Source organism: Rhamphochromis longiceps, linkage group LG14, assembly GCF_057381845.1.
Source record: "Rhamphochromis longiceps isolate RC_006_pf linkage group LG14, R_longiceps_female_GT1.1, whole genome shotgun sequence".
Lineage (NCBI taxonomy): Eukaryota > Metazoa > Chordata > Actinopteri > Cichliformes > Cichlidae > Rhamphochromis > Rhamphochromis longiceps.
In genome coordinates, this window is record NC_140570.1 from 13,251,983 (window position 1) to 13,749,778 (window position 497,796).

The following is a 497,796-nucleotide window of genomic DNA, read 5'->3' on the forward strand; positions in this document are numbered from 1 at the left end:
AGCTTTATGGAAGCTGTTGTGGAGTCCACTGGTGGAGTCAAGCTCATTCAAGAAACAACAGCCTGAAGAGAAGAACAAAGAAATATCACACCAATAAAACGTTGTGTGTCTGTGCCTGTCACTGATGGTACATCAATACCCAGCAAACATTTCCTACGTGACAGATGTCCTGACATCTGTACGGCTCACTGCAATAGTCCAGGAGACCTGAAGCTCTAAATGCAGCACATCACTACAGCAGTCTATCCTGCATTCATAATCATTTCACAACCCGATAAGGTGTCAGTCATATAAAAGCTGTATATAAAAGCAAGGATACACATTGATGACAGTAATATGATGAGTCTGGATCATCGGTGGATCATGTGTGTTTGCTGGGTATTTGTAAGCCAGGTACTGAGGCTCATTTCTTCATATGGATATTGAGCCATATCGAATTTCACGAAAACGTGAAACATTTTTCGACAGGCCTCAAATTTCTATCGTCTTTACTAAAACAGGCACAAACGGCCACCAGCTCAAACCTAATTAAAGTTAACACATGTATAACAAATGATGGATTAACCTTTAATTCGTGTGTTTTATCGTATTTTAACAATACAGTCAGGTCAAATCTCACATCTGTCTTCCTCTTCCACCTGCCTGTTCCTACAGCCACATCATCCGTCTTTGACTTTATCTTTCACTCTGCCCATTTCACACCAGTAGCAGACACAGAGAAATTGGAGAACATTTCGTGTCTGACACTCAGCTTATCTCACAGATACAATCACCATGGAAGGACTCAGGAGGTGCTGGAGGTGGTGATGGGAAAGGAGGCAGGCTGGAGGGAAGAAGAGACTAAATTAAAGTTGAAAGAAAAGGAGAATAGCACAGAGATATAGAGCCATAAAAAAAAGATAGTAGATGATGCAATGTAGAGAGGCGGATGAGAACGATTTAAAAGAAACTGCAACAAGAGAAAAGAAAGGGGGAAATGACAGAGTGAAATGGTACAATGGAAGTCCTAAAAGTCCAAGAAAAAAAATGGCACTGAATAAAAGAAGACAGATGGAGGACGGGATAAAAGTGCCAGATGCTGTGTAGAAAAGAAAGTGATTTTCTTATTTTCTTATCACTAGTGCTATTGGAAAAAAAAAACTGAACACGCTGACATCCAAGAAACCCCTTGAGGTGAGATGGATCAAGGAGGCAAAGGAGCAGAGTAACAGTGAGGGAGCGGTGAGATGGATGGAAGGACTACAGGAGGAAGGGGGGAGGAGGCGGTGGAAGGGAGGGGCTGGGAGACAAGTACTAATAGTAGATTAGTCACTCTAAAGATGCTCTTGGCGAGTACACTACTTGTCATTGCATGTGTGTGTGTGTTTGAATTTATGAGGGTGAAACAGGATGTGCACGGGCCGACAGACTGAGGAATTTGCCTGTTAATCACTGTACAGTTTAATTAAGCCTGATTGACTTGATGAAAACACACACGCATGCACACACGGGCGCGCAGAGCACTACAGGGCAGATGATGTCACTGTAATTTAGAGTAAAGGCAGCTGTGGCAGTAGTGGCGTCATCTGTATGCCAGTAAACACGTTTCTCTGGTGATACAGTGGCAGAAATAAAGCGTATCCCTTTAAACACGCGTCTTCTTTTCCTCCTTTTGTTATTTTCCCTCTATTTTCCCTTCCTTTTCTGCTTCCCCGAGCACAAAAACGACACAGCACAGCATTGTGTTTGTTTACTGATGGCTTCATCCCCTCTTTGGCCTTCGCCACCACAAGACAGCAACTGTCTTGTGACAGCAACAAACGCATATTGTGAGCAAAAACGTTGCATTTTAATATTAAACGTTCTGTTTTTGTTTTGTTTTTTCATTATAATTACCACTTAAAGCTGAATTTTCTTTCACACAGATATGAAAAAAATACGTTACTTATTCTGATAGCAATAAAATCATAACAAGAGTAAGTAGTCTCAATATAAAATAATTGTGCTGCCTTTGGACCCTTATCAAAACATATAAATCATTTTAAATTCGCCCGCAGACTAATGTTTGCATTTGGAAGCACGACTTCACACAGCATTCTGTGATATTAGATCCATCCATTTTCTTCTGCTTATACAACTGGGGACCTATCTCAGTTGTGAGACTGGAGGTACATCCTGGACAGGTCACCAGTCTGTCACAGGACTAAAATAGAAAGTCAGACACATTCACACCTATGGCTAATTTAGAATCACTAATTAACTGCATGTCTTTAATGGAGGAGGCCGAGCACCCAGAGTCACCCACGGATACAGGGAGAACACGAAAAGACCACAAACAAGGTGACAAATATGCATATAAATGTTCCCATTATGAGATGAATAAAGTCTTATCTTATCAGCTATAGTATCATAAATCAATGTTGTGATTCAACAACTCTTCTTGAGTTTAAGGGGTTTTATGCGTGTGCATAAGGATATGCACCTGGATAAAATAATTGTATTTTGCAATTTACGCTGTGTAACCTCCACGCAGAGCAAAGCACAGTGATTGCTCTTCGTGGTTCAGGATGTCACCGTCAACTTCAAAGCGGTTTGGCAAATGAGAATGTGACCCAGATGTAGGAAAAACTGATTACAACAAAATTGCGATTTAGAAACTCCTGCCCATTCATACATTTTCTGCCTTAGAAAATGACGCACGCAGAGTGTAAAAGCTCTGTCCGTTTCCATCTTTTTCAATCTGTATGGCCGTTCATGGACACCCGCTTATACTTACTTACTTACAACACTCTAACACTGGCTATGCAGAAAAGTAAAACACAGACAGCGCACATACGAGGGCAGCCTTCATGCATCATATGTCTGCAGTTAGAATCACCCCGCTGAGCACAACGCAGCATGGCCGCTGTTCAGGGAACCAAAGAAAAAATAGAGAGAGTGTGCTGATGATGTAGCCACGGGGCCTTCTCCTGCGTGTACGCGTGTGTGTCCGTGTGTGTGCGTAGTCCTGGGTTATGCTGTCTGAATTATGTAAGCTCTTTGGGAAAAGGGGTCAACTCTGGACGCAGTAAAAGGGAGTGGGGGTGGGGGTGTCATCAAAAATACAATTTATAGAGACTGAAAATGACACATATTGATTGAATACACACATAGACACACACACGCACACACACTCATTAACACAGCTACACTCCATTTCATTATGAGTTTCCAAACTTCACAGCCAGTGTTTTTTTTTAATGTGCACAGAACTTTTAATGTTATAGCATAATCCTCTTTTCTTTCCTCATTTCGCTCCCTTTTGCCAATCACTACCCTCACCCCGCTCTCTTCCAACTCTGTTATTCGTTTCACTCTGCCTGTTTTGGCTGCGTGTGCGTGCACATATGCCCCACTGCTGTATGTTGCTGTGTGACACAACGAGCTGCCTCTAAGCTGTAGAAAAACATATCAGACTTTTACAAAGAATTCTAGTGGCTGACTGTTTGTGTCGTGTGCTTATTTATGCCTGTCGCTTTACATAGAAGGAAAAAAATCCCTGCTTTTATTATTTGACACTGATGATACTTGAGATTAAGAGAACTGTAAAGTACAGATGACACTGGATACCTCGTCTTTTTTCTCTAGTGTTTATGTGGTATTTATGATTCAGCAACAGAGCGACTGAGCTGTCAGGTTACAGTTTTTCTCGGTCGCTTTGGTGCTTTTCTCAGATCAAAATGAAAATTCTCAAAACCATTAGTGCAACCTCCACAACATTTAGTCATTTGTGCACATCGTAGTAGCAATTTCTCCTTCCTCTGAACAAATTGCAAATACTCTTGGACATGTATCAGTTGCTTTCGTGCAATTCTCTGCCATCGACAACATTATCATTCGCTTATGTCATGTCAGTCAAAATGAACTACACTTTTGGATGCTAAATAGTCGTTCCCAATAAAGCATATAAACAAATAAGTCTTTATTTCATTGCTTGAGTCATTACAAAATTGGTGAATTAGTTTTCAAATGCTGTCAAGCAAATGTTATACCTTTTTTTCATTATTTTTTCCTGTCCTCGAAATTGGACAATTTCTCTCATGCCATAGTCCCTGAGAATGAGAGGGGTGGAGGTCAACTCAACAAGTATGTTGTTGTGTGGGATAATGTCCCTTTTCACTACTCACATCTGGTCAGACAGTGGTTTGCAGCACATGACAGAATACCTGTTGAATATCTCCCTCCCTACTCCCCATTCCTTAATCCGATACAGGAGTTTTTGCCTGCCTGGAGGTGGAAGGTTTATGACCGGCATTCACATGCACAAATGGCCCTGCTAGCAGCCATGGATGCAGCATGTGACGACATCACAGCAGAGCCATGCAGAGGGTGGATTCGCCACTCCAGGAGATACTTTCCTCGCTGCATTGCAAGGGATGATATCCGTTGTGATGTAGATGAGAATATGTGGCCAGACAGACAGGAACGTCTGAATGTGCCAGAATGATTTACATTAGTTCAGTTACATTGTTACATTGTACTGTTATATTGTTCACATTTATGCACAGCTCTACCAAAAGGGTGTTTCTCATGTTTATTCTAAATACGTGACTGTAGAGTATTTTCCTTTTGCACAATGTTGTAGAATTACAAACATCCTACACAGTAAAAATGTGAAACATACGTATTCAGTGTCTTGTACTCACTTACTTCCACAACTACAGGAATGTCTAACTTTACTGTAGATTTTACTGTACATGGCTGTGCAAAAAGTGGATAGTGTTGTCTTGAGCATTTTCAGGTAGTGTCACCGAGTTCTGACCTTTTTTTGCATTGAAGACACTGAGAGAATAGTGTACACTGTCAGAATGAAAACGTGACAAAGCCATTTGATTATCTTGTTCATCAAGATGGTGTCAAGACTTTTCATTTTGATGACACTGACAGTTTCATTGACATCAATACTTCCTTTTGAGGAATGTATTATCGATTTTGAGCAAGTGACCTGCTTTTGCAGGTTATCCACTAGGTTTTGCCGTTCGCACCAAATGTTTTGAGAAATATGCTAACTGCTGTGCTAATGTTAATAGTGATGTGAGAAAAGCACCAAAGCCACTAAGAAAAACTGTAATATGCACCGCTCCTTAGGGAGGTTTCCCATGTGAGATCATTCAGTCACTGACACATCCGGTTGTTAAGTGATGGCGTATGAACCCTGCTTCCGGGTCCAAACTATTCTGCATTTATTATTGTGTTTTTAACACATTTTAATGCTTTGTATATTGTTCTATTTAATCTGAACAAGCCTGTAAAAAAATGTTCACTTTTACTTCCGCTATTCTTCGGCAGCACGTTTTAAAGCTCCGTTCTTAAAACCCCGCGATGTAACGACAGCCCAGCCCATGCAGCAGCATATTAATGACTAACCTCTTATTGTGGCTGGATTATCTCAGTTGTTCTCCTGATTGAAGCTTGGTCTGCATCTTTTTCCTGCCACACGATTGCATCTGTCTCTAACCATCGACAACCCTCATCTTAACTTTTAGCAAGTGGAAAAACGTTAGCATTTATCCTTCAGCTTCACTGTGCTAATGTGTTTATATTATGCTAACCATAGCTGTGTAGCTAGCCACCACGTAGCACAATATTATATAACAGCTAGCCCAGTTTTCTGTCTTCATTTATGTCAGAAGTGATAGCAGAGCTGTACGTTTTAATTTCTCAGAAATCCCTCAGTCAGAACCTGGTATATCATCTTTAGATGGAAACTACTAAAAAAAAATCTTTAGACGGAAACTTGCGAGCTAACTCCCTGCTAACTTCGAACTTGTTAAACTTTATAAAGTCTGTTTTTGTGGATGCCTGGATGTTAAACTTAATTGTTACACCTGGTAGAGCAGCCAAACTGATCATTTTATTAAAGATAAAAGACTTTAAACAGTTTGTAACTCTCATGATGCTGCAGTGTTTGTTTGACTTTGGCATCTGAAGCAGAGTTTGGACCCAGAAATGGCTAATGACGTCAGACTTAAAGACTGGATAGTACAATCTCTGGTTGCCAGGGAAAAATATGCATTTCCCAATTGGTTGGTGAGTGCTTCCTGGCTGTTGCTAGGTGAAATAGGTTGCAGAGGGCACCATAAACCTCTATGTGATTACTTTGTTTGCTAGCACATTACGTTTAGTCTGTATGGATAATAATGACTTTTCTGCAAACACTTGGAGAAGAGTCATTATTTTCTCAGCACTTAGTTGAGCTCTAGCAAGTTAAAGTAAAAGTTGTGCCAAGCTAACAAGGTCCAAAGAGTGCAGCTTTTATACTTTTAACAGTTTGTGTCACAGTTTCACTACAGTTCGGAGAGCAGCTGGCGAGTGTTTGCAGACAAATCAACCTCCAGCACGTGCTTGCCCATCGATTTGGGAATACTTCTTTTTCCTCACAACCAGTGTACGTCAGATAGTCGTGAATTGCTCTCTAGGCCTGTGTGACTGGGGCCTTATTCATGTTCTCAACTGTCACACGTACATAATGTGAAAAACCGATCATTTGTGCAAGTTTTAGTAAATATTGGGAATGATTTTTGAAAAACTATGGTTAGATCAGATATGTAGACATGAAGTGTGGGCTTTGGGACCTCCAACCATACTACCTGACATTTCTTTTAATTTGCACTTAACACATCAACAATTAAATGTCATAAAATGTTACAGAGTTAATAGAATATGACCTCACTTCCTGTTTGGAAGCTCTGCAGTTGCTTTTAATTGGCAAATAATTTTAACTATCAAAGTTTAAAAAATCCATATCATAACTTTTATGAAGCTTGGTCTCAAAATTAACACAGTCCATGATCTAATATGGTGCGAGATGATGTCCAGTTTGCAATGAAGTCATGTTTGAAAACTGGACATATAGTTTGAAAGTTACCCGCACCAATACAACTCCACTTTTGACCCACTGGTGGTAGCACAGTGGAGGGATAAAGCTCAGTGAAACTTACTGAAACTGACTGTTTACGTTCTACTCTAAAGGAAGAGGAAAGAAGAAGAAAATGGTGATTAAGAGCAGTCGGGAGCTCTGAGCCTTTTCCTGGTGGCCAGAGGGTTGTTTTGACCTGCACTGAGCAGCAACTTGTCCAGCGATAATATATCGAGCAAGATGAGTTCAGAATCCACACATCTACTGCAACTCTCCCCAGGGCGAGGGTGCACTCGCTTACTGTAAATGCATCTTTTGGCAAGGCATGCAAGTCTGTGAACCACTCCACCTTTAACCACATTTACAGAGCTAACAATATTTCCTGCTAGCTTATTTTGTTAGGTGGATATTTCCTACCTGTCTTTGAAACCATATTTATCAGTTGACATCGACTTAGCAGAGAAGAAAGGACAAGCTTGAAAAGCTCACAAACCCTGCATGAATGCAGTTTAAAGGGATTATGAATGAACTCACCAGTCAAAAATCATTGTACTTATTAGTAAATTGATTTTCTTTATTTCTTTGTTTTCTCTTTCTTTACTTATTAGTTTAATTTTGTTTGTTTTTTTATGAAAATCCTGGAAGTCTCAAGTAAAGTCCCCCAATCTCTGGTCTGATAAACATATTATGTTTGTGAATTATTCATAAAGTAACATAATAGGTATATAATATTAACAAATACATTGAAACAAGCAGACAGCGCGATGGTTCTCAAGTTGAAAACTCCTGCTGTTGCTACCGAGATGTTGTCGGGCACTTAGATGCTTAGTTAAGTCTCAGTCCTCAGTAGATGGTAGCAGGTGTTCTGGATAAAGTGCTGATTTAGAAAAGCATTAAATGTGCATGCAAATTGAAGACCATCATGACCGCATGGGGTGAATATAATGTGTACCGTTTCAATGATTTCTAATCAGATTAATTAGGATTCATTATATTTACAGCAGCAATAAACAGAAATGAATAAATTAGCATGAAATTAGCACACATACATCTGGGGGAAACATAAGACATTACCACTGGTTTTCCCTTCCTGCTAAGGGGTGTTACCACTTCTGGCTGCACTGACAAAGTTATTGACAGTGAATCTCATTATGCCAAGGACCAGCCGAGAATCAGCCAAGGATCCACCAAGGTCCTGTCATAGCCCAGCCAGCATTCTTAAGTGGCTATAGCTGTCTCATGCCACTTTTCTGCAGTGATTGTCAGAGCATTTTACAGTTTGGCTCTCTTTTTACATGTTGTTGTGCTCGACTCCTTCAGGACATAAGAAGGAAGGGAGAGCCACACAGCAGCCAGAAGAGAGCCAGTTTATTAATGATAATCTAAAAAAGATGAATTAAAGAAAAGTAGGTGCTAACTTTTAAACTCCATGTGATTTAAACTTGAAATAACTACAACAAAATCATGCCAAAGTAAATGAAAATCAAGTTGGGTGCCATGAATGCGTCCGCCTTCTGGGAGGGTAGAGATCCACCCTGGAAGAAAAACAGTTTGCAGTAAATAAGCTCCCAACAAGTGAAGTAATTTCCTTTACAGTGGTTGAAATGAACTTTCTCCAATTCTTATGATAGCTTAATTGTAATAACGAGAGACAGAATATCAAGAAAAAATCCAGGAAAAAAAACACATTACATAAAGGTTATAAATGTATTTACATGTCAGTGAGTGAAATAAGTATTTAAACTCCAAGCAAAACATGACTTAGTGCTTGGTGGAGAAACCTGCGTTGGCAAGCACAAAAGTAAGATGTTTCCTGTAGCATGTCACTAGTTTTGCACACTCAGGCGGGATTTTTTCTCACTCCTCTTTACAGAAACTCTCTAAATCCTTTTGTAGGTTTTTTTGCAAGGGATCAAATAAGTATTTCCTCCACTGTATCAGATGTGGGGAGCCGTCAATTAGGACCTGAAAATGAGGAAGCAAAAAGCAGAAAACAAGCAATATTGACAAGGCCTGGATCATCACACTGGTCATCACACAGTCATCCACAGTGAGTTTTGCAAAGAGAATGAAATGAAATGTGGAAAAGAAGAGCCAGGAATAAGTGGACAGCGAGCTCTTCTTGCTGCTCCACATCCACTCCTGGTTTTAGAGAACTATTATTCTCATCCATTATCCATTAAGGACCCCAAAAGCTCTGAAAGCGCTGATGTAAATGCAACATGTGTTTTATGTGTGCAGATGTGCATGCGTGCAAATGGAAAGGGGAATTATTCGTATCAGGCACTCTCCGTTAGTGCCTGATAATCAGTGACGTATATTAATGGAAAGATAAGCACAACTGTCGTATATGATTTCCTTTCATTCTTGCTGCTAAGTCAGCCGGCAGCCATCTGGCTCCCTCTAAAACGCACACACATGCAGATACACAAAGTCTCCATCGCTCTCACAGATAGGAACACACATACTCTTACACACACAACCCGAGGGCAGGTCATCAGAGAGAGGGTATCATGGAAGGCCAGGATGACCATAACTCCTCGCTAATGGAGTATTCAGACATTCATACACTGTCCTTCTTTTACACACAAGTCTACACCTTTTCTTTTCCTTCCAGGTATTTGTAAAATTGCTTGAAGCTCTTGAAAACACTGAGTAGTTCTGAGTACACCAAACATGGCCAAACCACTCAGGACAATAGAGGCAATCAGCTCCCGGTGTTTGCTAGAGGTAGCCGCTGAGTTTTCGCCCTCCCCCTGCGCGTTTCAATAGATTTTGCTGATATGTTAACGTCCACGCACAGTATGTGGTGCTGTGCCTCTGGCTGGGCCTAAAAAAATGATGTTGATGTTATTCATGTGATATGAGCAGAGAGAATAAAAGGATAAGCCCTTGTGCTGTGAGCATTAATATTAACACCCACAAGTCAGCGCGTGACTAACCGTGGTCAGCTGGCTTTGCGCTGACATAAAGCTTAAACACTACTGGTTTTGTTGAATTTTGGATTTTCTCCCGTTGCACAGCCTCAGAAAAGTTTCCATTTCAAACAAAGTACTGCAAGACATTGCAAGGCTTTGCACCGCCTATAGTTTCTGTCTGCAAGCAAAAGCAGTCAGTAAACAGTTTACATTTATTGGACTCTTTAATCCGTGGTGACTGATTGTCTTGACCATGTAGGACTTTCAGTGTCTCACTATTGAAACAAATCTGTTATCTTGCTGTGTCATTTTGAAAATCTCATCCACATATATGACAAGCTTAACTGTTCAGGTAACTAGTAATCTGTATAGTGTAAAACACAAGTTTTATTCTAAATGTGGTAATGAGAGCTGAAAACAGGCCACTCGTCTGTGTTTAAAAAAGGAGCCACTCAGCAGTTAAAGCCCGTGCTCCTATTGGCCTCCTCTGTGCTTTATAAATTAAATTAACACAGTTTGCAAGTTCTCCAGTGAAACAGATTTGCAGTGAAACTTTTCAAGCATCCTGATATTTTATGCATCTAAAGCAGCCTGCCAGGTGAGATCAGTAAAATATGCACACAGAAATCTGTTCACTTAAAGGAGCTGTGTCATTGCAATGAGCATCACTTTTCTCTGTGTACTTTTTCTTCTATGTCTTTCCTCTATATTGCTTGTAATAAAGTAAATGACTCTGTGTTTCCAGCGTATTAAATAAAGATTAATAAGTCATTTTTTCATGTGACATGTTCATTTGACCTAAAATATACATTTAAGTATATAAGCCATTGTTAGTGGGTTAAAATGGGGTCAACACCCCAGCTGGTCTAACCCAAACTTTAGCTGCGTTTGGGCAAGTTCTGAGGATACACTTGTAAAGAATTTCCAATAAAGGCTTTGAATGAAGACTGAAGTTCTCCCTGTTTGATTTGTGCTGAGCTGATGAGGCTGACATCACGGCTGTCTGTAAACCTCGTGATAAAAATGGGCTCACCTTGACAAGCAAGTTACAGTATTTCACACTGTGGTGTTGGTTCATTTATGAGAACATCTGAATCTTTGTGTAGAAGACAAATGATCTGCAAACGCAGGATGTCGAAGGCAAAGCCGACATAATGGAAGATAAATGGTTTCATTATTCACAGCAGGATGGGTGACTTGGACTCAAACTGTTCCTTAAAAATGCTGCAGAAAAGGTGAAGCTGTCTGTTTGGCTCCAGATGTTCTCAATGCAGAAATGAGAACTTAAATATCTAATCAGCCAATCACATGGCAGCAATTCAGTGTGGTTGCTGTAGGTATGCATGCAGACCGAATGTGGCATGGTTGTTGGGATCGGCGTAACTTTGTGATGAACATTGGAGGGGTCAAGATCTCTGCCTAAATAAATAAATAAATCTGGGTAAATTCCCAGATGATTAAACATGCAACTATTTTGCTGGTAATACCTGAAATGAGTAAAGAAAATCAACAGCCTATTTATGCAAGATAATTCATAATTTGATTGGGGGTTTTTATTGGCTGGGTGTGATTACGCCCCTGGTTGTTGGTGTAACACCAGCTGTTTGAGTATTTCAGAAAGTACTGATCTCCTTGCCCACACAACCATCTCTAGAATTTACAGTGAACGGTCAGCAAAAGAGAAAATGTCCAGTGAGGGCCAGTTCTCTGGGTCAAAATATGTCGTGGGGCAAGATAACCACTCGTTACAACTAAGGTATGCAAACCAGGATTTCTAAACGTACCCTGAAGCAGATGGGTTACAGTACCAAGAGAGAACAATGAGTGCCACTGCTACCAGCTAAGAACGGGAAACCAAAGTTACAATTCACACAGGCTCACCAAAATCGGTCAATAGAAGATTGGAATTTGTAATAAAGACTGCATGTTCTTTAAAAATGTTTTTTTTTATCAACTGTTCAGGCTGCCAGTTTATAATGGTGTGGAAGATATTCTCTTGGCACACTTTCAATTGAATTCAATTCAGTTCAATACTTTAATGTCCCACAAGGGGAGTTTAGCAGCAAGGGCAACAATAAGAATAAACAAAACAAAATTAATAAATTAAAAAAAATGAAAAAAATAAAAATAAAAAGAATAAAAAATAAAAAGCCACAAGGACATTAAGGAGATGGGATGAAGTAGGGCTAAAAGAAACCTGAAGTCCTCACAGGTACTCTAAAATGACAGCCAGGGGAAACAAGTCAAACTCACTGTGAAGTGGATGGTTAAAAAAATGAACAATAAAATGAGCCTTCCTCAGCACATGCCTGGCCAAAAGCCCGTCTTGCCATCGCCCTGAGATTTTGCTGGCAGTTTGCTGGCAAGTCCCAACCAATTCTTGTTCTTGAGAGTCATGTTACCAAACCAAGCAGCGAAATAACAGATTCAATAAAACTTCTTTAAAACAAGGACAACATTTCAGATGAGACATTAAAACATCTAATTCTTCTTAAACAGAATAGTCTTTGTTGAACTTTTTTGGTAGTGACATCAGCATGAGGCTCAAAACACAGTTTGTGGTCCAGAACAACCCCTAAAAACTCTCCACAATCTCAATATCAGCAGCTTTAGTGATAGTAGGTGATGAGCTATAAGAAGACTTCCTAAAATCAATAATCATGTCTTTTGTTTTTCACACATTTAATGAAAGGAAGGACTCATCATGCCAAGCCACAAAATCTTCCACAAGCTGCCAATGGCCTGTCTCGTCCCCCACAAGAAGACTAATGATCACTGTGTCATCAGCAAACTGTTTGTCAGTGAAATTACGGCGATACTCATTCGTATACAGAATGAACAGAAGGGTGAGAGACAGCAACCCTGGCGAGATCCAATAGATGAGGAGAGCACATCAGAAAGTACACTGTTCACCTTCATGCGTTGTGTCTTATTAGTCAAAAAGTCTAGCCAAACCAGCCAAACCCAACTGATCAGACTAGTTAAGTGATCATAAAGCCAACAGCAAGTAAGAACAGCTGAACTGTGTTGAATGCAGATGAAAGGTCAGCAAATGATAATCTTGCATGAGTGTTGGGGCCTTTAAAATGCTTATACAAGAAATGCAGGAGTGTGACAACAGCATCCTCCACACTTCTTCCTGCCATATGCAAACTGGACGGGGTCAAGGTGATGTTCAAGCTGCATTAAAATTAATTATCTTCTCAAAGGACTTCATCACTAAAGAAGTCAGAGCCACAGGCCCAAAATTATTCAGTACCTTAGTGGAACTGCCCTGCAGCTGGGTTCCTTAGTACCACCTGAGCATCATTCAAACACACAGCCTACCCGAGTATTATTGTTGAGTATGTCCATCCCTTTAAGACCACAGTGTGCCGATCTTCTGATGGCGGACTCCAGCAGGATAATGCTCCATGTCACGAAGCTCAGATTATCATGAAGTTGTTTCTTGAACATGACACTGAGTTCAAAATCACAGCCAGAATCTCAGTCAAACAGAGCACCTTTGGGATCCTGAGATTCACATCATGGATGTGCAGGCAACATGTCTGCAGCGTCTCTGTGATGTTATCATGTCAATGTGGGCCAAAATCTCAGTGGAATGGTCCTAGTACCATGATGAATTAAGGCAGCTCTAAAGACAAAAGTGGGTCCAACTAGATATTAGCAAGATGTAACTAATGAAGTGGTTGGCGAATTTCAGTGACAACCTAGAGGTCTGTAAAATTAAGCAAAGGAGTAACTGCTGAAAGGCTTTCAGAGGTTTGCGCCAAAACAGAGTCAATCTCTATAGACTCCCATGGTAAAATATCCAACTTCAAAGCTGAAATTAACAAGTTACCAGCCTGTTATAAAATCTGGCTTTGGTTTATGCAGCTAATCTACCTCATCAAGCATTGTTAATGTGATTCTAGTGTTTTATTTGTGCACTTTACTTGTTAGCAGATCTGTGCAATGCACCCATGAAGTCTATGGATTCTACTTGCTAACCAACCACACTATAGCGTTAGCTGTTAACTTTGCATTTCACCCACGTCACATATGTATAATCACTTTGGGTCCAAAAGAACAATTGTTATTTATGTTGGTCTTTGATTAAAGTCGCACTGTAACTCTGACCCAGGGCAGCTGTATGAACTATTTACAGAGCTACATTCAAGGGCACTAAATGTGCTTTAGCCTTGAGCTAGCTTGCCCTCGATTGGATCAAAATAACACACATATGGAAGGCAAACCCGTTAAGAAAGGGTTTAATTAGTTTTGGGAAAACTCAGCTCTGGGCTGAGGATAACACTGGGTTATAACTTGCTGCAATAAAAATGCAAAAGATCAAGCGAGGATGACAGCACCCACAGGGTTTCTAGTTAGTGTCATATTTGGATAGCAGCGAGGAAAGGTGCTCGTATGGTAGGAATGGAGGACACAGAGGGAGTGAGTTATGGAGCTAGAAGCGGGAAAGAAGAGGGGAATATGCGTTACAGGAACAGGAGCTCATTTTCTTTGCTAGCAGTTGATTTATTTCCTCACATATAAAGGGCATGTCAGGTTTGTCAGAAACATCAAAGGCTACCAGAAGACGTTGTATAAAATGATTTATTTATCTTATCAGTGATACTTGGGACAGAGAAATGGTCTGGATGAACTAAAACTGTTTAGTTAATCATTATCTTTATAATGACTACTTGTAAAAGGTGAAGGTTTGCCTGTATTAAAGTTTGCAGCTCCCTTCAGATCTGCAGCGTGTTTAGCATCACTCTCAAAAAGCCATTATATGCCAAGGATGAAAAGCCAGACAGAGATCTGTAAGATAGTTAAACATTCAGCATCCATCAGGTCAGATTTTTCCTTTAGGAGTCTGCAAGAACAAAAAAAGAAACTGAAAGATAAGAGAGTGAAGCTACTTATAGGTTTGTCTAATATGTTGTGCAAGTTAGAAAGAATGATTGTATGACCTCCTTGGTTAATATTAATTATTAAATAGAGTTGTTTAAATTGGTTGTTTTCCTTACAATTACCCTGCTTTTAAGCATAGTACTCAAATTGTCAATAGGGTTGAGGTTGGAGCTTTGTGAAGACCATTCCAGAAGTTTTATGTTAGTCTTCTTTATCCATGTTAAAACCAGTTTTAATGTGTGTTTGGGATCATTGTCCTTTTGGAACTTGGTGTCCCAAGTCTAGCTGTTGGTTAGAGTTGAAGTTGAAGATTTTGGAGGTAGTCCTCCTCCTTCATTATTACATTCACTGTGTACAGTGTAGCAGTACCACTGGAGGCAAAACAGCCTCAGAACATGATGGTACCACCACCATGCTTGACAGCTGGTACATTTTTCTTAGGTTTGAAAGCCTCACCTTTACTCCTCCAAACATACCCCTTGTCATTGGGGGGCAAATAGCTCAATATCGGTCTCCTATGATCGAAAGATTTTTTTCTCCAGAAGGCACTGATTTTGTCCATGTGGGCAGCTGCAAATGTAATTCGAGCTTGAAGGGGTTGATTCTGGAGAAGAGGCTTTTTTCTTAGTCTACACTTAGTTTACTCGCTTCATTGTTGACAGTGATGCTGGTGTTCTAGCAGTTTCCAGTTCATGGCAGGCTTGAGCCTTGGTGGTTCCTGAACAACCTAACTAATTTGGTCTTATTAGAGGGTCATCCAGACTTTTGCAAAGTGGTGACACATCTGAATAACTTGTACTTATGCACAGTTCATTGAAATGATGATCTATGAATCTTCAGTTGTTTACAAATGGATCACAAAGATCATCCCAACTTGTATTAATTTCCTTTTCAGATCTTCACTGAATTCCTTGGACTTGCATTATTAATAGTACTGACTGATCCCATGAGTGCTGTCAAAAAAAGCCTTGTTATGCTAGCAAAGAGAAACAACCAGTTGTAGTCAGTCATGATGGCTAATGATGGGTTAATAGGCTTTTTCCTTGTCAGTTAAATGATGTTGTAGAACCTTCACCGCTGCTTTAATAAATCCAAACCTGTGCAACCAGCTCTTTTTTTTAAAGTCATTAAAGATGTTTGCTGTACAATCATTCCATCCTAGAAACAGAACAGTTCAAAGAAATCATTAATAGCCCAAATGATATCCATGCCCTTGATGAGCGTTTGTAAACTTCTGACCACAACTGTACATGAGGCAGGATACAAACTCGAGTTTCAACCAGCCATCCTCAAACATACGCCACATCCTGTCAGGTGTCTACTTCTGATTTTTCTGCTGAGACAGGACGGCCATTAATTGCATGACTTCAAGTTGTTGTTTGGTGGTAATAGTATATTCAGTGACTTTACCTCCCTACTCCACATGTCCTTACACTGCATCTCCTCAATGCTGAACTCACATTGTGTTGCTGCTTCTTGTTATTTGTTGCTTGTTAGTCTGGCATCATGTGAGCAGAACAAATGAGTGAAGATGTGAAAAAACAGGGAAAAAACCTGGGACAAGGTGCTGCAGCCTGTCAGGTAAGATGCCAAAATCAAATACTCACACTGTCAGTGAGATGGGGAGGGAGATGTTGGCAGATTCATCAAATATTTGTAAAGAAAGGGAAGCAAAGTCAAGCAAAAAAAACACATCCACTGCTTTGCAGCAGTCTGGCCCAGGTTTGTGTTCTGGAGCAGCTTCAGCTGAGAGAGAGTAGATAAATCTCTCAGTGTACAGGACAGTTAATAACAGGAGATATACAGGCTTCATTTTGCCAACAGCTTTCTAAACTACATCTTTTTGCCCCGTTATCTTATTTCCAACCATATTGTCACTCCATATGTGTGCTGCAGGCTCTATAGCTCAGCAGCCATGTCTGAACACACTCTATTACAGCCCCTCGGTGTACCATATCATCACAGATATCATGGCTCAACAGAGAACTGTTTACCAGTCAGACCACGGGCACAGAAAGGATCATAAATAATTAAGTGTTCAGTCGGCACTTTCAAATTCCAGGAAGCATTAATGACTGCTAGATCAGACTGCCTATAAATGTCAGTAAACACTCCAAGTTGAGGACAGTGGGTCTATTCACGTTCTGATGTAATCAACTCAAGGAGCTGATATGGGAGCAACACTCTGGGGAACCAATCAACTGAAGCGTGACATGCTTTCTTCTCGCTGCACAGCTTTGTTGAATCACAACAAGAGGATTTTAGTTTCATGGTCACTAAACTTTTAAATTGATGGCAGGGGAATTTTCTTGTCTCGCTGTTTTCTTGACCTTATCCGATTCACGGGGTTTGATTAGACCTCGCTACAGGATGCTCAAAACAGCCATCGACTGTGGTAGTGATATTGATCCCACTGAGCCATAAAGTAAAGCACATCTGACACGCTGTGTGGCCTTTTATTGCTAGATTAAAACATAATTTATTTCACTGCTTTGCACTTTCAACACATCGGACTTGGACACATGGGATGAAATGTCTCTAATTCTCATCTTATGTAACAATCAAATGAGTTTTTAATGAGGGAAAGCGTGTTTGGGGTCACATTAATGGGTTGCTTCAATCACATATTAAAGGAGTTTTAAAATGAACAGAGCCATGCTTAGCTGCTCTGCTCATCAGTCTCGCCTTATTTACAGCAGCAGCTCCACTTTGTGTGTTTGAGTGCAAACGGGAACAAACAGGAATTTCCCCCCTCATAAAAACGAGCTTCAGTGCACTTTATTGCAGAGCACCAGTTAGAGCTTCGCACCGGACACTGCTGTCACACTACAGCTGCACTATTTTTATTGTTCCTCTTTGGTGGAAACCTTTGAATTTTTCTGAGTATAAGGTCCCTTTACTATGGGATGTTGAAAGAGATTTTAGGAACTCAGAATGCATTTCACTGAAATCGAGAGTCTTCTTTGTACGGTGGCTCTGAGAGGTCAAATACACTGAGAAAACACCAGGAAATGGAAAAGAAGCATTTTAGGGGAGATAATAACATGACAGACCAGGTGTGGAAGTGACAAGTGAAAAGTAAAACGCTAATACCAAACCTATATCTACAGTGTTATACTGATTTATGCAAATAAAACACACATTACCTGCATCTGAATCCACTGCTTCTTGTCTTCTCTGTCACTACTTCTTCTGTCACATTATTGTCTCCAAGAAAAACACTCCTGTTGTACTTTTGAGATTTAATTTTTTCAATTTTTATTATTGCATTTTATTAAACGTCTGTTGTGTTTTGTGTGTTTTCGCAGCGTGTTTGTTATTTGGGGCCAGTTTAGCTTTATCTTGAATTGGATGCTTACTTCAAAGATTACCACATCTGCCTCCATCTCATCCTGTCACTAGCATCCTCCTCTGTCACACCAAACTCTGCATATCCTCCTTCATTGAATCCACAAATGATTTTTGTTGTCTTCCTCTTTTCCTCCTCTCTGACAGTTCCATACTTAAGACCCTTTCCAGATATATCCACTATTGCTCTGCACATGTCCAAACTATCTCAGCCTTGCCTTTCTAACTTTGTCTCCAAACTGCTCCACCTGAGCTGGACATCTGATGTGTTCATCTCTAATCCTGTCAATTTTGGCCACATCACCTCTAGTTGCTATCCTTTTGTTACAAATCATCCCTGACACTTGTCTCCACCCTCTCCACCCCAACTGCACTTTTCTCTTCACCTCTTCTGCAACGTCGCTTTGGATGGTTGAACCCAGGTATTTAAACTACTTGCGTTTATCTTCACTACCCCAATTCCTTGCAGCTTCACCTCTCCAAGTGTTTTCTGCCCATTCACACATGTATTCCGTCTTGCTTCTTGATGGCTTTCATTTCTCTTCTCTCCAGTGCATACCTCCACCTCTCAGACCAATCACTGATGTAATCCCATCACCACCTTGAATGCTTACTACCCCTACTGACTCATACTGCACACCTCACCCACTGTTTTGATTCTGAGCATCTCTATACTTCTCCTCCATCAACACTCTCAAAGCAGCGTCTGTAGCAATCTTTCTCAGCATGAAGCTGATTACTGACCTTTTTTAGTTTTTCCGATAATCTGGAGTAGCTGCAAAACAAGATGTGTTTATTAAGGATCTATTAACTCCTTTAACTTACTTGTTCTCTAATTTAATAGTAGTATATAGTAAAAAAACAAAACAAAAAACCCTCTGTTTTGAAAAAACTACTGCGACAGCTCCCCGTCTCATGGCTTCAGCTGGACCGCAGAATTCAGCAACCTTCTGTCCGAGTGTGTCATTTCTTGGGAGGAGTCAACCAAAGCAAGCATGGTGCCAAAAAGCAAGGAAAGAGGAATTTGGAAAGGAAAAATCCCTTTAGAGAAACTTTGCCTACTAGCTCTGGATCTGAACCAGAGGCAGCAAGAGCTCGGTTGGATTGTGTGATGAGTGTCTGATGAGGACTGGAGGCAATCTGATAAAACAATCAAAAGAAGAACTGACGATATTCCAGATGACATGAAGGCTGCTGTCTGCAGATATGAATACCTCCAAACTTTGGCTTTTCTTGGACATGAAAAGTTTGAAAAACCACTGCTTGATATCACAAACAAGGCTTTGGACATCGGAAAGATTTCTATGTGGATTTAAATGTACTCTAGGACTTTTGCTGCCATGTTTGGTTTGTTACTTAAGTTTGAAACATAACAGGAGTTTGTTTTGAGCTCTTGGTAAGATTTCACATCTTCCTAAAGTAAGTAAAGTAAGCTTTTATCTTCCAAAACTTCATCTTCACATTTCTACACCTGTGTTTAAATGTTAAAGACAACAACTAATAAATTACTACATGCACTGAGAGGTAAAAAAAAAAAAACCAACAACAAAAAAACAGGCCTTTGTTTGTTTGAACATTCATTGCGTCTCATTTCTTTCTCATCAGTCATTAAAAAAGCTGCAGCCTTTTGTTGAGGCTCGATGAGTAAACAATTTAAACAAAAATGACTAGCATAAATGCTTTCTCCAGCTGGTCATGAGTATCTTTTGCAGACATTTCTTTGACACAAGTCCCAGGAGGTGATGTTTTAGTGCCCGAAATGACTGATGTGGAAGCCTCAGGCACAGAAGACCTTCTGGACAAACGCACACAAATACATGTTGAGACACAGCTGAGCACCGTAAGTCTCTATGCCAAAACACCAGATGTGACATGTACACACACACACACACACACACACACACACACACACACACACACACACACACACACACACACACACACACACACACACACACACACACACACACACACACACAAATCCAGTGGTGGTGATAACATCAACAGTCTCCCTCATTCTGCTGCACCTCTTTTCCTTCACCCTCACCTCTGCATTATTATTTCTATCCCACCTCTCACATCTACTGTCACGATCTCTTGTTTGCTGTCTTCCTCCCCCTACACGTTCCTGTCTCACTCACTATGTCTCATGATTGACAGGTCCTGCTAGGTCTCCAGAGATGCCTCTCTTGAAATTGCAGGGCTTATCAGACACATTGCATTTTCTAAATTACACTTTCATGAAATTGCCATCCATATGGTTACAGCTATATATAAAACACCCAGCACGCCCCTGCGGGCGGTTTATCCTTCCAGCTCGGGTCCTCTACCAGAGGCCTGGGAGCTTGAGGGTCCTGCGCAGTATCTTAGCTGTTCCCAGGACTGCGCTCTTCTGGACAGAGATCTCCGATGTTATTCCCGGGATCTGCTGGAGCCACTCGCCTAGTTTGGGAGTCACCGCACCTAGTGCTCCGATTACCACGGGGACCACCGTTACCTTCACCCTCCACATCCTCTCGAGCTCTTCTCTGAGCCCTTGGTATTTCTCCAGCTTCTTGTGTTCCTTCTTCCTGATATTGCTGTCATTTGGAACCGCTACATCGATCACTACGGCCGTCTTCTTCTGTTTGTCTACCACCACTATGTCCGGTTTGTTAGCCACCACCATTTTGTCCGTCTGTATCTGGAAGTCCCACAGGATCTTAGCTCGGTCATTCTCCATATATATATATATATATATATATATATATATACACATATGTATACATATATATACATATATATACATATATATATATAGTGGATAGTTTAAAAAAGGACTGTTAGATGGACAGGGATACTAGGATAAATTTGCACAGGCACAACAGATCTGATTTTTGGATCCCTTATGGTTTTCCTCTAATACAGTGAGGCAGTCTGGCTTGAATCAGATTGTATCTGTTTAGACAGTGATATGGAGATGATCCACATGTCATAAATTATAAATAAACACACTTTCTGTTGGGGTCTAAATAAAGCCAAAGCAGGTCTGTAACTACCATAGATGACAGTGAGGTCATGTCCTCATACTCTGGCTTTTGTGTTTCACATGTAAAAGATCCAATTCATCAAATGAAGAAGGATGGATATAATCAAATAAGATAATATAAACTCAAAGCGTACCACATGCATAGTCCAGAATATAGCCATAACTTAACAGCCAAATTATAAGAAATAAAACATATCCCAGTGACAGTTGTGCATGTGTCAGCATCATCAGGACCCCACTCTTCATCACAAGATGTATTATGGGATGGGGAAAAAAAGATAAATATATATATTTTTCACTTATACACAATATTTTTCTTATTCAATCTGCACTTTAATCGTTGATTTTTGTGAAGTATAGCAGATCTTAAAAAACTGAGTCACTGACATTCTCTCATTACCATTAAACTTTCCTTTCATCTCAGCATGCTTGAATCTTAGAGGTCTTGAATCTTAAGATAAACAGTGCATTAAGAAGGCTTTAAGAGCCTTTAAAATGTCCAATTTCTTTAATTTTTCAGTCTCACAGATCTCATCTTTTCCTCGTGAATCAAGATTAATTACTTACTTTTAGTTGTTTTTAAAAAAAAAATGTATTAAAAATAAATGACTGGCTGAAATATTTCATGTATGTATTCAGACCCTTCACTTACTACTTTGTTAAATTACCTTTGGCAGCAATGATAGCCTCAAGCCGTAACCCTTGTGGTGTCCTCGAAACACAAATGGTCCCTAGGTGAATGACAAACAAGCATATCGTTAGCTTCATAGCATAAGTGCCTAAGTCATTTTTTGGTCAAATTGAGATTTTTGCCTAACTTTACTCCCCTACCACTGCTGCATCATCCTGTCCGTCTGCCTATGTCATTGGCCAAAAATGACTTAGGCAATTATGCTATCAAGCTAACGATATGGGAATCCCGAGGACACCACAAAGGTAGGACTAAATCTAGGAACTTTTAGAAGATTGGGTTGGATGGGACACACTGATGCAGGGCCATGCTACTCATTAGGTACAGTAGGTGCACATCTGTTGGGTTCAGGTTCAGACTCCAGTTGGTCCGCTTCAGCACCTTCGCAGAGTTTAACTGAAGATCATTATCTGTTGAAATTAAACTTTTGCCCAGCTTTAGATGCTGAGCACTTTGGAAAAACAACTCTTTTATATCTTACTGCCTCTACACTTCCTCCTGTCCTGACTACACTGCCTGTTACAGAAACAAACATCCGCACAGCATGGTGCTGTTACTGCCCTATTTTACTGTACTGATGGAATTAATGAAAGATGCACAATAGCTCTTTAGGTCCTTGCACAGTGTTGGGAATTGTGATACAATACTTTAAACTTCATTTATCAGACCGAATAAAGTTGACAGTGACTCTCATAGTCATGTGCTATCTGGCAAAATCCCAGTGCAGCTGTCATGTGTCTTGAGGCTTTGCAGATGTGTGACTGCTTTTTGGGCATACGACAATCATGGTGATACACAGGCTTCAAAATAAAGGTTGCACTTTTTGAACACACTGGCTGTAGCAGTGAGGCACAACTTTTACTTTGAAGGTAAACAATCTCCAATTTCTTAGTTTTTACTAAATCTTGGCTTTTTGCAGACAGACATGAAAAACTACAGGCAACTGTGGCAGTCTGCTAGCAACTAAAGCAATCACTCTCACGTTTTTGGTGCAGCAGCTTCTTTGCATTTGCACCTGGCCGTTATTTACCCTCTTAATTCCTATGGAAGCAGTAAGGGTGTAACTAGTTCTTCACAAACTGCTTCTGCTTAGTTTCTTGTAAAATATATGAACTGTATATATGTCATGTGCCGTAGTTCATCTGAGGCTGTATTTACCTGTTTTTGTTATATCCTGTTATGTAAAACCTTAGAACTGACAGAAGGTGTCCTTATATTTTTACCATAACTGTATCATTAATGGTGACCGTACTGTATTCAAGCTCAGAGGTCCTCACATTGTGCATATTTGCATACCAGTGTAGTATAACTGACAAATTATTAATATCAATAGTTACAGATTTCATTTTTTCACTGTTTTATTGTAGTAACAATGTTTGATCTAATATATGACTATATGACTATCTTTACTTATACAAACAGACTGCAGTTTTGCCAATTATATATTGAGTTCTCGTGACCAGAGCAAAAATAATAAAACAGGAGCAAACACAATCCAGATGTAAACACAGAAATAGCGCCACGCACCAAAACTCAAAGAAAGCCCTACTACTATGTAGATCGATGCTAGGCCCTGTAGCTGATATGATATGAAATCCTGGTCATTCACACAGATGTTTAATTGGTCGTTCTGATCATGACGATGATGAAGATGCACATATGCAACTGAGCAAACACAGACCACAAATGTGTCAATCAGTCACGGTGTCTTCATGCTCACACAGCCTCCGGTAGAAGACCAATCAGACAAAATGATTGCAAACACATGCGGACATGTGGTTTTAGGCGAAGGGGGCTGTATTATTATACAAACTACTTACTTCCTTTAACATATGAGGCAACAATAACTGAGCACTGAGATGTTAAACTGCTGACACCTGACACCACATTTACAGGCTTTGGACGTAAACAAACAATCCCGGTGCTCCCGTCAAGCTCCGCATCGCTCCTTCCGTGAGTGTACTGGAAGGGCCATATATGGCAGAAAAAGATCTGGACCTTGAGACCTGTCCCCTGTCACACACAGACACACGAGTGTTTTCCAATAAAACCGTGAGGTCTTCTGTTTGAGAAGTGCAGAGAAAACATTTCCAAGTGTGTCCGGAGGAGCCCGTACTCTACGAAGGACGATTTGGAGGATGAGCGCGCGCAGTGGGGACACGCCGTGAAAAGTTAAATATTCACAACAATGCAACTTTCATTTTCACGGATAAATCGCCCGGCGCTCGCGGAGGGAGCGGGCATTGCCTAAAAGGAAGGACTGTTTTTCAGCGCACGCGGACGAGTGACGTGCCTCAGCCACACGCGTCTTTCTCGTGGACGCTTCCATGTGTTAGCTCTCTCTCTCTCTCTCTCTCTCTCTGCTCAGCTGTTATATCCCAGCTCGCCACAGCTCAAATATCAGTTACCGGGTCCCGACCAATCCCCGCGCGCTGTCAGAGCTCGAAAGAGGAGGCAGCAGCGGACAGCGGAATCGCAGAGAGGCGTACCGCACTGGGGGGTGAGGAGAGAGAAGCACACACCCAGCCGTCCACCCATCCGTCGGTCCGTCCTCCTTTACCCCTCCCGGCCTAAGAGACTCGCGCACGGGCTGATCCCTGCTTCCAGCTGCAGCTGTTCGGGCAAACCGGAGAGGCGCGAGGCAGGATGCGCGATGGGACAAGCGTGCGGACACGCGCTCCTCTGCCGTAGCCAGCCGCCATCCTCTGAGATGTAAGTGCGAGTGTTTCTGATAAGTGTTTGCATCTCGAAGCTGCCTGCCACTCTTCCGCTGTGGAAACACATGGCGTCTAGCAGCGAGCCAAATACTGAGTGGTGTGTGTGTAGTAGTAGCAGCAGTGTGAGTGCGACCTGCAGGGTGTCAATCTCCGCACTGACAGCGGCGGTAATAGACCCCACGTGAACCATGCATGCAGCTGTCAGTGCAAACCCGCACACAAAATCACCGTCACGTCACCAAAATGTTCTCTGACTGCTCCCGCAGGGAATTTGGTGACCTTATCGCCCCTTTGTATCTTCCAGGAAATCATGACATTACACTGATGGGCTACTCTTCCTCTAATATTCCTACAGGGAGAAATACACCGCCAGCCGTGATATGCCTCCTAACTGGATTCTCTCCATGAAAACTATGATATTAAAAACATATTTTAAGGGCAGACTAGATCTAGAATTAATGATAGTCTTGCCCTGTCTTTCTAATAAGGTACCCTTCGTAAATGGTTTATAAGCTGTTGCTAACAGCTTTATTAATGTTTTAGAAGTAATTTAGCCAGGTTTTAAGATGAACTAAAATAAGTGCAACTGTGGGTCGACAAGTTGGGGAAAAACTGAGTGACTGGAGCCAACCTTTGACCTGGAAAAAGGCTCTCTGGCAACTGCATAGATATCTGTTTCTGACTTTTTCTGCATGCCTTTATGTCTTGCTGACATGTTAAGCCTACTCAAAAGAAAGAATGAACACGCACACACACACACACACATCTGATGCGGTTTATAACTCATCTATAAAGCTATTATCTGCCACTTTGAAATCCATTATAGAGAATGCCTTATAAGGGAAATTATGTTTGAAATCCCCCGACCTTTTTGAGATAAATTCTTCTGTTGTACAGATTTTTGTCTGCTGAAACCCTGAAATACATCATCACAGAGCTTAAACCGGGGCTCTTTTTCAGAGTTAATGTTCATTCCCGTTCCCGAGGCTGTTTTTTTTACTTTCTAAAAAAGATAGATGTTTTTTTTTTTCTTTCACAGGAAGGCAACGATGAGCCCTGGATCAAAGGAGGCTGACATGATCATTATAATAATTGGCTGCTCTATTTGATCCAATGTAGCAGCCCAGTATCGCATCCTAGTTTTGTCTGGCATACAGTGTTTGTCGTGTCAGAGGGCTGTTTATAAAACGCTGTATTAATCATTGCTTCAGCTGGATGTGTTGCTGTGCTGGAGTTCATTGTGTTGTGTGCTGTAGCTGTTTGCCCTCTGTCTGTTTGACGTGAGTCTTCACGCTGACACCTGCCTGAACACTGATGAACTTTTAAATGTCAGGGCTCAATGATTATCTAAATGTTAAGTTAATAAAGCAGCGCGGTCCTCACGTAGAACCAGCTCTCTGCTGTCTGAAATTAAAGTTTACTGTGTAAGCTCACAAAGCCTGCTCTCAAATTAAAGTGACACTGCATGAGCAAACCGATCAGATAGCAAGGACTTCTCCCCAAGGAAGGCATCCGTAGCACACTGTGTGTTTTATAAAACTCCCCACCCCCCTCGCCTCCTTTGTAACTGAATAAGATCATTTGTGGATAATAACCCAGTGATGTCATTTTACAATGACTGCACATATATTAGTAAAATCTCCCTCATAGTAATTTCAGCTCTGTCTGAAAGTTGGAAAAAAAAATCCTCTAATGGCTTTTATTCCCTCCTTCATTATTGGTTTAAACTCAATAAAGGAAATCACTGGAGGATAATGACTTTCATTCACCTCACCGCAGAGAAGACTAAGCTTCTTACTTTGAGCGTTTGTTGGCCATTCCTGGAAAAAAAAAAGATTATAGCCAGAAGTTTGTGGGAATAATGAATGTGCCACATGGATGTCAGTGATCTCTGATATACAATTAGATTCAGTAGCTGGTCTCACCTGCTTCCCTCACGCTCGAGCAGGTTTGACAGCGCACACCGGTGATCTGAGGGGGTCATTAAGTGTGGCACTTTGACAAAATACAGAAAAGCAGATGTCATGCCTGCACCCGTTGGGATGTGAGCCTCCTGCGACTGAGTGCTGAGATCAAATGCAGCGCTTTTGGCTGAAAATTCTGAGAGCGACATCTGCAGGCTTTTGCATTTTTGTCATTGTGATGGGTTTTCAGAGGTATGGATTCCTGGATCGTTGCTTTGAGAGGCAGTTATTCATCATCTGACACAGTGACAGCGCTCTACAGTATCAGATGCACGCTGCCACCGAATCGTTCGCCGCTCTGTGTTTAATGTTTGTGCCATGCGCCGTTACGTTACTTGAAGTGTTTTGCGGGTTCTAAACATCCTTTTAGGAAGCCACCTTCGCATTCAGTGCACTTTGCTTATTCGCTGTTATCATTTTAACAGCTGACACACATCGCCCCTGTGTGTGTGTATCTGTGCGTCAGCTGGTGTGCACGTGAATGGTATCCAGCCTGAAAAATAGTGCAGTTTGTTGGAGCGACGCCAGGCAGTCAGATTCCCCCAGCCTCCCGCTGAACACACACACTCACAGCGAAATGCACAGAAGTACACAGCAGAGGCAGACTTGTAACCCGACTCCTGATGAGTGAGCATGTGTGTGTGTGTGTGTTGGAGAGAGGGAGACAGGGAGAGGGAGAAAGGATGCTGATGTTGCACTGTGTTATCATCAGTAATGGGCTCATCAATACTAAAATATTCAGAGAGAGAGAGACAGAGAAAAGAGACAGAGCGGGAACAGGCAGATAAAGTGAAGGCAAAGAGAAAGTGGCACAAACCTTTGTGTGCACTGTTTGCTTGCTTTTGCACATGTTTGTGTGGTTTTGTGTAGCTACTAAATATGTGCGCTTCAGCAAAAAACATACAAACAAACATTTGGCTTAAAAACTCTCTATTCTGACTTTTATCCATATTTTGATTCCCTCACCCGTCTCCAGGATTTCATGCAGCAGCATTTATCCAAAAAGTACAATGTAGTCTGTGCATGAGCTGCTGATATACATTTTTATTCGCTTAACAAATGAAACCATTACCTGTGCTGCACAAAAATAATGTTATGTCCTTTAGCTAGGGTGTAAATTTAATGAGTTAAGTTTGCTTGAAATATTAAAGTGAATGAATAATTGGTTGCTCTCATTATCTGCATGAAAAAGCCTACAGTATTACGAGGGAGCTGTTAAAGCTTCGGTGCAGCGTTGAATTATGAGAGGTCAAAGGTTAGAAAGAAAGAAGAATCATGAGCAGATTGCAGGGAGTGTGTAGCACATTGCAGTTCCTACATTCATCATCACATTATTGCATATCACAGAGTTGCAATCCAAACGATTATGTGATTACTTGAATTGCATAAGTTCTTTAATTATCTGCATTATGGGTGAACAGAGAAACATCATAACAGGGGTTTTGCATATGTGATGTCACAGTAATATCCTCGACAGTGTAACCACTTTTAAATGAAGAGATGTGCACATTATTTATAATTTATTGCACCAAAGGAAACTGCGCAACAGCCGTAAAAAACTGGCATATCTATAGTTGCTAACACCACCTCACCTCTCCTGTCACCTCTAAAGGCAATCAGATCCTCAGATCCAGAGATGTTTAAACCGAGTAAGCACAGACCCCAGACACGCAGCCGAATTTTGAATCCCAACAAAAAATAGAAGCAGAGACGACCCATTTCCAATCACTGTCAGCACAACCTTTTCTGTGACGTGCCGCTAAGGCTGCTTCTGTGCTGATACAGAATTTGTTAGGATTTGTGCTTATACAATGTGGCCGTATGCAAGGCTTAACAGCGTAGTATTTACTGCCAGCCATATGACGCTGTGTTACAGAGAAAGGCAGGAAAAAAATGTGTAATTAGTTGCTTTCCACAGGAAATACAAGAACCCCAATACTGGCTAAAAATCATTGTCTCATCATCATGAGTGGCAGGTTTTTCATAAATGTTAAGTTACATAATCTTGCATCTGCATATTTGTATAATTAACTTTGTGATTTGGGGTTTGGATCTTCAGTAAATTCAATAACTGCTAAAGTGTTTTGTTCCTAATTGCAGAGACATGTGTCAGCTTTGCACCTCTGGCCATAACAAACTCAGGCATCAAACTAGATCAACATAAACTTAATTAAAGAAGAGTTTAAACACATAAGCCCATACTGTAAGGAAACCTGTCTTAATATTGTCAAGGGGATACTCTCTGACTTGAGATTATCATTGAAATATATATCACGGGAAGCACTGCTCTCATATCTTCCCAACCCTGGTTCACTTACTGCACTTCTCTAATGATGTCGAGTTTACTGAACGTAAACTGAACCGGTTCCATTCACATTTATACACGATTTCCTCCTGTAAACACAGCTGGTTTTCATTATTAAAGCCTTTAATTTGCTAAATAGACAGAGTAAGAATTCTCTGCTCTGTGCAGCTTTCTGTTTAAAATGAGTTCCCTGCTTTGAATAAAACTGAAATGACTTTTGTAAACTGGCACAAAACAATCATAAAGACTGTAGTGCAGTTATTATCCATCTGTTCATCCACTCATTTTCTGTATGCATGGAGATGAACCCTGTCCTAACCCACATTAGATAAGAGGCTTCAAACACCTTGTTTTATCACAGATTTACACATATACAGTGGCTTGCAGAAGTATTTGGCCCCCTTGAACTTTCCCACATTTTGTCACATTACAGCCACAAACATGAATCAGTTTTATTGGAGTGAAAGACCAACACAAAGTGGAACACGTGAGAAGTGGAACGAAAATCATACATGATTCCAAACATTTTTTACAAATAAATAACTGAAAAGTGGGGTGTGCGTAATTAGCCCTAGAGATAAATAATAACTAATGATAATATCCTTTGTCAAAAAGGAAAGTTGTAAGCCTAACATTGAAAGTAGAGAGGGTGTCTGTCTCCAAATCCAAACTGGGAGCAGGTTTCAGAATGATTTTGAATTCAGTTCTGGATTTAACAAGGAGCCACTGAAGAAGAGTTTCACAGAAGCACGTCTATATGCCTCTGTGAAAGGGAATTTGAACTACTTCATTATTCTGAATGGATTCAACTCAATGCCCTCAATAATCACAATAACAAGGCATGTATTTTAATTTGTGTGTGTATTTAAGCTTGAAAGAATGAGATGGGATGCATTAATTTAGTTACAAGCCATTCAACATTAATGTTAAACAGCGTAATCTGTGTAATTAGATGTCATACAACTGTCACTGTAACAGAGAGGAAGTCTATTTCATGTCAGCCAATAGAAAACCCTGCACTCCCTCACTGCCTTCACTAAGTTTTATATAAACTGATAGACCGCAAAATCGCCATTTATCGTAAAAATGGATCTGTGAATATGATTAACCAAGCGGAGCTGCTAAATGAGCCGATGTTTGTTTAGTCCTGCTAACATTTTGCAGTCAACTGAGATCAATTTATCTCAGTTTATGTTTATGTTTATTTAAAAGGGACAATGGATATTAATTAATACGAGCACTTAAATTCATCGAGTAAATATGCTAGGTTTAGCCACACAGATTCATTTTCATCTGTAGTCCTTGGCAGGTTGATGGCATATTCAATAAGTCAACAAAAACAAACATTCAGAGGCATGTGAGCATGAGTAAAATACATAAATAAACACATAATCATATACCTTTTTAAAAATCGAAGACCAAAATCACTTATAAAAACACATTAGAATCAAGGACCGTTTGAATCAGCATCCTGCAAAAGTTTCGCAGACTTTTCATGTAAATAAAGAGTGTTGCAGACATTTGAACATCATGTAGTTTAGTTAGAGTAGAGAAATAACCGTCAACTTTGCACACGCTAGTTGCATACAGAGTCATTTTGATTAGGTTTTAGGGAGTGGGCACGTAGCTGAAAGCTGAAAGTGAAAGAAAGTCATGATTTTCACTACAGTTTTGTAGCACAAAGCAGTGTGAATTAGCAATATCTTAAAAGATATGACACCCCTCTATAATTTTATTATGACTTTGCATTCATTATTATATGGACAAAGGTGGTTGAGGGTCCATTCCATGGTACGTATGAGTTTGTAGAACATTATTTATCTAGAACTTTTCTTGGTTTGTGTGTCATCATTGTTTTTTTTTCTATTGTGGGGTCTGCACTGGAATAGAAAACCTTTCCATCTGGTCTCTTATGGTGACTGTTTCTTACACCTTATTAGGAGGAGTTATTTTAAAGGTGGAGGGTAGAATTTCAGCTGGGCTATGGTGTCATTTTTCATGCCGATTAAAGCAAAAGCAGGTTGACTTTAGAGGAGGGTTTTCTGTAGGTGCATTTTGTGCCAGTTATGGAAAGAATACAGACAGGAAATGAATATAAGTCAATACAATATCATCAAGTGTGTGGTGTGTATTTGTGTGTGTGTGAGCCTGGAGGTGTCACAGGAAAATGACGCTGACAGCCCCCATGGTTCCCAGCTTTGGCTCCAGCAGCTCCTGTCAGCCTCCTTATCTCTATGTACTGTTGCCACAGACAGGTGTGTGTGTGTAGGTGTCTACGACAGCGAGTGTGTTTACAACTCTGTGTGTATACAAGTTAGAAGTGTGTGTGTGTGTGTGTGTGTGTGTGTGTGTGTGTGTGTGTGTGTGTGTGTGTGTGTGTGTGTGTGTGTGTGTATGAATGGTTACAGCTGTCTCACTGTCAGTAATCAAATGGACAACCACAACTGTGTGCATGAGTGTTTTTGTCAGCGGGTATAATCGTGGTGTGTTTGTGTGTATTTGTCCTCCCCAAGGAGATCAAGGCGGGAGGTGAGGCAGCTGTGTTTGTGGCACAGAGGTTTGGTTTAATTAGAAAACGCTATCATGTCTCCTCCGTCGTCGTGGCAAGAAGCTAAAGGAGTATTGGCAGATGGCTTTAACACTTGCAGTTTTTGTTTCAGACTTTGTGTTCCCGTGCAACACTTCAGTGCCTGAATGCACTGAGATTACTTTAGGGTATTTGAGTTTAAAGCGTAACTTATAGCCCTGCAAATGTGTCTGTCAGGTTTCTGTTCAGACAGAGAGGAGAGGAGTTTTCAACCACTACAAACGTGCTCCTGTGCAAAATCCCAACCCCGCTTTGGTGAATGTGGATGACCTATGCATACGCATAACCAGAATAAGGACGGGAGTGACCGTAAAGTTCACAAGGAATGGGAGAGGCACAAGAAAGAACTAGTCTGAAGGCCACATGACGTTTGTAGGTCTGTAGCGATTGACTCTTTGGAAAGTTGTTGACCTCTGTGCTCTATGTGCCTCACGATTCGTCGACCCTGCGCTGGGATTTTATGTGGCCACAACTTCATGGTGGAGTGCTGCCATTCCCAATCTCTTCCACTTTGTTATAATACAGTTGACTGTAGAATATTTAGTAGCGAGGAAATTTCAACAATGGACTTGTTGCAGAGGTGGCGTCCTATCATGGAATCACACTGGAATTCAAAGAGCTGCTGAGAGCAAGCCATTCTTTCATAAATGTTTGTAGAACTAGTTTGCATGTCTTGGTGCTTGATTTGATGCACTTTTGGCCATGGAAGTGATTGGAACAGCTGAATTCAGGGATTTTGATGGATGGTGAATAGAGCAGGGCGATATGACCAAAAATATTTATCACGATATACATTTTAAAATTTGCGTTAACGATATAACTGACGATATAATTGACACTAGACAAATTACTTTACGACTCCACAACTTTATTAGTGCAAAAAACCCCATCAATGTATTTGCACTTAAACAAGCAGCTGTTTTTTAATGTGCATTAAAGTTATATAAATCAAAGGATTGATTTTAAGTGTGCCGTATTTTCCAAACAACACGGTAATAACGACGGCCTGCTAGCATGCGCTACCAAAAATAGTGCTTTGTTGTATATCTGACGGACGCAAGCTAAACCAGTTCCACACCACTGAAGTTGCAGCATTTTAACAAACCAATTCTGGTTCATCCGTTTCATTCAACGATCCACTTTCACCCTTCTCATTCTCCATCGCCGCCATGTGCGTATGTAAACATAGGCACTGCGCATGCGCGTTTTACCCATATTCTATCGCGATATTTTATTTTCCTATCATTGCCCAAAATTACACCGGTATTACCGTGAACGGTATGAAATAGCCCAGCCCTAATGGTGAATCCTTTTGGCAATGTAGTGTATTTCTGACACTGTCCCTATCAGACAGCAGATGTTCTCTGCAGGTCTCGGGACAGAGAACTGTAAACATCTACATGCTTGCTTTTGTTTTCGCTGTCACCACATCTTGACTTTTGGACAAACATGTTAGGTCGTACTCTCTGCTGTCATCAACACAACTAATTAATAGCTTATGATAAAAACATGGTCAATCGTCTAGAAGACTTCCATAGATATGGGGAATTAATTCCAAGGGGAGCTAAAGCTTTTCTGGGTTGGTTGTGCAATTCCACTGCCTGAGGCAAACAGGCCCACAAACCAGTCAGCAACCCTCTGGCAACCTCCAGTTGCTCAAAAAAAACCTCTGCATTCCCTGGTTGCATAACTGGTTGCTGGAGGTTCCTGTCGTTGCCAAGTGAAATCAGTGGCTGCACCAAAAAACTCATTGTGGTTGCCTTTACATGTGACTACTGCTTGGCAAGTAGTTAGCAAATGTTTGGAGACAAGCCAGCATCTTTCATGCAAGGATTGGTTTTGTGCAGCATCATATAACTCTTTGCAACAGCAACCACTTGATGTGATTAAGGAATACACATCGGCGTCAGTGAGCGGTCTCCTGGCCTGTGTGACTGGGCCTTTCATCTCTCGTATTAACAGCCAAGTTTTTTAGGGTCTGTCTGTGATCACTTTTAAAGAATGCAGATACACTTAAAAAAGAAAAATCATAATCAGATGATAGCAAATATTTTTGACATGCGATTTCTCATTTGGTTTCCAACAGACTGTTTACCTGCATGCAACCTAGTCGAATTCATGACTCGTCGACAGGAATACTGTAGTGGACTGTAAACTAAATCCAGAAGGTTTCTTGCCCTTGCATTACAGATGCTGCATGTTGCAGATATCGTTCATAGAGATCAGTGGTGGCTGACACTTTATCTTGGTTCATCTTTTAGCTTGTCACTCTTTTGTAGTTTGAGGAAGTACAGGTTTGCTCTTTGAAGGTGTTGTTACTAGGGTTGCCAACTCCCTGAAAAAGAAATAAGGGACACCTCGTGGCCAGGGCCGGGCGACCCAGTTGTCTGTGTGTGTGAAATTATTTTTTTTAACCCTTTGACTTGAATTTGATTTAAGTAGATGTGTATTCTTTGTGATATGAACACATGTGAAACAAATGATCATTTAGCCATTTATTTTTAGCTCAAAATGACAACATTAACACATAAAACAGGTCTCTTTCTTAAACAGAAGCCTGTCATGCTTAACTTTTGAGAATATAAGTAAATCTTTCTTTAAAAGAACTCTGTCCTGCTTAACTTAAAATAATAGAAAACAATAGAAAGAAAAATATTCTTGTAACAGTGCACATTTAGTGCATTTAGTACAATTGGCTTCAGCTGAGGTATTATTTCAGCTTTTCTAATGCTAATCAGCTGCTCCCGTTTGAAAACCCGCTTGTTCCCATGATTACGCATCTTAACTCATCATCATTATTCACCTATGTATTACTTTTATGTATTAGTCATCTATTTGTTGTAATCATCTATCCTTGCAGTTGTTTATTACACAAAATAAATTATATTATCACACTTCTGGCCACATAGCGCTGATATTCACTGCACATGCCCATATTAACTTTTTCCAGCCAGGTGTTTTCCTTTTCCCATTCTTCCCTTTCTCTGAGGGGAACAAACATTGCTGCTCTAACGCTGGGCTCACACTGTGCGGTTTTAGGCCCATTTTGAGCCGATTTTTGAGTGATCTTCATCGTGCGTCGTGTAGTATACGTGGGGTAACGAGAAGTGATTAACACCTCACGACCAGCTCCCGATCATCAATCGCTCGTGAGCCGCTCACACTGCTCGCGCGCAAACACGTAAACGCCGTGAAAAAGACGGAGCAGCACGGCTGTGCAGCGTGTGATCTGGACACAAGCGATGGAGGCACAACTTGTAGAACTTTGAAAAGCTCATCCGAGCCTTTTCGATGTGGCCTCACAAAATTATCACGACCACAACAACCGTGAAAATAGTTGGATTTACACTGCTGCTCAATCACAGCTGCCTGATGAGTGTTTTTCATTAGCAATTTAGCAAAGTTGATGGTGGTGGTGTGTCTGTGTGAGTGAGAGACAGAGAGAGCGAGCGACAGATTTTCTGTTATAACCTTCATGTTATGGACGCACAGTGTGCGCACTCAGGTCGCATCAGAGCATCGGGCGGTATAGTGTGAGACCTGCATCGTGACCTACCAACTTCTAACCCCTGCGAGTCAATCGTGCAGTTTGAGCAGGAGCTGAATAACGCGACTGAAAAAATCGCACAGTGTAAGCCCAGCTTTAGGTGTACTGTCGTCCGAGACTTGCACCGCAGTGACGGCATTTGTTTCCCTGTTGGCCATGCTTCTTGTTGTGGTCATCTGTTGTCTTCCGGTATTTTCTCCGTAAGCGACCTTTCTTCGACCAATGAGATGAGCGGTAATCTGAATTGTCATACTCGAATTGTCATAAGTGTGCTGTCAGCTCATTGGTCACAAAGCAGGAGAGGGGCTGGGAATTATGTTTTCAAACAAAGCGTTAATTCCATAAACATTTATAGACTACTTTTGATTCTCACTGTATTACGGGACAAAGTGCGTCCCTTATTAGCTCAATACGGGACGTGTACTTTTGTTTCTAAATACGGGACGATTCCGTATTTTAAGGGACGGTTGGCAACCCTAGTTGTTACAATAAAAGGACTTTGTCACACGTCACCGTCATGCACTAGAGTTTGTTCATGGGCCTCCCTTAAATGTTTTGGACTCCCAAACATGGTATTAGTAAGAATCGTCTCCTGTGGAATCAAAGTGACTATTCAAAGCTGCTGCTGAAAATAAGTAGGAGGTTTAAATTTACACAACATGACCAAAGTAAATAATATATGAATCTTAAACCAGCGGACACAAAAAACATTTCACACAGCTCAAAAATTCAGAAGTTCACAGAGTAGCCAGGAGACATCAGCCCTCCCACATTCTGGTGTTCCTCCTTGTGCAGGTAAAACAGCACCGTGGTTAATCTTGTCACAGCATTTTGGTGAACTGATTTGATTTGCTCGTTGTTTGCTGTATGCTTCATCACTTTACTTGCTGTTGGAAGCGTTATTATCGTTGCTAAAGCTTTATTGCTGATATTCATCCTGATGTAAATCCACACTTGTTTCTGTTGCGTCTGCTGACTTAGAAAACGTTTTAGAAGTTGGTTTAATGTTGCTCTTTAACATATTCCCCTGTTGGTAGTGTTTTCTTTATGATACACACTGTATCGGTGCAGTGTGTTGAAGTCGGATGGATGCTGATGTCATGTTGTTACCGTGCCTATCGGTGTTGTTGTGTCGTGCTGAGTCTAGAGTGGCATGTGTTACTGTGCCGCTTTCTCTGACTGCTTTTCTTATTGATCAGCTGCACATAGTCTTTGCTGCACAGATACACACCTGGAGAAACACACTAAAGATGAACGCACACGGTACTTTGTATCCTGCAATAATTTGTAATGAAACCTGGCAAGAGTTCACACACATTTCAGCCGGAGTCGTGCTGCTATTTTATGGCGATTGTCCAGTGGAAACATGGTGATTATTCTCATGAACTCTTAACTGTTAACTGTCTTACTCTTACTGCAGTGTATATAGTAGCACACGGTTATTTGTCACGATTGTTCGCTGATTTTAGTGCATCGTTACGTAAACATAACACTGCATTTTTTAAAAGCAAAGTATAAAATATTTCATTGCAAAGTACTCGGTAGCTTTGAAGTCCCTCTTTAGTTCTCCTGTGATGTTCAGTGCAGGTTTTGTCACTTTGGAACAATAATTGCATGTGGGGATGACATTTTGTCCAGTATGTTCACCATTTTTCTGAAACTGCTGTTAGTCTCTCAGGGTTTAGTGCACACAAGGGTTGTGATGATATTAGAATTCCAAACTCGAATCCAATACCCAGGAAAATACTCAGTGCCATTTTTGATATCATGGGGGGAAAATGATAAAATCAAGAGGAATAGTTGTTTTTAATCAGGATTAGAACAGTACTAGTCTGTGAAAATGTGTTTAGCCAGAGCCCCATTTATTTCCTGATATTTGGTGATTTTTTAAGTCTAGGTGATGACAATTTTTTTTTAAATCTTGAACTTTAAGAATTTTTAAATATTTGTGTTTGCCCTTTAAATTAACACGACCCATTAGAGCATTACAGATGGGCAGGACTAACCTAATTCCTACATTAAGGTTAGTGTTTTATTGTTTGTCATAGCTGCTAGCCAGTATCTTCAAGATAACATGCGGCTAAGGTTGCTATCAGATAAAGATACCTTTGGCTGCTCCTGTATTTCCACATGGGCTGCCAGAGCAGATGGGCCACCATATTTGATTTGATTTGACGCTTCCTGGCATGACCCTCCCAATTATCTGAGCTTGGGGACTGACACTAGCTTGTGATTCCCTGAGGCTAGGTTTGTGGTTATCAGCTTATTCCTAAGTGTTAACTGTGCCAATCAGTTTAACATTTACTGTTCAAACATCAGAATTGTTGACCTCCTTACTGACCTCCTAAGTTCCTCCTAAGGTGTTGTAAATGTCAAATACTTCTAATTAGAGGCTGTGTGAACTCGAGTGTCCACTGGAGGACTGACGGCATCAATACTGTTGCAAACGAGTGTCTAATCTAATAATAATTTTTAGTATTGATTAGTATCTCAGATTATTTTGTGGACTTGTATCAGCGTTGGATATTTACTGGTTATGTCAAATTCATTTTCATTATTTCTCTTTTTCAGCATCTGTCTCGCCATCTTTCAACCCTTATCATGCCACCTGCCATACAGAGACAAAGACAGGGAGACAGGTGTGTCAGAGAGAAGAAGGGGCTGCTCAGATGGCTTGATAGACGAACGGCAGGTGTTTCATCCAAAGGGTAGCCCAGGTTGCTTGGCAACTAATGGTGTCACAGGTTACCCCACATATAGGGGTATTATATTCAGCATTGTTGTCCTAGATGTGGTGTTTTCCTCCTTTGATCTGTCTTGCACGACGCGAATGCGTTTGTTCATTAGAACGTGGCTGTTACTGAGTCCGTGTGCGTCTCATCAAAGGCTCCGTGACAAGTGTGTGACAGATGTGGCAAAGCTGCACAGCAATTTTCTGGAGGTTTTTTATTTCTTCTCTCTTTTTAATTCATTCATTTCTTTTATTTTCAGGCCGCAGCTACACCGATAGCTAACGGTTTAGTTGTCAGACAGATTGAACCATACGGCTGTTATACTTGGGACAGATCAAATGTTTCCCTCACGCTGTTTTTAAAAATCTGGATACTCTTTGTAAGGGCACAATCTTTGATCCAAATGGAAACAAAAAGATCAGACCACATACATTATCAAAGACAGACATGACACTCGAGTAACTCCTGAATTGAAATGTATGGGGCAGTTCTAGCTCGACAGAGATTCTAAAACCTTGTTTTTGAGCAAAGCCAGCAGAATGTTTTTAGTCTATTTTATCAGGCATGAGCAATGATTCTGTTGAACTTTATGGTAATCTAGGTAACGTCCAAATAAAAGCCCAGAGGCACTGCATGAAGGTTCTGGGTTCAGACTGTGGCCTCTCTGTGTGGAGTTTGCACGTTCTCCTTGTGGCTGCGTGGGTTTGCTCCCACAGTCCAAAGACATGCTTGTTAGCTTAATTTGTGACGCTAATTTGGCTGTAGGTGTGGTTGTGAGAGTGAATGGTTGTCTTTGTCTTAGTGATGGACTGGAGACTTGCCCAGAGTGTACCCTGCATTTCACCCAAAATCAGCTGGGACAGTTTCCAGCTGGACGGCCTTAATGGTTTCTTTTTAATTCTTACAGTAGGTAGTCCAACTAAAAGCATTTGATTATGCATATACTGTACTTCTTCTGCTACTGCTTCTACTAGTAATCATTTTTTGACTTTTTGAGCACTTTTCCAGACATAATAAAGTGATTTACAGCTGTGTTGGATCCCTCAGTAGTGTCACTGTACGCCTTCCATAAAACAAAGTGCCAAAAATGAAAAGGAAAGTCAGCCAAGACAATGGCATTAAAAAAAAAAGTTCAAAGAGAATAAAAAAGCTTAAACTTGAGACAATAAACAAGCTGTTAAATATGAAAGACTCAAAAAAGATCATAAAAATCCTGTCGCATTAAAATATGCTTTGAGGAGGGATTTTAAAGAGAAGACAGACTAAGATCCTCCAGCTGGGATATCCACAGTGTGATTACTTAAGCTGTGTAAGGCTTTCAGTGTGAGCAATGAGCTTTCCAGCCACTGTAGTCAAACTAGTGTGGCATTAGTTTGCAGTCAGCTGTGTTTCAGTGCAAGCTGAGGGAGGGAGGTGGAGTTTGTCTTTTTGATTAGGATGAAAACATGATGATTTTCACTCATCAGAATCAAAAGTTTGGCAGAAGTTTGGCTGTTTTAGTGATTTGATTGATGAAGGAGAGATGAAAGTCGACCTATGAAGAACTTGGTTGATTTTAAAGTAGTTTTGAGTGTTGAGTCTGTTGAAAAATGGCTAAAAGGCAGCATGGAGATAACAGCATATAAGGTCAGTATTGATCCCTCAAGTAAAAAAGTGTATAAAGAAGACTGTGGTGCACATGCTGAATGAACCCCTTTTAGCAGAATAATGCATAACGCAACCACTAAAACATAAATCAAAAGAAATGAAACAGCGAGAAGGATTATATAAATAGATAAGACCAAAGATGATTCTGATTTAACTGAGAGATAAAAATCCCATTTTTCAGGTAAAAAGGAAAAACTTTCTAGTGTTGATAAGCTGCAGACAGAGCTGGGATTATGCAATGAGTGTCACACAACATCAGGAGACTAAGGACATCGGGGTGTCCTCTTAGAGAAAACCGCAGGTTTTAAAAACACGGGAAGGACATTATGTAAACTCTTAGCCGGCTATGTATATCACGCTGTCGCTAAGTGCTCTTAAAGTTCAGAGGCCACATAAAGACTGAAATAAATGCTAAGTGTTTACATTGCAAGCTTTTAAAGAGAAGTGTAAATCAAGTGGCGTTCTTTGAGCTGTGGCACAGATCCGATGCATTTATGTTGGATAAATGCATAAATGAACAATGTAGCACAAATAATTCATTTTACAAGGGAACGCTAAACATAAAAAACAAAACAAAGTGTTAGCAACCTTTTGGATAAAGTATGGTTCATTTTAATAAACATGAACTGAACAAAGCAGCCCAAACTCTTTACAGTTTGTGAAATAGTCATAAAAACAATCTTTTTTTTTTGGTATTCATTTCCACAACTTGTTGCACTTTTTGTTTTTCAGTGATCATGAGTTTGTAAGTAACATGTTTCAATATGAAATCTGTTTCTTGTCAGAAACACATATTTGTTTCGAAAAAGCCGGAGGCATCACCACGGCAACCAAGAAAACAAACCTTTAAAGGATGTAGCAACTGTATTTCAACCGAAACCTGATCTTACACTAGACTGTGAAACTCTGTGTTGTGTATGACTTGAATTTGGATTTCTGGTATGATAGCCAATAAACTCCCCTCCATCCACCAAATATGGACTTTTTCTAAGCATTCTCAAATGATAGTATATTGACGTTGTGTGCATGGGCATGAGTCAGTACATGTGGGATCGAAGTGGATGTTAAAAAATTGAGAAAACAAAATAATGTAGAAAAAATAAATACAAATTCATATCCAGCAACTTGTATCAATAGGTGGAGATGGATGCAACACATGACAAGTCTTGGCAGGGTGTCTTTCAAAGAGTATTTGACCAATACAGAGCGCTCCACGTTTGTATACATTTTATTAAGGATGAGTTTAATCCAGATGGGCCTGCTACGAGAATAAAATCCTGAATCTTTCTATGCTCGGAAAGTGACATTGTTTGTTGGACCGTTTAGTAAACATGTGAATCTAACACACTAATCATAAACTGCTTCCAGACAAAGGTCGTCCTTGACCTCTGCTTGTTGCTTGTTTTCTAGTAGGAAGACAATCTGCCCTGGGCAAAAACATGGTTAAAGAAGAGATTACACACATACGCGCAGGGTAATGCACTCTTTATTTTAATATTAATTAGAAGTGTGTGTGTGTTTAGACATCTTTGTGAGGACAGAAAATTGGCATGCTACTATACTTGTGGGGACAAAATGCCCGTCCCCACGAGTTTGAAAGCATTTTTGAGGCTCAAAATGTGTTTTTTGTGTCAGGATTACAATTAGGTTATGGTTTGGTTTAGGCTGAGGGTTAGGATTAGGATTAGGCAATCATTTTTGATGGTTACAGTTAGGGTAAGCAGCTAGGGAAAGCATTATGTCAATGAGATGTCCTCACTAAGATATGACAACGAGCGTGTGTGTGTGTGTGTGTGTGTGTGTGTGTGTGTGTGTGTGTGTGTGTGTGTGTGTGTGTGTGTGTGTGTGTGTGTGTGAGAGAGAGAGAGAGAGAGAGAGTTTGGCAGGCTTGTGATTATATTCCTTTGCATTCAGACAGTGTTTACTCAGTCTGATTGGCTGTTAAAGCAGCAGCATTACGATATGCTTGTTACATGCTAAGGAGACAGCGCATACACAATTTCCATATTTGAATCTCTCATAACCTCTTATACCTCAAGACACATACGTTCCTCGGTTTGTGTAGTCTTGTCAGTTTAAGTGTTTGCGTGTTTATTGTGTGATTTCCTGTAGTTCTAAATACTTCTGTCAGCATGTCTTTTCCCATTTTCTTCTTTCTGTCATCAATGACCCCAACTGGTTACCTTTCACACTTGTCCCACATCATGCCTCTAGCCAGCACACACAAACAGACAGACAAACACGCACTTTGTAAACACACTCGCAAACAAGCACACAAAGACATAGATAGTCATAATTGCCCAGAGGCTCCATTTTCTGTCTCTCTCATTCTATCTCCTGTTTCCGCCTTGTATCTTTTTTTTCTCTTTGCTTCTTAACAATTTCTTTTTCATGTCAACTCAAGCAAAAAATGAACAATTTTTGCTGCCAATAGGGGGTCTTAAAGGGAACCGCGTTCGCTCTTTGTGCTTATATTTATGTATGTAAACATACAGTGCTTTACAGACAGCCTGAACACATTAAAAACTTTTTATGCAAGAAGCGTGCAGTTCAGCAGGGCAGTGGTTAGAACTGTTGCACCAAGAATTACCTGGGTTTGAGTCCATCATCTGGCTGGAGTCTTTCTGGGATAGAAGTGTTCATTTTGTTGTTATCTTTTAGCGTTGGTGTGATTTTAGAGTGTTAAGACCAGCGCTGTTACATGTTTCCCAACGTGTCCCAGTGTGTATCGGTGTGAACTCTGCTCTCAGGAGAAGGAGGGAGACTTTAAGTCTTTGATTGGCTCATTGTCCCTTTTTTAAAAGTTTTCTCTGGGCAGTTTCCTCATGGTGGAGTGGCTTGCTGTGAATGGGAGGGCACGCTTGCTTTCATGGCTTTTGTCTTTCTTTCCTTGTCTCTTAGAAACTGCCTTTGCTGTAATTTGTTTATGTCTGTTTTCTCTGTGCTTGGTCCCTAACTAGGCTCTGTGAGAAGCTACTTTGATGCCATCAACAATCTGAGGTCAGCAATGAGGAGGTGGATGTTTCTGATTAGCGCCGTCTCATTTTTGTTGATCGTGTTTGTGCTTGTTGACTTCATGTTTCCCACCACAGAGAAATTGTGAAGACACGCTTGCTTGTTCCCACTGAAATTCTGACTGTCAGACAGGGTTGATTTTACAGGCTGGAGTTTGCAAGAGACTTTCATTTCAACAAACTCTCATTCGTCCAGCTGTTGACTTTGGAAATTGGATTTTCCAGTTTGTGCATATCAAACTTTTCTTTTTTGTTATTTCAAGGGCAATCCAATCAGACAGCATCGCTCATTACATCTGATTTGTGAAACACTTGAGCTTACACATTTTTATCAATTGAGAATTGCTCCAAGACCTACTGGGCAGTTTATTTAAAAGAAAATCACCATAATTGCCGTCGCAATTGCCCTTCAAAAATGAAGTTAAAACCATTTCTTATGCATAAATAGCTTCATTGTGTGCCCCTGTTTTATCTTGATCCTATATTTGAGATGGCGCAATGATTCCTTATCGGTTGCGGTTGTACCCTGTAAATGGGTACGAGGTTTAGAGTCACACAGGTCCTCATATCTGTCTAATTCAACATAACTATCTTTCAAATTAATCAGCTGGCTGAATAGAAAACACACTTGAGGAAGAAAGAATAAGGATGGTGGGAGCAGATTATAGTGCAACATCTCTTTTATCTTTGACTCGACTGTTGTTTTAACAAAACAGTACATAACATCATAGCTGTCTGGTTTACTGTCATCCTGTTTCTCATTTCACCTCTGCTATGCCTTTGTTCTGAATTTCAGTGCTTGTCAGGAGGATTTACGCATCATTTTTTAGCCTCTGTTATGACAGGAAAGCTGGGAGAGAGGGAACAGGAGGAAGGCAAGCAGCAAATGGCCTGGGGGGGAATTTGAACCCATGTCTTATATGATATATGGGCTGCTGTTCAACCTAAACCACCAGTTTAGCTCACTGGGTTGAGGTTTGTTTTTTCTTGGCATCTTCTTATTTTGGCAAATACTTACTAGATACTATTGAAGTGCAGACTTTCACTTTTAATTAAAGAGGTTCAACAACATGGACAGGTTAGGATGAATGAAGCCAATGACATTGGCTCAAGAGTTGGGAGTTCACCTTGTAATCGGAAGGTTGCCGGTTCGAGCTCCGGTTCGATGCATAGGCGTCTACGGCTGCTAAAGGAACCAGATCACCAGATTGATGATGTGGCTGCTGATAGAAGTAGCAGGATGAAATGTGAAGTGCACATACTCTCTGCTCAGATTCAATCAAATGCCGCAAAACCCACAGGACACCGCTTAACGGTTCAAATGAATAATGACCCAAAGCAAACTGCAAAAGCAACCTAAGAGTTTCTCAAGGCAAAGAAACTGGATATGAGAGTATAACAGAGCATGCTTTTCAGTTACTGTAGACAAAACTCAATGTCCTTACATTTTAAGTAATGCTAGTTTGTCCAATTATTTTTGAGATTACATGTTTGTCCAACAGAGTGTGGTCCTAGTAGCTGTATTTCTCTGTTTTTGTCTATAGTGGTATGGGAATGTGATTTGATTGAGAAATACTGGGATTACTTTGAAAGAAACCAATTAGATTAAACCTTCACTACAATTACATGTATAGTTTTCTGCTGGCAGAAGATACATAGGTGACAGCTGATGCAAAGCTTTGCTAAATGCATCATATGGGGGGCTGAACAGCTCCTTTAGTCAGAGACTGAAACACCCTCGCTGCAGGAAGGAGCGCTTTCGCAGATCATTCATCCCAACAGCAGTTAGACTCTATAACTCCTCAATCACGATGTCATAAGTCACTGGACACTGAACATCCACGGTCACCACTTCATGCATAATGGACCTTCCATGTGTATGGACATGTGCAAGTATGTATGTATGTATATGTATACATATGTATGTTTAGTATGAACATGTGTGTGTGTACATGTCTATAAATAGGAATAGTAGTGGTACAATAGCTATATCAAGCTACATAGTTTATGTCTTCCATATTTCCAACCATATCCATAATCACATACTGTGTATGCTACCATTGTATATAGTGCATTATCTTACTTTTTTTCATTGATTGTACTTATTTGTATTTTTGTATTTCCTTCTGATATCTGTACCTGAGCTGAGGTGACGCAAAAATTTCCCCGTTGTGGGATCAATAAAGTCTTGTCTTATCTTATCTTATCTTATCTTATCTTATCTTATCTTATCTTATCTTATCTTATCTTATCTTATCTTATCTTATCTTATCTTATCTTATCTTATCTTATCTAAATTTCCACTGCTCTTATTTCACACCCGTACATACATCCATTTGCATAAGATATTCCTTTTCTAAGCCTAACTTTAACTTGACTCTAAAACACATCTTAACGTTGGTGAAGCCCTTTGGTGTACGTCTCAAAGTGCCTCCTCATTCCCAAGATTTAAATCTCAAATTTGTCTTCACAAACACAGACGTACAAGTGCACACAGACACGCACACTCACAAGCTAGACCATGTGAGAATAGACTACCTCATATGCTTTTTCCTGCTGGTCTGCCCATTTCTGATACATAATGCATTACAACTGAGACCAAAAAGCCCCCCCACTCGTTTTCTCTCTTTCCCGTCCTCCCTCTCACACTTACTCCTCTTGCTTCATCTCATCTCATGTTTTCACATCCCTTCTTCATCTCCTACCACTCCCAGCACCAATATTGTGTCTCCCTCCTCCATCCTGACTGTCTCTATCTTTCCATTTCCATCTTGTTATGTGTTACTGTTGTTTTGTGCTGTTAGGATTCAATTTATTCACAGATGTACACTGGCTGGCCTTTCCCAAAATGGAAGGACAGATGGTGGGCAAAAGGACTCTAATAAGAAATGTGAGAAAGCAGATATAAAAAATAAGGAACATAAGGTGACAGTTATTTCAGATGAGGTGTGGATCTGTGTGCAGAAAGCAATCACACCTATTAATAATTGCTGTTATCCTAGTATACCAAAACTCAAAGGAACAGTGGAAGTTACATTTTTCTTCAATTCTCAGGACTTGGAAAGTGCAATATATGAAACATGGGAGTTCAGGGGAATGTATGTTCTGGTTTTACTCTGTTGAGATTTATAACAGGGGACAATCTTGTCAAAAATGTACAAGATGCCTTCTGTGATATTATTGTTTACGGCTGCTTAGTCTTATGGATATTTGATGTTCACTCTGCAGAAGACTGTGCATGTAGTTTAAGAGTTCATCTTCATGATGCTCAGGTATGTCCAGAATTATAAAGAACCTTATGCATCCATTTCTGCTCAAAAGTCATAGATGTAACTGTCAATCATTCAAAACCAGTTTCCCCTTACAATGCATGTACATGTTATGTGCTCTTTTGATTTATAAAATAAAATACAAAACCTTTTTCTCCTAAAATTAATCTTCTTCTGTCATTATAATAATTGATAAAGACTTTTACCACACTGGTTTAAACAATTTGCAACTAGCTTCTCATTTCAGTGTCAAAAAAATATTAATTGGTACAAAAACCTAATTTTGGCAAATCAGTTTAAGGTGTTCTGTGAGTTACATGCAGTGGAGTTTGCACCTTTTCTCTCTTGGTTCTCTCCAGGTAACCCTGTGTTAGACTATTAACCTTTGTGTATGTGTCTTCAGAGCTTCAGAAGCACTGCAAGAAATGTGCCTGAGCAATTGAGAAAAACCTGTGGTGTCTATAATTTAGCTGGGCTCCTTAACCAAACTTAGCAATTAGTCTTGTGTCCTCTGGAACAGGTTTTCATGGCTTCAGTAGGACCTCTGCCTATTTGGCCGCATTTCTATCCTTCCTACAGTTGTCATCACAGTGCTTCACTGTTAGGACTGTATTTGCAGGGAATGAGCAGTGCCTGGTTACATACTGCACTCTTCTAGTTCTGCTAGAAGACTTCAAGTTTTCGCATACTTTCGTAGTGGCTTATCCGCAGCTTGGCAAACTCTGAGCTGGCTGTCACATCTTTGACTCAGTGAGCCAATTTTTTTTCGGTTACAGTAATGTGGTCTCGGTGACCTCCTTTGTGTTCACCCCAGCAGTCCAGAAGCAAGTCACAAGTTTTTTTCACTTGGCTGTAAGTGATTTTCAGTGGCAGCTGGAAGCTACAAGCTGACACCGGACACTTCTTCAGTGCTGCAATGATGTAGTGAAGCCACAGTTATCATATGCTTTTATAAGGCTTGAACACAAGCCCAGCAAGTTGTCAATAATGTACACTCAGTGGTCACTTTATTAGGTATATCTGTAGCACAAATCTCTAATCAGCCAATCACATGGCAGCAAATGAACCATGCATGCATTCAGGCTTGCAGACTTGGTCAAGACGATAAATTTCAAAGCGAGGATCCGAATAAAGAAGAAACTTGGTCATTGGAGCTGGTTTGAGTATTTAAGAAGCTGTTGGTATGTTGGGATTTACCAACACAACCATCTGTAGGGTTTTACAGAAAATGGCCTGAAAAAGAGAACATATGCAGTGAGCAGCAGTTCTCTGGGTGAAAATGCCTTGTTGATATCAGAGGTCGGAAAAGAATGGGCAGACTGCTTCAAGCTGAAAGGAAAACATCAGTAGCTCAAATATCCACTCATTACAACCAAGGTATGGTTGCACGGATCATGCCTTGCATCAGTGGTTGAAGCTGATGGTGGTGATGTAATCATGTGGGAGATATTTTATTGACACACTAAGTATCAACTGATCATCATTTAAACACCACAGCCTGAGTGTTGTTGCTGACCATGTCCATCTCTTCATGACCACAGCTGCTCTTGAACCCTTGAAGGTTCTTATCTATACCGAATACTTTGATGTTATCATATTGCCTGCCAGCCACTTACCAATGGGCTAAAATGACTTATTTGTAGCATTTGTGCACCTTATTAAAGCATATGATTTAATTCAGTTTAACAACAAAAGCATATCATTTATACAAACCAAACTTAAATCATGCATAGTATAATGTTGCCTAGTAACCACCTAATCGTGGACTAAAATCACAGCCCAAAAAATAGTGTAGTGTGGGTATGTATTTAAGATTTATAATATCGTTCTTAATTAGAACAACAAACTGTAAATGAATCAGTGTGTATTTGCAGTGTATTTGCTTCGACTCGTGGGTGACTCAGTTTTACTAGTCATAGCAAGGTGCTCGCTAAATCTACAATGATGGTGCAACTGTCCACTGGCACTAGATCTGAGATGTCTCGACAGACATTCTTATGGTCATCAGGTAGCAGTATTTTGTGTGGTCACCGTATATTGTGTCCTAACAGTTGCACTTATGCAGTGGATGTCATGTGGTGCAGGGTGATGTGTGTGGCAGGCGATAGAGACGTTAGAAGGCCATTACAGTAGGCTCTATTGTCCAATAACCCCGAGTTTATCCAGTGAACCGCCAAACCGTTTCCTGTCAAAGTGTGCATACGAATGCGTGTCTGTGTGTGTCTTTATGTGTGTGTGTGAGCGATAGCCGTGTTGATCTTGTGAAGCCAGCTGCTAGGTGTGTCTCCCATTAGCTTTCCATCAGGAAGGATACACAGACCCATTAGAGAAGAGAAGGGAGAAACCTAATTGACCGACAACAGGACATCAGAGTTGACACGCTGTGGTTTCCATCCTGAACCAGTCACCCATCCGCCCTTCGTTTGTGCACCTCTGTAAACACAAATTTCTCGTTATGAAGCCTTCATCCGTTGGTTAACTTCACATCCATGAGCACTCTTATCCCGTAGGCAGGTGATCCATGTAATCAGATTTGGTTGCCAATTTAATCTGCTCCTGCATTACCTGCTGTTTTTCACTTCCTGATGGCTGAAGATGTTTTAAAAATCCTACAAGGACGTTGCCATGGATATTAGATGAAACACTGTAATCAGTAATAATTTAATTTGGCAAGCAGATTTTGGATTTTGTGGAGCTCCTGGTTTCATGACTGATTTATGATGCTCCCTCTCTCTCTTTATCCCCATCCTCCCTCCCTCCGTCCATATTTCCATGACAGCTATTAATAATGAATGACACCGCCTGTGTAAAATGCCAGTTGCTTGCATATCAGCAAACTGTCCCTTTTAGAAAGCTAATGTTGACAAATGACTTTGCACGTCAGGCATTTGAACACGCAATTAACCCCTGAAATGTCATTGTTTCTTTGTGTGTGCGAGAGAATTAGCATGTGTGTGTTTGCGTTTGAGCACAAGCCTGTGAGTGTGCGGGCCTGTCTATAAACTCTTATTAGGAGCTTTGTGGGCTGCTATTAACCTTCATTGACCTTAATTATATTTCAGTCTTGTCAGTCCCATTGCTTTCTCTTCAAATGTCATCACATATAAGCGATAATGTCGCACACTGTAAGTCCTGCGCATTAATTTAAAAGCCAGACGTGCAGTCTGTTTCTCTCTCTCTCTCACACACACACAAACACACACACATACAGATTTTCATATACTTTATACTTTCATGTCCACATGCTCTGCAGTAGAGTATAGTGAACTGGAAGATAAGAGTAATTTACTGCATTCTGTCTAAAGATGAAAGGTCTAATTGACGGCTTAACTACAGATTTTATTGCACACACACACACATACGCACGCATGCATTCGTCCAATGCCCTGGGGCAGGTTTTGTCTCGTGTCATTGTTAATGAATAGTACAGTGTGAAAGAGATAAAGCTAAACTGGACTCATTAAATCAGGCCTGTGTGTTTTTCTGTGTGAGTGAGTCAGAAAGTGTGTGAGAGAGGGTGTGTGAAATAGTGAGAAAAAGCAGAGGGAGTCTACAGGTTGCTATGCTGCTTAATTACCTTGCCATGGATAATCACGTTAGCACCGTAAGGGGTAGCGGATTAAATGTCAGCATATCCTCGTGTATAATCAGAAAGCGTGTGTGCGGATAAAGGTGCTTATTTGTGTGTCTGTGTATGTGTTTGTGCATGTGTATGGATGCACTCTGTCGAATCTGGTAGCCCTCATTTCACACTTCCTCTCCTCTGTGTCTCTTTGGGAGCTCTGCTCACCGCTCCATTTACCTTGTTACGCTGTCTGAGTTTTATATGTGTGTGCGTTTGTTCTTGATCACTGTGTGGCAGCTATCCGCCTTGTTTTATTGTCCTGCAGTTACTTATAAACTTATTTGTGGACTGTTTCCTGTTTCCCTCTCGCTCCTGATGACATTTTCTCTCCTTCTCTCATTTCTTCCTCCTCACCTCCTGTTCGTTCTGCCTCTTCGCCTCGCTCTCCTTCTCCATCCTGCCTTGTGTCCTGTCTCAAGCACAAAAGACAACACAGTTTGCCTCATTTCATTTTGAGGTACTTGAGATCCTTTAAAATGAGAAGTGATGACATGCAAGGCATCGACAAAATTCACACAGACAGACGTATGGAAATAAAGGTGAAGCACCAGTCTCGATGAGCATGGTGCTTTTAACTTATGGGTAACTAAAGCGCAGAGATTGCCTGCTGTTACAAAAGTTGTCACCATTCAAGCTGAAGGTGGTCATATTTATATTTTATGAGCATCTTCTGTTGCAGAAATATTTCTTTTCCCACTTATATTCAGCTCAGGATTGATTGGTTTATCGTGCACAGAAACTAAAGAACACGTTTTCTCATTTTTGCAGCTGCTCTTACTTAATTAGAAAAAGAGATTTTTACTGTTTTGTTAATCAAAGACACTGAATCAATGGAACCATTAATGGAAATAATTACCCGTGTTTCACTTCATTAGTTTGCACTCCATGGCATCATTAGTGTGTAATGGACGGTAAAGAACTTCATTGCTCTTTGTAACCACATTAAAATTATCCACTTAACTTTCTGCCTTTCTTTCCTGCTTTTGATGTTTTGGTGTCAGATATTATTTATGTGTCTGTGATTCAGTTCTTTGAGCTTTATTAGCCTGGTGGTGAGTTGTGTTTTTGGTTATGACTTCATTTTACTTTTATTCTGCTCTTCAAAGTGTTTTCCCGCCTGTATCGCCTTTTGCCTAGTTCCTGTGTTTATGGATTTTTCTTCCAGTCTCTTCTTATGTTTTAGTGCCTTCTTCTCAGTGTTTAATATTTGAGTTTTTTTTTTATTTTTTCCCAGGTTTTACGTTTTTTACAGTTCGTCCTTTTTCAGATTTAACTTCCTGCCTGTATGATTGTCTTCACCTGTTTTATTGTAGACCCTGTGTGAATGACAGATCATCTGAAATAAATTCTCATCCATCTCACATCTCAGCAGCCATTGGTACTTTCATAAAGAGAAACAGCGATTCAGAATGAATTCGATATTTGTGACAGCTGCAGAGGGAAAAAGTGAAAAATGTCATATAGCAGCTCAAACAACCTGGAATGTTTTCTTTTGTGTTTAAGTCTGAAGATATCTTAATGATGATTATGTTGCACTATGTTCCATCTAATGGTTGATTTAGCAAAAAAGAAAACAAAGAAACAATTTTTGTACCACCATTAGGATTTGGACGTCAAAACAAAGATCAGCATCACAGATCATACTCCGATTGTGAGCAGAGCTGCTGATGTTGATTCCAAGTTACAGGTCGGGCACGGGGGCTGAATAAAAAGACCTCAGATATGGAATTATTGAGCTTCGGTGAGTTTTGTGACATTCATTTTTTATCATCCAAGTGCAGCTTTTACTCAGTAGAATTTTCTAATGGTTGACTACAGCCCGAGCACAGTTCACACTTTTTCTGCATGCACTGCAGAAAGCAGAGCCATCTTGCAAGCTTTTGATCTAAAATCTTCTTTCATTAAATATTTAAATTATTCTTTGCATTATTACATTATACTCTCTTTTCGCTGTGTGCTAGATTTGTGTCTTGAGCTGCTTTTGCTCTGATATCATTCCCAGTCAGGGAGTCACTGATGTGTAAATGTTAGTTTGTGGCCATCATGGGGTACAATGTTATCCTTTGTTTATGTTTGCGTGTCTGTCACAGAGACAGAGACTTAGAGTGTACCAGAAACTGATTTAGGTTTAAACTGAGTTTTGTGTACCTCTGTCTGTGAGTGTGATATATCATATGTGTGTAAATTTATGCATGAGTGTATGCACGCTCTTATCTACAGTGTAACACAGGAACTGTACCAACAGAAGACCGGAAACCTTATCACTCCAAACACCACCACCGTGTTTACTCTCTCCCACATGCACACACCTTTACTTTCCTCTCTGACATACTCATTCAGTGCAATGAGAGGAAGCTTGCTGTTTGCTATATGCTGTGCATGCACGTATTTGTGTGTGGGTCCATATATTGATCTGCCTGTATTGTCAACAGCTAAAGAACAGGATGATTAATAGCAGTACATAGTACTAATTATACTATGTACTATTAATAACAGTAGTAAATTATATGTGATCTGTCAATGCATGTCATTTGTTGTTGGTCACATAGTACTGTCCAAAAATCTTAAATCATCCCGGCTTTTCTATTTTTTTAACACACATTTTAGCAAAGAACGAGTTTCTTTGGAACTGGCAGCCTGTTGGAAAAACACATCATTGGTTTTCATTTCTTTAGTTGAATCTATAAAAATGCCAAAGATAACAGTTTGACATTCATGAGCAGTAGTGTTTTTGCACCAGCGCGGTGTTTCCAAGGACCTGAGAAATGCATCTTTGGTTGATCCATCTGCTGTTCACTGAAGCCTCATCAGAAATGGTCTCAGTGGAAGTGTGACAGTGAAGAAGCCGTTCTAAAGGAAGGAAAAGTGATAGATTAAGATATGCCAAGAACTGGACTAAAAATTAGTGGAAAAAGTGGGATAAAATCAGTGGCAACAGCTTTATTTTTCACTATGACCAAAAACACTGCAGTGCAGTAAAAACATACCTGAACAGAAAAACACACAATATCAGTTATGGATTAGCCTCCCCAGACCCCGGATCTCAGCGTTATTAAAGCAGTGTGGAATCATCTTGACAGAGAGCAGAACAAAAGTCAGCCAAGATTCAACAAAGAGCCTTGAATGTCCTTCAAGAACCTTGAAGAACTATTCCTGCTTAAAGACTGTTGCCTAAGAGAGTTCAGACTAAAAGTGGTCATACCAAAAATAGACTTTCAAGCTTGTTGTGAATTGTGTGCATACTGTTTCTTCCTTATATATATTTCATTAAGGACAGATCACTTGGAAGAATTAAACGTTATTTAATGAGACAGAGAAATGAATGTATTTGGCGATTAGACTCCGATGACTCAAGATGGCAGAACGCAGTCCCAGCTGTGATAGGATATAGGACAGGAACTCCTGGAGTCTAGATGCTGGTGGTAGTGAAGATGAAGACTGAGGCTTGGATGGAGCTCTGGGTGAGGCGTCTGAGGTGGGGATGGAGGGAAGTGGGTTGGACAGAAGAGAGTCTGACAGGGAGAATGACAGAGAGCACAGATTTAAGCCATACAGAGGGGAGGCTGATTGGCTTAAAGAAGGTTAGCTAGAAGATTAATAGACTAAAGTAATGATGTCAGTACTGAGATTGACAGCGTAGGAAGGTGGTAGTCATGTAAAGAACAGAGAAGCAGCCCAACACCAAGAAAACAGGCAGATGAGTGATTACAGATCTTCCTTTTGAACTTGGAATGAGGGATGGCTCAAGACAAACATCCTGATGCAAGACTTTTGCACAGTAGTTTTTTGTAAGAATGATAATTATGGAGCTAAGGCAGTGAATATTGTCTGATGGAAACAGGGAAGATTATGTTTCCTTTTACTGATACACAGTGGCGGCCTTATATTAGGTTAAATTTATAACCTTGAGAAACTTCCCTAAACATTAAGGCGGATCCTCAAAAGTCAAATTAGGAGGCCACAAAAGTAACATAATAACATAATATAACCGTAGATTTATAGTGCAACATCCCAATAAGTGCATATTATTCCTTGTGAACTTATAGTGCGAGTTATTAAAGGCTCCAGAGGATGATTTAAAAATGTCTGTTGAATTACACCCTCCAAAAAAAAGAAACTCAAAATGAAATTTGCACTTTCCTCCAAACATTAACGAGAACCAACAGATTTAGTTAAATAAATTAAGGTAAATAATCAAGTTAGATTTCAGTTTGTGGACATTTCCTTTTATTTTGTATATGTAGCCTTTTTCCTGGACCTAACTAGGTTAGTGTACTTTGCAGTCACGTATTGACCGATGAGATGATCACTACAGTATCGCCCATGGGTGGAACATATTGTACAGCAGGAGACTGTTTCCACTGTGTCCTCATGACCATTAGGACTGGACTGATTTGATGTGTGACACTAATTCACTGCTACTCTTCAAAGGCCCAGAATAGTAATTATAACATTAAATTGTAACATGTCAAGCTGATATTTTATTGACAGGTTTCGACTTTTCTCTCATCTTTAGATTCAGTGTAAGCTTAGGCAGCTGGTAGCCATTGAGTGCCTGAATAAAATTATAGTTATTCACAGCATGAGCTGCAGTATAAAATTAATGGGTGAGCTTACATAAGTTTACAGGCTACTTAGTGTAAAGAAAAACCCCCAACAAGAAACAACAAAACAGGAGAGTCAAGCTGTCTTAGTGCCAAAGAGAATTGTATTTAGCCAATATCATATTGAGTGTATGTGTAGTGCACTACTGTGACATTAAATCTGCAACTTGAATGGTAAATTGAGGAGTACTTATGTACTTCTATATATTTATTTCCTGCTCTTACTGAACACTCAAAATTCTCTTTTATTACAAGTTAGAGGACATTCACTCACTTGCTTCATTGTAAGTTTTGAAGTACAGTTTGGGGATCAGTACCCTGGGCAAGGACACTTCAACATGTAAACTGGACACAGGGAGGACCGCTGACCCTCTGATTAGTAGATGACCTCCTCTCTCACCTGAGCCATAGCCACTCCATAAAACTACAGGTCACGTGTGTGCAAACAATTTAATGATTAATGTTCAGAAAGTCCTGCTGGCAGTCATAGAGACTTCTAAAATGCATCTGCATACATGAAGCCAGTCTGGACTGCACATATTAACATCTGAACCTGCTATGGCTGTCATCAGTCTGCAAGCATCCATCAATCCACTTCCGCTTATCCAGTTAAGGGTCGTGGGGGAACTGGAGCCTATTGCAGCTGCCATCGATTGAGAGGCAGGCTACACCCTGGACAGGTCGCCAGCCTGTTGCAGGGCTAACACAGAGAACTATTCACATTGATATTCACGTCCATGGGCAATTTAGAGTCACCAATTAATCTAACCCCACTAAGTGCATGTCTTCGGACTGTGGAAGGAAGCTGTGGGACTACCAGGATAGAACCCACGCAGACACAGGGAGATGCGAAGTCCACAGAGAAAGCCAGGTCAGATGGTGGATAAAAACCCAGGGCCTTCTAGCTGTGAGGCGACAGAGCTAACCACTTTGCTATTATGCTGCCTGAGTATCATTCATGTTGCAGATTTTATTATATGTGAAATCTAGATCACAATAAATGCATGTGTAATTAAATTTTATTGTGGATATGACATCAGTCCCTGGTATTCATCCTACTATGTAAACTGAATATCACAGCAGTAGTAAACCAGGAGGTTTGTTTACAGTCCCACAGCCGACCCTGTGTATAGCTGGGTAGGTTTAAGCATTTATAGCTGTTTTTTTTTTTAAATGTGACCAGTTATCAGCAGCAAATGTTGTGAATGCCACAGACATAATTTTTGTCCTTTTCATTGTAGGAATTTATAACATTACTCAATAGTAACGTTTACACTCAAACTACAGACACTCTGATAAGATGGTGGTGAGGAAATGTAGTCCTGGTCGTAGTGTCAGGATGCATTATGTTCACATGAAATTGTTTAAAGAGCAGCTGGGAGGGGGAAAATACTTCTCCTGTAGATCTGACTCAGGGATACAGGGGATGTCTGATACCCTCTCTCTCTCCAGTTTGGTGAAAGGAACTGCAGACATGTCAACAAAGTGTTCTGAAGATTATTTGTTGGCATGTTTAACAGCGCTAAAAATATGCAGCAGAACTGATAAAAGCTGTGTTATGTAAGAGCCAGATAGGTGTGGAATTTTCTCCATACTGCAATAGTCAATTCCTCACCCTCTGCATTAGCCTGTATGAAATTACTCTTTATTACTTCTTAATGTGATGAAATTATCGACACACTCAAGTGTTCAACAGATGATATGAACTGAGTGCTCAATTCTACATACCAGAGCTTTAACACTTCTTGTGGTGGCCCTTAACAGTATCAGAAGGCAAAATAAACACAAACATAAACACTGGACGCTACACACAAGTTATAATGAAGAAACTTTGCAGGGTTTCTTTAGAGACTTTGTTCGACCTAAAGGCTTGTTTGGGTCAAACCACTTATTTTTGCTTCTAAAATATGTTTAATTGGGAACCCTGTACAGTAACAATCTTCCAAAACTTGCATTAAAGTTGTATTCTAAGTTCATATGTTAATAACTTCATCCTACTATTATCATGTGCCACTGCCTCGATGTATTCAACCAGTATTATTTATATGTTTGGATAATTTGGATAATTTTAGGGATTTTAGTTTTAGATTATTTGATTATTATATGTACTTCATGTATACCATCTAATACCTGGGCCCCTATTTGTAAGCTCTGGAGAGTTTTTGAGGAGTCCCATTTTATCATCATAACTATTTTATTTGTTGCCATGTTTGAACATTCATTCTTTAAATTGTTATTCATATAGTTTTTGCACTTTTAATCGACTTTAAAGTTTAGTCTGTTGTGTTTTGTTGTGTTTAGTGCAGTCCTGGGACAGTTTTCCAATTTCATTGTACGATTGTGCTAAGTATGACTGTGCAACGATAAAGAGTTATGTTATTTTATCTTAGGTGTTTCTTTTTGGGCTTTTTGCCTTTTTAGCAGTGAAGAGTGCTGCATGTCTTCCAGGAAAGATAGGAACACAAACAGCAAAGTGCTTGAATCTGAGCTGCTGAATTTCAGGCATAAGGCATTGGGTGGACACCTGCTCGACCAGTGAACTAAACTGGCGCCCAGAACTTCTATTTGGATTTGATTTAGAAATAAACTGAATTGAATTGAAGATAAAAAGTCACAGGTATTTTAACCCCTAGTGAGTTTGTCACCTAGGAGGTGGTTCTGAGAGTTGTTGACATTATGTCAGTCATTAGAGCTGCATCTGAAGTCCAGGTGCTTTCAGCTGAAATGCTACTGTGATGACCTGAGTGAGGTTGTTGTTGAGGTTTTATGTCACTTACAGTAACTTAGTGAGCTGTCATTAGGTATGTTATGTTCACTTAACCAGCTTCTCTTCTACCCTTGTACATAGTGAAACAGAGTGCATGTGTGCATCACGTTGATGAAAAATAAACAATAGATGTCTTACCATAAGGATCGTATGGATATATGTCTGCATGCACCATATCTCCTCCGTAGGCCGGTCTGAATGAAACTTTGCACAAACATCGTCACACAGAAAATGCAACGTTGCGTTCTCCATTTGTCTTTGTTTTTCATAGTCCACATACATCACCTGTACGTAACATAGTGGAATGACAAATTTAAAAAAAGTGCTGCAGGCCTGGCAAAAAGCGCTAAATGATAAAATCGCCTTTTTTGGGATCACTTTGCCCATCATTGACATCCCAGACCAACCCCCAGTGGTTTAGACCTTTTACTTGTTAGAGAAATATGTAAACCACCGCCCTGTGGAGAATATTTAGTTTTAATGAATGTTTATGGTTGTTTACTGTTATTTGCTGTACATTGAAGAGTAGATAAAAACTTAAAAGTCATATTGTTGCGCAGCCATAGTTTTCTTTGGCTCGCTGTCTTTCTTTATCAGTAGTGAATTCAGAGTGTGTTCAGAAGCTTGTCAGAGCTGCTACTTGATGTTTGCAGATGAGCTTTTACAGCTTTCACTGGTTGCATTAATGTAAGTCACTTCTAGATACGAATGTGTGATAAATAATGCTTAACGTACTTATGGAGATGAAGTGGGAGAGGGGATTAAGGGAGGGATGTTTGACGACGTGTGGATGCATAAGGTTAAGAAGGCCAAGTGGAGTGAAGAAAGAGGGAAGACGCAGCCTGTTAAACAGGAAATTTAGGCGAACCTTCAGTCAGCCTGTTGCACAAGAACAGATTCACACACACACTTACAAGTCAATTTAAAAGCGCATAAAATTACCAGCCACTTCATCAGGTACACCTCGGTAGTACTGGGTTTAATTTAGTTTAGTGCCTTCAGGGCTGCCTTTAATTCTTCACAGTATACATTCAACAAGGAGCTGGAAACATTCCTTGGAGATTTTGGTCCATATTGACATGATAGCATCACACAGTTGCTGCAGATATGCTGGCTGCACATCCATGATCTGAATCTCCTTTTCCACCGCATCCCAAAGATGCTGGTTTAAATTGATATCTGGTGACTGTGGAGGTCATTTGAGTGCATTATCCTGGTGGAAGCAGCCTTCAGAAGATGAATACAGTACAAGGGATGGACAATACTCAGATAGGCTGTAGTGTGTAAATGATGATCAGTTGGTATTCCCACACGATTACACCACCACCATCTGTTGGCAGGATGGATCCATGCTTTCGTGCCAAATTGTGACTCTACCATCTGAATATCACAGCAGAAATCGGGACTCCAACCAGGCAACATTTTTTCAATTTTGACCCCGTGTGAACTGTAGCATCAGTTTCCTGTTCTTAGCTGACACCAGCGCTCTTCTGCTGCTGCAGCCCATCTGCTTCAAGGTTTGACCTGTAGTGTGTTCAGAGGTGCTCTTCTGCGTACCTCGGTTTTAACAAGCAGTTATCAGCTCATAGCAGTCTAGCCATTCTCATTTTCACCCAGAAACCTACTACTCACTGGGTATTTGCTTTGTTCCTCTGTAAACCTTAGAGATGGTTATGTGGGAAAATCCCAGTAGACTAGCCTGTTTGGCACCAACAGAAATGCCACGTTCAAAGTCACTTAAATCACCTTTCTTTCCAATTCTGATGGTCAGTTTAATCATGAACAGCTCATCTTGACCATGTCTACATACCTAAAGGCACCGATTTGCTGATATTTGAATTATTCTATATTTATGCTAACAAGCCGATGTTTCAATTACTTCCTGTTTGGCTCGGTCTTCTGTGTGTGAATAAGGCTGTCAAAAGTGGGTTTAGTCATCCGTAATTTTATATTTATCTCAATAAAATTAAAGTGTTCATAGCACACGGCCAAACTAGCCACCACATGCAGAGTCTATGCTGTGATTGTGTTATTAACCAAACCCATAATTTGAATCTTAAAAATGTGCCTGCTGGAAGTATGGGAGGAAATTATTCACCAATCAGTTGGATGCACTTCACATTTATCCGGATGACCAAGTGGGAGCAGAGTGTTAAAGTGACTCATACACTTCCTGGAGTTTTCTAGTGGCCCATGAAAAGCTGAAAAGTGATTCATCTTGAAGTCACTATTCCCTATTCACCGAAACCCTGGACCTCACACAGACATGATTTTTTACTCCGATTGGAGCTCTCAGCTCAGCACACTGAACGATGAGATGAGGGCAGCAGAGAATAGAGTGGATTGTCTGCTTATTGGATGGTCTCCTGTCTGCATGTGTCCTGGGGAAAGATAGTGGACCCCAAAAAATGCCCCTCGGTGTATTATCAGCGAGTGTGTGTATGTCGGAGAAGCATTAAGAGCTTTTAGTACTCAGTGAAAGGGGAAAAGGCCAATAGTTATACTAGTCCATTTACTATATGAATGAGTGTGTGAGCCACAGTTGGTGCCATCACAAACACTACTGTTAGGTTAGATACTGTCACAGTCTCATTTCTTCATATTTAGGAATGTAAAAATCACAGTTTTTGGGGTTTTTTTTTTTTTTTTACAATGCTCAATGTCAAATGAAGCAAAAATGTTGATAAAAGTTTTTGTGGCTTTAAAGCCTGTATTTAAAAAAAAGGCAAAGACTCATGTTTACAGTGAGTTAGCAGTGAATCTCTTAAGCGGAATAACGATAACAGTATGCCGTTCTGCACTGCACTCACTGAGATGCATATATAAACAGAGCCAGGGTTTTGTGAACAAGCTCAGCCACTGTCATTGTTTTGATCCTGCAAGATGCGAGTGAACAGCAGGGCTTCCTATCTGCAAACTTTACAATCTCAAATTGCCAGTCATTAGTTGTGTGCAAAGCAAGCACAGAGCGGAGCAGCAAAATCCTTTGGATTTGATGTGCCTTGAAGTGACATGTTTTGACTCATCCTACTGTCAGCATTATAGAGAAGCTGTGGGTGTTACACTGATCCTAACCCATGTGTCAGACTAATGTTAAATCACTGCACTGGGAAAAATTTTAAGCTAGTCGCATGCTGTATCTAAACAACTACAGTATACCGGTAACGCTGTTAGGCCACAAATTTTCCATTTGTTAATTATCTAGGATTTTCTTTTGCATCTGTTTTTGCACTTTCATGTTATCTCAAGAGTTTTTCCACTCTGTAGACACGCCTGCCTCTCAACTTGTCAGTCCTCGTAAAGGACGCACACAGATTATGTGTCTCGGAGCTCAGCTCAAAGAAAAGACAGACTTGCCTTGTCTTGAGTGGCAGACTCAAAGTAACTGGAGCAATTTAAAGAAAGTCACAGGAAGTTTTTTGGGGTAGCAGTGTATTTAATCTTAAATGTTGTGGTTGCTCAAGTTTCCTTTTTGAATTATTTGAACGATAACTATATGTTCTTTTTGTTCTCTGACTTCTGTGCCCCATCTGTTTGACTGCTCGGGTCTTGTGTCTTACTTATAGTCACTTCCTGTTTAATTTGGTAATAGCATCCCTGGGCGCACCTGTTCTTCATTTCATTCCTGTGGTTGTCTCTGTTCCTGCCACATAGTTGCTCACCTCTTCCTCGTTAGTTTCATCTCACATTGATTAGTCCTGTGTATTTGGAGTGCATTTCAAGTAAAAAAAAAACAAATTTTAATGGATTTGCAGATAGTTAAAAGTTTTGCAGTTAACAACACTTATATTTATTCTTTTTTGGAAATCTTTATGAATTTCTTTTTCAATTTTTCTTTTGGATTAATGACAGAGAAGTATTTTAACAACATATATTACTCAAAAATTGCATTTTCTACCACCTGAATGCCATTTATTCCATCACTTTTTATATTTTTACTTTTTTCAATTCTGTTTGATTGGTTTTAGTCAGTGATGTTATTGGTAATGTGTTTACTGAACACGATGAACTCACTTTTTGCACCTCAGAATTAATCCAGTTTTTTGGCGATTTCTCAAGCCAGCGGTCTCAGAAACAAAAAAGCAGTGCATGCACAACATTGTCGTCACTGCTACCGTGCTGAGCAGACTGAGGGAGGATTATTGGCATGCTGGATCCAGGCGCGCGTGTCCAAGCTGTTGCAGCAGCCGTGCGTGTCTATGAGAGCACAAACTCTGATCTGAGTGTTGTTGGTGGAAATCTGACTGGACAGAGGGACTGAGATGAGGTGCTCCAATCTGTACAGCACTCAGCCCTGCAGCTGTTTCAGCAGGACAATGCAAGCTCTCACACTGCCAGAGTTGTGCAGGCCTTTCTGAATCAGGAGCATATTCAGACACTTCCTTGGCGGCATTTAGTCCCAGTATGTCTCTTATTGAACATGCCTGAGACATGCCCATTGTTCATCAGAAGCAGCCACAAGCAGTAAACACTGGGCAGCTGCGGGCTGGGCTCATCCAGGAACTGAGAGCAATTCCTCAACGACAGATCCGGACACTTGTGCAGTCCATGCACAGATGGGTGATTGCTTGCATCCCACCCAGTGGAGGCTATACCTCCACTTCTTTATTTTTTTCTGTGATTAGAATATTTGTAAGCTGCACTCTGTTTTAGTTTATGAATGCTTTAAGCAGGCACACATGAAGTGAATTTTATTGATTTGGCTTGTAAATTTCATAAGATACTAGGTGGAGCTGAGTTGTGTTTTCAGTTAGTCCTTATACTCCCTGGGGGCTGGGCAAGGCACACGCTGCACACGCTCGTTAGCTGATTATTCCCTAGTCACTGGCAACAGTTGTGTTGCTGTGATGGTAGGAAATCTAGTTGTTTTCATTTTTTTTTTCTTTTGTGACTTTTATGACTTGGTAACTAGGATGAATAATACTGGTCCTTTTTATTTAGCAATAGTTATGGATTCTGATTTTGCGTCTTTCGTTTTGTTAGTCATTTTAGTTTAGTTAGATGGATGATTGTGTTCAGTCAGCTGTCTTTTGGTCTGTCTTTGTGTCTGATTTGTCTCCATCTGCACCTTTTTGTTTCAGTCTTGCAACAAGAAGAAGCCAGAAAGGCAGAAAAGTGCTAAGTGGGAAAGTTTAAGAAGCATGTCTGAGTGAAACGGGGCGAAGGAGAGGAGAGAATTATGAGGAAGAAATGAGGTGTGGAGCGAACGATAGAGGGAGAGAGAGGGTGATGGGATGGGAGAATTTGAGGGAGAAAATGAGGAGAAAATCTGTTTTTAGCAGGAAGAAAAAAAGAGGAGGTTGTTATGACCATGTTACCATGGTGACAGCAGGTTTCTGTGAAGCCTCGCTGCTTGTCTCTTATTGTTGACCGCTGACTTTGATAAAGATGAAGGTGTTCATGGGAGCTGTCTGCTTTTTGTGTTTGTGTGTGTAACACAGACAGACAGAGAGAGAAGCAAAGTATGACCTTTGCAGCATACTGATGTTGTTTGCAACAGTGTGTGTGTGCGTGCATGTTTCGCTCCGTGTGTGTCTCAGTGTAATCACCCTTTCCATTCCTAAATATGCGCCTGCTGGCTGATAATGACAGTGTTCCCAGTGTGTGTCATAACTGGTATGTAGATGCCTAAAGGCTTGGGTGGGTTGTGCATTTTTTTGTGTGAAAGCACCACTCTGTGTGTTCATGTGTGCGATTGTGTACTCGAGCGGTGTCACCCTCTGGAAACAGGTGTTGCAACTGGGATGAGCAAGCTATTGCAGAGGGTCACGAAAGGCAGAGACAAATCATTTTCTAGAAATCCCATCAAGTACCGAAGAGGCATCTAAGTGGAAACCGTGTTAACAACAGAAAATAGAATTGCAGGGAGAGAGAGAGGGACGGTGGGGTGGGGAGAGGAAAGAAAAGGGGAAGATGACGGGAGCGAAAAATTGAAAAGAAATTTATTTCGGTTTTTCCCAGCAGCGATGCGGAGATTGTACAAGCATTACTGACAGAGTGCTACAATGCCACACACACACACCGGGGTGCACCCTTATCCCCCCTCACTATCACACTTTGTTAGTACTTCAGTGGTGAGTGCTATGAGCCAGCCTTGGCTGCAGTAATCATGAGATAAAGTGTTTTAATCATGGAGCAGATTCACTCCTCTTATCCTTTAATCTCTGTGATGTGCAGGATTGCAAACGCCATCCTTAAACATAATCTGTGATAAACTGCTGAGGAGCAGATATGCTGTTTCTAAACTACTGTTATAACATAGTAGCTTCATATGAGTTATGCTTATGTCTTTTATAGCTACTTTGATCGAGTCAATATTTTAAACTAGATGTATGGTGAATTTGTTGAGCAGGGATTTGGCCACAAGAAGTTGCTTGAGATTGCTGGAAATCAGGGACAAAAAGCATTCTGGTTGCTGGCAGATTGCCTGCAGTTTGCATAGAAAACACCAATTTGTCTGCAAACAATTGCCAACTAGCACTTGGTAGTGAAATCTGGAAAAAGTGTGATGCAAATCAGAATAGAAATTTTTTTTTGCTTTTAAAGTAAAAGTTCTGCACGTCATCAAATTTCAAAAGGGGCACCTTTTACTTTGAAGGTGAATGGTTGCAGACAAGTCTGCATCTTCCATGTAAACTACAGGTGACCACTTACAGTGTTGTGCAGCGCTGTATTTGCAACAGTGTCAGCAAGCACTTTTTCCCTAGTGACTGGTGTTTCTGGGGGTCACTAACCTGTCTCTCTGCTTTACTGGGGCTTTGGTAATCATTTCACAGTAACCAACCACCAACTGGTCAGGGATCATCCTTCATCAGGCCATTTTACCATCATCTTTCCTTCTCTCCAGTGAAACAGTCATAAATCTCTCCTGGTATATGTTGAGGAGAGTGAACGAACAAAAGCAGCCTTGGCTTACTCCAGCCTGCTGACTTACACTAATCTGCTACAGTCCGCTTTGAAGAAGACTGCACCTGTGCCCTTTGCGATCAGTTTGACTTTACTGTCTTGTGTGTCCGTGTTTCTTCTTCGCTCACCTGTTGTCCCTCTGTATGCATTTATACTCCACTCTGCATTTAAACATTAGCTATTATTAATCTCTGGTTCTCTTTTACAGTGTGCGTTTTGTCCTGTTTCCCTCACCTTGCCCCCAACCACAGCAGTTGGTCGCCCCTTGCTGAGCCTGGTTCTGCCTGAGGTTTCTTCCTGTCTAAAGGGAGTTTTTCCTCCCCACTGTCACCAAGTTCTTGCTCATGGGGGCATGCAACTGATTGTTGTTGTTTTGTTTTTTCTATTATTGTAGTGTCTCTATCTTACAATATAAAGCCCCTTGGGGAAACAGTTTTGATTTGGCGGTATATACATAAAATAAAATTGAATATGTTCATCCACAAGCGTGTACGCCAAACCCTGTCAAACACACCCACACAGATGTGGTGCTGATCGCACAGTATCCTCTAAGTTAAAGATGTGTGCAGTGGTTCTGCAACCTGTTTTGAGCTCTGCTTGCTCTTCAGGAGGACCGTTTCTGCTTGTAGCTTGGTACTATATAGCACACCGACTGGTGAAGTGAAACCACCATTACTAAGAGAGTCCCTTTGATATATTTTTCAGTGCAGCAAGCATATCATGTGAGCGTAGCAGTAAACCTAACTAGTCTGAACTGGTTTGCAGTATTTGTGCCCATTTATAACTTAATTGTCATCACTTTATGTCAAGATTTATGTTGTGCCATTATGGAAACATACTGACTCCAAGATTATCTAATTCCTCCACCTCAAGGGATGATTCAGATCAAGTATTACTTATTATATGTCCTTTATGTTGGTACCAACTTCCTGTCACAGAAGGTTTTCTACTGGAGTGAGTTTCTGCTGAGACTGCTGTTGTTTTTTTACACACACACACACACACACACACACACACACACACACACACACACACACACACACACACACACACACACACACACACACACACCTGACGTTTCCCTTTGAAATGGAAACAATATGCTCATTGGTATTCCTTATAGAGATGTGTAAGTGTGCGTGTAGGAGAAGGAGAGAGGGAGAGAACACTTGTAAGACTTTGAAGTTTGTGTTTGGGAGGTGGAGTGATGTTGTAATTGATGCGGGGCATTCAGATGAAGTCAGCATAGAAGTCGCTCTTCATTTCCGCTCTGTAGCTGCAGCTTTATGATTACAGGACCCTTGAGAGAAATTGTCAAGAAAATTAAAAAAAATTGGTTTCCATTTTGGTCCTCAGCCTTTATAAAGTGGAGGGAGCTGCGCTGTCATCCCTGACAATAATCCAAGTGAGATGGAGAGCAGACATGACCAGTGTGTTCAGTTGCAGTGCAAATTTACTTTAATGACAGCTGCTCAAGGTTACTTCCTCGTTCATATTTTGTTGAGTACACGCACAAAGATATAAGAAACAAGCAAAAACGAATGTCAAGAATAAAACCTAATATGGACGTGGAGCAGCTTATTGATGTTTTAAGATTTAATTTGCAACACAACAATCCATCTACTTTGTATGTTGTTTATGTGTATGTCCACTTGAGGGCACTCTAACAGCAGCACAGATTTGCCTGTCACTGCAAACCTGCAGTAGGAAGACAGAAAAAAATAATAATAAAAGGTCGACAGGATAATAGATAATAGAGGAGAGAAAAGGAAACTTTACAAGAAAAATATGTGAAGGAAGAGGAGGAGGAAGGAATAGGCCAAGTGAGAAAATATGAGGGAAGAGGAAAGAAGAGGCCAGAGAGGAACAAGGTCAAACACGTGTGATTATGGTCTGTTTTTATAGGTGAGGATGTCGATGGAAGTCCAGGGCACGTCATGTTTACGACATGAACGTGCAGGCCGAGTGTGTGTGTGGTGGCTGAAATTGCAATTGTGCATTCAGACCTGGATACTGCGTCTTTGTGTTGACTCGCTGACTGCTCCATTTCTGTTGTGCTCAAACTAATTCGTCCTTCCTCCTTCAGCGGCTGCTTGCATTCATCTTTCATTACTCTCCCCTCTGTCCACTCAGCAGGGCCTTCATCTCTGCTGCTTTAACAAAAATGTATTTACCCTGACTATAACAACAGATTTGAATTGAGCAGGAACAAACAACAGTTTAGTTTTACATTAATAAAATGAAGAAGTATTTCATAAAAATGTGAAAAAATATAGTGGACACATATGACAACTGCCAAATCAAAAGCGCGTAAAGAAACTAATGACACAGCTAATAACTAATGAAGCTTTCTGCCTCTTAAATCGCTTCACAATAAATACAAATTAATTAAGGCAAAAATGGATATCTATAGAAAATTGCCTCTGTTCATGTTATATTATTTGATTTGATTTGATTTGTTTGAAATGTGTGTAGCTATGTGTATATTTAGTAAGGCATTGTTTACCCTTGTTTCCATGTGTTGCGTCCTCTTTACATGATAAACACAGAAGTAGGTTAATAGACCTTGTGTGTATATTTAATGTGTTTTTAAACAATCCCCAAATTATATCATATTATTGATATTTTCTTTATCTTCTTTTTGGCACTTTTGGTCTTCGATACGTTTCAGGCTTGTTATTATAAAACCATAAAATGCGATTGCGAAACGTTGGCATCAAAATCTACTAAGAGAGCTGGTGTGATTCAGGAGAAAAGCAGCTGAGCATCTGCTTACACTGCCACTGCTTCACCCGAGCTGCCATAAACCTATTCGCAGTTAGGTTACACACCCAGACAACATCCTGGTTTCATCCCTCTTCATCTGGAGTGCTGTAAAATCTCCTGCATCGCTATTTCAGATGTAAAAAGAACTCAACCAAAGTCCCACCTGATGTTTTTGCACATTAACTTGGCAACATAACTGTGCCATCTTTGTGTGTGTTAATTGCACAAAGCACATCAAATAAACAACACGACTTCAAAACTTCTAAATGACAATAACAAGTCATTTAAAAGAAACTGCAGATGATACAGTTGGAAAGTATTCTTTCCCTTATGCCCAACTGGTCGCGGCAGATGGCCTCCGCTCCCTGAGCCTGGTTGTGTCAGAGGTTTCTTCCTGTTAGCTATTAGCTATTATTAATCTGTGGTTCTCTTCCACACTGTGTGTTTTGTCCCGTTTCCCTCACCTAGTTGTCACGGTAGTTGGCCGCTCCTTGCTGAGACTGGTTCTGCCAGAGGTTTTTTCCTGTTAAAAGGAAGTTTTTTCTTCCCACTGTCACCAAATTGCTTGCTCATAGAGGGGGTCGTCTAATTGTTGGGTTTTCTCTGTTTTCTCTGTATTTTCGTCTATACCTTACAGTATAAAACATCTTCAGGCAACTGTTGTTGTTATTTGGGGCTATATGAATTGAATTGAATTGAAAGTGTCTGCATTAATAACTGTAGTAAAGTCTCTGTGACAAACCCCATGCTTGTTAAAGGCACATAGACCAGAGCAATGCCAATTAATGTATCACAGGAATTGGAGCAATGATGCACAGGACTTCTCCAACATGCTCCACTTCAGCATCCACTAATGGACTGTCTATACTGACTGTAGTCTTGGTAACTTGTGCTGCAGTGTACTCTGTGTTATTAGCTCAATTAGTGAGCAGTATTTTTCTGAATATACGATTATTCTCTTTCATAACTTTTTTATATAAATGTTCTTGAGCATGGTTGCGTTCACCTGTTCGGGGTAAGTGCGCGCGTTATAGTCCACTTCAGCATCCACTTCGGCATTGTGCACGCCGGGGTCGGTGCATTCACCGCTTCATTATAGAGAGGAAATTGTGGGTATAAATTGTTCTGTGATTTTTGCACCTCAGGAAGATGGGATGCCATAGCAACAAATCGGAGTCCGCGTGGCTGTTTCGTGTGCGCACACACATCATCTTTTGCCATTACCATTTGTAGCATCCATTCAATCTGTTCAGCACCATATCGTCTCTGCTGTGTTCTCATTTGATGGAGAAAAAAAGACAAAAATGGGACGTGCAGGTAAAGATTTAGCTGGATATTTTCCACCTGATCTGTCTGGTTGCTGCCAGCGCATGCACATGCGAATGTTTGCAAATACCCTCGCACAAATATGATGCATGTTACGCAGAAATCTTCAGGCTGCATTGCCAAACACACATCACGGCACGTACACATCGACTTCATGGGGAAGCGTGCAGCAGCTGGACTTTGCCGCCCCCACACCTCATTAATAACTCACATCCTGGGCCATCTGACCTCAGGAATTCGCATGATAAGGTGGGGCCAGGTTTCACAATGAACACACCCGAAGCTCTGGCTGATTGGGACCCACACCCAGTTTCACACCTTGGCTCAGGCGATTAGAGGATCATCAGGGGGTCCTTTTGTCCCTCTGTGGGGGGTTTCTCCCACTAGGTTTATATCTGGGACTCTCCACCATTTGACCTTAGAACTGAAGAAGCTTCTTGGATGAGAGGTGAAACGTCTTCAAGCAACTTAAAGAAGTCCAGACGCTTTTCTTTGCAAGCTCCTTTGACTTGCTCTGACCATTTTCACACAGTTGGAGAGCTTCCACAGCATTTACTTACTTTGCAGTTTACACCACACTCTGCATGTTTTTAAAGCTCGAGTCAGCAAGCATGTAAAGACAACTGTATTTCATCTGCGATATCTTCTAACTTCTAACTGATTCTGGTATTACCGCGGGCGATATGACTGACACGGATGATCCACCTCAACTGTGAATGTCCTATTAGCAGGTTTGGCGCCTTCCTTCCATCTCTTTGCTTCCTTCTTGATCTCGCTGTCTTCTGCCTCTTCCCTATCCTCTGAGCTTTATCACTAATCCCTAACCCTGCTTACTACTTCACCTCTGACATGAGCAGCAATAACCAACTACTGAAGGAAGGAAATGGGTGTGTGAGTCCGAGTGTCTGTGTGAGTGCCTGAACACTGCTGAGCAGCACATCAGGAAGGAAGCAGTTAGCTATGACACACATAAACATTGACACAAACACCTATTTTAATCCACGTTTTATGGTGACACTGTTTCTTGGGGACTTTCTTTCTGGAAAAAACCCCACTCTGAAAGTCAAGTAGGTTATTACTAGAAACTTTCATTTTAGTGTAGATAGTCTTTCATATACAGTACTGTGCAAAAGTCTTGAGGCACCCTTATTTCTTTATATTCTACTAAGAAAATGGAAAATAGGAAAATGGAAAATAGCATTTGAAACATGTGGAAACATACATGGAAACACAGTATATAAGGAAAAATCACCATTTGCACATTTCTAAGGTGCTTGTAAGGCCATCTTTGCTGTGACCTGAGACTAATTAAAGAGTAATTTCTTTAAGCAGTCTTCAGGAATAGTTCTCCAGACTTCTTAAAGCTCACTCAAAGCTCTCCTTTGGATGTCACACACTGCTTCAGTAAAGTTGAGGTCCGGGCTCTGGGGAGACCAATCCACTACTGATTGTGTTCCACTGTGTGTTTTTCTAACCGGGTATGTTTTTACTGCTTTGGCAGTGTGTTTGGGATCATTGAGCCTCCACCATGTTTTCTAGATGGGTGTAGACACTCCTGTTGTACCTCTCGCCTGACCTCCTCTATACACACTCATGATTACAAATTTAGATTAATCACTCCACAAGACTTGTTGTCACTGATTTTCAGTCCAGTTCTTGTGTAATTTAGCATATCCCGGACTTTTCTTCCTGTTCCCTTCCTTAAGAATAGCTTCTTGACAGCCACCCTTCCACTGAGACCATTTCTGATGAGGCTTCAGTGAGCAATAGACGGATCGGCTGAAGACTCGGGTACATCGCCTAACCCTGTATTAACATTTATAGCTGAAGACATGAATTCTTAGCAGAAATAAGGAAACACTTATTGTAATTGGAAAGGTTTCTGCAGTAGTCCAGATCCTATTCAGCCCGGCCCTTACAGCCCTTGAAGCACAGTAAACATAGAGAACATAGAGAAGCTGAAACAGCAAAGGGAGTTTCACACTCCTAAAACTCTTCTCATATCTTATAAATGGCTCCTGTAAATAATGTATGTATTCATTACTAACAAAGCCAGTTACAGCCCTTTACGGTGAGAGCAGAAAGCCACATCACAGACATCTACAAACACCAGCACTCTGCGCTCATCACCTGTGAGACTAAATCAATTGCATGCTGCCTTTTGTTGCAGCTTCTGATTTCTTCAAAACCACCCAAGTTACAATTAGCGCAAACCAACGGGCCACACAAAAAACATTTAGTGGAAATCACTGAGCATTCATTGATTCCAGTTTCTCAAATGTCATTAGCTTTTTGTTTTGTGTTGTACATAATTGTAGTTGGGAAATCTTTAGACCTACAAAACAAACAAAAGTCTTCTCCTGGGCACTCGGACATTTTAACTAATGTTCTTTTTTTCTTTTGCAATTTGGGGGTTTTGGACACTGGGACACACTGGCTTGTTTTCAACTCCAATTTATTTTCTTCGAGTTTTTACAGAGGAAAAAAAAAGAAACCTAGAAAGTTTAACAAATGTAACATCTGTTCTAGAATTTCGGGTTAAGGTTGCGGTGGCTCAACAGCCTCTCAAAGCTGCAGACTTCCCTGACCCCAGCAACCTCCTCTAGCTCATCTGGAGGGACTGAGACACTCCCAAGCCATTCGAGAGATATAATCTCTCCAGCGAGTCCTGGGTCTGCCCTGGGGCTTCCCCAGTAGGACATGCCCGGAATACCTCACCAAGGAGGCGTGCAGGAGGTATCCTAGGCATGATGCCCGAACTACCTCACCTGGCTCCTTATGATGTGGAGGATTTGGCTCTACTCCAAGAAAGTTCAAAACTTGCAAAGTGCCTCTTAAATTTAGTTACATAAAATCACTGTCACTTAGTAATTTATCATCACTTCCATAGAGTGTTTAAACCCACCAAAGTGCTGGCTTTGCCTGCACCAATAAGAAGCAATTGTTGTTGCTGTAAATCCAGTTGAAGCCTCTGTCCATTATCCGTGAGTGACAGCGACCTTAATATGGACCAAAGGATCAGTTAAGAAGTGCAAGAAACAATTACAGACACAGAGTCAGACATCGGCTTGGGGTCAGTCCAGCTCTTATGTAAAGGTCACTGAAGTCATGGCATTTTGATCAAAGAACGAAATCCAGAGAACAAAGCAGAGTCTGTGTCCAGTCTGTTGCTGGAAGCCCGAGAAAATTGTCTCCTTCTGCACCATCTCCCGTCCAAAAACGACTCCCTGACAGTTTTAGCATTATTCAACATGCCATGCACAACAAATTGGCGGTTTTGCAGCACGGCAGAGCCGCTCTCAATATTGCACCCTGAAGATTCGTTTCGAGTGTTTAATTACTTACAGAGCAAATTCATTTTAAAGATGGAAAGAAAGAAAAGAAGAAAGAAACAAAGGAAGAAGTTGAGTTTCACATAGGCTACGTGCTGAACAGCCTGCAATTTCACCAGCAGTGAAGTATCAATCAGTTCGGCTTAGAAGCAAACTCAGAAATGATTCAATTAAGCAGCTGCTCTCGTCTGTTTATATACCTTGTACTTGCTAGGTGAAATGTATTTCTCAGATAAGTATACAGCATAATTAGCTCTTACAGGGTCGGGTTATTGTGCTCCACATCATGAAGGATTTCCAAACAGCACAAGCCTATACAGAGATTTCTATAGAGCAGTAAGGTCTCCTTTCCTCTCCTCTTTCTTTCTTTTTTTCCATTTTCATCATCCTCTCATCTGCCTGTACTCAGTTAGGAGACAGCGCGTGTTGGTATGGAAACTGGCTTATAAACCTTTCAGGTTGCCAACGCACTAACTCACATAGCAACCACCAAGCAACCTCTCAAAATTTTGCTTTGTGATTTTTGATGAACAGAAGTCAGAAAGGTTTGTTATTTATGCTGTTTGGATTCTGCTGGCCGTGACACAACGCACAGCTCCACTGTTCACACAAAGAGCTTTGGATTTGTAAGGTGCTGTGACCGTTTCAGTGAAATAATGACTCCCACAACATCAGGCTCGAAACTGACTGGTGTATAAAATGAAGCGAACCGAGCATTGTTTGAAAAATCAGTCACAGTCATATTAAGACCTTTGCTTATGAGACACTTTGATCAAACTGTGTAAAAAAAAAAAAAAGAGGCCTGCATCTTGAGAAGTGAAAGAGGGTTTGAATCAGAGGAGTGTGGTGAATACATGCTGTACAAAGGTGAAATATGTGCATGTGTGTTTTCTGCGCTTTTTTCCCTCATCCCGGTTGCAATGTTATTGCAGTTTTGTGCGTTCAAATTCATTGTTTGCCAGAGCTATGCCTCGCAGAGGAGACTCGCGTTGACAAAGGCACTGCAGTGTTGAAACACGTTATCAATACAAACAGAGCAGCTCGCCCTCAAGTGCATGTGTGATCGCCTGCGTGACTTTCCAAAGGAGGGCGTGTCGTTGTTGCCTTCCTGCTGTTGTTTTACTGCTTGTTTTGTTTAAGGAAATTAGTTATGAGTAAAAATAAGTTTAAGTAATTTTCACACACATGCTCAGACATACACCTCCCTCTAAACTGTTAGTCGCACGCTACTTGGAGTATTTCTTTAAACCGAGCAACTTCACTGTAATGGGAGATGACAGTGTTTCAGTACAGGAATCGCACCAGTAAAAACGCCCACAGACAGAGTGATTAAAGGTTTGCACATTGCTCTGTAATGGCTTTGCAGTGAAGAAAAATCGGTGGGTGCTTCATGATCATATTGAGTATTTTAGCATGTGGCGATCAATAGCAAATAGTTGTGGTTTAGGGGTCGTGCACGCTCAGTGTTTCGATTACAAGTACAGGTCGCACGTTGAGAGGCAGTCTGGTCCGACTCCGAATGACTGCAGTTACTAGTCTGCAAATAGCTGCTGTCTAATTTATAAACGCAGACTGATTGCCAGAACATTGCAGCCGGTCTGGGTCAGTTTGCACTGATCAGCACAGTTTGTCTGCAGTACCTCTCATTGGAAGAGGGGACTCAACTCAAGTGGTTGCCAACTGGTTTTATTTTGGTTAAATTCATATATATATATATATATATATATATATATATATATATATATATATATATATATATATATATATATATATATATATATATATATATATATATGAACCTATATAATTTTGTAGTTGAATTACTGTCCTGCAAAAACTACACTGATCAGGTGCAGCATTATGATCTCTGACAGGAATAACACTGATTATCTTGTTGTCATGGCACATGTAAGTAGATGAGATGTATCAGTGAGCGAGTGAACATTTTGTCTTCAAAGCTGATGTGTTAGAAGCAGGAAAAATGGGCAAGCGTAAGGATTTAAAGAAGTCTGACAAGAGCCAAAATGTAATGGCTAGATGACTGGGTCAGATCATCTCCAAAACTGCGGCTCTGCAGTTCCCAGTCTGCAGTGATTAGTATCTATCTAAGAAATGAACAGTGGTGAACCACCGACAGGGTCATGGGCGGCCAAGGCTCAGTGATGGATGTCGGGAGCGATGGCTGATCTCTGTGCCCAAAAGACGAGCTACTGCAGCTCAAACTGCTGAAAAAGTTCATGCTGGTTCTGATAGAAAGGTGTGTGAATACACAGTGCATCCCAGTTTGTTGTGTACTGGGCTGCAGAGCTGCACACTAATCAGGATGCCTATGCTGACCTCTGTCCACCATCAACAATGAGCACTTCAACTAGTTTGATGAATCACATTGTCTTTTATTTCATGTGGCCAGTTGAGCATGTGTGAGCGTTGCTTATCTGGGGATCACCTGGCACCAGGATGCATTATGGGAAGAAGGTAAAATTCAGTGTGATGCTTTGTTCTACAGGGAAACCTCAAGTTCTACCATCCATGTGGTTGTTACTTTGACACATACCACGTACACTGTAAAACACTACTCCCTGATGGCTGTGGCCTCTTTCAGCAGGATAATGTGCCACAAAGCAGAAATGGTCCAGCAATAGTTTGAGGAGCACAACAATGAGTTTGAGCTGTTGACTTGGCCTCCAAAATCTCCAGTTCCTCAATCTAATCAAGCAACTGTGGGATGTGCTGAACAAGCAAGTCTGATCCGTGGAGGCCCCACCTCCACTGGTGCCAGATACCAGAACACCCATTCTGGGGTCTTGTGGAGCATATGCCTAAATGCGCTATTTTGACAGCAAAAGGGGGGCCGGCACAAAATTAGGCAGGTGGTCATAATATTATGCCTGATCGTGCCTATAGCTATTTTTGGAGGAATTTCTGTGCGTGTAGGAGTGAGATTTGCAATTTTCACAGATTTATCACAGATAGTTGTCAACGTTACTGCATTCAGTTACAAACCATTCGCAGACTCACTCCTGCTTAATGCCACTGTCAAGAGTCAAGAGTCAAGACATTTCATTGCCGAAGTTCCTTGTGTAAAGTCTCGGTAATTTTTGAGGTGCCTTGGCCTCTAAGCTGTTTTTCCTAGTGCAACTGTAACGTTATTATTAACTCCTGTAGACAGACTTGCCTTCTCCATCCTGCAGTTTGTGCTTTTATTACTCTATTTATTTATTACTTTTATGTGTTATTTATTTATATGTCCTGTTTGCGGTTTGTCAGCCCACTGGTTGCATCAGATGGCTGCCACCGTCTGACCCTAGTTTTGCAGGAGTGTTTCTTCCTTTTAAAAGCAGGTTCTTGTTACCCACTGTCAACCAGGGGTTGGTCGCTTTAATCAATAACTGGGTGTCTGACATTTTACTAATAGGTTCCATGATGGATTGTTTCAGCACTGCGTGCATAGCTAAGGTAAAGCATTGTGCATTACATGAGGTATGACTGCTATTGTGCACAATAAGTCGTCTTTGTGAGGTGGTTCAGATCCATTTGAGTTTTATCAGCCTTATCTAACAATCTTATATTCCCACTATGAGCATGATCAAGTAATTCCTCTCTTTGTCCTTACCTGCTCCACACACAGTAGAAACACTTCTCCAAATGCACTTTCCTCATCAAGCGGAGCACATCCCATCTAGAAAAAGGAATTGCTATTGTTTTACAGAAAAGGGTCAAGTTGCACAGCCCCCCTTTCAAGCTTTGATGGAGGTCCAAAATGAAAGTAAGACAAAAGAGGGCTGATTTTGGAGAAATCTGCATTGAAAATGAATCCTTTCATTTACATTCTAGTGATATTCTCAGAGAAAAACAAATAGTGAAATGTCAGTACGGTTGTAAATAGCTGTAATCTACCAGCTGTAAGGCTGTTATCAGTCTTTAATCACATGGTACTATAATATGTACATAAAACTGCATAAAGACTGCCCTGTAATTAGCATCGTAATGATACAGTTAAATAGAGAGATAAACATAACAAAACATAAATACATCATTGTCTTAACTCTGTTTGGCTCAGTCGCATCGGAGAGGGCGCTGCTAGTGTGGAGGATGAGGAAGACTTACATTCAACTGACACCTAAGTGTGTGTGTGTGTGTGCATCAGGATGCTGTTAATATATCTCCACCATTATGTAGATTAGCCCTATTCCCCTGAGTGCAGCTTTACTGTTTAGTGCTTTCAATCACTCAAAGAGAGTCTGGACAAAAGCGAGCTCTGGATTTCAGCATATACACACTTCCAATCACAGTTTTTTAATAAACATTATATAAATCTCATACATTCACATATATGTTTTATTCATAAAGACAATACACAACTGGCTGGATCATCATCCGATCCCGTGTTCACTGATTACTAATTATGGCCCTTCACATTGGATTCAGGCTGCCAGAGTTTGTGTGTGTGTTTGTTTTACAGGTCTGTGTGTGAGAAAGAGCAGTGGGTGGGTTCACGGGGTGGGTTTGTGTGTTGATTGCGTTTGAGCAGCCCTGGTTTTAATCAGAAACAAGAGATCAATATTCTCTTCAGCTGTACTATGGCAGCAGTAACGTGGAGAATTGTGTTTCCGTGTTTGCGCGTGCGTGCACGTGTGTGCATGTGTGTAAAAGGTAATCTAGATCACCGAGTCCACGGCAGATGAAGAGACAGTCTTTGAGGAGAATTTGCTTTGAACTAACCCATTTTGAGGTGTTTGTTTGTAGTTCTGCTTGTGTTTCTGAGTATATGTAAGGGCCTGCTCTCCTGCCTCTGTGAGTGTGTGCCATACAGAGCTGATGATATGAACTGTGTGCTGTGCTGATTATGTCTTTGTGTCTTGCAGCTATTAGCCAACACAACACAGTCGATACAGTCTGAGCTTGTGCTGTACTGGAATAACCCTTCACTGTTTACAAAACAGGCAGTCGCTGGGTTTGATATTAGAGCATTTTATATCCGAGCACTCTCACCTCAACATAACCCCATGAGCCAGGGCTTAACCTCTGACTGCCTGTGAACTCAATAAATTCATAAAAGGATTCAACTGGGTTTGGTTCTTAAATTTAGTGTAGTGATAAATTCATAAAATAGCATGTGCCATTGATTATTTGTCCAGCATGAGCTTGTGCATTAAAGCAAAAGTACTACTCAAAGACAAATAGCCATTGCTATACACTCTATGTGATTTTGTATGAATGCTTAACCTTCTTGAATTTATTTCAGACAATTTCAGCCTTCAGTGAACACATCACAACAGTGCTTAGTTTTGATTGTTTTTCCAAACAATTACCATTATCTTTCCCGAGTCAGGCCAATTTTCAGCATTTGAACCGAAGCTGCTTACTTCATTTGAATCGGTCCGCCGTAATCCCGCACTGTGGCTGTCTGTCTGTGATAGCTTCAAATCTGTACTCAGTTAAGTGGCCTAGCTGTTGTCAAACTATCATACAAATACCTACAATGTATTAAAAATAACAAGAATTACCAGCAGAGTGTTGACTTGATACGACTGCTTAAGAAGAGCATCCGCTAACATGTGATGTGACTTTGTAAGCGTGCCTAGCCATGGTTTGTTGTGAGTTTGACAGACTTGCATTGGACAGACTCCTTTTAGTCTGTTTGACAGCTTCATGCTAAATGTCCTGTCGCTGTCAGCATCGCTCTAGACTCCGACATGATAAATCTGCCGGCTGATTAAAAGCATCGAGCTCCGGTGGTGTGTGACTGTGTTTCTGCTAAGCTGGTTTTTTCGGATAAATTAGGGTTCCTCCTGCTTTTGATTTTCAGGATTTATTTTCAAAGATTTTATTCTGTTTTATTTAGACTTAAGAAAACTCTATCAATAATAAATGCGGGTGTGAAAAAATGAAAGGGCCAATGATGTAATTGAGTCTTTTTTTGAATACTTCTAGACACCGTGGGGAGTTTTAAATGATTCTTCATCGATTTTTATTGCCTTTGAAACTGTGTGCGATGGTAGGAGACCCAAGTAACACCAAAGCATTCTCACTTTTCTTCTCCTGTTGCTATATCATAAAAACTGTAGCCTGAAGGTTTGTGCACAAAGATTTCCTTTATCAGGTCACGTGATATGATTAAATGTTCCAGAACAGCAACCAAATTTAAATAAAACAAAATAAGACTTTATCAAAAACCAGAGGATGTTGTCAGATATATTTTAATTATCTATGCTTGTTACTTTTGCAACAACAGCTCTTCCACATCTGACTTCGCTGACACGAATTTTCATGAATTTCCAAATATCTGCAAATAAATAAAGTTATTTTAAGTGGTTCCACAAATAACCTGATGTTTTGGGGTTATTTTTTGGGGGGGGGTGGGAGTTTCTAAAGTCTACACAGATGTCAAGGAAAAGGGACGGTGAACTTTTAAACCAGAATGTGTAACACAGTCCTATGGAGTGAGAAGTGTACCGATATTCAAGGACGAAGGTGACGTGCAGAACTATAGTAACTGCAGAGAACTAATGCTGATCAGTCATCTTATGAACAACTGGGAGAGCGATATTGAAGCTTGGTTAAGAATAGAGATGATGATAACTGAGCTGCAGTATGGCGTCATGCTGAGAAGGATCACTACAGATGTGATGTTTGCTTTGAGAGTGTTAATGGAGAGGTATAGAGAAAGTAGGGAGCAGGTGGAAGAGAGCCTGGAGAGGTGGAGGTATACGCTGGAGAGAAGAGGAATGAAAATCAGTAGAAGGAAGGCAGAATACATGTGTGTGAATAAGAGGAAGAGAGGTGGAAAAGTGAAGGTGCAAGCGGTAGAGACAGTGAAGCTAGATAAATTTTAAATACTTGGGATCAGCCATCCAAAGCAACGGACAGTGCACAAGAGAGGTGAACAGGAGAGTCCAGGCAGGGTGAATTGGGTGGAGACAACTGTCAGGGGTGATGGGAGACAGAAGAAGCAGCAAGAGTGAAAGGGAAGGTTCACAAGATGGTGAGACATGCTGTGATGTGCGGTTTGGACAGTTACTGGGGCAGAGCTGGAGGTGGCTCATTGGGAGTGACCAGGATGGAAGAGAATGAGGACATCAGAGGAACAGCTTAAGTCGAGCAGTTTGGAGACAAAGTTAGAGAGGGAAGGCTGAGATGGTTTGGACATGTGCAGAGGAGCGACGGTGGCAATGTTGGACAGATGAAGTTGCCAGACAGAAGGAAAAGAGGAAGACTGCAGAGTAAGCTTCATGGATGTAGTGAAGGAGGACATGCAGAAGTTTGGTGCGACAGAGGAGGATGATGGGGACAGGGTGAGATGGAGCCAGATGACCAATAAGGTTGTGGATGGATGGATGGCACAAACACATTTCTGACCATAACAAAAATACTGGATTAAATTAAAATGGTAAATGGCCTGCATTTGTATAGCGCTTTACTCAGTCCCTAAGGACCCCAAAGCGCTTTACACTACATTCAGTCATTCACCCATTCACACACACATTCACACACTGGCAATGGCAAGCTACATTGTAGCCACAGCTGCCCTGGGGCGCACTGACAGAGGCGACAGAGGCGAAAGGTCAAAGGTCAGCTTCAGTGTGACATGACGCTGTGCAAATAGGAAATAAATCTATACAGAAGGTGAGCTTGTGATTATATTTCTGAGTTTGGTAAACACTGGCTGATGATTGTAGAGATTTTCTGTGATGCTCGGTTGATGACGTTGATGATGTTAGGAATGCATCCATGTTTTAGAATTTGTCGCTTCTTTGTAGCCACAGCCACATTTGAAGCATGCCTGCAGTTTTGTTCCATTAGAATTGGCTCGTGAGCAAATACAGGAAGTTTTATTCTGTCTCGGCGAACTGACAAACCAACAAAAAGCAAGAAAACACAGGTAACAAAGCCAAGTAAAATCAGTTTAACCTGACATTTCATCACTATATATATGTTCTTATATATATTTATATATAAGAACATGTTGGCAGAAGCAAACGACAAAACCGAGATGGTAATTCTATTTCTTTTTTTGAAGTCGGTCCATTATGTGTGTCTTTATAACAGTGTTCCCTTCAGCGTACATACTGACAGTAGAGAGATGAATCATGGGGAGGGTTTGAGGGAGGCGGTAAGACCCAGAGGAGGAACATAGAAAGAGAGAGAGAGAGAGAGAGAGAGCGAGCATGAGAGAGAGGTGGGAGGAGAGAGGAGGAGGGACTGTGTTCACTCTCAGCTCTATGCCTTGCAGCTCGTGGAGTTAGCGCGCCAGTGTGCGTCTCAGCCTGCCAGCGCGAGTGTGTGCCTCGGTACTTCGCCGTGTGCGCGAATGTGTGTGTGACTCCGGCGCTCTCTCTGCGTACGACAGGTGGAGATGACATGACTGCGCTTGAGAGGAAGAAAGGAAAGGACCTGTAAGGACTTCACAAACACGTTCACCTTTTTTCTCCCCTCCTACATTCCCTCACACACACCTTTAAATTCCTGCACTCCTCAGATGTAGGAAGAGATAAATTGTTGTGTCTAGGAGTGTGTGTGTGATGGAATGGAAATGCTCCTTTGCCAGCAGCTTATCACTTAAAGTCTGACAGCTGGCGTGCACAAAGGACAACTCAAACACGCAGACACACACAGAGGTACTCACTGCTGTTTTTGATCCCTACAGACGTGGTCAGCAAGTGTTCCTGCGTCCTGACGAGAGTTCAGCTCCAGCCCTGAGTGCCAGACAGTCCACCACGCTGTCCGAACAACTCCAGGTAGGATCTCATCTCTTCTCTTCTCTTCTCTTCTCTTCTCTTCTCTTCTCTTCTCTTCTCTTCTCTTCTCTTCTCTTCTCTTCTCACACTGCCTGAAAAACAGGATGCAATATCCTCTGCGCCCTATGCCCTCTATTCTGTTTCATCTTCCTTTCAATTATAAACAATACTGATTTTTTAAGCATTTTCCTCCTACTCTCCAGTTTTCCCAATATAAAATCTTATCATCCTTTTCTTCGACCTCCCTTTAACATCTGTCGTCCCCCCTCTCTCTCTCTCTTTTTTTGACCCTCTCTATTTTTTTTTTTTTGGGGGGGGGGGGGGGGTTGCTAATGATGACTTTTTGTCTGTGGAGGGTAAGTTTCAGCTCCTGTTGCTTTCTCTCTTTTTCTGTTGATTGAGTCACTGAGAGGCTTTATTACTTCTCTGGATGTGTGTGTGTGTGTGTGTGTGTGTGTGTGTGTGTGTGTGTGTGTGTGTGTGTGAGAGAGAGAGAGGGAGAGAGAGAGTGAGTGAGGGGGAGGTTGGGTGGGGGGATAAGGGATGGAAAGATGAAACATAAAGCAGCTATAAACATGAAAGGTAGGAAATTAAAGACAGTGCCTTTTTTTCAATGGCAGATGAGCCCTGTGCACCGTAGTCTCTGTTCACTTGTGGTGTGCTTGTTTGTACGTGTGTGTGGGTGTGTGTCTGTGTGTCTGTGTTTGTTTTAGGCTAACAGTTAAATTGCCGCTGTTTGTTCTTGCGTCCCCAGTTCAACAAGCCTCGTGTTGTTTCATCTTTCCTACTCCCCCCTGCATCCTGTCGTCCCTACTGCTCCTTATTTTGCATTTGTATGATTTATGACACGCAGATGCATAAAATCTAAAATTGCTACCCTCTGTTATATTCACATGTCCCGTCAAGCATAGTGTTGGGAGTGAAATTAAAAAAAGGAAAAAAAGAAAGAAAGTTTGATTGGCTGCCAGTGTTGACATGTTGTGCTCAGATTCAATTACCTAGATATATGCTCACAGGGGTGCAGGTGCATGTGCAGTGTCACACACGCGGGTTAGGTGATAAACATAAAGAAATGCTTTATCCGTGTCGGTGTTTCTGAGAACAAAGACGTGTTGGACACCTAAACATGGGTCTGAAAAATCCACTTTTTGTCCACATGTTGCTTCATGTAAAAAACATTACTACCTTTTGTGTGTTTGACTGCAGCGACGTACTTCTTTTATTCTTGCGGCTTTCATTCGTACACACCTGCCTGCAGGTACGGTATATGTGTATCTGCCTTTACGCTGCCAATGCATTTGTGCGTCAGATGTCCACGTACGTGTTTCCGCACTCAGGTCACATGGCTGAAAGTCCTGTCCAACTGCATTCCTCCCTTACAGCCTGTTTTGTTTGTTAATGGTTAGTTGTCGTCACCCGTACTGTAATTCCTTGTGTGATTTGGTCTGGAGGAAGCGTAACGCCCTGCAGGAGGACGACCTGAAGCGTCACAGTTGCTACAGGTTACAAATGTGCATTTTAAAGGGAGAGAAAGTCTTTGCATTCATTTTCTTGAGTGCAGTTTTGTTCACAATAAAGTATTTTTGTCACACCATGGATCTAACAGTACTCTGGATGGCAGATAAGTAGGAGCTGGAGGGGTGGAGGGCGATTAAGAAGAACCTCAGTGTTCGTATCTCTGCTGTCATGCATGAGATTTGTGAGTTTATACAGTAATGGAGTAAAATGCATTCAGTTATATGCTGGCTTGTACGTGCCTGCGAGACAGTGGGGCAGTAAAAGCAGCAGACTCATCTCTCCTCAGTCTCCAGTGAAACAGATGTGAGGATTAGTTCATCAGGGAATCGGAGGATATTTAACAAAATAATTATTTTCGTGGATTCTTCTCACTCTCCACTCCACTGGGTGTCTGTGTGTCAATACAAATGATTATTATTATCATTTTGGCTTCATAGATGTTTACACTCACACAAATATGCTTCACTCCAAAGTCTCTGAAGTGTTTACGTACACGTCTGCGAGCTCTGTGACTTTCACCAAGTGCGTGCAGAAGCAACACTTTGGGCAGGTGTGTTCATTCACCTTTCTCCTCCAGCTCCCAGTTATCCGCTATCCTTGTCATTTTCTCATTTCTCTGCACAGATGTTTCCACGTTTTCTTCTCATTTAGCCAAAGATGATGGGCACGAGTTAAAAGCAGGGGAAAATTCTGCACTGAATGTTAAGGTGGAAGAAAAAAAAGCCCATTTGAATTAAAGAAGAAAAAAAACCCCTTTAATTATTTCTGTGTGTGCGTGAGGGGATTTGAGTGCGTGTCCCAGAACTCCATACACGAGCTCCCCTGATAGCTTGACCTTAATGACATGAAAGTGGTTCTGCTGAATTGAGTAGGTTTAGCCCACTGGGGTTTTGCATTGTATGGTGTTATAATTGTCAGTTTGGGGAGCGAGGGTTAGACTCTATGCTCTGACCTCACCGCTGGAAGAGAAAGCTTTCTTATGGGGATTAAAACATGACTATTGCATTAGTTGCACTGGGCATGTATCTGCTTGCTCTATGTGAGCGTGCCTGCCCTTGAGATAAAAGTGTTAATCTGATCTGACGACAAAAGTTTAAGAAAACCATTTTACTTGTTGCTCGCGTAATGTGAACTATTTTATACATTTTTACGTATTCATACAGTCTGATCTAGTGGTTGTGGGCAGATCCAGGTGTTCACTGTTCATTTGCATACATGCAAAACAATAAGACATAGAGCTGAGCTCGCGGTAAAGCTACTGACGCACTGCTCTTTCACTATTAGTTAAAATAGCTTGTCTTATCTCTTTATTTTAAGCTTAGCTTATACTCCAAAAAGGTATTTATTTAATCTTGAATCCTCTTTTGGAACCAGTAGAAGGAATCACTGAAAAAAAAAAATCCATCCACAGTAGCCAGAGTCTGATGCAAAAAGTCGCTAATATCCTGCTAATATCAAGCATTTTCCTTTTGAAAGGAGACATGAGGAAGCAGCACTGTTACCCTTAAGCAACTGATGTGGCCTTTTCAGCCTCGTGTGAAACCTCCAGAGTGTATTTCTTCTTGTCTGACTTGATTTTATCCTCAATAATATACCACCGATGCGACATGGGGCTGTAAGCAGCGAACCTGGAGCTTTATATTCAGCGGATTCATCCAAATACACACACCGCTGATCCCATTGTTGTTGATCAGGCAATTGAAACAAATCGCCTCAACTGGTCACAGAAGACCAGTGACCTGTGTGTGTGTGTGTGTGTGTGTGTGTGTGTCGCTGAACTGCATGTGAGGTGGTGTGGGTGTGCCGCTGCATGGAAGGTGGATTGTCAGTCACCTCGCAGCGGCAGATAACCTCGAATAACATGACGACTCAAGTTACTCACGAGCATTGTAGTGAGAATATTTTAAAGTGCTCTTCATATAGATGATGGCAGAGCACAGAGTGCGTGTCTCATCGCCTGCGTGCCTGCATCTAAATTATACCTCATTTAAATACTTTAAATGCAAAGTCTGCAATAATGCATTAAATGTACCTCACAGTTACAAATCCAGACATATATAAAGCTGTGCCACAAATAAGGAGACTGCATCATTTTACATGATGGGAAGGACGTTTACATGCAGCAGAAACCACATGGAGATCAAATTACTTCTGGAGGATGATTTGCTTGCTATGTGTGTCTTGTACATAATATTGTGGAGCTCCACATACTCGCAGTCTTACAGTTAATATCCAGCACGTATGAGCTTCTGCTCTCGGTTTTATTGCGCTGATCGATTGTGGCACAACTGAAACTATGGGGAGCAGGATTCATGAGGTTTTCCAATTCCCGACGCAGTATTTCGATTCCAAACCTCGAGGGACTCTGTAATAACAGGTAGGTGTGTCATGCATGAGCAGTGGCTGCAGCGGCGGAGAATGTGCAGTGAGGTGACAGCCTCAATCGATTGCCCGTTCGGTGAAGGCAGCAGGCAAGCTTGGTGGCTCATTAACTGATGTAGACAGCGGTGCTCGGTGAGCTTGTTGCGTGATTGCCTGTGGACTTTGTTTCACTGTCTGTAAATGTTTTGGAAAAGTACAGTATTGGACCAGACAACAATAGTTTGCTTTAAATATTAGGATTCTGTGTATGCCGTGCTCTCTGCTGGGAAAGAAACTTTTCAGTGAACTTTACTCTTATGGACGTCCATTTTTCAATTTGATTGTGTTGTGCACAGAGCAGCACCAACCTGTGCATGATCAAAAACAGAAACCCTCCTTGTAGCAGAATTACTGAACCTGAGGCTCAGAGTAAACACGAAGCAATAATAAGCTGTTTAATTAAATCAAACTCAGCAGATATTCATTTGTACAGCCTGTGTTGTTCTGCTTTGATGTTTTAATCAAGGACAGTTTGAGTTTGTTTGCAGATCAAATTTCGTAGTGTGTGTTATACTGTATAGCCTAAAGGGAAAATACACCACATTTCTTTTTATTGCCTTTTTGCAGGTGTCAGTTTGAAGTTTACACACTATCATTCTGTATCAGTCATGTCATTCGTAGGTTTCATTGCAGCAATCTTAAAACATTCATCCTTGCCTAGCCCCAAGAGGAAGGTTACCTGCTTTGGTTGTAATAATTTGCACTGACAGTCTTTTACTCTAATGCAAATGAAAGAATCCAAAAGTCATTAAGAGAACTGATGAAATGTTTTAATTAAAGGTGCCTGATGATGTGAGATTCAGGTCTGGGACAAATCAGGGCCAGACAATGGCATCAGTGCCTCCATCATTCAGCGCATTGTCCTGCACCAGGAGGAACCCACCGCTAGCGTAAGGTGTGACAATAGGTGAGGATTTAATCCTGCTAACAGTAATCAAGCTACAGCTGGCTAACACATGGAGGTCTGTGCGACCCTCCAAGGACGTGCCCTCCCATTCCATCGATGACCCACTGCCAAAACAGCTGGATGATGTTGCAGGTACCACTGTGGTCACCACGTTGTCTCCAGACTCTTCATGTCTGTCACATGAGCTCAGTGTGAATCTGCTCTCATCTGTGAAGAGAACAGGGCGCCAGTAGTGGACCTGTCAGTTCTGGTGTTCTCAGGCGAATGCCAGTCGAGCTACACGATGCTGGTCTGTGAGCACAGGTCCCACTAAAGGACCTCAGGCCATCGTGCCACCTTCATCGAGTCGGTATCTGACAGTTTGGTCAGAAACATGCACATGAGTAATCTGCTGGAGGTTATTTCGGGCTAGGTGATTGCCCTTCAACTGCCCTGTCCAGCTCTCCACGTGTAACAGCCCAACTCGGATATTTCTTCTACACTGTTGAGACAAATACACCTTTTTACATATGGATGTGCCATCCTGGAGGAGCTGGACTACCAGTATGGGCTGCAGGCATGATCTCATGCTACCAACACTGACGAGGAAAAAGCAAAAGAAGAGGAAAAACACTCAGGAGGCTTAAATAATAAGAAAAATTATCTATGGGCAGCAGCTGCGAGACCAAACAACTTTTTTGGTGTTGTGTTATTGTCGCCTCTCTGTTGCACCTGTTATCAGTTTCATTTGCTTCAAAGCAGGTGAAATGAACTCACAGTGTTTCGTGCTTTCTAACTGGACAGATTAACACTCCTGAAGTTTAGCTGTGTTATATTGTGATGATCAAATGTTCCCTAATATTTTTGAGCTTTGTAGTGAATGCTATACTCTCATTTAATATAAGTGATTGTTTTCTTTTACATACTTACATTTTCAGTGGCTACAAATATCACAATACCCTTACTCTACAATTTTCACTAACAAAATCAACTTTTACTCATACTAAAACTTTAATAATAATGTAATTTTGGTTAGTAAGAATTAACCAGAGTATGTGGTTGAGGTATTTCTACCTACTTTACATAGTTTGGTTGTTTAGTCCTGTGGCTCCCAGATGAAGATTTTGGAGCATGGTTGAATTTATGTATTTTTACTTAATGATGGTTGTTTGGAAACTTTATATTATTAAAAAGTAAAGTTGCTTCAAACGTTTTTTTCTGCATTGTTAAGATAAAAGATTGTGCTTTTGCTTATTTGCCTTCTTGTCCTGCTGTGGTGGCATTTCTCCTGTAGCAGGGCTTTCTGTGGCTGACTGATGCAAATCCAGACAGAGGAGAGAGGGTGTTTTACTTTACAGGGGCACAGCAGTGTTGCATTACATGCTGGACGGTTCAAAGCAATGAGAAGAAATTGAAGTTCAGACCATCAGGCTTCGCCTGCCATGGCACTTTGAATTACACATTCTGATAAACGACCTCGGACACAAGGGCACCTTCACTCCACAACAACCCTCTGCGTGCTGTATATATGCGTTGTGTGCGTGCGCATGTCAGGGTTAGCGCTTTTTCCTTGATAAATGGACTGTATTATTCAGAGCTGCTGAATTTTATCTCAAGTGGATCCCTGTGGGGCATTGAACAAGCTCTTTCTCCTTCTGCTTGCATGCGCGTGTTCACATTCCCACAGTCCGCTACTCTCACATATCTGCAGGTAAATATGCTGTAAGGCTGTATATTTGTTGTCCAGGCACCCTGCTGAGTTGCAAAACTCCAAAGAGAACGAGTAGGCATTCGAGCCCCCCCTTTCATTCAGACAGAAAGGTGATAATCACGACACGTTCTTTGTCAGCTGGCAATGTTGATATGACGAAAAACAAGGCAAGCGGGCACGAGAGCTTCCAAAGACTGCAGCCAAACACTACGAGGCCACAAAAACTGTTGCCGTGGACGGTTTTCATTAATCACATTCTTGCATTTTAATTGATTGTTTCGCCTCTAATAAGGTTAGAGATGAGATATAGTTGTTCTCTTATTGCGGGCTTGTTCCTCAGCTGCTCTTGTCCTCGTGTTGAAGTGCTTTGGACACTGACTCTGAACCCCAAACTGAGGGCTGTACTACGAAGCACAATTTCATCATATCCAGATAACTTCAGGGTTTTCTGTGCTATGAAGGCAGTTCACTTCTTACCAGGTACATTGCCATGGTAACTTAACCTGCTGTGGAGCAGGTTATGTTGGAAGCTCCATCCAGGGAAATGTCGTGGCCTAGAGTTATTAATAATGTCCAATGTTAGCATCAGGAAAAAACAGGGATGCTATTAGCACGAATATGTGATCCTAAAATACCTTGGACCTTATTATTAAATTTGCACATAGAATAAATTCTGTTTTATATTTATTATTTACTCAGACTACAGCTGAAAGAATAAAAACTAAGCCCATCTTTTAAATATTACATTTATGAAAAACTCAGTTATAATCCATCTGATTTTCCTGTGTCCTTGCGAGAGAGCTATGATATTGATAAGTCTGTAAACTTGCACATTCATTATTTTTGCTGGCTTTTCTTCCAGGTTTCATGTTAATGTGCAGGGAAAACACTGAGCTAACTTAATGAGTTGATAACCAGCTTTATGTGACTGATGCTACAGTGGGGTAAAGAGACTCCTGAATGATACCCTGGGGATGCTGAACTTTTGTTGTTGTTCATTTCTGGGCATTTATTTAATATAATTTATTTAATGTAGAAATTAAGGTAGGCAGAGATCAGGGGAGACTGCCTTGCAAGAAATGGTCTTAAAATAAAAATAAACTATAATGTTATTGTAATATAACATGTATTTTTTTCCTGCAGTGAACATGACATTTCTTCTTATTGTCCCTCCAGTTTGTAACCTGTGGTCACTCACTGGGTTTTAACTAAACAGAGCCATTATTACATTGATTACCAGCCACAGGTCTTGTGTTTTAGAAACTGTGGGTTTTGTTGCCTGTGAACAACAGTTTTGTAATTGGACCACTCATACATATAAACATTAATTAGTTTAGCAAAATATTAAATTAATTAGGAATAAATTAATTTTCACAAAGCTTTTAACAGCAAACCTGTCCACACCAATAAAAAAAATTGTAAATATGACATGAAAGTAAAAATTGTGTCTTAATTATTTCTTCACCTCTGCCCCGACAAGAACAAAAAGGAAACGGAGAAGAACTTTGATTTATTCAGCACACAAAAATGCTCCCCAGGGCTCCATAGACTTTACTCATATCCGTGGATTCATTAGCCAGTGATCAAGAGAGAAGCATGTAATCCACGCTGCTTCTCGCTTCCTCAGATTTTGGTACATGACATCGTTTGCTGCTTCTTAAAGCTCTCTAGCTCTCATGTGTAAAGAAATGGTATATTCACCCAGTGAGATGTCAGTTTAAATTGTATGCCTGTTAAGAAGAAATGATCAATTCGCCTTTTGCAAAACCCACTTTGCAGTAACTGACCCCTCTCTGAAGCTAATTCGTCTGTGGCCTTGCCACAGTACAACAAGAAAAGTGAAATTGTGAGGTGGCTTTATCTGCCTCCAGGCGCATTCACCACTTTGAGCAAAACAGAAGAAAGAAACAAGCGGTGAGTCATCATTCACCTCATGTAGGCAGAAAGGATATAGAGAAGTTGTTCTGCAACTCTTTCTTAAAGTGATCCTCTACCCAGAAACTCTTTAAGCAAGTACAGCAACAGATACACCTTTGCAGGCTTTCACGGTGCAAGCTGATGTTAGTCAGAGTTTAATTCAATTCAGTCCAAGGTGCTTTGCATTGTGAGGTAAAGATCATACAATATTTAAGAGGGAGTCCCAGTAATCTGATGATCCACAGTGAGCAAGCAGAGGGTGATGGTGGGAAAAAAAGAACTCAGTTTTCATAGGAAGAGACTTTTAAAAGTAAGAGAAAAAAAGCCTAAAAACCAACAACAAACAGGAGAAAATACAAGCTATGGGAGAGGATAGAAAACAGTTAATGGTCTGCCATAGTGGCCCCACAGTATGCACATGGCGAGTGAAAAACTAGGGAGTGGAGGAAAAAGTTCGGTGCATCACGCCATGTCCTTAATAGCCTGAGTCTGCAGCTCCATAACTAAGGGAGGTTTGTGACCTCGGTCAAAATGGAAGGTTTTTAGCCTCATTTGCTACTTTAATGATAAAAAACCAACTATGTGTTGCTTAAGGTTGCAGGAAAGATCTGGCAGTAACGATATTTTAATGTCAGTTTCTTCAGATTTCTGACTGGCACATTATTAATAATATAACTACACACAGAAAGCTATAAGGGCATGTTCGGGTGTGTTCGGTCAGTCCAGAGTTTGGTAATGAGCTGCAGTCGGTGTTTTTGCTGCATGTCTGAAAAAATATAAGTCATGAAAAGTTAAAAGGTGGACGTACACATGCCTCATCGTCGGGGTAGTCTGCAGGGAGAATCCAATTAACATTTCAACATCAACAAAAACTTAAGGAACTGGTCTCAGTAAAACTTCAGGTGATTTTAAAGTAGTTACTCCAGGCTGCAAATGTTTGAATTGTATTATCCTTGTTTCAGGCAGCAGGCAAAGAGTTCTACTGACGTTTCAGGGTTTATTGGCCCTGAAGTTTATAAAATTTGGTCGTTTTTGTATTTTTATTCTTTATTGCCTGTATTTTAGTCTACTTAACTTGAGTTTATTCAACTCTGCTGGTTGTACTGCTTTCTTACTTCGCCAGGAATCTCTTGTAAAAGATATTTTTAATTTCAGGAGAGTCCTATTTTCCTGGTTAAATAAAGCTTAAATAAATAACATGAATTTCAGAGAATTATGAATCATTGTTTGGACGCTGTAAGTGTGAGATGAAGTGCAGCATAACAATACATTACCCTTCTTTCATCAAAGCACCAAAGCCATTTAGGCTTTATGGGATTTCGTAACCAAAAGCTGCATGTGCGTCCATCACGACCACTACATTTTTCTTATTCTATTTTGCGGATGGCAAAGACATCCTGTAATATTATATAATGTAAATTTAGTTTACCAGGCAACAAAAAGCATGCATATATAAACATATGTCTCACCTTTTTCTATGCTTCTTGCTTCATCCCACTCGTGCCTACGCCTCATAAAAACAACCTTTTTTTTACTCAAGAACTGTTCGCTAGTTTATGAGCAACGGCATAAAATCCGAAACTTAAGGTGGGTGGCCTGCCCACGCTTCTTTTCCAAAAAAAAAAAAAAAAAAGTAGATGGTTTTCTGTTCATCTGGCATCACTGCAGTAGCTTAACGCCAGCGAGGCCAAGTTAGATAAGGATGTGAGTGCAGAGGCAGAAGAGAGCAGTATGAGTAATAGGTACTGAGAGGTGGATGGATGGATAGATAGATAGATAGATAGATAGATAGATAGATAGATAGATAGATAGATAGAGAAAAAGGTGCACTTTTCTCTTCACTCTTCATTTCCCTCCTAATGTGACACGGTGTGATTTTTTTTGTGGCTGTTTGTGTGTTTTGGTGCTATTCTCATTCTGTCCCATTCAATTTGTGGGCCTTCCATTGTGGTAATAGACCATTACTGAATGGAGACTTGAATAGAGGGGAGAATAAAAGCCAGAGGAAAAAAGAAAAAGAACTGAGGAAGTGGGTGAAAGAACAGCAGGAGAAGAGGTGTCAGTATGTGATTTCCCCAGGGGATTGAACTAAAATAGAGGGGCGTGTCCCTTTCTTTCTGGGTCTCTCACACTTAGTTCCTGTCCACTTGCAATGTGTAGGTGCTTGTGTGTGTGTGTGTACTGTATACGCCTATGCAGTGTACTGTGCCACTTTTCAGTGTTGACCTTTATATATACTTCTAACATGCTCAAATTTTCCTATCGGAGAGATTTCAGTATGTGTATTCAGATGTGAGGGTGTAGGCGTTTGTGCGTGTGTGGGTGCATACATGCGTGTCTTTATGTAGGTGTGTTTTCATCACTCCACCTTGTTAGATGGTGGTTTACTGGCCTACGCGATTAATCCGATTCGCACCGATAAAAGAGATCAATCCTTTCACCTCCACACAAACACGTCGATGCTGCACACGCATACAATGATGCACTCAGAGGTACACTTAAAAATTTCCATAGGCACAGAGGTCAACATCCCCCAGGCTTATGTACCTTTTACTCTAAAAGCTCGGCTCTATCAGGAGGAATACATCGAGACATGTGAGTGGCTTTTAGACATCCCTGTGGAGAAACTGACAGTTAACTGAGGGGGAAATATGAGCTTTTAGATCCCTACAGACGGCCAATGTAAAAATGAGCCGTGTTCTTCTCATCGGTCTGTCTGAACACTGATGTGCAGAAAACTGCATGTTTGTTTGTTTTTTGTGAATTTAACGCTGCTTTGTGACTTTGCACATCTTACATTGAATGCAAAATGCAAAGCACCGTTATTGCATAAAAGCAGTTGCCTATGATTACAGTTTAGAAAACCTTATTAATAATGAATAACTTTAAAAAAGGGATATCTGAGTGTTCTCCTTGTGTTATTGTAAGCTAAAATACAATAAAAAAGAAAAAGAAAACGAAGGTTCTCAAACTTCTCATGCTTGGAAAGATTCCCCAAAATACTAAAAAGGTTTATGCATAGAGGGGGGTGCAGACATGCCAAGCCATGCCTAAACTTGTTTACCTCTGTAATGGTTTGAGGATTGCTACATCCAAACCGACAGTAAAGAGGCTGTAATAGAGTCTTGAAGCTGCTTCTCTCATAAAAGATGAAATAACTGAATCGAGGCATAATGCAAATTTCTTTATCCTCAGCCTTGTGTTAGTCCCTTAAAATGATTGTCTGCTGGAGCTTCTCATCATAGCATTCACAATAACAGCTGTAATTCTTTGCAGCTTAAACCGATTTGGTCTCTTTTTGCACTACTTGATCGGCATTTTAAATTAGTTCTGTGACAAAATGCGCTGACCCACCATTTGATGGCTGACTAACTCTAAAAGACACTCTATTAAATAACGAGATGGTGTCATAACAATAGAGCATGCAGGATTTTACACTTTAGGCCACTTTATTATGTACACCCTTTAAACTCCTCGTAACGCCATCCGATGGCAGCAACTCAGAGCATTTAGGCATGGTGAAGACGACCTGCTGATGTTCAAACCGAATGGCGGGACAGCGTCAGGCTGATAGAAAGGCAATGGTAACTTGAGTAACCACTTGTTACAACCAGGTTGCAAGCAGAAAAAAATCCCTGAATGCACAACACATCAAACCTTGAAGCAGATGGTTTGTAGCACCAGACAATCGCACCAAATGCCATTTCTGTCAGCTAAAAACAGGAAACTGAGGATGATTCGAAAGACATCGCTTGCCTGGTCTGATGAGTCTTGATTTCTGCTGTGACATTTCGATGGTGGGATCAGGATTTAGGGTAAAAATAATAATGATAACAACATATAATTTATTGATCCCTGTGGGGAAATTACTCTCTCTGCATTCAACCCATTCACTCAGTGGGCAGCTGCAAATCAGGCGCCCGGGGAGCGGTGTGTAGGGACCTACCTTGCTCAGGGGTACCTCAGGGTAGCCGTTCAGTGGATTTGAACCCCCGAAATTCCGATCATCGGACGACCACGCTACATACTGAGCTATCCCTGCCCTGCAACAACATGAAAGCATGGATCTGTCTGGGAACCTTCAGGCTGTTGGTGGTGGTGTAATGGTATGGGAGATATTTTCTTGGCATACTTTGGGCCAGACTGAGGTTTGTTTCAACACCACAGCCTGCCTGAGAATTGCTGCTGACCATGTCCACCCCTTTATGACCACAGTGATTCCAGCAAATACTGCACCATGTCACAAACCCCAGATCATCTCAGACTGGTTTCTTGGACATGAAATGCCCTCCACAGTCACCAGATTTCAATCCAGTGGAGCTCCTTTGAGATGTGGTGGAACGGGAGCGCCTCATCCCTGAGATCTGGAAATGTTTCCAGGGTCTTGTTGATTCTGTGCTGTGAAAAACTGAAACTGTTCTGAAGGTAAAAGCAGGTTTTAGCAAGGCCTAATAAAAGGGCCAGTGTTTGGCTATAGATACACAAAAAAGTAATCCCTTTGAGAGTAATGACTCACAGTACACTAGTGTTTGATAGCATTTTATTTTATTTTGCTCTGTTAAGGAAGTTTTATGGTTGCAACCCTCCAGCAAAGCCACACACACTGTGATGGTAAGAGGAGGCCAAGTTCGAAGATTGTGTTTAAAAAAAGTTACTGGTAATTGCTTGACAAATAATTTGCAGTAGTCTCGATCTGTTGCTTTTCCACCTCACTGCAGCAGAACGCACTGCACCATTCTCTTACTATCTGCAGATGAAGTCTGACTTTTACATTTGGCCAAATGCCAGGGAGAAAAAGAAAAATAAGAGAGCTTCCTCTGTGTTACAGCTCAGCGCTCAGTCTGGCAGTTCATCAGAGTTTGAATAAGCGGTGTAGCCTCCTGCCACCGAGTGTACTGAGGCATCACCATCGGCATTTGAGTTGTATGAAGGCGTCTGTAAAGAAGAAGTCATTCAGCACTGGCGACGCTGCATGGCATTTTAAAAAGGATCCGGTGCCTCAGGGCGTAGCCACCGTCACCTGCAGTGCCGGTACCGAGGTCTGTTCCTCTGTGCCGCTCTGCCTCTGAGTAAATGAACAAGTTTCGCCTCTGGGCAAACAGATTTACATCACAAATAATGAACAGCTTCAAATTTTGATGATTGCTGTTTTAACAACTTTTTCAATTAAACTGAAAAAGTTTGAACATTGATGCTGAGAGGACATGATTGAATTGCCTCTAGATGTTTACGCGGAGTAAGAAAAAACAACATTCGGTGCTCTGTTTTTATTTATTTATTTATTTGGGGCATCATTCATTATTGAGCTAGGGGATGGATGTGTTTAATTCAAAGCTGAGGTATGTATGTTATGTAAGATAGACTTTTGCCTTCATTTTAACTTTTCTATTGAGGACATGTATTGTGCCTTCGAACTGAAACTGCGGCTGCGTTACTTCAAGGTTGGATTTCTTTTGCTTTTGTTTGGCTTCGTTTTTGAAAATCAATCTTAAATTGCATTCCTACCAGCATTATGAAAGACTCTAAATTGACTTTCTGTGAATTGCAGAGAACTATGAACGGTATTTGTTTGTGAAAAATGCCTTTTGTGAAAGTTTTAGTTTACTAAAAAACCCCATGGAGTGTGTAAAGTAATGCCGTAAGTCTGATAAAAGGGGACTTTTTTTTGCTAGAAGTAGAATAAAAAATAGGGTGAGCCCGTCATTAAAGGTACTTTAACTTTGAAGTGTTGAAACTACATTACAAACACTGCTACCTGGGTGGGCCATAATTTACTGGATGCTAATTAGTAGCCTTTATCACCTTTAAAGTGGCATGGCAATCAGTACATTTGCTCCACAGAGTCAAATTATCTGGATTATAATTGCAGATATAGAATGCTTCAGTGAATCAGAGAGAAAAAATATCAGCACAGCAAACAGAAACGTCATTAATATAGAAAAACAGAGGCCACTCGTAGTGATTTGTGATGCCAATTTAATTCCTTTTCAGCGTTTATGTTGTGTTGTCAAAAAGTTGACAAGTAGTTGCTCGTTTTTTAATCTTCAAACATGTTAACTAGTCACAACTCTGTATTCAGCTCAGCTGTCCTTGTCTTCCCGTCACTGTGCTTCTCACTTACTCCGTTGATTCTTCGTCTTTGTTTTTCCTTTTTTATCTGCCTCTTTTTACCGTGCAGACTTCCAACACGAACATTTCCCTGACAGCTAGATACTCTTGAACCTCCCATAATTGCCTTTCTGTCCTCTAAAGAGTTTTTCCATGTCGTGCATCAGGGGCAAGGCTGTTATCTACGGTGGACTCCTGAACCGCTCGACAAGCATGTTGGAGAGAGTGTGTATGTGTGTGTCTGGTGTGTCGCTCAGCGATACTCAAACGCGGCCAAAATTGTCGAAGTGATGTCGAAGTGATGTCGACGCTCTGTCTGCGTCTCCAGTTAGGCTTCTCGTTGGTGTTTCAGGTTCTTAACTCTTAAAACTTATGAATGTTTTCACACTAAATCATCACTGTATGAACTTTGAGCGTTTGTCATTGAACTGGCTGACCTGCTCTGATGAAAACATGTAAAAGTAATCGAGAGGCTAAACAGCATTAAATGTAACTAAAAAAAAGACGGCTGTTTTTCTCTCTCGTGCAATTTTACATCGACAGTTTGATTTAACTAAATGTTTCCAGGCGGCTCTGAAATGAGAAATAAATGACAGCATTAAGCCCTTTAAACGGACCAACTGTTGCTAACACTCAGAAGATGTTTCTCCTGGATCCATTAAAGAGAATGATTAAAAACTTAAAAAAAAAAGGAATCAAAAGAAAGCAAACATCATTTAAAAAACTTTGTAAAAAACGTACAGCGATGTTTTATTATCCACCACTGGCTCTGTACTGCAGGTAACTGAACTCAGCGTCATTGCTACTCAGTTTGCTTTTAGTGCTCCGTTTGTACGTTAATGAGCAAGTATCAAAAATTTACAGGATTTATAATGTTTTTCTTATTAAAGGTTTAATGCTGGCACAGATGCCTGAGAAACATCACGTCTCCAAATGACCTGAAGCCGTTACTTAATTACATCAAATTTTAATAATCTTGGTGCTTTTAGTGCCAAATGATGCCATATCACAACCAGCGCTACTTGATTCAGAGGGAATGCAGTATCATTTTGTTTTTCTGTAGCTGCAATTTTACAGTTTTCCTGTTTATTTGGCACCACACTGCCACAAAAATCAAAATGGTCTTCATGGTTTATTGTGGCTACATGATAGATACAGTAGATTAGCATTTCATTGCTGCTGTTGATTAATGCCGTGATTTGGGCATCTTCAGTAGGATTTATCTTTTTTCCGGAGCTGGTACATGTCTGCTGCTGTGCTCTCTTTGGTGTGAAATTTCTGTATATTACTCTGTGCGTTTGCAGACTAAAACAAGCCCCGCGTTGGTTTAAAGAACAAAAGTTACTGATTAAAACGACTTCCAAAGCTGTCTTAAACAAATGAGGCATGTGATCTCATGTATCCATGTATTCCATCCATTCTCTTCCGCTTATCCAATCCAGGGTTGCGGGGGCGCTGGAGCCAATCCCAGCTGATCTTTTGTATTCTAAAAAAAACTTAAGCTGGACCATATGCAAGTATTGCCAAGGGATATATTTAAACTTTCACACATTTTCTTTAGCATTTAACCAGCCGGTGTTTTGCAGGGATTTGTCTAAAGTGCTCTAATGTACTTTTTCACAGATTATGCCTTCCACTTTTTTCCTTTACGGTTTTAGCCTCAAAACATTTCTTCTCCTTATAAGTGAGGAGGGAGCATAGCGATCAAATAGCCATCAAACTGTTATTATCAGAATAATACTTGTAAAGAAGAAGCGAGCGATGCTCCAACTAAGTTAAAGTGAATTGCGTCTTGCAGCCACATTATTTTTGCATTATCAGAGAAATGGATATGTTGATCCTTGATTGATTTCTCCCCACGGGACTGTTTGAGCTGATTGAAATGCCTGATCAAAGGATCAAAGGCTGAAATGTTCCTCTTGCTGATGTGATGTTTTAGACTTTTGAGCACCATCACTTTAGGTGTAACCTTTTTTTTCCAAGCATGATGTTTTTCATATTTTAAGGAGTTTAGATAAATTATGTTATTTAACTGTGCTGGGAGGGAAAAAACAGTCTTCAGGTCCAGATTTTTTAATTTCTTCTTCTTTCATGTCCCTTAAATGACTTCTGTTGTGTTAGGGTTTGTATTCTTCTATTTGGTGGTGTTTTCTTGCCCACTCAGGGCCGCTATATCTTAGCCATTATTTGACAGGAAATAAGGAGAGAGTGAGGGGTAATGGCATGAAAGATAAGGTCTGGGGCAGACTTGAACACAGGCCCCTGCAGCAAGGACTGTAGCCTTCAGTATACAGGTTGCCACGTCAATCAGGTGACCTATACTGGCACCCGACTCTTGTAAATCTTTATATTTCCTTATTAAACAAGGTATAACTCATACACAGATGGTTCAAAATACAGCACCCTGCCCCCTACCAAAGAAAGAAACACAAGGTGCACGTTACTCCTGTGTTGCTCCTAATGAAATTTAGAATAAAATATTACGGCCTGCACTCTTGCAGTCTCTCACTATTAGATTAACTCAAATGGCAAATTGCATTTTTAATACGTTTAACATAACGACGTTCCTTTCTTAACGAATGTTTTTGTCGTTTTCGTTTGTCTGACGTTTTTGTTTTTCCTTTAAATCTAATTTTTGCATGTGGTTTTTATCCTGGAGTGGAAGTACGAATGACAGTAGCTGTCAGGTGTGCCCCGACCTGTTAAGTGTTCGGCAGAGAGTTTTAAAAAGAGGTCAGGGAGCATTTTAATGATCATTGCATCCATGATACGCGGTTTATATTCTCCCCTTTCTTCTCAGTTCCTCTTTACTTCCATCTCAGTCTGTTTCTATCCACCCATCCCTCCATCTGCTGCTCTACATCCATCTGTCTCTGTGTCCTTTTACCAGCTTGCACTTCCAACAAGCATGTCTGTCAAGCCTTTGCAGTCAATTATCTCCCTCTTTTAAAGAGTTAATCTTAATGTTTGCCCTGGAATTGATTAACCAATAGCAGGACAGGTCACCATTGATGAAACGATCAATTGTACGGCTCTCTTGAGAAATGGTCCTAAGGACAAGTTGCATAAAAATGCACACGTATACAGGAAGACAGACCGACTGGCAGCAGCTGTGTACATAGATCACAATAAAAAAGAAGGCAGAGACAAAGCAAACAGGATTCCCTGTAATTTAATTATCTTGATCACATCATGTCGTTTTATTATGCTATTTTGTTACGGCCCCTTATTACTATGCTGGCAAAATCACATTTCTGCTTCGGATCAAATGCGTTTAAAGTTGCTGGCACCTGGGCTGAGCATGGCGAGCACACACGAGCACACCGGACGATTCGCGCAGACACACACGCGCAGACACACGCGCGCGCTCTAAAACCAATGGCAGCATGCTAAACAGCAGGCGTCTTCTATTAAATCGAATCAGTATGAGATGACATGTTATCTATTCTAAGCGCACTCTGTGGCTCTCAAATCTTTTATCAAAAAATACAGCTAACACCCCGAACGCTTCCAGTCGGCGTGTGTCTCCAAGGTGCGTGTGTGTGTGACAGATATTAAATGGGCTTTGTCTTGTTCTGCTCCTCAGGAAATGAACCTGACATTACTCATCTATCACGACCGCTATCCCTCCCCTCATCTCTCCGCTCTTCTCGTCTTTACCTCCTCTCTCCCTGCGCCTCTCTCCGTCACCCCGGTCTCCTCAGTTTTTCTCTTCCCTCCGCCTGCCCTTCTTTCTTTCTGGCCTTTTCAAATCTTCTTTTGTCTTCTTCCTTCTGTCTGTTCGATCTCAATTCTTTGCCGGATATGCCTCATTCTCCCTCTGTGTCTTTCTTCTTTTCATCATGATTCTACCCAACTCTCCTTGCGTACAGTACATTCCATATTTTCTCATTTCCCTTTACTGTTTTTTCTCCCCGCGTCTATCGCTCTCCTCTTCTGTCAATCTTCAAATCTGCTCCTTTCCATCATTACTCTTTGCACCATTCTTCTTCTCTACTTATCTTTTAAACAGCCCTGTTCCTCTGCTCAGCTATTCATCCTGGGCTTATTCAAGTGCACAGAGACCTCCGATAATATGAATGCACTGGCAGTTTTTTTTTTTTTTTCTGTCCCTGAATCCTCATAGCCGCTTCAGCATTTTCCATCTTGTCTGATTTGAGTTTGTCTGATCAGTTCCACGTTAAAACAAAAGTCTAAAACTGTGCATGTGTCAGTTTCAAGTTCACCCTGAAATAATTTCATGCACATTGCCTCCCCCAACGATGATTGCATTCTGTTTCCTTCTGTTCTTCAATGACAACGACAGCAAGCAGCTGATGACAGAAGCTGTAACGGCACAGGACAGGTGTCTGCAAATTCAGACAGCTTTCACCTGTCAGTGTCAGCCCAAACCTATCCTCATATAGTTTAATCGTGGAATTTAATCTAACAACACAGCCAGATGCTTTCTTAACTGTTGCCGCGGAGCCATTGGGATATTAAAAGGAGCAATGTTCCCGCTGAGGAGTAATGTAGCTCTGTAGATATTAACACTGCACATGAAACAAAGTAATATTAAACCAATTTTGATTGTAATTTCTTGGGCTTTTTCTCGTGCTCTCTGCAAGCGTGCTGTTATTAAAAAAAAGCGGTTACAAGGAAGGAGACTTACACAGCATATGCTTTGTTGAAGGTCTTACCACAGCAAAATGAAAAAATAAAATTACAATTAATGAAGATTAGATTAGATGAAGAAGATATATTATAGATCATATATTATATATCTGAGATGCTGCCACTTGTAAAAACAAAGAACAATTAGGGTCTTCTTAATATAAAATCTCATTTAGCCTTCGCATGCACATAAGTTTGCAAACAAAGCTCCAAGCTTTAATTTGAATCAGACACTCTTTCTGGCCAGAATCAGCTTTTAAATATTGGTGAGACTGAATATTTATAAGGGAATACATCATAACACCAAGATTTCAGTATTTTAATTAAAACATGCACCAGCTCTAAACATATTCCACATGACAGCACTGATACCAGAGTCACTGTTTACAGGGACAGGGTTTAGAAATTATGAGTTCCACAATTTGTTCTTTTAATGCATTTTAAGGTGAAATATTTTTTCACAATAGTTTTTCATTCACACAGTCGCAAAGTTCTTTCTCATAGAGGATGGCTTGATTGCTGGGTTTTTTCCAGAGTACTGCAGGGTCTTTACCTTCCAGTAAAAGCATTTTTGATTTGATTCCGTATAAATAAAACATTAGTTTGGTGTTTATAAAGCAATAGAATAAAATTTACAGAAATCTTAAAGTTTCTTAGTTGGTGCCTCTGCTGTGTTCACTCCTCATGTCTAAACCAGCCAATTACCATCACTGAAGAGTGACGCATCAGCCTAAATCTTTAAACACAATCCAATCAGAAGCACTGCAGGATGGGCCATAACTGTAGGATTCCTGTGGAGTATTTTCAAAGCCATCTAGGGTGTCACACATTGATTCATGCCAGTTTTTTTTGTCTCATTTTTGAAAAAAAATAAAATAAAATTACACATAAGTCCAAATCTCAGTGACCTCATAGTTGGTTGCTCCATAACTCCATAAAACTTTGTGGTGGCACTTTGGGGGATAAGCGAATTAAAGCTAAGACACTTGCAGTGAAGAAAAAGAAACTCAGTGGGGGGAAAGGTAGAGAACAGAGGAAAGCAAATCAGCTCTTTTTCCACAGCAGATCATCTGCCTTCATCTCACCCTATCACTATCATCCTCCTCTGTCACACCAGCCTTCTGCATGTCCTCTGTGGTCTTTTCCTACTGCCTGGCAGCTCCATCTTTGTCCAGTATATCCACCACCCTTCCTCTCCACATGTCCAAACCATTTCAGCCTTGCCTCTCTAACAGTCTCCAGACTGCCCCACCTGAGCTGTCCCTCTGATGTACACATTTCTAAAATTGTCCATCGTGGTCACTCCCAATGAAATCAGAGCTTCTTCATGTACATGTACATGTATGTGCATTACACTAAACACTTCAGTGTTCAAGTAAATAATTAATATGAAGTGATTTCTTATTTATGTTCATTGATATCAGTGCAGGCCTTAAAAATATACTATCAGCTGGTATATGTAGTAAGCACGACAGATTCCCTATGCAACAAGAAAGCTCATTTTATTTACCTGGTGAGCCGAGGTGCTTTTTTCGCTAACTTGAAATATATTTAATATTTTGTCTTCATCATATACTGTACTTGGAAGTGAAATAATAAAAATATGGAATACAATATGTGTCACACAAAGTCTCTATTGTAATGGGTTAGAAAAATGGATGTGTCAGGATGAGTAGAAAAGAGAATATGTCTGAATCTAAATGCACAGCGTTGTGTCATTTAGTGAGGCTCTAATAAAATCAGATGGCAGCTCTCAACAGATTTCATTTCTCTGAGTAGCTCTCATGGTAAAAAGGTTTGAGGCTGTTTAACAAATTCAAGCTTATAAAAAAAATAACAGTGGATCATTCAGTGTGTGGTGATTGGAACTGAAAAATCATTTCATTTATCCAGCCATGGAACCACACTGAAGTATTTATTTGCTATAATAGATTTTATACAATGTGTGGGCAGATTTTGGACTAAAAATTCACCAGAATTGTAGGTGGGCAGATCCTTAAAACCAGATTTTCCAATAAATGTTCCTCCATCTTCTTCACTATCAACATTTTCATTTTGTGTGCATGTAGATGGTGAAAGAAAACCCCCAAAAAACAAATGTTGAGGGCAATTGTTGTCATTGTTTTTTAAATAAAGATTAGACAATTATTGATCCCTAGAAAATGTATTGAGCTACAGCCTATTTATTGCACTTTATATGTCCCTATATTTTCATTGCTCATCAGATAGAATTGAAAACTGCTACTGTTTGTCTTGCTGTTCATAGAATTTTCTGAGCTTCAATTAGAGACTTTATGAAAAACATAATACTTTTTATGTACAAATAATTGTTATATTTTGTTAAATTAGCACTGTCTATTAAGGTTTCAGTGTGCAAGATTAAAAATGTTTGCAGTCTAGCTGCAACATTACCACTTTATCATTAGCTTCGTAATAGTACTAATAGTTAAACAGCTAACACTAGCATGTGCTGGCCTGTTTAACAGTTTTAATAACTAACTCATCAATTCTTTAATGTTGGTATGCACTTGTCAAGCCAAACAGCTACAGTCACAAAATCTTCAACACAGTTATTGCAAGAAGGCAAGAACATCACAGCAGGACAGGAAATGGGGTAACAATTGCTAATAAAAAGCTAATTTTAGCTGTTCCGTTGTCACAAGGGGTTGCTATAGCGGACCATTCCACACGGATGGTTTATACCAGATGCCCTTCCTGATAAAACCCCAAAGGGTATTTGTGTTTTAGTGAATTGAATCAGCAAACCTTTATTTGCAAACAAATGAGTAAACCACACAATGAAAACATAGTGTAGATATCGTAGGCAAATATCCCTCACCAAGAATTTAGCAAAGACGCTAAACACGAAGCAAAGCACATGCACTGGGGAAAAAGTTGGCTATCACCTGGGCAAACATCCTCCCCAAACTTGTGACAAAAGGTGTCAACGAGTGTCAACAGGTACTACTGTAGCATCTGGAAGACAAAATGTAGCTTCAAATGAAGGTTACAAGGCAACCGGCATAGTTGGTAAGCACTGATGCTAGCTAACGCTAACAACAAATGTGAGATGCGTTTAAAGGCGAGACGATTACTGGTTGTCAGGCCCCTTTATCAAGTTGCTTACTTCACCCAGATAACACGTTCAATTTTGTTGGTACTGTGACTAAATATTTATATCAGGCCAGTACGTTATTCAACACCAAACTTGCTCTTCTATGTTTTTATGGACCTCGTTTTGTGCACTGGTGTGTAGTCATGCTGCAGCAAGGAGGGCGTAAGTTTGGGCGTCTGGGAAGTGAATGGGTTATATATAAGGTACTCAAGTAGAGTCGAAAAGCACCATATGAGAACAAGTTTATTTACCATTTACCATCTGGTTGGGTGGGTAAATACTTTTGGCAAATAGTGTCTGTTCAGCTGCTAGTGAGGGGAGGGGCTTGTTTGTCAGCTGGAGGAGGCAAACTTTCAGTCAGTTTTGTTATTGAAAAGTACTTTAAGTATTGTTTCTGGTGATATCCCTTGTAACAATAATGAGTTAAATATCCTACAGGCCATATGCACAACTAAAAACTGTTAAGATGCTAATTTTAATATATAAGTATTTTCCTTAAACCCACGAAAACTTTCAAAGCATACTGATTACATTGTTTCAACAATAGGATTCAAATTGAAGCCTCCACTCGACTGATTTCAGCACCTCTCATTTTATATTTTCTCATTGGGTGAGTCATTGTGTATGTAATGTGTTACATTTTAGTTAGTGTCATCATGACCTGACCCCCATGGACCAGTACCAATTTATAGCACACACACACACTCACACACACTCAGTGGTGGTCCCACTAACGAGCAGAACCACCATGCGGCCTCTTCATTAGCCTTCAAGCCCTTTCAGACATATCGTAGAAACCATAAAAATAGCTTTGCCATTTAACAGACACACAGACACATGCACGTGGACAAAAACACACCGATACTGTGTCATTACCATTGACATCATGGACACGGGCATCTGGGCAAGTCAGAGAAGAAACAAAATGAGTGGGCGATAAAGGCAAAGCGGCTGAAACAAAAAGACATCGAATCACAGAGAGGAGCAGAAAGAAAGAAAAAGCAGACATATGGAGAAAGTGAGACCGATGGACGGGGTGATGAAAAGACAGAGAGGAGAATGAATGAAGTGCATTGTGATGTCCTTAACTGTTTTTCCATCAGATTATTGTGCTTCCTCAGTGCCGTTTATCACCGTGGCAACTGTCACATAGACGTGTCGATGTGGGGGCGATGGGAAGTGAAGATGTGTTATTCTAGGCAGGAAAAAGAAATTGTAGGGCCGCTACAGACCAGAATAATGGACGTTGATGTTTAATAATCGTCCACGGTAGAAAGAATATTTTCATTCTTCTGGCATCCTGTTCAGCGGGGTGTGGTGAGAGAGAGAGAGTCACAGCCTCCGATAAAGCCTAACAGCGATTTTCTTTTCTTCTTCTCCAGAAATTAACAGCAATTTAAATTTGTCCAGAGAGAAGATCTATTCAAAAATGTGCCGTTAGTCATCAAGACTTAAGAATTATTGTAACCGTCAGTATGCATCACTAGACGAATTCAGATAAAGTCCCTCAATTCTAACAAACATATATGAAGTAATGAATAAATTATAATTAGATAAAATAAATCTACTCTTTGAGGTGAAGTGTTGGGGATGAACTCAGTAGGCTCACAGCCTGAGGAGAGGTGGGACAGCATTGGGTACTTCTGTGTCGCTTGCCAGATGGCAGCAGGGTGAACAGGCTGGTGTGAATGTTGTCTTTTTGTACCCTTTGGGCTCTGTGCAAACACCTCACTGACACCGCTGATGCTCGGTACATGAGTGACAGTGATATTCTGAGTGGTTTGAGTCACCTGCTGCTGTTTTCCTGTCTTGGATTTCGCCCATCACACATCAGTTTTATCTTTCCATTTAGTATATTTTCTACTAGGGCTGCACAATTAATGCAATTTCAATCTCGATCACGGTTTTAGGTTCGCACAATTTCATGCAAATGATTGAGTGATAATGGAAATGCATTCTCTACCAAAGCAAAAGCAAAATCAATGCCTGATGTGCCGGTATGAGTCAGTCACAGCTGTTCCCTGCGCCGTCCAGCGTGAACTTTCCCGGACTAGTCTGGATGAGTGGCATTACATTAAAAGACACGACAAAGACATTCAAATGTTTGGCTCTGCAAAAGGTACAGAGCTTGTCCCTCAAAGCAAAAAATTTTTTTTTAGAAATACTTAAGATTTAGAGCAAGCGATATCCGCTAAAAACAAATCCTATACAAAGCAATACAACAAACGTATTGAGCTGCCTGAAACTACCCACAAACTGCTCTATAATTAATGCATTAAGGCCTAGAAAAACACTGCACTGATTGCTAACGTGAATTGTTCAACATCAACATGGACATCGGTTAAAGTGAGGCTGTACAGCACGCCAGCTCACAAAGAGGCACTCAAATCACCATCGCAGTTGTATTCCATTTGGCCAATAAACACTGCGAGGAAGGACAACTTCCGAGAAATGGTCAACTTACTGGAGAAAAGATCTGTCATCCCCTCATGCGATTCTGTGCAAAGCATTGGAGGGTTCATGAAGAGAGATCTGACAGTGCTCAAGTACCTTATTAATATCCATCATGCAGGTTTTGATGAATGGAGCGAACGATGTGATGTTGTGCTTCTCGGAGATGCGCTCAGGTCAGGTCGCTAAACACATCGTTTGTCTGCAAAGATGTTTTAATTAGCAGGGATGTAGCAAGTGAAAGCAGCAACGTTGTTTATTTAATTTAAGGTTTGTTTTTTCTTATTTTTAATTTTCTTTTAAGAGATTAACTGAATTTAGGTGATTAAAAAAGAACAATTTTATTTTAATCCACGGAAGATGTGGAGGGAGCGTTTCTGTTTATATGACAGTGCAATAATACAATTCTTGTCACTAAAATTAATGAATAATTGTCACAAATAATCATGATCTTAATATTGATGTTATAATCTTTTAGACTGTAATTGTGCCGCCCTACTGTCTATTACTCCTTTATAAAGGTCACCAGCAAAGGCACACTTAGAAGGAATGATTACATGTACAGCATGTGTGTGCTTGGAAAAAAGTAGAGTGTTTGCTGGATACAGTGTATTGCTGAGGCTCACCAAAAACAATTACATATAATTCAGCTGTGATGAAAAGTGTTGTTCAATAATTGAACCGCAGCCCTGTAATGCACTGCTCTACATAATACAGCACCACAAATAACACAGAGCCTGTTTGCTTGATCCTCAGCCTGAGGCACTCTCTCTAAACATGATTTTCTATCTCTATCTCTTTCTGTCGCTATCTAGTTATCACTCCTCGTGCTCGTGTGTGTACTCGGTGTGTGTGTGTCCGTCCTGTGTGGGTGTGCGTGTGGAGGTTTCTGCCATTCGGCTTTTTTCTCGTTATAGCGAGCACATTTTCACGATGGGATTCTTTTCGGGGCCTAATGTCAAAGATCATGTGCTCACCCACACACAGACGCACACAGCATGTATCCGGCCTGAGATACCGCTCATATATGCTGAGAGGACGGGTGTGAGGGGAAAACGGACTGATTGTGTGTGGGTGTATGGGTCGAGATTTTGTTCCGAAAGTTCCCAAAGTTTTAAAATTTCTGGATTTTTTTTGTCCTTGGGGAGTCTCAAAGCAGCGTCATTCTCAAATGTGTGTGTGCGTGTTTAAAAAGAAGATTTAGAGCGAGAGGAGATGGCGGTGCTACAGACTTGTACCCCGCACTAGAACAGGTTGTTATTTTCTTGACCTTGAAATGCACTTCTGCTGTTTGTTTCTTTTGTGGCTTGCACAGCTCATATGGTGGGATGATGGGCACAACAAGACGGGACGTCTAGACACTCGGGGAATTGGGATGTGAGGTGCTGATGTTTAGATGATTACAATAAGTTTAATTGATGAAAAATAGTATTTTTTATTGGTCTATTTTATTTTATAACTTAATTTGGACCTTTTTGCAGCACGTTTTTACAGGTTTTGTTATTATTCACCACTGTCCTTGTGGATTTGACCTCGTGATTCACACGAGACAGCCCCATTGGTTGTATGAAAGAGAAGATGACAAGAGGAAAAAACTAGTGCCCGCTTCTGTGGCGCCTTTTACCCTCTGTGCGTGTTTCAGCAGTGTTACTTTGCTTTCAGACGTATAAAACAGCACAGCATGTGTTTGGACATGTGTATTTCTGTGTGTGTGCAACGTTTCGATACTTTAACGCTGAAAACCCCACATCTGGTGCAGAGGTAGCAGCTGTCCTGCCCTCTGGGAGGCAGCGCGGGAGTAAAATCCTTCCCCTCGCTGACTCTCTCACCTTTTTCTTTCACCAGCAAATTAGCATCAGCACGAGTGACATGAAACAAACCGGAAAAAAGTGTCAAGAGTGAGGAAGTGACTGTAGATATAGACTCAGTGGGTGCTTTGTTAGGCACATTGGTTCAAATGTTTTTTTAACACAACTATCTAATCAACCAATCACATGGCAGCAACTTATTTAGACATGTAGACATGGTCAAGACAACCTGCTAAAGTTCACAATAAGCATAAAAATGAAGCAAGGAAGGTGATTTAAGACTTTGAACAAGCCATGGTTATATATATCAATATTGCAGAAACTGCTGATCTACTAGGATCTACCCATACAACAGTCGTTAGTGTAAAAAGAGAAAATATCGAGTGAACAGGGTGAAATAGCTAGACAGTTTTGAGCTGATAGAACGACAGCGTTACAACCAAAGTATGCAGAAGAGCATCTTTGACCACGCAGCACGCCCAGCCTCAAATCAAATGGGCTACAGCAGCAGCTGTCAGCTAAGAACAAGAAAACAAGCTAAACGTTTCAGGTTCACATTTTTGCAACAGTAAAGTGACATTTTTTCACACTGTGAGCAGCACGGCTACTACCTTGATCACTCATTTGATTGCTATTGTTGCTTAGCATTTTCTGCTGTGTGCGCCCTCAGCATCTCCCTCTTATTCAGCCATAACTTCAACATCAAACCTGATATGCAGGAATGTTTTAAAGGTTTTATAGATTTTCTAAAAATCCATTTCTTTCTTTTACCTTTGAAACTTCTCACCTTTTAAGTCCGTTATAACCTACATAATTTCGAGCTGATTATAATTGAAGTAACTTTTGAAGGAGCAGACCAGCAATTTGCAATGACATTTCAGTAATGACCACTAGCAGAGTTTATTCTTCCAACATTGTGTATTACTGACAGTTTCTTCACATATTTTTTTTCCTGGACGACATCTTTTTATGTGATGAGGAAAACACAAATCACAGAATACAATCTACCTCTAAGTGAAAATGTTGTGCACACAGCAAATATAGACAGATTTATATAACTGCTGTAGATTGTTCCACCTTAGACTACTAGTCCTAATGAGAAAGACTAAAATAACGTTTCATTAGTGAAGGCATTTTTTCCCCATTTTGTTACTTAAAATCAGATTTGGCGTTTCAGCTTAAACCAGCAGATAAGGAACAATCAAACTGGCTGATTCAAGTCAAATCATGTGGAAAAGTTTTTTTTGCTGTAAACTGATTTTACTTTGACGGCCCTAGGCTTATTTTCACTCGCTAGGTGTCTTCGCACTGTAAGCTGACTTTATCGACGTTGAAGAGCCTTCTTTGCCATGTGGAAGCCACACTGAGTGTGTTTGTTGTAGTAAATCTGCTTCTGCTGTGTGTCTAAGCCCAAGTTGCTGCAGAGCTGTCAAGAGAGTCTTCCTCAAAATATGATTCATACAATTTCCTCAGACTGTCACCACTGCAGCTCTGCTATCATATTGGTGGAAGTGCAGTGGCTCTGAGTATATTGGGTATATTGTGTACTCTCCTCAGTGTAATGTTGACCCTTTTCATTTTACCTGATTTCCAAAGAGGCTTAAATTGATTTGTAATGGTCAAGATTTGCCAGCAGAAGAGCTCAATAGATGAAGGAGCCAGCTAAGCTAAAGCAACTGCTATTAAATTTTGAGACCACCAGCCCAACGAGGAATAACAGGTTGGACTAAGTTGGTACAAATTTCAGTTTCCATCCTTGAGTGAGCTTTGCTTGATTCCATCCACTCTCATCATTCTACAGCTTATAGCGTTAGCTTACATTATCAAATACTGCTAACTTTAGCTTGTGTTAGACAACATTAGAGAGGTCAGATACTGTTGTAAAACATACTGGCTGCTTGAGATCATCAATTTTATGAATTTATTCAACGTATGCTCCTGTTGCACCACGTTTAGCATACAGTATAATACAGAATGTGACAGGCCTTGCAGTGAGAGTCAGGACATGCCATCACAAATCTACTGAGCCTTTGAAAAGCTTTGTGCTGCCTTTAAATCCTGCACTCACTCAGGCGAAAAAGAGATGCTGGACAATTTATGACCAAGCCTTATTCTGCTCAGATTAACTTGTTGTGTCCTGCTCCGGTAGACAATTAAAGATGGATGTAGCTACCAAAACTTTTTTGACTGGTTTGTGAAGTCCTGTTTTGAAGCCTCAACATGAGCATTTCCAGCGTCAGCAAGTAAGTTTACGTTTTAAAAAACTGGATGTGACGAAAGGTTTGACCGAAAAGTAATCCTCTATTTTGAAACATCCTGTGACCAAGATTTATAAAAATAGACATAATTATCAGCCAAAACAAGTGACCAAGCTCTTCTATCAAATTAAGTCCAGTTGTTAGCACTGTTGCCTCACAACAAGATGGTCCTGGGTTTGAATCCATTGTGGGACCTCTCTGATTGGAGTTTGCATGGGGTTAAGTTAGTTACTAATTCTAAATTTACAGATGTAGATGTTTCTATGTAGTTAGCTCTGCAACAGGTTGGTGACCTGTCCAGGGTGTACCCTGCTTCTTACCCTCTGAGAGCTGGGATAGGCTTCAACATCTGCGTGGCCAGTAAATGGATAACTGGAAGAAGTTGGGTGGATAAACTTTTTTACAGCCACAGCTATCGCCCTCTGGAGGCCTTCAGATAAAACAAGTTTAAGACACTCTTGCACTGGCTTCACTTTTCAGACCCAGAAGCTATATCCATCTTTTAAACTATGCCTGCTTCACTGATTTGGTTTGGTGGATCCATCCGCCATGTGCCATGGCACATCTGTATTCCAGCTGTGCAGATGCACTAATACTGCGAAAAGTTAAGCCAGGAACTTCATTCACATCAAAGTCCTGTTAAATAACCTATTTATTAGGACCTGTATTGTGATTACAGGTCTAACACTTGGTCAGAAAAGTTTATTTATTTATGTATTTTTTATTAAAGTTGAGTAAAGCAAAGTTGAGATAAGGTGAGAGATGTCTATTTGCTGCCCTGTCACTCTGGTCCCAGTCAGCTCTGTGCGTCATTCACTCCTCAGAAGACCACCTTTATTTTTCTCTCTTTTTTTTCTCCCCTTCTCTCTACTACGCACTTTCAAGTCAAGCCAATTTAAAAGCACTCTATTTGTTGATGATGGCATTTATGCACAGCATCAGAGAACAATAAAAGGCTCTCGGCCTCTCACCTAATACGTTTCCTTTGCTTTTATCAATTCCCGTCTTTATTCCAAACCATCATTTTTCCTTACTCTGTCGCTCCGTCTGTCCCTCAGCACCAATCCTCTCTCATTTTCGCTTTTAACCAGTCTTGCCTCTTCAGCGTTCGTCTGTAGATATCTCAGAGATGCTCAGCAGAGAAAATGGCTTTTCAGATGCATTTTTTTTCAATCACTTGCCTCTTTAGAGAGTATACAGTGGAGAAGATCAAGCAATGACATATGATGAAATTGCAGGAGCACGGCTCCAGGTAGCACTATTTGCTCAGATTCATTTCCCTGGGGAAGAATAGGTAGTTTTTAGCCTGTGTGCAACAATCATTGATTTTTGTCCTTTTCAAACTTTATACGGCACATTTGTGGTTTTTCTTCCCCAACAAATCAATATGTAGCAAAAAAAGAATAAAAAAGTGAGGTGGTGAATTAGCTGCATGTTCTTAAGTTGGACATTGAGGTTGGAGGCAGCCTCAGGTGGATATTTGAGAAACTATTTTTGAGCCTTCGATTCTGTTTGATCAGAAGTACAATAGACTGAAAATCTCAAAGAGATGGTAAAAGTGATTTTTTTTAAAAAAAGAATATAAAAGTTAGAATTCTTAGGCTTCACATTACAAACTGACCACCTCTGCACCTGTAAAATGCAGCTAAAAAGCAAAGACTTATGTCAACACTCTTTCAGCTGAGTCCTTGCCCTTGAATATTGTGTAAAGTCTGAAAGACAATACCTGCTTATGCTTAAAAACGACATGTTCCTCCTGATTTCTAAACACTGGCAATAAAAACAGAACAAGCTTTTCAGATCTCAGTTTTATCCATAACGCTTAATATCTGACTTTCTATGTAATTACTTACAGGAAAGCTACTAAACCAATCTATAAAATTAAAGTCACTGAACAAAACAAATACTGCAAAATATGCATATCCAAACAAAGCAGTGAAATCCGTTGCTGTCATTAAAAAGTGCCCCCCCCCCCCCCCCCTCCCCCCCAGGTTTGGTGCTAAATTATAAATTCATTTTCACTCAGCTTCAAACTACAAATTAATTCTGCATTTGATAAACCCATCAGGGATTGGAAATGGGGGAAATTTTTCTGTGATGTGATGGGTCTGTTTAATAATCGGAGGATCACGGAGGCAGCTCCAGTCTGTTTGAAAAAGAAATTGGTTTGAAGACTGGTTAAAAATACTAGGGGTTCATTCGGCAATATAAACGACGGCAACCTTTAAAAGATTGGGTTCCAAGCTGTCAGGGCTAGGTGACTTTTTTAGATCAATATCTTTTAAAGCCTTACAGATCCCCACACTCGGAATAGCACTGAAATGAAAAGAGTGCCTAGGTGAGTCACTGCTTAATAGTGATATCACAGAAATGGGATTTTAGCGACGTGCCTCTGAAGCCGGCTCGATAAAACGGACTCAGCTGATATTAAATTCTCATTAGCATGTTCAACAAAGTGTTCGTTGTTCTTATTGTGAATGGAATTGGCCAAAGAAAAGTCTGAACGAGCGCTGGAGCATAACAGAGATTTTATCCTCTGTTGAAAATTGAGGCGATTGGTCACATCTTTTCAGTTCCCCCACAGACCGACATGAAATATCCCCCCGCGGGGTTTTTCCTTTTTTTGCAATGTAGTGTAAATTTCCACAGGAGGTGACAGCAGAGATGTTTGACTGTTTTTCCTAAAGAGCCAATTACTGAAATATCTGTTTCTATTGCGTGCTTATTTTCTACTTATCTTTTAGAAGCAAAAGAGCAAAAGCTGAAAGCAGCAGAGCAAAGCAGTGAGAAGAAAACTTTACCATACCAGACATCAGACATGTTCTCAGTCAGCACTCCTGCCAAGAATGCATAATGAGCTTCACAATGGCATTAAAACACTTGGCTTTTTGTACATTTATCTAAAATGCCCTTTGGAGAACAAATACTGATTATTGACCAGTTAATTTCTTTTCAACTAGGCACAGACTGTGCAGCCTGCAGCGAGACATTAGTTCAAGTGTGTGTATGTGCACGTCCGCACTTTTTAACAGGAAATGAGAGGCAACTTGATCAGTTTGATTCAGTGACAAATTCAGTTTGTGGACTGACCCTCATATGCGCTTTTCTACTCTAACTGAATCCCTTTTTACCACTAGTGACTTTCACTAATTCTCCACTTTTATCCTACCGAGCACACACACACACAAACTCTCTAATGGATGCATCAGGGATACGTTAAGATTCAATATCTTGCTCAAAGGCACTTCATACAAGCTGGAGGAGCCGGGGATCAAACCACCCATCTTCTGATTGGTAGACTACCCTCTCGACCTCCAGAGCCACAGCCGCCCTCGCAGGCTGTCGTTGCCGAGCTTAAATATGTTCAGTGAGTGGGATGTAGAGCCCTGGGAACTGTTTTAAGGTATTTTCAGTCATTTTGGACAATCAGTGATGTTTTCAGACCAATTCAGTGAGTAAAATAAAGTTGTATGAAGAGAAAAATCTACAGGAAGTAACGTGGAAGATTGGGGGGGAAAGATTATTGTCAGCAATCCTTACACATGAGAAACATATAAATTCATCTGCAACACTATCAAAACTTCTTAATGAATATAGGCAAGCTGGGGCTTTAAGTAGATGAAGGTGGTAATTAGTTAGAGTGGACAAACGAGGGTAAAAAGACACAGCTGATCCATCTGCCACTAGTCTCCTTCTCCACCCTCCTATAGCTTGTGATAAAGACCCTGAGATACTCAAACTCCTCCACCTGGGGCAATGGGACGACAAAGGAAGAGGCAAGAGACCTCCAAAATAAAACAGGAATTTCAAGAAAACCAAACAACAAACCTCATAACGTGTAACCAAAAACTCAGAGCTATAAGTTAAGTTTCAAAATACTGAAGAACCCACACCAAGAAGAAACAGTGACCGATAAATAAAGTAGGAACCAAAAAGAGAACGCTGGATAAATCTAACAGTCCACAACTCAAAACTCCAAGCGCCAATGCAGGTGCGTTTTGAAACAATAGCCACATTAAAACTAGGATGTACAGTTTCCCAGTAGAACATAGCATTGTACCTCACTGGTTTTATCGCTGTCTAGTGAGGATGTAAAGACAGCACCGAGTAGAGGGTTAGGAGGGCTGTCTGTTTTCAAATTCTTGCACTTTTCTTGTTTTTCTTTTGCCTTTTCTAGAAGCTTTATCAATCAAACAGTGTTCTTTTTTCCTGCCTTATCAAATTAAATCAAGAGCCTGTGAAGAGAGGCCCTGCTACAAATGTTAAATTAGAAGTAAACATATTCCCATGCTCGACGTCAAGTCAACTTAGCATCAGAGATTAAACCACCTGCCACTGTCAGTGTTGCACTACACACTGACTGGACACTGCTCGAGAGCGATACAGCCGCTACATGCAAGAGGCTCGTCTTTGTTAGTCGATCATGTGTTGCATGTTCCTCTTCGTGTCGCGTGTTTGCGGAGATGTGTGTGTCCGTGTCCTTGCGCGCGCGCGCGTGTGTGTGTGCAAGCTCACATCTATGTGTATGAGCCATGCATGTTCTTCAGCAGCCCTTGCTGTGGGGGTGTCTGTTATTATTAGCACCTCTGTCGCCATGGAAACTATTTCAGTTACACTAATTGGCTTCATAACAAGAAGAGTGGGTACGTGTTGAACAGGCACAGTGATGGAGAGAAATCGAGGGAGAAATAAGAGAAAGAGCGAAGAGGGACGGAGTAAAAGTTAGAGGGCATGCGAAGAGTTTCCTGAGGTGAGGAGTGGAAATGCAGTTGGTGAAGAAGGATAGAAGCAAGCTAGAAACGCTCTTTTTTTTTCTCTGGATTTTTTAGAAAATAGCACACATAATCCCATGAGGTATTGCATTCAGGCATCTGTTCTGCTACTGTTTTGTGGGATATGTATGTGTGTGATGTGTGTGCATCTGCCTTGAGAATGGGATGACACAGAAAAAAGGTGAAGCGAGGTTATTCTAAGGGTTCACTAAAGTGCGTGATTTAATGCCAGATGTTGAGGTCGTAAGAGCACTCATTACACACACACAGTCAAAATCGCTGGAGCCATCAGGGCTTGTTTTCTTTCTCTCAGAAGGTGTTTTACTGTGGATTCGTCAGTGAGAGCCTTCTAACCGGCTCCACCATCCAGATCAACAAAAAGCCTGCAGTTTATAGTTTTCTCTTCTTCCTGCTTCTGAGTAGCTTTCATATCTACACAAGCAATGAGAAAGCTCCCGCCACACCAAACAATATTTATTTGTCTGAATGAAAGATGCTGCAGGGGTGACATCTCGTAAACAAGGGAAGTGGACAAAACTGATCACTGCAGTCCTCTGTGACACAACGCGACCGTCTGACGCAAGTGTCCTTGAAGAAATCGCATGTCGCTTTGCAGATTTTGTCACATCTCGTTTCAGGGCATCTTCCTCAGCTGGTGGGTGGGGTAGGGGGCGAGGGTGGAGGGGCGTTACAGTCATTTCAAGCTGGGTTTGAACAAAAGCAGCAGAATACGAGTAATTCAAAGTGACGTGCACTGCAAAATGCATAGATGGAAGTAAACGGGCTGTAGGTTGACTCAAAATGACACCGGCATTCTCTTTTAACACTGGATGGCTGCGAGCTTGGCAGTGATTCTCCACCAGGCTGGTCCATGCATATTGGAGACACACAGATGGCCTCAGCACTGAATATGGATGAGAGATCTGACACCACAACTCAAACAGACAGCGTGGAAGAGAGGGAAAGAGGGGGAAAGGGGAGGAGGGGAGGAAGGAAACAGAGCTACAGGAGGGCAGATCAATAAAGTCTAACCTCAGGTGGCAATTATATATATCAGTAAATACATCTGCTCTTAATAACCTCACTCCATTTTCTCCTTCTCCTTATCCCTTTCTTTCCCCCTGACTCCTACTCAATCCCCAGTTTATCCCTCTGGCTATGGCTCGATGAATTATGAGGCACAAATGAGGTGTGTGTGTGCTTGTGTAAGTGTAACAGTGCAGTATATTGTGGCTGTGTTTGTGTATGAGTGGGTTGAAGGCCAAGAGAGAGAGCGAGGCGCAGCGCAACAGTCGCTGCCACAGCATCTGTCGGGCCGAGGGTGTGAAGGAATTCTCTAGCGATACGCGGAGGTTATAAAAAGACACACACCAACACACAACAACACTTTTTTTTTATAAGTGGACAAATAAACAGTCTAGAAAAAAGAGGAAAAAAAGCAAAATGAAACACACACATGCAGGGAGGGCAGAAAACATGAACACAAATATATACCGACTCCTCGCATGTAAGCGTGCACTGTGACAGTGCCCGGAGCATTGCAGACAACGCTATATTCATGTGCACTTGTGTAACCTACATTCTGTAAAAGTATATTCACACTGCATACTGAATGTCCCTCTAAATGAATCCAAGTGTCCCTGTGCGGGTATTTGTTTTGCTAGGGCTAATTGAGGTCTTTAGCAGCAGTGGACTCTGCCAGTCTGGCGAGGGAGGTCCAGCAATCCTCCCCCTTTTTGCCACATTAAGTCAGATCTGTTCTCAGCGGCAGAGGGAGGACGGCAAAGCGAGAAGATGGAGAGACAGATGGCAAATAGGAAGAAAAGAGAATGGGAGGAGGAGAGGAAGCGAAGCGAAGAAAACATAAATGCGGAGCTACGTTTTGATAGACAAAAAGAAGCAGCAACAGAAGTGATTTTAAAACCTCTCGAAGTTACATTACCGAGGTTTTTCATATTACAGAGATGTCATAATCAAAGTAATGAGCTGTGGAAATGTGGATGTACTTTAAAGTTCTGATTTATCGGAAACATTTCCCTTTGAATGATCAAACAGTTGAATCAGGTAAAATAAGAAAATCCATTATCCTTTACTGATTTCTCCTTGTAAAGTTTATCTGCAGTTAATACAAAGAAGTGACGCAAATAAGACAAAAGAGATGTGGCTTGTGCAAAGTGAACTGCAAGTCCCTCGAATGATGTTTTATATCCAGTGTATCGTGTTTGTGAATATAAATGCCTGCCTGTAAAGGAACATCAAGGTGGTCTTTGGCATTTTATGTCACTAAGTGCAAAGACAACATGCGATTTACGTTCTTCAAAGCTTAAAAGACTGGTTCTTCTCTTTTTAGTGAACTTTGCTCTAAGCAGATGATACTGGCATGTCTCCAACAAATGTCCCATAAACTTTAGAAGCTTGACTTATGATATTTTATGAATAGACATCAGAAAAAGTGTTTTTTGTTCACATACAGTTCACCAACAAGCCAAGTGAAAAACATTTATGGATTAGTCACATTTCAGCTGACGAACCTTTGTCCATGCCATTCATGTGACTTTTACTTTCACCTCTTCCAAATTTTTGCACACGTACGCGACCTTAGTGACAGCACCACTGCCTGTTATCATGAAATAGAAATTCCCCAGATTTCAATTTAACTGAGCGGGCTTGGGATACACCAGGAAAAAAAGACCCAATCCTAACCCAAGGGGTCTGCTGCCAACCAAGGGGAAACCTCCAGAGCTGAAAAATGAAGCCAATGTGGAAGTAACTGCTGGTCCTCTGAGTGCCACTTGAGGATGGCTCCAAAAGCAAATCAGTCCCCCTGGACTCCCCTGGACGTGTGAAAATGTCCACCTTCGCAGCATTAAAAAGCATTTTTACAGCCTGGTAAAAAACAGTTTCCCACCTAACGACAATTTTGAATAGGTTGATTTTTTTTATAGCTCATCCACCTGGATTATTGAGTTATGGGCGTGGCAGGTGTTTACACAAACAGACAGTCACTGCCGACTTTTAGTCATTTAACTGGACCTCTTCATTGTGTGCCTGCTGTCAGGGCCTTTTGGAGCCTTTTTTAATAGAATAACTGACTCAGAATTATAGATTGCTGAAGTTTGTGCTTCAGTTTTAGTGAGTGAAATGTTAGTATTTTGTTAGTCGCAGCGCTAATGAGCTCAAATTTTTATCTGTGGATTGCTCTCACACCCATTTATGGATTCACCTTGCTAATCACGTTTGCTATAGCGTTAGCTAATTATCACTTCCTTATAAGGCAACTTCTGGCTCCAAGAAAACGACACAGCTGCAGCCAACATACCAAAATATTTTGCAATTTAACATTGTGTCTTATTGGTATTCATCATCCCTACATGTATACTCATAACCTACATCAAATTAAAATAATTAAAGTAATAAATCAAATTCTGGCAAGCAAGGCAAAAAAAATGCCCCATAGCTCTACTTGCTACTTGCTCTACTAGATATGTTGGTTGTTTAGTTTCTTTAGATTATTCATCTGCCATAGGCAGGTGTTAACGCACCTTCAGTTAATGAGTAATTAAATCTGATTGGCAGGTTAATGCATATTACTGTTCAATTAGTTATTATTTCATGTGCTGCAGCCTGATGTTGTTTCCAGTGACAGCATGGAGATACTTGCTCAGTAATAAGAAAATAATGGCATCCCACACCTGCTTACACCTTCAACGCATCCCTTATTTTCTTTCATCCCTGTGACGCGTTCGTGGAGCAGATGTAAAAAGTTGTGGTCACGGCACTATCTAGCACTGCACAGGAGCATAAATTGCCTGTTTTATTTTAAGTGGCAGGTGGTTTTTAAAAGCAGCTTTTAAAATAACTCAGACAATATCAACAAAAACTGTTTTCTGTGCAGTTTCTCACAAAATGGGTCTGTGAGCTAAATATACACTTACTGTAAAACAAAATCTCAGTGTGCGACACTGAGAGAGGGTGAATGAAGTAAGAATGAGGGAAGGGGAGGAAAGTGAGAGGTTACTTTAAAAAGTATACTAAAAAATGCTCAAAATGCTACTTTGACCAATTTAATTAGGTACATTTTCTATGTAATTTTGTTACATAAATACAGTGTAAAATGTTGAAGAGTTGAGTTTATAGAGTTTTTAATCAAATGCTAATTAGTACACAATGTGCTGATCTGAGGATTTATGGTTTTGGTGAAACGTCTTGTAAGACAAATTGAAGTATACTAATTTTGTTGCAGTTTAGTGCAGGCTAAACTGGTTAGTTTGCAGTACTTTGATGAAGTTTACAAAAATTAACTATGTGGACTGGTGCAGGGCAAACCATGGTGTTCATGGTCAATGTGAGGTCACATCAAGGGTAGCAGACGTCAAATTGAATTTAGGCTGATTAGATTCAGTGGAAATCAGCCGTATAACTCACGTAACATCTGCTTGTGTCTTTTTTTCATTAATCTGTCTAAACCCATGTCTTCTCACAGTATGAGATCTTCCAGTCAAAGGCTGTTAATGGTCCCACAAACTTATTTTAAGACCAGAGGGGATAAATTGTTTAGAGCTTTGGTCCCCCGATTGGAGGCAAGGCATTCCACGCCTTGCCTCCATCTTTGCGCTGTCTTGACTCTTTTGATTCTTTCAAGAAGCATCTGGCTTCCCCCACCTGCTAAATCCCACTTTCACCCCTGATGGTAGGCTTTTTGTTTTAGTAGAAAAGCAAAGATATTCTAAATAAATACGTGAAACTCTAATAAGTACTTTGTCCTGTTCATGTGTGAACAAGTCAGCATGAAAACCACCAGGATCCTGTAACTGAAGCAGTTAATTTCCTTATCTCCCACTGTGACATGTCACATCTCTTCTGTGAAAAGGCCTATTATCTCATTCTTAGCTTGGCTACACCTTATATTAACCCAGGTCTGACTCTTCATATCAACCCAGGTTCTTGTTACAGTTTTTTCATACTCAAATTTGTATTTTGACTCACTTCAAGTTACATTTTTGCTCAACATGTTGCCCCCTGCCCCCAAATAGAAGTCATGTAATTGCACCTCTGAAGGTTTTATTAAGGAATTTTCACAGGTGCTGACCGACAGGTACCTGAAAGGTGTAAAAAGCAATCCAAAAACTTGTAGCTGCAAGCATGCTGGTCCATTAAACTTGTAACTAATGGACCATGGCATGCAAACATGACTGTGATTCTGAAGTTTCTCTTTCCTCTTGTGCTTGAATACCAGCTTTGCTTTCCCTTTTCTTCCTGTGTTGTTTTCCCCTTTTCTGTCTCTTACAAACCAAGGCAAGCATAAAATGGCACTCCTCGGGGAGCAGCTTGTAATGTCTGTCTGCAAGATTGAAACAGGCAAAGTTTCACCTCCGGCTTTGCTCCCCCGTGACTCCTCATGTCAGAACTATTGGGCCTCGATTACTTTTTCCTGTATCTTCCATCTTTATCAGCAGCAGGGAGATGAAGCACTCGGTGATATATTTCTAAGTCTGGGTCCAGGGGAGATAACTTGTATCCCCCAAACTCCCAATCTGACAGATAAGGCATGTCGCGTTGGTGTTTGTCTTGATGCATGGTCACGGGGGTGCAATAGGCACGAAATCGGTGGCTCAATAAAGCAACTCGATGATCTAAGTAGCAGCGTCTTTTTGTCGCTTCACTCTTTGTTTGGAGTGCTTGAAAACAATCTCAGATCTTGTAATGTCTCTAAGAGGGTTTTTACCTGCTTTGCTGTGACAGTTTGCTTTGTTTGCTCCATTTGTTTTGTCCTTTTTCTTTTTTCCTCAAGTAGTATAAAATCGCACAAGATTCGTTAGCTTTGTGTCTGTCAGCCCAGAGATGCAAATTTCTGTGGTATTTAACTCTTCTTCAACAAAACTTTCATTCAATAAACAACAAAAATAAAAACTCCTGGAGATTTGGCCGCACTGAGGCCGTTTATGTCCAGTGTCAGTGCGTGATAGCCAATCTGATGCTTATGCCGCTACTAAAGAGCAACGTTGGTACTACAGGTCATCTGCTAATCAGAGGGTTGAGGATTTGATCCCTGACTACTGACTACTTTGGTTGTTTGCATGCCCAAGAATCCTTGGGGAAGATACTTAAGCCCAGGTTGCTCTCTGGTGCATCCATCGTAGTGTTAGATAGAAAGCACTTAGGCATAGAAAACAAGTGCTTGTATGGGTGAATGAGGCAAGGTATATAAAGTGCTTTGAGCTATATAAGAACCAGTCCATTTACCATTGCCATCACTGGGCATGTATTAAATGATCACCTCTGTGCAGAACTGTCTAACCTTAAAGTTTAGCATTTTGCTGCCAAACAATGTGTGCATCTTTTAAATTAAGGGCATGTCTAGTATATGCGTAAGTATTCACACAGTCACACACACTGGTTCAAGTACGTGTAAGACTCTACTGCAGGAATAATTGCACACCTTAGAAGTAGTCGCAGCTATAGGAATGAAATAAGGAGACAATGAGGTGAGTTGAAAAAGAAGAAATGGAGAGCGGAAGACTGAGGAGAGGAAAAGGGAGTAAAGGTGCGGCACAGTAGGTGGGAAAGTGAAAAGAAAGGGTAATGTTCCCACACGTTGGCTTTCTGCTCAGTCAGCGAAGCATCGAGATGAGACAGAGGTCTCAAAAGAAATAGAGAGCCACTTGTACGCGAAGAAAAATAAGGAAATGCAACAAGAAAGACGAGCAATAGATGACAAATGCAGAGGGAAGGAGAGAGAAGTGTTGTATGAGTGGGAAAGGAAAAAAAAAAGATGACTGCTGATGCTTCGTATATTGGATAAAATATCTGCTCCATCCAAAGCTGTGACGCATGTTACTTAGATGAAGTGCTCGTGTGGGAGGTGAGGGAATAGAGAGACATGAAGGGGGTCACTGTTACACAACTGCTTACTTTTATGCTTTCGCTGTGGTTTTGACTGGCACAGGCTCCATTAGAGCACAGATGTGCCAGCGATTCACCTACCAAAGTGTTTCTGTGATTTAATGAAGACAGCGTACCTGCGAGCTGAGCGGTGCCACGGAAAACAGCTTTTCTGGTTGCCCAACGAGAAAAACAAAAAGCAAACAGAAACGTTGGGTTTGTCAAATTTCCTTCCACTTCGTTGCATGTTTGTAGTTGCACGTGCTCAATCACCTCGGTCTTTGCCAGGAGGATTAGCCAACATTTAATTTGCTTGAAAGCAAGAAAGAAAGATAAGAGAAAAGAAAGAAAGAAATACAGAAAGAAGGTGTACGGTAAGCCTGCACAAATACATTAGCTCTGCACTTGTTTCAACAATCAAATGAAAACCGCATAGAGATTGTAATTACACTTACTCCTGTCTTCCTTCTTCCTCTTTCTTCCTCTCTCCTTCTTCCTTGCCCTCTGTCTCTTTCAAAGCTTTAATTATTTATGATTTAATCATAGGCAGCGCTAACAGACGCCACAGCTGCCGCCTGTCACACACACACACACACACTCACACACACCAGTGCATGGAGTAGTGAGAACATGACTAATGACACTGTGTCAGGTTGCTCTTAAATTGTCCCTATTTTCCAGTGGCGATACCTTCATCATGCAAACTCAATAAACAACTGATATGATAGCGATTTCTCCTCAGCTTGACACGTGAATTTATGTGTATATTCAGCATTCATTGGCTTGTGTAGCTTTTATTGTTTTGTTATATACGGCATAACATTATGCACACCTGCTTAATATTGTGTTGGGCTCCCTTTTGTGGTATCTGGAATCAAGATGTTAGCAACAGATCCTTTACGTCCTTAGGTTAGGAGGTGGGGACTCCATGGATCTGACCTGTTTGTTTGAATTGAGATCTGGAGGATTTGGAGGTCAAGTCAGCACCTCAAACTCATGGTTGTGCTCATCAAACCATTCCTGAACCATTTTTTCTTTGTGGATCAGACCAGCCCACCATGGCTCCGGGGTCCAGTTGTGATGCCCAAGTGCCTATTGTTGCTGGTGGACAGGGTCAGCATGAGCACCCTGACTGATCTGAGCCTACGCCTATTTGCAACAAACTGCAATCCACTATGTATTCTGACCCCTGGCATTAACCTTTTTTTGGCAATTTGCTCCCTAATATATCCTACCCACTAACAGGTGTCGTGATTATTGATTAAACCTGAGATGAAGACTATGTAATGTGGTTAAGTGTTGGTGTGGGTGAATCTAAGGGTACAGGTGTGTATAGTATAGGTGAATGCATGCATAGATGTATAATTGCAGATATTTGTTGTATGCATGCATATCACTGTGTAGCTATGAATGCTTTTGTATACGTATATGGCTTATTGGCTTATTGGAAGGTCATGTGAGAGTAAGATGAATATTGCCATTATCTATCTATCTATCTATCTATCATTAATGCTTTGTTATAGATTTCCTCCAATCCAAATAAGAAAAATGTCACCGACACTACCCAGACAGCTCAGAGTAATCGTTAGAGGATTAAAATTGCCTGGATCTAGCATCTTAACTTTCCAATTATCAGTCTCAGTCCCTGTAACCAAGAAACCGTCTCAAACTGTTTCAAGCTGTAAGCAAAACAGGAAGTTGGTGAGACTGATTCATTTAATGCACATTTTATGCATCGAAGACTTGAAGTGAAAGCAGAAATTGAAATTGCCTTTCGGGCAATCATTATTTTGTGACGCAGGGTGCACAACTTCCTTTCCACCTTGCTTCTCTCACTCACTGGTTGCAGTGTAGGAAACTGTACTTACTGCACATCTATTGCTGCCTTTTTCTTCACGGCGTCCTCTACAGCATACCGATATATTAACTTTGTAGTAATACAGAGCTAACTGCAGGTTAAATTGTTTACAAAGTCTGCATCTTTCCTGTTTGGTATTCAGTTAAGGTAGTAAGGGAGGAGAAATGGGAACAGAGGAGAGGTTATACCGCTCCCTCCAGGATTAGATTGACTGTTTAATTCAAGTCATCGAACTTAAAGTCAAAGACAGAGACAGAGAAAAAGGTCGGGGTTATGTACAGAGGACAGACAAAAAAAAGGACAATAGAGGAGGTGATGTATTGTTACTGCTGAATGTCATGTTGTCACATGCCCATTTCTCTCTGCGTGCTTCTGTTTTATCCAATTAGAATAAAATAGACCTACATGATGCAGCTGTATATACGAAGGGCTGCTCCGTATTATTGACTGGTTGGTAAAAGTGGTTTTAGAGGCTAAAACAACAACGTCTTCAGTAGTTTCAGCTCAGTGAGGAAAATTATGCAGAAAAGCTGGACACATTTTGCAGGACACGCTGGAAGAAACACTGAACCTTCCAGATTTGACTCTTAGCTGGGGAAACCTGTCTGTATGACAAAAAAGAAAATGACCTTTCCTAATAAGACACCACTGATACTGCCTGCTCAAAGACACACACACACACACACACACACGCACACACACACACACACACACACACACACACACACACACACACACACACACACACACACACACACACACACACACACACACACAGAGTCCAGTTTCCATCTCTTTAGAGGACATTACATTGACTGGAGACTCAGCCTTACCATTACTGCTACTCGACTAACCTTTAAAATGATTTACATTACAGGGAGACTTGACTTTTGTCCCTGAAACGGATGCACGTGCATCTGTGCAATCACTTTTATTTCATCACAGCGTGAGCAACACGTGCACACTAACAGCGAAAACTCTTTGCATTTAGTCATAGCTCTCTGCATGGCTTTATCTGAGGCAACACGTATGTGTTCGTGCGTGTGTGAGCGAGTATATTTAGACATGTCGAAATGCCTGCACAGGCAATCCAGTTCTGTGTTACCATGGAAATGACAGAGCCAAATTATCAGTTAGCGCTCGAAAAGAGGGATAAGTGATGCAGAGCACTGGTGTGTGTGTGTGTGTGTGTGAGAGAGAGAGAGAGAGAGAGAGAGAGAGATACAGTGGGTATTAATTTGAATGTGTGGATCCGTCCCTTTAAGAGGGTCTGCAGTGATGATGTGTGTTTGTTTTGGTTATTGCAGCTGATAAAATAATATTAGAGGCCTCGCCCTCGGCCACTAAATGCCTTTATGCGTGTTTCACCAGGAAATAAAATATTTCATCCTTTAAAGACAAAGATGAGCCATTTGATCTCATCCATTGTCTTAACATTATTGACCCTCTTCTACCTGCCAATCTTTCTCCTCTTCATCTCCTGTGAGACGTCACTTCGTCTCCTCAGCTGTGCTTTCTGTTATCTCTGCAAGTCTCACTCTGTAGCACACCATGATGTGCCCTCGCTGGGTGATCCTGGTGAGATTCAGCTGTTTTGGGAAGAAACATAAAAAGACGGATAATGAGGTTTTGCTTAGGTTCATTTAACTGCTTTTGGGGGGCCATGTTCTCTACAGAAGAAGTTAAATGAACCCAAAAGTTTGGAGAAAAAGAGGATTTCTAAACATCGTACAACAGCTGTATGTCTGTTAGAAGAGTTTGGATGAGGGATTGTGGGAAAATAACACCAAAAGTTTTCTTGAGATGATAAATAAATCGGTATAACTGCAACTAACTACAAATATCTATTCCCACCTAAACGCATGGAAATTGTAACTACTACATCAATAGTTTATGTGAGCAGATACTGTTTTACAAATAGTCCTTTGATCATAATGTCAATGACATTACACTGTGACTTTTAGCAGACACACTGGTACTGTTTCCATAGGAATTAAGAGGGTCAGCAACAGCCAGGTGCTGCTAATCAAATGCAACTGATTTACTGATCATCGCCAAGTGTGAGCACCTCTAAAAAAAGCAGATGTTTTCAGAGTTTGCACGTTTGGAGCAATCAGATGTGTTTTATGCCACAATCTTCCAGGTGGACGTCTCACCAAATTGACCCCAAGGTCAGAAAAAATGCAAACAGCCCAAAGATTCACATTTCGAAGCCATTTTTTCTTTAAAAAGTACAAAGAAAGCACTGCTTACGTTTGCAGAGTTGTATCTGAACAACTGTTATGTTTATGGACATAATGCAGAGCATATCAGCACAAACACCTTATACCAACTGTTAAGTACGGTGGTGGAGGAATGATGATTTAGGCTTATTCTGTGGCCACAAGAACTGGGCATCTTGCTGCCATTGAGTCGACCATGAACTCCTCTGTATTCTAGAGTCAAATGTGCAGAGCTAGGCCTGTCCAGGAGCTAGGACACTGATCCCAAGCACAGCAGCAGCAAATCTACAAGATGATGGCTGATAAAGCAAAGAATGAAGGTGCTGCAATGGCCCAGTAAAAGTTTATGCACAGCTTAAGACAGTTGTGCATAAATGAATACCCACAAACCTTGATGAACTGAAGCAAGTTTGTAAAGAGTGGGTCAAAATACCTCCAAAAACAAGCGAGAGGCTGATAGTGATATAGAAAACAATTAATTTACTGTTAAAGGTGGATGTACAAGCTACTGAATCATGGAGCGCGCTTAGTTTTTCACACAGCTGTATAAGCAGGGCGACATTAGGAGAAATAAACAGAAGAGCAATAATCAGCTGCTTCCATAGTGAATCACACACACTGAGAATGCTAACTCCACTTTCTTGGACAGCAGGTTTTGATGGTGAACTTGAAACTAATTTCTTCTCTGACTAGAGTGAAGCTGCAGTGAATCAAGACTATCATAACCAGCTTGGGTCCACAACAGGAGAGCTGGAGAATGTGCAACTCTGTAAATAGCCAGAGAGCCAGCAGAGAAGCAGAAGACTGCAAATGCCCAGGCAGTTGGTTTGCTGCTACTAGACTTTCAAAGGAGTGTCACAGCAAAGAGATTGCTCAATATATGTCAAAATATGTTTGCAAATGTACAAGAATGGGCATTAATAGTATATCAGGGCGCCCCACCAAAGTCAAAGTGTGGGAAACACTAATTTTGAACAGCTGAAGTTTGATTACTTGGCTGACACCTTTCAGATAACTCTTCCTGTTTTCCTATCACATATCAGACTTTCAAGAAACATAAAAAACAAGCCTAAATCTAGGTTTACACGAGTGAGTAAGCAGCTCGACAAAAAGCGGGCATCGGTTTTGTGGGAAATTACAATGTAATTATTTTGTCAGATTCTTAATAGTCCTCCAACCTCGGGGTATATTGTTCACTGTTCCGTAATGATACATGCTGACACTGATCAAAGTGAAAGTAAAACTGCAGCCCACAGTAAATTGTGGGGACACGATCAGCACAATCCTCTTCAAACAAAGGGCATGCAGGCGTAAAAATACGCCTGCAGTAGACATAAGCTCCGCCCAACAACAGGAAGATAATGACTGGTTTAAATGGGCAAAGCAGATTTGTGAGAGGAAACAGGAAAAGTGCTATTCTGCATTGGTTAGTATTGCCAGTTTTTCTGTGTACATTCACAGTGCTAAAGGTCAGTTTATATCTATAAATGCTTTTACCTGTGGACTGGAATAGAGAAACTGAAAGAAAGATACTGTAAGTGCAAGGCAGAGGAAGGTCAGGAAGCAGAGATACATCAATGAGCTGTGTACTTTCCTTGAAGGAGGCCTTGGGGAGTGTGAAAGTGCTCAGTCTTTGTGTATATACTGTAGGAGCGCGCAACAGAGGTTTTGGGGAACGGCAAAGATGTGTTATTGCCACAGGGAATGCAGAGAAGAACAAGCAGTGAGTCCAGGGCTGATATCCTAAGATCATTTGAAACAGCAGTCCAAGCTGGTGCAGTGCTAGCGACTACACAAACATGTGTGCAAACTGAAAAGAGAGCTATTATTCTCTACATCCCATCCTCTCATTTTTCATTTAATTTCACTTCATCTGTGTGTTTTCCCGTGTCTATCAGTGTGAGTGGCAGTGAGTGGGCACATAAGAGTGCGAGAGAGGGATGAAGGAGGGGAGGAGCACAGAGAGACAAGACCGCATCGGCGCTGTTTGCAGTAGCTGAGAGATGTTCATGGACAATGCAGAAAAGTTCAGATGTAGCACCTACACATCTGCGCGAGACTCACACGCAGAGATTAGATTTATTTCATTATCTGATAGGGAGATAAAGCAGAAATGCCACATCCAGAAATGATACGCTTGTTACGGTAGCTAATGGAGGATGTTCTGCTTCTGCTTAATCCAATAAAAACACATTCTCCCATTTTATCTCAGTTTTTGTCCATAACATATGTTGACTAACCCATGTGTGCCTAAAATTGTGTCAGTTCAGTAATGAAGGCTTGTTCAACTGAAACCTGATTTCAAACCAGCTTTAAAAGCAACACTGAACTCACTGGAGTCCCGAGATGTTTGGTTCATGAGGGAATGATGCCTTAGTGGTTAGAGGGCATGTCACAAATACCTCAAAAAGGTAGGGGCAGTGGTTAGCACTGTTGCCTCACAGCAAGACGGTCCTGAGTTCGACTAGCCTTTCTGTGTGGAGGTTTCGTGGCTTCATCCCAAAGTCCAAAGACATGCAATTAGTGGGGTTAGGTTAATTTATTATTCTAAGCTAGGTGTGAACGGTTGTCTCTATGTGCTAGCCTGCGTCAAACTGGCAGAGCATAACCCTGCCTCTCGCCTATAGGTATAGATATAGATATATAACATTTAGACACTGAGTGTTTCATTTTGATGAAAGGCAGTCCCAAAAACATGAAATATCACTATTGTTGGTTTTAAAGAATCTCCCTTAGCTGGATTTGAACAAATTTTTTTTTTTACTTAACATTTTTATTTATTTATTTCAACAAAATATTGTGCACTCAAATAAAACCTTTTTTAATTAATTTAAAAAAATTGGTTCCACACAAGTTTGTTGAATAGGTTTGTTGAGAAAATGACTGCACTTGACTCTAAAATGTTGAACCGCCTTAACAAAAAGCTATTGAGTTAACGTGACAAAGCACAGTATTTCACTGAAATGACTCAAATTAAAGGAAACTGTTTCTTAAGGCTTGTAGGTAAAATCCAGAAGAAGACAATGTCAACGTGCTTTGTATCCTTCAGCTGGATGGCCTTTGTTGACTTTTTTAACAAAGCAGAGCTTTTTTAAAGAAACTTTTTATCCTGTAGAAACATTAAATTGCCTTGAGGTGGTATCTATACTCACAAACTCATACAATTGCTTCTTATACTTTGGAGCTAACCGGCCACAATATCATACAGGTACAAACCACAGCTTCATACTGTGTACAGAGAGGGACATGTTTAAGGTACCTGGACAAAAACGTTACTGTGCCACACATGATGACACAGTGTACATGTGGATATTTAAAAACCAGGTACTTTTTAATACAAGTCTTTTTTACTTGGAGCGGACGCTACGTTGCGACCTGAACACCATTTCATAACTAAATAAGTTGTCAATCACATGCATTAACTTAAATATAGAAAATTTCCTGGTTTCTAATAGAAGGTCTATAGGAGGTGGAAATAACAGTTCTCCTGCAGCTGCCTTTCTCATATCCACTCTGCAATTTTGCAGTCAGACCACAACCATTTTTAGACAGGACCTTTTTCAAATTTATGGTAGTGGACGACCAGGGAGATGTTGCAAATGTTATTAGATTTTTGCATCATGTTGATAAAGCACCATAACTTGACAGTTATGTAATAGCCAAATGAAATATTCCTGTGCGAGGTCATTTTATCAATTTTATAATTTAAAAATAGTGCCACTATGACATAGTTTGTCCACTAGAGAGTCCTGACAAATGCACTCTGTCATCTAAGTATCCTCCTCTGCACAGCTTGCTTTTTGGGGCCATTCTGTGGATGATATTTAATGGACTGTCTGCTTGTGTGCTGTTTTGCAGTGTCATATTATAATTTTTCTTAATTAATTTTTTTCTGTTAATGCCGACAGGAAGAACATTGAGTGCACCGTGTGATAGTGCTGAGCCAAAATCCTCCCGCAAGTAAAATGTCAGAAGTGAAATTAGTTATGATGGGAAAAAAGGCACCTGCTAGAGTTGGTCATCTCTCAGTAACCGTGGAAACAACCAACGAATGTAAAATTGCCGTTACCTTGGAAGTTGAGTGAGTGATATTAAAAACAACTAGTGGAATGATGGATGTCCTTATGACGGGGTGAGGTTTTTTGGATTTTTTTCTTTTTTTGCACAATAAGGTATAAGGTGTCCCTGTGTGTTTTTGTGCGTGTCATTCAAACAAAGAGAAATCAAGGCGTAAGTGAGGAATTAATCAGCGCTCTCCTCCTTTCAGTGGAGCGTTCTGATGAATACAGTTATTATGTAAATGATTGTTCCTGCGTATGTGCTGCAGATCCTGATTTTGCCTTCTGTGTCGCGGCCTCCTTCACACAAAGATCTAAATGCTAGTGGGGGTTATGTGGGTGTAAAAGATTAGTAGCAGTTCCTCTGAGTGGAGCGAACTACACTGACCTATGAGTCACAGTAACCCTCCGATTAGAGCGACGAGTGCTGTACGCAGCTCTGTTTTCACTCGCAGGTTTAAGCTAGTTTTGGGGGGAGATTTTCTACATTAAACTCAACCCACTCTTTAGCGTTTGGTTGAAACATTTTGATCTTGTTGTTGCACTAATCCCTTTTAAATGCAGAAATCTTTTAAATCCCGCCTTAAAATTCACCCAAAAATATCTTTGGAGTTTGGAGGAATCTTCCTAAGCAGCCTGCAGAGGACATTTAAAAAGACCCCTGACTGATTTTAGTATAAAAGACAGCTTCCTAATTCTCGAGTGCCTTGTCTTAAATTGAGTCTGACTCATCCGATCATACGGTTTTTCTTAAAGAGAAGGGGAAAAAAACCAACACAAAAACCAAAGCACAAAACATGCGCTTCAAAAAACCAGAAGCTTTTTCTGCTTTTTTTTCCCCCTAACTATGCCATAAAAACAAAGGAAGATCAAAAAGCTTGGGTTGAAAAAGAAAGTTTTTGCGTGTATTCTGTTCAGTATTGTTGCAGCGTTGTGCAGAGGCAAAAAGCCTTTTATATTGCTTTATAATTGTAAGTATTCTGCCAGATATGTGTACTGGCAGTGGGAGAATTTCTGCAGATATTCCTGCCACCACAGACACAGACGGATCTTAAAATGGTGCGCTTGTTTCTAATGAATCTATGAGTCACACAGAATTCTTTTTTTTTTCCGCTGATGAGAATACCAGATGCCATATTTCACTGCTATTTTCTTATTCCTCAACTCTTTCTCAGGTCAGCTCAGGTAAGATTCCAGGAAAGCTCCAAAACGACCACCGTAATTCACATGGGGGAGCTTAAAGATGAGGTCTGAGTGGTCTAAAGTGGTGGTGGTGGTGGTGGGGGGGGTTCTGTAAAAGTATATTTATTTTGTATTTCATGACTCTGAAATCATGCAAATGTCTGCAAAACCTGTTTGCTTTTTTTAAACTTCCTTGAATTTTTCACCTGATATCTTTATTGAAAAAAGACAAACACGCACAAAGTTAAATTACACTTGACTGGCATAGCAAATGTCAACAGAATTATGTCATACAGTGCCAGGAAACATAAGATAAATGTTAATTATGTATTTGGCATTTCACTAATGTGGAGTCGAGGAAGATGCAAGACTGCATCAAATGTGCTTAAACACATATCGGGGCTTACAGGCAAACACACTTCTCAAAACAAACATGCATTCAGAGAAGCGGGCACGGGAGCTCAGAGGCTGTAAAATGACAGGAAAGTGACAGCTTGATCAGAAAATTGTATTTCTCCTCCTTTGACTGATCTAACAGGAAACACACTGTATCCTGGCAACAGGCCTCTTGCTGTGGCACTGAGAGATGGACAGGATGCAAGGGCCTGTGTGTGTTTCTGTGTGTGTGTGGGTGTGCGCGTGCGTGTGTGTGTGTTGGATGAATGGTGAGTATATTTGTGTCTTCTGTCATTTTAACCCTGCTGTAACCCGTCAGACCCAGCAGTTGGTCGTACTTGAACAAGTCGTGCTGCCAAACGTTCAAATGCAGAACACAAAGTTTTTCAATGTCTCTGTAAAAGAACACACAGGATATCCCACATAGGCCTTTTTTGTGTTACTGACATTTCTGTACGGGAATTTTATTATACATATTATATCCTACCTTGTAGGAATAAGCTTTAAATCACAACATGACTGTAGTCATGAAGTAAAGCGTTTAGAGGACTTTTATTTTTAAAAATGGACTAAATTTTCTATTCCCTTCCTGTGTCTGATATCCAGTCCCCCTCACCTGCTCAGTACTATTTATTTTATTTCAAAAATATGCTCAGCCTATATTTTTTAACGTCACTCATAGAGATCTGCTTCTGGGACACCTCTGCAGCACATGTGGAGGAATTACAAGCATGTAGACTAACTGGAACACCTGAACATACCAAAATATGTTCAGGTGTTCTCCAGGGTCGACCGGGTCTTCATTACAGACACAGACTTCAAACATCCACAAGAAACTAACATAGGTTATAGCAGATCACCATACCACGGTTGGTCTTGTTCAAATACAGGAAATGGTTTAAGGTGAGATAAGGTGATACAATGTATAGTATAGTGTCATGTAAGTATTTATCCCCTACAGGATTTCTTCGTTTTTTGCAAGTTTGTCACATGTAACTGTTCATATTTTAATATTACACAAAAATAACCTGAATAACTACAAAATGCAGTCTTAAAATGACGGTTTCATTTATTAAGGGAAAAGGTCATCCAAACCTAACTGCGCCTGTGTGGAAAAAGTAATTGCCTCCTCTTGTTAAATCCTGGATTAACTGTGATTAGCCAGATTCTTTGGACAGCTGAATTCAATTTCAGTAGCCACACCGAAGCCTGATTAATGCCAGACCTGTTAAATCAAGAAATCACTTAAGTAGAATCTGTCTGACAAAGTGAAGTTATCTTTACGGTCTCAAAAGCAACACATCACTCAAGACAAGATGAGAAACAGTCATTGACGTCCATCAGTCTGGAAAGGGTTTATAAATAAAACATTTTAAAGGCTTTGGGACTCCACTGAACCAGGGTGAGATCGATTATCAACAAATGAACATCCTGATAATCTCTAAAACTTCTGAGAAAACCATTGTGTGGATTAACAAGAGAAAAGTAGAACTTTTTGGAAGGTTTGCATCCCTTTACATCTGACAGCACTAATAATCAAACATGGCGGTGGTAGTGTGATGGTCTCAGGCTGCTGTCCAGGCTGACGTGAATGACTTTCTATTGTTGATGGAACCATTAAGTCTCTTCTCTGCCAGAAAACCCTGAAAGAGAATGTCCGACCATTAGTTCATGTCATGAAGCTCGGGCTCACTCGGGTTACGCAGCAGGACGATGATCCAAAAGGCAGCAGCAAGTCCAGCTCTGAATGGCTTGGCCAAGTCCGGACAATGTGGCTGAACACTGAACATTGCAGTTCTTCCTGCCAAGGGTAGCCCAACCAGTTATTAGATTTAGGAAGCCCTGTAGGTTTGGATAACTTTCGCAGTTGTTAAAAAACTGCAGTTTGCATCTTTGTCTAATATTAAAATTCATTCAATGATCTGAAACATTTAAGTGTGACAAATGTGCCAAAAACTAAAAAAACTGAAAAGGGTCTTTTCAAACTTTTTTTTTTATATTTATTTATAGTTTATGAACTCATCCACTCTGTTTTTCTGGATGCGAAAATGGCTAAAACAGCAGGATAATTAAGAGAGATTAGCATCCCGGTATGTAGGCCCAGCAGGGGGTTAACTCTGACATGGCGCGCTGCCTGTTTTTACATTTTTATGCACTGTAGGTCTTCATTGCCCAAAAACATTTGTATTCTTTGTTTACAAATAGCATAGATCATTTTTTAAGTTGAGCTTTGTTAAGTCTGACTACAGTGAAGCGGGATCAACCTGACATCTACCCAGCAGCTTGAATTCAGCCAGAAAGAGCTCACTGTTATGACTGTGTAGTTTGATTTAGCCCTCAACTTTATTCAGTGTAACTGGTCCAACTAACCCACATCTGTGTGAAGAACGTTATCCTGTGGTGGATATGAGCACATGAAATTTGAATGACATGGAGCCTTTAAGGGTTTATTATTACAAGGAGGAGTGGAGACAGCGTAGCAAACTGCAACATAAGGGAAAGAAAAATCTGATCCTCGTGGTAGATGTTAGTGAAATTTGGCAGCATCAGACACAATGACAGAGGAGATCCATGTTACTGCCAGGTGCAATTGGTAGTTTGTATACTTGTTGGCGTAGGAGCTTGTGAGCATGTGTGTAGGTGTGTTAAAATGATAATAATAAATGCGAGAGAGAGAAAACCTGAGTTTGCATGCACATGTTGGAGCCAAGGATGTAGCAGTGTTTCTCCATATGTGTATGTATCAGTGAGAGATATTGGTCTGTCTAGGTGTGAGAAGGGGAGTATACCTGTGCATGTGTTTGTGTGTGTGTATATATGTGTGTGCATGCGCGCGCATGTGTGTGTCTGTTAGTGTCTTAATCCTCCCCGTCAAAATGATTTTACAGCCCTCGCTCATCTCCTCCAGTCTTTCCAAACAGAGGAAGAGAAGATTAGTCACACCTCCTCCACTCTTGCTCTCAGTCTCTTCCTTTATCCTCTGTTCCACAAGTGTGTATCTGCGTACGTGTGTGTGTGCGTGTGTGTGTGCACGCACGTACGCAATGTGTCTTTGTCTGTGTGTGGGCTCAGCGGTTTTACGTAAAGCTCCATAGAAAAGGCAAGAGTCAAGCAGAGAGTCCTTGGCAGCAGAATGTAATTGCTGCTCAATGGACCATTTTCTGCAGAGCTGACCCTGCCATATTGAGTTTTCTGTAGACGAGTATGCACACACGCACACACAAACACACACACACAGGCCTTAAACGATGAAACTGCAGTAGGACATTCAAAACTATGCGAGAGGAGTGACACGCAAACGTATTGAAAAGAACAGCTCAAAGACACAGGTGTGTAGACAAATGCACACTAGGTGTTGTGTATGGTTCACGTGGAAATGTAAAAACGCACAAACACATGTGTATCTTTATACGCCCACAAACACACCCTCTTTCACACATGCAAAGCTGACAGGACACTGTGGGTTTTTTTTAAGAATTATAAGCCCACGTTTGTCTTGATGATGATAATTACCACCTAATTACACTCACACACAGAACATAATTAACTACACAGCTGTTTTTACACACCGAGTATGTGTTTATGCATCGCGTCCGGGCATCCACGTGTGCTTTAAGGGGTCAGGGAGAAACAAAAGGAAGTGGGTGGCGTTAGCTCCGTTGTGGAAGTGTGTGTGATGACATGATGACCTCTCCATCAGGGCCTCGTGGTCACCTTTGACCTTTGACCAAAGCAAGGCTTTTCGGGTGGAATCCCATGATTTACACAATGTCGTGTTTTTGTAGTATTTTGTAATCATGAATCAATTGTTGCGCTGACTTTATAACAATAACAATTAATATTTCAATGACACGTTTTGGAACTAATATTCGTCAGTGGCTGGTTTTGACATTTTGAGCTTGTGTCGAACCGAGATGACGCTGAAACACAGTGTAGGAGAACTGCTGAGTTGTGCATATTCCACTATATTCTTTTCTAATAATAGTCTTTTGTCTTTATCTCTCTCTTCTATATGTGTCCCTCCGCGCCTTGCTGATGCTTTTGGGCGGTTCCTTTTAAAGGTAAGAAAAAATGCAGACACCCACTGTATGATACAGATAGATAGATAGATAGATAGATAGATAGATAGATAGATGCTCCACATGAGCAGAAAGATTGAGCGAGCAACGGGGGAGGATGGATCGATACAAAAGCTGATGAACAGGAAGATAGATCGAGGGGCTGAAGGAGAATAGATAGATCAACAGATGGGCAGATTAATTGATAATCACTTGGACAGAAATAAACAGAACAGAGAGATAGAAAGACAAAAAGGGTTAAACAGAAGGACAATTATATCTGCAAGTCTAATAACAGACATTTTGGCTGTGACGGCTTTCCGTGTTGCCATGGCAGCACTGTCACATACCAGCTGGACTGGAAGAGAGATGCCCAAACGCACACGCGCATCCATGCGAACACACAGAAGAAAATCCATTTTTCCTGTGCACGCTTCATTCAAAGGGCTTATTTTACTTAATAACATAAATTATAGAACCCTGTAGAGGAAAATTATGTAAATGAAGTCATTAGTGCCTGTGTTGACTTTTATACCTGACCGTGACAGCGGGCGTAAAATGACTGACCATAAACTCCAGTTCTGCAATGTGACGCAAAGAGGTTGAGCGCTACTAGAATGGTAATGCCATAGAGGCACCTGTGGGGGAAGCTCAACAACATTTTCAGTTTTCTAATATGTGGACATTTCAAGTAGCCCTCCTTACCCTTGCACCTTAATCTGCCTGTTACCACTGTTTCTTCAAACTATGTGGAAAACGCTGTTTTGATTAGTAAATGAAAAACGGACTGGCTCTTATATATTGCTTTTCTGCTGACTTTTTTTCTCTTTATTCAAACTCTGGGTTCAGGATCTTACCAAAGGATAGTACGGTGGCCCTGAGAGGCCAAACGGACTGCAACTTAAGAAAACACCAGCAATAAGAAAAACGCTGCAAAAGCACACAAAACAAAACGGAAATAGAAAAAAAGAAAACAGAAATAGGAAAAAGCAGATTTCCAAAAGCACAAAGGAAGTGTTTCTGGGGAGACAATATCACGACTGACCAGTTGCAGGAACCCAAAACATGGTAGGTGTGTTTTATCATGATTCATATAATGCTGATGACGGATTTTTAGGCTAATAGTCAGGCTAACACACTTACCTCTCATCTTTTCTTTCCTCACAAAACCGATAGATCCTCCACTTCTTTTAAGCGTCTCCCAGCGAAATTCTTAGCATATTTTGGTTCCTGCAACTGGTCCGTCGGGTTATTGTCTCCGCAGAAACACTTCCCTTGTGCTTTCGGAAATCTGCTTTTTCCTATTTCTGTTTTCTTTTTTTCTATTTCTGTTGTGTTTTGCGGCATTTTTCTTATTGCTGGTGTTTTCTCAAGTTGCAGTCTGTTTGGACTCTCAGGGCCACCATAGGATAGCACGCAAACTGGAACGGACAGGGATCGAACCACCAACCTTCTGATTAGTAGATGGCCAGCTCTGCCTCCTGAACCATAAACAAAGTGTTTGCTTTAACACAACGCTACCAAGAAATGAAAGAGAGTTTTTGAGATTAGGGTGCGCTATGTTGAAAGCACTTAATGTAGTCTTAAGCTGCTTGCCTCATGCAGAGGTGTGGTAAACTCACTTCTTTCTTAATCCACATGCAATACTTTTTCTTACATTTGAGATCCTCTGCCACAGCTGACACTGACACTGATCCGAGTCACATCACAGGTGCCAGATTACGCACCGTTTCCCATTTATACCAGGTGTAAAGCAAAGGCTCAGTATTTAATGTCTCGTCACCAAGTCGCCTTTTTTCTTTCTTTCTTTTTACCGTTTAATGAAAACATCATGAAAATATGTAACCAATAGGAGTTGGGCTAAATTCGCCTTTTGTTCCACCCTCTTGTTCTTCCTGGATCAGTGTATGTGGAAAATCAATGAGTCAGTTTATGGGATTGCTGTTCACCATAGTCAGGCAGCAACCCCGTGTTGTCTGAGGTAAACTTAGTACTTCTTCTTTTTTTGTCAATGGAGTCTGGTGGGCTTAATGAGAGAAACATAATGGCTCGTGTACAACATCAAAAAGGGCCGGGTGACAGCGAGTAAAGCGATGAAAATTAATATAGGCTACAAATAACCAAACTGACACTTTCATGTTCTCCTGCCAGCTGAAGAACTGAAAACAAAGTGAAATACTTCAGTTGATGGTGTCCCCACAGGAGCAGAAAACCCTGTTGTTGTCTAGCGTGCTTAATTTGGCTGATGTAATTATTAGCTTTGATCGTTTGCACACAGGCCGGAGCTTTTGGGGAGAATGTAAAGCTGAGGGACAAACACAAACTGGGGGAACTTCAAGGAGCGATACTGTGTGTGTTTCTCTTTGTTATTGTCACTTTACGTGCTTCAGTGCAGTTAACCTCAACTGTTTGCTTCTCTCGGAACTCACTTTTACTGGGTTTTATTTCAGCCAAATGCACAACATGTATTGATGGATGTATTTATTTATATTTCTGTCAGGCAAACTATGAAATATTGTTTTTAATGTGGCCAGCAAATTATTTATTTTATTTATATAGTTCCAAATCACAACAACAGTCGTCTCAAGGCACAATTTTTAGTGTAAAGGCCGTACAATAATAGAGAGAAACCCAAACATTCAGATGACCCCCTATGAGCAAGCACTTGGAGAGTCTGGGAAGGAAAAACGCCCCTTTAACAGGAAGAAACCTTCAACAGAACCAGGCTCAGACACAGGCACCAATCTTCTGCGAGCAGCTGTTGGTGAAGTTTTAAAGCACCAATAAAATAGCTGACATGTGTTAAAAACATACACACAACTTTACACAAGTAACTTTGTGTAAAGTTGTGTAGTCTATCCAATGAGCTGCGCTGCTCCTATTGGTCTACTTACTGTCACCTGTTCCTGAAAGGGGCGTGTTAAGCAACTGTTTCAGTTCAATTTAAAGCTACAGAAACTCCATTAGAGCGCCAACACAGGCCTATAGAGGTTTCTCTGTGCACATCGCTTGAGAGTTATCCACCAGCTCTCAGATGTTATGCAACCACCAGTTGCAAAGAAAGAAACATGTATTCCATGATTGGTTAGCTAGCGGTTGGTAGCTGTTGAAATCGATTTCAAAGACGTTGCTCAACAAAAAAAACCACCGTGAGGAGATTGCCACGGCCAGCTGTAGTTTGCATGGGAAATGTCTGCAAACATTCTACCCAAACAGTTGTAAAACTTGAAAAAGTGCGACAAAAAGTTTTGCCGTCAAAGTAAATGTTTTATCTCAGGGGTGCAGCCAACATGTTTCAAAAGGTCCGGCTTTTACTTTGATGGTCAAAGCTCACCATTTCTGGGCTACATCACAATTTTGATAGTAATTAGTGGGTGTGTGGAGACAAGCCAGCGTCTTCCCTGTAGTCTACAGGTGACCACAGAAATCTGCAAAACACAAGAAGCAAGGAGGATCTCCCCGAACACATTTTTCCCTCTCGACCAGTGTTTGCCGTATGGTCGCTGACCGATCCCTAGACCTGTGTGACTGAAGCCTTATTCACTTGTCTCACGTCAAACATGGCTGTCAAGTTAATGTCATGCTAACCTCAGTACAGGCATGGTACAAACAAAATGATCAGTGTGCTGTTTTGGGTTGATACATGAAATATGCACAGTGGGGACATGTGAGACGGGTGAACTTGCCCTACAAGTTACCGTCAGTCCCTCTGCCTCCCTCATCAATCTTTTTAACTGCACTGAAACATGCACATGCTCTTCCCACTCTCTCTGCCCTTCACCCACCCAGTCCTTCCTCTTGTATGTTTTTTTTCCTCTGCAGCTGTCTGCCATCTATCAATCACTTCACCCCCATCTATTTTCCTCTTGTCTGTTGTGTCATGTCTCCTAATCTGTCTACCTGCTTCTATTTGTCTCTTCGTCTCCCGCTTCTCCCTGTCCTTCTCCTTTGTCCTTTCAATCTTATCTTTTTTTTCCTTTGGTACTGAGTATAAACTATTGACTTCCATCAGTTGTGATTCGAGTTAAAGCAAAGAATCAGGTTTCTTCAGGTTTCCACTGAAGTGTCTGCTCTCTCATCTTACTTTGGTAGTATAGGCGCATATCTTTGTGCTTGCTGCATGCCCGTGTTTTTGTGTTGCCTGCATTGCGGTGGATAGTTTCTTTGAGACAGATTGCCCTCCTTTTCTTTCTCCTTTTTGTTTATATTCATATTTTTTGAAGAATCACATTTTTTCCACAAAAGCTGCTGTGTGTGTCGGCAGAATAGCATACATTTGTTAAAAAAGCTTCTTTCAGCTGCTCTCGTATTCACAAAGGGTTACACTGCATATTTGATTTGGCAGATTTTTACACTGGATGCCCTTCTTGAGGCAACCCCAAAGGGATTTGTGCATCCTCGCAGGATCGAACTGAGGATCTTTTGCTTGTTAAGTGTAAACTACTACACTGTGGTTAAATACCTTCACATAATGCCCACCTTTGACACAAGCATGTAATCTGCTGTACAGCTGCTCTTTAAACAGTCATCTCAAAATGGTGCAGGTGATATATACAGTTCACTGGGGCTAACGCACACATGCACATACACATGCATGCTAAACTAGATTAACACAGGCAGATAACATGGCCAGGGTTCAAACGGTTGACCTTGAGCATGCACGAGTATGTTTGTTGAAGATTATTAATGGCCATACTATAATCTTTGTGTTTGACTGCCCGCTCAGAGGTAATGCGCAAGTACAACCACAAACAAACACGCGCAGAAGATAAGAGGAGAAGATTCACGCTACAGCAGTGCAGCTCTTGCTTTGCAAAAGGTGGTTAAAATCCAGCACACACTGCTGCAGTTACGTGGTGACCAAATGAAGTGTTTGTTTTTCTTGTCGCAGTAATGTTGCCTTCTGTCGACAAGGTGAAAATGCAGTTTCAGGACGGCAGCCTGAGAGTCTGGATAGAATGGCGTTTTTCTACCATTAACCTATTTGAACATGTCTGCAAATGTGCACATGACGTGTTCCGATATCTGCAGCCCGCTGTTTATTTCTGACAAGTGCATGGGCCACGATGGCAAGGAGTTAGACGTGTATTTAGCAGTGTAACACGTGCATAGACACACACACACACACAGAAACATGCGCACGTATACACAGAGTGCTTATTTTGAAATTCAAAGCAGACTTCTGCGAGTCCCTGATAAGGCAGCCTTGCAAGATACAACAAATATTAATATTAGTTTTAACTATTTCACAAGGTTTGCATCACATGTTTGTGTCTCTGTGTGTGTGGGTGTGTGTTTGTGTGTGTTTGTGTGTGTGTTGTTCTGAAGTAGCTGCCATCCATCAGCCACTAAACTAAGCTAAATCAATCACTTCTAGTCCAATAAGCTAAGTGGACCTCACTAGGGATTTTGTGCCTGAATGTGTGTGTGTTTCTGTTTAAAACGCACACAACCATGTGTAGACTGCTTCATCTAATTCATTTTCATTAAATATATTACGTTTTTCTGCTAAGTCAGCACAACTCATTTGAATGTGAGATTTACACTGCGTCAGGCGTCTCTCGCTTCCTGGTCACACTGAACCCAAACGTGACAGGCTTAACGACACAGACACTTGTCTCCCTGACGATGACACAGTTTAACAAACGCACAATTTGTCCACCTGGTGGACCTCATGGGACCTTCCTGCGCGAGTCCAAGGAGTGCAAAGTGTTCACATCAACAGTTTACTGCATCATTGTCACATAGTCTGAAATGTGTGTGTGTGTGTGTGTGTGTGCGTGTGTGTGTGTGTCATTTATGTTCTGCCACAGCAGGCTTCTTGTCCGGTCGTCTCTCTCCGTGTATCTGTGGCAGGAATCCTTTTTGTCAGAGTTATGGCCTCGGGCTTCAGCAACATGCTGTCAGGCTGTTTTTGGGCTTGTGTGTGTGTGTGTGTGTGTGTGTGTGTGTGTGTGTGTGTGTGTGTGTGTGTGTGCGTGTGTGTGTGTGTGTGTGTGTGTGTGTGTGTGTGTGACCTCTGGGGCAAGTATTGATTGAATGTCTGGCTCCCCACTGTCACGACACAGCTTTATTAGCAATAGGTCTCGTCTTCCCCACCTCTTCCTCTTGACATATCTTCATCACATTTTCTCCCTTTTTCCCGTCTTCATGTTCAGTGACCCCGCTCTCCTCCATTTTATCTCTTTCCATCTTGTTTAACCGCTCCTTCGTCTTCCTTTTCTCCATTTCACACACACACAAAAAAAAAGATACACGAGCAGTGAGCGATTGGCAACATTGTTGTCAGCGGTAATGTGAGTTGGCAACAGAGTCACAGTGTGAAACACATAATGAACAGTGAAGGACAGAGGTTTAATTACTGGAAGCAGCTCTACTTTTGAGCTCAAAAAGCAGCTGCTGTATGATGAATTTATCATCTTCACTCACTGGTTCGTGTCAGATTTTCACAAAAAATATCACAGATTACATGAATAATGAATACATCACTCTGACACAAAGGTTTGTGCAACATCCAGCCAGTTCCCCTCCCTGCTCATCAAATGACATTTTGTCAAAGGCGTTGGTGTGTCTCAGTTACACGTACGGTGTCCACGTGATGGACTGGGTCATGGCATCACTGAGATGGGGCTCCAAACTCATAATTTGTCAGTGTGCAGGCTCACTGTTGTGAAGTGGCATATGTTAAACCAAACCACTGTCTTCTACAAAGCCACACTATAAGGAGTTTTTAGTGCCTAAGCCTAATCAGGAAGTAGAAGGGAAAGTAAAAAGAGTGAAAATGACATTATGTGACCACCCAGAATAAGAAAACTATGTCAGCATATTAGCAGTTTTACCACAGTAAATAAATATGGACAAATTTAAGATCATCCAGAACTCAATCAAAACTTTTCCACGTGGGAGGAGATCTTAAATAAAGACATTCATTTGCAGACTTTTTTCAGCTTGGACTTCATCCATCAGGCCACGCGAGGATTCAGTGTTTCATTTAAAGCAATGTCAGCCCCTGACCATGGTGTCGTGTGTGAAATGAAAAAGTCTTTGAAATCAAATCTGTACTTCAGTGGGAGCCAATAAAAATAGGACAGCCATGTGGCGATGTGGGACCCGCAAGAGTGTTTGTCACAAGCCTGGCAGCGGGGTCCGACATCAGCTGCAGCCAGGTCATTGTTGACTGACTGTGGCAGGAAAGCAAGCCAATACCAGTGACCTGACTCGGTGAGATAAAAGCTTGAATAAAAATTAAAAAACTAGACAGGTTAGCTGTCCATAAATTCTCATCTGCAGACAGTTTGTTTTTGAAAGAAATCTACATAAACGCAAAGTGCTAACCACTCATCCAGCTGACTTGCTCAAAATAACCAGACTCACTTAGATGAGTGTGAGCTGTTTACAGCGGGAACAAATCTGGGTAAACACGGTACTTTTGTCATGGGGGCAAAAAAGCAACTAATGCACACATTTTTTCGTTAATACATCAGTCTTCTCAGATCCCACAGACATCGTTCAGTATCCACAGACCGGAGTGGGGACAAATTAGCTCACTTCAATTAATAGACCCATCTTGTAATTACTGTTTCTGGGCTTGTTCCATATTATGCTCATGCTATTGGGGTTATAATTGTTTTCCTGAATCCTACTCTTTGCCTACTGAGACCGCACGGTGTGTTTCATATAACTCAGGGAGAACATCGGTTCTGCCAATGCCAGGAGGGCTGCATAATGAGAGGCTGTGGTTCAGTGCATTTGTCTGTTTATTTAGATGTGTTCAGCATTTGGTCTGCCCATAGTCACATTACAGACTATTTTTATTGACATGTCATATGACAGATGTTATATATGGGAATTCTGTTCTGTTCTTATTAACATTGTACCTTATAATACTGCACTGCATGAAATCTGTCTGTCTGTACGTTCGTTTCTTTGTCCTAATACTCTATCAGGGTTTGAGGAACTCCATTTGGCAGACAGCTACATCTTAGACCCCTGAAGGTTCTTATCTATATCAGATATTATGATGGCATCATGTTGCCTACCAGCCACCTGGCAAACAAGTTAAACTAAGCCATAAAAACCTATAAAATACCATATAATTTTATTCATTACAGTAGCATTTAATTTACACACGAATGATGTGTTATGATGCTATCATGTTCCCTGGAAACCACTTAGAAACGGACTCAAATGGCCTGCTTTTAGCCTTTAAGCACCTACAACACCTTATAAAAGCATCCTATCATTTTAATTTCACAGCAAAAACGTTTTATTTTTATCCACAGTTGAATTGCCTGGCAACCACCTAGTAAATTGCTAAAATGTCCTATTTTTAGTATATAAGCAACATAGTCTTTACCTTTCTCAATGTGATTAAGTATTGCACGTTGCCAACAGTGCAAACAGACCAAACAATCGCTTAGCATGAGGATCTACTAGTGAAGAAAATATAACATTGTGAGGTCTGAATTTATGTTGCTGCCCATTTGCAAATGGACATAAATACAAATACTTTTGCAATGAAAAACATGAAAAGCTGAAAGGTGTGCTTTGGATTGATACCAGAATTTGCTGTATCTCAGAGCACTATCAACAGCACAAGCACGAGTAGCCCACATGCTGGTTGTACAACATGTTTTTGACTCTGCCCACATCTGACCACAGGCGCTACCGGACTTCCAAATGGCCGCCAACACTCTTTCCCCATTAGTCATCACTGCAGACGAGAGTACCATATCCCAAACTCTTAAGGCCTAGCACTATTCTACCACTAAAGATATAAAGAAGTCTTTCAAAGTACACAGCACAATCAAATCACAGCAGGCTGACCTGTGTTTGACTTTTGTGTTACCTGTGTGGACTTTTCTTGGTGCAGATTAAATTTTTTCTCCTGTCTGCATCAGTTTCCTTTGAATCCTCTAGCGCACCCCAGCTGATTTTCACACTGATTGTGCTGCACATCACTGTGACTGGTCTCAGTTTACCCATCAACCAATTTACATGTCAGAAAATTGTGAAGCCAAACCATCAAACCAAACGGTATTGCAAAGCAGCTTTAATTTATGCTCGCTCGCCTGCTAACGTTAAAGGCAATATGCAGTTTCACCTTGAAAAAGTAAAGTGGTGAAGTTTAACTACATGTAGGGAAACTCTTGGCTTTATCGACTGGTAAGAACAAAGATAGCTGACGTGTTTGCCTTCAGGGCCAAAACCCTGGTTTATTTCTTACCTGCTGTGACCCTTCTAGCATGTTCACACCCGTTTCCCCAGTGAAACCAATTAACTCTCAGTTCCTCTCCTCATGCAACCTTGTTTCTTTTTCAGGACATACACAGAAAGTAAAGAAGCACTGAAAATATTTATGGCTCCTATATGTGACACCCCACCTCATCCTTACAAATAATACCCTTCAACTCAATGCATCTTCAAAAAAACAGAAGTAAATTAAACTAATACTACATGTTCCTGAATACATACTTCAGAAAAAAAGGAAAAGAAAAAACTTGAGGCTCCACTCACACAGTACTCACACAGCGACATAGTTCAAGGTAGCCCTTTTTCTTTTTTGTTTTTAAAGAGGACACAGGAGAGGAAAATAGGTCATGGGAAAGGAGAGAAGCATGTAAAAGGACATGAAATGACCCAGTAGAAGATAAAATGGAGAGGGAGGCATGAGAGGGGGGAGGGGGGTGAGGGAGGAAAAAAGAAAAGGAGAGGTGAGTGGAATGTCAAGGAGACTCAGAGGTAACATAAGGAGATCGAGGCATTGTGTTGCCCAACACACACACACACACACACACACACACACACACACACACACACACATTGATAAACAGGGAAGCTCCCAGAGCGTCCAGAGTCCATCCTGGAATTTTCAACAGGAAATTTATTCTACCCTAAACAATGGCATAAGGGACACACACCCTGACATACACACAGTCACAATGGCTCTGAATCTGCTTAGGAGTACAGTACAACAGAGATAGTACAACAAAACATTCAGATTAGTCAAATCACATTAGACACATTAGACAGCCTCTGCTTAATTATGTGTTGAGGTGTGTGTGTGTGTGTGTGTGTGTGTGTGTGTGTGTGTGTGTGTGTGTGTGTGTGTGTGTGTGTGTGAGCGTTCCCTTTCCTTTTCAGTCATTAAAATTGCATTTATGAGATTGCACCTGTGCGTATTTTCATTTGTGTGTGTTTGGATGAACTAATCATAGTGCATTTATAATTCAGTTTAATACATTGTCATTTTTAATTTGCTGTATTCATGTGCAATAGCTGCCCCAGGTGTACACTTTGAAGTCGGGTCTCACACACAGGCACACAAGCTCACAACGTGACGCGCTAAACAGAAGGCTGGAGTCGGGGTGAAAGGTCCCCACGGTTAAAATAACAAGTCTGTGAACTTGTGAACACAGGGAATATGCTCTGTGTGCGTGTGTGTGTGTGTGTGTGTGTGTGTGTGTGTGTGTGTGTGTGTGTGCGTGTGTGTGCGTGTGTGTGTGTTGGTATTCCTGACTTCCTGTCTCTTGTCCAAAGAAGAAACACTTGAAAGTGTCAACACTGAAAGATGACAGAGGGTATTTACGGATGCGTCACAAACCTCCCCTCAGATTCTCCCAGACACTTTGCTGTGAGCAAATAACCAAACTGAAAACAACAGACCTGCTTGAAAAGGGTGCACTGTTAATTGTTATGAAGTTATATTCAGTTTAGTGTACTTTATGTAGTGTAATTGTCAGGGGAGACGCACATGCACAGCAATCTAATATGGGGAAAAAGCGCATTGTACCTGATTTAGCTACCAGCTAATTTCCATCTCCAGTCCCTGGATAAGTAAACACTATATCAATAAATATAAATACATGCAGTGCACTAGATACAGTGAAAATGTAATAAGCTGTATTTGTCTCCACAGTTGCCTCTGTGACAGAGAAAAGAAATTTCACCTGGCAAGTTAATGTGAAGGTGCTATTTTCAGCCTCCTTTAAGTACACTGGCTGCTGCTTGAATATATTAAGTAACAATGTAATCATTTCTTTGCAAAGACATAGACTTTATTAATCTCACACCAGAGAAATTTGCATGTTACAGCAGCAAGAATAAATGAATTAGAGATATTAGAGAAAAATAAATAAGAAAAAAATAGTGTAATTTTTTTTTTAAAGGCAAAAAACCTTACAAGAGTAATTTCTAGTATTTATAAATGGTTGACATATACAGTAATTACACTCACAGAGAAAAGTCTAATTTAAAAATCATCAACAAAACCCAGAATGTGTAAATGTTTGATTATTTAATCAAACTCTTTTATTTACAGATTGCTTATGTAGCGATCCAGCTGAAGGTCGGTTCTGAGGAGATTTACCTGTTGCCAAAAACAAATCCCACGGTTGTCATCTAGAGGGTTTGAAGCCCTGCATGCCCGAGCGAGTGATGTGACATAAGACGGATTCGGTCTTAGACTTTTCCGACCCTTCAACTATTTTCAAACACAACTGATTTCGTGTTGCTGCGGCTCTAGCTTTAGCAACAGGAGACAAACATAAAAGCGGAAACAAAAGTGCAACTAGTTTCTACACGAACAAAACTCAAAATTTGTAGCATCATGAAAAGAAAAGTGATGCAAATTTGTTTTGGAACTTTGGCAACATTGGTTACATTTTACAAGTTCTTGTTCCTGAAAAAAGGATAAGCGGATGGATGGATGGATGGATGGATGGATGGATGGATGTTTAGGTCAGCTACGATCTGATATTTAACTATAGATATGACTTAGGAAAACACATTTATGCATACGTAACTATTTAGATGGCAATCTTCCAATCAACAGCAATAAGTTTCAGTGTAAAGTGAGTCATTTAACAAATATAAATTATTACAGTTTTCTTAATGAATAACCAACAGTACTCCCTGCTAGCACCAAGGAGTACTGTTGGTTAGTACTTTTTTGTCTTGACTCTTCAGGGCACAGATTCAAAAAGGTGCTGAAAACAGAGAATAGAGATTTGGGTCCATATTGACATGATGATGTCACACGGTTGCTGCAGATTTGCTGGTCGCACATCCATGATGTGAATTTCCTCCTCTACTGGATTAAGATCATGTGACTGTGGAGGCCTCTGAGTATGGTGCATTATCCTGCTCAAAGCAGCAACCAGAAGATGTGCACACTATGGTCATAAAGGAATGGGCATGTTCAGCAACAATGCTGGATTAGGCAGTGGTGTTTGATATTTTCTCTTTTTTGAACCATTGTCTGTAAACTCTACAGATGGTTCTGTGGAGAAAATCCCAGTGGATCAGTAATTTCTAAAATATTCAGGCAATGTTCAGTTTGAACTTCAGCAGGCCTCAGTGCATTCACATTCTCTCGTGTGCTTGGCTGATTAGAGCTGCTGAAGAGGCATACCTAATAAAGTGATGCGTGCATTTGTCAGTCCCCTGATAAGTAGAATCTGACATTTCAGTCAACAAGACCGAGCATAAATAGTTTGACTTCCAAATGTTACAAAAGTTTGATGGAAAAAAGAGCATATTACTGTAGAGTTATTTTTTTCTGATGTGAATAAATTATGGTTACGGTTTGGGGGGGGGTTAGCATAAAAGCACCATAGTTAGGACCATGATGTGGTGTGTGTTTTTATGGAACAGCTGTTAACATTAAATGGTGAATTAAGTACTTACTTGGTTTAAAATGCAAATGAATCTGCACTGGAAAAATAATAACTGCTCATAAGCTCAAGAGGTCTAGCTAACCAAACTCAAATGTATAACCACAAACTGTTTATGGTAGAGATGGCAGGAAGCCATCATGTAACCACCTGTAAAGGCCAACATTTGTGCTGTAAGGCTAATGAAGAGGTCTGGGTTCTGGGTTGATGTGTGTGTCTTCCTCCCGTCTTTCTCCCAGGATGGTTGGATGGATGGATGTTAAGAGCACTGGAGGTAGAAACGGAGCAAATGGTAGAAGTTCAAGCAAGGTAACGATCCAGGGGAGGAGAAAAGTGAATAGAGAGCCAAGACAATGGCGAGAGCATGTGGGTGTCTGTTCCTGAACAGAAGAGTCAGATTAAAATAGAACAACAGCCATATGACGACAGTGTGACTGTCAAACACCTGCAGCAGGGAGACAGAGAGAAAGAGAGACTCATAATGGGATGTAAGGGACAAATGCAGAAACAGGTGAGGGGGGGGGGGGTGGCTGTGAATAGTGAGAATATGCAAAACATTAGAGGGAACAGAGCGACAAAGAGTGAGTCCGTGAATAAGATGCAGATGAGTGAAAGGTTCAGAGCAACAAAAAAAAAGGGTGAGGATGAAGAATGGAGGCCATTATTGTGTCCTCCCTTTCAGATTGTGCGAGTGAGAAACAACTAGTGTTTCTTTTTTTGCCTGCGCGGTCCCATCAGTGTCCCTTTTTTACTCCCCTGAGCATTGAATAAATCCTCACTGCGGCGCTCCCGGGGCGAGAGAAAGTAGATGAGCCTGGGTGTCATTGTCTGTAACAAAGGTGCTATCATACAACACATCTGCTGCATTCGAGTAAGGTCGTTTCTTTGAGCGACCGTGATATTTAGACAGCCGTGATTGGCAGTTGTTGACATTTTTGAGCAGTCCCGTCCCTCGGTTAATACTGATGGCAATCATTTAAATTAGACAAGGTGCTCTGCATTTTACTGCACCAGCACTGTGTCAGGAACACGCTCAAAGCAAATGTTATGGTGTTCTAACAAAGCAGACTGGTAATTAAAATTAACTCAGACATGTCAGGGGTTTTATAAGTGCATAAAAAAAACTGTGCGTCTAAAACTCGATGACTTACACTGAACAAAAATATAAACGCAACACTTTTGTTTTTGCTCCCATTCCCCATGGGATGGACGTAGAGACCTAAAATTCATTCCAGATACACAATATAACCATCCCTCCCAAACAGTGGTCACAAATCAGTCCAAATGTGTGGTAGTGGGCACATCTGCCATATTGAGATAATCCATCCCACCTCACAGGTGTGCCACATCAGGATGCTGATCTGACAACATGAGTAGTGCACAGGTGTACCTCAGACTGCCCACAACAAAAGGCCACCCTGGAATGTGCAGTTTTGTCTCACAGCAAAATGCCACAGATGCCACATGCATTGAGGGAGCGTGCAATTGGCATGCTGACAGCAGGAATGTCAACCAGATCTGTCGCCCGTGCATTGAATGTTCATTTCTCAACCATAAGCCGTCTCCACAGGCGTTTCAGAGAATATGGCAGCACATCCAACCGGCCTCACAACCGCAGACCTCGTGTAACCACACCAGCCCAGGACCTCCACATCCAGCAGGTTCACCTCCAAGATCGTCTGAGACCAGCCACCCAGACAGCTGCTGGAACAATTGGTTTGCACAACCAAACAATTTCTGCACAAACTGTCAGAAACCGTCTCAGGGACGCTCAACTGCATGCCCGTCGTCCTCATCGGGGTCTTGACCTGACTCCAGCTCGTCGCCGTAACAGACTTGTGTGGGCAAATGCTCACATTCGATGGCGTCTGGCACGTTGGAGAGGTGTGCGCTTCACGGATGAATCATGGTTCACATTGTTCAGGGCAGATGGCAGCTGAGAATGTCCCAGTTCTTGCATGGCCAGCATACTCACCGGACATGTCACCCATTGAGCATGTTCGGGATGTGCTTGACCGGCGTATACGACAGCGTGTACCAGTTCCCACGAATATCCAACAACCTCGCACAGCCATTGAAGTGGAGTGGACCAACATTCCACAGGCCACAATTGACAATCTGATAGACTCCATGCGACGATGTGTTGCACTGCATGAGGCAAATGGTGGTCACACCAGATACTGACCGGTTCTGGGTCCCCAGACCCCCAATAGCGCAAAAAACTGCACATTCCAGGGTGGCCTTTTGTTGTGGGCAGTCTGAGGTACACCTGTGCACTACTCATGATGTCAGATCAGCATCCTGATGTGGCACACCTGTGAGGTGGGATGGATTATCTCAATATAGCAGATGTGCCCACTACCACACATTTGGACTGATTTGTGACCACTGTTTGGGAGGGATGGTTATATTGTGTATCTGGAATGAATTTTAGGTCTCTACGTCCATCCCATGGGGAATGGGAGCAGTAACAAAGGTGTTGCGTTTATATTTTTGTTGAGTGTATTTTGAAACAGGCGCGCGGCTAAAAAAAAACCCATTCAGATTTCATGAAGTGACATCACCGGCTCGGTTAGTGTTGTCACTGTCGTCACAGGTTGTAGGAATGACAGGAACATTAGTGCCGCTTTAATAACCGCTGACAACAACTACCTCCAGAGACGATGACAGCGAAAGAGTCATGCAGCATGAAAGGAAGCCGATGCTTGCTCACTCACAGCCTGAAACAAAAGGAGACATGAGACAGGCTGCATTTACTCACACAAACACTCGAGCAGGAATCAACCGCTCCACCTAAAACGAGCTCATTGTGCACCGCTGTTTGTCATCCGCAGTTTTCATCACAGATTTAGCTGCAGGACTTTGACGGGAGATCGAATGAGCTAAGGTTTTTCAAAAGTGGGCGTAAGTAATAAATGCAGTGCAATTGAGACCAGCGGCAAGTAGGAAAAACTAACTTCCTAATTAGTGGTTTATTGCTCAGTTTTGGATTCACGATCATCTCAAATCTTTGAGAATACTTCATAACCTACCCAAGCTTTATGCTAATTTTGTTTGGGGTTTTTTTGCATGTCACGAGCAGATGTTTTTTGTGAAAGCAAACCCAAATGCTAGGAATAGTTGATAATCCCACACCAGACAACATGTAACACCAGATAAAATAAAATACAAATATAAAAAAAAAGCACACAATAAATAAATGGTCTGTAAAGCGCTTTACTAGTCCCTAAGGACCCCAAAGCGCTTTACACATCCAGTCATCCACCCACAGGTGATGGCAGCTACATTGTAGCCACAGCCACCCTGGGGCGCACTGACAGAGATGAGGCTGCCGGAAACTGGTGCCACCGGGCCCTCTGCCCACCACCAGTAGGCAACGGGTGAAGTGTCTTGCACAAGGACACAACGACCGAGACTGGCCGAGCCGGGGCTCGAACCGGCAACCTTCCAATTACAAGGCGAACTCCCAACTCTTGAGCCACAATCGCCTCTAAGAACAGAGGCTTCATAATATTATCAATAACAATAGAAAGATCACAAAACCCACAGACCATGACGCTGATAAACTGAGATCTTTTATGAAACTTTTCAAGGGATTCAATGTCTATTTGATAACTCAGGATGAATTTATTGCTAAATAATCAGGTTTCATAAAGACTAGACCCATAAATAAGCTTATGAATCCACTATTTCTTATTTCTAACTTCTTTCTCTTACTCCTTCAATTAAAATACAAATCTGATTAGACCTGATGAGAACAGCTGTCTGCTGTTGTCTCCAGAGGAGATAAAGGAGGCAACTGAGAGGAGGATTGGCAGACATTTATTACTGCCAGGAAATCTTTGTCAAGTTTTATAGTGTGTGGGTCTTAGAAAAATGAGCCTTGCTGGATATTTGTTATGCATGAGTTTGTATTAAATTTGTAGGCCTGTCCGTGATCTAGCCGAGCAGTAGCTGCTGGCGAAAAGCATTATTGCACTAATCCAAACATCTACGTTTAAAGAATGCTGTAAGTAGGATTATTAAAACAATGTAACAAGTGCACTAACTTTGCAAGGAGACTGTCTATAATGTTACAGGAAGTGACCATATGATATGACATGTTTGAGGTTTATGACTTAAAGGCAAATGTTTACCCAGGGAGTTTGCATGTCCTCTTCGTTGGGTCATCATTTCCCCTCTCAGACTTAGCCTACGCTTTTAATTTAACGCCTATTTCATTCTATTAAAATCTGTTAGCCCTAGTTTGTGCTGTATTATTAAAGCATCACTTGCCTCCAGTCCTTTTTGCAATTCTTCAAATCTTGTCTCTCTCCAACTGAGCAATGTGTGAATTTCATCAGCGAGCAGTTTTCTGTCTTTATAGGATCGGGTTCCCGTGTTTAGTCAGTCCACTTCAGCCTTAATTTCTGTTCCTCGTTCTTTCTGTCTATCATCTGCTTCCTTTCGAGTCACGCTGTAGAAACATGAATTATGAATTATGGTTTGTTGGCTGCTCTTGCGATGTGATCTTAATAAGTTTCACTGGAAGCTGCTGAAAATCGCTGTCTCTCGTCTTCTGAGTCTCTCTTTCTCACACACACATGTTGTTTGGTTAATTACGGGGCAGCATTGCGATGCATCTGTTTCTCCTGTACCTCAGCGATAGGTCGCCCTTGTTGTTACTGGAGTCAGCATCGCTCCGTTGTTTTTAAAACCTCCTCCTCTCGGTACTCTTACCTGAATGAATGGGGGGTGTGTGCTTGTTCCGAGGCCCGTCTTCATGGCTTGGCTGTATTCTACAGTGCATGTGTCTCCAGTATGTTAGTGATGCTACTGGAGACCCAGCTCTGTTGGAATAACAACCAGGACCTCACGCTGCTAGCCTCCCACCAGCTGTGGTGTGCATGTGTGTGTATACATGCCTCTGCCTGTCTTTCTCTCAATCTTTCCTTAAATCGTTAAATGTGTCCCTCATCCCTTCTCTCTCCGTGACAGACGACCGGTGAGGAAAAATCAATACGCACTGGTAAATCACTTATATGTTAAAGAGCGGAAGAGCCCAGCTGTGCATCTCTTGCTGACTCGAACGGGATTCGTGGTTCTGAGTTTGTCTCAGTTTGCGGAGGTATTCGGCTCCACAGAGTGAAGGATTTTGGGTATGCAAGCTCACTCAGATGTACTTGTGTCCCAAAAGCTAACAGCACATAATGCAACAGGAATGATACTATGCACAAGTCAAATGCTGATTGGTTCACAAGTGGGCCTGAACAGGAAAATGACTTCTTCATGAAGTGGAAACACAAAGTGGACGTTTTTCATTGTGTTTAACACTGACGTTCACTTCAACTTGTTGAATGTTACAACTGTAGTCCTGCAGCAGGCTGAAGGACTAGCAACAACAAAAACAGTCATAGCCCACACACTGGTGACAGTAAACTGTTATAACATGTAGTTGACGGTCTGCAAAGCTGCTGCATGTAGACCCAGCTCACAATCGTGCTGGTGCCTTTAAACTGTACAGATACGCAAGCAGAAGGTGTTGGTTAAGCACGGTGATTCACTGTAATGCACAGAGGGGCTTGTAGGATCAAGTAAATTGTTGGTTTTGCATAAATCTCTGCAGACATAAAGGAGGATACCTTTAATCATGTGCAAGTGGAGTGCCATTACCTTCCATCCTCTCGCTGTTAGATCAAGGTCGACTCACTTGAAATGCAGATGGGCTTGACTCAAGGCGTCGGATGGCTCTGTGAACAATGCAGCAGATAAGAAATATGGGAGTTACCCTAAAGACTCCAATTAGCTCCTTAAACTAATCCTCTCGGTCAGGCCTTTATTGCAGCGCAGACGTTAGCTAATGTGACCAATTTAGAATATTAGTATTCAAGTAACTGGCTAATCTGCTCTGTTTCTCAGAGGAATGGTTGTTTCCTTCAGTGAATTCATGAGTGCAATGAGGCACAAAATAATATTTTTAAAATCTATATAAAGTCAGGTTTTGTTGTAGTGAATCTTCCAAAAAGTTGCAGAAGTGATGCTAGAATAAAAAAGGATATGAATGTTACCTATTACCTGTTTTTGCATCTTGAAACTCACAGTTTTTGTGCTTCTGATTCTCTCGACCTACTGACATGTGGGATAATATATCATACGGGATTGTCAGAGTACTAAAATCTCTGTCAATTAGTAAGCTATATAACCAGAAAACAAACAGAAACAAATTGATTGTGTTGATATATTTTACATCTTGACTTCAAAGGGGCGTTATTGCCTGTGGAAGGTGGAAGGCAGCCATTTTTCTTCTAGAAAGGGGCAAAGTGGCAGATTTCTGTTGCTGGGGCATTTGTCTGATTTACCTGCCAGCAGTTTGAACTCTTTAAAGGCTGAACCATGAAATAATTGCTGGAAAAAATCACATTTTTGGAAAATAAAGTGTTCATTTTTTAGATTAATTAAATATTAATTTACATATGTCACACTGATGGCTTAGAAGTCTCAAACAATCATTATTCAAGGTTAATGTAGCTAATTTAAACCAACACTAAATTGGTTTAAATTGGTTTTTCATTTCAGTGCTAATATTTCCTTTTTAGATGGATGTGTAAAGGAATTTAAAAAAACATAAAAGACCAAAATTTCCAGGGATAGCTTTTACACCAAAGGATGCTCCGTCAGGACCTTTTAGTATCCTTTTGTTAAATATGCAGTTTAATACGAATAGTTGACTGTCATAAGGCCCAGAACACACAAAAAATGTGAAATACAAACAAGAAATATGAAAAGGAAATCTAAACAAACTCTAAGGCACAGGGGACTGAGGGACGCACTGAATGGAAACATACACTCAAGACTCAAGACAAAGATTAAGGGCGTGACAGGACTATGTATACACACACAGGGGTGATTGAGTAGAGACACCTGGGAGACACAGCTGAACTAAAGCCAAACAACAACATACAGGGAAGTAAAACTAATAGAAGAGATAGAATAAACCGTGAGCAGGATATTAAAGCCAAAACAGGAACTGAAACAGAACTGAGGCTCAAGATTTTAAGATGCGATGGACGATTGTAAACAATCACAAACTAAGAGTCAGTCAGGGAGAGCAGCACCAACCACTACTAGCAAATGATGCTTAGCAAGATCAAACTAAAACAAATACATGAATCCCAAATATCTGTCGAGATGATCTAAAATATACAATTAAATGTGATTCAGAAAATGATACAAAACCATCCTGTTAGGCTTTTAAAACCATTGTCTGCACTTTTGTGCTGCCTCTAGGTCATCTTAAATTGGTCATGTGATTTGGACACACACCCCCCCCAGATTACATCGACTGTAGAGAAAATTCAGGACCATGACACAAACTTTCTATGGATCAAAAATCCACAATACAAAGAGTAAAGCCTGACCTTGTTTGCTGTTGGTGATGTATTGTGAAGAGTTCCCCAAACAATCCCAGGGATGCGCTTACAGCCCTGTAATTGTTTTTATATCTACCCATTTAATTTTATCCCGTCAAAGTGATAAAAACGTTACAATAATTTATGATCTAACATTGGTTTATGTTTTTCTTAAACACACAAATAAACTGTGCGTTACTATGAAAAAAGCAGTAAAAGAAAATGATTTTTTTTAACTAAGATGCAGTTAAGAGTGCTCTGTTTCTCCGGCGTGCTGTGTGCACACTGAGCACAGCGTGTGCAGGGACCACCAGTAACTACGCTATCAGAGATAATCTCCGCCCCCCAGCCAGACTCCTCGGGTCCAACAAGTGTGAAACGGCCTCAGCAAACGGATTAAGGTTAGAATAACAAAATTAAAGCCAAATAGTGGGGTATGCACTACATCGCTCCCTTCCAGTCCCCTATTGTCTTTGTCTTATCAGCACTTGCAGGTGGCTGCTTTGCAGTTATGAAGTACACAAAGTCTTTTTTTTTTTAATGTTTGTGAGAAATTTTTTTATGCTAAATATCGAACCAAGATTTGCCTTCATTTTTCTCCCACTTATCCAGTTTATGGTCATGTGGGGCGCTGAAGCCTATCTCAGCTGTTACAGGGCAGGAGCTGGGGTACACCATGGACAGGACACCAGCCTGTCACAGGAGTGACACAAAAACAGACGACCAATCATGTCCACATTCACACCTGCAGCCAATGTAGACTCACTAGTGTCCCGAATTCGAAAATGTGGCACAAAAACAAACCAAAATCAGATGTGCAATCAGATGAAGAGTTTATTAAGAACACACGTGTGGGAAGAAGCACACAGCATCACATCAGCGGACTTCTTCGCCCAAAATACACAGACAATGGCTTTTTATAATGTCAGGGTTAACGCCCCTTCACGCGTTATAAGAACATTATTTGCATCTTGAGAACATTATGTGCATCGTTTACAGACAATGATCAATTTTTAGAGCTAAAGGCAGACACAGAAGTTCCTCTTTCTAGCATCTTTTCCAAATATGGCGCTGACTTCAGGCCCTGAAGGCCCCCGTGGACTTGTCCTCCTCTCTGACACATCTTCTGTCATCTGTTACTAAGCAAACTCAAATGCAACAGGTTGCTGAATGCATTCAGGCCTTTGCTCAGGCCTGTTTCTAGATTGTATGTATTATATGTGTTTTATAGGCGTGTATGCAGCTTTAACCTTCTGTAGCTCCAAGTCACTTACACAATAGATCGTCCGGACATCGCGCCGAACGAGGCTTATGACCTTTCCTTAATTGACTGAACTTCAACTCTTTAATAAGCACAAAATGCAATGTATGTGTACAATTATTATGGCTGCACCTGTAATAAAAGGTTAATGTGAGGCCGGCAGGTTTTAATGAACATCTTAATGCAGTATCTATACTATAGATGATATTATTAATGATGCAGGATATATTGTAGCAATAAAATCCCTCTCTCGGGAACCACACCGTTTGTTGTGTCACTCCTTGGCCCCCTCAGTTACTTCTAGCTCCATCAATGGCATCATGGACATCGGGATCACCGCTCCGGGGTCCACTGCCCTCGTGATTTCCTTTTCCAACAATCCTCTGGCACAAGGAATGAGACAACAACCACAAGTCACCAATATCCCTAGAAATGATGCAATAGAAAGCATTACAGACATCACAAACCCTTTCCATTGTCCGAACACGGATGTCATCCAGCTCTCCAGCAGGTTATCGATTCCTGAGTGTTCATGCATAGTTTTAGACAGAGTTTTCAGCCCTTCCAGAGCTCGAGTTACTGAGCCATCTGGGGCAGTGTTGTTGGGGATAAAGGTACAACACATGTCTCCGAACATGGCACATACGCCCCCTTTCTCCACCAACAACATGTCAAGGGCCATTCGATTTTGCACTCCCATCAGTGAGGTCGGACCCAACTGTTCCGCCCTCTAAAGCCTGAACCATGAAATAATTGCAAGAAATTTTAAATTTTTCAAAAATGAAGTGTTTATTAAACCCTTTCACAATGTTTATTATTTAAAAACACTAGGCATTAAGGGTTTTATCTAACATATGCATATCTTTGGACTGTAGGAGAAAGCCCACACAGACACTAAGAGAACATTCAAACTCCACACAGAGAGGCTCCAAGCAGCAGGATTCAAGCCCAGGACCTTCTTGTAACCACCACAACCTCAGGCCACCTACAATTCCCTCATTTCTGCTTCACTTTCTACTGGCTCCAGAGATTTTGCAAGAGAAAATCAGAGCAGATCTTAAGAGCTCCTCTTGCTTACCACTGTGATTTCCTCTTTTCTGTACTCTATGAATTCTGGCTTCATTTTTTTTCTGCTACCATATGACAACTCACCACTGGTGCGTCTTATTTACACCATTTACACAGTTTTAAAATGAATATATGGTATTAGAGATACAAGTGCCTCTTATAAATGGGATATCTATAAAGGGTTTAGGTCAGCGGTCCCCAACCGCCCGGGCCACGGACCGTTACCAGTCCGTGAGTTGTTTGGTACCGGGCCACGAGAGTTGAAGCTCGGGTGTGAAATCTATGGTTTTCAGGGTTTTTGTCAGTTTTTATTGTTAACTCGGTTTCCCTGGGTCTTTTCACATGTGTTATGAATAAATCTTCTTTTTTTGGTACTATTACTGGTTTTATTTTGTTGTGTTTATCTGCGACACCTTAAAGGCCTGTCCATGAAAATATTGTCAGACATAAACCAGTCAGTGGCGCAAAAAAATGGTTTAGGGCCGCTGGTTTAGGTGTTTTAGTTGGAATACCACACATAACCACTGGGACAATCTTTTAAAGACATCCACGCTCTCTCCATCTATGTTCAGCACTTCATTAGATTAGACTGCTCTGGAACTCGTTTCAAGTGGAAAGAAAATGGCTTTTTCACTCTTATATTCAGCCGTGTTCCTTTCCATAAGTACTGCAGGAACACAGAACTATGTCTTCATATTATTATAAATTTATTTTATGTTATTTTCAGCAGAATCCAGTCATTAATAAAGGCTTGGAGATGTCGGTTGAGGCCCTGGAACACTTTCAGTAATTTAAGACATTTTTTATCAGATATAAAACAATAATATAGGACAATGAGGAGTCAGGTCGTCTCTTACAAGCTCCTGTCTCAACTGAGGCTTTCGTCTGTCTTTACTTAAATGAAATACAGTGGGCCATTAGGGATCTTTCTCTCACTTTTACCTGTTATATTACCAACACCACTCACTTCTTTTTTCCCTTTTCAGTGTTCATCAAATATATGATGCTACTCTCCCTGGGGGCATAAATCTGTTTCCTCTTCAGCCTTTCACACACTGCTGTTGTTGCTGGATTCATATGAAGAGTCCCTCAGAGAGCACAACCGGCAGCGAACGTGCAATTATGCTTTCGCCGCTGGAGCAGAAATACATCCAGAGCAGCGAGAGCAGACTCACATAGCCGGTTCAATCAGCTTGCCGATATCATTTTGCTATAATCAGCTGGAAATAATGCAAAATATAAAATGTGTACAAATCAGGCAACGTCAGAAGAGTTGATTTTAATATAGAAATGCAACTCCAAATAATGTATGACCCGGGAAAAAAGCATCCCTCCTCACCAGGCAGCCAAAATAAACATTAGAAAGAATGTGCAAATATTATCTGATCTAGTTCTGCTCAACAGGAAATTATCTCGACATTATACAGAGCTTGATTTGGCTTTACCCTGCTAGCTACAGCTCTGTCCGTGTAGACTTAATTAAACTTTTCAGTGAGATGTCCTCCTGGAGTTATTCTGCAAATGTCTGGCTCCCTCTCTATTAACTCAAATTTATGACTGCTGTAGTTCGGGGACATCACTGAATGAAATGCTGCTTTTTTCTTTTCCTTTTCCGGCATCTGAGTTCGTACCTTTGATTCCTTTAACTCCACCGAATGGCTGATGGAAACAGACTGTAACAATCTGAAAATTCTGTCTGACAGCAGCCTAACGATGATGAGCAGGAGCCTTTTTTCATTCGATACTCAAGCTCCGCTTCTCTGTAATGTAATTTCCTTGCTACCTTACGCTTGACCACTATGTTTTCATTATTTTGCATAAGTCACCAAGAAACTTGATGAGAATGTCTCAGGCTTAAGTGTCGAGAATATTAAAAGTAAATAGCCATCGCAGGAAAGGCTTTAGACACACTTTCTGCCTACATTACAATAGCTTCCCTGCAGGAAATCATTAGGCTCATTAGGTACAACTGTTCAACTCATTGTTAAGCAAATATCTAATCAGCCAATCAGACTCAGTATGTATATATATATAGATGTGTAGAGATGGTCAAGACGACCTGCTGATGTTCAAACTGAGCATTAAAAGGGGGAAAGAAAGGTGATTTAAGTCACTTTGAACATACAGGGTTGTATGCTGAGATCTCCCCACACAACCATCTGCAGGGTCTGAAAAAGAGAAAATATCTAATGTGCTGCAGTTCTCTGGATGATAATGCCCAGTCTCAATTTCTGCTGTGACTTTCAATTGTAGGGTAAGAATTTGGCACAAACAACATGAAAGCATGGATCCAGCCTGTTTTGTATCAACGGCTCCGGCTGGTGGTGGTGTTACAATGTGGGGGATATTTTCTTGGCACAATTTGGACCTCTTAGGGCTTAATGAACATAATTTAAACACCGCAGGCGTTGTTGCTGACCACGTACATCCCTTCTTGACCACAGTGTACCATCCTATGATGGCTCTTCCAGCAGGAAAACGCACAAAGCTCAAATGATCTCAAACTGGTTTCTTGAACATGACACTGATTTCACTGTACTCAAGTCACATGACCTCAATGCAACAGAGCACCTTTGGGACGTGGTGGATTCACACCATGAATGCGTTGCCCTCAACTTTCTCTGTCAGTTATAGTTTTTTGTTTTTTGTGCTGCAGTTGAGGTTAACTGGAGTATTTGACACCGCCATTACTGCCGTTTCTTTAAAAAAAAAAACAAGACATGGGTGATGTGACGATGTGAGAACGATAAAAAGAGAAAAGAATGCATTTGGTTATGCTGATCAAAGGTGCCCTTCAGAAGAGTGCTTCAAGTGATTAAAATAACTGCAGATAAAGACGACAACAAAGACTACATCCCCATGAGAGGAGGAGAAACCTGAAGATTAACATAAAAATTTAAAGCCTGGTACACGGAGGAAATTAAGAGAGATGTTGAGGAAAGGTGGATTTAAGAATAATCATGATGCTGCATGTACAGACACAAAAGGGCAGTGCAACCTGCTTGAGATGAGTGCAATCCTGAAACAAATTCAAACATGACAGTAATGCAATGAGTTGAATGAATATCAAATCTATGGGAATATTTTTCTGATAATTAAATCAAAGCAACGCATTTGCCATTTTGGTGATGGCTGATGATCAAATATTTGTTCTGTAAAGCATTTTCAGATCAATTTAGATAAAAGCTGTAGCCAAATTCACATAAACTGAACCGGCATTAGAGAACGCTGTTACTGTAATGAAATCACAATCGCTGTTTTCATTTCAATTTTGATCTCCCCCATGATTCAGGATTGCATCATCCTCTCTGTGAGGAGGAACGGTTAAAAACCAGCTCAACTAAATAAACGTCTTCTTTCAGTCCCCGGGAAGAAACACCGGATAATAAAAACTAGAAATTGTATCATTTAAAGAAAAAATCATCGGCATCATCTCGTGTCTTCAGGTCCTGCTTGAGTGGGTGGCAGGATATGTATGCATACCTGAAGGAATCTGTGTGGGTGTGTGTAAATGCGCAATGATGGGCGGAGAAGGAGGTAAATTAATAAAACAGATGGTTTGAGGTATATGGAAAGAAATTATTGCGAAAGGTCAAAGTGCAGAGTGTGACATTTACCGAGGCATAAATCTGTTACAGCCACAAACGCTGTCGTCGTTCCTGACAGCATCAGCGCGGGGAGGATGGAAGCCAGAGAGACGTTCATTGTTTGTCTGCTCCACGGCCAACACATTACTTACTGGGATTTGTGCGAGTATTTCACAATCTATAACTTAGGATACAAAACACTCTCAGACACACACTCACACATGGGCTGGCAGAGCTCCAACTTCATTACAACAGCACTCGGGCCGGCTGATTGAGTGATCAAAGCTAATCACATTTAATCCTATCTAATCATATGTAATAACCAACACTGAGCGCTAAGGCATGACAGCGCTCTCCACTCTCTCTCCATCTCCCCCCTTTTCGTCTCCTCTCCTCCTTGACATTTGACACACACACACAGACCTGCAAAAAAACATGTCCTCCTCCCTCCTCATCCATGTTCAGCATCAGTCGCAACCAACAGAGAGCGGTAAAACCGCTAGAAGTGAGGTATCAAAATGAGGCGAAAAGGACATAAGACTGCCTCGTTAGAGCGCTGAGCCCGCGGCACGCCCAGCGTTCGATACCTTCGTGCTCTTGAACGCCCAAAAGAAACAAGATGCTCTTCCTTTCAGTTGCGCCGTGTCACTAGCAGCTTTGTCATGAACAACTGGAAGAAGAAGATCTGGTGGTTTCGAGCTCTGTGTATTCTTCCCCATTCATATTCAGCACACAGTTTTAAAGCAGGAGCATTTAAAGCCTTTGAGATTTCCCTCTGTGTTTTCCTTTGCTTTGATCAGATTTTGAAGTCCCGCTGAGATGTTTCTGTAGACCACGGTTAAATGTAATGATAATGCAGTGTGATCACTGGAACTGGTAAGGATTTAAGTAGACTTCACACAGAGAATAATTATGCCTATGGTGGGAATTTATAGCCGTTTCTGGTAAAGCTGAGGCAGGAGATGCAGAGGTGCTTCGTTGTAGCGTTTGCGGAAGGTAAAAACCTCAATTTTACAGGACCTCAAACTATACGGTCCCTTTCATCTGAGATCTGCTCCCCTGTTTGTGTACTCCTCCATTCCTCGACCCTGTTTTTTAATCTCATTTTTATCAAAGTGTGTATTTCAGAGGACCGAAAAGAGCTATAAAAGCCTTGCAGTTGAATTGTCCCTTTTACGACAATATTGGACGTCAAATGGGGTTGTTTATAGAAATGTATCTGAAACACCCGTCCCTTAAACCTTTCTGACATCAAAATTACCTCTGCAGTTCGCTACACCCAGCCGGTAGCCTGGTGTGTGGAGACAGTGAGGATTGAACTTCTCTCTCAAGCTCTGTTTTTTCATTCTTCATACGTCTCTGTCAAGTCGGTCCGCTCACATCAGGTACAAACAGTTTTTCCTTTACACCATGTCCTCACAGGAATGGTGTAGATGACTGGCATTTTTTTTCAGAGCCCAATGTGCAATCATTGTCTCAAAAAGGTGCAAAAAAAAGAAAAATACCTGTTGTTTCACATTTACTGGCATGAATGAAAGGGAAGCCATTGTGCTGAAGACAGCTTGGAGTGATTAAAACAAGAGCGTATCTGTTCAGTCAGGCGTTAGCTGGATGGAAACTCAGATGAAATGCTTTCTGTGTGGCGAGTGGTCAGATGCCACCTCCTGTAAACAGGAGAGCCAGCCTCCACCGTGAAGAGGAGTAAGAGCCTGCATAGCCTCAGGCGAGCATTTTTTAGTTTGTCTTTCTTAAAGATTTGAGAGTGCAGTAAAAAAAAAAAAGATGATTTCTCACAGGCTCTTGGTGAATTTGATCAGGCATAACAAAGCATCCAGGAATGTACATTTTCTTGCAACGTGTTAACTCGTTTCATAAATCAGCTGCCTACCAAAGTGTGCAAATGAATTGCCAAGTGCTTTGTTTTCTGAAATGAAACAAAAGCAACGAGCGCCTTGTTGAGCAAAATCCACTCCCTGGTGACATCCGAGCTCAGTTCATTCCTAAGTACCACACTTGTGTCTCCAACTGGTGCAGTTTGCTGAGTATATACTGAGTGTGACACAGTTTAAATATTGTTTCAGAGTCCTTTGCAGCCTGCCAAGGTAAATATCTGAGGAAGAGCTGTTGCGGTGTAATCCTTGTGCCCACAAAGAAAACAAATTGATAGCCAAGGCCTCGGGTTTTCCGAGCTGCACTTTACGATCGTAGAAAAACAACCCAACAAACATCAGGGCATCTGTTTTTGTTTTCCTCCCCAGGATGCCTTGCTGCGGCTGGCGGCAGTTGTGGATGCGCGCTCTCTGCGAGTGGCCCTTCGAGATGGCGTTCGGGAGCTGCTGCCCAGCACGGTAATGCATGAGAACACACACGTATTGGAATTTCCTCAAATTATTACCTGGAGGAAGGGGAAGGAAGAAGAAAAAGCTTCCTGTTAGTATTCAGAGTGGTGTGATACTCAGTACTCAGCCCTGACACAGGACCAGGGAACAGAGCACCAAATCTTGTTACAAATGGATGAGGCTCATCGCTCATTAAACTAATCAGAATCAGATTAATTTTACAAATGAACGTGCATGTATACGCGGGTGTGTTTTAATTCCAGGAGTGTGCATGTGTCTACTTGCTGGAGGAAGACTCGAGGCTACTATCTGACGACCCGCCACATGAGCTGCCACAGGAGGGAAAAATCAGGTGTGTGCTGCTTGTGTCTGTGTGTGTCTCTCTCTCTCTATGCGGCAAGTCACAGATGTTTCGTCTCAGTGAATCACCGCCGTGTACTGATTTGCTGCATTTGTTGTTGAGGGCAGCGATACCCCGAGAAGCAATAGAACAAAGAGGAGGGGTAGAGGGGAAACGGAGACGGATGTTTCCTCTGTGTGAGAAACAGGTGTCGTCTAAATGAATGTGAGCCACTCGGTCCAAAATCACATCCTCCTCAGCACAGAGATAAGGTGACACACAGAGAGGACCTCCTCTGTTTTTGTCCTGGCCTTTGATTTTTACCCCATCACATTATTTTTACCCTTCCTCGCCCACCCATCTCTCTGACAGCTTCTTTTTTCCTCTTTTGTCATCTGCTTTCCCACCTTCCCACCTCACTGCATGAGTCTATCTTTGCCCTCTTTTCCCTCTCAGCCTGATCTTCCCCCAAAGAGCCACAAAGCACTATGCTGCCTGTGTTTAGATCTTCCTGCCTACAGCTACCGCCCTCCCCCTTTCCCGTGCTCCTCTTTCTCTCTCACCTTCAATCCCTCTCCCGTGGAAGCGTTGCGGGGCTAATAGCCGAGGTGACAGTGCCTCCGGTCCCTCAGCGAGGCTCACCGATCCTCTCCTCTCTTAAGTGCTCCCCGAAGCTCCACGACCCCCATGTGCTGCTGCGACTGCTGCCGAGGCGCTGGGGAAAAACCAATTCTACATTATTGATGAAACTGTCTGTTTGTCAGACAACCACCCCGTTTCCAACACCTCATTGCCACATGAACAACGGGAAGCCACACAAACCTCCTCACGAGGCACCAGCGCACAAGGACACGCGCACACACAACACCTGAGCGCACGCACAGACGAACGCTCACATACTCGCATTTATCAGGACGAGATATCGTGGCGATATTAAAAGAGCTACAGGGAAGTTTGTTACTTTTTCTCCTTCCAACTCACCTGCTTATATAAGCCTGTTATCAAGTCCTTGACACACACACACTCAATGAACCCTTATAAGAGGCAAGGCCATGCTGTTCCAGCCTACTTTCTAATACATACAAGCCCATTATGTGGACCTTGACGCACATGCACAGCCACGCGAAAAAATAAACCTAAACAAGTTCAGCTAAGAAATCTTCCTTGAAGGTTTCTCTTCTAAACAACTTGTTGTGCTCACAATATGTGAGCCAAACAAGCCAAATGAAAAATGCTGCAGGCCAGAGTGCAAGGATATGATAATAAACACGATTCAAACTTGTTGCCATCTTCTTTGGGCCGGAGCTCATTAAATATGGAGCCAGGGGTAGTGTTGTCTGACCAATGAAAACTTCTTTGTGGAAGTTGTAGATGCCGCATCTTCTAAGCTGAAGAGCGGAGGGACCACCCTGCTTGCTATGAGTGATCCACGATGGATATGCTGCCCTCCATATGTATGACATACTTTTCTGGGTGAGATGATGTATTACATCAGCATGGCGCCGCAGTAAAAGAGTCCAGGGCTAAACTGGAGCCTTTCAGCCCCTGGAAACAATTTAAATATCAGTGTTTCCCCCCCTTTTGTCTTGATGGTTAAGTAGTTATGACAAATAAGATTTACATTATAGATTAAGCAGAAGCATTTGCAACTGTCATCTGATATGCAAACAAACTGCTATCCTCCAAGTTCAGTGTGTAGACCACTGAATTGTTATTATTATATGGGAAATGACATAAATAAGGTGCTTTTAAAGTAGTTAAAAGTATCGGTATTGGTGATACTGGCCCTTTATTTACTTGGTGTCAGATCAATAGCAAACTGAGAATTTTAGTTAACATTAAAACACACATTTTAACATCACATGTGCTGTCAGACGAACACACACAACAGCAAATAACAGTATTGTTCATAGTACCTCGGGGTCATTTGTTTTGCTCTCCGCTGTACCCAGAGAAGCTGTTTTGAACCAAATACATTACGCAAAGGTCAACTATATTTGTCACAGTAGTGAAGTACAATGAGAATGTTTTTTGACTGAAGTGCAATACTCCTCAGTGAGTTTGAAAAATGGGCATTTTTAAATCAATGCACCATGCAGAGATTTGGCTTCAACGCTCTGAGGGATTTCAGACTCTGTAGAGCCTGTGTGCATTACAGAGGGGCTGCTGCTCTGTGTGTGCGTGTGTGTGTGGCTGCCAGAGGGATTTACCGATTATTATCTGAAGCACATACATCTTGAATCTAACTGTGTGCACGGGCGAAACCGTGTTGCTTCCTCTTCCTGTTGCTTTCTATGCTCGTGCACTTTTAACACAAGGCGTGCACTGTGTTTGCGTGCGGTAGCCGGTCCAAAATACACAATTGCCCCAGTGTCCTATATTTTAGCATGAAACACCTGCCTTCTTTATTTAATGTAACACCCACAAAGACCTACACCTTTGCCATCACACCTGGCTTCACACCTGGCTTGCTCTTTCGCACACATACACACATATGCACAAATGAGTTTATAATTTCACAACGAATAATAGGGCTATTCAGAGGTGTTTTTGTTAGTATGAATGAATTCAGCACAGATCTGGTTTCATAATGTTGCCGCTTGTTTGTCCTTTTGCTCCAGCTGTCTTTCAGATTGTCTCCTCCCTTTTGTCTCGAATATGGCGCGGGTAATCGTCTGTCTCAGACCAGAGTCACACTGAACTATCTATCATACATCTGTTTCAGGAGCATCGCGGACCAGCTGAAACGATGTCAGTGCACCGGCCTTCCTCCATCCGAACTGCCAGAGAAGTACAGAATCTGCCTCGCAGCGCCGTTACCAGCACACAGAAGAGGTGTGGTTATGTTTTGAAGGGTAGGGCTTTAATGTTGCTAGCGGACAGACAAAGTGCCCAGCATGTCCTTGTTCATGCAGTGTGTGCATGTGCGCGGGAGCTCGCTTGCGTGCATGAGAGCAGAGAGATGTGAGAACGTGGGAGGAAAAAAACAAGTATGAGGAGATAGAGAGGGAAGTAGCGAGAGGCTATGGTTGCCGAGGGAAAAGCATGGAGCCGTGTGGGCACGAAAAGCTGGACAAGAGGACTAAAAAAAGCAGCGAGAGGTCTGTGATGAGGAAAAAATGCAGAAGAGCAAATGGAGACGAGTGAATACACGCAAAATATCACGTTTAGTTTTGTTAGGTTAATTATAGACCCTAAAGTACACATGCATGACCACTCTGCACTGTGCGAATCGATACATAATACTGAACACCCATCATAATAATGATGCAGGGAAAGAGTTAGCCTGGCACCAAAGAACTAAACCCATCATTCTGTTTGTTTTGTCCTCTGCTGTCCACACGCGCAGCAGCACACACCTCGGTGATGACTTTTATTTTGCTCATTAGGATAAGTTGTTGTTAAAGATGAGAAAAACAAATTAAAGAACAGAGGAAGAAAAAGTATTATGCAAGGACATCAGGTGTACTTTGTACCATAATTTTCTCTTGCATATGTAGCACAAGAACATGTGGGGGCGAACAAATAAGATTAGGAGCTAGACAAGGGCATGGAAGGAAAACTAAAGGACGATTAAAAGACCTCTGAATAAATTCATGATGTGTTCTGAATGCTCTTCTTTCTTTCTTTCAGCTGTTGTCATTCCTATCTTGGAGCAGGACAAGGTCATCGCTGTCTTACTGGTGAGTCAGTCAAGGACAAAAAATGAATCATCCAAAGTAACAAAACCAGTTGCAGCAGAGAAGGTCGTTACCTCTAAGTTCTCCTATTAAAGAAGCAAAAGGCAGATTTTTTCAGTCGTGCGCCATATGTGAAGTCAGTTCTCCACAGAGACCACACAGCTCGCACCACCAGCTCCACTGAATAGCATTTTGTTGATTTTCCACTCTGTGTGTGTGTTTTTGTATTGCAGGTGGGCTGCGGTCCACTATCTGATCAGGATGAACTGCATCTGAGCGTGCTGGAAAAACATGTAAGCTTGCTCCTGCGAAAAAAACAGCCTGGCAGCAGCTACGGTGCTCTTTAGTGAATCGACACTCTTTGGCACGGTGTTTTACCAAAGAAAGAATAACAGCATACATGCGTGTGCTCTGCTGTGTTAGGAAATTAGGAAACACTGGTTGTCAAACAAGTATTAACATCTATCTGTACAAGCCTTGATGTTATTTTCTATTCCTTAACTATAGTCTGTGGTATTGATATGCACCAATTTTACATTTGTATTGTTTTACGGATCCAAATCTTGTGTATAATGTTAAATAGATGATGATTAAACAGAGGTTATAATTGATCTTTTTACGTCCACGTGGTGTCGCAGGCCTCGGTGGCATGTGTGCGGGTCCAAGCTGTTCAGACATCCTACCAGAGGCCTCCTCTCAGCCCTTCTCCACTACAGTCCCACAATGCACTGCTGCCCCTCAACGTCTCAGAACAGGACTACTGCGAGCTGGACCGCAACATCCTGCAGCTCTGTGGTACGCACACACACACTTTACAGACGTTATTTCATCTCTGCCTCTTTCACTCTTCTCTGAGAAAACAACAAACTCATGCACACATGCATATACGTATATGAGAGGTGGGATATAATAATGGAGCTGTGGGAATTTAGATGGAGGTGGATGAAAACACAAAGCATTGTTTTAAATCTCATGCTTAATGCTATTTCTTCACACATACGCATCAATCTTGTTTGTTCCCTGATAACTGTCAAAAAATGTGGGTTGCATTTAGTGTCTTTAGTTGTTTTGGGAGGTTTTTGTGTGTGTGTGTGGGGGGGGGGGGGGGGGGGGGGGGTTCACTTCTTTTCCTTCTGTCTTCATCTGCAGTCCGGGCAGCCCTCCATCCCATGTCTTGTCTTCATTATTAGTCCCTCTGTTAGCTGGTTCCTGCTCACTCTTCCCTGACCTCGCTGTCTCAGTGTATCTCTCCCTGGATTGCTTTCTGTCCACTTGCGTACATGCTCTGCATTCCCACTCTTCCTTAACGCCACTCTGACCTTGCTCTACGCTGGTTTTTCCTCCCGTCATCCTCTCTCTCTCTCTCTGTCTCCCTCTCTCTTTTAGGTGAGCTCTATGACCTTGATGCAGCCTCTCTCCAGCTTAAAGTCATCAATTATGTAAGTGGGTTGAGATCACTCATGCACTTTCACACACACACACACACAACCTGCACACACACACACACTGTGTGTTAAATATGTACAGTACATTCAAGACATAAAATCCTTCCCGGTGATTTCTACCTCTCTTCCTGTCATTATTTTTACTACAAGCTTATTGTCACACAATTACTCCATTAGTCTCCCCTTAATGTGCGCACCCTTCTTATATGATACACTCTCTGAAGCCAGGGGAGCAGAGCGAGAGGTGTAGAGATTGATTGCAGGGAAGGAGGAGCTGTGCAGAGAGCCGTGAGAGAGAGCAGAGTTATCAAGCTTCAGCCACGGTAGTCATAAAATTGTAGTCAGCGGGACTCTGGCTACAATTCAAATGTATGGAAATATTCACAGAAGAAGAAGATAAGAGAGGGCGAGAGAGAGAATAAAGCAAGAGAAAGTAGAGAAATTTGAAGGTTATGCTGCATCAAATGGACAGAGCTGCAGTCCATCCAAGGAAGTTTGATGGATCCAGGGACGCGATTCTTTACTTCAGAGTTTAGTAAAAGAAAATGTTAACACAGTCTTTTGTCCTCACATGAAAAGGAAAAATAAAACCATCAGCGATTTCTAATCGCGAGCACTGCTGCAACTCATAATCTCATAATAGTCGGAATAATTGCGGCCCTAACATACTCGGAGTTTCAGGTATTCCGAGTATTTTTAATTTAGTTAAAGGAACCAAGTGAACCCCGCTGCTTTCCTTCGACAACTGTTTTTCCTCATTTTCTATTATGTTTCTAAAATGAGAACATGCACTAGCAGGCGGACGCTATCAGATGAACTCATTTACCATTAGCTGCTGTTACCGGCGTCCCTGCGCAGCAGAAATTATAGATGCTGTCTTTGAGGACACGGATAGCAAAGGTTGCTCTGAAAACCAGCGTAAAGCGAGGTGGATATTTCTCTCTGTAAGCGCTTAAGTCAAACCTACCTGACCTTCTGTGCAACTTGTGCTACCCTGGGACCAGCTCAGCGGTGCTGAACAACGGCAGCGCGGCCTGCATCCTTTTATGCCCCTGAATCTGCATTGGACTTTTCTTTTCTTCATCCATCCGTCTCACAGATGAGAGCGAGGGAGAGAGACAGAGGCTGCGGTGGTGCAAAATAGACTGCAGGGCTTTTAAAGATGCATGTTAAATCCGACATGATTTGTTTTTGTCTATTTGTTTATTTTTACAGTTGTAAAAATAATGGGGTGAGGGCACAGGGGAGAGGAGAGGGAAGAGGAGCACGGGATTGTTGCTTCTGAAGAATCGTGGTTTTCTTCGGGTGGGAAGAGCTCGGGGCAGCTCTTATGGTATTAACAGCATTTTGAAAAAGGGGTTGGAGGGGCTTATTATTACATGAGGGTGCAGCAGCGTGCTTTGTGTGCGTGCACATGTGTGTGTGAGAGACTGGGGGGCAAATGTGTTGGCAGTGGCTGCCGTTTATTCCTGTTCTGCTTCTTCTCCATCCAGCTCGGTGGATTACGGAGAAGAATGCTGTGTGAGGAAGCGCTGCTGCATGTGTGTGTGTGTGTGTGCGTGTATATGTTTGTAGCAGTGTGCGCGCAGGGGCGTGTACGGCTCAGAGTGTATTTTCAGTCTATGAATGTGAATGAAATGTTTTCATCACAGACAGCAGCGGGAAATTGGTTGCAACTCTGCAGGTCTTACAGAGCAACAGCTTCAGGGAGCTTGAGCACACACACACACACTTTAATTTACACACACGCAGACACCAAATGTGATTTTCTTCTGTTTGTCCATCTTGGAAAATCACAGCTAACTGCGGGGCTTACGCTGAAAATGTACTTGAATAAATCCCGTCTGTTTAGCGTAATAAAAACCTAATTTCATTCCAGATTTTAATCTACTGCAAAAATCAGTTTGAATTCTCACCACGCCCCGGGAGCAGTCATTTTTCACTGTCCGCCGATTTCTTATCTTATCTCCACGCCTAGGCTACACTCCAAAGAATAGTAAATTGAAGGTTTTAAAACAATCTGAGCGAGTCCGATAAAGAGAGATTTCTGTGATTATACGTCAGGACTGATGTCGTGTTTGTGTTCTTCCGCAGTTGCAGCAGCAGACTCGGTCGCAGTGCTGTTGTTTGCTACTGGTCTCTGAGGATAACCACCAGCTATTTTGCCAGGTATACACACAAACGCACACACACAGACACATCTTTATCGCTGTCGTACACATTTGTTTTCATAATCTGTCTTTGAAATACCACACAAAAAACAACATGGACTCACATACTGTTCTCCTCATCCCCACAGACACACACACACACACACACACCATGACTCATTTATCAAAGAGCAATTTGAACATTAACATTTGAAGAACTCCTGACCTTTGACATCTCTGACCTTTTAGGTAGTCAGAGACAAAGTCCTGGAAGAGGAGATCAGCTTCCCGGTGAGGCAAAATATCAATGCAATAATTTACTTATTGTTCATTGATTTTCATCTACATTTCATGTTTGTCTCCAATGTTCCCAGTAAAACAGGTTTTTTTTTACCGGTTTGATCGCATTTCCATTAAGTCTTTTATTTTTCCCTTTTACTCATGAATGACCTTCATTTCCTTCGGGGAGCGAGGTTATGTTTTAATAGCTTTTGCATGTGTCTCACTCTGTAAACACAATAGCTCAAAATGCTTTGAATGAATTCTGAAAAATTTGTACATACACCCATCATGGTCTTCAAGGTCAATTTAATTATTAACACTCAAAAACTGACAAAAAACCTTATAACTTAGAAACTATGATTCTTGCAAGTGTGCTGTGAATTTAAAATATGTCATATTTGACCTCTGACCTCTTTCAATCCAATTATATTCAGTTTTATCACAACAACAGTTGCTTAAAGGCGCTTTATATTGTAAGGTAAAGAAATTACAATGATACAAAATAGCTCTTCGAGATCAATCGCAATCGTTTTTCCTTAAATTATTTGTGGTGAGCTGCCTCGGCTGAGGTTTGCGCTCTCTGAGTGCTTCTTGTTCGTTATGTGGTCTGTTAAGCTGAGGTGTGGATTTCAGGGATGTCTTCTCCAATTTTTAATAAACAGAATTATGATGCAAGTGTTGCAACCCTGCGTGTAGTTTCTTTTTTTTCTTTTTTTTCGAGTGCCATGATAGAATAAGCCTCCCACGTGTAATCACTTATAATCCTCAGCAGGAGTTATAATTAAGAAATTTGGTGAGGGCCAGTAATGACATCCTTTGGGTGGCTTGCACTCTCCTGTCTCTGGCTGCAGTGCTTGTGTAGCATATTTAACAGGCTTTCCATTATCGTGTGAATAGACTGCGTGCCCCAGCCTAAATGATGTGTGAAATCTCAATAATAGCCGGTGAAGAGAGAAATCAAGACACAAGAAAAAAAACTTAAGTGGCTGTATGTGCTGTTTAGCAGTGGTAATAAGCTTCACTGACAATAAACAAGCTTTTTTATATCTATTTTACCCTCATTATACTGGTTTTATTTACTTTCCGTGTGCTCATCTTGTCTTTATTATCTCCTTGTTTTTCTTACTTCTGTGCAGCTGATGTTTGGACGTTTTGGTCAGGTTGTCGAGAAGAAGAAGTCAATTACTCTTCAAGACATCAGTGCTGTAAGAGATCTATCTATTTGTGCATCTATCTATCTGCCTGCATCACTGTAACTAATCTGTTTGTCTTTTCTGCCTGCTACCATGGCAGGAGGAGCGCAGGCAACTGTCCAGTATGTTGGGCTGTGAGATTTCCTCCATGCTTTGTGTGCCTGTGGTCAGCAGGGCTACAGGTCAGGTGGTGGCACTAGCGTGCGCGTTCAACAAGGAGGGCGGGAAAAGGTACGTCCTCGCTTTGAGTTGTTTCTTTTTGGTTTGTTTTTCTGTTTAATGCTGAGAAGACCACACGGCACTCGCTGAAATTGCGTTTGGACCTCCCAGCTGTTCAGAAATCACTCCGGCGTTGATGGCTTAATGCCGAAAAAACTTTTTTGAAATTACTCGGCTGTCAGTCCAAAAGTGATTTGGCTTTTCCTAATGCCACAACTGCTGACTCATGGTAGATGCAAAGATTTATCTGACAGCAGCTTACAGTAATGTCGGGATGGGGCCTGATTAGTTGCGCCTTACAGCTCAAATTTGTTGAGGTTATAGTAGCAGAGACTGCACTGCTGTTTCCACTAAGATCTGCAGCTTACCAGCAGGTTGTGCTTTGTGTTGGCCATGAACAGATGCAGGGGAAGGACTGAGATGCAAAAGCAGCCCTGGAGTTTAACCTAGAGTAGCCCAGAAATACTTGTGCAGGGCTGACATTCATACGGGATTTTTTGCTGATAGCAGAGTGTCTGTTTAAAGACACATGTCAGAAATGTGAGTGTAATGACAGGTTCCAAAAGTGTGTGCAAAAAGACAGAATAATGGAAAGGTAAGGATAGGCTAGGAGAAATGATATCACTCAGACCAGTGATAGGCACGGCAACGTGTGACACATGCACATGCTGCTACAGCTTTACAATTAAATATATATAATACTCTCATGCATCAGTATAACACAAAGAGGCTATTTCATGTTTTCCAGCACAGGATGCTATTGAGCAAATACAGTCATGGTTAAAAGAAAGTATACTCTCTTAAGGCTTTAAATATCAGAGCAAAGCATCATCTGGTCCTTAGCGGGTGTAAAAATGAGGTAAATGCAACTCCAACACATCACATACGTCATATATCATCACCAAAAACTAAGCACACCCTTACAGCTTCCATAAGAAGCAGGAGGATAAGAGGACAGGTATGTACTTCATTAACAAATCAGTCCATCATTGTACAGTGTGAAAGATCATTCACAAGTGGAAAACATTTGAGACAGCTGACAATCACCCCAGGATCGGACGTCCCAGCAAATTACACCAAAGTCACTCCCTGTTATGCTCGGACGAACTGCAAAAAACAAAGTGGTACATCCCTGACTTTACAGGTTAGCATGTTAAAAGTTCAGTAAAGACTGAACAAGTCTTTGGGAGGGTAGCCGGGAGAAAATCTTTTCTCTCTTAACCCTCTCAGGCTCAAATTAAACTTTTTGTTGCTAATGCACAACCAAGTCCTGCAGTGGTACTTCTCAGTATGTATGTGGGGTAATCAGGTTGTTAGTTTTTAACTGTTGCAAATCGGCAACGCCTGCCTTGAGAGGGCTAATAGCACGTGGCAGCACAGCTGAGGTTTGCCAAGTTACACAAGACTTCTGGACTAATGTCCTTCAGACAGATGAGACCAAAGTGGAGATTTTTGACCATATTATACTATACAGTGGGGCAAAAAAGTATTTAGTCAGCCACCGATTGTGCAAGTTCCCCCACTTAAAATGATGACAGAGGTCAGTAATTTGCACCAGAGGTACACTTCAACTGTGAGAGACAGAATGTGAAAAAAAAATCCATGAATTCACATGGTAGGATTTGTAAAGAATTTATTCGTAAATTAGGGTGGAAAATAAGTATTTGGTCACCTCAAACAAGGAAAATCTCTGGCTCTCACAGACCTGTAACGTCTTCTGTAAGAAGCTTTTCTGTCCCCCACTCGTTACCTGTATGAATGGCACCTGTTTGAACTCATCATCTGTATAAAAGACACCTGTCCACAGCCTCAAACAGTCAGACTCCAAACTCTGCCATGGCCAAGACCAAAGAGCTTTCGAAGGACGCCAGGAAAAGTATTGTAGACCTGCACCAGACTGGGAAGAGTGAATCTACAATAGGCAAGCAGCTTGGTGTGAAAAAAATCAACTGTGGGAGCAATCATCAGAAAATGGAAGACATACAAGACCACTGATAATCTCCCTCGATCTGGGGCTCCACGCAAGATCTCATCCCGTGGGGTCAAAATGATCATGAGAACGGTGAGCAAAGATCCCAGAACCACACGGGGGGACCTGGTGAATGACCTGCAGAGAGCTGGGACCAAAGTAACAAAGGTCACCATCAGTAACACACTACAACGGCAGGGAATCAAATCCCGCAGTGCCAGACGTGTTCCGCTGCTGAAGCCAGTGCATGTCCAGGCCCGTCTGAAGTTTGCCAGAGAGCACATGGATGATACAGCAGAGGATTGGGAGAATGTCATGTGGTCAGATGAAACCAAAGTAGAACTTTTTGGTATAAACTCAACTCGTCGTGTTTGGAGGAAGAAGAATACTGAGTTGCATCCCAAGAACACCATACCTACTGTGAAGCATGGGGGTGGAAACATCATGCTATGGGGCTGTTTTTCTGCCAAGGGGACAGGACGACTGATCCGTGTTAAGGACAGAATGAATGGGGCCATGTATCGTGAGATTTTGAGCCAAAACCTCCTTCCATCAGTGAGAACTTTGAAGATGAAACGAGGCTGGGTCTTCCAACATGACAATGATCCAAAACACACCGCCCGGGCAACAAAGGAGTGGCTCCGTAAGAAGCATTTGAAAGTCCTGGAGTGGCCTAGCCAGTCTCCAGACCTCAACCCCATAGAAAATCTGTGGCGGGAGTTGAAAGTCCGTGTTGCTCGGCGACAGCCCCAAAACATCACTGCTCTCGAGAAGATCTGCATGGAGGAATGGGCCAAAATACCAGCTACTGTGTGTGCAAACCTGGTAAAGACCTATAGTAAACGTTTGACCTCTGTTATTGCCAACAAAGGTTATGTTACAAAGTATTGAGTTGTATTTTTGTTATTGACCAAATACTTATTTTCCACCCTGATTTACGAATAAATTCTTTACAAATCCTACCATGTGGATTCATGGATTTTTTTTTCACATTCTGTCTCTCACAGTTGAAGTGTACCTGTGGTGCAAATTACTGACCTCTGTCATCATTTTAAGTGGGGCAACTTGCACAATCGGTGGCTGACTAAATACTTTTTTGCCCCACTGTATATCCCACTGTCATCAAGGGGGTGGTGATTTGTGCTTGTTTTGCAGCCACAGCACCTGGGCAGCTTGCAGTCTTTTAGTCGACCATGAACTTCTCTGTGTTCCAAACTTTTTTAGAGTCAAACGTGAATTCATCTGTCTGACAGATAAAGCTTGACTCAAACTCGATCATGCGACAGGAAAATGATCCTTCGTACAGAATGACTAGAAAAGAAAAGAATCAAGGTGTCGAACTCCAGACCTGACTGATGTGCTGTGGTAGGAAATTCAGAGAGCTATGCTTAACAAATCAAACCAAATCAGCTAAAGCAATATTTTAAAGAAGAGTGGGTCAGAATTCCTCCACAATGATGTGAGGAAATGATGAAGTAATACAGAAAATGTAGCTTTGAGTTATTGCACCTAAAGGTGGAAGCAGCTTGTAGGGTGTATTTTTTCACACATTGCTACTGCATTTTGGTGCAGTGTAATATGTTATGTGCTGTAGTTCCGTTTACCTCATTTTAAGACCTGCTAAGGACCAGCTGATTTTTATTATCTCCTGATATGTAAAACCTGAAAGAGGGTGTGCTTTCTTTTTACCTTTTTAACTGTGGAGCAAAACAATTCGCAGATCATCTGCAATTTGTCTCGTCTGTCCATCTCTTATAGATGTGTTATAGCAAATCTTCTTACCTATTTGAATAACAATCTCCAAAATATTCGCAGATATATTGTATTTCTCAAAACATATGAATAAATGAATAAAATAAACATCCCTCCCATCCATTGGCTACAAAACTAGGCTGCTTACATTGTTTTATTCCTTTTCAAGTTACCTATTAAAGCTTCTTAGTCATTTTCCAGCCAAGCACCAGATTTGTGCACAGGCTGTATGGATTCACAAATCACACGGAGCTGCACAGATGCCTGCTGCTGATACGTGAAATCAGGATATTTTAGGTTAGTTCAAGCAGAAACTGTTGGTGATGCCGAGTGTCTGTGCAGAGAGCACACAAGGGAAACAATGCTGATTATTAACAGTCTGCCATCTGAGTCTGAGCTGAACTGATCTTCAGGTATTTACTAGGGGTGCAACGATATTCGTATCGATATTGAACCGTTCGATACAGTGCTTTCGGTTCGGTACGCATATGTATCGAACAATACAACATTTGTAATTTATTTTATCAATTTTCCTTCTGACGATGCTGTCTGTGTTGAGCGCTCAGTGAATCTGCGTTCGACTACTCCGCCTAGGCTGCACTGTCCAGCGCAGATCCACTGAGCGCTCAACACAGACAGCATAGTCAGAAGGAAGAGCGCAGGGCACCTCCCCCACCCTCATTCAGTTCTGGCGTTTGGAATTATTTTGGTTTTCATGTGAAGTATGACCCTGAAGGTAAGCGAGTCATGGACTAAAGTAAAACAGTATGTTGGATGCGCCATGCAATGCTCAATTGGCCGTCTAGCCCCATGCACGGAGCAATCGGCGGTAGCTCGTTAACGGAGATTTGCCGTGTTGTGGCGTTAAGGTCATTTCAACGAGATTAACCTGAAAGCACTAGTGGGAACACGACGAATATGACTGCACATTTACGCCAACATCATCCTAGTGCAAAGACAAGTGGAAGCAGACAAAAAAAAGCAAGCATGCTACTAACTTTAGCCGAGTCATTTAGACAGCTGTTAGCACATGATTCTCCTTATGCTGCTGAGAATATAGCCCAGAAGAAGCGGATAGTATAGCTTTTATTTTGGAAAGAGCCATTTCTCTGTAATAAACTCTCTTTTCCAAAGATGAGTGATTCCTCAATCAGATACAGGGCTCGCAATATCGCTAGCCCGACGTCCCGGAGCTAGCGATTTTTTCAGTCCGGCTACCAAAATCTATCTCTGCCCTGCCCGTCGGGCTATTGTAGGAAAAATATATGTCAATGCTTTTGCATTCTTTCAGAAATGTAGCTGGGTAATTATGTCATTGGCATCGGTGAGCCACTGTCAATATGTGACATATTGAAATCGCGTTTGAATTTGCGCTTGTTTTTTTGCTTTCACTTTGCAATCGTGCGAACTGTGTATAGAGAGCGACAGCACTGATCTGTGAGTGATGATAATTTGTGCACCAATTCCTCTGACATCGTCTTATTAATCGTTAGCTTACTATGCAAACATGACAAGTGAAATCTCCCGCAGCTTAAACATGTGAGAGGTTGATCGCGCAGAGAATCGCTGAGCTTATGTGAGTGCGTGTGTAAAAGCAGCAGGATATATATTTGACTACGATGACCTGGATGACTGAGAACCTTCACAGACAGATATATATTTTAGTTCTGCTGAGCCAAATAAGACAGGTCAGGGTGAAGAAGTGACAGCCAAAGAAAAGCTTACCACAAAACGGAGAAGTTATGACAAATCAGACTATAAGGCAAAAAGAAAGTGCAGCTTTATGGTTTTATGGACAAAAGAATTTCTGTGGCTGCAATATGACGAGCTAAATAACCAGGGCTGCACATAAGTGGTCCGCAGGTGCGCATTCGCTGTCAAAATAAAAAACACGCACAAGGGTTAGGGTTAAATTTAAAAACTGTACTTTTGAGTTAAAATATATATTTATAATTTTAATAAATGACAAATTAAAAATGCATGAACATTTTTTTGTATCGAAAAAATATCGAACCGTGACACCAAAGTATCGAACCGAACCGTGAATTTTGTGTATCGTTGCACCCCTAGTATTTACTGATGATTTGCAAGAAAACCCTGTATATGTTTTTGTTAGAAGTCAAGGCCTCACCTGTCCCTCATTCTGCATGGCTGTTTGTCATCACTCTTGCGAATCCCTACTCGGCAGTGCTTCTTGCTTAAAAGTCTTGCAAAAGTATGCAGCTGTCATTTATTGGGCAAGAAGACCCGCTAACTCATCAGGTTGTTAATATGACTCCATCAACAATGCACACCCATCTTTCACTGCAAGGGCTGATGCTTACAAAACGTACCATTATAACCCAGAGTGACACAGTTTTACACGGATAATTTAAGTCTGGGTCCCGCTCCGTGTCACTGGCAGATGTGGAAAGTCCGTCATTTGACAGAGTGACCGCCCCCAAACATGTACCACAGCACTTTTTGAGCTTGAGCTCTAATGTGTGTGTGTGTGTCCAGATGGCTGCGATGAGGATGACAGTGTGAGGATCTAGCGTCAGGTCATGAGCCTAAAAGCAGCAGGAGGCTTTGCTGCCTGGTTTGGCGCTATGTTTTGGCATGCGTGTGTATGTATTTGGTTGTGTGTGTGTGTGTGTTGCCCAGAGCAATGCTGCTATCTCCTGAATGCAGAAGTCTGTAAACTTGCACTCCAGCTGTTTGTCTCTGTGTTTGTCTAAGAAACTGGGAAAGTTTTTTTGTGTATTGTATGATTTCCACACACGTGCAGACACTCTCACGCAGTCCCGTGTTTGTACTCCCTCCCTCTCTCTCTCTCTCTCTCTCTCTGTCAAGATTGTGAGAGATGAGAAGGGATCATGTCCTATAATTTCTCCCTCTGCCAGTGGCACAAATGATAGAGTTTGCATCTCATTACCATAGTAACAGCAGCAGGATTATGGTCTCAGCTGTGCATATAATGTGATGAATATCCTGTTCTGTGAGCACAATCATCCAGATTTTAGAAGAGCCGTATATCTCGAAGGTGCATCGCCTCATTATAGATATTGTCTGATCATATTCACGGTGTCCTCTTCACCCGTGACACCGGTGTATAACAACATATTGTGACACTGGTAACAGGTCCATATCTCAGATTTAGTGGCAGCAGGAAAAAGAAGCAGCTTGAGAATGAGCAGAAGCACATTGTTAGAAGGAGACAATAGAGACACTGTTTTTTTTAATTTACACTCAGATATATTGTTCTTTTGACAATTAGGCTGAGTGATGGTTTGTTTCTAAGTGATGGCAGGATTTTTAACTGCTCCAGTCCAGTGTCACAGAAGACATGCACCTTCTGGTCTTTGGAGGTGGACTCCCACAGGCTGTTGATCATTTTCTATCACAGCTTCAAATAACTGGCGTCTGCCACCAAAAAATATTTTCCACTCTCTTTATTCTGACTCCTCTGAATCTCTGAATGTCACTCGTAAAGATTTGTAGGACACTTGTTGAAGTTAAAGTGAGCCTGACAGGCTTTTTTTCAGGCTCCAACCTCTTTTGCTTAGATTCCTCTGAGGCCTCCAAGCGGAGGGCAAGAACACCTTGAAGCAATATACAATATACCCTGATATCTGCACAATAATATGCCACTGCCCTCTGTAGGCAAACACAGACAACTACAAGCATGAATGTGGTCAATGGTGTTGCTGTCAGTTTTGCCTTCACTTGTTGCCTGCACAGAGTTGTAAGTCTTTGTCGTAGTTAGCCAAGAGTAGAGACTGTTGTCTTTTCCACCTTCCTGTGTGTGAAGGTAATTATTGAGGTTTCTTATTTACTTTTTTTGCATGATTTTAGTTTTGGAAAAATGTCTCAAGTAAGAGCGTGTTCATGTTTTTATGACAAAACAGATTATTTAAATGGTTCTGATATACAGTATTGTACAAAAGTCTTTATTTAGTTTTTATATGTTAGTAGGAATATGGAAAATAGAAAATGGAAATGGGAAAAAAAACAGCTCTTTGGCAATTTGATGCCTGTCAAAATGTGTTATCTTTGTTTTTCTGGCAGGCTGCTAATAAGAAAGTACCTAAAGATACCATTTAAAATTGGTTCATTGCTAAGTTGTCTGTTGCATGTAGACAGTACACAGGTTAATCTGTTGGATTAGGTATGCTTGAATGATTCATAGGTCATTGTGTAGTGACTAAAGCAGAAAACATTCCTCCTAAAATGTTCAGGTACAAAGACTGGACTAAAAATAAGTGAAAAAGCAACCAATGTCCTAAGAAAAACTGAAAGACCTTCAGGAAACCCGGAGAACTACTTATCAAGGGCATTTTAAAAAGTTATTAGAAAGTCTGGATCCTGGGAAGCAAATTATGAAGAAATAAAAGGTGGCTCAAGACTTTTGCACACTGCTCTATTTACATATCTGCAGTTGGATAGTTTAATTACAAGATTTCATTTGTAAGCCATTTCATAAATGGGAAATGTTTCATAGCAGTGCAAAATCCAGATTTGTTATAATAAATGAAATAAGTAGCAGCCTGTTAGTTATAGCCAGGCTTTTACCCTTTACTCTGTGTGTGTTCCCTATTGCAGACACACCGAGGTAGATGAACATGCCATCCAGCACTGTTTCTGCTACACTTCAACAGTCCTCACTTCAACTTTGGCCTTCCAGAAAGAGCAGAAGCTCAAAGTGGAGTGCCAGGTACTGCACATGCACACGGACACACACAAAAACACACACCCATCCAGTCATATTCTCACATATGCCGTATGCATAAATATACATGAAGTTGCCCTTTGAAGAGCTATTTGTGTTCGCTGTTTCTCTTTATAGGCGCTCTTGCAAGTGGCCAAAAATCTCTTTACACATTTGGGTAAGTCTTCTCTCCTCCGTCTGTCCATCCATGTGTCTGTCAAGTGTGAAGCAAGACCAGTGTGGTGCAATTTGCATTAATTGAAGTGATCACCTTGTGAAACAAATGGTGCACATAATTGAATGAGATATTAGCGACCCTTAAGGTGATCATTGTCATAAAATCAAAAGGGCATTGAAAATTATGGGTCCACCTTTCTTTCCTATAATTTCCATCTATCTGTGGAGGTATTTCCATTCTTATCGAGCTGTAAGCACTGATGGCATCATGATTGCAGGTACAAAAATTGATCTGTTGGTAGAGCAAATTGCCTCTCACTGTACTGAAGCGTTGATTACAAAAGCTCTTATCAGCTTGTGTGGCGGATCCACCGGTACTCGTACTGTAATCTCTGTTTCTGTCTATCTGGGTTTTGCTGTGTCCCCTTATAATTTCCTCTGTTTTCCATTTAATTCCCTCTCTCATCCTTCTTTTTTTTCTCTCGTTCTCCCCCCGTCCTCTCTGTCTCTCTGATTCTTTCAGATGATGTGTCAGTGCTGTTACAGGAAATTATAGTGGAGGCCAGGAACCTCAGTGATGCAGAGATGTAAGCCCTCTGATTCATCTTCAAAGGGATTTATCAGTGTGCGTGTATGAAAGACAGAAAGAGTGTGTGCATGTGTGTCTGTGCATAGTGTGAATGTCTTTATCTCCATTTGCAAAGGCTATCTAGGCAATTTGTTCTTAACTGACTTGCGTCATTTAATAAGTTACAAAATGACCTGAGATGAAACGAGATAAAACTCTCTAATGTTCTCAGCTGTGCTCCGTTCTGTCTCTTACCCCTCGAAATCTGACGTTCACTGTTTCTGCAGCTGTTCGGTGTTCCTGCTGGATCGTGTGAGCCATGAGCTGGTGGCAAAGGTGTTTGATGGTGGTGTGGTCAGTGAGGAGGAGGTACGGCAAACAAGCATTTAATTTAACACACATATAAACACTTAGCATGACTGTGCTGACAGTGCACAGCTGCACCGTGGCCTAATGGTCTAAGATTTATGGAGACTTTTTTGGCTGTCTTGAATTTGGCAACAGGGAGTAACAGGAAATTATAACAGGGAGAATTATCAAAGTACACTGAACAAATATCTACATACTGGAATAATAATGATAATAATAAACTTTATTGCATCACAGGAAAAAAGTTAAACATCTAAAAAGAAAAAAAGGCCAAATAACAACAAGACAAATAATAAGAAATACAGGAATACTAAAACCAACATTGTGACATTCATAAAAACTTTACGATTAAAAAATGGTTTAAAAGATTCAAAAGGTTCTGATGTCATTCCGATCACAATTGGAGCTCTGACGGATGAGGCCCGCTAACCTTTCTTTACAAGAGACCTCAGGATAACCAGCAGAACCTCATTCACTGGTATCAGTTAGTGCCCAGGCACATAGATGTTAATGAGTCCTTCATGTAATTCAAACCATTAAAAGCTTTAAAGTAATTAGAATCAGTCTTTTGAATGATACGGTGGAGAGGCAGCATATATATTGAAAGCAAAAGTGGGCCAAGCATAGAGCCTTGAGGAACACCACAATAAAATGAGAGCATTTAGCATCCCATCACTAAACACACACTTAATGAAACCTGACAGACACATATTTGTTAATTAGACAAGATGAAATCAAATGAAACCGTTCTTATTGAGTTCAGTGATGGCAGCGGGGACAAAGCTGTTTTTATAACACTTTGTCCTGCATCTTGGAACTAGAAAGCTCCGTCCCCAGGGAAGAAGCTGAGATTCACCCTGTAGAGGATGGGAACCATTATTAAGAATTGATAAAGCCATCCGTTGTTCCTGTTTAGTGTACAGGGAGGCTAAACAGGGCTGTGACTCACCTATCAGACGACTGGACCATCTCACTATCCAATTCAGTCAGATTTTCTCTGCAACAGAGGTCTGACCGAACCATGCCACCAAACAAAAAGATAAAACAGACTCAATAAAAGGACGATAAAACGAAGTTAAATTGTTCAGTCAATGTGGAAATGAGCAAGTTTCCTAAGGCAGTAAAGGCACTTGTGACCCTTTTTCCAGACCAATTTGTAATTCTCATCAAAATTCAGGTTTTCATTGATTATGGTTCCAAGATATTTATATGATTACACTTGCTGATTGTCTCCCTATCCTGTGAGCTGTTAAGTAAAGACAAAACTGTGTGTGTCTTCGTGTCTGAGCACAGAATGAGTTTCGCATCCCAGCCGATCAGGGCATTGCCGGCCACGTGGCGACAACTGGTCAGATTTTGAACATTAAGGACGCCTACTCTCATCCTCTTTTCTATCGTGGGGTGGATGACAGCACGGGCTTCAGGACTCGCAACATCCTCTGCTTCCCCATCAAAGATGAGAATAACGGTAACAATGCATGAACACACACATTTGGACTTTTCATTTCATACCAGTGAGTTCAACACAAAGGGATTTCCTGATGAAATCATGCAAAATATACAACCTTGTGTACCAAAAAGTGGGAACTATGTGTAAAATGTTGATAAAAGCAGAATGCAGAACATTTTTATGTAATTCAATTTGACAACAGCTCAAAGCCTGTTTGAAATTGGAGGTTAGCAGCACATTTCAAAACAGTTCAGGCAAGAGGATCAAAAGCCTTAAACATAATGTAATGCTAAAAACAAGACACCTGGCAGAACAGCTCACATCTCATTAGGGTAATTAGTAACAGGACTGTGTCTAACAAAAAAACATCCCAAAGAGTCTTTTACAAGTAAATATGGGGAGGGTCTCAACACTCAGGGAAGGGCAAATTATTCCAGAGAATTTGGGGAATTTGTCACATACAGTGATTAATATAATTAAAAGATGCAGGGAATTGAGGCAAAGCTCTTTTTGCAGAGGACAAGACTTTAACCATTACTGAGTAGCTCTGGTCTGCTGGCCTCTGGCAACACTGCATTAAACATGTACGTGATTCTGTAGTGAATATTACTACACATGATCAGGACGGCTTCTGTAAACCAGCAAATGCAAACCATCAGAGCATCCAAGTTAAAGCTCTGTGACGCAAAGAAAAAAAGTTAAGAGAGGCTGACGTGAAACCTCTCCTTTGGTATGAAAATATTTTTGGAGATCATGTACATGGATGTTATCAGTGAACAGTTCAAAAACCAATACCTTTACTGGAAAAGGGGGCGCATTCGCGTGCACTGTGTAGGCAACGTACACATCTATAAAGGAACTTTTAATTATGAAGGGTAAATATCAATATGAAGCAACATTTACTGCCATTTAGACATGTTTTCAGGGAAATCTTTGATTATTTCAGTATAAAAAACCAAAAAAAACATTTTGGACATTTTCCAAGAGCGACAATAAAAGAGAGCAGGTGCTGAACTGGTCCCCGAGACCAGCATTATTTCACAAGAAACCCAACAAACAAGAAGAACTGTAATAGATGTCGTGCAAAAACAGAGAAGTATCTTCTCTGAGACTTGTATAAAAGCTAAGCAACTTACACCAGATTTAAAAACATCATATTTAGTGCATTATTGCCCTCTTGTTTGTTTGTTTTTAAGTGGAGCTTCATTCTCGGAATAGCACAAAGAGAGGTTACATCACGTCCTACATGTATAACGTGCACTTTAGACCATCTTCTGTGTTCCAGACTTTCAGAAACCTCTTCTCTATTTTGATGCTGCTGCCTAATGGTTTCTGCTGTATCCACAGAGAAGCTTTGCAGTCAGTGTCATTTGTCTCCATGTAAAAAAAGGAGCTGTCTGCGGATCATATTAACATTTTAATTTCAGAGCTTTTTATGTGCAATTAGGTTTGACTCCACCGTGAAATCAATTCAAGTTAGCAGACCTTTTTGACTCGACGTTGACTTTTGCCATTTGTGCCTCATTTTCTCGTCCTTGTCGCTCCCTCTTCCACTCTCCATTTTTCTTCATCAACTTTCACCCGCCTCCATCCATCCCTGCATCTCTCGCCCCTCTTCCTGCTTAATCATTTCCTCCCTAATTGTTCCACCTTCCTCTTCTCCTCACCCCTTTCCTCTTTAAATCTTCCGTTTTCCAGAAGTCATCGGCGTCGCTGAGTTGGTGAATAAGATGAATGGGCCGTGGTTCAACCGCTTCGATGAGGATTTGGCGACAGCTTTCTCTATCTACTGTGGCATCAGCATTGCCCATGTGAGTCTCTTCTAACTCCCTTTAATCAAAGAGACCAAGTTGTTAAAAAGTAACACACATACATGAGCATGTGAGGAGAAATAATTTAATTCCAGTAACTATTATTTTATAACTTCTCACTTTCCAAACTTCCTCTTATTATCTCTGTGAGCAGCAGTGAATAAATCCAGACTGCTATACAATTCATCTTCATACACACTGACTCTCTCGGTCAATAAGTCAGCTTCATTTTTAAATAATGTAATCTCTGCAAGTTCCATGCATCCTTATAATGATGCAAATATAAGTGAGTTTAGCATTTACAGTATATCCATCATTAGGAGGCTCTCCCCAAAATAGTTGACGATGTCAGAAAGATTGATCCCGTCCCGGCGAGATGAGATCAGCTCAGTGGGAGTGAAATGCTCAGTCGAGGCAGAGAAGAGGAAAGTCTCAAGGGAAATTTAAGGAGATTCAGTCAGATGGAAGTGAACGGCTTTCGTGGTGCAGTTCATTGGCATTGTATGATTGCTGCAAACTGAACTTATTAACATACTTCCAGCTGAACAGCTGTGCGCGGCTCACAGAGACGATTATGAAGACGATCACGTCTGTGATAATAGTGATGAACAAACAAGGAGAGATATATTTGTTATCGCCCACAAACTCTATTGAAATATTGTCTTTTTCATCCTTCACCACCCTGATCTCAGATAAAAGAAAATGTCTTCCCGTTCTAATAAACAGAGTCACTTCATGTTGAGTAGCTCCTGCAGAGTGTGACCTCTGAATGACTGCTGGTACTTAATAGGTTATCTACAAACTATAAACATATTTGATAGAAAAAAAATAATTGCTTTCGAGGCCACTAATTAATGATTTAAAGCACAGCCAGATATATTATTCATCAGATCTCACCCAGTATCGTGCTGTAGAGTACTCTCAGGGTTGTAAAAAGCTCCCTCATGTACTAAAAGGTAAAGCGGGGGCCAGACGTAGGGCTGTGAAAAGCCCACGAAAATTAAAACATGCTTGTTAATCATGAATCACAGGTTTACCATTTGAATGTGAATGTAAAAGCAGTAACAAACATATGTGTGCAATCACAAACTGGTGAGACAACTGAAAATGGCTTCGATGTGCTTGGAAAAAGGCGGTGAAGAATATTCCGGATAATCCGACAAAAGCCCAAACAAAATACGAAAGTCCAAGTGAGGAAAAACAAACGGGGAAAAACTGAAAGGTGCCAAAACTCAGAAAACAAACAGAGAGGCGCCAGAAGAGCAGACACGAAGGTTGGCAAACTGAAAGCTGAAAAGGATTAAGAGTTTCCTTCAAAGCAGCTAAACATGTTTTTCAGCCATAGAAGTTGGGCTACATCCACACGTACACGGTTTTAGGGTTTATTTTCACTTTCATTAAAGAAAAACAATCCATACAACCACTGTTTTGTCCACATGAAAATGCAAAACGAGATCATGCCCAAGCAACAGGTGGCGATAAAATCCTGATCATATAGAAATGTTGGCCACTCAGAGGCCTACAAACAATAACACGGCGCACAGTCTGACATCAAAAATCAGGCGCATGTCTTAGAAGCAGGAGCAAAAGCTGAAAATCAAATATAATTTTCTGCAACATATGTTTATAGTGGCTGTTGTACCTTAATGTTTGTTTCCTGTAGGTCAGTTTTCAGAGATCAAAATGCTTTTTGTGTGTGAACGAAAGGCCAAAACAAAAATCTGGATAATTTATCTTTTTATTAATGACATCATACCTCTTGTTAACCACCTGATTTTTTGCTTCAGTGCATCCAAAGATATTTATTTAGTGCATTTCTACTGTATCTGAGCACTCAAAGCATTTTTTACTACTTGCCTCATCCACACACTTTTTTCTATGCATAAATGATTTTATATCAGTGGATGCATTGGAGGAAACTGTCAGGGTCCTGGGTCTCCTGACCCAGCGTTTTAGTTCATTGTGATTTTTGTATTATTGTACTTGGTGTGAGTTTCTATGGTTTCTAGTTTCGATCCCTTGCCCTTCATGTTTCTCTATGTCCCCTCTGTTCTGTGTAAGTCTGTGTCTGCATGTTTGAGTTCCCTTCTGTGTCTCTCGGTTCTTAGAGTCCTCTGCCTTATGGTTTATGTCTCTGTGTTTCTTAGTTGCTGTCTCCACTGTGTCAAGTTCGCGTCTCTGTGTGATCCTTCCTGTTTTACTTTGTAGGTCCGTGTCTTATGTGAATGTGTCCTGCTTTGCTTGTCTCGTCAGTTCTAATTTCCCCCAGCTGTGCCCTCCTTCTGTGTCTCATTCTCCTCGTTACTTCCCAGTGTATTTAGACCCTGTGTTTCTCTGAGTCAGTGTTGCGTCGTACCCTCAACAAGCTGTGTGTGTTTTGCCTCCGTGTTACCAGTGTTTTGTTTCCAGTTCCAGTTCAGTGTTTTCTGCTTCAGTGTTTTAGTCCACCAGCGTTTTTGTTTGTCTTTTGATGCCTTTAGTTAGTAAGAGGGTTTCCAGCAATAAAGCTGCTCTTTAAGTTGAACTTCTGTGTCTGAGTCCTGCATTTTGGATCCACCACTCCTGCTTGCACGCCTGCCACGCAGCCAACCATGACAAACTCTGTAAAAGACCATAAGGACAGGGAGAATCGAACCACTAACCTGCTCTACCTTCTGTGCCACAGCCACCCACAAACATACTTTCAAAATAAAATAGAACTTCATCTCTCACTAGCATGTAGTCAGTGGTACCATGAAAAGCAAAATATGGTTCCAGCTGGAAGATCAATCATAAGTAGGAGATCCTGATAACATAATATTTCACTGAACTTTATTACTTTATATCACAAACATCTAATTTAATTTCTTTCTGTTTGTCTTTGTCCAGTTATCGTGATAATATAATGAATTCATTCTTACTAAAAATGAATTAGCAACGTTTTAATGTGCCGGTTCTTCCTCCAGTCTCTGCTCTACAAGAGAGTCCACGAGGCTCAGTTCAGATCCCATCTGGCCAATGAAATGATGATGTACCATATGAAGGTAAAATCACATCTCTTCATCCCACAAACTCACTCTCGCACAGCGACGCGCAGCATTTACTGACAGTGTCCATGCTATTTACTCAGTATGATTCAGTATGAGTCTGTGGCAGGTTTCAGAGGAAGAGGTGACTAAGCTGCTGGTATCTGGCATCGACCCGGTGAACGAGATTGACCCGTGCTTCGCAGAGTTCACGTGCACGCCGCGCTCCCTTCCCGATGACACCACGCCGATGGTAAGAAGCAGAGAGAGAGAGAGTGTGTCTGAATGCTGTCAGCACAAAGATTTAAAGAGAACAAAATCTGATGTAACTTCTCCTGTTGTGTGTCTGCAGTGCGTTCTCAGCATGTTTGAAGACATGGGTTTCATCAACACCTATAAGATCGACATGCACACGCTCGCCAGGTCTGACATCCATCAATTTATATGCTGTGTTTAAGAGCCTGTGCTTTAAATCATTTTCCATCAGCTGTTTAAATAAAGAATATTTACTTTATTTATTAATGATTCTCTGGCTACATTGTTAAGTAGTATTGCGTTGTAAGCTTGTAGCAGAATCTTCAATCAGGTTTGTTTTTTTAAAGCTGATGGAGAGATGGGTTGTGAATGAGAATTTCCGGGGCTACCACTGAGTTACATGTTGGGAAAAAAAGTCATGAGAGTGTTTTTAAACTGCTGCCTTGGTGCCAGGTTCTGTCTGATGGTGAAGAAAGGCTACAGAGACCCTCCCTACCACAACTGGATGCACGCTTTCTCCGTCTCACACTTCTGCTACCTGCTCTACAAAAACCTAGGGCTGTCCAACTACCTCGAGTGAGTACACAAGTCTCAAAAGACTTTATAATGATGTTTTATATCATTTGTATTTAAAATGATTCTTCTATGCCTGCTGTCTTCTAGGGATATAGAAATATTAGCGCTCTTTGTGTCCTGTATGTGCCATGATCTGGACCACCGTGGCACCAACAACTCTTTCCAAGTGGCCTCGGTGAGAGCACATACTTTGCTTTTGTTTTATTAGAAAGCAGTAGGAATGATACAAAATAATAGAAAAATAAACAAGGCTCTAAGCAGGACTGCAGCTTTATGCATGCAGACAAAAAATGCATTATGTTTTTAATCTTCTATTCAGTCCAAAAGCTGATATAGGGAAAATAAACACAATAATAAGTAAACAAACCAGGGAAATGAGCAAGTAATCCAAAAACACTAGGAGATACAGGGAAGCTCTGAGCAGGGAGGTACAGCACTGGGGTACACACAGCTGCAATTAACAGAGGGGGGCAGAGACACACCTGATATAGAGAGGAGCGGTAGCAGGTACTAACACAGCTGAAGCCAACAAATATAATGAGATGGGGAAGTAAACACATCACAAGACACAGAAAACAGGAAGTGTGACACAACACAACACAATGGATGGAATAGAATGAGTCTGACACGGAGAGAAGATCGGCGGACGAGACGGAGGAACGTAGAAAGGTGAACGTGAAACGTGAACTAAAAGCAATGTCAACGGTAAAAATAAAAACTAATAACAACTGAAAACTTGGCATCTTAATAATGAATAAAACATGTGAATAAAAATGAATAAATCCTAAAAGGAAACCACAAACAGACGAGGCTTCTGAACTCTTAAACACAGTGAATTCAACTAAAGCAGCTATTTGATAAATAGAAAACTAAATACTAATTAGAGCAAGGAAAATAATCATACAAATGACAGCTAAATATATACAAACCCACAAGGAAGGTAACAAAAAATAGGTACCAGCGTGGTACCATGAACTATCTTAGTCTTTTCATTTCTTTTAGTCGTCTTCGAGAATAGTTCTTCAGGCTTCTTAAAGGACTTTTAAAGCTCTTCTTTGGATGTTTCTGTCAAGATGATCCCACTCTGCTTCAATAATGTTGAGGTCTGGGCTCTGTGAAAACCAATCCATGACTGATAGATGATCCATTGAGATAAATAGATGGATAGATGGATGAGCAAAAGGCCAGATGCATCAATGTGTCCTCTTTAGGAATCACCTTGGTGCCACAAAAATATAATTTTATGCCTTTTTGGCATTTTTCATTTTTGGATATATGAGTTCAGTAATTTTAACTTATATCTATTATTATGGTATATACAAGTGGTATCTTTCCAATTATTTGGCCTGTTTATTTGGGCTTCCTATCCTCTCAAATACAGAGCGTGTATTTAACAGGATAGGAACGGTGACCTGGCCTGCCTTCCCAAACCGCCTGCTCCTGAGCATCCCCAGAGGACTGCAGATCCACTCTGCCCAGATACTAACCACTCAGATGAGACTGAGAGAGAAAGAACACAATAAGAGGAGATAAGAGACAGAAGAAGAGAAGATATTGCAGTAAATGATAGTGGTTACTGCATTAACAATATTGTATTAGTATGTATTGTTTACTGTAAATGAAAAAAGAAAAAAAACATATGAATAAATTAAAAAGCAAACGTTAGGGGGATGTTATTTGTGAATCACTTTCCCCGCCTGACAAAAGCCAGGAAGAAACACACAAACCATTTCATTTAACATGACAACAACAGCGGGAGTTATGATAATGTTGAAATTTTTACTTTAAATGCTCGAGATGAAGCATCCCGGGTAATAGCGAGGGTTGCACGGTTTTATCAGGGTCTAATCACGAGGTGATTAGAAGCGTGTCGCCCTGCTACACTCTAATCAGGCACAAACCTAAATCAGACACACATTATAAGACAAAAGTAATCCATCATTGATAAGCTTCTGTATATATATATATATATATATATATATATATATATATGTATTTTTTTTTTTTTTCAATTGAGAGCTGCCATCTCCTGTTAAAGAGAAAACACTGCTATATTTTATTGGAGGATGTTGATTTGAATCAATGTGCCGCGCATGCTAAAAGGATTGTGTTTCAAATGTGTGTGTTATGTTTCCAGCAATCTGTGCTGGCTGCTCTCTACAGCTCAGAGGGATCTGTGATGGAGGTAAAGTCTCTCAAAGTTTTCACACTGACTGTGTAAATCTTTATTTCCTATGACAGAGACGATAAGATTGTGCGATTACTGGTATAGGCTTGCTCCTTCATACTTAATGAATGCCATTATCTGAGAGCTGCTAATGTAGTGTTCTGCTAGGACATCTAGTGGCCAAAATCAATCATGACATTTTTTTGCAGCAGCGATGAGGCAATGTGAGGAATTTAAATTGGTTTTTGCCTTTTGCATTGCAGCATTAGTCACTTTAGAGTCACCGTTTTCTAACACGTTTTGTCATTATGCTTTATTTGCCACGCCAGAGACATCACTTTGCCCAGGCCATCGCTATTCTGAACACTCATGGCTGCAACATCTTTGAGAAGTTCTCCAGGAAGGTGAATTATCAAACCCTCTCTCCATTCGTGCATTTCAACAACTTTCTTTTTTCTCAATCTCTCGCTGATTTCATATTTTCATTTGCTTCTATCACCGCCTTTGCAAGCTAACGATTATTTTTTATGTCTCTAGGACTACCAGCGCATGTTGGATTTAATGAGAGACATAATTCTGGCCACGGACCTTGCTCACCACCTTCGCATTTTCAAGGATCTGCAGAAGATGTCTGATGGTACATGTCACATGTTCAGTATGCGCAGCCACGTCTCTGCAGTTGCTTTAGACTCACACCCGTGAACAGCTCCAGGAGGCTCAGTTCTGATTGTCGATTCACACTGAAAGCAAAGCAATATTTCTTTTTACGTCTCCTTAGATTAAAGCGGCCTGATTTCACAAGGGAGACGAAACAATATAGAACATTAGAAATTCACCGTTTCAGTACAATTATCCATTGCTGAGCTGAAAGATCGCTCATAGACAGACAGACAACCCATTTTCCTCTGCACTATGACTTGCTTCTTTTTCATGAACTGACTTATTTTGCAGAGATCTGAGTTCACGCTTGCAACATTCAGCTCTGACATTCTTAATAATCCTCCACTTTCATTGGACTATTTACCCTTTAGAAAAGACAGTTGCTTACACTCTTATGCAATGTAATTGGCTGTAACCTCCAGGCCAGTGGTTTGTTACGCTTGAATGCAACCAATTATAAGTTATCCTGAGTGGATGTCTCCTCCGTGGAAACAATTTCGAGCCGTTAAAGCAATTCAAGGACATTAAAAACCACTAAATGAGTTAGCAACTTTCTCACACTCTAGAATAGGTGACTTGTCAATCATGGAGTAGAATACTGAATGAATGTGTAGAGTGTTAATAGGCACTGGAAAATCATTTCTGCCTACCAAACACGCAAAGTCTGCTTATCTAACATCCTGTTGTGACCTTCTTTTATTGTCACTTCTATCATTATGCATATTGGAGACTAAAATGAACTTTATGCAATGAGTTTGAAGCACTTTTGCTTCGGAATTGTGTGATTTTCCTCTTAGATGAAAGGCAGCAACAGTGCTTGAAATGCTGTTAACGCAGAGCGATGCGTTTTGTGTGTTTTTCAGATGGATACAATCCAAAAAGCCGTACCCACCACTCCCTGCTGCTGTGCCTGTTGATGACTTCGTGTGACCTGTCAGACCAAACCAAGGGCTGGAAAACCACACGCAAAATTGCTGTCAGTTTGTGTTCTGCACCAGTATATGTGAAACATTACCACATACTTACTAGAACTTGCCATTTGTAGCAAAAATGTTGTATTAATGTGTTTAATTCAGTTAAGACTGTTAATATTTCAGTATTACTGCAGTACAAATTCCAAAAGCTTAGTGGAAGTAATAGCTGTAATTATTTTGACCTAGTAAACTGCTCACTGTAGCAGTTTATTCTAAGTAGGAAGAAAATAGAAAAGGCTTTAGTGTGATCGGGTTCATGCTGCATTTGCTGATTTGCAGGAGAAAGAAGTTTCTGTTTCATCTTTTAGCAACACGACTAAAGATTTCTAATTAACAGTGTTTGTACAGTGAAACTGACCCATTTCTAGGACATTGGAGATTATGAGATGCAAAGCTGTACAGCTGGAAACAACCTTTGAGCTGTATTCCATTATTTTCTATTCTGAGAAACCGCACTCCATTTTAGGATTATGTTTAATCTTGGCCTGCCCCCTTTCCACCACCTAACCCGTAAACCTTGCCCCAAATCCTCCACCCTCAATCTCCAAACACCTAAAGCAAATAAACTGTAAATCCTTGTTTTCAAAACCAATAGCACATTTCTGTGGAAGACTTTATTGGCTTTTACAGTGCTCAGTTGATACATTATCATCTCAATAGCAAGAGAACACATTTCTATCAGTGAAAAACCCCAATCACACCAAATATTGAACTTTAATAGAAGTGACTTGCAGTTTATGGCAGGCAACAGCATAAAATGTTTGCATAAAAGACAAATAAACTAAATTTCATACATAACGATGTCTCTATAAATATGACACATGTTAAGACTTTCAAATATCTGCTGCTATGTTCCTACAGGAGCTGATTTATAAAGAGTTCTTCTCTCAAGGAGATCTGGTATGTTTTAGTGTACGCTAACTGCTAAATGACATGTGAAAATAGTAACATGTGGTGAAAGTGTGTTATTGTACGCCTGACTGAGGTCATTAATCATAGCTTAACGTGTGTTTGCAGGAAAAAGCCATGGGTAACAGGCCCAGTGAGATGATGGACAGAGAGAAAGCGTACATACCGGAACTGCAGATCAGCTTCATGGAGCATATCGCCATGCCGATCTACAAGTGCGTACAAAACCTGAGAGCAGCACAGACTCATTATTGGATCTGTTTTGGTCCTTTTATCACACAAAGGATTTAGTTTGAAACATTGCTTAAAACAAAACTGTAGATTGTGTACACATTATCCCCTGATTCTGGAGTCTTTTTGCTGATTGTTTTGGCATTCACTCTCATCAGCACTGTTTTTACTGTGGTTGAAACTTTTTAAACTAACTAGTGGACATTTGAGCATCTAAGTAACTCATTTAAAGGAGCAAGAACAGATAAAGGTAGATAAATTCATTACGTCGACATTAACAGTTTGAAATTAATGTCAATTAAATTCAGTAAATTTAAATAAGCAAGTGCATCACATTTGCAATATATAGACCTTTAAAGTGATAATCATAGAGAAACACGTCTGAAAAGTGAAGCCAGCCTCATACCTGCCATTCCTTCTAATGGCCTGCAGGGGAGGCGACTCTGCTGTTTCATTTCATGTTTTGTAGAATACAGCATGATATTTATTTGTAAATTATGGTCGCAGGAGTTCAATTCAGTTGATATATGTATATTTATATAGAAACTCCAACAATCAGATGATCCCCATGAGCGAGTAGTAAGAACTCCCCTGCAGGCTCAGGGGAGGGGCAGCCATGTCTTTTGTGACCGGTCGGGGTCTTTATAAGAGTGAAATAAACAATGAAGCAGGACTACTTGGTGACTGAAAAGTCACTAAGACAGATAGAATAAAGCATGGATGTAGCTTCTAGGTCAGAAGAATGTGCCTAGTGGCTTAACCTCCTAGGACCTGGCGTCCACATATGTGGACATCACATTTTGGGTTATTTAGACCAAAATACTCAATTTTGCGCTACAAGGGCCTGATATCCACTTATGAGGACATTATACTGCTACTGTTCTATCGAAATTTGAAACAAATATCCTCATATGTGGCTCTCATTTTTCTTAGAAACAAAAATCAGGTTAAAAAAATCTGGTAATTCTTTGTTTTTACATTCACCGGGTCCCAATATGCCCAAATATCAAAGACAAATTTAAAATGCATGTCGTGGAAGAGTTCGGGTCTTTGGAGGTTAAAGCTGCATTTTATCTGAAGGCCACCAGATGGGTTTAGTTTTGGTTGCAAAAAGCTTTCCGTGCTAATAGAAGTGTGTTGGAAATCAGCTTTCTATCTTGACCTCTTGAAACACTTTTCTGCTGATTTTATGGGCTCGGTAACTGGTTTTTGTTCTCATTGAATAACAAATGAAGTCTGTTATGTAAATCTTGTTCATATTACGTTTCAAAGTGGAGGTGGTATGAACCACACACTTGTTAGCTAATGACACAAGTCATCATCAATGAAGATGGCGATGGCAAACGCTCATCTCGAGGTTTCAGAACAGGATCTGAAAAACCAAAGGGTGACGACTTTTATACCACCTGTGGTTGCTACCATTTGAGCACACATGATCCTCAGATTCTCAGTCAGACCCAGACCTGGCACCTGACATCTGGTTATTGAAAAAGCAACCAAACAAACACATAATGCTTAAAGTGGAAGCTTGAAAACAGGACTTCAAAAACCAGTGATTGACATCAATTTGGCCACTAACATTGTCTATATATACAGTTTATTCTGATAATGTGCTGTGACTGCAACCTGTGAAAAATCAAAATGCCAGTTACTGGATGATTAAATACCCGATAGCACAGTTCAAATCATTACATGACGTTAAATAAATAAAATTGAAACAATAATTATATGAATGATTAATCCATTTCATTTAGAGTGGCATTAATTGAACAAACTCTCAGACTGGGACATTGAGGACTCTTCATTAGCAATCATGTGTAGGCCTAAAATTAACACCACCTGCTGCCTCCTGTCTTCTCAGGCTGCTGTCTGAACTGTTTCCCGGGGCCACCGAGCTGTACGAGAGGGTGGCGGCTAACCGTGAGCAGTGGACCAAAGTGTCCCATAAGTTCACCATCCGTGGGTTGCCTAGCAACAACAGCCTCGACTTCCTGGACCAGGAATACGAGCTGCTGCAGGCCCAGGGCGCTTTCGGGAGTGACGACCACTGCCTCAACGGCTGCCTCGACGACACAGAAGGAGGGAGGGGTCAGTGACGGCAGCAGGCCGCGGACGGTTTTCGTCGAGTTTTCCGTGGTCCCGTAAGAGGCTGAGGATACCTTTTTAGTGACCTAAGAGTCACAGGTCTCTCTCTGCTGTCAACCACTTAGATGCTTAGGAGGCCAGACAGGACGGGACAAAAGTTTCAAACTGAATCAGACGAGCGATCTGAAACGAGTGCTGGAGCCACACGTCTCCGGCTGAAGATGGCAGAAGGTGGTGACTTTGTCTATTTCAGCAGCTATAATAGGTTTTTACCACTAGTCACAAGCTCATTCATACAGTACTGATCCTGATTAAGATTGTAAAAACACACAGCTACACTGACACACATATGTACATGCACATACTGTCTCAAGATCGAGGGGGGCGGAAAAGATTCATTGTGACAGCAGAGACTACTTCAACATGTAACAGTGAGATGAAAGTGCTATAGTTTCTGTAAAATGTGTCATAAAAGCTTATATTGATTTAAAGCAGCTGCCATAGCCCTCACCTGATGCTTATGAATGCATGCTGTATGGACACCTCATGTTTTATTCCTTTTATCTGGGTCAGTGTTTATTTTTTTTCCATTAACTAAGAAATGAATGCACTCCATTTCCATTTCCATCTCCACTCCGTCTCAACACATTTTAGTTACAGCTTTTCAGGATATGTGTAATAATAAATTCATGACCATCAAGATGCACGGGGAGTTTTTGTTTCTTTTTAGTGATTCACTTCTTGCTTTTTTTAGGTGTTTAGGGGACAATTTGACAATCACTTATTAATGACAGAGTCACTGATCCCTGACCCTTCTTCATTAAACACTTAACCCAAAAGACTCCCATTTTATTCTTCTCACCATCCTCCATCTGTCACATTTCCTCTTCATTTAGGTCATTTTTTTCTGTTCTTGACTAACGTCCTCATGAACCCACTTTAGGTAAAGAGTAACCAAATCCCTTTAAAAGATCCATCTCATCTGTAAGTGCAAATGTGCCAGAGTAGAGTGTGTCATCGAGTGTGTCATATGGATCTGCCTTATTGCGCATCTTTGCTGCCTTTCTTAGAGCTTTTAATATATAAAAATTGAAATAAAGAGTCTGTTTAGTATGTATGTTGTATATTTGTTATAGAGATAGCGTGAGTATCGACGTGTTTGACTGAATGATCTGCTGAGAAGATGTATATCTGTGAAATACCCGTGTGAAGAACCTCAGATGTCACAATCGTCATTTCACTTCTTTCTATTTTATCTGCACAGCCACCCTCGGGTGTCCCAGTCAGACATAAAAGCGTTTTGTTCAGTTCTCAGTGCATCCAGATTGGGGTTTTTTTTTCTTTTTTAAAGAAACTAGAGATGTAGCCATCACAAAATTACTCTTTCTTGGAACCATCCAGCGGTTCACTATCGCTGCACTCCAAAGGAAGCATCAGAAATTATGTTCTCAGCTTGTGCCTCATAGAAAACCTGACTGGATTTTTATGTTACAGTACGCTATTGCTCAGTTTTACCTTACGATGCTTAAAGTAGGAAATGCTGCAGAGCAATGTGAGGAAAACCGCTGAATAGTTACAAAGGGAAAGTGGACACCATTGCACGTGGGCTGCACGGGGAGGGGGCGGGGGATGAGTGAATGTGTGGATGGGCACGAGCGTCTACGTGGGTGAGAGAGGGGTAGTTAAGAGCAAGAGAGAAATATTCGGTGTAGCTCCACAGAGGCGGTGTTCACAGAAACGAGGCTGACACAAACCTCGAGTGATCTACCAGAATTTCTTCCTTCTTCTCCCCCCTTTCCTTTTATGCTGCCCCGATAATGTTAATGGAAGAAGATGAAAGCTTCTTTTCAGTTTTTTTCAAATCGCAGGTTACAAATGTAGGATTTCTCTTTGAAAAGTACCTTATGAACCCTCATGGGATCCTTTTGAAGACAATTAGTGAGGAGCTATTAGTGAGGAAGGTTAATCGCCTCTAAAAGTGGTGTGATGTATGTGTGAAACCAAGATTGGGATATGCATCAGCGCTAGCTCGATGGAAGTGCTTGATCTGCTGTGGACGAGATGGTTTTGCTGCAAAGCTTCTAAAGGGCGTACAGACGTGTCTGTATAAGAGCCACTCTCTCTTTCTTGAACTCTTTTTCTCATTTTTTTGTTTTATTTTTCAGTTATTTCAAAACCAACGTTTCACATGTACTTGTCTTTTTTTTCCATGTGCAATATAAATTGTCTGCCTCTGTGACACTGCATAGATTCCTATGTAAATACCTATGCCTCTTGTTAAATTATTGCTTTAGGTCTGAGTTGCCAAAGCCTTTTAAGTGTTAGATCATGATGTTTCCATTTAGAAAAGAAACACAAATCAATGGAGTGTGACAATTTTAATCCTAAAATGCTTCAGTTTTCTATCACGATTGTGTATCTGTCCTTTTTGTTTGTTTGTTTTAGAGAGTCAGGGCTAAATGTGCCAAGCAAACATTTTCTACTTTCTTGGCAAGCTGCAAAGTGAAAAAGAAAAAGAAAACATTAAAAACACCACAAGAAAAAAGAAAAAAAAACCAGACAGAACTTAAAATATTTTTGTTCTCTAATGTTGGAGTGTCGACGAGGGCTGTGTTCATATTTGACTTTTCCCGCTACGTCATGACAGCTTGTCAATGAATTGTGAACACAATCGATTTCCCATCATCACAGAGCAGCGGGACTCGAACCTGTGACGTAACGTCATCGTAACAATCACCTGTGACATAATTGTTAAAAGTGGCAAAAAATATAATTGCTGTAAATATCAAGCGTTTCAAAAGAAAACGTTTCTTGATCGTCTGTCATTATTTACAATGGGACTTTTTTTTTTCCAATTCTGTAATGTGTTTAAAGTGGTTGCCTTCTGTTCTCCTTTTCTTTCTTTTTTCTTTTTTCTTTTTTTGCTAAGCCATTTTTGAACAACCCTAAGCTCAGACTTTAACAGAGGGGATGAAAGAAAATTATATGTTTGTTTGGGATATACATATAATATATAACCCAGGCAAATCTGAAATGTATAAATGATGCTTATACTGGTCAATAAATCCAGGATATTCATCTGTTAATTATTTGTTTCATTGAGTTCTGAGTGCTGGTGATCTTGTTCTTCGTGTTGAACAAGGACAATTTTCAGAAGTAGGCAAATGTGCAACATTTTAAATCTTTTTTTTTCTTGAAATAAATCTGGTGAAAGGCTTCTCGGTTGTCCTTTCTAAATGTGTGTGCACACCACACGTGTATTATGTTGTCTGGAACTGTGTATTTGTATCTGGCAACACTGATTTAGTCATCACAGAGGCATCTTTGCTGTTCCTGTTGACCTGTGCCACATGGACTCATGGTTAAGCATGGCTAGGCTAACATATTTCAGAGGGGTTCCTAGGATAAAAATCTACCCCTAAAGTAGTTAGCATTTCTCCTGTTTTTACATTAGTTTAAATAGAAATTATATAGCTTGTTCATACAGCTATACTTTTATAATGGGAAATTACATTTAAATTATATGTTATCAGCCCCTAGTTGAAGCTATTCCTGTATAGAGTTGTGGTCAGAAGCTTTCATAGACTCATCACAGGCAAAAATGTCATGGTAAATCTGGGTCTTTTTATGATTTCTCTTAACTGTTGAATGACTGTACAACAAATATCTTTAATAACTTTAAAAAGAAAATGAAAAATTTGGTGTTGAAGTTTGAATTGACTTTGAATTTTCTCAAAAGTATATATACAGGCTCAAACATATACATGTACCCCACTAATATTTGGTTTAATGTTCTTTTGCAAGTTGCGCCTCAACTTGACACTTTTGGTAGCCATCAACAACTTTCTGGCAAACGTCTGGCTGTATATATGACAACTCTTCAAGCGAGACAGCTCAGTCTTTATCTCATCTGTCCATAGAGCTTTTCTGCAGTAGACATTTGGCTCGACCATGTGAGCAGCTGCAAATTTCACTCGAGTGATTTTGACTTTGTAGCAGGGACTTCTTTCACGGTCAGCACTCTATCAGTCCATGGTGATGTACAAGCTTTACAGTGGACAGTGATGCTGGCGTTCCAGCAGTTTCCAGTTCTTGACAGGCTTAAACCTTGGTGGTTTCTGGGTTCCTGACCATCTGAGGGTTTGGGTCTTCCTGCAGATCTCGGCAAAGTCATGACACATCTGAATAACTTGTACAGATGTCCAATTGTTTAAATGATGATCTTGGAATCCTCAGTTGTTTAGAAATGATTCAAAGAGACATTCTTACTTTTGTAATTCTCCTTCTTAGATCGTCTCTGAAGTCCTTGGACTTTCCCATTGTTCTGACTATTGGTCAATCCAGTGACTGCTGTAAAATAAATCCTTTATATGCTGGCAAACTGAAACTACCAGTTTTAGCCAATCGTGACCCCTAATGAGAATTTAATAGCCCTCAGCACTGGCAAGTTAAAATCAATTGTAGAATTGCAGTACCAGTTATGAAAAGGTTTAAGATGGTGTATGTATATATTTAAGAAAGGATTTATTCTTTTTAAGAAAAATCCAAAATAAATCCAAACTTGTACACCCCAATTCTTGTTTTTTTTTTTTTTTTAATTGATTAAAGGTGAATGCTGTGCAATCATTGCACCCTGGAAAAATAGCAGTTCAAATAAATCATTAAAAGCCCAAAATCACATGAAAATTATACCAATGATGAGTGTGTGTAAACTTCTGACCACAACTCTGTATGATAGTAGAAAGAAAAATTTGATTAAAGGGGACATATTATATTTTTATTAATGGAACTGACATAAGCCGATTGCTTTAAAACAACATTTTTATGATGGGCTTTCCTTATTAAGCCAAAAAAATATTGTTTTAAAGGAACAATAGGTGTGTGGGGCTGTCTTCCTGAGAGATAAGCTGCTCTCTGAGTCATTATACAGGCCGTGCACTGAAAAAGCTGTCAGAATGGCTTGGAGCAGACTGAACCCTAAGCGTTGGGAATTATGCGAATCCCCCAATAGTGCATATATGACAGAATAAGGAAAGAACATCATAGGTCACCTTTCATGAATATGAGACAGGCGAGTCTTAGACTTAGAGGTCCAGGAAAGACCCATGCAGCAACTGTAGACTTCAGATCACAGCACAAATGCATCCGTCACATCTTACAAAGCATCACAAACCTAATAAAACGAATTAAATAAATAAATAATAACAAAATAATTTTAACAGCAAATTATTGACTTTTGGGAACAGGTAGTTAAGTAGGCCTAAAAGAGGACGTATCATGTCTATTGGGCACTTATGATAGCGCAGTGTCCGTGATATATACTTATATGTATCTTCAACAATACATACTATTTCATAAAGTGATCTATTTTATGTATACAGTCTCAAGCAAAACAATTACAGTGGCTGAAAATTATTTATTACTTTATTACTGCGCCTGCACTTCACTCTAGTATCACACTGGTAAAGTACAGTAAACAAACTACAGTAGTACTGTGTAGCAGTTAAATGCATGCTCTAAAACAGTGGTTCTTAACCTGGGCTCGATCGAACCCTAGGGGTTCGGCAGAGCCTCCACCATGACATGCACGGCTCATTTTGTGCACCAATAAAAAACATATCTATGTCTTGAATTTGAAAATAGTTTTTTTATTTTTCACTAAAGAGGGGTTCAGTGAATGCGCATATGAAACTGGTGGGGTTCGGTACCTCCAACAAGGTTAAGAACCACTGCTCTAAAATTAAAAATCAGCAATTTACGAGCTCAAAACAAAGCAAAGTTGAGAAAACGCTCGTACTAATTGAATCATCGCGTGATTTGGAGTGCGTGAGCTCTGCGCAATGAGAACTGCAGGTAGTCCGCCATTGCTGTATGAAGAACTGTCGGATTTGGTGTTTGGCAGTCAACAATAAACTTGTGGTGCCGGGACCCGGAGCTACGAGGTCGGGTGAAAGCTCGTCGGCTGCTCGATAAACCAGTAGTCGGCCCAGTCCTCCCTGGACAACACTTTCATGTGAATACGGAGCCCACAGACGAGGCAACCATGTCCAATCTCAGCAAAGGCGGCACCAAGAAGGACACCAAAATGAGGATACGGGCCTTTCCTGTAAGTGTACGCCGCAGTAGGGGCTTTGCCCGTCCGACGGTCGCGGACTCGATTACCGTGGTCTGCGCTAAGGGCTAAATGCTAATAGGCTAACCAGCTGAGGTGACTTGACTATCCGTAAACAAAGTGTAGCCGTCAGATATCCAGTCTTCCACACTCTTGGTCGGTCTGTTAGATGGAAACTCATTTATAATACCAGCTCGGTGATAAGTGTTATAAATCACTTTTATTTTTCCTGTCGCTTAACTGTCTTACAACTTCCCAGGCATTAGCTAGCCGATATGATCAGCCAAGTAGCCGATGCTAACGTTAGCCATGGGTCTTGACACTTGTTGTTTTGACTGATTTTATTTTTGCTCATTTTCTAAAATGTGTCTATGTGTGTGTGTGTGTGTGTGTGTGTATATATATATATATATATATATATATATATATATATATATATATATATATATATATATATATAAACGCATAATGTCTTTATGACTGAGCACTAAATGTAACGGACGTTTGTGCAGACAGAGGTCTGTACTTTAGCCTCAGCGGCGTTACGGCCGCTTTACATGATGCTAATGAAAACCAAAATGAGCTAACCCAGTTCTTGGTTCTGAATTAATGCCTGTGTGGATTTTGTGGACCTGTGTTGGTGTTGGAATAGATTCTTCGCTCACATGGCACTCTCTTTGTCTGCGAGACACTGAATTATCTATTTTCTGAACTGACCTAAATTTTCATAAAGCATTAGGCTGTCTGTAAAGGCTTGATGAGAGCGTAGCAACAGTATCCATGTAGCTGATGGATCTTAGTGACGAAGTTTTACTTCAGTGCCACCTTCATATATGCCTATGGGCCCGCTGATTGTGGCCCAGTCTTGATAGGATAACTGTCAGAGCTGCTGTCAAACCAGCGTCGTGATGTGCATGTGTTTGGGCTTGCCTGCTGAGTAGCAGCACAGGGGTGGCATGTGTTATGTTTTCTGCTTTTGGATAACGTGTCTTTGGCAATTAGGAATCCCACAAAGAGTCTAGAGTAAGTTTAAAGATTTAAATTATAGACTGGATTATAGATTTCTTGTTATCATGATGCTTTACAGCTGGGCTAAACTAGGTCCTTACTTTACGGTTATTTATCCTATCTGTAGTGCCTTGTAACGTAAAAAAAAAACTTTCCTCCTGGTTTAAAATAACATCTGAAACCTTAAAAAAAAAAATATATATATATATAAGAGCTGGGGCTGGTAGCTTCAGAAGCACTGAAACCCACGCCCATGCATGCATAAATATTTAATATTAATTGCTTGGTGTATGCAATGACTAACCCTAATATTAGTGTATAGACACTGACCTGCATTCTTTCACTTTACATTTTCCTCATAGTGCTTATGCAAGTACTTAAAGCAGCCTATGAGGTTGTTTTGACAGAGCTAAATTTTCAGAGGACATGGTAGATATTATCTATCTCACCTTTACCCTTTGTGATATCTGCTTTCTCACTATACAAATCATTTTGGTGGGTTAATTTGGGTTTAAGTTGGAAAGAGAGAGAGAAAGGTTTTAACCTAATAAAATTGTTCCAAATTCCTTACCAGCATACCAGGTTAGGATTCTGAGGAAACTGAGAGGTGTTTTAACCCACAACACAGTGTTCAAAAGAATGAAAACTGCTTAGTCATTAGTGTTCATCGTTGCTACAGGAATGTGATGGTTTCTAAATTAGCTGGAATGGGAGCAGCACTTCCTCGAGCTTTTAATGTACCTCATGTTAGGGTCTTTTATTCTTTTATTCTTTTTTTTTTATTGAGAGGCATCCTTTTTTACTCTTGCAGTTTTCTTACTAGTCTGAGCAGTTTGCTAGAATAAGCAGATTTATCCTATGATTGAAGATTTTTTTTTATAGGCAGTGTACACAGCCGGGAAGAAATGATCATCTTAATATTTGCAGATCTGAGCAAATTTATTAATGAGAAAGCGTTTTCTAGAGGAGTAATAAGCTCTGTTAGTGTCTTATACTCAATAATGAAGTAAAAAAGAAATCAAAGATTGAGGATTGACACTTTGCAAAATGTATTCTGCATCACCACTGAGCCAAAGTATTTTATTTAATGCTTTTAGTTTTTTAAATCTCAGTTTCTTCTCTGTTTAATTATCTCAAATGCTGTCATTTGTAGTCACCTTATTTTCCCTCCTTTAAACACACGGAGAATAACAGAGCTGGCAGAAAAATATGTGAAAACAGCCACTTTCATGTTAGTAGTTAAAGCACAACCAAGTCACAAACAATTCAAATATAAACATAGCTTGTTGGAATAATAGGCGTGAATAGAGATTGGAAGCATGAGCCAGTTCCACGTGACTACCAGTGCTAATCATCCATCAGACCAGATCCGTATGCCACTAATACAGGTATTATATATATATTACACATCTGTGAGTAAGAAAGGACCTGCTCGTGTTCAAGTGACTTCATTTGGTCAGGATAAACACAAGGCTCCGTGCAGACATTTGCAGGTCCTCCAGTTTGCTGTGCAGGGCACCAACAATGAAGGTGGAATCCACGGAAAAGAAAATTTGGGGATGGGGGTGGACATAAACACATCTGTGTGTTTCCACAATAAAGTGTCATTCCAATCTAAGCTTATGAAATCCTAATTGTTGCAGTTGAACATATCAAAACAATGACGTGATGTCAGCCTTGTGGCAGTGACACATGAGTCACATGTCAGTCTTTTTCCTACTCTGTTTGTGCGTTGACTCAGAGATAATGAAAGCCATTTTTTTTAAATGCACAGAAAATAGATAAGGAGTTATCAAATAGTCAAAGGAGCTTGCAAAGAAAAGCGTCTGGACTTCTTTAAGTTACTTGAAGACGTTTCACCTCTCATCCGAGAAGCTTCTTCAGTTCTAAGGTCAAATGGTGGAGAGTCCCAGATATAAACCTAGTGGGAGTAACCCCCCACAGAGGGACAAAAGGACCCCCTGATGATCCTCTAATCGCCTGAGCCAAGGTGTGAAACTGGGTGTGGGTCCCAATCAGCCACAGTTTCGGGTGAGTTCATTGTGAAACCTGTCTTCAAGTAACTTAAAGAAGTCCAGACGCTTTTCTTTGCAAGCTCCTTTGACTACGATGACCTGGATGACTGAGAACCTTCACAGACATAGAGTTATCAAATAATTAATTTGGACATCAGTATCAACAAAATGTTCTTAATATCCATATGTGATTCGAACAGTTGATTCTCTGTTGTTCATTTTGCCATGCTACATGAGGCCTCAGTCACGCAGGCCTAGGGGAGAACACTCTCTGTCAATGGCAGATTGCCAAGGTTGCGAGCAATTTGCATGGGAGGCACCGACTTGTCTGCAAACACTTGGTAACTAAGGCTACGTTCACACTGCAGGCGAAAGCGCATCAAATCCGGCTTTTTTGACCATATGCGACCCATATCCAATCATGGTATGACAGTGTGAACAGCAGAAATCCGATGTTTTCAAATCCGACCTGAGTATGTGGTACTGAATCTGATACATACCTGATGTTTTAGAAAGCGACTGCTGTTTGAATGGTCATCTCGCATTAAATTCGTCTTTTACGTCACTGACACAAGACAGACGCCAATTATCAGCGCCGGAGAAGACATCGCGATTACTTCCGGGCCATCCAGTGTAGATGTTAGTGAAACTGTTGGGAAGACAGCGTTGGAGAAACGTGAACATTTTATTTGTACTGTATAATCTGAAGATTCTTACAGAAATCTGCAACTATCCTTTGAAGCACCGCTCCTCTCTAAAACAGCAATAAGGATAATTATTAGGCCATATGTAAATAACAAAATAACTTTATAACTTAAAGCAAACTTGGGAAACGTAAAGTCCGAAACAAGTCTTTATATTAAGGCCATCAGTCAAACAATATTGTTTGGTCTGGGTCTAAACAGCGCGTTGTGTGTGACGTCTTCTTTTGCACATGCGGGCCACTTTGAGGGTTCACACTAGAGCGTGTTTGCTGTCGCATTTTATTTGTAGTGTGAACAAGTGGACAAAAAAAATCTGATTTGATCAAAAAATGGGAATTGAGCATTAAGACCTGCAGTGTGAACGTAGCCTCTCTAACCAGCTAGTGGGAGTGAAACTTGGAAAAACTGTGATGCAAATCAGAAATGGAGAACGTCCACTTTAACTAATAGTTATGCCTTTTAAAACACGTTGGTTTCAGCAAAAGGCACATTATTTACTTTGAGGATAAGCATCTTCTCTTTCTGGATTGAATTGTACTTTTTCAACTTCAGCTACTGCTTAGCAAGTAGTTGGGACCACTGCTTATTAGCCAACAGGCCTACAGTACATCTCAAGATGGTTAAAACATACCCTCTTAGATGAGCTGTGGCTAGACGTAGAACAGGCACTATGCAGTAATATAGAGATTTCGGACCTACAGTTCATTAGCTCAAGCATCAATATCAGCTCCTCTCTGACAGCATGGTGGGAATTTCTAAAAATGACTGAGTCTTCACTAATTCCATGTAAACATAAACCCATCTGGAACAACCCTGACATACTAGAAAACAATAATATGATACTTCCAAGGGGTGGCACATTGGTCAGCACTGTTGCCACAGCAAGAAGGTCCTGACTTCAATTCCACCATTAGGCCAGGGTCTTTCTGTTTGGAGTTTCCATGTTCTCCCCGTGTTTGTGTGGGTTCTCTCCAGGTACTCCAGCTTCCTCCCACAGTACAAAGACATGCAGTTAGTGGGTTTAGGTTGGTAATTAAATTAGGTGTGAATGTGAGTGCGAATGGTTCTATTTGTGACAGACTGACTGTACCCTGCCTCTCACCCTAAGGGATCGGATAGGCTCCAGATTTAATTTCAAAACCTCCAAATATACAGTACGCTCTCAAAGTAGATATCCCTTTCTATTGTTAAATGGGAGGTCAATCTATCAGTCAGCTTTGATTACAGCGTTTGGTCTCAGATATGTCTAAAATGACTAGAAACTCCAATCTCCAATTAATACAATTGAAAATCCTTCATAAAGTGCACTATACAGATCAACAGATGTTCAGGATCGGTCTGCATCATCTAACACCTGTTCGCACTGTCAAGGCAATACACCTGACAATTACATCCATGCTTCCTGGTTCTGTCCACCTGTTCAGAGGTTTTGGTTCCAGATATGTGAAACCTTATCAAAGGTTCTGAAGTGTAACATTCCAGCCTCCCCTTCAGTTTGCTTGTTGGGCGACCTAGATGATAACACTGTCTTCCCTCTCTCTTAGAACATCTCAGGTGTGGCCCCCCCCCCCCCCCCCAAACACACACACACACACTGGGCCCCCTGGCTCTGTTGGGCCCTTACTGGGGGGTGGGGTGCTGTTGGGCCTCGGGTCTCTGGCCACGGAGCTCGGTCTGCTCTGGCTTAGCAGACAGAGCCTCCAGGCTTGTCACTGCAACCCCCTGGGGTCTCTGCACTGTCTGCTGGGTGACTGTCATTGTTATTTATGTATATGTTGGTTGTTGCTGTGGTTTCTCTGCTGTTTTTCTCTCTCTGTCCCTCTTCTTCTCTCCCTCTCTTTCTGTCAACTTTCTCCCCAACTTCACTTTTTCCTTTTTCTTTTCCGTCACCCGGTCTTGTCCATTATTGTTGTGATAATCCAAAATCAAAAAACCCTAATAAAGGTCTAATAAAATATGAGTATCAAGTGGACAATTGCAACAAATGCTGCAATGCTTCACTTGTGAAATTAAATCTGTTTGTCATTTTTTGGCCTTCAGACAACAATTCTGATTGCTACACTGCCAAACAGGACGGGGGGAAAAAAGAAAAAAGTTGGCCAGTGTTTGCACACAAGTTGCCATATTCCATGCAAACTATGAGCAAAGTGGCAACCTGCTGGGAAGCAAAGCATTCACAAGGGTTTTTTGGGTAAAGACGCTATACCTCTTTGCAGTCAGTTTCTCCTAGCGACAGCTGGCAACCTCCAACAACCATTCACAGCCAATTGGGTAATATTCATTTTTCTCTGGCAACCAGTGGTTACCAGACAGTCACCAACCACTTTCTAGGCCTGTGTGAATGGAGTCTTAGCTTCCTTACTAGCAAAATGTACTGATCTTCTAGAACATGATGTGGTATGCACATGTTCTCATGCACAGATTCTTCATGTTGACACAACTAATCACTGGTTATAGTCCTGTTGAAACCCATTACTTGTTACTTCTTGCAGATGACGATGGACGAGAAGTACGTCAACAACATATGGGACCTTCTGAAGAATGCCATCCAGGAAATTCAAAGGAAGAACAACAGCGGCCTGAGTTTTGAGGAACTTTATAGGAACGCCTACACAATGGTGCTTCATAAACATGGAGAGAAGCTGTACACGGGCCTGCGTGAAGTTGTTACCGAACACCTCATCAACAAAGTAAGGCCATCACAGATCGCAGCCTAAAACAGTTGCTGGAAGTTAAGTGATGACAGATTGACTAAAATATTTAGAGTTCATTTGAGCTGTCTGTCATTCCTGTGTGTAATACATGCAGCACATGGTGGGCTAGTATGTATTACACAATACTGTGCTGGTATTTAAAGTAGACTGGATTTGATCTACATAAAGAAAGATTGAAGCTGCGGTTGCTCTTTGGAGACGGTTAGGTTATTCTTTGGTGGAACAAACCTGGCCTGTGAATAGTTTCCTCCAGTTAACACAATGATATTAAAATCTGATTTTAATGAGGCCTGTTGTTCGAATGTCAGGGCTGAATTTCACTCAAATGCTTGAAAGTCTGTTTGGTGCTAAACAGAAACTGTCATAGGATTCATATTATGATTTCTTTTTTCTTTTTCCCCTGCTTGGCTTGCATGCCATACTGAACAACAAAGTCAAAACCAGAAAATATGAGCCGGTTGCATTCATGAGCAGCCTTGTAAAGGCACATAAGCAGAAAGATGGAGAATATAAATCCACAGGCTGTTACTTAAGTCTTGTGGTAGATTTGTAAAACCCTTTACTCACGCCCCCCCCCTTTTTTTCTTTTTTTCTTTTTTTTTTTTTTTTTTTTTTTAGCAGATGCCTCATTCCTGTGGCTGGAAGGCAAGGAAGAGCCCAGGTTTGAGGATGGGGGGCTTCAGTGGTTTTTTATTCGGGGGTTTCAGCTGTGAGAGAAGGCACATCTGTCTGAAAGCCCTTCATAAAACAGGCGTTGTCCTGTGCCTTATAGAAGAGCTTTAGGATGCTTTTGATGATGGAGTCATTTTCTCAAATCGGACATGTAATTGGTTTGTTTTACCACTGAAAATAAAATGTTAGTGAAGTAGATTATCCTAAGCAGCTTGTTTTTAAAAACAAAAGTGGCAGAAAGGAGGGCTATCTGAGATTTATTCCTTCTTAAAACTCCTAATAAGTTAGAGAAAGCATAATTGTTCCTAAGCTGTCGCTTGTATTTTTGTAGCATGTATAATTAGTGGCAAATTATGCCTGTCCATGAGATCTGTCGCAAAGGCTTCTTTGCAGCTTACAGTGAGCAGACACACGATGAGCAATATTTCAGCACGATGTTATTGAATAACAGCCAGATGGTTTTACAGCTTAATTAAATGCACATTCTCAGCTTGGCAGGCTTAGTAAATGAGCAGTCAGGAAATGTCAACAAATAATGGATCAAAGACGAGTTCTCTGACAGCTGAGTGTGTTTTTATTGTCTTATAATGGTAAAGGCATCGCTTTGAAAGAAACAGTTGTAATGGTACGAACGCAGCATCGTCTCAACCCAGCTTAAGTTTGGAAGACAGTCGAGAGGTTCAGTCAGAAGTGCATTTGTTTTGATTTTTATGCAGGGAGGTTGGGGGGGTTATATATTGTTTTGGGCCTAATAGTTAATGTTATTATGAATTATTGAGAGAAGGATTTGTAGATGTGTATTTTTTCAGCAGTGATTCATCGTTGTCTAGACAAGGGATGAAAATAAGCTTTAAGTCCAATCGAGCATGTCTATTCGGTCTCAGATGTTTATTTTCTACAATCACTTCTGGCTTTTAAGGTCATTTTTGTGATTTATCTATTTATTTATTTCAAATGTTAACCTGTTAAGACCTGAAGTTTAGATGAGACCATATGCAGTCTTCTGGCTCTTTAATGTAGGTCAGAAATTGATAACTTAAGGCATACTTTAATTACAGCTGGTGTTTAAGAAAGTTAAAGTTAAATAAAGCATTTATAAACACACACACACACACTTTGATTTGTAATATATGTAATATTTGATATGATGGAAAAGCAGCATTACAAAGTGGCAAAACAGATGAATATAATATGGGGTACATTGTTTTTTTTGTTGTTGATTTTTTTTAAGCAAGCCATGACTTTGCATAGTGCACGTTTAGATTTATGGTTTTGCTTCTGACTTTTGATCTGGATGTGGAAAAGAAGAAGTCGGTGCATTCATAAAGCTTGGTCGCCTGTAACATTAAGAGCAGAGGCCGTAATATATTACCTCTGCCCCGAAGGAGAAGGAAGGAGAGGTCAGTGTGCCCTTAAGAATCTTACTCCACTGAGACATTTAGTTTACTTTGCTGAGTCACACTGCAGTGTGACTGTTATCAAGCTGTTGTGTGCCTGACTAGTAAAGAAGGCCCGCATTAAAATGCTGCACGAGCAACAAAATACAAATACAGGTGTCTGCTTAAGTTCTAAGGCTGTGTTTCTGTCTCGTCCAAAGGTACGGGAAGATGTTCTCAATTCATTAAACAATAACTTCCTCCAGACCCTAAATCAGGCCTGGAATGACCACCAGACAGCTATGGTGATGATTAGAGACATCCTGATGTATATGGTGAGTATACAGTCATGCAGTAAGACATATGAGCGTTAGATATAAATATTTTACACATAACAGCTGTATTTTATATGCTTAAATATACATTTAAGCTCAGCTGCTGTTAATTCCAGTTCATTCTAATGTTGTTTGGGACATTTTTGTGTGTCTTTGTCACAGGATCGGGTGTACGTACAGCAGAATAGCGTGGAGAACGTCTACAACCTGGGCCTTATCATATTTAGGGATCAAGTGGTTCGCTATGGTTGCATCAGAGACCACCTCCGACAAACTCTGCTAGACATGATTGCCCGGGAGAGGAAGGGAGAGGTGGTGGACAGGTAGCCAAAAGTCACAAATAGCATTATCTAATAAATTATCTTTAGTTTTCAAATAAAATGAAGTTTGCGTTCTTGATCTTTAAATGGAAAAGTCATCATTTCTCACCAGGGGTGGACATGGCAGATGCCTTTGGTATTAGAAATATAAGATCTGTCAAATACATCTGCTGCATTTGCACCCAGTGGGCAAAAGCCTCAGAGCCTCTGGCATTTTAAAAACACTGACTATTCTGAATTTCATGCACTGTGGACTGTAACTGTTTTTCAATGGATGAATAGTAAAAAGTTAGTTGGCAGTTATACTGAGTGTGAAATGAGCTTCCACAAAAGTTTTTTTTTTTTTTTTTTTATGTTATGTTTTGTTTTGTTTTGCATTACTTACCATTTGGTTTGCTTCTCCTTCTCTAGGGGAGCCATTAGAAATGCCTGCCAAATGTTAATGATTCTCGGCCTTGAAGGGAGATCTGTGTATGAAGAAGACTTTGAAGCACCGTTTTTAGAAATGTCTGCAGAATTTTTCCAGGTTTGGGAGAGAAATCCATTTTCCTTGTTTATGTGTTTATTTATTTATTTTAATTTGGGTCTATATTTCTTTGTGGCTTCCCTTAAAGGAACTAAAACCTCTTGTATAAACTGTTTCTTGTTTTCACTCAGATGGAAAGCCAAAAGTTCCTTGCAGAAAATAGTGCCAGTGTGTACATAAAGAAAGTTGAAGCCAGGATTAATGAGGAGATCGAGCGGGTAATGCACTGCCTGGATAAATCCACAGAGGAGCCCATCGTCAAGGTGGTGGAACGTGAGCTCATCTCCAAACACATGAAGACCATCGTAGAAATGGAAAACTCAGGCCTGGTCCACATGCTTAAGAACGGCAAAACAGATGGTAAGCCCTCAGTCACAGCCTGCTGCTCCACTTCACCTCTTTAGCGTTTATATTTTTAGTGATTTATTGTTTAAATTGACATCCACGCGAGTTACAGTGAAATAGAAAATCCCCAACACTCTTTAATAAACCGTGAAGCTGTCACTTCCAGGAAATACTTTACTGGCTCAGTAATACAGTCATATCATGTTCCCATTGGTTCATGCCACAAATAGTAATATGTGAGGAATTCAATGATGATTTGATTTCAGTGAAACTGGAACTGTAGTGCCTGGAGAGTATATTTCTCCTCCTTTTCTGCAGATCTCAGATGCTCAGTCCCTTTTCAGTTGGCAGAAGTGTATTTTTGATGTGTGCTCATGTGTGTATTCATGCTTACCTCTCTACAGATTTGGCATGCATGTACAAGCTGTTCAGCAGGGTTCCCAATGGGCTGAAGACCATGTGTGAGTGTATGAGCTCATACCTGCGGGAGCAGGGCAAGGCCCTGGTGTCAGAGGAAGGAGAAGGGAAAAACCCTGTGGACTATATTCAGGTACGGCACTGGGTTATCAGTCGACATAATGTTGCTGAAGATGGACTGTTCTGATGATACTGAGAATGTGCTACCTCGTAAGAGATCACAGATGGATTTCCTCTGGCTCAGTACACTTCAGCATGTCATTGCGTGATGAGCCTTGACCATAATGCACTTTAATTACTTCCCAGCAGAGAATATCTGCTCTCGGTCCCATGTTTGTTACCACAAACCATGATGGTCTTTACCCTCATCCACACTGAGTCTTTGCACTGTACTTAGCATGTGAGGTCCTTCTGGCAACTAGAAAGACATCAGTGCTTTTGAAAATCTTATGGCCTTTGAAGTTCTTGGTTAAAATAATGACTCACTTCTTACTCTCTGGTAGAAAACAGCAGCCTCTTCTTTTACCACATCAGCTCTTGCAGATTCACCTTTTCTGATGAGACCACCTTTCCTTTGCTGTAGCTACTGTTTGTTAAGCTCCTTCTAATGCACGCCGCTGTTGCATTTCCTGTCTTCCTGCAGGGTTTGCTGGACCTGAAGTCCCGTTTTGACCGCTTCCTCCAGGAGTCTTTCAACAATGACCGCCTCTTTAAACAAACTATTGCTGGTGATTTTGAGTACTTCCTTAACCTGAACTCCCGCTCGCCTGAATACCTCTCACTCTTCATCGATGACAAACTGAAGAAGGGTGTTAAAGGGGTGAGCCCACTAATCATGCATTCATGCTCTTATTTTTAGAACGTATGACAAATGTTACTGACCTGCTTCTTTCAAATTTATAACCTCACTTCAAAAAATGCCAAAAAGAAAAAAAACCCACACAATGTTTTCATGTAAAAAGTTGTGCTTCTGCTTTCTTTTGTGTTTTCAAAAGTGCTGGGGAAAATAAATCATAAAGTCTGTTTTTGATTAATGGGTATAACCTGACCCTGTTATTTTTATCCAGCTGACAGAGCAAGAAGTGGAGTCTATACTGGACAAGGCCATGGTGCTCTTCCGCTTCATGCAGGAGAAGGACGTGTTTGAGAGGTACTACAAGCAGCACCTGGCTCGCAGGCTGCTCACTAACAAGAGCGTCTCTGACGACTCGGAAAAGAACATGATCTCAAAACTTAAGGTGAGCAGGCATGTGGCATGATATAACTCTGGCTTTGGAGTAAGCTGAATATAAAATGAAAGATCCCTGGGTGCTTGGAGACTGGCCACAATAGTGATGTACGATTCGTGAACGAATCGTTCAATACTCGAGAATCACTTTACTGAGTCGTGAATTATGATTCACAAGCCCAACTGACTCACTGACTCATCCCTGTTTCTGTTAGCAAACTAATTCGCTTAGTAGAAATATATCTAGCTTATAATTCAAATTGTGGGGGGGAAAACAACAGCCAGTTTCTTAACAAAAGCATTTCTGCTCTGAACTGGAAGAAAAAACCCTGAGTAGAAGCTCACATCAAGAAAATAGCTCCTCGGTTCACAGTAGCATCGCTCTGCTAACATGCTAACAGCACATTTGAGCTACTCACCCCCTCCCTCCTGTGCTGAATCATAGAGCGAACGAATCACTCACTCTCTCACCAACCCCCTCCCTCCTGTGCTGAATCATAGAGCGAGCGAACGAATCACTCACTCACCCCCTCCCTCTGCAGCTTCTTCTTCTTCTTGGTTGGCAACCAATGTTAAGGCACATTACCACCCCCTGGCTCACAGCTCAGTGGACATTTAGATGAGAAAATATATATTTAACACATTTAAGGAAAATACTAATAAAATAAAAATAAACAAATGTTTATTAAGCAATTTTGATAGGAAATTGCTTAATTTTAGAAATATTTTTGCTGTTTTTTGCTCTATAAAATAGTTGTTTTCTTTTAGAATCATTCATCTTAGCAGTAGGATTTACATGAAAAGAGAAACAAATTAAGTTTGAGTGAAAATGTACACTTTTTGCACTCTCTGGTCAACTGACTCAGTGAATCAAATGACTCAAAAAACCCGATTCACTTTGGTGAGTGACTCATTAAAACTCGATTCAGTAAAAAGAATCAAATTTACCATCACTAGGCCACAGTGCTCAGATGTGTTATGGGCACTTCTTTACATTATTTTTTTTTCTCCGTGTTTTTTGCATTTCAGTGGATGTTTAGGTAAAAGGAAACATACAGTTTTCAGACTGTATCCACTTGCCTGTGTTTGATCATTATATAAATGTTTCTTTACTTTAAATAGACAGTTCCCTTCAAAATCAAATATACTCACTTTTTCTGTAGTGCTTTTTATCCATTTTTTCAGTAAGACTTGTTTGATTTTGGAGATATAAGCTGTAGAAATGCCTGCTTTCTCCTGAATATAATAGAACCAGATGTCCTTCACTTTCTTTTGCTCAAAGTGGCCATAAAAAAAAAAAAACATTCGGAAAAACTCAGCAGAAATGACTCTTTGCAGAAATCATGACCCAGTTACTCAAATATATCCACAAACCTTGATGTGAGCAGTTTTATGTTGGAATTGTATTTTTATTTTAATTTTTTCTACCAAACTGCACCCGACGCTTTATCCCTGCAGATGGAAGCATCTCCAATTATGACAACACTTATGACAAATACAGAATTATGACAAATACATGCTTTGGTTTTTGGGGGGTTCACTGAGCATGACGAGGCTAGGAGGAAGCAGATATCTCTATAGCTGATATCTGTAAATCTGGTTCTGCAGCCCAGAATTATGTTCTTACACTTGATTTCAGCTTGAGCTGTCCCCTTTTCTTTTGAATAGCTTACCAATTATAAATCTAATCCTTCTTCATGTCTTTATTGCACAGACCGAGTGCGGCTGTCAGTTCACCTCTAAACTGGAGGGCATGTTCCGAGATATGAGCATCTCCAACACCACCATGGATGAGTTTAGACAACATTTACAGACGACTGGGGTGAGGAAAATCTACTTTTTGTCACAATAAAGAGCCTAATTAGTAAATGTAATCAGGACATTGTTGCTTGATTGACTGAGCTTTGTTGCACTGCTCAGTTACATATTAACAATTAGGCACCTAATTATCCATATCCTGGAAAGTCATAGTGCATAAGCTTCTGGCTTGTGCTGTGCTTTCAGATTGCTGGGGTGACTTTAGCTCCATTTGGTGAACAGTGTAACCAATCAGAGTTCATATTTATGCACATTGCTTTTAAATTCATGGTCCAAGTAGTGTTGTCTGATATTTGTCATGTCTGGATCTTGTGTGCACACAGTAACTGTAACAGTCACCTCAAGGTGCTTCATATTGTAAGGTAAAGACCCTACAATAATTTTTCACCCCATGAGCAAGCAATGACGACATCTGTTAAAACTTCCTTTTAACAGATAGAAATCTCCAGGAGAACCAGGAAAGTCCTGTGACCAGTTGGCGTTGATGGGTGGGAGACAGGGCAAAAGGCACACTGTGGAATAGAGCCAGAGATGAATAATAATTAATGATTAAATGCAGAGTGGTGTATAAACACAGAGAGAGTGATGAAGAAACACTGACACAACCCCCGGCAGCTTAGGCCTATTACAATTTAACTAAGGGAAGATTCAGTGTCACCTGATCCACTATAAGCTTTATCAAAAACAAAAGCTTTAAGTCAGGTCTTAAAAGTAGCAAGGATGTCTTTCTTCCAAATCTAAATGCTACCAATATTACCACATAGTATCACTATGGCATCACTGTAGGTGATCGTACGTGTTGTTTTTTATTTTTCCTAACTCAAGGTGTCACTCGGAGGGGTCGATCTCACTGTTAGAGTCCTGACCACGGGATACTGGCCAACGCAATCAGCAACACCCAAGTGCAATATTCCACCTTCACCTCGACATGCATTTGAAGTCTTCAGAAGGTTTGTTAGTTGTTCACTTCACTCACAGATTTGGTAGTTTATTGATTACATGTGTGTGCTTTCATAACAGCACTTAGCTTTTCAGTCTGGTGATTTTCTAAAAGGTTTCTCCGTGTGATCCACAAGGAACAATAAATCCATTATATGTTGTTACCAGTAGAAGTAGAACATGGAGATTACTTTTTTCTTTTAGTCCCTTTCATGAAAATATTACTGTGTATGTTTGCTAGACACAGCATTTCAAACTAAATATCTACTGTGTCCTGCTGCAGAAAGCAAAGTTGCATTGATCATTTGTTTTAGGTTAATCTAGTATGACTCTCCTCTGCATGCAGGTTTTACCTTGGGAAGCACAGTGGGAGACAGCTCACCCTGCAGCACCATATGGGCTCTGCAGATCTAAATGCCACCTTCTACGGGCCAATTAAAAAGGTACGCTCCACTTGGAAAGGGGAGTCTCAGTACATTTCAGCAACCTTTATTTCATTTTAGAATAACAAGTGGACCTGGCTTTACGTTCATTACTTATTGTGAATTTTCTGTTTTATAAATTAGCTTAGTGTTTTAAATATAAGCAAATGACAGACTAACAAATGCGAATAAATGTAACAGTTTTAAGTAATGGAAAGTAAAAATGAAATCTGCTGTTTTGACATCTTGTCAAAATGGATTCTGACTAATGTTTTTATGTTGCCTTATCCCAACATTTGAACAGGAGGATGGGTCAGAGGTCGGAGTAGGTGGTGCCCAGGTGACAGGCTCCAATACTAGAAAGCACATACTCCAAGTGTCCACCTTCCAGATGACCATTCTCATGCTTTTCAACAACAGAGAGAAGTCCACCTTTGAGGTGCACAACTTAATTCCTTAGTACCCAACATAGTAGGATATTTTGGTCCCCATATGTCTTCATGTGTCGTGGACAAGCAGGAAAAGGTCATTTTAGTCTGTGGCCTCTGTACTGTGTTGACACCAAGCCTGCCCTCTTTACTATGTAGGAAATCCAGCAGGAGACGGACATCCCAGAGAGGGAGCTGGTGCGAGCACTGCAGTCTCTGGCCTGTGGGAAGCCAACACAGAGAGTTCTCACCAAGGAGCCAAAGTCCAAGGAGATCGAAAATGGCCATGTGTTTACAGTTAACGACCAGTTTACCTCCAAACTGCACCGTGTCAAAATCCAGACAGGTATGAAAAACAAAATCATGAAGTTAAGCACTTTTCTTGAGGCTCACAGCTTTAGTTTGATTTTTCCTAGGTGTTATTCTGTGAATGTAAACTGTGTGAGTATAGATTTTTACTGTGTCAGGCTTAAAAAAATGAACTTTTATTTTCTTAAAGCTTAGTAATAGGCAGTAAATTTGTTACAGATACAGCTTATCTTGCTTTTTCAAGACTTTTCCTCCTTAATCTTGTATCTTCATATCACTAGAACAAAACTTAGTTAATTAATAGATATTTAGTCAGATAAAGAAGTTTAAAGTCTAGTAGCACGTAAAGAGCAGGAAACACGTGTGGATTACAGTATTTCAATGGCATCTTTTAGGTGATTTTGTGAACAGGTAAATATAAACTTAATGGCACCTTCATTAGATACACCTGTTCGACTGTGCATCAAAGCAATTGTATAATGAGCCAATCACATGGCAGTAACTCAATACCATTTAGGCATGCAGACATGCCTAAACTCTGAATATTTTCTGAAAATCACTTATTGATGTCAGAGGGGAATGTGCAGACTGCTTCAAGCTGATAGGAAGGCAGCAGTAACTCAAATAGCCTCTCACTACATGTATGCTGAAAAGCATCCGTGAACGCGCGCACGTCAACCTTAAAGCAGATGTGCTGCAGCAGCAGAAGACCACACCACGTTCACTCCCGTCAACTAAGAACAGGAAACTGACGCTACAGTTCAAAAGACTGAAAGACAAAAACACCACATGTCTAACACCACAGTCTGTCTCAGTACTGTTGATGATTTTGTCTATTACCTCTTTACGCTTTGAAAGCCTGCTAGAAGTAATCCCTGAAGCTCTCTTCTGAACTGAGCGATGTCTGTCATATTTCAGGCCTGTTTCCTGAGCAAAATGGGTGTGCAGCAGAAGGTAGTGTGGGTGGTTTCTGTCTATGCAGCTACCCTTGGAAAAACCCAGAAACTGTTCTGATGGTCATCAAACCACATCTTTATTGATTATATACTAAGGTGTCAGAACTCCTCATTAAGGGTAGAGTAGGGTGGTCACATGTCGCCTTTTATGAGGGAAAGAGTTACAGGTGCTCACAAGGCAAAGGGGGGTTCCAACTGAGTACTAGCAAGGCATACCTAATAAAGTGACTATTGAATGTACATAAGGAAATGACACGTTTCATCATGATCTCTTGCATTTATTGTCTATCTACCGTGTGTTTTTTGTGCACTACCCAGTGGCTGCTAAACAGGGGGAGTCGGATCCAGAGAGGAAGGAGACGCGGCAGAAAGTGGACGACGACAGGAAGCATGAGATCGAAGCTGCCATCGTTCGCATCATGAAGTCTAGAAAGAAGATGCAGCACAATGTCCTGGTAGCAGAGGTCAGTCAGCAGAAGCTGTAGCTAAAGCCCACTTGTAAAGAGCACAAAAATAAAACTATAATGTTCTGTGGTTTACAGCACCAGTCCCCTAGTGGCACATTATATGATGTACAAGAGGTTAGAGCCTCTAGTGCGCTCTAGTGGTTTACTTCTTTCACATAAAAAGCTGATATAAAAGAGTCTTGCATAGCAAAGTTAATAATAAATTGGTAAATAAAAAGGCCACGAAAGAAGTAGCCGTGAATTAAACAGTCGTGTTTTCATGTGTCTCCACAGGTCACACAGCAGTTGCGGGCACGATTCCTTCCTAGTCCTGTAGTCATCAAGAAACGCATTGAAGGACTCATTGAGAGGGAATATTTGGCAAGAACACCGGAGGACCGCAAAGTGTACACTTATGTAGCATAAAACAAATTAATTCAATGAAAGCTAGCATCGAGTTGAAAGAAGCTGAGGGCCTTTTTTTCTTTCTTTTTTTTTTTTTCTTTTTTTTTTTTTTTGGTGGACTGCTATGTGTTTGAACAAACTTGGAAATGCTTTCATTGTTGATTCTGGGAAACACTGGGAAGGTTAACATTTCTTCCATAAAAATGTGTTTAAAAAAAGAAAATGTTAAAAAAAAATCATGCAAAGGATGGTGAAGTTTTCTAGCATTATTAGAGTTCTTCAGCTGAGCGAAGTGAAATGAGGGAGTCTAGTTTTGTATAAAATCCATGTTTCTTGTGGCCTTTGGAGAGAACTTAGTGGGCCTGTTTGCGGGCTAACAACGCGCCGCCACCAAACGAGCGCATCAGAGGCCACACGGAGAACGAGAAAACATTTGAACTCACTCCCCTGTTTTAAATGTTGATGTCAATGTGTTCTGTTTGTGTTTTGTGGCACAATAATGGCTGTACAGGTTGACAGATAGGCCTTTTTCCTCTCAAGAGGATTTTTAGATTTAAAGAAGAGGACAGAGTGTTAACTGGTACAGACCTGGTTTACAACAGCAGTGAAATACATTTTGAGTACTTGAGAAAACATGAAGAGTGCTTAATTTATGTTGCAAATAGGTCTGGGGTGGGTTTTTTTTGTTTTGTTTTTTTTGTTTTGTTTTTTTTTTAGGGGGGGTGGGGGGGTTTTAATGTCTGCTATCAAACATGAACTATTTAATGCCATTCTCATTTGGCCAGGTCTGTACTAGTGGTTATAGAGATCAAGGGCTGTTGCTTCACAGCATGCTTTTATCTATTGGATCAATCAGGGGAATATAAGACACACATGAAACTCCATAAAAGGTGTTTGGACTCTCATGACACATTTTTCACGTAAGGCCTGCGTATGATAGGCCACCCACCCCCCTAAAAAAAAAAAAAAAGATTTCTCTCTGAGTGGAAGGTTCCTTGTGGTGCAGGTGTGCAAAGAGGATATTATTTTTCGTTCTCGACTGCATTTTGATCAGCTGGAACCAGTTTAGCACCATGTTCTAATGTGTACAAATTGTAAAATAAATATTGTACTCACTGCAAAGGTGGATTGTACAGGGCCTTGTTTTCATCATATTAAATGTAGAATTTAAAAAAAAAGAAAAAGAAAGGGATGCTTTTTTTTTTTTTTTTTTTTTTCTGCATCTTTGCATGACCAACCAAGGCCTTGGCAAGCCTCAGAAATGCATCTGTAACCATAATCAAGGCTTAATTTCAGTGGTAAGCCACAGTCAGATTCTGTGTTCACAACAAGAATTTGGCAGGCTTCACGAGGATGTTGTTTATTACAGTATTTTCCAATTCACGTGTTTCTGTTTATCTTTACTTTTTGGTAAGAAAATACTCAGCTGAAGCTGCCATTGGCCACTTTGCTATGCTACACCCTGCTTGCCAGCTTGGATAATTTTCTGTCAAAACACTTTTTCTTTCAAAACTACCTTGATTCTTCATGCCACAGATTCAACAAGGTGGTGGAAACATTCCTCTGAGATTTTGGTCCCAAAGGTGCTCTCTATTGGATTGAGGCTGGCAACTGTGGAGGCAATTTGAGTACAGTAAACTTATGTTGAAGAAATCATTTGTGATGCGCTTTATCCGAGAAGATGGGTGCACTGTGGTCACAAAGGTGGTGGTCAGCAACAATACTCGGGTAGGCTGTTTAAACAATGTTCAGTTGGTACTAAGGGGCCCAAAGTGTGCCAAGAAAATATCCACTACACTATTACACCAGCCTGAAGCGTTGATACAGGGCAGAATGGATCCATGCTTTTAATGTTTGCACCAAATTCTGACCCTACCATCCAAATGTTGAGGCAGAAATGGAGGCTCCTCTGACCAACAGCTCTGGATCCCAGTGTGGTCTTCTGCTGCTGTAGCCCATCTGCTTTGAGGTGTTCGAGTACTCAGAGTAGAAAAGTGGTATATAAAAACCAGACCATTTACCTTCCAAACAGCTCAAAGCAGTTTGGCTGTTTTCCTCTGACACTAATGAGGCATTTTCCCCCAGAGAACTGCTTCTCAGTGGATGTTTGCTCTTTTTTGGACCATTCTCTGTAAACCCGAGAGACACTTCTGTGTGGAAAATCCCAGAAGATCAGCAGTTTCTGAAATACTCAGACCAGCCTGTTTGACAGTAACAGTTGTGCCACATTCAAAGTCACTTAAATAATGTTTTTTTCCTAATTCTGATGCTCAGTTTGAACTTCAGCAGATCGTCTTGACCATGTGTACATGCCTTAATTCACTAAGTAGATACCATTGGCTGTTATCTGAGCAGTTGAACAGGTGTCCCTAATAACATGTCTGGTGAGTGTAGAAAACTCTAAAGTTATAACAGAATATAGTTATTTCAGGTCCGTGGCTTGTACTGGTGTTAAATAATATTATTTTGTACTGAAAGGCGTTCTTAATACTTCTACTGAGTAATGAAAATACAATGAGTAATGAAATAACAGTAAATGACAAAAACACAAGTCTTGGCCTTCGAATTAGAGCCCCAGTCTGTTCAACAATAAATATTAAAAATGTTTTCCCAGCACTTTGTGCTTTAGAAACGTTTCTATTTAGGATATCTGCCCAAATTCAAGTAAAGGGTGATATTAATCAAGTGAATGTTCTTGTTATACTTGTATTATGTCACGATGCCTGGTTATTCAACATTTAACACCTTTGTTAAGATTGCAGGGTTGCTTTGGTGTTTTTGTTTAGTTTTCTTCTGAATATATTGGTGTAACTTGTGTCTTTCACTGAATGATGGTTTTATCTGCTTTTCACTTCGCACTGCTTGATAACATTGTCCAAACTGTGCCTTTCTAAAGCTCTCCATATGGTCTTAAGAAGGTCTTAACAAACAACGTGTTTAACTTAGTCTTTGGAGCCTCCCCTGCACTTTTAAATCTGCCCAGGCCGTCTGGACCGTCTCCTTTGTCTTGTCATTTTGTTAGAGCTTGCCATCTGCTCTGTTATTATAGGAGGCGGCTTTGGATTTAAAGTAGCACCACCTCTGCTGGTCCCTTTCGCCCGGGATTTGGGCTCTGCGCAAACATACGTACACCCTCAAGCCTTCTAGACTCCAAACGGGCCACCTCTCCTTTTTATCTTTTCTTTTCTTTTTTTAAAAACCCAGCGAGCCTTACAGTTAAAACGATAAACTAAGGGTGTGTGGGTGCCATATGACGTCAGCGTCCCAGCAAGTGTCCCATTTTTTTTGGAAGGGGGGGGGGGGAGCAGCCTGCGGAAAGAAATCAAACAGGATGCTTTTCAGCCCGAGTGTGGTCTGCCGTAAACACAGCTCAGACTCACTGGCCGGAGCATGGGCGCAGATGTGAAAGTGTGGACCGGACCATGTTGCGCCGAGCGGCGGTGTTGAAGAGAGCCGACGATGAAAACGTGGACTCCGGAGCTGATACTGCCGAGTGAGTGAGTCAACGGTCCCAGCGCTAGCTCCAGAGGCTAACCTCAGCTAGTCAGCTTCGCTTTTTTTTCTTTTTCTTTTTTATAGCGGTTGCCACAATGGAAATTATTTTTGCTCCAGACATTAAATTATGAAGAGTATGACTTTATCGTTCATTTAACCCTTTAGCACTTTACGACATCGGCTTTTTGGCAGCTGCTGTGATCTTTACGGTTTTTTTCTAGTGATTCTTTTAAGTTGTACGCTAGCTAACAACAGATAAAGTGTTGTCATGGAGACCAAAGTAAAGGGAACGTTTCCAAACCGACCACCACAAGATGGAGACAGTTTTTTGTGTTTCCCCAAATATATGAATGAATAATAAACTAAATTCGTGGCCTTTTTTGTTTTCAGATCAGACTGCAGCAGGATGTCGTCGTCTGGCAGTAAGTAATCCTAGACTCACACAGTAAAAAGAGGGGGAAAAAAACACTCAAACTTACTTTTCGCACCTTCATAAAGACAAAAACACAAATAATCTAAACCATCTGGAATGATCTGCCCTTGCATGTTAGGCAGGCCTCTTCTCTCTCCGAATTTAAAAGTCTTCTTAAAACATATTTATTCGCTGAAGCCTTTGGCATTGATTAGAGGGGTTGACTCAATTTGTTTTAACATGTTTCAATTTATTGTATCTATTTATTTTATCGTATCTCATTTTAATTTTCTTTACGTATGCTATTAACATGTACAGCACTTTGTGAAACTCTGGTTTTATGTTAAAGTGCTTTAGAAATAAAGTTGGTATGGTATGGTATCTTACCTCGTGGGCTGCAGTACAGCCCAATTTAATTTTAAGTGGGTCAGACCAGTGACTCTAAATATTTAATCCCGCAGATTTCTTAATATATGAAAAATAAGTAAAATTTAATCCGTTTTTTTACATGTGTGGATTTGTGGCTCTGCCATACTGTCAATAAAAAACGACATTACTGCAGTAGAAGAATATGAACTTTTTCTGTAATGTATTATTCATCTGTTACTTGAACAGGAATTTATAAAGGTTGTAAAACAAACGATACAATTAAAAAGATTAAAAGTCCAAATTTATGTCCAGTGGGCTTGAAAAAATGTAATCAGATGGAGCAGTAAATGATCTCTATCGTCACACAAAAATTTTAAATGATATCATGAAAACTGGATAGTAGACAGACAAACCAACCGAATAAATACTCCTTCCCTTTGGGGGGATAAACTTATTTTTGAATTAGTTTAATGATGTCCTTGTCTAAAATATCTTTGTACACTCTGTGCCTCGTGTTTTTTGTGCGTCACATCAGTCGACCTCGTGAGCAGGCGGGTCAGACAGCAGCGGCGGCAGCAGCTCCTGCTAATGCACTTGCATCTGCTGGCTAACCCCGGAGACTCCCTGCTGTTGCAACACACCCTGGATCGCCTGCTGTGCTGGCTCTGCCCGAGCCTACGCATCTTCCACGTGTCGGAGAGGGCCTCACCATTCAGAACTTACCCCCGCCTCTGCCCCGTGGCTGGTAAGGATTCTGGGTTTTCAGTGTGTAGTCCTGCATTTCAGCACAGTATGTAGTAACAGTACATATACTTGGATCTCAGCTGTTTCTTTGGCACGGACGTTTCAACCATACATTATACCTTATTACACACTTTGGAGGTGTATTATTCAGCTATAATGATAACTTCCATATGTGAAAATGAGAAATATTTAAAGAAATTTAAGATTGCCATTGAGGTCAACATCCCCCCCATCAAATGCTGCACTTTAACCGTTGTAAACATGCCATCCCACAATGAGCTCCTGCCAGAGCCATGTCTGTTTTCACTTAGAATGAATAAAATAAAAGTTGACATCTTTCAGGCTACCCGTCTCTGGCCATCACTTTCTTCCTGCACGAGGCCTACGGAGAGGAACGAATCCTCAAAGTGCTGGACTTCTTCCAGCGTCCTCCCTGGCACTATCATCACACGGAGAGTTGTGGCAGCCGAACCGGAGGGATCCACATTACTTCCAGCAGCTCGCCCTCCAATGCCCTGCTGCGGCCCTACCTCCTGCCCAGCAGAGACTTTTATAGCCTGGGTGCGGGGATGCCGGTGTGGGGAGTTCGACCAGTGCACTGCGGGGGTGAGATACTACGTGTGACGCTGTACAGTGCGTATGACAATTATGAGGATGCTGTGCGGCTCTATGAGACGGTGCTGCAGCGACAGGCAGAGGAGCAGAAGGCAGGATTCTGCTGGTTCACCCTGCATATGGGTAAGGCTTTAGAGTGTTTGCTCTTGATTGTGCAGTATTGTTTTTATACTCCTCAAATTAAAACTACATACACATTTATTCCTTTCAAATTTTGTAATTTTGTAAATTTCTTAATAATAATTTTTTTAAACGTCATATTAAAAATGTGTCTTATCCCCTGCTGTCTCCTCCTGCCTTATTTCCCCTGCATCCAGAGCCCGGGCTCTGCCTACAGCTGGCTTTAAAGCAGTTGTCACCAGGAGTTCAGGTGGAGCCATGCAGCTCTGCTGTGCTACAGTTTAGTGTGGAAGAAATTGGCCAGCTGGTTCCCCTGCTGCCAAACCCGTGTACCCCCATCAGCGCTACACGCTGGCAGACTGAAGACCTCGACGGCAACAAGGTTCTCTTTCAGGTAACTGCGGGTTATCTTCTTCTTTCTGCTTCCTCACGGCTCGACACACGGGATCCACCGTCTCCTTCTCACCCCTAGCATCCCCATGAATCTTTTCAGTTGTCTTCCTCTTTACCTCCAGCCTGCCAGCTCTGTCTTCACCATCCTTTGTCCAGTATATCCACTATTCCTCCTCTACACATTGTCCAGACTGTCTCAGCCTTCCCCCTTTAACTTTGTCTAAAATGCTCTTTGTTACCAGTTCCTCTAATGTACTCATTTCTCTTCCATAAGAGAAGCCTCCAGCTCTGCCTCCTGTCTTTTTATTAGTACAACCTTCTCCAAACCTTACACCATAGCAGGCCTCACTACCATCTTGTAAACCTCCCTTTCACCCTTGCTGCTATCCTTTTGTCACAGATCACTCCTGACACTCATCTCCACCCACTCCACCCTGCCTACACTCTCTTCTTCACCTCTCTTGTACACTGTCTTATACTTTGGAGGGTTGACCCCAGGTTAACTCAACATAGTCAATCTCGCTCTTTATGTTAAACGTGAGGATTGTGTGAATGGCAGATTGACGCAGCCTTGCATTGCAAGAGTAAACACGCTGAAGTGTGGGAGATTTAACCACTAATTACCTCACAGAATGCTGGGAAACTGGCCAGACCTTTGTTCCATGTGCTACTAATGTGTGATTTATGAAACAGGAAATTTTTATATGTTTGAGATAAGGATTTGGATCTAATGCAAATTATATGCAAGTCTGTGAACGTTATTTTATGAAACTAATAACATAGTGTAAATATAACTGAACCAACTGTTGTATTGCGCTGTTTGTCATGGTGGGAGATGAACATCTGTTCAGGTGTAGATGGGCTGGGGCTTCCAACAGGAGTTTACATCCTGTATTCTAACAGAGATAAACAGTAGAAACATAAAGTTATGTTTGGATGTAGTCCTGGTATACGTTATAATCCCATTTCTTCTGTCGTCCTGTGCTGCAGGTGAAAACCCCGGCACAACCTCAGCGACCTCTGACCTGTGCTTTCCCCCTGACTGGCTCGAGCATGCCTCCTCGAGGAATTCAACTCAGCAGCTCGGGACACAGCCTTTCACCCTGCAGCCTTACCTCTCCTCTGTCCGGGCAAACGCACAGGCACGGTAAGCTGCGATGTTCAATCTTTCAGTGGGAGATTTATCGCCTGGAGCTTGACAGACAGGGAGAAATATCTCCAAATTACTTCTTCACTGAGCGCTCTCCCAAAGACTTCTCCGTTCATAATGATTCCCTGGCGCTCTCTAATTGCCGTTGTATTAAATGATCATTTTGACTTAGAAAGCATTTGTACGTATAATGACTCAAATACTAAATGTTTCCTCCAGCACAGTGCAAAGTCTTTTTATTGGAGATGAATATCAGTAGAAAAGTTTACCAGTAATTATACTGGCCATGTGGTCTCTTTTCTAAGCAGTTATTTGAAGCAGTTCAGATTTTTTTTTTTCAAAGAAAGTGTTAAGTTACATAGTTATATTTTTTTGGAGAAAGTTTTTAGGTAAGTACTTTTTTTTTTTTTGTATAGCCCTTTAAAAAAAAATGTCACAAAGTGAAAAGAATAAAGATAGAGACAACATTACAGCAGGAGGCCTCTCACAATAAAAACAAAACATGATTAGAGCCATCACACATCAGCATGGCCAAGCTTAGATACGAGTAAAGAGCATTGAGTCTATGCAAGAGAGCTCAAAACCTTCAGTTTTACTGAGTGACTGAGGGAAACACGAGATTTATGAGAGTTTTATGTATGATGTAAAGCTTCATATTTTTTAAGGCTTATCGCCAGTTAGAGAGCTGATGAGGGTTTGTGTTCTTGAATATAGAATCTGTCACACGTTTATGTTCCAAGAGAGTTGGTCATAAAATCAAATTGTATTTATTGGTCTGTCACGGTTGAGACACTTCGGGGGCAGCTTAAAGTAACACAAAGCAGAAATAGTTTTCATGTTTGTGTACATTGAGTGTACGATTTTTAATTTTTAAATTCTGTTTGGTGTTTCTTTGCCAGCCCAGAGACCGCGCAGCGACCCCATCTTGGAAAATCTTTATGGAGGAAGTGGTGGAGCGGAGAGCCTGGGATCAGGAAGCTGCTGTAGCACTCCTCCTGGCAGCTCCTGTTACTCGTCCCAGCGCAGCAGCCCTGCTCCACTCTCAACCTCCAACCACCCCGACTCTCCGCTGCGTCCCTCGATCACCCACTCTCTCTCCCATCTCCTTCTGGAAGAGGACGAGGAGGAGCCGGAGACCAACGTTGACACGGGAGCGGCTGTCTCTCCTCGCCCAGACCCAGCAGTCAAAGCGATGACTCGCTCCTCCTCTCTGGACCTTTTGGTGACCCTCCAGTCACAGAGACCCACAACAGTTGGAGCTTCAGCTGTCGAGGAGCTGGCCAAGGAGCTGAGTGATTGTTTGCAAGGAACGCACACACACCTTCAGGGGTCGTCTGAGACATGGGGCTCTGGTGGTGGAACAGATGCAGGCAGGACCAGGGAAAGCCCCTCCAACAGGCCCCTGGTAGAAAGCAGGACTACCGCTGAGCCGGCACGTGTGAGGAACTGTGAGGAACGGCTGGATGAGTTCTTCATCTAAATTCCTACCACCATGTCACGAGCAGTGGTAATAATCACAGACAAATAACAGGGACACCGGAGCACTGCAGCAGTTGACACGTAACATCCAGATACTAGTTTAACTTGTCTTGTTTTTTCAAGACAGCGCAGGTAAAGGTAATACAATGAATGTCTAAGTTAGTTTTATACATAGGTGCAGCTAATGATTTGTGCAGCTGTTGTAGCCGAGTGAATAGCAATCAGTTTTGTATTTAAGTGAGGCACACTAGGCTTCTTCTCATCACTCAGCTAGGCAACTTTTTTTTTCTTTGATTAACTTCGAACAGATTAAGATGATCTCAGCGTTAAGGCTGTCTTTGATGTTGCCCTTGGTCGTGATTAGAAAGCTGATTTGTGGCATATAAAGCATTTGTTTTAAGGAACTTCAGATAATCATTGATCCAGAATTTTCTTGTTAAAATGGACAAGCAGTGGAGTAAACCAGGCTACATAACAGCAATGAAGAATTATCTCCCTTTAGTCGACCTGACACCTCAGAAATGCTCATTACTGAAAGGTCACAGTAAGGACAGGTTAACTTGAGTGAATTTTTTATGATCACTTAAACAGTGTTTGTGATCATTACAGCTGTTCTGAAGGCAAAAGATGTTAAGTGAGGAAAAGAAATCGGAATAAGAAATGTAATTATTCAGGTCAAACTAGTCTCTTACTTATTTTTCTTTAATCTTTTTTTCCTTTGAAAAGGCTTTCTCGGTTTAACCTAACAGATTAATTGGAGTCTGGGTTTTTTCACTTGTGCATTATAAGGTCAGAGTTTTTCCCGCTGGGCTGCTCTCCGTAGGCAAGCTGGGGAGCTCGAAGATGTCAGAGCATTTAACTGTTTACTGGAAATAATTGTAACTGGAAGAAAGCGAGTATTGTACGCAAGTAGTGTGTAACATGTTCAGTGATGTAGGTTAAAAGATAAATGATTGGAATAATAAAATGGCTATGTCGTTGCGCCCTCACAGCTCTGTGTGTGTGTGTTTACATACAGGCAGGCAGATGAAGTAGGAGGTGAGAAGTGAATGCTTGAAGTATCCCAGACATATTCACACAGCTGATAACACTGCTACGCTGAATTCTTAAATCCAGATCAGACATAATTTCATCTTTCATTGAATGTTGAAACACAGATAGTTACAGCTGCTTTACACACCGGCCTTTAGACACAGAACACACAAAATCTGTATGCAGATTGTGTGCGTTAAAAACATTCTTGATGCAGCCGGTCACACCGGCCGTGTAATTTAGCAGGAAAAATTTGCAGCATTTATTTTTTTAGGCTCAAGCTCGATTTATCTGATTCAAATACAGAAAGCTGACCAATCAGACCGCTGCATTTGGAAACAAGTGCACTCACTCAAAACACCAGCCGATACTAAAAATGCAATGATATGGAAATAGTCAAATGTTACTATTTTACCTCTGACACGCAGCTAGACGCTGCTCCGAATCAATTGGGTCTCTGAAATGATTTTCTGGCTCTTCAGATGTGGTCAAGAGTTCAAACTGGCCCACTAACATCCTGAAACTTCATCGCCATTGATGACTCACCTGCACTGCTCTCACACTCTGTCATGATTGATTTGGGGCCCCTAGCAATCAGGAGGGATTGAACATCACATTCCAGAGTAAGCATTATAATTTAAACACTGCTGCTGCTGATGATGTGCAGTCCTGTTGAGGCTGTAATTACACTTCCATACACAATAATGCTAATCGCTCTGCAGTGTAAATACTGTACGTGCTGGGAAGCTGTAGCTCCTCTGTATTACGATACATCAACAAATTGCACTTTAAATCCTGCGGCGCCATCTGCTGGTCAAAGGATGTTGTTGCTCTGAGGAGAACTCCTGCAGCCGGTCCAGCTCAGGTCCTTGGCCCAGTGGCCCTCTTTGGTGACTCGCACCTTCACTGGGTCAAACCTCCAGAACCGCTTTTCTTTGAAGAAGTAAAGGCGGCCATCTGGACGGGTCAGCACCCCGTTGGTCCCCTGCGGCACGCCAGTCCAGTCAGCCAGCTTGCGTGGGTAGTAGGGCTCTTGACGCAAGGTTTTAAGGTTGAGTACGGAGTAACGGGAGCCCTTGAAGAGGACCATGTGACCCAGAGGAGCATAGTAGAAGGCACTGTCAGGGTGACGAGGCAGTCCTAGCTCGCTGCTCTTCCTGGGGAAGCCGGGGTCAAGCGTGCTGCCCGTGTAGCGCCAGATCCGCTTCCCTGCACAGCAGGAGGCAAGAGACACTGAAATGACACCAAACCTTATGCTCACGAAGAGTAGAATAAAATAAAACCTCTATTTCACCAGTGCTGCACAAACAATACAGCATCTGATGACATTTAGCAAAAAACTCAGGACACCGGGCCTTTTAAGAGATGAAATAACTTTACCGAAACGCAATATGTTCTTTAAAACTAAGCATAACTTTGACTAAATACAGAAAGTACACACAGTATGTACAAGTGTTTTGGGCGGTTTTCTTAATTTAAAAAATTTGTGATTATGATTTATGGAGATTAATAATGCAGCAGAGCATCTGAGCTTTGCATAAAACTGTTTGCATTCGGCAGATAAGACAGTCTTGTCAGGTATTTGGCATTTAGTGGAACATTTTGGCACTATCTTCAGACAAATTTTTGTAGCCTTTAGCACAAAGAGAAGACTATTAAAACCGCAGCTGGAGCCTCACTGCTGTATTCAGCCTTTAAGCAGCACTTTGCTATTTTAAAAGGCACGAGAGGATCTATTTTGGGAGTTTTAACAGATGCGTGAAGTTGGCTAGCAGTTTAGGAAATGCCTTAAAAAGGAGGTGTGAGTCCCATTAATGTGCTCAATGAGGCAGTACCTTTGAAAAAATACCACTTCGAGTCCAGCGGAGAGAAGGCAGTGGCCTCGATAGCCGGAGGGAGGTCGGGCCAGCGCTGACGGAGAGGCAGCGGGCCACTTACGCGCCCTTCAGCCGGTACAGTCCAGTATACGCTGCCACGAATCACCAGCACTGTCTTATTTTGGTCTGGATAAGAGATGAATATGCGTGTATATGTCTCTCATTCTTGCACAGAGCATGCTGGGAACAGTTTCTGAGCCCTGAACAAAGCTAAAAGTCTGGAAATTACAGCATCTCACTGTTCTCGCTCTTTTCTCAGGTATCATGAGAACACATGGGTGGCTTAAACTTTCTTTCCTGTTTTGCTTAACTATAAAATGATTTTGAAATACAGGAAAGCGAGTATTTATCAGCAGCTTTGTCCTTTTGTTATAGAAATAAATATGAAAACAGGAATATCCACTGTTCCTGCTACAGGGTTTATTATTGTTCTTCAGCTTCTTCTACAAGAGTTGTGGCTGAATGTTGTTTTCTGATAAGATTTCATTTATTCGGACCTCACCCATAGTGATGGCATCAAAGACGCCCTGGCAGTAGAGAGGCTGTCCCGGGGTGTCGTGTCTGCTTTGAAGCTCTGAGAACTCCCACTCCTGCAGCGCAGCGTGCAAAACCTGACCCGGCAACCTCACCGGGCGATCGCCTAATGGTTTACCTAAAGGCACAAAAAATAAAGGAAGCAAAGCCATAAAACAATGAAGAGGAAGAGCTGGAGTTTATTGTTAACTGTTCTCGTTGGCTGACCGGACAAACTTTACATTACAGATCGGTCCGATTTCTCATGCATCCCAAACAGCAATTTAACTGTTTACTAAATTAGATCAGGAACGAATGGGAACACAAACTGTGGAGATTTCTTCTTAAACAGGACTTGGAGAATGTTAACATTTAAATTGTCCTTTATAGGATGTGGCTGGGTTGATGTATACTGATGGATGACATTCCAGTGCACAGGAAATAAACAACAGACTGTAGATAGAGCACGGGCTGGAACCTTTAACATTTTTTAACTACCAAAATCAGAGCCGTCCTATTGTTATTGGCCCGGGTACCCTCGCAGTGCGCACATGAAAAGAATAAAGGAGAAAAAAAGGGGAGGAGGGGGGCACAACACATTGAGCTCAACTGAAGAGTAAATGATAGCGCTTCAGATGTGATTACAGCCACTTTGTTTGCAAGGAGCTCAACAAACATTTTTGTAGGAAGATGGATAAAATCAGCACACCCAAGAACAGGAGGAAGAAGGCAGGAAAGATAGCTCTACTGTGCACACCGCAGTGGTATCCAAAAGCTCATTGTGAGCATGTAGGAGCAGAGATGACTTCATCCAAACACACAAACTCCCTCCTCGCACTCTGCCACATTCATCAGAAGTGGAAGAGATATTTAGATATGAAATGGCACCAAAGTGGCAACTAAACTGAAATATTAAAGCTATAAATCCTAAAATTAATGTCATATAGGCCTGGATGTGAATAATATTTAACTTTATACTGCTGAGCTTCATATTCGGGAGCATGTTTGAGGTTATTGCATTACATTCTGCACTAGTTACATATTTCTGTAACTGTTTTACAAGCTGCTGTCCCTTTAAGGCCACACGCCCTTTCCGCCACTGAGATGTTTGTGTTGTAAAGTGTCAGCAGCAGACCAGCTCAAAATAATCAGACCATTTAAGACACTTTCATGATCTTTCTTCCTCATTCTGATGCTCCCTTAGTTTACACATCTACATGTCTAAATGCACTGAGCCACTACCTTGTGGTTGGCTGATTAGATATTTACATTAACAAGCGGTTAAGCAGGTGCATCTTACAAAGTAGCCGGTAAGCTTGCGTTGACTTCATTATTTCAAACTGGCTATATTTAATATGAGCAACCAGCATTGTAACAGTATATATAACAAAGAAGGAAAAGCATAAAAAGTCCACTTCAAGTCAAAGTTGTTGTGTTTGATGTCTCCGTCACAGTGCACACGGCACCGTATTCAAAGGCAGAAACACCAAATCTATGTTCGCTCTCTGACATATCCAGTCTGCTCACATGTGCTCCTTATCAGATTGCAGTGCCAGGAATGATTCACACCCACACACACACACACACACACTCACATTCACATATTCTCCTTAAAGCTTATATGTTTAAGCAGATGTAACATTTTCCGAGCATCAGCAGTCTTGTCAGTTTTGAAGTCGCTTGACGTTTACGTGGGAGCAGCTGCAGTGTGCACATATTACTGCCACAGGTTGATAGGAATAAAGGAGAAAAAGCAGACCAAGCTTCAATTGAGTGCCCGTTAAGGAATCCTGGGTAATTTTCCCTGAAGCAAAAAAAAAAAAAAGCTATTGGAGAGTTGTCTTGAGGTCTTTGTGTAAGGTCTGCTGATAAGTGGCCACCCAAAGTTCAAGTTTCCCTAAAAACAAAAGCACATACAGCTTAACGACCAACTAAAGGTAATTATCTGCTATAATTGCTGCCATTTAATTCAATCTATGGTCAAATTGCTTTAGGTCCTGAATGTAACTGAAATAAAGATGTGTGTCTCTCTGTTCGGCCGACACAGCGGGAGTGAAGGGCCACTTTAGGATGGTGAAGACAGAATATTTCAGAGGCAGAGCAGATGGAACTCCTCACTTATTAAATAAAAGGAGAGGCAGCTGGACGTGGTCTGCCTGCAAACTTCTGCTGATCTCAGGTTCAGAGCTGTGTGCTTGTCCTGCAGCCACGCAAGCATTCCTGCACAGTGTCTTGTTTTTCTCTGTGCAGCTGCCGTACACCTGAGAGGCCGGGCCAGAGCGCAGGAAGCTCCTCATGCATCTTCAAAACGTCACACAGTCACGGCTAAAGAGCTGCTGGCAATGCAAAAATGGTTTAAGACGTATTGTTGCGCAGCTGTTGTGGAGAAATCATTTTCCAAGCAGCAGCAGAAAACCCCCCAAAACAAGCAATAAAAGAAGTGTGCAGAGCGGCACATGTGGAAACCTGCCTCACACATGCCAGGAGGGACAACAAACTTGCAGTAAACAGAAACTCTTATAGCCGTCATTCAAGAAGTCCAGGGTGATGCTCCCACATTGCACAACCACAACAGTAATCTATCACAGCAGGTAAATACAGTGTGCATAACTGCAATGCTAATAATAATAATAATACACAAACAGGCTGCTGAGTGTGTTGTTTTGACACCACCTCCGCTGCCCTCCCTATAAACACTCCCACAGCAGCAGCTAAGAGGCTGTCAGGCTGAACAAACTCCTCCTGCTGCTAAAGATAAACTCAAGATTAGATTGTGATGTGTTGTGCATATTTCTTTTGCCAAGAACACGCAGAAACTTCGAGTGACTGCAAACAAGAAATGTAAGAAATTAAGTTTTGGCTTTGCTGCTCTACTCAGTCACCGTCAGTGTTTGGAGCTGTAGTGGCCTGCTGGCCTTTTTCACAGCTCGGTGCTACAGCTCCCAATTTGGAGCGCAATAGAACAGACAATCAGACTGTGCATGCACAGTTCATCAAAGCATCCCCAGATCATCACACTACCACCACCATGTCTGACTGTTGGTATGATTTTCTCTTTATGAAATGCTGTGTTAGTTTTATGTAAAGGGATGCAACTAAGTTTAAACTTATTTAACATTTTAAATTGTTACCATAAACCAAGCACCATGTTCTCACCGTACAGCTGCTGCACGGCAATAATGTCGTCCCAGCTCAGAACCAGCCCGCGGCCGAGCTTCCTGTAGTACGGCGACATCAGAGCGTGACGAACGGGGGAGTGCTCCAGGCCCAGAGTGTGTCCGATCTCGTGGGCGGTCACCATAAAAAGGTTGTGGCCCTTGTGCCCGTTTAGCGTCCACCTCTCCGCCATGTCGAAGTGGGCTTCGCCTCGGCGAGGCAGGAAGGCGTGAGCCAGAGTTCCCCCTGAATGAGAAAAAGGACTTGAGGACTTGCAGGATGGTGCTGCTTCAAAGAGGTCGTTAAAGACTCTGAACAGCCGTTCTTTCCATTTTGAGACTGGGAGCTTTCAGGTTACAAATAACACACAGTGTAGAGAAAAAAGTTGCATTAAAGTGCTCTTTAAATTCAGAAATTCTAATATTTCTGAATTTTCTAATTTGCTGAGTCAGATCAAAGGATCTTAATGAGTTTACATGTTCTACTTAAATGTAAACTTGTGATTTTGTGGGACTTAAGCCCAAATATTCCCAGTAATCTCATTACTATTCACACCTAACTAATGAAATTAATCTGCCAGTACGTGTAAGGAGAATTTAAGGAAGTTAAATATCTTTTCTTCTTAAACAAGTCCTTGTAAATATAAATGAAGATGAAATAGATCGATGTGTTGTGACCCTGACCTGGTCCGTCAAAAGCGTTGCTGGCCCCGTCGTTGTGGTCTCCTTCATAAAAGGCCAGCCGGATGTCTGCAGGTCCACCAGGGACCTCCTGGAAGACCAGGCCCGACACGTTGCTCCACAGCTGGAAGGCAGCACGCACAGCCAGCCGGACAGAGCCCAGCGACAGGTGCTGAGGCCAGTTCACGATCTGGTAGGTCAGGTGGCGCTTGTACCACTTGTCAACTGGAGAACGGCCAGACAGAGAGAAGCAGAAATGAGACACTATGAAACTCCCAGTCTGGTTCATATCAGCCGGTGCATCAGCAGATGAGCTCCAACCAAAAAACAGCCAGCAGTGTTATTCGGAGCAAGGCTTAGTTTAAAGCAATTATCAAAGAATATAAAAAGTAATACTGGCTAAAACTCAATAACACAGTTAGCCCTCAGACAGGTACATGGGTAAAGATGCTAACTAAACGAGAATAAGAGCATAAAAAGTGCTCAGTCATGCTGATTTTTTCATATATGTTAAACTAAATTATCTTTTCAAAGAGAATTGACCGTCTTTATAAGATGTCAAAACAATCCCTGATTTGTTTCATTCGACTAATGTGGCTGTTTTCTTTCTTTCCATATTTGCTGGATAGTCTGCTATTTTAAACTAGTTGAACTTTTAGAGAGCTAATCCCATTGGAAATTGTTAAATTATTACTATTGTGTCCTTATTATAAGCCATTGATGTAGCTGTGGATTTACACCTTAAATAACCAGCATAATTAAGGAAGGATTGAGGGTCACCTCAAGGAAAGTTTTAAGTCTAATATTGAAAGTAGAAAGGGTATGTGTCTCCTGAACCCAAACTGGGACTGAAAGAGGCCTGAAAGCTGAAGGCTCTGCCTCCCATTCTACTTTTAAATCCTCTAGCAACCACAAGTAAACCGGCAGTCTTAGAGGGATATGCTTTATTGGGGTGATTGAATTGAATTGAATTGTTTTATAGTTCTGAATGCCTGATATCCCATCCTCAACTGTGACAAATCCAGCCAACTGAGCCAGAATGATAGGATGTTAACCATGCAAGCTTCCAGCTGGGTAAACTAACACGCACTCTGACTGCATGCTTCACCAAACAGTTTACTTCACCATGTGTCTGTAGTTTCTTGGCTTAGTTATAATTACACGTGTCGCAAACTTCACAGTCACATCATTTGTTCGTGGATCGAAGGAATGGGGGATTCATGCTCAGCCTTTCATTAATTTACAAGACTCCAATTTGTTCGCACACATACACAGGATCACACAGTAAAAGAGTCTGGAGACAAAGCAGACACACACAAGCAGCTCAACAGCCCTAACAGACAAAAAGGGACTGCCTGCAGGAAACAATCAGCAGATAATATGAACCTTCAGAAAGAGGCAGCTGGAGAGGCTGTCGCTGACTTACAGAGCACTTTTAAATGAGAGCTTTATGAAACTGCACAGACTTTGCTCAAATGAGCCTCAACGCTGATTTTGTCAAAGGGGTTTTGGCCAAAACAAGAACACTGGACTGAAATAAACTTTGCACACCTGGGCGACGAATTGACACTTAAACCTTGCAAGAAGTGATTCTTCTCCATTCAGTCTTCACTTCGGGGCTCGGCTGATTTACACATACTTGGAGAGCTGACGCTTAAGCGTCCACATAAATCAAACTTATTTTCCAAAGTTGTCAAAATATTTTTTTAAAAGACGGCCAAATGTGAGCGGGAGGTTTGCTCACGTTACACACTACTGCTCCGTCTTAAAGCCTCACGCTGCCTGAGGCCGCTACAACGGAGGACAGACTCTGAGTGCTTTTGATGCCATTTGTGCTTGTTTAAATAACGCATTGCAAACAGAATATGGGAGAAATATACGAGAAGCATGTTCTGCATACTGTGAATGGCCGAGAGACCGCAACAGCACCCTGGAGACTGGAAAATATCTGGAAATCTGGAGCCATTAAGACATGGTTTTGGCAGTGACATCAGTGTGTAAGCTGTGTGAGTAAACACACAAACAGAAGTTGTGCTTCGGCAGCAGCTTGACTCTTATAAGAACTTCATGCTTGTCCTTTTTGTTGCAACAGTTTACACAGATATGACGCTGTAAGAGTGGAAGCACATGGAGGCTCAAACACCACAAAAAAAATCTGATTCAAAATAAAGTGATCATTTGCTGCAATCCTCTAGAAGTCTGATTAGTATGATTTGAGACTGTGAGATACTCAAACATGTTCCCATCCCTGCTCCACCTCTCATTCCAAGATGAACTGCACACATTAGGCCTGTTACCGCATCATGTGTGTAGATGTGTATTCTCAGCAGAGCTCAGGCGCCTACTCTCCATCTCAGACCGCCGCGGAGTAAGAGGTCCCAGAGGACGGCAGAGAAGCCAGGAAGTCCGATACACACAAGACATTCCAAGACTTCCCTTATGGAAGCAATTATGATGCCCTCTATAGCGGCAGTGTAGGGGAGGCCGTGCTATCACAGACATTAGGAAGTGACTTAGATCATCTGATAGCTAAAGTTATTGGTTGTGGAGGTTCGGGGAGATTCTGTTTGTTGCTGGTGTTAAGAAGGCTGTGCGACAAATGCAGGCAAGAGATGCCGCTGACAACAAAGCCAACGGGCGAGGCCAAAAAAGACCCGACGCGATGTACAAGATTTCATTCACGTCTCATGGGTTATTTTGTCCAGGCCGTGGTCTAAAATCCAAAATTTGTTTCAATTCAGTTTTATTTACATCAAATAAGGACAATAGTTTCCTCAGTGTGCTTTAGGACTCTACAATGAAAGAGAGAAACCCCCAATACTCAGACTACACCTCCTATGAGCAAGCACTTGGCGACAGTGAGGAGGAAAAACTCCCTTTTAACAGGAGTCAGAGAGTGAAAGGAAGTGAGTGAAGAAGAAGCCCAGGCAGCATAATCAGGAGAGGATTCGGGGTCACTGGATCCAGGCCTAACTATAAATATTATCAAAAAGAAACTTTTAAGCTTAATCTTAAAAGTAGAGATAGTGTCTGTCTCCTGAATCCAAACTGGGAGCTGGCTCCACAGAAGAGGGGCCTGAAAGCTGAAGGCTTGTTTTAAATATCCTGGGAGCCACAGGTAAGCTAAAGTGCTCTAATTGGATGATACCGTACTCCCTCTCTTGAGATGCTCTGCCAGGCCTTATTGCAGACACCTTCACCTGCTGCTTGTTTGTGGGTCTCTCTCGGGCCTCAGATACCTATAAAGCCATTCATGCATATGAAAATAGGGAACTTTGCAAAAGAAACCAACTGTTTGCTGGAATCAGTGAATCTTTGACTGAACTGAAAACTTCGATCTAATTATTTAAAAATGAAATTATTGAAATAGTTACCAAAAATGTGCAAAAATGCCCATTCATTGTTTAAGCGTCTACACTTCATGGCATGGATCCACGGAGGCACACCTCAGAAAAATACACACACACGTCATGCACTTAAATAGCTTATCTTAGACAAGCTGGTGGAAAGTCAGTTCTGTAAATATCAGTGGGAACAACCACAAGTCAAGGTCTGTTTTCAGTTTCCAGGAAGCTCAGAAGCTGATAAACAAAAATCACATCACACCACAGGTGAGAGTGAACGAGCAGGCAGCTCGTCTGACTCACCCACGCTGCTGCAGTCGCACGGCTTCGTTTAGCAGCCACAGTCAGCTGTCAAGGTCAAACAGCTCAAACAGCATTAAGGGTTAGCTTTAAGTCATGGATCGCCTGCTTCACAGAATGGTAAGCCTCAAGCCTGATATGAACTGGAAACTGCAGGAACACCGGCATCACTGTCCACAGAGAAGCGAGTTTTTCATCACCGTGGAGTGAGAGGGTGCCAATGAAGAAAGAAGCTCCTCCCTTCAAGCTATTTGGCCAGATTGACAAGATTTATGTTTGGAGGCTTTCAAACCTACAAAAACTATACGTGCTGTCAAGCATGGTGGTGGTAGCCCCGTGCTCGGGGGCTGTTTTGCTGCAAGTCGTGCTGGTACATTGCATAAAGTGAATGGAATAATGAAAGAGGAGGATTTCCTCCAAATTCTTCAACATCACCTCAAATCAGCTGGATGGTTGAAACATGGACACAAACATGAAAATGATCACAATTTTGTGTGGATCACTGAGCTAACACTGAGCTTTTGGAATGGCCTCCCCAAAGCTGGTATTTGAAAGTTTGTGGACTAAGTTTAAAAGCTGATTCTGTTAGAAGTTAAAACCTATGTAACTTATTAAAGATGTACAATCATTCAACAGTTCAGAGAAATCCTTAAAAGACCTCAGTTACCATGACATTCATGCTCATGATGAGCGCATGTAAACTTATGACCATAGCTGCAATCCATCCAACACACGTAACCAGAAGGAGGGAGGAAAAAACGGAGGATCAGCAAAGTTACACATAAATAAACAAGGATATAAAAAATGCCAGACTTGAACTATTAAACAGGGTAGGTAAAAACTTTAGGTCACATTATTGATCAAAAGAGATCACCAACATTTTTGGGCTTATCTGCAGCCACAGATGTCTCTGTACAGTATTTCCTGCCATGTGTTGAGTACATGTTGAGATATTACTCTCCGTGTTAAAGTGGAACAACTGCCAGCCAACACTGTACATACCTGAGGCCTCATTATTACTACACGCATGTTTTCACAGGACTCTGTTCAGACCAAGAGTCTGATCCAAACACAAACCTCCTTGAGCAAACACTCGTGAAGCTGCAAGCAGAAACATATCTGCCGTTTCTATCGCATAAAGCGGCATAATGTTTGAGTTAGAGGTGGTGGCACCGCACGAGCAGAACGCCGTTATTCACAATTAAGCTATTATTGCTACAATACATCAGTGGATGCATGAAGCCAGATCAGTAAGAGGTTTGACCCGAGGGTGTAAAAGTATCTGCCGCCTGTTTAATAACACTGCCGCCTGTCATATGAGACAAGTCTGGGTTCTTAAAGAGCAGGCTCAGATCCATACAAGCAGCTGGCCACTGAGATAGGTGGCAAACAACATGATCCAGTCAGTCAGTTATGGATGTGTGTACCAGAGGGAACGTGTCAGGTACTGACACGAAGAGGCAGCGGCAAACATCAGCCGCCGCTGCATTCCCCGAACATTAGCCAACCTCGTCAGTGACACTGAGGAATGCAGAGGCTTCACACATCATGAGGCTGGAGGCACAAGCACAGAGAGAGGGAGTGGGAAACATTGCTGGGGCTTCTGGTGCTGTCGTCGGCCTGCTGCTGCTGTTCATTCACAAAGGAGATGTGACGAACAGCAGCACTGAGGAGAGACAGCGAGAATGAAAAACACGAAGACGTACAAAAAAGGGCGTTTACAGGTCTCATCGAAATCTGTAGAGCGGCCCTGGATGGCAGCAACTTCAAGATTAGTGGGCGGATCAATTCAAATATTGATTTAAATATCGATAGTGTCAGTACCAATGCAATTATTAGTATCCGATCAATACTAGAGAAGGATCAATGCATTGTTTCTAGAATGTAAGTTCATAGTTTCAAATTCAGTATGTAGCCAATTAAATTGTGTTAAATCTTTTTTGGTAATGAAAGGGTACGCCTTGAATACAATTACATTAAAAGTATCGGTATCAGCAAAGTTGTGCTATGTTCAGTGTCTCCTTCTCTTGTTCCCATCAAGGATATTCTAACAACATAAAACACTGAAAGACTGGAAAGGCGAACCTCTTTTAATCCTCTGGTTTTTAGATTTTGGTATGTAGGTTTGGATGGAACAGATTTACCTCTAGGAGAAACTGGAAGTGAGGTTGCAGGGGTATATGTGTTTGGACGAGCCCATTCCCCCAAACCTTTATCTAAACTGAAGAACACATAGTGAGATGTGAAGGACTTTAGGAGATGAGAGAGAGAAGCATAATCCCAGTAACTAAAGACAAAGTGGAGACTAAAGTTGAAGTTTTTACCCAGCAAACATGACATGAAAGACACATGGGCTTGTGTAACTAAATAATAAGAATCACTCAGGGCTGACGTGTGCACCATCAGACACTCCACCAGCTTTAATTACAACGCTTAGTGCTTCAGTTTATGACGGCGGACCCTCCCAGTTAACTGTTGGTTCTTTCAGACCACAATGGGGCAAACAAAGGCGCTACATAAAAAGGCAGGGAATGAAACACTGGCTCTCATGTCAGTCAGGCTCACTTTGCACATGCACGCATATAAATTAAGTAAAACTATACCTTCTGCAGTGGAGCGTCTCCTGCGCAGCTGCTGCGGCGGTCTCTGTCCAGTAAAGATGAAGTTCACTCTCTGAGCCCAGATCTGCTGGCTGCCCTCGTCCGACACCCCACAGCGAGGCTCTGCCATCCGCAGCAGGGTGGCGCTGTCAAGTTTGCCTGTGATGGGCAGACGGGACAACCACTGGAATTCTCTGCGGAGAGACAGAGAGAGACAAAACACTTAGAGTCTCTCTAGTGTGTGAGCCAAAAGGGCTGCAAAAGGTGATAGATCTTTGCTGCATAGAGATTTAATGATCTGATGCACTTCTGTGTTTCTGAGAGGAGCTATTAAAGATTTGCACGAGAGCTTTCAGCCAGGCACTTGGACTGTTCCTGGATTCAGACGAGTTACAGATACATATAACTCAAAAGTACATCAGCATCATGAAGCTAGGTTTCCCACATCAATGGATGGAAAGCAGAAGAGCTGTTAAGGCTGATAACATCAAAAATGTAGCCTTATCCCCAACCTTTATGTCCTTTATATACCAGAGCCTGCATACATTGAGTAGAGATGAGCATTTAGATACATAAAAACTGCACAGAGTTTACGAACACATCATTCAGTCCAAGATGAAGGAGTTTTAATCAGTTCCCATTATAGTACAGTGAGCAGACGGGCCAGAGGGCGAGGTTCCTGAAATTCCTGGATGGTTCAGGGAGGGTTCAGGAGAGGTTTCCCAATGCGGAGATGAGGGTGTGTTTTACTGCCCTGCACAGACGTTCAGCCCTGAGGCTTGTACCACACCGAGCTCACCCCTCCCTGTGATGAACACGCAATGCCTAGAGGTAGAAATGTGTGCAAATGGACCTACCGGACTGCAGACTGTACCTCAGCCGCATTGTGGATGTGGTAGTCATGATGGAGGTAGCCATACTTTTCCAGAAAGTCCTACAACGGAAGTCGTACCTGTTAATAATTAAACTCCAAGAGAAGCAGCAGAACAAAAATGGTGATGGTTATGACTATGATTTTTACTAGCAGTGATAGCTGTACAAGGTGTGACAGTGGACAGATGGATAACCATACGTGTTTTTAAAAACGACATACTAAAGAGGAGTAATGACATACAAATAATTAATTAAGCACTTACTAATACCTTACTAATGCTTAATGGTGTGACATTATTACAAAATGCTACTGTTTTCAAAAACCAGTGCTGTCACACGACATATTTCTAATAAGAACATAGCGTAGTAACCACACATCCCCATGAGTTTGCAAGACTTCTGCATTATTTTACCATGTACATGGTTATGAGTGCGCAGACCACCCATAAGACAAAGAAGCCCCCCGGGGGCCCCTGAAACTCCCAAGTTATAATTTTGCAAGAATTCCATGTAAACATGCAAGTCACGGAAAGCTCCGGTGTAATACCTATAAAGTGCTTTAACATGAACCCACAGGGTACACGCCAACAGGTGTTGCATTATTCTGTGAGGCTGGTTCATAGTTTAATATTACAGCCCCTTCATGTTCAGACAACAGCAGCAGGCACCGCTCAGAGTGCGATTACAGATGTGACGGGGCGGAAATTAAAACTGAGGAGATGACAGATGCGTTTCAGCAACAGGAATGTGCAACAACAAAATAATAATAATAATAATGTTTCTGAAAATGCCACAGGGCTTTGTTTAATGTAAGAATGAAAGCATAGCTGGTGAAACCAGATGAGGAAAGCGTGTAGTCTTTGGACAGCCAGCAAAGGGAGCTGTCAGATTAGAGCGGTGCAGTCTGAACCACAGAGAGGCGAAACTCGTTTATCTTTCTTTATGAATGGGTCAGATCTCCTTGTCTTTATGCAGTAGACTTTAACATTACATCACAGTACGTGTAACCTTTCCTGAATGAATATAGGATATATAAAGACTCTTTGTTTTTAAATCTGTTTTGAGTGGGGTTGCTCATTTCAGCTTAGTTTTTTTTTTTTAGTTTAATTGTTAGCTTTAGTCTTTTTAAACTATTGTTGTATGGAGGGCACATGCCAAGATGCAAGATTTGGGGGAAAATCAGTACAGCTATAAGAAAACCCCGCAACGACTCGAAATCTTTGTTCTCGGTTCATAATCTAGGTTAAATGTATGTTATCGGCAATACTGGGACTGTTTTACATGGTATTGGATCTATATCGGTATAGATCTTAAGTTGCAGTATGGTACAGCACTGTAGACATCAAAGCCTCATCAGGCATGTTAATACATTTCACCAACTTAAATACTAAAGTTAAAATATAATTTTGACTTTGTTTTGACAGCTTTTTACGTCCATTTTTAGTTAACTATAACAACATTGTCCAGCTGTAATAATTCCCGTTATTAAAAAGTTTGCACATTTTATAATGGCGACAAAACAGGAAAGCGCTATTATAGAGACAGCAGGGAGTTGCGTTTTAAATTGTTGGTTGTAAATGAAAAACAAAACAGCCATTACGAATATTTAATGTTTTTACAGAAATACGTTTAGACAGACATGTACCTTTTCGTCTGAAACAACTGTAAAATCATCTTATTTGATTACTGCTGTGAGCTGTTAATGTTATTTTATTATAACCACCAAATAAATTCACTGTGTCAAAGTTTCGGTGTAAAGCCGATAAAACTATTTCCCCGGTAGGATAACTTCGCAGTGCCCACAGCGTAGTTTTAAATGTGGGTCACTTTAATTCGCCTGCTTACCAGAAATGTTTGTAACAGAGGTCTTTGAGTCTCTGTGAAATGAGTTTTGACAGCAGTACCTCCGGGTCCAGGAGCAGCGGTGATCCTGCGGTAGTCTGAGCGGTGATGAGCGCCGTTACAGCCAGGAACCAGAGTCTCCTAACGCCCCGCTCACACAGGCCCGGAGCTCGGCGGCTCATCGCGGGGAGAACCGCAGTCAGCGCCCTGCTCCCTTCACAACCTCCATGATTAAATTTACTATCCGAGGACACTCAAGTGATCCCAAGACTTCTCCATTACTGTGAGGACTGACGGAGGTTATTCACAGCTGGAGGATTAAAGGGAGAGGAGGAGTGTCAGCACCGCCCCTCGTCTGCCCCTTTACTGCAGGGCAAAAAAATCCAAATCAGCAGGGCACGGCAGCGTCTCCCCTGCTGCACACAACCAATTTTAAAGATATGAATCACATGCAGTTTGCAGTTTCTTTAGTGCTGAAGAGGTTAGTGTGTAATGAACTCACACGGAGCACGGAGAAAAGATCACAGTTTAATATAATTTTGGAAAAGAAAAAAAAGAAAAAGAAAACCAAGTAAAACATTTTATTCCGTTTATACAAAACAATGGTATGAAGTCTACCTCACATAACATCAGCAACTAGAATCTGACAGAAAATTAAAAAGATGTACAAAGAAATAAAAACAAAAAACAAAAAGGGGAGAAAAAAAAACAAAAACAAAAGACCACATGCCTACAGGTGCCAATCAGCCCCTTTACATAAGCTCAACACATCCCTGAATCACAGAAGAACAGTAATACTTAGGATGCACCAGCTACAGTAGACAAAAATCACATCTGTCTCATCTACACCCTCCCCTCTCCTACACCCAGTTAGTCCTCCAATCTAAATCCTCCGTCCACGGCAAAGTTAGGGGCTGGAATGGTTTTCTTCTTTGGAGCACTCAGTACGGCCGGTCTCTTCTGTCGTCCCTGCGGTCACCTCTGAGGGGAGAAGACAAAGATGTCTGTTACTCGGGCTGCATTTTAACGAAGACCCACATGTGCTAATGTCATTGAGATAAAAACCGGAATCAGCCGGCAAATGAAGGTGAGCCATAATGTCAACTTCTCATTCGCACAGGCCTTCACATTTTAAATGAGCAGCAGAGCTTGATTTCAATAAAGCAGAAAGCCATTAATGCAGCATGTCACCTTCAGGGTAGAGCAATAAACCAGTCTGCTATGAAGCCAAACCAAACACAATTCAGAGTGAATATTCAGACACCTGGAACACTTAGGGGCTCCTTGGATTGTGTAATTTCACTCACAGCTTGCTAACACCACAAAATGCAGTTTAATCTCCTTGAAGATCATACTGCCAAAGTACTTCTGTTATAATTTGGACGATTGCCATATACAGAAGTTCTCAGATGATACAGCCATCATTGGATGCGTATCAGACGGGAATGATCAGGAATACAGGGGGGTCATCAGTGACTTTGTTGGCTGGTGTGAGACCAATGTACTCCAAATCAACGCCGACAAGACAAAGGAGATGATCATAGACTTCAGGAGGAAGTCACCTCCTACAACACTGGTGAACATCCAAGGGAAAGACATTGAGATAGTGGACTCTTATAAGTACCTGGGTGTTCACCTCAACAATAAACTGGACTGGACTACAAATACAGACATCCTGTATAAGAAGGGCCAGAGTCGACTCCACCTGCTGAGGAGACTGAGGTCCTTCGGAGTCTGCAGAACTCTGTTAAGGACATTCTATGACACTGTGGTAGCATCTGCCCTTTTCTATGCAGTGGCCTGCTGGGGGAGTGGATGCTCGGACAGGGACAGGAGCAGGATTGACAAACTGGTGGGGAGGTCTAGCTCTGTGCTGGGATGTCCCCTGGAGTCTGTGGAGGTGGTTGGCAAGTGGAGGATGTTAATAAAGCTGACATCCATCATGAACAACCCACATCACCCACTGCATGAGTATCTGAGTGGGCTGAGCAGCTCCTTTAGTCAGAGACTGAAACACCCTCGCTGCAGGAAGGAGCGCTTTCGCAGATCATTCATCCCAACAGCAGTTAGACTCTATAACTCCTCAATCACGATGTCATAAGGCACTGGACACTGTGAACATCCACGGTCACCACTTCATGCATAATGGACCTTCCATGTGTATGGACATGTGCAAGTATATATGTATGTATATGTATATTTAGTGTGTACATGTCTATACATACATAACATTGACATACAATAGTTATGTCAAGCTATATAGTTTGTCTTGCATATTTCCAACCATATCCATAATCACATACTGTGTATGCTACCATTGCATATAGTGTATTATAGGGCTGCTCAATTAATCGAATTTTAATCACGATTACGATCTGGGCTTTCAACGATCATTAAAAATGACTGAGCCGATTATTAGCCCCTCCCTCATTTATCCGCGACACCTTAAAGGCCGGTCCGTGAAAATATTGTTGGGCATAAACCGGTCCGTGGCGCAAAAAAGGTTGAGGACTGCTGATTAAGAGGACCCGAGGGAAGCTCGGAAAGCTAAGCAGAAGTTATTTGGAGAGGAGAGTGACTGCTGTTGGTTGAAAAGAGGTTTAAAAAAAAAAAAAAAAAAAAACTTCAGTGGTGTTGCACACTATTTTATATTATTTTCTAAAGTCATTGTTAACCCTTTAAAGCCGGTCAGAGCAGCATGCTCCGTTTTGTGTAACTATTTTTAAATCCCTGTAGAACCCGAACCGCGAATTTTTTTTTGCATATGAAACCGGAGGAGTTGTACTTACATCTCATGCCATCAGCTTGTCCTCGGTCACGGTTTCCTTCCACATAAAGCTTTGCAAAAACTGCATAAAAAGCTCTTGCAGGAACAAAAACATAATATTCCAGAAACACGTTTTGCTGATCCGATCAGCTGTTTGTAACACTTCCCACAGTGAAACAGACGTCAGCGCGAACTGTCGCATGTCCGCCATTTCCTGCCCAAAACCGGAAGTGACGTCATTTTAGCGGAAAATGTAGTTTTTTACTTGTAGGCCTTAAAAGCCTATACTGGTCATGGTTGACTTTTCTGAATAGTTGCTGGGATGTTTAGAACTCGAATTGCACTGCTGGAAATAGTTTGTTTTGATGCACCTGCTGTTTTCTTTGCAAATTTGCATCATAGGATTGTTTTTTCGTTTTTCCTGCAGTATATAAAAATTGGTGTATCTCCAAAATAAAACTATGAAGACACTCAAAATAAATTTCCTGTTGTTGTAAACTATTTTTTGCAACTTTTTTGTATTTAAAGTTTTGAGGGATAAACCTCTTAAATTTCTCCAAGTAGAAATATATGTAAAAAAAAAACAAAAACGATTTTCAATTTTTTTGTAGTTTATTGCACTTTTTTGCAATTAATATAGTTACTATGGACTTAATGCATACATATTATTAAAATATGGGCTATAACAGCTGTATAGCAATTTGAAATGCTCCCACAAATGGCACTACAACATGTGAAAAGATAATACAAGCTCTGGCGGACTTGGTTCTATAGTAGGTCTTAAAGGGTTAAATAAATATCGTCAAATAATCGAGATCTCAATTTTAGTGAAAATAATCGTGATTATCATTTTTGCCATAATAGAGCAGCCCTAGTGTATTATCTTACTTTTTTTCATTAATTGTACTTATTTGTATTTCCTTCTGATATCTGTACCTGAGGTGACGCAAAAATTTCCTGGTCTTGGGATCAATAGAGTCTTATCTTACTGAAAAAGACAAACTATAGTCATTTTTGGGCAGAGTACGCCCTCTTCTGGCCATAAAGTAGTGGCTAAAGCAGATGCGGGAAACTCAAGGCCTCAAGGGCTGGTGTCCTGCAGGTTTTAGATATCGTCCTGGGTCAACACACTTGAATCAAATGATTTGTACATTACCAGGCCTCTGGAGAACTTCAAGACATGTTGAGGATGTCATTTAGCCATTTCAATCAGTTGTGTTGGATCAAGGACACATCTAAAACCTGCAGGACACTGGCCCTTGAGGCCTGGAGTTCCCCCACCCCTGGTCTAAAGTCTCTTTTCCACTAACACCTACTCTAAGTCCATCCATTTTTTTTTTTTTTTTTTTTTTTTTTTTAAGCGTTTTCCATTAGGTACTGGTACTTGAGCACCCCTCAGCCAGCAAAAATGTGACAGACTGCACGACACTGATTGGGCAAGGAGTGAAATCACTGCTTGAGCCATTTCACAAGAAACCACCACTTTTTAAACCAAGCAACAAAGTAGATGGACCACCCTGCTGTAATGACACTACTGCAACAGCCAAGAGTCTTCAACTGACCTTCCTCCCATTTTGTAGCCGCCACCTCCAAATCCTCCGCGGTCACCCCCGCGGAAACTTCCACGCCCTCTAAAGCCACCGCCTCTGTCGCCTCCATATCCGCCTCTGCCTCCACGATCTGCAAATGCAGCATGACATGACAACACAAATGGGTCCGTGACAGGTTAGAGCACAAACTAGCCTAACAATTTAAGTCTTTAACACATGCAACTACTCTGAAGTGGTGCTGTTATTTCCTATGTTAAACTTTGCGTTTTCATTACAATAAAAATGAGTTTCTTGCATTTATAAAATGACAAAACTGAAATCACCCAAAAGCCTTTAATCCATTACTAAATGTATTAACATAAAAATTGAGCAATAAGGATTTGGACAAAGGATGGGAAGAGAGAGAGAGAGAAAAAAAAAAAAAAGGAATTTGGCAAGTTTAGCCATACTTAGAAACATGTTCCTGCTACCAGGTTTCTTTTCGCTAAAGCTACAGGGACCATTTTCCAATCCTGTAAACATTTCAGGTAAAAGAACATCTCTAAAGCACTCACCTCCACCTCCAAATCCTCCATCTCCTGGTTTGGGTGCACCACACTTGTTACACTCCTGCCGCCGGGCAAAATTCATGTTGCCGCAAGAGCTGAGAAAAGGAAATCCAGGCATTTAGAAATGCAACTGAGCCAAATGGACATGTTCTGTTGAATTTTTATTAATAAACATTAAGAAATGAAATAAAAAAAAAGTTTAAAATCCTCACCTGTTGGGACAAGGCCAGTCTCCTCCTTTAATGTCAAAGTTGGGTCCACCACCACCACGACCTCTGAAACCTGCCAACCAAGATGCATCATCAGTACAGGTAACGTAATTTACCAACTGTATATCATTTGAACCCAGATGACGGCCTGAGCAACACCCACCTCCTCGCCCCCCTCTGCCGCCGCCGCCACCACCACCACCACCACCCCTCTGTGTGAACTCAGCTCTGCGGGTGGCGAATGATACTTTGATGGGTTTGCCGTTGAAATCCTTTCCTGAAATTAAACAAGCAACAGGTCAGTGAAAACAGTGCTGAAACATGTCAGGAAATAAAAATACATATCAGGGCTCTTACCATCAAACCAATCAATAGCAGCTTTGGCTGATGGAGGGTCATCAAAGGACACTGTAGCTTCACCCTTTGGTCGCCCAGTGGCTTTGTCAGAGTAGATGTTTATCATTGGTTGGCCAGTCTTCTTATTCACCTAAAAGTACAGAACATTTCGAGATGATCAGCATTTTTTGCATTTACTGTTTTAAATGCCTGAGTCTGCTGCAATGAATACCTACACGAGTACACGCCCATGCTACTAGCATCGTGTGTGTTTGTACTGGTGGAAAACTGAAACCTAATTACACTAAAGTAAATGAAGTAGAGGTGGTAGATGATGCCTATATGAATCAAAGACAGATAAATAGTATTAGCCCTCTGGTCCTCTGTAATGCTTACATCATTTTAGTCCATTATTAGGCCAGGCAACATGATTGCATCGTAATGCACTACCCCTACTGTCAGTTTTGTGGCTATAAATTAGACATAACTGAAATTAAAATGATAGAGGTTGCTTCAGGTGCATAAAGAAAGGACTGATCTGGTATAATAAAAATCCAGTCAAATGAAAAGAAATCAGTCTCAGATTCGCTCAGTACCTTAATGATGCCAATCTGCTTGAAGAAGTCTCCAACTTCCTGAACTGTGACATCTTCTCCAAGTCCCTGTACAAAAATGGTGTTGTTGTCAGAGTTGTCCTGCTCTCCAGCTGTGGATGAGATCAGACGACAGAAAGTGTCAACAAACCTCATCTAAAAACAGATCAAATTTAAGTGTTTAAAGATTACAGAAAATGTTTAGGCTCCGTCTTACAGAACAGTACATGACATGACCAGGTTGGCTGTTTTTTTTAAGTTCCGACTAACAAATTTACATTAGCTTGTGTTAATCAACTAGAAACAGAACCAACTCAGCAGAAAATACTAAAAATAAGGAGTCCAAGAGGTCACCTTTGTGTTGCCTCTGGCTGTACAATGAGTTGTGTTCTCTCGCTAGTTAGGCAACATAAACCAATGCAGATGTATTAGCCGAAAACAACCAACCAACCTGGTGAAGTCTCCCAGACTGTACACAAGATGGCGCCAAACTCATTTTAAAAACGTAAACACTCGTTTCTTACATCCGGCTCCACAGGCAGTGTAAAATTTATGTAACTTATTCAGTGCAGGGCTTTTAGCCCATACATGTTTAATGTCCACTTTAAGTCTCACCTGGTTCATCCCTTGAGCCGTAGTCTCGAGATCCTGGAAAACAGAAAAGAGGATGGAAGGAGAATGTGTGAAAAAGGATTTTTTAACTCCGTGGTGAGCTTTCACATAATTAAGTATTAACTTTGTCCCTAGCATTGCATAATGATACCAAAGAAAATTAACCAAATACCATGTTAACAGCTTTCTGGTGGGTGTTTTCATACCATTGCGTCACATACCAACACCTTTCAACAGGAACAGAACTGTTCTGTTTTTTTTTTTTTCCTCCCCTCACTTTTCTTTTTTGAACTTACACCAGAAATGAAAACCACCATAAAGTCTCCAGTTTTAGAAAGTTTTCCTTCTTCATCCTGGGAACACCTCTCATTTACAATCAGCTCTTGTCTCCATGCAACCATTATTTTACATCTCAAGCTCCATGTTCTTTACCATTATGACAAATAGCAATAGGTGGAGTACCCTTGGGATCTGGACATGGAAATGGTGGCATTCACTGAAGTTCCTCTCCCTCTCTTTTTTTAAACCCTCTTTTCTTTTTCCTAACTCAAACTCTTTCCTCCCCCACCGACACAGTTCTGATGCTCGTCACTTACCACCGTAATTTTTGTAGCCACCACGGTCACCACCTCTGCAGAGGAAAAATTGGAGATATGATGGCTTTTCCTTTGTCCCAACTGAGAGCTCAAAGCTCCCCTACATCCCCACCAGTATGCACTCCTGCCAGGGTGTGCGACTACGGTGGAAATGTCTCACACGATGAATGCGTTAGTCTTTGACATTAGAGATCAATAAGCAGACGACTAGGCAGTGCTGACTGAACAATCAGGTAGTTATTACATGTCACTGGGGCACCGTTTACAGATAATTTGGTACTTTTCACATGGCCAGATTAGATACCATTAGCTGAAAAAAAAGAAAAAAAAAACAGCTTTTTTTTTGTTTTTTAAACAAAATGAGCCAAATTGATGTTAAGGGGTGCAGCAAACCAATGAGCAATCTTCCACTGAGTGCATTTATGTGATCCTTTTACTGAGGTCCATGTTTTAGTTCAATCACCTGTAGTATAAAATGTAGATCCATGTTAACACAACATACATGTTCGCCATTGTCAAATATACAACACTTGAATGAAACCTGTTGAATGTGAAGCAGCTGAAAATGTGGCTCCAGGTCTAAGTGCATCACCTCAGGGGAGTTTCCACTGCTCACAGTACATTGTGTGGTCATTATAAGACATGAAAGTACCAAAAACTGGAGTTTGTGAACTTACTGGCATCTTAAAAACGTGTGGCTACTGGAAATTTAACTGAGACCGAGATCTTAACATAACAGGAGGTTTAAAGGATGAAAAAGAAATGTGGCACTTTCGGACTGTACAGGCTCCAAAAATAAAGATTATATTTACCTCCTCTCAATAGAGGCACAGTTTAAATGTTAAAAAGTCAAATCCATTTTTAGTAACAAATTAGTCCAAAGTAAAAAAGAAAAAGAAGAATGGTATGGCACCATTTAGGTTAATATTCCACTGGATGAAAGTCTCTGAAAACACCAAGAGGTCCTTTTCAACCTTTGTTGCCAAATGGACAAAACTTGTGTCAGTCTGGGTATGTTAGTTGCACAACCAGCTCTTATCTGGGCAGCTGTATTCAATCTCCATTTCTTTTTACCTTAAGATCCCATTGATAGTGAGTGGATCTCCAATGAGTCGAGCAACTACGCTCCAATTAACCACCACTTGAGTACAAATCACACAATCTTAACAGTGGATTTTGTCACCAGCGTGTCTCTTATGAGATTAAACACACGCACACACACACACACACACACACACACAAAAGATTTAAAAATACAAAAATCAAGGCTCAGAGCACCTGGAGCATATGTTTGGGAAATTTTTTACCTGCGGCAACATTTGATCGTTCAGGTTTTAAAAGAAGAAAAATTACCAGTGTTTGCGGATCTGGAGCACAAAGCAGATGAGTGGTGAAAAAAATCCATCTATGTGGATGGTTTGTAGTTGATGAGTGGTGATGATGTGCTTATAAACAAGTCATTTCTCATATTTCAGTTAAAAAGGGTACCTTAGGGGCAGTGGCACTGTGCAACTTACCCCATACCAGGAGGTCCGCCTCTTCCGCCACGATCATATCCACCACTGCGGTCATAGCCACTGCCGCCACGGCCTCTGCCTCTGTAGCCTCCTCCTTCTGAACGGTCTCCATAGTCACGCCCAAACCTCCCACCCTGACCACCACCTTCACCACCTGGTGGAAGTCAGAAAAGAAATTCTTAGCACAGGCCAATTTCAAATACAGACTTATTGAGATTTTATGATCCAGTTAGCATACCTTCATTCCATCGTCCATATCCACCGCCACCACCTCCTCCTTGCCCTTGGCCTCCGTATCCACCGCTGCCACCACTCTGGCCACTGTATCCGCTACTACCACCACCACCGCCCTGTCCCTGTCCATAACTGTCTCCACCTTGCCCCTGACCACTGTAGGAGCCTTGCTGTCCATAAGACCCAGATCCTTGCTGCCCATAGGAGGGCTTGTCACCATATCTGAATGGGAGATTATCAACCAAGTGCAGAATTAGCTGGATGTTTCCCCCCTTAAATCTTGCATTAGTTACATACATACAAATCGTTGCTGGATTTTTTCCCATTTCCACACACAAAACACACCCCATCCCTAATACAGAGATATTATGAACTTACCCAGAGGACTCTTGTCCATAGTTATTATAGCTCGGTTGCTGAGACTGGCCATAATTTTCTGTGGAGATGAAGAGATGAACCAAGTTTAAAAACAACCCCAAGGTTCACATTAGCATTTCACAATTTATAAAACAATTAACCTGTACCAAATGAGATTGTACTAAAGTGGACAGTATCCTGACCTCTGCTGTGCCCGGGATACTTTCCACCAAAAGACAATAAAAACCAGTACCAAACTTGTGTGTGGACACAGGCGTATGCCAGATCTTAAAGGACACATAACTTAAACACCAACTAAACTAGATGTGAAAAGACATTTTAGTAACTGATATTTTTTAAAAAAAAGTAATATAATAATAATAATGATAAAAAAAGACACTTTTTAGGTGGCCTCTGTTTAACAAAAGGTGTTTAAATTGCATTTACATACTGTACCTTGCTGTCCAAAGCCACTATAATTCTGTCCTCCATAGGAGCTGCCACTATTTCCTTGTCCATAACCCTGCCAATCAAATGCATAAGTTAAGCAGGTTTTACTTTAAAATAAATGAACTTGTACTATTACATCAAGTAGCCAGAATAGAGGTCTTACCTGCCCGCCTTGCTGACCTCCACTATATGAACCATAGCTGCAGACACATGGTTAAAAAGACATTTAGCTTCCGGGTTTAAAATGTGTTCAAAAAGCTAAAACGTTGTTCAGTTACACGCTTTGAACATGGGTATGTACTTTAAAGTTTGTCTGCACATTACCTTTGCGGGCCACCGTAGCCTGAGTCTGAAACAAAAATAACACAGTGGTGTAAATGTGTTTGCTAAAAAGTGAAGTAAATGTCTAGCTGACCAAGCAGCTGGCCTCAAAGGCAAAAATAGGTTACTTTAAGCAGGCCAGCAACACGCCAACAGGCCCTTAGTCAGGCCGAGCCGGGAAAATGGCGGTCACTTTAGCGCTGGCTTAGACTAAATGTTGAAAACGAAACAAATGATCTGCTCAAAATACCCCTTGTTCTTCGCACAGCCTGATGTAATGAAAATACACACACGTACGATTACAGTTAACTATAACACAGGATATAAGATAACGTTACAAGAGCAAAATACTTCTGGATTCGCAAGAGAAACAACAGCCTTCGCCATAGCAAAGAAAAAAAAAATTCAAAGCGTCTTTGTTAACAGCCACCCCGACAAAGCCCACTGTAGCCACAGTTCGTGTTTTGAAGTACAGCTAAAAATAAGATGCCGTGAAGCACTTTCCCATAATGAAAAGATGAATAATTATAAACAAATAAAATTATTTGCATGCATTAATGGGGGGGGGGGGGGGAGAGCCTGCGTTCCATGGAATAGACGGAGCCCTGGTTCTGGCCTCGCGGTTCGCAAGCTAACGTTAGCTCCAAAGCTATTTGACCTATTTTCTCATCGGAAATAAAATGCGTTCTCACTTACCAGTGGCCATTGTGTGTACTCTTTATATATATGTAGTTTAAAAGCTGATGAATTCTGGTTCTCGTCGTGGCTGATTAAAACCTCTGCTTCAAAGTGCGCAACAAACAGCGCAGAGCCGAACACGCCGCTGCGAATCTGTGCTAAATGCAGCAGCTTTTGCATGCGGGGCGGGGCGCTCCGGAGCCCGCCTTCAAAGCGCGCTCACGCCCCCTGCTGGTCCTGGGCGTTAATGACGAAATAGCGCAGAAAGTTGCGCATCTTCTCTGTGATATCTGATTAGGCTTGTGTGAGTCCAGCTCACAAAAATGCACATTTTAGGGATTAATTGATAATTGTATTAATGTGTATGCAGTGATGTGCAAAGGACTTGAGCCAGCCTTCACTCATTTATATTTTTGGGAAATGGGAAATAGTTGCAGGGATTTATTGAAACATGTGTAAACATACCTGGAAATACAGTATATAAGACAAAAACTGTGTTTGTACAATTCTAAAGAGCCTGAAAGTTAGTCTTTGGTATGACCACCTTTATTCTTCAGCACAGTCTGAAGCTTTCTTGTAATTTCTCTATGTAGCCTTCAGGTAATAGCTCTCCAAACTCTTCTATCCAGGTATATGTCTGTGAAGGTTCTCAGTCATCCAGGTTATCGTAGTCAAAGGAGCTTGCAAAGAAAAGTGTCTGGACTTCTTTAAGTTACTTGAAGACGTTTCACCTCTCATCCGAGAAGCTTCTTCAGTTCTAAGGTCAAATGGTGGGGAGCCCCAGATTTGGAGTTTGGATTTGGAATGGTGGGGAATCTGGGACTCTCCACCATTTGACCTTAGAACTGAAGAAGCTTCTCGGATGAGAGGTGAAACGTCTTCAAGTAACTTAAAGAAGTCCAGACACTTTTCTTTGCAAGCTCCTTTGACTATCCAGGTATATATTTACTACTTTGGCAGTGTGTTTGGGATTACTATCAAGCTGAAAAAAATAAGCTTTTGTCAATTAGATGGTTTCCACATGGTAGATAAAAATCTAACATTAACTTTCATGCATTCACAGTTTGGATGAATTGCTTTATAAGATCTGCTGCCAGTGATTTTCAGTCCAGTTATTGTGTGTTCAGGTATTCATAACTGAGCCCTTTCTCCCCCTTTCTTTTGAGACCATTTCTTTCTTTTTTTAAAGACCCAACTTTCAAATTAATGGACTTATCTATGTGGATGATCAGTATGTATATACATCACTGACTGATCTCCTTCGCAGGTCAGTGTAGAGTAGCAAAAAGAAAGAACATTTCTTCGAATAATGCAGTGTCCTCTAAACTATAGAAGCATTTTTATCAAAGAACACTTCAGCCATTGTGATTTAGAAAATTAAGTCTTCCTCTGGTATAGGGCTGTTCATATAACGATATATATCGGATGACGATATAAAAACGTCTATGTTTCATTTTACACTATCGTTTGTTTTGTTATCGTTTGTCGCAAAATAAACTGTTTACAGTAATATTTTTTCATCGTTTTGATGGTCACTGTAGTGGATATATTAATTTCTTAAAGTTCTCTCTTTCTCTTATATTTTATATAACCACACTACAGACGTACAAGCGCCTGTTTTTATGCGTTGTGGTTAGCAACAAAACCATCGTATGTCCGCTTGTTTATGTTCCACATAAACCTTTCACAATAAAGCTCAAGATCCTGTTAAGACTTTTCAAAATAAACTGAATCACGTGAAAGAGCAAATTATTTATGGATGAGAAGTAAAAAAAAAAAAAAAAAGAGCCGCCAGGTGCTAAAAAATAAACCTTAGACTCAAACGTTAGAACAGGCTTTTCCCAGCACGCTGTGTAATAAATACTCACACAGAAAACGGCGGCCGTTACAACTTATGTCTAAAAATGTATAGTTTCATGCATCGGTTAAAACCATTGACTGTGTTTTCTACAGTCAATGGTTTTGGGGTCTTCACACCCCTTTTCTCTGTTCGCCATCTTGTGCAGAAGGGCTGAGAGGAGAAGCTGGGTATGGGTATGTACTGGCTCACTCCCGGTGGCCCCTGTGGCACAATCAGGCCCCTTCCGGGATGTGGAGATATTTATTATTTACTATAACTTGTGCTTATGTTGGTTTTCGCTGTGTTTTCGCTACTGTGTTTTTCTCTTTTCGCTTGTTTTTATTTTCCCAGCAGGTGATCAAACAGATTTTTAGTGTCTTCTCTCTCTGTGTCTCTCTTCCCCTATTTTTTGCTTTCCATCCCCTTCTGTTGAGCCTCTTCCCAACTTCTCTTTTCTTCATCTTTCTCTTTCCCATCCCCTAGTCCTGTCCGTTCTGATTGTAATAATTTCAAAGTAAAGAAAAGTCTGTGAAGGTTCTCAGTCATCCAGGTCATCGTAGTCAAAGGAGCTTGCAAAGAAAAGCGTCTGGACTTCTTTAAGTTACTTGAAGACGTTTCACCTCTCATCCGAGAAGCTTCTTCAGTTCTAAGGTCAAATGGTGGAGAGTCCCAGATATAAACCTAGTGGGAGTGACCCCCCACAGAGGGACAAAAGGACCCCCTGATGATCCTCTAATCGCCTGAGCCAAGGTGTGAAACTGGCTGTGGGACCCAATCAGCCAGAGTTTCGGGTGTGTTCATTGTGAAACCTGGCCCCACCTTATCATGCGAATTCTTGAGGTCAGATGGCCCAGGATGTGAGTGGGCGTTAAGGCGTCTGGGAAGGGATCTCAAAACTGGATTATAGATGGCAGAGAGTTGGTGTCGTAAACCCCCGCCTCTGTTCAAAGATGGTCGCTCACAGTGGACATAGATGGCTTCTTTCACTCCTCTTTCAAACCATCTGTCCTCTCTGTCCAAAATGTGAACATTGGCATCCTCGAAAGAGTGTCCTTTATCCTTAAGATGCAGATGGACTGCTGAGTTTTGTCCTGTGGAGGTGGCTCTTCTGTGTTGTGCCATGCGCTTGTGAAGTGGCTGTTTGGTCTCTCCAATGTAGAGGTCTGAGCATTCCTCCCTGCACTGTACAGCATACACCACGTTGTTAAGTTTGTGTTTTGGCGTTTTGTCTTTCGGGTGAACCAGTTTCTGTCTGAGCGTGTTGCTGGGTCTGAAATGCACCGGGATGTCATGCTTGGAGAAAACTCTCCTGAGTTTTTCTGATACACCGGCTACATAGGGGATGACAATGTTGTTACGTCTGTCCTTCTTATCCTCCTTCGCTGGTGTCTGGTCTTCTTTTCTGTGCCTCTTTGCTGACTTTAAAAACGCCCAATTAGGATAGCCGCACGTTTTGAGTGCTTCCTTTACATGTGTGTGTTCCTTCTTTTTTCCTTCAGGTTGAGAGGGAACATGTTCTGCCCGGTGGTGTAGGGTCCTAATTACTCCAAGTTTGTGTTCCAGAGGGTGATGGGAGTCAAAAAGGAGGTACTGGTCCGTGTGTGTGGGCTTCCGGTAAATTTCGATGTTGAGTTTGCCGTTCTCTTCAATGTGCACGGCGCAGTCCAGGAAAGGCAAACAGTTATCCTTTGTGTCTTCCCTGGTGAACTTGATGTTTTTATCCACAGCGTTAATGTGCGCAGTGAAGGATTCCACTTCTTGTGTCTTGATTTTGACCCAGGTGTCGTCCACATATCTGTACCAGTGGCTGGGTACTCTTCCTTTGAAAGAGCCAAGAGCCTTCCTTTCCACTTCCTCCATGTAAAGGTTGGCTACAATAGGTGACACGGGGGAGCCCATGGCACAGCCATGTCTTTGTCTGTAAAAGCCTTCGTTGTACTTGAAATATGTAGTGGTGAGGCAGAGGTCTAACAGTGTGCAGATCTGATCGGGTGTGAAGTTGGTCCTGTCCTCCAAAGAGCTGTCTTCTTGTAATCGTTTTCTGACCGTCTCCACGGCCTCCGTGGTGGGTAAAGTAAAGAAAAGAAAGAAATAATAAAGAGCTAATACATTTGGAAACATAAATCTGTTGGACTGGTAAACTAATATACTATACGGTATGAAAAATGACAAACATGAGAATTCTGTGTGTTTTCCTTCTTATCTGCAGACTAACAGTCCACAGGTTTGGTGCTCAGACTGATTTGTTTTCTGGAGATGGAGGAGAGAGAGCACAGAGGACAGCAAGGTGGAGGAGTGAAGGAGAAGGTGGTGCAGCTCAGTGTCCAATCAGGAGTGAGCAGTTCTTTCACTGCCTTCATTGCGTTCAACAAAGACAACGGCGAGGCGATCCAAGGACCTCTTGTCCAGAGAAATATTCCATCAAGTTTTTGTTTTGAGTTTTTGTTGTTTTTTGTTTTTTAAAGCAAACACTAAAACTGTCACCCACACCTCTGAAGATAAAGATTACTAATCATAAATAAAGGGAATATTATGACGATGAGGACACTATCAGAGGTAGTTGCAGAATTATTTAACAGAGGATAGAAAAAAAATACATTGTGTCAAGTTCCCTGGTTAAATGGGCTGTCTGTGTAAAAAGCATAAATGGCTGTTTGTCTTGGTGTATTGGTCTTTTGCCAGCATGGCAAACTAGATCAATCTGCTGGGACATCTGATTTTAGGACAATCACTTGCTTTTCCAAAGGACACTGACAACCAGACGTTAGATGCCACAGCCCTGGCCCACGGTATCCCCCCCCCCCATGCATGCGGTGGGCCTTCTGTAGAAAGAGAGCAGCTTAATGAAGGTGACAAGGTGAAAATAGGGTGATTGATGTGCCGGTGCTGTGAGGGCATGTATAACACCACCTACCCAAGTGTTGAATATAAGGAGGCTTTGAAGAATCTACAATAATTGTGTGTTGTTTGTACATGAATCACAATGTGTTACTTCAGAGGAGTGATGTTTTCAGGGGGTTTTTTTCTGCGCTGCAGAAAATTGTAAAACTACTGTGAACTTGGTGGATCTGTCCAGATCTTTGACTGGAAACTATTTCTATGAATGAGTGGTTCAAAAATGTGTAAGTGAAAAGCTGCCATATTTCAGGTCCCAAAGTCAAACGAACACTGAGGGATCACTGAGAGCTAAAAACGGTCTAACTTCTTTCATCTTTAATAAAATGATCAGCGTTGCTGTTTTACCGGGTTTAACAATTAAGTTTAACATCCAGGCATCCATGAAAACAGAGTTTATTCAATTTAACTGAGTTAGAGGTTTGCAGTAAGTTAGCTCGCTAGTTTCCACCTAAACATGATCATCATAAGCAGTGTTACCAATTCATACACTGGTTTATCATCTAGACTTTTTGTCTCATGCAGCACCATGATCAGGTCCAGTTTTTATTTCATCTTTGATTTTTCAGCTGCTGTGCCTGAGCAGCCTCCCAGAGACCCTTTGTTGCAGTTAGTCTTCCTCCAGAAGCCATCTGGCTGCTTGATCCAGCTCTGGCTGCTGCACCGGGAAAGAGCAGTGAGGAGGTGGATTGATAAATGAAATTCATAACAAAAATTCATAATGGACTTTTTCCATTTAGGAATAATAAAAATCAGCTTTCTTTTTAATTGCTATTAACTGACAGTCAGATAACCAGCTTTTAAAAACATATTCATAAACACTTTGCAATCAACAAAATTTACACAGAGGTTATAGATGAAATAAAAAGTATCACGTGTTTTCGTGTTTATAACTCTGTTATTGTACATATTCTGTGTTATACATCATAATCATTCCAGTCTCTCTCTTTTTTTTTTTACTGTTTTAATCTTTATAAAACTCTTATTTATTTATTTTTGTGATTTCTGCTGCCCTATTGGTCTGGTCTCTCTTGAAAATCTGAAAATGTGATATTCATAATAAAAGGATTTAAAAGTTTACTGCCAAAAATTATTAAACTTCATAACAGAAATGTGCTAACTGGCTTGAAATAGATTGAAACTGTTATGAGATTGCTTCAGGGAGCAGACATGACACCGTCTTTTAGGTTTCGCCATCACTTTGTATTATGCCATTGACTGTTCTACAGTCAATGGTTAAAACACTCTACTCCAGCTACATGACGCGCAGCTGGAAACACTTCCCGCAAGACGAGCTGCCCGAGATTCACAGAAAATGTTACATTTTTGTGATTTATATCGTTATCAGGATGATAGAATTCTTATATCGGGATATGAGATTTTGGTCATATCGCACAGCCCTACCTGAATTTGGTTTAAACAGAGTGAATCACACCTGCTAAAAGGTGTGCAAGGCGCCTCAGGAATCCTTACATACCTCTAATGACCCCCCCTGAAAAAAAAAAAAAAAAAAGAGAAAGAAAAACAAAACTCCAAAAATTATTCAGTCTTTTTATTAATTAAAAAAAGCAAGCCTCCATATAATCAAATGATTACATTGTAAAGAGGAATGATAAAAGTGACAGCACTGGGTAAAGTGTCTCAGATGAACTTTTCTTTCTATCAAAATATAAGCAAGAAAGAAGGAATAAACATACAATGAAGTATCCCGACTTTACTGCCAACTCCATACATAAGGCATCACAAAAAAAGAAAAAGAAAAAAGGCACTGCGCTTCCACTGCCTGACTGACCTCAAACTCCCCCACACCTCCGTGACGAGCTCTGACGGACTGAAACGGGAGAACACGTTTAATGTTCGGATACGTCTGGCCACCTTCTGCGTGCAGCGGCGCACGTGTGGTCAAACAAAAAGGGGGAGAGGCGCAGAAGAGTATAAGAAAGTCAAACAGAGGTGGTTATCGTGTTAGAGTTGCCAATGCCACCCAATGAACCCACAATCCTCTGCTTTTAGGTGAATATCGCAGAAAACAACAGTCCCATGGGAGGCAGGCTCTAACATACAAAATGCTTTAAAATATCACTGGTTAAAAATATTTATTTTCTCTATGTAAAAGAAAAGAAAAGCACATAATCTCATGGTTTTTATATATGATAGTCTCCTTTTTTTCGGTGCCTCTCGAAATGTTACCATTCTTCTTTCAAATGAACAGCAACGTCTGCATAAAAGGCTAACCCCCTTGTCAAAACACAAAGGTAAACACACAATTGTACCTGCGATGCCAGTTTGTTACACCAAATAAAAACTTTAAAAACATTTTAGATATTTATTGTTGCTAGGAAACGGCTACTGAATCAGCTCAGAGAGAAAAGTCAGCGTCCATTTATGTCTCAGCCTACTCTGAGTGTTTGCACTGCAACACACACACGCACATGCACGCACGCGCACACACACGCACACACAAAACTGCTGTGGTGTGACACCTTAAATCTGAGGCTAATAAAAAAAAACAACAACATTTAAACAAAATCAAATGACACTCTTGTGCATCTAATACTCATGATTTAAGAATTTAGAGCGGGTGGGATTCTAGACCAATTCGTTCATTTATAAATGGGAGGCTCTTTACACTCCCCGGAAAGCACAGGGCTGAAACAATTAGGATCGTGTGAGGATCTCAAAAAACACAAGCTGTCTTTCCACAAACCAAAGTAAGGAGGTGTCTCTATTGGTTTAGTAAGATCTACTGAGGTAGAGTTTGCCTCATTTTCTTCAGTTAGCTGTCGCTGTCAAGGTGAACCAGGTTGAGTACGAACACAAGGTTTAAAATTGATTCATTTGTTTCTTTAAGTCAGTCTAGACCAAGGCAGACGATAAAAAAACGTTAAAACTACTACTGTATGTGCACAAAGTGAGGCCAGGTTTGAGGCTCTTTAACTCCAGACATCCTGTGAGTAGCGTCCCTTGGTCATCAGTTTCTTCACGTAATCTACAGCCTGGGTGCGCGTCATGACTCCCACCTGCTCCGCAATCTCGTAGAAAGCCGTCTGCACGTCTTTAGCCATGTTTCTTGCATCTCTATAACAGGAAAGAAATGACAGTGAGCAATGCATATAAGACAAATAAGACAGAAGTTCTTTACTGTACTTTCACAACTATTTCACTAGGAGGCGCCACATTGCTAAAGAGAATCCAGGCTTGCATCACTTCCATGTAGTGCAGAATTCCTGACTGGCTCCACAGTGTGAAAGTTCACCTAACGAGCTAACATAGTGTTTGTTAACAGTCTGAATGGCCCAGGGGAAAAAGCTGAAGGTTTGGGACCTGATTGACCTGACTGACCTGAAGGCAGCAGGTCAATCAGGTGGTGGGCGGGGTCACCTGTGATGGCCATGGTTTTTCTGAAACAGGAGGATTTGGTGATGGCCACCAGAGTTGGCTGAGGGCAGGTTTAATTACCCTCTGCGCAGCCTTTCTGTTCTGAGCAGTAGAAGGTCAGCTTATTCTCTGGACACTGAGGAAGTGCAACTGCTGCTGGGGCTTTTTAACCAGGGAGTTTGTGTTGTGTATCCAGGTGAGATCAGCAGAGATGTGGGTGCCCAGAAACCTAAAGGTGGACACAGATTCCACCTGTCGCTTCGGTTTTAAGGACGTTCAGCATTAGGTTATTTTCTGAGCACCAGCAAGACAGTTCTCCACCGCCGCCCTCTACGCCATCTCATGTCCATCAGAGATGAGCCCAACCACAGTGGCATCTTCTGCATACTTTAATATCACACTCACTCTCTCTCACACACACACACACGTAACAACTGAAATCTGGTAATTACCCGCAGATGTAGATATGAGCGTTGTCCGTGTGAATCAACTTCCAGACATGCTCCTTATTTTTGGTCAGCAGATGCTGCACGTACACCTTTATTTTGAAAAAACAGAAAAACAATGTTTATATGTGCGCGTCAAAAACCTGCACAGAAAACAGTGTATTTATCTACAAACAGCTAAACAACCAGACAGAACTGAATGCAAACAATTTTCTTGGTAATCTGGGCTGATCTGAGTAAGATTGTGCTGTGATGAGTTTAATCGGGAAGGTACTCAAGTCTAGAATCCTATTTGTATACGTTTGTAAATTGGATATGGCGAAAGGGACATTACACTGGAAGAGAGGAAACGTTCACAAAAATCATTACTGTACTGTATCAATGTGTAACGCTTCTTTCTGTGTCCTGTTATAGTTTTATGTTCTCTCCATGAAAGTAAGTGACATCTGTATATTTAGAAGCAGCTAGTATTATGTTAAGGTGTTGTGGATGTTGGCTTGTGTGTAATGGAGCCATTGTGCTCGCCGATCTGATGCCATGTCACGTGTCGCGTGGGTACACTAGGGTACTGAGACTGATGCTAACGGGGATCCCGATTAAACTGATAAATCAAATGATTTTCTGCTATCTTAATTTTTCATTTTACCAAAGAAGCAGTTCACATCAACTACTAACAGACAATCCAGGTACATTTCCCGATTTTGATGTAACAAGACATTGTCAACAGAGGAAATCTGATATAATGCACCACTCCGAGTCTCGTAGGCAGCTGTACCTTATGGTCCTGGTCTCTGGAGAAGGCAACATTCAGCTTTGTTAAGACTCCGTTCTTCTCTGAGCCTTCGAGCTCCTCCTGGTAGATGTAGTCCTCGTTCTTATGTCTGCAGCCGAAATACAGCACGGTCTCTCCAACCTCTTTTCCTATAATCAGATGACAGCCACAGAGCAAAGCAAATGTTAATTAAAAATGTTCCTCTTCCTAGCTCACTGCGTGCGTATGAGGCATTTAGGGGACATCCGTACATAGATACTGACAGAAAGTAACCTTGGATACACTCTCCAGGTTTGCACTAGTGATAGATGATAGCGCAACATGCTAATATAGATAGAAATTCCTTACTATAACTAGTTCATTCATCAGTTTCTTGTCAAGGTTAGACGACATTAGTCCATAAATACCTTGCTGTTTGAGCCAGCCTCTCTCCTGGATGAAGCCCATGAAAGGAGCAATTCCAGTCCCAGGGCCGACCATGATCACCGGGTTGGTGGATTTGAACGGCAGGCGGAACTGAGACTTGCGGATGTACATGGGGACGGTGGACTTGTGCCCATTGTCCGTGACCAGTTTGTTTTTCAGCCAATTGGTCGCAACTCCCTTGTTGGTGCGGCCAGTCTTGGTCTCGTACTCGACCACGACGGCGCAGATGTGGATGCTGTTGGGATGAACCTGCATAAAAGAGAAGAGTTAATAACAGCTCGCTCCTAAAAATCAGACTGCTTATTCAATTCCTTAATAAACGTTAAAACAGAAGTATATGACTTTAACTCCTTCTATTGACTGCAGAGGAAATGGATTTACTTTTGAAGAGGAGGCGATGGAGTAATAGCGAGCCTGGAGACGGGGCAACAGCTCACACAAGTGGTCGACAGGAGGCCTCAGTGACGGCATATCCTCCAGCATGGCGAGGATGTTTCTGCTGGCATCCAACACCCAGCTCTGGTAGAGGGCCTGCAAATAAGCAGAGAACAATTCATATGAGCTTTGTGATCCAGCTTCTGTTACATTAACTTGATAACAGCTACTCTAACACCACCACTAGACCTGGGGGGAATTTTGCCATGTGACAATCAGCATGAGAACGGATTCTTAGCTAGTGACAAACTCAGACACTAAAAACGCGGACTGAACAGAAGACGAACACTGCCGTCTGTGAGAAGACGTTGGGGAGGGCTTAATCATGAAAATGAGATGGCCAAGGAAGATTGGGACACTTTCACAAGTGAAAATATAACTTCGTTTGAACCAGACGACTTGCAAATCATTACCACCCAAGAAGCTATTATACAAACAGCCTTATATACCTCTCTCTGTCAGTGTCTTTGAACTGCTTTGTTCCGTTTTGACGTTTTTATGCAGAATTCAATAAAATTTGAATTATTTAAAACAAAACAAGAGTGGGGTCAAATTGGCCATCACATGCAATACGTTTCCTCGAGTTACGCTGACATAGACTCTTTCAGACTGAAGGCAATCTGTCTGCATTTATAAATTAGGCAGCAATCATTTGCAAACCTTTGATAATCTGAGAGTGACTGCAGTCACACCAATGCAGGAAAACAAACAAACTACGCTATTGTCCAAGTGGCTACAACTGCTCGAGTCTTTTGTACTTCTCTGTTAAGTGCTTTAAGTCCCGTAAAACTGTGGTGGTCCACAACCTTTCAGTACGAGGACTCTGACACAGCAGACACGGAAAACAAAAGGCACTGCTCACCCCGCGCCCCGTTAACCAACTGCGCTTGTCATATAGCGTGCTGGAGAACGTCCATGTATACCGTCTCCCAAGATCCGTGGACTGCTGCTGAATATTTAACTCTGGACGGTCAGGTCCAAGCTCTTTAATTCTTTTCTTCGACCGACCAGGCTTCAATTAAAACTCAGCCTCAGACCCTCATGACTGAAAAACCTTTGGTCTGTCCCTGGACTCCCGCTTGTCCGGCGTCCGCACAAGGAAGTCAATAAATAATTATATCTGCAAGAACTTAACGCAACGATCTTTGATTACAAAATGGATTCTGGGAGGCACGTGCAGGCAACCACACATGCTGTATGCCGCCACTGCCCCGAACCACCAACTACCACCCATTACTGACCTTGCCCTCGGGTGAGGAGGAGGCCATCTTGCGCATATTCTCCTGGTCTTTGGGATCAGAGGCATACTGCGCCAGCTCGTAGAGGACGTTGGTGCGAGGCGGGTGAGTGATGTCCAGGTAGTGAGTGAGGGCCGTGCGGTAGGTGGTAGGGCAGGGGAACGGATGCTTCTTGTTGGACTCCTCTGAAACACAAAACAGCAAGGACACTACTCTGAAAACACTTTAATGGTCAACAGCTAACAGAAAAAGATTTAAAATGTATCTGGGCATCTTCAGTGGATTTATGGGTTCATCTTTCTACCACACTAGTGGTAAAATAGCTTTAAAGTGTGGTTATAGGCCAGTTTTTGTTGTATTAATAAACTGCACGTGGTCTGAATGAGCAAGTTTCACATTTGTAGCCTTATTACTCAACTTTCAGTGATAACGAGCAGTCTTATTCACCACAACTGACCTTTATAACAACAGCTAACTTAAGTATTTATACTACCGCTAAATTACTGCTATTACATAATATAACAGTACTCCTGTCACTCAGACATTAAGTGAGCTGATACAGCAAGTTTGAATATCAAGGGTAGATTTCACTAGACTGTGGGAGGGACGAGCTGGTAAGGTCAAGGTGCTTTGGGTCTGTCAATGCCATACCATCAAGGTTATTAAGAGAGATAACCACATCAAGGTCAACCCCAAGTATCTGTCCCAGCTTGTTCACCAGCGCAGAGTCGTTTGTGGGAAAAACTGCAACGTGGTCTCCGGACTCGTATCTGAAATGAGAATGAGAAAAAAAAAAATTCAGACTTTGAGCTGAATTCATAAAGCTAAAAATACATCAGGGCTGTGCACATCGTTGCATGAAATCAGGGAGATAAAGGTTTACTAAGCAATGATCCCATCCAGCCTCACCTGATCTTGGAGCCTGTGATGTCCAACTCCAAATGCATCAGATGTCTGTCACCAGCTTTATTTAGTTTGCGGTTGACAGTCACTAGAGCCAGGAAGGGGTTTTTGGAGTCAAAAGGCCTATGAATAAAAGAGCAGCACTTAAGTATTAAAAAGATTTATTTCTAAGAGAGTAAAAAGTTTAGGGTTGGGGTTTTTTAACCACTAGAGGGCAGAAAGGGTCACTTGTACCCAGTCTGGAGTTTGTCATAAATGCAGGTGAAATGCCAGCAGTGAATGATCGGTCTCCATTGCAGTGATTAGTTTCTGCTACGATACTCACGGCTTCTGGACCTCAAAGCTCTTCAGGCGGCCGATCTCTCCAGTGTACACTTTGTTCATGTTGATGTCAGTGTGCTCCTTCAGCTCGTACTGCCGAATGCTGAGAGACAAAACAAACTACAGTTTGCAAGCTGTGCACACGCGGAGACATAATTCAATATGGAGTGAATCACAGCAAGTCATCCTGTGTTTTGTCTTTGTAGTTTCTTTTTAGAGATGCAGCAGGACAAAAAACAGCAGGCAGGACGAGAGAAAGGTAAAAATGTCTCAAGGCAACTGTTGCACAATTGCAAAATCAAAAGTCTGAAATAATGAAATGATGATGCATGGCACAAACTGTCCCTGAACTCACCTTGATTCATCTCCTGAGGCTTCCACTCCAAAGTGCTCGCAGACAGCCGGCCAGAACTGCTCTCTCCATGAAACAAAGTCCTCTTCCAAACTAAGAGCCGAAAAAAGCATTATTATTTTAAAAAGGTTGATAAAGTCTTCAAATGTGCATCTTAAATGGTCTAATCTATCTCAACCCCCAATAAGTGCTGCACCACCCAAAAATGTGGAGCTCACTTCTTTTTAGGCACGGAGGATCCATCAGTCACTTACTTGCCATCGTCATCTCCCATACCAAGATCAAAGATGCGTGTTGCTCCCAGCTGCTCCAGCCTTTTGTCCACATACTTCCCCATTGCATTGTAGTGTTCATACGTCTTGTTGCCCAAACCAAAAACCTGAAAACAGACCGGGACACAATGAAGAGTGGCCAGTACCCGGCTTTGGTTCAGTGCCACAAAAATAACACGCTCGAAATAATCCCGTGCAACTGTGAGATCACTGCAGATGTCCGACCGGTTTTCTACTGATGAAAACCAAAACACAGGAATGTGCAAAAGTCTTGAGTCACACCTCACTTCTTCGTATTTTGCAAAGAAAATGGGAAACAAGTGCAGGAAGTGATCATCAAAAGTCATGACTTCCAGATACTGTTCATCTGCTGTGGATAGTTTTTAGGCATGCCACTTCCTATTTTGTCCTCCACTTGACCTGCTCCCTCAAATTGCACACATGGCAAAATATACACAACAGTGAAAACAAGAAGTTCGTTACAAAAAAAAAAAGTTTTTCAAATTTTTCACTCAAATGAGGACATCGAGTCCCAACAATAACACAATGTCACACATGAACGGCATGACGCAAATCCAGGCTGTGTAGCTGGTGACTCAAATTCCAAGTATCATCATCGTCGTCATCATCTCCACTTATTATTCTTTACTTTACAAAGGTCAGTTTATAACCTGACTGGGCTTTCCATCTTGACAGTGTAGCACGACTGGTAGGAAGTAACAGTCCAACATACGACAAACTTCACCGATCTTGCCCAGCGTCCATTTCACTCTCTGCGTTGTACTTTTTAAAACTTTACTTTCAACAAAGAAGTTCTCCTGAAGTCGCTTTTAATTTGACAGAATTTACACGCACCAAAGTTGAGCATAAAAACTCACAGTGTAGTTTAATCCGGAGAGATCCTCATCATCGTTTTCCTGCAGCCAGTCATAAAAGTCCTGTGCATTATCAGTTGGGTCTCCTTCTCCGTAGGTGGCCATGCAAAAAATGGCGAGTGAGTTTGTAATCTCAGACAGACGGGACAGTTCCCCCTGCAACGAGAGAGAATCGGAGACGCTGAAGTTTAAAATGGATGCAAACACTGATTCTCAATAAGCAGAGATTACATCCAACTGTGACTGGAACAACTGATGTGATGAGGTGTGTACATGTTTTATTTATCTAGGAAAGAGAAGGTTCACTACAAATCGTTAAAATCAAACATTTCATGTTTGAACAACGCAGAATAACTGCATTTATCCTCACTGTGCTGTGCATTTCATTCACTGGCAATACTTACCATGCTATACTCCTCTGGATCAGCAACCATTCCCTTCATGCCGTAACGCTGAGCGTCTTTGGACAGCCTGTTAGCAAATTCCTCTGCTGTACCCGTCTGAGACCCGTAGAACACAATGATGTTCTTTCCCTGCACACAAAGATATGTACTCATCATTTACATTACATAATGTAAATGCATTACATCACGAAGTATGTAATCTATTTAAATCTACATAAAATGCATCCTTAGACCTGCGTTTGAACTATAGGACTTCTGCATGAACATCCCCATGTGTAAATCTGTGCCATAAAATAAACTGCCACCTTCAGGACTGCTGAGACAAAAACGGGGGCAAAGTTAAACCTCAGTGGGGGCCAAAGATCCTTCCTGCCACCACGGTGGTATCTGAACTATTCTCTTCAAAAACCACATCAGCTAAACCCCAGCCTTTGCTCAGCTCTGGCTACAAAACAGTTCCACAAAAGTCAAAACATTGTTTGGAAATCAAGAGCTTAATGTGGTCACATCAGCGGGGATACCATTACAGTTATTGTATGCTTCATCCACTCCGCAAGAAGGCAACAAAACTACTCTGCAGGGCCCATAAAGATAATTATTAGCTGGTGAATAACCACAACATTAACTCTGCAAGTCTGGAGCTCACGCGTCTATACAGTGTTATTTTAAAATATATCTGATAAAGTAGCATTACTTACGGTTTTCTTCATTTTCTCAATGAAACTGGTCTCTCTTGTGGTGGGTGTCCTGGAAGAGATAATGAAATATTACAATTACAAATAAGCAGAGACGACAATCCTTTTACAAAGGTTGAAGACCATTTAGCAGTAACAACCATTGCAAAGAAGTTGATGGAGGAATTACAGCAAGTTTTCTGTCCTCCAAATGGCTGACAGCTGGAGAGGTCAAAGTACTTTTTGTTTTTTTTTAAGCCTTAGTTAAATCATCAGCTGCCCACGTACTCTAAACCTGAACTGAATCAACATTCACGAGCATGACCTCATACATCTAATAGGTGGGTACAAAGATTTGTGTAGCAGCCAGAAGCTTTGGATGTTTGGGACATGAGTGCAAAACCTGCTGGAGACAGGACATTCATACAGTCAGTGGCCCCTTTGTTAGGTACACCTTGCCAGTAGCTAGACCTGTTTTTGACTTTAGAACAGCCTCAATTCTTAATGACATGGTTTAAAAAAAAAAACAAAACAAAAAAAAACTGGAAACTTGCGCACAAGTGAACTCACTGTTATGTTCAAGGAACAGAAGAGCAGCTGAACAGGTGTACCTAATAAAGTGGCAGATGAATGTAGGTTTGCACATTGAAAGATTTCCGATGTACCATGTTCTGCCTTAACCCTTGGATGCACAACCTACCAGTACCTACACTCTTCCACGAGTCAAAAATGACCCCAAATAGAAACAATGCATTTTTCTATAAACTCGGTTGTTATTCTTCAAAAGCTTTAAAACGAAGAGTTGTGATATTTTCATATTTGAGGTATTCCTCATAAAACATGATTGTGACATGAGGCCCTTTGCATTTTTATTTATTTTTTCATTAATTTTAAGAAATTGCAGTTTTTGTATCACTTTTGTATGCTTGCTCGGCATATACTGCAGAAGCTGGGTCTTCTCTCTGAAAGGCACAAGTTGTTCAGCCACTGTAACACAATCACCGAGCATGAATTTCTGCCTGCAGTTGACCAAGAACAGGTCCCATATGTAGCAGAAAGCTGCCATGTGGTTTGTTTTCAGTCCATAGGCTCTGGTCCTCTTGTCATCAAAGTGCAAGAAACTGCAAATATCTTTAAATCTTTGAATTGATATAGTGGCCTTGTACAATGGGTTATGCAGAGGACTCCCAAAAAGCACACCGACTGGTACATCCCAGTTCGTCTCATTTCCTGCAAGGATGGTCAATCAAATGAAGGCCAGGAGCTTATGTTTGATTACATTTTTCCGCTCTTTTCCCCTGTCTGTGGCTACTCTTCGTGCCTCCATGTTTGTGCATGTCAGCACCTCTTCTATTATGTTATCAGACATGAACATCTTCCATGCATCTATTGGGGAGACAGTACTAGACCCAAGTGCAAGCCCTGGCCGACTAATTCAGAATATTGTGGCTAGAGCAGTAAGAGGGGCTCATTCTGTTAGACTAAATATTCATTTCCTCATCAGAGGACTCCTCTGTATCTGACTGGCCTTGTTCAGTGGGGGGGACAATAGTCTTTGTCCTCTATATCTGAGATGTCAGATTCTGAGTCAGTGCCTCCGATGGGCTCTTCATCCCATCCGTCCTGGATCATTTGTAGGCCAAGGTCCACAGCTTGCCTCATAGCAGCCATGTTACTTTAAATATTAAAAATAAATAAATAAATAAATCAGAAAGGACAATGTTTGAAATGCACAGGAAACTATAAACAGGGCTGCACATAAATGGTCCGCAGGTGCGCATTTGCTGTCAAAATAAAAGACGCGTACCAGATAAGAAGTTAGGATGCTCGTTTGTGTACATTAGATGTTCTGGAGGAGGACAGACATTTGTTCAGAACTCTTAAAGATGTCAAAAAAAGCAAGCTCCGTAAGCAATTACTTTGGTGTTCCTCCACCACAAAAGAGGCACATATTCTCTGAATTTCCGGGAATACTTTTATTTTGACAGCGAATGCGCACCTGCGGACCACTTATGTGCAGCCCTGACTATAAATCATGTATGTTACTGTGTAAAAATTAATTCCTGATCCATCAGAAGTGTAAGTGGGACAGTCAGAGTTGCTAAGAATGAAAGTGCTTGGGGTCATTTTTGACCCCACTTGTGGAAGAGTGGGGTAGTGATACAAAAACTGCATTTTTTTATAAATTAATGAAAAAATAAATAAAATGCAAATGGCCTCATGTTACAAACATATTTTATGAGGAATACCTGGAATATGAATAAATTACAACTTTGCATTTTAAAGATTTTGAAGAAAAACAACCCATGGGGTAGGGCTGCCACGATTTGTCGACTAGTCACGATTACGTCGACTATCAAAATCGTCGATGACTGATTTAATAGTCGACGCGTCGTTTGAAACTTTGTACGATCACAAAAGACGCAGGAATAAGTGGCAGGATTTAAGAGTGTAATAACGGACTGAAACAGAAGATGGCAGCATTGCATGTACAAGGATGTCAGCTACCGTTAAACCCCGAAGAAGAAGAAGAAGCAGCTGTGTCCCAGAATTCATAGCGCGGCCCAGCGCAGTTTCCAACAATGGCGGCAGCTAGTTAGTTTTAATGTTACTCTTATTATTCTTTCTGGGTCACAAAATAAACGTTTAACATATTTTCAGGCGAGAATGTAGCTGTGTAAACCTCAAATATCTGCTCAGTTTATCAGGACACCACATATTTTCAAAAGCGCTCCGACGTTTTCGGAGACATCTGTTACCCACTAGCTCGTTAGCGAGCCGGGGGCTAGGTCACTAGCGCCGTGAGAACACCGGACTCCCCGCAAATCGTTTTCAAACCCACCGCCGTCTTTCGCTACTCAGGTTAAATATATATGAGTCACTTAGATAACTTAAAATGTTATTGTTTGGCTTTTTTTTTTTAGTATTTTATTTGTTCCTGAGTAAATCAGTTTGTCTGAGATTAAAGTTATAGTTTTTACACAGCTGAATAAACATCAAGCAGACAACTGATTATCAGAAGTGTGAGATGCTCCAGAATATACTCCAGTGTCCTGTTATATTTTAGATAGCAAGGAGTTTATTAATCTTCACCGAAACAATCTGCAAATTTCATTAAAATTCAATAAACTATCATCTTGTCTTTATTTTTAGTTAGCACAGACCTTAAACACTTAAAGTTGTAAGCTAATGATAGTTATATAAGAGCAGATGCTGCTGGTGCAATAAGCTGTAGTTTTACGTCTAATGGATGATGATCTGATTAGTCGACTAATCGCAAAAATAATCGGTGACTAGTCGACTATCAAAATAATCGTTTGTGGCAGCCCTACCATGGGGTCATTTTTGACCCCACGTGTGCATCTAAGGGTTAAAGGATGACTCTCGGAAGAGGATTGGTCCAGCATGATACACAAACATACGAAAACGAATCTGTAAGTATGCTGCCCTGCCCCGAGTCAAAAATAACATCAACGCAACACAAAAACAGGCGGAGAAAAAAACAAAACAAAAACAAAACTAAAAATATAGGATCCCACATGCTAAGGAGAATTTGGTTTATCATCACAAATGAGTCGAACATAATGTATTAAAATGACTTATTACAGCAACAGAATTTGAATTTAGTTTGAATTTAATTGTATTTGCATCGCATATTTAACAACAACAACAACAACAGGTGCCTCGAAGTGCTTTCTATTGTAAGACTCTACAATAATGCAAAGAAAACAGAAAACCCCAAAAATCACTTGACCCCCTTTGAGATTTGGCAACCGTGGGAAGGAAAAACCCCCCTTTAAGAAAAGCCTCTGGGAGGCGCGGCCGGCCAGCATCTAGACTGAGCTCGTCACTGAGCAAATATTACCTACGGAAATAGGGAACGATTATACACTTAGAGCCTACAGGTGGATACTGGGGTAGTGGAGGTGTTGGTAAAACACCCAACAACGCAGGGTGGCAGAACCACTTAAATACTTTGAGGAGAATTAAGTGTGTATGACACTCAGTGCAGCGTCACTTCACTCGATTACTTAAAGGCTTCTCATTTCTGTTTCATACTGACTATTTTTAAAGATGGGGATTTTTGTTTTACTTAAGGACACATTTTTTAGCTTAGTAATGCATTTACTGTAAGCTGACACAGTTTAAAAAGAAATGTTTCGCAAGTCTTCACCAGTCTCAGTTGATGCAATCCTTACATCAGTGAGAAGGCAATTACACAAGCATTGCTCAGACCAATCATCTGTAGACCCACAGATGCATTCATTACACAGTGCTCAATATATAATGTGTTACAGCAGATGATTTAAACTCTGGGTTCATATTCACCAAGTCAGTCACTAATGGACTGAAACATTTAAAAAAACAGCAGCACGCAGCAAAATGAAAGGCAGCACAGCTTCATTCAGCATCAAAGCCCTGAGTGGACATCTGCACTGATAAAGGAATACGCAGGCCACACATGACTACGAGCATAAATACTAATGCAAGATGAACACACTGTTCGATTTCCATGATTCAGGAGGACAAGACCTACAGCAAAGCCATTAACGCTGAGCAGCAACATATTGATTTGACAAACTCTATGACGTAAGACAGGTTTCCAAAGTACACTGTACTCCCAACAAAGGGCACAAAAAACCCAATACAACCTCAGTGAACCTAACCCCTGCAGTGTGTGTGGGATTAACGTTGAACGTGTAATTATATATTAAAGGAGAAAAAAAAAGTTTTTCCTCTGAACCAAATTGCTGATCAAAATTAAAAACAAGCCTTTGCACTGAAGCGAAACCCTTCCTGACAGCTTCAGCAGGATCCGTTAGACGTGTTATCAGTTCTGAACCACCCGCCAAAAGGAAGGATTTCTGTGTGAAATTGCAAAACAGCAAGGTTACGGGAGTTCAAAGTCAATGCAGCGCCCGGTTACATTATAATACATCAGATATACACACGCAGCAAAGGCTGTGACTATGAATCAATCTCCCCACCCTTGTAGCCTAAAACACAAATGATATCAGATAAAATGAGACGATCAGGATCAATCACCAACTGGTGTGGTGGATTTACTAGCCAGCTGAGGCGTAGCCTCAGAGCCTCGACCATATTTTAAGGATGGCCGTAGACACTCACTGCATCACTTTCAACCTCTTCCTTAACACAATGACGATGACTTGATCCAAAGACCTGCCACCGATTTTCACTCTTCAGTGAACATCTCTCAGGTTCGGTGTCAGGTCTTTGCTGGATTTGCTCCATAAGAGATGCTGTACATCTTGTGTAGATAGGTATTGTTTAGACACACGTCTTTTGTTTTCCCACTTACCCAGTACTCTCAGATTTTTAACACAATGCAGAGCACATGTGCCAATTTTTAGCTCTTTGAGAATCTGTCAAACTGTTATTGGCATTTTGTGCAGAGTCAACTAAAGAAATGGGAACAAAACTGGTTCTTTGTGAAGATGTCTACCACGTGTAGACAACACTGGCTCATCCCTTATTATGCTTACAAACAAAAAACATTCCTCTGAAAATGGTCAGAAACAGACACTGGATTGAAAATGACCGAAACCCCCCCAAAAAATCTTGAAAAACCTGGACAACTATCGCCTGAGACGACAACAAAATAAAATGCAAGGAAGTCTGGCTTCTTGAGCCACGGGGCGATTGTGGCTCAACAGTTGGGAGTTCGCCTTGTAATCGGAAGGTTGCCGGTTTGAGCCCTGGCTTGGACAGTCTCGGTCGTTGTGTCCTTGGGCAAGACACTTCACCCGTTGCCTACTGGTGGTGGTCAGAGGGCCCGGTGGCGCCTGTGTCCGGCAGCCTCGCCTCTGTCAGTGCACCCCAGGGCAGCTGTGGCTACAATGTAGCTTGCTATCGCCAGTGTGTGAATGTGTGTGTGAATGGGTGGATGACTGGATATGTAAAGCGCTTTGGGGTCCTTAGGGACTAGTAAAGCGCTATATAAATACAGGCCTTTTTTTTTTTTTTTTTAACCATTTCTTGTGTCAAAACAAACCTCCAACCTGCTGCTCAGTAATTAGCTGCACAAATAGAAATTAAGATAAAGAACCAATCCAGGAAGTTTTCCCCTGATCTTGATCTTATGACGCCACAACCAATGAATGACATGCATTTCCATTCCTTTCTATTTAAATGTGCCAGTAACATGGAAACCGAGCCGTATGCAAAGTTGATATAAAGAACTAAAGCAAACAAGACTGTAAATGTGCAAGTGACCTGTGCGGTAAAGGGAAAACAAGAAACAGAGCAGCCAATAATCAAATTGGACTCGCAGTCAAATAGATATTATCTCCGTCTTACATAACCTCCAGAAACAACGTATAGCTTCTTATAGCACTCGCTTTAACGTCTTGAAACAGACAGCTAAGCTTTGTGTGCAGAGATTTAACTGAAAACAAGCTACTACTCAGTGCTTACAAATTACTTCCAAATGTGGTCGGTGCTATCAGCCTAATCAGCAGGCAGCCAGTGGCAAATGTTACAAAAAATGTTACATCATCCTTCAAGTAAGCAGTATTAAAAACACACTGCATCATGCTTTGAAGCAGTAAATCAAACATGTCACTGACCTCTCAGCAGCATCTCTCCTGTCCTCTGGCAGGGAGAAGACGCAGCCCATGGCATGCAGCCCTGTAGCTCACCACTGCCACTAGCACTGCTGGCTAGGTAACACCGGGAGCCGCCACGCTCGAAAAAAATAAAAAAAATAAAAAAAATAAAAAGGGCAGGACGGTCCAGAGGTGCGAGATGGAAAAGTAACACCAGCCCAAAAAGTCAGAGAGATATTTACAGGTTTGTAGAGCGGCCCGACTTCCCCTTAGACGCTTCAAACACAATCTGAACTCAGCTTCTTCCTGTACTGCTCTGTGAAACCAGCAGCTCTACACAACTCCACAGACACACACATGCACGAGCACAGCAGCTTACAAGCCCTTAGAGTGTCTGGCAACCGCTGAGAACACAATGGTGGGAAACTGACTTTCCCATAAAATCCAGCCGAGCTGCAGACCCACACGTTTGACTCACACACAAACACACTGAAGCGATCTCGGGCTGAAAATGCCTTCCTGCTCATCCCCGCCCCTCTTCCTCTCCAGCCTCAGAGGTGTTCGGAGCAAAAAAGTCCAATCTGAGAATTTGGCTGGTTATCAGAGCAACTCTTCAGTGGACCACTAAAGGAGAAAAGAGAAGGAGGAGGGGGGGGGCAATGAATGGTATGTTTTTCCCCTGAAGTATCCCCTACCCCCACCTAACAGGAGGAGAGAGGAAGGGGGGGGGGGGGATGTCATTTCCATGGCAACCTCATTTATCATAAAAGGATTTCATTTGTGACATGGCCCTCCAATGGTGGAACAAGCTCAGAGCGCACCCACACACAAACACGCACCCACGACGAGGGGAGGGTAAGAAGCAGCGGTGGGGATGATTTAAAAGAAAGAAAAAAAAACTAACTGTGGACAAAGAATGGATTGCTTGTCTTCAGCCTCAACTTTCCACCTTTGGAGAGGGCTCACAAAAGGGAACTTGGCGCGCCTGCCTAGTTCGTTCTCCAGGGAACTTTCAAAATGGGTTCAGGGCCAAAAACAAAAGCACAGGAAAGAGACAAAACTACGCCCCCTTCATAGCAGTTAAGCAATCGCTGCCCCTTTAAGGGGAGGAGAGACCAGCTTTGAGGGTTTTAGGCCCGCCCTCAACAAAAACATGTTCTCCAGGGGTCATTACCTCCTTTCCAACCAAATTCCTGCTTTAACACAAATGGTCAGGATTTCCTTTTGCTTCATTTTCTTATTTTTTTTCCCCTTCACCAAAAAATAAAGTAAAGAAAAATAAAGCTTATGCCTGGAAGTGGACGAAAAAATAAGAATAAAAATTAAAAAATGTGGCCAGTGCAAGGCAAGTCCAAGCCTCCATTACGCCATCATGGGGGAGAGCAGAGTGAGTAGTCTCTACAGAAAATGAATGAGCCTTCCCCAACAGCTGTGGTCGGATGGAATCACTTTAACTGTGACCCTAACTCAACTGGATGTAACTTGAGAGGAACGCCCACTCGTGGTCTGCACAGGCTTGTACCTGGAGTGAACAGAGTGGGGTGGGGAGGGAGGGCTCAGAAGAGAAGCCAGACAGAACGCCTGGGTGAGTTTATGGGAGGACAGAAACTGTGTGAAAGGAGAGGGTGAGAGAAAACAAAGGTCACGAGTAGCGAAACATTTACTAGAGAGTCCTCGGCTGCTCTACAATACATTTTTTCTAGGGGTGGGTTTTTATAATCGATTCATCGATTAAAATCGATTCATTAAAATCCTGAATCGATTTTTTTAATATAAATTTCTCTCTCTCTCTCTCTCTCTCTCTCTCTCTATGTGCAGATACCGAGTACACAGCTAATATCAGATTAAAGTATGTGAGGAAGTGGCTGGAAATCATCCTGTGAGAGGAAACATCAGACACCTGAACTACAAACCAGGATAATAGCTTATCCAGACTTAATCCTGGGTTTCCTGTACTAGGAAGGTGGTTCCCTTCTTAGCAGAGTATATCGCTATAGAGCCCTCCCGCTCTGGAGTAGATTATGTTGCAGATTAGAGAGCAACAGGTATGAAAATCCCACCTGCAGACCAATCAATTCTCTAGAAAACAGAGTCACTATTCGTAGAAGACCCCTCAGAAGCCTGCGAAGAGAACGTGTCAAGTTTTTCAGCTGCATCTAAGGTTTGTGTTTTTTCTGTTGGCAGCAAACATTTGATCATTTTATTTTACTATAAGTATATGATCCTACAACAGGACATCCAAACTGTACTTGCTGACATGTCAAATTTGTATGTAGAGTAAGCCCATTTGATATATTTACTTCCAAGCCCTTAAAAACAGCAGCGAGTCTGCAATTAAGAGAATAAAACTAAAACTGTCAGGAGGTTATGTCCTAAGTTTCGGTTTATAATCATCTGGAAGCACCACGTTTTCACTTATTCTTTTATTTAAAATATCTGTTAGCCCTTTCATGCATGAATTATAACAACCTCAATCAGGATTTTTTTTCTTAAGCAAAGTTAAAAGATTTTTTTTTTTTTTTTTTTTTACTTTTAAGATGGGACAGTAAGCTTCAACGTTTAAATGTATGCAGTTTAAAGTTTGAGACATCTAATGCGCAGCCGTCACCTTAGAAATCAAAAGCAGCACAGACAACGCACTCTGCCATAAAATAATTAAACAGAATTAAAATGCTTATTTTATTGCTCTGTACACTAGCAATTCATCTCTTGTTCTTTTTACAACAGTGTTGCAGTTTTTTTATACTCTTTATAGATTTTTAATCACCATCTAATAACATCTCTGGAGCAGGTGGCGCTCATAGGGATCGTTTTCTGCAGAAAATGAGTCATATGTGAAACACCCCTTAAAAGTGATTACTTGGTGCAACACCACCCCGGTCATGTGAACGTGTAAAGGTAACCCTGGGTTAACTTAGTGATCTGATAACTGGCTTCGTTCTACCTTAATTGACCAGGCCTTATTTGGATCAAACTGAGAGTCAGTGAATGGATCGTGTATCGACCCATTGTAATTGACAACCAATCAAGCTTTCTGGGTCAGCATCATACCCACTTAAAATATACCTGAAGAGATGTAATAAAAAAACTAGAGATGGACCGATCCAATATTACGTATCGGTATCGGTCCGATACTGACCTAAATTACTGGATCGGATATCGGAGAAAAATAAAAAATGTAATCCGATCCATTAAATATCACGAAAGCACCTCACAAAACTTGCAACACGCCGTAACTCACCTCAGAACGTTAGCAGTCGGAGCAGTATGCATCACGTGATAGAGCGGCTGTGGCATGCAGGACCTGTCGGTGGTCTGGATAGCATGCAGAGCTTCGCTAGCAACCTGGCATTTCATCTCCGACAAAGTTATCCCCGAGAGAAGTAAAGCAAGTGTGTAAGTCCATCTCTGAATGTTTGTAAAGCATTCCCACGTTAAGCTTAACAAGCGACTGCCTCTCGCTCTCCGGCTGCTACTTCAATCATGAAACTGCTTAAATGATCAGCTGATCGGCTTTTCTGTCGCGAGTCCGTGTCTCTTGTTTGTTTTTGGCCCACTTTGCACCAGAAAGAGGAAACCAGCGGCTGAACAACAGCAGAACGTTTAAGCTTGATAAGCTGTTGTTAGAATTTATTTAATATTTCTTTCTACACCAGGATCTTTTTTTATGTAGCTGACGCTGGTAACTGTGCAGGGGCGGATCTAGCAAAGTTTAGCCAGGGGGGCCGATAGGGCATTAACAGGGAAAAGGGGGCACAAAGACACACTTTTCTTTCTTATTCTCATTTAAAATGTCTAGCTTTTAATAAATAATTATCTGACACCCAAAGTTTTAATTTGATGTAAAATGAATAGAAGTCCATTACTGTATATAGTAACTATTAAGTCTAATATATATATACCCTAGTAAGCTATAGTACTTTTTACTTTGGGAAGGTACCATCTGTGCAGTCTGCAATTTTGTTGAAGAAAGATGTTGAATCTATTTAATATTTCTTGAAAAATAATTGATTTCTGTGCATTTTTTTTCACACTGCATCAAATTAAGGTTGATTACGTCGATTAAGCATCATGAGGTGGCGCGTGAGGGGTGGTTCCTTATTTTTTATTTATTTCTTTTTGTTGTTGCTGGGAGTTGGAACCCTATTAGTTAGGTTGCTTAATATTTACGCTAAGTACTCTTTAAAATACCAGAATAGGGAGGATGGTGTAGGTCTAAGTTTATTAGATTGATCAGTATTGCTGAACTATGAAATATTTTTTTTGTATACAGGTATAACAGAATAGCTTTAGTGTAGTTGTTGTTTTAAACTTGAGTATGAACTTGCAGACTTGCAAAATGCAGCAAGATATTTTAAAAAACAGTTTTGTTGATTAAAAAACACTATATCGGATTCATATCGGTATCGGCAGATATCCAAATTTATGATATCGGTATCGGTATCGGACATAAAAAAGTGGTATCGTGCCATCTCTAAAAAAACTAACTAAAAAAGAAGCCTATGTTTAATCTTCATTTTCACTGTGCATTTGTAAATTCATATCAATCTTTAAATGTTTAGAATTAGGTCTAAAAAACAATAAGTTACTAGATAAAGATTAAAAAAACAAAACAAAAAACAGATGGCATATAACACAGATAACTTATGCAATATAGTCAAACACATTTTTTGCCAGGTTAAGGTGATAAGAAGCTGAAGTCTGCCAACACAAGACACATGATTAGTTTAAAGACCAAAGGTTTATCCACCAGCACAAATCATCTGTGTGTCCCAGTAAATGTCCTCGTTAATGAGCTCATTCAGCAAACAGCATCAGACCCAGTCCCTGGATACATAAATGCAACTGCAGCTAGAAAGAGCAGCAGCTCTTGATGAGGACCTGCCTACATATGACGCAGCTTGGCTTCTGAAAGCAAACTTTGACTCACGAGTGTCCAGCTGTACAGTTTAAATGTGCATCTACGCATGAAGATAATTTACAATACAGCACCATTACCTCTACAACAATTTAAAACTGTGACTGAAGATAAAAATAAGCTATTGAGCAGATCTACTAAAGTACCCCGACTACTCCCGTTTATGAGCTTCAACTCGTTAACCTCATGTCATGTGTTCGCGTCCCAGATGGAACCTGAAAGCTGATGGATACTCACGGTGTGTCGAGCTTTTTGAATTCGGGAATGGGCTCAGGCTTCTTACGGGACATGAACCAGTAAACTACAAAGCCGACAATGACGGAGAACAGCAAGAGGTCCATGGTGCTGAAGAGAGATGCCTCTTCATCCACTGCGGGCTCGGTGTGGGTGGTCTCGGGGTCCATGTCTGGCATGTGGGTCCTCTGCGTGAGGAAACACAGAACACAGCTAAAGTGAGAAAAAAAAAAAAACAATACAAAAAACAAATAATTGACTATTTTTCCTGGTCATAAATTTATTTTTTATGTATTTGGGGTGGGACATCATTCAGTTACTGTTCAACACACCACAGATTTCACAGATTTAGATCCAAAACAGCCCATTAACTACAGGCCCATGGTTTACAGTGAACATGTCACTGACATGAAGATGCTGCTATCGATCTGTGAAAGTCACATTTTAAAACAGGCTGCATGTTAAACTCCAAATAAACAAAGCTTATGAAGGCTAATGCACACAGACAACACCCTTGCTAACATATGTAAGCAACCTGCTATGCATTATAGCACACAATGACACCTTGTGTTCACACAATAGTAGACAACTACGATTTGCATTTGGCTCAGGATACTCTGGCACTGTAAACCACCGCCTTCGGTGCATGAGGAATTTCTTGTCGTGCAGCAACAGCACCGGCTCTTTTCATACCGAGGTCGAGAGGACCCAATGCTCTGAGCGTTCAGGTTTCAGTTTGGTTCACAGACCGAAAACAATGACACTAAGCTTCTTTGATCCTCTAAGAAGGCTAATGAACAGCTAGCCCTGCAGACATTCACTCAGTGCTACCATGCACACTAAACTACACCAAGTCACTGGTTTATTAAGCAAACTATTTCATGGGCAGCTCAGCCCTATTACAGTGTGTACAGGAGTCACGGTGATAAAAGTCACATGACAGCCCAACATAATAAAAAACATTATCAACCAATTCCTAAAAAGGATTTTTTACAAATCTTTAAAGTATTGTAGTGTGATTGCATCTAATTTAATCTCAGATAAGTTCATGTGAAGTTAGGAAACTTCCAGTGAGATGAAAACATCAATTACATAGATAAATTAATCAAAAACTGATGAAAATTCATCGAAGACTAATGAAGATAAAATGCTCCAAATGATCCACACCCTTTAAAAACACTTGAAAATATAAACAATCCACATATATGGATGTTTTCCAAGATATAAAAATATATAAATCTTTGATTGTTTAAGTAGAACTAGCTAAAGGTCTTATTTTAAATAAACTCTTTCAAACCCTTTTAGTGAACAGGTTATTCAAACAGGTAGCGTTATCAGAAGCCAAATGTCACTGAGACTATACAGAAAAAAACAAACTCCACAAGCAGTATCCAAGTTAAACACCCCAGAGGCACCCCTCCAACAACATAGTGACTTCCTGGGAGGATCAGAGAACTCAACCTGAGAGCAAAACCCACGCCTTCTCTCAACGTCACAGTGAGTTACATAAAGGTCGATTTATCACAAAGAAAACGGTTACCTAAAAAGCTACTTTCAGCAGCGCACTTAGTGACAAAGTGTTGCAACAGCAGGTAGCTACGCATGTTTGGCAACTTTTTTTACTTTAACTCCAGCTTCCCTTCCTGATGCAAGCCAGGAGAAATTTATGTCTCCTCCCCAGCTTAAACTTATGCTCTTTCACTTGTTAGGTGTGTAAATCCCTACATAATGGAGCCACATAGAAAACTCATGCCAATTTGCTTCAGGCTAAAGACACGAGAAAACAGTGACAATTCACCAAATATGACTAATAACTCATAAAATCTCTAAACATCCACGCTTACTTGTTCCTTGCTCATTTCTACAACTGCTGAGTAAGCGCAATGTGGAAAATGAAGTTACACATTTGGATGAACCTATTCTCATATTTAGTCTAAAAGCTTTACCTTTACTCCCAAAAAGTGGCTGCTGCCCACTCCACTCAGTGTGTAAGGGGAAGGGCCACATATGCTGACCCAACACTCTTACCCTCAAGTTACAACACAAACCGGTGCCAAGCCCTTACCCTGAAACCATGTATTAACCTTCAACCTGGTAAAAAGCCAGACAAAAAGTAATTTTAAAACCAGGGATGTCAAACTAATTTTACATCATGGGCTACATACAGCGACTTCAAATCAGCCGGACCTGTGAAAATCCCCTTTCTGTCAGTGTAAAGAAGTTTAATCCATCATATAGGAAAAGTTCAACAGTACATATCAGTTTTTCTACGTGATAAAGAAATACTGCTGTCTCTTTGGGCTCAATTCACAATACATAAATAAAATTAACAGAAAAAGTTCTGTAGCTAATCTCTCAGAATGTTTTATTATCAAACAAGGTTTTTCTAAATCTCAAGTTTGTAACTGTGGATCTACTGTGAAAAACAGATAGTAGGAAGGACTGAAAACGGAAAAGTTAAAAAACTGAACCTCCACATTTTGTGTCCTCCTTCACACTAGTGGGCCAGATTGGAGATTTGCGGGGCCGATTCTGGACCCTTGGACCTTTTATTTGACACATCTGTTTTTATAAAAGAATGACGACCTAATCTTGGTATTTATTGTTAGCTTTACTTTCCTGTGACAGAAAGAAGACATCTACAACTCACAAGGAGCCAGTTCAGTTATTGCGTCATCATAGGTGATCTTTTTACACAGTAACTTTCTAATGACCTGCATGTGACTCCTTCAGAGATACCTGTAATGTAGTCATAAAAGAAAACCTTGGGTAAAACTATATGAATAACGCTTTTTATTTTCCTATATCCTCACCCATATCAAACACATGTGCCCTAAAAGATCATTGACTTAGATGATTTATGTGGTTGTTTAAAAGTACAACCACATAAAGTGAGTTGTTAATTTGGGGCAAAAATGTCCAACAACACCAGAAATCTGATAAAAGCGAAGCAGTTCAATGTGGACATCACTACGGTCCAGCTCTTTCACCTAAAATAAATATGCGTTTCAGTCACGAAAGCGTTATCGGCTGTGGGACAGTCCAGATTGACCCACGAGTGTGTGTGTAGTACCACACGTAATGTCACGCTACACACCGGTTATACTAGTTATGAGTGTCAGTTAGCTCCGTTATAGCAGACTTAATCCCATTTTACACATTACAAATAAATAAATAACGATAGAAATAGTAGCCAGCGGAACCGGGCTCTGACTATGTTCTGGAGAGTGACAAAGGTGGCTGTAAACACATTACAGAAAATACCGGTGAACGCAGACACGCAATGGTTTTATAAATTGCACGTTTAAAGATGATCAGATTCTACTTTAAATTGTTCGTGGCTTAAAGATTATACAAGTTGACCTCAGTTTGCGTAACACTGTAGTCGGCTGTAGTCTACAGCTAATATCTGATGTAAAAGCGTAATATTGGCTCTGTCTTACAGGTTTCTAGTGATGGTGTAAGTCCGATATCGCTTAGGTTTGAGTCTCCGCACACTGCCACAGAGCGCTAGTCGACGTAAACCAAATAAAAGGCAAGTTTTCTCAGCATCTTACCTTAACTGCCTCTCTCCTCTTTGTGCAAGCCTCTCGCACAGCTCTCTTCTTCTTTTCCTGGATTTACGGCAGACTCTTGGCGTGCTCGACGCGGAAGGAAACTTTACGCCGTGCAGGATCAAACCAACTCCGTCCTGGAAGCAGGGGGGTGTCAGGGGGTGGGGTTTGAACTGTGAAGGCCAGTTTAGCCTCGTCATCTTATTTTTTTGGAGAAGTTGAGTGTCTGTGTTTTTTGAAGACGTGATTCAGCTTAAAAATGAATGATGTAAAAAAAAAAAAAAGAAAGAAAGAAAGAAAAAGAAAAAATAAGTAAATACTTCAGCCTACTCCTTTTCAAACAAATAATGGAATGATATTTTGTAATGATTGTGAAGGCACATGTTTGAAATGTTTGAAATAAAAATGAACTGAACTGAACTGAATTTTATTTATTGTATGGGTGTTTTTTAATTTAGACTCGCCCGTGCATATCTAATCTGGCTCAGTAAATAGCAGGCGAGGTGCAGCAGAGGAAGGGTCAGGGTTATGTAATACAACGAACAGAACAAGCGCCATATATCTATGAGAGACTGAGAGGTACTCTCATCAAACGTGACCTCGCAAGTTTAACTTTATGTTTACAGTGCCAAGGACACGTGACAGCCCCGCAATCCGTCAGGCTTTCTGCCTGCGTGTTCAGCTACTTTCATTAGGTACACTCACAATGAGAACGGTTTTAAATTTATTGACAAGTAAAATTCAATAAAAAGGTTAAAGAGTACTCGAGTACAAGAATAGCAGTAGTAGTAGTACAACTCCTGCACTGTTTGGAAAAGAGTGTATTTGTTCATGTACACTATGGTACACTTTTAAAGTAAACAAGATTTTTTTTAAAAAAATAACAACAACAAAAAAAAGCAAACAAACTGGCCTTTGTACACAGTTTAATTATTCCAGCCAAAACCTGTTGGTAGTAAAGCAAACTTTACTTCTGCTGTGTCCAGTCACCGAGGCCTAACTCTATCTTTGTCCACTGAGTGAATGTTTATTAAATAAATAAATACACAATTTCCTTCTAATCTGTTTCTATTCAGATGAACTGTAGGATTTTTTTTCTCTACTCATTAATACAAATAACTGAAGGCTTTTTCAGTTACTAAAACATGACAAAGTAGACTTGACGTCTGTACTCTGTAATATCACCTCACATAAACATGTACTTTGATTGGTACACCGGCTCAGCTGTCTCTAAACGCAAATAGAGCCACTGCCTCTTGTTGGTAATGCAGAAGAGCATCTCTGGATACACGGCATTGCGCCTTGACACAAATGGGCTATAGAAGCAGACGACCATCTTGGGTGCCACACCTGTCAGCTAAGAATAGGAGACTGAGGATACAGCTGACGCCAAAGTTGGACAATGGAAGAATGTTGTCTGGTCTTTTTGCCTCACAGGGTTCAAATCCAGTGTCTTTTCTGTGTGGAGTTTGCTTGTTCTTCTTCCTGCCCTCTATCAGTGATAGTTGATGTTGTGATAGTATGGGGGATACTTGGCACACTGTGCCCATTAGTACCAACTAAACATCAACTAACCATCGTTTAAAAACCACAGCCTGCCGATCACATCCATCCCTTTGTAAGCACAGAGTACACATCTTCCAATGGCTGCTTCCAGCACGATATGACATTATGTCACAAAGCTCAGATCATCTCAAACTGGTTTCTTGAACAAGACGATGAGTTCATTGTACTCCAATGTCCTCAACAGTCACCAGATCTCACTCCAGTAGAGCACCTTTGGGATGTGGTTTAACAGGAGATTCATATCATGGATGTGTAGCTGGCAAAACTTTATCAACTGAGTGATGCTATCATTTCAATATGGACCAAAATCCCTGAGGAATGTTTCCAGCTCCTTGTTTAAAGTAGAAATTCAGTCAATTTTCTTGTTTATTAATAACTGTAAAGGCACTTTATTATGATGACACCAAATGAGCATTAACAATAAAACATGAAATGGAAAAAACACTGATTTTTTTTTATTTTTAGCCCAGGCTGTATTGTTTGCTAATCATTAGTTTAACACATAGAGAAATAAAATATAACGTGAATTACTCATTATAACATTTAACATAAAATATAGCTGAACAGTCAAAATAACATTAAGGGCTACAAACAAAATTGCAGAAAATCTGTAAAATAATGACTTTATTGGAGAGTGATGCTTGTCTCTGAACATGTAAGTGATGTGGATCATAACTGAACATTTAACTGCGAGTGATTAGTCATTTTACACAATACAATGCATACAATACAAGGCAATACACTTGTAATAAGTCTATCCATCCATCCATTCGCTTCCGCTTATCCTTTTCAAGGTCGCGGGGGGCGCTGGAGCCTATCCCAGCTGTCATAGGGCGAGAGGCAGGGTACACCCTGGACAGGTCGCCAGTCTGTCGCAGGGCTAACACACAGAGACAGACAACCATTCGTGCCCACATTCACACCTATGGTGTAATTTGGATTAATCAATTAACCTATCCCAGCAATCTGCATGTCATTTAATGGTGGGAGGAGTACCAGGAGGGAACCCAAGCAAACACGGGGAGAACATGCAAACTCCACACAGAAAGACCCCGGTCTGATGGTGGAATTGAACTCAGGACCACTGTGCCTCCTTGTAATAATTTCCTGCATCACAGGCTCTTTGGCTTCTGATTCCTGGTCTTTAACTTCTGACGAACGACTGCAACAGTGGTGAAGAAGTTTCCCGCGAAGAGAATAAGGAAGCAGAGCCCACACACTGAAACCTGGCATGACATTAGAGCATAGAGAACATGAGTAAGCAGAAGAGGATGAGTCGTATCCTAAACACACAGTTACCAGCATGTAATCTGTGCTAATGGTGACTGGATGTCACATAGAAACTGTAAAACCTGGTGTGTATGAGACCACTGACCTGCCATTCTTTACACTCTGGGAGCTGAGCCATTCTGAATAGAGACAGCCCGTTGAAGAGCTGCCAGAACTGAGAGACAAAACACGAAGCCTCAGGGTTTGTAGTAGTAGTGATTGTAGTACGCAGACACAGAGGAATGCTAAAGATCGAGTTGCTATCAAGATCAGCAAAAATCCAAACACTGTCTCCAGCTGCCTAAATACAGTCGATATTAAGTCTTACATGACATCAGCATTTTTATCAGTGCCTATTCCATCTAAACCAGGAGTGTCAAACATGAGGCCCGGGGACCAGGAAAGGCCCGCAAAAGACCTGAAACAGGCCAACTGGACATCTTGAGAAAATGTGAGGGAGAGAATAGATTTTTTAACAGCTGTCTCACTTGTCATAAGTTTTACAGTTTTTCCCATTGATAAAGACACCCCCCACCTTGCCATTCACCTTACACCAAAAATAATTAAATTACCTGTTTTTCCATTATGATGGAAATGTCTCTTTTTTGTTTGCTTCTTTTTGTTTTTTGTTTGATTTACAGTGAGTTAGCAGTAAAAAATAATAATACATTTTTTTTATTATTATAGGACAGTCTGGGTAATGAACCAGCAGAACTTTTTCTGTAATTTTACACACATTATTCATGTTTTTGAATGGTCCTGCCCATTTAACATCAAAGTAGCCTGTATGTGGCCCACGGTGTAAAATGACTTTGACATTCCTGATCTAAACCATGACAAAGCATGATTTTTTTTTCTTTTTTTAAAAATGCAAAATAATAAGAAGAAGCTTGTCAGTGTCACACAGACTGTACTCACATGACCAAAAAACAGGAAGGGTAAAAGAAACGTCAGCCCTTTCCACATCCAGGACTGAAATCCCTCTAAATACAGAAAACACACAACAGTTTTCTATTTTTGTAGGTCTGTTTTTACTTCCATATATGATTACAGCGAGGCCTGTGGTCACATTTCATTTAATGAATATAAAATCTTTTTTTTTTTTTTTTGCCTGTCCCGTTTGGTTCTTTTGCCATCAGAATTATTGTCTAAAGGCGAGGAAAGATGCCCAACGGATTTACTTTACCAAATGGACCATCCCAGCCTTGCCGTAATGGTCTATTTGATTCACCTTTTATTGTTTATTTTATTTATTTTTTTATTTTCACTTGCTAGATACGGGACAGACTTGAATGAGGAAAAGAAAAGGGAGAAAGGAAGAGGGGGAAAAAACAGCGGAGAAGAGGGACGGGGATAAAGGGCAAAAAAACAAAAACCAACTAAATAAGCAGACAAAAAAAAAAATACATATATCAATCACCTGGATCACCTGTTGAGAAAGAAAAAAGAAAACAAGCACAAGAAAACGAGAGCAATACAATAAGCAACATCACGATGATCTATGGGAATATAACAGTAAATACTAAATATTAAACATTATTGTGCAGCACGTAATATCGACAGCGCACAGTGTGCTTTGAGGTAGGAGCCAAAAAGGGTGTAGTTTGTGTGTGTGTGCACCTGTGAGAATGAATAATGAATATAAAATCTGCCTGCTACGAGTGTCTCACCAACAGTCAGATCCATGTTGTGTCTTTCTCCCAGGGCTCGCAGTCTGTACAGACATCCGCTCTGATAATAGCACTGCAGACACTGAACGAAACCTGAAGCAAACAGTGATCATCAGGGTTTTGTTTGGTTTGAAAAAGTGTTAAGAGATATGTTCTAAAACACTTCTTCAGCTGAGAATCAGATAGGAAGAACACACAGTTTTACTTGTTGCTTAGCAAGGGCAGCTCTGAGCTCTCGCACGAGAGTGAGTGGGTGTTTGTTCCTTACATTGGAATGTGGAGGTGTATATGTATGTGTATGTGTATGTGTGTGTGTGTGTGTGTGTGTGCGTGTGTGTGTCAGAGTGTGACCCTATAAACGACTTCCCTAAACCTGCTGGTCTGGAAAATCCAACAGTTCATCTATATGTAAAAAAGGCACATAGACTAAAACTGACATAGCTACGTTTATCCTCCCGTAAAACAATAAAAGAAGGTACGACCTTTCCCGTGCTCCCAGGATGTGGTTGTGAATGCAAGAGCACTCTGCAATGCACACAAAGCCTTTGCAGAGTATTAAAGATCGCACATCCTATCACTACCATATGTAAACTTATGATATTAAAAGATTATACTGACTACTAAGTACAATTTTCTATTGACAAAAAGAAAAGAAAAGAAAAGCTGGAAGTGTGAAATAAATAAGACTTACTTTGATACAGAGAGTAGGCGAGGAACTGGTTCCTGAACATGTGGTACAGGTTTCCCTCTGGCCTTTGAGGATTAAAGGGAGGGCATTTGTAAATAAAGATTTAGAGTTTAAATGTGTTTTAAAGAGCATCAGGGTTTTGTTTTTTTTAACCTATTCTACTCACCAAGTCAGCATTACACTGGACAAAACCGCTGATATGTAGTGATGAAAAACCCACCAACCTTTGATTCTGTAATGCACAAGTTCTTTAATAAATAGGTCGTAGCAATTTATGAAAAAGATGATCGTGATTGGAGGTGCTGACCTGGAGCCATTGGTGATGAGGATACTCTCCCTGATAGTTAAGGTACAATAGTACCACACCAGCAGAAAATTGAGGATTACGTCAGAAAATCTAAAGCCAAGTGTTACGTTTAGAGAAACAGTGTCAGCTTGTATCTCACACAGTTGCATTCAGCTATTAATGATGACATTACGCCTTACCTGTAGCTCACAAAGAAATAGCAAATGAAGGAGAACAGCAGCAGAAGGACTGTGAGGCACAGCTTGAACTTCTCATATTCATCTTTGTAAGCAAATCTGCAAAAGCATAAGTTCGGGAAGAGTGAAGGATTGTCGAAATCCAGCAGCTGAGGACAGCTGTGCCAATGAAAGCACTTATCTGAATATTAGAGGTGTGGCTGGATAAATAAAAGTGGTGCATAATTATACTCGGCGCTTTGGGTTTGATGGTCAAACTTACTTTGACTGCTTGTTGAAAAGCGTGACATTCACATTTCCAAGAACCAGACTGAGGTATAGGCTGTAAGATCAAACAACCACATGATTTTTTTCTCTTTAGGTTAAAAAAGTGTTTTATTTAATGAAAGTCAGCTTATATTTTAAAAGCTATTGATTACCTATTTTTCTTGGGAAGGAAAGCCTCCATCTGAAAGAAAGCATTTGGTCGAATCTTGATTTTCTCTTTTATTTCATCCAGAATCCTGGCATCTTCTTCTGATGACCCTTTGCTGGATCTGACAAGTGACATAAGAGCACAAGATAACTTTGCATCATTGAATTGTCTCAGCCACTTCTAAAACCAAAGATATGACTGTTGTTGTTTATTTCTTCGCCAGTGAGGACACGTCAAAACTACTGAGTCTAATTCATAAAACCTGGTGGAAAGTTGGAGCAAATGCAAATTAAGGACCCAAAATGAACTGCATGGCAGCATGCACTCCCTAAATGTTTTCCATCATACTGTCTGTGACGATATGTGTGTAACCTGACTGGCTCTATTTTTTCCGTAGGCTAATTCACTGTAAAAGTCCGTTTCAGTCGGAGGTTCTGAAACAGGACTTTACTGGATTACTAAATACTGTAAACTCTCTGAATGCAGCTGTATTCATCAGTGGACCTGTACCGCCGGTCAGAGGAGGAGACGAGAGATTCAGCAGGTTGTTTACACTGAATAAATGGCTTATATCAGCATGTACTGACCACTCAGTGCATTTTATCGACAACTTTAATATTTTTTGGGAACGCAGGCATCTGTTCAAAGCAAATGGATTTAATTTTAACAAGTCAGGGGTGAAACTGTTCACCTCTAACTTGTTTTATTCCATACGTCATCCATCCGTGCTTGGTGCCAAGGCTGAGATAAACGAGGAGTTATCTCATAAAGAGGAACAAACAGCACTCCAAGAACAGACAAAGCCCAGCAGAAACCTTGAGGAGGAGCTCCATTTGCCCCCACCCGGGAAGAGCCTCAGAAAGGAGAGACATCCATGGCATCTGAGGAAGAGCCTCAGAAAGGAGAGACATCTAAGGCAAGAAGAGGGGTCCCTATTTGCCTCCAACTCTCTCAACAACACCAACGACCAGGACAAGGGACCACGACCTTCCCCATTCCCCCAAACCCCTGACAGGCCATCACCCTCCTCCCCCTCCCTTTCTCCCTCCTCGCCACACCTGAAATTCACTGAGGAGATGATGGAGCGGGTCAATGCTGGGCTCAGATCTACCCCCCGTCCCAATCCCTTTTTGTCCCCCATAAACCCCCCACCAGAGCGGCCAAAGGTTCGCCATCGAGCCCCACCCTCAACAGAGCAATCGAAGTCACATTGCCCAGCCTCGCCCCCCTTAGTTCCTCTTCATGCCCTGTCTCCGCAGTCTGATATGTGATATGTGAAGGGTCCGGGCTGTGAGGATTATGGCAGTGATGACTTTTCCCAGGAGAAGCTGGGACCCTGTTTACTAGAAGGTTTTAAAATTTCTGTACTTTTAGGTGACAGGAGACATGTGGCCTGGTCAAAACACAGAGAGCTGCACTCTAAAAGATCTTTAAACATAGTAAACATACCTTGTGTGCCACAGACTGCTCCCAAACATGAGGGGACAAGTAATACCTCTAAAACACTTAAGTTGGCTTTATTAAACATTAGATCTCTAGCTGGGAAAACATTTTTAATTAATGATTTAATCACTGAGCACAGCCTTGATTTTATGTTTTTAACTGAAACTTGGTTGGACCAAAGTAACAGTGGAGCTGTTCTCATCGAGACGACCCCTCCTAACTACAGTTTTATCAGTGAGGTCAGGGTGAGCAGGAGAGGAGGAGGGGTTGCTGTCTTATTTAATGAATCATTTCAATGTAAGCAGCTGTCTCCTGGAAGTTTTCAGTCTTTTGAATATGTGGCTTTACAGCTGAAGGCCCCATCCAAAGTTGTGTTTCTTAATGTTTACAGGCCTCCCAAATACTGCACAGACTTTTTTAATGACCTCAGTGAACTGCTGTCTGTGATCTGTGTTGATTTTGACTGTGTAATTATTGCTGGGGATTTTAACATTCATGTGGACAACCCTCAGGACAAAGGGACTAAAGACCTGAGTAACACTCTGGGCAAATTTGGGCTGACTCAGCATGTAACAGAGGCCACACATAATAGAGGACACACTCTTGACCTACTGATCTCCAAAGGCCTGAGCATTTCAAAGGTTACTGTGTCTGATGTGGGCCTGTCTGATCATTACTGTGTTTTCTTTGAAAGTAAAATCTCAGCCCACACAAATATATCAACAACAGTGATCACAAAACGGTGTATAACTGAACACAGTAGTGCAATTTTTAACCAGGTCTTCCCATTAACACCTGACCTGTCCAGAGGGTCAGTCAATGAGCTCGTCAATAGCTTCAATGCTAACATGTTAAATGTAATGGACACTATTGCTCCCATTAAGGTGAAGGTTATCTCTGGAAGGAAAAAGTCTCCATGGAGAAACTCCACACTGGTGAAAAATGAAAAAAGAGAGTGTAGGAAAGCTGAGCGCAGATGGAGAAAAACAAACCTCCAGGTTCACTATGACATCTATAAAGAAAAACTTCACAATTATAATTTACAACTGAGGAATGCAAGGAGGTCCTACTTCTCTGACATCATCACTAAAAACAGCCATAATGCTCGGGTCTTATTTTCTACAGTTGACAGGCTAACAAACCCTCCTGTGTCAGTGGCAGCTGAACTTCATTCGACCATGGCCTGCAATAACTTTGCCAAATTCTTCACTGAAAAAATCCAAAAAATTAGACAAGCAATTGGTACATCAACAGCAGATCCAGGATATGTACTGTGTCCACCAAAAAACTGTTTAAACACCATGAAACAGTTTCAACCTATTAACAGCAAAGACCTGGAGGACATCTTAGGTCAACTGAACTCCTCCTCCTGCTGTTTAGATGTCCTGCCAACAAGTTTTTTCAAAAAGGTCTCAAAGACTTTAGAGTCAGACCTGTTACAGATCGTCAACTTTTCTTTATTATCAGGTGTGTTTCCAGAATCACTAAAAACTGCTGTAATTAAACCTATACTGAAAAAGGACAATCTTGACAAGACACAAATGAACAACTACAGGCCGATCTCAAATCTCCCGTTTTTAAGTAAGATCATTGAAAAAGCAGTTTCTCAACAGCTCAGTTACTTCTTAAAACAGAATAATTGCTACGATGCCTTCCAGTCAGGTTTTAGACAGAACCACAGCACTGAAACCGCTCTGACCAAAGTGTTTAGTGACATATGTCTGAATACAGACAGTGGAAAAATGTCAGTCTTAGTTTTACTGGATCTCAGTGCAGCATTTGATACAGTTGACCACAACATATTACTCAAACGACTGGAGAACTGGACAGGTCTTTCAGGAACTGTACTAAACTGGTTCAAAACATACGTAGAAAACAGGAAATACTTTGTATCAATAGGTAACTTCACATCTGAGCAGACAAGTATCACATGAGGAGTTCCCCAAGGTTCCATCTTGGGACCCCCTCTGTTTAACATCTACATGCTCCCACTGGCACAGATTATAAACAACAACAAAATAAACTATCACAGCTATGCAGATGACACACAAATATATATCACAATGTCACCAGGAGACCGAGGCCCTGTACAGGCTCTTGGTAAATGCATTGAGGAAATCAATGACTGGTTGTGCCACAATTTTCTCCAGCTAAACAAAAACAAAACTGAGGTAATAGTCTTTGGCGCCAAAGAAAAACGATTACAGGTCACCAGAGAACTTCAATCTATACACCAAAAAACCACAAACCAGGCGAGAAATTTGGGTGTAGTGATGATGCAGACCTAAACTTAGAAAAACACATTAAGACAATAACAAAGTCAGCTTACTATCACCTCAAGAATATATCAAGGATAAAAGATCTGATGTCTCAACAGGACCTGGAAAAACTAGTCCATGCATTCATCTTTAGTAGGCTTGATTACTGTAACAGCATCTTTACAGGTCTACCTAAAAAATCAGTCAGACAACTACAGCTCATTCAGAACTCTGCTGCTCGAGTCCTCACTAAGACCAAAAAAGTGGACCACATCAGTCCAGCTCTGAGGTCCTTACACTGGCTGCCTGTCCGTCAGAGGATAGACTTTAAAGTTCTGATGCTGGCCTATAAAGCTCTGAATGGTTTAGGACCAAAATACATCAATGACCTCCTGACCCAGTATGAACCATCCAGATCCCTCAGGTCATCTGGATCCGGTCTTTTATCAGTTCCCAGAGTCAGAACCAGACACGGAGAAGCTGCATTCAGCTTTTATGCTCCTTATATCTGGAACAAACTCCCAGAAAGCCTCAGATCAGCTGAAACACTCAGTTTATTTAAATCCAGGTTGAAGACTCACCTGTTCTCAGCTGCATTTGAATAAAGCACCAAATCCACACTTTAAGCTTAAATTTCAAAACTTACATTTAACTACTGATTTTATCTACTGTTCTGATTTTATCTGTTTTGATTTTATATACTGTTGTTTGTTTGTTTGTTAATTAGTTAGTTAGTTTATTTGCTTGTTTTATTCAATTTTAAATCATGCTTTTTATTTGTTCTTGTTTCTAATGTCTCTGTAAAGCACTTTGAATCACCTTGTTGTTGAATTGTGCTATACAAATAAACTTGCCTTGCCTTGCCTTAATGCACTAATTTTAATTTACACAGGTCTTTTAAATTTCTTTGTGGTGTCATCCACCACAATTAATATTTAACTAATTTAGTAAGTAAGTAACACTTGTGGTGAACTGGTGAGTGTGCCAACGCTATAAAACGTTCAAATCATAAATTTAGAACTGCGATAGTATTTCAGTTATGTTCTGTCGAGGTTCTTTTTTGCTTGTTTTTTGTGGAAATGTGATTTTTAATATTTGTATGGCTATTTAAAACAGTTTAGGATTATAGGCTGTGACCTGGACCCCTGCAGGGACTAAAGACTTGCAGCCAGTGTTAATGCTGCTCAGCCATTGGTCTTGTAGCAACACACTGGATGAGGGTTATGGGAATGTGGGACGAGGTATAAAGCCCAAGTTTCTCTTGGATGTGTTCATTTGAGTGTGAGTGTTAGAAAGAAAGCACTTAGGTGTAGGAAAGTTTTGTGTGTGAATGAGGCATGTTGTATAAAGTTCTCTATATTAGTTGTAAGACTCAATTTAAGGCTTACACACCTGAAATGAGCAGAACTCCCCACAATTCTTATGATGCAACGCAAGATATAATTTACGTTGTTGTACATCTGTGTACGTGTGTATCTCTAGTTGTGACTCACACTTACTTTTTCACCAGTTGGGATATCTCAGTCAGTCTTGTCCTCTGACGGGAGATAGAGGAAGAGCAGTTGTTTTGCAGTTTGGAAAGTTCATCCAGTTTCTTTAAATACATTCTGTGTGTCTCCTGCAGGACATTAAGAACACAAGGTTATAAACAACAACACAGGAAACATATCAATTAGAAGCAATATTTCAACTTTTTCAGCTTTCTGTGGATCTGTAAAAGAACATCATATATTCAATATACAGTGCAAGGCTGTCCCGATTATGGGCAGTTTCTTACCTGAAGTTGCTGATACTCTTCTTCCAGACCTTTCCATTCCCCCAGGATGTTTTTCAAATTTTCTGACATTTTGTAAACAGTAGCGCTAAAAACAGCACATCAGCTTAGGGTCGATGGTGTTCGAGCACCATGAAATGAGTTGAAATGTGATGGCGAAGTATTCCCAGGGTGTGGATCACGTCTCCATGTGCAGTTGATTGCATAAAGTGAACTTTGACTGGTACAAATGTGCAAGATTTTGTCTTGGACATTAATCTCTTTTTATCACAGTGTTAATTTATCACCTGCAGAGCTTAAGGTGGCAGGTCATTGTTAACTGCATTGCAGTCTTCACTTTTGCCATAGTACATCCAGCTCCATGCTATTTAACACACTTATATTGCTACATGTTAGCAGCATCTAGTGGATTGTATTGGACTACTGCAAGCCATACTTGTGTAATTTTATTGTGACATAAGTTGTATTTTTGAATAATCTTCTTCTTTCCTGGCTGCTGCCTTTAGGGGTCGCCACACAGAATCATGCCTCCATCTCACCGTATCACTACGATCCCTCTGTGTGCCCTTCTTTACTAGATCCATGAATCTTCTCTGTGGTCTTCTTCCTGACTGGTGGCTTCATCAGCATCCTTTGTCCAATATATCTACCATCCCTTCTCTGCACATGTCCAAAGCATCTCAGCCGAGCCTCTCAAACCTTTTCTTCAAATTAATCAACCTGAGCTGTCCTGATCTACTCATTACTACTCTTGTCCATCCTGGGTCTTCCTCCTGTCATTTTAGTTGTGCCACTGTCTCCAAACTATACATCATAGCAGATGGTCTCACTACCATCTTGTAAACCTTCCCTTTCACTCTTACATCCTTCTGACGCAAATCAACCCTAACCCCTTCATCCACTCTGCCTGCACTCTCTTTTACTCCTCTTTTGTGCACTGTGCTAGTTGCTTTGGATGGTTGACCCCTGGAATTTAAACTCATCTACATTTACTACCTTAAATCCATGCATGTTTACCCATATCCCTGTAATTCACAGTGTTGGGCAAGTTACTTTGAAAAAGTAATTAATTATAGTTACTAGTTACTTCTTCAAAAAAAAGTAACTGAGTTACAATATTCTAAAAGTAATTAATTACTTGAAAAGTAACTATTGTGTTACTTTAAAGAAAAATGTTTAACCCTCTGGAGTCCAGGGTGTAACTGGCCATTTTTAACTACTTTTGATTTGACTTCTACATTTCACCTTTAAAAACAGTTTATTTGCCTTGTTTGGTATCATTCTTTTCAGCACAACCTCACGTGTCTGAATTTACAGTCATGTTTTCATTTTGACCCACCGTATTAACACAATTGATCTAAAATCAGACAAAAAACATAAAACCAGAGTAGAAAAGGTTATTTTTTTACTGTAATAACCACACACATGTTTAATGAATCATATTTCATAACTTTAAATGCAAATATAAATTGTCAATTTTAAAATCATATGTACAAGTTTTGCAAACAACAAAGTTACTTGCAGCCATTTATCTTTTACCTTTTTAAAAAAATAACCATTCAAACTATTTACAGAACAATCAGCTGTTCTGCATTCAATAAGATGCCACACATATTATTTGTGCCACTCCAAAAAAATAATTTCTGTCCACTATAAAGAACATCACAGCCTGATACCTGCAGGTCTGACAGCAGCAGCAGTATCACTCCTGTTTTCATTCAACAGTCGCCTCATTGTTCTGACACACAACACAAAACTATCCACAACACTACACACTAACTACACAAGACAAAACATTAACTACACACTCTAAACACACTAAACGTCACAAATCTCACACATCTCAAAACTCGCTCTCTCTCTTTTTCTGCTCTCTCTCTCTCTCTGGCCATCACGCCTAAAACTTCCCCCTCTTCCTAAACAACCAAATGTGATGTTGTATCATTTTTTTTGATTGGTCGACACGAACGGGCTGTTTTTTTGTTTTGTTTTATTATTTTTTGCTCATAAGCAGAGAGTGATTGCTAGCGCTGTCCTTAGACAGTAAACGTGACGAAATTATTGAGGAAAAAACGCCGCGTATATATTGTTTATCATGACTCTAGTTTTACGAGGCCTATCGACACAATTTAAAAGCTAGCATATATCACCTTATTGATTTGTCATCTTGAAGTGGTCGTGTGATTGGCTTACCACGACTACTTTATTCTTCCTCAGTCAAACAGCAGCACCCATGCGATTGTTTTGCCCCATTAGCTCCAGGTGTTGTGCCAAAAAGTGATCGTCGGGCAGATCGTCGGGCTCCCTGCGGGAGCTGCTTAAAGCTGTTGCCAAGTTCTTGCTCAAAGGCGGTTGTTTGATTGTGGAGTCTTTGCCTTATAATATAAAGCACCTCATGACAACTGCTGTTTTTATTTGGCACTATATAAATAAAATTGAATTGAACTCAGTTGAATTGCCTCAGTTGCACGGAAGTAGCAACTGAGGAACTAGCAACGGAACAACTAAGAAGCAGTAAGCTGAAGACAGCTTCAACCATCTGTTTGCTGAAAAATATTTTCTTGTAACGGTAAAGGCGTAACGATAGAAATAGTAATTAGTTAGATTACTCGTTACTGAAAAAAGTAACGCCGTTACTTGTAACGCCATTATTCCCATCACTGGTAATTCATGCATGTAAATGAAAGGAAGAAACATTGTTCCATGAGAAATCATGATCAGAAGTCCAATTCCCAGCCACTTTAAGCAAATGAATCACGGTGTGTCTAGTCTGAGCTACAGTGGTATTGAGCATGTACAACTCCCCAAAACAGGAGGTGACATTAACACTCTGCTTTTACACTCTGCATGAACTTTTTAAAATTTTGTATATTGTATATACTGTATGTGACACATTTCAGTTAACTGGGTCAGTGGGTTTGAAATCTTTCTAATCATACAATGCAATAAATAAGGAAACAGGTGTTCTGCTGTGTGCAAAGCCTTAATTTCTTCTTCTGCCTTCCTTCATTTTTCTTCTCTGCAGAGCATACCTCCACCTCTTCAGGCTCTTTTTCACCTCTTCCCTACTCTCACTACATATCACCATGTCGTCTGCAAACATCATACGCCACAGAAACCCCAGCCAGACCTCATGTGCCAACCTGTCCATCACCACTGCAAACAAGAATAGCCTGATGTAATCCTATCCCTGTCTTCAACCCATCTGTCACTCCTACCACAAACCTCACCATTGTCTTGTTGCCCTCATTCATTTGCCGCACCACCCTCACATGCTTTTCTGCCACTCTTGACTTCCTCGTGCAGTACCACATTTCCTCTCCTAGTACCCTATCATATGCCTTCTTTAGACCCACAAAGACACAGTAGACCTCCCTCTGACCTTCTCTGTACTTCCCCATCAACACTCTTTAAGCAAACATCTCATAAGTAGTGTGCTTTCTCAGCATGAAGCCATACCGCTGTCACCTGATTGTCACTTCTTTTTGTAACCTAGCTTCAGACATATTTTTGATTATATCTTCATAGTACCAATTTGATCCCTCTGTAGTTACTACAGCTCTGCATGTCCCTCTTATTTTTAATATTTGCTACCATACACTTCTTTTTTCATAAGCAATAATAGCTTTTAAAACAGTGAATCTAAGACATTTTGTTTAAAAATAGTGTCAACTAATACTTAGGTTTGATGATAACAAAATTTAAAAAAAACAAACAAAAACAGTGGAGTTTTCTTCGTGACGTTTCAATTTTATTTTGAAATATCCGAGAGGAAGTGAAAATAGTCCCCAAGCCGGAAGTAGCAAAGTGCGCATGGGCACGACAAAGTGGCCGGCTAGTGGTGGTGTTTTGTTTTTTTCCAAGCTCAGTGAGACTGCAGACGAGACGCTAGTTCATCACTTTATCGAACTCGCTTCACACACACGTGGACATCGCTAACTTATTTAACACAACTAAGAACAACAGTCCGAACAATTTGATGACAAAGGTAAGAGGGTCATGTTGTTAGCTCGCCCCTTTCACAGCTAACGTTAGCACAGTTTAGCTGGTGTGCAGTAAGCTGGTTTTAGAGATAATGAATGTCATTGTTGTTATCTGTTACTTAACAGGATTTCCAATGTTGAAAATATGACAGCAGCGTCAACTTTGACTTGAACAAGAAATTAGAGGTTGCAACAAAAAGTAAACAAGCATTTCTCTTTCTCCTATATGTGGAGCTGCTGTTCTGGTAGATCTCTTATCTTTTGGAGCTAGATTTTTCTGATAAAAATATGTGAAGGCATTTTTAATTCCCATTTTCTGTGGGTGGGCTCCCAGCATATGCATCACATCGCTATATTTTGTCTTTTTATTTAAGAAACGCTTTTGATATGTGCTGAATCCTTCATCATTTCTTAGATGTTAATTCTTTTGTCCTTGGATCAGTTATTCACTTGCACTGCTTTTCTCAACTGAAATTATAAAGTATTTCAGTTTTTGGGATAGAGTACCATGTAATAGTAAATTTGTAACACATTTGACAGTATAAGGTACTTCATTGCTACTTCTTTATATCTATTCGTCTTTATAAAATAGGTTTAATGGAAGATGTATTCTGTGCTGGAAATGTAAAAGGCATGAAGGTACCTTTATCCATGTAAAATGTGAACTTGCCCTTTTGGAGTAAGATAATCAGAGCAATATAGGAATGGCTCAATACACCAGCACCTCAGTCAGTTCAACTTTGCCTTTGGTTCTCAGCCTGAAAAGTCTGGCTCATGACTGAAAATGCTTCTTTTGAATTTGCAAAACTGTAAAGAGTCTTACTTGCTTTTCATTAGTCAATTTCACGTAAATATGTGTTTTTTGTTCTGTTTTCCTGCCAACACACCCACCAGTCGAAGCAGATGGCTGCTCATCCCTGAGCCTGGTTGTGCTGGAAGTTTCTTCCTATTAAAAGGCAGTTTTTCCTTCCCGCTGTTGCCAAGTTCTTGCTCAAAGGCGGTTGTTTGATTGTGAAGTCTTTGCCTTATAATATAAAGCACGTCATGACAACTGCTGTTTTGATTTGGCACTATATATAAATAAAATTGAATTGAACTGAATATATGAAAATGGAAAAGATTTTGGATATATGTTTTATTTGTGTCAGTTTTGTTTACAATGTTTTTAACTTTTAAAATGTAAATATACAGACTTTCTTTGACTATGTAGGCTGACGATGTCTCCGCCCAGCCTTTTTTTGTGGGCCTGACCTGCAGCATGTGTTGTTTTGTCATTTAAATAGGAGCTCATGCTCAGCCAGGGGTGTTTTTTGGTTTGTTTTTTTGAGCTTGTAAGGAAGCGTGCTGTAAGTAACTTGCTGTAACTCTGTTTCGTTTGTGTATTTGGGTTCATGTTTTGGTCTAATTTTGTTGTGTCTTGTTTACTGTTTTCCTGTTTTCTTTCTTTCTTTTAACTTAAACTCAAAAATTTAAGTGATGCAAACATTTTTTAGTGAGAGGGCATATTTTCAATTCCTTTAATTCCTAATCAGTATTAACTAGCTTTAGCTGAACAGTGTTTTGAGATTTCACATGTTATTAAGACAAAACTTGCATTTTAGGACCTCACATTTGTACATTTATGGAATTTATTTTAAGAATTGCTCAGCTGGAGATATTAGTGACATACTCAACAATGGTCCATGTAGAGTTCAAATGTTCAGTTTGAACATTATTTGTCTGAGATCTGTGTTTTCCTGCCTTTCCTTTTCTTAGTATTTGATAAACAAAAATGTAGATTATACAGTACTGTGCAAAAGACCTGAGTCACCCCAATTATACTGTGCTTCCAGGGAGCCATACTTTCTTGTAATTTTTAAAGAATTTGTCTTAAGCAATAGTTCTCCCGGCTTTCTGAAGGTCTTTCAAAGTTTTTTGTTTGACATCGGCTGCTTTTTCACTCATTTTCTGTTCAGTCCATGAACCTGGTAATTTTTAGAGAAATGGTTTCTTTTCTTCAGGTACTTAACACTGACCTACGAGTCATTCTAGTCATTCAAAAGGCACCTAACTCAAGGGATTAACTACTGCTGTGTTTACAGAAAGCAGGCAACTTTGCAAAGAACCCTTTTTAAATAGTATCTTTAGGTATTTTGTTACCAGCAGCCTGTATGAAAACACATTTTTCCCTCTCATTTCTGTAGCTGAATCCAACGATAACATAGTTTGACAAGCGCAGACATGGGCACCGGCAAAATGATTCTGAAATAGTGAAAAGTTGGTATATGTTGGCACAGTGTGCTGTGTGTCCTTAAAAACAAGAACTAAAAAATCAGAGGAAAGGCTTTGAATATCCTGGAGAACTGTTCCTGAAGACTACTAAGCAAATTATAAGAAAACTTGCTAAAGAAAATCCAGGCTGTGTTAAAGTGTGTTAATCTCTTCATGTATCAATAATTCACTTGACCTATTTCCTGTTATCCTTGCAAAATATGAAGAAAATAGGTTTGTTTTTGTTCAGTGTTTGTGATTAAAAACGTTTGGTGAGTGGGAAAAATGTATCTGCATTAAAAAAAACACACAAAAAACCTCACACATTTATCTGACAGACACAGCCACTGCTAAATGTCTGGTGTTTGTTCTGCAGGGGACTGATAGAAGATGTGTGCTGCTGTGTATGTCCTGTCAACGGTAACGGGCTACGTGCTCACCTCTGCCCTGCTGCTAAAATGCCCAAATCTGTTACATCGAAAGAAGCGAGAGACTTTTGTCAGCAAGCACATTTCTCACCGTGGAGGTAGGTCACCAGTTTTCTTTCTTAAGAACAGCCCTTGACTTAAAAGGTAAAAGGTGCCACTTAATCCCAACTTACTTTGCTTCTTTTAGGTCCCACTAACAGCTAGTTACTTACTCACGGGTAAAAACAGGTTTGTTATTCAGGGTTTTGACTGTCACATTTCTCTTCTATAGTTTTGATCCTATAACCATCTATTTGTTACTGGGCAGTAGTTGCAGAAATGAGTTAAAGATAAAAATTAGAAAAACTTACACATGAACCACAAGCAAAATATCAGAAACCCCCCGCCCCCCGAGAAGATACTTGTTATGCCCACATCTGGAGTGAAGGCACTCTTTCAGACATGTGTTTCACAGCAAAGCAGGTAAAAAGAAATCTGAGTTTTTATTTTTCCGATTTCAGGGGCAGGTGAAAATCTGGAAAACACTATGATGGCTTTCAAGCAGTGAGTAGAAACTTCAAAGTCATAAGACACAGCTCTTTCTTTGGGATTTGCACTTGTGACTGTGGACGGTGTGTGTCATCTGAGATGTTGTCTTAGTTCTTTTACCCACAATCGAGCTTGTGAATTGGTGCAATATGTACAGTAACTGTTCGTGTAAAAGATAACCTTGTGGTTCTCCTTTGTTTGATTAGTTAATCAGACAAGAGGTGGACTGTTTTATGCATTTATTGAATCTGTGTGTGCTATACTGCATGGTTAGGGTCCAAATTTCAATGCTAATGCTTGTGTGCTTGAGATTGCGGCTGAGTCTATATGCGTACTGTGTGTCGGATCGTGCAGCGCTGTGGATGTCGGCACAGATATGCTGGAGCTGGACTGCCACCTGACAAAAGATGAACAGGTGGTGGTTTCACATGATGGCGATTTGCAGAGGACCTGCGGCATCGACACCAACATCTCCGATGTGACCTACGCTGTAAGTTTGAACTGAAGCCACTTTCAAATCTCTTCTCATCATTGATCAAGCGCTGTGCATGTTTAATTCTTTGCATGAAAAAAATTACAAATATAACACTGAATTTTAATTTTACATATATGGCAAAGAGCTCGGTCAGACAGAAGTGTCGTGAACTAATTTTTATTTATTTATTTATTTATTCATTGAGAATTCAAACAAAATTTACATAAATTCAGTTGTTTTTAAAAGTCATTAAAGATCATTCCACCCTGGAAAAACAACAGTTGAAAGGAATCATTAAAAGCCCCAAATCATCATGACACTCATGCTCATCATGATTGGGTTGAAACGTCTGACCACAACTGTGAATGTGGTTTGTGTTTAGACATGATATGAGCTTTGATGGATCATGCGCCTTGATCAGGGGAGGTCAAAAACAAGTCATCTGATTACGTCACGTGATTTTAAAAAACTCTTATCCAGCTACATTCCTTGTGAGTAACTTAGGATTTTGGCTAAGCTCTGCTCTCCTCTTTAAACATTTGGTAGTCTACACATTTAATGCTTATTGGAAAAAAAAATGCTTTTGTCTTGCAAAGAAGCCTTACAACATTAAACTGAAGTATTTTTGTGTGTTTGTAGAGGTTCTTGGGTCAGAGATCCCATCTACAAGTTAAATTTTATATTTTGGAACTGAAGATGAGGCTTAGTGGGTTTTAATGGTCTTTGGCCTTGTTGTAGACATAAGCACAGACCTTGGTGTCCAGTAAGGTTAGACTCATGAACTTTAGTGGCTAGTACTCTTGAAGGAGTAGAACTTATAAATCAGCATAAATATCCAGATACAGTGATCCTAAGAGTATTTCCCATATATGGAATAAATAAAGTACTTCTTATCTTTACTGATCTCATCTAAACAATGATACCAGCCTTCCTGACTGATGGCTGGCTGTTGGCAAATAAAATGAAAAACACCAGTGTCAGTGGTTTATATGGTGTGTTACTTTACAGTATATATAAATCACATCAATCTGTGCTTAAACAAATGAAAAAGAAGGTGGAGGTAAGATTGAAGTTGTCTTATATAAAGAATATTTCTCTGTTTCTCCTGCACAAAAGAGGTAACAAAGAAATCAATATATATTTAAAACAACAAGACACTAAAATATGGGCTTCAGTTATTGGCCAGAGTATTATTTTAAACATTTATTAACATTCTTATTGACTCTTTTTATTCTTGTTCTTAAAAAATCTTTCAGTTAATATGCATGAACAACATTTCTGAAATCCCTACAAAGACAATAAAAAAACACCCAGTATACTCAAACAAATTATTGTCATCATTTGCTTTGATGGAACAGGAAACAGTTGTTCCTGCCATAAATAAAAACACATTTTAGTGACTTGTGCAACGGTCAGATTTAAAGGTTTGTCTGCAGAGGATTTTCAGATTTCACAGCTGACCTCGGAAGTCTTAAGTTTGGGAATGGCTGCTCTAGAGAAAACTATATCAGAAATCCTGGATTTATTTTGAGCATGACTGCTTTGTTTCCAGAAGCTCTGAAGTTGTGTCTGTCGTGCTTTCTTTGCAGGAACTCCCTCCATACCTCTGCAGGCTGGGTGTAACCTTTCAGCGAGGTGAGCATCACGTATCCGTCACTTGTGTAATTACCACGAAGCAACGTATTTATTCAATAGGTGACACAAATCGACATTTTAGGTTATAACAGTTGACAGCTGACGGGCAGAAAATTACCGCTAAAAATACAAGTGCGCACAACCCGGCGTCTAATCTGAAGCTGATGGTGTTTTTAACCTGTCCTTGTCTGTGCAGAGTGCTTCTGCGAAGGAGGAGAGGACAAACGCATCCCTCTCCTCAGGGATGTGTTTGACGCATTTCCCAACACTCCTGTTAACATTGACATCAAGGTTAACAATGACACGCTCATCAAGAAGGTGTGTGTGTGTGTGTTTGTCTGTGTGTGTGTTTGTCTGTGTGTGTATCTCCTGTTTTTATTCTTTCAGTTCTCTGACCCCTGACTGAAATTTGCTTTACTGTATTGATGACATGCAGCTTGTGGTTATTTCCTTGTGCAGGAAACAGTGTACAGTTAGCCTTATAGCTTTTTGGACAGTGACACCATTTTTGTAGTGTTGCCTCTGTACGTCACTTTAGTGGATTTTAGATCAAACTGCAGTTTTAATTCGTGTTTTTTGGAAAAATTTGTATTAAAACATTTTAGGAATTGCAGCCATTTTTATACATAGTTGATTTTCAGTGGCTCAAAATGAACTGGACAAACTAACATCATTTTAGATTGTTTTAATACTTCAGTCAGTGACTGCCTGGAGTCCAGAACCCATAAACATCACCAAATGCTGTGTTTTGTCCCTTAAAATGCTCTTCTAGGCCTTTACTGCCTCTGCCTTCAGTTGCTGCCTGTCTGTGGGTCTTCTGTCACTGTTGTCTTTGGTTATTGAAAAACAGGCACCTTTGAGTTGGGATCAGGTCACTGACTTTAAAGAATATCTAATTTCTTTTCATTGAGAAACTCTTGGTTAGCTTTTACAGGATGCTTTACGTCATTATCACTTTGTACTGTGAAACACTAACCGATCAGTTTTGGAGCCTCAGGCTGAATCTGAGAAAAGAGTACATGCCTGTACATTTTACAGTTCATCATGCTGCTGCTCTCAGCCATTACGTCATCAATAAACACCAGTGACCCGATTTCACTGGGAGCCATAACACTACCTCCGCCGTCCTTGAGTTGTTCTTTCCTTCTTCATACTTTTTGCAAGTTCAGCACTTGGACTCAAATGCAGATTTTGTGTCTCTGGTGGAATCACGAGGGACATCTCATCACCTGTTCACTTACTTTTAGGCTACTGAAGAAGGCAGTGTTTAAAAATGGCTATAATTCCAAACGGTGAACTCTTTCTCCCATAAAGATGAAATTTGGCCTCCCCTGTACACTAATGATGGGTTTTGACACCTATTATGTATTAATAAAAACGTGTTTTGACATTAATTAGAATAATTTCCAGGTTTTTCCAAGATGCACACCCAGTCATTTTGTCCTGGAAGCAGGCCTGCAATGTGACAGAGAAGAGCTTCAAGGATTACTTCTAGTGGGCTTTCAGGGAGTAATGAGTTAATGCAATGCTTTTGTTAAGACTCCTGAATTAGGGCTGAAGTCGCTGCTTCAATCATATCTTGATTTAAAATAAGCTGTGATGACAACTAAAAAAAATGTACCCTTGTCCGAAAATGTATCGACTTAACAGCCTGTTTAAGAAAAACAAAAAGTCCTCCATAGTTACAAAGCCCATGGTGCCTAGTAAAGGAAAGGAAAGTGAAGCATTTCCTAAAGTACGATGGTTAGATAACCAAGACTGAGATATGTTTTTAAGTCCCTTTTATTTGTCTGTCACCACAATCATGCATAAAGTAACAGTACAAACCTGATGAAGAGGGGAGAAAATGTAGACAGAGGAATAACCTGTTCAGATCCTGAACTGATCTAATTTAAGAGGACGTTGGCCTTGTTATTGGGACTCTGCCCTCCAAGTGTCCGTCTAGAGACTTTACGAGTTTTGCCGCCGTCTTTTCATCAAAAAACTAATTCTAAGTTTTAAACATTGACAACAGGACAGAGCAAAAGCAAGAGAAAATGTTCTGTTTCATAGTTTCATTGAGTTTTCAATCCTTGCAGGTCTCCGAGCTGGTCGTGAAGTATGACCGAGCGCATCTGACTGTCTGGGGCAACGCCAGCAACCAGATTGTGAGAAAGTGCTACAAAGAGGTACGTTTATATGCTGCTTCACATTACTTTGGTGAAATGTGTGTAGCTATTTATAAAATTTGTTGTTATGAAATTACAGAATTTCATAACAACAAAGGAATAACCTGCTACCAGCAGGCCTACAGGAAAAGTGCTAAATCCGTCCCATATAGCAGTATTTTAAATGCACTTCTTTGTGGAATCACTATTCATCTTTTTGTCATGTTTCTAAAAATGTTCAGACCCTTTGAGGGAGTTTTAGAGGAAACACTTTTATCGTCATACTCCATCATCATCCTCTTCGGTGAATAAAAATGACTTGGAACTGCTTGTAAGTCTGGTCTGGTTGGTTGTTTTTGCAGAACCCTCATATTCCAGTGTTGTTCAGCTTGCCCAGAGTGTTGCAGCTGTTAGGCCTCTTCTACACCGGCCTCCTGCCCTTTGTTCCAATCAAGGAGCAGTTCCTGGAGATCCCCATGCCCTCCATTATCACCAAGTAAGTGCAATACAAATAAGCTCAAAGGCCACTTTATTAGGTACGCCTGTTAATACAAATATCTAATCATCCAAACACATTACACCAACTGAATGCATGTAGAAATCATCAAGAAGACCTGCTGACATTCGAATAAGTCTCTCTACGCTCTGGACTGATGACAGTTGAGAGGCTGTTTGGTATTCTGACAGGGCAGTGAGCACACAGGGAGGTGGATTTGCATCCACTACAGTGAGCAAATAGAAATATATTTGAGTTTCCTTCACACACAGTCACGCACCCAAATCACTTGCACTTTGTTGTTCATGTAACCAAATACTAGTAATAAGCTCTATGGACACTTTATTAGGTACACCTGTTCTGATGCAGTGATTTGCTGCCAATCATGTGACAGTATAACAGTATAAGCAGTATAATGCAAAGCTCAGATTATCTCAAACTTCTTGAACTTGGCAGTTAGTTCTCTGCTCTCAGACGGCCTCCACAGTCATCAGATCTCAGTCCGGCAGAGCATCTTTGAGATGTGGTGGAACGAAAAATTCCCAGTATGGATGTGCAGCCGACAAATCTGCTGCTGCCATGGGATGCTATCTGAGGGTCGTTTACATGACCTTGTTGAATCTATGACATAAAGAATTAAGGTAGTTCTGAAGGAAACAGGGAGGCCTACCAAATACTAGCAAGGTGTGCCTAATAAAGTGGCCAGGGAATGTGGTGGGGAAGATGGCAGTCGACTGGACCAGCGCAGACATGCTGCAGGACCGGATGCGCTGTCTACACCGGCTCTCTCTTACCCTTTACCCGCCCCTGTTGCTTGTCTTGTGTTTCTATGGTGTATTGATAGTCATGTGCTTTTGTGCTGAGGTGTTTTTTCTGTTATCAAACTGTTCTCCCACTAGGAGCTCAGTCTGAGTGGAGTTTTTTTTCTCCTCCTCTTACCTCATGTTATGTATTTTCGTTGTTTTTTTCCTATCAGTCTACCTTTCTGACATGTCTCCCCAATGTGATGTTTGTGTAAAGTTGGTCAGAAGGTTCCTTTGTAAGTGCGCATGCGCCATTAGCGTGCTGCCTGCTGTAACCCTAATTTCCTTCGGGATTAATAAAGTCAACTATTATGCATGCAGAGAATATGCATGTTCTTTTTGTTTTCATATTATAATTTATATTTAATTGTGTTGTGGTTTGCAGTGTTTTGTGTTGTTTTCACTTTAAATTTGTAAAAGGAAAAAGCTGAAAATTTAAATAGTTAAAAGTTGAAATGTGAATAGTTGATTTTTGTATTATAGGATTTATTTATTACATTTTATGTGGAGTGAATAAATAAAAGTATATTTACGGTGGCCCCTAGAGACAAAGCACGTACAAACTTCAAATCACATACGAACTCTGAAGCATGTACAAACTCCAAAACACGTAAAAACACGTACAAACTCCGAAGCACGTAAAAACTCAGAAGCACATAAAAACTCAAAACACGTACAAAAGACAACAGAAGTGCTCCAGGATGCTGGGCGCAGTGTTGCGCTTTTGTTATCTGGTGGCTACACAAGCCAGCAAGTACCAACGACCGGATTTGGTGTGTGGTAGTAACAGGTAAATGAACTTTTTTTTAAATTATTTGAATATATATGAGTGCCTGTGTATAAATACACAAACAATACACACATGCTTTCAATTGTGTAATTTAAGTGATCTAGTAGCTCTGCTTTGGAAGTTCAGTTCATGCTAGAAATGTGTTTTGGAGTTTGTACGTGTTTTGTCTCTAGGGGCCACCGCATATATTTATATATAAACATATATAAATAAAACCACTTTTTTTTTTTTTTTTTACGTTAGTAATTCCTTTTGTGCATAATTTTATATTATTGTTAATAATAAATTAATTAAAGCAACAAAACAACCTGAAGAGCCGGTTCGGAGCCGAAAGAGCCGGCTCATTTTAGTGAGCCGAACCGAAAGAGCCGGATCTCTAAAAAGAGCCGGAAATCCCATCACTACTGTGTAAGCGTCAGGACGTGGAGTAAACCTCTGGAGGAGTCTTCATTAGCTGGGCCTTGTTTTTGGATAACATATACGGACTTGTTTGTTGTTTCCTCCAAATTACAGAAGTTTAGACAAAGGGGATTCCAACTTTAATAACTTTTATTACTCAGGCAAGAAAATAATTTAAACTTTAACTTTGAATTGGGGCTTTAAAGCCTTTTCACAGTACCTGGCTCAGATTCACTCCCCTGGCTGCGCTGGTGTCCTTTCTGTCTCTGTTATCTGCCTGAAGGATGATCTTTGAAAGATGAACTCACTCACTAATTAGGTCATTAGAAGAAACGTTTGCGTAGCTTGGCCTTGTGAAATGTGTGCTAGTGGATCATGGTCAAAGAGCAGATTATTCTTGCCCCAACGCTCATTAAGGATTAACAGAATTTTTTTTATTGCACTTCTAAAGTGTGAAGTTCTTGCTTTAAGACTGCAACCATAAATTGTGTTTATTAAGAGATTGACTTGATTTCTTGTGCATATTTAAACACACTGATTTATTAATTTTCTTGGGTAGATTTCAGAAATTTCCTAAAAATATGTTGTCATGCTGTTATAGCATCAATCAAGTGCCCTTTGTTTTTGTTGTTTTTTGTTTTTGTTTTTTACCATTTTTAATTATTTTACTTTTCTGTGTGAATTTTTTCAGACTGCAGGATCCCAGCAGGTTAACTAGAGGTCAGCGATTTATCGCCTGGCTGGCAGACACGTAAGTCGCTTTCTCCTCCAAAAATGTAAAATCTCTTTGATTTTTGTGGTTGAATCAGCAGAAAATTCAACAAAAGATAAACCTGCAGCAGCACTAGGCTTTTTTGTTTTGTATTTCTCTGTGTTACTGAGATGTAGCTGTGCGATCACGATTAACATAGAAAGGATTTACAGTCACACACCTCAGCTGATTAGTGTTTATTTTTCTCTTGCAGTTTGCTGATGAGGAAAGCTCTTTTTGACCATTTAACAGCTCGGGGAATTCAGGTAAAACTGCAGTTCCTTTAAAATTAAGTTGATTCAGGTTCCTGTGAGGAACCGTTGGCCAGTAAATGAGGAGCTATGGAAGTGTTTTAGAGGTTAGAATGGATGGCTGGTTCATTGGAACTTCCTTACCTGATTACATGGATACAAAAGTCTTCCTGTTGTAGCATGTTTTTCCTTTTCTTTGGTCTCAGTCTCTATGGTCACTTAGCCTGTGGTAGCGATAGGCAGATGGCACATCTTCTGGCAAGTTTTTATTTGCAGTCCTGGAACAATTTCCAAGATTGGTTGACGTAAAGGGGATGGTTGCGCGTTGGTCTTAATCAGAGCCTACGCACAGGTTTGTATGTTGTACTTGAGTACTGTCACCAGGGGGCAGTGTCACAAACAACCAGCCAGCCACAAACAATGCTAACTGAGGGTTTTTTGTGCTTCCTGGCTTTCAAGCTACACACAGCATCATCCCCATGGTCTTTTATAGTACTGTGCACTTGTATGTCTGCACAGGTTAATAACTGAAAAGCAAGATAAAATGGTAGTTTCATGAATCCCACATTAAAAACCATGGTTTAGTCCTAGTGCATGTATGGAGGAGGTCAAGAGGTACAACACTGAGAGTTTACAGCCATCTGTAAAACATGGCAGTGTGGGATCATGTTGACAGAGAATAGAGCAAACGGTGGCCAACATCCAAAGAAGAGCTTTGAATGTCCTTCAAGAAGCCGGGAGAACTGTTCCTGAAGACTGCTACTACTACTGTCACCACTTTCCGTGTGGCTTGTTTTGCTCCAACAGTGTGTAAAACTTTTGTAAAAGGCCAGAACTAAGCCTGTGTGTGTGTGTTGTAGTTACACTGTGGTTAAAAGCAGTTACTGGAAAGGTTCCTACCAGATCAAATATAGACTAGAGTACAGAAACATTCCTGTGTGTGACAGCCTCTGACCGCGTGTGTATTAACTGTACAAATCCCTCATGTGGTTTCAGGTGTACATTTGGGTGCTGAATGACGAGGATGACTTTCAGAGGGCGTTTGATTTGGGAGCCACGGGAGTTATGACAGATTTTCCCACCAAGCTTAAAGACTTCATGGACAGGAACAGCCTTTCCAAAGCGGAGTGACCTGCCAAAATCTACCTCACCCCACCTCTCACCAGTGATTATCCTTCAGGGCCACTGACCTGCCAGACCAGCCCCCAACATACACCCGCTTTTACTGCAGGCATTCCAGCACAGCTACTCTCACACTGTGTTTTACAGTCTGTAGGAACTCCAACATGCTCTGTATTAGGAACCGCGTGTTGTACATGTAGTGGTAGCACATACTCCTGTTTTTCATTACTCATACTAAACAGTGTGATCATATTAGAGCTTGACTGATATTGGGCCCCGTCACAGAGACAGTATATCGCCACAGGCTTACAGATTTTCTGATATGACCCAAAATGAAAACGTATTTGGGTAATTTGGTTTACAATCCTCTCAGCAATGACTGCAGCAGATGGCGGTGCAGTCATGCGATGTCTTCACAGTAAGTTGGTAAGTTACGACTGAAGTATATTTCGAAAAAGTTAATAAGAATTGTTGCCATTATAACACAAATATACTGCATGCATTTACAATATTTTAGATGCATAAATGATGAAATCTGAATGTTTTCTTTTAGTCACAAAAAATCCTGGCTCATTATTATTAGTAGTAGTATTATTAGAATTATCCATGGTGCGTTCGCTTGCACACACATGCACAAACATACCCATATAACAGTATGATATTTCTGCTAGGAGCACACACTTAATTGAAACCACTGAATTTTTTTTTACAAAGAGCTAAAAATGCCACTGAAATATTGTGCTTTTAAGTTTCATCAGTCTCAGATGCCATAATAGATTCATGGTCCTTGACATGACACTTTCTGTAAGGGTTTACTTGCGCAAAGTCGATCCTTTTTGATGCTTTCAAGTTAGTTTGCAGTATTACTGCATCATGCTAGGGGTAATGTGCAAGCACCAGCAGATGCAGCTCGATGATGTCATGTTATTTTCGACTTGTTTCATATATATATATATATATATATATATATATATATATATATATATATATATATATATATATATATATATATATATATATATATATATTTTTTTTTTTTTTTTTTTTTCTCATTGTTTTGGCTCATTATTATTATTTTGATCAGCCTTTTGATCAGATAAAATAATAGAGGCATACACTGCCTGTTTTATGAGGAATTTTGCACAAAATAGGAAACCTTATCTGGTTTCTTTTACCTGTGTCAGTGTGATTGCAATCAGCATTGAACTTTATATGACATATGTGTATATTTAAAATATTTTACAGCCTAGTATAAGCAGTGATGCAGACTGATTGCTTTACTGCACTCATTTAAAATTCAAATGTGTTAATGAAAGTAGTTTACACATAGTTCCTTGCTTTAATATACAAATATATGAAATGTTATGATGCTCGGTGGCGGTCTCTAATCGAATGAATGTGGTTTTGGCTGAATGTACTGTATGTTGTTTGGGATTTTTGCAGTCAAAACAATGTTAGGTTTGTTGTGGGGCATTTTAAATCACTTATGTGTGATGTTTTACACTGTTTTTACAAATGTTCTTGAAGATTTCTTTTAGAGACTTGATCCAACAATCACATTACAAGTACTGGGATTTTTCTGATTATACTACTTGTGCTGTCCTCAGTGTACTTTTATTTTGCATGTTTAAAGCTGTTGTGTGTGTTGAACTGAACTTTTTTGGGCTCATCTTTAGATTTGATTTGCCGAGAGCAATTTTTTGTATCTGTATCAATAAACACTGTATGTACATCATTATATAAAAGTGGTATTTGTCGTTTTTTAGGGTTGTGTTATGTCACAGTTTATGTAACTGGCAGGAGGTGGCGCTGCAAACTAAAACGACGTCAGAAGTTTTTACTGTCGCAAAAAGTTAATGATGCCGGACATGTTGAAATAATAATTTCCTACTTTTTCACAAGAACAGGTGATGCCTTCGCTGTGTTGTCCTGCTCGAGGCAGCTTCATTAAACAATATTTGCAGGTAGCTGAACTGCTTTCTAGAGAATTCATTTAGAAAAAAAAAACCCCGTTAGAATCCGGAAAGATCATTGGTTCATCGTTTCTACTCTTGACCAATCAACACGGTGTTGCTATGCTTCATCTGTTCACTGATTGGCCGATAAGCCTGTCATTTATTCATCAAGCCTTAAGGACAAGTGTGATTTGGGACCAAGAGTATCAACTCAAGATGATTCCCGTTTTTTCAGAGTTTGTGTTTTCCAGTTTTGCAATTTGGATGTTACTAATTGCACTGCAAATAAGTAGAACATCTAAGTTTTACAGTAACCGTGAATGTGTTTAGAAAAGAAAGGATGCTGTTGGAGGTTTTTCCCCTAAATGCGGCATACCTTTTAGCTAGTTTTCCATGTTGCGGCTTATAAAACGCTTTTGTTAAAGCACATAACAGTAAATATAAACAAAACTATATATTTAAAGAATCCCCGTCATTTATAAATTCAGTCTGTAAAATCAAAACGGTTTACTGCGAACACGGAAGTAGATAGGAGGGAATGCTCTCGCTCCGGCTGGAAGTTCCACTGCTCTCTGTGGCTTTCTAAACTCTGCTGGGCATCGTTGCGCGTCAAAACATTGCGTCTCTGCAGGACTTGCCAGGGCCAGAGAGGAGAGGAAATTTGCCTGGGAAGGAATGCGAAAGAGGTTTTAGGATTGGCACTGCCACGAGGAAAAACGAGGACGTGCCACATTTTCTAGGCTACGTGGAGGAGACCCGCATTTTCTTCCTTTCAAAGGTAAGATGATTTCGTCTGCGTTATTTTTCATCTCCGGTGCATTTGTTACTTATGGTTTTCACACTGCTCTCTTAACCCATTTCAAGCATCGACCTATTTATGCTCAACGCCTTTAACCAAGTCAACTTTTAACTGCAGACCCACGTGCTGTAAAATGACAATATAAAAGAAAAGTTTATGATGTCTTGCGTTGTTTACGTGCATTAGGTAACTGTTGCAGGTTTGTTCTTCCTGTTTGCTTTGCGGACGGGATGCTGAAGAGTTGCTCTCTGTGGTTACAGTATCTACTACAGTATCTAGTATTTTATTTATTATTAGGACACATGCTGTTTTTGTTGTGGCACTGCTGCACGTCTGCGCCATCATCCCCGTGCGCGCGCCCCCGGCCGTAGCGGTGCACGTCAGCAGTGATCGATGCGGGTTATCGTGTAATGTACGCTCACGTGATCACATGCTGACGACAATCACCTGCTAAAGTCACTGCGGATTTTAAAGCTTTAAAGGCGGTGTGTGTGTGTGTGTGTGTGTGTGTGTTTGTGTGTGTGTGTGAGTGAGTGAGAGAGTCTTGCTGAGCCGAGGCATCCCCGCCATCTGTGCTCTGTGTGGTGGCTGAAGTTATGCCCCAGATAAAGTGCGCCACTGCCTGTGACCTGATTCATACACACATCCACACTGTAAACCCTCATGTTTTTACTTAGGTGTTACCTCAGGTGATGAGACACACATGACTGAGCCTCACCTGCAGGTGGGGGGTGCCTCATGTTAATCCCAGAAATCTAGTAAATAACGTCCGCGAGAGTTCATACGGAGGAGATGAAGATCGGGAACCCCATATCGAGGCACAGCCTTGTTTTCCACTGTTTGCGATCTATTTTCATTGCAGCGTGCGCACGCACATCCCTAATGATTCTGTGGGGGCTCGATACCCAGGGATCGAAGAGGAGGGTCAGAGTTGCAGGCCTTGAAAGATGATCCTGCCCGGACGAAAGTTGTGCACATTGTGTTATGCCTGCAATTGGCCAGGTTTGACTTACAGGAAGAGCTTTAGAAATAACATCTACACATCAAGCACATGAAACCAAGCCAAAGAGGGGCAGGAGAGCAGCTGCATGCATATGTGTAAGAGTCTGAGAAGCAGGAGCATCACTTCCATCAATGTGGTTTAATGAGATGGTGGGAGTAGTCAGTGATGTCATGCTGCTGTAAGCTGTGTGGCCTCTGTGTAACAGTGAATGGAGAGCAAGATGAAAGTACACAAAGTACAGAAATCGTGACGGTGCAGCTCGTGGGCAGCAGCGAATCATCCAACACCACCTCTTCCCTTTTTTCTTCACCCTTCCCTTCAACCCTCTGTCCAAGTCATTTTCACCTGGCATCGCTTCCCCCCCCTCTGGTTTTCTCCTGCGCGATCACTGTCAAAGACAGCAGCAGCAGCATCAGTGTGTTACATAACAAAGGTTGTTTTTTTTGTTTGGATACAAGGGCCCTTTTGGCTGGTGAGACTCGCTGCACGTAGCCTTTTGTGATGACACCCAGAAATGACCAGAATGGACAACTCGGTGACCTCGAACGACCCGTGGCGGATCAGAGAGGCATAGAGTCAGATGAAGGAGTAGATAAACTTGGGTTTTCTTTCTGACATTTACGCCACCGGAGCCTGTCTGGATGGCTGCGATCAGCTCTTCCAGTCATCTGATCATTTATGCAATTTGTTTTGTTTTGGTTTTTTTTCCTGCCAGAGAGGTTTTATTAGTGCAAACATTTTGCGTCAGCAGTTTCTCTGAACGTCAGCATCCCGCAGACAATGCTGCTTTTGCAAAAATGACTTACAAGCATGTCCACCCACCAGCATGAGTGTTGTTCTGTTTTGGGAAGCTGTTTGAAAATGTCAAACACCGTCACTCTCAACCCCTCGAACAGCTTCACTACGTCTTTTTTTTCATCTGTTTAATTTGGTTCTCCAGCTTGTGCCTGCTTTCACTCTTTGATGTATTCCTGTGTGGTTATTTTGTACGTATTCTGTATGTTTTTATTATTCATCATTCCTCCATAAGAAAATATCTTAGCTGTTTTAAAGCCTTCACCATACTCTAGATTTAATTTAGTAAGCACAAAACCACAAACATCTGCCACTGACACTGTTAAAGGACAATATCAGCTTAATTTGTTTCCAGCCTTGTGGTTCACTTATTAAAGGAAAACAAAAAATCGAACCAAGCCTTCTATAACCCCTCTTGTGTCTCTATAATTTTACCAAACTGTAATCATCAAATTCCTACATCTGATAGAGGTTAGGATCATTTCAGTTCTTCTGCTCATTAGATTTCCAGTTTATTGGTCTTTTAAAGATGATTAATTAGTCTTTAATAATAATATGTTTTTTTGTTTAGCACATTTTTAAAGTGCACAAATTGCTTCACAGTTTGGATAAAACATACATGAGAAAAGTGTTTGTGTAGTACATGAAAATACAGAGTCAGATGTATGGTTATCCAGCTTCTCAAGCATACTCTTACTTCCATACACACATTAAATGTGAACTATAGCCAAAGGTAAAATAATTAGTAAATAGTAAATTAGTACTAGTCGCTGGTTAGTAGAGGATGCACTTTGTCTGAAACAATGGCCACATCATTTTACCTTTTAAATATAAATACATAAGGCCTCAGTCACACAGGGCTAGAGACTGGTCAGCAACTCCCGGGAAACTACTGATTGCTAGGGAAAAATGGTTATTCCTAACAGGTGAGTGGGTTCTGGTAGTTGCTAGGTGATATTGGTTGTGATTGCGGCACTAGCTGCTGAACGGACATCTTTTTTTCTTTTTTTACATTAGTGGCGGATCATGGAGCCTCACAATAGTTCCAAAAGTTAGCAACATATGCTAGCTGCGCCATAGAAATATAGCAGCAGATAGGTTTGAGATGCTGTTTTAAGAAGTTAAAAAAGAAGTCTGTTTAATCAGCACACATTCAAACTGCCTGCTAAGCACTTGGGGTAGCTATTTGAAGGTTACATGACCCAGTGGAACGACCGCGAATTCTGAACCAGTCATGACTCACGCAGGGACTCACTAGCAGATTGTGGTCACCTAAGTTAGCATGAAAAACAACAGCTTGTCTCCAAACAGCCTTCAGCTACTTGCTGAGTCGTAATAAGACTGAAAAGTGCGACAAAAAAACCTTACTGCTGCTACCAACACATTTCAGAAGCTTTGAAGTCAAACAGTCCGTTTCCAGTTTGTGTCACGCTTCAGCTTTCGCAAACATTATTTGCCAAGTGGTTGCAGACAAGTCAGCAACTGTAGCAATCTGCTAGCAACCAGGTTAATCCCAGGGATGGTTTTGGTGCAGAGCCTGCACCATCAATGTGGGAAATACCAGTTGGGAAATAAATATTTTTCTCTAGCAGCCAGAGGTTGTCAGGGGCTTGCCAACTAGGCATCTCAACCCCCCCTAAAAAAAGGCAAGTACTGTTTGGGCTCTAGCAGTAGTAGACTCTAGAGTCTTGTTTTGTCTATTGTAAAAAAAAAAAAAAGTTGGTTATTTAACTAATGAAACTAACTAAATCTCACATTTGGTGAGCTTCAACCAGACAATGTGGGTGTAATTTTCTGAAGGCTTTACAAATACTCCAGCCTTGGCACATTCCCCTCCTGTCACTGCACTGATTTCAATCTAAAGCCACTGACATGGACTTGTACACAGTTAAGGCTGACATTAAGTGATCTTTCATCAGAGAGATTATACACAAAGAGACCTCCACGTGGATTAAATATGGCCTATGAGTAGATGCATAGCATTGCCTGTATAATCCTGCCCCTGAAAATCAGCCCACAAGGGCACTTTAATATCATAGCGTGCTATACGTCAACAATAGCTGGAACAGCATCCCACAGAGCCTTTTTCTGGCACCTGATCCATGTATCATATTTTCACTTCATGCATTCAGCTGGTCCTTTCAGACTGAGTGATTTGCAACAAATGCTGCTGCAGAGGCTTAAAAGCAGAAGCTTAAATTTAATGGAATTAAATTTGAAGCCCAAGGTTGAAGCTTACACTCCTACGTGAGACTAATTACTCAGCTGTAATCTGGCAGCTTTGTGAAAAATTTCTTAATTGATTGATTATTTGGTCTGTAATTTGGTTTGAAAATGGTAAAAGCAAACAAACAAACGTGAGTTTGTGGGTGCAGCAGTCATTCCAGTTGGATAATCTGTACCTGTGTCCATTTGTTGATTCTGTACATCAGGACTTAACGTTTTGAACAAGTGTTGGAGGACTGGATGATGCATAAACTTTGTGAGAGGATGAAACGTGCTTTGGGTAAAACATCAGTCTGTATGTGTGTGTGTCAGGGGTCAGCTCTGACAACTGTACTGAATGTGTCTTTGTGCCCCAATCCCACGCTGCTGGCATCGTGTCAGAGGAGAGAAAACAAGGGCACATCTCATTGCCTTATTTATTTATATCCCCCTCCCAGTCCTTCCCATCAGCACTCGAGCCTTTATCAGCCTCGCGCTGACACTAAAAACAATCATATTGCAGAGCAGCAACGTAAAGAGGCGCCTCTCTCACTCTCAGCTCGTTATTTTGTGTGTCCTCAGTTCACAGAGGCCTCCTGTTCCCAATCACTATTTTATTCGTTTTTCCAGATGGTTGGGTAAAGACAGACAGGAAAGCGTGGAGACATAGAGACAGATTGTAAAGGTGAACAACTAAAAAAAAGGATTGCGTTCAATAACCCATAGAAAGGATAGTAGTTAAAGGGGAGACTGTGAAAGTTGCATATTGTTATGGAGGTGTTAAGCAGCACAGGGGAATAAAACAAGATTGCTTTTGGGATTGATAGGGTTTGTTTTGCAGCAGAGCTGCAGTGCTGAAATCACAATTAACGTTGCATTAAGCAATAAAACCTCAAAGATTATTACTGCATCAAAAGGTAGGCCTCTAACTATTGAGCTCTTCCTGTACAGTTAGTCTAAACACACTCCTGTCCTCTCTGCCCCTCAGCCCCTGGGATGGGTTCCTGGGTCAGCTCTCTAATCTTCTCAGTCACCAGGGCACACCAGCAGAAGTATTTTAAGGCCTCGATCCATTTGGATATCATGGAGCGAGCAGAGCGCAGTCCTCACAGTTGTGCTTGGCTAAGCAGATTATCTCTGCAGCCTCAGAGAGCGAGCAAGGACTGCTGCTGCCTGTGGGCACTGGCAAAGCTGGAGTCAGGCTTTGACTGCATGTTAACTGTGGGGAAGAAGTGGCTTTATTAATGACTAGTACTGAATACCTGTAAGATATATATGTTGTACATTTGTTGTTCTATGATATCTTCAGACATCTGACCTGCAATCGAAAACAGGAAAAGCACGAGGCAGTCCTGAAATCTGAGACGGGTTTTACAGCAGAAATAACCTAGCACTTCTAAACATTCGGATGTTAGTCATCTGAAATTAGCATTTAGCACTGCTGTAAAAGCAGCCTCACAGAGCCTGAGTTTAAACTTCTCTCAGCCTCAGGTACATCATGTAACAATGAAACAGCTTAATTTTCTCCTATAACAACAAAACAAAACGGTTCTTTATCAGAATCAGAATCAGAAAGGGTTTTATTGCCAAATGTTGAGCGGGTTTACAACATTAGGAAATTGCTGCGGTGCTTCAGTGCAAACATACTGTTATAAATTAAGCTTAAATAGACATGAAAATATAGTTCGAACCATTAAATAATTACTAGAAAATTCCAATATTTTTGAAAATAGAGTGTTTACTGAATTCTTGTATGCAAATTCAATATTAATTTGCATATATGTGTTTTAATTTGTATAATATTTGCTATATCTGGTCATTTCTTTTCATTTTATTGCTCAAAAAATAAATGTTGCAACTTATTTTGGGTTTTTTAGTCTGAAGTCTCAAAAAGCCAAATGTATCAAATATAATAGTAAGACAAGCATTTTCTCCTCTCTCCACCACTTCTGTCCAAGATGTCTCTAGTCTTGGACAGACGTTTTGCTTTACGTTGCTAGGCAGCAGGAGCCTCGAGTCCTTCAAAGGTTGTGGCCCCTGAATTGGGTCCAGGCTGCGAGTGATGAAAAGTACACTCAAGTATGCATATTGAGTATATTATTAAATTAGTATGCGCAGTAGTCTCAGTCTATGCATCCCTCTCCAGACACAGGTGACACATTCAAACCTAATAATACAAACAGTGTAACAGAATTAAATCCCATTTGCACTTAACATCACTATTTAATCTGAAATAAGCTGAACAGCACAAAATACTGTCAGTTTAAACAAATAATAAATAAACATTCTGCTTCGATTAAGGCATTTTTGCATCATCTGCAGCTCGTGGCCCCTCTTTTACCCACACTCGTGCTGAGAATGAGGCGACTGTCTTTATTTATTGAGCTTAACACCAGACTTTCAGTCTGAGAGTCGATAAATGTGTGAAAGGGGCTCAGCCCTGTAACACTTTTTGCACCTTCGTGGACTTCAAGTTCAGCCTTGTGATTGATGCAGTGAATGACGGTCAGGTTGGGGTGGATCTTTTTCACTAAGGCGTGTGGCTGCTCCTCTCTATCAGCAGCTGCTGCATTACTGGCAAAGTCAGCAGCCCTGGTCCACAGCTGCTTTTCATCTTTTGTGGGTAATTCTTCTGTCAGCAATCAGGCAGTAGGAGTATTTCTAACATTGTTAGTGAGTTTTCTGAATCAGCCCCTTTTTGTTTCTCTTTTTTTAGTGAAAAGTAGTTTTGGGGATCATCTTGCACCGGGCATTGTCATGTCTGCTGTGATGGGATTGTGAACGCTGAACGTGAAAGTCATCCTCTAATATGATTGTTGTTTGTGCTGTGGACTGTTTCACGATGCAATGCTAAAATCAGATGGGGACTATAAATAATTTTGCAGAGGCAGGGACACAGGCTGGGGCAGTGAAATATATAATTATAAATATTCATTATACTCAGTATGGATACTAGTGTTTACTGTGTGCTTGTATCATGGTCAGTCACTGTCCTGCAGGCCCGTTGGTACATATTGGACAGCCGTGTGCCTCTTCTATAAGCATTTTTTAATTCAGACAGGTCATTAAGCAGTAACATATCTGATTTCACCAGTCAGCAGATGTTTTCCTAAAAAGTCCTGTAGTAGAAAAGCCAAGCTTCATCCGAAAACTGCCTTCAAACAAGGTAATAAATGGCTTACAGTAACACGTTATCAAATATTTACCAAAATGAGTCTTTGTCCCTGCTTTGGTGGCTCAAACGACCACTAAGGGTTCCTCAGGTCATTAATAATGCACACTGTCTTGTCCCACCATAGCTTTTTCAGGTTTTATGAGTTTCACAGATGCGACCCAGCTGGAGAATTCTCTCAACCCGCAGAGCAGTGATCACTTTATTCCCATCAGCACTTATGCACCTGTAGGTTGGGATTGAGGAGGCAGCTGTTACAGTCGCATGTCATCAGTAGTTGCACTTTTATCACCTCTCTGCGCTCAGGTGTTCACCTCCCGACCCACCGCCCACCACGGCCCTCACCTGTGTGTTGCGGTGCTTCCCCTGTGAGCCGACCTGGGCTGGCAGTCCCTTCTTGCACCGCCCGCCAACCCCGCCCATGGTCAGGATGACGCGCTCCAAGACCTTCCAGGCGTACCTGCCGAGCTGCCACCGGACCTACAGCTGCATCCACTGCCGAGCTCACCTAGCCAACCACGACGAGCTCATCTCAAAGGTATCCAACGGCAACAGTGGCGTGATTGCGCCCTGTGCTGCCATTCAGGCAGCTAATTATTGCAGGTAGATTCAGATTATTTACTGTTTTACTTCAGTTACACAGAAATAAAGACGATTGTTTAACAGCACTTAAAAGGACAAGTACTGAAAAAGCATAAAACAGGAAGAAAGGATGAAAATAAACAGCAGGCTGAACACCTGTACGCTTGTGTCAGCCACCACCTCACTATTGCCTGTGGGCGGATTAGGTTATGGATTAGGTTATAAGCTGGTTAGTGAATTGGATTATGAATGTGTTATCACTTTTTCCATGTGTGATTACGGAAACATGCTCACCTGTGTACTAAGGCCTTCTGCCTGTCGTAACACAGCTGGCTGAATTAAATATGTTTAATTTGGCGCATCAGTGCGAGCTTTGGCCTTACTGTAAATAAAAGCCAGGTAAAGGTAGGCCTATTAAAACAGCAGTCAACCACGATGTTATCAGTAATAAACAGACCACACAGGCTTTAATATAAGCTCTTCCATGACATACGAGCACTATTGCAGTATAATAGCATGCTTATATAATCTTACTGAGTTATTGCACTGTATGGACTAGTGGATTTTTCTCAGTCTTCTCATTTTTGTCTCATCTTGCCTCTGCAGTCGTTCCAGGGCAGCCAGGGCAGAGCCTACCTGTTCAACTCAGTGTGAGTATTGATTTAGGAATAAAAGCCAGTGCTCTTGTTGCATTTCAGTCTACCTGTAGGCACAAGGCGTCGCAGGAAACCTGCATGCTGGACTTGAACAGGAAGCAGATGATGTGCCAGGTTAATATTGGGGTGTGTTTGTTTTTGTTTTTTAAGGCCCCAGTGTAGATAGTGCCAGTTTGTGCCTCAGAGCGGTGTTATTACTGGCTGAATTGAGTGTGAAAATGATGCTGCTGCAAAGCCTGGTGGCCTGTCAGTGCACCCTCTGTGCAACACCCTCTGTGCACATTATGCACAACATCTTTCACACTTCTTTTTTAAAATATTTTCTCTTTGTCTTTGCTTTGTCTCTTTCTCTCAGGGTAAATGTTGGGTGTGGCCCTGCAGAGGAGAGAGTTCTGCTCACGGGCCTGCACGCTGTAGCAGATATCTACTGTGAGAACTGCAAAACGACCCTTGGCTGGAAATACGTAAGTACCACAAACCACATCCAAGTTTAGGGGCGACAAGCTGAGAGTTTGTTATTATAGCGTACTCTTATTTTATTTGTACCCTAATTATATTTAGACTCCAGTTAATTACTGGGGTATAATTTGGTTCTTTCTGTATTTTATACCGCTTTCTAATCTGATTTTACTACAGATCTGAGGGAAACATATTGACACATTGATATAAGGACTAAAAGTACAATAAATTATCATGCAGTCAATTAAACTACCAGGCAGCATATTGAATGAATAAGATTGCATTCAATTTTTGTTATAAAACAGCCTTGCATTACACCGATAAATGGACACACTCTGTTACATAATGTGGATATAATGCCAGGTTGTGTGTGTCTGATGTTTCGCAATAGAAAAACAAACTCAGGAAAAACAGAAAACAAACAGGTGGAAGGTTTTAGATTTTGCTATAAAAAGAGAGACTGTGGACTTGGTTGGTGCGATGGTTAGCACTGCTCTCCTGGTTCAGACCTCTACATTTGTGAGTTCTTTCTGTATGAAGTTTGCATTTTCTCCCGTAGCCTGCATTGATTTACTCCCAATTTCCTACCACAGTCCAAAGGCATGAATGTTGTGGTAATTACTGATTCTAAATTGGCCACGGATGTGAGGTAGTTTAAATGCTGTATGATTGTATAGTAAAATGTGATCTGGAATTTAAAACCATTCGAGCAGTTAATAAGTCTAGAAGACTTCCCAATTCAAGTGCTTAATCCTAGCTATGGTGGCCACTGTGGGGAAACCTAGTTTAGCCACCATTCATACTGTATGTAGTGAGTATAGGCTGTCACTTTTTGCCTCAGTTCTCAATATGCCAGAAGTTTACCTCTGTTTACTCTTTAATAGGCTGTAAAACTTTGACTACTTCTGACCAACGACAGTGATACCGAGTTGAGTTATTGGCTGATATCCTGAACCTTTCTGTCTGTAAGGCTGCTGTTTTTGCCGTCTTTAGCTCATGTTAGCCTCTGTTAGCCCCTATTAGCTTCTCTTAACTGCTGTTAGCCAGCATTAGTGAAACTTTCTTTGCAGAGGAGCTAACATTGTTTGACTTTAATAAACTCTATTTAAAGAATGTAATCAAACTTTACCTGAGTTCAGGTGTCATTTTTAGGGCATCTGAGCTTAACATGAGCTGGGATAATGTTAAATTATAACCAGCTGTTGTTGTTTAGCTAGCTTGGCTCATTGTCAGCTGTCCGGAGATGGGAGGTTTGAATGTCTAATCTCCTGACGATAAGTAATTGTGTCAATGTTGGGAATAAGTAAGCATCTTAATGCAGGCTTTCGTGTATTAAAACCCTGACTTCAGTTCACGAGATGAGGATGATGTGGAAATGAGGGAGGAGAAAAAATAATGAGAAGGAGATGATGAAAGCGTGCAAATACAAATGTGAAATGGACATAAATAGTTTGAAGGAGCTATTTGTGATCTATAAATTAAAAGCCACATACATAAAACAGGATTAGGCCACTGTAGACACTGTATTCAAGATGGTGGTACAACAATGGTCATACAATCCAGCATGCACTTCTGTGTGCTTTTATTGGATTATTTCCGTGTCTATGTGAATGCATCAGTTTCTTTATTTACTCACCGATTGATTTATAGTTATTATTCCAACATTTTTTAATCTATTAAATAAGCTCAAAAACTTAACTGACTGTATCTTTAAATAAATGTGACTTGGGTACCAAAAAAACCAAAACAGCTGAACGTCACTTTTGAACTTTCCAGAGTTTTTTTTCCTTCTTATCCTCAATAGAGTTTCCACATTTACTCCGGCTGTTCCAGCATCCAGCTACCTGGAAAATCTACCAATAGCTCTGCTAGGAAACACAAACACAAAGTTCTCTTCTTTTTGTTTTGGTTGCACAATCGAGCCTTTATTTTCCTCAGTGGCTAACGGTCTTACATAATGACATCAAGAATTGGAGGCAACAGGCCTAAACACTGAAGATGTCATTATTCTGTAACCACTACACTGTGCAGTTAATGTTCACGTCATAAAAAGAAGCAAAAGCATTGCCCCTTGAAGGTTCGGAGTATAGGACTTTAATAGAAGTCTGGGTTGTTGATGGTTCAACAGAAGACTTTTCCCCTTTGTTAATCAAACAGAAGCTTTACATGGAAAAGTAGTTTCTTTAGGAATCTTTTATCTAGTTTAAAATAGACTCAGATTTGATTGGAACCGTTTTTGAGTTTAAAACACATGTAGAGTTGAAGCGTCTGTAAAGCAGTGATATTGTATGTCAAAATACATGTGCGGTATGTTTTTAGGACAGGCAGTTTTTTAGGTCACATGTCAGTGAGAACCTAAACAGGATCCACACGTTAGCAGTCTTCGTATGTCAACAGAGCATGTGCATTTGTCCATGGTGAACCCTGGAAGTGAGAGTTTACATTATAGGGCATGTGGCTACATCCCTGAAGAGTTCAACCAAACATGTGCACGCAGTATCCTTTTTCTGAGAAAGGTCCATTGACCAGAACTCTTTGCTTAACCTCTAACTTTAACATTCACGACTACCTCTATAACCTTAGACCTTATTCTTTAACCTCTCCGCCTAAAAAAGTACCCTCCTTATGGCACATGTTAAACACCTGGTATACCAGCTACAGAAGTAGCTCCATCTCTCAGTAGTTTCTATTCCTGTCAGGACCTCACAAGGCAGAGAAAACAGAGGTCACATGTATGCAAAAGCGTGCAGGCACTAGATGGGGCTTAAAGGAGAGCTTCCATTAATATCCTTTGCCGGCAGCAGTGTAGATTTTCTGCAGTGTTCAAAGTTCTATTGAGAGGCTTGACCTACTGCACTTCTACACCGAGAAATCTGATAGCATGCCTCTGCAGGTCTGAACCAAAATAGCCAAAGACAAAACAAGGTACAGGCGATCGTAAAAGAACATTTGTATCGGCCTACACCGTGACACAACTCAGAGGGTCTCACAGTGAGTGAATGTCCTGCACAGAAAGCAGAATATTACTGTTTTGTGACACGTTTAACAATAATCAACTCTTTCTTTGGAACATCAGATGGATAAAAACAGCTTTCCATACTTTTCAAAATAAGAGCTGTGCTAAAAGGATTTCATCAATGGCTGATTGAGACATGCCTTCAGTGACGTCAACATGTTTGCAATGGCCTCACTAATTTTAAGCAAATGAAGTAAAATAAAAGACTATAATAAATGTCATTTTAGACATTAAGACAGAAGCACACACTAGAAAAGGCACACAATGGAGAACAAAGGGCTTGGGAGTAGTGCAAATGGCTTGGTCTGACTAGAGTGTGTATGTTATGGGCCTGAATGATGAAGGATACTCAGCCCATGGCTCAGATTGGTGAGGTGGGGTGTGGGTGGATAGTGTTTGGTGACAGTCGGAATTGTCCAAGGGAAGAAGCTGTTTCAGTGTACAGTTGAGAATGATGCAAATGCCATTAGTATGTACTTACAAACTGGTAGCTTATCCAATAGAGAAATTAGCCAAGATCTAGGTCATAGATCCCCACTGGTTGATGACTGGTTGGCAAACCGATTGCTGAGTGGTCGCTGGAGTTTGGTTGCTGTTGCTTGGTGAACTTGTTCGAAAAAAAGGGGGCTGTATCAGAAATCCTCTTCTTGCTTTGGCCGCCTGTCGTTTGCATGGAAGATGCCGATTTGTCTGCAAACATTGCTAACTTGCCACGGAGTGGTAGTGAAATGCAAAGTGCAATCTGAACTGGAAACAGAGAACGTTCAGCTTCTTTGCCAGTTGAAGATGGACGTTCTCTTTCACAGTTTCACTGTCACTTGGAGAGTGTTTGCAGTGTCTATCCAAGCCTCCCTCAACCACTTGTCAAGGGAGTGGCTGATCACTCATTAGCTAGACTAGCGACCAATCTAGCAAGTGTTTCCATAGCAACAGACATCAACCTCATGTAACCAGTCAGGGAATGCTAATTTTTCCCCAACTTCCCCAATTGGCCATTGCCAGTTTGAAAATTTAGGCTTACATACTGCCTTTCTACTCTGGAGAGCACTCAGACAGTCTTTCTACTACAAATGTCATTGACCCATTCAATCTCTCAGTCACACATTCATGCAGCATTTCTATTCAGTATGTTGCCCAAGGATACTTTGGCATGCGGACTGGACAGTGGTAGATAACCCACTGTACCACAATAGCCATTGGCTGAGACCTTAAGCATTTATCTGGCTCAAATCTTTTTGCCATTTCTGGACTCTTTTTGGCCGAGTTCCCAGCATTTCAGTAAGCTAGCCCAAGCATGCAGACTTCCTTTTTGAATGATAAAAGGATCAGTCAGCAAAGAGTCAGTGAACTGGATAATGGCAGAGGAAGAATGAGCTGCACAGTTACATACACGTTTGTGTGTTTACTTAGCTTACCAACACTGCAAGCCACTAATAATCTATGTAGCTAAGACTTGTACTCTGGTACTTTTTCTAAATCCATTCATATTTTCCTGAGGAATTTTGGATCACACACCCAAGCGAGGAAAAGCAAGCTTTAGCTTGCAGAGTTTGCCCTGCATTGGCTGCAGCCTGTGTTCATTTGGTGTCTCTACTGCTTAGAGACTCAGTCCTGCCAATGTAAGGCATGACAGTGCAGTCTGGTCAGGGTTTTGGATCTGCAGGCTCCTCTGCAGTGTTTAGTGACTGATTGTTATATAACCAGCTTCCCCGGAGCCAGGAGCAGAGACAGGCCAGGATTTTTGCACAGAACTGAAAAGACTGCATTAGCCTAATCTCCATATACATGCTGTTACATTTGAAATAAACGCAGCCTCTCTTGTCTTTTGTCCTCTGCCACTCCCTCCAGGAACATGCTTTTGAGAGCAGTCAAAAGTATAAAGAGGGCAAATTCATCATCGAGCTGGCCCACATGATCAAGGACAACGGCTGGGACTGAGGGGCGAGCAGCCGGGTGACAACCGCAGCGGAGGAGGAGGAGGGGAGGGACTGGGTAGAGGGTGGGAGCGGGGTCGTGTGTGGTGGGTGAGTGTGTGACTTTGGTTTGGCTGATTTACCATTAACCTTTGTAACTTACTACCCATCCCTCCCTATCACACCTCTCGATGTACACACACAAAAACACACGCGTCAAAGTCCCAGACATCCCAGTTTGACAGAGAGACGGACTAGGCAGGCTTGTACGCAGCTAGCAGGACTAGGTGACTGGCCAGCAACAGTATACGAGGCAAGATGTCTAATTTCTTTTTCTGAGCCTTTAAAAAAGACAGCCGCACTCCCTCTATACCTGCTAGGAGACGTCTCCACTGTGTGAAGTATTGTACCTTGTCTAATAATGACTTTAAAACCATTTGTTAACGGGAAATTTAGCCAGAACGAGACCGGGTGGCCCAGCCTTCAGGCGTTCGATGGCCTTGAATGAGGAGCTGACGAACGTCCACTCCGTCCCCGACGTAAAAGAGATGACCTAATATGATTATAGCAAATCCAGCTGATCGGGGCCATGCCAGCTGGGCCATTGATGAGGCCTGGCGCTAAGGCTTGGCACGGAGGCCCTAGCACATGGGGCGCTGAGTTGGGGATGAGGGGGTAGAGATTGCTACCTACTGGGCCTCTCACTCCAAATAGTGGGAGAGGGAAGGGTCCTGATCCATTTATGTTGAGGCTCTGATGGTTTCTGGCTGGGATCCACTCCATGTCATGCCAGTGATGCAGCTCAGGACGATCAGGGTGAGCCGAATGTGGAAGAGAGATAGAGATGGACAGCCACCAGCTTGTTCCAAAACCTCATAGGAATTTGCCCTCACAGCAGCAAAGCAGCTCTCCTGGGTTTTATTCATCCTTCAATACACCAAAGTCGTGTAAAGCGATCTGCTGATCGTTCCCCCAAGCTCGTCTGGTGTCCGCGGACCCATCGCTGAGACCACCTTTGTTACAGGACCAGACTGAATTGCAAAACGTAGGCACGTCTCAGGTCAGCACCTTTGGCCAGAGTTCCTAAAAGATTTGCAAACACTGTGAGCATCTTTCTGCTGCTTAGAGGAAGAGCAAAGGTGATGAGGCGATCAGTCAGATGCAAACACATTTGAAGAAGCCAACCAGCCAGTGGTTAGAGAGCAACTGGTTTCATGTGTCAAGAGAACATGAAAATATACTTTTAACCGAGTTATACATGACTGCAGATTTTCAGTCATCGCTCAAAGGCTCTCTTTCAGTCTGGGATGACTGCTGTTTAACTGCTGTTACCCTGATCGTTAACTAACTGTCCCTTGTTTAAAAAAGGAGAAACTAATGGGTAACATTTTGAAGCAATGTATGAGATTCACTTTTTTTCCTAAATGCGCCGACACATGATCTACCTAGCTTACTAAATACTCCTCATCCACTAAGGGTCTTGGATTAATCACAGTGCGAGGTAACCTTACTGGAAAGCGTTGCTCAGGTTCATTGATGCTAACTTTTCTTTGCTAAGGCCAGCATCCTACAAAACGAGCTAGGTGTGTTATTCTCCGATGGAAATGTATTGTTTTCAAATGAGAGAATCCATTACAGCTGCCTCCATCCCATGCAAATGCACTGTTAATGCATGCACGGTATAAAGTTTTCTGACTAGTTTTGTGCTAGAGATCCTCATGATGTTTGTTTTTTATTTTTTGGTGAAAAACAGCATTTTGTGCATATTAAAGTTCCAATTAAACCTTGTGCTGTAACTTGACACCTAGTCAGCTTCATCTCAGTCCGTTTGAGCTGTGAGATGTATCGCAGATTAAATGTGATCCTGGTTTAGAAAAGTAAAAATGAGTTGCTCTGTTTTGTCACAGACACAGTTTGCTCTAGAAGTTTCCCCGTAGGTGAAGAGTCCTTTTCAGTTACAACCAAACCTTAACGGTTAACTCTCGTCGGTAACTCTCACCGCTCAGTCTGAGGCTGCAGCGTTAAAAACCCAGCACTACCAAAGAACCCACCCATTAACAATAAATTGACCAAACAAAAGATTTCATTTTGCTTGGGCAAAGTGTTGCATAACAAGGGGTGTGCATATAGCTGAAAGCCAAGGTTGTGGATATCCTTTCTCTGTGATATATATAATATACATACATGTATTACTTTGATTTTGTAAACAGATCTTAATATATGAATATATTCTATTTACTGTATTCATCATTCATGTCAACCTCTGTGTTACAGATTGTAAACAGTGTTAATGTATTGTGTTTTATCTATGATCCTTACGATGATGAATGAATATGATTTAGGTCATGTCATGCTTTCTCTCTGGTACCCCACATTGGCTGTACGATACTACTTTTTTTACTGAAAATGTTTCAATTTTAATGTCTTTTTTAAAGGAGGATGCTGATGTTGACTATATATCATTGGATCTTCATCTAATAAAATGCATCACGGTATCTGTAAGGGTCGTTGTGTTTTTGTCTTCTCGCGCTACCTCGCCCACTCCAGCAACTGAGTTTGAAGTGTTCGGACAAATGTGAGATAACCTTGAGGATAGCACATACGTACAAGCCCGATTCTAAAAAGTTTGGGATGCTGTAGAAACAGAACACATTGCTCTCGTAAACCCATGTTTTATTCACAATCTAACATAGAAAATCTAGGTTTGAAGTGAGAAAATGTACCATTTTAGGAAAAAAGCAAGCTCGCTTTCAATTTGATGGCAGCAACACGTCTCTAATAAGTTGGAAAAAGGCCTTTTTTACCACTACGTAGCAACCACTCTTCTTTTAGCAACAGTCTTGGAACTGAGGAGTTCAGCTGCTGGACATTGATGATATAGGATTCTAGATGCTCAACAGTCCTGGGTCTTCTTTGTCATATTTTTCATTTCATGTACTGTGAAGCCATGCTGTTGTAATAGATGCAGTTTAGCATTGTCTTGTTGAAATATGTAAGGCCTTCACTAAAATGATGTCTGGATGGGAGCATATGTTACTCTAAAACCTGTATATACCTTTAAGCATTGATGGTGTTTTTCCAGCTATGCAAGCTACCAATTCCATATGTACCTCTATACCATCAGAGATGCAGGCTTTCAAACTGAGCACTGATAACAAGCTGTGTTGTCCCTATCCTCTTTAGTCCAGAGGATGTGGTGTCCATGTTTTCCTAAAAGAATGTTAGGAAAACAGCTTTCCACTTTGCCTCAGTTTATTTTAAATTAGCTTTGGCCCAGAGAAGACAGCAGTGTTCCTTGGATCATCCTCACATGTGGCGTCTTCTTTGCGCTTTAACCCGCCTTTGTGAATGGCACGGTGAACTGTGCTCACAGTAATGATTTCTGGAAGTTTTCCTGAGCCCAAGCAGGGATTTCCATAGCAGCAACGTGCCTGTTTTGCATGCAGTGCTGCCCTGGGACCCGAAGATTCTCAGAATCTTTTTGTGACATTATATACTGTAGATAAGAGATTTAGTTTTCACAATTTTATGTTGAGGAACATTATTTTAAAATTGTTCCACAATTTGCAGACAGTTTTTTCCAGATTGGTGAATCTCTAAAATGCTCTTTTTATACCCAATCATGTCCTGCAACTGTCTCTTTTAAGTACCACTTACTTTTCCAGCTTTTTGTTGTCCCTGTCCCACGCTTTTTAAAATATGTTGCTGCCATCAAATTCAAGGTGTGTTAATGTTTAAAAAAAAATACACTTTTTCAGTTAAAACATTTGATGTTTGCTTTATTTGGAATAGATTGAGATGTGCAAATCATTGCATTTTGTTTTCACGGAATTGCGTTTGTAAAAGCAAGATTGTAGATTTGGCTATAATAATTTGACAATCATTTAATTTGATAATTATTAAGTTTGACAGTTTTAAAATATCTTACCTAAAACATATACCAAATATATAAGTAAGAAACGTGATTTGAAGAAAAGGGAATAGCAGGAAATCTGGGAAATACCACTGGAGTCAAGAGTCTGCAAAGATCGCCTCATAGCGCTAAAGCAAGTTAGCATTTTAAGGTCTGGGTTTTAGCTGCAGGTTATCTCTATATCAAACATTTAGCTTGTGTTTTAAATATGTGGCATTACACACTAATATTTAAGCTGTTGAATCATTAAATTGCAATGTGTTACTTTTTTAAAATCTAGAAAATGAGAAGAAATGGTGAACAAATAAGTTAGAGGTATCTCTGCAACTAGCTTAGCTAGCAGGAGTGCAGGTTTTGCCTGCCTTTCATATTGCTCTCCAGTCATTGCACAATGTGCTATATTGGGTGAAGTAATATTGTGTGGTCATGCACATTTTTAAAATTTGGATTCAGGCAGTTTTGACCAAGTGGACAATTGACTCAGTTAATAAATAAGTGAAAATATTAATTTAAAAAAATCTTAAAACGTTTTTAATAAAAAATAAAGTAGATAGTTACTTAATAAAAGTCTAACAAAATCTGATACAGAACTGTACAGTCATGTTCAAGCAACCAGTTTGAGATGATTTGAGCTTTATGACGAGGTGTGAAGCAGCCATCAGAAGATGGGTACACTTTGGTTATAAAGGGATGATATGGTCAGCAATATTCTAATATGACATACTATATTCTGACCCTACCATCTTTTATCTTTATATAATGTATATAACTCACCCACTTGCTGCACGTAATGTCCTCTTTGTATATAGTCATTCACTGTATATAAAGTTCGAGTCGAGGAGCGTATCAGGTCACATTTCACTGCGTGAAATACTCGGAACTCGGAACAGCCTGACAACACCAACAGTGATGCTACATTTTGCTAACAAAGTGGCCAGTAAGTGTATGGCAGATAATCTCTTAAACAAAACTATCCTAACCCCAACCCTGAAACAAGATTATTCCTATTTCAGTCTTTGTTCCTCTGTTTTACATTGAAATATTTGTTTCCAGTTTCCTGGTGTTGGCATTATATAAGCAAATGTTCTGTGCAGATAAAACATGAAGCGCACAGTCTGAACTTAATCACATTACATGTTACAGTGTCAACCTAATTTGAATAGAAGAGATAAAAGAAAAGTGTGACTGTTATTCTAAGTGCAGTTTGAAAACCACAGACAGTACCAAAATAAAGGGACAAAAATTTGAGTTGTGATCATTTTCTATTAGAAAACACGTCGATTAAAAGCTTTACAATGTGAATTTCTTCATCTGCATGTGACGTGACAGAAAGATACATTTGTGGATAGTTGTTTCAGTGTCCATAGAGCCATGTGACAGAAACAGAGGGTCCTTTTTTTTTAAAGCTTTGCATTATAAATGAGGATTTATTGTGTGGGCATAAAAGGCCCCAGTCACCTAGAGCCAACGCTGTACCGTAGAGTTACAGGACTGTAATGACTGTTGTGCAGTTTCTTCCCACTGATACTGTTCTTGTGTAATTAAAACGCGGCTCCAATGTTGGTAACGGTGAGAAAAATGACTCATTATCAGGCGTGTGTTTGTGTGACTCGACGGAGGACGTGGGCGCGGAGCCCGCTGCGACTGAACGGTGATATCTGCTGGTGATGACATTTTATGGTTCCCATGGTAACAAGTGCATCATCTGTTACTACTGGAGAACCGAGAAAACGAAACAGCAGCTTGGCATCGCCTTTATGAGTGTTTATCACTCTGATACAGAAAATACGTGCTGATGGTTCGCCTGATGTTTTCTGTGAGATTACGTTTGAAAGTGTGTGTGTTTGTGTGTAGGCGCAGGAGGATGACTATAGGGGCTGGTATAAGAGTCACACCTGTTAGTCATGCAATAATCGAGCTCCTCGTCATGTTTATAGTACTTTCCAGTACTTCCTCCGTGTTGTCCGCTCCACTCATATCCCGCATTCCTTTTCTCCCTTTCCACCTCCCATTATCAGCCTGGATCCCGTGCTCTCCTCCCGCTTTCCCGCTCCCTCTTGCTCCCTGTAGCCTCGTTTCCAGTGAACCTCCTGACTTGGCTAACCCACTCCAAATCTCACTGCAGCAGATGGTGCTGTGTTTGCATTGGGCCAGGTCTCCTAGCAACCCCGTCTCACTCCATCTCTCTTTCCTAAACCGGAGCAGTGGAGGAGTTGGTGTCATGCACTGTCTGGGTCTGCCGTGCCCACCCCTCTTCTGTCTCTCAAACTGACCTGGCTGCCTCTCAGTGTTCATGTCTATGCAATAGTAGGGCAGCGGCTGACTGTCTGGATGACTATACGTGTGCAACGAGCACATCGGATGTGAAAAATGGGCAAAGCAGGACACAGCATATGATGTGACTCCCACATACACACACATGCACACAGAAAAAAATGGGATTTGTAACCCCATGTGGCCTAGATTTTACAGATGTTCACATATGTTGTGACGGGAGAGAGATCGCATCTGGGTCATGTTGGGTACAAAGACGTTTATGGTATTTTAAACTGCTGGAAACTTACAAATGTACATTATATCTCGGTGTTGGTATTTTCTTTATTACCCCATGATCTAATATCCTGCCAGGGAGGCTTCTGAAACAATAGATGCCGGAATATGTAACAGTAGATGCAATCTGCCAGGCTGCAAAAACTCCGCTCTGGCCAAACAACCACCCACACACTCTACTTTATGAGGAGGGCAAATGAGGACTCTCATCCTGACATCACAGCGGTCCAGTAGACTTACACAGCTGTGTCTGCATACATACTGTGTACTGATTAATCTTTAAATAGATTCCCACAAGGATTACTGAAGTACAAAACCAGATACACCACACACTGAACTCAATATTAAGGTGAAAGTGCATCCATCCATTAATTTCTGCTTAGGGCCAGGTTGTAGGGGCAGTAATTTAAGTTGAGAAGTCCAGACCTCCGTCTCCCAAGTCACCACCTCCACTAAGGCACTAAGACATTCCCAGGCCAGCTGAGAGATATAATCTGTCCGATGCATCTGGACCTAACCTAGGGCCTCCTCCGGGTAGGACATGCCCAGAACACCTCACCCAGGAGGTGCCCAGGAGGCATTCTTGTCAATATAGAGGAGTAGCAGCTCTACTCTGAGCCTCTCTTGAATGACTGACCTTCTCAACCTGTCTTCAAACAGGAGCCCAGCCACCCCAGGTGAAAACTAAGTTTTGCCGCTTGTATCTATGATCTTGTTCTTTCAGTTACTACCCAGAGCTCGTGACCACAGGTGAGGGGAAGGATGTAGATCAACCAGTAAAACAAAAGCTTTACTTTTACACTCAAGACTCTATTTACCTTGACAGACCAGTGCAATTTCCAGATCACTGCAGCCAATCCATGAAAGTAACAGAGCAAATCCCAGGAAACAAAATGGAGCTGAAGAAAGGGCAATATTCCTATTTATCATAAATAATTATTATTTTCATCCTTTGGTTTCATGGATTTAAAAAAGCAATGCAAGGTGTTAATCGTTGAGGTTTAGAAGCCCTAAAACACGCTAAGGTTCACATTTACTGCAGAGACATTAAAGTCTTACTGACTTTCTGAACGCACTCTTATTTCCACAAATTTTTCCTTTTTTTATGGGTTTTTTATGGCACAAGTTTGCTGCCATGCTCTCGAGTCTCTAATGGCTCACAGAAAATCATCCATCATGCACAGATAAGCAAACCCACCCAAACACACACACACCGCTGTGATACTTAAGTGTAGCCGAGGGAGAACACACAATACAAATGGCAGCTCCAAGCCATGTTATGATGCCCCTGTCCCTGATTAATTGCTTTAATTTACTTTTCCAGCTGTGGCACACAGACAACACAAATGATTAATCCTTCTCCTCCAAGTGTGGTAGCATGAAACTCAACAACCCACAGCTTCACAAGTGCAGTGCTGTGTAACTTTTTGTTCACTTGCCCTAAATAAAATCATGCTGTCTCATGTCTAAAATGCTCTGTGGTGCTGGTAATCAATAGGAAGACATGAAGTGTCGACAGCAGATTGTTTGCACCAGCATCTAAAAGCACCTTCTGTGGTTTTTCCTTCTTTTTGGAGGAAATTGCTGCCCCCCTTCAAGGGAAGCAAAGTGCCGCCTACTTGTTTGTTTGCTTGGGTAGAAGTACCCGCAGGCCCCAACAGAGCAAGGAAGGTTTTTTCCTTCCCCACTCATATCTGTATCAGACACACAGGCCAAGGCTGGAGAGGAACAAGGGAGGCGAGCACGAAACAATGAAAAGGCCTTCAGTGAGGCTGGTCTGAGTGATGACATTTGCTGTTAAGGGACCTGACAGTCTTGGTCTGCAAACAGCAAAAACATTGAGACAGTTTTCCAACACAAGAGCAGTTCGTCTCAGAAATCTTCCACAGCTTTCACTGCACTGCACTGAGGTCATGTAAAACCTGGGCAATCTTTATGGATTAAAGTCTGGATAAAGTGGGGCGCCGACAACACATAACAGTCTTCTTCTAATCATGAGTTATTTGATGATCTCACTCACTCACTTGTTTTGTAGCAGTTAAACTCAGGTGATATCCTTCTGTGATCCTGGATCACACACATATTTTTTTCTCCAGGTTTTCTGAAGGTCTTTCAAAAACGTTCTTGTTAAGCCACTTAACACTGACTGATGAAACATTCAGCCACAAACAAGGTTAACTCCACTGTGTTGCTAGCAGCTTCATCATCATTTGCTCCCATTTCTTTACCTGAATCTATGAAAAATGGCAAAGATACCACAGTTTGACAGGTATACAATTTTACTTTTGCACCAAGAAGGTAATTTCCAAAGCGCTATTAGCTGAAAACATACAGCATACCTCAGCATAGTGTGCAGTGTATACTTAAACAATCTGAGGAAGTGTGCTAACAGGCCGTTCTTAAGGAAGGAGAATCAGACAGAGAAGGCTGATGTGGGCCGAACTACATAAGAACTGGACAGAAAATCAGTGGCAGCTGGTCTGATGAACTGATGAATCCAAATTTGAAATCTTTTTTCTTCAATTCAATTCAGTTTTATTAATACAGCGCCAAATCACAACAACAGTCGCCTCAAGGCGCTTTATATTGTAAGATAGGCACTACAATAATACATACAGAGAAAAACCCAACAATCATATGACCCCCTATGAGCAAGCACTTTGGCGACAGTGGGAAAGAAAAACTCCCTTTTAACAGGAAGAAACCTCCAGCAGAACCAGGCTCAGGGAGGGGCGGGGCCATCTGCTGTGACCGGTTGGAGTGAGAGAAGGAAGACAGGATAAAAGACATGCTGTGGAAGAGAGACAGAGGTTAATAACAGATATGATTCAATGCAGAGAGGTCTGTTAACCCTTTAAAACCGGCCAGAGCGGGCACGCTCCGTTTTGCGTAACTAGTTTTAAATCCTGGTAGCACTGCAACCACATGAGCTAGCGCAATAATTTCTTTTGCATATGAAACCGGAGGAGTTGTACTTACATCTTATGCCATCAGCTTGTCCTAGGTCACAGTTGCCTTCCACATATAGCTTTGCAAAAACTGCATAAAAAGCACTTGCAGCAACAAAAACATAATATTCCAGAAACAGGCTTTGCCAATCCGATCAGCTGTTCATAACACTTCCTACGTCCATCAGCACGAACTATCGCATGTCCGCCATGACCTGCCCGAAACCGGAAGTGACGTCATTTTAGCGGAAATGTAGTTTTTTCCCCATCAAGGCCATCAAGGCCTGGTGTTTTTAAAAGTTATGTTTGACTTTATGACTTTCTGTGTCGTTTCTGGGATGCTTAGGACTCATATTGCACTGCTGGAAATAGTTTATTTTGATGCATGTGCTGCTTTTTTGCAAATTTGCAGTATAATATTTATTTTCGTTTTTCCTGCAGTGTATAGAAATTGGTGTATTTCAAAAATAAAACTATGAAGACACTCAAAATAAATTTCCTGTGGTGGGAAACTAGTTTGTGCAACTTTTTTGTATTTACAGTTTTGAGGGATAAGCCTCTTAAATTTCTCTAACTAGAAATATATGTTAAAAAAAACAAAAATGATTTTCAATTTTTTTGTAGTTTATTGCACTTTTTTGCAATTTATGTAATTACTATGCACTTAATGCATGCATATTATTAAAATTTAGGCTGTAATGGTTGTATTGATGTATAGCAACTTGAAATGCTCCCAAAAATGGCTCCACAACATGTAAAAATATAATATAAGCTCTGGCGGACTTGGTTCTATGGTAGGTCTTAAAGGGTTAATACATAGTGAGCGAGAAAGGTGACTGGAAAGGAAAAACTCAATGCATTATGGGAATCCCCGGCAGCCTATGTCTATTGCAGCATAACTAAAGGAGGATTCAGGGTCACCTGATCCAGCCCTAACTGTGTGCTTTAGCAAAAAGGAACGTTTTAAGCCTAATCTTGAAAGTAGAGATAGTGTCTGTCTCCCGAATCCAAACTGGAAGCTGGTTCCACAGAAGAGGGGCCTGAAAACTGAAGGCTCTCCCTCCCATTCTGCTTTTAAATACTCTAGAAACAACAAGTAGGCCTGCAGTGCGAGAGCGAAGTGCTCTCATGGGGTGATTTGGTACTATAATGTCATTGATTGGTTGAGATCAGGAGAAAGGTACATCAGTAAATGGCATCTGTGAAACACAGTGGAGGCTCTGTCGTGGTTTGAGGTTGCATTTCACCCGGTGGTGCTGGAGCTCTTAAAGGAATTAACAATGCAGAAAAGCACCATCAGAGTTTGATCCAGCATTTAGTTTTTTCAGCGTGACACTGATACCTGAATAAGAGAACACACATTAGATCATTTTGAATCATAGATTGGCCTCAACATCACTGATGCACTGTCTGTTTGCACGTGTCAATAAATCGCTGCACATATTTTCTATTTTCCTAACAAATATATAAAGAAGTGAGGGGTAGGTCAAGACTTATTTGGATTTAATGTTTCATTTTATATAACTGGTGAACTGAAATAAGGACTGAAATGACCTCCGCCCAAAACAGTGTCTAATTTAATGAGCTACTTTGAAAAGATTAAGTTAAGTTTGTGTCTTTTTAATGCTCTTCGGTGAATGTATTTTGCTTGGTGGAAGAGGCACTGCGTATTCCTTAAATATGTTTAAAATGAACTGCAATCTTCAGAATGACCACAGCTGCTTACAGAGCTAAACAGCTAAATGACTAATCCACACAAACAGTATCATGCTATAAATAATCCTCCTAGTGGGTCACACTGAAATTGCTGCCAAAAATAATGAGTCACTCGAAGTGTTTTCTTGTCTTACTAACATGTCAGCAGCCTGAGTCTGCCGGCCTGCTCGTCTCTTCTCTTCATGAAAGTATCGTCAGGCAAACGTGAAAGGGAAACTGCTCCACAGCTCGTACAGTCAGCTGTTGTGATGTGGCCTGAAGTGTGTAAGAAGGTGAATAATGCCAAAGGTTATGAAGCAGCACAGGCCTAAATCGAGCTCAGTGCACTCTCTGACCTCTCATCTCTAAGTCCCAGCACACAACGTAGCAACCATCGAGTACAAAATAGCATTTTAAAGAGCCCATAAAACTAAAATAAAATGCAACCTTTCTGCCACAGCATGAATTTTAATTACAGATTTGGAGAAAGCTGGCCGACTCTGGTGCTATGCGATCATGTTGCTCTCATTTTGTTGTGACAGCTTCTGAGGGGTCAGGGAGGCTGCTGGGAAAAGCTGAGCCTGCTGACAAAGGCAACATTGACTCTGTCAACCACAGAAATAAATCATGTGATAGAATTGTGTTTAGAAGATGATAATAGACTGTGGCTGTTTACTCTTAGATAGAAAGTGTGATTTATGAGTCTGCTTATTACAAAGACTGAAGACAGCCTGCGTCCAAAGGTAAGTAAATCGACTAACATCTTCAAACCTAACTCTGTGTGAACCCCCCCTCCACATAGTAAACTACTATATAAGACATAAAACATAAAAAGAGCACTTAACCTTCTTTCTTAACCTTCTGCTCATAGCCTGTACATAGCTTGTACACTCACTACAGCCTGTACATACTTAAAGCTATAGCATATTCATAATATACCTTCATACCGTGTACATTGTAACATACCCATAATAGACCCATATTTTGTACCCTCATACCTATAATAGTATAATAATAATAATAATAATATCTATATATCTATATTATTGCTAAAGCACTTTCTGGATGGATGCAAACTGCATTTCGTTGCCTTGTAATTGTGACATGTGCAATGACAATAAAGTTGAATTCTATTCTATTTTATTCTATTCTATTACCATTGAAAAAAATATCATGTTCTCCCTGTATTTAAATCTGAGAAATGATATGAGTGTTATGACAAGTGTTAGGTAAAGAAGGACATAGGGGAAGTAATGTCATACTTTACATTGACTATAGAGAATATGAGTTCTAGGAGTTGTAGATCTGCAGCAAAAATGAGTAGTTGTAAAAACTTGAAAACATAATTACAATTTAAATGGGTGGTTTCCCTGGTAAAATCTGTCCTCCTGGGAACAATGGATGTAGAGAAAAAGTTCCACAAAAGTACTTAGGAGAGTAGTTGTTACTAATGTAACTCTAGTTCTATGAGTAAGTTTGTGAAAGTGCAGACTTTTAACTTTAATTCAAGTAGTTTTACAAAAATGAAATATGCATTAACAGTTTAGGGAATCAAGGCCTTTATACATTAAAATTCCTGCAAATATTTTGTGTGTGCAAAATATATTTTGGACTCATATTCTTGATGCAGCCATTCACACGAACCACATAATTTATTTGCTTTTGCAGTATTCTTTGAGTCATCATATTATTTGCACTATGAGATGCTGTCTGATCAGTTGTGGAATGTTTGGCTGAATTTGAGCAGAACGTGTAGCCCTGACACTTTGCAGTTCATCCTGCAGCTTCTATCAGCGGTCACATCATCTATAAACACTAGTGACCTGCTTCCAGTGGGAGCACAGGCCCATACCACAACACTTCCTCTGCTATGTTTGACAGATGATGTGGTATGTTTCAGAACACAAGTCTTTTACCAAACTTTTCTCTTCCCATCATTCTGGTACAAGTTCATCTTCATGTTATCTGTTCAAAGATTATTTATTTTCCTTTACAGGACTGTGCAGGCTCTTCTATATGTTTTCTGGTAAAGCCTAATTTGGCCTTATTCTTGAACTAACTAACTAACTAACTACTGATTTGCACATGTTGTAAACTGTATTTATGTTTATGAAAGAGTCTCTTGATTGTAGACTTTGATTATTCATGCAAATATATCATGTATATTGTATTTTTAATGCAGCCGTTCACACCGATCGGCTAATTTTACAGGATAAATTTGTAGCATTTATTTTTTCAGGCTGACCAATCAGACCACAACTGTGCTCTGGGTCAATTGGCTCTCTGAAATAATTTTTCTGCCTCCTCAGATGTGGTCTTAACTCTGCCAACAAGAGTTCAAACTCCTCCTCTCACATCCTGAAATATGTATAAAAGCAACTGTGATAAAACTTCAACTCCTAATGTGCACAAAAATAAAAACAGATTTGTACAAGACCAGCTGTGATGCAGCTTTAAGGGAGAGATCTGCACTGCATGAGGCCTTCAAATGAGAAACTAATGAAGCACATTAGCAAAACAAACACATGAAAACACACACAATCGAAAAAAGAAAATGTGAATCACCACCACGTGCACAGGGGACAGCAGTGGCTTTAGTTTCATGTGCAAAGGATGGATGCAATTATATGTCACCAGCAGCTCTTTGGAAAAAATAAGTTTCTCTGAAACCACTATTGTTTACTAGTTACTCTTCTTGCCAGTTTCACAAAGCTTTGTGCAGAACCTGCTATATGCTGTATGCTTTTCTTCTTGTATAACCTACTACAGTTCAGTTTATCTCCATCTGTGTGAACCATCGTGCTGAACCTGTCAGTGTAAACACTGATCTAAAAAATGCTGCATACGTGGGGCTTCTTGGTCCCTGCTGAATCCTCAGACAGACCGAGGCTGTGCTGCTGCTGCTGCCAGGAAACCTGTTGTAAGAGACTGCAGAGGCTATAAATAGCTCAGCCCTGTCTTTCTCACAGGCACCACCCACTACATAACCCATGTGACACAACAGCAGCACAAAGCAAAACAGTTCAGCACCGCTGCACACTGAGCCACTGAGAGGGGAGTGGAACAACATGTACTGATGTAGGGCTCTTTAAAGAGAGAGAGCTGCTTTAATGACATCTCTTTGTCTGTAGAGACAGCATAACATTTTTATGCATGCATTTTAACATTAGTGAATTTAGGCTAAGGTGTCCTCTAAGCTTTATTGCCATGGTAACAACTAATGCTAACAATAAAAAGTGAATATTTGTCATTTCAACAACAATGTTGAACAACCTTTGAGAGGACAGTTTAAAGGCTTTTGGAAAGTTCATTTATTAAATGTGCTTCACTTGTACATGACATGTTGTTTCGGTCTCAAAGTGGAGATGACCGAAGCGTGCACCAGACAGAAGGGTCACTTCTTTTTGTATAGACACATTTTAAGATATTCAGAAACATGTTTTGCACATCTGACGAACGTCTTTGTGCGCACTGCCCTTTGATCTGCTGTTCTGCCCTGATTGTATTCACCGTATTTTTGATTGATCCTCAGATGTCACGTGTCGCTATGATTAGCTGTGTGCCGCTCTACAGATCCTCAGCCTGTTGCTGTTGTTGTTGCTGCTGCTCAACACTCTCAGCTTACAGGATTTACTGACCTACAAAAGGGTTACTGCTGTTTTGGGCCTGCAGGTTTACAGTCCCTGCTGACTGTAAACAGAGCACACCTGTGGCCTGTCTGCACCTGACTGCAGCTGTGACCGTCACAGAGAGGGGATGCATTTCTGTAGCACACCTGTACACTTTGAAATTAAATAAATGTTTGAATCACCCTCAGCAGACACTTTATTAGATACACCTTGGTAGTAATAGAGACGTTTTTTGCCTTAATTCTTTGTGGCAAAAATTCAACAAGGTGCTGGAAACAGTCCTCAGGTTTTGGTTCATGTTGACATGATAGCATAAAAGAGTTGCTGCAAATCCATCATGTGAATCTCCCGTTCCATCACATCCCAAAAGTGTCTCTCTTGGATTGAGATCTGGTGACTGTGGAGGTTTATTTGAGTACAGTAAACTCACTCATCATCATCTGACCAGTGTTACATGGTGCATTATTATGCAAGAAGCAGCCATAAGAAGATGGTTGGACTGCGGCCATGAAGGAATTGACACGAGCAGCAACAGTACTCATGTAGGGTGTGATGTTTAAATGATGCTCAGTTGGTACTAAGGAGTCCCAAGTGTGCAAAGAAAATATCCTGACACCATTACACCACCAACCTGATCTGTTGGCACAATCCATGCTTTCAGGTCCTTTACACCAAACTGACCCTACCGTCCAAATGTTGCAGCAGAAATTCTGATCAGAACAATGTTTTTCCAATCTTCAGTTGTGCAGTTATGGTGAGCTGAATTGTGTCCTCAGTGTTCTCACCTTAGCCGACAGGATTGTGGTCTTCTGCTGCTGTGGCTCATCTGCTTTATGAAACATGTTGCATGTTCAGAAATGCTCTTCTGAATACCTTGGTTGTTATTCAAGCTGCTGTTGGCTTCCAATCAGCTTGACAATCTTCCTCTGACACCAAAAGGATATTTTTACACAGTGAACTGCCGCTTACTGGATATTTGGTTGGAAAAGGAGACCTTTAGGTCTCTATAAACAATAGAGATGGGTGTGTGGGAAAATCCCAGCAGATCAGCAGCTTCTGAAAGACTCAGACTTTAACTATAGTGTTGTGATTAAAAGTTGCAAGCAGGGTTTATAATTCAGACATTACCAGCAGAGTTAATGATGATCTGCTGCTGTGAGGTGGTATTGTTTGTATTTTGTTTCTTCCTCAGTGGCAATCAGCTGTACTGCAGTTAGGAGCATTTAAGGCTCTTATGAGGAGACACGTTTGATCCTGGAGCAGCCCAGATTGGGGATTTATGTAATCTCAGCACAGTGGTTTTAGATTACACCGATTCATTTACTCACAAGTCCCGCAGCGCCTCCAACCATATCTCGGTGCGGTGGGGGAGGGTGTAGCTCAGGCTGATTCATTAGCAGTTTTTCCTCTTTTGTCTTTCATTGGCCAGAAAATCTAGGCAAAGGTGAGTGCCAACAAAGCACTTTAAAAAATACTCGAGTCAATCCTTTTACTGGAAAACAGTCCAACCCAACCCCTGCTCCTGAAAAAGAAAAATCAATTAGCTGCATTAGGATTTCAAATCTGATCCAACGCACATGAAGGGGTTATTGCTTCTGTAAAAGATGGTTATTGAGCCTACACCCGCTGCACCCTCCCACCACTGCGCTCTCATGCACATAAGGATGCCATTGTTTGCACGTCATCTCCACCAGCTATTCACTTATTTCTTGGAAATCCTCAAAATCTGCCCAGCGACCACCGCGTTATCAGGTAAAAGGATTAACGGAGCAAAGACTAAAGTAATTTATCAATCAGTGACTGTTGTGCAACGTTGACGTCTTCCAAGAATACTAACATTTCTCAAAACTGTGCTCTTTACAGGCTTTGGTTTGTTCCCCAGAACTAAGATCCAACGAGGGAAAGAAGGAGACGCAGTCACGCCATGGTCTGTATTAATGAGCTGAAATATTTATTTTTAAAAACTGAAAAAATAAAAACAAACCCACCAACATAGTTTTAGTATATTATACAAAGACATATTTCAATGTTGCTATGTGAGTATCTGTTTCTCTCTGACTACAGTGTGAGGCAGTTTGAAAGGCTGGCTGAGCTGGTAGGACTAAACAGACATGAACCAGAGAGAGAGCCAAAAAGGGAGAGAGAGGTTAATAAAAAGGTAATTTGGGCAAAAATAAAATAAAATAAAATAAAACCCAAAATATCACTCGAGGTGCAATCCAGTCTTTCAAGACACTTGGAAAAAAAAAAAATCCATACAAAGAAAATGCTCCTTTCTTTTATGGAGGTTTTCTTCTTCTACTGAAGTCAGCTACCAGATGTGTTGTCCAGATGTGGAAGAAGTGACAGACTACAGCTAAAAATCATTTAGTACAAAAAGACCTGGACTCAATAGCACTGCAGATAATACTTCTTATTATTATTGGCAAATACTATTCGACCAGCAGCTGTTAAATTACCCAGTGTCACAACCTTTTAGAGATATGCAGCTGAAGCGGAGCGTCCAAAACTAAAGTACGTTAAGACACAGAGAGACAAACCCCCACCACCACCAACCGCGGGTCATCGAATAGAAAGAAGGTAAGTAACGTGTTGAGGGTTGAAGATAAACACCTGCTCGTCTCAGGTTTCAGAGTCCAGAGCCAAACGGCAGCTCGTCGGGTTCAGCAGGAAGTTAGGAAACTAACTGTTTTGTTTAAGTTAAACCGAATCCTTAAAAGCAAGCAAAATATTATTTCCAACAACAGGAGGCTTGTAGTTTATGTCCACAGCTACTTGGTCTTTAGGAAGCTATTGAAAAAACACTGCAGTTTGCTTTCGTCCCAGACCCTGTGATCCCTCTGTCACTCAGAGAAGGAATTCAGGGAAAATAACGGCAGTCGGTCCCCCGCTGTGCGTGGCGAGAGGCTGGGTCACGTGATCAAACCGGGCCGATCTAAAGGTTTGTGCAGCGGGAATGGCCTCGAGTCCTCGTTTAAGTCTGACTTCAAGAAAGGTCAAAGTTCTCATGGATATTTCTTCTCCTGCTGATTTATTGGGCTAAGCTTGTGACGAGACAGCAGAGGAGGGTCTCTGTCTTTACTGAACCGAGGAGCAAAACTTGTGTTTTGATGAAGAGAAAAAGACATCAGAACGAGCTCTATATTTAAAAAAAATAACGATAATAAAGAGGGCTGCCTCTCGCTACCCTGTTCCCCAGTTTAACCAGTATAAGAAGGAAAATCTGAAAAATCAGACCCATGTTATTAGTGTTTTCAGCAAACCTGCTCATCTAAACCTTCCCCTGATGCACGGCTACCTCCAATGATGTAGCATGAGGTAGTTCACAGGGACCGTGTGTGTGTGTGTGTGTGTGTGTGTGTGCTACTTTGCAACCCAACCCTCCTGCACATGGACCGTTCTATTTGAGCGCTTATTAAAATAAAGACCAAAAATCAGGGGTGTGTCTGTGTGTGTGGGAGGGGTCGGTGTTTAAGTTAACAGTCATGGTCGTTACAATGGTGAGGAGGTGAAAGGCAGAAAGTCCAGCGAAGCGGACTCAATAAGGTGAGAACTCACAGTGAGAAAAAAAGAAGCGTCTCGGGCTCCCGCGGTTTCACGCGCAGGACAAAAACATCTGTTTTTAAATGGGAGAGCACGCCGTCTATGTTACGGAGACACGAATGTGGGCTGGGTGGACTCATCTCCCCCCTCCGTCCTGCTCCTCAGAGTTCGCCCTTTGTGCGGTGCGTCCCGGGATGACGAGTAGAACTTGTGCAGCGAGGAGGGAAACGACAATAAGAGACCTCGCCGCTGAGTTTTCCCAACACAGTCCAGGAGGAGGAGCGGGGGGGGAAGGCCGCGAAGCCGGGCTGTGGGTCGTCTTTCACACCGTTCCTCGTGTGCACGTGTTCGTCCCTCCGATACCACTAACACCCCCACCCATCCTCCGCTGTTGCTGAGCCCTTGGTGCTGTCCTTTATGGAAGCTTCGGGACATGGGTGGAGAAGCGGGTTTAGAAAAGAAGCACCTTTTCATTTGGCTTGGATAACAGACAAACAAATAATAATTAAAAAAATAACAAGGGAGAAGAAAGGCTGAAAAGTGTGTCTATAAATAGAAAGAGGCAGACAGAAGCCGGTCTTCTGGGTTGAGGAGGAGTGGGGTGACGACACCGGTGGCGGGGATCAGCCTGTGCCTGTGGAGGACGAGGAGGAGACAGATTTTAAGTGTTTTTGTTGCTACGGTTTTTTTAAAACCGTGCATAAATTGTAACGCAGGTGCCCACCCTCTTCATCCTCGCCCCAGCCTTCTGCTACGCCGGCCAGTTCGTAATGCTTCTTCCTCAGCTCGCCGAGACGCTCTCGCTCCTTCTGCAGACGGGTCTCCAGCTCCAGAACCAGGACCTGTGGAGACGCCGACACGTTCACAGGACTGTTAATCACTTTCCCCTCTCAAATCCTGGAAAACGAAAAACTATAAACAGATCGGCTCGAAGCTGAACAAACAAGGGAGAAGACGACCTTTCATCGAGCAACAGCTGATGATTTATTACATTTAAAACTGTACGTAACGCAGCCACAGCTGCCAGCGTGGGTTTATGGGTGTCACGGTGTGATACAGATACAGCTGTTTAACTTTTCTCAAACACGGAAAATCCAACTGTCATCCAGGCTGAATTATGTCAGGCTCGTGTGTTTGTGTGTGAGTGAGAGAAAACCTTCTAAACAACCAGATGAAAGCTGTTGTTTAAACAGGTCTGACTTAAACTAAAACACACATCTTAAAATAGGAGCCCTGTGTGCGTTTCCAACAATGAGCTGTGTGTGTGTGTCTGTGTGTGTGAGAGAAGGTTCAGAGCTTCCCGTGTTTTTCTTTCAGTGTGGGTGAAGCAAAGCCACAACACAGACTCAAGTGTTCACATGAACCTTGGCTTCACTCACGATGAAAAACGAACCTTCAGAGTCTCGGATCGGCACGCCTACCCGAGCGGCTCGCTCGTTAAAAATAAGACTTTGTGATTATTTTGGGGCCAAAAGGGAGAGACTATTTTTACTCCACGTCCAATGAAAGGCACCTTGTGAAAAGCTTCTCGGATGAAGTTACGGTCACCTCCTGATTTAATTAAGACTGTCGGCTGCTCGCTCACCTGTGCATCCATCTCCTGTCGCTTGATCTGGGTGAGAGTCATGCTGGAGAAGTCCATAGTGTCTAGAAAAGACCGGCATAAATATTTTGTGGTTGTTTGGTTTTTTTTCCTTTCTTTTTTAAGGTAGCAGGAAATAGGAAACTAAAACTCACCTGTCTCTTCAATCTGGGACTTCCCAGACTTAGTGGAGGCCACGACGGCCGCGGTGGCCTGTGTGACGCCGCGGGACGCCTGCTGCAGGCGGTGCAGCTTGGTGCTGTCTTTGTCTGCTTTTACCTGCAGAAGGAGAGCAGCAATAATGCGAGAGACGTGAAATCTTTAACATCTTTCCCTAGAGTTAACTGCTAAAGTAACGTTTTCAGCTTTCTCAAAAAAAGCTCAACTTCTTTGCTCACCTTGGAAGCAGCCACGAGCTGTGCTGTGCTGGCAGCAATTTCATGTGAGCACACCATCAGCTCCTCAAACTTCCCTTTGCCCTGAACCACCAGGTCAGCAGCATCCCTGCAACAACAACACAGTGCAAAACAAACTCAAGGGAAGCTCTGATTTTAATTTAAAGCTAGAAAGGAAGTGGAAACAGAGTTTTTATACACTGGAGATTTTTATAGTGTTAACGCGGCTAGCATCTTAAACCAAAGCACACATAGAAACAACGAAAACGACTCCTTAAAACATAAACTATACCCCACATCAGGGTAAGCGTTTATAGCATAACATTTACATAACATTAGATAACAGCCATCATTACTACAGGACATGAACAAAACTGTTAAGTTTGTCCACCTGTGGTTGAAATTCAAAGGTTTTTTTAAATATAGTTTTACTGGTTTCTTGTATTTGGCAATTCCACTTGTTGAAAATACAGCACTTTAAGCAGAGAGCGCAGCTCATCCTGGGGAACACTGACTCAGCTAACAGAGTCTGTACCAACGCCACATCTAGGAGGTTGCTTGGATGCCTGAACAATTTCACTTTGCTCCTTTTCTGCTTTGAACGACTGCCCGACCTAATCCCATCTCTAAGTGCGCCCAGGAACGCTTCAGAGGAAGCAGTCTGCATCTGCGATGTCATCTTCCCTGTCACTAGCCAGAGCTCCTGGGCATCACGCTCAGAAGAAACTAAAACTTTGTAAATAACCTCACAAGCCTTAAAGTGTTCGCTTTATCAATCTTCTTCTAAAAAAAAAAAAGTCTCCTCTTTGCTCATCATCATCATCATCAACAACTTTCCCACAGCAAGCACTCAGCCTTCAAGCACTTTAATACTTTGCTGTGAGGAAGACTCACAGAGGAGAGGAAGGCTACTTACACCATGACTGTAGCGCCCCATCCCACCGCTTTGGAGGCAGAGATCAGGCCCTCGGTCCAGCGTGAGTTCTTGGCATAAAATTCCTTCATGGAGGCTGCCCCCTGGTGGACAAACACCAAACATGTTTAAATTAGATGTTAGATATTGAGTTTATTTAAACTATGCTAAAATACCAGTAACATAAAGCTGCAGTGTGACTCACCCTTCCACTCTCTACGATGTCCCTTTGCAGATCTTTGGAAGACAAAATAAGCTCCTTGATGGCCTGCATGAGCTCTGTGCAGGAGGCCAAGATCCTGCAGAGGGCGACAGAGCAGAAGACAATCACTGCCTGCAGCTCTCCAGCTCAAGCAAGCCTGATGTAGCTCAGAAGCTGTACCTGCAGATAACTTGAACGCAGCTTGTAGCGATAGCTAATGCTCGACTGATGCACCACTGACCCAAATCCTCAGTGCAGTTTGTGTGTTTTGTTTTGGTTACAGCTGTAGTGGCTGTTTGTTCCTCTGCATGATCATCTCCCACAGCAGCTACAGATTAAACACTTTTTTCCTTTTTTACATGAATAATTAAGTCACCCTGAGAGTTAAGAGAAAGTTTAATTAGCTTAATTTGCACACAGAGTTAATACACAGCCTGGATGAATACCAGAGAAACCTAATCAACCCGATCTTTTTTTATTGTGGGTCCGACAAACGGCCGACGTTTATTTAATGAGGCTGAAAAGACAGAATACTGCATTGAAGACAAGTGTCAGGCTGGCTTCAAATGTCAAGCTTTGTCCTGGTTTTGTGGTTGAATTTATGAAACTCTTCACACATCAGCACTCAGCAGGTGACTATCCGACATCTCGCGGTTGATGAAAACCACCTCCCTTTCCTTTCCCGCTTCATTTCCTCAGATTGCGCACATCAGAATACAAACAGATACCTGCAGGCTTGTGTCTGTGTTATTTATTCAAAATGAGATGGAGGAGTTCGCCGCTCTCTTAGGAACACTCGCCTCTGCCAAGGAGGCAAAACGCCACCAAAAAACACAACATTTGCACATTTTTGGTAATGTTTGTATGCGTGTGTGTCATTCTGACACTTTGTAGTGGTGTAGAGTGAGGTCATGTTAACAATCCATTAAAATTTAGCTCACATCTTCAAAGTTCACTTAAACATTTATTGGTGGAAAATTAACAAAAAGCCTCCAATTTAGAAACTATGATTCTTACAAGTGTGGGGTGTATCGTCAACGTATTGTGTCACATTTGACCTCTGACCTCTCCATCAAAATGTGTTATATCTATAAAGAAAGTATTTTCAGGAAATATACTGTAGTATCATGTTATATAGTGACTTCTAGTTATTTACAGCACTATTCCCTTGAAGGTAAACACTGCTTTGGTGAAGGTTTGTGGAGAGCTTCTTGTTGTTGAAGAAGATGCTGAGTTAGTTTTTGGAGATGACTCAACTTCTTCTAAAGTTCAAAAGCATTTTGCTGCTGTGCAGGAAAGAGAAACCAAAACAAAACCACCGGAAGTTAAAAAGCTTGAGGTTGAAGTTTGTTTCTAATTAGAGGTAAAATGTGGTGTTGTTGTCTGTGCTATGTTTGGCAGGTCTATATCAGAGCTTCAGTGCACTGTGTGACTGTTTGCTTTAGGAGGAGGGTGCTGCCTGGTTAGAGCGAGGACATTACATGACTCTGAACTCATTTAAAGGTCGCTGAATGTCCGCTCGTCCGAGTTTTACGCTGTTGCATGAGTGTAGAAAGGCTCACGGTTGCAGCTGCTTTAAAAGCCAGACAGTCAGTTATCTTTGGAAACCCACATTTAACTAAAAATGATGTTATAGGAAAAAGATAATCTGCTCAGCTTCCGTGCGGTGCCCCCCCTCCAAAAAAAACAAGTCCTAATCTGAGCATTACCTCTCGTTGACCTCCATCTTGATTCCTGTATCAACTGCTCGAGAATTGTTGAGCATTTCCTGTTGGCGCGCACAGAGGAGCATAAGGGGGGGAGAAGAGTGAGAGGTTAATACTGCTGCAAAGTCAAACAGGGGACAATGTTTTCACAGTGGACACTCGCACAAACACCTGGTGCCTGATGACCAAAGTTAAACACCCCTCCCAAACACACTTATGCACCTCTATCCTGGCAGCGGCTGATTCCACAGCGGCAGAAGTGGCAGCCATTTCCTGCTCCACGAGGTCTCCCAGCTCCCCCTGCTGCAGCTCCAAACCCTGAGGACGCAATTTCTGAAACAGCGGAAAGTCAAGTATTCACATTAAGGGAGAAATTAGCCATCGTATCACAAAGCGGCTGCGGAGACAGAGCGACTCTTTATCTCTACCCACCTCTGCCGTGGCCAGGACGGCCTCCAGAGCTGCCTTCAGCTTGCCGCTGTCCGCTGCAGCGAGGCCGTCCTGCTGCTTCATCAGTCCCAGCAGAGCCAAAGCTTCAGCCCCGCACACCTTCACACTCTCTGACAGGGCTGACACACAAAAAGGGGCAGGAAGGATGCACGGGTTATAAATCCACAAACACACACACTAAGTGTTTGAGCTACCAGATTTATACTCTGAACTCTGGGATATGACTGTGCCACAAGCAGCTGAAGCTGGAGTGTTAATTAAACCGATATCTCCTCAGACGTGTCAACCGCTGCAGACGAACACTCTGACAGGAGGAAGCCAAAATATAACTCTGCAGCACCTGACAGCCAGATGATTTGCTCTAAACCAGGGGTGTCAAACTCATTTTAGTTCAGGGGCCACATGGAGAAAAGTCTATTCTCAAGTGGGCCGGACTGGTAAAATCATTGTATATATAACTTAAAAACAACAACTTCAGATTGTTTTCTTTGTTTTAATACGATCAACATAAAAATAAATCTAGAGCCTGTGGACAGTATGTTCAAAATAGTACAGGCACAACATAGCTAATAATCATAAAACATCAAGTTATTTGAAAATTCTGAGGACAAAGAACACACAAACACACAGTGCCTCAGTGATTCACAGACGTATATCACAGATCACAGAACTACATCAGGGAGTCTCATGCAGCACTTTCAGTGGGGTTGCATAGTTTATTTGACTCCTGATACCTGGCATCTTTTAGCTTTCACCAGCTCATCAATATCAGGCTTCACATCCTGAGCGTCAGCTAACTTCAGGATGTGCTCTTTACAGAGAAAACTTGCTCACAAAGATACACAACAGTTTTGCAGCGAGGGCTGTCAAGTTGGGGTAACCTGGCAAGAGATCCTGATAGAATGTGTTCAAGCCACCTGCGGCAAATTTGCCCTTCAAATCCGAGTCACACTGCAAGTCTATTATTTCAAGTTGGATCCGGACGGGCAGATCAAAGGGATTCACGGTGAACGGCGAGCAAAAAACTTTGAAGTCTTTCTCCAGTTCACCAAAAATCTGAAATCGTTGCTCAAACTAGTAACAGTCCCGTTATTTTATCTTTAAACCGCTTCATATCTGCCACATCGTGCACACATTTTTCAGACAGGGGAAGTGAGCTGGGTCTCCCACAATAACAGCTTCAACTTGAAAGAACGCATGCTGTCATAATACTGCGTGACAACTTTGTTGCGTCCTTGCAGCTGTTTGTTCAAGTTATTCAGGTGCTCTGTAACATCCACCATAAATGCAAGGTCCTGCATCCATTCTGCGGAATGAAATTCTAACACTGGTTTGCCATAAACCGTTTAACAACAATTTCTCCTCGTAAATCAAAGAAACGCCTCAGCACAGCACCTCGGCTCAACCATCTTACCTCAGTGTGGTATGGCAGGCCATAGATGTGGTCTTTCTCTCTGAGAAGACTGTCAAACTGACGGTGATTGAGGCTTCTGGATCGGATGAAATTAACAGTTTGGATGACCACCTTCATGACGTTATCCATTTTCAGTGACTTGCAACACAAAGCCTCCTGGTGCAAAATACAGTGAAAAGTCCAAAAATCACGTCCTCCATTTGCAGATTGCACTTTATCTCTGAACTTTTTTTACAACGCCTGCCTTGAAAAGCGCTATATAAATCCAATCCATTATTTCTTCCCGATCGTTGAGGGCGCACCATCTGTAGCCAGGCTGACAGCGCGGGACCAGTCCACTCCGACCCTGTCCAGCGCAATGAGCAATGAGGTAGCTAGCTTTCACTGCAGCATCACTGATGTCTGTGAGTAAACACAGACTGCTGTTTCTTCAGACCCGCCAACAGTTCATTCACCTTCTCTCTTCTCCGCTGCCCTTGAAAGTTGTCATATTTGTCGGCATGAAGACTCACATAGTGGCGACGGAGGTTATATTCTTTCAGCACTGCAACATGCTGGGAACACACCAAACATACAGCTTTCCCATTCACTCCCGTGAATAAATAGGAGGATGACCATTTTTCTTGGAACACTCTGCATCCACTTTTCTCTTTTTTGACAGAGACATATTGGGGCAATAAGGGTGCCAAAGCACATCAGGTTTAAATTTCGTGGGCAAAACAAAGTAGCTCACAATTGCTATTGCGCCATCCAATGGACACAATTGGAACAGCAGTTTCTTTATTGAAAAATTGATGCTCATTTTTATACTTTACAAAATCATCTCATGGGCCAGATTAAACCCGTTTGCGGGCCTGATCCGGCCCGCGGGCCGTACGTTCGACACCCCTGCTCTAAACTGTAAACAGGCTCCACAGGCAATGTATGGAAGCACACACACCGAGTCAAAGCTAAGTGCTCCTCATTGATCCTTAGCCTCTGCAGCCTGTGGTTTTGACCCAGTGTTTAGGTTTTGTTTTTTTCTTTTGTTGCAGTAAAATAAGTGCTGGCCAGAACTCTATTATATTTGGGCATGTTTAGACTTGCCATCTCCCCGAGGGCGAAAACATTACATCTGCATGAAGTCAGCACTTTTGTTCTATTCTGGCCTGTTTTGGCTCACATTCTGTATTTAAAACACGACTAAAGAACTATTTGCGACTGCAATGTGAGTGTCCCGCCACACGATAAACAGACATACACTTAATGGTCACTTTATTAGGTACAGCTGTTCAAAAGCGCAAGTTAACGCATATCTAAATCATCAATGGACTTATGTGTGCAGACATGGTCAACATGAAGAACTGGGTAAAGAAGTAAGCTGTGGCTAAGAGGAGAGGGCAGCTGTCACTAGCTAGATCCATTTTCACACAGCTTTTCAGTGTCAGTGTTGTGGAAGGAGAAATATCAAACAGTTAGCAGGAAGTTAGCTCGCTAGTTTCTAGCGAGCTAACTTCATTGATGTAGCATGTTCTGGGAGATTTCTGAACAAATTAAAACGTACAGCTCTGCTACCACTTCTAACATAAATGAAGGCCGAAAACTAAACAGCAATGACTTCTGTAGGGTTACTGAAGTTGGGCTAGCTGGTATATAATGATGTGCTACGTGATCGCTAGCGACACAGCTATGTTACCATAAGATTAGCACAGTGAAACCAGTGGATGAACGCTAACTTTTTCCCACTCGATAGAAGTTGGAGCAGCTGCGAGAGAATTCAACATTAATGAATCAATGGTACGGAAAAGAGGAAGCAAGAATATTGAGTAGAGTAAAGTTTGACTTATCTGACTGTTTTGTTTCGCTTAATGCACCTTATGTATGAAAACAGGCCCGTTATCGACAGTGAGCCTTTCGGCCCGAAAAATACGGTATACCCAGTGTCCTGCACTTAAACATTCATTTAATATCACGTACACATATACACATACCCCCAAGAAGACACTGAGAAAAAATAAAGAATAACATTGAGACTGTCTCTTTGCCATAAGTCATTGTTGATTTTGTCTTCACTCTCCATCCCCTGCCAAGCTGCACCTGTGATTCTGCGGCTGCTCGCTGATGAGCTGACAGATAAGTAAATCTTTTCTTGGATCTTATCCTCTGCATCCAACATCATGGTTGTAAACCGCCATGAGTCTCCCATCAACGTCAAACTTATAGACTTTGGCCTCGCATGTCCTGCGTCTGCAGTGATGCCTGGTGACCGTGTGGAGACGGTTGGTTATAGTGCACCTGAAGTTATGCTTGGCCTTCCTTACAATGAAGCAAGTGACATGTGGTCTCTGGGGCTGGTGGCTGTGGAGCCTGTACAGGCGTGCCACTCTACCCTGGAAATGAAGACTATGATGTTTTGAAATTCATCATAGAGACTCAGGGTCAGCCACCAGATCATGTTCTAGACTCTGGCGTGTACACTGAAGACTATTTCATTGAAGACAACGACAACCAACAGCGCTGGACATTTAAGACTGACCAGCAATTTCAGTACGAGACAGGATATGAGTCCCTGGAGACAAGATACATCAAACTGACGCGTCTCGATGACCTCGAACAAGTTATGATGTTTAGAAGAGGACCTGAAAATGGCCAACGTTTGTTTGTAAGCTTAATTAAACAAATGTTGGCCTTGGATGCACACCAGCGCATAACACCGTCGGAGGTTCTCCGGCATCCCTTTTTCAACCCTAAGAGTTCCCCTTGCATTGACATTAGTGCCGAAAGACCACAAAACCCTGTGGTCTTTCAGCACCCTTCAAACTTGAAATGCAAGAGATCAGAGAAAATCAACTGCAGTTTCCAAAACTCGGTTGAATTTTCAGCAAGTATTCGTACACACGTCAGCCAGCCCATCCTTCAGCTCAGATGAGCTTGAAATAGTTGAAGGGAGCATTTTGGGAAACCACTACAAGGTAGAGGCTTTCCTCGGAGAAGGGGGCTTTGGTATTGTAGCCAAATGCCGTGATACCAAAACCAACCAAGCTGTGGCTATTAAGGTGAACAAGAACCGCACTGATATTCTGCAACAGGCAAAAAAGGAAATTTTCATCCTGGAGCAGCTGAGAAGGTTGGATCCAGATGCCGCCAACATTGTTAAATGGAACGGCTTTTTCCTTGACAGAGAGCGGGTTTGCCTGAAATTTGAACTCCTAGATCAATGCCTGTGGACTACATAGGGGACCCGAATAACCGGTGTCCCCCCATAAGCGAAGTCAGGCCAATTTTAGGTCAACTCACAAATGCTCTGTCCCACCTCGGTTCTTTGGGAATAGTGCACGCTGACCTCAAACCTGGAAACATCATGGTTGTAAACCGCTATGAGTCTCCAGTCAAAGTCAGACTTATAGACTTTGGCCTCGCATGTCCTGCGTCTGCAGTGATGCCTGGTGACCGTGTGGGGACAGTTGGTTATAGTGCACCTGAGGTTATGCTTGGCCTTCCTTATAATGAAGCATGTGACATGTGGTCTCTGGGGCTGGTGGCTGTGGAGCTCGGTACAGGCGTGCCACTCTACCCTGGAAAAAAATATGATGTTTTGAAATTCATCATAGAGACTCAGGGTCAGCCACCAGATCATGTTCTCGATCCTGGCGTGTACACTGAAGACTATTTCACAAAAGACAACTACAACTACAACCAACAGCGCTGGACATTTAAGACCAGCCAACAATTTAAATATGAGACAGGATATGAATCTTTGGAGACAAGATACATAAAACTTAAACGTCTGGATGACCTCGAACAAATAATGATGTTTAGACGAGGACCCGAAGATGGCCAACGCTTATTTGTCATCCTAATTAAAGAGATGTTGGCCTTGGATGCACACCAGTGGATAACACCCTCTCAGGTTCTACGGCATCCCTTTTTCAGCCCTGGCCTCTCCAACAGGTTCCCAAGTATCAACACTGAAAAACCATACAGAGTCAATCTCCAGCATGGCATCTTCCACCCTGGACCAAAGTGATAAAAACACAAACTGGGGTTGGAAAAGGATATTAACAGCAAATTACACTGGAAATATTAATTAAGCTGCTCCAATAATTATCACTTTGGCTTTTTTTTTTTTAATTTTCACTCCCCCCACCCCAACCAGTCGTGACAGAGGGCTGTCCCTTCCTGAGCCTGGTTCTGTCGAAGGTTTCTTCCTTTTTAAAGGGAGTTTTTCCTTCCCACTGTCGCTAAATGCTTGCTCATAGGGAATCTTCTGATTGCTGGGGTGGCCAAAACTCTAGGGGAACTAGCAATTCCAATATTCAAAGCAGAGCAGCGGACACCTTACCATCACATCAGTCCCTTAATCCGACCTAAAACACCATGTTTACAGAAATAAATTCCATACAAATTGGAGCCTCCTAGTAGACATACCTGTGTTATAAATGTGAAACGCCTCCAATTTTCAGAAAAGTTGACCTCTGACCTTGAAGTCAAGGTCACTGAGATTTAAGCTTCACAGAGATTTTCAGTAGATGCAACCATGGTATTGATTTGAAAAATCGACACAGTCACAAACTTGGATGTCCACAGCACCTCGCCATATACCAAAGATTAAGAGGTGTTTTTTTCTAGGTTTTTATAAAGATTACAAAACACAAATAACAAAAATGTCAACGCTATTTTGATGTTGTCTAATTTAGTGCAAAAAACAAAACAAACCCAAAAATTAATAAATAAAATAAATATATATTACATACATATATATATGTATATACTACATACTATAAAACATTTTAGTGGTTCACAATGGGGTCAATGAACAGAATGAAGGAAGTGAGTCATTTTTATATGACAATGGTGTGAAAAATCATTTTTTTGTATTTGTTTGTCACACTTAAACATTTCAGATCATCAAACAATAAATTTTTTTAATGTATAAAGAAAAAATCCTTTAACTGTCCAGTTTTCTTGATGTTATTATGCTTCTACCACTGGTTTGTCATTAATAAATCAGACTTTGATTGCTGCAGCAGAAAAAAGACGAATAGAAAATGGTGCAGATTTACACTTTACCTGAAACAGAGCAAAAGTGCTCTTTACATAGGTTAATGAATATTAACTAATATAGGCTAGATATTTGGACATTACTAGCTTCATTTGGGCCTTCTGAGCCATTAGTCCTCTGGCTTATTGGAATCTTGACTGTCTCCAGTTAGTCCAGAATGCTGCTGCAAGGTTTTTAACTAAGACACGAAAAAGAGAGCACGTTACACCAGTTTTATGTTCATTACACTGGTTTCCAGTACATTTTAGAATTCATTTTAAAATCTTGGTACTGACTTTTAAAGCTTTGAATTGTGATGCCCCTTTCTACATTTCTGATCTTTTAGAACCCCACGCTCCCTCTCGCAGCCTGAGATCATCTAATCAAAGGCTGTTGGTAGTTCCACAAACACGTTTTAAGACCAGAGGAGATTTTTTTTAGAGCAGTGGCCCCCAGGTTGTGGAATGCTCTCCCTCCATCATTACGTCGCCTTGAATGTATTTATTCTTTATAAAGCAGCTTAAGGCTCATTTATTTAGATTGGCTTTTAATTAGATTTGATGATGATTTCACATCACTAAGCAGACAGTGACTTCACTGTACTCAGATGACCTCTACAGTCAACAGACCTCCATCCAATACAGCACCTTTGGGATGTGGTGGAACGAGAGATTCACAAATCTGCAGCAGCTGTATGATGCTGTCATGTCAAATCTCTGTAGGTTGTTTTCTGCACCTTATTTAAAGCATGCCATGAGGAATTAAGGCTGTTTTGAAGCAAAAAACAGGTCCAACCCAGTATTAGCAAGGTGTACGTAATAAAGTGACCAGTGAGTGTAAGGATCAGAACAGTTCAGATAAGGAAATGAAAATCTCCATAAACTGAAATCATCTCTCTGTACCTCTCACAGAAAACAATCTTACCGTCAGCCTGCTCCACAGGCACCATGTGGGAGGTGGCACTACCCTGAACTATGGTGTCGCCCACCAGGTGGCCAGACTGGGTCACTGCACGCACCAGCTCAGACACACCTGCACAAAACAGCAGAAAAAAGAAAGTAAAAATTATCACAAATATTCATCAGCTTTATTTAACAGCATTAACACAGCGTGATTTTAAAAGATAACAAATTACAAACAAATAACTAATTTTTTTCTTTCACATTCTGTTTCGTCTCACCCGTGTTGTCAGCCAGGAAGGCCACTCTGGTAGAATTTAATCTCTCCATACACTCTAAGGAGGCTTGACACCTGGATGCAAGGTAGTCTGCAGAGATGGAGCGACACACTTGATGAGCGCATGCACACGAACACGCTGCTACACAAAGAGGTGATGTTCACAGTTGCACTGCACAGAATCCACACGTCAGATTCTGACCTGCCGAGCTGGTGCAGCTGATGTGCGCCGGGTCGTCTATCTGAGCCAGACTGTCCTGGATGATCTTCTCCGCCTCCTCCACGGCGCCCTGCAGGCTGGCCCAACGAGCCGCTGCCAGCTGGCTCTCTAACGCCTGCTCCCTGCTCTCCTGTGGACAAACGCACACAGTCAAACTTACAAACATCGCAATCTGCACACTCAGAGCCGCTCGCGTCTCCCACGTGCTCGATTTAAAGTGACTAAAATTAAGAAGTTTACAAGGGGAGATGTTTGAATTCATCACCTTCTCATTGAGTTGGTTCTGCAGGGTTTCAGCACTCTTCACCCTGCTCTCTCTTTCAGTCACCAGCGAGCTTTGGACCCGCTCTAGCTCCTCCCCCCGGGCCGCAAGCTCCGCCTCCACCTTCGACAACGACTGGACCAGCTCGGCTTTCTCCGACTCCAACGCTGCCAGCTGAGTGCCGAGCACCTCGCTCGACTGTGTCGAGGAAATAAAACATGGAGGGATTACGAAACAAAAACAATGAAGTGAGAAGAACAACAGAAGGAAACGATTTGGATGGTCAGGATAATTCACAGCTGTCGGGATCAGGAAGAGCTCTGACCTCACTATAAAAACCCAAACACACACACAAAAAAACCCCACTTCATCTTTAACCACAATAACCATGTTGTCTCAGACCCCAGAGCTTTGGGGTTGACCTTTAAATAAAGGAACTCTGGGAATTTGTGGTTTTGTAATGTAGCTACATCCTCCTGTCTTTGGAGGAGAGCAGTGGAACTTGAGCCGAGTGCCTGCCCTTTTATTTGCAGGTAGATAGTGAAGTGTAAAAGCAGGAAAAGGTGAAAGACTTACAGCCTGGGTGCCGGCAGGTCCGACAGACAGAGGAGGAAATGAAGAAGAAACAGAACTGTTAGGCTTTTTAAAGCTGCGGTGTGAGAGCTGCTCATCGGGGAGAAGGAAAAATAAAGTGACAAGAGCGATAAAATGTGGGCTGTGGGAGCGAAAAGAACTGGAGAGAGGCGGAGGAGGACAGAAAGAGTGATGGAGTTGATAAGTGGATGCTGCAAAGAATAGGAAGTCAGGAGTGGGAGGCTGAGAGACGGATGAAAGGCACAGGGAACAGAGCATGTGCAGAGAAACGGTACAGTCGTCGGGGATCCTGAGGGTTAACAGCATGATTCAGGGATTTATTTATTTATTTATGTTTAAATTACGCTTATCCCGTTATGAATTTTCCTGTAAATGATCTCGTTAGCTCCAGCTTTTTTTCTCCCCTCTGAAACATCCGTAGTTAAGATCCTGGAATGAAATGCTGCACTAATGTAAGGGACTAAATATCCGTGTTTCCATAAGCAGTTAATGTTTGTGCAAGATTTTTACCGCTCTCATCTCTCGCTCTCTCTTTGTTTTCTGCAACTTTTTCTATTCAGCTCAGCAATGACAAAAAAAAACAACAAACAAACCGAGAGGCGAATAAGAAAAGAAACGAGGCGGTGAGGGGGAAAAAATGAATACATAACAATTGATTCTGTTTAAATTTCTCCACTGTGAAAATCGTTTTATTCAATCGCTGATGTCAAACAAACGAATTAGCATATCAATTCTAACACAAGCTGCGCTTTGAGCCTCTGAAGCGGTTCGCGTACAGGAACAGTCGTGATTAAGAGAGGAGACGATGAAAAAGAAATGGAGGGCGTGGATGATGGACGGGGACGGAGTGTGTTTTTATGGAGCGCGATTGTGACAGAAAAGCGGTTATTTATCTTTGAGTCATTGTCCGGGATGTGTTGTTACCATTTAAAAGTACTGTGTAAAAGTGTTGAGCATCCCTCATTTGTTTAATTCCAACAAGCTTTGCTATGAGCACCTTTATTAGAGATAAGCCTCGTTTTCCCCTGACAGCTCTCTGGGTCAAACCGGAACCAGCGTCTGATGAAAAACTGACAAACGTTCAGAAAGCCTGGAGAATTATTGCTTTAGATCACTTTACAAATGCCAAGAAAGCCTGACTCCTTCGAAGAAAAATCTGCAGATCTGAGGCTTGGTGTGCTCCAGGATCACAGGAGGATACCAGCTGTATTTAACTTTGTCCCTTCTCTGCTGCCAAGCTAGAGAGTGACTGAGATCATTTAATAATTGATGATTAGAATAAGAGTGTGTGGTGTCAGCGCCCCATTATAAGACTTTATACATAAAGATCACACAGGTCACCCATGTCATTAATCTTTTCGCACACTCTTGTGTTAGTTGGTGTTTTTATAGATTAATGTTAAAGGGCAGGGAGCGGGCTATAAATTAGTTTTGTAAGTTTTCACAGCAACTCCGGGATCTGGATTTAGGATCTGAGCGAAGAAAGGAGAGGAGAGGGAGACCTGCTGCGAAGAGGCCACGCTGGTCTTCAGGGAGTCCAGCTCTGCCCGGCTTGAGACCAGCTCTCTCTGGAGCTCCTGAAGATGCTCGAGCTGCTCCCGCTCCTGAGCAAGAAAAGCCCAAATTAAACTTCAGACATCTTAAAAACAACAGCCTGTTTGGTCACTTTGCGGCAGAAAAATCCAACTTTACCAAACTCTGCACACCATTTGGAGCGAAACCGTACTGCTTTCCGTACACGTTTGGCAGTGATGACCAAACCAGCCTCGTTCTCACCTGTCTGTCCGCCGCCTCCTGAGCGGCCTTCACCTTCTCCTGCATCTCTTTCCTCACCGCCTCCACTTCATCCTGTGCCGCCCGAGCTACCGTCATCTGCCGGGTCACCTCTGCGTTCTGCATACAGACACACAAAGAAACACTTGTAATTCAGACAACAGATCCTCAGCTTGACAGAAATAAAGGACACGAGGAGGCCACTGCGATCTAAGGATCTCATGAAGTAGAGGGTCTCACCTTTCTCAGCAGGTCTGCGTGGCTCTGAACCAGCTCGGTGTACTTCTCCTTCAGCTTGGTGTAGCGCTGCTCGTTGGCCTGAGCTTTTCCTGGTAAAAGTCGCGTGAACACATACAGAGAGACACACACACAGCAGGTGAAGCGGCTATGTCAGATGACCATGACCAAAAATTCGACTCGTTGACTGAGTAGATAATGTGCCGGTGTAGAATAAACAAAGCCTTACTCTCAATCTCCGTTAGGCTTCTCTGCTCCTTCTCCGTGTCCTCCCTGACCCTCCGCAGGTCGTCCAGTTCGGCCTTCAGGAACTCGCTCTCTCCCACAGCCTGTAGCCTCAGGTGGCTCTGCTCGGCAAGCTCCGCCTCCAGCTCGTTGACTCGCCCCCGCAGAGCCTGGCACAACCGGCCGCTCTGGCGACGGACAGGAGAGAGGGGGAAAAGGTCATACGTTTTGTGAGGATGCTGCTCGGATAAAGTTAGGAAAAAAGCTGCTGTTTTTACCTCCAGTCTGAAAGACTCCAGCTCCTCTTTGAGGGCCTGGATCTCCCTCGTCAGCTGCTCGATCAGCCGGTCTCTGTCATTAACATCACAGATAAAAATGAATCTAATCTGATCTTACAAGATTGTTGTTAACATAAGCAAAACTTTAGCTATTTGGGGTACGATGGCACACGTGTGTCCTGGACTGTTAGAAATACTTGGCAATATTTGTCATCTCTGCTGCTCTACATAAAACTGGAGAACAAGATTCACACGGTACCATTCAGGCACCAGAGACATGTTTACGCAGCGCTTGGGCAATTTTATATACAATAAGTGTTTATTCATGTCACTCTGCTCCTGTAATGACACTCACTTGTCATCCTTGCGCATGCCGTTCTGACTGTTGAAGTTGAACGGGTCGATAGCAGCCGAGGTGCCAAACAGGTCGTCGAATTTTGTCTCCACAGGAGCCTGAAAAGGATAAACACACAAATCACATAGCAACCTAAAGTGAAACATGTCACCACTTTTTTTTTTACTTTGATAATTATGATAGCTCATGAAAATCCAGTATCTCTTGTATTTAGAACATTTCCTTTACAGTTTGTGTTTGTACAGTTTGGATTGTAATTTACTCAGAGTGTCTGATGGGCTAGTTCAGTACACGCAAGCACAATCATGGGGAGAACTGCTGACTTGACAGCGGCCCAGATGATCATCACTGACATCCTCAACAAGCAGGCACAGAAAGAGCCTGCAGAGAAGGAGCTGACTGAGGCTGTGGTCAGAGCACCACACGCTCAGACATCTTCAGGAAACCGATCCATTCCTAAAATGAAACCACTTGTCAACCAGAGACAGCACTGAAAATGTTTTACCTGGACTAAGGACATCCGCTGTGGTTCAAAGTATCTTTCCAGATAAAAGTAAATTGTGTATTTCATTTGGAAATCAAGGATCTAGAGTCCAGTGTGAGATTTCTGCAGTCTGGGATGATGTTGAGCGCTGTGTCACCTGCTGCTGTTGGAGGTGTTTGATCCAAAGTCAACACAGCTGTCTACCAAGAGATTTTAGAGCACTTTATGGAGAAGCCGACTTCACACGTGCCCACGGTTTGTCGACCTTTTCATTAGTGCACTCGATCGACCTGCCTGAACTGAACCGTACTTGGAGGTATTGTCAAGAGGAAGATGAGAAACACCAGAGCTAAAAATACTGACAAGCTGAAAGCTTCTGTCAAACCCTCAGTAACACTTCAGCAGTGCAACGAGCTGATCACGTCCATGTCATACCAATAATTTGCACCAAACTGTTTAAGGTTGGACCTTAAACAGTAAAACCTTTTTTTTTTTTTTTTTTTAAATTGATCTTATTAAATATTCCAATAAGCTGAGACACTGGATTTCATGTGCATCTGAAAAACAACATAATTAATACTATACAAACCAGATGTATACAGAGGAAATGCTTAGATAGACGACACATTTAAATATAAATCTATGCGATGCGGCAGAACAGCTCTACTGGATCCTATACGAGTTCACAGATGTTCCTAATAATTTGGCTGGACAAACAGATGGGCCAAATTTAAGAAGACAGCATCCAGAGCTGCTTATCTGGTTACCGGCAGTACGGGGACGTCCGTGTCCACCAGGTCGTCCGTTTCCACTACGTGCTCTGACTCCGGGGACGACGACTCGGCGGGGATCACGACCACGGGGCTGATGTGCTCCGACAGAGCAGATGCACGCAGGAAGTTTGGAGGGTTCTGCGACAATCAGAAAGGCACGAGGTTATTCTTTGTATAATGTCCTGGTTTCGTCAGGTTCATCACAGTGGAATCTATTTGCCTACATTTTCATGAAAGCGTGACATCACATTTCATTTTCAGTTGTGAAAAACGATGGGATTCAACAACAAAGATAAAAGCTTTGAACTGAAACTTTTACACGTTTAGGTGTGGTTTAAATGTGCGTAAGTCCTCACCTCAGGCAACTGTGGGATTTGAATCAGCCTCTTAAAATACTGCAGGTTACTGGAGCGATAAAACAGACTCTTTAGCCTGAAAGCAAAAAGGGGAGAGATATAAAAATGAAAAAGAGGAAACGGGAAAACCTCACTGAGAAAAGCAGACAGAGCAAAAAGGTCTGACACTAAAAATTCATTCAGCACGGTAACAAGAGCTCAGAGAAACTGTGACCAACTCTGTGTGTGTGTGTGTGTGTGAGACACTGAAAGTGAACTTCATACTTCTTGAACTGTTCCTGGAAGCGATCTCTGTGGCCCTGGAGAGTGTCAGCTGGAAGGCCTGCGTGCACACAAAGACAAGTGGCCAGGAATTACTTACAGACAGGTAGATCAGGATACTTTAAAACATGTCTGACTGCATACACATACGGGGGGATTTGATTAAGAATACTTCAGAACTGCAAATTTCCACATCTACCTTTCCAGAGAGTAAGAAAAAGGCTTTTTGAAACTGAGCTGCTGGTTAATTTTTTTTTCCCAGTGAGGCTTTGAAAATTTTCATGAGCCCGAGGGGTTCTGAGGAATCCATCAATTCAGAGAGGAGAAACGCATCTCTCAATCTTTGAAGATAACTGTCAGAGATTTTAAGTATGCACACATCTGAGGAATATTAAGAGCCAAAGGTAAGGCTAGAAATCCTACAGCTAAACCCAGTGCAGTTCAGGAGACACAGGGCTTCATCAGCTTGTACTTAAGTGGTGCTTACGAGTGAGACCTTGAATACAAGCCCATACTACAGTATTTATTCGTCTGTGATTTTACTATTGTAGGCAAAATGATGATGTCAAATATTTGAGGTATAGTAATGTTCAAAAGTGTCGAGCCGCCCCACATTTCTTTATACTTTTCTTGGAAAAGGTGCAGTGACTTATTGAAGCGGGCAAACAAAACTGCATTGGGAGTGTGTTTGGGATGATTATCATGCTGAAAGTTGAAAGTGATGCCAGTAGACGGATCAACTGAAGGTCCAGATGCATCACTCAGGTCCTGTGTCAGGTCTTTTTCCTATTTCTTAAAGATGTGACTTTCAGATGCTGTTTATCTGCTGTAGATAGTTTTTTTAGTCTTTCCCTTTCTTCTTTTGTCCTGCATCTGTTCAGTTTCCTCAAATTTGTTTAAGGACACATTGCACACCACGCTGAGATATGCCAAGTTTCAGACTAATAGCTTTTTGAGAATTGCCTTGTTGGTGCAAAAATGCTATTTTGTGGAAATTGTTACCAGCAGTCTGTCACAAAAATGTTTACAAAGTGTGTAAAGACATTGGGTCTTTGTTAGGTTGTCTGTTACGTGTAGACACAACACTGGTCCATCCACTGATCATTCGACTGCACTTGAATGAGTCACAAGTTAGTGTTAAATGGCTTAAGCACATCTGTGCTTTAGACAGATGTGATGGCAATGACTACTATTTACCTTTAGCAACAAATTACAGAAGCATTAAAAAAAAATGGCAGTTTTGTTCATCACTAGCTGCAGACCTAATGTTGCTGTTGTGTTTGTTGACCAGTTTTGAACATTAAAAACAATTAACATTAAAATAAAAATACAATTATGATTGAAACTGGTCAACAAACACAGTGAGACTAAGTCTTAACCACATCTGATTAAGCCGAGGATTTGCTCTCATAAGCTAAGGTCAGAAAACCATAAACAACATATAGGATTAAAAAAAAAAAAAGTTTCAGAGTAAGGCCCGTGTTTATTTTCCTGCACAATCTCAACTAATAAAAAAATGGAAATAATCAGTTATCACCATGGACGAAATCCTACTTTAGCTAGACATCAATAAATGCAAATCGGCCCAGTCTAACAAGGGATTCCAGTCACTTCAGTGATATTCAAAAACTGCACAATATTAGTAACGACAACACTGAGCACCGCTGCAGTTATTGAGCCTGCAGCCGTGTGTGTGCTCGACCAGCAGGGGTGTGTGACTCACATGAGTGCAGCTTAAACAGCAGCTTGACGGTGTAGTCATACAGGTGGCTGCAGTCGAGGATAACCTGGATGAGGGGGGCCAGACGACACTGACCCGCCGCCGTCACAGAGACCGACCGAGACATGTCTAGAGAGCTGAACACTGTGAGGAGAGAGACGGTCAATAAATGCAGACCCAAAAATCAATGCACACACATACACACATGAGCATTAGTAATTATTGCAAACAGTGGGAGACTCATCGATCATACATGTTTCATGACTCAATCAACTCGTGCTCTTCATTTTACTGCTTCTGCCACAATTAACTAATAAAGTGTCTGAGAGCAGCACACGGCTCACTCTTGCTGCACTTAAAGGTTTTAAGTCACGCAGAGAGAGAGAGCAGCAACCTGAACACTAACAGGATTGTGTGACTCGCTGTCATTACGCCCCCCTCTTTCATTTCCCTGCTGCCCTGCTCACACTATCCCCAAAGTCAGCCGCTGAGAGCCTATGTGTAAAGCTGAGGTGTGGTTTCCTGCTTAGTCACAGCGTGCACACACACACACGCACCTAGATGTCTGGCCTCTTCACCCCCAGATGACGTGATGCTTTTTAGAGAACAGACCACATGAGGAAGCTGACGACAGCATAAGAGATTTGGGTGCAACCTCGATTTTTGATTTGTCAAAACACGACATGTGATCGCCAATGTAACGAAGAGATATGATTTAGGCTTGGGAGCAATATTAGGAGTGAAGTTGGGGACGAGGGTTTGATAACATCACCAGGATGTTGAATGAAAGCCATGATAAATAGATACCAGAATGTAATTTCCTCCTGATCATTCATAAATGGAGGCACGCAGCCTTCCTGGCATTTCTTCTGAGCTCCTGGTCACATCCCAGCGCTCTATTTTTAGCTCGACCCACACTTCAAGAGACATTAACCTGGGATGACTCACCCAGACAACAAGGGGGGCTAAAATATAACATGAATCCACAAACAGCCTGGCAGTAAACTGAAACAGAAGAGGTGGAGCTCTGACGTGACATATATATATATATCATGACATCATCTTTATTTCTGCGCACCATTGTGCAGAGACCTCCGATCCGTCAGACTGCGTATTCCTGTCTGTGAAAGTGTGAACTTGGATGCATTCATCTGTGGGTGTGTGAATGTTAATGCGCACGGTTTCAGATAAGCACAGTCAGACCAGAATAACTTACCACCCAGGAAGAGGTTGAGCTCACACTCCAGGTAGTCAAACATCTCTACGGTCAGCTGGAAGCTACAGGACAGGAGAGAGACACGCAGAGCTCATTTAAATAGAAATGCTAAACTTAAATAAATAAACACTCTGAAAACACATCAGATCTCATGCTGGATGTCTACACCGATATGGACTGGATAATCTGTTAGCAACACAAGGATGCCACATCATTAGATGGAAACAAAAAACATTATGCCACAGGGATTTTATCGAAATGTCATTGTAGAAACTCATAACGGTGCTCGTTAGTTTGCTTGTTTGCATGCCTGACAATGTTGAGGCTCATAAAGATGATGGATGGCAGAGGTCTCCTCTCAAATCTGGACCAGGGCATCACTGAGCTCCTGGCCAGTTTCATGTGCAACCTGGTGGCATTGAAACATAACGTCCCCGAGGGTTTCTATTGGATTTAGGTCAGGCAACCATGAGGGGCAGCCAATGGCATCAGTTCTAACATACTCAAGGAGATGCCTGTATACTCTCACCACATGACGCCGGGCATTGCCATGTACCAGGAGGAACCCAGGACCCACTGCACCAGCGTAGGGCCTGACAATGGATCCAAGGTTTACTGATACCCAATGGCGGTGTTGTTGTCATGGATACACCTCCTCAGGCTATCACTAACAACACAGTCATGCTGAATGACGTTACAGGCATCATAATGTTCTCCACGGCTTCTAAAGACCCTTTCATGTCTGTCACATGTGCTCAAAGCAAACCTGCCAATTCTGGTATTCTATGTCAAATTCCAATTGGACTCCACGGTGCTGGCAGTGAGTACAGGACCCTCTATAAGTCCTGATTGTTTGGTCAGAGACATTCACACCAGTGATCTGCTGGGGGTCATTTTCTAGCTCCGGCAGTGCTCATCAGGATCTTCATCGAACAAAGGAGCAGATACAGATACAGGTCCTGTTGATGAGTTAAGGACTTTCTACGGCTCAGTCAAGTTCTCCTAGAGTAACTTTCTCATGGAATCTCCTCGAAACAGCAAAACCCAAAACAAAACAAAAAGCCCAGAAAGGAATAGTTATGGGCAAACTATCCTAAATGAAGTGTTTGACAGCTCTTTCATGTCTTCCTTTTGCCCGTGTTAATTCGATCCATGTGGCTCGCAAAAACGAATAAAAGACAACTGAAACCTCTCCGCGTCCGTGAGATGGCTCTGACACTGATATACACGCCTCAGATTACAACATCGATGGCAAATCTAACAAATGGGTACAGAGCACTTGTAACATTAGATTTCTTTTAACCTACAGACGAGTGTTTTCCTTCTTTTACACACTTCTTTCCATTTCTTCTGATTTTCCACAAACTTTTGCTCTTTTTTTGGGAGAAAATATCAAACAAAAACATGTCTGGTTTATTACTATCAAAGCATTAAAGAAGCAGATACCGATCCAGGACTGTTGGCTTACGTGACCATCTCTTTCCGGATCGGGAGCATATCCAGGCACTTCCTTAGCCACCATTTATTCCTAATATGTCTCCTATTGAACATCAAAATGTTCATCAAAGGCCAGCCACAACCAGTAACCACTGCACAGCTGCAGCCTGCACTCATCCAGGAATGCAGAGCAATCTCTCAACAACAGATCCGGACACTTGTGCAGTCCATGCACAGATGGGAGACTGCTTGCATCATACTGAGTGGAGGCTATACCTCAAATGAAACATCTTCTGTAAACGTGTTAAAGTGTTAGTATGTGTCAAAGTAAAGAACAAGCCTTTTGGTTATCCCCATGAACAGCCACATATTATCCGTGTGCGACTGTCCAGTAACAACTGAAGGATTTTGCATTTCACACTTTTGCTCCACAAAGCTGAGAAAAAGGCAACGCTGCCAGCACAGCGGTCCTGTCTGCCAAACAAAAACAATACGAGCAGCCGAAGCAGCGACTCGCCACACTCACAAGTTGTTGACGTCGTTCTCTCCCGCCTCGTCGAGCTGTCGGTTTGACATCTGAAGGTTTCCTGGAAAACGAGGGTTCTGAAAGACAAAGCAATGTAAAAGTCCTGATTACGGTTATATACCAGACCAATCTGATGGTTGTAAAAAGCAATGTGCTATTTAAATTAAGATTCATTAATTAGTCTGAGTACTGTGAGTCAAATAAGTTGTACGAGCGGTTGGAGATGAGGGAAGGGAGACCGGACAAAAGATACAAATGACAAGGCTTTACTTTGAAACACCCCGTGAGTATTTCACACTATTTTGTACTTTCACCCTACTACTTTTACTCGATTACTCCATTTAAAAACATGTAGTGAAATAGCAATGTCAATCTACGCGTAGTGATCCATTTTTAATAGAAACAACTGATTAGAGCAATTGTTAGTAATACTGAATTAATATGCATACTAGCAGGCATGCATCATATGCATGTTTGCCACTTTCCAGGTGAAAATCCTCAACCTTGGCAAAAAACACCCAGACCTTCTGGGACAGCACCGGCACTGTATTCTGGTCCCTCCTTAACTCTACTCAGATGTCTCATAAAAAGCTACACTACAGATTCTTGGGAGGCCATTAGTGTAAAAGCTGGAATTTTCTCTGAAGCCACCCGCAGAGACCTGCTGGCACTAAAAGGAGAGTCTGAGACAAAGATAATGAGAGACGAGGGAGAGTGGTGATGGGTTTTATAGGTCAGGCCAACTCACTTTGATGTGAAACTCCATTTTGGTGATGAGCAGTTTGAGGTAGATGCTGCACAGCTTCCCGTAGCCTTCACTCAGGTGACCCTGATGTAGAAAGACAGAAGAGGAAGTGAAGAAATCCAAGGAAACAAAGGAGAAACAGTTTCCCCATGTCCTTCCTTCTAAAGGTCACAGGGACACCGTGACCTTTAGAAGGTCTCACAGTGTACGGGTGAATGCAAAAACCCAGTTGACAATATCTCTAGCCTGTGAGTGAGGGTGGTAATGACATAACAGGAAAGAAAGAGGCCACAACCTTTGTCCCACTGACCACGCTTCCTGTATCCTCCTTCCTACTGACATCAGCAAAACCGAGTTAGTGTAATAAGGAATATCTTAGACCTCCACCCCAGTCGCTGTTGCTCAATTAATCACTTAGGAGTGTCTCTTGAGATTTTTGTGGCTAAATGTATTGCAGTTGACACGCTTGCATTTCATCAGAGTCACCGGCATCAATATAATGAAGAGAAATCTGCTCACTTCTATCAGTGGTTCCCAGCATTTTCCATCCATGCCCCATTCAGATGGACAACACTGCTTCATCAACACTATAGTACATATATCTGTATATGTTATTTGGGTGTACATTCAGGATTATTTAGCCTAATGTTTAAGCTGTTATGTTCCGTTAACAAGAATTTTAGCTAACAGTTTATTCACACTTTTTTTTGGCTTCCACTTTCATCTATTTATTTATTTAATCTATTCATTTATATATTTGTTTTATGTATATATTTGTTCAAGTTGGATAGCAACTTGAACAGCTCTTGTAACTTGTTAGCTCACTATAACTGTTAGCTAGCTATGACAATTGCCAGATTTTAATGTAATACTTAGCTATTTATGTCATTTTAGCTGTTAACCCCCCCCCCCCCCACACACACACACACACACGCAAGTGAAAACTGTGAGTTATTCCTGAGTCGAAACTTGGTATGCAACTTGCTAACCTGCTAACATAAAAATGTGAGTTGCTGAAGGTAAAATAGTTTTTCTTTACGGATGGAAACAGGCTTTAATCATTTATCCATTATGTTTAGCTGACTATTTCATTTGTTTATTTATACAATTAGGTAATCGTTTAAATTGCTTGTTAAAACTTCTGTTTTTTTTCTAAAAACATTTCTTTAGCTCTCTCAGTTATTGAGCCATACCGTTAGCTAGCTAAGATAAATTTCCAACTTTCAGTCTAGTTAAGTTTAGTTACCTACTTCAACTATTAACCAATTAGGTTGCGCTAACAATGTAATGTATGCATACAGTTAATCATTTTTACTGCCCATCTAAACCTTTATGTTTATTATCTACATAATTTAACTCATGAGGCATATAGTTAGCTAGCTATGACAATTTACAACTTTTAATGTAATACTTAGCTATTTATATCATTTCAGGTGTTAACTGTGTAAGTTTGTTTCTGCCACTGAATAATAATTTAACTGTTGAGGCACACAGTTAGCTAGCTATGACAATTTTCCACTTTTAATTCATTACTTATCAACTTATCTTAATAAAATAATCTCTGCATTTATAATGTCAGGAAACAATTTTCATCCATGCTTTTCTAACCAGTCAGATATTTCTTGTCCATTTTAATCACTTGTGTTTTCTTTCGGTTGTTATTGGTTAACTAAAGGCGCAGTAACACTAACAGTGGTGCTCAAACCTATTCAGGTCAACTAAATTATTTATTCTTTTAATGCATCTCTGGCTTCCTACAAGATACCTGGAGAGGGAAGTCAGTGGGGTGGATAAATGCAAATATTATCAAATGACATTATTGTTTTTTAACTACACCACCAAGACTAAACGCATGTCAGCACAAATCCCCCAAACCAGAACGACACCAGCCTCGGTGACATTACTGTTTCATGAGGGTGGTAGATGATGCAACATGAGCTCATGTGGCTTTTGTCCATTATGTCTGTCACTACACCCTGGCAGCAGGCTACCAACAAATGATGATGAATATAATCTGCTATGATCACCACAGCAAAGAGGACAGTTGGCAGCCGTACTCTGATAATGAACAAAATCCAAGTAAATCAGCAAAAATTGCACCTGTATATGTTAAACTCCTAGAAAGATCATTTTAATGAGTCAACACCCACCTGGACAGCCTGTTAATGCCTTTTTAGTGAGTGCCTTCACCTGGCCTGAGGTTCGCTACACAAGTTTATTCCATGTGAACTTAATCTGGTGCTTAATCTGACATCTCGTAAAAATAGCCTGAGCACTATATGTCTAATAACTCTGCCGCCTGTTTATTTACTGCTGCGTTATTGTTTCTGTGGCTTTCTTGGTCTCTCAACATGCTTTTAAAAAGAAAATAATCTACTCTGAAAGCAGTCTGAATCTGCTGTAATTCAGGAAGTAAAGCGAAAAAGCTACTGCCTCCGTAAATTAATTGACAGAATTTGTTTTGTTCATTTACCGAGCGCCTCTACAGTACTATGCACTTCTGCACACACAACTGCGATGCCAGAATAAAGGGCATAATAATACACAGTGTTTCGTGTCTTCACATAACAAATGCAGTGGTCCCACAAGCCACTGCCAAGCTGCACGATAATGCCAAGCTGTCAGAAAATCATGCAATCACAGAATGATTTATAACATTAATTACTGTAACTAGAATTTAATGACACTTAAAGGCAATAACAATAAGGCATCCTTCATATAGCTGCAAAAGACAGTTTGGTTGTACAAAACTGGTTCAGTAAAGATAGATCACATCTCTTATGACGACAGCTGTAAATATTACTGGAGAGTAGCATTGCTGGTCACCACAGCAGATAGCTCGGCATATTTGATTTGGCAGATTTCTAAACTGGATGCCCTTCCTAACAAAACCTCAGAGTGATGTGTGTCTCCACCCGGTATCTTTCACATGCTAGGCATATGTGTAACCACTACACTATGGAGCCACTGTAAATACAGGAGTAACACCCCAGGCTATACTGACTAGTTTAAATGGTCACATTTTAGTAATGAGTATGTTTCATTCGTATCATGTTTTATTCAATTCCTTTTTAGTGTTACAATAAAGTAAGGACTAAAGAAGATTACCGTATTTTTTGGACCATAAGGTGCATTAAGCGAAACAAAAGAGTCAGAGAAGTCAAACTTTACTCAACTCATTCTTCTTGCTTCCTCCACTTCTGTACCATTGATTCATTAATGTTGAATTCTCTCGCAGCTGCTCTATTACCGTGTTGTCGCAGTATATTAATGACTAACCTCGTATTGTGGATGGATTATCTCAGTTGTTCTGACTGAAGTTTGGTCCCTTTACAGCATCCTGCCAAGCGATTGGATTTATCCTTAACCATCAGGAACCCTCACGTTAACTTTTATCCAGTGGAAAAAAGTTGGCGTTCATCCTCCAGCTTCACTGTGTTTATGTTATGCTAACATAGCTGTGTCGCTAGCGCTCACGTAGCACATCATTATATACCAGCTAGCCCAACTTCAGTAACCCTACAAACATCACTGCTGTTTAGTTTTCTGTCTTCATTTATGTTGGAAGTGATAGCAGAGCTGTACGTTTTAATTTGTTCAGACATCTCTCAGTCAGAACATGCTATATCATGTTTAGGTGGAAATTAACGAGCTAACTTCCTGCTAACTTCTAAATCTGTTAAATTTAATAAATTCTGTTTTCATGGATGCCTGGATGTTAAACTTAATTGTTACACCTTGTAAAGCAGCAACGCTGATCATTTTATTAAAGATGAAATAATTTAGACAGTTTTTGACTCTCAGTGATGCTGCAGTGTTCGTTTGACTTTGGGGCCTAATGGGGACGGAGTTTTGGACCCAGATTACTCCACAAGGCTCCTGACTACGGCAGCCGTTCTAAAACATTTTTTGTCAGATTTTTCTAATGCCGTGTATCACATAAAATCGTATCGAGGTCAGTAAGCACAGCCAGAATTCATACATAAGACAAACTGGATTATAAGGCACACTGTCAATTTTTGAGAAAATTAAAAGATTTTAAGTGTGCCCTGTAGTGTGGAAAATGCAGTAAATGAGACTTATGACTGTGTGAGATGACATAATCCTTACCCACATCCTGCTCATATCAGTTAAATCAGCCTTGTTCCTCATGGAGTCCTTTATCACCTGAAGAATCAACAATGGAAACAAAGAGAGGGGAAACATCCTTAACATTGAGTATCAGAACACAGTTACAATAAGAGGGAGACAAAGTTTTCGTGTTTACGTACGTTCGGATGCCCGTCCCGCAGCAGCTTGTGGAAGACATGGCAGAACTTCCAGCAGAGCACGGCGTTGCTGGAGAGAGGAAGCCGGTTGACTGCCGCCCAGAAGGTGTGGGCACCTTTCTCATGATGGGTCCCCAAGATGCAGGGTGAGAGCGGCAGTCAAGGATCACAGGCTTACAGTGTTTGTGTAGCCTGGCGGAGCCTAAGTATTTACCAATCTCAATACAGAAAACTCTTATTTTAACATTTGTTGCATCTCCTTTGTGTGTGAATTTTTTTTAATGATCTCTTTTCTGATGTTTGAGGCCTTTGCTTAGCTCCGTCTCTGTGCAGGATGTTAGATGTTAGCAGTTTGGTGCTTTTTAGTCTGTCTGATAAAACAGAAATATGTCCGTCTAGCCTTCCATTTGGTTTTACACATGACTAAATTAGCTGTGCAGCAGGGCCATGTGCAGACGACGGGGTTACACAAAATTAGCTGTTTTGCACCAACACAGCCCTCCAGCTACGGAAGGATGATTTTGCACACACAACAAAGTCAAAACAAATGCTCTTCCTCTCCTCAAACACTCAAACAAACACACACACACACACACACACACACACACACACACACACACACACACACACACACACACACACACACACACACACACACACACAATGTTAGGATATTCCTGGCATGCTTCTCTTTGACAGCGACCTCCTGTGTGTTGATGGCCTTGTTGATGCTGACAGCCTGTGAAGAGGAGTAAAGAAAGGGCAGAAGAGAAGAGGGGAGAGAAGCAGAGGAAATAAATCAGCCCACAGCTTTTTTACTCACAGCAAAAAAAACAAGTCAAGTTTTTCATTTTAAAACTTGACATCCTTCCACCTTTCAGAAAGTTGCCTTTTCCCTTTTCTAACCACCTGGGGAATGAGAGGCAGCCCAGGTTTTTTTTATAACGCGCTGATTGACCCATTTTCTGCAGAGTTGGTATTCAAGGCAGCAGCTGAGAGGCCTCCTCTCTGCTGCTGAGGAGGATCTACAGCCTCGAAAGAGACGCGTGTGCTGCCAAATCTCAGCATGGAGTGCAGTCGGCAAGTTAAATTACAGACATGTGACAGAGCATGTAAGAAGGGCCGAAACGGCGCAGGTGCTTTTTTTTTTTTTTTTTTTTAAATTCTCCTGCGTGTTTGTGTTAATTCACAGGATTAGATGTCATCATATATACAAACAAAGCAGGAAACAGTTGCAACATCTGCAGAGGATAGAGGCCGGACAGAAAACCACCACGGACTACTCTTCAGCAAACATAGTTAACATTAAGACTGTAACCAGACAGATTTAATGAGACGGCACCAGCAACCAGACACGTGCGGATAAGCAGGGGAGCATCTGTCTGTGCTATGACATCTACTGTACTGAGGAATGTTGGCCAGACTGAACCTGAAGCTCCTCCAACTTCAGCTCAAATTTTAAGAATCATCAGAGATGAATTACAGAACCACCAGAACACACTGGAATGACTTTTCACTTCTGCTCTAACCCAGTGTGACACAGTCACAAGGCTGAAAATGCTGCCACCGGTAGCTTGGATGGTGTTAGTTTGGCAGTTTTTGTGGGGATTTCTGGTTGTGCTATGGCACGCTATTAGCTTTCAGCAGGTACTATGGACACTCCCTCTCATTCTTAAACTACCCTTTAGATAAAAGCTCATGGTTCAGGCCATCATTTAGATATGCTGCTGTGGGCCCCCCCCCCCCCCCCATTTTCCATGCATTTCTTTGCTACAGCCAATTACTTTTTGTTCTCTCTCTCTCGCTGTGGCCTACCTTTGTGCAGGCTCTACATGTTTCAGGTCTGCACTTCCTGGCCCACCAAAGTGGCGAGTATACCTTCTTAGCTGAGGCAGAAGCCACCAATCCCGAGTGTGGCTTAGTTTGGGGTTTCGTTTCAGTTGAAAGGGAGTCGTTTCTCTCAACTGTAACTTTCTATACAGGATATTTTTGGGTTTCTTTCTTTGTAACATAGGAAGGTGAAAATGAGGCATACTAAACATGCTCTAAGATAACTTATATTACGAACTAGTACAAAATTAATAAAGTGCTATTCAAAGAAAAGCATTAAAAACACAACCACTATTTAATAAAACAAAGCCTGGGTGTCCAGCAATGCTTGCAGATTGTGAGGCTGGACTTTGCACAGCATAGCTTAAAAGCTAATGGTACCATGCTAACATGCAAATAATAAATAAGATGAAAAATTCCTCATTTATCCCATATTTGTAAAATTATTTTGTTACAGCCATCAACCGTAATAACATCAACAGCAGTAGTAGTAACTCCTCACACACAATCAGGGGCTCACCAACCAAACCTCATCTATATCAGGTATTGTGACCTCATTGTGTTGCCTAACAACAGCCTACCAATGGGCTAGAATGGCCATTGTCACATTTCCGCACCTGCATCCTTTTAATTTCAACACAATACACATTTGATTTACAGGCACCAAAGTTAAATCAGCCGTTTTATTATATTATAAAGTCATCACATGTCTTAGCAACCACCTAACAACAGACTAAAACTAAACACCCTGGTTCTTACTTGACCGCGCAAAGTGCTTTATACAACATGCCTCATTGACCCATCCATATGCGCACTTAACAACACATCGGAGAGCAACTTTGGGGTTCAGTACCTTGCTCAAGGACACTTTGGCATGCACTCTGGAGCAGCCGGGGATAGAAAGACCAAACTTCTCAGTAGTCAATCTAATTTGCATTAGACCTTCTTTACCTCCTGAGCTACAGCCACGCCAAATAAGTGCAGTAGCTTGAGTAATAGTAATAAAAAATTAAATAAACAGGGATAATAATTGATCTCTGTGCCAGACAGATATATTGCGTTACACAGACTGAAAGCACGAGGTATAAAACATTTCCTACATCCAGCCTCGTTTGTTTTCATCGTTTTAGTTTTATTTGTTAGCAGGAAAACACTTGCTCATTGAAAATGAAGTTTACAGTTTGAGTCTGAGTGGAAAGCAATTCGTTTTGTAGGCGCCTGGTCAGAAACCAGAATGTTGAAATGATCCAGAAATGAAAAACAGGAACTGAAATGATCACCCAGCGATGGCGCCAGAAGAAAAGCTAAAACAGAGTTTATAGCACCAATGATTAAAGCGATGAGGCAGAATTAGACATCTCATTCTTTCATATCCTCTATGCTAAATTTCCCAATTTCCCACAATGCAATATGACCTCAACGTTACACACTGGCTAATTTCGTCATCATTCGACTGCCTGACGCATCAGCAGGTCTTTTTTTTTTTTTTTTTTAACTCTACCCCTCGCCAGTGCTGATCTACGAAACATAACCTGACTCATAACCGGTTTTGTGCAATCAAGTTCACTATTAAAATATCTTCACGTATTTGGTGGCGCCTTCTGCGATGTGGAAACTGGCCAGTGGACTTCCTCTTTGACTCAGCCTGTGGAGATCACCGATATGCGGACATTTTATGATAAACCATTTAACACCTGCTGAGAAATTTCCGTACACATTTTACTTATGATGAGAAAAACAAATAAACATCAGAGATCGCTGCATTTATTTGGATTCATCCTCTGAGGAATATCTGAACGGTCCAATAGGTCGTTTATTAATCAGAAGGTCAGCGGTTTCATCCCTGGCTTCCCTTCGTCTGCATGTAGAAGTACCCTTGGGGAAGATACTCATTTGTCGCCTGGAGTAGTAAGAAAGTACCTTGAGGGCTCAAACTGTGTAGGAAAGATATATTTGTGGCCCATTTACATTTGGACTGACAGAAATTTGCATCCATAGATACGTGCATGAAAAGTTCAAAAGCCTTCTAGCTGTTGTGTGAAAGTTTTCACGATGCTTTTAGGTTATGTCAGCTGGCAGCCGACCAAGAAAAACCCGCAAGTACAAATAAATATAAATCTTCTAGAACCCACATCGCTTCAGAGTTTTTCAGATAGTTTCTGTGAAGGCGAGGTGACGTGAAGCAGCATCTGGCTGACATTAAACACGAGGGGAAAACAAAACCGGGAAAAGTTCTACATCCAAACAGCTGACTCAAACGGAGCCCGAAATGCCGGTCTTCCGCACACACGACCAAACAGGGCAGCGTATCCTGCCGCTATCATTTGCAGGGTGTCTCCAGCAGAGAGCGAGGAGAGCGATGGGGATGGGGTCAGCAGAGGACGGGAGGCCTGTTTCATAATCTCACTTCCCACAGATGTTCGGAGTGCGCTCCTCCTCTTCCAGTATGTGAGCTGCCGGGACTGGAAGTTTACTGCGAGGAATCGGAAGAGGAGGAGGAGGAGGAGTGGGGTAGAAGGAGGTTGGAATGGGGAAGGGAAAGGAGAGATGAAAGGAGGAATGATCTGGGAGCAGGGATTTCTGTCAGTCTCTTTAGGAAAATTTTAAGATCTTCTCTGTGTCGAGCTGACCTCGGTGAATGAAAGGCTCCATATCTTCTTAGTCTGTCTCTGTGTGATCTTGCAGATACACCACATGTTGATGTTCGAGTTATCTTCTATTGCACAATGTTCTGACAGCATCCTGTGACTGAGCTTGACAGATAACTAGACTATAAATATTCTAGGTTTACAGCGAGTTTTATTTAGCTTTGGAAAGACAACCTGGGTGTGTGCACCTCGATCTACTTCAGATTTCCACAACGCTACCTGGTGTCGCAGACTGCTGAGAAAAAAAATGCCCGAGAGAGCCCATCTAGAAAGTATTTTCCTTCTAGCCACAATCCTGAAACAGATGACGTTTGGATCGGAGAAGAAGAATGTGGGTCTGGCTTGTCAAAACAACGGCAGACAATAGACCGCCACCTCCACACGCGCCATCACTCTGAGTGACATATCAGCAGCAGCGAAAGCAAGCAAGCAGGCAGGCAAACACAAGTTTACTGTTGAGAAAAATCTAATTTATGAGTTTGGTTCAGTCACAGGAGTGATTCAGTGATCATGAGAAGATGAGGAGGAATTCAGGAGCTGGTTGCTGTTTGCACAGCATCCGCCCCTCCGCGCTCAGGTCGTAGTCCTGTCGATGGTGAACAGCCGGCGCTATGAATCATAAAGGTGAGAAGAGACAGACGTGGATAACAGAAAGTGCGCTTATACTTTGGTGCAGTATGGGTGGGGACTCTTTATTAAAAGGAAAAGCCGTAAAACTTACAGCAAGAAAAGTTCAAAATCTATCCACTCTAAAGTTGTCCAGTGGGCCGGGTAGGAGCCTTTACTGAGCCGATTTAGGACCCAGGGCCTTATGTTTGACACCCCTAGCGTGACCTGGGGAGAGCAGGCACGTGGCGGGACACATGACGGCCACCGGCTAGTTGTTTCTATGTAGGCACAAAGTATAACAACCTGACGCCGCACGCTTTCTTGTTTTTTAAAAGGTTAAAGGTCGGCGCCGGATGTTTGCATCCTGACACGCACCGCTGGATATGATCTAGAAAAGCGTACGCGTGAAAACAGCCTGTGTCTGCTGATAGAGTCCACAAAAGGAAGGCCAGTGAGTTATGATCAGTCATGTGCTTTAAAAAAAAAGAAAAAAAAAAAGAAGTTAGACTTCCTGTTTACAAATAAACCAGAAGGTCTGACGACAGGATCTGGAAATTTATGGGAACTTTATGATTACTGGAATACTTTTCTTTGTTTTGTTTTTTGTTAAACAACCCTGAAGATTCTGTTCATGCACAAAAGGAAGAAAGAAAAAAAAAAGACCCCATGCAGCTGCGAAACCCTGATTTCTTGCACCACCTGAGGCTGATACAGAGAATGGTTGTAGAAAGGCTTTCAGTGATGCAACACATTCAAAAAGCTATTTCTTCTCCAGAAACATTGAGGCTGTGTAGACTGATGCACCTGTGAGTATTTGGAATTAAACAGACTGAATTTGAAGCTTCGCGTGTGGAGGCTGGAACATGAAATGTGGCCAATGGCAACACAAAAAGCCTCAAATTAAGATAATATTGTCACTCCTTTTCAGGAGTTATGAACATATAGCGCTGTATTTATTTACACTTAAGAGTTTGAATACAATCTATACACACTTCTTGTGTTTTGCACCTTTTTCCTTCTTTTAAACACGATCCATATTTCTAAACATTGTATTCAAAGTGTAGGTTAACACTGAAACACCATGTCTACACTTAAGCCACATCTGCTTTACATTTTACTGATGAGGGAAGTGACTTTTGTGGCATTTCCTGTCATGGTCACTGGCTGCTAATTTGTCACAAGCACTAAAATTGTGACACTCGTGTTGTGATCTGCATGTGAGCTAACACAGCCTTCAGGGATTGAAGCTGTAAGTTTTAACATCGACAATTTGCTTTGCTTCTCCTTTTCTTTCCATCACACAAGAATAAAAAAGAAGAAGAAAAAAATCAAGGGATGATTGAGTAAACGCCAGTGCAACTGGTTCCCACATGAGGATGACCCAATTAGCCCACAGTGAGACTTTGTACTTTGTGTTAGGGTTGAATGGGAGTGCCAGCTGCCTAGATCTCCTGGCATTGGCTGAGGCGGCTTGCCGGCATCAATAAATCAGTGGCCTATTAGCCCCTCGCAGTGCAGCCACTCGGACTGGCTGACAAAGTCAAATGACGAGCAATTAAATCACAGGTGAGAGGAAAGTGATTATAAAGCTGAGGCGCAAAGATCCGCCCCGAGAGAGTCCTTAAACTGGGGAACCTACGTCACTGCATCTGCAGGGGGCCGGCATCTTTTGCGCTTCCCCTTTCCGCCCTGAAGCAAAGAGTCATAACGAGCCATCAATCAATTACTCGCCGACGCAACACAGAAGTCCTTTCTGCTTCTTGATATCTACAGAAACATCTTCTTTTCCACAGTTCTGCTTTCAAACAAAGTGTTATTGATACAGTGTTGAAAGCATGCAAAGTCGGGCCTGGCAAGCACCAATCAGCTCTTCTGTGGAAAGCGCGGCATTGATATGCTGATCGTGGTCTGGCTGCGCCCGCTGAAGGCCCAGCGCACAGCACCCAGAGGGAGAAAGCATCTTCTGCCTGCTAAACGAACCGGCCCTCGCTGAGCGACTCCCTTCCCCAACCCTCCGCCTCCCAAAGAGCATGTGACTAAAAAGCGATGTTGGGCGATTTGATTCCCATGTCAGTCCCGGAGACATGTCATCTTATCGTGGTCACTTTATGACGGTCACAGAGAAAAGACAGCGCTCTCGGATATTTTTGTCTCTGGCGCGTTGTCGCACATTTCATGTCAGCATTAGTGCCGAGAATAACTCAAAGCTAGTGATGCTCAATCATGAGAAAATGACTGTGGAAAACCTCGGCAGGGCCAAATGAGAAGGGGGAGAGTAAATTCGGCAACACTTGTTCTCACTGGATTTAAGCAGGAGGAGGAGGAGGCGGCATCCTTAGCATGGGAGTGGAGTGATTAATTTAAGTTATGGTACTATGATTATCTGACAGCAGTTATTTAGGTGTGGATGGAGGAGAGAGCTCATGACAGGCCGTGGAGTCTGCTTTAGCTTCACCCATGTTCCCAGTGATTCTGACTCTGGCATGATATCAACAAGTGAAGCCTCTGGTCTTAAAACCTTCATTATGGCACAGCTAAGAAGGACTGCGTGTCTGTATTTAACAGCTGCATGCTTTCCCAATCCTTTTGCAATGTTTCCTCCTTCCGATTTAACCTCTCAGCACACCCAACAGGGGACAAGAGCCCAGAATGCTTTCACCAAGTCTGTCACTGTTCCCAAACAACAGAGCAGACACCAAACTGCTGTCATACCTTTTGAGCTACCCGTCTAAATTAAAGACGGATGTCTCGGAGGCCGAGGCTGGAGCTGCTGCCGAGACCGGTCCAGCTATTCTGCTATAAAAAGGGTAAACAGCGATGGGATGGAGGAAGGAATGAAAACAGGAAACGTGCAGGCTGTGAATGCAGGAGCCCTGTTAACGCTGAGGTGAGGCAGAGGAGGCACGGTCATTGTGGCTGACGCTGTAGGGGTGGAGGTGAAGGAGAGAAGGGGGGGGGGGGGGGGGTTGCAGGCACTCAGTCAGGCTTCCTGTCTTGGCACACCCTCCACTGCCCATTTCCTGCCTGCTGAAAAATGCCCAAATCCACAGCACCCCCGCCTTCAGCTAAAACCTTGCTCAGTCAAGCCAGACAGGGAGCAGCTGAGACCAAACACTTTGCTCTGTCTCCATTTCCTGCCAGATCACCTCCAGGTGTCTTTGTGTGAATACACTCAGACCTTTAGGAGCACGGATATTTAAAAATGGGCAGTCAGCGATCGCTAACAGATGACCTGAAATAACAATCTAAAAAGAACATGCCATCTCTCCCCACTTCACAGACCGTAATATTTAGACACAACTTATCAAGCACACACATCTGTTTGCAAACACCTGCATGCTTACATGTGAAGCGCACACACACTGTGAATAGCATTTTCTGCTCAGCTGATCAATAAAAGTCTGATATTCACTGAATATGTGTTTTGTCTCCAGCTCAGTATATAGAAAAATCCAAAATGATCTTTAATTCATATACTATCAAATGTTTAAAGAACAATATTTGTACTGTGTCTTATCTCTTTCTAAAAACCTTTGGAGTCTGCACATGGTGTCATACCTGGAGAATACAGTACTGTGCAAAAATGTTTAGCCAGGCCTCACCTCTTATTAAATTTGGCTTCAAGTAGCCAGACTTTAATGTCTTTTTTTAAAGATTACAGTAAACCCAAAAGCAAAGTCGCCAGCTGGAAAACGAAACCATTGAGCTCAAAGATGTGAAGGGGAAGTGCAGATTTGGAGACAAGCCTTTCTGTGTTTGTTCTTATGAAACCTCCCTTTTACATATACACACATGACCTAATCCAACTGTTTAATCTAAAAACACAGATTACAGCAGTATGATATAGTGGTGTAAACATTTGTTTTGGACTATACCTCCGATGAGCATGGTTCCGGTGCACTCGGTATCTGACTTCAGGTTTCACACACTAAAAATATCCGCCTATTTCCTCGAAAATAAAACAACAGCCTTCATGGTTCAACGTGCACAAGTAAAAGTATACGTGGTAAAACTGAGAGCTCGCCTTACCGTGGTGCATTTCACACAAACAAGCAGCCTCCTCAGAGGTCACAACACCATGAAATAACAGTTTTTATTTATTCTTTTACAAATCCATTGAAAGAAAAAAAAAAATTGGATAATAACAGGAAAAGCGTTTTTGGCCCAAACATTTTTCCAAGAGCGACTCCACCCGGCTGAAAAGGTCACCGGTCTGAACAGAGCCCTCTGTGTTGCTTGTTTCAGGACCATGTTATGTGTCGCGTCTGACGTGCAAATCTGCTCCCGTGTGAGCCTCCTCGCATCTCTCAAAATTCAGGCTTGCACTGACGCAAAGAGGGCAGAGTGAGAGTTTTTTCTTATGTGCACGCAGGGAGCAAAAATTACAAACCCATGCATGCTACACAGGTGTCACTGCAGGCACTGAGGGAGCATTATCAACCCAGCGAGCTGAATCTGGAATGCAATGTACAATTTTATCATAGAGTGAAGGTGAAACCAGCCACCAGCCTAGTAACAATGGCTGCCAGTCATGTGCAGGCCCCTGAGGCTGTAACTGGGAGCTTGTTTTCCACCTAATGCACCGAGTATCTCCTGTCCCATTAATAACGGGGCAATGGGTGATGCAGATAAGCCCAGCGGGATGTTGCAGTCTCATAAGAGCCCACTAAAAAGCATGCAAACATACAGCTCCGGGATGTTTGGAGCGTGCGACCTAACAGCAATGGGTTCGTCGCTGAGGGTAGAGATGGAGGGTGGCAGCTGGTTAAAGTCACACGTAGGTCGAAGGCCGGGCTCCACCACAATTAAACTCTCAGCCCTTCATCCCCGTGGCAGGCTTTTGAGCCCCTCCTCTCTTTGCAACTCTGCGTGAAAAAGCCTCACGGCCTCGCCTCAACTTCCTGAAGACGTATCAGTAAAAGCCACATCTGTGCACCTCAGCTCACCCCACCTCACAGCACAGCAATAACCGAATCTACACAGGCGTCACAATCATCTGCTTCCGTGGCTTCTTTTTCATTTTATCTAAAACAAACTGTTTCAGCTGATGCAACAATGGGGCAAACGTTCAGCTGCACGTTAGCACAAATTTCTAATCGGCCAATCAAATGCCATTAACTCAGTGCATGAAGGCATGTCGACATGTAGAGAAACTCAAGACGACATTCTGAAGTCCAAACTGAGCATCAAACTGAGAATGAAAGGTCATTTGATTGACTTTAAACGTAGTGTGGTTGTTAGCCAGAGTATTTCCGAAAGTGCTGATCTACTGGGATTTTCCTACACAACCATCTCTAGAGTCTGGGGAAAAAAAGAGGACGAAAATATCCAGAGAGAACAATTCTCTGGGTAAAAATGACTTGTTGATGTCAAATAAGAAAGCCCGGAGTACCTCGAGCTGATAGGAAGGCAACAGTAACTCTAGCAATACTTGTTAGAACCGAGGTATGCAGAAGAGCATCTCTGAATGCACAACATTCAGATGCAGCAGAAGAGCACACCAGGTGACACTGCTGTCAGCTAAAACAGGAAGCCGTGGTCCGGACTCACCGGAAATGGACAATAGAAGGTTGGGAAAATGTGGCTTGATCTGATGAGTCTCTATTGCTGCTGAGAGATTCTGACGATGGCGTAAACAACACAAAAGCATGGATCCATACTGCTTTGCATCAATTATTCCGGCTGCTGCTGGTGGTCTAATGATTTGGGGGATATTTTCAGAGCACCATGTCACCAAGCTCAGATCATCTCAAACTGGTTTCTTGTACATGACAGAGTTCACTGTACTGACATGAACTCGACAACCACCAGGTCTCAATCGAACAGTGCACCCTTGGGATGTGGTGGAACAAGAGATTCATATCATGAATGTACAGCCTACAAAGCCACAACAACTGAAGGAATGTTTCCTGCACCTTGTTTAATCTATATCATGACGAATTAAGGCAGTCCTGAAGGTAAAAAACAAATAAATAAAAGAGTCCGGTGAGTGTATATTTACATAAAGAAACTGTAGGTCTATAAGCATTCATCCATTCTTTGCCGCTTATCCTTTTCAGGGTCGCGGAAGGGCTGGAGGGCTGTGATCATCTCTAAACAACACACCCTGCATACCTTCAGCCACATTCCTCAGTGTTTCATCTCTGCTGTGCATCACCAGATTACCTGTGGTGGAGCGGTGATGCACAGTCTGCAAGACCCACTGGACAGTGGCAGAAACAACATGTAGAAAAGCTTTGATTGGAATACTTTACACTTTCCCACTTTTTCTCGAGGTTCAGCTAAAATAACCTGTTAATTGCAACTGGAAGGTGATGCCCTAGGAGGCTTTCCATCGCTACACCTACCTACACCATGTCTACACGTGACTGACTTCACGTGGGCGGCTGAGGTTTTTTCTTTCCTCACAGCTGAGAGACTGATTTTCCTGTTCCACCTATGGACAGCCTGTCAGGATCCGGTGCATCGTTGCAGAATTTACACTCGCTGTGCTTTTCCTCCACAAACCTTTGAGTCTCCAACCTGGTTGGGGATTACTAGAGAGTAGGCTTTCTCATCAAACCACACACACACACTCTTACACTTCAGTACAAAAGGCTAAAAGTGCAACCCCTTCATCCACTGTGAAAGGCTTCTTGTGCACCTGCTTCAGCAGTCCAAGCTGCACCTCTTTTGCCTCATCCCCATCGCTCTGAGTCAAAGGAAGATGAACAGGCAAATGTGGAATAAACTCCACATCGATCGCCAGTTTGGAAACATCACTGCTTGTGAAGAAGTTGTACTTTAAATTCACCCTTAGAGCCCCCAGTCTCTTGATTCTGTGTTATAGAGCTTTAACTACACACTCAGACTGGCCTTGAGGTTTGTCAATAAGATCCTGTAATTGACATTCATGGCGCATTTAAACCATGCTTGCAGAACTTTTTCCTCTAACCTGCAGCATAAACAGAGCTCTGGTCAACACAGGAAACATTTCCAGGTCTCAGAAGAACACTATATTAAAGCCAAATGTGTGAATGGCTTCATTTACTTGCAATAGAAATGTAAAGCCTCCAGAGAGTAGGCTGCATTAACACAATCGTGTGCTTTCTGACTCTTGGTTTCATCATTTCCCCGACTAAATGCAGCTGTTCTTTCACTACAGCAGCTCGCAAAACCCTGGAATAAACCCACGGGAGACCTCCGAGCTTTCACAACAAAACCCAAACTTCCCACGGACGCATTTAGCTGCCATGTAAACAGCAGACAGAGCAAGTCCCTGCTTGCACCGAGCCCAACTTGCATGTATTCACCCTGCTGAGTGTAGTGTGTGCGCTCAGGACTTCTTGGACACCACCCCCACCTCCACAAAAACATGCAAACCCTGTCGCTTTCTCCTTTTTTCTCTTAATATCCGTCCTTAGCTCACATAAAGACAACCCGATCGGCTCTTCGGGACTTACGATTTTGCTCAGATCCATGATCGTCCTTCCAAGACGGCGAGCGGGGGATCCTCGGAGCTGCTGGCTCTCTCCTAACGCGCAGTAACGGGAAAGCGACTGAGCCTACAAATGCATTTGGGAGGAGAAGAAGGGGGGAGGAGGTGGCGAGGGCCGTTAGCTCAACATGTGTCCCGATTTGGTATTAAAATGCTGCTCTATTCTTCCTTTGCTTCCTTCCGCGTCCAGTCTGCTTTTCTCCGCGAGCTCTGCGCGATCTCTTATCGGCGAGGACTTTCAGCATCCGACCCGGCGAGGAGCTCAAGCTGTGTGGGAGGAAAAACCCAGAGGACTACCGCTACCGATAGGCGCTCGTTTCACTTTAAAAGGGGCAAAAGAAAAGACAATCACCCCACTCGCATGAATCAGCCCTCGTAGGGGCAAACACTGAGGCAGGAGGCTACCTTTATTTTGCAAATAGCCCGCTCTCCTGTTAGACAATAGTAGCATGGAGCCTGCAGAGTGGGATGGCTCAAACACGGTGGGTTTCAAACTGGGGTCCGGGGAACCGCCGGGGGTCCTAACAGGGAGAGAAACAAAACGGGGTGGGGGGTGGTTGGGGTTTGCAACTTCCACTGCTGCTCCATTCACTAGTAGGAGTAACAGATGATCACCTGATCTAAACTGCAGCAGGAGCCAAAAGACCATCTACCCCTCCCCTATCTCCAAAAAAATAAAGAAATTTAAAAAAATTTAATCATCTTCCTCACCGTGAAAATCAGAAAAAGCAGGAAAGAGAAGAAGATGTGGGAACAACAACAGACACTTAGATCAAATGTAGCCAAAAGAACAAAAAGGCTGTGGTACAAAGAAAACTCAACAACTCAACTATACTGACAGTATACAGTAGGCCCCCTATATTTCCATACTTTATATGCACACACTGCCTTAAACCCTTATCTTGACTGACTACAGTTAAGCCTGGAAAAAAGCAACTTTCAAAAGGTGAAAAGTGGGGGAAAGGAGCTCAGCGTCCACCAGGAGATCACTCCTGGGCAACTGATGCCCCCATCTGGTGCCTCTGAGAGTCTTCAGTTATTCTGTGTTTGTGTCAGCCTGCAGGATTTGAGCTTCACAACAGCTTAAAGTTTCAGGCCCTTTTGACTCAGAAAATTCTGGGAGAGTCGTCTATAACAGACCCTCCATAAAGATACCATTTTAACATGACATAGCAGGTAAAATGCAGGTGTTACTAATCCCGTAAACTAAGCCTCTGTACTGAAATATGAGCTTCATTAATTCGATCAGCAAGTCCTAGATGCTTTTCTTCATACCTTTGTTGTAACGAGTGGTTATGAGAGTTACTGTTGCCGTCCTATCAGCTCAAAGCAGTGTGGTCATTCTCCTCTCACCTCCAACATCAACAAGTCAATTTTTACCCAGAGAACTGACCAGCCCAGCCCGTCTGGCACCAACAACTATGCCACATTCAAAGTCACTTAAATCACCGGGATGATGCTCGGTTTGCATTTCAGCAGGTCGTCTCGACCACGTCTGCATGCCTAAATGCATTGTGTTGCTGCCACGTGATTGGCTCATTATACAGTTTCATTAACGTGCTGTTGCACAGGTGCGCCTAATAAAGTGGCCAGTGAGCGTATATAAACAGCATATTGACTAACTTCAATTCACATTTTAGGGACCAAGTGTGGACTCAGCCGTACACACAGAAGTGTCATCCTGATGCCAATAACTAGACTGTATAAAGTCGCCAGTGTGTGCGAATCTGTGCAAATCTGCGCAAAACATCCAGGCAGAGTGACAAAGACTCATCCTCAATGAAAAAGAGACAGTACAACCGCCAACATCAACGAGGCAGTCTGGGATTACACAACAGAAGACTCGGAGACAGCCAGTGAGCCCACAGGATCCATTTTTAAAATCCAGGCCAGGCTTTCAATCACAGCTGACCAACCAGGGCCAGGCCAGCCACAATAATCAATATGTTACTCATTAGACTATTGGGTGTGCGCATTAAACCTCCAGGCTGCCCAGCAGTCAGTCTAAAAACAATGCAGGCTATTTTCCACCGAGTCTCCTCACTTCCTGGTACGGCGTGGGCCCATCGCCGAGCATTTCTCACATACAGCAGTCCCACTCTGTCTCTGTCTTCATTTTGACTCAGCAACACTCATCTCTGTTTTTGTCTAACCAGCTTTAAAAGGACACATCTCCGAGTTTCAGTCATTGTTTTAATTTAGCCGTATGAAGCATGTAAAAGTGCTCAAGGTGTTTCAGCAGTTAAATCAGATGTGGGCTAGGATTGCTGAGTAAGTGCAGTTCAATACGGGCTGGCTGGGTTGTGCTGTCAGCATACATCATGTGCCATCTTTTTTCCTGTTCCAGTAAACCTCTCACAGTCCACTTGAACCGTGATGTCATACTGCACCTTCCTGACTAAAGGTTAAGGACCAAGAAGAGCAATGGCTCACCTAACCTGCTGATTATTTGTGTTAAACTTCCTACTCAGCAGCTATATGACATATTAGAAAACGTGTGTCATATCTCTTTAAGCAGGTGTGGCTTGGAAAAGGTCGTTGTACCATGTCAAAACACAGTCAGGGGTTAAAGTCCTCCAAATGTCTCTTGTTTGAACTCAAGTGTTATGACACGACACTTTTCCTGGAATATCTTTGTTTCTCGCAGTGGAAAAAAAAAAGACATTAAAACACAGGAGTTTGTGGTGTGTTATCATGTGAATACGCTAACATAAGGTGTTATTGACACAGCAGGATGATTTTTAAAAACAGACTGGAGCCACTTCTTCATCATGTCTATATGTTGTACATCAGTAACCTGGGATACTGAAGCAGATGTTAGCAAATCGAATCAGAGGGGTTTACCACGGAGCGAGATTATTGGGTTAGCGAGCTACGTTGAGCTTAAACACAGAGTTTTCAGTTTCGCCGTGGCAACACATGCTTGAAGAAGTGAGGAGCAGGTGGAGGAAATGATTCCTTCATTTACAGCTCGGTTTTAAGAGCTGGAACGCATTTTATACGTGCAACTTGTTAAGCTCAGCAAACTGTGCACCACATCGTCACCGGAGCGTGCATGCATTCAGCCGGTGATACAGAAAGTGCATAAATGTTCTTATACTGCCAGGTCTCTGCTATACACCTGTTCAATCAATACACTTTATTTGACTCTGATCTGCCGAGAAATCAAAGAGATTTCCACGGCTCCTTTATTTTGCTTCGGGGCAGTAACCTTTCATGTTTCAAAGCACAGAGCTTCAATGAGCAGCCACCACACTAGAAATAAACATCAGCACCGAGAGCGCACTTAGCAATAAAATAAATACATTAACTCGAGTTTAAATGCTTATTTTTACCGCTCTGAGTGTTAAATCCTGAGATTATTACCCCCCTCGTATTATTTGAAACTGTGTGACATTTGACTGCTATAGTTATAGTATAGTTGATGTTCTTTAAAGATTTTATCTCCATCATCATCTGATAACGTCTCTGACTGGAGCAGGCAGCGCTCACAGGGACTCTTTCGTGTAGAGGAAGAGTCATATGATGCGTGAAATGCCCCTTGTTAAGTGAGCGCTCACCGAGAATGACGCAGAAAGTCGGGCTTAACAGAGAAAGTTGATAAACACTGTCATCTTCCACCCGGGGTTTTAGGTTGGGTCAAGCCAGCTAATGCCGAGAAAGCCCAGCTTTGATGAGCTTACTTCAAACTAGCAGGGAATTTTCAGCCCCAGACATTTATGTGTAGAGGAGACCTTTGTTATTGTGTCAGCAGTAAAAAAAAAAAAAAAAAAGCTTTCATTTTCATGCTGACATTTGGTATTCGTGTTGGCATGGTGACCATCAGGGCAGGACCTCTGGACTTATTATTATTATCCTGAAATGAGAATATTGTATTATTTGAAATGAAGAAAACCTGACAATGACATAGTTTGTCACATGGAGTAAATGGAGTTGTACTCTTATAGTGCTTTTCTGCTCTGTTTGAGCACTCAAAGCGCTTTCTTACTACAAGCCTCATTCACCCACTCATACAACCATTCTTTTTCTTTTAAGCTAACTCTGATGAATGCATCAGGTTCAGTATCTTGGCCAAGGATCCTTCGACGTGCAGACTAAGACTAGAAGAGCCAGGGATCGAACCTCCTGATTGGCAGACCTCCTTGCTCTACCTCCCACGCTGCAGCCGACGAATCAAATACAGGCGGCTGAAGCAGCCCAATTCCCCTACCGCGCTCTTCCACCGGTGACGTAGCTTCCAGTCTGACTTTTGACCTCTGCTGCGACTGAAACAAACAAGCACCCCGTCTCCACCTTTCACTGTACCGTGCTTGTAAAACTCAGCAGGGAACTCCAAAACAACCTGTAATTCAGAGTCATTGTTATTGCCACCAGAAACTCCGCAGTGCACTTTGTTCCACTTACTAACCAGTCACTCACGTCCCGCTCCATTATTCCACGCAGCCAGCGCAATGAGGCCACAAACCACCACCCGCCGTTTCTGCTCCCTGAGCGCCTTTAATGGTCTCGCTTTCGTGCTCGTCTGCGTGTATCCCGCATGCATGCGGATATCCCTCGACAACTTCCTGCGCATTCTGAATCGCAGGATGTCAAAGAAGATGACGAGGACTCGAGACAATGAGCGGCGGAGGGGAGCAGAAGGAGGCAAAGACAAAAGATGAGGGAGAAAGAGAGGCAGGAAGACGGCGTGATTAAAAAAAACCCGCCTGTCTACAAAGACCCCTGCTGATTCCTGCTTGTGCCCAAAGGCTGCGATCTTGCTCCTTGCCTGAATTCCAAAGCTGCCGTGACACCAAACGGAATTAAAAGATCGCGCAGGCCTGGGGGACAGGCCTTCTGCACTAAGAGCAGGTTATTTACTTCCTACGAATCAGCCCAAGGATTAATCAGACTCTAGTTAAACATCCAGCTTCTACTACTCCTCCAAAACACCAGGAACAGGACTGCAAACTCAACCAAAACAACCTTAATGCTGGCAGTTCAGTTTGATAGAAAATAAAGAGAACATTAACAGTCAAACAGTCAAAGCACTTTTATATCCAGATACAGGAGTGCCCTCAGTATGGACAATTAAAGGGGAAGGATGAGGCAGACAGACAGTCTGATTTCAAGGCCTTCATTATGTAACATGCGTACAATGTGGTGTCACTCTGTGGCTCACTCTGCATATCCCAACCGAGGAGCTGGTGCCCCAGAAATGTTCCTCAAGCACTAATTATGGTTCCTATTGGTCCATAGATTACTACCTACGCCAGCTTTCAAATGAAAAACCTCTCCTGTCCTCTGGGAGCTCAGGGACCGGGAGCTGGCATCTTGGACATTTCGGAGCCTGAAGATAAAAGATGATAAAAACTCCCGCTGGTGTTCATTGTGTTATTTACTCCTTTGTTTTCACTAAAGCTTTGAGGCTACGATTCAACCCAAACCAAAACACAGAATGACGTTTCAGACGAACTCCCCCGGAGATTTAATCCGCCTAAACTCTAAATGAAAGACTCGGTCGCTGTTATGAGACTAAACATGTCATTAAAAGTGCTGAGTGCTATCAGGTTGCCCTGGTTCGTGCTTTTTATAACCCCGAGTGGACATGACAGAGGGGATTTTGCACACAACAGAAAGGATCGGGCAGGAAGTTCTCAGGATGAGCGTGGTTAGAAAACCACAGAAGACATTTTTTAATTTACGCTTAATTTACGCCTTGAACTTGTCTCAACTAACAGCAGATGATTCTGGAGTCATTTTTAAGTTGTTGTTGTTTAACTCAGTGGGTCTAAGCCAGGGTGGGCAGAGTAGGCGGGGTACTTCTCCAGTACAAAGGGGTTATATGGTTGGATAAACTCAACTAATCGAGGGAATAAAAAAAACCCAAAAGTTATCATTTAATTAAAGAGCTGAGTGGACAAAAGGTTGAAAGTCAGTTAAAAGTAATGTGTAAGATGTATAAAATGGACAGTTTTTGTCTTGTATACTGTATTTCCATGTATGTTTGCAGGTGTTTTAGTAAATCCCTGCACCTATTTCAAATTTTCCTGGCAAAACATAAACAAACGAGAGGTACACCGAGAGCTCTGCACACTGCTCTATATTACGGATGTTGAAATCGGTCTTCAAGGGAAAAAAATAGCATGTCAGCTGAACTAAGTGCATGAAAGGCTAAAACAGTATGTCGTGAGGGTAAATCAGATAAAGAAGCGTTGGGAATAATCTGGGAATGCCTGGATTCATTCATCTGCAAAAAAGCATTGAGGCTATGATTAGGGGTTATTATACCGAGCAATTTTTGACACTAAATAGTCCAAACAAACTTGAACATATCACTGATAACCAGCAAAACAAGACATTTAACAGAAATAATAAGATTCTGTTCCAAACAGTAGAAACAAATAACATAAAAAAAGTTTTACATCTAAGGTGAGCTTGTTAATGTGAACGGACGGATGAAAAAAAAGGGGAAAAAAGGAAAAAGCTGGTGAAAGAAACAAATATCTAAAAGCAGGCAGGCTGTTGGGATTTCTATAGAGGTGAAAGCCAGCCACCCAGCAGATTTAGGCAGCTTTAGAGCACAACAGATCAGATGAGATTATCTCTCGTTGATCCCTGTAAAGCAGACAGCACATTCATTGATTCCTGCACCTCCTGCCGCAGCTCTGGATCCTCAGTCAGAACCCCCCCCAACAAAAACCCCCAAAACAAAACAAAAACAACAACCACGAGGAACAAAAAGCAAACATAAGCATTTCCTCTCATATGGGTGACAAATCCCAATGAGTATTATCTTAAAAATTACACCTTTACGAGGCAGAAACTGACTCCATTAGTACGAAAACAGTAGTATGATCTGCCGACAACACATCAAACTTGGGCTTGTTAAAGCTTGCCTGAATATTTTCACCCTCCTTTAATGGGAGATACACTAGAGCAAGACAAAAACACCTTTCTGCTCAGACACATTTACTTCCCCCTCCAGTTTCCTCGGAAGCTGGAGCAACTATGTGCCTGCATTACGTTGCCATGCTGGCACCTTCCACAGGGTGTGATCTCAGGAGCCTGACAGTGACCCAGTGACCAGGATTGGCTCGAGATGCACAAAGCTACGCATGCGTCTTTCCCCAACTTTAATCCATACTGCTGCTGCGACGGGCTGGCGGAGAGGGGGCCAGACTGGATGAGACCATCTAGAGGCAGCGAGGCCAAATACCTACTGTGCACATTTAGGCTTTGTGGACTGCACTGTCCGATTTTAGCAGCAGGAGTGGATTGGGAAAAGCATGTTGCAGCACTACCACGCTGCCTTGATTCATCTGACCTACTTTCCCCCACCGCTTTCCCTCCTCTGCGCCTGGTCCGGGGCAAGGGGAGGGGAGACCACCAAGCAGGAAGCAGCAGGCTCCACAGCACGCACATACATACATACATACATACATACATACATATATATATATATATATATATATGAGTAAAGATACACAACATTCATTATTCATCAGCAGCCATGAAAACTAAACACAAGGAAGGAAGACAGGCAGTTACCTTGGTTTTACAATTTCACCCATTTTCATCGTCATTTTTTATTAGTCCTTTATTTATCCAGGTAAAAAATCTCATTGAGATTAAAAATCTCATTTCCAAGAGAGACCTGGCATCATCCCTGGTCCTGCCTTAAATGCAGGGCTTCGGAGGCACTTTACATACATGATACAGCTCCACTGAGCCCCCCTCCTGTGTGCTTTTTTATGCAATAGTTATCTGAATTCAAAAGGCCACTGACCCACATCTCCACAGCTCTTTTGTTGTACAGTGGGCTCGTTTTGTGTCTGCTGATCTCAGACAGACGTGTGGGAAGGTGACAACAATGTGGATCCAAAAAAAAAAAAAAAAAAAAGCAAAGCAAACACGGGATAGGCCTGATCGACTCAGCTGTCACACGGTGACTCGTTTAAAATGAAGGAAAATTTTGGCTCCCGTGTCATTTCTTTCTCTCGCGTCAGACGGAGAGAAATAGTGACACAGTGTTGTGCATAGTTTAAGTTGACATGACTTTTTAAAAACCTCCCACCAGCGCCATAAAGAGGCTCTCAGCCCGGGACCTCCATCCCACACTCTCGGCAGAATAACGTTATTATATGACTGTGACCTCCTGTGCTCCGTACCTGCACTCTTTCAAAGTTTTCCCTCTCCAGCTCCAGGCTGTTGGCTCCTCCGGTCCGTCGGATCACTTTGGGGATAGCGTTGGGGACTTGCTGCATGGAGTTTTTTACTCGATCCATTGTCGTCTGAGGCAGATGAAGAACAAACAGCAGCGGGGGGGGACAGAAAGAGAGGCTTTTAGCTTATAACCGTTCTCTAGGCTACAGTGAAGTAGACTCCGAACTGCGCTAACTATGGCGGGCAGCCGTCCATGCTGCGCTGCTGGACTCGTCGCCCCCGTTCACAGAAGCATTTGGCCTCTGCGTCCACCACCAACACCACCCCAGTCAATGACAGGAGCAGCCTGAGCGGCACCAACGTAAAGCTCGCGCACGAGCTCACCGCGAAGGGCTCACTTCCGCTTTCACTTTTTCAAACTAAAGTTCCCAAATTCCGACAGTTAGCGAGGACGTAAATCTCACATGTGGAGAGCGGAGATAGACTCAGCTGTTACTTATATTTTAACTTACAGCTTATATTGTGAATATACACTCACTGGCCACTTTATTAGGTACACCTTGCTTTATTTCTCGTTTGCAAAGATTCAACAAGGTGCATGAAACATCCCTTAGAGATTTTCCTCCATTCTAACATGACAGCATCACGCAGCAGATCAGTGATGAGAATGTCCTTGTGCACCACATCCCAAAGGTGTTCTATTAGATTGAGATGTGGTGACTGTGGAGGCAATTTGAATACAGCGAATTCATTCAAGAAACCAGTTTGAGATGATTTAAGCTTTGTGAAGTTGTGCTCAGTTGGGACTAAGGGGTCAGAAATGTGCCAAGATAATATCCCCCACATCATTACACCACCAGCAGTCTGATCAGTTAATACAAGGCCGGATGGATCCATGCTTTCATGTTGTTTATGCTGAACTCTGATCCAACAACTCATCACACGAGGCAACATTTCTCTCTGGTGAGTCTGAGTCACAGTTTCCTCTTTTTTGTGACACCCAGTGTGGTCTTCTTCTGTACCTGAATGTTGTGCATTCAGACACGCTCTTCTGCATGGTACCTTGGTTGTAAACAAGTGTTGTTACTTTTGCCTTCCTATTAGCTGGAAACAGTGTTGCAATCCTCCTCTGAGCTTTCTTTTTCATACCATTCTCTGTGAACTCTAGAGATGGTCGTGTAAGAAAATCCCAATAGCTCAACATCTCGTTAAATTCTCAGACCAACAACAACATCATATTCAAAGTCACTTAAATCAGCATTCTTCTTCCCTCTGATGGTCAGTTTGAACATCAGCAGACCATCTTGATCAAGTCTACATGCGTAAGTGCGCTGAGATGCTGCCATGCGATTGGCTGATTAAGTAAATGTTAACAAGCAGCTGAACAGGTGTACCCAATGAAATGGCCAAAGATCAAAATATTTTAGTTTTACTTTTAAAAGCAGATATTTCTTCAACCAGTTACTTGTCATGTTTTTGCTTTAAAAAAAATTAAATATGAACCAAAGTTAAATATTATATTTTGCATTTTAAGCCAGGAGTACGTGCCCCCTCTGGATGGCAACAATTCTGAGTAAACTGATGGACGTCCATGTGTGGAATTGTGTGTAAATAAAAGCACAAAATTCACCTGACTCATAGTGTTTGTCATCAACGGTGATGTGCAAACCTCACAATCTCTGAAAAATGAAAAGCCTTTAATCACAAAGTCGTGGCAGGAAGTTGCTGCCATTGTAGGTACCATGACAACTTTCAGCTGCATGCTGGGCTGTTATTTGGATATTTTCTCTAGTAACGGCCTTGGGACTCCTCCCTGTGTTGTCAGCCACTGGCTGAAGCTCTAGCAGTCCCCGCCCACGCCATCAGTTAATATGTTGACATTTTTCTTTTTCTGTGGCCTTCCCCACATTCAGCTGTCTTATCGTGTCCTGTCAAACAGATATAGAAACACTAAAAGAAAATATTCAATGTGATGATTCTGGAAACATACGCCACAGAAATGTTTAGTCTGAGACTAAGATACAGATTTTTCATCGCTGAGATTATTTTTTCTAGGCAGCATCCAGTTTATTGTAACTCTCTCAGTCACTGATCTGATGTTAACTGAAAAAAGGGCTTTAATCTATTTATGTTCATTCTTACTAAAAAGATGATAGTGTTAACAAACTTGCATAAATAAATAAAATATTCACATTACTTGACAATATTGTCACAATGTTTCTAGTTTCATTCTTGGCAGAGTGAAAACAAGTTGCTTAAAGAGAAGCTGGCCCTGCTTCTGCTCCTTTACTATCTGCAGATGACAAGCAAAGCAAACAAAGGATAATTTCCTGTCAGTGATTCCTTCCTATCTCAGCAATAAATCAACACACTGACAACCTTTGCTCTGTGTCCCCTGAGGGCCGGGAGGAGCAGGTCTGCTAATGCCTGACTCAAAGCTGCCCTCTGTTGATTACATGTGGGAACAAGTACATACAAAAATCAATACAAAAGCAAAGAAAAGAGCTTTATGCACTATAAACGTAATTATTTACTGCAGTGGATCCAAGATGTTCTGAGAGGATTTTATTTGCTTTGTTTTTAATTTGTATTGTTAACACAGTTTGTACAAATCTAATGAGCTTAAAAGTCAATATGTGAACTTTAAACTCTCTTAGACAAGCTTTCTTATAATTTCTCTAAGTGGTTTTCCGGAATAGTTCTCCAGGCTTCTTGAAGGACATTCAAAGCTCTTATTTGGATGTTGGCTGACTTTTGTTCCATCCTCTCTAACAATGATCCCACACTCCTTCAGTAACGTTGAGATCCGGGCTCTGGGGAGGCCAATCCATGACTCATAGCATTCCGCGGTGTGATTTTCTATACAGGCATGCTTTTTCTTTGTTGGCTGTGTGTTTGGGCTCATTGTCATGCTGAAATAGGTAGCCTTTGCCAATCAGATGTTTTCCAGGTGCTACATATGGTGGATCAAAATCAGACAATGGTTTTGATACTTCTCCCTGTTTCCCCTCATAGCAACCACCCTTCCACTGAGACCATGTCTGATGAGGCTCCAGCGAACATTAGATCCTAGGTGGTGGCTTCCACTTCTCCAGTTTCCTCCATTTTTTTTAAGTGCACAGTTTGGACCTAATAGCTGATTCCCAACGAGCTTGAAAGATCTTCGGAAAGCTTGGAGAGCTATTCCTAAAGACCACTGGTAAAAATTGACAAGAAAGTCTGGCTGCTTGGAAGCAAAATATAAAGAAATAAGACTTTTGCACAGCAGTGTAGTTTTGAGTAGAGCTGCTAACAACTCGCTTTAAAGGTGACAGGGGCTCTGCACAGGGGGACAACCCCACAACATATTGGGTTTATTTTTCATTTTTTTAGGAGAATGCCTTTTTTAATGTGAAAACAAAATCCCCACGTCTCATTTTACAGCCTTCAAAGCTGTCATTAAGTACAGCATTTGAATAAACTGTACATTAAATAGAAACCCCCACTATAGTCAGAAGGGATGGATAATGGACAAAAAAGACGAATAAAATCAAACGTGCCCAGCCTGTCTTTACAGTACATTATATATATATAGTGTGAACATAAGGTGTCAGAATGAAGCTGACAAAAAAGGGAGAAAAAAAATGTGACGAATGAATCTCGCGAGATTACCAGTGTAACGGAGGACTGGGGCTTGGTCTTGAAGTTTTCAGATGCATCTGTAGATGAATCATAACAGCATCAAGATGTCGGGACGATCGGGCCGCGCTGAGACGCGAAGTCGGGCTAAAGACGACATCAAAAAGGTGCTAGCGGCCATCGAGAAAGTGCGCAAATGGTACGTAAGCGATCCGCGGGGGGACAATATGGAGGGAAAGGTATTAGTAGACCGAAGCCCGATATCTGCTGCGTCGCACAACAAACTTCAGTCGGAAAAGTTAGATGATTGACGGAGACGCCGACCAACCCGTGCCCCAGTTTGACAGAGGGGGCGGGGCTAGCTGAGTTTTTCCGCCGAGAGCTGTCAATATGGCTTCAGTCTGACATGCGGAGCGCGGCTAATTCCGGCTCGCTGTCCCGTTAGTCTAATTACAGTGTAATTCATAAACACCCGCGGACGTTTCCCCGGGGGTTTTAACCCTCTCCTGCACTGTGAGCGATGCCTGTTAGTGGGCACATTGTGATATTTGTGCAGCTGTCCATTGTGTGCTGTTGCAGAGAGAAAACGTGAGCGTGTATGCTGCATGTCATGTTAGAGACTGAGGCTGTAGACCAGGTGAAAGCGGAAGGTGTTTGCTGAGCTCCTGTCTCAATGTAATCAAACTAATCACATCCCCAGGGAGAAGAAATGGGTGACAGTTGGTGACACGTCTTTACGTATATTCAAGTGGGTGCCAGTGACGGAAACAAAGCAGGTGTGGGCCTTTTGTCATGTGTAGCTTATTTTTTTAATAACCTTATTTTGCTCACATTTCTTGAAACTGACAAATTGCACTTCCATTGTCAGATATATCGCACCAAATCCACCGGTGGAGAAGTTAGAGGCTTGAAAGATGTGGTCCTGGAAAACACCAACTCTCTACTGGATTTTACTGGTATGTTTGAAGGCTTTTAAAAATAATTTTTAAAAGGTTTGCTGACTTGTTTTGTACTTAATGCTGTCTAAATTAAAACAACAATCTAAAAGAAATTAGTAACAGTACTGCTCTAAAGGTGGTCATACCAAATATTCAGTTGCAGTTTCATGTATGTTTGCACGTCACAGTAATTCACTGGACCTATTGCTCATTTCATGAAGAAATGAGAGGTTGCTCGAGACTAATGCACAGTAATATATATTTCAAAAATGCTGTAAAAGCTGTAACCTCATGTTCCGTGCCTTTCCCTTCCTCTCTGCGCCAGATGAAAACAGCAACCAGAGCTTCCTGTCGGACGTTTACCAGCCTAAAATGGATAACAGCAGCAGCACCTCCAGCTCGCAGCAGGTCAGCCCTCCTCATGCCTCCAGCCTGCGAGCTGAAGACTCCCAGCCTCCAATGCTCGGCCAGGAGAGCGTGGATGGTATGTGGATAACATGCACTGCATCACATTTGTTGTGACGGTGCGAAAGCTTCGATAATCAGTATATAATCTCGCTGCCTCCTTGATGATGCAGAGCCAGTTCACTCAGGACAGGAGGGCACAGATGAGCCACCCACTCTCATCAAGGAGGACCTTCTATCATCAGGAACTGTCAGACGGAGCACCCCAGACACCCAGGTTCACTGCGTTAAAAATGAGCTCAAAGAAGACCAAAAAGCATGTTCCTTTGTTAAATCATTCCTAAAATTATTGCAGTCTAATTAAATGTGTTTCTTTTCATTGAACAGGAGGAACTGGATGAATCAGGAGCACCTCCCTTAAAGAAGATTTGCACAGGAGAGAACGCTGTTCTGAGATAGCTTATTTATGATCGTTTTGTCAAAATACACACAAAACACATCCTCAGTTGTTGTGAGATTAGCAAAGCTTTGACAATTATTCTGGATCTCTTCATATATTTACGCAAATATTGCTTATTTTAAATTCAGCTTTTAAGAAAATGTGTATTAACTGCAAAATCTTCTATTTTCCCCCTACTTTAATTAATATTTGAAGTCATGCTGTGTTTCGTTTTTCATCTTGAAAAGGACGGGGGGAGCATTTTGAACTGTATTTCGCAGGCTTTGTGTATTTTCATGCAGTTGCCGTAACTGTCTGATTTTCCTGGTAGCCGCAGCTGAAATTATGCATGTTTCCATATGCTGTTGCGTTATTCTGAAGGTTTATTGGCGATTTTGAAAAGGTGTTATTTGTGAAGCTTTATGCAAATTGCTGTTTTTAGATGTGCCATTGTGTATTAAATACAGTGCCCTCCTTTAAAAAAAAGAAGAAGCTTCTTTTGGCTTATCACATGCAAGAATATGATTTTTATATATATATATATATATATATATATATATATATATATATATATATATATTATTTGCCCATGTTTATAACTGAACACATTTGTTTATAACTGAACACATTTTGTAAATCATAATAAATGCGACTGTTCATTTTAACTCACTGAAGTATGGTTTGGAGATGGTGGCTCTAACAAAATACATTTTAACAAAAGGTGGTAGAGCAGAAGATGCTCAGATTGTCGCTGGGGGTGAACAGCGTGGACAGGCTGAGCATTTAGAAAGTTAGAAAGTCAAAACTGAGACAGTTTGGAAATGCAGAGAAGACAGTAAATAAACTGAATAATGTATGTTTAACATGGAGCAGCCAGGCAGGAGGAAAAGAGGAAGAGCACAGAGTAAGTTTTGTGTAATTAAGGAGGGCATACAGAGGGGCTGGCTTCACAGAGCAGTATGCTAGAAATCGGGGGAGATGGTTAACTGTGGCGACCCCTAAAGGAAGCAGCTGAAGACGAAGAAGATCCTGCTAAGTTAGGATTTATACACCATGAGGATTCCCAGTAGTGGGTAACCTATTGTTTAATCAGCATATTCAAAATGGAGTCCAGACAATGGTTTTAAAAATTAATTCGATAACTGAACAAGACAGCTCCTCGTTAGATATCGACAAAACCCATGTTCAGTCTATTGAAATATGATTTAAGAGTGCTGATTTGAACGGTTTATATAATTTTTATTGTCATCAGCTGACCCTCTTGCCTCATGTATATTATATGAGGGCGTGGTTTATCGGAAAAGACTGAGAATAGACAGGACAATTCAACCACTGAGAAACCTGCAGGCAAATTTGACGATGGCGCTTCAGCGAGACAGCCAGTGAAAGCGAAGAGGGGGCGGGACATGCGCGCGACGCTGCTTGCTACCGGGGAAACAGAGTTCTGAGGGTATGAGGCACAGTGCCGGTGGACTGAAAACTCCCGCCATTTCGACAGGGAATTAACCTCCTCTTAGCTGATTCAGGTTACTTTCTCGCAACGCTTGCTCACGCTGTTACCTGATGCCAAGGAGCTTCAGAGCATGCAGCGAGTACAGTTTGAAAGGGAGCAGGCCTAATTTGCGAACACTTGCTCGGGACTGTACAGCCGCCAGACCTGCTGTTGACTGACGGTTGCCGTGAGTTTCATTTTGGTGCGGTTCGCATCCTTTCACGTTCACCCGAAGGTGCTGAACTTTAACAACGGAGTCCGGGGACACGTTTGCCAGCGTGTTTTCTACCTAAGGTGCAGCGTAAAAAATAGCCTGACACCACTTCCAGAAGAGCAAAGGATGGTGCGATGAGTCCGGCGGCGAGAAGCGGCGCACTGTTATTGTTTTGCAACGAGATAACCCAGCCTGCTAGCTAGAAAGCTAGCTGCTACACGCTGAGAGCCGGGCCTGCCGGCGGTAACGTGAGACGTGCTATCTGTCGGCTCTGACATTTTTAATACTGGGATACATGCAAAGGACATACCATTGTGTACTATTGCGCTAGTCTGTTGCTAGAATATCTGTTTTTACTTTCGGCACTTGTGCCATCTCTGGATTTGAAATGGCACCGCTTTTGGGCCGGAAACCGTACCCGCTGGCTAAGCTGCTAGCCGAGCCACCAGGCCCGGGAGAGGAGGTCTACATCATCGAGCACACCAAGGAGGCCTTCAGGAACAAAGAGTATCCTTTAACATGATGCTGGTTATCAGTCTCGACTTATCGAGCCAGTCGATAGACTGGATAGCGGGCTTTGTCTTGGTTAGCTGAACTGATGTGCTCATAGTCACGAGTAGAACGCTATAAAGCTGGCTAAAGCAAGGAATTTGACCTGACATTTCTCCCCGTTAAGTGTTTCCCCGCATGTACACAGTTTACTCTGGGTTGACAGGCTGGCTAGCTAACACTCCGCTGTTTCTGGTAATTAAATAATTTTACCTATTAGTTAGCTTTTTACCTAACCGAGCTAAATATATGACTGTAAATAGCACGTCATTGTAGAGAAGGGCGAAAAGGAGTCTTTCACTTTCATGTTTTACGGTTCTGCTGGCAATGCTAACAGGGTGAGCTAGCCAGTTGCTAACGTTAGGTATCCCATTATGTCACAATAGCCCAGACTGACGCCGCTCCCCGGCTGGTAATGTGTTAGCTGATAATGCTAGCACAGAAGAGTCTCAGAGTCCGTTTCGCTTTAACTTACTTTCGTATTTTGGGCAGACTGAAAGGTGTTCAGTGACTTATGACAGCATTTTGTTGTTAGCTTGGTTTCTTCTGTTGTCACAATTGGAGAACTTTACCACGTTGTTAAAACGTTCACATGAACGCTTTAAGCTCTTAAAGGTCCACGACTGTCAGCAAGGTTATGAAACCTGCTGTGGCACACGTAGCTAGTCTTAAGTGTCCATAATATGCTGATATGGACAATCGATTATGATATTTGACTTTATGCGGGTGTCTAAACTCTGTTATCCATTTTTATTGTCTTAATAAAGCTTTGTGAACCACTACGCTGTCAAACAGTCCCATCTATGGGAATTTGACTTGGTATGTTGTTAGAGTACCCATGGAAATGTAGTATACTCCATTACACAGCATCCAACTGATCTTTCTGACTTTCTCTGAAATCATTATTCATTCCCGTCCCTAACCCTCTCCTTGTCTTGTTAGGACAGGACTATTCACAGATGATTTGTTTTGAAATGTGTTTATGCTGGGTCTCTTTACCTCTCATTATGCTCAGTGATGTTAAATGTCATGATGGAATTTTATTGACTTGCATCTTGCTTGTTGTGCGTAAACAAAACCCTAAATAGGAAAACATTTGGATGATGTAACTTCCTTGACCGAATGTACACAGAGAGTACGAGGCCCGCCTACAGAGATATAATGAACGCATTTGGACATGCAAGAGCACTGGAAGCAGCCAGCTCACTCACAAAGAGGCATGGGAGGAGGAACAAGAAGTCACCGAACTGTTAGTATTACATCCACAGTGTTGCACGTGCACATTCATTATTCCATGTTAACTTGTGAAAGCTCTGTTGGTCTACTATGCTGATTTCAGACCAAACAGAGTATGCACTTTTAATAAAGGCTGTTGAGTGAGTGAAAATGCATAGATTCAATTCTTTAGGTCCTGCCCTTTGTATTCAGATGTCCAGTAAAACCTGGTTTGCATAAATCTCTGATTGTAAAAACCACACCTACTTATGTGGAAGGACTGTGCAAGAAATACACAGTAGTCACCTAACAGAAGTTCATGGTATCAACAAAGAAGGGAACCATACAACCCCAGTGAAGGTCACAAGGCTTACTGCTTTGCTATGATTGGATAAATCTTGTGCTCCTCCTCTCAGTCTATTTAGAGGGCGAGTGACTCAGTCATCCTTGAATCTGCAAGGGCCTGAGTTCCTTTATCTTGAACCTATGGAAAATAATAAAATGGTTCAACTCATCTCTTTCGGTCCACTTGACTTGAAATATGTATTGACATATGGGATCACTATGTCCTTTTAGCAAGAGAGAGAACAAAAAAATAAATATGGCCCAAAGAGATGTCGCAGCAGAGACTGGGAAGAGCAGTGCTCAGCAGCCCAGAGCTGAAGTAAGTCGGGATCATGAGCTGTACAGTATTTACACTCTAATTATTTCAGCCAAGAGAAACTACTCCCCCTACTGGCAACCCTCGGCAAACGATCCATCCATCTATTTTCTTCTGCTTATTACAGTTCAGGGTCATGGTGTGTCTATCACAGGTTGATTTCTGCACTGCAGATCTAAGCAAAGTAAAACAAATCATGTGATGATGAACTCTGTGTTAGCATCACAACCCCTGTGAACAGAGAACGATGGAGCTGCAAGACAGTGTCACACTTGTTACCTTTTTATAAACTAACCATTGATCACTGTGTGTGTGTGTGTGTGTGCGTGCGTGCGTGCGCGTGTGCAGGCTTCAAGAGGAGTATCCAAAGTGGTTTGAGAAACCAGTCCTTGAGATGGTTCACCACAACACAGTGTCTTTAGACAAACTGGTTGAGATGGCTTGGGTGGAAATCCTCACCAAATATGCTGTGGGTGAAGAGTGCGACTTCCTGGTCAGTTTGACAGCTTACTCTTATTACATTTCTAAACTTGTCTGTAATGTCAATCTTATGATATTGTCAGTATTTTTTATTTTTGTAACCTGATAATTTACTGCATTAAAAGTTATAGTGTGTGTGTAAAATTTCTCATATAATGTCAAATCTTACATCTTGGCTTCAGGTGGGCAAGGAGAAAAGTTTGCGAGTGACAGTGGTAAAGATCCACCCCTTGGAAAACACAGAGGGTGAGTCTGGGGAAAAGAAACTTGAAGGTGCTTGTGACTCTCCATCCAGCGACAAGGAGAACGCAAGCCAGGAAAACCAGAGGAAGGAGCCTCCTCCCCGAGAGGAGAACAGGAGGGAGAGTCTGAGTGAGTGCCAATCAGTTTTAGGAGGCGAAATCTTGCATCGTGGATAAAATTAAGAACATGTTGTAAATGCTGCTTGGATAAGCAGGTTAAAATTGTTTATTTATACAGTATTTGTTCAATATATGATATTTGGCTTCCTGTTAGGTGACAGAGCACGACGTTCTCCGAGGAAACTACCCACTGCCATGAAAGAAGAGAGGAAGAAATGGGCAATGCCTAAATTCCTTCCTCATAAGTATGATGTAAAGCTCATCAATGAGGACAAGGTTTGTTTTGTTTTTTTACATCATCACTCAAGAAATGGTGTGTGGAGTGTGTTCTATTTTTAGAGTATAAAAGGTTATACTTAAGGTTCATATACTTGTGAACAATAGACTTGGTGATTTTAAGAAAAACTGGACTCTAAATTTCCAACATGTGTCATAGGTGATCTGTGACGTCCCAGCGGACAGTCTTTATAGAACAGAGCGTCCTCCAACCAAGGAGATCATGCGCTACTTCATCAGACACTATGCTCTAAGGCTGGGCATGGGAGAAAGTGCTCCCTGGGTGGTTGAAGATGAACTGGTGAAAAAATTTAACCTGCCCAGCAAATTCAACGACTTTCTTCTCGATCCACACAAGGTAAGTTTAGTTATTTCATTTTGCTGTTCATTATTTAAATCAGTTTTTTAAGTGTTGCATGTTCTTGACTCACCTTCCTGTGTACATCTCAAGTTCTTGGCAGAGAATCCCTCCACGAAGCGCAAGAGCTTGTCATCTCCAGAGGGTAAGCCTAACAAGAAGCTCAAGACTGCTGACACTCCAGGAGAAGATTCGGGCAATGAGAAGGAAGAAAAGACTAAGAAAAAGAAGAAAGATGCTTTAGGCATGCCCCTTAGTCCCACCATCTGGGGCCACATGCAGGTTAGTCAGCCTGTGTGTACATGGTGAAATGTCATTTCATTTATGAGGTATCCCTCAAACGTCACTGTTATGTTTAATGGTTCCTTGGTTGTATTTCAGAAAATAAAAATGAATGGTTCTCCACTCAAGGTAAAGAACTCAGGAACCCCTAAGAAAGGAGAAGGTAAAGGCTCCGCTCCCTCCACTCCGAAATCTGGCAAAAAGTCAGGGGACAAAAAAGAAGGAAAGAAAACTGGAAAGAGTGGTGAGAAGAAACTCAATGTTCTCAAAGCATCCAAAAAGGACGGTAAAGCTGGTGCTAAGGGGCCAAAGATGAAGCAGATGACTCTACTGCATCTGGCTAAGAGCGGTGCTGCAGGAAGCCCAAAGAAGAGAGCTCGTAGTTCTGGCATTGGTACACCGAAACTTGGGAAGCCACTACACCCTATGGCTCTCCACCTCCTTCGTTACTACAAGGAGAACAAGGGTAAAGAGGATAAGAAGAACTCCCTTTCATCCCTTATCTCCAAAGCTGCCAAGACCTTGTCCCCAGATGATCGTAGTCGCCTGCCAGAGGAACTCAAGGAGCTAGTGCAGAAACGCTGGGAGCTTCTGGAGCAGAAGAAGCGATGGGCAGCCATGAGTGAAGAGGAAAAGAAGGAAGAGATGAAGAAGAGGCGTGAGGAACTCAAAGAGAAGTTAAGAGAAAAGGCCAAGGAGAGACGAGAGAAGGAGATGCTGGTCCGCCGTGAACAGTCGCGCCGATACGAAGATCAGGAGATCGAAGGTGGCAAGCCTCTGCCTGCATTCAAGCTTGTGGACATGCCTGAGGGGTTGCCCAACACATTGTTTGGGAATGTGGCCATGGTTGTGGACTTCCTTCACTGTTACTCAGGGCTGCTGATGCCAAATGACCAGTATCCCATCACAGCAGCGGCTCTGATGGAAGCGCTAGCTGGGGAACGGTCTGGCTTCCTTTATCTAAACCGTGTGCTGGTGGTGCTGCTCCAAACATTACTGCAGGATGAGCTGGCTGAGGGCTACAGTGAGCTCGACATGCCCTTATCTGAGATTCCTCTGACTATGCACTCAGCTTCCGAGCTGGCACGGTTGTGCCTGCGACCATGTGACGCTCACGGTGAGGAGAGCGGCCAGGGCTCAGAAGACTCTGGGGCCATGGGTGGATATGACGATGTGGTGACCAGCGAGTTCCTGGATAAACTCGAGACAACCGAGGTGTTTGAGCTTAGCCCCGAGGAGAAAGTCACCCTGTTAGTGGCGCTGTGCCACCGGATCCTGATGACGTACTCTGTGGAAGACCATGTTGATGCAATGCAGCAGCGGTCAGCTGAGCTGTGGAAGGAGCGTTTGGCAATGCTGAAAGAGGCCAATGACCGCAAGAGGGCTGAGAAGAAGAGGCAGAAGGAGATGGAGAACAAAGGTAGGAGGGATCATCAGTTTTACCAGTCTCAATATATTGCTGTGAATCAAATGTGTACTTTACACACAGTTTCTAAACTGTGCATCTACATTTTACCCTAAGAATTGTCAGAGAAAGTAGATGCCTTTCAAGTCTAGTGTGTATTTGAAGTCTCGCACAACACGTGTCTGTTTGTATTAACATATTTGTGTTTTGCATGCGGTTAAAGGTGAGAAGAAAAAAGAAGGGTCTTCTAAAAAGGAGGTCAAGAAGGAAGTAAAGGTTGAGCCAGAACCAGAGGACATGATCAGCTCAGTGAAGAGCCGGCGACTAATGGCCATGCAGGCTAAGAAGGAGAAGGAGGAGATGGACAGACAGAACAAAGGTACAGTTTTTAAGCAAGATTGATACTAATTATAACTTTGATTCATTACATAGTATGCTTTATTTATTTTTGGTTACTATTATTCCTTTTAGAACGCATGGAGAAGGAGGCTGAAGAGGAGCGGATGCGTAAACAGAGGGCGGCTGCAGAGAGGGCTTTTCAGGATGGAATAACCAAAGCGAGACAAGTGATGCGCAGGACTCCTCTAGGTACCGACAGAAATCACAACAGGTTGGTACTTAACACGAGGAATTAACTCAGTGTGCCAAAACATCATGTCTGCTCACAGATGAAATCGTCTGCACCAGATATACCAGTCATTAATTTAATTGAAACTGTTTACAGGTAAAGTGCTGTGTCCTAAATGTCATGCAGCTGTTTGCCCTAGATGGCGCTGCAAGCCTGACATCATTGAAGACAAATCAAATAATCTAAGCCTGATCTTTTTTTATTTAAAGCATATTATTGTTAGTTATTTTGAAGGTGAAAGAATGAGTTGCAGATACAAACAATGGAAATGAGACTTCTTTGAAGGACAGATGGGCTCTGCCTTAGTGATAGAGTGAGGAGCCATTTGGGAGCGACTCAGAGTAGAACTATATCTCTGCCACATTGAACTGAGCCAGCAGAGGTGGTTGCTTCCTTGGTGTGGTGTTCTGGGCGTGTCCTGCCAGGACAAAGACCCTGGTAGACTGAGGACATGCTGTAGAGATTGCATCTCTTGTTTGTCCCCGGAACGCCTCGGTATTCTCGGTTTATGCCCAGTTAAGCTGAGGGAGGTGGCTGGGGACAGAAGTCTGGAAAAAATTGATGGATGACTGATTGTTTTATGATTTTATTTTTTTATTTAAATTTTTATAGCGCGGGTTGTATTTGTAAATGAATGTGCTGTACACTATGAATGATTCAAAATGTGCCACACTATTCAGTCGCAATTGATTCATTTTTCAGAGGTTAAGTTGGCAAAGTACTAATAATTATTTTTTTCAAATGCCTTTTTAGGGAGCTTCTGACATTGTTCATTAAACTGGTCTCAAATGTGACTTTATCTGATTGCTTCTCAGTGTTAGAATAGTGCATTAGTCAGGTTAGGGAATAAGAATTTAGTCCCCAGGAACATCCCTAGTCAGGGATGTATTGTAAATGTCATAAATTAATGGGTATCACAAAATTTCTGGACATTTTACCTGTTTCTTAGTCTTTCAAAATTAAAAGACTAACAACATATTTACCAGAAGCACTTTGGTAAATTGTAACCATACGTGATGTTTTTGTGCAGATTCTGGCTTTTCTCTGATGTGGTTCCTGGTCTGTACATCGAGAAAGGCTGGGTGCACGAAAGCATAGACTACAGCTTCACCCCTCCACCAGAGGAAAAACCAGCTGAGCCTGAGGTAGAAGAGGAGGAGGACGGTGAGGCAGCCCCTGCTCCTGATTCACAAGGTAAGCAAAAATACATTCTCTTGAAAAATGTTTGTTTTTCTTTAGATCTAATAATGCAAATATTTTTATTAACTGATATAGAATTATTATTTTTTTCTTCCAGTTGTTTCTGTCTGGTTTTGTTTGCTCTGTGTGCAGGCTTGTTTGCACATAATTGGTAGTTAATGTGTGTTTTTGAGAAACAAATTTCCACACATGGCTTTATCTCGAGACACTAAATTATTATTTATGTTGCAGGAACTGAAAAAGATGATGGCAGTGTAGACGGTGCTGTTAGTGAAGGAGCCCAGCAGGGAGCAGCACCAGATGTTTGTATAGAAACTACTGTTCCCAAACAGGGACAGAACCTTTGGTAGGTGTCTATGTCTGTCCTTATTTTCCTTTTTCACTTTCATTTGATGCATTTTATCCTTTTTGTTTAATTGATCTTCTCCTCATTTTCACTTCTGATTTCAGGTTCATATGTGACAGTTCAGCTGAGCTGGAGGAACTGGTGGAGAGTCTTCATTCTCAGGGGGTCAGAGAGAGCGAACTAAAGTCAAATATACAAAGCAGGTGAATGCAGTATTATAAGAGATTGTTTTAACCCATATAAAACTGCAAAGTTCAGGTTTTTTTTGTTTTTTTTTGTTTGTTTTTTCGTCTGTAGTTCATGTCTATGATTTTTATGGTGGCAGTGGTGATAATGTAAAATACCTCTCACTGTGTCAGGTATCAGGAAATACTCCACTCCATCCATTTGACCCGGAAAGCCAGGCTCGGCCTCAGGACCTGTGACGGCTATGCAGAGCTACTCAAATATCTGCGTAGCGACATCCAGGAAGTAGCCTCACGCCTGCAGAAGGGCGGCCTCGGGTACCTGGACGATAACGTGGACATTGAGGACAAGGTGAATAGTCAGACAGTTTGAAAATGAGACTCTTCCCAGTCTTTAGTGAAAATCTGTGTTTAAATTCTACTAAAAGGGCACAGCATGTAGTCAGAGTGTTTGTTCAGGCTATCAGGCAATGGGCATGGGACATAGTGGTTGATTAGACAGATAACTAGTGCAAGAAAACAGATGTTTTGAAATCATGTTCAGTGTGGAAGGCATATATGGTAGAACCAAGTACACAGTTAGGCTCTGAAATGTTTAGTGTAAGTATTAAAAGCCACGGTGTAAACAAATGTGGGGTCAGAACAGCCCACTGATTGGCTTTCCAGGGTGTAAGAAATGCTTGGTCATTTTTAATTGCTCAAATTTTTCAGTAAAATTCACTGCCAAACCTGGTGTGGCGATGCCAGTGTGGGCCTACAGCACAAAAGTGTAAATGTCCTTCTAAAAACACAAATTATTTCAATCATAAAGATGTAAAATACTGTTTTTAGTTTAGTTACCAAAACTCTGCATGTGAAGACTTTGGGACTCACTGCAGGTTGGAAACCTGATATTGTTGAAATTGTGCTTATTTTTCTTAAAACGCATCAGGCTGTCCTTAACCTTTTTTCTAAACAGATTACTTGTAATATAGAGGAGCTGATTTAACAAGAAATATTACTTTCTGTATGCTTTGTAAATTTTAAGGGAGTATGATCTCCATGAAACATTTGTACTTAGATGTTTAACTGGTCTAGAGAGATGCTCTTTCCTCATGAAGCACCCATCGGGGAAGTTTTGTGACTTTACTGGGCATACCGTCTGTGTTTTGAATTGAAATTCTCTGTCTGCTTCATCCTCTTGTCACAGTTGAAAGACATGGAGAGCCTGAAAGACTTCGGCGAGTGTATCATCACCATTCAGGCCTGTGTAATCAAAAAGTTCCTGCAGGGGTTCATGGCTCCTAAGCAGAAGAAGAAGAAGAAGCAAGCAGGAGAGGAAAGCAGCAAGGCTGAAGAGGTGGATGAGGAGAAGCGGTTGGCAGAAGAGGCCAGGGTAAGAGGAAAGAGATGAACTGTTAGCACTCTGATGCTAAAGCAGTATGGAGCCAAATCAGGGTCAAGTTTTATTCATTTGAAACTGAAATTCTGATTTTTGCTATTTAAAACAAATAATAAAGTAAAAAATGTTGAAAACCCCCCCAAAACCAATTAATTTATTTTCAATGTTTACTTCTCCTCACAGGTAGCAACAGCAGTGGAGAAGTGGAAGACCGCTATTCGAGAGGCCCAGACATTTTCCCGCATGCACGTGCTGCTGGGAATGTTGGACGCTTGCATAAAGTGGGACATGTCTGCTGAGAACGCTCGCTGCAAAGTCTGTCGCAGGAAAGGTTAGAAATGTTTTCCACGGTTGCCCCGCTCTGTGTGGGAGAACGCGCATCACCAGTTATTTGCAGCTGATGGGAGCATTATTGATTACGCACAGTTCAAATTCCAGAGAGGACAACAAAAACTGCACTATTATCTAGTTTCACTCTGAATTTGCCAGATTATTATGGTGTTAATTTGCATGTAAACTTCATAAAGGTTAAAGTGAAGCATTTTGCACTTGCCAAATGATATTCTGCCCTCCTGTCTAGTGCTCTGGGAGAACCCATCTGTGCTGAAGTTGGAGGAGTGTAGATCCAGGCAGGGCAGCAACTGCAGGGTCAAAGCACATCAGAGTAGTAGTGTCAGGCAGATCTACATACGGAGCCAACCACTCCGCAGGCCGACAGGTGAACCTGTAGTGATAAGATGACAGTAGAAAACATGTGAGAGATTTGCTGAGCTGTTGATACACTGAAGGTCAGGAAAAGCAAAAGGAGTTGAGGTGGAAATATGTGGGGCTGCTAAAAAGACCCAGAATAAAACTTAAGGCTTTAAAATTAAAAAGAAAAGACCTTATGGTTGATGCTGATCTCTTCCAGGTGATGATGAGAAACTTATACTCTGTGATGAGTGCAACAAGGCCTTCCACTTGTTCTGCCTGCGACCGGCTCTCTACCGGGTTCCCAATGGAGAGTGGCTGTGCCCAGCCTGCCAGCCGACTGTGGCCAGACGTGGCTCCCGCGTAAGGTAACTGTCCTCCACTCTTTAAATAAGCTGATCCCTAAAGAGTTCAAAACAAAAGGAGACTAAAATATAACTGAAAGTGCCCATCTTGCACAGACCCTACCACTACCACATTCATGGAGGAAAAAGATAACCAAAATATAAATAAAGGCTAAAGGAATTCCTGGTTTCAGCTGACATACACCTTAAATATACATCAAAGTATTCAGACAGTTAGTGACTACAGAAAGCATCTCTCCTGTGCCCCAGTCCCTAATGCTAACCTGTCTGTACAGTTGCTGAGAAACAGCTGGTTAGGACATAGTCTAACAAACACATTGTTTATTTTATTAGTTTTCTATCATGTGATCAGTAATCGCACACCCCACTGATGGTGTGGTAGCTGGATATAGTGAAAGGGGAGACCCTCTTCAGGGTGCTCCACAAACAGAGCAGCGGATCAACCAGTGTAACTAAAGCCCAGATGTGTCTGCCCTATACTTCATCAGCTGTCTTTAAAGGCAAGCTCTCCATTGCAGGAACTATAAGCAAGACTCTGATGAAGAAGACGATGAGGAGGAGTCTGAAGAGGAGGACTCTGAGGAAGAGGATGAGGACGAAGAAGAGAATGACTACAAAGCCATGGGACACAGCTGTGAGTATTTTACAGAGAAAATTAGGTTTAAAAAAAAAATTGTAACTCTTTGACCAAGTTTAAGTTCACTCCTACAGTTAAGGAGGTGGTGAGGAATACAACAGTTTGAGTTACCATTAGCATTTTTTCCATACCATTTTTAAAATCATTGTTGTGAAGACATTAATGGTCCAGAAAGGATAATTTTAAAGGCTTTAAGACCTGAGTTTGTTTTGGAAATGGAGGATCTTTGGTGCTGAAGGTTGAGAATGAAAGGAATGCTGATGGGGAATTTCAGCCATTGTCCTCTTTGTCTCATTGTCTGTGTGTGATGCTGCACAGCTCAGGTCTGGACCTGGCTTTGAAGCTTTGTCACCGTGGCTTCACTCAGAGTATGTGGCAGGATGATCCCTTCTGTCAGTTCAGGCCTGCCTGTCAAGGATAATGATTTAGAAGTTTCAACAGAGAGGTGTCGGTGCACCTAAGAGCCAGTTATCTTTCTCAATTCAAGCGTGAGGCTCAGACAGGCGAACGCTCAAATCATGGTGGCCTGGGAATGTTTCGAGCCATCTCTTAAAATGCCAAGAATTGAACAGTTGGATGTGGATTGATTTCATGAGAGAAACTGCAGCATTATACATGTTAATTTGTACTTCTGCTTCTTCTCCGTGTCTTTCCTCCTCCACAGTGAGACCAAGAAAGAAAAATAAGCAGTCTTCATCACGGCAGAAAAGCTCAAAAAGTAAATCAAAGAAGTCGGCCTCTTCTAGTAATCAGAGCGGCAAGCAGAGAACAGGCCCCAACAGTCCTGCAGACATCGACGAACTGGTACAAAGTTTACAGAGAGCTTAGAACAGACCAGCTTTGTATCGTTTGTCCTAAAATTATAGCTTTTGTGTGTGCCGTCTCTGCAGGTGCGACAGAGCTCCCAGACAGGAGTGAGCAGACAGGTGCTGGAGCTGGAGAGGTGTGAGGAAATCCTCAAGAAGCTGATGAAATATCGCTACAGCTGGCCTTTCAGGTGAGGGAAGAAGAAATGTGACACAAGTACATGTGAAACAGGAGCCACTTTGACTCCTGAACAACCTTTTCAACTATTAGCCAAACTACAGATATTATAGGGACAGAAGTGTTGGGCCACACCTCTTACTCTTTGAATGTAGCTGTTTTGAGCCTGGTGGCCACAGGTGTGTAAAATCAGGCACCTAGCCTGATGCTGTTTGCCTCTACAGACATTTAAGAGTGGGTTGTTCTAAAGAGCTCACTGAATGTAAGTGTGGTATTATGATAGGATGTCACCACTGCATCAAGGTGGTTTGTGAAGTTTCTTGACTCCTTGTACTTGCAGCTGTTACTGGTGTCATCTTGAGTGTTTAGGAGAAACTCAGTTGCAGACCACTGAGTCAGTTTCTGCAGAGTTCAAACCTGCTCTGGCATTAACATCAGCACAAACGTTGTGTGCTGGGCGCTTCGTGGCATGGTTTCCATGGCACCTAGGTGCACTGCTCAATGTGCAGGTGGACCAGTACTTTTGTATTTATGTTTCCATCAGCGTGGAAAGCATTTGTCTATGGAAACTACTTGTGCATTCAAAAACCTGTGTGCCACAGAAATATTACAAGCTTATCAGACTGAGTCACATTTTGTAAATGGTTTTCTCTCGGCAGAAACAGTGTGAAAACTGCAAAGCCCAGAGCCTCTTGGGCACTATTTCCTTCTAGATCGAGCGCTGACCTCTGCAAGTTATTTTACACAGAGCAATGGTGTGGGTTGTATGGCTGGTTATTAGCTGCTAATCCTGGCAGCAGTAGAGATTTGTGAGAGAGAAAGGTGCGGGGCTGAACTGCTCCTCTGAGAGTTTATGATCGTGATAATAACTACTGTACTAAACATGCTGGATGGTCTTCAGGGAGCTGCTCAGACATGTTGAAGAGACAAGGTAGCTGGTGGTCACATTCACCACTCTGACTCATGTGACTCCCTTTTTCAGAAGGGATCACCACAATGGGTAGGTCTGCATGTTTGATGCTGGATCTCCCTCATGACGCAACCCCAAAGGGATTTGTGTCTCTGCCTCCAATAAATGTCTAACAGGATTTAAACGTTTATATTTAATATGCCTTATGTATGTTTCTCGACTTTTATAAAACATGCGACACATTATGGTCCCAGGTCTCCAGTCTAACACTCATCATATGCTTTAAATCCTCTTTCAGGGAGCCTGTTTCCTCTGAAGAGGCAGAGGACTACCTAGATATCATCTCTCAGCCCATGGATTATCAGACAATGCTGGGCAAGTTCAGCCAGGGCTCGTACCGCCACGCCCAGGATTTCCTGGAAGATGTAAAGCTGGTCTTCTCCAATGCCGAGGAGTACAACCAGCAGGGCAGCACCGTGCTCTCCTGTATGGTCAAGACGGAGCAGACGTTCACCGAGCTGCTCCAGAAGCTGCTGCCTGGTCTCAGCTACATCCGGCGGCGTTCCCGCAAGCGTGTCTACCAAGCTCCTGCAACATCGGAGGAGGAGGAGGAAGAAGATGAGGAAGAGGAAGAAGAGCCCAAGAAGAAGATGACAAATGGAAAATCTCATGCGAGGAAAACAACCAGAAATGATCGAAGACAGAAGGATGACGACAGCGAGAGTGAGGAGGAGGAAGAGGATGATGAGGTGGATGGAGATGAGGAGGAGGATGATGATGATGATTATGATGATGACGATGGCAGGAGGAGAAGTAAGAGAACCTCTGCCACCTCGGGCAGGAAGGATTACAGAGAGCAGGATAGCGACGGCGAGCGGGAAACACGAAGAACTCGTAAGCGCAGGGGCCGGGGCGACAACGAGGCAGCGAGCAGCGACGAGGACCGGTCAAACCAGCAGCGACATTCCAAGAGACAGAAACGCTCGTGAAATCCAGGGTGCTGTTTGTTTTCTGTCATCTCTCTTTGCTTTAAAAATTTCTGTCCCGCTCCTCAGAACGATGACCACGAGCGCCTCATCTCCTCCTCACACAGCCAGCGGGACCTAATCCTCAGAAGGACTTTTTTTTGTGTTAATAAGTCTATGCTCATATTTTGGAAAAACAAGAGAAGAAAACTGATATATATTTGTAACATGTTTAATATTGGTGATGTTTTGTTTGTTTGTTTTTTTCCAAACCAAGAAAAATGAGACATTTGAGATAATCGAGAGGTCCTCATAGCTCTTAAGACTCTTCGATTTAAAGTCGACAACCTCACACACAAGTGTAATTTGACTTAAATGTTGTGAACTGCTTTGTGTCCTCTCCAAACGTGAGTACAGTGTAATCAGAGGGACTTGTCTTCGCACTTAGTTGAGACATGGCTTTACTGGTGTGCTTCAGGAATGAGTCCAGCTAGCTCTCTGCCCCCCCAAGCATCTGTGACGAGTCGCTGACTGTAACAGATCGTGTTGGTGTGTCTACAAACAATCTAGGAGTTTGCTGATAGCCGTCACTTGTAAATTGCTCTTTCTGTGAAGCATCTTGCTTACAATCTTTGGTTAATTCCATGTTCATAGATAAACACCATAGGATTTTACTAGATTTAGCATATGCATACATAAATATATATATATTTTCCCTCCTAGTCCAGGTTTAAATCTTTCATTCAAAGCTGGGCTGAGACTGCAAATCAAAATTCCTTTTCAGACACAAGATTCTCAGCTTCCTCAATCTTGTTAGTGACAGCACTGAGTCAATTTTCAGGCTTCACAGAGCCCCGGGACATTTTTAGAAACCACAAACTGTTTAGAAGTTGGATGTAGCTACCATGATGGTGACCACTGGTTTGCGAAATCCTTATTAAGAAGCCTTGAGATCTCGCGGTGAAGCCACACGTTCGGCTAATTTATCAATCACAAGAAAGAAAACGCGAAATGTGTGATGTGAAGCCATTAGAAGGAAAGGAGCTTGTGTCTGAAAGGGGCTTTGTAGTCCAATCACTTCACTGGTTTAAAACAAACAAAAAAAAGCTTCATCCCAGCTTTTGGTGCCAAGATGTTATCAGGGACGGACTCTGAGTCTCCCCCTCTTTGTCGGCTTGTAGAGCTGTTCAACCTTTCCCCCCTCTGTAGTGCCCTGCCACTTTAAAGGTACCTCAAATGATCCGTCAGTTTGCACTCCTCCTGTGTAAAGTACACTTAATATGCCAGCAGCTGCAGGACCATACTATATTTGAAATTATGTGCATAAACATTTGTAAACAGTGTTTAAAAGCAGCAGATGTGATGTTTGTTAAGACAAATGGGCATTTTTTTTTAACCTTTGATAATTTTTGCACTTTTTATTTGGTTATTTGTAAATAATAAATAGTACCCAGGAATTTGCAAGGTTTTAAAACGGGGCTCTCTTCAGAACATGCCACGAGTTCTTTTACTTCTCGCATAGTCAACAGCAGAAATCTTCCCTTTTTACGTTTTGTGACACAGTGAGCGCTGTGGTTCAGCTCAATTAGATTAGTAGCTCAGACTTGGGGTAAAGCAGCTCTTTAAAGGTAAATCAAAGGTTTTCTAGCACATCTCCTGGTGTGGTCACCAGGTGGCGCTCTATACCTGCACTTTTATTACTCTGGTGCCAGCATTTTCCAAGTACTTCAGCGGCGGTGCTGCTAGCTGTACTCTTGTACCACCTGCCTGTCACTGCAGGGGAGCTTCATAGTGCTGGGATATTTTAGCTCTTAGTGTGCAGAAAACCATGTGTAGTTATTTGGTTGCCTGCCATCAAATGTGTGTGTGTATATATTACCTGTATACTGATGTGGCAGTGGCTGGGTCGCCCTCTTTTGTCTGTACTGTGCTGTGCCGTTCGCCCGTGTTATTTCTAGTGCTGTTACCATCGAAACTTTCCTGTTTTCTTTCGGCCACTGATTGTTTTCGCCCCGTATTGTTTTTGTTTAAATTCAGCTTCCCGACACGATTAACAGCTGTCAACAATGTTTGTAAAAATTGACATGTCAACAAACGAGCAAACTGCCCTTCTCAGAATGAGATCTGGCTGTAAATGCTTTCTTTGTACTTGGAGCAACTGCAAAATCCTTTTACACCTCCTTTTTTATATATATTTATAGTCTCTAAAAGCTGGGTTTGGGCAAGTTCTGAGGATTCACTTGTAAAGAATTTCCAATAAAGGCTATGGATGAAGACCGTAGTTCTCCCTGTTTGATTTGTGCTGAGCTGATGAGGCTGACATCACTGCCGTCCGTCTGTAAACTTTGATTTTAAAAAACAAAAAATGGGCTAGCTTTGACAAGCAAGTTATGTCTTTACTTTTTAATAAAATATCAAATCATTGTTTTACACTGGTGTTGGTTCATTTTCTCGGAACATCTGAATCTTTGTGTGGAAGACAAATGATCTGCAAACCCTGGATGTCGAAGCCAAAGCCGTCATAACAGGATAAATGGTTTCATTATTCACAGAAGGATGAGCGACTTGGACTCAAAGCGTTCCATGAAGAGGTGAAGCTGTCTGTTTGGATTCAGATGTTCTCAACATAGTCAACTATACTAACACTTTATTAGGTACACCTATTCACCTTGTCAACCCAGATAATTAGTCAGCCAATCACATGGCAGTAATTTCGTGCTTTTAAGCATTTATACGTGGTCAAGACTGAACTTGAAAGTGAGAATCGGGAAGATGGATCGTCATGGATGTGTAGCCGACAAATCTACAGCAACTGTGTGATGCTATCGTGTCTACATGGACCAGAATGAGGGCTCTGAAGGAAAAAGAGGGTCCAACCCAGCACTTGTAAGGTGTACCTAATAAAACAACTGGTGATTGTATTTATCCAACTATAAGGTGCAGCTTTACCTGATTTTTAAAAACTCTGTGCACAATAATTTCGGAATAACCTGAGAAAAGTAACCACTGGTAACCAGGTTCGCTCAGGAAAGGCTTGTACAGGTAAGCAGGCGGCAGCGATGATCCCACAGAGCGTGTGATGTATGGGCCAAAGAAGAGTGCAAGGAGGACAGCAGGACCTGATGAAATATTTAGGAGTGAAGTGGTGACAGCCTGTGAGCCATCTGTAATTTGGCAACAGGTGTACAGTCTAAGATGGATCAGAGTAAAGGTCAGAGATGTGAAAAGTCAGTGGAAACGTAGCACTTGATTAGTGGCAGTTCAGGCATGGTGGCAGCTGCATTCAGCTATAATAAACCTAAAGTGATCTTTCACTTTGGTATGTTTTATTGTGCTTTTTATTTACTCCCCGTATAAATATATAAAAACCTAATCAATACATGAGGACTTCTTTTTAACACTGGTTCTTTAACTGGTTCCAAAGTCTGAATGAACTTCTAATGAACTCTGGGGCGTAGATCACTTTGATTTGAGGAGTCTCATTGTCTTCTAGATACAGCCATGATATATTAATGTTTTAGGAGTTTTGTGGATCTATCGGTTTCTGTCCAAGCTTGTGAAACGTGAGGTATTTGTCATTCCTCACACAGTCCATCCTACACAGCGAAACGCGCATTAATCACCCAACTCTCACTCCCTTGTTGAGGTCAGAGTAGATAACGACTGCACACATTGGCATGTCCCACCAAAAACATTTTACAGGTAGCTCAGCAGGGATAAACGGTCCACGGTCCTTCATGATGACTCATTATGTAGCGACTATGTCGGGTTCGCCCCATGTTACACATTAGGCATTGCTAGTGACACAGCTTTTGGCAGTGTCAGTGTGACCCTCATGTTGGTCCAGACTGAAGTATCTCAACAAGTATCAATGGATTGTCATGAACATGTGCTGGACGAGTGCGTGTGGGGTAGTCTAATTTTCAAAAGTTGCAGATACATTGTTTGACATCCATATTTAACCCAATAGTTTTCACTGCATGTGATATTATTTAACCTTACATAGTCATATTGAGCTTTGTGCACTGTGCTTCCACATCATGTCTTGCTCCCCTCACCCCCAACCAGTCATGGCATATGGCTGCATTCACTGAGCCAGGTACTGCTGGATGTGTCTTCCTGTTAAAAATGAGTTTTTTCTTCCCGCTGTTGCCAAGTTCATCTTCAAAGAGGGTCTTTACCTTACAGTACAAAGCGCCTTGAGGTGGCTGTTGTTGTGAATTGGTGCTATATAACCTGGGTTGTATCATTGGACATGATACAACCCAGGTGCAACATCACAACTGACCAATCCTTCAGTTAGCATTAGCAAAGAAGTTAGCTAATACTATTAAAAACTGTCACAAGCAAACCAACATGAGTAACCTGAATTTGGCAGGAACATAAAACCTAACGTATTATATTATTAATATTTTAAATGCTTAACAACAACAACAACAACAACAATACATAGCCAGTATTTTCTCATAAATACTTGCTAACTACTAGCTGAGCAATAGCAAAACGTGAAAAAGCGCAATACAAACTGGAAATTAAGACAGTTTACTTTTGAAGTAGAAGTTGTTCCTCAGCACTGCAGTCCACATTTTTGAAAAGGCACAACTTTTACTTTGAAGGGGAATGTCTCTATTTACTATTTGCATCACTCTTCCTGGTTGCGCTGCAGCTCAGAGAGTACCTTTAAAATGTTTGTAGACGCTTGCATTGAGGAAGGTTTTTGCCTTGGAAATACACATTTTAAACTAGTGACAGGTGGTTGCCAGGGGTCTCTGGCCCGGTTGTTCATTTCCACTTCTCTTTAGCACATAGTACTGCCTAAATTCCTGCTACATTTCAGTTCTTTTTTAAACTTTCTGGCGCCAAACAACATGTGCCTTTCATACGGGGTCACGGCACAACATTCTCCTGTTTGAGCTGCTTTTTCCCTCTCTGCATGACGTCAGAGGAATCTTTTACTTGAATAGTTGTGAGCATGTTGTGCTGTTTTATGACTTAATGTGTGGTGTGGAATGTGGAAAAACTTCCTTATATAATGTGGATTTGCTCTCCTTTATGTCACTGACTGAATGTGTTCGGATGCGTAAAACTCCCCTTTAGTTTCATGTTGCACATTAGGCATTGCTAGTGACACATTTATATCACACAAACACACACAGAGTTCAATAAAAGTACAAACAGCAGCAGCAGCATGCCAGCAAGCAAACACTGGCCATGCGTGGACTAACCTTTGAACCCTGTGCAAACCGACTGTATCATGGGTCCATCGGCACAGCGTGTGGATGTGGATGAGCAGAGTGTAGCAACTCGCCCTGCAAATATTTACCTCAGGTCCAAGTTAGTGCAGAGGGCATGTGGCAAGAGGGGAACAAGTGTGTTTGTCGCTCTCATTCAGACAAGGAATGACTTCACTGGGGCCACATAGCAGGACAGCTGAGGGACTGGATTGTTAATGTGATACTCACCAATGTCGCAGCGAGCTTCAAGCATCTATAACAGTGGTTCCCAACTCCAGGCCTCGAGGGCCGGTGTCCTGCAGGTTTTAGAGCTCACCCTGGGCCTACACATCTGAATCAAATGATTAGTTCATTACCAGGCCTCTGGAGAACGACAAGACATGATGAGGAGGTAATTTAGCCATTTGAATGAGCTGTGTTGGATCACGGACACATCTAAAAACTGCAGGACACCGCCCCTCAAGGCCTGGAGTTGGGACCTCGATCTATAAGAGTGGTGCAATATTAAAACATTTGTTTACTTGTCATGCTGTGTTCCTTCCTTTATTTGTTCCTTATGAGCTTTTATTTCATTGTGAAACTTTAGTTTGTTCTTTTGTTTGGTTTTTCATATTGGGACCTTACGGAAACAAACAAGAGGATGCTAATAAAGATCAAAAATTCCTAAAAAAAATTCTTAGATTGCTTGAAATAGATTTAAAACAGTACAGTTCTGGCATTCCTATATAATACAACGTATAATACAAATAAAATATTCACCGAAACCGGAGGAGAGGCTTGTTGGACACTCTCTTTGTCTCTTTGTCAGTTAATTGCATCAAAAAATGCTCCAAAATGCGCCAACACAGTCGAGTTCAGAAATTCATGTTAGCTGAGGTGAAGCCTGGCAGCTATTCAGTTCAGTTCAATTTCATTTATATAGCACCAGTTTGCAACAACAGCTGTTTCAACAGTGCCTTATAATGTGTATTAGACAGAGAACTCATCTAATGCACAGATGATCCCCTATGAGCAAGCACTTGGCACCAATGGGGAGAACGAGCTCCCTTTAAACAGGAAGAGACCTGCATCTAGTGTCTGTGTCAGCATCTGGCTGAGGCTTAACTCCAAGCCTTAATACTGTGCTAACAGGTGAGTTATACACAAATTCACACTTTGGACAGCCGTCACAAAAGGGGAAATAATCTAATAAACATTCTTATTTCTGCTCAAAATCTGAGTCAGCACAAGAAGCAGTGTGGCGACGAGATGAACCTTTTTCAATTTCCAGGCGAGTGATGGGTTGAACTGCCAATGAAAGGGAAGGATACTGTTGATTAACATCTGACAGTAAAGTTACCTAGGCAACCAGAGCCTGGAATGTCATCCAATCACCAGCTACGATGTGATGCAAAATGAGTGCTTTGCTTCTCGTGTGGACGCAGATTAAAGCTGGGCATTAAAAGATGGGAGTCACCAAAGACTAACTCATGACCATCCCAGGAACTACAGGGATGTGAAGTCTACCAATGATTCAGTAGCTTATTGATCCAAGTTAGGCAGCAATAACTTGAAGCGATCAATTTCTGTCTGACTTTCTCAGTCTCTCAGATCATTACGAAGGAATTTTGGCCCACTCTTCTTAACAGTTCATTGAGATTTGCAACCATTTGTTTATGCAAAGCTCTCTTAAACCACACATTTCATTCAGGTTGAGGTCTAGACTTTGACTGCACCATTGGAACAACTCGATTCGTTTGCTTTTCAGCCATTTTGTTGTTGATTTCCTGCTGTGATTTGGATCATTGTCCAGTTGCATGACCCAATTTGGCAAAGTGTTGGCTGTCTTAGGTGTTCATGGTCGACTCAGTAACTGCAAGCTGCCCAGGTCCCCTGGCTGCAAAATAAACCTAAATCATCACCCCTCCACCACTGCACAGTTGGTATGAGATGTTTGTGTTTGGTTTTCTCTAAACAAGATCCTGTGTATTGTGGTCAAACATCTCCACTTTGGTCACTGTCCAAAGGACATTGTTCCAGAAGTCTTGTGGTTTGTTCCTAACCCATGCTGCCATGTTCTTTCTCCTGGGAGCCAAAAAAGCCATATTTGTTTTGTCTTTTTCTAATTGTGCTGTCATGAACTTTAACATTTAACATGCTAACTGAGGAATGCAGAGTCTGAGATGTAGCTCTTGGGGTTTTTGCAGTTTTTCTGAGCATTGCATGGGGTGACTGGCATTTCTTATTCATGATTTGGACACGCCTTTTAACCTTACGGTGTAACCTCCCACACCCTGACGTGAACCTCCCAGAGAATTATTACTGCCCGTCGGGTCAACGGAGCCTGCACTGACTTGAATGGTGTGGAAAGTTACAGTACAAGGTTAGGAGGGGTTTCTGGTTCAGTTCAATTCAGTTTCATTAATACAGCGCCAAATTAAAACAACAGTCGCCTTGAGGCGCTTGATATTGTAAGGTTGACCCTATAATAATACATACAGCGACCCAACAATCATATGACCCCCTATGAGCGAGCACTTTGGCGACAGTGGGAAGGAAAAACTCCCCTTTAACAGGAAGAAGCCTCCGGCCATCTGCTGCGTAACTTACAGCATTTCTGGTAATGACTTAAGTTACGATGTGGAAGTCTAAATCAAGATTCAGTCTTAAAACATATGTTCAGGTGACTAAAGGTGACTAAACAACAGAAAAAGTACATTTAGGAATGTAACATCCATCCATCCATCCATCCATCCATCCATCCATCCATCCATCCATCCATTCGCTTCCGCTTATCCTTTTCAGGGTCGCGGGGGGCGCTGGAGCCTATCCCAGCTAGGAATGTAACAAACATGGATAATTCCATAGATGGCACAAGGGATCAGTAAACGGCAGATAGATGAGTTTGAGGATTGGTCTTTGCAGTCACCTGATCCTATCATGTTCTGGAGGCTTGTGAGTGTCTTTTAGCTGCACATCTGTACCTGTAACAGCTGTCACTGTAAGGATCTTTTATGAATATCTTAGTACATTTTGAACACATCCCCAGCTTAAGATGAAGTTACACCGAGGCCTGTTTGCCGCATTTTTGACACCTGTCCCACCGGTGCCATCACAGCGAGTCAGGCTCTTACTGCTCCGGCAGACAGCGAAGGTAGTTTTGAGCTGTGAGCGTAAACTCGATTTGTGTCATATCACGCCACACTTCAGAATGAGCTCAGTCAATAGTCTATCAGGCTGGCAGCTGCAGGAATGCACACAGAGAAAATGAGGACAAGCGTGGGGGAAAAAGAGAAAAATCCTGACAGGCTGCCAGAACAGAAAGAAGTGAAGTAACATAATCATTCACAGAGCATGAAGGTGTCTCGAAAATTGAGTGTGAAAACCAACTCACATGACTGCAGCAGCGACATGCCCTAAATTTCTGTCTCCCCCTTCTGCTTTAAGAGCAAGTATAAATGATTATTAATGCATTATTCACAAAACAGAGCCGTCTCTCCCCCATTTTTTTTCTCCACTGATGTGCGCCTTCTCCCTTTGATGATATAACCAAAGTAAGAGGGGAGAAAAGTGAGGGAGCACAGAGACTGGGAAGTTCAGAGGATGGCTTTTTTCTCTTGGGAATGCAGAGCTCTCATCCCAAAGGGAATCCTGCACTCTTCTGAAACAGTCTGAATCTTCCCGTAGACCAAGCAGCAGCATTTACATATCACTCACATAACCTCTCTCTCCGCCATGACTGCAACAAATGCCGACACCGTCAGCGCTTACATCCTCTGGCTGGCTTTCCATGACACAGGTAAACGCTGCTATATTCCTGTTCATATCACTTCCTCTTCTTTCTTTTTCAAAAATATTTTAATTTAAGATTCACATGATGACACAAATAGGAAAATGTTAAAGGCAATTTGGGAAAAGGACTGCAGAGAATAACTGCAGAATCACCCAGTGAGTTCTTTGAACTGGGGGATTCAGATATGGCAGCAGCAACAATTGGATGAGCGCGCTACAGGGAAGATGAAAGGCAGTCAAACTTGTAGACGTAATAAGTGGGCTGAGGCCTTTCATGATTCATACTGAGGCTTCATCTCACCGTTCAGGCAAGCCAGTGATTCCAAATGTTGAATAGGCTTATATATATCGGTGGATTCTTTGCAGGCTTAGCAGTGGATGATACAGAGCCAGTTAACGTCCTCCCACTGTTTATAGCAGGCATGGAGACACATGCAGTGACACAGAGCTACCCTTAAATTACTTTTTTTACCTTTGGCTTTTTAAAAGAAAAGTAGTAAATGGCATTTTATTGTCACCACTCTTATATCCGTGAGTCCAATGCAGAGCTACAGCTAGAAGGCAGCTTAGCTTAGCCTAGCATAAGTGCTAAAAGTAAGGAAATGGTGAGTCTGGCTCTGTTACTGTGCCGGGTTGATGAATAGTTCAGCACATAACACTTATAAACTTGCTTTTCCCTTTTTGGATTTAATCCGAGTTTAATAAATGATATATAATATGTTAATTGGTGACCTTTAGAGATGCTAGTAGGGGATTTTGTTATCTTTGGAGAGAGCCAAGCTATCTGCTTCCATGTTTCCAATGCTCAGCTAAACTTGGCTCTATCCAGCCAAAAAATATGTAAAATGTGATAGTGAAGGTCTGACAGGAAAGCAGGGAGGGGAAGAGGGGATATTACAATGCACCATATGCTGAGGTTTTCCTAAATATTTGAAATTTAGTTGTTCAGCATTTTGGATATATGGCAAGAATTAGGCCTAGAAACTGGTCTGCAACTATTTGGCAACCACGAGTTGCCAAATAGTTGGAACCGTGAGTATTCCCAGACTGAGAAAAACTTTGTGATTACTTTAGTTGGTGGCAGATTACTACTGTTGCCCATACAAGCTGTATGAAAGATGCCAACTTATCTACACACACTCCCCAACTATTGGAAATGGAGAACATTTGCCTTTAGAGTAAAAGAATTGTCTTTTAAAATGTGTTTGTTGCAGTGGTAAAGTACAGTTTTTGCATTAGATTGCACTTTTCCCAAGTTTTACTTCTGCTCAACTAGTGGTTAGCAGTTAGTATTCGCAGTGTGATGTCACACACTTGAAGCTGTCACCTCGAGTTGTCGCCGTACTCGTGTTTTATAACCAGATGTGACGAGAGAGGAGTGGATCTGACCGCAACAGCGCACAGAAGCATATCCTGGATTGTTCTCCTTTGTGTCGCTTAGAATTTACAATTGGAAAGAGTCATAAAGCCCATAAACTCATCAAGAAAGCGTTTACTGAGTTGAGGCAACCATAGGATCCCCCCCCTCACCCACTCCCCAGATGGCCACTATAAGAATGCATGTTGAAGGTATTTCTAACCTGGAGGCTATGTCCATTTTTTAACTGTCTATCAGTTTTGCTCACTTTTGGCACCTGTCTCAAATGTCCATTGAAGCAAAGAAGTGTTTTGGACAATTGTTGGCTTTATTTTCTCTTTTGGGCATGCAGTAAATATGTTTCTACCATGGCTCTCCGAGAATACATTTTTTTTTATATTTTTTTAAATTTAGTTTTATGTAGACTTGGCCTTGTTTATGGATGACACAACTGTCACCATGGTCTGGTCACTGTTAATACTGGTCCTTTATGGTAAGCTGACTGACTGCAGATGGTCATTAAATGTTTCCTGTACAAGTTATAATTCTTCCCAATCTACGTCTTGGCAAGAAAGCAAATTCGTTTTTGCAAGTTACTCTAAAATTACTTTATATTTTCATGTCTCTGGTAAGCAGATCAGGAAAACATATCAATCCATTTTCCGTAATCCAATAATAGAAAGGAATAAGTTGCAGAATAATTTCCTGCTACCCCAGATCATTGTTTTGCATCGATCTTTTCTCTTATGATCAAATCCACCTAAAGTTAGGTGGTGGCCCTGCACAGCTAATGCTCCTCTGGAGTGTGCATATGCCAAGTGAGAGGGATGTCAGCAATAAATAGATTAAAGTGTGTAATGGCCCAATAACCACCCCTGCACTTCTCCACCATGCACGGTTGATTCACTTAAAAAAATGTCTGCAGCTGTTGGGGATGACCTAAGTTCAGATTTTCTGTTCAGTAAGAAACTGGAGGAGGTTGTGTTCAGGTCTAATTGTCTTTGTATAGAAAGAGAAATGGAAAAAACTGCGGAAAAAAATGTGAATTTAAAACTGTTTAGAAAGTGCAAAAGTGCACATGAATGCAAAACGGGTGTCCTTTGTGTTTGTGTGCTCATCTGTGCCAAGGTGTATAAGTGTACCAACTGTGTGAGTGCGTGTGTGTGTTATAGGAAGCAGTCACAGTGCTGCTGACGGCTCCATAAAGGAGCCTTTGAATGGCTTGGCTCTGGTAAATTTGTAGCAGATGTGGGGGAAAGAATATCCACCCAGGTTGAGTGGCCCTTCACTGCTAAGGCGACAGGAGTCCAATCCAGGGTAGGCAGACGGACGGGAGACAGGAGCCAGGAGACACACACACACACACATTCAAGCACACACAAACACACACTTGTTGGGTGAACTCCAATCAGCCAGGAGGGAACTCTGCACGGCACTAAACAGTAGACAGGACCTTTTCTTTGAACCACTCTGGCTCCTAAATTGAAAATAATTCTCACTCTTATTCCTAACAGAAAAAAAAAACAAAAAACGGTTGAGTTCCTTCCTTGTGTTGCTCTCTGGGCACGTTTTCCATTCGAGCGTACAAGTTAACTCCAGGTGCTTCGGGGATGGCCTCCACACACACTGGATCAAGCCTCCTTGTTCCCTCTGGACCCAGGGAGTCTAGAGCGCTCCGAGGCCAGGCTTTATGCCACCTTTCCTGGCTCTGACTGACGCCAGAGGACTGGTGGTGGGGGAGACTGGCGCCTCACTGCCAATTAACATCCTCTCACACTGAGAGCACGGCCAGGTAACACATGATAGGCCTGAGTCTTTCAAGCAAAGAGCTGGGCAGACAGTCAGGTGGGGTGACACTTATTAGCTTATCCATGTGCTGGACATCTGTCAGCGATACGACCCGAGGCAAGAGTTTCTTTCAATACGATGAGAGGCCCAGCATGTTTGAATAGATCCTGCACAAATATATCATTTGACACATATAAGAATATCTGGTGATGCGGTGTGCAAAGAAATAGTCCCACGTAAACACCCTGTACAGCTTTTGGAGAAATGAATGGGAATAAATGGCTTCAGCCGTGCCTTTAAGTGCTGTAAAGGCAGCGTGGACGGTAAAATTACCGAGTCCGAAAACTCATGAATAAAGTAAAAAACAGAAACACGGTTTGCACAGAGGAATCCAAAACTGTTCCCTGCACCGTGTCAGCAAATCCAGCCCCGACTTTAATTAAAAGTAGTCTGGAACATTTATCACATGGGGGGACTGAAGCTCATTCACACAGTTTCTGCCTCCTACACAGGCAATTACAGCTGATAGACGGAAGGCTTAGCTTTATTACCTGCATTGCTATAAACACGGCGTATGTACAAGAAGCTTTTCTTTCTTTTTTTTTTTTCTGGTGATGAGGGATCCTATGTGCCAGCTCATAAATGAGGCCCCAGCACCGGAGGCAATCGGTAAACACAAAATGAGCTCAGTCTCTCGCCCCTAAACTGCTGTTACGACTGTGACCGCAGTGCTAAAGCTGTACTGTGTGATGAAGATGTCCCTTCAAAGCATAAAACTGCAAAAAAAAGAAAAAAATAAGAAAGATTATATGAATGCTGGGAATTGCCCTGCAGTTTTCGTCCTCGGTCTGGATAAGAATGGTTCTTGTTCCCCCGTTAGCCGGTTGACAGAAGCGATCTTGCATGCAAGGGTGCTTCTGGAAAAGCAGACCCAGGAGAGTAAGCAGATTTCTCTGTAAGCAATACGCCCGTCTCGGTGTGTAAGGGCAATGGCCACTTTGTCTGTTACTCAGGCTGTTCCATCTGACTGCAAGTGAAAACAAACGGCAAGAGGGGAAATTTCACACCCTGGGCACCTCCTTAGCAGATAAATCCCCTACTCCTCTGCCCTTTCTCCCTGTCTTTGTATTTGTTTGTATTTGTTTGCATTCTCATTTTTCTGAAATCTGCTTGTGTTTTATTCAACAGGCCGTAATGCTCTTCTCGTTTCATCCTACCTGCAGATGAACCTTGGGCGGGATAGATAAAACTGTCGCAGTTGGCCGGCGGGCATCGCTTTCACTTTTAATTAAAGCTTCACACCCAAATAAATGTAGCAGAGTATCACACCCACTCATATCGCCCTGTGAAAAAAGTCCACTGGGGCCAGATGTTTGCCTTAGCGAGGATAAATATCTAAGTGGCAGCTTTCTCTGTAACGGAATCTGCTCCCTCTGTCGTTTTGTCGGATTAGCTGGGGTAAGGAAAACACGAGGATCGTGTTCCGAGCGTTTCCCAGTCGCTGGCTGCTCAGCATAAACACCAGGAGTGCTTGGCCTCCCTCATATCCGCCTCCTCAGCTCCTCCACCTCTCTCCTTGGCCCCTGGGGTTCTAGCGCGGGTTTGTTTTAGTAGTGTAGTCCCAGAAGAGTGTTTGGTTGTGTTGTGTGTCACACTGGGTGAGTGTTTGATTATGTTAAGTGTTACACAGCGCGAGTGTGCATGTGCAGAAAGGCGGGAGATGTTAATCCCTCTCTGCTTTGTCCTCTGTCTGTGCAAGACGCTTCACACTGGAACGTCGCAGGAATTCACGAAGCCGCCGCTCTGAGGGTCTCATAGTTGTGCGCAGATTAATAAGATGGCTACTTGGATATGCACAGAAAGAAAGGAGGTATCAAGAACGCCTCAGTATGCTCATGCTAATCAAAGAGACTCATTTAGCAGCCATACTTATGCCATGAAGGGCAATTCCCATTAGACTAATTCCAAGAAAAGACACAAAATCAGTACTGAATTTCTAAAACCTGGAATTGTTTTGTTTTTACCTTGTGTTTCATGTTTAGTTTTACTTTGTGCATTTGTCTTGTTCCCGCCAGCTGGATCACCTGCCTGTGTTGTGCCACAAGTTTTTAGACTGAGTCACCGTCCAGGATAGAGATGACAAACATAAGGCCCTGGGGCCAGAATCGGCCCAGCAAAGACTCCAATCCAGACCACTGGACAGTTTTGGGAAAACATGAAGGCGGGAATTCATTTTTGAACTTTTTGAAGTTTGACAGCTGCTTTTCCTGCTGATAAAGACCTCCCTCACAGGCATTTATACTACACCAAAGTAGTTTAATAATATAAAAACAAACGACATGACAAAAAAAATCATGCTTTTAATTGGCTAATACAGAAATTTTGGTTAAAAGTTCAAGTTTTAGACATACGAAACAGTCCGGGCAGTGAGCTACCAGAACCTTTTCTGTAATTGTACACATTTATCATGTAGAATAATTGAAATGTGATGGTGTAATTTCACCTCTTCATCTTATTTATTAAGATATCTCAGGGATTAAATGTGTAGTTGAACATCTTTACACTGAAAATTGATGTAATATAAGTTTGACACCCGGGGCTTAAATATAACTGGAAAATATGCTCTTTGTACAAGTGTAGCCTTTTTATCAGTTAGTTAAGCAGTTAAAATGTCAGCATGTGATTAGGGGTTTAACATTTGAATTAGGAAACTCTCTCAGCCTAACTTGTAGTAGAAGAAGCTCTTTTAGCAGAGAAGTCCTCGGGCTGCAAAAAGGATGGAAAAAGGAAACACAACAACAACACAAAAAGGCCCGGATATTGACTGAAGATAGGAGTGGAGGATGATCATGGGATCCTTTCCATGGCAAAGACCTCTTCAGATATATAATACTTAAAATCAAATGAAGAATGCGCTCACTATGTGGCAGGGTGTTTTAAAGGGAAAACAAGAAAAACCAGCCATCAGCTGCAAGAACAGAAAAAAACAGATTAGGCTCTGCAAAAACATCTAAAACAGCAGACCGGCACTGGAACTGCATTCTTTGGATATCTTAAAGAGAATGACGCATCCTCTGTAAAACACACTGGAGCCAGTGTGATGTATGGACACGCACAGCTTCCAGTGGCGCTGGGTCACTCGTGTTTATTAGTGATTTGACAGAAGACAGAAATGATGAGCTGCGATGTGTACGGAGCTTTACTTCCAGCTCGGACTCCTCCAAATGAGGGAATGTTGATTGGACTGTGCTTCAAAGTGCAGATAAATACTAGCCCAAAAGATACTCAGGAAGAAACCTGGGGTTTTTAGGCTTTAGGTAAAGAAGGAGGAACATTAAAGAAGGAGGAACAGATTCATCACAACATAACTGAGCTGAATTGCACTTGAAGACAGCAGAAGGAAAGACCTGGCAAGGCATCACAAAAAAGAAAACTCATTAGTTATTGAGATCCATAGGTTTCAGACTTCGGGCAGCCGGTTTTCATTTGACTCCCTGCAAATGGGACTGTATTAAAATACATTGTTTTGTTCAGCTCCTTGAATTCAAGCGATTGCACTCTAAGTCATCATCATATAACTGCAACCTAAATATTTTCTGTAAGTAATTTAAAGAAACAAAAGAAAAGTTTGTCCTAAGTTATCCACACACAGCTTTACTCGCGCTGGCTCTAACACATTAAAAAGTAATGCACTATAATCACATTTTTCTGTAACATAGGCAGTTTAAAGCTCCGCCTGGCTGTTGTTTTGAGATTGCCAGTCCCCCTGTGGTTCAGCTGATGCCTTGACTCGAGATTTTTGTACCTGTTTTTGCTGCTTTGGTTGACCTTTTACTGAACTGGGCTGGACTTCTGTGAGTCTGTTTTTCTGAAATTAGGCCTCACTCTTTGTTTTTGCAACCTGGCGTCGTGCACACTTTGCATCTTTATTTTCGGGTCCTCCTTTGAACTTCTGAACTTTAAAAAATAAATGTGGTGTTATGTATTAATATACACAGCTGGAATTAGTGCTCAACAAATACACACAAACCATTTATTCTTTCTATTCCAAAAGCTTAAATATTATGATCAGAAATTTGTGATTAGTAGTCTGATGGTGTGAAGTGTGTTAAGCATGTGTTAAGAAATGAAACACAGAATATCACCAGCATTATTTAATTCTGCATCTGAGGCCTCCGTGGATGATACATGTGCTGGTTTTTTTAATTAATTGCACACTTTTCTAATGAGTAAGCTTTCCTTCGCCATGTTTGGCTGTATTTTGGAAACCCAGCTGAAGCACCTGGCCCAGTTGGGTTCTGGTTTGGGGCTACAGACTGGCCCCACTAATAGGCACTTGAGCCCCCCCGCCACATCCGCCTAGTACCATGTTCCACTTAATGAGGCTCTAGCCTAGGCTGTAAACAAGCCCAGATGCAACCCCAAAACACACACAGGAAATGTCTCATGACCATAACAACACAAGGATCCTGCCAGCTCATGCATGATGGGGTGTGAACAGGAAGGCTGATCCTTGCAGGTTTTCTCCCTCTCTCCTCCACGGGCAGTTATTATCCTGAGGGAAAAGGCCGCATGTGGTACTGCTGCTGTAGCCCTTGGTCTGCATGCCAAATCCTCACCAGCCGCCAAGATCATCACAAACCGTTGCCTCACTCCGTTTCCACAGCCTACAGTTACAGTATGTACACAAACCGCAGTTTATTCAGCACTGTGTTGGACCTGGCATGGCAGCTTTAACACGCCACAATAGGAACAATGTCTTATACAACAAGGTTTTTCTTTTACTTGTAGGGGGTTCAGACCTTGACAAAAGGTCCAGTGTTGGAGTGAGTGTGGCCCCAGCTGGTTCCTTTTACTCCGCAGACTGGCTAATGTACAGTGATCAGCCTGAGTCAACAGTGCTGGCTAGAAAGGGGCTTAATTGATGATAGGAAAGTTGTTTTTTGGATAAATGTGTTTGAACTGCCCCAAAATGTCCTATTCAATAAATTCTCCTTTTATTTACAGAATACAAATAATCCCGGGCAACCTGAGCGGATACTTGCATAAAGTGCCAAACACGCAAGTTAATTAACGCACTCATTCTTGCAAACAAAGAACAGAAGCCAGGCTAGAAAACTGTTCCCATTGGTGTTATATTGAGGACTCCCCCTACACCCTTCAACTTTCCACACACACCCACAATAACAGGCACACAGCACCGCTTTAATTAGCCAATTAAGTCTGGTGGAGTAAAATCACCCCTCTGTTTGATGGGCTCCACTTACTCAAGCTAATTTTAAAGTGATAATTCAACATTTGTTATGTAGCGTCAGTTTGAGCCTTGTTCCATCCACCTGCCGGTTAGCTTAGCTTAGCATAAAGACTGGAAACAGGTGACAAAGAAAACATTTAAATCTTGCTAATTAAGATTTTACATCAAATTTATATAATCTTTTTGTAAAAAATATTTGAACAGAACCTCTCTTGAAACCGCATCTTGTTTGGATAAGTCAAACCTCACTGTTTTCCCTTCTTTCCAATCTCTTTGCTAGGTAGCGGGTGGCTAGCTTTAGCGTCATGTTTAGCAAAAAGACAGAGTGGTACTAGTCTTTCTCTTACTCTAGTCTTTCTTTTACTCTAAGAAAACAAGAAACTATTGACTTACAATTTTTTTGTGCGTGTAATTCTGTGAAATATTTGCTAATTACAAAGATAGCCAACAGTTAGCTTAGCTTTGCAAAAGACTAATGGTAAAATAGTTTCAGACTTGTGATTTTTTTATGGAAATAAAATTTATAATAGCATGTTAATGACAGAGATTTAGAGGTACTGGCTTGCAGATTTTCTTACTTGCTCACACTTGTTTCCAGTCTAACTATCAACTAAAGTGATGTGCAAAAGTCTTAGGCCACCCCTCATTGCTGTATATTTTGCTTCTAAGCAGCCAGACTTGTAGTTTTTTAAATGCTCTTGATCAATAATTCTTCAGGCTTTCTGAAGGTCTTTCAGGGTTTTTAGTTTGGGCACTGGATGCTTTCTCACCAAATTTCAGTCCACTACTTTTACCTTTTAGATGACGATTTTTATGTTTGCTTAATGCTGACCTATGAGTCATTCATTGATGAGTCAATATAAAAAGGAAACTAATTTGAACTATGAAGCAGTGTGTTGAGTCAACAGATCGCAGACAACTCAGCTAATTTAAAATTGTATTACTATACACACGATTTGGCCCCATTTTTTTTTGTTTTTTTTTGTTTTTTTTGTTGTTTAATGTAGGAAAGATGCCATAGATAACACAGGCAGATGATGCCAATAAGGGGATTCCCCATTGAGCTATTAGTGGAAAACATTTCCTATCCTCAAAAATTGATGAAACTGAATAAATGGAGGAAAAAAGAAAAAGAAGGGGTAGGCCTGAAAAACTATTTACACCAGATAAACAGTATCTGGAAGTCATGTCTTTAAGAAATGGGAAAAAATACAGGAAAGACTTGACACAGAACCTGAGAGATGCATCTGGCCCTTCAGTTGATTCACTGAAGCCTCATCAGAAATGGTCTCGGCGGAAAGCTGTCAAGAAGTTATTGTTAAGGAAGGGAAACAGGGAGAAAAGATTGACGCATACCAAATTACACAAGAACTGGACTGAAAATCAGTGACAACAGGTGTGATGGAGTGATTAATCCAAACTTAAAATTTTAGTTCAGTTTGTTGTCACGATGTATGGAGGAGGTCAAGTACAACAGTGAGTGTCTGTAGCCATTTATAAAACACAGTGGAGGCTTCTGATTTCTTGAGCTGCATTTCAGCCAGTGGTTTTGGGGATCTTGTCAAAATTGATGAAATTATGAACTCAGAAAACCACCTGGAAAGTGTCTGATTGGTAGCAGCTTTATTTCTAGACATGACAGTGCATTCCTGTCATACTTAAAGAAATTCCAAAAACGTATACTTTTAAGGCTATGATTAACATATTTACACATATTGTATTTCTTTGTGTATTTGCACATTTGAATAAATCTCTGGACCCATTTTCCTGGCAAAATCTAAAGAAATGAGTGGTGTCTCAAGGACTTTTGCTAAGCTACTAGCTAGCAGCTTATTGTTTGAATACAGATATAACGATGGTACTAGTGCTCATCTCAGTTCTGCCAAGAGAGTCAATACACTGTAGAAGGAAAATCTGGAAAATATTCAACAAAAACAGCAGGCTTGCAACTTTGCAAATAAGTAACTTTTCAGACTTTATGCTAAATCTGCAGAGGTAGCCTAGCAGTCCTCTCATCTCACTCCCTGCAAGGATGTAAATGTTTGAGATTAAGACTAACTCATTGTTTTGCATACAGTTTATTGGCCTTCTTTGTCATTGCAAAGGCTCACTGACTGAGAGCAGGCGTATGCGATTACAGACAGCATTAGAGCCATCAGTGCTGCAGTGCCAGTTTTTCAGAGCATTCATCATCTGAAAACTTCATGAATCAAAACAGTCAATATGAAATAGAACTAAGTCAAAAAAAATAGAGAGGAAAAAAAGCAGACAAGAACAAACTTCAAAACTCCAAATCAAAGCGTGTGAAATGCAACGGAGAATACCAGATCCTTACTGAGCCCGGGGCTGGGGTGGGAGGGGAGGATCAGTGGGTGGGGGTGGGGGGTGGTGTGCCTCCTTTTCTCAGAACACAGAGCCGAGGGGTGAGCCTTTGATGGCGGAGCGTGACATGAGCACATTTAGGATGGGGGTGCAGCAGCAGCAGCGCAACAGCAGACACACTTTGCCAGAAGACCGAGCTCCACATCTGAGCGGTTCTGATCCATTTTGGCACTCGCTGACAGAAAATCTGTGTCAACATTGTGACTTTCATCAACTGTCCTGCTTTGACTGACCCACTGGAGCTGTTCCACTTGTTTTGAAAAGCTAGACTCGAGAACTGAAGGCTGTTAAGTTTTCGCTTCCCGGCGTTAAGCAAGAGTGCCACAGATTCAAATGCTGAATGTAGCCCGCTGTTGTTGATCCTTTAGTTAGCGAGTCAATGGCACAAACAGTCCACAGGGGTTTAAAGATGTTCAGGAGGGCCAGAGCAGGTTTCAGGGCCGAGCTTAGACTCCCACATCCTGTCCATTTCCGCTCCCTCCCTTTAGAGTGTTTCTAAAAGCAGTCCTTGCATGGGTTTGTGTTCTTTGTTGATGCTTTTTTTCACATTTTTTCCCATCCTTTGTAACTCCTGCTCCCTCTCTTTTTCTCTGGGGAGAGACTCTTTGGTACAAGAGATTAGAGCGGGTGCTGCCTAGCAACTGAATAAAAATGGCAGCTACAAAAGGGGTGCTCTCACTCTCCAACGTCTGACCTACATAATCCCAAGCCTCTGATCGTGCAACATAACAACATGATGAAAGGCCTGCTGTGATTTAGCCCTCAAACAAATACTTGCCATGGCTGACCCCCTTGCTCAAAGAGCCATCTCGCTTACTGCAGAACACCAAAGGGTGACTTCTGAAATCTTGACGGTGCCTAATTAGAAAGGAAGAAGAGGCTGCGAACGCTATTGGAAATGAGATGAATGTATTTGAGGAGATGGCAGCAGAGTGCAAAGGAGATTAACAGTGATCACAGCAATGCTGTTGGCTTCAGAGAGCGAGAGCGAGCGGTGGAACCTCCCTCTGTTCACTGATTCATCTCTCCTTCAGCCACAGGCAGACGGAGCACAGGAATGAGTACAGAGGGATGAGAAAGCTTTACTTCTCTGTCTTCTGCTTATTGATCAAAGGACGTGAAAAAACAAAAAAATATATATTTAAAAAAAGATACAGCAAAAAGCTGGAAACTTTTTCTTCAAACTTTCACTTCCTGTAAAGTGCTCCTACTCCCATCCGTACCTCTTATGTTTTTATTTGTTCTGACCTACAGCGCTGTTTTCCCTGCACTTTTGACATCTTTAACTTAATTTGTCCCAAAGTAACTTCACAATTAGAACCATATCCTCTCGGTAATGCCACTTGCTCAAACCATCTTTTGTCTTTGGTGTCTTGAATATTTCAGATAGAGGTCCCGCTCTAGAGACCTGTGGCAAAACTGGCAGTTTTATAAACCAGGAGATCACGTACTGGTTCACTCTAGTAGAAGATCATAGGGTGAGTTAAAATACACCCTTTCAGAACAGCAACACGTTTGAGAATAATGATTGTAGCTCTCACTAATTCTATAACTCTGAACATCACAAAGAGTGGATTTTACAAAACATTGTCATTTTTTCATCCCTGGACTTGGAACAACCCGAAGGTCCAATGTGGTCGGATTGGATATTAAGCACTAGGGAAACAATGGACTTGTAGTCTTGTTGCATTTGAAATGATTGCTTCACAGACGGAGACCAGGTCTGCGATCATTCAGTTGTCCTCCTCGAAGCCACTTGGATGCATCAGGAAGATGATAAAAGATGAAGTCTGCGATCAGTTTGTGTTTGAATGGGGTCAAGTTGATAATAGCATGCAGTCTGTTTGTGATAATACAGCAGTGTGTCTGTAATAAATCACTGAAAATTGCAAATCTGATGTCTACATACATAGAAGATCCCAATAAACAGAAATTCACATGAACTACTTCAGCGTCCAACCAGAAACTTGCAGACCGGGAACAGACAATTCAGAAATCCTCCACAAATAACAACATAGTTAATGCAGGAATGGGCTTAAACAGTAGTCTTGATAACCTTGCTTTCCTATGGGAGTAAAACCAGAAAACAACCAGTTGGCAACCAGTTGAACCGAGTTTCCTATTGCAAAGAGATGAGCTGCCATTGGACAGACTAACTCCAATTGATTCCAATGTGTTGCCAGTCTCTCTTAATTTATAATTTAGATATGCTGTAGTTATCTGAGTGACTGCAGTCACTCCCGGATGGACTGTGATTGGCTGCAGAAGAGTTCTCTCCTAGAGGTTGTGGCTGTTCATTGGTTTCCAGGTGTCTGAAAGGTGCAGTCACTTCCTGTTTCTTGTGCACTCTTTAGTGTCAGTGGATGACGCTAAAGAGTGAAGTAAGGGCATTATTAATTATGATTTCAATACAACAATAGTCACCCATTTTTACTTTTTTCCTTACCGTGAGCTTTCCTCACTCACTGCTCCTTATTATATTTAACTCCTCTTATATCTCGGAGCGAGTCGACACTCCTTGTTAAGGTCCTGAAACAAAACTTTAGCTTCTTTCTGTAATTTTGCCATCTCAACAACGCCACAAACGTGTGCACCCGCTTGTAAGCCGTGCTGCAGATTGTTGCTGTGCCTGCGTGCTCTTCATTGAAGTTTTAAATGTTGATTTGAGTCCCTTTTGGACGATGTTTAATTCATAGTTCATTCTGATTTTAATTCAAAGGAACACTTCCTCTTGTTCGTGTCTCTACCCTCGTTAGATGAAGATGAAAGGATGAAGACTGAAGGTACGTGTCCTTGAGCTCACATCAAGCACAGTTACAGCTGAGACTGCGATCCACAGAGTAATAAATATCAGGTCAGTGTGATATGGATATTTAATATCTGACTTGTTAAAACTGACCAAACCTTCTAGGTAATGGATAATATTTTAAATACAAACTGACTTTCTTTCCTTTACTGAAGTGAGGCAGATGGGCCTTTTTCCCCCAGACAGCAGCACTGAAAATATTGACGTGAACTTGGACGAGCAACAGCTGGACTTTATCCTTAAAAATATCTCTCAAACAACACAGAGAGGTAACTGGAGATGGACTTTCAGTACCTGTATACAAACCTCCAACAGATGTATGTATGACACAGTAATTTTGAATGGTGAAAACACCTTTAAGCATTCCCTCTGTGCTACATTAGAGGTTCTTAAACAATAAGAAACCCTCTGCAAAACGGCTTTTCATCTCTCAGTCTGCCTGCTTTCATTAAACCGGCTGGAAAACCTCAGCCCCTCAATCTCTTCCTCTGCCACTTGACACTGAAATCCTCATTTTAGACAAAAAGTCACCATCAAACTTGCCTCAGAGGTCGCCGCGCGGGCCGTGATATCAGCATGCGCGCGCGGTCGCGTTGTGTGGTTTTTGTGCGTGTACTGGGCGTCTGATTGGAGTCCGGTTGCGAGGACTGGTGAGCTGTGTGAACTTTGGTGCTCTCTGACTGCCGCATTTTCATGGAAAGCATCTCTTTGGGGGCCTGCAGGTTTTCAATGCGCTCATTTACACATCAAAACAGCACAGGAAAGGGATAGTGCTCAAGGGGGGTGAGGGGCTGCAGAAGGGAGGGAGGGCAGGGTAATGAAGGATGCTTTATTTTCTCTTTTTACCCTCAGGGTTGGGCAGGGGTTTTAAGTCTATGAGGGAGGCGTACTGATGCCATAATGATCGCCTTTAATCAGACCCATGACCAGATGGAGGGATTTCTCCTCAGCAGACAAAAACACAGTGTCAGCAGCTAAAGCGGGATAACCGCTGAGGTGTTTTTACGCCTTTTAGTCGAAAACAAATTGTACAAATCCCGGATAAACAGAATCAATAAATACTCTGTAAAGCTCTCAGCGCACACAATGAAATTTCCCTGAGAAACCTATAAGGGAAAAGTGTTGCCTTTTCTGGGAGTAGCCTCACTCTTGGCCCAGACAAACTTGGTGCTCAGTGCGACTGACTCTGACACTATTTAACCTCCTGAGCCAGAGGAGAAGAAAAACAGTGCCGAGCCTCAGCCAAACTAAATCTTTCGAGCGAGACCGGGCTTACTTACTCCTGAAATTGGACATTACTGGAGATGGGGTGGGGTCTTCTTCAAAACAAGCCTGCTGCTGATTGGCTGGCGCTCCTCCAGCCCCGCAGACCTCAGGTGTGTGCGCGTTTGTATGCGTGTGTGAAGGCAAGGTGTTCCCGGCAGCCACATATCTGGCGCCAAAAGAACCACAGCTCAAACAAACTGTTTTTGGAATGAACCTTTCTTTCGTTCGTGCCTCTATCTGAAGCGCTGTGCTGTGTGATTCCTTTCCTCTGTGAAAGAAAAGAGCTAAAAATAGCTCTCAGTGACCTGGAAATGCAGCGATAGACTTCATACTTGTGGAAAAGAAACACATTAAAGACATCCTGTCGCTGTTGCTGGCCCCACTTTTTTATTTTAAAAAAGAGGCTTTTTATTCAGCACTACATGGAAAAATATATTTAAAAAAAGCTCAAGAGGGGCTTAACCCTCTGCAGCTCCTATCTAATCAGAGCAGCTCAGCGCAGGTGGGACAAGCTGGTTTGTGTCTCACACGGCAAGTGTTTGGCCTCTCTGGGTCATGTCACTGGAGTGTGAACCGGGGAGGAAGCACGCGCCCCCGATCAGTCGCTCGTGAACTGGAACATGTGGCCTAAAAACACCACCAGCCGAGCCTCGGGCCGCGAGGGCTCTCCAAGCAAAACAGCTCTTTTTAATAGTTAAATGTGATCCACACAGTGTCAGAGTCCAGGACTCGCAGCGCTCGCCTGCCAAAACCGTGGACAACATCTACAATGGCTGAGCAATGAAAACAAAAGAGGGGAGGATATTGGTAGTTAACCCACATCTTCTTCCAACGAAGGAAGGAATAAGTAATTTAAGTTAACTCATGCGTTGCACAAATCCACGACAACACCACCACGCCAAGTGGAAATGTGGTTAATTTACTGCAGAGACACAACTTGCCTTTGATTTTAAAAATGCTGTGCGTGTCATAACTGAACAGTGGAACAAGCTGTATTACATCCTTAATGACTCGGCTGAAATTCAAGCGGTGGAGAAAAAAAATGCAAACGACACAACTTTTAGATGTGCGGAGATGGTCAGCGAGCTCACCCCTGCTTCACCCAGCTCACATCCCGGTAACGTTCCTGGTCATCCCACTTTTACCAAACTATCACTCCCACAAGCTGCTCCTGCTGCTGCTGGTGATTGTGGTGACACAGCACACAATTACACACAAACATAATAAACTCCACCGCTGTCAAACACTAATTTCCACACAACTTGCTGTGTGTGTGTGTGTGTGTGTGTGTGTGTGTGTGTGTGTGTGTGTGTGTGTGTGTGTGTGTGTGTGTGTGTGTGGTTGCAGTTTACGTTTGCGCTTACACTGTTAAAGTCCAGTAATGTAAAAGCTATTTATTTTCACTTTTTTATGGACCGTGTGAGGAGATGGTAGCGCTCATGCACAGTTAAAATCAGGTTTATTACTGAAAAGTTAGCTGCAGAGGACCAACTTAGAGTATTTGTTCAATGAAAAATAATGCTATGCATACCTTCTCTCTGAATCAGCCAGTGATCATTTATACCTCGTGTCAGTTTCTGAGAGCACGTCGTTGCTTTAGCCAAACAAAATGCACTGCTTAGCAGAATTCCTTAATTCATATCACAAGCGCAGGCTCCAAGAGACACAAGCCGCATATAAACTCGAATATTAAGTTAATAATCCATCTACTCGATGAGCAACCACAGTTTTGGCCGCGTGCGCTAAGCTTCAATCTGTCAGTGAAACCATGCAATAAGGCTGAAATCCACTTCAGGTCTGTCCTCTCACATCAAAGTGCCGAGTGTTTGCACGGGGATCAAATAGAGCAGCGAGAGGGCAACAACAGCGATTCGGCGGAAGGATTAAAACAGCTATTAATTAAATATATTCCTCTGATGATGCAAACATTAATACTTGCCACGGTTTGTCACTCTATTCATCAGCAATTCTCTTTGAGGATTATTGTCGGGGACGCCTCTGGGATGTAGCCTGCGCTTTGGAAGACAACACACGCGGCAGCAGTCCTGCTGTAAAAAAAAAAATCCCTGAAGAAGAAAAGCTACGAAATCTATTCAAACAATCATCTGTAGCCACGAAAACTTATTAAAGGTTGCTGAAACTGTTAAACGGTCATCAAAACAACAAGAAGGCAAGAAAGTTGAGGATGAGTTCCGCAAATTTATTATCCTTCAAAAGGCCAGAACCAGAGGTCTTAGAAAAGGCACTTGATTTCCCACGACCTTTTTAATAAATGTATCTAAACAACAAATCCTGTAAGAGCCAAGGTGAACTTTAAATTAAATATATTGACAATAAATAACACATTTATACACATTTATACAGTTAATCATGCCACTTTCAGGGAGGAGAATACGCTAATATTTCCCAACATACCTCCCCTACGAGTCTCTTTTTCCCTCTCTTTGCAACACCGGGCATGTCTACTGCACAGAACACTATGAACAGGAAACATATGGATAGCAATACTGAACATTTTTCCCTTTATGCACTGAATACTGTTTATAGTTTCTCATGGTGTAGCTTCGTGTCCCTTGGCAGCAGCACAGAAGTAAGTGACAGTTCAATTCAATGCCTCATCTTCATATTAAGTCTTTTAGCAGCTCCTTACACAGGGCAAAGGTGTGTGAGTGTGTGTGTGTGCTCAATCTCAGACGTGTGTGGGGTTGTCTGAGTGCAGGTCAGTCTTGGCCATGTGCAGAACCACAGCAGGAGATTTGTAGTGGCAGTGTGTGCTGCCGCAGCTGACACCGCTGCAGGGTTTCCTACTACTAGTCCTGTCTGCCAGCTTCCTGCTGCACAGGCCCTGCCAGGTCTGCAGGGTCTTGGAGCTCCAAACCCACACCCCGCTGGTGATACCGACCACCAGCGACATGAAGATCTTCAGCATGAACACGGCCACTGTGGGCACGGACGTCTGAAGCGAGCAGTCGCTGCCGGGTCCGTTGAAAGATCCGCACTTCATCTGCAGCCCCCTCAGCTTCCAGTAGTCCATGTTGAGCCTCTCGTAGAAGTAGCAGACTATGACGCAGGTGGCCGGCACGGTGTAGAGGATGGAGTAGATGCCGATTTTCACCATGAGCTTCTCCAGCTTCTCCGTGTTGGTGCCCTCGGTTTTCATCACTTTCCGGATGTGGAAGAGCGCCACGAAGCCCGTGAGAATAAAGGAGGTGCCGATGATGAGGTAACATGACAGAGGGATCAGGACGAAGCCCGTGAGGGCGCCCGAGTCCATGCTTCCTACGTAGCACAGCCCCGTCAGCTCGTCTCCAGCCACCTTCCTCATAGTGAGGATGACGATAGTTTTGAGAGCAGGGATCCCCCAAGCAGCCATGTGGAAGTAGTTGCTGTGAGCTTCGATAGCCTCGTGGCCCCACTTCTTCCCTGCAGCCAGGAACCAGGTGAGGGTGAGGATGACCCACCAGATAGACGAGGCCATGCCAAAGTAGTAGAGGATGAGGAAGACGATGGTGCAGCCGGTGGACTCCAGCCCCTCTTGGATGATGTACAGCTCGCCGTGCTCACGGTCGCAGGCGATGTTCTCGGGCCCAGCCACTGAGCGGATGATGAAGGCCACGGAGTAGACATTGTAACACATGGAGAGGAAGATAATGGGTCGCTCTGGGTACTGGAAGCGGTGAGGCTCCAGGAGGAAGGTCAGGACGGTGAAAGCGGTGGAGACGAAGCACAGGATGGACCACACAGTCATCCAAATGAAAGCAAAGTCTTTGTCCTGCCTAGACCAGAAGACATCCACAGCAGGGGAACAGCGTGGAGCGCAAGACTGGCTCTTCTCCACAAACTGGAACTTGTCTGGGTTCTCGCAGGAACCCACGCTGCCCGGAGAGCGGTTGTTGCCCGTGCCCGGCTGCCTGGGGCGAGGGGGCACTGGAAGCATGCCCTCCCCTTTCTTCCCCTCCGTCCTGGTTTCGTTCTCCGGGGCTTCCATGCACAGAGCGTTGGGGTCATTCCTGGTAGGCAGCTTTTCGCAATTAAGTGACTCCGGCCAGGTGTAGCTGAACTTCTTCATGACGGGAGCGCACTTCTCCTTGGCCTGCTCGCACATGGGTCTGCATGCGGGGATGGAGGTGGACACTTTGTCCGTGCACATGGGGGCGAAGAGGGAGCAGAGGAAGAAGCGGAGGTGCACATGGCAGCCGTAATGCACCAGGGGGGCAAACTCTTGCAGTTTGATGGCAGCCTCCTTCTGGTCGTCGTGGGCCATGAAGTTGGGCATCCGGGTCAGGTTGTAGCCGATCCCCTGGCACATGGGGATCGTGATGAGCTCGCACTTGGCCGGTCTGCCACGCTCCAGGTCGTAGGAGCCAATCTCAAAGCTGGAACCCGAAATCACCAGCAGACACCACAAAAAAATCACCACCTTCAGCGGACAGCCGTCCATACTCATCGTTTCGGCCAAAAAGAAAAGAAAAAAAAAAGGGGTCTCTGTCTTTCAGAAGACACACGGGGTCGGGTAGAGAAGATCCCCGCTATTTCCCCATGTCGAGGGCAGGTCGAAATTCAGCCAGCTCTCCGTTAGAAAACCTCCCCAGCTGCACTCGGAGCGGCTCGCTGTTATGATTTAGTCCTGAATTAAAGCGGTTACTCCCACAGTCTGCCGAGATAAAGGTCCGTGACTAAAACGTGACAGAAACTTCGATACAAGATTGAGGAACGAAAACAAAAACAAAAATCGTAAAATCAAACGCCGGGGAGCTGTGCGTAAATCCTCAAAGTGGACCGAGCGAAGAGAAAAAGAGAGGCAGCGATCACAGCGGCTGTTTGAGCTGCTGTGAGGCTGTTTGTCGGCTCCAGCTCTTCCTCCTCCGCTTTCAGGCTCGACACTGAAGTTTGAAAGCCGCTCAGTGGGACTTCACTGAGGGAGAGACGGAGAAGAGGAGGAGGAGGGTGGGCGCTCCGTGACGCTCACATTTCAGCCCGAGCACTACACAAGGAAAATTATCAGACAGATGCTGGAGGATGGTCAAATACCTCTGACATTTCTGCCCTGAATAGTATGCCTACCCTTTCAGGCGCTTTGCCTGGAGGGTGGGGGGAAGCTGCAATGTCACGACGAATATAGTCGTTTGCACACTCGAGTAAAAAACAAAATTATCGATGTGACAGAAAAGCTGCTGCACTTATTTGGCAACTTTTCAAAACACGACGTAGGGCAGCAGTTAAAAAAGGCAAAAAATCTCACTCAGGAACAGCTATAATAATAAAAACTTACATGCAGTAATGAGGATACCATGGATTTCTTTTTCTTTTTTTTACAGCAGGCTATTCTACATGTTTGCAGTGTGAAAATACATAAAAGGTATTCATGCATTTGGTCATTCATTAGTAATGTGCCAAGTAAACCTGCAGAGGCCCCCTTACCTGGGACTAGAAGTGCTGCTGTGTTGCCCAGCTTGTAGAATAATTAAATGCAGCATTTAACACATTTAATATAACAGGAAAGTGGGTCACAGAGCAGATAGTTCTGTGCCATTCTGCAAATTTTGGTGTTGATCGATACCAAATTAATACAGGGTCAATATTTCGCAGACCAGTATCGATACGTTTTACTTATAGAGGCAGCTTATGTAGGGGAAGAGCAGTGCGTCATGACGTATGAGATCAATTTGAAAATTCTGATCATATTTTAATAATCACCAAATCACACCTTTCAGCTTTTCATGTATTTTGAAACCTTTTTGTAGACCCTGAATGTAAACACAAAAAAGTTAAGACATTTTTCATAGCGCATGTTTGGGGTATATTTTTTCACTCCCAAAAATATAATTAACTCAACAAAAATCATTGGCCTAAATACTGAGGATCAGATGGTATGATACTAGTGATATCTGGATAGATCCGCCCAGCTTTAGTACCAGGTTTAGACAAAGGAAGCTTCAGGATTTGGTAAAAGCTAAGGTCTGTCTTTTCTAGAAGTATCACATTTACAGCAGATACTTTCAAGCAGTTGGTTAGTATTAAATATTAGTTACAAACTAGCATTCCAATGAGGACGTGAAGTCATATAAAATGCAGACCATACAGTCGGATATGAAAACAAGGGGAGCTGGAATGGTGGTTATGTGTTAATAAGTAATTTTGAGGACTCCATAAAAATGACATATGTGAGGCAGGAACGTTCCCCCTCTGGATCCCTAATAAGGAACCTGCTACTACTGCTCCTTAGAGTTTATTTTTCTCCAGCGGAGTTGTAGAAAATAACCTGCTCCTATGGTAAAGTGATAGTCCCAGTGGCGTTTCACTGTTGCTGACTCACAAATTACTCTGTCACCATTTCTGCTAATGTGTTCATGCAATATAATGTGAAACTTTATTAAGCTCTGCGGGCCAGTTTCTATAAAAGCAAAGCAGTTCTGCAGCTGTTTTTTTTCTTTCCTTTTTCTTGCTGCCTTGCTAAAAGATGCTTCAGAAGAGGCAGGTGCTTGTATGCAGACCAGTTGAAGGATCTACAAACACAAGACCCATGCATACCCAGAATACATAAACAGGATGATTTCACGGGCATGATGAGACGAGACAAAGCGGTGCACAGAATCAGGCATAACAGGCAATAAACAAATGCAGTGGTGGTCGTGCAGAGCAGGCTATTGTTTCCATCTAGTGGCTGATTGGGAAGAGCCTGCAGCTCCACAGCTGTCGCTCTGAGCATTTGATCTTTTCTCAAACAGGGCTGGAACTCAAGGATTTTGGCCCCTCGCCCTGCGGGACTGAATGGGTTGTCAACTGCATACTGTCTCTATTAGCCCCTGTATTAAAAGTCTGTCTGCTGCAGCGAGATGCGTTCATGCCTCGTCCTGCCCCTTTCTGAAGGGTTAACATTCAGGGCACTGCACAGCAGGTTAAATACATTGAAAAATTAGAAAGATGCCGTGGAAGTTCATGGAGCGTTCTTATTTGCTTCAATAGAGCTGATAAGAGTTATATGAAATACCACTCCCATATCTAATGTTAAATAAAGGGTTACCAGCAGCAGCAGCAGCTGGTAGCTAAGCAGCATGATAAAATAAAAAACTTTTTTTTGCTTGAGTTATATTTATGTATTTATTTATTTTATTTAGGACAGTGCATGTTAATGAACATAAATATAAAAAAAAAATTACATGAATGTAAACATACCAGATTATAGCCAAGGGCTATAAAACTGAAAAGCAAACCACGCTTGGTTAGGCCAAAACAAAATCTGCAGCTGCTAGCTTTGCTTAAAACTCATATGTGCAGCTCGATTTCAGTAGTTAAAATGTTTTAAAATCATAACCAAGAGGCAAACTTATAGGCTGAAAAATGAAGACAACCCAGAAGCACCAAAAAAAATGCCATTTATTCAAAATGTGTGCAGTGCAACCCTTACAGTTTACTAATGCAGGACCCTCTCATATGAACATGGTTACTTCCAGCCATCGTTTACAAGCTGAGCTTTAGCCACTACAGGTCAGACGGATATAATCTTTGATGTAAACAATAAACCAGAATGTCAGTGAGTTAGCAGCTCATCCAGCCCACGATCCTTCACAGTTCACCTGCCACGGGCTACAAATGAAAATTAGCTCGTGGGTCTAAATCTGGCATTGTTTACACGGTGTATTAAAGTGCTCATGTGAATTAATATGCATCGTCCCTTTCTGATAAACATAAATATAAACACAAGGTACTGTATTTCATGAGATGCAGGAAGAAAGTGATAAGTTTTCTTGTCATCGGGTGGCTGTATTGCACAGAATAATTAGACTTAAACTCCTTTGAGAAGTTGAGGAGACACAAAAAAATTCATATCTAAGACAGAATAACCTAATTTACTACCAAATCAAAGTGTCTGAGTTCAAGCGTATTTAGGAATATTTATATTATTATATATTTCCACAGTGGCCATAAATCATCTGCTATAATTAACTTTAACCTGTAGTTTTTCAACTCTTGATGATCTGGTTTCTTATTATAATACCAAACATCAAAACCTTCTTAATACATTCGCTCCACTCAAACGCAGATCTGTCTCCTTTTCTCAGCACCTTGGTTTACATCCACCTTGCGCCTTCTCAAAGCTAAGGGGCGCCAACTGGAATGCCTCTTTAAGAAAACTGGACTAACCATACACAAAGAAATGTATAATAATCACATTTTGTTTTACAAGAACTGTATTGCCTCAGCCAAATCTGCATAATATTCTTGTTTAATCTGTTCTAGTGCATGTAAAGTTTCTTTTCTTGTTTAACAACATTACTTGGCCTCTGGACTCTTTTCCTTCTCATATGTATGTGCTGGCTTTTGTAACTCTCTCATGTCCTTCTTCACAATCAAAATTTCTAATATTCACCAGAAACCTAATTCTGCAGGAGGTGAAGTCTTTGAAGCTGACTTCCTGCTCCACTCTTTGTTTACCATTTGTCATTTTCGAGTTTCACTCTCCCCTCAGTATCTGATGTATCAATAATGGTTCAAAAGTCTAAATTAAAGCCTATCTTACCTCACTGGTCCCCCTTATTACCACCATTAGTCACTCTTCCCTCAGTACTGACGTTATTGAGAACTACTTCCGTTACTCACATTGTTAAAAACCTGGTACAGATCTCCATAATTTCAGTAACCTTTGACCACAGCACAGAAACAGCATTATTAAAAATCACCAGCTGATGGCAGCTGATGCTGGTTCTCTCACCATCCTCATCCTTCTTGATCTGAGCTATCCTTCTGAAAAAACTTGCATCCATCGGTATTAATCATAACTCCCTTGCCTGGTTCACCTCATATCTCTTGGATCACACTCAGTTCATTTTCTGTTTCTGCTGGTGTGCCCCAGGGTTCAGTATTGGGGCCTCTTTTATTCATTATTTACATGCTTCCACTCAGTCACATATTTCGGAAATACAATATTAATTTTCACCGTTATGTGGATGACACTCACTTGTATATTTCTTCCAAACCCAATTTCACCCTTCCACCCATCTCCCCTTGTGACTGTCTCATGGAGGTTAAATAATGGTTCTCCTTCAATTTTCTCAAACTCAATATTAATAAAACTGAAGTTCTTGCACAGATTTCACTCCAACCGCATCCCACGCATTTTCCATTAATATTGACAAACCCATCTTTCCCTCCCCTCAGGCTAAGATTTTGAGTGTCATCCTCAACATTTCTTTATCATTTCAGTCTCTTATTAATCACATCACCTGATCCGCCTACTTCCACTTATGCATTACCAATTCCTCACCCCCCATGCTGTAACTATACTTCTCACTTCTAGGATTGATTATTGTAATTCTCTTCTCTTTGGTCTCCTAACAAGTCCCTTTACAAACTCCTCCAGAATTCTGCAGCCTGGATCATAACTCGCACCCCTTTTCTTCAGCGGCTTCACTGGCTACCCGTAGATTCTAAAATCACTTTCAGAATCTTGTTTCTCACTTCCAAATGCATCCATAACCTTGCCCCTCCCTACTTGTGTTATTTACTCCACATTACTACTCCCTCTCGTTCCAGGTCACCTTATTGTTCCCTCTGCCCATCTCACAACTATAGAGAATTCACTTTCTCCTGATATCAGAAATACTTGCTCTATTCCCTTATTCAAGTCAAAACTCAAAACCCATCTTTTAAAACATGGACTCTAATTGTTTTCTAATGCTGTTTTTAAAAAAAATAATTTTTTCTGTGATCCTGGCTTTTAGAAAGGTGCCAACAAATAAAATGTATTATTATATCATTATTATTAAAAATAAAGAATATTTATGTATAATATATGAGAATCAGCATGTCATTGCACTGACCGTATTACTGATATCAGCATAATGGTTGATAAGCAGGCCCAAATCACACCTTCATAAACCAGGAGGACCACTTACTCCATCATCACCACCAGTAAGATGATGTTCATCACCATCTGCATGTAGCAACAAGTATGGTGATTTTAATCCAATAATAATACTGTTCAGTACATCAGGAGCGAAGATTAGATGAATCTGTAAGTAGAGTGCGTTAAAGTCACGCTTTAAAAATGGAAATGTTGCCATAAAAAACACAAATGTGATCTTGAGCAGAATTTGAATGAAGACCTTTAAGGTGAACACTTGTGTGCAAGTTTCAGTAAAATTGGAGCAAACTCCAAAACGAGCTTCGATTTTTGTGAACCTCTCTATGTCATGAACTCATCGGTCCTTCAAGCTGGATAAGCTAAAAATAACTTTAGTAGGCTTAACTTTACTAACTCAGTTTTGGTGAGTCGTATTTTATAAGTATCCTGGACTACTCGGACTAATACCAATACCAATACAGATACTTAAATACACAAACTATAACCCCCGTCCCCCGAATCATAGCTGTTATACTTTTAAAACGTTTCTCTTTATCCAGCTTTAGAGCTGAAGTACTGCTTCTGTTTTTTCCTGTCTCATGCCTGCTAAGGGAGTGACTTCAGGCCTCTCTGAACAGTAAAGCAAATTTTCCCCAGTTTCAAACTATTTCTTTAAGATAACTGCAAAGCCTGATATTTTCATCTTGTCCAGTGAAGTGTGAAAATCAAACACTGCACTTTGTAGTATCAGACGTATTTTACCTTTGCTTTATGAAAGGAAATTTACTCCTGTGCTTCTATTTGACAAATCGGGCTAGAAGACGGTTTTATCAGATCTGGCTTCAGGTAGGAAAAAAAGGCTCCGACTTTAAATTAAGCCTGATCGAGCAGGGGAGGAAATGCATTCCAGACTCCGAGATGATATCTTATTGTACGTCAGCACCCAGACCTCGGTGTATCAAAAAGAGAAGCTTTGACTGAAGTTCCATTACCACTCTCCACTTTAACGTTTTTTAAGTTCACACTTCAAAGACAGTGGGTCATCGGAGAGGGCCAGACTGAAGGCTGAGTATGCCCCCTGAAGGCTTCAGTTTATTGTTGGAGAGATTTCTCTCTGTAAGCTGAGCAACACATATCAGGATGCATTAGCAGGTCTATGCAAGGCACAAGGCCTCTCACGGTGGGAGCGCTGGTGGATCACGGTTAGAGTGGAGCAGTAGCCTGGATGATAGTTACTTGGCCCTCAGTCTGCATCAATCAGGATTGACCTTTTTAAAACAAATAAGGAGTCGTTCAACATTTTGAATGAGACGATTCATGATGCTCTCATGTATAACTTAGTTTAGCAAATGCAAACTAGATGTAAGATATCAAACAAATGCGAGCATTGCTGTAGGGAGTTTTAGAGGAGCTGTTAGGTGGATTTTTGATTCATATCGGTTGTTTGTCTGAAATAACCCACATAAGGGTTCCTGAAGTAAAGTGAAAGCTCTTTCAGAGACTGAAAAACTCAAGCTTTTAAGTTTGGGTTCATTCCCTGGTTAGAGCCAGACAAAAGAATAGCAACTGCTTGGTATGGTCCCCTCACATAAGTAATTAAGTAAGTAAAATAAAAAAACACCTTTCAAGACAAGGATCACAAAGTGTTTCATAACAAAAAACAGAGAATAACAAAAGTTAACTAAATGCAAGTTACATAGAAAGCAGTACGCACTACATTGACTGTTGGTTTGAGCATGAAATAGCCCAAAACTTGTGTTGTGCTCTACCCATAATGTCTTTTTTTGTTGCACCTTTTCACAGCTTTAGTGGCCAGTCCAGGCTGTCCTAAAAACTTCTGTTAAGTCTTCAGTTAATCCAAAATACTGCAGCAAGAGTTCTGACAGGGACTAGAAATAGAGAGCATATTTCTCCCATACGTTGGCTTCCCTTCATTGGCTGCCTGTTAAATCCAGAATAAAATTTGTATTCCACTTTGTATTTGGGAGACAGACACTATGTCTACTTTTAAGATTGCAATCAAAACTTTCCTTTTTGATAAAGCACATATTTAGGGCTCGATCACATGACCCTGAATCCTCCCTTAGTTACGCTGCAATACTCCTAGGCTGCTGGGGTCTTTCCATGACACACTGCTTCTTGTTCACACACCTTTTTCACTCCACTCTATGTGTTTATACACCGATCTCTGTTCAGTCATCTCTGGTTCTCTTCCACAGTGTTTCTTTTGTCATGTTTCCCACCCCTCACCCCCACGTCGCAGCAGATGGCTGCAGGTTTTTTCCTATTAAAAGAGAGTTTTTCCTTCCCACTGTCGCCAAGTGCTTGCTCTGATTGTTGGGGTTTTCGCTATTTTATTATTGTCTTTATCTTACCATATAAAGTGCCTTCAGGCAAATGAGTATTTACCTGTCAGATCACCAGTTGTCTGTTAATTTTCCATGGTGAAAACCAGAAACCTCCAGCAACCACTCGCTAACCTGTCAGGTGAGGACTAACAGGTGAGAAATTTCCTCAGAAAGTCCTCGTAACATCTTGTCCACGTAACATCTTGAACACACGGCCTTTGGGTTGGTTTCTAGGCATGTTAGTTTTGGATTTTCTGCTTTAACCAAGGTGCTATCCTAACCGACCATATTTGTAGGCTTTATGCTAGGCTAAGCTAGCTAGCTCAAGCTCTGTGTTTAACACAGAAAAATCCAGAAACTGATATTAATCTTCTCATTAAGAAAGTGCATTTCCTAAACTGCCTATTTGGAATGAACCACATCTTTAAATAAAACAATGCTGCAGCTAGCCTGTCTTTCAAAAGGCTGATTAATGGTTTCTGTGACTGTGTGGTCATTTACTATTATATCTCAGGACATCACTGAGCCAGAAATAGCTGCTTGGTGAACGGATGTCGCTTTATTTTTACTACAGAGTGCTATTAATCTTCTCAGCTAACTCCTGGCACAAATAAGCTGAGTGTGATGCAACTTACTGGGTTAATTTGCAAATTAACAAATGGGTCCTCTGAGTTTGGCTGTTGCACCTCCTTGGTATTCCTGCTGCGACTTGCATAAAGAATAAATGGCACTGTGCCGCTGATTAGCTTTGGAGCCACACGGTCTGACCACACTCCTGCTGTGTGTCCCGGGCCCTACAATAGGATACTATTGTGCTTTCTTTGTATGTTTTTATTTCTTTTAATCATGTTATTCCTTCCTGACCTGAACAGAAGACTGGAATAGAGTCGGAATGTGTGCAATTGAGTATTTTGATTTGGGCATTTTCTGGCTTGCGGCTGATTTGTTTTAAGAAGGTCAATGCTATTTACTTTGCTATTTGGTGGAAATGGGTATACGCTATTTATACCCCCCTTTGCCTGCTCATAATACTGCCGTATGTCAAGTCTCTGTATGTCTTTGTAATAACAAGCCTCCACAAAGAACCCCCATCTTTTATTTCACGCATTCATCAGGCGATCCGCTGGAGTGTGGGCCTTGTAATTACTACTTCTCACTTATTGGTTATCATATATCAGGCACAAAGCTATAAACAACCTGTGGAGAACAATGGGAGAGCCTTGCCAAAGCCCAGCATGACATTACTATCCCAGAGACACGGGCTGTCTGAGATTGTTATGGGTGTAATAAGAGGCACTTCACATGTAAAGCAATACATCTGGATGAGTGCGCTGCCTTTGACAGGGAGTATAATGGCAAATTGTTAAGGCTCGGATCGTCTAATTACCTCTTTGTTCACGTTGTGTAGCACTAATCTGAAATTTATGCAGTGTTGAAGGGTAAAGAAAAAACATGCGGAGCAAAAGTCAGCATCAGCTGGGGCCGTCTTGTTTTGCAATCACGACTGCAGGATTTTGACGTCCACATTCGCCTCTTTTTGAACGCTCCTTTTGAAACAATCATTTGCTGTAATGAGAGGACAGCGTGCACAAAGTGTCTCAGTTTCACTGTTATGCAATTTTATGTAGTGCTATTAGGTGACTGAGTGAATGGGCCTGATTCTTCACCTCAGTCCATCTGCGTTCCTCATCCTGTTTTGAAATGAGATAATGTTCTTCACAGCCTGCGGCAGGTAGCATGAATGACGCCGCTGCCATATCCTCTGAATGTCAGCATTACTGGAATTAAACGAGCAGATAACTGAGCTGCTAAACAATCAAAATGTTGTGATTGTGATCCAAGTTCTCTTGAAATGCATTTATGGAAGCACGTTTTAATAGAAACGCATCTAAGAGGCAGCTAAGTCTTACTGTCCACACTTGAAAATTTTCCAGGGCTTTTGAAATGCCAGCATGGATATTAGAATCACTTGCTTTATGACTGCTCTGTAGAAATGTCGAAGTTTTCCATATGCATGCCTTAAATTTCCTTCTCTTTCTTCTTCTTGTGCCTTACAAACAGCCGATCCGTCTCATCCGACGGTAAAAACAGAGCTGCACAGCCACTGCTGCTTCCTGCAGCTGCCATCCTTCCTAAAACTGGCGTTCAACCCTTAAGCAAATAATTTGTTTAAACACTGATTATAGAAACTGTTATCTGTCTTGCTACCAGCTGACTACATGCAACACTGTGGCAACGTTGCCAGCTCTTTTTTCAAGGACAGTGGGTACTTGTTGCTAAAAACGTTTCCACAAGTTGGCTCTTATAAATAGGATATATTTTCTACAGTTCCCTGTTTGGAGTAAGAGAAGTGCACTACCCCTGAAGAGCCTGAGCGGTTCATGATAACACCGCTTGGGTTATGACTAGTATGTGACTGGCTTGCCAAACTGAAAGGTTGGGTTTAGACATAAGCTTAACACTGGTTATGTTTAGGTGGGAGCCTGAGATGCTTAAGTTTGGGTGCAGAGTTGGACGTTGTTCTGGTAGAGATCTTAGTTGACCTTTTCTGTCTAGTTAAAGCTGCTGTGATGCATGGTCATCTGTTCTTTTGTTTTTACTTGTTTTACATCACTTGCTCTTATTGCGGTTCCTGAGCTTCCATATCAGTCATTTCTATACGCAGGTATCTGCAGAAGAATATTCAGAATCTTAGAGTTAACCTGACTTGTCTTGTTTGAGCAGACATATTGATGTCTCTGCTGAAACTCAATCTCAAAATTATCTGCATTATAAGCAAAGTCTGGTGGAAACAGCAGGAAGTGTTGAATCTGATATCGTGGCTGCAGTGGAAGCCCTTAAAAGCTGGCCACTGTCTCCAGAGGCAGACTATCTGACGGGTTCACAGACTGTCTTATCGTCACCTGCCTGCACACCTGTCCCACATTGCCTTGTTTTTATACCAGCCCACTGTCTTGTCAAAAATCCTGCTCCGTCAGTTTGACGGAGTTTGACTGCCTGACTACTTGCTGTTTGGTCTTGTTTGCTTTGCTGGCATCTTATCTGTTGTGTCTGACTGCATACGTCTGTACTTACACTTGCTTTTCTCATGCAAACGGGTGCTCACACTGACAAGTACAGTCATGTAATGAAAGATTTTATAGGACTCTCTGAAGTCCTGTGAAAAACTACATACACCCTTACTACTTCCATAGGAATTATGAGGGTCAGTAGCAGAAGCATCAAATGTGCTTGATAAACTGATCATCAGCAGGTGTGAGCACCTCCCATTGTTTGTTTCCTGTACTTAAAAAAAGGCCAGGAGCTACATCTGAGACTCTACAGGCTCAGTTTCATGACAGTACAATTAGAAAAACAATGAATGAGTATGGCTTATTTGGAAAGGCTTCCAGGAGAAAGCCTCTTCTCTCTGAGAAGAACATGTCAGCACGGCTGAGTGTTTCCAAAGTTGCATCTGAACAAACCACAAGACTTCTGCAAAAGCGTCCTTTGGATAGATGAGACCTAAGTGGAGATGTTTGATTATAATGCATAGCACCTCGTTTGCAGAAAACCAAACACAGTATATCAGCACAAACACCTCATATTTACTCTCAGGACAGTGGAGCAGGGGTGAGTCCAGCATGAGTCCACCTGTCTAACAGCTAAAGCTTGACTCAGACTAAATCATGCAACAGGACAATGATCTCAAGCACAGCAGCAAATCTACAACAGAATGTCTGAAAAAGAAAAGAATGAAGGTGTTGCAATGACCAAGTCAAACTTCAGACCTCAGCAAGACTAAAATGCTGTGACCTTATAAGAGCTAAGCATGAAGAAATGTCTGCAAACCTCAACGAAATGAAACAACGTGCAAAGATAAGTGGGCCAAAATTCCTCCACAACATTGGGTCGTGCAGACTTTGTTGTTGCTAAAGGTGGTATTCGCCAAATATGTTCTCACCAGAGTACCAAATGGCAATCTAACAATTGTCAAAAGGTTTGGTGTGGAATACTTTAGACTTTACATCATCCATGGTCACCAGCATGTCTAGTTAGTGGAAGGGGGAGCACCAAACAATTTTCAGCCAATAGGTGGAAGATGCTTTTTTAACACAGCTACCAAATGGTTGCATAGTTATCAAACACTGTTGTGTAAAAGCTTTTTCATTGTAGAAGAATTTAGAATTAGCTGTGGCTCTTTTTCTGAGCACTTTCTGAGTCTCTAAATTGAGACAAAGTGCATGCAACCTTACAGTCTGTGCATACTGCGTTTGCGATGTCACAACAACTTAATGAAGCTAATGTAAAGTCATTATACATAAAAAAAAACCCTGATGTGAAATAAAACATACATAAAAGTTGTTGGTTATGTAAAATAAAGTTAGTGTCCTGGGAAATATGGACTAGTCCTGCACAGGCCTCAACTTTTTGCAGCCGTCCGTATTAACTCCTATCCTCCCATTGCTGGTTTGTGTAGATTTACAAAGGAACTATTACAAAATGTAATTTTTTTTAAAACTCAGGTTTGTTCATTAAAACAAAGCTTTTTGTGACCCAAATGTATTTCTTACTTAGAAATCAGAGAAACGGGTCTACAGCACAATTATAACCGTTATAACAACAGCCAGCTGTGCTTCTGAACCATTCCACCCCAACTTTGACCTGAGTTCAAACCAGCCTCTGTGGGAAGCAAATTCATAGCAGCTCTGCAGCTGAATCATTAAGAAATATAAAAATAGATGCAAATACAAGAAAATAGACAGCAGCTCTGATTAGCGACCTCAAACATCCCGAAACAATGTCCGAATTAGGGCCTTTTTTTGATGAACATGTAAACATTTAGTTAAAAAAAATATGTTTCAGGCACAGGATGTTTATCCATCACGAGACATCACAAAGTCTCTCTCAGACTCAGGAGGACACACACAGCCACCATAAATGTGCCAGCGAGAGCAAAACATTTTTGAGATATTACAAAATAAATTGGGCCTGTATATTCATATGAGAGGGATTTGTGAAAGTATAAACATTGCCCCAAAAGTTTGCATTAGCTAAGAAGAATGAGATGGATTATAGTCTTCTTTCGTTCAGCTTTGTCAAACACATGAAATAAACGTATGATTCACTGGTGTATTAACAGGACGTCTGCATGCGGTGCGTGCATTCGTGCGTGTTTGCACAGGAGGGCTAATGCTGAATGGCTCAATTTGCAAACAGTGAAAAGTCTCTGCTTTGTTTTTAAAGGCTGGAGTTTCTGGGCATACACTTGGACACTCTCAGATGTCCTTGGGGAGCAATGCAGTTGAAAGCAATACCAGTGCATGGTCATACAGACGTAGTGGAGAGGGGTGGGGGTGTGTGTTTTGAATGGCTAAGGATTTGCACAGAGAGAAAGAAGGGTTGGAGGATTTAGGAATGTTTCAAGATAAAGTTTTTAGGGGAGGTGAGCCAAAACAATGATATTATGTTATTGAGATTGTTAGAATTTCTGTGGGAGGAGAAACAACAATGCCAGTTTGCCACAGTTGTATAACAGGAGATGATCGTATATTATTCTTCTTTCCCAGAATATGAATGCTCTAAAGGCATCCTGCTTGGGGATTGATTGTGTTTCACTACAGGTCGTAGTGCAGCTAGTGACCGACACAGGCTGTCAGCCAGCCCGGCATGGAAAGACTAAAAATGGACTGAGGGGTGTTGGGGTGAGCAAGGTTAAAGGAACAAGTAGCATATCTGACTTGAAATAACACATGCAGTTGGTGTTTATTATGTCAGGAGCCGTCAGTCAGCTTCAGAAACTTTCCTTACACAATGAACAAATCTTAGATGTGTTTATTCTTTAAGGTCGGCTTAAAATGTGTTTCGTAAACTGTCTGCTTTGTTGGCATTTTTAACACCATGCTGCAAGAGGCAACAACCCAAATGGACGCTCTTTAAGGGGCATCCGCACAAAAGCACTTATGTTATTGGCTCAGTTTACTTTCACACCTTGCTAAAACCTTGCTAACTAGGCAACTGGAGCCTGGAGTGTCCAAGAAAGCCATGATTATACTTTTACACAAACTGACACGAACAGACCCGATGCTGAGTACTCATTATCAAGTCCACTTGAGGTCCACTCAGGTCCGAGTGACAAGAATCAACTGTCAGGTAAAAAGCGATGTGCAATCTGAATCAGATGCTAAGGTAACCCTCAGTGTGCTGTATTTACCTGCAAATGTCAGTCAGCTGTATTCTTCACTCTCATTGGTAGCTGCTTTCATTGCTCGACTCAAAGTTGAGACGAGTCTTAACTGGGACCCACCCACTTCACATGCTGTCCATCTACACCAAGCGGTGCAAGTCCAAAGCTAGGAAGATTATGATGGACCTCTCCCATCCCAACAATGGACTCTTCTCACTGTTGAGGTCTGGGAAGTGCTTCCGCTCCCTTAAGGCCAAAACAGAGAGAATGAGGAGGAGCTTCTTCCCCCAGGCTATTCGGGGCCGGAACCAGGTGTAGGACTGGACTCTCCCACACACGTCACTATAAGACTGGACTCTCACACACGTCACCACACGCACCACCACACATTTCCTATAATCCTATAATTCCTATAATTTATAATCCTTATCTTTATAATCTCTTCTGCTATTTGCACATTCTTTACTGTAAATTCCTAACTTAATTTGTAAATTTTTGTAGTAAACTGTAAATTGTAAATATTGTAAAACTTTCTTCTGTCATTTAATGGTCGGGCATTGTACAGCTACAAGCATTTCACCCCCATGTCATACTGTGTATGGTTGTGTGTGTTTGACAAATAAAATTTGAATTTGAATTCAGCTTGTGGCCATTTCGTCCATCGCTGACATCACTGCCATGCCTTCGACTTTCTATAGTTGCTGCTAGTTGCTTTTATGTGGATGCCCTTAAGGGGTCAGGCTTGTTGGGCGTGAAGAAGGTGGAAATATGAAGCAAAACTTGCAAAAAAACTAAAGAGCTAAAAAGCTATGCTAAAGTGAAAAATATTGAGGATTGTCATGTGAATTTTGCTCAAAAGTTGTCCAACATATTGGATGTCTTAAAAACACCTATTCCCGGGCTGGTGGGCAGTGGTGGTTGCTGGTGGAAGTTGCTGCTTCTACCTGGATGAAACTGGCTGCAAAGAATGTACTGCACCAAAACCTCGCTTTTGGTTGCTTGCAGATTGCCACAGTCACCTGTAGTTTTTATCCCTCAGCTATAAAACACTGACATCATCCACCCAACTTTGTGAACATGATAACTCGAGAACGATACAACATAGGACTTTTAAATTGTTACCATAGGTGCATAAAAATAATCTTGGACAAGTTAGAATCTTGGTGGCAATGATCTCAAGCGCAAAGTTTTCTGAAAAGCTTGTGAATGCAATAACTCAAGAAGGATGTCGCCTACGATGTTCAAACTTATCAGTGCATCCACTGGGAGGCTGAGGGGTAGCACTGGCAGCATTTTTCATGTTTGTTTAGCAGATACTTGCTAACTGCTAGCCCAGCGATAGTAAAACTTGAAAAACTGCATTGCAAACAGAAAATGTAGACTGTTCACCTTCAAAATAAAAGTTGTTAGCAGTGCAGCAAACATGTTTCAAAAACCTTTACTTTGAAGGCTTTCATTTCTAATTTATGTCACACTGTTCCCAGTTTCACTACAGCTCGGAGAGTAGACATACAGTGTTTGTACCACTTCCATTGAAACTATGACTGAGCAATGTGATAGCAAACAAAACAACCACATGGAAGTTTCTGCCAACCAGCTGGACAATAACGTTTTTTCCATAGCGACAGCTGGATGCCAGGAAGTCACTGACTCATCTGGAGACCTGTGTGATGCGGGCGTTAGCAGTCAGTTTCCCAGCAATTACAATCAACCTCCAGCAATAGATAGACTGTTACTTAGAACTAATCAGCAGATATGGATACAGCTTGATGACATTTGCTGAAAACTCCCTTCTTTTCCTCCAAATATGGTAACACCAATAAACTTCACACCATCTACCAATAAACCAACATAGTGGCTTATGCTGAGACTTCGAAATAAAAATTCAACACTAATGGGTGACATCATGAAGGCTACATCCATGTTCAAAAGCGTCTGTAGTCTGGGGGCTAGCACGAGAGAAAGGAAGATGTTTTGCGCTGTTGGCATTGTTGTTTCCAGGAAATCTGACCAATACTGGATAAATTATTAATGCTAAACAAATAAATAACGCATCCAAGTTTAATTAGAAATTAAATCCAGTCGAATAATTAGCTCTGAACGTAGTTAAAGAAACCTTTCCCTCTAAATGGTGAAATCTGGTCCTGGTATGTGATTAGCTCTGTGAGTTTAACTAGTGCTCCAGTCTGTAAAACCCTCCCTGGTGTTCAGGTTCAAGGCCCTGTGGACGGCCCTCGGATTTCTCTCCTCTCCTTCTCTGTACTGATGGAAAACTAATAAAATACTGAAGGAGGGTGCATTGCTCGCTCTTCTTTGAAGAAAAAAAAGGAGGGAGGGGATTATTTCTCACAGCTGTGCAGTCCTCGGGCCATATCTAAGGAGCCGCCACCATAGATGTCAGCTCTGTCTCACACTAGCTCTTAAATCAATCACATGTCAAGGCTGTGAATAGCAGCCCAATAAGCTCAATTAACACTAAAATACTCCGAATCCATGCCCCTCTGCCACCCGTCACCACCTCCTGGGCGAGGCCTCTCAGATCTCGGGACATGAGAAGACGCCGACATCCCTGACTCACCATAGCTCCGGCCCAGCAGTGGCCCCCGTAGCCACGCACAGCCCCTATCAAGCTATAGCCGCATAACTTAAGCCTGCATTCACACACAGACAGCTCAGTGCCTATTTATACACCACATCCTGGCAACGCACACGAGAAAACAAAACTCCTGCAGTATCAGTGTATCCAGTGTTGTCTCCCTCTCAATGCTCAGTTCCCATCTGATGTCGGAGGGGGCACAGAGACATAGCTGCTTAGGATAACTGAAAGATGGCTGCTTTAGATAGCTGGAGGTACCAAAACAACCTGATTATGCATTTGGCTGATATTCCAATTGTATTCCCTGCATGTAATGTATTCCTGGCCATGTAACTGTCATTACTGACATTGTTAGCTACAATAAAACAGCAGGTAGGTGTGTGATTTAACTCCCACGTTCTGCTGTGAAAATAAAGACAGACACCTTTAACTTTACTAAAAAAGAAACTCACAACTGGGACATGAGGTTGGTAACATATCCAGACCTCACAGTATAATCACAACTATAGCTTTAGTTGTTGTGAGTGAACCAATATTCTGTGAACTTAATAAAAAAGATGTTAAAGATGCTGAGCACTTTCCTGGTTTGAGTTTAAAACAAAATACCTCCAAACTACTTCAAAAATGTTTCTTATGATGTGGATTTATTTTTATATTTACCAAAAAAACCACACCACAACAAAAAAAAAAGGCTTACACGTGATTAGGTGAACATCAAATGGGAAAAAATAGACTCCTCAGATCAGAAAAAATGAAAGATCACAAAGAAGCACTCTTTATTATTCAATTTTATTTATATAGCGGAAAATCACAACAACAGTTGCCTCAACGCGCTTTATGTTTTAAGATAAAAACTCTACAATAGGACAGAGAAAACCCCAACAATCAAACAACCTCCTGTCAGCAAGCGGTTTGGCGACAGTACAAGGAAAAAACTCCCTTTTAACAGGAAGAAACCTCCAGCAGAACCAGACTCAGGGAGGGCGGCCATCTGCCGAGACCAGTTGGGGGTGAGGAAAAGAAAAGAGGACTTCTGCATAACGCAACTGATGCTCCCAACCCCATTAAGAAAGAAGAAATCCCATGAATGACCCCTGATAAGGCACACTGTGAAGTGGAAACCATTTCAGGTGACTACATCATTAAGAGAAGGCCAAGGGTTTGCAGCGCTGTCAAAAAAGCAAAGGGTGACTACTTTCAGGAATCAAAGATAAAAAAAACAAAACAACTTTTACATATCAATTTTATCTTTGTTAAATAACTTTACATCTTGCTTCATATATTTGATGTCTTCAGTTTGTATCTACAATATAGAGAGTAGTGAACAAAGAAAAACCATTAAATAAGGAGGTTTCTCCAAACTTGACTGGTAGTGTATATATAGCAGCATAGTGATGGTGGGTTTGAATCCACTGTCCAGCTCACGTCTTTCTGTGTGGAGTTTACATGTTCTCCTCATCCTTGCGTGGGGTTCTCTCCGGTGCTCTGGTGTACTCTTACAGTCCAAACACATGCATGTCGCTGGTGGCTCGAAATTGACTGCCAGTGTGAATGTTTGTCTGCCTCTCAGTGTTAGAACTGTGAAAGACTGGTGACCTCTCCAGGATCCCAACAGCTTGGTTGGTCTCTAGCCCCTGAGCTCACTTTGACCAGAGACTTGAAACAGAGACAAACAATAGCTTGTCCTCATATAATTTGTCTTTTAAAGGCATAAGCCTCTGAACCTTGGGCAGAAGCACTTCCCACCTTACGCTTAAAGACAAAAGTGTTTGCTGGTTGTGGAATAACCTGCCAGAGGAAATATGGTTCACCTCATTAGCATCTTTTATATCCCCCAAGTCTCATGTATACTATATACTATGAATTCAAGAGTCAAAAATATTAGGATTACGATTTAAGGATTAGCCTCCCTTGTTGTGCCAAGTAATGATATTTAGTATTTCTACTTTTTTATTTTTTTAAACTAACATCTTTACTTATATTGACAAATAGTCTGTAGTGAGCATGATTTATGAAGGGGTTAAATATAAAATTAATAAATTACCTGATTAAGTCATTATGACTTAACCTAGCCATGTTTTGGTTCCTTGAAGTAGGGTTATAGAATAGTGATGTTATCTAAAATTTCTGCTGCCCTCTCGGCCAGATCTCTCTTGAAAAAACATTTTTGTTAATGAGATTTTTTTTTTTTTTTTTTTTTAACCCAAGGGGGGAGGGGGAAAAAAAAAAAGAAAAAAAAAAAAAAAAAAAAAAAAAGGGAAATATCAAAGTTACTTTGCCACAAACTCATTGCAGCTTCTACCTTCTCTTTGGGATGTTTTATTATGGATCAACAAGTCACTCATAACAGTTTAAATTCCTGGAGCAAGTTTTTGGCACAACACTGTTAAGGAGGAAAAGGGCAGATACAGACATTTATGCTGCAATCATTATAGTAAGATTATTATTGATCATTGTGTCACGGTGTGCAAAGGTGAATCGTGCGGAGAGAATGAAGAAGGGACCCAAACGCAGACAATGGAAATGAAGATGAAACTGAAAACGAGCCTTTATTTGTGGCTGAATGAACACTACAAAAAAAAAAAAAAAATTAAATTGGGGACAGCCAAGCATGAAACTGGAACTAAACAACCTGAAACCTGGAAACATGGCACAGACTTTCAAAGTAACAGAGCACAGAGTAGACATAACATAGGACACAGGGGAGGCACATAAACAAAACCTAAAGACTAGAAATCATGAAATACTAAGAAACTAGGGAGCTAGAAATACTGAAACTGAGACTAACAGTGAAAACTTATGACAAAAGCAAAGATTAATAACAACACAAACTCAAAACACTGGTTTGCAGTGAAAGTACCCACACCTCAAGGGCTGGCTCCAGACAGCCCAAACCAGAAGAGCATAACAATAACAACCCAACCAGGGCGGATGGTGGTGGTCCAAAACAAAAAGCACTAGAGCTCATGAAATAGTCGAAAACAGAATATCCACAACAAGCACTGGAACTCCAGAAACAGCCTAACCCTAACCCGGCCTGGAGGATGAAAGCGCAGGAGCCCAGGCCTAAAAAGTTCAGGGGGCCAAACTGCACGGAAAGCGGCGGCGCAGACACAGTTCAGGAGGCTGTCCGTGGAGCCAGCAGCAGCGAAGAAACAGTCCAGGGTGCCTGCCATGAAGAAAGCGGCAGCGGCGCCAGTGTAACAAGTCCAGACGCTGACCACATGGGAAGCAGCTTTGGCAACACAGTTCAGGAGGCCGTTAATGATGTCAAAGATGCTCAGCTGATGGCCTGGAAAGTGGCTGGCGACAGTGTGGTGCTGGACGTGGACAAGCAGGCTGTGGACAGCTGGATGGACTCTCCAGAGCCCCCAGCGGGAGCAGATCCAGAGCTAGCAGTTGCGGAGACCTCTGGCTGAGATGAAGCAGGGCCAGCAGGTGTGGAGACCCCTGGCTGAATCGGTGGCTGAGCAGATATCTGAGCTAATACCTGAACTAATAACTGAGCTAGCGAGTAAGCTAGTGATAGAAGTTGATGTTGTTGTAATGGTGGATGAAGTGGTGGATTAGCAGGTGGCTGAACTAGTTCTCCTAAGCCTCCAAAAAACGAGGGAAACGGCTGGACAGGCTCACCTAAGCCTCCAGCGGAAACAGGAACGGATGCAGGCACCTGCTGGACACTAGCCGCTCCCACTCGAGGAGTGGGTATGGGTGCAGAGGTGGGCTGTGTCCTGGCTAGCATCGCCCTGGGAACTGGTATGGTTGCCGGGGCAGACCGGACACCAGTCACTCCCACCCGAGGGGTAGGTATGGGTGTAGCAGGTTGCTGGTTCATGGCCACCCTCACCCTGGGAGCCGGAATAGGTACCGGCAACGGCTGGGCAGCTGCTGTCCCCACCCGAGGAGCTGGTACAGATGCAGACACTAGCAGAGCTTCACCTGGCCTTGAATCCGGAGCAGGGACCAACCGGGCCCCAGCCCCCCTCACCCGGGAAACTGATACAGGTGCAGGGGACGGCCGGACCACAGCTGCCCTGGAAACAGGGGCACAGAGAGGCAGAGGAGAAGGCTCGGAAAAAACAGTCTCAGCAAAAATAGGTTTAAAACCTTTTTGTTCACTCAACCTTTTGGTTGAGTGAACAAACTGTGACTTGACAGAACCTGACTTGGTAACATGGCTTACAGTTTTTGATTTAACAGCGTTAACAGTCCTTGAAAAATGATTGTCTTTTACCTCCTCTGGAGGAGCAGAACGAAAGGAATCCTCCAAGTCCAACTCCTCATCAAAAAAAGAAATCCCAAAGCTTTCCTGGGTGAGTTCATAGTTTCTTATGTTTGTGGGTTCTGAAGGCGCGTAAGAAAAGGAGTCACTTTTACTCACCACTGAAGGTTGCTCAGCTGGTGTAGAGTGACGGCGCCGTGAGCGCCGCTTCCTCCGGGAAGAGGAAGCCGGTGATCCAGGCAACTTGGCCTCCAGCGCGCAGAATGGCAGCACTGAGGCTGGGGAGCGCAGGCATGAAGGCTTGGGTGCTGGTTTAGCAGCAAGTGAAGCAGCACGGCATCTCCGGGGTCCCCCCAGAGCTAAACGAGTCCCTTGAAATATGCTTTCGTAGTCAGGGGTGAGCCATGGCTTCCACCTGAGCTCGTCTTCCAGCTGGGCGAGAACAGCCTGCTGTCGCTCATGCATTTCGAAGGCTGCTGCGTCCATTATTTGTCAGAGCTTCCAAAGGCAAATTGTGTGGTGAGAATGAGGAGTGGACCCAAACACAGACGATGGAGATGTTTAACTGAAAGCGAGCCTTTATTTGTGGCTGAATGTAATACTACAAACTAACAAAAACCTTTACTGGGGACAGCTAAACTGGAACCCTAGCTAGCAAGAAACTGGGGAACATGAACAGAATGATGAGACACAGACAGTCTGATGAAGAACAGAGGTAAATATACACACAAGGTAACGAGGGGAATGCACAACAGGAGGGAGACACAGCTGAACCTAATTAGACGTGAGGAGACAGGGAGGAAGCAAAACAGAATACATTGCCATAGGACACAGACTTTCAAAGTAAAACAGGAAACACACGAACACGGACGCAAGGATGAAGAAGACACAGAGAAAAGAGACGTGGAGCAGGAAGGCACAGGGGAGGCACATAAACAAAACCCAAAGACTAGAAATCATGAAATACTAAGGAGCTAGGGAGCTAGAAATACTGGAAACTGAAACCAAGAGACTAGCAGTGAAAAATTATGATGAAATAAAGATCAATAATAGTACAATCTTAAGACCGTGACACATTATTTTTAATATTTTTGCAATTATATAACTTTAAAGTTGTTTTTAAAGTGTGCTACTAAGTTTAGCAAGAAAGTCGTGATCTAAACTTAACCTTAAGAAACTGCAGAAAAAATACAAATAACCCGAAACAAGACTTGAATGTGCGTGTGTTGTCCCTCCTGCTTTCACCCTAATGTGCCCGTTTTTGGTCTTTTAAAGTGGAAACACACGTATACGGCATTTGTTTCAGGAACGCATGCATAGCTATTTTTTTTAAAACCTCATACATTGGTCAGACTTCAGTCTTCTTATGATATTTTACGTATTAGCCGCTCGAAGTTCCAAACTGCTGCCAGAACGGCTAAAGCGGCTTTTCTCTCTAAAATTATTACCACTAATGGTGATAATCCACGAATACTATTTAAAATTTTTAACTCTGTGGTGAACCCCCGTCCCTCTATGCCACTGCTATCTTCCCCGGGTCTTTGTGGAAAATTGTCAAACTATTTTTTAGATAAAGTTTTATCCCTTAGATCTACTCTTCCTCTGGTGACTGATTGTATGTCTACTCCTGATTGTTCGGCCACTTTTTATCAATTTGAACCCGTTTCTCTCTCCACTCTGAAGCGTCTAATTGATAAATTGAACAATACTAACTGTGTACATGATGCTCTCCCATCCCGTATTGTTAAGGATTGTTTCAGTGTAATTGGACCTTGTTTATTGTCCATATTGAACTTCTCCTTGCTTTCTGGCTATGTACCTTCAGCTCTCAAGCATGCCATAATCCAACCTGTTCTAAAAAAAAGGAACCTTGAGCTTAGTGATTTTGCCAATTTTAGGCCAATTTCTAAGCTTCCCTTTCTGGCTAAAATACTTGAGAAGGTGGTTCTGCTCCAACTGCAGACCTACCTTGATGAGAATAATATAAATGATAAATTTCAATCGGCCTTCAAACAACATCACAGCACAGAATCAGCATTGCTTCGTGTTTTCAATGATCTCCTACTAATGGCTGACAACGGACGCCCCTCAGTCTTAGTGCTTTTGGATCTATCATCGGCATTTGACATGGTTGACCATAATATCTTATTAGCGAGACTTGAGCACACTGTAGGCATCAAGGGCGCTGCCCTGGATTGGTTTAAATCCTATCTCTCCAATCGGCTCTCTACGGTACATCTGGCTACATCCTCTTCCTCGGCTGTACCTGTTTGCTGTGGTGTCCCCCAGGGATCTGTGCTGGGCCCTACCCTTTTCTCATTATACTTGCTTCCTTTAAGTGCCATCTTTGAGAAATACCATATTGCTTATCACTATTATGCAGATGATATCCAGCTCTATTTTGAGCTAAACGACGATCTTGCTTTGTCTCTGAATAGCCTCCGAGAATGCATGTCTGAGGCCAAGAAGTGGTTGTTGTCGAATTCTCTTATCCTTAATGAGAAGAAAACCGAGATTATGATTTTTGGTAGTAATGCCCTTCGTGCCAAACTCCGGGATGCCTTTGGTTTTCTTAGTTGTTCTCTCTCTGATACTGTCAGGAATCTGGGTGTCTTATTTGACAGCTCCTTTTCACTTGACAAACAAGTGTCTGCTGTTGTCAGATCTAGTTTTTACCAGCTTCGTCTTATCTCTAAGGCTAGGCGCTATATCCCGCATAAAGATCTCGAAAAGCTCATCCACGCCTTTGTAACGTCGAGGCTAGACTATTGTAATTCACTTTATTGTGGTCTCCACTCTTCCCTTTTACAGAGATTACAGACAGTTCAGAATGCTGCAGCTCGCATTCTAACTAAAACCAGCAAGTTTGCCCACATTACTCCTGTCCTTGCCGATCTGCACTGGTTGCCTGTCAAATATCGTATTCAATTTAAAATTTTGTTGTTTACTTTTAAAATTACTAACAACACTGCACCCAGCTACCTTAAGGACCTTTTAAACCCTTATGCTCCTGCTAGGGCTTTAAGGTCATCGTCACAGTTACTGCTGGCTCAGCCCAGATCTCGACTTAAGACTAGAGGTGATCGATCGTTTGCTCTTGTTGCACCTGTGCTGTGGAACAATCTCCCGATTGGCATCCGGGCATCTGATTCTATTCATTCTTTTAAATCACAGCTTAAAACATATCTTTTTAAACTTGCCTTCTCCACCTTTTAATTGCTGGTTTGTTTGTTTGTTTGTTTGGTTGCTGTGACCTATTGACCTCTTGTATTAATTCCCTCCTATCTTTCTACTGGTGTCTTTTATTATGGTGGTACAGCTTTTATCTTGCTATTACCCATGTGCTGTAGTCATTCTTATTGGTAGCTTTTATCTATGAACATAACTCGTTATTTTTATTTATCCGTTATCAATGTTTGAACCTTTTATTGTTTTATGTAAAGCACTTTGGTATGCCCAAGGCTTTTAAATGTGCTCTATAAATAAAGATTGTTGATTGTTGTTGGTCGTTTCCTGCAGCAGGAACAAGCTGGCCTGATGGTACAAAGCTTCTCCAATTCATGCTTCCCAAAAGCTGAGCTATTCCTTTAATTCAAGGTCAACACTGCTAGTTTAGCTAAAATGCTGGGGGTAAGTATCTAATGGCATTTGTGGTTGACATGAGGGACACCGAGTGCCCAAACCAAACATATGTTATCAGTGTATGGTGATATACTGTCAGAGCTGCTGATCAGACCCAGGTCAGTGGCTCAGCATGGTTCCCCCTCTCTTTTCCTAATTACTTCTTTATCTCTGTTTTCTTAGTGGAGGAATCCTCCGACACGGCACCAGGAAGTTTGATTCTCCAGGCTTTCTTTTCCTTAAGATTAAAAGTGCTTCAGAAGTGGATAAACAGTGATCACACAATCTGAGCCAAAAACTATACGCTGGGATTTAAAACAGGTTTAAAATCAATTTGTTGTTCTCCACTTACTCAGGCATCACATTTAATCTGGTTGATCATCTTTAATCTCGTTAAGCTGCACATCCCGTTTCTCAGGGACTCTCTGTTGGGAAGTACAACATGTGCAGGCTAAATAGTCACAGGTCATATTTTAACACATGTTGACTCATTCTGCGCTGCAGCCAAGTGTGTAGGTCCTGCTGGAGGGGAGGAGGGAGTTTGGGGCCCGTTATAATTATGATGATGAAGCACAAATCTCCTCTCAGTCGCCTCACCATTTGCCGTGTTGCCCATGCAGTTTGGCTGCAAGCTGTCAACTGAGCTGCAGCTGAACGAAGTGCAAAGGAGAGACCGCTCAGCAGCAGCAGCAGCGATGCTGATGATGGTGCACAAATACCTCCTTGCCATTTGTCATGTTTTCATGCGTTTGACCATTTCAATTACATGCTGTCAGCTGGGAGGGACGGAAAGCTAGAGAGAGCATGAGAGACGGAGCACATGCCGGAGAGAGTGCGAGTGACACATGTTGCACAGAGTGAGTGAGGAAGGACACATGGCGGGCCGAGCACACAGACAAGAGCACAGGGAAGAGAGGAGGGGGGAGGCAGACGTGCATGTGAGAGAAAGCTGGCAGCAGAGACAGGAGGGGGTTTATAGAGTGGTTAGGGGACAAGCACAGGGATATCAACTATCTCTGACCCCACACCCACCCCTGCCTCATCTGCCCACCCTGTAGGCCTCTGCCCTGGTACGTCAAACGAGTCCTATTTATAACCTGTGGATGGATGAGAGAATCAGGTGGACTCTCCTCTGGAAACTGTCCACGTCTGAAGGGTGAATGTATGTGTTAATGTTGACGCGCCTGCGAGTGCGTGTGTGCAGGGATGGGATGCTGGCATATGTCCATTTGCTGCAATATATGTGCACAGGAATGTATCCTAAGTCTCACTGATCTGCAGTGCTAATGTGCTATAAATGTTTTGTTTTGTTTTCTCCATATTAAAAGTGAATTAAAGGTAAAATAGTAAAACAATTTAATTTTCCCTTATCTGCACTATGGGTGAACATAAATACAGATGAGTCTTTAAGGCTATCCAAAGGTTTACAGATGTGTCGCACACCATCAGACGTCAGCATGTTTTGGAAGTAGCTGCAAACTTAATTCAACTTAAATTTAGCTAATAGGCATCCAATAAATAGATTTGAACTATCACATTGTCTTCATCAAGCTCTAATGACACTGGACAAATTCCAGCTGACACTGGGTGAGAGGCAGGATACATGCTGGGCAGGTTGCTGCTCTGTAACGGGGGGGAAAGGACCACTTGGTCAGTATTGTTTGTATATAACAGCATAATGAAATAATAAAGGCATAAGGAGTGCTCCTTGGTTGTAGTAAATGCAGGATTAAAGAGACTGTTAATTTTTTAACTCTCTGTCACAGCTTACAAGCTTGTAAAGTCTGATCTCCCCGCTCTGTGGTGGTTTCTATCAGTAAATCATGATACATAAAAATAAGATGGCTTCAAATAATTCCATTTATATTCTTGTCGATGTTCAAGAAGAAAGGAAATTTCATTAAAATGCAGGATGTTACCCAAAGAGGAATGACATAGTATTGATGATAATAATGCTCTCATAGAGCAGGTGCTCCATACTCTGTGGTTCAAATCCACTTTGGGCTGTTTGCTGTGTGTCTTCTCCAATGATTTTGGTCCATGTTGACATGACAGCATCACACAGCTGCTGCAGATTTGGCGACTGCGCATACATGATGCGAATCCCCTGCTCCGCCACATCCCAAAGGTGCTCTATCGAATGAGATCTGGTGACTGTGGACGCCATTGTTGTGTTCAAGAAACCAGTTTGAGAAGCAGGGTTCAAAGATGGGTATGGTGTGGTCATAAAGGGATGGCTATAGTCAGCAAGGCAGGCTGTGGTGTTTAAACGTCTATACTAAGAGGCTCAAAGTGTGCTAAGAAAATATCCCCCAGGATGGATCCAAGCTTTCACGATGTTTACACCAATCATCTGAATGTTGCTGCAGAAATTTAGACTCATCAGACCAGGAAGCATTTTTCCAAACTTCTGTTGCCTACTTTTGGAGAGCCTGTATAAACGTTATCCTCAGTTTCCTGTTCTTAGCTGACAGGAATGGCACCTGGAGAGGTCTTCTGCTGCTTCATGTTGTACATGTTGCATAGTCAGACCTCTAGCAAGTGGTTAGTTGAGTTATTGTTGCCTTCCATTTTGGCCATTCTCCTCTGACTTCTAACACCAGTAAGACATTTTCTCCCAGAGAACTGCTGCTCACTAGAACTTTTTCAGACCTTTCTTTGTATTTAAGGTTATGTAGCAGTGGATCAGCAGTTTCTGAAATACTCAGACCAGCCTGTCTGGCACCAACGACAATGCCTTCAGAGTTTCTTAAATCACCTTTCTTCCTCATTCTAATGCTCAGCTTGAACTTCAACAGGCTGTCTTAACCATGTCTAAATACTTAAATACACTGAGTTGCTGCCACATGACTAGATATCTGTGTTCTGCACGTTCATGTTTATATATATTTACATTGGTGCAGCTGAGCAGGTGTACCTAAGTAAGGGGGCACATTCAGGTGGATTAGAAATACCATACAACAAACTCCAACTATGGAAACAAACAATTTTCCTTTGGTTTTAATTCTTTGTTTCTCCAAGTTGTTCTTTTTAGTGACGTGCAGCATGCACAGGTCATCTGAGAAGTACAATGTGGCCATTCGTTAAATTAAACATGACTGCCAATCGTTTGCAGGAGCAGATGTCGATTCAAGCATACCCCAAACGCGATATCATCATTTCATCCCGCTCCCTCTCCCTTTGGTTGCTGTAATCGCCCGTGGTGTGCCATGAGGCGAGCGCCGCCGAGCTGTAAAGCTAAACCTGTGCCAACACTGGACAGCTAATAGGCTCATCCATCATGGAGGGAATGAGACAGCCCCCCCACGCTCGCTCCCTCTCTCTACCCTCTGTGTCAGCCAACTCTCGAGCCCAGACATACTCTCACACACTTACAGGCAAAATTACTCCAAGGTTCTCCACCAGGGTATCCTTTCTTTATTATTCTTTAGTGAACAAGGGGGCCCTTCATAGTCAGCGCAATTTATCCCCTGTCTCGTTTCGAAATAAAAAAGTTTAAAACGAGGCAAACGGAGTGAGAAGGTCGTTGTGGTTTCAAACCTCCAAGCCGCAGGCCTTCCTGAGCGTCCTGAATGTGGAAGCGAGGCCAGAGGGTCATGAAGAGGCCCGTTCAGTCCCAGCTCTGTTTGCCACAAAAACAAACCCATCAGTAGAAATGTTTCTCAACTCTCACATTTCCACAATTTACAATTTCTTAATAATTTGCTAGTTTGTAGTTTCAGTATTTTTTAAATTTCACAACTTTAAGGGAGTCGGTGATTGATAATCGGACAGGACTGCAAATATATTAGACGCCTTCCAGGCGTGTTTTGTGTTTTGAAGCTGACACCTAAAAATCAGTTTGAATGTTTCAGGTTCATTAAATTCAGCTTGTTTAATATTTCATTATCAGTGAGGAGAGTAAACATTTTGATGTGTCCTTACTTTTAAAAGGCCAACCATCTGTACGTGGAGATGGACGCCGAGCGGTGACGTCGGCTTTAGAGAACGATATTAACTGACTAGTTTGTGTACGGTGGTACTGTGATTTATGTTTAATATCCTGCTTAAATGTTTTTTTTAAAAAGTAACTTGCCAAACTGTAACAATTTTTAAAAAGGAATATATTTTCTAATTTCACCATATTATTAGGTATTTTCAGATAAATGCAAAATATATGATGACTTAAGGCTGGATTAGCAACATGTGTGTGAGATCATTCGCTGTTTTAACAAATTGCTTCATTTTTTTCCCTTCTGTCAATTAATTCCCATAAAATCTGGTATTCCATGGCAAAATTCCATCACAGGAAAACTGTAATGCCCTCTTTATCAAAAACCTTGATTTCAACAATGAAGAGATTGTGCGGCTGACACGTAGTGTAGCTGACATTCGGTGGTTAATGGATGATGGTTATTTAATAATAAATCCCAAAAGTTCTACCACATTAGTTAATGCTGGTTCTCACATTTCAGTCCAGTGTTGTGGTGGTAAACAACCCCCCTCACACAGGTTTTCTGTTGACATAAAACAAACATTTTTCCTCTTCTGAAAAACTTTATATTTACTTGAGAACATCGGAAGAACTTAAACCTACATTTGTGTGGTGATTGGTTCACCGTAGCCACACACACACACCTTCTCATGGTAAAAGATGCCTTTGATATGGTCCCAAGTGCTATACCCCGAAGTCTGTATGTTTTCCCAAAAGGAGGAAAGTCATAAAAAGTCCAGGTTCCCAAATTACTGTCACTCAAAGAGTTTCTTTCTCCTTCTCTCTCTCTCTCCCCCGTCTCCATTCACCTCTCCTCTCGCCAGCCCCGCAGTCTCCAACCTTTTCCTGCTTCCACCACTACCAATGGGGGCTTTCTCTTGTTTCCTGGTGCTCGAGCTGCTGGATAAACACACAAGCTGCCCCTCGTATAAAGGCTCAATTCTTCTCCATCATGTTTTAAATATGGATACAAAGAGAAACTTGTATGATAATTTTTGGCATATGGTGGTGGGGGTCAGCGGGTGGGGTGTGTGTGCATAGAGGGTGTGGGGGGCGGGCTAGACAAAGTTGTGCCTTGTTCTGATACTTGTCTAAGATTTCGGGGTTTTTGTTTTATGCAAGACCAGACCGATGCCATCTGATGGAGTGAACGGCAGTTTGTGTTTTAACGTGCCCGAAAATGCGAGGTTGAACAAACGTTTGGCTCCCTTCAGTCTTTGGCTGATGTGATAAGTGTTGGCAGGGTGTGCTGCAGCATAAGGCAGCACTGTTATGGAATTCGGGTGGCGTGTGGAAACACTGATGAGCCAGAGATTAAACAAAGACGTAATTGCAAATCTCAATCTAAGAAGATCAGGCGCTCCTCTCCGACGGCGAGCTGTCGAAAGGCTGGCAGCTATCTTTGATCTTTGATTTCGTGATGCAGGAGTGGAAATGGAAAGAGAATCTGGCTCCTGGGTTGGAACATGCCAGAAATGACACAGATACCCGAGATGATACCGATGGCCCGCTGATAGCCTGAGGATCACCTTACTGCCCCTGTGCCAGCAGCACTGCAGCTGGGCAAGTACAGGCCTCTGAGGAGAGTGACGTTACCCTCCGATGATGCTTTAAACACATTATTACGTTAATACAGAGAAGGAGATGAGGGTGGTTGTATTTTCAAATAAGTACATTTTTACACTTATGGTTTCTTAGTTAAAAAATAGAAATGAAAGTTTGAAACTAAGAGCATCAGGATGATTAACTTTGCTTTCATTTTAAACTTGCTTGTTGTTGTTTGTTTTGGAAAGCAAGTCATTTGTAAAGGGTCATTATACAGGAAGTAATTTTACATAAAAATAATAAAGTGCTTTGTTTTAAAAAGTACCGCTTTTACAGCAGTGTCTGCAGTTTTGTTCTGCGATGATTGAAGAAAGCTTACTCCAGTCACACCTGGGAAAACAGTAGTGGGAGTCCACAGCACGACCTACATTTTTATCTCTTTTTCAGTGGTTGCCCTGAAGACGGGGACCAGATCTGCAACCAATCACAGTCAGTTGCTGTCTTCAGTGCAACTTTGGTGCGATGAGACAGTGACAAAAGCTGGATAAGACGGAGTCAGACTGCTGTCTGCTATCAGTTTGTGAATGAATGGGGTTAAGCTGACAATTACATGCAATCTGTTTGTGATAAAGTGGCAATCACCTGTGATGGTTTGGAAAAAAAACACAAGTCTGTTGCCACTTGTCGCACGTCTGTTACCGTATCATTACAGTCAGAGTCCAAACAGAACCTCAGAGATTCCTCCAGAAATAGTGACGTAGTTTCTAGGGGGCAACAATTTAACTGCAAAAGGACATATGCACTCAGCAGCCTCACGTTTATATAGGAATATAATGAGGATACAACCAGCTTAGACAAAGCCCTATTAGAAAGGGACAGGTTGCAGATGAGCTGCACTCATACGCACAGACTGATTGCAGTGTGTTGGCAAACTGCCTGCATTTAGAAATTAGACAGATGGTAATTATCTGCAAACCTTTGCCAATCTGCCTTGGCGAAGGTTTGCAGATAATCGCCGCTGGTGAAAGACGATTGTTTCGCCTTCGATCAGGCAACCGGTGCGGTCACCTGGTTATCAAAAGCAGTCACAGCAACTACTTGCAATCATTTTGCGAATGCAGAAAATTGAAATGCGATGCCTGTGCAACCAACCAAATGTTTCCTAGTTGCAAGGAGGATCCCGTCATATTTTTACTCCAGTGACTGAGCCATAAATAAAATCATCTAGCGGTGTAGACGTGCCTGGATTAAATTCATTACTGATGAGTCACATTCATAACCTCCTCAGACAAGCCTGTGTGTGCTTGTGGTAAACTGTGTTTTTTACAGTCAGTGTACAGCGTAAATATCTAAATGTCTGGATTTGCTACCTTGTGTCATGCCTTGTTTTGGCAATGAAAGGGCCACGGGCTCTGCAAAATAACACTACTGATTAGGGCTGCTCGATTATGGCAAAAATGATAATCATGATTATTTTCACTGAAATTGAGATCTCGATTATTTGACGATATTTATTTAACCCTTTAAGACCTACTATAGAACCAAGTCCGCCAGAGCTTATATTATATTTTTACATGCTGTAGTGCCATTTGTGGGAGCATTTCAAGTTGCTATACAACTGTTATAGCCCATATTTTAATAATATGTATGCATTAAGTCCATAGCAACTACATTAATTGCAAAAAAGTACAATTAACTACAAAAAAATTGAAAATCGTTTGGGTTTTTTTAACATATATTTCTACTTGGAGAAATTTAAGAGGTTTATCCCTCGAAACTTTAAATACAAAAAAGTTGCAAAAAATAGTTTACAACAACAGGAAATTTATTTTGAGTGTCTTCATAGTTTTATTTTGGAGATACACCAATTTTTATATACTGCAGGAAAAACGAAAAAACAATCCTATGATGCAAATTTGCAAAGAAAACAGCAGGTGCATCAAAATAAACTATTTCCAGCAGTGCAATTCGAGTTCTAAACATCCCAGCAACTATTCAGAAAAGTCAAACATGACCAGTATAGGCTTTTAAGGCCTACAAGTAAAAAAACTACATTTTTTGCGAAAATGACGTCACTTCCGGTTTCGGGCAGGAAATGGCGGACATGCGATAGTTCGCGCTGATGTCTGTTTCACTGTGGGAAGTGTTACGAACAGCTGATCAGATCGGCAAAGCGTGTTTCTGGAATATTATGTTTTTGTTCCTGCAAGAGCTTTTTATGCAATTTTTGCAAAGCTTTATGTGGAAGGAAACCGTGACCGAGGACAAGCTGATGGCATAAGATGTAAGTACAACTCCTCCGGTTTCATATGCAAAACAAATTATTGCGCTAGCGGTTCGGGTTCTACAGGGATTTAAAAATAGTTACACAAAACGGAGCGTGCTGCTCTGACCGGATTTAAAGGGTTAACAATGACTTTAAAAAATAATATAAAATAGTGTGCAAAACCCTGATGTTTTTTTTTTACCTCTTTTCAACCAACAGCAGTCACTCTCCTCTCCAAATAACTTCTGCTTAGCTTTCCGAGCTTCCCTCGGGTCCTCTTAATCAGCGGTCTCCAACCTTTTTTGCGCCACGGGCCGGTTTATGCCCGACAATATTTTCACGGACCGGCCTTTAAGGTGTCGCGGATAAATGAGGGAGGGGCTAATAATCGGCTCAGTCATTTTTAATGATCGTTGAAAGCCCAGATCGTAATCGTGATTAAAATTCGATTAATTGAGCAGCCCTACTACTGATCAACATGCATAAGAGAGAATTTAAAAATGGCTTCACACCTTAATAATTTAACAATAAGCAAGTTCTATATGTCATTCAGTCATTCACCCTGCATGACCCTGCTGTCTCTGATCACTCACCATTGTCTAAATACAGTGAAGTATTGGTTAATGGTATGTTGCTTATTGAGCCCTCAGTATTCAGTGAGCATCCGGATGGACACCATAGTCTTAAGCCAGTACTTAAAAAGTACTATGAATGAAATCCTAACAAAGCAGAGCGCTTGAACGCTAACAGATCCATCTTAGAGTCACCTTAGCAACTCCATCCGCTGATAAGGCCACAGAGATAATGACAGGGTCATTTTGGTTGGCTCTCATGATCTGTTTTGTTGCGTACATACATTTAAAATTTGATGCTCATCAACAATGAAAATCAAGGAAGGCAGCAACTAAAACCATCAGATACGAGCTTTCTCCATCGCAGTGCGTTTCTTCTGACAGAGCGGGATCAGCAGGATGAAGCAGGGAGCGTGACTCCAGGAGTCGGCGTAGTGTGGAAACGGCTGAATTCTCACTGAAAAAGTGAAAGAGACGTGATTTGATGCGAGATAAAATGAGGGCGGTGCGCTGTAAGGTCAAGATTATGAAATCCCGCCTGTGTTTGGGGCTTTTGTATCCATTGCAGGATCACTGTATGCAGTAAAGGTCATTATATTAGTAAAACACTGAATATCTGTTCAAATGGAAATATATATTTTAATACATTATACTCCATTTGTTTTTGCACTAGTGTGAGGGGATACCCGCCGTATGATGATTGGCAGCCCTGCGCAGAGGTAATAAAGCAGCTCATTCTTCTGTCTGTCAGGACATAGAGCGCGCATTCACCGGCAGCCAACGGACACAGCTTACTCTGGTTTGCTGAAGAGGACGTATAAAAACCCTGTTTCTTTTGTAATGAGCCCAAAAGCCTATTTGATATTTTAATCCTGTCTCACCTTACCCCCGTCTCTCAAAATTCAAGCCTCCAGAAATCTGGAAAAACAACACATTAAGTTTACATTTGGCCATGTCCTTTCCATTTTGACCCGTTCCAGTCAGAAAGTTTGTATTTTTGTGGAATGGCTAAAAAGTCCACATCAAATGGTTATAATTACTCTTGCGTGGTTCAAAGGGAACTACTGACAGTCACAGTTGGATGATAAACTAGATTTCCAACCAGATAACTACAGAAAATCTTCATTCATGCATTTATTTTCTCTGGACTGTTGATGTTTGTATATTAAAAACTCACAAACTGGCTCAGGATCGTACCTTTTCACCCCGTGACCCCACGCCCACATCTAAAGCGGAGACTTGCTGTGAGATTAGGAGACTTGATCCGGTGAGGACGATGTGAGATAAAGTGCCTCTATGCCAAACTGTAGACTAGAAAACCGATCTCAGAGATAATAAAGATTTCAAACACTGAAGTTTCGACCTGGTAATTCTGACTCATAACAGCCGCCTCACTGGAGCGGGCATGAAAGAAAAACCTTGAATGGATCTGACGTGTGGGGGAGTGAGAGATACGATTAGCAAAAAATAGCAGGAAGAAAAGCAGACAAGGCTTTTAGTGTTTCCACTGCAACTCGTCTGTAATCTTATGTTGTCTTTTTGATAGAGACAAATCTCTCTAAACAAATAGATACATGACTGTCTGAACAGCATATTAAGTTACTAAAGTTTTATTTTTTGCCCATGTGATCACTTGATAGTTACAAAGGCCTTGTCATCCATAAAGAATGAACAAACATTTGATATAAGGCTTTTTTTGCTTGTTTTTGTTTATGTATGCTTAAATAAATCTCCTGCTGCTGGTGTTGGCTGTGCGACTGTATTATATTTATTTATATTATATTTAGGTTTACAGTAAGTCACTGCTTAGTAAATGTTAGAATGCTAAAACACTGCTAAGTACACACATTCATAACTTAAGCAGAAGTACTGATACTTGTGTTAAAAGTACCTTGGTAAAAGTTGAAGTATTAATTCTTTACTTAATTAAAAGTAAAATTAAAAAAACATACAGACTCTGAAATGAATTTTAAAAAGTATGAGAGTAAAAAAAGGCTCTTTGAGATACCTTGTCAGATGTACAGTGACAAAGACGGAAATGCAATAGTCAATGGCATTAAAAGATTTGAATGGAATACAATCTTTATTTAAATTATAATTATAACGAAAGTCTTCAGCTTGTACATCGGTTTGCTAGAACATCAGCAGAGAAAAACAAAGCATTATTAGCTGTTGCCTACATTGTAGATAGGTAGATACTGTGGTTATACTGGTGTATACTCAGGGGTTAGAATGGGATGTTTTAACTTCATTCATGGGGCAACTCTAAGATTGGTTGTAGTGGTGCAGCGTGGGGGGAAACAATCCCTCAGGAATAGTAACAAGATATAAGCAGCAACCCTTAGACATTATAAAGCTAGCATCCAGTGCGTGACTCTATTCAGCATCATTAGCTAAAATTTAAATGGTAGCTGACATCAACCAGCTAACACTGACCATGAACGCCACAGCTTCTCTGCACCGGTGCATCGTAGTTGCAGTACTACAAACAAACCTGCATTAAAGTTCTTACTATTCATACAACCTTTGAATTCCACTAAATTATTATACTTGAATTTGTTTTTTAAGACTTCCCACAGTATGAAATCTTTCCGACATCTTTCTCAATTTCTGAGAGTGAATTGATCACACATTAACGTTTCTTTTGTCCTTAAGGTAAATACAGAAACTGTACATTTAACACGCACCTTTACTGACAAACTGCACAGAAATAGTTTGTATGATTGCTCATATTAGCTTGGGTCATAAGGGAGGTTAGCCTCATAGCTAAATATATATTTAAACCCAGCTAAGGCTACTGTTAGCCTGCTATACTCGGGTGGTCTTGTAGAAATAATATTTGGACAACTTGAGCAGTAGCTGTAGCCACAATCCAGAGGTCAGGAAGTGCATTAGTCACCTGAAAGTTGCCATTTTAAGACCAGAAACTTGGCATTTTGTTTCCGCTTTGATACCATAAAACACCAGATTTATTCCATACAGAGTTTATGCGTGTCTGAGTGTGTAGTGTTTCATTAGTGGTCGGACAGTTTGTGAGCCATTAAACATCATCCCGTTCAGTGGAAGTGTCTTTGAACACAGCAACAGAGCTCGGCAGTGACCGTGAATTTCCCATTCATTTTATCCACTGATGGTTCAGAACACGTTATATGCGTGTGTTCTGAACCATCGGTATAAAAAGAGTTTTAAGCTTCGAACCAGCTGCAGGATGAGTCCTGATCCTAAAAAATATTTGATTTGGTTTAACAAAAATAAAAGAAACTGGAAAAAAGGGTTTATGATTGAGGATAGACGTGACCTCCGCCGAGGAGGTTATGTTTTTGGTAGCGTTTGTGTGCATGTCCTTCTGCTTGTAAACACGATAGCTCAAAAAGTCTCGAATGAATTCTGTGGAAACTTTGTAAAGTGGAGAGTGTGGTCGTTATAAATCTGTTAAAATTTAGCTTACGTCCATCGAGGTCTTTAAGGTGAACTCTGTAATTTATTGGTCAAAAATGGACAAAAAACCTTATAACTTAAAGACTATGATTTGTAAATGGGTCTTGTGAATTGTCAACATATATAATTTATAGTATAATAAAGTATAAAACAATACAAGGTTGGTATCATACTGACTTGGAGCTCCAACAGGAGCAGCTGCCATCATTTCACCAGGTTGTAGCTCGTAGTAGGTCTACTTTCTATGGTTTTAACTTGATTATGACTCATTATCAAAATCCCTATGGAGAATATGAGAGTTTTACTTCATCATTGAGCTCTTTAAGAGGGGAAGGGCAGTGGGCGATATTGGCGGTAATCTCTAGGTTTTCCATCTAATCAGATGTTAGGAATCGTTCCAGTATTTCTTCTGATATTTTTCCTTTGGGTAAAGAAATGTATTCTTTGTCATGGTCATCGGCCAGTTGACCCAGTTTTATGGAGACTTTCTAGATCCCGGTGTTGTGTTATGTTTATGTTATTTCTTATATTCATTATCTTTGTGTATTTACTCTCAGTTCTAAATTCCTCCCTCCTCTTTCAAGTCTCTCGTATTAAATTAATTCATGTCTTTGTCTTCCTGATTTAATGATCACTTCCTGTTTTCTGAGTTTGCAGTCCCGATTCTTTGCTTTTAGTTTTACGTCGTTGGTCTCGTCGCTGTGATTTGGTTCACCTGTGTCTTTTTCTCTGTCTCCAGCTGTCTCTCCTCCCCGAATCACCCTTTTGTGTGCATATAGTTGCTGTCTTCCCCTTTGCCTTTGTCACAGTGTCTGTTCACCTTCCCCAGTGCTCCTGGTTGCTAGCGCTTTTCCTTAGTCTAGGTTTCTGTTAGTTGATGTTTTTTAGTTACCCTTGTTAGTTTTTGTTTAATCTGGGTTCCCCTCTTCACTAAATATGACATTCTTTTGATTGGGCGGGCAAGATGCACATCCAGGTGGCCTGAGTCTCCTCCATCCATGGTTACCACTATGCCAGGCTAAGTGTGAATAACCAAACAAATGGTACCAATGAGAGTTTTGTGAAGGTTGTGATAAGCAGGTACCCGATCGGTCTGTTGACTATGTGCACAGGCAGTCCGGTTGTGATTGATGAATGTGGCTTCTCGTGAAATACGGCAGAACTTATTGGCTCATTAATGTCAGATCTGCAGTCAGTTTCCCGTGCTACAATACTGGGATTTAAAGAGTTATCAGAATGGTCCCAGATCAGTTCCATTTTCCAGCTTTTTGATCCAACTGAAACAAATAGGATCATAAATAGGGAATAGGCAATAAATGATTTATAGATACATTTGTGCCAGTTAAACAACATCTCCTACAAGCATGCAGGTACATGTGTATATATACTCTGTCCTCTTCATCGTGTTTGTTTTGTACAAATACGCCAGTGTACCTATTTGATTTTAGGAGAGCTGCCACTGTGCAGGTCATTCATCAAGCAGAGCTTAGCCTGTAAACATTCAATAATGTACTTTACTGAGCCCTGATCTTACAAAGCTCCAGCCAGCATAGAAAACTGTCTATTTTCCACAACCGGCTACACGATGGGCTGAAATATTGATTGCACTTACGTCTCCTCATAAATCCCGTTAACAAGAACGCTTCATCTATCACAGCTGCTGGATGGAGAACCTTGTGTGTTCAGGAGAAAAAAAACATGAATATTGCATGTGAATCTCAGCCATAAATTCTGAATGCAACATATTTCACACTGCCGATGAGATACTGAGGCCATAACAGGCTTAGTTAGTTAGTGCATATAAGGTAATGAAACTTCTCAGCTTGGCTCAGGCGTTCACTCCCGTTCGGATCAGCACCTCGTGTCTTCCCAGGTTAAGCAGGTGTGAGTTATGGTGCGCGTTCACCATCAGGAGAGTTTAGCTTCCTCAGGTGTCATTGTTCTGGCCTGCTGATTTACAGCACATGCCTCAACTGTTTCCCCTGAACTAAGAGAGTCCTGACCCAGGGCTTTTAAGCCAATCATGTAGTGGAGCGATCCAGGTCAGGCTAGGCAATGTGGTCCAGAGGAAGTCTAATAAAACATGTCAGGGAGCGGAGAGGCCCCAGTCCATAGGGGGGACTCAATCTGTCATGGCCCGTCAGCACAGCCTTAAAGCACAGCGATGGCTGTGTTGCTAACAGTAATGAAGTTACCTGAGTTTATTACTGGGCAGGCCAGAACTGCTACTGCCTGGATAATACTGGATGAAGTCTGTCTCATGAAGGTGGCTGTAGGTGGCTGACTGTGCACTGCAGGTCACATGAATGGACTGGTACTAACATTGTGCTTTCCTGCTCCATTTGAGCACTCAAAGTACTTTCTTACTACAACCCTCATTCACACAACCATCTTTCTGGTTGAAGTTCTTGCAACCTATGTAACACACGCAGCCCGACAGATGCATCGGGGTAACACAGGGTTCAGTATCTTTCCTAATGATACTTGGACATGTAGACTACAGAAGCACCAACTTTCCAATGTTTGTATTTATCAACCACTTTGCATGCAATCATAATCATCCCCTCGCCCCCAACCGGTCACAGCAGATGGCTGCCTCTCCCTGGGCCATGCTTTGCCAGAGATTTCCTTCTTGAAGGCAAAAAGGGACTTCTTCCCACCGTCGCCAAGTGCTCCCTCATAGGGGGTCGTTTAATTGTTGTGGTTTTCTCTGTATAGTTGCAGGGTATTTACCTTAAAATATAAAGCACTCTATCTTCTGAGCCACAGCCCCACACCAGGCCGAATAACAGCGCATAACAACATATTCAATTTTTATGTGATTTTAGCAATTTCTTTTCTTTTTTGTATATCTAACGTCGTAAATTATGGTTTTTGAAACTTTTTAAACAGGTTGGAGTTAGCTGACCCATTTAAAAAGTTTCAAAAACTTTATAAATGGGCATTTGGGTTTAGTCCAAAAAGTCACAGCAAGCAATGAGAGAATTTGTACAGTCTGTCAGGGCAGTGAAGGGTACAAACAGTATGAACACAATCAGTTACAGACATCAGGTAGCTTGCACAAGAGCTTCCCTGTTTGAAAAGTACAGAGAGACTTCAGGAAACCAAATCCTCAAACGTAATTCTTCATTTTTTTAATTGTATAAACACAGAGTGACCGTCTGCTGTCCAGAAAAATTTAAAATGAATTTCAGAGACTTAGTGAGATGTTAGTACATTTAAAGCTTTAATCACAGTTACAGGTAGCGGTGGGGAATAACACATAATTGGTCTTTTCTGCGTTTAATGGATCCGTGTGCTACACTGTATGATTTATACACCAGTGCTGAGGAAATGCAAAGCAGAGACTCAGACAGCTTTTTCCAGGACACTGCATCACATGTAAGCCTCCACAAATGGACAGGTAGTGTTTTTACTCCAGCTGCTCTCATCTGCCAAAACAAACCAAGACTCTACACTGCAGGTTTAGAGGAACAGAAACAAGAGGCCAGCTAGTTCAGTTTAAGTGTTTCTGTTGAAAACTCCTTTTTAAAACTCTTTATAACATCTCAGACTATCTGCTAAAATCTGCCAGTGTGTGTTTTACCCTCTCCTCCCTGGTCACAGTAAACTTATTGTTCAGTTACATGTAGCCTGCACTGTGCACGCTACGCTTGACTTGTTTGCACTGTGTCAGGTGAACGGAAACATTTTTTTAGCACGTCTGATAAGACACGTATGCAAACAGCAGACCACCTGTGAACTGTGACTGGATTTCATGTTACCAGCTCTAAACACCATCTCTCTCCACGCATGGAAGAGATTATCTCTTCATTAAGTAAAATTTAGTATTATTTGCGTGATTACCCATGATTCTGCATGCTACCGCTGGTATCACCTGACTTTCTTTTTATGCTGTGTTTGGGAATAAAGCTAGCAGTGGACATCCCAGTAAATTCACCCCGAGATCAAACCCTGCAATGCTCAGAGAAACTGCAAAAAAACAGAAAGAGCTTCATCTCAGACTCTACAGGCCTCAGTTAGCATGTTAAATGATAAAGTTCATGACATAATAATTAGAAAACAACTGAACAAATCTGACTTGTTCAGAAAGGTTTTCATTACAAAGCTCTTCTCTCAAAAAAGAATATGACAGGATGACTTAGACTCGCATAGCTGGATATGAACACAAGACCAAAGTGGAGATGTTTTGACCACAATGCACGGCATCACATATTGAAAACACCATACCAGCACTAACAGCTCATGAAAAGCCCGTCGGTGAGGGGGTGGTGATTTGGACCTGTTTTAGGCTCCTTGCAGTCATTGAATCGACCATGAACCAAACAGCACAATGAGTCTGAATGACTGGAAAAGAAGAGAACCAATTTGTTGCAACGGCCCAGTCAGACCTCACCCTGATCTAAATGCCATGTTGGGACCTTAAGAGAGCTGTGCACAAATGAACGCCCTCAAACCTAAATGGACTGAAGCACGTTGTGTAAAGACTGCAGCAATTTCTGTTGTTTTCTTTTTTCTGATATCATTATGTTTACATATTATATTTGGCAAATTAAAGGAATTGCACATGCCAGGTTTTTTCCTGCATTTTTTTGCTCTTACTAAACTTTGGTATAGTTTTGTATTTGCTTAAAGTGGGGGAGAAAGTTGTTTTCCTATTTTAGCACAGCTGATAGCGAGCAAGCTCAGACTTTGCACCTCTCCTACCACTACACTGCTGTCCACTATGTTTTCAGCATACTGAGGAATGCTAGCTCGGGTCACTCGATGTGAGATCTTCCCCTCTGGCTATAAAGCCCACTTTATACTGCTGCACATCTGTGCCCCCGCTCGTGGAAATATCACATTTGGCTGTTTGTGACTTGTGTGCTCTTGCTGGCGTGTGGGACACATGCACAGCTCACTTACACCCTTTTACCCGTGGATGCCAGGCCAGGCTTCTCTAATACATGCTAATGCATTCGGGGTGGAACATGTGCTGTATTTCCTAAGGTTTAATCCAAGCTAATGTTTAAAACATTTGACCTTCATGTGTTGATATCACTGCACAGCCAAATGAGTTCATTCCGGCTTCAGTCACTGCGACTGCTTCAGCGACCTCGCGTAGCATACTTGCGAGGGATTACATCGATGATCTGTGATAAAGTGCTCGACTGTTTTCCACATGCTGCTCTCATGGCCACGAGGGCATTAGAGATGGATAGAGACACAGAGAGCGCAAGAGAGAATGAGGGAGGGAGACGGAAATAGCAAGCGAGTTAAAAGGACACAAAGAGGGACAGAGAGATACTGAGAGCGAGAAACACAGGAAGACAGAAGGCCGGGTTAGAGGGAGGAATGAGCAGAAGCAACGGACTGCGAGCATGAGAGGGAGAGGGAGTGAAAGAGGGGAACAAAGAGCATATTGTCAGTGCTGGGCGCTAATCGTCTCCTCTTAGGCTGCCAGAGACAACAGGTGAGAGCAGTTTGACTCCCTGCAGGCTCCATGAGGCCTTCATGGCTCTGTGTGTGTGTGTGTGTGTGTGTGTGTGTGTGTGTGTGTGTGTGTGTGTGTGTGTGTGTGTGTGTGTGTGTGTGTGTGTGTGTGTGTGCGCGCCGTGGCCAGGGGACCACGGGAGAACTCACTCAATGCCAACTCAAACGGCAAATGAGGGCCGCACCATCAAAGTGTTCTTTTCAGACATGCCAGGGCCTCGGCCGTTTGTGTTTGTGTGTACGGGCGAGTATGCACATTGTGCGAGCGTCCCCATTTGCATCATGTGCAGTATCTCCTCCCACCAGCCGTAATAATTGTATATGTGTTCAAAGCAACAACGGAAAAGGACATTGCACCGGCTGGAAAAAAATATATATATGAGAGAGGAGCGCCTTTGATGTTTACAAGAGTGCGTGGGCTTATTATGTGTTAACAATCTGACAAAGCATGCGACCCAGAGCAGCTGTTTGAAAAAGGCTCACCTTCAGGAGGATGGAAGTGACTGCAGAATATCAAGCAGGAGTGATTAAGCAAGGAGAGCAGCTGTAAGTGATGCGGGTTTAAAAGCAAATTTCTCAGGAAGGGGAGAGCTCATGTTAGTGTTGCATTTCAGTGAAGTGACTAGCAGACCTCGCCGCGTAGATGCTTCTCGGAGGTGAAAATTTGAAGGTGAGTATTTTTTCGGAGTTCATGTGTATCAGGACTGGACCTGGAGTTAAATCACATGAAGAGGAACAGATCACAGGGGAGGGGGGAAACTGATGTAGAAGTCTCAAAAATGTTCATTTTGTCACAAAATTGTTTTCCTTTCTCCTCCAAAAGTCGAGTTTTTAGGTTAGTTTTAGTTTACTATAATAACCTTGGTATGGACTTTGTGACAGTAGGAAGGAAAAACTCGCTTTTAGCAGGAAGAAAAGTCTGGCAGAACCAGGCTCACGCCCACACATGTGGCCCACACATGGGCCAGCACAAGGCCAGTTGCAGACACACTGGTGGTCCTGTGCTGGCCCATGTGTGGATTACCTCTGGCAAACCAGATCTGGGCCACCAAAGGGCCGTCATTCTTTGCGGTATGTGGGCCTCGTGTAAGTTGCGTGCAGCCACGGGCCAGTTGCAGACACACTGCTGGCCCAGTGCTGGCACAGATGTCAGCCTAATGTGTACCTTAGTGAAGCCATGTAATAACAACATGTACCGGAACATATTAGCGCAAAAGAAACATGACAAAACTCTGTTCAGACAGTGAACGGACTGATTCTTATATACTGTAGCACTTTTCTACTCTCCCAGATTACTCAAAGTGCTCCATACAACATGACACATTCACCGAATCACACACTTTCTCTAAACTGAGAACTTCCTAACTACATTCGTACACATCAAAACAGTTGACATGCAGACTGGAGGAGCCAGGGATGGAACCACCAACCTTTCAATCAGTAGATGACCCACGCTACCTCCTGAGCTACAGCCACCGGGTGGTAACTGTAAGTAAATCGTCACTAGGTTTTGGATAAAGTGTACACTCACAAACCTGTCAAACCTGCATTTGAAACGTTGGATACTACAGCAGTATAGTATTGTAACATGGCATTTGGGTCTTCTAACTAAAATAGGAAAATAAATAGCACCATTATTGCCAGACCTGGTTGACATACACCCCGCCATGACACTGGTCAGTCAGAAGTGCCAGATTGATGCTGGACCTGGACCAGACCTGTCTTCATTGAGCCTGGGCCACATACACCAAACTACAATCTGGCCAGATGTGGCATGCCATCACATAAACAGTGCCATCTACACCAGGCTTGGCCCATATCTGCTTGACACCAGGTCCGGGCCTGACCTGTCTGCTATGTGGGTAGGATTGGGTAATTGGGTAAACATATCCAATTTTGGGGGAAGTGATTGGGGTATTTTTCTACTTCAAACCATTAACTGAGTAAAAAAATGAACTTGTAAAGCACAAAAGCTGAAGAGTGTACAGACGTGCATCTCTCCTTTTCACTGTGTTGTACAGACGTTGAAAGATCTGGTAAGACCTGGTATTGTATGCGGACTGCAGACTTACATGAGTCATTAAAAAAAGTTGAAATAAACCAGAATTTTCCATTAAAATGAATAATTTCTGTGTCCTGAGAATTCACTGGTGTTGTGGCTGGTGTGATCTGTCTAGTTTGGCATACAACAGGTAAAACTCTGACTTCCAGAAAGCTTCAAAATGATGTAACATTTCTGAATGCTTATTTGGCCCTTTAGCTACAGCACTTTTGATAATGCAGTTATGGAAATATAAGCACAGTGACAAGTTCTGGCAATACACAGGCATCCGAGATGACGTCACTTGTTTCAGCCTCATTTTAAGCCCTTTGTGATAAAATCATTTGACTTCCAAATAGAAGAAAAACAGCCATCAGTACCATTTTAGGTGTACTAGCCATTGTGTTGGTCACTCTGAGAATGGAAAAGAGCTGCAGTGGAAAACAAAAAGCAGTGTAAGCTCTGTTGTGCAGGGCATGTAGCATTAACTATGCATGCAGGGATAAACAAATGTACCGGAGTCACAGCAGACCATGTCGGGAAACATCTGGGGGGAGTGTGTGCGTGTATTTATGCTGGCATATTTATGTGTGCGTGTGCATTTGTGTGTGTGTGTGTGTGTGTGTAAGCCGGCAGACCGCAACCTCCTGATCATCACAAGATAAAGCCCGGCCCTTTAATCCATCGAACATGGGAGTACAAAACGTCATTCACTGAAGATAAAAATAAGCACGATAAGGTTACAGTGTGGAGTTTTTAGATTTGAGGCGTGTCACCACTGAAAGCACTCTCAGCAGAAGTTGTGGTCGGCGTTAGTGAACCTGCAACTCGAGCTCAGTTTTCTTTTAAATGCCAAAAAGATTGCCGGCAAACAAGAAAGAGCCAAAAGTAGAACCTCCTAAATTAGCCCATCAGTCAAAACAAGTGGTAGTACCTCCGAGGACGCCAGCGTCCAGAGAGTGTTTAAAACTGGATGTTTCATGTGGGAACTAAGATCAATCTTTTTTAAATTTTTTTATTTTTTATCACACACAGTTTTCAGTTTTCAGGATAAATAAATATCTAGTTTTTCTGGTACTGTTGGACTGTAGTCCTTTATGTGGAAGACACCGCTACAATATAGTTGTAACATTTTGATCATTCCTGAATCCTGATTTATCTTTTTTTAACTATTTCTTTTGCATGCAAACAGCTTTTTTTTGTCAGTTTAAGGGGAATTTTTCCAAGAGTTGACTGATTTTAGCTACCCTAACAAAACACGGCTTCAATAAATCTGTACTAAAGGCTGCAAACTCCTTTGTGGTTGTCTGGCCTGTAGCATTTAGCCCGGAGTGAATGTCACACACACCTTCTGTGGGTCAGCAGTGTACTTTAGTACAGATATCCCCTTTTCTATTTGTAGCTAAAAAAAAAATGTAAGGTGTGGTTTACAACTGCTCCGTCTGTCTCAACAAACATTAGGCTAAGAAACAAGGCTGGAATAAACTAAACAGTGTGGGCACAATGGCCTTATTCAGGCCTGCAAGTCTTGGTTAATTGATTGATTAGAGCATATAAAATACATGTGACTCTTCACATCACATTTTAAACTTAATGCATTTTTTCAAAAATATAAACTAGAACACAAACATATTATATTTGCATTTATTACAAATGTTACCAGCCAATTTATCAGGTACAGCTGTGGTCACAACTGTGCCACTCTGGTCAGCTAAGAGCAGGAAACTGAAATACAGTTTTGCACAGGCCCTTTAGTACCAACATTTAAACACCACAGTCTACCTGAGCATATTGCTGCCCCTTCAATGCCTTTATCACCACAGTGTACCCACCTACTGATGGCTGCTTCCAGCAGGATAAAATGCACCGTGTCACAAAGCTTAAATCATCTCAAATGCTTTCTTGAACTTGACAATGAGTTCAGTGTACTTAAAAGGCCTTCACGGTCACCAGATCTCACTCCAACAGAGCACCTTCAAGATGTGGCGCAACGGGAAATTCTCATTATGGATGTGGAGCCGACAAATCTGCAGCAACTGTTTGACGCTGTCATGTCAACGTGGACCAAAAACTCTGAGGAAAGTTTCCAGCACCTTGTTGGATCAGTGCCATGAACAATTAAAGCATCTCTGAAGGCAAAAAGATGTCCAACCAAGTACTACCCTAATAACATGGCCACTGAACTATTTTTGTGCACCAAGATTGAATGTGTCTGAATACTTTCTAAAGCAACTGCCTAATGAGAAGGCATGAGGAAGTTAGGCCTCGTTCTCTGGCCTAACTTCTTGAGGCCAGAGAACAAGTTCTTGATGTAGATAAGCTCAAAGTGGACAATGCCCAGACCTCGCCTGCTCAGCGACATCTCCCCCACAGTCAGTACAAAGTGCATTCCTGTAAGAGTCTAAACATTTCGCCAAATATCCGAGTGTACCTCATCTTCTTTCTTTCCTGCTCGTGTGGAGTCACTGTGTGAGAAGTACCTGTGAGGAAATTCCACAGAGTTTGGTCATAATAGTATAGGAGCAGTTTAATTATCTTTTTTTTTCCCCCAGCTCTGTACTTTATATAAACAGACTTCATATTTCAACAGAATCCACACATCGGCCTCTTTCTTTGTTACAGTCGCACTATCCATTAGCAGCATCAACACACCCCAGATGTCCAAGGACGGCCGCAGAGGAGTGAATTTAGCCACACACACACATGCCAAGTGATATTGACAGACTGGAAGAGGTAGATTAGAGAGTCTGGGAACACACACACACACACACACACACACACACACACACACACACACACACACACACGCACGCACACTTAAAGCAGAAAAAGACTTGGACTGAGTCCAGACTGCCTGTCGCGCCAACTGTCAGTCATATTACACTGCTAACAAAGAATGCAAGAAATACCAGCAAATTAAATCAAACTGGATACACTCTTAGAAACTAACACCGCCTCACAGATTACATTTCTGGTTCTCTGTCACCATTACCCAACGCCGTGATGACTTTTGTACCTGCTCCTGAGCACACACACATACACACGAGCAGCATATCTGTCCACACAAACACAGATGCCAGCAGTCCCCCCACAGTCGGTGACCCCTGAGGCAGCACGGTGCACTGCAATTAAAGTACATTAACACATGCACCACAACTGTTTCTTTCCTTCACTGTTTAAGATGAGGAGTTGTAAAGTGTTTCCCCGATACAGTATTCTGTATCATTATATCCCTCTCCCTTCGTTTGATGTGCTGATCTTCAATCACCCTGCACTGGAGGGGTGAAGGAACATCAGAAAGCTTAACGCTCCGGCCAACTCCGGTTTCAGGATGCTATAACTTTTTGAACTTTAAGCTGTTTCCTTGGGATTTTCTACTTGTGGGAGAGAACTTTATTCCTAGTGACAGGTGACCGGAGAGATGTGGCAGACTGCTGAACAAGGAAATGGCTGAACTGTGAAAGTTAAGAAGCAGGATAACAGCTTAAAAATTTACTGAGGCCAACATTAAAAGTAAAGGATTTAAGATAGAAACAGCTAAGAGTGCTGTATGAAGTGGTGAAAAAATACACTGTTTACTAATTTGTTCACTTTAAATAGATGTAGATGCAGGTCCTCTTTGAGAGGACCCAGAAATAATGAAGGACACCTTTTGATTGTCAACAATCCTGAAATTAATCATTTATGGAGAATATAATGTATTCAGTAGCCTAAACTAGGGGATTCCTGATGTGTCACTGATGTTGTTTTGTCCGGCCTTCCTCCCCTCACCCCCAGCTGGTCGCGGCAGATTGCTGCCCCTCTCTGAGCCTGGTTCTGCCTGAGATTCCTTCCTGTTAAAAGGGTGTTTTTCATTCCCACTGTCGCCAGGTGCTTGCATGTACACTGAAAACAAAAGAACATGTTGGATTTACTTAATTCAACAGTGGAAATTTTTTGCACACAATTGTTTTGCTTTGGAAGAAACTTAAACAACTGAGTTAAATCAACACAACTTATTCATATTCAATAAAGCTGTGCATTTTGTGTTGATGAAATGTGGTTGAAACATGTTTAAATGAAGTAAGTTGAGCTCTTGGAACATTTTAATTCTTCACAATTTTGTCACTTTATTCCAACACTATTCAATAACTTTTACCCAAATACTACTTGGTCATGTAAATACTACATGTTGTCTTCATATTACATAATGTTCAACAAAGTCTAGATAACGTGAAAAGTTAATGGATTCACAACAACTTCCACTGTATCCATCCTACTATCTTTATCCGGGAGCTGGGGCATAACCCAGAAGTGATAGGGTAAGAGGCTGGGTACACCCTGGACAGGTCACCAGTCTCTCACAGAGAGACAACAACTATTTGCACTCACATTCACACTTATAGGTAATTTTGAATCGCCAATTAACCTAACTCAAATAACTGCATGACTTTTAACAGTGGGAGGAAACCAGATTACCCAGAGAGAACCCACTGCAAACTATCTAGATTGGGGATTTGAACGCACGCCCTTCTTGCTGTGAGGCAACGGTGTTAACCACCACGCCACCAAACTGTCAAACCAGGCTTAACAAAAGTAGGAAAGCTATGATTACAAGGCTTCATGCAGAGTTTTTGTCCTTGACAGGTTAAACCACAATAAATAGCGATAGCGTAAATGTGGTGTGTGTGTGTGTAGTTGTCTGCCTCTTATAAACCCAGTGACTTTCCTTTTCCCCTTGTGAATTTCAGTCCAGCAACTAATAATAATAATAATAATAATGGATTGGATTTATATAGCGCTTTTCAAGGCACCCAAAGGCACCCAAAGCGCTTTACAATGTCACTATTCATTCATTATTCATGCCCTGGGGCAGACTGACAGAAGCGAGGCTGCCGTATCGCACCATCGGCCCCTCTGGCCAACACCAGTAGGCGGTAGGGTAAAGTGTCTTGCCCAAGGACACAACGACAAGGACAGAGAGCCCAGGGATCGAACCAGCGACCTTCCGGTTACAGATGCGATTCCCAACCCCCTGAGCCACAGTCGGGCGTATATAACTACTCTTACTAGATCCTATCGTGTCATCTTAACAAGAACAAATTAAGTTGTTGAATATTATGCAGATCCTACATGATTTAATTACGTTCACCATAGAAACATGAAATAATTTGTTCAAATTACAAGTTATACTTTTGAAAATGCAACAACCGCCCAATTTCCTTTTTATGAGTGTAGGGAACTGTCTGATTGTTGAGCTTTGTTCTGTGTTATTGTAGATTCTTTACATTATAAAGTGCCTTGAGGCAGCTGTTATTGTCAATTTGCATTATATGAATAAAATGAAATTAATTGTTGGCATTTATTTAAAAACAAAAACCTTTGTTGACAAATAGGCAGCCAATGGTAAATGGACTACTCTACCTGAGCACTCTTTACATTCACACAAGCAGGTTTTTGGTTTTTTTACTATACTTTACTGGAGCAGTCTGAGATCAAACCATCAACCTTACAATTAATAGATGACCTGCTCTACCTCCTGAGCTACAGCCATTAAAGAAAACCATTAAAACCACCTTTGGAACTCCTCCTGCCTTTATGCCACCACCACTGTCATGGCAAAATGATGGTTGTTGGATAATTTCTGTGCTGTTGCAATGACACGAAGACTCAGTACATCCATCTGTTCCTCCGTCCGTCCATCCATCCATCAATCCATCAATCCACCTGGATGGGCTTGCAGAGGTAGTAGTGCAGAGAATCTCTGGACCAATATCCTCTTGATCCTCTAGTTCTTCTGGAGGGGACACATCAAGCCATTCAAGAGATGATCCCCTCTGTGTGTCCTGGGTCTGAACCACAAACACTGCTTGCTCTAATGTCTACGTATCGCCGATATGACAGAAGGTAAGGATGATTGCTGGAGGATTTCTGTGCTGTAGCAATAACACAAAGACTCAATCCGTCCATCTTTCCATCCATTTATCTGCCGATATAACATTAGGTAAGACTTACATACTATACCAAAGCTTAGGATCCAGACACATCAATGAGTGAGTAAAGTCTTCTACATATGTGCTCCTGTAAGTAATTTTTATCCACTTCTAAACCTTAAGTGGCCTTTTTTTCCAATCACCTGACACTGATATGTTAACCCTTTGAGGTCAGAACCTTAACCCTAGCTCTATGTGTTGGGGAAAAGCAAAAAGAACTTTTGCGGACAATATTTAAATAGCGTTTGATGAGTCAGAATAATTATTTGTTTTGTCCTCTAGTTGACAAGATTTTGGAGTAATCACATGGGCTTGACAGGGTTGATGTCTTGGGGTAATTTTCGCTGCTTTCGATATAGCTGTGCAGTCATGGTTCAAGACACTTTCCCAAGACGTGAGTTTGGAAACCGGTGCCATCATTTGGTCTCACTGGCAGCTTTTTTTGTTTGTTGTTGGAACATGAGATTAAATCACATAAACAGATGATTCTTGCAGTAAAGGGACCAAACATGGTGCAGAGATAGGATGAAGGCTAAGACTGTTTATAAATGTGTGTGTGTGTGTGTGTGTGTGTGTGTGTGTGTGTGTGTGTGTGTGTGTGTGTGTGTGTGTGTGTGTGTGTGTGTGTGTGTGTGTATGCCTTGTCCATGACGTTGTCCACCCCCTGGCACTGGAAGGGGTCTGAGGTCTGGGCACCATGGAAACTACCCACTGGGCCTCAGTGGGGAAGAACATCATGCACACACACGCTCTGTTTCTGTTGGACCGCCAAGCACGAATTCACTTATTTGTGGAAATGTTAAGAATTCAAGCAATGAAGCTTAGAAAATTGAACGTGAACCAAAAGAGCAAAAGACTTTCTGGGCTGTAGCAGTGAGGCTCACACTGGCAGCTCAGCGGGATGAGGATCTCAGTCCTGATCTGGTGCTCGATTCTCGGTTCAAATTTTTCTATATTTTTGTTACGCTGAATGGCGTGAAATTTGCCTAGAAGGAAGAAAAAGAAAAGATTTCAACCATTTAAAAACAGACTTTAATCCTAAAAATATAGACCTCACACCAGCTTTGAGTACGAGACAGCTCTCTTCCTTCTTCATTCTCTCCCTCATGGCTGGCTCTCGCTTTCCTTCAGCAGACAATGGCCTCTCTGTCTCTACTATTTAACCATTTTCTCACCTATCCCAAACACTCACACGCACACACACATAGAGGTGCGTATATAAACATCGCTCGGTGTAATTTTCATGTTTACGCCTTTTGAAGAACACGCACACATACGCACGCAGAGCCAAAAAAGGGGAAAAAGCAGCGATATCAGTGGTGTGATACCATCCCGAGGATGCCAGGGCAGAACTGAAGTGTGGCACATGCCTTTGATGTGAATCCAGAGCATGGGCATGTAACAAACGCAGATACCAAATTACACCCTGTCCTGCTTTGATCTCTAAAACCCCACACCTGCTTCTACAGAGGTAATAAGATTGTGTATGTGTGTGTATGTGTGTGTGGATCAGAGAGAGAGTGCGTGAAAGTCTTCTGTGGGATCTGTGCACATCTTCTTCTGCACAATCGGTGCTACAGATGCAGAAAGGTGCGTGCACCAGTGTGTATTTGCATGCCTGAGTGCAAATGTTTTATAGTACATGTTGTGTGTGTGTTGCAGAGTTGTTTGTGCTGTTTGTGAATTGGAGGGCAGCATTACAGCGCTGGGCCGTGGGGAACTAAACCCTGGCAGCAGCTTGTACGCGCCTGGTAAAAACATGTTCCTGGCGACCTTCTGCCGAGTTTGCCTTGTCGTCACGTCGTCCACAGTGGACTCCCCACTCTGCCTTCACAGCCACGATTTCCATCTTGAAGCACCCTCTAATCTTGTGACAGTGGAGCGTGAAGGGGGGGCCACTCCTCCGCCCTGTAAGGTTGCCTCTCCCCTGCCCGTGCAGGAATTAGCGCAACACATGTTTATGTGTCCCTCATTACCTAAACGTGCTGAGGGGTTTGTTTTTTGTTTTGGAGGGTTACGCTGACAGTGACAGATGAAGCAATCCGAATCAAATATTGAAGCAACATGATGTAACTGAAGACACAAGCTCTGTTTTTCAGATCGACACCGGGCTGCTTGGATAAATGATGACAGATGAGATCTGCAACCGTGAGATGAGCAACAAGAGGATAATCACAATGACTGCGTAGCTTTCGACCTGTAACTTCACAT

The 497,796-nt window shown here is 41.7% G+C and overlaps 13 protein-coding genes across 24 annotated transcripts; 7 read left to right on the plus strand and 6 right to left on the minus strand.

Annotated features, from left to right (window-relative positions):
• The first annotated feature begins 23,496 nt into the window (after positions 1-23,496).
• pde2a (phosphodiesterase 2A) lies at positions 23,497-198,356 on the plus strand. Of its 2 annotated transcripts, none has more exons than XM_085379464.1 (31): positions 23,497-24,467; positions 79,511-79,601; positions 162,112-162,201; positions 162,456-162,544; positions 165,258-165,367; positions 166,166-166,215; positions 166,446-166,505; positions 166,851-167,007; positions 167,599-167,651; positions 169,752-169,826; positions 170,057-170,098; positions 171,226-171,294; positions 171,383-171,513; positions 179,804-179,915; positions 180,048-180,087; positions 180,610-180,673; positions 180,942-181,023; positions 182,317-182,491; positions 184,172-184,284; positions 187,230-187,307; positions 187,420-187,542; positions 187,642-187,712; positions 187,998-188,120; positions 188,208-188,295; positions 190,258-190,305; positions 190,617-190,691; positions 190,825-190,924; positions 191,811-191,923; positions 192,783-192,821; positions 192,939-193,045; positions 194,923-198,356. In XM_085379464.1, the coding sequence occupies exons 1-31, from the start codon at positions 24,409-24,411 to the stop codon at positions 195,155-195,157; spliced, it is 2,862 nt and encodes a 953-aa protein (XP_085235590.1). In that variant the 5' UTR covers positions 23,497-24,408; the 3' UTR covers positions 195,158-198,356. The 2 variants fall into 2 exon arrangements, with proteins under 2 accessions (XP_085235590.1, XP_085235591.1); XM_085379465.1 differs by lacking the exon at positions 23,497-24,467 and adding an exon at positions 79,083-79,259.
• Positions 198,357-200,986: 2,630 nt separating this feature from the next.
• On the plus strand, positions 200,987-219,392 carry cul3b (cullin 3b). The gene is made up of 16 exons (XM_085379466.1): positions 200,987-201,252; positions 207,478-207,675; positions 209,969-210,082; positions 210,245-210,405; positions 210,814-210,928; positions 211,060-211,288; positions 211,678-211,823; positions 212,334-212,510; positions 212,758-212,928; positions 214,633-214,740; positions 215,562-215,686; positions 216,022-216,118; positions 216,402-216,536; positions 216,685-216,871; positions 218,109-218,254; positions 218,531-219,392. The coding sequence occupies exons 1-16, from the start codon at positions 201,190-201,192 to the stop codon at positions 218,660-218,662; spliced, it is 2,304 nt and encodes a 767-aa protein (XP_085235592.1). The 5' UTR covers positions 200,987-201,189; the 3' UTR covers positions 218,663-219,392.
• Positions 219,393-221,689: 2,297 nt separating this feature from the next.
• fam124b (family with sequence similarity 124B) lies at positions 221,690-228,409 on the plus strand. Of its 2 annotated transcripts, none has more exons than XM_085379471.1 (7): positions 221,690-222,138; positions 222,527-222,558; positions 223,453-223,662; positions 224,004-224,399; positions 224,594-224,790; positions 225,780-225,936; positions 226,839-228,409. In XM_085379471.1, exons 1-7 carry the CDS (start codon positions 222,101-222,103, stop codon positions 227,417-227,419), a joined length of 1,611 nt encoding a protein of 536 aa, XP_085235597.1. In that variant the 5' UTR covers positions 221,690-222,100; the 3' UTR covers positions 227,420-228,409. The 2 variants fall into 2 exon arrangements, with proteins under 2 accessions (XP_085235597.1, XP_085235596.1); XM_085379470.1 differs by having other exon boundaries at positions 221,694-222,134.
• mmp28 (matrix metallopeptidase 28) lies at positions 228,293-244,006 on the minus strand. Of its 6 annotated transcripts, none has more exons than XM_085379474.1 (8): positions 243,698-244,006; positions 241,778-241,854; positions 240,924-241,114; positions 234,680-234,901; positions 233,997-234,242; positions 230,830-230,979; positions 230,286-230,453; positions 228,293-229,683 (listed from the first exon to the last, which is right to left on the minus strand). In XM_085379474.1, exons 1-8 carry the CDS (start codon positions 243,815-243,817, stop codon positions 229,265-229,267), a joined length of 1,593 nt encoding a protein of 530 aa, XP_085235600.1. In that variant the 5' UTR covers positions 243,818-244,006; the 3' UTR covers positions 228,293-229,264. The 6 variants fall into 6 exon arrangements, with proteins under 6 accessions (XP_085235600.1, XP_085235601.1, XP_085235599.1 ...); XM_085379475.1 differs by having other exon boundaries at positions 228,296-229,659; XM_085379473.1 differs by having other exon boundaries at positions 228,395-229,659; positions 241,795-241,854; positions 243,639-244,006.
• Positions 244,007-244,150: 144 nt separating this feature from the next.
• Positions 244,151-254,560, minus strand: taf15 (TAF15 RNA polymerase II, TATA box binding protein (TBP)-associated factor). The gene is made up of 16 exons (XM_085379478.1): positions 254,422-254,560; positions 253,729-253,753; positions 253,568-253,604; positions 253,411-253,477; positions 252,976-253,033; positions 252,602-252,819; positions 252,364-252,517; positions 250,847-250,881; positions 250,254-250,286; positions 249,642-249,751; positions 249,067-249,196; positions 248,873-248,986; positions 248,713-248,782; positions 248,507-248,595; positions 247,965-248,082; positions 244,151-244,616 (listed from the first exon to the last, which is right to left on the minus strand). The coding sequence occupies exons 1-16, from the start codon at positions 254,429-254,431 to the stop codon at positions 244,577-244,579; spliced, it is 1,308 nt and encodes a 435-aa protein (XP_085235604.1). The 5' UTR covers positions 254,432-254,560; the 3' UTR covers positions 244,151-244,576.
• Positions 254,561-260,675: 6,115 nt separating this feature from the next.
• Positions 260,676-285,047, minus strand: porb (P450 (cytochrome) oxidoreductase b). Of its 3 annotated transcripts, XM_085379467.1 has the most exons (16): positions 284,913-285,047; positions 281,359-281,543; positions 269,659-269,707; positions 268,961-269,089; positions 268,560-268,712; positions 267,664-267,788; positions 267,413-267,502; positions 267,062-267,160; positions 266,743-266,859; positions 266,485-266,603; positions 265,837-266,018; positions 264,542-264,691; positions 264,142-264,409; positions 263,738-263,883; positions 262,969-263,054; positions 260,676-262,216 (listed from the first exon to the last, which is right to left on the minus strand). In XM_085379467.1, exons 2-16 carry the CDS (start codon positions 281,532-281,534, stop codon positions 262,072-262,074), a joined length of 2,034 nt encoding a protein of 677 aa, XP_085235593.1. In that variant the 5' UTR covers positions 281,535-281,543; positions 284,913-285,047; the 3' UTR covers positions 260,676-262,071. The 3 variants fall into 3 exon arrangements, with proteins under 3 accessions (XP_085235593.1, XP_085235595.1, XP_085235594.1); XM_085379469.1 differs by lacking the exons at positions 281,359-281,543; positions 284,913-285,047 and adding an exon at positions 276,682-276,770; XM_085379468.1 differs by lacking the exons at positions 281,359-281,543; positions 284,913-285,047 and adding an exon at positions 276,225-276,649.
• A 1,812-nt stretch (positions 285,048-286,859) lies between these two features.
• LOC146653768 (transmembrane protein 120A-A-like) lies at positions 286,860-296,547 on the minus strand. The gene is made up of 12 exons (XM_085379480.1): positions 296,479-296,547; positions 296,201-296,319; positions 291,005-291,121; positions 290,848-290,907; positions 290,589-290,684; positions 290,410-290,499; positions 290,269-290,334; positions 290,106-290,167; positions 289,415-289,507; positions 288,663-288,727; positions 287,851-287,919; positions 286,860-287,701 (listed from the first exon to the last, which is right to left on the minus strand). Exons 1-12 carry the CDS (start codon positions 296,545-296,547, stop codon positions 287,588-287,590), a joined length of 1,020 nt encoding a protein of 339 aa, XP_085235606.1. The 3' UTR covers positions 286,860-287,587.
• Positions 296,548-300,283: 3,736 nt separating this feature from the next.
• gdpd1 (glycerophosphodiester phosphodiesterase domain containing 1) lies at positions 300,284-313,527 on the plus strand. Its single transcript, XM_085379479.1, has 11 exons — positions 300,284-300,463; positions 303,085-303,234; positions 303,637-303,679; positions 304,019-304,154; positions 305,729-305,774; positions 305,971-306,092; positions 307,853-307,942; positions 308,284-308,417; positions 311,101-311,160; positions 311,375-311,426; positions 312,408-313,527. Exons 2-11 carry the CDS (start codon positions 303,099-303,101, stop codon positions 312,540-312,542), a joined length of 954 nt encoding a protein of 317 aa, XP_085235605.1. The 5' UTR covers positions 300,284-300,463; positions 303,085-303,098; the 3' UTR covers positions 312,543-313,527.
• Positions 313,528-315,073: 1,546 nt separating this feature from the next.
• Positions 315,074-331,576, plus strand: ypel2b (yippee-like 2b). The gene is made up of 5 exons (XM_085379483.1): positions 315,074-315,266; positions 322,769-323,000; positions 323,651-323,694; positions 324,056-324,164; positions 329,024-331,576. Exons 2-5 carry the CDS (start codon positions 322,884-322,886, stop codon positions 329,111-329,113), a joined length of 360 nt encoding a protein of 119 aa, XP_085235609.1. The 5' UTR covers positions 315,074-315,266; positions 322,769-322,883; the 3' UTR covers positions 329,114-331,576.
• Positions 331,577-345,751: 14,175 nt separating this feature from the next.
• On the minus strand, positions 345,752-400,456 carry hip1 (huntingtin interacting protein 1). 2 transcript variants are annotated; one of them, XM_085379462.1, is made up of 32 exons: positions 400,315-400,456; positions 396,669-396,791; positions 376,630-376,693; positions 375,958-376,100; positions 375,797-375,853; positions 371,690-371,770; positions 370,942-371,018; positions 368,979-369,040; positions 367,766-367,906; positions 366,046-366,103; positions 365,782-365,857; positions 365,420-365,563; positions 364,169-364,266; positions 363,814-363,886; positions 363,540-363,723; positions 363,314-363,402; positions 363,077-363,193; positions 362,803-362,904; positions 360,710-360,904; positions 360,427-360,574; positions 360,229-360,315; positions 359,973-360,080; positions 352,597-352,733; positions 352,387-352,497; positions 352,168-352,226; positions 350,462-350,555; positions 350,260-350,360; positions 349,347-349,452; positions 349,104-349,227; positions 348,952-349,013; positions 348,091-348,208; positions 345,752-348,000 (listed from the first exon to the last, which is right to left on the minus strand). In XM_085379462.1, exons 2-32 carry the CDS (start codon positions 396,783-396,785, stop codon positions 347,990-347,992), a joined length of 3,144 nt encoding a protein of 1,047 aa, XP_085235588.1. In that variant the 5' UTR covers positions 396,786-396,791; positions 400,315-400,456; the 3' UTR covers positions 345,752-347,989. The 2 variants fall into 2 exon arrangements, with proteins under 2 accessions (XP_085235588.1, XP_085235589.1); XM_085379463.1 differs by lacking the exons at positions 396,669-396,791; positions 400,315-400,456 and adding an exon at positions 388,484-389,018.
• Positions 400,342-402,589, plus strand: bcl7bb (BAF chromatin remodeling complex subunit BCL7B b). Its single transcript, XM_085379481.1, has 6 exons — positions 400,342-400,480; positions 400,982-401,057; positions 401,150-401,237; positions 401,545-401,703; positions 401,798-401,901; positions 402,012-402,589. The coding sequence occupies exons 1-6, from the start codon at positions 400,368-400,370 to the stop codon at positions 402,081-402,083; spliced, it is 612 nt and encodes a 203-aa protein (XP_085235607.1). The 5' UTR covers positions 400,342-400,367; the 3' UTR covers positions 402,084-402,589.
• Positions 402,590-403,497: 908 nt separating this feature from the next.
• On the plus strand, positions 403,498-420,078 carry baz1b (bromodomain adjacent to zinc finger domain, 1B). 2 transcript variants are annotated; one of them, XM_085379314.1, is made up of 21 exons: positions 403,498-404,276; positions 405,451-405,567; positions 406,543-406,687; positions 406,857-407,046; positions 407,191-407,312; positions 407,473-407,670; positions 407,764-407,952; positions 408,052-409,372; positions 409,581-409,736; positions 409,829-409,967; positions 411,016-411,179; positions 411,417-411,531; positions 411,636-411,734; positions 411,891-412,068; positions 412,906-413,091; positions 413,281-413,428; positions 414,008-414,155; positions 414,671-414,786; positions 415,454-415,593; positions 415,680-415,786; positions 416,982-420,078. In XM_085379314.1, the coding sequence occupies exons 1-21, from the start codon at positions 404,158-404,160 to the stop codon at positions 417,670-417,672; spliced, it is 4,788 nt and encodes a 1,595-aa protein (XP_085235440.1). In that variant the 5' UTR covers positions 403,498-404,157; the 3' UTR covers positions 417,673-420,078. The 2 variants fall into 2 exon arrangements, with proteins under 2 accessions (XP_085235440.1, XP_085235441.1); XM_085379315.1 differs by having other exon boundaries at positions 408,082-409,372.
• A 23,525-nt stretch (positions 420,079-443,603) lies between these two features.
• fzd9b (frizzled class receptor 9b) lies at positions 443,604-446,444 on the minus strand. Its single transcript, XM_085380240.1, has one exon. The coding sequence runs from the start codon at positions 445,951-445,953 to the stop codon at positions 444,196-444,198; it is 1,758 nt and encodes a 585-aa protein (XP_085236366.1). The 5' UTR covers positions 445,954-446,444; the 3' UTR covers positions 443,604-444,195.
• Between the last annotated feature and the right edge of the window lie 51,352 nt (positions 446,445-497,796).

What these genes read in the sequence shown, in the direction of transcription:
- pde2a (XM_085379464.1), top strand. Translation starts at nt 24,409, where the DNA reads ATGGGACAAGCGTGCGGACACGCGCTCCTCTGCCGTAGCCAGCCGCCA. An exon ending in TTGAGAAGTTCTCCAGGAAG is followed by an intron (nt 190,692 to 190,824) that starts GTGAATTATCAA and finishes TTATGTCTCTAG; the next exon opens with GACTACCAGCGCATGTTGGA. An exon ending in TCTTCTCTCAAGGAGATCTG is followed by an intron (nt 192,822 to 192,938) that starts GTATGTTTTAGT and finishes GTGTGTTTGCAG; the next exon opens with GAAAAAGCCATGGGTAACAG.
- cul3b (XM_085379466.1), top strand. Translation starts at nt 201,190, where the DNA reads ATGTCCAATCTCAGCAAAGGCGGCACCAAGAAGGACACCAAAATGAGG. An exon ending in TGTCTGCAGAATTTTTCCAG is followed by an intron (nt 210,929 to 211,059) that starts GTTTGGGAGAGA and finishes GTTTTCACTCAG; the next exon opens with ATGGAAAGCCAAAAGTTCCT. An exon ending in ACCCTGTGGACTATATTCAG is followed by an intron (nt 211,824 to 212,333) that starts GTACGGCACTGG and finishes GTCTTCCTGCAG; the next exon opens with GGTTTGCTGGACCTGAAGTC.
- fam124b (XM_085379470.1), top strand. Translation starts at nt 222,064, where the DNA reads ATGTTGCGCCGAGCGGCGGTGTTGAAGAGAGCCGACGATGAAAACGTG. An exon ending in CCGCCTCTGCCCCGTGGCTG is followed by an intron (nt 223,663 to 224,003) that starts GTAAGGATTCTG and finishes GACATCTTTCAG; the next exon opens with GCTACCCGTCTCTGGCCATC. An exon ending in CGGGCAAACGCACAGGCACG is followed by an intron (nt 225,937 to 226,838) that starts GTAAGCTGCGAT and finishes TTTCTTTGCCAG; the next exon opens with CCCAGAGACCGCGCAGCGAC.
- mmp28 (XM_085379472.1), bottom strand. Translation starts at nt 243,817, where the DNA reads ATGAGCCGCCGAGCTCCGGGCCTGTGTGAGCGGGGCGTTAGGAGACTC. An exon ending in GAGACGCTCCACTGCAGAAG is followed by an intron (nt 234,902 to 240,923) that starts GTATAGTTTTAC and finishes GCCGTTCTCCAG; the next exon opens with TTGACAAGTGGTACAAGCGC. An exon ending in TGCCGTGCAGCAGCTGTACG is followed by an intron (nt 230,980 to 233,996) that starts GTGAGAACATGG and finishes TTGTGCCTTTAG; the next exon opens with GTAAACCATTAGGCGATCGC.
- taf15 (XM_085379478.1), bottom strand. An exon ending in GACTGGCCTTGTCCCAACAG is followed by an intron (nt 248,596 to 248,712) that starts GTGAGGATTTTA and finishes TCCTTTTCTCAG; the next exon opens with CTCTTGCGGCAACATGAATT. An exon ending in GGCTACAAAATGGGAGGAAG is followed by an intron (nt 244,617 to 247,964) that starts GTCAGTTGAAGA and finishes TTCTCCCCTCAG; the next exon opens with AGGTGACCGCAGGGACGACA.
- porb (XM_085379467.1), bottom strand. Translation starts at nt 281,534, where the DNA reads ATGCCAGACATGGACCCCGAGACCACCCACACCGAGCCCGCAGTGGAT. An exon ending in TTCAAAAAGCTCGACACACC is followed by an intron (nt 269,708 to 281,358) that starts GTGAGTATCCAT and finishes TATCTCTTCCAG; the next exon opens with GACACCCACCACAAGAGAGA. An exon ending in TCTCCGGATTAAACTACACT is followed by an intron (nt 267,789 to 268,559) that starts GTGAGTTTTTAT and finishes GTCTGTTTTCAG; the next exon opens with GTTTTTGGTTTGGGCAACAA.
- LOC146653768 (XM_085379480.1), bottom strand. Translation starts at nt 296,547, where the DNA reads ATGTCAGAAAATTTGAAAAACATCCTGGGGGAATGGAAAGGTCTGGAA. An exon ending in AAGAGTATCAGCAACTTCAG is followed by an intron (nt 296,320 to 296,478) that starts GTAAGAAACTGC and finishes AATGTCCTGCAG; the next exon opens with GAGACACACAGAATGTATTT. An exon ending in ATATCCCAACTGGTGAAAAA is followed by an intron (nt 291,122 to 296,200) that starts GTAAGTGTGAGT and finishes GTCACTTGTCAG; the next exon opens with ATCCAGCAAAGGGTCATCAG.
- gdpd1 (XM_085379479.1), top strand. Translation starts at nt 303,099, where the DNA reads ATGTGTGCTGCTGTGTATGTCCTGTCAACGGTAACGGGCTACGTGCTC. An exon ending in ACTATGATGGCTTTCAAGCA is followed by an intron (nt 303,680 to 304,018) that starts GTGAGTAGAAAC and finishes CGGATCGTGCAG; the next exon opens with CGCTGTGGATGTCGGCACAG. An exon ending in ATGCCCTCCATTATCACCAA is followed by an intron (nt 308,418 to 311,100) that starts GTAAGTGCAATA and finishes GAATTTTTTCAG; the next exon opens with ACTGCAGGATCCCAGCAGGT.
- ypel2b (XM_085379483.1), top strand. Translation starts at nt 322,884, where the DNA reads ATGGTCAGGATGACGCGCTCCAAGACCTTCCAGGCGTACCTGCCGAGC. An exon ending in GCCTACCTGTTCAACTCAGT is followed by an intron (nt 323,695 to 324,055) that starts GTGAGTATTGAT and finishes TCTTTCTCTCAG; the next exon opens with GGTAAATGTTGGGTGTGGCC. An exon ending in CGACCCTTGGCTGGAAATAC is followed by an intron (nt 324,165 to 329,023) that starts GTAAGTACCACA and finishes CACTCCCTCCAG; the next exon opens with GAACATGCTTTTGAGAGCAG.
- hip1 (XM_085379462.1), bottom strand. Translation starts at nt 396,785, where the DNA reads ATGGATCGAGTAAAAAACTCCATGCAGCAAGTCCCCAACGCTATCCCC. An exon ending in AAGCCTAACGGAGATTGAGA is followed by an intron (nt 363,403 to 363,539) that starts GTAAGGCTTTGT and finishes GACTTTTACCAG; the next exon opens with GAAAAGCTCAGGCCAACGAG. An exon ending in ACGCAGACCTGCTGAGAAAG is followed by an intron (nt 363,194 to 363,313) that starts GTGAGACCCTCT and finishes GTCTGTATGCAG; the next exon opens with AACGCAGAGGTGACCCGGCA.
- bcl7bb (XM_085379481.1), top strand. Translation starts at nt 400,368, where the DNA reads ATGAATCATAACAGCATCAAGATGTCGGGACGATCGGGCCGCGCTGAG. An exon ending in ATCGAGAAAGTGCGCAAATG is followed by an intron (nt 400,481 to 400,981) that starts GTACGTAAGCGA and finishes TCACATCCCCAG; the next exon opens with GGAGAAGAAATGGGTGACAG. An exon ending in CGGCCAGGAGAGCGTGGATG is followed by an intron (nt 401,704 to 401,797) that starts GTATGTGGATAA and finishes TTGATGATGCAG; the next exon opens with AGCCAGTTCACTCAGGACAG.
- baz1b (XM_085379314.1), top strand. Translation starts at nt 404,158, where the DNA reads ATGGCACCGCTTTTGGGCCGGAAACCGTACCCGCTGGCTAAGCTGCTA. An exon ending in TTCTTCTCGATCCACACAAG is followed by an intron (nt 407,671 to 407,763) that starts GTAAGTTTAGTT and finishes GTACATCTCAAG; the next exon opens with TTCTTGGCAGAGAATCCCTC. An exon ending in ACGTGGACATTGAGGACAAG is followed by an intron (nt 412,069 to 412,905) that starts GTGAATAGTCAG and finishes CTCTTGTCACAG; the next exon opens with TTGAAAGACATGGAGAGCCT.
- fzd9b (XM_085380240.1), bottom strand. Translation starts at nt 445,953, where the DNA reads ATGAGTATGGACGGCTGTCCGCTGAAGGTGGTGATTTTTTTGTGGTGT.